This window comes from Rana temporaria, chromosome 2 (genome assembly GCF_905171775.1).
Source record: "Rana temporaria chromosome 2, aRanTem1.1, whole genome shotgun sequence".
Classification (NCBI taxonomy): Eukaryota; Metazoa; Chordata; class Amphibia; order Anura; family Ranidae; genus Rana; species Rana temporaria.
This window is the reverse complement of record NC_053490.1, coordinates 75532695-76109410: the sequence shown is the minus strand read 5'-3', so window position 1 is coordinate 76109410 and position 576716 is coordinate 75532695. Positions and strand designations below refer to the sequence as shown.

At 42.1% G+C, this 576716-nt stretch overlaps 2 protein-coding genes across 13 annotated transcripts in view; one reads left to right on the top strand and one right to left on the bottom strand.

The window, feature by feature from the left end:
• The window catches only part of NBEA (neurobeachin), a 793834-nt gene extending 770379 nt beyond the window's left edge, over positions 1 to 23455 (top strand). For all 8 annotated transcript variants that reach the window (XM_040340410.1, XM_040340408.1, XM_040340406.1 and 5 more), the window contains 4 exons: positions 9890 to 9991; positions 19428 to 19624; positions 20937 to 21088; positions 22749 to 23455. In XM_040340410.1, the coding sequence (XP_040196344.1) occupies positions 9890 to 9991; positions 19428 to 19624; positions 20937 to 21088; positions 22749 to 22839 (542 nt within the window). In that variant the 3' untranslated portion in view covers positions 22840 to 23455. The remainder of the gene's footprint in view (positions 1 to 9889; positions 9992 to 19427; positions 19625 to 20936; positions 21089 to 22748) is intronic.
• A 73226-nt stretch (positions 23456 to 96681) lies between these two features.
• On the bottom strand, positions 96682 to 574056 carry DCLK1 (doublecortin like kinase 1). Of its 5 annotated transcripts, XM_040340401.1 has the most exons (18): positions 573803 to 574056; positions 517964 to 518349; positions 499472 to 499818; positions 395715 to 395814; positions 362207 to 362323; positions 319282 to 319376; positions 249912 to 249996; positions 244323 to 244431; positions 222503 to 222560; positions 210458 to 210577; positions 203337 to 203483; positions 175244 to 175377; positions 171371 to 171448; positions 168796 to 168892; positions 166992 to 167072; positions 157576 to 157689; positions 128196 to 128269; positions 97256 to 97402 (listed from the first exon to the last, which is right to left on the bottom strand). In XM_040340401.1, exons 2-18 carry the CDS (start codon positions 518337 to 518339, stop codon positions 97345 to 97347), a joined length of 2190 nt encoding a protein of 729 aa, XP_040196335.1. In that variant the 5' UTR covers positions 518340 to 518349; positions 573803 to 574056; the 3' UTR covers positions 97256 to 97344. The 5 variants fall into 5 exon arrangements, with proteins under 5 accessions (XP_040196334.1, XP_040196336.1, XP_040196337.1 ...); XM_040340400.1 differs by lacking the exon at positions 128196 to 128269 and having other exon boundaries at positions 96682 to 97402; XM_040340402.1 differs by lacking the exons at positions 128196 to 128269; positions 499472 to 499818; positions 517964 to 518349; positions 573803 to 574056 and adding an exon at positions 399041 to 399153 and having other exon boundaries at positions 96682 to 97402.
• Positions 574057 to 576716: the final 2660 nt, after the last annotated feature.

Below are 576716 nucleotides of genomic sequence, written 5' to 3'. Positions count from 1 at the left end.
TAATTCTTTGCCGTTTGTATGCAATACAAGTTCACGGCCAACGCCCTTCGGACACAAGCTCTACGCTTTGTCTGATGAAAATCCAATTGTGTGTATGAGGCTTAATACTTTTTTTATTTTTTAAACCGTGCTGCATGGGCTAACTATTCATTTTTGTCTAGGGGATTGGAGAGCAGAGATATACTTACCTAATCCTCTGATCCTCACCGCACAAGACCATTCCCTATGGCCCCCCCCCAAAAAAAATCTGTGAACTCACCCAATCCTCCTTCCCACGAATATATTGGTGGACTATTCCTAATCTCTTCATATCTAGAGCAGGTCTATGGGTCTTATGCAGTGGACTTTTTTTTCTCATGCCCATAGACCGACTTTTTCTTTTTTATTTATTTGTATAACTGTTTACCTTAATTTTTTGTCCAGCCATCTGTTTACAGCTTTACACGTTCATTAATTGCCTTTCTCACTTCTTGTGTGAGTACTTTGAGGTATGTTTATTGTGAATCTCTGTATTCGTATTTATTGCAAAGATTCACATGTAACAGTTTGTTTTCTTACTGCCGCTGTAAATACATTAAAAAAAAAACTCATTGAAAGAAAGTCAATTCAAGTTTAATTGTGATGCTAACCCTTTAAAATAAAGAATTAATAATAAACAAGACACACCAAAATAGGTCACACAACTGAATAGCGCCTATCAAACAGCAATATAGAGAATACTTGATGAATTAAAACATTAACCCATTTATGAGTAGCCAATAAGTTTCCTCTAGGATGACTGGTATATGAGAGGATACACACTGTTTTGAGGAAATCATTAGTATAAAGAAACAATGTGTGGGGTAATCCTGATAGTTTGAACCTGGATTTAGTAGGTACATACCAAAGTTTATACAAGCAAGTATAATATTAAATTCATGTTTTTCCGATGTAATATTACATATATATTGCATATCACATGGGGGGGGGGGGGAAACATGCTATGGTAAAGAGGTAGTAAAAAAAAAAAAAAAACTTACTCCCTGCAAGGTAAAGACATAGCGGCAGATCCACAAAGATCTGCTCCGTCGCAGCGTATCTAAGATACGCTACGCCGCTGTAACTTACTTTGCAAATCTTTGAATCCTGAAAGAATTTGCGCCGTAAGTTACGGCGGCGTAGTGTATCTCTCGCGGCGTAAGGGCGCGGAATTCAAATGCGGCGAGTAGGGGGCGTGTTTCATTTAAATGAAGCGCGTCCCCACGCCGAACGAACTGCGCATGCCCTGTCCGTCAAAACTCCCAGGGTGCATTGCTCCAAATGACGTCGCAAGGACGTCATTGTTTTCGACGTGAACGTAAATGGCGTCCAGCCCCATTCACGGACGACTTCCGCAAACGACGTAAAATTTTCAAAATTATACGCGGGAACGACGGCCATACTTAACATTGAGTACGCCACCAGTTAGCAGCTTTAACTATACGCCAGGAAAAAGCCGAACGGAAACGGCGTAAAAGAATGCGACTGCCGCTCGTACGTTCGTGGATCATCGGAAATAGCTAATTTGCATACTCAACGCGGATTACGACGTGAACGCCACCCAGTGGCCACCAGAAAATTGCATCTTAGATCCGACGGCGTACGCCTGTCGGATCTAACACAGATGCCGTCGTATCTTGTTTGGTGGATACCAAAACAAAGATACGACGCACAAAATTTGAAATTCTTTGAGGATCTGCCCCCTAATGTGCTAGTATACATTGCATACTACCACTGTATGAAATAATTACCATAAATCAAAGCCCTCCTCTTGAATGGCCGAGCCACGATGACGTCACTCATGCTCATGGAAGACACGGCCTGGGCATAGACCTTCAGAGCGCATGCACTGGTGACGTCACCGGCTGCCAACCAGGCAAGTGTCTCCTAAACGGTGCACATTTAGGAGATATTCATTTAACCTACAAGTACGTTTAACTATAAGCTTACCTTTAGGAAAAATCTAAATTTCGGGTTTACTACCACTTTAAAATCAAATACTCTGCAGGATTTAAATACAAAAACAAACCGTATTAGCAGAATAATACTTGTATAACACATTTCTGCATACAGTGAATTTAATTTGAAGAAATAAGAGACATAAAAAGAGACCTAAAAAGCAGTTTGACTATATATATAAGTGATCCAAATGTAATAGAAGTGCTAATAAATGTTCCCTCACTATGAAATGAATTGATGACCAAGACTAAGGCAATTCACAGTTGGGAATCATTGAGAGAATGGGACAAGTGCTTAAAATGTATAGTGGCCAAACCTCTTTTTATATATGTACTGCTGTTGTCATTGGCAGGACATTGTTCTTATTAAAGTAATTGTAAAGTCTTGTTTTTTTTTTAGTTAAAAATAACAAACATGTTATTCTTATCTGCTATGTGCAGTGGTTTTGCACAGGGCAGCCCAGATCCTCCTCTTCTCTGGTCCCTCTTCGGTGCTCCTGGCCCCTCTTTCCTGTTGAGTTCCCCCCACAGCAGACAGCTTGCTATGGGGGCAACCGAGCCAAGCCACAGCTCCCTGTGTCCATTCAAACATGGAGCCATGTCCCAGTCCCGCCCCCTTTTTCACCTCATTGACAACAGCTGGAGCTAATGGTGCCACGCTGCTGTCTCAACCAATGAGGAAGGGTAGTCCCGGGCAGCCGAGACACTCCAGCAACATCGTTGGATAGAGATGGGGCTCGGGTAAGTATTAGGGGACTGAAGAAGGCTTTTTACCTTCAAAAAGGCACAACTGGTAATCCAAATAAGGTGCATGTCACCCAGCATTACTGGGGGTACAAAGCTTGATGGAAAAGTAAAGGCTTTAAATCTTAATGCGTATAATGCATTAAGATAAACTTCTGCCTTTACAACCACTTTAAAGGGTCACTAAAGGAATTTTTTTTTCTAGCTAAATGGCTTCCTTTAACTTACTGCAGTCCTGGTTTCATGTCCTCATTGTTTGTTTTTGCTCTAATCCTTCTCTGTTCTGAACACTTCCTGGTTGTCTGTTTCCTGATGAAAAAAGTCATGGGAGCTTTCTCTCTGTGGTCACTAATCAAGGAGGTGTGATTACTGTGTGTCTAAAACCCCTCAACACCAATCAGTTTCGTTTTCCAAACCATCACTGCCCTGTATTGGCTCTGTGCAGCAGAGAAGCAGGAAACATGAAAAAACTAAACTGAAACTGTAGGTACATTATATGATTGATTTTGATCTATTTTTAATCATTTTTAAATGGAATCAGTCAACTATTATGGCCCAGATTCACGTAGATTGGCGTAAAACTCGGTGGGCTTAACGTATCTGATTTACGTTACGCCGCCACAAGTTTTACAGGCAAGTGCTTCATTCACAAAGAACTTGCCTGTAAATCACTCGGCGCAAGCCCGCCTAATTCAAATTAGTCAGGTAGGGGGTGTGGAGCATTTAAATTAAGCGCGTTCCCGCGCCAAACGTACTGCGCATGCGCCGTCCGGAAAATATCCCAGGGTGCATTGCTCCAAATGACGTTGCAAGGACGTCATTGGTTTCGATGTGAACGTAAATGGCGTCCAGCCCCATTCACGGACGATTTACGCAAACAACGTAAATTTTTAAATTTCGACGCGGGAACGACGGCCATACTTAACATTGGTTGCCCCTCATATAGCAGGGGCAACTTTACACCACGCAAACCTAACATAAACGTAACTTCACTGCATCGACCGCGCGTACGTTTGGGAATTTGCGTATCTAGCTAATTTGCATACTCGACGGGGAAAACGACGGAGGCGACACCTAGCGGCAAAAAAAAAAATGCATTTAAGATCCGACAGCCTAAGAGCCTTACGCCTGTCGGATCTAATGGATATCTATGCGTAACTGATTCTAAGAATCAGTCGCATAGATACGACGGCCCAGATTAGGACTTACGACGGCGTACATGGCGTTGCGCCGTCATAAGCCCTTTGAGAATCTGGGCCAAAGTCTCTATACCCTGTAAACAGTCATTTCAGCAACAAAAAAAAAATTCCTTTACAACTCCTTTAAGTGTATTTTTGATTTTGTTGCAAGGTATGCTGCTTACTACAAGGAAGTTAAGAGTATTTTCATAGCTGTGTTGTAATGATTTTGTCATTCATCGCTATAGAAATATTCTTTCTTTCTCTACAGCAATCAGGTTTTGCTCAGATGGACACATGGTGATTGTGAGAAAACAATTTATCTTCATAAAGTGTTCAAACAGAATATTGAACTTTAGGTTGTCTCAATAAGTGACGCCGGGATCAATAAATATTGACATTTAAGTCCACGTACGTGATGCTCTTGGCCTCTCCAGGGGAATGTGTGGAAAGTGGAAGCGATGAGGTCTCCTGCATTTCGACAATGTTAGAGATAATAATTTACTACTGGAAATCCTCACTAATCACAGAGTCCTGCTTTTGGAATTTTCTGTACTGCCTCCAAGTGTTATTGTCAGTCAATTTTCCCTTTTAGCAGTTATTTGGAAGCATAATATCCTGATGTTACCTACCGATCTCAACACATATGTGGTGCAGTTCTCAAAGAGATTAGGCAATTTTAGATATATTTTCTCCTGTTATCAAATGTGCTCCGAGTACAGATGACATAGAAAGCTGAACATTAGGTGGAAGATACAGACATGCAATGACAGCATTCATGCCATGACTACACCTGCAAATAGTGTCCATAAGTTCACTTCTGTGGGCCTACTGTAAGATCAGATCAAGGTCTGTAAAAGGTTTGGCCATACAGACCAATTTAGTCTGTAAAAGGTTTGGCCATATGGACATAGGATTTAATGTTAAAGCGGGGGTTCTCCCTAAATTTTTTTTATTTTTTTCTAGCATCTCATTCAGCATAGTAGCGTGAGCTACAGTATGCCTTTATATATTTTTTTGGCGCCGTACTCACTGTGTAATCGCGTAGTAAAGTTTCAGGGGAATGGGCGTTCCTATGTAGAGGGCTCGTGATTGACGGCCGGCTATGGCGCTTCACGGAAATAGCCGAAATAGGTGTTTGCTCTTCACGGCGCCTGCGCAGTCAGCTCCGATGTCTGTGCGCAGGCGCCGTATAGTGCCGGGAAGAGCCGAGACCTACTCCGGCTATTTTCGTGAAGCGTGACGCGCCATAGCCGGTCGTCAAACACGAGCCCTCTGAATAGGAACGCCCATTCCCCGTGGGGAGTCTGACATTTTACTATGCGATTAAACAGTGAGTACGGCGCCCAAAAAAATATAAAGGCATACTGTAGCTCGCGCTACTATGCTGAATGAGATGCTATAAAGTTGTTTTTTAGGGTGAAACACCGCTTTAAGATCAGGCTTTCTGAACCCAAATTTAATCCAGCAGCACATTTTACTTTTATCATCATATTTAGAATGTAGTACATTGTGTTCTTTTTCACCTGTCAGATAAAGGAGCAAATAAACACCTTTGAACAGCAGCATTGTTAGTCTGGGGGGAAAGATAGTGTTAGAAGGACTAGCAAATTTAGATATAATAAACAAATTGAAGCCAAACTCCAGCTAACACTTTTTGAGCAGTTACAGAAACAGCTTTGTTCCTTTTGGGATAAAGGTTTTACATAAATAAAAGCTGACCGTTGTAAGCACCCCTGTCAGTGGTAAATGGTTTGTCTTAACCCTATAATGGCTATATCTGCAGGACAGCTTGTTCTGTTGAAACATAACAGACTTACTGGCAGGATCACCCATTGAAAATAAAATGAAGAAAGCATAAAAAAGAACCAATGCAGCCATGACATTTAAGAATTGGTAAGCTGAAATATAATGTTTTCTTTTGGGTTTAATTTTTTTTTGAACGATATCTGCATTTAAGTTTGGCCTGTGTTTTCAAGGAGCTTTCTCAGATTTTGGGCCGTTGAAGCCCACTTCCTGACGTAAAGGGGATTATCGAATTTGGTCATCCCCACCTTCTTTAAGGCTCAAAAGTTGACTTCTCAAGAATGCCTACCATGACACAGAGAAAGTTTATTTTGTATGGTGCAAGGCTAGGAAGTTCCATCCTAGGAAGTACATCCTGCCATTGTCTAGATCACCAAGGCAGACTAGTTGAGGCTTTTGTACAGGGCGTCGCCCACATCTCTCTTCCTGTACTCTCCATGGAAACTTACCCCGATTCGGCAGATAACGTTGGGGTGCCATTATTTTCCTATTGCTGCAGTAAATCAGGCAGTGCAAGACTAGTTTAATTTTTAATGATTTTTTTTATTGCCTATTGTTTTACGTGGTAAACATTACTATTGCTTGTCTATTGTCTTAGAAATAGCATCAGGGAATGATATTTTCAGTCCAGTTATGGAGGAGACAGACTTCTATTAAAGAGCATACGAGTCATACATAGAGCTAATAATTCACCCAACGTGTCACTGGCAGATGATGCCCTGGCACAGCAGAAGGAGCGAACAAAAAGCCTTCTCTGAAAAACAAGCTTTTCACAAATCCAGAAACTAATTTGAAAGTGATAAAAATTAATTTGCACACTTTAATTGGAAGCAGCCTCTGCCTTGAGAGCTGAGAGAAGGAGCAGGCATCGCTTGCTACAAGGCTGATTGAATTTTTTGTCAGGTAGGTATATAAGACTCGCCTGCTTATCCTCCAAAGCCTTTCTGTGCAATACATTATGTTCAGCCTCTGACTGGTGTTCTTTAAAAGGATCAATGCTATTCATGTTCCGTCCCCAGTGTCTGAAATTTCATTGATCCTGGGACTTCACCTGACATTTCTCATTACTTTCCTTCCAACAGGATACTCGCCAAAGGTGTGGGCTTCAGCTTCTAAGTGTGAATTACTGCCTTGTCTAAAGGGACTGTCTGCTTTAGGAGATGCTGTATCTTCCTGCATATTGCAAATATATATCCTAGCAAATGTTATGCTTCGTGGTCCTTATTTGTCAGATGGTGCTTCATAAAGAACTATCTGTATTATCCCACCTCAGTACAAACAAATGACCAGTGCCCCCATCTATAACTGGCCTTCACGTCAAGGAGCTAATGGAAGGGCACTGCATGTCAAACAAAACCAAAGAAAATTCCCAGCTCGACTTATCAACCAGACTACAACCAACCAAATAATTGTGTCTAACAGTTTGCGTTAAAAACAGGGGTTTAGTTTGGACACATTTGCAAATACATACATGCGTTAGCTGCAGATCTACTTGTCGGTACCCCCCCCCCCCCCCCCGTATTATCTGCAGTCCTAATTCTATACATTTTTGAGAGCCTTCATAGTAGAAGCATATGCATGATGGTGAACAGATAGAGGGGGCAGGTAAGTCTACAGCTTACGCATGTATTTGCATTAAAAACAGGTGCTTAGGCCCAGATTCACAAAAGAGATACGACGGCGTATCTCCTGATACGCCATCGTATCTCTGTTTTAGGGTCTTCCTAACTATGCGACTGATTCATAGAACCAGTTACGCATAGTTGGCCCTAAGATCCGACAGGTGTAATTGAATTACACTGTCGGATCTTAGGATGCAATACCTCGGCCGCCGCTGGGGGGAGTTCGCGCCGTAAACCAGCGTCGGGTATGCAAATTAGTAGTTACGGCGATCCACGGCGGTTTTTCGCGTTCGATACGTCGCTGCTAGTCTAGTTTCCCGTCGCAAAGTTAGTCGTCGTTTTTGCTGCCCTAACTTTACACAGCACACGTATGTGCTGTATAAAGTATGGTCGTCATTCCCGCGCCGAAATTTGAAAATTTGTTGTCCTTGCGTAAGACGTCCGGGAATACGAAAGTACGCTACGCACGTCGCCGTTCGAAAAAATGACATCACTTCGCGCAAAGCACGGTGGGAATTTCAAAACGGAGCATGCGCAGTAGGTCCGGCGCGGGAGCGCGCCTAATTTAAATGGCACACGCCCCTTTGAATTACGCGGGCTTACGCCGGAGCCGCCAGCGTAAGTTTTCATGCAAGTGCTTTGAGAATCAGGCACTTGCGATGAAAACTTGCGGCGGTGTAACGTATATACGATACGTTACGCCGCCGCGATTCTACGTGAATCTGGGCCACAGTTTGCACACACTTGCAAATGCATGCGTAACCTGCAGACTTGCTTCCGAACAACATTTCCTTATGAAAGACACTTTAATGACAAATACCTTTATACAGTTATACAGTCTACACATTCATCTCAGTCATTCTCTTAACATCATCACAGATTGTTTTCTACGTATGATGTATTTTTGTCATACTATTATAAACCTCATATAAGCATATTTTAAACTTTTGTATTTGTATTTTAGAATTGTCTTCACTATTGTGTAGTAAATGACAATATACTATTGTACAGTCCCCATCTGAACCTCTGGATATTTGAAAGCCACACTTTTGCTGAATTGGTTAAGCTAGAAGCAATGAGGTTTCAATTCCCTGTAGATTCTCTTCACCTGAAGCCCTTTTTGTTTCTTAGCCTTTAGCCCTGTGCTACATCTATCATTTAGGATGTGACAGTATGCGTTGCTGAATTTTGAATGATTGTTGCAGTGCTTGGCATCTGTCCCTTGGAAGGATGAAACGTTTTTTGTCCTTTATGCTTCAGCCATTGTTTTATCTCTGGGATTGTGTTTACAGCGGCCTTTTTGATCTTGGATATTAATTCTGTACTGTAAATGCAAGCAATGGAACATACGTGTAATTTCACACAGACATATGGGGGTATGGTGGTGGTGGGGTTATAGAACAAGCACAGACTGAAACAGGGTAAATAATGCATTTCGTATCTTTTTCCAAAATATGTGTGCTATTTATAAAGCACAAAGATGAGCAAATTTTGTAGGGTGTACACGTTTAGTGTCATAAGTCGGCACAACTTGAGTGCTAAAGATTGATGTTTCTAAAGCAATGTATGCATTTCAAATAGAATATCTGCTTTTTGGTTCTGTATACATAGTAGATTGTGTGTTTTTTTGCCATAGATTTATAATTTTACAGTTTGCGATTTTAAGTGGTTCTAAAGGTTTAAGGTTTTTATCTTAATGCATTCTATGCATTAAAGTGATTGTAAAGGTTCGTTTTTTTTTTTAATTAACAAACATGTTATACTTACCTGCTATGTGCAAGGGTTTTGCACAGCACAGCCCTGATCCTCCTTTTCTGGGGTGCTCTGGCAGCACTCATGGCCCCTCCTCTTTTCACTGGGTGCCCCCAAGAGGCTTGCTATTGGGTGCACTTGGCTAGGGGAAAGAGCCAGAACCACTGGCGGGGTACTCGAAGAAGATGAAAATGAAGAGGATCAGGGCTGGTCTGTGCAAAACCATTGCACAGAGCAGGTAAGCATAACATTGTTTTTCTTTTTTCTTTTCTTTTTTTTTTAATTATTTCCTTTAGGCTAGGTTCACACTGCTGCGAATTCAAAATCGCGGTAAAATCGCGATTTTACCGCGATTTCGCGGCTGCGGTTTTGCCGCGATTTCGGCCACGATTTAAGAGACATCTGTGCAGGGTTCAATGTAAATCGCGGCCCGAAATCGCAAAAAGTAGTACAGGAACTACTTTTTGAAATCGGTGCAGCACCGCAGATGCGGCGTCGCACTGATTAGGACGGTGCCATTGCCGACAATTGCCGGCAAATGCCGCCGATTTGACATGCGATTTGACATGTGAAATCGCATCTCAAATCGTACCAAATCGTACCCAGTGTGAACCTGGGCTTAGAATTACTTTAAGATTGCCTAACAAAACTGTGTATTTTTCATAACCAAAATTACAGATTCTGTTCTTCAGAGCAAAGTGTGATTATATAACTAATATTTTATGGTTCTATTACAAAAAAAAAAAATATCCTATCGTATGTATTCTGACTCTTTTATGGTCCTAAATGTTTTTTACCTCCAATATTTCAGGTGATTACCCAGCTCCCAGGGCTGTCCTGACTGGCCATGACCATGAAGTTGTCTGTGTATCAGTATGCGCTGAACTGGGTCTCGTCATCAGTGGAGCTAAAGGTTTGTTCATATTGTATCATTTTCATTCAGAATCATATTGACAAAAGTTGTTAATAAAAAAATTTAATCCATGTTAACTTTAAGAGGTTGTAGACAGACAACATGGCTTCCAGCAAAGTTTGAATGTCACTTATCTGAGTACAATGCATTAGGAACCTGTGCAAACCTATTGGGACATGATACACAATTAAGTGTTTTTACTAAGGTTGTGAACTTCCCTGCTTTACAATTTAAATTTATCAGTTTTTGAAAACACTGGTGCTGATATTGAGGATGAGTAAGTCTCTCAGCCTCCACCAGATTACCGTATATACTCGAGTATAAGCCGGGTTTTTCAGCACATTTTTTTGTATGCAAAGTTTGTTGTCCAGGAGACCTACGGCCGGGGAGCACCGATTTTTCAAATCCGGGCACCCCTTCCATAGGTTACCATGTTAAATGGTAATTTCTCCGGTGACTTTGGGGACCTGGTACTGGCCAGTCGTAGGCCCACTGGACCCGGAACTTGGCACACATGTAGTCCCATTTCTCCTCTACAAGTGTGCAAAGTTTGTTGTCCCATGTTAAACATCAGTCTAGGCATGGGCACAGTGAGGCACGCACATGGACACAGTGAGGCAAGGTGAGGCACAGTGAGGCATGCAGATGGTCACCCTAGGCTTATACTCGAGTTAATAATTTTCCCATTTTTTAATATTCGGATCGGCTTATACTCGAGTATATACAGTAATTTTTTTTCTGCTGTCATTCAACTTCCTCTTAGAGGGTGGCAATGTTCTTACTTCATGGCCCCACTGTAAAAGCCACCCCCTTTTAATCGCTTCCTAGATGGACTAGTGCCCAGATGGCAAGGATAACTTGTCACAAATTTGTTGCAGTGTTGAATTGTAAGTCTGTTAACTTGCTGCACATTTTCACAGGCAAGTTGTACACTTGCAAAGCACTTGAAGCACAAGTTCTAGTTGACACTTTTCCAATTTTGTAGCAAATTTGCATGGCAAGTCTCTAGCAAGAGCAAAGTTGCAGTGGTGAGTCTACAGCAAGAGCTCTGCATGTCACAGTGACCCCTTATGGTCGGATGACTATTGCACATCATAACTGAACCTGAACTTGCAGAATGTTTGCAAAGAAAGTTGATCTGGAGTCATGTAATTCGGACTTACTGCAATTGTGCAACAAACTTGTGAAGCTTGGAAAGTCAAACTTGCAGCACAATGGCTTGATATCTGGGTGACTATGGATTATAAGATGTGTAGTGAGCACAGAGCAATGCACACTACCACAACTATTGTGCACAGCTTCTTCCAAACAAACACAAGTGGGTGGAAAATTGAGAAATTCAGTAGCTCACGGAGGATTTTACAAGACGGTAAAAAAAAACACTGTAATAAAAATGATTACAGGGCCATTAAGTAGTGGATGTGTATGGATTATTTTTGAAGAATAAGGATATCATTTACTGTCACTTTAGGTTTGACATTTATGAATTACACTAAAAGCTGAATTAAACAAAGAACCATGTTTAATTTCCCCACCTTCCTTCTTTACAGTGATATGTTTACCATTAGATGACAGATGCTGTTTCAGAGAAATGTTACAATATTGCCAAAGGACCTTGCTGTGGGACCCAGTAATCTTTAATGTGTATGTGTTGCTTTACATACAGATTAGAAGGGTCTTCCCACTTGTCTGAATTAATTAGAATTCCAGGCTAATTCTACTCTTAAAATTGCTCCCTTCTCCCCCCCCCAACACTTATGCTGACTAAGCTATGTAAGAAATGTGTATACTTACCTATTTCCAGGCCTCTCTGGTCCAGTCATGGGATTAGACTCCCCTGCGTCAGCAGTGGCTGTAGGTGAGAGGAGGGAGCTCCAAAAACAGATGGGTCGTAGGAAGCCTATAGGTGACGTCACTGCTTCCAGGAATTCCAGCCATTGTTGAGCACACTCTCCACTCCCCTGCAGCTGCCGCTGGCTGGCACAGGGGATTGTGTGACTGGACCAGAGCAGGCTGAAACGTTTATACATATTTTTTTACATAGCTTAGTCAGCATAGGTGTTGGAAGGGGTAATGGAGTATTTTTAAGACTAATTAGGTGGTATCCTGGAATTCTACTTTACGTGGTGGAAGGATTGACCAAAAGTTTCACCCAAGTGGTTGGCTACTTTTGGGACATGTGACGGGGCTCGCATACTGTACTTCTGAACTTTTCTTTAAAGCAGATCTTCACTGCATCGGAGCACCACAAACCAAAAATGCAATTTAATTCATTTGTTAATATTCAAAGCAAACTCCCCCATGCATGCATGCATGCATGTCACGTTGCTTTATTTTGGTAAGAAATCGCCTTGAAAAACACCCTTTAGCATTTCTGGCTGTGGCCATCTTGAGTAAGGGCAAATGATTAATGTAGCATTTGCCAAGTATGCATGCAGAAGAGTATGCTTAGCTGAGAAAACCCTCCTTCTCTCCTCTCCTCCTGAAGACTCCTGGGATGCATGACATTATTTGCCTAGGCAGAAGAACAGGAAGTAACTGAAGAAATGTAAAAAAAAAAAAGTAAATATGATATAATTTTCTATCTATTTACTAATGCTAGCAGCATAAGTATTAAAAATAATCAATTCTGATTGGGAAAGTGAAGTTCCACTTTAAACTATAAATACAAAAATAAAGCATTGTAAAAACTGTAGCTGTCCTATAGAATTTGAGTGTGATAGTAGTCCCCAGTGACCAATAGGGAGGCTCAAGAGAGGGGAGATTAAAAACTACTGAGAGGTTGTTTTTTCCCTTATCTGTGTCTCATTAGGGGATTCCTTTCACTCATTGTCCTGTGGAATCAACAGGGTATGAGAAGATGTCTTTCTATTGTATGGGATATACATTCTTAGACAGATGTCATAGGAAAGAGTGTCTACAATGGAATATTTTTGCCCTCTATTCCTGTTCTTGTGGCAACTTAACATTTTGGATTTACCCTCGCATTCAGTCCCAGAGACATTGGTGAGCAGGACAATTAGAGTAAAAATGACAGTGGTTCCAACCACTCGCAACTCTGTCCTTTGCCTTTAGTTATACTTAAAGTAGAAGTGCATGCAAAAACTAAAATCCCTGCATCTATAGACACCACCGATCTAACATTAACCTATCTATCCATGTAAAAAAAAAAATTAGTATACATACTTTTTTGGAAGCCACTCTCACCCGATCTGCCCGGATCCCATGCTGAGCTGTCAGCTGCAGTTTTTCTGTGTAGGTGGGTGCTGAGGACATGGACGACAACGGAAGCCCTATAGTAAGTCTATGGGTGACACCACTTCCCATTCATTTCAGCTGTTGTCGGCCATGTCCTCTGCAGAGCTTCCGCCGCTGGAGATTGGGTCGGATCGGGCTCAAAAAAGGCATGTATACTAATGTTTCCTTTACAGGCATAGATGGATTAATGTTAGATTGGTGGTGTCTATAGATGCAGGGATTTTAGTTTTTGTATGGACTTCTACTTTTATTCCAGGAAAATTAAAGTGTGTGTATAGGATCCCCCCCAGTCCCCCTAAATATTTTTCTGAACTCGATCTGGAACCAGCACTGTGCCGGAGAGCAGGCTGCTTTTTGTCCCTCCTCATTGGACATGGAGGCAGCAGTTGCAACCATTGGTTCCTACTGCTGTCTATCACAGCCTGTGAGGAACACACAGAGCGCGCCTCTGGATCGAGCTTGCATGAGTGACCCCATAGCAAGTGGCTTGGTATGAAGGCACTCAGCAAGGGGTAGGGGCCAGGAATGCCAGCAGGGAACCCCAGAAAAGGAGGATCGGGGCTGCTTTGTGCAAAACCATTGCGCAGAGCATGCAAGTATGACATGTTTGTTATTTAAAAGATCCCAGGATCTGATGATTGTTTTGACATGGATTTTTCTGTGTATGCATTTTTCCTCATTACTTGCACACTTTAAATAGCCAAGGCTTTGTGATAGGTTTTCTAAAATAATATCTAATATTCACAAGAACTCTTACTATATCTGAAAGTTTAACGTTGGCTCGCCCTTCCACATATTCCCATCAACAGACTTCACATCAGCATTTGTGATTGGTGCGCCTTTTTAATCTTATAGCCCAAGTGGTGGAAACAGATTTTGATTAATGTTCCACCCTCCCTAGAACTTGTTCAATATTTTAAATAGTCAGTGGATTTACATGAATTTTCCCAGATGATTAGCTTACAAGCTATTTTGTCCCTGTCTGAACACTCTAAGATCCTTTGATTGGATTTTCTCCTGAGAAGGCTTTGGTATATTTGGTTTCATTTAGCGTGTTTTTTCTAAATAAGAGGACAGATGTCAGAAGAGCTTCTGAAAATCTCTCTTGCACTTTATACCTCAGCTGCCTGTGGCTTTGATCAGGATCCACCTCCCGTATAGAGGGGACACGCCTGTTAGTGTCTACCTTACCATTTAACCTCAGTAGATATGTTAAAAGCCACTCATTCTAATTGAGTGGGTTTCCTTTTTAATTTGATAGTCAGTCTATTATTTATTCAGTTTCTCTGGTTATCCGACATGAGTAAATCCCATTTTGGACACAAATCTATTTGAAACTTTAGCTTTATCAGCTGCCACTTTTTTTTGTTAACTCTTTGGCTGTCTTTCCCTATCTCGTTTTGTATAATCTTACTCCTTTCGTGTGGAATTTTAAAAATGTGTATTTTATATAATACATACATCCTGAAATAAGTCAGTTAAAAAAAGTACAAAAAGGGGTCCCCAGCACAATTTTAAGCATCTGTTCAAAATAGGTTAAAAACAGAGATTTTAGTCGCATACATTTGCAAATACATGGAAGCCACATTGCCAAGGTGCCCCTGATAAATGTGTTCCCTAACACTTTTTTCTTTTTTTTAAGTGCAAATGTCCAAATTAGGCCAAATTAGCCATTTTCCCTCCCCAGTGTCATGTGACTTGTTAATGTTACAAGGTCTCAGGTGTGAATGGGGAGCAGGTGTGTTACATTTGGTGTTATTGCTCTCACTCTCTCATACTGGTCACTGGAAGTTAGACATGGTACCTCATGGCAAAAAACTCTCCTGAGAATCTAAAAAAATGTATTGTTGCTTTACATAAATATGGCCTATGCTAAAAAAAGATTGGCAATACCCTGAAACTGAGCTGTGGCATGGTGGCCAAGACAATACAGCGGTTTAACAGGACAGGTTCTACTCAGAACAGGCCTCACCATGGTTGACCAAAGAAGTTCAGTGCACATGCTCAGCGTCACATCCAAAGGGTTGCCTTTGGGAAATAGATGTATGAGTGCTGCCAGCATTGCTGCAGAGACTGAAGGGGATGGGGGGGGTCAGCCTGTCAGTGCTCAGACCATATGCCACACACTGCATCAAATTTGTTTGCATGGCTGTTGTCCCAGAAACAGTTTGCTGAAGACAAGCAGACTAAGGACATGGGTTTTTTCATCAGATATCCGATGAAGCTGACTTTCATCAGTCTTGCCTACACACCATCAGTTAAAAAAATTATCGTGTCAGAACGCAGTGACGTAAAACACAACGACGTGCCTGTATAGTGAAGGAAAGAACATCTCGGGAAGCAATTATTCCCCACCTTGCGGGTGCAGCACAGTAACTGCAGTTTTTGTGTGGGTTACGTGTACTTTGCCATAGGCTTTCATTAGATCTGGCAGTTTTGGTGCATTTTTTAAAAGTGCACTAAACATCCTGCATGCGTATGACTTTTGGTGTACTTTCAAAAAACGCAGCAAAACCGCCGATTTAATGGAAGTCTATGGCAAAGCATGGGTAACACCCACAAGAAATATCCCTTGAAAGATTCCATATTTTGTCATGTTACAACCAAAAACGTAAATGTATTTTATAGGGATTTTGCGTGATAAACCAACACAAAGTGGCACATAATTGTGAAGTGGAAGGAAAATGATAAGTGATTTTCCAAATTTTTTATAAATAAATTTCTGAAAAGCGTGACGTGCATTTGTATTCAGCCCCCTTTACTCTGATACCCCTAACTAAAGAAGTCACCTATTTAGTAAATAGAGTCCACCTATGTGTAATTTAATCTCTGTATAAATGCAGCTGTTCTGTGAAGCCCTCAGAGGTTGGTTAGATAACCTCAGTGAAAAAGCAGCATTATGAAGGCCAAGGAACACACCATAGATAAGGGATAAAGTTGTGGAGAAGTTTAAAGCAGAGTTAGGTTATAAAAAATTATCCCAAGCTTTGAACATCTCACGGAGCACTGGTCAATCCATCATCTGAAAATGGAAAGAGTATGGCACAACTGCAAACCTACCAAGACATGGCCGTCCGACCAAACTGATGGGTTGTAAATGTAGAAAATGTCAAGGGGTATGAATACTTTTTCAAGACACTGTAGGTAGGGATAGAGGGATGATTGACATTCCTTTCCAATCCCTGCCATAAATTACTGTCACTCACACTTTAAGGAGCCAGATAAGTAATGGCAGCTGTATTCTGGCCTCTGGAATTAAAAAAAACTAGCTATACATGGCTGAAATTCTGCAGGAATCAGCCAAGATTTGAACTATTTGGTGGACCTATTGAAAAATGATCAGCTAAACAATGACTGTATCCTATCAGATGCTGTCACTGTTCAGGTATTCAGGCCACTGCGGGTGTCTGAATACAAAAGCAAGCACTGCAGATTCCTCATTCCATTCTGTTTAGCATGGATGGAGCAATCAATTGAATTTTTTCTTGTTTAGCCCAATTTTTCAAGTTAGAATGAACTTACACTTTAGGACATAGAATTTTCAGATATGTAAAAAGATGGATAAATAATTTAATGATCAATCCTCACTCTGTAATGACACTTGTAGGCCTTGTTATAAATTAAGAGCAATAAAAACACCTAGTAGTAGGTAACTAGCATTGCTTATTGATTGTTTACAGTAATGCCCTGTACACACGATAGGTTAGTCTGATGAAAACGGTCTGAGGGATTTTTCCATCAGTTATCCGATGAAGCTGACTGATGATCAGTCATGCCTACACACCATCAGTTAAAAAACCGATTGTGTCAAAACGTGTGACGTAAAACACAACGACGTGCTGAAAAAAATGTTTTTCAAGCATGCGTCGACTTGATTCTGAGCATGCGTGGATTTTTAACCGATGGACGTACCTACAGACGATCGTTTTTTTCTATAGGTTTTTTATCCATCAGATCATTTTAAAACAAGTTCCTATTTTTTTAACCTATGGATAAATAACCGATGGGACCCACACACGATCGGTTTGGTCTGATGAAAACAGTCCATCAGACCGTTTTCATCAGACTAACCTATCGTGTGTACGCAGCATTAAAACTAAGTAGCTTTATGTTAAAAGGCCATCGGAGAGAAAGGCCATATAAAATGAGTTCAATATTGTGCTTTTCAGGAAAACAATGATTATGTGAGATGTACTCTTCACAATATTACAGACCCCTCAGTGACTTTTTTTGAGCTGCCAAATTACTTTCATTTACGTGCAGCGAGGAGTGAATAATCCACAATTCAATGAAAGAACAAAAGGGGCGATCACCCAGAAACAGTGCATTTTCTTTACATCTGTGTTCTGACTTTCAGAGACAATGGAGGAGTGCCACAGAGAATCTTGTAGTAAATTTGTGTACGACTTCCTCCCTCACAGCCCAATGACCTTGTCTGAATGTCCTACAACTTGCTTTGAATAATTTAGCTCCTTTTTTTGTGTCGTTTGTCAGTGGCTACTGTGTTTGCATTGACGCTTGCATCTTAACATATGTGCTAGCTTCAGCCACGTATTAAGTCCATCGAAACTTAGAGCATGGAAAGATGTAGTATTCAGATCCAGCAGATGTCTGCACCTAATTGATAATTGATTTTAGAAATATAGAGAGACAAAAAAATCTCCTTTTTTGATAAGAGATTAAATTAAATTGCTTAATTTTTATATAAAATTTGCGTGTTTTCTTACACTTAATTTTCCCTTTCTTGCTGCTTTCTTTTCTTGTCATAATAATATGGCAAATAGGTGCAGGAAGGGCCTTGGGTATTTCTCAGAAAAACCTGTGTAGGCAGTTATTCTCGTCCAAGGAGCATTATTTGTTAACGAGATAAAAAAGAAATCAGCTTCCTCTATATTTTAGTGAATGAGGAGGATGAGGAAGTGGCTAAAATAAAATGAACGGAAAAACTTGGTATTCTCAAGAGACTCGTAAGGCTTTTGAATATTATTAATTTGAATAAACTCTGTTGGACTTGACATCCAATAAACGCTACACACTCTAGAAAAGAACCAAGGTTGCCTTCAACTTGCTTGAAGTTTTCATTATGCTCACTTTCCTTTTCCACATAATTTATACTAGAAAAATTTACAAGAAGCAGGACTTTTAGGGTTCCCAATTACTCAATATGTTCCGCCAAGTTCACAGCTTCTTCAGGAGTTTTGTAGCAAACTGAACTGTATACAAACAGAATAAACAAGAATCTATAAATTTTAATATTACACAAAGCTTAAATTATAATTTTACATTGCACATGTGCCACTTGCTGAATCAACCCCGGGACGTTTTCGATGGTAATATCTGTTGTAGCATGAAATATGTAAATTCAGCCTTATACTATGGAATGAAACCGGATTATGGTTATTGGTTTTAATCTGATTTTAATGGATTCATTAAATGGATTGTTGACTTTTGAAGTTTGTGAGTAAAGGGACACCCTAAAAAACCTGCTTTTTGTAAATTTTTCTATTTAATTCTTGGTGGTATGGTGCAAAATGCAAACCCTCTTCCACCCATTCCCGGCACTGAATAACATGCTTTATACTAGATTACAACATTTTGTAGTAGGTTTGTAGTAGGTTTCATTTGTATTATACCTATTTAATGCATTATTATTGTTTACTTTATGTCATTGATGCCATCCAGCCTAAGTAGAGTGTATTGACACAGGGCTAGATTAAACTGATTGTAAACCCTCAACCCATTCAGTATAAAATAGGAATGAGCAGGCACACCAGGGATTTAACATAAAGGAAGCAATACAAAAAGTACAGGATACTTTTTCATACAAGCACAGGTGGAATATGTTGGGTTTACGTGGTCTTTAAGAGTTATCTTAGATTGGATTGTGATGCCTGAAAGTGAACATGGAGAACCTGATTTACCAAACAGTTTGGGAATGTTCATACAATACATTTTGTGAAGATTCACTTCACTTATCCAGTTATGTAAAAAGAAAACCTCTGTTTACTTTGTCCTCAGATTGTCTTGTTTACCTGAATTTGATGGGGCAATCAGACATTTGTACACAACTGTCTAATCACTGAATATGCTTTTTCATCCAGCTTCGTGTGACAACTTGTTCTTCTCTAGCTCAAGTATGATGCAAAGCGATCCTTTTAATTAATTTATTTATTTTCAGAGGGTCCATGCTTGGTCCACACCATCACTGGAGATCTACTCAGAGCACTGGAGGGCCCGGAGAATTGCTTATACCCTCGTTTGATTTCTGTTTCCAGTGAAGGCCATTGTATTATATATTATGAAAGAGGGCGGTTTTGCAACTTCAGCATTAATGGCAAGCTTCTGGGCCAGATGGAGATCACCGATTCAACCAGGGTAGGTGTTGATACCTGTTTTTTTTTTGTGTTCAGCATCTTCAAGCTAAAATATCGAACCCCAAGATTCTCAAAAACTGGAAAAGTGCTACTAATAGTTTGTGAATGCGGGCAACACAACGTGGTATAGATGTTCATATTTTGCATTTATTGTGTTACTTTTACATCTGATATTTAGAAGCGTATTACCAAAATTCACAACATTTTTGCTTCACCCATTAAAAAATCAGGTATATTTATGCCTAGTGTGCTAATTGGCCCCTTTGGTGCATCAGCTAGTTCTTAAAATGAACTTTTAAAACAGTGATTCTGCAGACAGTCATCAAAACAGGAATATAGGAAAAATTTCCAATGGGGACACTAACTTTAAAAATATTTCCTGTTGTGCTTACAGGACAGGGAGTGAAGAAAAATCTTCCCAAAAAACACACAAACGACAAAATCATGACAAGGGTTTAACCTTTTTCTGCTCTAACCAAAATAAAAAAGTTTAGGTTTTGGATGTAGTTTAACTGAAATTATTTTGAGTGGAGCTTACCCTTAAACAGAGCCTGAAGTCTGTGCTGGTCCCCAAAAGACTGTAATCCTGTTATAATTCTTGGCAGACTTGCTTATGGGTATAATTGGCATATACTTTGCTGGAAATTGCAGTAAATATGGCTAGCAAAATGCACTTTCTTCCAGACCTAATGCATAAAACGTGTCCTGGAAAAGTCCTGTCTGTTACCAATAGCAATCAACTAGCATCTTCCTTCTGATTTCTAATGGATATCTCAGGCCACACTGTGTTAAGCTGAAGAAAGCCCCAAAGTTATGAGCGATGGTGGACTGCTGTTCATACAGGTGACTGAAAAGGGATTGTACTGTCCAGATACTCCATTTTTTTTGAGTGTGCAAACTTCATTTCAAAGTAATTTAGGAAACAGTAGGTTCTTACAGCACAATATGAATCTGTATTTTCATGGGAAAGTATGATAAAAGAGAAGACCGCTCAATCTGCAATTCGATATGCTGCTGTGAACGTTAAGGAGATAAATGTCTAGTTGATGCAAACAGAATATCAGTATTGTGAAATAAGAATGGTGTTAAACATCAAATTGCCATACATGTATAATAAATAATAATGGCTCATAAACTTAGAAGGCGCTATTGCCCCAAGGTTTTACTTTATTGCCAGGGCTCACTTCCTGGCTGGAGAACTTTGCCTAGCCAGTAAATCATCATTTTTGTCTAGTGCTGTCTAAATTTTCTGCCATAATAATTAATCTCATTGAAACGGCTGTGAATGAATGTTATGTTCTTTTTTTATCCAGGCAATCCTTCTGAGCAGTGATGGCCAGAACCTTGTGACTGGTGGAGATAATGGTGTTGTAGAAGTCTGGCAAGCTTGTGATTTCAAACAGCTCTATATTTACCCCGGATGTGATGCTGGAATCCGAGCAATGGATCTGTCACATGATCAAAGGTGAGTCTACAACTATGTTTAACTTTTAATATGCACATAGAGAAGTTAATTAAATTGTAAAAACTTGTTCCAAATCAGTTGGCCTACAATTCATATTGCTAAATACATAACAATGAGTAGCCTGTATATTAGTCAGCAAGTCATTCAACAGCATTGTGCCTGGTACTGATAAAAAAACTAAAAAGGTATCAATCGTACATTTTTTATGTTCTGACCACACAATACTGGGCCCAATTCACAAAATGTTACCTGCCACTTTAAGATCAGCTGTAAAATAACTTAGTGTTTTTCAAAAATGTGTTTGCAATTCAGTAAAAAAACACTATTAAAATACAGCATGTGCTATTTCTAGACATGATAGAGTATGTTAATAGTAAAAACTTGCAGTATTCTAACACTGGCACCCGCCGGCGTCCTTAAACCAGAACTTCACTTGAAAAAAGTTTTCCCCCCTTTTTGGGCGGGAGGGGAGAGCTGGTACTTAGTTTTGACAGTTAGAGAAAAGGGAAACTGCTGCTCTAGGTGAGTGCACTCAGCAATCCGTGTCCTCTCAGAAGCGTGGGTGCTGGCAATGCACAAAAAAACTAAGCTATGACTAAGCGCTGATACCCCAGTGCGAAACGCGTCGGCTATCCACCCCACTGTCTGCTGTGATTTGTAGTGTTGTTTCCATTTTTTACCATTAAAGGCAATTTTTAAGAATTTTGAGGAAGTGCGGCTGTCCAGTCTTTTCTCTGGTCTTAGTTTTGACAGTTACCTGCTCCCACTTCCAGTCAAATGCACCAAAAAGATCTGAACCAAGGATTCAGCCCTTCCCCTGCAGCCTTCTGGGACACATCACAGGTCCCAGAAGACTGCAGGCCATACACAAAAAGCACCGCAACTCATGCATGTGCATTAGGAAAATACCAGTGCTTGATGAAGAATCAGCTTGGGTGAGGACATCACTGGATCCTTATATTAAAAGTCAGCAGCTACAGATCAAATTGCAAAACATCTTTGCTAGGCTAAGCTATCCGGGGACACTGAGAGTCTGGTCTGGAAGTGATGTCATAGACGTCACGTTCCATGTCACAACAAGAAGGGGGAGGAGAGCAGACATGTGTCCCCTCCAGCACCTGCCATGTCACTCCTGGGCCCGCAGAGAGGCAAGGGGAACCCGAAAAGAGCAGGGGGTGCCGGCACTGGTAGTGTGTGTGTGTGTGTGAGCAATCGGGCGGCATCGCTGAATATTGGGCCGCATTGGCCGATTCAATAGAAACTGTCCGACATTCAGCCCGTGTGTACAGCAGCTGATCGAAGAGGCATGATTAGAAAAGGTCTGCCGATCGGTCAATGACTGAGAGTGCTGACCGGTGTCTTCTGGCCAGGGGCTGTCTCCCTGTCAGAACACAATAGCACAGCAAGGGAGATTGTGTACCAACATTGGCTTGCTAGTATAGCAACTCTTCCTGTGCCCTACCTGTGCACTTCCGGTATTTTTATTCAGGTTGAAATAAAAAAATACTAGTGTGCACCAGGCTTTAGAGGACTAGATAGACAGACATACAAATCTTTGACAGGTAAAAACAGCTCCATTGTATGTGTTTTGGCCTACTTTATGTAAGGCAATGAATGCAAAGAATAGTTCTTGATCCGTTTCATTTTTCTCTCCTTACAGGACATTGATCACTGGCATGGCTTCTGGTAGCATTGTAGCTTTTAACATAGATTTTAATCGGTGGCATTACGAACATCAGAACAGATACTGAGGTTGACTGAAGTGCTGAATGCCAAGTTTTCATGCTGAGAGCACAAGCGCTGCAGTTCCTCGGCGTTGCCACCTCCGGTGGAAAAGCAAGTCTGCGTAGAGCTCCTCCGTTGTACATTCCATTACACCCAGCAATAGCTGTACATTGTAGTCAGCAAAGCCACTTTTCATTGTGTTTCTTTTTCACAACTGAACACCAGCTGCTAAAGGCACGCTTGTACCATGCAAACTGACGATGAAATGGAGTCTCAGAATTATTAAAATTTTCATTCTTTCTAAGAAAAAAAAACAAAAACTGGTGGGACACACTGCGTAAACAAGACATTCTGGAGAAGACTATGTGTCCAAGCTATGATGGTGTTTAGTCCACATGTCTTACATCCCATTTCCAGCCTCTTTTCAAGCTGTGAAAAAAATAAAAAAATAAAAAAAAATATGTTTGATACTTTGTACATCAGATGCACATCTTTAACTTTAAAAAGGGATACTTTTGTAAAAGTAAAACCTTGTATAAAGAACAAACAAAAAAAAAGTTTCTTAGTTTTATCGTGAAGCTAAACTGTGCTTGTACTTTAAACCTGGTGGAACAGGTATATTCTGGAAAGGTAAAAAAAAAAGACGCGGCTTGCTTTAAAAGGTTGAATATGGTTCTATCCAATCCTTTTAACATTCACACCAATATATGCTTTGCACTTTTGTGTTTTATTTTTTATTTTATTTTATTTCACGTCAAATCCCATAAACCTTCGTAACATAGGGATATGAAGCCATGGTTTGCCATAGATCTCTCACACTTGCTGTACCTATTTTATTTATGATCATCATAAAAGAGAGATAAGGCAACAATTACATATGCCCTGGTGTCCCCCCCCCCCGAAAAGGGTATTTATATTTTATGGTGCCGAACTACTCCAGTTTTTGACCAGAAATTGAAACTTCTCCACAGCAAACAAGTAGCAGAGGTCAGGGAAGACAGAAGGTGATTTATGTGTTTTTTTTTTTATTGAATTGCTTAGGCAAAAAAAATAAAATGGTGCCGGTCTACCAAGATGCAGTGACGGCATCACCAAAAAGCCAAATTCTTAGCCTAAGACACTGATGATGCTGTGTGTTTTATCTACTAAATTGATGGCTGTCAGGATTTTCTGCACAGTGTACTGTTAAAATGACACATCCAGGGGTCAATCCACTTGTTCTTTCTTTGTATATTTAGTGACTGTATTGTCATAGATGTACATATTGTGTCAGTAGGGCTATGAGGCATGTAACAGGAATGTAATTTTCTCAAAAATTTACACACACTTGCAGTCATTTATTTTAAGAGAAAAAAAAGTCAAATAAAAAAATTATTTGTATTGGCACTTTGCACCAGAAACATATCATTATTTATTGATGTGATTAATTATTTGTTCATCACCTTGTATTAGTAAGTTTTACCACTGAGTTTCTTCTACATTGTTGTTTGTATTTAAAAGCGAAAAAAAAAGATAAAAATTGGATTCCGAGACATTTTCGGAGTCTGCGTAAATATTAAGTTATTCATCAGTCTGTAAGCAATATCTTGAGTTGTAGATTTAGAATTGGAGGATATTGAACACCTGGAAGACAAATTCATTTCATCTTGAAATCTTGGTGAAATATTTTGGATATATCAATTCCTTAAGCTATTGTAACCATGTTTTATTGCAAAAATGTAAAATATGCCAGATGTGTTCAGTTGGAAATAAAAAAAAAAAAAGAATTGAGGAAAAAAAAAAGAAAAATAAAATATGCAAACAACCAACTTTTTCTCATTCTTTATATTTTTTTGCAGTTTTATGTTATTTTTACAGCTAATAAATGTTGGTCTGCCCCATAGCTCTGTCTTGGGACCTAAATCCAACGATAATCTGTGGCGAGACTTGAAAATTGCTGTTCACAGACACTCTCCATCCAATCTGACAGAGCTTGAGCTATTTGGCAAAGAAGAATGGGCAACATTTTCACTTTTCTAGTTGTGCAAAGCTGGTAGAAACATCCCCAAAAATAATTGAATACAAATGCACGCCACACTTTTCACATATTTATTTGTAAAAAAAAAATGTAAAATCATTTATCATTTCCCCTTCCACTTTCACAATTATGTGCCACTTTTTGTTGGTCTATCACATAAAATCCCAATAATATGCATTTATGTTTTTGGTTGTAACATGACACAATTTGGAAAATTTCAATGGGTATAAATACTTTTTCAAGGCACTGTAATGGCAAGCATTGAACTTATTCTGCCTGGAAAAGAGATGCATGAGAGGAGATAAACAACCACAGAATAAAATTGGAGGAGAAGCTGTTCAATTCTAAGCTGTGTAGGGCGTTCTTTATTGTCAGAGCGGTAAGGATGTGTAACTCACTTCCACAATCAATGGTGTCAGGGGGAAGTGTAGATAGTTTTAAAAAACTCCTAGATGGGCATCATAGAATATACAGGGATATGGGAAATTATATTGACAGGTTCAATCTTACCAACTATGTAAGGTATTTTACGCATAAATCAGATGGAGTACAACGGCAATTCCCAAAAAGTTGGTAGGCGGTGCAAAATTTACATACAAACAGAATGCAATTATTTGTAAATCTCATAAACCCATACTTTTTTCCCAATAGAAAATATATCCAATGTTTAACTACTTGCCGCCCACCCACCATCAAATTACGGCGGAGTGGTGCGGCTCTCGTTTTGGGACAATGTCATATGAAGTCACCCAGTTTAGCCGTGATTGCACACGTGCAGTGTTCCTAGGACATGGGGTGACATTGATCTCGGCAAAGAACCGCAGCGGCTATTTGCCTATGTGATTGGCTGTGTCCAAACACAGCCGATCACATGTAAACGAGGAAGTGACGTTTATCTGCTCTCCACGCCTCACACTGACAGAGTGTGAGGTGAGGAGAACTGATCAGTGACATCTCCTCACAGGGAAGATATGAAAAGTTCCCTGATTACAATGCAGCCCCAGTAGTGCACATTAGTGATGCCACTCTGTGCCCATCAGTTATGCCTATCAGTGCAACCTAGTGCCCATCAGTGCTACATATTAGTGCCTCCTCTTCAGTGCAGCCTTCTTAGTGCACATCGGTAAAGGGAAAAAATTACTTATTTACCAAATTTTCAGACAGAAACTAGGAAACATAACTTTTTTTTTCAAACTTTGATATTTTTTTGTTTTCTTCTATAAATAATGTATTTGGGTACTGTGACCGAAACTGTCATTCAAAGTGCGACATCGCTGAAAAATGGCCTGGGCAGGAAGGGAGTGAAAGTGCCCTGTATTGAAGTAGTTAAACTGAGAAAATGTACCATTTTAAGAAAAAAAAGTTGGGACAGGGCACAGAACCTGGCAAAGTAAGTGGTGTTAACAAGGAAGAGCTGGAAGAACATTTTGCAGCTAATTAGAGTAATTGGTAAAGGTCAGTAATATGATTGGGTATAAAAAGGGCATCTTAGAGTAGTGTTTCTTAACTCCAGTCCTCAAGGCGCTCCAACAGGTCATGTTTTCAGGCATTTCCATTATTTTGCACAGGTGATTTGATCAGTTTCACTGCCTTAGTAATTACCACAGCTGTTTCATCCTGAAAACATGACCTGTTGGCCTGACTTTGAAAATGCTCCCTGTACTACTTTGGTCCGACTCTGATCCTACTTCAGCCCATTTAATATCACTGAAGTCGGATCGCCGTCTTAACTGATCCGACTTTGGCATGCAACTTGTGATCTGATGATTTTGAAGAGTAACCCCTTGCAAAAATGAAAAAAAAAAAAAAAAAGTAATGTGTTCCCCCTCCAATAGCATACCAGGCCCTTCAGTCTGGTATGAATTTTAAGGGGAACCCCCACGCCGAAAAAACAGCGTGGTGGTCCCCCCAAAATCCATATCAGACCCTTATCCTAGCCTGGCAGGTCAGGAAAGAAAATGGGGATGAGCCTCCCTCCTGAACCGTACCAGGCCGCATGCCCTCAACATGGGGGGGGGGTGGGTCACCGTATTTTTTTTACATTTGGTGTGGAATTCCCCCTAAAGATTCATACCAGACACAAAGTGCCTGCATTGTCGGGATCAAAGTTGGATCCCCATTAATTGAAGTCGCACTTCAAGTCGCAGGGCAAAGTCGGATCCACAGTCATACAACTGTTGTGTTGTACCAGTGTAAACCCGGCCTTAAAGAGTCAGTGTATCTCAGAAGTATAGATGGGCAGAGGTCCACCAATCTGTGAAAAGCTGCATCAAAAAACTGTTGAACGATTTCAGAATAATGTTCCTTAATGTAAAATTGCAAGGATGTTTTGGGCCAGTTTCTTATAAGGGGACGAGAGCTTTAGCGGTGATAGGCCCAGGAGGAAATATTTTGGGGTGAAGAGAATCTGTCTGTCTAGAAGTCGCTCCAGCAGCTGCCGGACCGAGTCCCAGAAAGAGGCTATCAGCGGGCAGCTCCAATAAATATGTAGGAGGGTACCCCTTGCCCCAAGGCAACGCCAACAGCGGTCTGAACTAGTGGGGTATATGGCGTGGAGGACGTCTGGGGTCATGTACCAGAAGCATAGGATTTTATAGGTATTTTCTTTATATAGTGTGCAAATCAAACTTTTTGCTGCCTGTGTCCAGATCTCACGCCATTGTTCCACAGGGATCTCCTCACCAAGAGCCTTTCCCATTTAGTCATGTACGCATGCTTGCCCTTTACTTCCATGGGCCAGGCGTTCAGTATAGTGTAAATCGCTGAAATCAATCCCCTCTGGGCTGAGCCCGCTAGAATCAAGAGTTCAAATGGGGTCGGGGGAGAAAACTGCAATTTCGGTGCTATCGTTAAGGCATAGTGGCGTATTTGGAGATACCAGTAGAATTCCCAACTCGGGAGATCATATTGGGTCTGTAGCTCGGCAAAGGGGCGTAATCTATGGGTCAGAGGGTCCACTAGGTCGCCAAAGTGGAAGAGATTCCGCGAGGTCCATGGAAAACACATTCAGTGGGTGAGGATGTCTGGCACCTTGGGGTTACAGGCAAAGGAGGTCAGGAGCGAGCTGTCAGAGGTCAGCTTATGTTGGAGTAGCAACTTGCGCCACAGCCGTTGGAGCACCAACATTGGGCCAAGCATATGTTCGGGGTCTACCTCCGCATTTTCACTCCACAGTAGGTTGTTAGGATAGACCGGTGCTAGCCACAATTTCTCAATTTCCATCCACTTATATGAAGGTAATGTAAACCAGGATGCTGGGCCGCCTGGTAATACCTAGAAAGGTCAGACCTCCATCCGATCGAGCCGCTGTAAGGGCTGAGCACGGTATCCTATGATGCTTGTAATTCCAGGTGAACTGCAACAGGTCTGTCTGGGGTTTTCTCAGGTGGGAATACGGGACTGGGATGGGCAGTGTTTGGAACAGATTCAGGACCTTCGGAAGGACAGTCATTTTCACCGTCGCCACCCTCCCCAGGAGGGATATATGATGTTTTTTCCACTGTAGGAGAAGGGCTCTAATGGAGCGGAAAAGGGGGGGAAATGTTCCTGATAAAGTGTGCCAAATCTGGGAGTAAGGTATATTCCCAAATACTTCAGGGCAGTAGTCTTCCAGGTGTTGGGGAAGTACGCTTGCAAGTGGGCCACCTCGCTCGCAGGTGTGTTAAGCAGGAGCGCTTCTGATTTGGATGCATTCATTTTATATCCCGAGAGAGCGCCATAGCGATCGAGCTCCGCATGTAGATTCGGGAGGGATTTTCTAGGCTGGGTCAGGGTTAGAATTACATCATCAGCAAATAGTGAGATTTTAAACTCCCGGTCTCTAACCATAATGCCCTTGATGTTTGTGTTCCCTTGGATAGTGGCGGCCAGGGGTTCTACACACAGTGCAAACAGCAGGGGGGACAATGGGCAGCCTTGCCTGGTGCCATTAGTCACCGGGAGCAAGGAAAAAAGAGCGATGGGAGTTTTAACTTGGAAGGAGGGGTTTGCGTATAGGTGCCGAATCGCTTGCATAAAAGGTCCCCGGACATAACATGGCGAACAGGAAGGGCCACCCCAGGCGATCAAAGGCCTTTTCTGCAACCAAGCTAAGTAGGAGGGACTGTAGGCCCTCCCTGTTCGCCACCTCCACCAGATCAACTATCTTCCTGGTGCTGTCCCCTGCCTGGCGGAGCAGGACGATGCCCACCTGATCTTTATGGATAAGGGAAGGGAGAACTGTGTTCAGACAGACAAAGTAATTTAGTGAAGATTTTGAGATCCAAATTCAGGAGGACAATAGGTCTATAGTTGGCACAGAGGGCAGGGTCCTTATCTGGCTTGGGTATCACCATGATAAATGAGCGCTGCATGTCTACAGGGATGTGGGTATCGTGGAGGAATGCGTTAAACAGTTTGCACATATAAGGGAGCAGTATAGGGTGGAATGCCTTATAATATTCACAAGGGAAGCCATCTGGCCCGGGGCTTGCTAGAGGGTAGGGATTTAATTGTGGACTCTAGTTCCTCTTTTGTAATCGGGGCATTAAGGGAGGTCAGGTCCTCGGGTCACAGCCGGGAGGTCCCACTATACTCAAGGTATTGGTTCATGCGTTGGGCGACTTCGGGGGGGGGGCTGCTCGGGATGTCAGGATTATTATAGAGATGTGTAAAACTCCGCGAACGTGTGGGCTATCTCTCTCGGATGTGTGACCAAGGTTCCCAAGTCGGTTTTTCATTTGGTGAGGTGTCGAGGCCTTGTTCCCCTTATCGTAGAATAAATGCCGTAGTCTGACTAAGGCCTTTTCCACCCGGCCCATTGCTAGGTCACTCAGGGTCGCACGCAGGGAGGTGATCTTTTTAAGGAGCGCCAAGGTGGGAGAGCTCTGCAATCGCCTCTCCAACACTCTAAGCTCCCCCTCTGTCCGCACACCCTCAGGGCTTGTGTGTCTTTCTTCATGGCGGCCGACAGGGCCAAACATTTGCCCCGTATCACCGCCTTATGAGCTTCCCACAGTGTGGGAGGTGTCATGTCTGGCGTGTCGTTTTCCGCAAAGTAATACTTCATGGTGGACTCTAATTCGGTCTGCGAGGGGGAATGTTGTAGAAGAAATGTATTCAGCCGCCAGGTACATGGCCTGCGGATGGAAGCTCCCAATTCTATAGTCAGTAGGCCCAGGGCATGGTCTGACCAGGATATCGAGAGGATCTGGGACGCACGGGTCAGTCTAAGGGCTGTATTGTTGACAAAGAAATAGTCTATCCGGGAGTGAGTGCGGTGGGGGGCTGAGTAGAAAGTGTATTGTCTGTCACCAGGATGGAGGACCCGCCAGGTGTCGAAGAGAGCATAGAGTCTAGAGAGCTGGAAAAACTGCCTTGAGTCCCTAAGTACTCGGGCCGAAATAGCCCTGTGGTTCAACACATGGCGATCCGACGTTGCAGACTGAGTCAGGTTAAAGTCCCCCCATCACTAACAACCCATGATCCGTACGATAAAGGCGGGCATAGACTTTAGACAGGAACCCAAGTTGACGGGTGTTTGGGGCGTATATCGTGCAGAAGGTGACCCTCTGGTCTTGCCAGAGGCCCTGCAGAATGAGGAAGTGTCCCTGCGGGTCGCTGTAATGGTGTGAGTTAACAAAGGGGGATCCCCACTTGATCAGTATGGCCACCCCTGCCCGTTTATGGGGCCCCGAGGAAAGGAAGATCTGCGTGTAGTACTTAGAAGCAAACACAAAGGAGCCCCCTTTGTCGAAATGTGTCTCTTGGACCATAATGACGTCTGCCCCCGATTGCCCGAACTCCCTCAGCGCCAGGTGTCTTTTTTTCTGTTGGAGTTTAGCCCGTGTACATTTAAAGATAGGATCCTAGCCATGGGAGTGGGGGTACTCACCAGTTGCAGGTGGAGGAGTTCTTGGAGTCGATGTCTGGAGCGGGCATCCTGTGGGAAGAGTTCCTGGACAGATTCTGGAATGCCGCTTCGGGGCCAGTCGATGACTATAGGGGAGGGAGAGAGGGAAGAAAACTAGAAGGAAAGGAGAAAAAAAGAAAGATTAGAGTCATAAACCAGTGGTAAACTTCTACAAACATTATCTGTAACTTTTCAGGACCTATGAGGGCCCATGGGCCTAGGTCAGGATGGCTTCCCATGTGCTCCCCCAACCCTTTGCCCAAGGGGTGAGTCAGGGGGACACAGGGGAACCCAAAACAGCCCCTCCAAATAAGGGGACCCAATGACATTCTTGTCCAAAATTTAAAAAAAAAACAACAAGAAATGGAAAACTGAAAAAGGGGGTGAGATGTGAGGGGGCTCTCTCTGTGAGTCTCTTCTGAGAGATCCCAAAATGCTATTTTGAACTAAAGCTAGGGCAATTAAAGGGGGACCAAAAGTTGGGTAGTGGCCAGGGAAAAGTCCCAGGGGGGTGAACCATAGTTCTCAAGAATTCCGGTGCTGTCGGTTGTGGCCTCTTGGGGATCTTTCCAGGCCCCAGGTTCTTTTGGTCGGGGGGGACCTTCTGCCAGACTGTAGGGGGCGGAGGTGGGGTAGCTATAAGATCCCAGTCCGGGAGTTGGGGAGCCCGGATTTCCAGGACATCACAGAAAGGCGCCACCCACCATCCTCGGACAAACCATTGCGCCAAGCAACAAAGTCAAAAGCCTCGGAGTCATCTTTGACGCAGACATGACGATGGATGCACAAATAGGATCAGTTGTCAGCAGTTCTCATCATCTGCTCCGCATGCTACGTAGACTCATCCCCTTCATCCCGGAAGAAGACAGAGCTGTAGTGGTTGGAACTATCATCAATTCACGACTCGACTACGCAAATTCCCTCTATTTAGGACTACCGAAATACCAGATGTCACGTCTACAAGTCGTCCAGAACACGGCAGCCAGACTGGTAACAGGTAAAAAGCCGTGGGAATCAGTCTCCCCGGCCTTGAGATCCCTCCACTGGCTGCCCGTACAGGACAGGGTGACATTCAAGACACTCTGCCTCACCCACAAATGTATACATGGGAACGCTCCCCAATACTTAAGCGAGAAAATAAAACCCTACGTCACCAAGCGCGTGCTCCGATCAACCAACCAAAACCTTCTCCAAATTCCTAAATCCCGCTACAAATCGAAGGGAGAACGCAGATTTTCGGTCCAAGGACCTCGGCTCTGGAATGCTCTACCCACTACCATCCGCCTGGAGGAAAACCATCGGGCCTTTAGGAAAAAACTAAAGACCCACCTCTTCTGAAGGACCGGTACGACTCTGGATGTCAAGCGCCTTGAGGCGATTAAGTTCGCATTTGCTGCGCTATATAAGTCACTCACTCACTCACTCACTCATATCTGAGCACTGCCGACTTGCCCTGGGTTTTGGCCGTCAGGCTCAACGGGAAACCCCAGCGGTAGGGGATGTTTTTTTCTTGTAGTATGCGTAACAACGGTTGCAGCAGTCTACGTTTTTGTAGTGTTATCCATGATAGGTCTGGGTAAAGTTGAATTTGGACATCATCAAGGGAAACTTTGCGGGCGAGCCTGCCTCATGATTTCCTCTTTCGGACGATAGGAGCTGAGCCTACAAATAATGTCTCGTGGCCTGGAGGCGGCCCCCTTTGGGCGCAGGGCCCGGTGGGCTCTGTCCATTTCAAAAGGGCTGGTAGGGGGTTCTCCCATCAAGTTGTTGAACATGGAGTGAACGTCTTCAGGGCCCTCAGGTTCCGGTATCCCCCGCACCCGGATATTATTCCTGCGCCCCCTGTTGTTCAGGTCTTCTACATGCCGCTGCATTTCCCTAAGGAGGGAACGATGATCTGCGCCCTGAAGTTGGGTCCTATGGACCTCCAGCTTGGTTTCCTGGAGTTCTTCCTCCACCATTCCACCCTGTTTGATGTTTAAGGCCTGACTGTAGGGCCTGAATCTCTGATCTGCAGGTGGACTTCACATCTGCAATGAGTTGTTTAAAATCAACTTTGGTGGACATAGCTTGAATGTATGAGTACCACTGATGGGGTAGAGGTGGAGAGGGGGTTATGTCCTGAGGCACGGGCGGGGGTATGAGGGAGGTTGCTGAGGGGCGCTCCAGGGTGAAGTAGCAGGCGACTGGCCCCAGGTTTCAGTCCAGGTCACGGGCTGCACATGGTGCTGGGTCCCCCTTCCGGCTCCGAGGTCAGCGAGGGGGGCAGGGGAGCCGGTCATCTGGGCGTAGGTGGCCGATGCGGCCCCCTGAGACCCCGAAGGGCCAGGATCTCTGGAGTGGGACAGGTGCTGCTGCTTAGGGAAAGGAGGAGCCGCCGCCGCGTACTCTGTGATAGGCCTAGGCCTCTCTAGGCCCGATGCAGCAAACGGGTGATTCAGGGGGTGGGCAGGGCCGGAAAAACCTCTTGTTCCCCCAAAGAAGGCTGGAGAGCTGGTCCCGATCCCACCGATGTACGGGTCTGATGTGGTCCGCAGGAGCTGCGGGAATGCCTCCGTGCATTGAGTGTAGCTGTCCGGGAGTCCAAAGATGGCGGCCCGCTCTCCCGAGAACGAGGCCGCGGGTGATGGAGGCAGCCAAGCCGGGGTACTCACCGGACCGGGGAGCTGTGTGGCGACATCTGGGTGATGCGGTGCGAGCTGCTGTTGGTCCCCGAACTCCCTGAATTGCACCGGGACCGAGGAGGGGAGGTGCAGGGGAGACCTCATGGCGTCCGTGGAGGCAGGCGGCGCCATCTTGCATATCCTGGCCAGTGGCCCCTCCGGCTGGATAAAATAGGATGATCCCTGGCTGCCGCGGGTCGGGTCATCCTTGATTTGCCCATGGATGTGAGGTGGAAAGGTCCGGTAATTGCCGGTATGCTGTGGGCTGAGAGAGAGCTAGGGTATCAAGCAGCCATCCAGGTCCACTTCCGGTCACGCCCCCCAAAAGTGCTAATTTTAAAGGCTTATATGTAAGGTATTGTCATAAAAAGTATTCAGGGACCTGGGTCCTGCCCCAGGTGACATGTATCAATACAAAAAAAAGTTTTAAAAATCATCAATTTTTTTGGGAGCAGTGATTTTAATATTGCTTAAAGTGAAACGATAAAAGTGAAATATTCCTTTAAATTTCGTGCATGGGGGATGTCTATAATATGCCTGTAAAGTGGCGTCAGAGGGGAGCGGGGTCCCTCGTTTACGTCACCGGGTGGCCCTGAACTCAGCTATATAACAGCTGTCACGGTGGGAGAAGCATCACTCGGTGGCTGCCTTCCATGGAGGAGAAACTGTTGCGGCAATTTTTGACACTTTTTTGGTGAAATGGTAGGGGTACAATGTAGCCATTACCAATTCACATGGGGGGGCCGGGATCTGGGGGTCCCCTTGTTAAAGGGGGCTTCCAGATTCCAATAAGCCCCTCCACCCGCAGACCCCCACAACCACCGGGCAAGGGTTGTGAGGGTGAGGCCCTAGCCACCATTGACATGGGGACAAGGTGCTTTGGGGTCAGACCCCAAAGCATCCTCCCCATGTTAAGGGCATGTGGTCTGGTACGGTTCAGGAGGGGGGGCGCTCTTACCCATCTCCCCTCTTTTCCTGCGGCCTGCCAGGTTGCATGCTCGGATAAGGGTCTGGTATGGATTTTTGGGGGGACCCCAAGGCATTTTTTTTAAATTTGGGGCTGGGTTCCCCTTAATATCATACCCTACACCATTTTTTTATTTTGGTGCAGGGTTCCCCTTAAAATCTGAAGGGTCTGGTATGGATTTTGAGAAGGACCCCAGTGCATTTTTTTTAAATTTGGGGCAGGGTTCCACTTAATATCCATACCTGACCTGAAGGGCCTGGTATTGAATTTGGGGGGACCCCCACACAATTTTTTTTTTTTTTTGGTTTGGGGTTGCCCTTAATATTCATACCAGACCAAATGGCCTGGTAATGGACTGGGGGGGGGCATGCATTTTCCTATGAGTTTTATCTGTTATTATTACAGCCGCAAAAAGTTTTAAATTACTTTTTTTTCCTTTAGAAATGTCACTTTGTTGCTACTGTTCTAAACACAGGAAAAACGCGCCACAGGCATACTATAGACACCCCCAGGCATGAAATTTAAAGGAATATTTCACTTTTATTGTTTCAATTTAACCACTTAAGGACCGGACCAAAATGCTGCCTAAAGACCCAAGGTGTTTTTACAGTTCGGGACTGCGTCGCTTTAACAGACAATTGCGCGGTCGTGCGACGTGGCTCCCAAACAAAATTGGTGTCCTTTTTTCCCCACAAATAGAGCTTTCTTTTGGTGGTATTTGATCACCTCGGCGGTTTTTATTTTTTGCGCTATAAACAAAAATAAAGCGACAATTTTGAAAAAAATTCAATATTTTTTACTTTTTGCTATAATAAATATCCCCCAAAAACATATATAAAATGTTTTTTTTTCCTCAGTTTAGGCCGATACGTATTCTTGTACCTATTTTTGGTAAAAAAATCGCAATAAGCGTTTATCGATTGGTTTGCGCAAAATTTATAGCGTTTACAAAATAGGGGATAGTTTTATTGCATTTTTCTTAATTTTTTTTTTTTACTACTAATGGCGGCGATCAGCGATTTTTTTTGTGACTGCGACATTATGGCGGACACTTTTGACACATTTTTGGGACCATTGTCATTTTCACAGCAAAAAATGCATTTAAATTGCATTCTTTATTGTGAAAATTACAGTTGCAGTTTGGGACTTAACCACAGGTGGCGCTGTAGGATTTAGTGTACACTTAGTGTGTGTTTACAACTGTAAGGGGGTGTGGCTGTAGGAATGACGTCATCGATCGAGTCTCCCCTATAAAGGGGATCACTCGATCGATGCAGCGCCATAGTGAAGCACGGGGAAGCCGTGTTTACATACGGCTCTCCCCGTTCTTCAGCTCCGGGGAGCGATCGCGACGGAGCGGCTATAAACAAATAGCCGCGCCGTCGTCCCGGATCGCTTCTCCGAGGGAACCCGACCGCCGCATGTAGCGGGGGGGTCCCGATCGGACCCACGTCTAGGCAGGGACGTACAGGTACGCCAATGTGCCTGTACGTGCCATTCTGCCGACGTATATGTACATGCGGCGGTCGGGAAGTGGTTAAGCATTATTAAAATCACTGCTCCCGAAAAACTGTTTTTAAAACTTGTTTTGCACTGATACATGTCCCCTGGGGTAGGACCCAGGTCCCCAAACACCTTTTATGACAATACCATGCATATAAGCCTTTAAAATTAGCATTGTTGTTTTTTCATGTTCGTGTCTCATAGACTTTAACGAGGTCCGCGCGTTCGAACACACTTTTTGCCTGTTCGCAAGTTCTGGTGCGAACCAAACTGGGGGGGGGGGTGTTCGGCTCATCCTTACTAAACCAAAAAAAGCAAGGGCTTCATGTCATGCCCTACCAATGACCTGCCCCTGGCCCACCTGTTTAAAAACAACATCTATTCACATTCAACAATAAAGGAAATACAGGAAGTGAAGCAGACAACTCTAATAGGATCTGGAGGGGGGTCTCCATCTAACAGAGGCCCTCTAGGTGGCCATTAGAGAGTCTCTGTTAGAGAGAGACCCCCTACAGGTCCCATTAGAGACTACAAAGGAGTCTAATGGGACCTGGAGGGGGGTCTCTCTCTCTCTAATAGAGGTGCCACTTTCAGTGTCCATTAGAGAGTCTCTGTTAGAAAGCGCCCCCTCCAGGCCCCATGAGAGACTAAAACAGAGTATAATGGGACCTGGAGGGGGCCTCTTTATAACATTGTGTACAGTGAACATCTTCATTCCATCTGGTACTCACAGGACACCCTTCTTGTGCCCTGCCCCAACCTCTCACAAAGTAGAAATAAAATCGGCACTGTGTAGTGCTCCTCTTACCTTAACCATGGGTACTGTAGCTGTGGCTGGCTCCCTGCTGTGGGTGTGGGTGGCTGACTGGCACGCATGCACTGGGTCTGCTGCAAACCGCTGGCTTCTTCTACCCGGGCCCCCTTCCTATGATGTCATCACTAGTGCACGCTGGGACCCGGACGGCCTAAAAAAGACATGGGCCTGGGGCTGCGTGTTTTTTGTCCCTGGACCCACAGGAGTTTGATCGCTCAACACGTTTTTGATTTTTTTTTACAATTTTTACACATTTTCTATTTAGTCTTTTTTTTATTTAACTTTATTACTTTCACAACTGAGCTAACAAGCCTACTATATGATAGCATAGGTAGGTGACAGTTAGAAATCATCAGGGGTCTATTGGACCCCTAAATGTCTCCCCTACTAATGTAATCAGACCGGGGGCAGTTTACTGCTGTCCCAGGTCCTCAAAGGGATGAGAGAACTTGGGAACCATTATAAACGGTGGTCCTTCTCCCTACCATACAAGTGATTGGGTGGCTCTACTGAACAGCTCACTGCTGACTGAAAAAATAGCTACCACACTCATGGCTACATAAATGAGCTTGTTATAACCACTTGATGTCCAGGTGCTTAAGGACCACATGGGGTTAAAGTTACAGCCAGAACTTTCAGTATAATTTGCATTTAACATCCAAAACTGTAGATAAAGATTAATTTAAGTCTTGCGAATAGGGTTATCTGTAAGTAGATACAAAAGAGTTTTCCAGCTATTTATATACAAGCCGCGTCTCAGCGGGAGATCCCTGCTCTGTGTCCTCCGGATGCCCGATCCATCTGACAGTTTCCTGGCTGATTGCTTCTGCCAAAAGCGGTGCAGGGTTTTTAAAGGACATCAGAGCGGCCCGGTGGCAGGGAGTCCCCCTTCCAGCCCGCTCTAATGGCCACATCGCTTCTATCAGTAACCGATCAGCCAGGAAGTGGTCAGCCTGGTCCGTCCCTGCTCCTCACTCGCCCTGCACTTAATTCCACTTGCAAAATGCGAGCAGGCAAGTGGAATTTTTGAAGGGGTGTTATAACATATAGCATAATAATATATGATTTAGCTTGATTAAAACAGTACCCTTTGAACAGCAGCAGATTCTCATTCTCCCTCTCAACTGTGTGAGAAAAACATGGGATTATGGGTAAATCTTATACCTATAACCAAATGTTTTTTCCTTGTAGTTAAGAGGCCTGGGCTGGAAAGGAGCATTTGTCTTTTAGACACATGCCCCCTTCTATGACACTGAAGTGAGAGGACAGCCTCAACTGCAGCATTTTTATTGGACAGCTTGGGTCAATGGTGCTTTTTCTATTGTTCCAAGGCTCCAAGATGATCATTAAGCTCAGTGCTTCTGACAAGAAGTGAGAGGCACTGAGAGCTCAACCTCAGTCTGCTGCAGAGTTTGCCAGCTTGCATTTAAACTGGCCGCTCTGTATGTAGCTTCTGACAGGCTGCGCAAGGAGCCCCCTATCTCCAGGAACCATATATGACAGGAGCCCCAAATTTTGACTAGAGGTGGGGTAGGATTTCAGCTATCAACCCCACCACGTGACCCTAGATCACCAAGTTACAACCCTTGCAACTTGATAAAAAAAAGATTAAAGGAAAGCTATTGCTGCAAACAAGAAGCTTCCAGTGCATTATTTCAATACTCAGCTAACATGGTAAAGTAAAATGATACGTTGTCATCTTGGAGTTTAATTATCTGTATAAAGCACAAGATCATGTGAACGTTCTCTGTTATCTATATACATTAAAATATCATTATTTTTTGTAAGTTCTCTGCATTCGAACAGATATAACATCTGATACACCTTCATATTTTCTATTTGTTCAATTGGGGGACACAGCAGACATAAGTGTTCAACTTCTCATAAGTAGACTTCCTAACAGTTGCTCCTCCCATTTTGGTCACTACACTATGTAGCTCTAACTTTTTACTTTTATTTATAACTTATTTAAATTGTTTTTGGAAACGGTGATAGAGTGACTTAAATTTTTACAGCTAACCAAACTCTTTTGACAATAAGTAAATATCACTTGACTTGACAAACCATCAGGAGTAACAAAACGCTAAGGTCAGGTGTTTAAAGCGGACCTTGCACCACCTTGCCAAAAAACTTGAAAATTAAAACGTATTATACGCGTTTTACCTTCAGCTTCTATGGTGCAAGGGTTATGTCATCATCCAGCTGACAAGGTCCCTGGGAATGCTAAGTACTGAAAATTTTATAAAAGGGTCGCGAGCGCGCCAGCGGCAGCGCATGCGCGACGACACGGCCCGCAAATTAAAGGGGGACGTATATATATGCCCATTTGCTCAGCCGCGCCATTCTGTCGACGTATATCCTCGTACGACGATCGGGAATCGGTTAAAAGCATTATTCTATAGAGGTCATATTACAGTGCAACATTTTGCTGGAAAATGTATTTTCTGCACACCCATTGCATACTCAGCATAAAAAATGTTAACAGCCATTTAGAGTGCAGCTTTTTTATTTGAAAGGTCAAAGTTGAATTACATAATCCTTTAATCAAGTAGGGGGACATTATATTGTGCTTCCTGAAGCACCATAAACTGACAGTGTGTTGAATGGCAGAGTTAATATCACTTGACAGTTTGCCAGAAGCCATTCATTTAAAACTTTTTGTTTTCTTTAGAGCTTGTTAATTTGTAGATGACCTTATCAGTGAACTGAATGGACAGATAAAAAAACAGCAAGAGGGAAAGTGACGGAGAGCCCTAAATTTTAGTTTTTCTTATTAAACTCAGAATATAGGTACACTCCTGTGCTGGACCAAATGAAAAGACCAAAAAATACCCTCCTCAGCCAGATACTGTATGTATTTAGATATTGTGTTGCACATCTAAATTATGATGTATATGATCTTGTTAACGCCTGTGTCCTTTTTTTTTACAACAGAATCTATTGTAAGAGGGAGCATGCTGCCGTTTTTTTTTTTATCACAGCTACTTTTACCCATACAGACCACCAAACAACGAACCTTCATGATTTGTGACCCTTGTAACTCCTCTTAACATCCTCTGTCTCCTCACAGTTCTCTTGCTAAAATGTAGCCTCAAATGTCTAGATATTAAAAGAAAATTTGAACAAATCGAGGAGAAAGTTTTCACATTTTATATATGTTGAAGCTTGGGGCTGCCCTTCTGTAAGTGTGTGCCAATGTAGTAAATATGGTCCTATCCTCAGATCCCTTTATAATATTACTCACGAAAAAATGAATAACTAAACTTATTATTCTAAAAATGCAGCAACTTAACATTTTGGTAACTTATTTTCAACAATTTGCTCTGGACCCTCTAAATTAGGGACCTCCGTAAGTCCGTAGGTAGGGTCAGTGGTGTATCCTCAATTTGAGGATTGAGGATTCAGATCAGCAGTGGTTGTCTATGGTCTCTCCCCAGCTTCCCTCCCTACAGTCTCCAATGCAGCCCCCCCCCCCCCACTGCGCTGTCATCATCCTTGTTGTTGATTGCTATTACCACCGGCAACCTATAACATGGCTTCTTCACCAGTATTTACAGGAAGACATAACTTCCACTGTCTAGACCTGCTCTACTTATTGGCTCCTGCCCTACTGCTGGAGCCATGCTGTAAGCTTTACAGTGAAAAGGGTTACTCAGAGGGACACTGATGTAAGGGGGGGGGCGGGCTCTAATGGGGATCCAGATGTAAGGCAGGACTCTAATGGGGACCTTGATATAAGGGGGCTTCTGATGAGGACTCTTATTAAAGTGGTTTTCCTTTTGTTCTAAATCATATGCTGATTACAAAAAAAAATCAAGTAAAAGTCATTTATATTTTGGCCCACAAATATTTCTAAAATATGCAGTATGGCCCTCATGCTGAAAAATTTGGATACCCCTGTTCAGTTATTGGGGCACCCTGTCAACTTGCCATTGTCCAAAGAATCCACCAAATGTAATTTTAATTTACAGCAATAAAACAAGAATAAACTGGGGTTCCAGTAATTTTGATACCTGTGTCTACCTTCGCTCTAAAACCTTTTTAATTTGTGAGGACTATAACACATCATATTATGTAGATACTTTATATTTCTCCTATACTATATGCTAGCTGTATCACATTGTTTTTAGCAGGTCTTGTAAAACAGTTAAACTGTTTTTCAGAATGTAATATGTTGTAACGTTACATCCATCAGTATCATCTATCAGCAGTTTTATCTGTTTTGCAGTGTTCAATAGAGCGTGACATGACATGACACATTAATTAGTGCACAGGAGTGCATGACTCGGGTGTGTTCAGGTGATAGGCTGGAATGTCAGACATTGATTGACAGGAAGCACCTGATTATTATTACCAGACACGGGAGAAAGCCTAAACTTCTGACCTTGTCTCTGTGTACAACTTTTGGGAAATATTCTCGGAGAGGCTCAGTGAACTCAAGGCATTTAACACCCAGTTCTCTACAAGTTGTATCCAATCGTGGGTCATATTAATCATAAAACATCTTGCATAAGACACATATTTACAGAATGATATCCTGGTAATGCAGAGATCATTGCATTGTTGTGTTTGCCCAGGACCCACCAATACAGATAAGTCGTATGGTAGAGAACTCCAATTGATATTTCATTTGCGTGAATGGTGCAAGATTACATCACCTACCACCGTCTAATATCTCTCTGGGGATGGGATCTGCATTTTGTATCAGGGATTACACATCTGTTGCGGCTATTTTGAGGCGTTAGATTTCAATATATTTTATATAACATAGAATTTGGTAAAAAGTGAGTGCTGCAGCTGAATGAGTGGGAGGATATGATGGGAAGGACAGAGCCTGAAGTTACAGTAACTAGTTATAAGAGGCCAGTTTGGGACTCTACCTACAATTTCCAAAATATATATCCGGGGGCTAACTAAATTCTTATGCCTTGTGCACTTGACCGATTTACCCGTTGGAAAAACTGCGATGAGAGCTTTTGGCCAGGAATTCCGATCGTGTGTATGCTCTATCACTGTTTTTCCGATGGGAAAACTGGCGTGAAAAAAAAGAGAGCAGGATCTCTTTTTTCCCATTAGGAAAAAATTCTAGTGGGAAAAACGTTCTTCTGTATGCCTTTCCGACGAGAAAAAAAACGTGTTCTTGGCAGTCAAAATTTCACCGGACTTTTGTGTGAACGTGTGTATGCAAGGCAGGCTTGAGAGGAATTCCGTCAGGAAAAAAAACATTGGCCCAGATTCACAAAGGAGTTACGACGCGTATCTCCAGATACGCCATCGTAACTCTGAGTGTGAGGCGTCGCATCTCTGCGCCTGATTCATAGAATCAGATACGCCTCACTGTTGCCTAGATACGAGCGGTGTAAGTCTCCTACGCCGTCGTATCTTGGGGTGCATATTTACACTGGCTGCTAGGGGCGCTTCCGTAGATTTACGCGTAGAATATGCAAATGAGCTAGATACGCCAATTCAGAAACGTACGTGCGCCCGGCGCATTGATTTACGTCGTTTACGTAAGGCTTTTTCCGGCGTAAAGCTACCCCTGCTATATGAGGAGTAGCCAATGTTAAGTATGGATGTCGGGACAGCGTAGAATTTTGCATCATTTATGTTGTTTGCGTAAGTCGTACGTGAATAGGGCTGTGCGTAAGTTACGTTCACGTCTAAAGTATTGACTATTTGCGGTGTAATTTGGAGCATGCGCACTGGGATACTTTCACGGACGGCGCATGCGCCGTTCGTTAGGAGCGTCAATTACGCGGGGTCACGATTAATTACCATACAACACGCCCCCTACCAGCCTATTTTGAATTAGGCGGGCTTGTGCCGGCCCATATACGCTACGCCGCCGTAACTTCGGGCGCAAGTTCTTTCTGAATACGGTACTCGCCTCTCAAAGCTACGCCCGCCTAAAGATAGGCATATCTTTTTTTTTTCGACTGGAAAACCGGTCGTGTGTATGAGGCATTCTTATGGTCACAGTAAAGTCAGTCTGCCCAAACCATAATGTTTCAGTTATAGGCTCACACAAGCCTCTCATACTTTGGCACCATAATAGGAAAATTGTGTAAAAACAGTGTAGCGCTGGAAATTAAAACATAATGAATAGATCAATCGAGCAGATTGAATACAATGTTGTGACCATCAAAACAATTAAGTGAAAAATTGTGACAGATACAAATGATATATAAATAAACAGTCCATGAAATATTAAATCCAGTGGATCCACAGATGAAAATTCAGAGAAAAAGTTTAAAGAAAAAGGTTGTAGACATCCAATGTGTAATGAATAATTCCAAAAAACGTGAAGACAGCCCAACACCTGAAGGTAAAATGAAGGCTTACCAGAAAGCCAGCGACCGCCCTTCTCAGGGGGGTCAAACAGGCTTATAAAATGAATGAATCCTGCACGGCAGCTGAGGGAATCCTCCGTCTCACACGTTCTCAATGGCTCCAAACCACAGCTCATGAGTCCTTACAGAGATATCACAGGTGTGTATTGAGAGGAATGGAGTCCACACTTCCTGGACAGCTTGAAATGGATTATTGGGTTCTATAATTTTGATAGTGTGTCCAATCTTTTCACTTTGCAAGATTTCATCAATGAGATTCAAATCCGACACAGTCAGCTGAAAAATGTCATTGTCCTTTGCTGCATTTTCTTCAAAGATTGCCCCTGATTAACAAAGCCAGCTAATACCCCGAATAATAGGAAGATTGTATGACACAAGACCTGGCTGTTACCACCTACCTTGGAACTCCCCAGCGAAAAAAATGGGTGTTCCCACTTGTTTTCACTTTCTCCATGAAAGTCTGTGTAAGGCTCTGATAATTCATACTGTAACAAAAGAACGTCCAGCATGCTTGCTACCCTGAGAATGCATCTTTGACAACTATGAAGAACCTAAACAACTTTAGGGGCATGTGTTGACCTGCTTTTATTTGCCTCAAATGGGATTTTCACTCTTATACATATCTATGGGAAATGCCAAACCCTTTTGGAGCAGGTTAAATTCACTTGTCAATGAATCCTGAAAGACCTCAGAAACGGTATGAGAGCCTTTGGACTCTTTCAGGCGGGTGGCCGGGGGTAGTAAAAACAAGTAGTTGAGTCGTGGTTTTACTGCCACCTGGCTGCCCACACAAACTGTAACAATACAGCTTGACGGGTATGTACACATGCTGTGGCCACAATGATTTGCAGCTGTGGCATTTCTAACTTGTGGTGCAGTTGCAGCAAAGTTTCGCAATGTAAAATTGCCATTCAATGCCTCCTAAATGCCTGTCAACTGCTACTATACCTGCTTCTGAAAAGTTATCTAGCACAGATAGCTGCAATCCCCTTAGTAGGTGGGTTTTTGCCCCTTGCCTTTACCTGTGGGAGGAGTAACCTGGTGTCACGGAAGCATGAATCAGACGTACAACAACAGATAAATGAAATAGGAAGGCTTTATTAAAAACCAAACAGCAAGGTTAAAGTCCAAACGGATGATCAAACAGTGCAGAGTCTTCCACCGGAGCCAGGGATCAGGAGCCAGAAGGGTAGACCGAATGAAGCCAGGGATCGGGAGCCAGAAGGATAGTCCGTGGAAGCCGGGTCGGTAACCAAAAGCAGCAGCACAATCTCAGGAGCATGTAAATACAAGAGGACCAAGCAGGGAAATGAAGCAACAGACCTCCTATATATGTGCAAGGCATCCAGCTCCTCCCAGTGGGAAGGAGGAGCCGCAGGGTGTGGTAAGTTATAAGAAGCCCAGGAACCAATATGGCCGCCAGCACATGTCAGATGAAAGAAGTCTGCAGAGAGGTAAGACCATGACAGTACCTCCCCCTCAAGGGCCCCTCCTCCGCAGCGCAAAAAACGGTTTCTGGGGGAAGCGCGCGTGGACGGCTCGGAGCAAGGCAGGAGCATGGATATCTGCGGAGGGAACCCAGGAACGTTCCTCTGGACCATAACCACGCCAGTGGACCAAAAACTGCACCCGACCGCGGACCAAGCGTGAGTCCAGGATATCGCTCACCTCATATTCTTCATGATCGCCCACCTGAACCGGACGAGGCCGAGGAACCGAGGAGGTGAAGCGATTGCACACCAGTGGTTTCAACAGGGAAACATGAAACACATTGGAGACCCGCATACCAGGTGGGAGCGCAAGGGCATAGGCAACCGGGTTTACCCTGCGAAGCACTCGGAAGGGACCAACAAAGCGAGGAGCCAGCTTGGGAGTGGGCACTCGAAGGTTGAGGTTGCGAGTGGACAACCATACGCGGTCTCTGACCTGGTAGGAAGGAGCAGGCGCCCGTCTGCGATCAGCCTGGAGTTTCTGGCGCTGCGCAGAGACCTCGAGGGACCTCTGGATCTGTACCCAAGAAGCACGTAGAGCGGAAAGGTGATCCTCCACAGCCGGAATATCCTGGGGAGAGAATGACTCCGGTAACACGGCAGGTTGGAACCCATAATTGGCCATGAAGGGAGACGTCCCAGAGGAAGAGTTTACCGCCGTGTTCCTGGCAAACTCAGCCCATGGCAGAAGGTCTACCCAATTGTCTTGATGATCGGAGACATAGCAACGAAGGAATTGCTCCAGGGCCTGATTGGACCGTTCTGCGGCCCCATTGGACTGAGGGTGGTAGGCTGAGGAGAAGGAGCGTTGAATCCCCAACTGGGAGCAAAAGGCGCGCCAGAACCTGGACACAAACTGACTTCCCCGATCCGACACTATCACCTTGGGCAAACCGTGCAACCGGAAGACCTCCCTGGTGAAAACCGTGGCCAACTCTTGTGCAGAGGGTAATTTCTTGAGAGGAACACAGTGGCACATTTTGGAAAACCGATCCACAATCATGAGAATGACCGTATGGCCTCGGGATGCAGGAAGGTCCACAATGATGTCCATCCCAAGGTGTGACCATGGGCACTCCCCAGTGGCGATGGGTTGCAGAAGGCCCAACGGAAGGTGCGGAGGGGACTTACTCTGGGCACAAACAGAGCATGCTGCTACATATGCGGCGATGTCAGAACGTAGAGAAGGCCACCAGAACAAACGTGAAACAGCCCAGGACAGCTGATTCTTTCCAGGATGCCCCGCGGTCTTGGAGTTATGGTAGGTTCGCAACTCCTCAGGCACAAAACATCTGCCGTTGGGTCTCCCAGAGGGAGCACCAGATTGGGCCGCCAAAATCTGCTCTCCAAGGGGAGAGGTCAGGCTGGTGCGAATGGCGGCCAGGATCTGATTAGGAGGTATGACCGAAGTCGGTACCGATTCCTCCCTGGACAGCTCGGAGTATTGACGTGATAAGACATCCGCCCTGACGTTCTTGGAACCGGGTAGGTAGGAGACCACATAATTAAAACGTGACAGGAACAGAGCCCATCTGGCCTGACGGGGTGTCAATCTCTTGGCCTCAGAAAGGTAAGTCAGATTTTTGTGGTCCGTCAGGATGAGAACCGGAACCACCGAACCCTCGAGCAAATGCCTCCACTCTTTGAGAGCCTGCACGATGGCCAACAACTCTCTGTCACCAATCTGGTAGTTGCACTCCGCGGGAGACAGTTTCCGGGAGTAAAACCCACAGGGAAGCAGAGGACCCTCTGGTGTCCGACGCTGAGACAGAAGAGCGCCTACTCCCGTCTCAGACGCGTCCACCTCGAGAACAAAGGGCAACCCAGGGTTGGGATGAGACAGTATTGGAGCCGACACAAAGGCAGATTTTAGGGCCTCAAAAGCCCGGATGGCCTCGGCCGGCCAGACCTGGGAATTACAGCCCTTCCTGGTCAGATCCGTGAGAGGCTTGGCCAGCATGGAGAAGTCCCTGATGAACCTCCGATAATAATTGGCGAAGCCCAAAAAGCGCTGCAGGGAACGAAGACCACTGGGCTGGGGCCACTGTAAGACAGCCGAAACCTTCTCAGGGTCCATGCAGAACCCCTCCGCGGAAATGATGTAACCTAAGAAGGTTACCTGGGACCGGTGAAATTCGCATTTCTCAAGCTTACCGAACAGCTTGTTCTCTCGTAACCGTTGCAACACTCGCTTGACATCCAGAATGTGGGCCTCCATGGATTCAGAATATACCAAGATGTCATCCAAATAGACCACCACACACTGCTGCAACAGGTCACGGAAAACATCATTGATGAATTCCTGAAAGACTGCGGGCGCATTGCACAACCCAAAGGGCATAACCAAGGATTCATAATGACCGGTCCTGGTGTTGAACGCAGTCTTCCACTCGTCACCAGCCTTGATCCTTACCAGGTTATATGCCGCCCTCAGGTCGAGTTTGGTAAAGACCGTGGCCCCTTTCAGGCGATCAAACAACTCGGAAATCAAGGGTATCGGGTATGCATTCTTGATCGTGATGCGATTAAGGCCCCTATAGTCGATGCAAGGCCTCAACTCTCCGCCCTTCTTTTTCACGAAGAAAAATCCAGCCCCTGCCGGGGACGAGGATTTGCGAATGTGACCACAGGAAAGCGCCTCCTTCACGTACTCCTCCATGGCCTCATTCTCCGCAACCGACAGTGGATAGACCCTGCCACGAGGAGGAACGGCACCAGGTTGTAAATCTATGGCACAATCGTAAGGGCGATGCGGGGGTAGGAACCCAGCGCGCACCTTATCGAATACATCCCGGTACCCCTCGTATTCAGGAGGCAACACAGAGTCCGAAGAGGTACACAACAACTTGACAGGCCCATGGATGCAACTAGCCCCACACTGTGGTGACCACGAGAGGATCTCGGCCGATCTCCAATCGAAAGTCGGATTATGCTTCTGGAGCCAGGGGTACCCCAAGACCACCGAGTAGTGTGGAGACGAAATGACCTGAAGGCAGGCCGACTCCCTGTGAACGGCCCCAATGGCTATCCCCACTGGAAGGGTCTCATGAGTCACGTGCGACGGCTGGAGGGGTCTGACGTCTATCGCCTCGAGAACCAGCGGGGAAACTCGAGCCTGCAGAGGAATGGAGTTGGCAGCAGCGAACTTACTATCAATGAAAAAACCACCAGCACCAGAGTCCACCAACGCCTGGGTCGTCACCGAGCCCCCGACCCAGGAGAGAACAACGGTGATCAGTGGTTTATCAGCACGGGAAACCGGGGACGAAGAGACTCCACCCAAGATCTGCCCCCGACAGGATCTTAGGTGCGAGCGTTTCCCGGACGGTTCGGACATGCCAACCGAAAATGCCCACCGAGACCACAGTACATGCATCGGCCCTCGCGTCTCCGGAATGCCCTCTCCCCCTCGGACAGGCGAGCAAACCCCAGCTGCATGGGTTCACCCCCAGGCAAGTCAACTCCAGGAGGCGTGGGAGGAGAGGGAGGCACGGGTGGGACAACAAACGTAGGCGCCAATCTGTTAGGAGACCTCCGCAGGCTCTCCTTAAAGGAAGGTCTCTCCCTGAGTCTGGTGTCAATCAAAATCAGGAAAGAAATAAGAGCCTCGAGCTCCACTGGTAGGTCCTTAGCCGCAACCTCATCCTTCAAGGCATCCGAGAGACCATGGGAGAAAGCAGCGACCGGAGCCTCATTATTCCATCCCACCTCTGCTGCCAGGGTACGAAACTCAATGGTGTATTCGGCTACCGATCGTGAACCCTGTCTGACGGACATAAGGAGCTTCGCAGCAGAGGCAGAGCGAGCCGGTACATCGAATACCTTCCGAAGAGAAGCAACAAAACCGGAAAACTCGGCAACCACCGGATTGTTGTTCTCCCATAAGGGGCTTGCCCAGGCCAAGGCCTTGTCCGAGAGCAGCGAGATCAAGAAGCCCACCTTTGATCTCTCAGTGGGAAAGGCATGTGGCAGCAACTCAAAATAAATGCCCACTTGGTTAAGGAAACCTCGGCACTGAGTTGGCTCTCCCCAAAGCGCTGCGGAAGGGGGGCAGAACCGGTCATACCCAACAACAGGTGTCGGGGTAGACTCTGGCACAACAACCGGAGCGGCAGTAGGAGCGGACCCAGGAGTGACAACCGGCCTATCGGCAATGGGAGCGAGATGAGCCGTGCGTGCAAGCAGGGTTTGTAACGCCTGAGCGAACTGACCCAGCAGGTGATCCTGCTGATCCAGTCTGGCAACCAGCATGGGTAGCGAAGGTGGCCCTGTACCGTCAGAATTCATGGCTTGGTCCTAATGTCACGGAAGCATGAATCAGACGTACAACAACAGATAAATGAAATAGGAAGGCTTTATTAAAAACCAAACAGCACGGTTAAAGTCCAAACGGATGATCAAACAGTGCAGAGTCTTCCACCGGAGCCAGGGATCAGGAGCCAGAAGGGTAGTCCGAATGAAGCCAGGGATCGGGAGCCAGAAGGATAGTCCGTGGAAGCCGGGTCGGTAACCAAAAGCAGCAGCACAATCTCAGGAGCATGTAAATACAAGAGGACCAAGCAGGGAAATGAAGCAACAGACCTCCTATATATGTGCAAGGCATCCAGCTCCTCCCAGTGGGAAGGAGGAGCCGCAGGGTGTGGTAAGTTATAAGAAGCCCAGGAACCAATATGGCCGCCAGCACATGTCAGATGAAAGAAGTCTGCAGAGAGGTAAGACCATGACACCTGGCTCACTCTCTTGGGATGCCAGCAGCAGTAGAGAAGAATCGTCCCTGTGGGCATGGGAGAGCTCCCCACAGAGCTGTCTCATAAACAGATCACCACCCAACACAACTGAATGCAGAACTGAATTTGGAAGTTTACGGGAATGGATTATGTGTCAATAGCCATGGTTTTAGGACAAACTCATCCAACCCAGGGACAGAAAAGATTAAAACTTTACACACACACAAACTGTCCTCTCTGCAAATAACCAGCCCATACACGCATACAACTAAAGATAACCTCTCTGTTCTCCATCTGCTGAGCTTCAGTTTTTATGAATACACATACAGAAGAGTTTATTGTGTGTCTGGATTTTTCATCCTACCTTTCTTACATTTGAACATGTTAAAAACTACTAGGAGGGAAACTTAAGTCATACTGTATATGCACTCCCAGCTGTCCCTGGGTTTGAGGGACTGTCCTTGATTTGGAACAAAGTCCCTCTGTCCCTCTTTCCTCCTCATTTGTCCAATTTGATCTGATCTATATAGTTGTACTGTATATACTCGAGTATAAGTCAAGATTTTTATCCCTTTTTTAGGGCTGAAAATAGCCCCCTCGGATTATACTCGAGTCAGTGTACTTGTCGGGTCGCGGGCATCCATTATTTAAAAGGCGCAGCTTCCCCCTGGTCTGTGATAGGCGTTTGACACTGTTATCTGCTACCGCCTATCACAGAGGTCCTCTCATCCTCAGAGTTTCCCAGCAGACACTGTGTTCGGTGTTCCGCCTATCGTGGACGTCCTCTTGTCCGAGGATGAAAGAAGGTCTGTGATTGGCGGAACACTGAACACGGTGTCTGCTGGGAAACTGAGTCCGAGGATGATAGGACCTCCGTGATAGGCGGTAGCTGAACACAGTGTCAAAAGCCAATTGCAGACCAGGAGGAAGCCGCGACTTTTGAAAAATGGACGCCTGCAAACTGACAGGTACCCGACTATCACAGAACGAATGGGACCAGGAGGAAGCCGTGACATTTGAAAAATTTATGCCCGCTGCCTGTCAAGAATACAGGTAAACTGAGACTGCAATGGGCACAGTGAGAATGGGCACAGTAAGGCTACAATGGGCACAGTAAGGCTACAATGGGCACAGTGAGAATAGGCACAGTAAAGCTGAAATGGGCACAGTGAGAATGGGCACAGTAAGGCAGCAATGGGCACAGTGAGAATGGGCACAGTAAGGCTGCAATGGGCACAGTAAGGCTACAATGGGCACAGTAAGGCTGCAACGGGCACAGTGTGAATGGGCATAGTAAGGTTGCAAATGGGCACATTGAGGCGTGCAAATGGGCACAGTGATGCTGCAAATGGGCATTGTTGACCATCTTTTCCGCTTACAGTAGCTGCTGCATTCTCTCCCTAGGCTTATACTCGAGTCAATAAGTTCTCCCAGTTTTTTGTGGTAAAATTAGGGACTCGGCTTATACTCGGGTCGGCTTATACTCAAGTATATACGGTATATCTTTCAAAGTGTTTCACATTGCTAAACCTTTCATCCAAATTCTAAATTGATGCATTTGTACATTTCAAAAGCCAATATGAAAGAATAGTAGTGGTAAAAAAAAGAAAAAAAGCACTTGTGGGTTTAACTAACAATTTTTTGTATAATTATCCTTTAAGGAGGCATGGCAGAGTGTGTGTCCTATGCCTACATTCTTTTGTTAATAGGCGTCCCTCATTCCCATCTCAAAAGGTTGGGAGGTATGCATATATGCTACACTCCTGGCTACACTCAGAGCCCTCTGCTAGAGTAGGGGCTAAGCCAAGAGTGGATGGCTCAGCCCTACTCTAGCAGAGGGCTCTGAGAGGAGCCAGGATCGGCACAGGCACAAGTATAGAGTGTTTATACAAGTGTATCTATGAAATGTGGGAATTATCTAATTTACTAAAGATTTCTTGGGTGTATCACCATATATAAACATCACACTACCCATCGCCCCCCCTCCCCCTCCACCTTATTGGACATTTACAATTTTACATATGTGGTATATGTTTATGACCTTATGACAGACCCCCCTCTTTTTGGCTGAAGTATATTGGTCAAGGTCTCGTCTAGGGGTTGTTCATGCGCTGCCTCTCTCTCCCTGCTTTCCCATGTCGTGGTCTGGGTATCTCATACACACCTGGTACCAAGAGGATCCCCTGAAGAAGCTATAAGAAAAATGCACAGTGATCTCTTGGTACACTGCTATCCCGTGGGGCCTTGAATAAAGGAAATCTGCAATACAAGTTTCAGGTCCACTTTGTGGACGTACCTACAGGTCCTTTCTTTATACATAGACTGATTTATTTGATGCATCACAATATCATGTGTATTATGTGTGCTTACATATTTTTTATACTATTCTCTGCTTTTATTCAATTTTTATCATGTTGTTAAAATGTTTTATTTATTTTTTATTCTATTGAGTGCTTCTATTTGTTCATTTTGGGTCTATTCGTGGCTACTAATTTAAAGGCAAGTAGTGCACACATCGCCTTCTTCTTTTCCATTTGATTTGGAGGTGGTGCCACAATCAGAGTTATGTCTCAGTTATTCTCTTGGAGAATTTGAAGGCTATATTTTTTACATTTCCATGAAAATGCCAGTTTATGGGCTGTCATACGGTATGGTATATTTTGCTTTCTCAGGAACTGACCTAAAATACATATTCAGATCAAGATTTCATACTGATTTCACAATCTGCATTTTTGTTCCAGGTCTGTGGCTCAGTATGTATTAAAGCCAGAAACACCATGCAACTAGTATTCTCACAAGTGTAGCGCCAATGAAGGACCCGCCTAAATGGTGGATCTACTGTGACAGACAGGAAAGGTCCCAGGCCTTGGGCAGAGGTGCCCTTCCTTGTTTACCACGGCGGGCGTCATGGCATCATACGCCCGTGCGTTCCGCCGTGCGCTCCATGCGCCGTTCTCCCATGTAACAAGACGTCAGACCCGCTCGGCGTGCGCGTCATGTGAGGTGCGCCGAGCGGGCCTGACGTCTATGAGAACGGCGCGTGGAAAGAACGGCGGTAAACAAGGCGGGGCTGACAGGCTTGACGTACAGCGTCTGTTACCTCTCCCTCATTGGAGGGTGGAAGAAAGGGGGAGACACGAGTACCGCCCTCTCTGAGGGACAGGACCGGGGTTAACCTATGGGGATTGGAGTAATTAACCCCGTCCACGCACTTCCGCTATGTGGAACGCAGATTCCCGGAAGTTACTTCGGATTGGCATGCACGCCGCTACCTTTCGGCGAGGGAAACAGGGTCTCATACAGGTGGGTACACAGGGTATTTAAGTGCAGGGGAGAGGGGGGATCAGTTGTACACCCCTGTTGAAGTCTTTATCAGATGAAACCGGTCGGGTACACTGGTCCTACCACTCTGTCCACTGCACATTATTGGATTTCTCCTGTCCATCCATCAAGGTGGAGAGTTGCTGTGTGCTGATATTCTCATGTGTGTTTTTAAAGATTTTTTCGGGATTTTTTGTGGACTTTTCTGTCACCATTGTGATGTTTGAAAGTGTTTCATAAATGTTTTTCATTTTTACACTATGAGGAGTTTTTTTCCTTTTCTCCTTTTTCCTCCATTCTGGTATTGATTGAACGGTACTGCTACGATGTATGCCTATACATTGGAATATTTGGAATACCTGGCTACAAGTGCACCTCGTGCACATGTGAACGTCTACCTCGCCTAAGGACAACTATCCAGACGGCATCATCTAGACGGTAACCAGCAAGGGCGATCGGCCCATACAAGCCTTTAAGACCCTTCCACCATATGGTGTGTTGTGGGTCCATGACATCTGGTAAGAGTACCTCATTTAAACTTATTTCCAAGTGTTTTTGGGATCACTCCTTGAAGTATACATTTGATCCAAGTCCACCAGAAAAGGGAAATCATACTCATATTATCGTCATGGTGTATGGACTTATGATATATTCTCCATCTTAAGTGGGACTTTTACAAACAGCAATCCACAGCGGGGTTGCTGATTTTATACTTTTATATTTCAAAGTGTGTACAAGGTTCACCATTAGCATATAGGATCGTTCATATCAATTTTGACATTTGGAATGTTTTTTATAACCATTCACTGAATAACCTACCAGATATATTTAGGTACATGTGTCATGATTGGAGTTAATATATTCTCAATATTGGAGTGAAAAAATACTCACTATTGGGGAAGTAGTTTCACGCACTTTGTCATTTAGTGTTAAACCAAGATTGCCTTAGCTGTCCTTTTTAGGACACTTGATCCATCTAATCACTTGTCTGGTTTATGGTGTTGATTCACCTTATTTGTTATATTGTTTTTAATGGCTATTATTATTTTATTTTCTATATTGTATTTCACTGGTTACTATTATCTATAGCTGCTGTGGTCTTATGCTCACTTATAGCACATATGAGTTATTGCATTCACTCACCCACAACTTGTGAGGTTGTTATTTAAATTGCTGTGGACATATTTTGGCCGTTGCGCTTTTTTTTAGTATATACGTGTTATCACCTTTCCTGTCACAGTAGATCCACCATTTAGGTGGGTCCTTCATTGGCGCTACACTTTATTTTCTATTCACTTTTACAATTATCCTTTGTTGTGTTGGCTGCCTAAAAATATTTTCTTTAGGGTTTAGCGCAATATATTTACTATTTTTAGTATTCTCACAAAGAGGTCAGCAGTGACAGCTTTGTATTTCTCTCGGGTCTAAATTATTTTTCTCTGTGAATATTTGCCATGCATGGCTTGCTCCATGGGTGGATTTTGGTAAGATATTTTTGGTTACTTCTTCCTCAAGGACAATTTAAGTAAAAATAAAGGCAAACCTTTTTTTTGTTGTTTAATTTGGATGGAGTAAAGAGGGTTTAAAACACCTCTCAGGCTCTTATCAATGTTTGTGTCCTCATAGGGGAGATTTGCTCTTTCTAAATGTCCTCTTCCTTGCAGCCATGGCTATAGTACTAAGTGGAGAGAACTTCTTAACCCCTGTAGGAGCCTCTGATTAGGATGCATTCTTTATTCTTTGTCTCAACATTTTCCAAAATCCTCAGCCCCCTAACACACCAGGTTGAGTGTACAAACATACAATACCACACCACAGGAAATCATTAAGAATAATAATTAGTACCCAGTAGTAACGTTTCATCAAAGAAAACTTAAAACAACCCAATATGGTTGGTACCAAGGCAAGCATAAAATTGATTGACAGTGCTAATAACACAATTTAGCATACAAAGTGATTACAAGTAAGGACTAGGCATAAGATGACATTTGGTTTCCAGATCAGCATAAACAGTAGCAAGGCCACCTCAAGTGCAGTATTGAGTAGTAGTAAAGTTTAATCTACAGAGTGCTGGAACTATACTGCCAGAAAGTATTTATGGTGGAGGTGCTAGTCCTAGACCGACTGGGTGTGTACTGTTCAAAAGAAAAGGAGGATGGTAAAGAAGTGGGAGAGAGAACCAAAGGGGACTTGCAGAACAATTATTATAGAAGGGAAAGTACCTTGAGATATTCTTCTGCCGGCTATTGTTGGGGCGCTTTAAGAGCATTGCTGCACTTAACAACAGTCCCAGTTAACCTGCATGCAGTATAGGTATACAGTGTAGGTAGGGTATAGTCTCGGCACAGTTGCAAGATAAATGTGGTTCAGATGCAGCATAGGTTCTCTCTAATTCCCTCACTGCCAAGAGAAAGAACTTTCCCAGGTGGTTTAATAAAAATCCTCTCCTACATTTCCTACTTTATCTGTAGTGTAATGGTAAACTGGCCCCATTATATTGCTTCCATCTCAAGCTACAACCCCCAAGAACCCCCCCCCCCCCCCTATACAGACCCATCATTCATTCACAGAGATCTTTGGAAGAATAAACTACAAGTCCCATTTGTCACTTGCAGTAAACAAACCTGCAGTTCTCAATGGACTGCGAGTGCACTGATCGAGTGCTCTAGTAGTTGATTGACACATCCTCCAGCTCAATAACTGAAAGCCATAGAGATGGAAGAAGAGACTGCAGGAGACTGATCACAGTTGCAATGCTTTTCGGGGATCTATGCAAAAAATAAATAAATACATGCACAATTTTTTTGCTGCAAAAATATGTGCATGTATTATTTGTTTGCAAAAGGTAGACTTCGGGGCAGATCCACGTAGCGCGGCGCATTCTTCCGTCCGGCATAGCGTATCTCTGATACGCTACGCCGCCGTAACTTACAGTTTTTTTTTGTATCCTGAAAGAATTTCCGCCGTAAGTTACGGCGGCGTAGTGTAACTTAGGCGGCGTAAGGGCGCACAATTCAAATGTATGTGATGGGGCGTGTTTTATGTTAATACGTCTTGACCCGACGTAAATGACGTTTTTTTTAACTGCGCATGCGCCGTCCGTGAGGGTATCTCAGTGCGCATGCTCGAAATTAACCCGCAACAAGCCAATGCTTACGACGTTGACGTCATTCTACGCAAAGCCCTATTCGTGAACGACTTACGCAAACGACGTAACATTTTCAAAATTCAACTCGGGAACAACGGCCATACTTAACATAGGATATGCCTCATATAGCAGGGGTAACTATACGCCGAAAAAAGCCTTACGGAAACAACGTAAAAAAATGCGCCGGCCGGACGTACGTTCGTGGATCGCCGTATCTAGCTAATTTGCATACTTGACGCGGAATTCGACGGAAACGCCACCTAGCGGCCAGCGTAAATATGCACCTACGATCCGACGGCGTACTAAGACGTACGCCTGTCGGATCGAGCCCAGATTCAGTCGTATCTTGTTTTGTGGATACAAAACAAAGATACGACGGGGCATTTTTAAAATTACGCGGCGTATCCATAGATACGCCAGCGTAATTTGTTTGTGGCTCTGGCCCTTAGCCTTTAAATGTCAATCAGGTTTTTATGGAAGTTTGTGTTCCCATTAGAAAGATTACACCTAATTTCCTGTCAAGGTAACAAGTGTCACCTCAAGTAAGACACAGACAGCAATAAAAACAGAGGTTCTAAGCTTTCCCTGCTCTATACAAAACTAAGAAAATATGTTGGCTTGAGTTGAGCTTTATGAAGGATTGTAGTTATTTTTTCACAACAATGAGATAGTGTATACTGCTATCCAAGGTTTGAGAGCACTTATGAAATTCTTCAGTACAGACATGGTGGTACATCCATTTACCATGCTATTTACCAAGATATTTTGCATACCTTTTATATTAAAAACAACACATAGTGCAAAGTGAGAAGACGGCCTTTAGGATTTCTCCATAAAACTGTGTTGATGGAGATAAGCTGGAGGGAAAGGATAGGGTGGAGAGAAAGGCAAATAGTCTGACTGCCAACTACCTTATGGGTCCTGGGTTGGAGGCTACCAACATGTCCCCCGTAGGACCAATTATCTACAACCCCCTCCCTTCTCTAAACGATCCAACATTTTCCCTACATTCTGAGGACCGTCATGCAGCATATACAGTACGTTATTATTCTGAATTATAACCCAAGAGATGCACACATCCCCTGGCCATTTCCCCCTCACCCAAACGTTGACTAGGGAAATAAGGACAAGAACTCAAAGTTGACAATGACAGCTCCTATAGTTCTCTAATAGCAGATTTCCAATGTCCTGCCTTCCAAACAGGCGGGGGCTCTTTAAGCTTACCTTAATTTACATACACATTGCCACATAGATATATTTAGCTACCATATCCTATTATATTTAATTCACCTCCATTCTGAGAAGAGAGTTTCTTAATATCCCTGTGTCAAAAATGCAGATCTGGTCTTTGATCAAGCATAGTCTTCTGAGAACGAAAGAAAGTTGACAGTTTCCTTTTCAAAGGGAGAACATAAAACAAACACACATCGAGTACCGGGGAATCATATCTCCCGGCATCAATGGTATTTAAATATCTCATTAGATGTTACTTTGGAACTCTGCTGCATGGAAACTGTCCCTAACAACCATCTCTGCTTTCCCTTTTACTTAAAGTAAAAGATATTGTCATTTAACCACTACATATCTAGAAATATAACATAGGCCAGGTGTAAAAATAAAACGACCATACTATTACATTTGTAGAAAAATCAATCAATTGTCACTCTTAAGTAGAAGCCTGTAATGCCTCCATCTTGGCCCAGCCTACCACAAAGCAATATTCATGCCTAAACACTGATGCAGATTCAGAATCCCTATTGGTGGAAAAAAAAGAAAAGCAAGCACTCAAATCTATCAGAAACGTTTAAGGGGGCTGTAACAGAATGACCCATGACACCCAGAGACTTTTGAAGGACGAGGGATACTCCTGTGCCAGCTTTACTAATAACTCTTGGGTCTAGGGTCATCCTGTGCCCCTTTTGGGCATAGGGTGACTGAGAAAAATTAATTATAAATTACATGAGATGTGACTGATAACTGATAATTCATATCGCAGGATATCTTGGAATATTACAGATTGGTTCATGCTGACCCACACCAGGTCAGTGGAGTGTTTTCATTCAATGTGAGGACACATGCTTTTGAGATGTTAATTGTGGCTCCTGAAAGACATTCTATTGTCCATTGTGAGATGCTAATGCCACTGTTTTGTGTGAAGATGCTATTGATGATAAATATGTGTTGTGAGTTAGCAGTCTAAAGGTCAGATGTCTGACTTAAGGAATGTGTAGTATGCAGGTGAATCACTTAGTAGCAGAGACGGGACGTCTGGGTGATGATTAGTAATTAGCCCAAAAGAATGTGATTGAAGCCCCATTGTGTGATGTGTGGGTGGAGAGTTCATTTGTCCCTGTGATTAACTGAAACATGTTGTACTGTATATAAGAGAGCTAAGATACCATTAAAAAGCGTTCATACATTTTGAAACCAGTAACAGAGCGTATGTCTCGTTATTCTGGGAAATGAGATGGATCGTGTCTGATGTCTGCTGTCTGTCGGATAAGCTGACGTGGGCGATGGAATGGGAATATCGTAAATGGTGGTGACCGTTACAGGGGCTATAACAAACATTGCATTCATCACTGCACAATAGGAAGCTGCTAAGTTCTGACAGTATGCAGAAAAGAGAGTATGTGGCGCACGATCCAGCAGAGCACAAATTAGAATGAGGTATATAAGATCTAATATTAAAATCCAGTAAAAACCAATAAAAAATGTCTGTGAAAGTCCTGGATGAATAAAATGTAGTATCAGTTGCTGTAGATAGCACTTAGCGGCAGCACCTTAAAGCAGAAGCATTGCTCTGAAATGATCAAAAACAGAAAAGACAAAGTGCGCCAATCTGAGTGCAGTAAGCTCAAATTTAATGACTGAAGTAAAATCAAATGAATATACATATGAGAAATGCCTACTCACATACTGGAAGTGGATAGTAGGCAAACATGAAGTGATGTAGGCGATCAGGAGGTGCCTGGAATCCTGCAGTAGTCTTGGTTGGCGGGCATCCAGAGTGTGGGCTGTGGCTGACTGTTGGGGATCGGTGTCAGGGGACAGGAGCACCGGAGAGCCACAGAGGATGCGGCGTGCGCTTCACTGTGGAGCGCAGCGTGCCGTCGCGTTTTTATATACCCTGTGTCTTTGTGATTTAGTTGCTTCCATTTGTCAGTTTTCATTATGGATATAGAATTGATAGAGAATCATAAATTTGTCATTTTAGATGAATTATACACCCTATTTCCGGATAACTTTTTTAGTACTACTGTGCATTCCCGCACATGGAATAATAATAAATATAAAGATACATGCACGAGAATGAAACGTATAGAAGATCTCACCATTTCAGCTAATCAGCAATGGTGGGATTGTTTCTTTCTCCAACAATATTTTGCATCTAAGATTTCCCCAAGAGGACTACGGGTCCTCAAGGCATGTACTTTTTTGGACACTGATACTTGTAAGGAATGGGCTGATATAGCTGAGTTTTGCAGCCTAAAATGGATAAAGATCCTTATCAAACATAGAAACGATCGATATCTTTTGCTACGACAGAAGATTATAGATAATATTGCCAGTTTTTACTCCATATATTCTAACCTCCCAGTTGAATGGTTTAAAACTTTTAAAATTAACACCAAAAAAAGTGAAGACTCTCTTATTCAAAATAAGTTGAGTAAATTCAGAAGAGATCTTGATGATTACGCACTTAATAGAGTTTTTAATTGGAAAAAGAAATTGTCTAGTTCCGCTCCGGTACCACTCATGTCCATTATTGTGACACCTAAACCCACTTGGCCTACTCAGTATGCACACTTACCTGGAAAAGTGAGACCTCTGATCTCTAGTCCTCCTAATTCTGCTCCTGATACGATTGATAATATTGATCAAAATCCGCCCCATAATGACTCCTCTGCCGCTGCTACTATCACTACAGATACATCATCCGGCAGTAGCATCAAACATCCCCATGACACTGTGACAACCACATCTGACGTTGTTCTTGATACTATTTCGGAATCTTTTTTAGTGCCACCGCCCCTACCGAAGCCTGTACCTTCCCACACAAAAAGAAAGCACACAGAAGAGGTACCAGAGGAGGTAGGGGAAAACACAGACTCACATCTTCCACGCCCAGACAAACTTCGGAAACTATAAAAATATATAATTTATCTTCTATTACCCTAAATACGCAAGAAACATCTCTACTCGCCAAAGGGTTAAATTTTGCCCCTACTTTTTATCCCAATTCTTTTACTATGTTTAAAGATCTTAATAAGTTTATTCGCAATCTTACCCTAAAAAGACATTTTAATATGAAAACCTATGATATTGATTCAAAATCTGCTATGCCCCCCAATATCGTATCTATTGTAGATACTTCTGCTGACCTTCAGGCCTTAAATGACCTGCGTGATCTTTGGAATGGTGATAGTGACGAGGATGATTTCCTAGTGTGGTCTCAATATACTCAATCTCCTCGCTCTATAGTACATACTCAGTTTCGACCTAAATCCATTTTCTACCCTACCCAATCCAAAGGCCCTTATCTTTCTACCTTTTACCAGGTAGTCTTTAAGGAACTAACAGAACTTTGTAAACCTGATACCCCTAAAAAAACTAATTTTTGTAAGAACCTTACCCCATTAGAATATAAAGCATTACAGACTCTTAGTACCAACCCCACCATTACTATTAGATCAGCTGATAAGGGAGGGGGTATAGTCATCCAAGACAAATCAGATTACATGTTGGAAGCTAAAAGGTTACTTTCTGATAAAGATACATACACCAAATTAAAATCTGACCCATTACCCACCTTTACCTTGGAATCCAGTGACCTTATCAAACAGGCTCTTGCTGATGGTATATTAACCAAATTGGAGGCAGCCTTTTTTCTTAAACCATTTTTTAATGTTCCTTATTTGTACCATCTACCTAAGATTCACAAGGATACAAACAATCCACCTGGTCGCCCCATTGTGGCTTCTATGGATAGCATTACTACCAGCTATTCTTTATATATAGATCATTTTCTCCAACCCTTGGCCCAGGCCCTCCCTTCATATCTTCGAGATGGTACTCATGTAATAGAATTACTATCCTCCTATTCTTGGGAGCCTACATACCATTGGGTATCCTTGGATGTATGCTCTCTATACACTTCCATTCCCCATTCGGTAGGACTTAAGGCGCTGTCTCACTTTCTTAAAGAGGACTCTAACTTAAGTTCACAACAGATTGAATTTATCCTTTTAGCTACCAAGTTTTGTTTAGAACACAATTATTTCCAATTCGATAATGATTTTTATTTGCAAAAGAGGGGCACAGCTATGGGCGCGAACTTTGCCCCGAGCTATGCCAACCTCACTATGGGTCTATGGGAAGCCCATCATATTGACAGGAACAATCCATTCACAGCGAATATGGTGTTCTATGGCCGCTACATAGACGACATCATTATAATATGGGATGGGCCTATTACTAGCATTAGTGATTTTGTAACTTATTGCAATGACAACTCCTTTGGCCTTAGCTTCACTTCAGTAAGTGACCCCGACTCATTATGTTTTTTAGACCTAGAGCTTTTTCATAATAATGAGATTATCAATGCTAAGAATTTCACTAAACCAACAGCAGTAAACTCGTATCTTCATTATTCCAGTTGTCACCACCCAAAATGGATTAATAATGTCCCCAAAAGCCAGTTCAATCGACTTAAAAGAAACTGTACCAGACCTGAAGACTACAATACATTGAGTTCTAACCTTAAAGATAAATTCATTTCCAAGGGTTATCCCCCTAATCTTGTAAAAAATGCCTGTGACTTTTATTCGAGTGACCCTCCACCTCCACCTCAAAAAACGAATACAGCACCAATCACTCGTTTTATTACCCAATATCATGCCAAACACAAAAAAATGGAAAAGATCTTTACTAAACATTGGTCTATTTTAACTCAGGACCCCCACCTATCCTCTTCCATTACCCCTTTACCTAAATTTGCTTACCGTAGAGCACCCAACATAAAAGGTAAGATTGCGCCTAGTAAAATTAAACCCACAGATAATTCAAAATTAGTAAGACTTAAACAATTAACCCTTATACCTTTAATTGGAATGTATCAATGTAAAAAATCCAAATGTCTGGCCTGTGTTAATGTTCCGCACGGCAAGAAGAATTTTATAGTCAACAATAAGACATATACATTGAAGTCGTTCTACAACTGCTCGACCACCTATGTCATCTACTGTATCTCTTGTCCCTGCGGCCTGTTATATATTGGCCGTACTATCAGGCCTCTTCGCACAAGATTTGGTGAACATAGGCGGGCCGTCCAGGGAGCCAATCCCAAATATAGTGTAGCACGTAATTTCGCTTCCCATCATCACTGTGACACATCCCTACTGCAAGTTTGGGTTATTGAAGCAATTCCTGAAACCCCTACAGCAGTAGAAAGATTCCAACGTTTATGTAAACAAGAGACTTATTGGATCTATTCTCTCAACACTATGTCGCCGTTTGGCTTGAATGAAGAAATTGACACTAATAATGTCATTTGATGTTCTTTGCGTCTTCTGGATACCCTCTGTGTTTTTTCGAGACCACCTATGCACACACATACATTTTTATTTAATATGTGCTTATTGACCTTTTTTAATAATAATTAATCAATTTTTTCTAATTTTTCTATTACGTTTTTAACCCCTTTTTTATTACCGCTATATTAGGAGCAGAATAGCAGAGATTACGTGCATATATTTATATGCTTATATGATCCACCTTGTATTTGTTTGCTTCAGCGTGAGCCATACCACCATTATTGCTTATATATATGTATGTGTATTTATATTACATATATATGTGTATGGCGATGTATGTATATGTGCATGCATGTGTATGCATGTGCGCACATCTACTTGTGCATTCATATATTCTCTACCCCTTTAATATACCTTCTATTTAAGTTTTAATATATTAATTATTAATAATTTTTTTAAAATATTTTGAAGTATTTTAGAATATTTTTATCATCATTGATTTTTGTAATATATAGGATCTCATATTATTAATAATAATACCTTCCTTTTTTCCCTCCTGCCCTGCCCTTTTCTCCCCCAAAACACCCCCCCCCCCCTCCCCCCATATATATATATATATATATATATATATGCATATGTATGGGACTATAATTATAAATATATGTAGACTCTTGTCTGCTCTCCTTCTCTTCTCATCTTACATATATTTCCCAGTCTGAACATACACTATATATTCATGTTATACATGCATCAAAATCATGTTGATTTACTTATATTTGTTTCTCTTTATTACCTGGATTTTAATAATTCGTTTCTATGTAAGTTATATAATACCACAAAATGTCCGTTTTTTTACATTAATTTTGTCATTCAGTTGTATTGTACATTGCGCTGTTTCAGTGCCTATATGTCTGCTATCTCTGTCATTTTTAAGTCCATGTTGTTAAATTGGTGCCTGCCGCCAACCTATCACAGCACTTCCTTTCCTTCTTAATACGTCTGTCCTCTATGGACAGCATGGATCTGACGAAACAGCTGACGCTGTGAAACGCGTTATCCTATTGGCCGACCCGGACCTGCACGTCACTTCCGGCGCGATGACGGCACGCTGCGCTCCACAGTGAAGCGCACGCCGCATCCTCTGTGGCTCTCCGGTGCTCCTGTCCCCTGACACCGATCCCCAACAGTCAGCCACAGCCCACACTCTGGATGCCCGCCAACCAAGACTACTGCAGGATTCCAGGCACCTCCTGATCGCCTACATCACTTCATGTTTGCCTACTATCCACTTCCAGTATGTGAGTAGGCATTTCTCATATGTATATTCATTTGATTTTACTTCAGTCATTAAATTTGAGCTTACTGCACTCAGATTGGCGCACTTTGTCTTTTCTGCTAAGTTCTGACAAACTCAGACGTGTGACCTGAACAGTTAGACTCTGTAAAATCTTTTGGGCCTAAAGGTTGACATTTTCTGAGCAGGAGTTAGAAACAAATATTAAAAGTTTCCCTTACCTAAAATAGGGGGTTGGGCAGCTACATGGCAGATAATGTTCAGTATTGAGAGCAGGAGCGTCTGGTCAATTAGGGGCGCAGGGGCGCCACCCCCTAGTTTGTATGTGGAGGTGCATGCAGGGTGCCGGACTCATACGTTTGAGTTTTTTTAGCCACATGATTAGAGCCTGAGGCTCTAATTGGCTTGAAAAAGGTTGGGCTAGGGGGGGCAGAGCACTGCGCCCCAAACCCACCCACTTGTGACACTAGTGATTCAATATTCGCCATTGTCTCCTGGCTTCTCCTCCCAGCCAATCAGGACAGGAGGCAGATCAGGTTGGCCAGGAGAAGAAGCTGAGTCTGATGCCGCGTACACACCATCACTTTATGTGATGAAAAAAAATGACGTTTTTAAAAACGTCACTTTAATTGACCGTGTGTGGGGGAAAACGTCGTTTTATGTCTTCTAAAAAACGACCAAAAAAAATTGAAGCATGCTTCAATTTTATGTGTCGTTTTTCAAAACGTCAACTTTTACTTCACAGAAATTGACCGTGTGTAGCAAAAAACTTAGTTTAAAACGACGTTTTTTCATCCGCGCATGCCCAGAAGCTACTTATGAAGCAGGCTTCAATGGTAAAACGTGGTGGAACGTAACCTCACTTTGCAAGAGCATTGTTAGAAAAACGATGGTGTGTAGGCAACTTCGTCTTTGAAAATTGAAGTTTCAAAAACGTCATTTTTTACTTCACAGAAAATGTCGTTTTTTTTCATCACATAAAGTGATGGTGTGTACGGGGCATGAGTGTCGGGGGGGGGGGGGGCTGTGTCGTGGAGGGCTGAGTGCGTGGTGGACCGTGGGGGGGTGAGTGCGGACCTGGGGGGGGTTTTGCCGGCCCCCTAAAAAGTTTAGCACCAGCCACCACTGATTGAGAGATGTAGAATTATGCACATTAGGTGCCAAAAATACACATGCAAATTACACATTACACATTACAAGTAGCTCGCTTGGGAGAATCTGTAATTGAGAAAGATCTGGGGGTGCTTATACATCCAAGACTTAGCAATACCAAACCACAGCTAATAAACTTAGGAAGATACTGTTAAGAATTAAAAAGAGCATACATTTCAGAGATGAATCAATACTTTTGCCCCTTTACAAAACACTGGTTCAGCCTCATCTTGACTGTTCGCCAATCCTCAGGAACGCCATTTATGAATTAGAGAGAACTCAGCAAAAGGCAACACAATTAACCCCTTGGCACTGGCAACTCCCGGCCCTTTAAAGTGTTTCAGATACGTAGAGGTGGGGGGGGTTATGGTCATGTGTCTGCGGTGATTGACTATCACAGCAGTCACATGATAAGAAAGCGCCCAATCATGAGTAGCATTCAGGAGCTTTCTGTTAGTCGTCTGTAACTGTGTCGGGAGCGTGAAGGGTACCTGCTCTCGGCACATTCTGGTACACAAATTTGAAGCCTCTTGGTGTCAAAGCCCACCTGCCGAGAGGCTGCATATTTGCGTACTGTCGGCATCGAGGCGTTAATAAGGGGGATGGAAGACCTCAGCTATGAGGATAAATTACATAGATTACGATTATTTGTTCTGGAGAAGAGGCACTTGAGAGGGGATTTGATTACATTGTAGAAAAATATATCGAAGGTGACTTCAGTAACTGTAATAAACTGTTTCTTGTAAGGTCCCTGAAGAAGAAACATGGTTTAATCCTTGACTGTGGAAAGTTTTTTTTACTGTTAGAGCAGTAAAATGTGGAACTCCCTACCACAGGAACTGGTACTAGCTGAGACTGTGGACAACTTCAAAACTCTTTTAGATGTCTTCCTTGGACGCAGAACATACATTGGTTTTGGATATGTTAGAGAATAATTACCACACACTGAACTGGGTAGACCTGTGTCTTGTTTAAAACTTATAAACTGAACTATGTAACTGTATAAGGTTTCTAAGCAAAAAAAAATACTTGCTTATCCAGCCACAAATTTTTCAGTCACTTCATATTCTAAGATAACTATGCTTTATCCTATTTGCTTCACTGTCCTCCTGCACTACCACCCTGTCACTTGGTTTTCTGATGATAAACAAGTGATCGTTTAAACACATATTAAACAGGCATGTTCCACTGTTATCACCATCAGGAACGCCAGACTGATAAATATCATGTAATCATTGCTGAACTTTTTAGTCAAGTGAATTAATAGGTGATTTCTAACTGGTAACACATTTGCCATGCTCACACTTTTGTTGTTGAAATCCAAAGATCAAACAAGACCTGAATTTTTCAACTGTATCTGGTTCGCAACATGTCTTTCATTAGTTTATACAGAATGACCTCACCCATTTTCACCCACTTTCACTCACACTTCTGTCTCTCTTTTTTCGCACAATGACTCAATGCTGAGAACTGGGCTGCTCTTTTAATTTTTAATGTGCTTTCTGGTATAGGAAACCTCTTGGTACATGGCCTCTGAGGCACAATTTTTTGCATTGTTTTCTAGGACACTAATGGTCAGTTTAGTATTATGACCCCCCCAAAAAAACACACTATAAAGAGTTAAATATTCAGGGGACCACAAACTTATGGTACCTTATCTGGCCTCCTTTCCCAAGGACTGAAACAAGCACTGGAACGTACTGATGTCATAGTCATTAGTGTTGTTAGGATTAGAAATTGCTTCTTTTGACCACTCCAATACTTCCATGTTCTCCTTTAAAAAGCCTCACTGTTCCTTTTCTGTCTGTCTTGTGGTTAAAAGCTGGATCCACTAAGCAAAGCAAGCTTTTCACACTAAAGCCAGGCTGTGCACAAAATGGCAGGGAGACTAAACAATCAGAGCCACCCCCCTCCCCACTCCCCCAACACCCCTGAATTTAAAGGGGTTGTAAAGACGAAAATATTTTTCTCTTAAATGAAAGTCAGACAGTAGCTGATAAAGTAAAAAGTAATATTTTGCATTATGACTAGTTTGATACCTGTTGAAATCGAGACGTTTTATTCACCTCCAGCACTCGTTATTCTCACTGACTTCCTGGTTTGCGGTGCGCATTCATTCTTGCTACATCACGGCCTAATGGGAAATACAGTTCCCATTAGGCTTAGCCTCCATGCCTGTGAGGGATAAGAGAGCATCTTCACGCAGGGCTGTAGTCATAGGGAGGGGGTGAGCACATTCTGCTTACCACCATGCAAAACGGCTCAGATGCTGGTGGAAAGCAAGAAGAGGAGTGACAGGAAATGGCATTTTCAAACCTGGATTACTGTATTTTGGAGGTCAAAAGGAAAAATGAGGTAAGTGATATTTAAATGCTCTAGCTTACAGCAATCAATTGATCTAATAAAAAACGAACCTTTAGTGTTCCTTTAAGTCCTGTAGGCTAGGATGAACATCACCCCTCCTTTGTGAACATTGTTCAGGCTGTCACTGAAGAAACTTAGAAATCTTTTGTGATCTGTAGAGTCAGTGAACAGATATTTGTAATGTATTATTAACCCTGCTGAGATTCAAGATTGTTAATGCTGTCATTTCTTTGTAGCACCTTTCTAAATACCTATGATTTATTAATGGCCAGCCTTCTACTGCATTGCAGGAGCATTTACCTGTAATAGGAGATATAGCACATCAACAGTGAAATATGTGTTAAAAACTTGCCTTGTTTTTGTGTTACCTATTTGTACTGTAATGTTAAGAGCACAGGGATATACACCTATCATTTTCATAAAGTACATCCAGGAATTATGAATATGCATTGAACTGACCACAGATAATTTTCCCAGGTAACATTCTCTGTTATGTAATTGGTATAGGCCAATGATCAGACACATTTAACACATCAAATGACCATTACGTGCTAATATGTGCCAATATCCCAAAAATGTAGTACAACAAAACAGAAAACATGGTCAGGGACTTTAGAGGCACATCAAGAGTTACACTTTATAACATTGGATACCGAAGATTTCCTCCAGGCCTCTCGGACCCGACCTTTATCTCGTAAGCTCCAAGGGGCTTTTACGTGCTTCTGATTTTCTATGGCCCACGGGCTGGACTTCTACTAAGACTTTATTAACAGGATGAACACCTGATGCACTGGAACTATGGAGAGCCATTCAGCTATCTCGAAAATATATAGTGAGATAGGAAAAAAGGGCGCTGCCTAAGTGTATTTCTACACCTATGTAATCCTGATGTGGGTCTGCCTAGACCAATGTGGATATGAGTACCCCACTGGGCACAATTCCCACTAGACTGACTGAGGTCTATACTGATAGGAGTCCCACACTGCCAAAGGGCTGACGGAGCATGAGCTCAAGGGCTGTAAGCTACACTTAAATGCTATAAATAGATGTTACTTAATGTTGGAAACCAACAAAAATGTACTGAAAGTGTGCTGCTAGACAGTAGGGTGCCTGAACTGATATATGTGACGGCTAACACAGTATACAGACACCAATATATAAACACTCGCAGATTGCAACAGGTGCTAGTAGGAAACAAATAGTATGAACCCGATGGTGGTTCCAATGTTGATCCAGCAAGAGTTGTATATAATACAATGACCAAATAAAATGAATAGTAGCCAAAAAACACAGTAGAATAGAATGGATATCATATACAATGATAATGTGTAGTGTATCAGCAACACAAGTCCACCCTGTGATCCACACAGGAAAATGTTTTTTGGAAAAATGCAAATAGCTGGCAGCCTGTAGGAAACAATTGTATGTAATATCTATACATTTCCAAAGGGAGATAATGTGAAGATATAGAGCTCTTGATGAGGCAATGGGAGTCCAGTGAAGGGGTCTGGCTTGTGAAAAAGAGGTGCTCCTATATCACACTCCGACGTGCTCCCGGTGCTCCCCTCAAGGTTCCCCACTCACCAGATAAAGGTCCCCTCTTGGGGTAGCATGCGCGTATTGCCGGGTCTTATAGACGTTCCTCTGCTCCAATCTTTCCTCCTTCCTTCAAATGGATTTTAGGCTTCCAATGTTTCCACGGCTTTGCTGCTTTAATTCCTCAAAGGGAACAAAACCAGGGGCTCCAATAGTGTGATAAAGTATGACCAGAAGATGTAGTCAAAAAATCTATGATATTTATTTAAAATATACAATATAACATAACCTGCAGTGAAGCTGGCTGCTGCAGCAGGTGTGCCTATGCCAGAATCCACATATAGCTCCAATAACAGAGTGTGCAGGAAAAAAACTATATAAAAATATACAGGTGAAACCTGATAGCATAAAATAAAATAAAATGAAAAAAAGGGGGTCCGTTGTCTGCAAAGGAGCAGCTCTGAGGGCTGCTAATAGCCGGCGTAGGTACCGTCACCTGGCTAGTATGCACGACAGCGTGTGCTGTCTAAGTGTTTGGCTTGCGTTCCAGCCGAACCACCCGACGTTCACCCGGAAGTGACGTAGCACGTGACACAGCCTGACGTACGTTTCGAATTTCTGATTCGTCCTCGGAGGCCTCGAGGACGAATCAGAAATTCGAAACGTACGTCAGGCTGCGTCACGTGCTACGTCACTTCCGGGTGAACTTCCGGGGACCCCCCTCTCTCATTTTGACTTGCATAAAATTTCCCTCAAGTCCAAATAATTTTTCTAGGAGATCAAAAGAATTTCAACCCCATTTTGGGGGGCGGGTGATTACATAACTTGCCCAAGTGGGCACCTAGACTTTTATATATTTGATACCTGACTGCCTGGGCTGCCTAAATATCTTTGGCTTCACCCTCTGGTAATTGGTTAGGGTGTTCCTATCTTGGACAGAATGTGCCCATACACTAATAGTGCATATGTTATTTTGTATTGATAATATGTTCTGTGAAGTTATCATTTCAATGTGTATGTCGCATACCACTAAATAATAATAAAAAAAAAGAGTTACACGTTATCAACAATTTAAAAAGTACCGTATTTATCGGCGTATAACACACACAGGCGTATAACATGCACCCTAACTTTAAGAGGGAAGTTTCTGGAGAAAAACTTTCCATAGCCCCCTGAGTATAACACGCAAGAACAGTTTACCCTCTATTTTCAGGGTAAAAAAGTGAGTGTTATACGCCAATAAATACAGGGGTAGATTCACGTAGATCGGCGTTTCTTTGTGCAGGCATAACGTATCCTATTTTCGTTACGCCTCCGCAACTTTTACAGGCAAGTGCCGTATTCTTAAAAGAAAGTTGCGGCGGCGTATCGTAAATAGGCCGGCGTAAGCCCGCCTAATTCAAATTGTGAAGAGGTGGGCGTGTGTTATGTAAATTAGGCTTGACCCGACGTGATTGTCGTTTTTCCCGAACGGCGCATGCGCCGTTCGTGGAATTTCCCCGCGTGCATTTCTCCAAAGTACGCCGCAAGGACGTCATTGGTTTCGACGTGAACGTAAATGACGTCCAGCCCCATTCATGGACGAATTACGCAAACAACGTAAAAAATTCAAAATTTGATGCAGGAACGACGGCCAAACTTAACATTGGTACGCCGCACTTACCCACCATATAGCAGGGCTAACTTTACGCGGGGAAAAGCCTAACGTAAACGGCGTAAATGTACTGCGTCGGCCGGGCGTACGTTCGTGAATTCGTGTATCTAGCTGATTTACATATTCTAGGCGTAAATCAGCGTACACGCCCCTAGCGGCCAGCGTAAATATGCAGTTAAGATCCAACGGCGTAAGAGACTTACGCCGGTCAGATCTAATAGAAATCTATGCGTAACTGATTCTATGAATCAGGCGCATAGATACGACCGGCCGGACTCTGAGATACGACGGCGTATCTGGAGATACGCCATTGTATCTTGTCTGTGAATCTACCCCACAGTATGTAAAATCACCAATAGTAGTTATATAATAAACAAGAAAAAACTATCATGGCTGGCTGTAGAATACATATAGTCCTTCACAGATGATAAATACAACACTATACCATTGCTTCACTCCATACAATAGTAAATGACAGTAATATCTTGCATTAGTTATAATATGTTTCATATAGGAGCAACGCACATGTCTTCTTCAGGGGTCCCTGTGGTATATTGTATAATATAGTGATTAAGAAACATAAAAGCCATATGAAATTAAAATCATATGATGCTTCCATTAGGTACACACAAAAAATCACTAGACCAAGTGGACTTTTTTTGTAGAGTTTAGCTTTAAAAGATAAAATTATGTTGGTTAAGTGAATGCAGTAGGATAGAGTAGACTCAAGAAATTACTTTCAGGTAGGTATCAGACCACGTTCTACAAACTATTTGCTCTTACACACAAAATGACAGCCCCACAAATTAATGGATGCCAGGTTGGCTTAAATTCTATACTACAAGTACTGGAAGAGGGAATAAAGCTCTTAGAAATTAACAGCCAACACAGGTGTCTGGAGTGGAAGGAAAATTCAGATAATAGATAAAGGCTGGAATAACATTATTAGTTTCATGTGATTGCTGTGCCGCACCCTCCAGCTTTCAGCTTAATATATGTATTCAGTAGCCTAAAATGCTTGTAATATTATATCCCAATCTGTCTACATATCGGTTTCAACCCCCTTATTACAGTATAGTGCACATTTAACAAAGACTGGTCATTACTTCAAGATCTTGTTTCTGTCTGTGTATGTGCTTGGTAAGGGGTGAGGATATAAGGATCTCTGTCAGGTGCAGCTGTATCTACATTGCCCTCAGGTGCCCTCACTTCTACGCACTATCAAGAGGTGTCGTGAATTTTGTTATAATATGAGGTTAAAGTATAACTAAAGGCAATCATTTGTTTTTTAGATTTGGATAGAGTGGTAAGGGGTTTGGTACATTGTGAGGTTTCTATTGCTGTCTGTGCCCCCATTAGAGAGATTTTTTTTTGTCCAGATGACCAATGTAATGGGGAATGAAAGTGAGGGTAAATCTCACTCAGAACAGGAATAAAGGGGCATCTTCCAATGGGGGCGCTTGCTCCAGTTATTACACCAAGAACCTTGGCATGGGGGACGGATTGATAGTTGAGCCGTTGATTTTGACAGAGAAATCAGGGGAAGTAGCACGAGGGGGAGGAAATATCATGAGCTCAGTTTTGGATAGGTTCAGTCTGAGGAAGTGATGTGACATCCAGGCTGATATATCTGTTAATAAGTTGGTGATGCATGAAGAGACAGATGGAGTGAGTTGGGGGTGGAGAGGTAGATTTGGGTGTTGTCAACGTAGAGATGATGTTGAAAGCCATGGGAGGCAATCAACTGACCCAGGGAGGAGGTGAACATTGAGAAAAGGTGAGGTCCAAGAACAGAACCTTAGGGGACTCAGACGGAGAATGGAAGAGGAAAGGAGGAAGTAGAGTTGTAGGTGACACTAAAGGAGCAGTGGGATAGGTAGGATGAGAACCAGTGAAGAGTACAGTCACAGAGACCAAAGGAGCAGAGTTTTTGGAGGAGGAGGGGATGGTCCAATGTATCAAAGGCAGCAGAGAGGTCCCGGAGAAGAAGTACAGAATAGTGTTCATTGGTTTTAGCTGTTTGTAGGTCTTTGGTGAGTTTAAGGAGAGACGTTTCTGTGGAGTGTTGAGGGCAAAAACCGGACTTAGGGGATCAAGAAGTTGAATAGAAGAAGTTGTTCATAGTCAGACGGTCGCTCAGTCGGTTGTAGGCCAGTCTTTCAAAGAGTTTGGAGGAGAAAGAAAGTAAGGAGGTATGTTATTAAGATTGGCGGGGTCCAGTCAGGACTTTTTAAGGATAGGGGTGACTAGCGCATGTTTTAGACAGTTGGGGAAGATGCCAGAAGAGAGGGAGAGATTGAGAATGTGAGTTAGAAAGAGGAGAAGAGAGTCAGAGGGAGATTTTGTAATAGAGGTGGTCAGTAGCAAAGTAGAGAAAGGTTGAGGTGGTGAAGGTTTCTACAGGTAACTGTTAGGCGGATGAAGGGAGAGGAAGTGGAAGACCTGGAGAGAGTGAAACCAATAAAGTGGTTATCAGAGCGAGGGAGAGGATTGTTGGAAAGGTTGCACGGAGTGCACAGATAGGAGAAGACAAGGTAAAGGGTGTTGCCATTGGAGTGAGTAGGAGCCTGTATCCATTGTTTCTAGTCAAGGGACGAGGTTAGAGGTTTTGCAATCAGTGCAGACACATCACTGATTTGATAGCCTGATCTAATCTTTTGGTTTAATTATTAGTTTAAAAAAATTCAAGTGCCGCGTGAAGCCTTAGCAGCCTACAGGAAAACTTTCTGCAAGGGATTTTGGTTTCCTTTGGATATTCCAGTTCCCTCCCACAGTAAAAAAAGGACAGAGGTAGGTTGACTTATTCCCATACAAGATTGTTGTCCACATAAGTCTGTATCTTTATTACTATGTAACGATAGTCCATTTAGGACAGGAGATGCTGTAGGTCATGCACTGTCCCACATGTTTCCCTTTAAATAATTTAATCTACCCAATGTAATACCTAATGGTAGGATTAAATAAATGTGCACACACAGTTCTAATTTTCAAAGATAGGTTAACAGTACAAAACATAGAATTGTACATACCACACTGCCTGCATAACTGTCAAGAGAAGGCTTTATTAACTGTGATAAATGTCACTGTCAGAGTTTAGGCTCTACATCTGCAAGGAGTTTGGGTTTCCTTTGGATATTACAGCTGCCTCCTACAGCCCAAACCAAATTAACAGAAGTAGGTTAACTACACAGTTTGTACATACAGTATGTATCTTTATGACTGTGTGGGAGATCCATCAAAGACAAGAACTGTTATGGTCTATAAACTGTCTCAAGTACTGCAAAGTATGATACTACTACAAGCCCAATTCCAAGAAAGTTGTGACCCTGTGTAAAGTCTACATAAAAACAGCATGAAATAATTAGCAAATCTCATAAAACCATATTTTATTCACAATAGAAAATAGAAAACATATCAAATGTTTAAGCATTTTAATAATTTACCATTTGAAAAAAATAAGGTAGTTTTGAGCACGAGATTCCCCTCGAAATTCTCCCAGGCTTGGGCCTGTTGGACCTTTTTTTTTCTCTTGCTCTTTCTTTCTTTTTCTACCTCTACCCCCCTCTCCATGTTTCCTCCCACTCTTTTGCTCTTATGCTCCCTTTCCGTGCGATACTAGCCAACATACACATTTCCATTTTTATACTGGTCCAGGTGATTGACCATTAACCCTACTCTCTACATCATACTAAACGACCATGACTACTACCCCCACACAACCTTACCCCACTTTAAGGACTTAGCTTTTCCCTACATACTCACGTACATATACAGTACAGACCAAAAGTTTGGACACACCTTCTCATTCAAAGAGTTTTCTTTATTTTCATGACTATAAAAATTGTAGATTCAAACTGAAGGCATCAAAACTATGAATTAACACATGTGGAATTATACATAACTAAAAAGTGTGAAACAACTGAAAATATATTTCATATTCTAGGTTCTTCAAAGTAGCCACCTTTTGCTTTGATTACTGCTTGGCACACTCTTGGCATTCTCTTGATGAGCTTCAAGAGGTAGTCACCTGGCGCAGCACCCCATCACTCTCCTTCTTGGTCAAATAGCCCTTACACAGCCTGGAGGTGTGTTTGGGGTCATTGTCCTGTTGAAAAATAAATGATGGTCCAACTAAACGCAAACCGGATGGAATAGCATGCCGCTACAAGATGCTGTGGTAGTCATGCTGGTTCAGTATGCCTACAATTTTGAATAAATCCCCAACAGTGTCACCAGCAAAGCACCCCCACACCATCACACCTCCTCCTCCATGCTTCACGGTGGGAACCAGGCATGTAGAGTCCATCCGTTCACCTTTTCTGCGTCGCACAAAGACACGGGGGTTGGAACCAAAGATCTCAAGTTTGGACTCATCAGACCAAAGCACAGATTTCCACTGGTCTAATGTCCATTCCTTGTGTTCTTTAGCCCAAAACAAGTCTCTTCTGCTTGTTGCCTTTCTTTAGCAGTGGTTTTCTAGCAGATATTCTACCATGAAGGCCTGATTCACACAGTCTCCTCTTAACAGTTCTAGAGAGGTGTCTGCTGCAAAAGGTGGCTACTTTGAAGAACCTAGAATATGAAATATATTTTCAGTTGTTTCACATTTTTTTATTATGTATAATTCCAAATGTGTTAATTCAGAGTTTTTATGCCTTGAGTGTGAATCTACAATTTTCATAGTCATGAAAATAAAGAAAACTCTTTGAATGAGAAGGTGTGTCTAAACTTTTGGTCTGTACTGTATATATTTTTTTTTTCAAAAGTAAAAAAAAAAAAGTGGTGAACAGATACCACCAAAAGAAAGTTCTATTTGTGAAAAAAAATGATATAAATTTTGTTTTGGTACAGCCTTGCATGACAGCACAATTACCAGTTAAAGTAGTGCAGTGCTAAATCGCAAACAATGGTCTGGTAATGAATGGAGTAAGACCTTCCAGAGCTGAGGTGGTTAAATTTGGGCCACAAGTTTTAATAAATATATTTTTTCTAACTTGGCCACAAGTTCCCCTTTAAATAATTAATCTGCCTAGTATAATATTTAATCTTACTTTTTAATGAATGTGCATACACATTTATACTATTCTAAGGTATGTTCACAGCAGTAAAACATAGAATTTTAGATACCATTCTGCCCACAAAGCAGTCAATAGTAGGCTTTATTACTTGCAATAAATGTCACTGTCAAAGTTTTAGGCTCTGCTTCTGCTAATGTCTCCCAGAGTGTCAAAAGCAGTAAATGAGCAAGTGACAACATCTCCTGTGGAAGCTGTGTGTGAGCCCCATTTACTAGCCAGGCGAGTGGCATAGAGGTAATGAAAGGTGTATTTAAATAGGGGCACATGACAGAGATCTTGTGTCAAGTCTGTTCTCACCATATAATAATGATCCTTTGAAGTCAAGCAATTATATAAAATCAATACTCTAGCAACACTTTAAATTACCCATTTATATTTTTGTCTTACCCAGTTGATGTCACTAAGAAACATTGGGATGATACATCAATCATGTAGGTATAGGTTCTCACACAAACAACATTATGTATGTTCTTTGCTTCCAACAAAGACATTGGCCCGGATTCACAAAGCACTTGCGCCAACGTATCTCAAGATACGCCGACGTAAGTACAAATGTGCGCCGTCATATCTATGCGCCGACCCACATACTAAGATACGCCTAAAAATAGGCTTCCTACGACCAACGTAACTTCCCTACACCGTCGTATCGTGGGCGCATATGCCGCTCCCATTGATTTTCTATGCACATATGCAAATGAGGGAGATACGCCGATTCACGAACGTACTTGCGCCCGGTGCATAATATACATGGTTTGCGTAAGTCGTACGTCCGGCATATATGAGGCGCATCCCATGCAAAGGTATGGACCAGGGAACACAAGCCGTCGTATCTTTTGTCGTTTACATTGTACTTGAATATGACTAGGTGTAGGTTACGTTCACCTCGTAGGCAGTGATCAGGCCTATCTTAGGGAGTAGTTCCGACGCGATTCTGAGCATGCGCACTGGATGCGTCCACGGGACAGCGCATGCGCCGTTTGTTATTTGTAGCTTTATGGCGCTTGGCCCATCATTTGCATGGGGTCACGCCTCATTAGTGTCAGGGCACTAACCTTTTACGGTCGCATTCCCCAGTTGGCTCTGGGTGGAATCGAACCCTGGATCTCTTCATTGCTGGTCCGGGTCCTTGCCTCTGAGCCACTGCTCAGTGTTATTCTGTTTGCTGTCTGTTGGAGCCTGGTGCTGAACCTATGTTACTTTGGACCAATCAGTGGCCTGAGTGGCCTATTTAAGCCAGCCCCTTCCTCCTTGCTAATTGCTGGTTCGTTGTCAGCTTTACCTGAAGTACCTTTGAAGATTACCTGTATTCTGACCTGTTTTGACCCGGATTTGGACTTGACTACTCTTTGCCTTCTCCTAAGCTTTGACCTCCTGTCTTGTTTACTGGACCCGCTTCCGTCTCCATTCCTTTGATCCCTGGCTTCCCATTTTGGACTCTCTACCTTCTGGAACCCCTGACCATTTGGCTTGTTTCCTGGACTTCCTGCTTGACCTGATCAGGCTCTCAAACCCATGGACTCTGACTTGCACCGGCATCTTCACCTCATCTGCTACAGCTCCCTTGGTGTCTCCGAATCATAGCTTCAGTGACTTCCAGCTAATCATCTTCCGCTGCCGGCAGCCGGTGCCTCTTTGTGCCCCTCCTCACTGTCTCCATCTCCAGAGGGTGAGGTGCACAGAGTCGCAAAGGTAGCCACCCTCGGCATCTCGGTCTCGGTGAGTACTTACCTTAACGGTCCTGACAGTACGAACCAGCCAAAATGTCCGAGACCAACAGGGTGCGCTCACCTTTTGAAACCCTGTGCCAACAGGTGTCTGTTTTGACTAGTGCCGTTCAAAACCTCCCAGAAGGTAAGCCCTTACATAATGGACTGACCGATAACATGGAGTCTGCAGACTTGTTCAAAATGCTCACTTCCTTGGCTCTGCAAGTCTCCAGCCTGAACCATACCATTCTGGAACTTAAACAAGAAGTTCAAATATTTAAAGGGACAGCATGCCCAGCCCCGGAACCAGCATGTTATGAACCATTTGTCGTCATGCCAGAAAAATTTGATGGTAGCCGTGCATGCTTCTCATGCTTCAAGACGGATTGTGAGCTGCTGTTTGCTCTTAAACCTAAGACCTATGCCACGGACTATGTTAAGGTTCGCGCTTCTATCAACCTGCTCACAGGGCAAATCAAATCATGGGCTCATCAGATGTTGCAGGAAAAGAGTCCAGTCTTGGACACCTGGGAAACTTTCATGTTTGCTCTGGACTCTAACATTCCTGTCTCCAAGAGAACCAGTGTTCCCAAGTCTGCTCTTAGTTCACGGGGCCTACGGGTACCCAGGGACAGGAAGCCCCAGTACAGTTATGACATCCAGCCAGCCCAGTGTGTGCCAAGTTATGAAGCTCTGTATGTGCCCAGCCTTGAAGCTCCCACACCACCAAGTCTTGACATTCCTGTGGATGCACACACGCCTACCTTGGAGGATGAGGAACCTATGCAAATCGGGGCCATCCGGTCCAGCCTATCTGAGGAAGAAAAAGAGCAGAGGAGAGGCTATGGACTTTGCTTTTATTGTGGTGCTAGCGGGCACCTTATATCGCTCTGCCCAACTCGCCCACCTCGGCCCAAGGTTCTTCAGGTGGGTACTATTGGGAGTTTTTTCTACGCCTCAGAACCTGTACCTACCTTCCCAGTTAAAGTTCCGGCTCCAGTGTCCCAAGTTCCAGCTCCAGTGTCCCCAGTTCCGGCTCCAGTGTCTCCAGTTCCTGTGTACCCAGTTCCTGTATCTCCATTCGAAGTTCCTGTGTTTCCAGTCCCGGTGTCTCCAGTCCCTCTGTCTTCAGTTCCTGTGTCCCCAGTTCCAGTGTCTTCAGTTCCTGTGTCCCCAGTTCCAGTGTCTTCAGTTCCTGTGTCCCCAGTTCCAGTTCTTATGTCCTCAGTTTCTGTGTCCCCAGTTCCAGTTCCTGTGTCTTCAGTTCCTATGTCCCCAGTTGAAGTTCCAGATCTTATCTCTCCAAGTGAAGTTCTCCCTCCAGACTGCACATATACCTCGGATGGTACTATGGTCCGTAAACAGGATCTGGTAATATTTGAACAGGCTTTACAAGCAAGAAGGGCACCCCCTACCAGAACTTCAGGATCAACAAGATCCAAAAAGAAAAAGTAAAATCTACATGCTCCCCGTTTTATCCGAGCTTCCCATCAGGAGCATCCAGAACTAATGGACAGTTTGGGCATCCGGAGTCCACCCCTAGGGGGGGGGCACTGTCAGGGCACTAACCTTTTACGGTCGCATTCCCCAGTTGGCTCTGGGTGGAATCGAACCCTGGATCTCTTCATTGCTGGTCCGGGTCCTTGCCTCTGAGCCACTGCTCAGTGTTATTCTGTTTGCTGTCCGTTGGAGCCTGGTGCTGAACCTATGTTACTTTGGACCAATCAGTGGCCTGAGCGGCCTATTTAAACCAGCCCCTTCCTCCTTGCTAATTGTTGGTTCGTTGTCAGCTTTACCTGAAGTACCTTTGAAGATTACCTGTATTCTGACCTGTTTTGACCCGGATTTGGACTTGACTACTCTTTGCCTTCTCCTACGCTTTGACCTCCTGGCTTGTTTACTGGACCCGCTTCCGTCTCCATTCCTTTGATCCCTGGCTTCCCATTTTGGACTCTCTACCTTCTGGAACCCCTGACCATTTGGCTTGTTTCCTGGACTTCCTGCTTGACCTGATCAGGCTCTCAAACCCGTGGACTCTGACTTGCACCGGCATCTTCACCTCATCTGCTACAGCTCCCTTGGTGTCTCCGAATCATAGCTTCAGTGACTTCCAGCTAATCATCTTCCGCTGCCGGCAGCCGGTGTCTCTTTGTGCCGCTCCTCGCTGTCTCCATCTCCAGAGGGTGAGGTGCACAGAGTCGCAAAGGTAGCCACCCTCAGCATCTCGGTCTCGGTGAGTACTTACCTTAACGGTCCTGACAATTAGCATGGCTCATGCCCACTTCCACTTACGACGACTTACGCCTAATAAACACAGCGCAGATTTGGTGGCAAGTGCTTTGTGAATTCGGTGCCTCTCTGCGCTGCGTCGGCATAGCGTAAAGAAGATACGCTACGGCGGCATTAATATGCGCCGATGTATGTGAATCCGGGCCATAGTATACATTGTTTCTCACAATGTTCAATGTGGAGTAACCCATAGCAGCAATTAAGTGTCGTTGTCTTATCTTGTCTTGAGCTGATACAAGTGCAATATGATTGGTTGTTTTTAGCTACTGCACATGATTGCTTCCTTTGCTATCCTACTAAACAAACTTGTAACTAGAGGTTCACACATCGTTTTGAAAGAAAAATGTATATATACTTACAGCATGGCTCAAAATTTGAAGTCCTGAGCCACTAGCCAGTTACTCGCCACCAGTTGCCCCACCCCTAAGTCCGCCCCTAAACACGCCCTTGTAAATTATCTCATGAAATTACACTGTTAAATGTTTTCAGCAGAATTAAGTTCCAAAAATAAACAACAACAACTTTAACAATATTAACATAAAGCATATCAGTACCCATCAAATGCAGCCTCATTGTGCCCATCAAATGCAGCTTTACGGTGCCAATGATTGCAGACTCACTGTGTCCATCAATGCGGCCTCACTGTGCCCATCAAATGCAGCTTTATGGTGCCAATGATTGCAGACTCACTATGCCCATCAATGCAGCCTCACTGCGTCCATCAATGCAGCCTCACTGCGCCCATCAATGCAGCCTCACTGTGCCCATCAATGCACTCTCACTGTGCCCATCAATGCACTCTCACTGTGCCCATCAATGCACTCTCACTTCAGAGGGCCCATGTGTCACCCCTGTACACCTGGATAGGGCAGCATACAGAGGAACCGATCCCTTCCATTTTCCCAATCCCATTCTCCCATCACTGCTACCACCGCTCACTGTCACTCATCCCAGCCCCATGCTTCAGGGGGCCCATGTCTCACCCCTGTACACCCGCATAGGAGAAGCAGCGGGCGGCATATAGAGGAACCAATACCCTCCATTTTTTTCCTGCAGTCACGGCTATTGGTTCCAGTCTATATGCCGCCCGCTGCCCCTCCTATCCGAGTGTACAGGGGTGAGACATGGGCCCCCTGAAGCATGGGGCTGGGATGAGTGACAGTGAGCAGTGGTAGCAGTGATGGGGGAATGGGATGGGATCAGTGGTGGTGGGTTGGATGGGGTGAGTGGCAGCAGTGGTGGGGGGGATGGGATCAGTGGTGGCTGTGAGGGGGGGTTAGATCACTGGCAGTGGTGATGGTGAGGGTAGATGGGATCAGTGGTGGTGGTGGAATCAGTGGCGGGCATGGTGGGATCGTGGTGGTTGTGGGATCAGTGGCAGAGGTGGTGGGATCAGTGGTGGTGGGGGGATGGGATCAGTGGTGACTGTGAAGGAGGTAAGATCACTGGCAGTGGTGACGTATGGGGGGTGGTTGTGGTTGTGGTGGGATCGGTAGTGGTGGGTGGAATCAGTGGCAGGAGTGGTGGTGGGTGGGATCAGTGGCAGGGGTGGCGACATCGGTGGTGGTGACATTGGTGGTGGTGGGTGGGATCAGTGGCAGGGGTGGTGACATCGGTGGTGGGTGGGATCAGTGGCAGGGGTGGTGACATCAGTGGTGGGTGGGATCAGTGGCAGGGGTGGTGACATCAGTTGTGGTGGTATCAGTGGCGGGTTCAGTGGTTGTGGGGTTGGCAGTAAGAGGCAGAGGTAATGGTGGTGGGGGAGGATGGCACCGGGGATAGGGATAAGATCTGTGGTGGTGAGGGGGGTCAGTAAGAGGCAGAGATCAGCTGCACTGACTATTATGTCACTTACTTTCTCAGTCGATATCGTTACTCCCATGCCTCCAAGGATGCTCCCGTGATGATAGGATCTCCTGCAGAGGGGAGAGCTCCTCCCCCTTCACTGCATTGGTGTCAGCTGGTCAGCTGACTTTCACTTCCAGCGTGTTACGTGTCTTTTCTTTTCCTGAGGCTTTGCCTTTCCTCAGCGAGCAGCGGTGGGCAAACAAACGACCCCGCGCGCAGTGTAAGAAGGTCCCACACCTCTAGCTGGCTAGTTTCATAGACGGAATACTGATACTTTCACAAACGCCGGTCTATGGGGGGGCGGGACCTTGTTACACTGCGCGCCGAACAGACACAGCCAGCTCCATCACACACAGTGTGACATCCCTGCTGTGTGTGCGCAATAAAACGAAACATGAGGAGGAGAGAGGGGGGGAGTGCTGCAGACACCTTACCCCAGCTCAAAGCGGTGCCAGGGAAGTCTGGTCCTGCCGCTGTGTGTCCTCTGGCTGACAGTTTCCTGGCTGATCGCTTCAGCCAGGAAACGATCATCCACCCCAGCTCCTCACTCGCCCTGAATGAAATTCCACTAGCAAATCGCGAACAGGTGAGTGGAATTTGAGGGCTGCTTACAGTACATCTGACTAGTAACACATTTTGCACCTGTATGGTAGCTTAGCTGGGCCTTCGAATCTCAAGTGGAGCCACAAACTGAAATGAATATACCTTGCCCCGAGGAAAATCTACTTACTTCCTTTAAATGTTGAGAGAAGTCCAGTATGGTGCTTTTGATACCCTTTCTCACTCATAGCAGGCTGGAGTAGTTTAGAACAAAATAAAGAACGAAAGTAAGGCCTTGTTTAAACTTGGGGTTGGGGGCAGCGTACGGGTATGTTTACAGCTAAGTTGACCCGCCGAATGCTACACATGCAAGTCAATAGGAAAGTGCTGCAAACACCCCACAACTGCATGCATTGCCACGATTGTTGGCAAAAATGGGGTTAAAACAGGCTGTGAGGTGTCGCATCACTTCCTCACTGCCTGTCAGTAGGCCCTGGAGCGCAATCCTTATGCTGATTGGGCTTCAGAGGCAAGGGAGATTTAGACATGCATCTAATTCTACCCTAAATCCACCAGAAAGAAAGAAGGGTTGTCCTTTTAAACAAGTTACACACGTAGAGGTCACCATAGGGCAATAGGTGGCAGCACTGGATGCTTTTTATTGGCTGCTTTTTGACAGCTGTCAGAGCGGGTCCCTGTGATGCCAGCCAGGGGATCTGGAAATGCAATTTCCTGTATAAAGCCTTGCTTTGTTTCCACCTTGGTGTTTCCTACCACATATGCTGATATTTTAGAATTTTAACTGTAAGTGTGCTATTTTAATCTTTCAATAAAAGATTACTGTCACGCTAATGAGGATCCCGTGCTCATGTTTTCTTGTTGCTAGAACAAAATAAAGGTTCCTGTGTATTCAGACCTCTTGGCAGTGTTGTTTAGGCTTTAGCAGCAGCAATATCTTCTTAGCATATTACTTTCCACCCATGAAGGCTAAGTACCCTACTCAGAACCCTACCAAAAACCCTTCTAGAAAGTTCCCCCCAGATATCACAGCTTGCAAAACCTCTGGGCTTAAAAATACTCCGCCACCTTGCCCTGAAAAGGGCAATAACCTTTATATAACACTGCTCTGGCTTAGTAACTGGTTTCTAGGCTTAGGTAGGAATGCAGGTCACATTCTCCCCCATACTCAGAAGGACTGGGTATTCTTGCAATCTCCAGAGGAGCAAGTAGCTGCAATAGCGTGTATGGGGGATGCCCATGCTGAAACACTGTCACTTTGTCATGCATCCCCATTCAGGGCAAAGCAACAGGTTGGCTTTAATCCCTCAAACCCCACCACAACAAAGCTTCTTCTGTCCCCACACTGAAGAAGTCCTCGCCCATAGGACGTAATGCGTACGGGGAGGAGGAGTCACGTCTGACGTCACACACGGCCATCTTTCAGGTTGTAAACAACCTTACATGCTTGTACATCAGCACTTGTGGAAGAGTGCGTCTTTTGTGAGTATTTTATTTTCATCTATAGATCAATAAACTAGCATTGTTCCCCTTTTCTTTTACAAGATATGCCTTGGAATTATATTGGTTCACCGATCTGACATCATTACCCCAGAAGTGGGTGTGCAGGCTTAGTGACCTGTTTTTAAGTCGAATCAAGGAGGTGAGAGAAATCCCAGCAATAGTAAAATAGTACCAATAGGGTACCAAAAGGAACATTATGAAACTGAATCTTTACAAAGATTTACATTTTCATTTTTGGTGAAATCTGGTGTCACAGCCACATCATGTAAATACATTGGTTCTCTATGAGCACCACTCTTTTGGGATAGTCTAATTTCAGTATGCTAACTATTACCAGCAGAAGAATGGGATTCCTTTTGCTGTTTTGAAAGTGGTTACAGGAAGGGGAAATTCTTCACATTACCATAAAGACCAGTCCAGACAAATATTTCAACATTACTAATACAACATTTTGAGTCAGTGATTAATGCCCTTTATTAATACTTAACCTCTTTCATGCCGGCTTAATGCAGAGAGGCCGCATATATGCGTAACAAAATGTAAAGAATGCTGTGCTGAGAGCACCTACCCTGCATGCTCCGTGAACAGTTTTCGGCAGGTAACAGAAAGGTCCCGATTGCTACTTGCAATTGGAAACTTTCTGATCTTGTGACAGCTTATTACATCGATTTTGTGACCGAAATGCCCATCTCAGCCTCTTAAAAGGCCCAGAGCCACTTGAGCTAAGGGGTTAATCTAATGACTGTGGCTTTAATTATGACTATGGCTTAAGTAAAAAAAAAAAAAAAGAGTAAAAATAGAAAAATATATCCTAATACCAAACACTATACACCAACTGTAAATCACTAAACATCAGAATCAAGTGAATGAAAAATAAATGGATGACACAAAAAACATTTCTAACCCTCACCAGGTGCCATTTTGCCAAATCTTGCCAGCGGGCCTTTAAGTTTACTTTTCGATTCACCCCACTGTGAAAACAGTACATTGAAAACTCCGGAGCTCCATTTTTCATAAGTTATTTAATTAGTGTCTATGATTTCAAACCAATCCAAATGTTCTTTTAATCAAGAGATAATTGCACAGTTTCATATTTTTAAAAGAGAATTTGTTCCATAGCGTAGGCCATTCAAAAACGTGTTTCAGTCCAATGAGATCTTTAGATGTCCCTTGAGCTTGCAAGAAAAAAGTGTCATTTAATTTCACACTCAAGTAATCCTTTAGCAGTTTTCTTTCAAACAGAATATAAAAGGCAAACATTATTAATTTCCTAATTAAATAAAATAAGTCATAAAAGATATGTCTGTAACTCTTGACAGTTTGCGGTATGAATTTTCTGTGCAGACAAAGCCATTTCTAGCAGAAAATGATAAATTACTCGCTGCGATCTTTTTTTTTTTTTTTTTTTTTTCTAATTCATCACACTATAAAGACTGATTCCTTTGGACTTCAAAGTTTTGAAAAATTATTTGCATTTATTAACTTTTTTTTTAACATGAAATGAATAACTGGCAGTACAAAGATTACCACTACTGTTGTCAAGGATATTTAATGTGCTTCTCAGAATTCTGGTTATTTAGCTTTCCAAAGGGGTTGTGTTTGCTATAGTAAAGAAAACTGTACTAAGAGAAATATGCAGGATGTCATTTCTGACCTCTTTCTAAAAATGCTGCTTGCCTGGTGTTTTTTTTCTTCAGTATTTATGCTTTTCGAGTCCCAAGCATGAAACACAAATGCAGCAAGTGAAGTCAAGACAGCCAGAATTTTGAGACATCAACAGTGGAAAACCAGATATTTATGATCATGTGACCGTCGTGATGGACTTTCTGCTAGCCGCCGGTAACTGTGTCGGGGGTTTGCAGGGAGCACGCTCTCGGTACAGCTGTTTTTGCACTATTGCATGCAAATATGTAGAGAAATATGCAGGATGTCATTTCTGACCGCTTTCTAAAAATTAAAGCGGTCTTTCAATTGGGCTTTGACGGAAAAAAAAATGGAAGCTGATTTCTATGCAGAGCTGCACCAAATCTTGCACTCTCCAGTTTTAGTAAATCAACCCCTTTGCGTCTTCCCTGGACCATTTTCCCTCTACTAACCTCCTTATGAGTTCTTAATATGTATCTCCAGCAATTTTTTCCTTTGACATAGTAGGATATGATTAAGAACCCTTTTAGGACTTTTTCTGATCTCTATCTCTTTCAAGGTATATTTTCCTAAATTTCTGTCCTGGAAACACAATCAAGAAACACAAAAGGAGCTAAGTAGGAATTGCCCCTGTTTTTTTTAATTGTTAGTTTTGTCATATTGACCTTTGTTTTTGAATAGAGTGAAGAGAAAATCTGAAGAAGCAGGATGGAAATTGTTTTCAGTGTAGGTGGTTTTAATTTGGTATTCGTTCTAAGATCAAATTACATTTTCAAGTACTTTCAAACCACATTTATCAACTCATCAAATGTACTGAGAATGATAGTACAAATGTTTGTGTGAACATTCTCTCTACTTGTGTATGGGCAGATTTAGGGGTTGATGGAGAACGGGGCTTACTTAACCCTTGCATTTGGATCACTGTTCTGTGGTTGAATTAGGTAGTCAAATATATTGTGTGAGATATGATAGGACTGAAGATTATAGTTTGCTGCAGTTTTCTGTAGCCTTTAGTGTATAATGCTCATTCCGTTCTAAGATAGGCTGACAGCTATGCTAGATGATGGATAACACATAATCAGAAAAAGTTTGAAATCTGAAATGGAATGTTTGAAGTGGCAACAACAGCAGACCACCTTTTTTATAATCTATATTATAACACTATAGAAATCATTTATGATGCCAGATCAACCTCAACTGAAATAGATGGTCATTAACCCACCCTAGTGGCATATTCATAGTCAAACATCTGCCCAATGGAGAAAAAGATAGACATTCAGCCACCTACGTAGCCATGAATTCAGGTGTGTTCTGACTAGGGTTGTCCAGATACCGATACCAGTATCGGTATCGGGACCGATACCGAGTATTTGCGGGAGTACTCGTACTCGCGCAAATACCCCCGATACCTAAATAGAATACTTTCCCCCCCCTTTCCCCCCCCGCCGCTGCCGCCACATCGCGCCGCCGCATCGAGGGACATGGCTAGAGGGACATTGCTGCATATGTGAGGGACATGGCTGCATATGTGAGGGACATGGCTAGAGGGACATGGCTGCATATGTGAGGGACATGGCTGCATATGTGAGGGACATGGCTGCATATGTGAGGGACATGGCTAGAGGGACATGGCTGCATATGTGAGGGACATGGCTGCATATGTGAGGGACATGGCTAGAGGGACATGGCTGCATATGTGAGGGACATGGCTAGAGGGACATGGCTGCATATGTGGGGGACATGGCTGCATTTGGGGACACATTTAAAAAAAGTATCGGTATTCGGTATCGGCGACTACTTGAAAAAAAATATCGGTACTTGTACTCGGTCCTAAAAAAGTGGTATCGGGACAACCCTAGTTCTGACCTAGGAAGATATAAGTCAACCTCTCTAGCTGAACATTCCACGTACCGTATTTTTCGCCGTATAAGACGCACCGGAATATAAGACGCACCCAATTTTAAAGGAGGAAAATCTAGAAAAAAAATATTCTGAACCAAATACTGTAGTAAACTATTTGCCCCCCAGTCGTCATCACCATCACACCACCCCCACATTAGTAATAGCCAGTAACATTGCCCCCACATTAGTAATACCCAGTAATATTGCCCCCACATAATAATAGCCAGTAACAGTGCCCCCACATCATAATAGCCAGTAACAGTGCCCCCACATAATAATAGCCAGTAATATTGCCCCCACATAATAATAGCCAGTAACATTGCCCCCACATAATAGCCAGTAACATTTCCCCCACATAATAGCCAGTAACATTGCCCCCACATAGTAGCCAGTAACATTGCCCCCACATAGTAGCCAGTAACATTGCCCCCACATAGTAGCCAGTAACATTGCCCCCACATAGTAGCCAGTAACATTGCCCCCACATAGTAGCCAGTAACATTGCCCCCACATAGTAGCCAGTAACATTGCCCCCACATAATAGCCAGTAACATTGCCCCCACATAGTAGCCAGTAACATTGCCCCCACATAGTAGCCAGTAACACTGCCCCCACATAGTAGCCAGTGACATTGCCCCCACATAGTAGCCAGTAACATTGCCCCCAACTCACTGTTGCAGATCGCTCTGGTAGGAGATCCCACGCGAGCCCTCTGCTCTGCTCTGCTCAGTGCGCACCGCCGCCGCCGCCGGGTGTACCAAGATGACCGACCGCTCCGGAGCTAGGCCAAAGCCGCGGCCTTTCCTAAGACCGCGGCGGCGGTGCGCTCCGCGGATCGGTCGGATCGGTGAGTCAAAAAAATGTATATTCGTCGTATAAGACGCACCAACTTTCCCCCCCCAGTTTTGGGGAAGAAAAAGTGCGTCTTATAAGGCGAAAAATACGGTAAGTCTTATATGCTTACAAAATCAAATCATAAAAGTCTGCGGCAATAAAACAAAGGCTCAGGGTCAATTTCTTCATTAAATATTTTATTCACAGGTTCAGCTTTGCTTTATGTAGTATGCACCACATTTACATTGAGATGAGAGCTACTGTAAGGATATGACATTTCCTATCACAAAGGTTTCATTCTTCCCTGCTAACAGTCTGAAGCAAGTAATGTATTGGTTGCTAGAAAGAAGTTGTCTATTTGCTACAGTTTCAAAGAACCGTGTTCACCAAGGTGAACAGTGATTACTTTGTTTTCTTTTAATGGCTTACATGATGCAAAAAATAAAGTTTCATTATCTAGAACACTACTGCAAAAAGCTAAAACTGTAACGTTTTAGTCTTGAGAAATGGTTTGATTCACTTGAGCAAAACAAAGACATTGTTAGTCACCTATACCACCGTTGTAAGCCCTAAAAAATATCTCTGTGTTTCTGAGAAATTTCACTCTGTAAGACAGGGAAAGTGACAAGATCAACTTCATAAACAATACATACTGTATTACATATTGCACAGGAAATGTTCTCATTTAGCCCGTTGCCTTGTGGTGACTATAGATGGCTTCCTACATAAATGTATTTATATCTAAAGTGGAAAACCAGGTTAGATTATGCCTACAGTATCCATTGGCGACAAGTAATATTTTAATGTGGAAATTAGAATAACCCGTACATAACAAAGCATGGCAAGTAAAGAAAGATTAATATTATTTACAAAGTTGAATTTTAGCTGCTTTACAGCATTAAATTTAACAAAAAGTTGGAGTTGGGCTAGAGTTTAAAGGAAAATATCCACTATGAGTTTACATTGCAACAATGTTACAAATAGATCATGTGATAAAAGTGAAATAAAACAACTGATTTGGTTATAGTAATTCCCTAGATTAGTAATATTCCAGTATTTTGTTTCTGAAAAATGTTAAAACACAATGGCGAAAAAACAAAGTGTATGAAACTACAATAATGACTGTTATGCTGGCTTATTAACCCTCTGAGTGTGTTCAAATTTTTAAGATCGGCACATTTACATGTGATCATTTAAAATATGTCAGCTTTACCTTGAAAAAAAGATAATTCAACTTTTTTGTAGAGGTTCACCTGATATCAAACTTCCTAAATAGCACCTATAGTCAAGGATACATGAATTTCCTTGTGGAAAGTTCTACCAATTCCGAATTTGGTTGGACAGTGTGAAAATGGCTCATGAATGACGATTATTTATCTCTGTTTATAGTGTCTGTATTAACATGAGACTGCAGCAGACATCATTGCAGTCTTGGGGGCACTATCATTTACTGGTTTCACGATTGAAAAGGCTAGGCTTTTCCTAAACTTGAAAGACTTTACACCCCTACACTTTGCAATGATGGACCCAAATTCTTTCACATCAAATTCTCAATTTGCAATCATAATTTGCTCTTATGTTCACTCCCAATTTGCACATAATGATGAATGGCCAGTATTTTAACTTTTATAAAATCAGCCCCCCTACCTCATGAAACAACATGATAATGTAAACATGTTTCTGATAAAGCTGGCTAAAAAATTAGACCCTGTGTCTTCCCATTTTAAATTTGAAGATATCCCTGAGGAACTTGACAAAAATAAAATAACAATAGATGATTCTTAAATGCAAGTGTGCAATTACCTTGATGCTTTAATGAACAAAATCTAAAGAAGAAAAAAACAGCAGTTCAGGGGTGGAGGAGCCATTTGTTTATACTGTGCAGCCACATAATGGCCCTCTGAAATATAGGGGAACATTTAGATGACATGAAGATCAGGCAGGTGCTGGGGTCTCATCCAACACTCATATAAACCTGGGAACTGCTCACTTTTAGGTCAGAAGAGAAGCATCTTTATGATGCCTTGACCAAACTCCGGTTGGTAATTTTTAGGTGGCATTAAGCAACAAGTACTTCCTCCACTCCCTACCTGACTGGTACTGAGACATGCACCTCTTATTTCCTCTTGACAAAATACTTGCTGGAAGTGAACCTCAGTTGCAAATGATTGATTATAAGATAGTACAGGGCTTTAAAAAGGCCACTGTATCCAAGCTTGGCATATTGTATGTCTAACTGCCTTATGTTTATCTGTGTGTGTATATATGTGTGTGTGTGTGTGTGTGTGTGTGTGTAATATTGTACTAAATTACATATCACCACTCAGAGGGTTTGACATGTGCCAGCAGATATGATGTATACCTGACATGAAAACCATAATTTACCACATTCTTTAAAAAAAAAAATTAAAAAGTGGAGGGCTTAACCCTTCGAGGGCCATTAGCAGCAATTTTTCTGGGATTTTATGTGACTGAAACTATTTATGCACTCATATACACACTTATTAGTGGTTATGTAAAGTAGGAGCAACGGTTTATTTTTCCATCAAGGACAAGTATACTTGTATATATTAAACTCAGTGCTGTGTTATTTAACACTCACAATGTGCCAGTCTGGTAACTGTATGACATGAGATAACTTCCATGTGCCCATTCTGGTTCTCTAAAATCTGTTGATTTTTTTTAACACAGCAAATACTATATACCGGTATATGTATTATACCATAGACATTTCATCTGGTACCAACACAAGTCAATTTAAATACTCTATCTTGAACTTGAATATGATTTATTTGTTTACAATATTAACTTTTTCTTTCTTTCTAGCTTTATGTTGTGCTTTTCAGCACATCCTGGCTATAAAAGCATTTATTATATATTATATATTATTGTCCTTGGATATGATCTGAAGGTGCTCTATAGTTTTTCAGTAGATATCCACAACTAAAACATACAATGTACCATACAATGGTGGAAATGAACAATCTTGCCCTGGTAAATAATTTGGTTATGTGGTTAAATGGTAGTAACTTGTGACAACCAATCAGCAGTAAGTCATACTTAAAACTGTACATAAAGCCAGTTTTTTTTTAGTTTTTGATAAAGTAGGGATTGGTTAAAATCCATGATTTTTTTAGGATCTGTGTTCCATTGGGGAGATTGCCCTTCACAGCAGAAAGTAAAATGATATTGCTTCAAAGTATGGGGATAGCCCTTGTTAAACAGTTGTCACCAGAACAGCTGTACTCATTGGAAGATTTCCCCTCACTGACTGTCCTGTGAAAACTTGTAACTTTTGCATTGCCCATCACTTTATTTTTCTATTAGCTTTGTTAACACAACACAGAACAAACCAAAGTACATACAGATACATAATCAGCAACAAACACTTTATAGTCAATGGTGTTGCACACACTGTATCTGCATGCAGGTGAACATGTCAGTGTCAGGTTAAAATGCAAGGTCAGTTAAATATTTTAGAAAAGAAGAATATCTTCCATGTACTGGACAGCTCTGCTGGTGGAAAAATACCGTCCTCTCCAAAAAGCCTTAACACCTTGCTGGCGCCACCCCTAAGCACTCAAAGAGGATCTAAATGCTGGGGCTGAGACAGGCTTCTTTTTAAAGCCTAATACAAGCACAATCTCTTATATTTCCTGTTATGGGGGTGTAACCTTTGGCTGTTATGAGGGTGTATAGGGGTTGAGGATGAAAATACAACCCACGTGACACTTTTATGGTAAGGAAAGAGTTCAGTGGAATAAATAAAGTGTACCGCTAAAGGTGTGCCATAGGGTGGCAGTGATTGGTGGATGGTGAAAGGTGGGTGTTTACCACAAGGACAGGAAGACACGAACAGCAAAAAAAGGACTGTCATTTTACCGGGCCTCACATTTTTGTCTGTGTCCCTGTTGAAAGGCATTTCCCAATACATTTTGTCCTGACAGTAATAGGAATAGGAACACAGATAGCAATAAAAATCCTGACAGAGATTCTAACCCTTCTCCTGCTGACAATTTCTTACTCTTTTATTAAGCCATCCACATTACAATCAATGAATGCTCAGCCTAATTGTATTGCTAATGAAAAGTGCATGGGACATCTTAGTCATATAAAACAAAGCAGACAGCTAGGAATTACAGTTGTGTACTTGCAGGGGTTACAGTTACTGGCAAACCATTGGGGTAACTCTTAACTAGACTGACAACACAGGCCACCTCCTTCCCTTTAGTATTGACATAGGAAGCGATACAAAAGCCTGAGAGACACTTTTAACCTGAGAATCTATGGTTCTTAAATTATAACTGGATGGATGGGAAGGACCTATTCTGCAATTTTAACTCTAGAAGGTAAGGGAAACCCTACAGTATCAATCAAAAGGACACAATTTCACTGCTGACTACTGATTGGTCATAAGATGCAACACTGCAGAATGTATTTTTTTTTACAAGAACAGTTTCATGAAAGCAAATGTCTGATTGGTTGCATAAGTGACCGACCATATCCACTAAACAAGCCATCTGATCTTTTTAAATTTCATGCTTATGGATACTAATCCTAATGCTATACCATCTAATTTTAAGGGTGGGGCTGACCATACAGAAAAAATGGGCCAGTACCATTAACAGGGCAATGAAGGTAGAAAAAATAAAACAAGACCATTCCTGGCTTATTAACAGGCAACCATCTTCACTTTCTTTACAGGCTTTTGACTGGTAGATGAAACAATTCAGCATGTTTTCCCCTTTTAACTTAGGGGGATGTCTATAGAAAGAGGAGCATGTATGAAAGGGTAGCATTATCTGCTTGTGTGTCCTTTAATCACTTAAGCCCCGCCGCACGACTATATATGATCTCTTTTTGAAGAGGGATATCTTGGTAACGGCAGCAGATGCTGCCACAACCGAGATATCCATCTCTTCAGTCTCTGCAGTGGATTTGGCCGCCGCTCTCCCGCACCCTCCGCCGCTTACCGGAGCCGTCTGTATCGGCGGAGGCGATCGGGTCCTTCTTCCACTGTGGTATGGATATGAGTGAGGGCAAGATGGCCCCCACCCATCTCCATACCATAGCAGGGCGGAAGCGACTTCAAAACGTAACTTCCGCTCATACGTCTTAAAGGCACATTTTTTTGGTTGTCATTTTCTCAAATGACAAAATTGTATTTATTTATTTTATTGCATTTTAGCGTAAATATGAGATCTGAGGTCTTTTTGACCCCAGATCTCATATTTAAGAGGACCTGTTGTGCTTTTTTCTATTACAAGGGATGTGTACATCCCTTGTAATAGGAATAAAAGTGACAATTTTTTTTTTAAAACAGTGTAAAAATAAATAAAATCAAGTACAATAAATAAGAAAACAAAAAACATTTTTTTAAAGCGCCCCGTCCCGACGAGCTAGCGCGCAGAAGCGAACGCATACGTGAGTAGCGCACGCATATGAAAACAGTGTTCAAACCACACATGTGAGGTATTGCCGCAATCGTTAGAGCGAGAGCAATAATTATAGCCTTCCTCTAGACCTCTTCTCTAACTCAAAAGATGCAACCTGTAGAATTTTTTAAACATCGCCTATGGAGATTTTTAAGGGCAAAAGTTTGACGCCATTCCACGAGCGGGCACAATATTGAAGCATGACATGTTGGGTATCAATTTACTCAGCGTAACATTATCTGTCACACAATAAAAAAATATTGGGCTAACTTTACTGTTTTTTTCCCCAAAAAGTGCGCTTGTAAGACCGCTGCGCAAATACGGTGTGACAAAAAGTATTGCAATGACCTCCATTTTATTCTCTCGGGTGTTAGAAAAAAAACAATATATAATGTGTAACTGGTATCTGATACAAAGCTACACAGATGTACTGTACATGTGGCTGCACATAAACTCTGCTGGCTTCTGATGGTGTCATTCACATTCTACCTTAATGGATATTTTAATGTTATCATTTACTACAATGCATTTCAATATTAGAAAACATGAGCATTGTTAAAAACCAACCATTGTATGTTGAGATAACACTTTATTTAAAAATGAGAAAAAAAATAAAAATAATACAAAAAGCAATGGAACTCATAATTTACACACACACATATTCTTTGCAATCGTTTGAGAAGTTTAAAGGTAGCATAAAGCGCAGTGCTTATGGCAGAATACGGTAGACCACAGCAACCAATCAGAATTCAACTTTCATTGGGCTAAAGTAGCTAGAACAATGATATAATGATTGCTAATTGGCTGTTCTGATTTACTACAATTTGCTCATTTATTTTTGCCTCATTAAAGATCGCTGATTTAAAAACGGAGGTACTGCTACAATACATAGATTAAAACTGGCGAATGTGTTGTGTTTTCTTTTGTATCAGGATAGTATTTATGTTACTACTTACATTACCTGTAAATTGCAAACACAACAGGATTTCTCCACTGGTCCCTATCAGGTACCTAGTCATATGTGGAAGCCAGAAATTGACAATCGGAGGTCACTATTGGTCTAATCAGAAGTCTGTTATTGTACAACAACAGAAGGGTCAGCCGTGGCCTGTAGGTATTTAAGGACCCAGTGATCCTATTGCATTTCAAACACTCCATCAGACTTTGGGAAAATAAAAATAGAAATTCTAACTTATAGTCTACAGCCAACTAAAACAAATAGCTTAATTTTAAGTGGCCATCTGTAAATTCAGTTGACCACCTGCTTGATTTTAGACTTTGAGCCTTGAGGGCCATGGCATGGAATGTGATCTGACAAATGGACTGGGATAATAGGGTTCTTATTAGTAAAAAGACGTCAAAGGAGCTCATTGTGCCCACCAGGATCCACCTAGACTGAGTTGGTGAAAGGTTTAAAACAAAAATTGGTTGGCTTGGTTACAAAACCATTAATAGAATTGCCCCGTGTACAGTATAGGTATATATATATATATATATATATATATATATATATATATATATATATATATACACACGGTATATATATTTAACATATACAGTGTATGTAACTGTGCAATATATCTTATATTTGTAATATAATTTAGTTATGCATCAATATATTTAATTCAGATTTTAGTTTTTTTAAGCTGTAGTATTTGTGTCCAAAGTGTCATTTCATTTTTAGGATCTAGGTACTCAAATAGCAGTAAATTAAATTTATGCCTTCTTTTCTACCCACTATGGTTGCCCACTTATAGTTGTGAGAAAAATGGGGATGTAATAAAAAAACAATTTTAAACACAAATATGAAAATTACAGAAACAAGCAATGCTATTACCATTGAAAAAAAAACTTTCACAAGGGAAATACATAGCCTACCATCTTGTAAGTTGCCTGAGTTGTTGACCTGGTCTGAGTTATTGACCAGGAACAAGTAACAATCAAGTAAAGCATCTTATTCCAGTATATTAGAAAAACTAGCATGTTAGAACAGGGTTCATCAAAGGTGGGCTATTTATTTCGCCTATGACCGATAATTTAAAGATTTTTGTTGTTTGCCTAAGCAATGTGAGCACATCCTATAAGCTCATTTATTTTGTCCAATTCCCATTCTTCATTATGTTTTCATTTATAAGGGACTGCAATTTGTAACTGGTGAATCAGTCTCAGAGTCGGTTCACACTGGGGCGACTTGGGATCCGACTTGAGGTCACCTGAAGTCGTCCCAAGTCACGCTGTAGAGAAAAACAATGTAAGTGAATGGGAGCGGTGTTAATACACACTACTCAAGTCGCTCCGACTTCAGAAGAGGTTCCTGTACTACTTCAATCCGACTTGTAGGCGATTTGTACCCATTGATTTCAATGGAAGTCGCCTCCAAGTCTGAGCACTGAAGCGACTTTCCAGGAAGATAACATACATTTCTCAGGCAAACCTCTCCCTCCCCCTCCCTCCCCCTCCCTTCCCCTCCCTCCCCTAGAGCTGATTGTTGTTTGATTGGCCACTGGAAAGTCTCCTGTCCTGGAGACGACTTCAAGTCGTGTTGTAAATCGCCCCAGATCGCCCTGTGGTTCATGCTCAAGTCGTGTCGGAGTCGCCTCTGAAAGTCGCGCTGGAAGTCGTGTCGCCCTAGTGTGAACCGACTCTTAATAGCTTGTTTATGCCAAATAATTAGGAAAACATAGGGAACAATAACAGAAAAATAACAAGAAACACAGGGATTGATTTACTAAAACTGGAGAATGCTACATCTGGTGCAGCTGTTTATGGTAGTCAATCAGCTTCTAACTTTAGCTTGTTGAATTCAAGTATTACTAAACCCACAACAGTAAAAACAGTCTGTATATACAGTAAATCATGCTTGTTATACTCACTGTGGAACTTAAGGGGTTAATCCTCTGCACTGTGTAAAAATGCTGTTTGATACGGTCTTCTCTAAACTTCTCCTTCTTTTACTGTCCCCAATCCATTTGCTGATAGTACAGAGCCTTGGGGGAACTCTGCACATGCTCAGTTTGGTGTATATTGCTAGAGAGGTTTTGTTTTCTTGGGTGGGTGCATGTGATCAGCACAGAGCCAATCAGCACTATCCAGAAAGAGGGTCAGGGGTCATGCAGCATTATAAGACAGTTAGAGGAGAATAAAAACTCATCCTACAAGCTTTAACCAGTGCTCAGCCGGAAACTGAGAGAAGTCACCAGACTGCTATATGCTGCTGATGAGAAAAGGTAAATCTGCACCAGATTTTGCACTCACCAGTTGTAGTAAATCAACCCCTATGTTCCATAAAACAATTACTGCCATATATCCATGCCTAGTTTTTAAAACAACCACAACGTTGTTTCTGTATGTATGTCATAGGCTGAGAATCCCTGTATTGTCTAGCTGTATATCCACATTAAAATACTGTCCCTCAACTAACTTTATTCATCTGGTTGGTACAGGTACTCCTTTGTTTCCTTACAGCTTATATTTGTGCTTTTAAGCAAGATTTACATATTATTAGTACAATTTGCTTACTGTTTGTTGTCCTGTATCATACAGTTTTTTACAACAAAAAATTGTGTGGTATCACAGGGCAACAAAAATAAACTATTTTTTGCAGAAGAAGACTAGAAAGCCTGCTGCAAGGCTTTTTTGCTCTGTAAAAAAAAAATTAAAGCACATGAAGGTGAAAAATCCATTCTAGCAACTGTATTTTTAAGGATATATCTGTGTTCAAGCATGCATACACTCAGAGTCTGAGCTTTTCCAATTCTGATTGTTTTTTAGAACCATTAAAACCATAACCCATCATGACCTACCTCAGCTGTGAATAAATGAACAAAACTTACCTCTGAACTATTGAATGTCATAAAAGGATCTCTGTGTTATAACCTGCTCTTTCACAAATTTTTTCACAGTCAAACGTGTTTCCATATCTGCTCAAAGGTCGCAATTTTACTGAGCGCCAACCCTATGCTCTCTCTGCATTTGGCCGCCAGGAATTTTGCAGCCTTGTCATCCATTCATCAGTAAATTTAACACATAAACATTTACCCTATAGTGCTGAAGACATCCAAAAGATATCATGCTTTCACCCGCCTTACTTGCTCTCTCTTTCACACCTAGAAACATCATAAATTGTAATGTCCACAACAGATTTCTAAACGGCTTCCATTCTGACGTCTCGAAGGGTTAAGCCAAGATTTAAAGTGTTTCCTTAAAAGGGTGAGTTAGGTGAGCGAACAGTCTCAGATGAGCTTGGTGAATAGTCCTCTGATTCTGAAGTGAGTTCTGGTGCAGCTGGCTGGGCCATGAAACGCCTTCTCACATCCTGGTTGCGTCTTCGTCTGAAAACCTGCCTCTCCTTATCAAGAGCGGTGGTCTAATAGGGTAAAGAAAGGACAAAGAGCTGTGTTAAATAATGAAAGTGAGTACATATTTAGTCAATGAACCAAAATCCTATACCCCAAACCAATCACGTAAAGGAAGTCTATTACTATTGACAAGGAAAGACAATATATGAATAACACTGAAATGCTCATGTTCATCTAAAATATGTTTTCGGTAATGCAGAAAGTTTGCAGTTTAGGTGATACTCTATACATTTATTGTCTAAAGCTTGATTAAAGTATCTGAGGCATCCCAAATTGTGCATCTTTAATACCTTAAAGTAGAACAATAGGCACAACTTTTTTTTCATTTTGGATAAAGCAGGTCCAAAAAGCAGTTTTTTTTCCATCTGTGTCCCATTGCAAGAGTTCCCTTCACTTCCTGTCCCATAGCCAAACAGGAAGTGAGAGGAAATCCCTGCAAATTAAGAGAATCTCTTGGGGATCCCCAGGTCACCAGAACTAGTCTCCCCACTGGAAGATGACCCCTCTATTACTTTTCTGAGGACAACCCAAAATTTGTAATTTTCTTTAACATTCACTTTCAATGATGCTGCTACACAGGACAAATAGAGATGGTGAATATCCTCAAAGTAGGCACAGATAGCAATAAAAGCTGACAAGCATTATAATCCCTCTCCACCTTATCCAAAGCTAAAACAAAAAAGAAAATGTGCTTTTAGTTGTACTTTAAGTTAGCCAATAAAGGATATCACTTAAACCTTCTGCATCAATTGATGGCTAACATGGTACAGTACTCTATCACTATTTAAGGTAATCTAATGGTGATTGGTTAGGGCAATGACATTTCATATTGGCAGGATAAGTATTATCCTTCATCAAAAAACATTGCAGACAAGACAATCGCAGGGTACATTTTGTTTCAATGACAATAGGTAAGCTGCAATATGCGTTGTTACAGAGACTTAGATTGTATGCCATGGATGAATACAAATACTGATGTAATGGTTAGGTATCACATATAGAAACATTAGGATTTACAGGTGAATCAAACACAACAAAAATTAAGGCAAATTTGGAATAACTTGACCTTAGAGCTGGACAGAAAATATAATTACCTGCCTGAAACTGCATTCCTTGGCTGACAGTGATTCGGCAAGACCACAGAAAGCTTCAGTAATAATTTTATTCAAACTTTCAGGTCATTACAGAGGACAAGGGGGCATTCTTAACGTCTGGAGGAAAAGAGATTTAACCTCCACATATGGAAGGTTTCTTCACAGTGAAAGCTGCAAAAATGCAGAATGGACTCCAACAGCAACTAGTTCTGTCCAACTCAGTAGATTGTTTTAAAAAGAGCTGGATGTTTTATTAAATGCACAAAATATAACCAGATACTAATATTTATTGGTAATAACACCCGGGGTAGTTAATCTAGAGTTTATCCGAATGCCTTCTGGGGGATCATGGACAAATTAGGTTTTCCTTGGCTGGAGCAAATTGGACCACGCTTTATAAGGTGTTTTTTTTTCTGGATCAACTATGGAGGTTTTCTATTTATTTATTTTTCTGTTGGTAGACATAGATGTTCAAATGTCTTTTTCCAATCTAAATTTGTAACTATGTCCCAAATCATATTTAACTTCATCATGTTCTGTGCACCCAGTTCCCTGCTTACTACCTCTTCATGTCCACTTCCTCTTTATTAGACGTTATATTTGGCCCAGATCCCACTAAACTGACCTCATCTCATCTCTCTACCCCATTATTCGCCTTCCAAATTCCACACAACTAGCATATACAATTAGAATGAGATGGGAAGCTGACCTTGGAGCCATAGAAGACAATTCCAAAACAGTTTCTCCTAGAATATCAGACCAGTTAACACAATTGTAGATCATGCACCAGGCTTAACTCACTCCCCAGCGGATCACCCAATACCAACCGAACTGCAATCCAATGTGTCCTCCATGTGTCTCAGTCCCCAGCACCTTCTATTACTTGCTGTGGGTTTGCCTGATTGTCCACACATGTTGGCTTCAGGTGACCTGCTTCCTACACAATGAAATTGCATCAACTGTCTACTTGGCTTACTTCTGGACCTAGGCATTAACCAATTCCTTGCTATATTCTTACATGAAAAGCTTTTAATGGCCAGGAAGATGGTGGCACGGAATTGGATGCAAGCAACGCCCCCCTCAATCCAGGCTTGGAAAAGGGATGTCAATGCCACACTCCCATATAAAAAAATAATCTACGAACATAGGGGATGCCCACACAAATATACAAAGATCTGGGATAGATGGCTATCCCATGCTGGGTCATGTGTTGTTGGTAGATTTTCTATTTAATTTGTCTTCATTGTTGGTTGCTGCATGTGTGCTCATCATGACTTCTTTACTTCACTAATTGTGTATGTTACCTGTGACCATACCCATGCTTAATGATAGAACATGGTCCTTAATGTCTTTAATTGTCATAATCTGTATCACTTATTTTTTTCTTTCTCGTTTGATACCAGTACCATGTACAGTATCTCACAAAAGTGAGTACGCCCCTCACATTTTTGAAAATATTTTATTATATCTTTTGATGTGACAACACTGAAGAAATTTCACTTTTCTACAATGTAAAGTAGTGAGTGTACAGCTTGTATAACAGTGAAAAATGTGCTGTCCCCTCAAAATAACTCAACACAGCCATTAATGTCTAAACCGCTAAGTACACCCCTAAGTGAAAATGTCCAAATTGTGCCCAAATACCCATTTTCCCTCCCAGTGTCATGTGACTCATTAGTGTTACAAGGTTTTAGGTGTGAATGGGGAGCAGGTGTGTTAAATTTGGTATTATCTCTCTCACTCTCTTATACTGGTCACTAGAAGTTCAACATGGCAACTAATGGAAAGAACTCTATGAGGATCTGAAAAAAATAATTGTTGCTCTACATAAAGGGCCTAGGCTAGAAGAAGTTTGCCAAGACCCTGAAATTGAGCGCGGTGGTCAAGACCATACAGCAGTTTAACAGGACAGGTTCCAATCAGAACAGGCCTCACCATGGTCGATCAAAGAAGTTGAGTGCACATGCTCAGCGTCATATCCAAAGGTTGTCTTTGGGAAATTGTATGAGTGCTGCCAGCATTTCTGCAGAGGTTGAAGGGGTGGGGGGTCAGCCTGTCAGTGCTCAGACCATGCGCCACACACTGCATCAAATTGGTCTGCATGCCTGTCGTATCAGAAGGAAGCCTCTTCTAAAGATGATACACAAGAAAGCCTGCAAACAGTTTGCGGGAAGACAAGCAGACTAAGGACATTTACTGGAACCATGTTCTGTGGTCTAATGAGACCAAGATAAACTTATTTGGTTCAGATGGTGTCAAGCGTGTTTCGTGGCAACCAGGTGGGGAGTACAAAGACAGGTGTGTCTTGCCTACAGTCAAGCATGGTGGTGGGAGTGTCATGGTGTGGGGTTGCATGAGTGCTGCCACCACTGGGGAGCTACAGTTCATTGAGGGAACTATGAATGCCAACGGGTACTGTCACATACTTAAGCAGATCATGATCCCCTCCCTTCGGAGACTAGGCCACAGGGCAGTATTCCAGCATGATAATGACCCCAAACACACATCCAAGACGACCACTGCCTTGCTAAAGAAGCTGAGGGTAAAGGTGATAGACTGGCCAAGCATGTCTCCAGACCTAAACCCTATTGAGCATCTGTGGGGCATCCTCATATGGAAGTTCAAGAAGCGCAAGGTCTCTAACATCTACCAGCTCTGTGATGTCATCATGGAGGAGTGGAAGAGGACTCCAGTGGCAACCTGTGAAGCTCTGGTGAACTCCATGTTCAAGAGGATTAGGCAGTGCTGGAAAATAATGGTGGCCACACAAAATATTGAAACTTTGGGCCCAATTTGGAAATTTTCACTTAAGGGTGTACTCACTTTTTTTTTACCATCGGTTTAGACATCAATGGCTGTGTGTTGAGTTCTTTTGAGGGGACAGCAAATTTACACTGTTATACAAGCTGTACACTCACTACTTTACATTGTAGCAAAGTCTATCTATTTGCAGGTAAGTTACTTGAGGTGACCGTAAACGAAAGTGTCACAAATATACCATTAATGCACCTTTGCAGATTTATCTCAGAGAACTGGTGGTAGTGTCTGGTTTGCATACTGCAATGCCCCCTTGTAGGATACTATTGTGGATGTACCGTATTTGAGGGACTCAGTAAAACATTTTTTTAGCAGCTCTTTCCTTGGAGAACATTGCTTTTCACTTGCTATTGTCGCCAGTTTAACTGATGGGTAGTAATTTAACAAATCTTAAATTTTTATATAAATATGTACATATAATACAGATGTATCGCTCTCATCTTATCACCAAAGGTCTATATGGTTTAGTTAAGCTGGGTATATACTGTTTTCTTCTTTTTTTTTTACAATCAACCAGTAGCCTTAATGAAAAAGAACACAAATTCCTGGATCAACAAAGGTGATGTGAATGCAGGGATCTTTCCCGCTGTGCTACTGTATTCTTAAAGAGAGTCCCACCATGTCAGAATACACTGAACTGCAGCGACTGATTGAATGCTGGTTTTCCAGCAGGATTGTTTGACAGAAGCCAGTCTAACAGTGACAGTGCCATCTGTCTTCAGGCATCAACTACTTTCTAGACTGAGATGCTTGACAGAGACGACACAATCATGATAAAACTGGCCATATACAGTTACTTTTTTTTCCGCTCAGCCAGTAGGCAAATAAGGTGGATGTAGGAATCCTCACCCACTGGGACATTGTAGTCTGACGTTGGTACCCACTGCTGTCAGAATACACTGATCAGTGGCTGCAGCTGATTTGCTGTAGCTGCTGAACAAGGAAAATTTTCAAAAATGTCCCTTCGACAGAAGCTGATCAAACAATTGACTTCTGTAGAGTGGGGCTGCCACACACTGATTGAAATTTCATTCAGTGTATAGCCAGCTTTCATCCTGTTGCCTGAGCAGTTCTTGGCTGTGTTCAATAATATATGACACTGATCAGCCTATTGCTGTAGCCTCTCACCTTGTGATTTTCTGCACAGCGGCAATGTTGCAGTCTGATCATTGGAGGCGAGGAAAGAGAAGAAATGCTTCCTTCTATATGCAGCATTTATGAAATCATCTCGGCCTAGGTCAGGGGTCTCCAAATTGTGGCCCAAGGGCCATATTTGGCTTTTTCTAGCCTTTTCAAGCCCTTGGGTCTCCATTTCTCCCACTGACACAATCAAAGGGGGCACTAATTCTTCTATTGATATCAATAATGGGATACTATCCCTCCTACTAATAGGGGCACTAGTCCTCCTCCTACTGACCACACACACTGAGGCCATATTTTTTCTCACCAATGCTGGGCCCGGGACATTTTCTTCCCCTACTGGCCCCAATCTAGCCCTCTTAAAATCTGAAGGACAATAAATTGATCCTTTGTTTAAAAAGATTGGAGACCCCTGGTCTAGGTAAATGAGTTGATTTACTAAAGGCAAATAAGCCGTTACTTTACATGGGAACTTTCACTTTGCAAGGGAATTTTCTGCCTAGCTTAGTGAATAAGGTAATGTTCTGCTGATGTTCATCATCCAATTACGTGCAAGCAAAAATGCGCTTTTTAAAAAACTCCTTTCACATGATAGGGTATTCTTTGCAAACTTTCACCACATTCACAATGTTAAAGAAAATATTCTTGCAAAGTGAAAGTACCCTTGCAACCTGAGTAACCTATTTGCCACAAAGTCACTGGAATGGAGTTCAAGTAGTTGTTTGGAAAATTATATTGTTGCTGTATTTTGTGGTATGTCAGGAATTGATTCATGCAGACTTACAGTAACTGGTAGGTCTATTTTTAAATGTAGCTCCTCCTCTTAAGCCCCGTACACACGGTCGGTTTGGTCCGATGAGAATGAACCGAAGGTCATTTTCATCGGACCAAACCGACCGTGTGTATAGCCCATCGGTCTGGTTTCCTTCGGTCCAAAATTTCTAAACATGCTTCAAAACCGAACCGATGGACCGCTGCCCCATCAGACCAAACCGATGGTTAGTACAGAAAAGCATCGGTTCAAAACCCGCGCATGCTCAGAATCAAGTCGACGCATGCTTGGAAGCATTGAACTTCGTTTTATTCAGCACGTCGTGTGTTTGACGTCACCGCGTTCTGACCCGATTGGATTTTGGACTGATGGTGTGTACACATATCAGGCCGTACGGCCACTTCAGCAGTGAACCGATGAAAACGGTCCGACGGGCCAGTCTCATCGGTTTGGTCCGACCGTGTGTACGGGGCCTCAGTGACCATATAAAAAAAGACATTACAGTTTACTATCAATAATATGTAATTGGTTTCCTTGTTTAAATATTTTTCCTAATATATCTGATATATATTCCTAGTTGCCCCCTCGTCTGCAGAAAATACTAAATCACTTTTTTTCTCATTCTTACAAATTGTTTTCTCCATGGTATGTCAACCATGTGGTTACAATTCTCCTTCTCTTTGCTAAAATACTGAAGTTAGATCCTAACTATCACTTGGATAAATGTCAGACCAGAATTTCCTAACAAGGCAGAGGTAGCCTAGCCTGTCACACAGTATATATGAATAAGTAACAGGAATTTTGCAAGCGTATATGTGTGTGTCGAGGGAGGGTATTATGGGTATTATGCAAAATCAAGACTTTACCGTTAAATTATGGGCTTGTAACCAACACGAGTGTGGTTTCTTTCCCCAGTGTATACAACACTTCTTATAAATAAAATATATCCATAAAATGGATCGGAATGTTGACTTATCAGTTTCCACTTTAGACAGCCATATAATCAGCGTCTGCTTACTACGCTTTGTGTATATCCGTATTGTTCCTTTTGGTTGTAATATACAATTTTATTAAAGAGAAATGAGCTATATTAGTCATGTAGCAGTTAATGTAAAACCGCTTTGTTACATTTCCACAGGAAGAGTTTGGGGTCTTAAAACAACATTATGGCTTTCTTTTACTACAAAGTAATAACTCCCTTAATTTTAATGTATTGAAATATGTAGGGCGGTTAAGTAGACAGCTGTAAAAGCACAGAATGCCGCTAATGCACCCTTCGCACGTAAAGCCATCAATTCCAGCCTGTTAACAAAGATGGCAAATTCCCACAGAAGTGCCGCTGTGAAAAATAACACCACATAGTGCTAATGAGAATGGTAGGGATTGCAGCTTCTTAAACAGCAGCGCATCCATTAATGTATTATTTATGAAAGCTTAAACTGCAAAATAAGTGGCGGCCAGTAAATTATGTTTTCCATGCAGTTCTGTGCGAGTCTCTGCCATCTTCTTCTGTTTGAAGAAAAATAGGCAAACATGGAATTAAGGAATCAGAGCTGACATAAAATTCAGTCCTGTCATACTAACGCAAAATGCAAACTGTTTGCAATGTAATGTGCTTTTGCTCATTTAAATGATCTAATGGAGAAGACAACCAGCTGTACTTGTGACTTTCCAATAAAAGGTATAACTGGCAGCATTGTAACCAAGGAGTCTGGCTATGGAGACATGGCTGGTCAACATAGGTGCACATACAGTGCCTTGCGAAAGTATTCGGCCCCCTTGAACCTTGCGACCTTTTGCCACATTTCAGGCTTCAAACATAAAGATATAAAACTGTAATTTTTTCAACAAGTTGAAGTGGAACGAAATTTATTGGATATTTCAAACTTTTTTAACAAATAAAAAACTGAAAAATTGGGCGTGCAAAATTATTCAGCCCCTTTACTTTCAGTGCAGCAAACTCTCCCCAGAAGTTCAGTGAGGATCTCTGAATGATCCAATGTTGACCTAAATGACTAATGATGATAAATAGAATCCACCTGTGTGTAATCAAGTCTCCGTATAAATGCACCTGCACTGTGATAGTCTCAGAGGTCCGTTTAAAGCGCAGAGAGCATCATGAAGAACAAGGAACACACCAGGCAGGTCCGAGATACTGTTGTGGAGAAGTTTAAAGCTGGATTTGGATACAAAAAGATTTCCCCTTCCCTTATGTTTCTAGCTTTCTTGCTTCTCCTTCTTATTCTAACTCCTTTGTTTCTCCTCTCTCTCTGTGTTAGTCTACTGTTTGTCTGTTTTTGTTTTTTCTTTTAATTTTAATTTTTTTACTATTTTATTTTGTTTTTGCCTTTTATTGTAGTTTATGGTTAATGTCAGGCAGGCATGTGGTGCTCAGGTGTCCAGCCTTGCCTCGGGCTTTCGGGATGTTCTTGGCTGTTCCAAGAAGTGTACTAATTTTACTCTGGGAGCGTAATTAGCATTTCTAAGGGGCAGGGGTTTGGGGCTATCCCGCTACACACTTGTTGGGGGGGATGCCTGCTCAATTGGACCGAATGTCCGGAGTGGGCGGGATGCCCCCCGTCCCCTTGCTTATCCAGAGCCTCATCCCAGATGCAATGCCCGAATGTGCCCGGATTATGTTAAGTGATGTTGTTCCACTGTCAATGTACCTTGTATTTGTTTTGAATTTTAAAAATAAAATACAAATTATACAAAAAAAAAAAAAAAGATTTCCCAAGCTTTAAACATCCCAAGGAGCACTGTGCAAGCGATAATATTGAAATGGAAGGAGTATCAGACCACTGCAAATCTACGAAGACCTGGCCGTCCCTCTAAACTAAGACAATGATCCAAAACATAAAGCAAAATCTACAATGGAATGGTTCACAAATAAACATATCCAGGTGTTAGAATGGCCAAGTCAAAGTCCAGGCCTGAATCCATTTGAGAATCTGTGGAAAGAACTGAAAACTGCTGTTCACAAACGCTCTCCATCCAACCTCACTGAGCTCGAGCGGTTTTGCAAGGAGGAATGGGCAAAAATTTTAGTCTCTGGATGTGCAAAACTGATAGAGACATACCCCAAGTGACTTACAGCTGTAATCGCAGCAAAAGCTGGCGCTACAAAGTATTAACTTAAGGGGGCTGAATAATTTTGCACGCCCAATTTTTCAGTTTTTTATTTGTTAAAAAAGTTTGAAATATTCAATAAATTTCGTTCCACTTCATGATTGTGTCCCACTTGTTGTTGATTCTTTAAAACAAATTACAGTTTTATATCTTTATGTTTGAAGCCTGAAATGTGGCAAAAGGTCGCAAAGTTCAAGGGGGCCGAATACTTTCGCAAGGCACTGTAATTATTAGATTTGACTATGAACACCTAAATCTGAAGTCCAGACAGATATACAAATACACCAAAAAATGCAGATTTTTTAATGCAGCCAGTATAAGCACCTAAATATGTCTTGCTATCAGCCTCTTGTGATACCCTGTGCAGCAGGTATGAGAGCCAATTAGGTGTTGAACAGGAAACATGCTGTCAGGAGGAAAAAATAGAGGGATGTTTCATTGTAATTCCAATGCTCCTTTAGGCCAGTTTCACACAGGATTCAGTTTGTACAAGAGTAGTGTGAACAATAAGCTTTTACAAAGCTATAGCAGAGCTTTTAGCAAGCTTTGTTAAAGCTTTTAACGTGGCCTGAACACAGATCCTGATGGGAGTGCTGATTGCCACAAGCTGCTAGCAGGCTTCAGCACTACCTGAAGCTTGTCAAAAACCTGCTGAAGCCTGATAGCAGCTTGTTTAAAGTGGCAATCAGCACTCCCATCAGGATCTGTGTTCAGGCCACAACTAACCATACCCTTTTCTTCCTGTACAATGTTCCCCGTCAATGAAACTTGTATACATTTCTGTACAATCATTGTTACCTTTTTTTGTACCTTGACCCTTTCTACAATAAAATCGTTTGTAAAAAAAAAAAAAAGAAGTGGCAATCAGCCATTAGGATTTGTGTATAAGATTTCCAAACAGGATCTGAAAGGCGCTTTGAAGGTTTGGAAATACTGTAGCTATTCAAATCTTGCTGAAAGCTTGGCAAAAGCTGCATTGCCTTGCTGTAGTAGGGAAAATCCGGTCACCAACCTGGTTCTGGTGTCTGGCACAGCTGTATATGCATGAAGACTGGCTGGACAAAAAGACAAATCCTGAAAATAACTCTTATGTAAGTATTTCAACCGTGTCAGGAAGATTGAGTGCATGACCATGCCCAAAGATCTTGCGCACAGAACAGTTTGTGGACCAGTACACAGAATTATGGCTGTGTGTGCATTTGCACAGGTTTGCTAATGGTGAGTTAATATTAGTTAGCACGCACATCTGCTTTTGGCACCCAGTTGCCTATTTAAGGAACTAAGGGACATTGCTGAGTGATCATCAGCTTGTGACCTGGGACCAGACTTGTAGCCTGATTATCCTGTGCTTTCACCTGGCTTGCCGCCTGACTTTGCTTGATCCTGATCTCCTGTTGTCAACCTTATCTTGTCCTCTGACTCTATCCTCTGCCTGATGTGTTGTACATCTTCTGCCTTTCTGATATTGACCTATATCTGGCTTCTAACCCTGCTTTTGCGTTTCAACTTGGTACATCCCCTGCCCAGTTGTTGCTGACCCTTGCTTGCTTTGACTATGGCTTTGACTCCTGCACCGGCGAGTTTCTGTGCTCCATCTCTGTGACAGCATTCTTCCCAAGTTCCAGTCCTACATCCACAGCATTTCAGCAGTATCCAAACTGTCATCTAGTATCAGGACCTACCACTGGCACCTGTGCCACTCCCCATCCTTCTACATCCAGTCACAAACTCTGGGGGTTAAAAGGGTGTAGGGGAAGCCTTCTCAATAGCTCTACCAAATACATGGCATAATTTAAATGGGTTAATGACTTTTGTCACATACGTACAAAATTACAGACTTATAATAAAAAATTGCAAAGTGGCATTTAAGCCTTTAGAATATGTACTGCTGCCAGGAGGTTTCATTGCAGAAGAGGTCAAGAGACACAGTGAGTCAGGACACAATACTGCTGACAGCAATAACACATGGGTCCCTGGTATGTAAGTTGTCTTACATTTTAGTAAAGATAAATTTACTAAAAGCAAATAGGTCTGTTCACTTTGCAAGGAAAGTTGCACTTTCCAAAGGAATTTTCACCACAGCTATGGTGAAATGTTATTCTACAAACAATACTCAAGAAGGGAAAAAAAAAAAAAAAAACATTTTTGCGTGATTCAATGATAGAAGTCAGCAGAGCTTCACCGGCAAAGTCCTACTTGCTTTGTAGAAACTGATAGTTTAATATTCTTGATACTTTTCATTTCAAAAGGTTTCATTGAGTATCAGACAAAGGTCTGATGGACCGTTTTCATCGGTCAAAACCGATCGTGTGTGGGCCCCATAGGTTATTTAACCATTGGTTAAAAAAAGCAAACTTGCTTTAAATTTAACCAATGGATTCCTAACCGATAGGTCAAAACCGATGCTTGGAAGCATTGAACTTCGTTTTTTTCAGCACGTCGTGGTGTTTTACGTCACCGCGTTCTGACACCATCGGTTTTTTAACCGATGGTGTGTAGGCACGACAGGCCATCAGTCAGCTTCATCAGTTAACCGATGAAAACGGTCCATCAGACCGTTCTCATCGGATGGACTGATCGTGTGTACGCGGCTTAACAGTATATAAAACTCAAACATTCGCTATAGTACCCATACAGGGGGGTAAACAATACAGGCATACCCCACTTTTAAGTACACCATGGGGTCTATTTACTAAAGCTGGAAAGCGCAAAATCAGGCTCACTTCTGCACAGAAACCAATGAGCTTCCAGTTTTTATTACCAGGCTTAATTGAACAAGCTGGGGTTAGAAGCTCATCGGTTTCATGCAGAAGTAAGCCTGATTTTGCGCTTTCCAGCGATAGTAAATAATCCCCATTGTGTACTTAAAAGTGGGCTATGCCTGTAATTGTAAAAAAGTATAAGGACAATAATGAAGTATGTTTTAACAAAATGAACAGTTGAGTTTGGTCCATCCAGACCAATATCTCCATAAAGGTCCAGACAGGGTTGCCAAACTTTAAGATGGTTATTCTGAAGTAAGTCGAATTGCTTGACTTCTCTTAGGCCTAGTACACACGAGAGGATCGATCCGCGGAAACGGTCCAGAGGTCCGTTTCCGCGGATAAATCCTCTGGCGGATTTTCATCTCATGGTTGTACTAACCATGAGATCAAAATCCCCGCGGAATTCCCTCCGTGGTGACGTGTCGCGCCGTCGCCGCGATGATGACGCGGCGACGTGCGCGACGCTGTAATATAAGGACTTCCACGCATGCGTCGAATCATTACGACGCATGCGAGGGATGGATTCGGACAGATTGATCCGGTGAGTCTGTACAGACCATCGGATCAATCCGCTGGACTGGATTCCAGCGGATCGATTTCTTAGCATGTTAAGAAATTTTGATCCGCTGGAAATCCATCGCCGGGAAAAATATCCGCGGAAAAATATCCGCTGGATCGTACACACCAGGGGATCTATCCGCTGAAACCGGTCCGCGGATAAATTCCAGCGGATAGATCCTCTCGTGTGTACGGTGCCTTAGAGATCATCATTGTGTTGACTCCTTGTAACAGTTTCATATGATAAGATGGTTGTTCTCCATTTGGAAGTTATATCGGTCTGTGTAATCATTGCTATGTCCTGGGCCAACCTTTGAGCTTGAAATTGTATCCCTAAGTTTTATTTTTTTTGCCTAATATATTTTTGTTTCTTATAAACAGCATGGTAGAAGCTAAAATCTCCTCTATAATATGCAGTTGGATTTGTAGGACTATTGAGACCTACTACATAACAACACTTTTTTGAGCATTTATATTGTCATCCTTTTTGCGTTGTGGTTTTATATGTAAAAGTTTTACTATTTACTGCATACAATAAAATGATTTGATTTTATATTTGATTTTACACACATCAATGAATGCCTATAAAGTACCATTCAAATCTTGTTATTTATGTATCTCTTAAATGTTCATCCATTTTTCAAACGCTGTTAATTTTATTGCACATCAAATATGTTTTTAATTAACAAAACTGAATATTGCATCAGCGTTGAATCATTATTATTCTGCATAAAATGAATATTTAACTATCACCACATGGGCCTTAATAGGCACCCCATAAAAATGACAGTTATCACCATCCTGAAGCTACAAGAATTTTAAGGAGAAAAAAAAAAACATTTTATATTTTTGGGGAAATGCCAGCACTTGAATAAAAAAGCTGATAAGATTATTTGGTTGATTTACTTAAGGCAAAAAGACTGTGCACTTTGCAACGTGCAGTTGCATTCTGCATGTGCAGCTGCTTCAGAGCTTAGTAGATGAGCAGAAGCTTGGCTGACGTCCATCATCCAATCATATGCAAGCAAAACATTTTTTTTTATTTTCCTTGCATGTGATTGGGTACTTTTTGCAAAGTAAAGCTTCACCTCATTTACTAAGTTCTGAAGCAGTGGTTCTCAACCTGCCATGACCCCTTGATAAAATTTCCCAAGTTGTGGGGACCCCTAACAGTACAATTATTTTTGTAGCTTGGATTGTCAGCACCCAAGGCAAGATAAGTAATTTACGCCCCTAACCGACAAACATTTAATGCTCCCTGAGTCCCTTCTACTTGCACATTATTAAAACCCCTTATGGTACATTTTAGGACTACTCTTTCTATTTGTTCTCCTTTATTTCCCTTTTATCTCTCCCTATCCTAATGTCTTGTTTTCCCCCCCATCCCTCTCTCTAGTCATCTTTCTTGTTCTCTTAGGCCCCGTACACACGACCAGTTTCCTCGGCAGAATTCAGCTTCCGACCGAGTTTCTGGCTGAATTCTGCCGAGAAACCCGGCCGTGTGTACACTTTCGGCCGAGGAAGCCGACGAGGAGCTCGACGAGGAAATAGAGAACATGTTCTCTATTTCCTCGTTGTTCTATGGGAGCTCTCGGCCCGCCGAGCTCCTCGGCGGCTTCAGGGCTGAACTGGCCGAGGAACTCGATGTGTTTGGCACGTCGAGTTCCTCGGCCGTGTGTACGGGGCCATATTCTTTCTCTCCCTTTTTCTTTGTTTCTCCCTCTCTTTTCCTCTCCCTTCCACGTATTCTCTATTTTATTCGTTCTCTTACTCCTTGGTGGGGGAAATGGGGTGAGTGGCAATGCGGGGGAAGGGGGGGGGGTGGTATCAGTGGCATTGCTGGGGGGAGTTCTGATCAGCCAACTTAGGTGCACTTGATCAATCTGCTGATCTGAGAACTGTAGTGGGGACTTTTAATGGCAACTATAATCACAGGTAGTGTTACTCACTGTGTCTCCAGCTTCACTGTGTCTCTGACTTTGTAGTGTCTCACAGCAGTGACAACTATGCCGAAATCAGGAGATAGGGTCTCCTCCAGCCCCTCCCACTTTACCTTTATCAACAGTCAGCTGACCTTTAGTCTCTGCCCCCCACCCATGCCGTGAACTAAATGGGCGGCTGCTAAGAGGCTAAGTGGGTGGCGCGGGCTCCAGGAACAACCCAGCAGGGTGGCCAAAGGCTCTAGGGACAGCCCTGCTGGGCAGCCACCAAAAGGCTGGGAGAGCAGTGACAGCTTCAGGAACAGCCCAGGATTTGGTGACCCCTGGCAAATCATCATTCGACCCCCAGGGGGTTCCGACCGCCAGGTTAAGAACCACTGCTCTGGAGCAACTGCACTTGCAGAGTGCAACTGCACTTTGCAAAGTATACAGTCTATTTTCCTTTAGTAAATCAACCCCTATGTATTTTCAGTAAGTAATCAAGTGCATGCACTATATTTGTCTGATGCATGTGGTATTATGTGTATATTTGAGAATTAAAATTAGAAAAATATGTGTGGAAATGCAAAAAGCTCATACATTATGCTTTTGTGAACTGACTATTTTAGTCTGTGGAGGTTTATTTATCACAAGCTAAATTCTTTAGGGTGAACAGAAAATGCAATCAAAGTAGAGATGACTTATCCCCAACCATATAGCCACTGTCTCCAGATGCAAACAAAGTGCTGTGAAACTGTAATGCAAATATAGTTCCCTATCAATTGTGCTATACTGGATAGAGTGGATATACTGTACATGTGTCTAGGTCACCTAATGCAATGTAAATGAGTAAGCAGCTGGGTGGTCTCCTCCTAGTGATTGATGCCCAAAATGTCAAAGCACAGATTATATAGTCAGGTGCTGCACACTTTGTCAGTCTGGGAAACATTAGTATTCAGTGCAGTCATCCAGGACTCCGCAGAGCCAGAGGTTCAACTGAAAAAAAATCATGTTTGAGCTGTCCAGCATATACAAAATGTTTCTAAGTCAGAAGCAGTAAGAGATGGAGGTCTAGAGAGCACAGAGATAAGACACATTGCAAGTCCTGTCACTGTTATACCATGTTCACCTAAGGGGAACAGCCGTTAGCCATGAGCCCTCTCTACTCCTGTAGTTTAAATATATTTGTCATCACACCAATGTACATTGTACTTTCTAACCTGGGCACTCATACCAATGACAGTATCAGAATGCTGACTTACTCCACAGGAAATCTTACAATACATGCAAGTTAGCAATAGTTAAAGCGGTTATAAATCCAACACCAAAATGTAATATATTGCAGCTTACCAATCATTAGATGTGATGGCTGCATTCATTTTGTTTTCTTAGTATTTTCCCCTCTGGCCAATAAAACGCCTCCTAAATTAGAGTGTGACCAAATTGGATGAATGAGCATGGGGGCACCTTTGGACAGCAGCATTGTCAGTTTGGGTGGATGTTAGGCCCCGTACACACGACCAGTTTCCTCGGCAGAATTCAGCTTCCAACCGAGTTTCTGGCTGAATTCTGCCGAGAAACCCGGCCGTGTGTACACTTTCGGCCGAGGAAGCCGACGAGGACCTTGGCGAGGAAATAGAGAACATGTTCTCTATTTCCTCGTTGTTCTATGGGAGCTCTCGTCCCGCCGAGCTCCTCGGCGGCTTCAGGGCTGAACTGGCCGAGGAACTCGATGTGTTTGGCACGTCGAGTTCCTCGGCCGTGTGTACGAGGCATTAGTGTTAGATGTACACGCAGATTTAGATACACTAACAAATTGAAGCCAAACTTCAACTCTTGCTGCAGTTACACAAACAGTTAGAGCCGGTTCACACTTCCACGGCACGACTTCGTGGGCGACTCTGCAAGTCGTCCTGAAGTTGACTTCAGAGGAGACCTGCAAAACGACTTCTGTATAGAAGTCAATGCAGGTCGCCCCGAGCCGCCCCAAAGCCATGCAAGAACCTTTTTTTAAGTCGGAGCGACTTGAGTCGCTCCTATTAGAACGGTTCCATTGCATTGAATTGGACGCGACTCGTCAGGCGGCTGAGCCTGACGAGTCGCCCCAGTGTGAACTGGCTCTTACAGCAACCTTTTTTTATTTACATAAATAAATGAAAGCTGATCATTGTAACTGGTGGTAAATGATTTGGCCCAACACTCTAAAGTGCTACATTTTAAAGAGAGCTTTTTCTGTTGAAAAACATTAGACATAGTGGTCAGATCACCAGATGAAAATAAAGGAAAGAAAGATTAAAAAAAGAGAACTAATGCAACCATCACATCTAAGGCCTCGTACACATGACCGAGAAACTCGACAGAATCCATCAAGAAACTTGGTGGCAGAGCTTTTTTGCAGAGGAAAACGGTCGTGTGTATGTTTTTCATAGAGGAAACTGTCAAGGAACTCGACGAGAAAAAAAGAGAACAAGTTCCTTTCCTTGTCGTGTTGCTCGTCGGGCTGGTTTTTGACGAGAAACTCGAGCGTGTGTATGCTAAGAAACCTTTGCATGCTCAGAATAAAGTATGAGACGGGAGTAAAAGTAGCATTTGTAATGGAGATTGCACATTTGTCACGCTGTAACAGACTGAAAAGTGCAAATCGTCTCTTACCAAACCTTTACTTAACACGCAGTAACATGAGATTAGCAAAACAGCCTCCAGGGTTGTGCCAGTGGAATCGAACTTCCCCTGCCATTGTATGTGTTGTACGTCACCGCGTTTGAGAACGATGAGATTTGGTCTTGACAGTGTGTACGCAAATCAAGCTTGTCGAGTTCCTCGACAAGCCTAACAAGGAACTCGTCAAGGAAAATGATGTTTCATTTCCGACGAGTTCCTCGGTCGTGTGTACGAGGCCTAAGATTTGGTAAGCTGCAATATAAATGTTTGCTTTTAAAGTTGACTTTTAGGATTTCAACCTTTTTGTAAAAAGTGAAAGCGCACTAAGGGGGTTATTTACAAAAGGCAAATCCACTTTGCACTACAAGTGCAAACTACAAGAGCAAAATGCACTTGAAAGTACACTGAAAGTGCACTTGGAAGTTCAGTCGCTGTAGATCCGAGGGAGACATGCAAGGACAAAAAAAAAAAAAAAAAAAACAGCATTTTAGCTTGCACATGATTGGCTGATAAAATCAACAGGGCTTCCCCTCATTTCAGATCTAACCCTCAGATTTACAGCCACTGCACTTCCAAGTGCACTTTCAGTCCAATTTGAAGTGCACTTTGCACTTGTAGTTTGCACTTGTAGGGCAAAGTGGATTTGTCTTTCGTAAATAACCCCCTATGAATCCAAGGAGCTGCATGACATTTCCTGGGACTATATCTATTATTTACAATTGACAAGTTTATTGCTCTGCTGGAGAGACACTCAGACCAGCTATGCCTGCCCCTCCCCTCTGCTGTCCATTCTGAGAAGCCTTGGTATTTTGTGAATGTGTTCACATAATACCAAGGCTTCTATAAATGGGCAGGAGGAGGGAAGGGGTGGGCATAGGAACTGCAGGGACTCTCCTGTTAAAGATGCATAGCTGAGGAGGATCAACTTTGGGTTCTTGGAAATATAGTGATAGCTGTCTTCCTGTGAGTACTATATAGCTGTCAGATATAAACAGCCAGGGGGTGTCATGCACCTCACTGCACTTAACTTATAGGGTTTGATTTACTAGGGGAAAATAGACTATGCACGTTTGCGAATGCAGTTGCACTCTTCGAATGCAGTTGCTCCAGAGCTTAGTAAATGACATAAGGCTTCATTTTATAAAGAATACCCAATCACATGCAAGGGAAATAAAAAAAACAGCATTTTTGATTGCATGTCAATGGATTATGGAAGTCAGCAGAACTCTCCCTCATTTACTAAGCTCTGGAGCAACTGCACTTGCAGAGTGCACAGTCTATATGCCTTTAGTAAATCAACCCCATAGTCTGCATTCATTTTTTATAAATTACCTGTATCCCCAGAAATTAGCTTTAATACTGCTTTAATAATACAATTAAGTATTTACAGTAAATCATTGGTTTGAGAGCATTTTGCAAGAGAAGCAAAATGTTTTAATAAATTTTGCCTTGATATACAAGCGATGTCTTGATATAGGAGTAGCGTCATGTAACAACCGAGTATAAAAAAGAAGAGAGGAGACTCTAAGTGTAGCAATATGGTTAAATTTAATGAAGGTATAACATTTAGCAATGTATTGCTACATATAGAGGTGCCTCTCTTCTCTTTTATACCCTGTAAAAAAAATGCTTTGATATACAAGTGCTTTGGATTACAAGCATGTTTCTGGAACGAATTATGCTTGCAAACCAAGGTTTTACTGTATTTGTTTTTATTGAAGATAGGACAGCATTAAGTTTATTTATTGAGCCAACACAAAGAGGTTCAAGAAGCAGTCGAATAAAGCTACAGCAACATTGATAAAAAATGCTATGGGTTACTGCACATTTTACAGTACATATTAATAATATGAATTATGCCCATGCTTCATACAGCCAATAACTCTAGTTTGAAGAGCAACATACTTTTGCAAAGCATTAAAAAGTTTTCCACAACTTCTAGGAAGTTTTTTGGGGCAACCTTTAGCTCTAGTCTGGGCTTTGAAATAGATATTTTAATGGGAATGTTGGATGTATTTTTAAAGACATGCTTTAGCGGTTGCTCTGCAAGCCTCAAAGTCTAAATGCTTGCATTTAACACTCTGACTTTGGGTATCTTAAATTGCCTTTAAAAATTTGCCTTTACATTTTTAAATGCTGTTTAGAAACAATTGTTGAACTCTTAACCAAAGTTCATACTTGGGTAATGCACTTCATATTACTTGATTTTTGACATGCATTATTTGATGCATATATAGAGATCAGATTGTGTATTTTTGAATTCGGAGCATTGTTCAAATATTTATGGTTTCATAACCATTTTTATTATATTATGAGTAGAGAGAGATGTTCAAACTTTTTAAAACTAATTTACAGTTTAGGCAGCCAGGGGCACTCATTAAATAATATTTTTCCTTACAATGCTTTGGGTTTTACTGGTCTGCTATTGGATCTTTAGCTATTTTATTACCATATGTTTTGGAGGTCGGGTAGGAATTGTGATTCTTTTAACACTTTGGGGCAGATCCTCGTACAATTGCATGGGCATGTGAGATACGCTATGCCGCTGTAACTTACTTTTTTAATCTTTGAATCCACAAAGAATTTGCACCGTAAGTTACGGCGGTGTAGTGTATCTCTCGCGGCGTAACGGCGCGTAATTCAAATCGACGAGTAGGGGGCGTGTTTAATTTAAATGAAGTGCGTCCCCGCGCCGAACGAACTGCGAATGCGCCGTCCCTATATTTCCCACTGTGCATTGCACTAAATGACGTCGCAAGGATGTCATTGTTTTGACGTGGACATAAATTACGTCCAGCTCCATTTACGGACGACTTACGCAAACAAAATAAAATATTTTCAAATTCGACGCGGGAACGACGGCCATACTTAACATTGTGTACGCCACCAAATAGCAGCTTTAACTATACGCCGAAAAAAGCCGAACGGAAACGACGTAAAAGAATGCGACGGCCGCTCGTACGTTCGTGGATCGTCGGAAATAGCTAATTTGCATACTCGACGCGGAATACGACGGGAACGCCACCCAGCGGACGCAGAAGAATTGCATCTAAGATCCGAAGGCGAACGAAGACGTACGCCTGTTGGATCTAACCCAGATGCCGTCGTATCTTGTTTTGAGAATTCAAAACAAAGATACGACGTGGGAAATTTGAAAGTACGCCGGCGTATCACTAGATACGCCGGTGTACTCTCTTTGTGGATCTGCCCCTTTATCTATTGATGTACATATACCTATTTGCATAGATACAGTATAGTGGGGTTGATTTACTAATGGAAAATAAGACTGTGCACTCTACAAGTGCCCACTATTCTTCCCCCAGGCAGACCCATCGTAGCCAGCACTGATAGCTGCACTGCTGGATTATCCCACTACATCAATTTTTTTCTACAGCTCATAGGCTCCATGCTACCATCATAAATCAAAGATTCGGGCCATGTTATTGAGACATTTCAGAACTATAGATGGGAGACAGATTACATGTGGGCTTCACTGGCTGTGGTCTCTCTCTATACCTCTATTCCACACCAAGTAGGCCTAGAGGCACTTCACCATTTTCTCTCAAAAGATCCCAAAATGAACTACAGACTGGCCCAATTATTGGTTGACGCCACAGGGTTTTGCCTGGAGCACAATTACTTTGTGTTCCAGGACAAATTTCACATTCAGAAACATGATACAGTTATGTGCGCAAATTTCACTCCCTCGTACGCCAACATTGTGATGGGTTATTGGAAAGAGGGATTCATCTGGACACACAACCCTTATGATAATGAGAGGTTCTCTTTATTGTGTAAGGGAGAATCCTTCTGGATTTATAAATTATCTTTCTCGTCTCCAAATGGGTTAAATGAAGGTCAAGCGGTGCATAGCATCATCTAGGGTTTCTGTCGCTGTGCCATGTCACCCTGTCTCAGCCCAATTGACCACTCACTTCTCTAGTGATCTGGTCCTATTAAGTTTTCCTTCTGTTGGTTTCTGTTTTGATCAGGCTTTCCACAGGTGGTCATGTGGACTCTTATAGCCATGCATCTATGTTTCCACATGCAAGTAACACATAGGGTTTAGGGCACTGTGTGTCTTGGGGGTCACCTTTTTGGTGGTTGTTGTCTTGATGACATACAGTGTTCTGAACCTCTTCTGTTTTTTTAATTGCGTACATATAGATTGCGGCTGATAGTCAACTATCAGTGATCTTTTATTTAATTTAGACTCTTAAAGCAATGCATATATGTTTCTACATGCACAGTAATACATAGGGTTTCGGGCACTGTGTGTCTTGGAGTCACCTTCAGGTGGTTGTTGTCCTGGTGACATACAGTGGTCTAAACCTCTTCTGGTTTTATAACGATTACGGTTGACCATCAATGATTTTTTATTGTTTATTGTTTCCATCTGCCATTCTTTGCTAGCGGCCCATGCAGCTGTCCACTTGCTTCTCTCCTTTCCATGGCTGCCCCGCTGCTCATCACCAGTGCCTTGGCCTGACGGTTTGACCATCTATCCAACTCTGCACACATCCTCTCCCCTATTGCAGCGGAGTAGTTTTGGCAAATGAGGAGCACAGTTTACCACTACAGCATCACTCCATACAGCTGGTCCACACCTCATCGCTCATCAAGGTACTGTCACAGCAGTTTTTATGTTGTAAAGCTGTTCCATCCTTGTGAGGAGATTTTATCTATTTGGTATTCATCAGCTTACATTAAATAAAATAACATATGTTTTTACCACATTGACTCCATCAAATAGTGACGTTTTGACGTCACTTCCGCCCAGCAGAGCTATGGGGACGGGTGGGGGCGATTTTTCCCTCAGTCGCATCCCCACACAGGTGCCGAAAAAGCATGACAGGTCCTCTTAAATATGAGATCTGGGGTCAAAAAGACCTCAGATCTCATATTTAGGCTTAAATGCAAAAAAAGAAAAAAAAATTAAACTGTCATTTTTTCAAATGACAGAAAAAAAATGTTGCTTTAAGACGCTGGGCGGGGCTGACGTTTTGACGTCACTTCCGCCCAGCAGAGCTATGGGGACGGGTGGGGGCGATTTTTCCCTCAGTCGCATCCCCACACAGGTGCCGAACGGACCCGATCGCCTCCGCCGCTACCGACGGCTCCGGTAAGCGGTGGAGGGAGCGGGAGAGCGGTGGGAGGGGGGGGCCCTCTCCCACCACTGATAATGGCGATCTTGCGGCGAATCCGCCGTTATCGTTTACAGGACCGTTGGCACTAAAGATGGATACCTCGGTTGTGGCAGCAGCTGCTGCCGTTACCGAGATATCCATTTTTAAAAACAGGACGTCTTTTGGACATGGGGCGGTGGGCAAGTGGTTAAACACATTTAGATGCAACTGTTCCGATAAGAATTTGTGGTTGTATTTGTTGCTGCAATGTTTGCATGTGAGTATGAACACTCTTCCACAGTTACTAAAATGAATCATTAAACAGCCGATTTAAATAAAATACAAGTAAAACATTTCAAACTTTAATCACAAATTGAATATATGTAGTCAGAGTAAAAAGAATGACTTCTGTTAGCACATTTCTCTATAAAACAGTCATATTAATAAATGCAATGAAGTCACCCTAGAGAGCCATTTTCCTTGAGATGGATTTGGCGTGCAATCAGTAATGCTGAAAACTGTGAGAATATGAAATGACACTTTTTTATGACAATGTATGTGCCGACTTTGTCCATTCTCTGATTGGTAAGGGATTGCTTACTAGAGTGTGCAGTTTATCAAAGAAAAGCCTAGGATTGAGTTTTCTACAGTAACCCTCAGCAGCTGGCTGAAACTTATGGGGGTGTCAACTGTGTCTGGAAGATTAGACAAGATTTGAATTAGAATGATTTGTTGTAAGAGGCTTAGGGTACAAAGCCAATAGTCACCAGCATATGTTTCCTGTGGTAAATAACTGCCTGCTTTCCCCAAAACACAGCATCCATAAACTGTACTCGTACACTATCATAACTCTATTCTACAGATCCCCAGTACATAGTGGGTATTCATATGCTAGAGGTACCGATTGTTTTTTTGGTTTTTAAATAGACCTAAATCTTGAGATCCAAAACTTATAACAACCAATTAGAATATCCTCGGCTGAAGTAAGGCAGGTCTTGCATTTTGATTGGTTGACTTGGAATACTTCACTTAAGAATAAGAACTCTTCACTAAGTCCAATCATGTTTTGTAACACATTGCTTGTTTGCTGAACCAGAGCAAAGAGGAAAAAGGACGTGCAAAATGCACACCTAATACAGTAACAATCAGTGGGAATTGTTTACTGATTTGGCTTCAATTATCTGAAATCTGACTGTCTGTTAGGGTTTACCGCTTTGTGTGCTTCCTTACTAAATGAGTGTGCCTAAAAAAAAAAAAAATTGCCTGACCATCACATTCTTTAATTTATTATATTATGTCTATTGGAGCCCATTACAAACATATTGGTATAGCATCGTTTGCTGCCTTTATGGCGTCTAGCAGTTATAAATATGAATTGCCCACCTCCAGACCACGATGCATATATTTCACTCTATAAAGGCTGCGGTAGTTATTACAACATTACCACAATTATGAATGGAATCCATCTGTCACTGCTAAAACATTGTAAACCTTGAGGTTAATACACTGGAATAATATTGCTGAGTCAACCTTCTGCTTTGTGGAATGCTGATCTTCTTATTCAACTGCATGTCTACCAGACATGGTCTCACTGAAAACAGTAACTTCTCTTTGTCTCTAATAATGTGAAGCAGCATTAATGTTCACAAAAGGCTTTAGGCCATGGAAGGGAATCTTGCTAGCAGCATTGTTTGGTTCCCGGCAAGCAAGAGGCACTTTTTTATTTAAAAAATTATATTTGGTAATTCTGTGCTGTGCCTTATTTTTTAATGCACAGAATTGTATAATTTCATGCTTTCACACATTAAAAAATAAGGCATAACACCAAGTTAATTTGATCAGAATATTATTTTAATCAGAGAGAAGAGTGGAGCATTTTCAGTGAGCGTATATTTCACATATTATTGCATTATTTACCTTTAAAAAACGTTGATTTTAATTTCATATTTTTATATACACTGATCAGAAATAACATTATGACCACCCACCCTACCCAAGGCATGGACTCTACCAGATCCCTGAAGGTGGGGCTTCCATGGATCGGACTTGTCAACACCTTGAACTTGTGTTCCTCAAACTATTCTTGAATTAATCAGACCAGGTTACCTTCTTCCATTGCCCCGTGGTCCAGTTCTGATGCTCACATGCCCATTGTAGGTGCTTTAGGCAGTGGACACAGGTCAGCATGGGCATCCTGACCATTTTGAGGCTACGCAGTCCCATATGCAACAAATTGCAATGCTCTATTTTGACACTTTTCTATTGGAAGCAGCATTACGTTTTTTTAGCAATTTGAGCTCAAGTAGCTCTTTTATTTGATCAGACTACACTGGCAAGCTTTCACCCCCCACGTGCATCAATGAGCCTTTGCTGTCCATGACCCTGTTGCTGATTCACTTGAATTCTTTTGGTAGGTTTTGACCACTGCAGACTGGGAACATACCACAAGAGCTGCAATTTTGAAATTGCTCTGACCCAGTAATCTAGCCATTAGAATTTGGCCCTTGTCAAACTTGCTTAAATCCTTTTAATTGCCTATTTTTCTTTCCTTCAACTGATCATTCCCAGGGACAACATGTTCACTTGCTGTCTAAAATATCCCACCCACTTTCAGATGCCATTGAAATGTGATAATTAATGTTATTCACCTGTCAGTGGTCCCAATGGTATAGCTGATTGGTGTACACTATGGGCCAGATTCAGGTAGGAGATACGACGGTGTATCTCCAGATACGCCGTCGTATCTCCGAGTGTGCGACGTCGTATCTATGCGCCTGATTCTTAGAATCAGTTACGAATAGATTTGACTAAGATCCGACCGGCGTAAGTCTCTTACGCCGTTGTATCTTAGTTGAAATTTTACGCTGGCCACTAGGTGGCGCTTCCGTATATTTACGCGGCGAACATGCAAATTAGGTAGATACGCCGATTCAGAAACGTACGTTTCCCCGGCGCATTTTTTTACGTCGTTTACGTTAGGCTTTTTCCGGCGTATAGTTACCCTTGCTATAGGAGGCGCAGCCAATGTTAAGTATGGACGTCGGGACCGCGTTTGTGTAAGTCGTCCGTGAATGGGGCTGGGCGTAAGTTATGTTCACGTCAAAACCAATGAGTCTTTGCGGCGTCATTTGGAGCATGCGCACTGGGATACTTTCAAGGACTGTGAATGCGCCGTTCGGAAAAAGCGTAATTTACGTGGGGTCACAATAAATTTACATAAAACATGCCCACTTCTTCCACATTTGAATTAGGCGGGCTTACGCCGGCCTATTTACGCTACGCCGCCGCAACTTACGGAGCAAGTGCTTTGTGAATACTGCACTTGCCTGTCAAAGTTTCGGAGGCGTAGCGTAAATAGGATACGCTACGCCCGCTCACAAATACGCGTTTCCTACCTGAATCTGGCCCTATATGTTCCCATATTTTGGTTAATACATAACATGTCAATTTATTTTAGGCAGACCTCTCTCCTCCAATGTAAATAACCAATGATCTATTTAGCTGAACACCCACTGACCACAAATGTAAAGGGACACATCTTCACTAATCATTAATGTAAAGGGGAAGTTTACCACTGACCTCAATTCAAAGAAAGTGTTTCTCCATAGACCTCCATTGTAAGGGGGCACTTCACCACTGACCACCAATGTAAGGGGTGCCTTCTCCCAATAGTCATCAATACAGGGGGATACTTTCAGACATACAGTGGGGAAAATAATTATTTGATCCCCTGCAGATTTTGTAAGTTTGCCCACTTACAAATAAATTAAGGGTTTATAATTTTTATCATAGATGTAGTATAAATGATAGAGACAGTATATCAACCAAATATCCAGAACCCCCCCCACAAAAAACAAATGCTATAAATTAAGTTGCAGTGCAGTGAGTAAAATAAGTATATGATCCCCAAGCAAAACAAGACTTAGCACTTGGTGGAGAAACCTTTGTTGGCAATCACATAGGTAAGACGTTTCTTGTAGTTGGTGACCAGGTTTGCACACATCTCAGGAGGGATTTTGGTCCACTCAAATTTAGGGAACTGAAACTTCAAGTTACCAAGCGACAGCCAAGAAACCTTAAGGATTTAGAGAAGATCTGTAAAGAAAAGTGAACCAAAATCCCTCCTAGTCCTGAGATGTGTGCAAACCTGGTTACTAACTACAAGAAAAATCTTACTTCTATGCTTGCCAACAAGGGTTTCTTCACCAAGTCATGTTTTGCTTGGGGATCAAATACTTATTTTACTCACTAAACTGCAACTCAATTAATAACATTTGTATCATGTTTTTTTTCTGGATTTTTGGTTGATATTCTGTCTCCGTCCTTTAAAACACACCTATGATAAAAATTATCGACCCTTCATTTCTTTGTAAGTGGGCAAACTTACAAAATCTGTAGGGGATCAAATACTTATTTCCCCCTATGTATTAGTAAAATAAGGGGAAATTTATGACTGAACTCCACGGTACTTCAATGACCACCAATGTAAAAATGCACTACACTGATCACCATTGAAGGGGGGACCTTTTCTACTGACCTCCAATATAGACAAGCACTTCTCCACTAACAACCAATATAAGGAGACATTACACTGACCACAAATGTAAGGGGACACTTCTTCAATAACCACCAGTGCCAAGAGGCATAACACTGACCATTCTGCACAGTGCATACCCCAGACATGGTCCTGACTGCTGCATTCTGAAAGCTGTGCTATAAAATACATACTCCAGACTGCTGCCCTCCACACTGTTCTTTATATTATCCAGACCAACACAATCATTGAGCACAATGCACCACTCCAGGTTTGGTCAACCTGCAATCTAGCCCCCATTTCCATGAACAAGGTGTCGGTCCGACTCACAACTATAGAAGCTTCAAAGAAAAAGTAAATGACCACACACTAGTGCATAGAAAGTCCAAAAGCTTTATTCAAATAACCCAAAACATCATAGCATCTCAAAACAGGGGAGACAGTTGACGCGTTTCACGCTAAGAGTGCTTACTCATAACAAAGCACTTCCGAGATGCTATGATGTTTTGGATCTTTGGATTACTTCAACAAAGCTTTTGGACTTTCTATGCACTAGTGTGTGGTCATCCACTTTTTCTTTTAAGCTTTCACGCCATCACTGAGTTAACAGCTGCTGGTTGCTAAGTAGTACTCAACTATTTTTAAGCAGTTCTGCTCTAAGGTAGGCACAGAAAAATATTAGCTCTGTGTCTATATTTTGTACTCAGAAAATTAAACATAATGATCCTTTGTCTTAAGGTTTGTGTGTGTCTTTAAAGCGGGGGTTCACCCAAAATGTTTTTTTTTTTTAAATTAGATCTAGCATACTAATGATACTAAGGACATTTATTTTCGTGAGGTCATTTTTTTTTCTCTGTACATACCTTTATATCCTGATTTTCTCAAGGGCTTCCGGGTTCCGATGACTGCGGGACTGGGCATTCCTATCCTTCGGTTCGATGATTGGCGGCTTGTGAAACAGGTCCCCTGTCGCACAACGCACGTCAACAGATTTCCGGAAATAGCCGAGCTGCGCGTCGGCACTATACGGCGCCTGCGCAGTCAGCTCTACATGGCAGGCGCAGGCGCCGTATAGTGCCGACTCGCAGCTCGGCTATCTCCGGGAATCTGGTGACGCGCGTTGTGCGACAGGGGACCTGTTTCACAAGCCATCAATCATCGAACCGAAGGATAGGAATGCCCAGTCCCGCAGTCATCGGAACCCTGAGGCTGGGATAGGAACGCCCAGTCCCGGAGTCATCAGAACGCGGAAGCCCTGGACAAAATCAGGATATAAAGGTATGTACATAGAAAAAAAAATGACCTGCCAAAAAGAAATGTACTTAGTATGCTGGCTCTAATGTTAAAAATTAGTTTTTAGGGTGAACCTCCACTTTAAGACTGTTTCTTATGCTACAGTAATTATGGCATATTTTGTAGGTAGAAAGAGAGCAACATATATGTGCAGTGTATACAGTGAATGGGCTTGGGTGTCACCTGGTTCAGTGTGAAGTGGCCATGTGTACCATGGTCTCATCAAGGTGCCCAAAGATACTGCAGGTTCTCACAATCCTAGCAACACTCCTTGACTAAAACATTTATTGGCATTTTGTTTTAGCACGAGAGGCAGAAACCAGACAGTTTCTGTCTTTTTTATGCTGTTAATATCTGACCTCATAAAAAATTATGTTTTTTTATATTGTAATATGGAATTCAAGAGAAAATTAAAAAAGATTATGAACTATGCTTTCTTAACCCGTAATATGTTTTGTGATCTATTGACTGAGGCTTCCCCCATCTTCCTCTACCTCCTAACTACTGGACCGACCACCATCTATTCAAGGGCTTCTTACCATTCACCCCTGGACCAAAAGCTGCTAGCTCAACACCAAGCTGCACTAACAAAATGTACATATTTAATATTATCTTGTTTTATTGGCCAAAAATTGTGGCTGTTCTTATTGTCTATTGCATTTGCTCATGAAAAATAATTATTAAAAAAAAATGATGAACTATCACCAATTTTGGTAATATTGCATACTGGGAAGTGTGATAACCCTCAAAGGATAAGTGGAGGTCCTCCACAGTAATGGTTGTCTCTGTGACTCTACTGTAATTTATGTTATGGGGTACACCTATTTATCCCATTATTTCCATCTTTCTGGTTGCTCAGAAGGTTGCAAGACAATATGTGTCAGTCCAGCACCTTCTATTAGCCATTGTTGCAATGATGTAACCCAAAACTGTGGGTTATGTACCAGAACCGAGTAAGCTAGTTGCATATTCAATATTAACCAGTCAGCTAAATAGCTTTCTATTTGACAGGGAAAAGGGAACAATCTCACCTGTGATTTATTGGGGTTATTTCTGCTACTGTAAGGCCCCCGTACACACGGTCGTTCCAAACCGATGAGAATGGTCCGACAGACCGTTTTCATCGGTTCACCGCTGAAGTGGCCTGATGGTCTGATGTGCGTACACACCATCATTCCAAAAACCGATCGGGTCAGAACGCGGTGACGTCAAACACACGACGTGCTGAATAAAACGAAGTTCAATGCTTCCAAGCATGCGTCGACTTGATTCTGAGCATGAGAAAGAAAGTTTACCGCTCAGAGATCCCAGAGAACTGCAAGGTGGAATCCAAACCCTTGGGTGCAGGCACTGCAATAGTATGCAAAAATATATATGGAAGAACCGGGACGGCCGCACTCCAAAAATAAAAATGTGTTCCTTTTAATAAAAACTGGTCACAACATGGAAATATCACAGCAAAAAATCACGCGTTTCACACTCTCATACAGTGCTTATTCATAGCATCTTAGCTATGAATAAGCACTGTATGAGAGTGTGAAACGCGTTGACTCTTTTCCTGATTTTTGCTGTGATATTTCCATGTTGTGACCAGTTTTTATTAAAAGGAACAAATTTTTATTTTTGGAGTGCGGCCGTCCCGGTTCTTCCATATATATTTTTGATTCTGAGCATGCGCAGGTTTTGAACCGATGCTTTTCTGTACTAACCATCGGTTTGGACCGATCGGGCAGCGGTCCATCGGTTCGGTTTTGAAGCATGTTTTAAAATTTTGGACCGAAGGAAAACAGACCGATGGGCTATACACACGGTCGGTTTGGACCGATGAAACTGAACCTCGGTCCATTCTCATCGGTTTTGTCCAACCGTGTGTACGGGGCCTTAAAGGGGACATGTCACAACGGAAATATGAGATCTGTCATTGCTGACTTGTATATCTAGGTTTAAGCTTCAAACCATCATCTTTACCTACCAGACATGCATGCAGCAGAACTCCCAGCCCCCTGGATACTTGTTATAGTTCATTAATTTATTAGGTGGTACTACTAGGATGAGAATGGAAACCCTGGAACTTGCACCTAAAAAAGTAACTCATTGATGGCAGCTTCCGTATTTTTATTCAGCCAGGTTTCCTTTTTGATCTTCCTGTCTGCCCCAATTATAATTTCAAATTTTAGGGGGTATAAGACATCGAGCAAATATAGAAACACATAATGGAAACATATCAGTCTGAAATGATAAGCATATGAATATTATATCAGATCCAGGAATCCTGGTACAATAATATGTATATTTTCTATGTACTCTCTGCTAATTACCATTGCATATGAAAATTGCAAAACACGTTATTAGAGAAAAAAAATGTTATTATATTAGTAAACTGCATTAAAATCTAAGAAAGTTTCCAAACAAATACATGATTTGCAGTGTAGGAACTAAAAACATAATAAACACTATATCGAAACAATACAAACAATCAGACAATACACTAACACATAGTCATAGGAGTGGCTGATGCTCAATGCATTGTCATGTTATGCATTGTTAGTAATAAGGTATTAGGAAAGGGTTGTGTATTTCATGGTTTAAAACTACAGTATATTGTTTTTTTTACAAAGACGCAGACTAGATTTTGCATATTTTTCAGATGAATTGTAAACAGCCCTTTAAATGTAGGGCTACCTAATGTTTCTCTATTTTAAGTTACAACACAGGATTTCTATATATACTGTCTTTTAAACCACAGGAAATATTCAGCATGTTTAATGAAGAAAAGCTGGCAATGTCAGCGTGGATAATGGACGAGAAGGGATGGAGCAGGCGGTTTGCGAAATCTCAACAAAGACTGAGATTAAACTCATAAAGCAGCATATGGACTGGGTAAGAAAAAATAAATAAAAAAGCATGTTTATCCACTGAAGGGACTGGTTAATGGAGACTGCCAGCACGTTTGCCATGGAAACACTGACTTTTGGCGCTCAACCATCTCATACCTTATCCAATACATTCCTGGCTGTTGGTAGTAGTCCAAAGACCCTGATCTCTTGATGGTAAAACCGTGGTCCAGCTGAGCAGAGAGAAATGGGGCAACTCAGTGGATCGTCATTTAGCTAGTAATACTCTATTCCAAATGACCCTGTAATTATACCATGTACTACAGACGTCAGCCTGATCTCTTCAGTGAGGAAGGAGGCCACTAGAGCAAAGGAACCACCAACCTGCACTGAAGACAAAACCACACAAGGCCTCATGAAGGAAAACCGGAGGAAGGAAAATGTAGATGTACTGCCCATAGCAACCATCCAGTGCGATTTTTACATTTTCCAACTTACAGATAGTTGCTATATGACACCAACACCTTTTTCCTGCAGTTGTTAGCATGAGTCCCAGTGTAAATGACACATCACAGACATGATAAACATCCTTGGCTGAAGTACAGTTTGTCCCCTGGTATATGTTTATAAGAGTGTGCTCATTTTAGATTGTTGTAAGGAAGCAATAGTTAAAAATTCATGACAGGTATTGTCTATTTACCATTAAATCCATGGCCTACACTGACATCTCAGCTGGATTTTTTTGTAATATTTGAATTACAGTGCTGTAGACCATCACATCAGACAATACAATTATTTGGCCATTAACTATTCTCTTAAAGTGGACAGTCCAAAACGTAACAATTATATACAGATCTGTACTTTTCCTAATAAACCCAAGATCTAAAAGCGTTAGCTACAGTGTTATTCAATTACATTAATTACATTGTCATTACAAGACAAAAAAGAAACCAGTCAGAATAAAAATAGAGCACCTGCCATTGCTGACTTATTTTTTAGGGAACATTTTTTAAAGTCGTCATCCTTTGTGAATAGTGAGGAGCTTGGGATTGGACCCAACCTGGAGACGAACCAACACTCATCACTATTGGTGAGTCACTTGCCTTAGACAAGCCTGTGCATATCTATCAGGTGTCCTGACACACAACAGATGAATGCACGTTACAGTTCAGTAATAAAGAGTACATTTATAATAAATAAATAAATAAATAGATAATAAATAAATAGATAATAATGAATAAATAATAATAAATTATCTAAATAATTATATATATCATTATTTATATAATATAAATTTTATTATATAATTACTGAATAATTTTTTAAGAATAACAATAATTGTTATTATTGACAAATATTTGTATATAGTAAATAAGTATTAAATAATAAGTAAGTAATCAATAATTAATAAATGACAAGTAACAAAGAGTAGCAAACAAAGATATGAATGACAGCCCTGGGCTTTGCACCCCTAAAAACAAGGCAGCAATGGATGGACTCTACTTTGACATGTTACCTTTATATTTTCACAACATCCATATCTTCAATAACTAAGACACTTATTTTGAAATTATTACGTTGTCATATGGGACCAGTTTATGTACAATTTAAAATCATTTAAAATCAGGCATTACAGGTATTCCGGTGTTAAACGACCCAGTAATCTTTACATCAGAAATATACCCTTTGGAATAATGTCATCTTTTTTTTTTTTTAAATGATAATTTATGTACATTAGATTTATCTACCGGAGTTAGTTCTTATCATGAGCAAAATAAATTTGCATTTTTAAAATGCTTCCTGACTGATGTTAACCCCTTACAAGCAAATTCTAAGCTAATGTCACAAGGTTAATTATGTAACCCTCATCCTCAAGAAATATTAGAAGGACCTAATGCAGCAAGTGCATTCACGGCTCAATCCTGCCACCTGCTGGTTACATTTCTTTCCTGCTACTATAACCATTGCTCTGAAATACTGTGGCCAACAGAGCTTGCCCAAACCTAATGACTTGGATAGCAGCAATGCAAACACAAGCCATTTTGTAAAATTTTGCTAGCTTTTCCAATGCAAAGGATGCCATTATTTAGCATAATACAGTATACAACTAATGCTTAATTTTAAACTAAGATAGTAAATCTTTATAATTTGCTAATGTTTTAGTAAGGCACTGAGATGGTGGACTTTTAAAGGTATTCTGTTACAGTGAAACACCTATGTGAAAAGCCTGTGGTGGAAGCAGCTAGTCAGACTAGTTGCAAGAGCTGCCACTCCAGAATTAGTATTCCATCCATTAATCAGAGTGTGGGTGCTTCCAGCGAAGCCTTCTCATACAGGTGTTGCTTTGTAACAGATTCCCTTTAAGCTGTAGGGGACACCCATAAAGTCAATATAAATTGTAAGCTTAGAAGACAAAAAAGCACGTAGAGGACAGAAGCCATGTGGGTACACAGATAACTCACAGTTTGTTGTATGGTGTGTGTGTACTGCTAGTGTTCACTATGAATACGCACAGATCAGGACAGTTAAGCTATGGGTATGGTTGGATATACTGTCATTGACAGACTGCTCTTAGGCTCCATTCACACCTTGGCGTATTTACGCCCGACGCTCGTGCCGCTGGAGGGGTGATTTTACATTGTTGTCTATGGAGATGGTTCACATCTCCACGCCGAACGCCGAAACGTACGCCTGAAGCTCAAAACAAGTTCCGGACCCTTTTTTTCGGGCGGCTTTCTGCGTTCGGCATAGCCGACAATGTGTGGTAAAAAAAAAACGACCCGTTTTGTCGCGGGAAATCACGGTACAATACGCCGCAATTTGTCGTGGCAAGATACGCCGCGTTATAGTGTGAATGCAGCCTTAAGATGTCCTTTAAACATCCAGGCTTTCTCAACAAGGCTGTGCAAAGAGCAATGGTGTGGTGTAGTAACCTCTGGTCACTAAGCTGATTTCAATTTGCCAACTGTTCCTTGTCTCATGAAATAGTCATACTGCATGTAAATAGGACAACCTCTGATAACAGGTCGCAGGACAATCAGACTGGACAGGGAATAACCACATATATCTTTTTTTTGTGTAACTGTCCTAGTCAAACTCTGCAATATCCAGTTGTATGCTATACATGACAAATAGACATATACTATGTTACCAAAAGTATTGGGACACCTGCCTTTACACGCACATGAACTTTAATGGCATCCCAGTCTTAGTCCATAGGGTTCAATATTGAGTTGGCCCACCTTTTGTAGTGAGAAGGCCTGGCTTGCAGTCTCAGCTCTAAATCATTCCAAAGGTGTTCTATCGAGTTGAGATCATGACTCTGTGCAGGACAGTCAAGTTCCTCTACCCCAAACTCACTCATCCGTGTCTTTATGGACCTTGCTTTGTGCACTGGTGCACAGTCATGTTGGAACAGGAATAGACTATCCCCAAACTGTTCCCACAAAGTTGGGAGCATGAAATTGTTCAACATGTCTTGGTATGAAGACGCCTTAAGAATTCCCTTCAATGGAACTGAGGGGCCAAGCCCAACCCCTGAAAAACAAGCCCACACCCTAATCCCCCTCCACCAAATGATTTGGACCACATTTGGTCTACAAACAAGGTTCATAAAGACATGGATGAGCGAGTTTGGCGTGGAGGAACTTGGCTGGCCTGCTCAACCCTTCCTGACCTCAACCCAATAGAACACCTTTGGGATGAGTTAGAGCGGAGTCTGCGAGCCAGGCCTTCTTGTCCAACATCAGTGCCTGACCTCACAAATGCGCTTCATTAAGAATGGTCAAACATTCCCATAGACACATTCCTAGACTTTGTGGACCCCAGAAAAGTTGAAGCTGTTATAGCTGCAAAGGGTGGGCCAACTCAATATTGAACCCTATAGACTAAGGCCGAAACCGATGAAAACGGACTGAAGGACCTTTTCATTGGTCCAAACCGATCGTGTGTGGGCCCCATTGGTCAGTTAACCTTCGGTCAAAAAATGTAGAACTTACTTCAAAATTGAACCGATGGACACCTAACCGATAGGTCAAAACCGATGGTTAGTATGCAAAAGCATTGGTTAAAAATCCACGCATGCTCAGAATCAAGTCAACGCATGCTTGGAAGCATTGAACTTTGTTTTTTTCAGCACGTCATTGTGTTTTACGTCACCGCGTTCTGACATGATCGTTTTTTTAACCTATGGTGTGTAGGCACATCAGACCATCAGTCAGCTTCATCGGTTGACCGATGACAACGAACCTTCGGACCGTTCTCATCTGATGGACTGATCGTGTGTACGCGGCCTGGGATGCCATTAAAATTCATGTGTGTGTAAAGGCAGGCGTCCCAATACTTTTGGTAATATATTGTATCTTCCACGTGTATGAGCAATCATGTTTTGACAACCAGGCAATGCTATACTGCATATTGATTGCCTGGAGTATGGTCAACCTAAAGAGGTCCATTTATCAAAAAATGCTGAGACATTCACACATTTGTCGCAAATTATCCCCGTAATGTGTTTAATAGATGTATTTCCTATGACGTCAGCTCCATAATGTGGTATTTCTGAAAAATACTGCATGATGGTCACTAGAAGGAGCTTTCAGTCTTAGAAAATATACACATTGTAACGGCCGTTACACACATTATTGGTATTATTTGCTATGTCTGGTTGAATGCTGAGACATCTTCAAGATATTTTTAAACAGACCCCAAGGTGTATATCCAGAAACAAACTTTTTTCTTACTTTTGGATAGAATGAAACCCTGTCAGTTTTTTTCTACCATCTGGGGTTCTGTTAGATAGATTTCCCCTAATTTTCTGTGCAGGTCACAATTTTTTACCGCACAGGAAGGGACGGGAACTCTCCAACAGCTAACCTCTGCCAGGTTTTTATTTCTGTCTATGCCCCATTGCAGTGGAAGGGAAAGTGAGGGGAAACCTCCCTAGTGGAGCCATAGATAGCAGTACAATTTAGATAGGGCTTCTAGTCCATTCTCACTCTTATTTAAAACTAAAACATATTTTTGTTACTGATATAAGAATGTGTATGCAGATCTGACCAGATGTGTGGGCTAATATGTGCAATGGTGGGAATACATAGACACATAGTGGACATGCAAAGAGATTCCATATCGATAAAAACAGAGAAAATTCATGACATGGAGCAATGTTTAAAATAAATAAATATTTTCCCATACTGGGTGTCAACTGGCTAGACCCATGACACTGTCAAACATCAGCCCGATTTTAATACTGTAAACGCTATGGATAAAAGACCTTTGTATGCTTTATCTTTTAACACTGGTGACTTACCTTACCAAAACCTGTTAATATTTTGAACTCCGTTGCTGGGAATGGTACTTAGACCAGACAACAGATAGACTACTTGATCCAAGGCCTGGGCTTTTGAGGGGCGTTTCCATTGTACATAATTCAACTTTAAACCTTGTAAGGGCAAAAAACACCCATCAGCCACTTTTCTAAGAGCTCACAAGTTTAAGGAGTAAAGTGAAAAGTACACTTCAAAGAATGAAACCCTCATACTGTGTCCCTCATAACCTACCCCTGACTTCTCTGCCAAGAGCAATGGTACAACCATCAACTCATCCCCACATACCAGGGTGCTAGGTGTATTCCTGGGCTTTAAACTCTCCTTTTGGCCCCACATCCAATCACTTTTCAAAGCTTGCCACCTCAACCTTTGCAACATCTCCAAAATACATCCCTTCCAAACCAATTACACCACAAACCTCTTAATTCATTCCCTGGATGTCTCTCTCACCTCGACTACTGCAACTCCCTCCTCATTGGCTTACCTTTAAATAGGTTATACCCTACTAAGTCCATCATGAATGCCGCTGCCCGACTCATCCACCTTACAAACCGCTCAGCGCCTGCAACTCCCCTCTGCCAACACCTCTATTGCAACTATGTTTCAAGAAAAGAGTTGAAAGGGGTGGGACTTTGAACGTGCCTTTGGAGGAGTAAATAAATGTATAAATACTCAAATTATAGAAAAATAAACAACTTAAAGGGCAGTAATACTAAGGCCTCGTACACACGATAGGTTAACCAGAGGAAAACGATCTGATGGACTGTTTTCATCGGTCAAAACCGATCGTGTGTGGGCCCCATAGGTTATTTAACCATAGGTTAAAAAAAAGCCAACTTGCTTTAAATTTAACCGATGGATTCCTAACCGATAGGTCAAAACCGATAGTAGGCACAACCATCGGTTAAAAATCCACGCATGCTCAGAATCAAGTCGACGCATGCTTGGAAGCATTGAACTTAGTTTTTTGCAGCACGTCGTTGTGTTTTACGTCACCGCGTTCTGACACGATCGGTTATTTAACCGATGGTGTGTAGGCGTGACGGACCATCAGTCAGCTTCATCGGTTAACCTATGACAACGGTCCTTCAGACCGTTCTCATCGGATGGACTGATCGTGTGTACGAGGCTTAACGGATTAAACAAGAGATAAAAACAAGTTACGGTTTTTGAGGTTTAAGATTTAGGGTGTGTAATTTCCACGCATTGAAAAACGTTTTGCCTACGTGTTTCGCAGATTTCTGCTTCGTCAGGGCCTTTGAAAGTAGCACAGTAAGATATTGTGTAAACTCTAAAGATAGAATGTTAATAGAAACATATATAAATACCATATTTAGTATAATTCAAAAATACAGATGAGAAGAAAAAAAGAGAAAAAAATAAAACAATTAAAGATACAAAGAAAAATAATAATATTAATACATTAATTCAATATGCATTTCTAACATTCAACATGAATTGTTACAAACTAGATATTAAATTATGTTATATTAAAAAATATTGTATTGAAAACATCAATATATATCAACATGATTTCAATACAATAGTTTTTATCTTTTAATATATATATTGTTGCCTGTATCTTCCTGACATACAAAACATACAAAATCAGTAGAAACATAAATGCAACTGTACGCATAGCTTGAAGTGTTTTTTAATATAACATCATTTAATATCTAGTTTGTAACAATTCATGTTGAATGTTATACATGCATATTGAATTAATGTATTCATTTTATTATTTTTCTTTGTATCTTTAATTTGTAAAATGTTTTATTTTTTTTCTCTTTTTTTCTTCTCATCTGCATTTTAGAATTATACTAAATATGGTATTCTATAAAATATATTTCTATAATTTGAGTATTTATACATTTATTTACTCCTCCAAGGCACATTCAACGTCCCACCCCTCTCAACCCTTTTCTTGAAACATAGTTGCATATTCTTAGGGGATGGTGCCTCTGTAGGAGTTTTTTGTATTCCACATACATCCCAACCCCTACAAAATCCCTCCATTGGCTACCACACACCCAACAAATTTAATTTAAAATACTAACAATAACTTACAATACCATCCACAACTTGGCCCCCAGCTACATCACTAACCTAGTCTCAAAATACCAACCAAATCGTTCTCTTCGTTCCTCACAAGACCTCCTGCTCTCTAACGCCCTCATCACCCCCTCCCATACTCGCCAGGACTTTTCCCGAGCCTCTCCCATCCTTTAGAATTCCCTACCCTAATCTGTCCGACTATCTAAAAATCTATCCACTTTTAGGCGATCCCTGAAAACGTATCTCTTCAGAGAAAGTTATCCTGCCTCCACCTAACAATTGTACTTTTATTTTTTCATCAGCTCATCTCCCACAATTATTACCTTTTGTATCACGTAACCCTCCTTTTTAGATTGTAAGCTCTAACGAGCAAGGCCCTCTGATTTCTCCTGTATTGATTTGTATTGCAACTGTACTGTTTGCCCTAACATTTTAAAGTGCTGTGCAAATTGTTGGCGCTATATAAATCCTGTAATCCTGTATAATAATAATGTAACATCCTATTCCTGCCTATGGTCAAGTTTTCTGAGCTTCTTTCTTTATATTGTATATCTTCATTCGTCATACTAAGAGCTCTTAATCACTTTTGATGTAATACAAGGAATACAAGCCTGCCACCATAATAAAGCATCCCTCTCTCATACAAGAATACAAGATGCTTCATTTGTTTTCCAAGCAGAGATGTTTTCTCAAGCTGAGGACCTCATATAACCCTTACAGACTCTTTCCATTAGGGAACTCAGAGGGGAAGCCTATCCGCGGGACTGTAAATCAGGATATTTGATACTGTAAGTGTCCTACACAGATTCTTCAGCTGAAATCCATCAGTTTAGCTGTTGGTATCGAATGATTTACTAAAAGAAGACCTGAAATGTATATGTCTATGTATCATCAATTAACAGAATTCAATTTATCCACGTATACACAGATTGTTTCACTGCCTCTCTAATGCCTCCATTGTTGTTACACACGTCTGTGCTATGCATACAGCGCTGCCTGTGTACGTGGATTCATAACGAGACTTAGAACGTAAGGAAAGGTGCCCTGTGCCTAAAATAAAGGTTGTGCAATGTGAAAACTTCACAAATATAAAGTACAGTGGAACCTCGGATAATGGGTAAAGCGGTTAACAAGCGTTTCGCAATACAAGCTTTTTTTTCTTCAAAATCCTGACTCGGTTTGTGAGTGTTGTCTCGCAACACAAGCAGGGTTCAAGCCTCTGCGGTGTGCAGTACCGCATTTGGCCAGAGGTACGGGGGTGCCAGTAACACTTGGAGCTGTTCGTAAATACTCAGAATCACTCGGAAATACTCAGGCCAAAATTCTCGTATCTGAGCGTAAAACTGCGGCGGGGTAACGTATGTCATTTACGTTACGCCGCCGCAAGTTTTACAGGCAAGTGCTTTATTCACAGAGAACTTGCCTGTAAAGTTGCGGCGGCGTAGCGTAAATCCCCCGGCGCAAGCCCGCCTAATTCAAATGAGCCGGGTAGGGGGCGTGGATCATTTAAATTAGGCGCGTTCCCGCGCCGAACGTACTGCACATGCGCCGTCCCTAAAATTTCCCGACGTGCTAAATTACTTTGCCAGGACGTCATTGGTTTCGACGTGAACGTAAATGGCGTCCAGCCCCATTCACGGACGACTTACGCAAACGACGTAAATTTTTTAATTTCGACGCGGGAACGACGGCAATACTTAACATTGGTTGCCCCTCATATAGCAGGGGCAACTTTACGCGTCGCAAATCTAACGTAAACGTCGTAACTTCACTGCGTCGACCGCGCGTACGTTCGGGAATTCGCGTATTTTGCTAATTTGCATACTCGACCAGGAAAACGGCGGAGGCGACACCTAGTGGCGAAAAAAATAATTGCATTTAAGATCCGACAGTGTAAGAGCCTTACGCCTGTCGGATCTAATGGTCATCTATGCGTAACTAATTCTAAGAATCAGTCGCATAGATACGACGGCCCAGATTAGGACTTACGAGGGCGTACATTGCGTTGCGCCGTCGTAAGCCCTTCGAGAATCTGGGCCTCAGTTCCCGAGTCTTTCCAAGGGTTTCCAACTGCATCCAAAGGTCTCAGAGTATTTCAGAGTCTCTCTGGCGCCCCCCTCCCCACCTCTGGACTGCATGCAATAGAAGTCAATGCTTAACGAATTATCTTCGTTTCCATTGACTTCAATGGGGAAACTCGGTTTGATATGCGAGTGCTTTCTATTACAAGCATTCTCCTGGAACGGATTATGCTCATAATCCAAGGTTCCACTGTACTTATAGAAATGTATAACCGCGTGGGCAGCACAGTGGTCTAGTGGTTAGCACTTTCACCTAGTAGCAAAAGGGTCACTGGTTCGAATCCCAACCACGGCACTACCTGCCTGGAGTTTGCATGTTCTCGCTGTGTCTGTATGTGTTTCCTCCCACACGCCAAAGACATGCTAGTGGGTTAACTGGATCCTGTCTAAATTGGTCCAAATATGTGTATGTATGAATGTGGGGTAGGGACGTTTGACCCAATACACACTATACAAACTTTTGATGTCAGATTTACCAAAACCATGTATTCAAATGTTGAAGCTGTGGGCGTGTTTTATGTATATTAACTGTGACCCCACGTAAATTACGTTTCGATCGAACGGCACATGCGACGTCCGTGGACGTATCCCAGTGAGCATGCTCCAAATGACGTCGGCAAATCGTCATGCTTTTGACGTGAACGTAAATTACGGCCAGCCCCATTCACGGACGAGTTACGCAAACGACGTAAAATTTGAAAAATTTGACGCGGTTCCGACATCCATACCTAACATTGGCTGCGCCATGTTTTTGGTGGTTTATCTTTACGCCTGAAAACCCCTTAAGTAAACGGCGTATCTTTACTGCGACGGCCGGGCGTACGTTCGTGAATAGGCGTATCTAGCTGATTTAAATATTCTAGGCGTAAATCAGTGTACACGCCCCTAGCGGCCTGAGTAAATATGCAGTTAAAATACGACGGCATACTAGACTTACGCCGGTCGTATCTTAGCAATATTTAAGCGTATCTCAGTTTGAGAATACGCTTAAATATACGACGGCGGGGATTCGGATTTACGACGGCGTATCTACTGATACGCCCGTCGTAAGTCTTTATGAATCTACCCCTATATGTGTAAGGTGCTACTAAAGTGACAACGCTATTTGAGTACCTGAAATAAATAAATGAAATAAACTGTGAATATGCTGCCCCGTTATTTATAGAATTCCTTGTTCACCTAGAGATATTAGACACATCATGGAAGTGTAGCAAATAAAGTGTATTTAAACCCAACTCCCCCCCCCCCCCAAAATGATATATGACAGTATACTAGTATGGCGGCTGCATTTGATTTCTTTTTTTAAAGCTTCATTGCTTTTTTTTTACCTAGTAATCCTGCAAATATCACAATTGTGGTCTCTGGAGAGTTACGTCACTCCTCCACTGTATCTATAGGGGGAGCCATGGCTGTCACATTAGGCTGCTCTCCTTCAACTGGCCATACATTATACAACTTTCTTGTTCAATTTCCTTTAGATTTGCCTTCAACTATGTAGTGCAAGGGCCTGTCTGACTGCATACAAATTGAAAGTGTTTGGGTTTGACCTCATATATGGTTTTGGTAAATCTAAAGAAAAATTGTACACGAAAAACAGTATAATGTATGGCCAGCCTTTTACGGACTACAAACGTTTCCATATCTCTTCATCTCCATTACACGTGTGGAAGGTAGATTATTGAAGTTTGACAAAGACACTACATTTCTGGCAAGATTAACCACTTAAGCTCTGGACCATTTTGTTGTTAAATGACCGGGCCACTTTTTGTGATTCGGCACTGCGTCGCTTTATCTGACGATTGCGCGGTCGTGCGACGTGGCTCCCAAACAAAATTGATGTCCTTTTTTTCCCACGAATAGAGCTTTCTTTTGGTGGTATTTGATCACCTCTGTGGTTTTTATTTTTTGCTCTATAAACAAAAATAGAGCGACAATTTTGAAAAAAAAACAATATTTTTTTACTTTTTGCTATAATAAATATCCCCCAAAAAATATAAAAAAACAATTTATTTTCCTCAGTTTAGGCCGATACGTATTCTTCTACATATTTTTGGTAAAAACAAATCGCACAAATACACGTTTATTGATCGGTTTGCGCAAAAGTTATAGCGTCTACAAAATAGGGGATAGTTTTATAGCATTTTTATTAATATTTTTTTTTTACTAGTAATAGCGGCGATCGGCGATTTTGACATTATGGCGGACACATCGGACACTTTTGACACATTTTTGGGACCATTGTATTTTTTACAGCGAACAGTGCTATACAAATGCACTGGTCACTGTGAAAATGACATGGGCAGTGAAGGGGTTAACCATTAGGTGGCGCTGTTGGGGTTAAGTGTTCCCTAAGGAGTGATTCTTACTGTAAAGGGGCGTGGCTTGCTATGACACGTCACTGATTGTGTTTTCCGATGACAGGGAACACGATCAGTGACAGTGTCACTAGGCAGAACAGGGAGATGTTGGCCCAGATCCACAAAGAAATTACGCCGGCGTATCTATTGATACGCCGCGTAATTTCTACGATGCCCCGTCGTATCTTTGTTTTGTATCCACAAAACAAGATACGACTGAATGTGGGCTTGATCCGACTGGCGTACGTCTTAGTACGCCGTCGGATCTTAGGTGCATATTTACGCTGGCTGCTAGGTGGCGCTTCCGTTGATTTCCGCGATACGGCGATCCACAAACGTACGTCCGGCCGGCACATTTTTTTACGCCGTTTCCGTAAGGCTTTTTTCGGCGTAACGTTACCGCTGGGTTTATGAGGCGTACGCAATGTAAAGTATGGACGTCGGGCCAGCGTTGAATTTTCCGTCTTTTGCGTAAAACTTTCGCGAATAGGGCTTTGCAACCGCTTCTTAAAGGGAACGTACAGGTATGTCCTTTTGCCTGCTCGTGCCATGCTGCAGACGTATATCTGCGTGCGGCGGGGCGGCAAGCGGTTAATGGGTACTATATGTATTTGCTGAAAATGTTTTGGAAAAAAAAGGAAAACTAGTGCAATCACCAGATCTTAGGACTGCAATCTGCCACAAAGTGGATTTTTAATCTCATGCAGAATACTGAGAGGCTGAGCCAGCTGCCGCTCCAGGCATCTGAGTGGATCCTGGCTGTAAAGTTGAGATCTTTCCTGATCCTGGACCAACTGAGTGACATCAGCCAACAGCAGGTTTTAGTCCGCTGTCAGCTGAAAATGGGTCAGAGGAGTGCAGAAAGAACTGATCCATAGGAGAAGTATAGCCAAAATAACTTTAGCTATACTTCCCCTTTAAGCAAAAAGACCCTGAAGCTGCAATTACTCTGAAGGATCGTTAAGTAGTGTTTAGGGCACTGTAAAATGATATATGTCACTTGTGGCTGAGGTCACCTTAGCATGGCTTAAGTGCACTTTAAGGACCTTACTGCTCCGGCAGCTTGATGAATTGGGACATTTGTCTTTTAGCCTCATAATAGATGTGCTGCAGTATTAGAACCAGGAACTCTGGAGGGGAGGTCTCACAGCTGAGTTTCCAACAAATATAAAGGTCACGCCAGACAACCCTCAAGATTCTACATAAGTCTGATGCGCCACTTTTACTTGGATTTACCTAGACAGACTAAGCCATGTATTCATGTAATATCCTAAAGCCGTATTAAACACAAAACCACCTGGTGATCTGTCCAGTACATCTCCTATATTAGGGAGCCTACAGTCAGCTTGAAGGAGAAACCGAAATGGTTTGTCACAACCCTATAACTCACATGTCAAACACAAGGGCTGCAGGCCAGATCTGGCGCGCCAGACTTTGACATGTGGCCTGTGTACTCTACTACACTTCTAAACCCTGCACTCAGCACACCCCTGAGCTCTGTTCCTTGTATGTAACACACTCCTAAACCTTGATTTCTGTACACAGCGCACCCCTAAACCCTGCACTCTGTACACAGCACACCCCTTTACTCTGTACTTTGTATGTAACACACTCCTAAATCCTGCATTCTGTACACATCACACCCCTGAACTCTGTACGTAACACACTCCTAAACCCTGCACTCTGTACACAGTGCACCCCTAAACCCTTCACTCTGTACACAGCACACCCCTGAACTCTGCACTCTATACACAGCACACTCCTGAACACTGTATGTAACACACTCCTAAGCCCTGCGCTCTGTATGTTCCGCTCCCCAGATACAACTGGCCATTTGAGGGCAACCATACTGCTGATGCGGCCTGCAATTAAATTAAGTTTGACACCCCTGCTCTAACTGCTACATTTGCATGACAGCTTGTTCTGTTAAAAACAGCAAACTTCCTGGCCAGATCACAGGTGAAAACAAAAGAATGAAAGCCTAAAAAAGAAAACGAATGCAGTCATCTATCATAAGTAAAAAGTGTTTGCTTTTTGGGTTTAAAGGAGAAGTCAGCCTGAGTTTGTTTGGCGTCACTTCTCTTATGGATCACAGTAGTGCAATCGTTTTGCACTCCTGTGGCCCGTTTTTAGCAGTCTGACATCACCAATATCAGTCCAGGCACCACGTCAGAGTCTGGATCCGCCAGGTGCCTGGACTGATAACCATCTCAGCCTCTCATCGAGCTGCTGAGACGGCCAATCCCAGCCCCTCCACAGCTCAGCGCTCCAGTGAGCGTGGAGGAGCAGAGCAAGAGAGCTGCTGATTGACAGGCAGTAGCTCTCTAATACTGAGCCGTTCGATCGCTCGGTTCTCAGTGCAGAGATGCCAGGGGACAGATGCAGCATTGGACCAATGCTGCATCCACCTAGATAAGTATAAAACTGCAATAACCCCCAAACCCATTTTAATACCACTTTAATGTGGGCACTTGGGTCTGAACATTGTCCTTTATTGAGCATAAACAATGCCATATGCGGTCATTGTACAGACATATTTTCCATTTCACTAATTTAGGGCCAGATTCAGAGAAGAAGTACGCCGGCGTACTTTCAAATTTGCCGCATCGTATCTTGAGTTTGAATCCTCAAACCAAGATACGACGGCTTCTGGCTTCGATCCGACAGGCATACGGCTTCGGATCGTAGGTGTAATACTTCGGCGCCCGCTGGGTGGACTTTGCGTCATTTTCCGCGTCGGGTATGCTAATTAGCTGTTAACGGCGATCCACGAAGGTACGCGCGGTCGTCGCATTCTCTTACGTCGTCGCTAGTCGGCTTTAAAGTTATGGCTGCTATTTCATGGCTTATATTTAGACTGCCCATGTTAAAGTATGGCCGTCGTTCCCGCGTCGAATTTAAAATATTTTTTTTTTTTTTGCGTAAGTCGTCTGTGAATAGGAAAGGACGTAACGCACGTCGCCGTTCAAAAGATTACGTCGGTGCGACGTCATTTCGCGCAAAGCACGGTGGGAAATTTCAAAACGGAGCATGCGCAGTACGTTCGGCGCGGGAACGCGCCTAATTTAAATGATACACGCCCCATTTGAATTAGGCGGGCTTGCGCCGGACGGATTTACGCTACGCCGCCGCAAGTTTACAGGCAAGTGCTTTGTGAATCAAGCACTTGCCCGTAAAACTTGCGGCGGTGTAAAGTAAATGCGATACGTTACGCCGCCGCAATTCTATGTGAATCTGGCCCTTAGTGTCTACTTTTATACTGCCTACAGAAGTGGGTAAGGACCCATAGTTGGAATAATTCGATTCAACCAGTGTGATTTTCTAGATAATTGGTCCTTGTACTGACAGCTCTGTACGGTTAGTGACTGGACTACAGCGCTCTTTGCACTTTCTGATGAAATAAGCCATTAAATGCTACTTGTAATATGAAGAGTGTTGTTTGTTCTTCTAGCTTGGCTTCTGCTAGTAAAATCCGAATTATAGAAGCTCTGAGCACAAATTGTTCTCCCTGTGAATTTTACGGCTCTTTCGCAATGCCAAATTTTATTTCAATCTTTTATTTTGTGTTAACCACAAAATGAGGCTTTGTCATGTTCATAATATTGTATAACGGCTGCAAAGACCGGAGCAGAAGCACGTGTTTAAGGGCCCACAGCCTCTTTGCTGATGGAAAGTCATAGCAGAGAAAAGGTGATGTATGCCGCGTACACACGATCGGATATTCCGACATCAAAACCGTGGATTTTATTCCGACGGAATGTTCGCTCAAACTTGTCTTGCATACACACGGTCGCACAAATGTTGTCGGGAATTCCGAACGTCAAGAACGCGGTCACGTACTACACAGCGACGAGCCGAGAAAATTAAGTTCAATGATTCCGAGCATGCGTTGAATTGATTGTGAGCATGCGTAGGATTTTTGTGCATCGGAATTGCATACAGACAATCGGAATTTCCGATAAGAACTTTTATTGTCGGAAAATTGAGAACCAGCTCTCAAACATTCCGACAGCAAATGTCCGATGGAGCATACACACATTCAGAATATCCAACCAAAAGCTCACATCGAACATTTGTTGTCGGAAATTCCGACCGTGTGTATGCGGCATTAGGCATATGAATGTATGTATAGATAATGCAGTTGATTTACTAAAGAAATAGAGCATGTTCCCACGTAAGGTGCTTGTTAACGGAGCTCAGTCAAGTAGGTGAAGCTACATTAACCACTTAAGCCCCGGACCAATATGCAGCTAAATGCCCAGAGGTGTTTTTACAATTTGGCACTGCGCTGCTTTAACTGGTAATTGCGCGGTAATGCAATGTTGTACCGAAACGAAATTTGCGTCCTTTTCTTCCCACAAATAGAGCTTTCTTTTGGTGGTATTTGATCACCTCTGCGGTTTTTATTTTTTGTGCTATAAACAGAAATAGAGCGACAATTTTGAAAAAAATGCAATATTTTTTACCTTTTTCTATAATAAATATCCCCCCAAAAATATATATAAAAAAAATTTCCTCAGTTTAGGCCGATACGTATTCTTCTACATATTTTTGGTAAAAAAAATCGCAATAAGCGTTTATCGGTTGGTTTGCGCAAAATGTATAGCGTTTACAAAATAGGGGATAGTTTTATTGCATTTTTATTAAAAAAAATTTTTTTACTACTAATGGCGGCGATCAGCGTTTTTTTTCGTGACTGCGACATTATGGCGGACACTTCGGACAATTTTGACACATTTTTGGGACCATTGACATTTTCACAGCAAAAAATGCATTTAAATTGCATTGTTTATTGTGAAAATGACAGTTGCAGTTTGGGAGTTAACCACAGGGGGAGCTGAAGGAGTTATGTTTCACCTAGTGTGTGTTTACAACAGTAGGGGGGTGTGGCTGTAGGTCTGATGTAATCGATCGTGTCTCCCTATAAAAGGGATGACACGATTGATGCAGCCGCCACAGTGAAGCACGGGGAAGCCGTGTTTACATACGGCTCTCCCCGTTCTTCAGCTCTGGGGAGCGATCGCGAGGGGGTGGCTAGAAACGAATAGCCGCCCCCTCATCCCACACGATTAACGACCGCCGTATGTACCGGGGGGGGGGGGCGATCGGACCCCCGACCCACGTCTACGCAGCGACGTGCACGCACGTCGTTCTGCCTGTCCGTGCCATTTTGCTGACGTATATGTACATGCGGCGGTCGTTAAGCGGTTAAAGGGTTTGTAAAGGAAATTTTTTTCTTATCTTAATAGCTTCCTTTACCTTAATGCAGTGCTGTTTTCATCCAAAAAGAAGGTACAGCGCTGATGTGAATGAAACGAATTGTGAGTGAACAATACAATTATGAAAAATAATCAGTGACTGAATAAATAAATTAGATATTGATAAAAATAGTTCATAAAAATATCCAAGAGTGAATGTACTGATCCTTCACCAATCAAGAATTAAGTATAAGTGACAAAAATAGCAAATGTAAATCAGTGAAAAAAAAGAGTCCAATGATAAAAAAGGCAAAATTCTTATTTCTTTATCTTCCACCAAGTATAACACCCGTGTGATGGTATTCCAATCTGCTTACCAGATTAACTGACCGTGATTGCGGTCAGATAAAGCCCAGAGATCTTTTAGAGTCCTCTCAAGTGGACTAAATGGCAACAGGTTATACAGATCATCTACTGCTCCAAAGCTCCAGAGGGAATAGGGATACGCTCATATATTCAAACAGAAGAAGAAACGAGAAAAAGCTCCATGGTGAAGTACTGTATGTAAGGTTGGTTTATTAAGGGAATGATAACACTTACAATTCAGATGATATAGACAGGCTTGTCACAAATCCCAGCGTGTGCAACGCGAACTGACAATCGAATCCTAGGTAGCTGTGTTCAGTGTGTATAGCTCTCTCCGTACAAGCGATGACAAGGTACGCTTTAGGCCACTCCCTTTTGGAGTGGCCTAAAGCGTACCTTGTCTTCGCTTGTACGGAGAGAGCTATACACACTGAACACAGCTACCTAGGATTCGATTGTCAGTTCGCGTTGCACACGCTGGGATTTGTGACAAGCCTGTCTATATCATCTGAATTGTAAGTGTTATCATTCCCTTAATAAACCAACCTTACATACAGTACTTCACCATGGAGCTTTTTCTCGTTTCTTCTTCTGTTTGAATATATGAGCGTATCCCTATTCCCTCTGGAGCTTTGGAGCAGTAGATGATCTGTATAACCTGTTGCCATTTAGTCCACTTGAGAGGACTCTAAAAGATCTCTGGGCTTTATCTGACCGCAATCACGGTCAGTTAATCTGGTAAGCAGATTGGAATACCATCACACGGGTGTTATACTTGGTGGAAGATAAAGAAATAAGAATTTTGCCTTTTTTATCATTGGACTCTTTTTTTTCACTGATTTACATTTGCTATTTTTGTCACTTATACTTAATTCTTGATTGGTGAAGGATCAGTACATTCACTCTTGGATATTTTTATGAACTATTTTTATCAATATCTAATTTATTTATTCAGTCACTGATTATTTTTCATAATTGTATTGTTCACTCACAATTCGTTTCATTCACATCAGCGCTGTACCTTCTTTTTGGTTGTAATTTTTTTGCTTTGGGTATTTAGAGCAATAGGTACCAGCTGCTTTTGTCACTTATTATTTTCACAATTTTTTCATCACGTATTAGCGCAGTGTTTTCCTTTGGTTTTTTTCCTTAGGATTTTTTTACATTAGTGCTGTTTTCATGTCCTCATGATAACCACAGTACTGGGAGCTTTCTCTCTGTGGTCACTAATCAAGGAGGTGTGATTACTGTGGGCTAGATTCAGATAGGTTAGCGGATCTTTAGATCCGCGTAACCTATCTGATTTACGATCCGCCGGCACAAGTTTTTGAGCCAAGTTCTTTATTCAGAAAGCACTTGCCTCTAAAGTTGCGCCGGCGGATCGTAAATCCCCTGGCGGAATTCAAATTCCGCGGCTAGGGGGCGTGTAGAATTTAAATCAGGCGCGTCCCCGCGCCGAACAAACTGCGCATGCGCCGTCCGCTAAATTTCCCAGCGTGCATTGCTCCAAATGACGTCGCTAGGACGTCATTGGTTTCGACGTGAACGTAAATTACGTCCATCCGTATTTGCGAACGACTTACGCAAACAACGTAAAAAATTCTAAATTCAACCCGGGAACGACGGCCATACTTAACATAGGATACGCCGCATATAGCAGGGGTAACTATACGCCGGAAAAAGCCGAACGCAAACGACGTAAAAAAAATGCGCCAGGCGGTCATTCGTTTCTGAATTCGGCGGAAATCCTCATTTGCATATTCGTCGCGTAAAAAAAATGAAACGCCACCTAGCGACCGGCCTGGAATTGCAGCCTAAGATCCGACGGTGTAAGTCACTTACACCTGTCGGATCTTAGGGAGATCTATGCAGAACCTGATTCTATGAATCAGGCGCATAGATACGACGAACGGAACTCAGAGATTCGACGGCGTATCAGGAGGTACGCCGTCGTATCTCTATCTGAATCTGGCCCTGTGTGTCTAAAACCCCACAGCACCAATCAGTTTAGTTTTCCAAACCATCACTGCCCTGTATTGGCTCTGTACATCACAGAAGCAGGAAACTCTTTACCACGTGATCAGCCGTGTCCAATCACGGCTGATCACGATGTAAACAGGAAGAGAAGAGCCGTTGATGGCTCTTCCTCACTCGCGTCTGACAGACGCGAGTATAGGAGAGTCGATCAGCGGCTCTCCTCAGAGGGGGGGTTTGCGCTGATTGTTTATCAGCCCAGCCCCCCCTCAAATCGCCACACTGGACCACCACGGAAGCCCACCCTGGACCACCAGGGTGGGCCCAAAAAAAAAGCATTGAAAAAAAAAAAAAAAGCTTTTAAAAAAAAAAAAGATGCCAATCAGTGCCCACAAATGGGCACTGACTGGCAACATGGGTAGATCAGTGCCGCCCCACAATGTCCATCAGTGCCACCCCAAGTGTCCATCAGTGCCACCCCACAGTGTCCATCAGTGCAACCCCACAGTGCCCATCCATGCCCAGTGCCCACCTATCAGTGCCCATCTGTGCCACCCATAAGTATCCATCAGTGCCACCCATAAGTGCCGCCCATGAGTGCCCATCTGTGCCGCCTATGAGTGCCCAGTGCTGCCCATGAGTGCCCATCAGTGCCGCCAATGTGTGCCCACCAGTGCCGCCTATGTGTGCCCATCAGTGCCGCCTATGTGTGCCCATCAGTGCCGCATATGTGTACCCATCAGTGCCGCATACCAGCGCCACCAATCAGTGCCACCTCATCTGTGCCCGTCAGTACTACCTCATCAATGTCCATCAGTGCCATCTCATCGGTGCCCATCAGTGCCGCCATATCAGTGCCCGTAATTGAAAGAGAAAACGTACTTATTTACAAAAAAATTAACAGAAAAAAATAAAAACGTAATTTTTTTTCAAAAGTCAAAAGTCTTTTTTTAGTTGTTGCGCAAAAAAAAAAAAAAATCGCAGAGGTGATCAAATACCACCAAAAGAAAGCTCTATTTGTGGGGAAAAAAGGACGCCAATTTTGTTTGGGAGCCACGTCGCACGACCGCGCAATTGCCATTCAAAGTGTGACAGTGCTGAAAGCTGAAAATTGGCTTGGGCGGGAAGGTGCGTAAGTGCCTGGTATGGAAGTGGTTAAGGTCATCCCATTTTGGTAAAACAAAAATCCTTATTTTTATTCCCTTGCACATGTTTGAGTATCCAAAGTGAACATGGATAAACTTTATCTTTTTTTTACTAAACTAAGTGAGCAGCCCCTACTCCTTTAGTAAATCAACCCTGATGCATAACATTGTATACACTCACTGGCCACTTTGTTAGGTACACCTTTTCAAATCCTTGGTAACACAAACTGCTATTCAGCCAATCACGTGGCAGCAACTCAATGTATTTAGGCATCTAGTTGTGGTGCAGATGACTTGCTAAAGTTCAAACCAAGCATCAGAATGGGGAAGAAATGGGATTTAGATGACTTTGCACGTGGCATGATTGTTGATGTCAGATGCACTGCTCTGAGTATTTCAAAAACTGCTGATCTACTGGGATTTTCAGGCACAACCATCTCTAGGGTTTACAGGGAATGGTCCGAAAAAGAGAAAATATCCAGTGGGCGGCAGTTATGTGGAGAAACATGCCTTGTTGATGTCAGAGGTCAGAGGAGAATGGGCAGACTGGTTTGAGATTAAGAAAGGCAACAGCAACTCAAATAACCACTTGTTACACCCAAGGTATGCAGAATACCATCTCTGAACCACACATCAAATCTTGGAGCAGATGGGCTACAGCAGCAGAAGACCACACCGGGTGCCACTTCTGTCAGCTATGAACAGGAACCTGAGGCTACAATTCACACAGGCTCACCAACATTGGACAATAGAAGATTGGAAAAACATTGCCTGGTCTGCTGAGTTTCTATTTTAGCTGCCACATTCAGATGGTAGGTTCAGAATTTGGCGTAAACAACATGAAAGCATGGATCCATCCTGCCTTGTATCAATGGTTCAGGCTGGTGGTGGTGTAATGGGTTGGGGGATATTTTCTTGGCACACTTTGGACCCCTTAGTACCAATTGAGCATCGTTTATACACCACAGCCTCCCTGAGTATTATTGCTGACCTTGTCCATCCCTTTATGACTACAGTGTTCCCATCTTCTGATGACTCCTTCCAGCAGGATAATGCACCATGTCACAAAGCTCAAACCCTCTCACCACTGGTTTCTTGTACATGACAATGAGGTCACTGCACTCCAATGGCCTCCACAGTCACCAGATCTCACCCAATAGAACACCTTTGGGATGTGGTGGGAGATTCGCATCATGGATGCACAGCCCACAAATCTGCAGCAACTGTGTGACGCTATCATGTCAATGTGAACCAAAATCTCTGAGAAATGTTTCCAACACCTTGTTGAATCTATGCTACAAAGAATTAAGGCAGTTCTGAAGGCAATGGGGAGTCCAACCCGATACTAGCAAGGTGTACAGTTGCAATAAAAAGTATGTGAACCCTTTTGGAATTATATGGATTTCTGCACAAATTGGTCATAAAATGTGATCTGATCTTCATCTAAGTCACAACAATAGACAATCACAGTCTGCTTAAACTAATAACACACAAAGAATTAAATGTTACCATGTTTTTTATTGAACACACCATGTAAACATTCACAGTGCAGGTGGAAAAGGTATGTGGACACTTGGATAACTGGTTGAACCTTCTTTGGCAGCAATAACTTCAACCAAACGTTTCCTGTAGTTGCAAACCAGACTTGCACAATGGTCAGGAGTAATTCCTGACCATTCCTCTTTACAGAACTGTTTCAGTTCAGCAATATTCTTGAGATGTCTGGTGTGAATGGCTTTCTTGAGTTCATGCCACAGCATCTCAATCGGGGTGAGGTCAGGACTCTGACTGGGCCACTCCAGAAGGCGTATTTTCTTCTGTTTAAGCCATTCTGTTGTTGATTTACTTCTATGCTTTGGGTCTTTGTCCTGTTGCAACACCCACTTTCTGTTGAGCTTCAGCTGGTGGACAGATGGCCTAAAGTTCTCCTGCAAAATGTCTTGATAAACTTGGGAATTCATTTTTCCTTCGATAATAGCAATCTGTCCAGGCCCTGACGCAGAAAAGCAGCCCCAAACCATGATGCCCCCACCACCAAACTTCACAGTTGGGATGAGGTTTTGATGTTGGTGTGCCGTGTCTCTTTTTCTCCACACATAGTGTTTTGTGTTTCTTCCAAACAACTCAACTTTGGTTTTATCTGTCCACAGAATATTTTGCCTGTACTGCTGTGGAACATTCAGGTGCTCTTGTGCAAACTGTAAACGTTCAGCAATGTTTTTTTTTGGACAGCATTGGCTTCCTCTGTGGTATCCTCCCATGAAATCCATTCTTGTTTAGTGTTTTACGTATCGTCGATTCACTAACAGGGATGTGGGCATATGCCAGAGACTTTTGTAAGTCTTTAGCTGACACTCTAGGATTCTTCTTCACCTCATTGAGCAGTCTGCGCTGTGCTTTTGCAGTCATCTTTACAGGACGGCCACTTCTAGGGAGAGTAACAGCAGTGCTGAACTTTCTCCATCCATAGACAATTTGTCTTACCGTGGATTGATGAACAGCAAGGCTTTTGGAGATACTTTTCTAACCCTTTCCAGCTTTATGCAAGTCAACAATTCTTAATCGTAGGTCTTCTGAGAGCTCTTTTGTGCAAGACATCATTCACATCAGGCAATTCTTCTTGTGAAAAGCAAACCCAGAACTGGTGTGTGTTTTTTATAGGGCGGGGCAGCTGTAACCAACACCTCCAATCTCATCTCATTGATTGGACTCCAGTTGGCTGACACCTCACTCCAATTAGCTCTTGGAGATGTCATTAGTCTAGAAGTCCACATACTTTTTCCACCTGCACTGTTAATGTTTACATGGTGTGTTCAATAAAAACATGGTAACATTTAATTATTTGTGTGTTGTAGTTTAAGCAGACTGTGATTGTCTATTGTTGTGAATTAGATGAAGATCAGATCACATTTTATGACCAATTTGTGCAGAAATACATATCATTCCAAAAGGGTTCACATACTTTTTATTGCAAATGTACCTAAAAGAGTGGCCAGTGAGTGTACTTTAAAGGTAGGATTTGTAACAAATACCTTTTACTCAAAATACCTATGAAAATGATATATGTAGCACGCAAAAGTGCTCTTTTGCATTCAAGACATCGGAGAAAAATGATACAGCGCTTACATAAAAAATAACTTCCCCCTTCCCATTTTAGCACTGCATATGATCTGTACAGTAGTAACCATATATATTGTCAAGGGACTTAGATCTGTAAGATGTCTTTATTGAGATGTGTAAATTTATAGCATTCACGAATCCTGCAGAGAACTATAATTAATCTGGAATGCATGGTATTGAGTTACACTGTAGCTGGTAAATCATACATAAAAGTAATTGGTACCAGCCGTGATTTTCTTTGCATTGATACCAACTGCTTCTGACATCGTCTGGATTTGACACATCCACATCTGCTACAAATAGTGGATTCCCAAGACACAGGCTGGAGGTCACTGTCCATGCCTTCTCTTATGCAAACTTGTGAGCTAATAGAGTTTTACCCCAGAGTTGCTTTGTAGGCATTTTAACTCAACGATGCTTGGCAGACTTTCTTTATCCGTTTATGTAAGAAACAAAGGTTTGAAGTAACCCATAATAACTAATCAGATATCGTCTTTCATTAATTTAACAGTAATGTGCTAAATACAGATATCTGGTTGAAATCGGAAACGGCACATCGATGATTTTTACACTAGACAGAGAGACTTGGAATGTTATGGGTTTAAATAATACAATTAGTGCCATTTGTTCTGCCCAACTTTCATGGAATTTAAATGTTGTGTATTGAACTGCATGAGGTTTTCTGTAATGCGCTGAGAGCTAGTGGTGGTTTTTGGCCACTACAATGTATTTACTAATGTGATTTTGGTATCTTCCTCTGTCCTCCTGTTTATTGCTAGTAAGGCCTCGTACACACGACCGAGTTTCTCTGCAAAAACCAGCAAGAAACTTTCTGGGATTTTTTTTTTGCCGAGGAAACCGGTCGTGTGTACATTTTTCGACGAGGAAACTGTCGAGGATCCCGTCGAGCCAAAAAGAGAGCATGTCTTATTTTTCCTCGACAGGAATGGAGAAACTTGCCTTGTCGAGTTCCTCGACAGCCTAACAAAGAACTCGACGGGGAAAATGATGTATCATGTGTACGAGGCTTTTGTCCTAGCTAGACCTAGACCCTCCCCATGTTCCCTCAGTCATTGTTAATTATTTGCAGACAAAGAGCTTAGGTAAAGGCATTGTCTTCTTACACTTCAAAAGACTGGAAACACATCCTCTTTACTGCAATTACCAAAAATAATCAACAAAACAAAATAGATATGGGCTCCAACCCCACCCCTGTACTCAAATAATGTGTAGTCACAGACTACTATGACTACACATTATTTGAGAACAGGGCCGTGGGGTTGGAGCCCATACCTATTTTTTTTTTTGTATATATTTTTTGGTATGTTGGTTAGTGGAGGGCTCCCCCAACAGGGGATTTAGGTAAAGTGTGCTAACCTTTTAGGGGCCTGACGAAGGGGCCCTGCGTGGCTGCAAAACGTAGCACTCTCTTTGTGTTGTGATCATGCAATAAATCATCCGCTTGGACGCTATTTTCGTTGTTCCATGGTGTGGTGGAAAATATCTTAACTCTAACCTTATAGGACTCCATAATGTGATTTTCTATGTGCTTTACTGCAATTAGCTGAAATAAAATTGTGTTGGATTCAACTTCAACTTGTCTAAGCTGTTTGTGGATGGTGCCAAGTCAGCAGATGATCATATTGTCTGGCCATAGGGGGTCTAAGTAGCGTACAGCGCCATTTAAACAGAACACCCCTAAGATACCCTTTGTGTCCACACAAAAACCTGACTATCTTTATAGACATCTTTGTTCTACAGTTTACACATAGTAGGGTTATTTTCATGTTTCTTATCTCTTTTGGTGACTGCCATTGCAAGGTCTTCCTGGGTTCACAGGTCTGTATTTCTGCCACAATCATTACATAGAAGCCTTACTTTCCCTGTTGGAATTTTAAAATGTGTCGCGGAGAAGGTGGCAAGAGGAGTGTGTGCAGAAACACTCAAACTCCAAGAAGCATGGCAACAGAGCCAGGAACATGTCTTGCTGTTGATAGCCTCCGTCTATTACTGAAATGCCACTTTGGATAGGCCAGCGCTTTGAGCTTAACATTTTATCTCTACAAAGCTGGGATTTAAAGTCCTGACTCCTATGGAGAACCACAACCTTTAACTGAACAATTGTCTACAAGTTCCCCACCACAAAGAATGACAAATATTATGAAAGGTACTCTACAACTGAATTATTCTGATTATCGGGGATTATCAGGATATTGGACCACACAGCAGGGCAAGCCTTTTAAACTGCCATTAATATAAAGGGAGGGGCTATATATTTAGAAACAATGTAAAACTGCAGGGATATCTTCTAGAGCAGCCCTTTCAACCTTGGTGTGCCTTCAGGTTTTTTCAAGGGTGTCTTGGCAAAATACCTAAAGATTGCCCTAAAACTATATACAAGCCAGTGGGTGGACCAAGCCTGCCTTTTAGCCACACAAAACCACAGGTTTTCATCGTGCACCACTACATAGTGTTCTTGTATGCCCCTCACCTGCCTTTGTCCATAAGCACTGGGCAAGGGAGAAGATAAACATTGGAATACTAGTCATTACCAGTGTGCAAAGGTGTATTTGTGTTGGACAAATAAATCACTTCTAATGTTGGGTGTCCTATGTGTGTGGATGCTGTTATAATATGTAAAACTACTTGTTTAGTTTTCTGCATTATTGTGCATCATTTTATAGTGTGGCTTGACTGAAAAAAAAGTTTGAGAAACACAGTTCTAGAGAATTCTATATGCACTTTCCACTAGTTTAATAGGTTCATTAGGCAACTTGATATATCTCATCCCTAGTGAGTGACAAGCAATATACCTTAAGAGATGAAAGGACACTCATTTGGTATTCCACCCTTTAAAAAATAATCCTATATCCAGTGGACAATGCCATATCAATAGAGATTAAGCTAATGTTTTAACTGCTTTATGGATTTGGAATCTCTTTTTGGATAGGCTCTCTATGTGCCTACCCTGCATGTCACCTACAGACATATATTGTCCGTATACCCTGTGGCATATAATCGTCTGCAGGCAGCAACATACATCTATCTGCGAAAGCTACTTATTTTTTGTTTGCCACTGTAAATGCTTGAAATTAAAGGAGAAATATTAGCTGGTGATAGTTTTGGTTGAAGATGGCTAAACATTTTAGGCAGAAAACTCTACCATGCTCAAGGAGATAAAGAGCAATGTGCAAAGAATAGTAACCCATAAGATTACTCCTGATTGCACAGCTTTAAACTAAAAACTGACTGGTGGCTGACTGCTATGAGTGACCACTTTGAATATCCTGACCGCTCTTTAGAATGTGATCACCTTCCACCAGATCATGCGCCATTGTATTTGGCCAGTAGGATCTAGTAACTCTGTATCCTAGTCAGTTTAATGAAATATTATAACTGCTTCAGCCAAGGGGAAGTCAAGTTCTTGAAACATTATTGGATTACTTACATGGTGTAGATGTGGATCGTCTTAATATTTAGCATTAAATATTACAACAGTAAAATAACAATAGGTGAACCACAAGTATAAATAAACGTATCCAGATTAAAATCATGATAAAAAGCTGTCCACCTAAATTAGGTAAGCATTTACGAAACACATAATCAGTAAAACATCCAATATTAGTATCCGGAAAGAACTTTTGTCTTTGTTACAGCACTCCAGTGGCTAAAGAAGAGCAAATAATAATAACACAAAAAAGAAATGCGTAATTGGTTTGTTAGGAAGTGCCCAAACCCTCTCATGGACAAGCGTGCTGGCGGTCCTTTGATACGCTATAGAGTGCTGTTGCTTTCAGTCACTATCCATGTAAGCAATGAGAACATAATACATATGAGCAATGAGCAGAGAGTATGCAATGTGCATGTGTGCAAAGAATAATCACCAAGAAGCATGCAAGTAAGAAGATGTGCATAGTATTAGGATAAATAGAAAGCCAACCACTTAAGCAATAACGAAAAATAAAAGAATGAGAACAGGTATATTTCATGCGTCTAAAGCCACTTCATAATAAAAATAAAATGCATCGCTAATACAGAATGGTTTCTATAATTCGGTAACAGCACGGTTTATATGTGTGAACCCCAGGATTGGCATATGCTAGGGGGAAAATCTTTTTAATTATTTGGTCTTATTTAACAGGACCATTCATAATAGCTACTAATTTCTAATTGGTTGCTATGGGTTTCTGCATTTTCCTCTCTTTAATTACATAAGCCTCTACTGGAAACTAGGAAAATGACATGTGAAAGGATTACTGGTATTGATGATTATTTTAAAGCATCGGCTTACTTACATTAATAAAAAAAGACTCAAATCTTTTTAAAGGATTTTAGATCTTTTGTACTTGACCATGGAACAAAATATGCTAATCTGATCCTCTCTCTTGGAGGAAAGATAGATATATATTTTCCTATTACTTACAAAGAGGCTTCCCACAGCTTGGTAACTTTCACTGGGGGAATGTGGATTGTGTGGGGTAGTTTTTAAGGGATGTGTCATAGGCACTCAAATTAGTGACTATGGCAGCCCCTCTCCTAACAACCATTCTGACAGTGCAAGGGATTTTGGATAGGGGCTCAGGCACCACACATCTCAACCTTTTCCAAAAGGAAGGTAATTAGCAAAATGTGGATAGAAATTAAAGTGTATGTATAGACAAAAAAATTCAGGTTTTAAAATAAAATGGGGAAGGGTTAAAATCCCCATCCATTAATATCTTTGATATCTCATTCCCTTTGGAGAGAATTTCCTTTAGTTCCTGAAGTGCAACAGGAAGTGAGAGAACATCTCAACAAACTGAGAGGATTTCCCCTTTATGACAGCTGTCATCAGAACAAGTGTCCCTGTTGGAAGTTTTCCCTTCTATTCCTGTTCTGCTAACAATTCAAAATTGTGGATTTCCCATCACTTTCTGTAATAACGGTCACCAGGACAAATAAAGAGAATAAAACTCCATAAAGGAGTCATAGGAAGCAATACAAATCTCTTCTATCCCCCCCCCCCCTTTTCAAAACTAAAAAAATAAATGTTTTACCTATACATTTACTTTAACTAACCTGGAGAACCTTTTTCAGCTACGTAGAGTGTATGTTTTTGATGACTGTAACAAACATGATATCTAGGCTAAAATAGAGATATCAATAATGTTTTTTTTTTTTTTTTTTTAAATCTGCAGACCAGCCAAATTGGTAACATATTTAAAGCTTGTGGTTAAATTTATAATTTTAAATATTATTTTAACATAAGCACTTTTAAATAATTATTTAACAATGTAGTACTTTATAAATGAAAGTATCATTGTCATTATATATTATCATTGCTGAAATATTATTATATAATCAATGGCAAAAAATATTATCAAATAACTTTTAAAGACTGGCTATCAATGCATGATATTAAAAGGCAACTTCACCTATGACACCATTTTCATTTTTGGTAGAATGTGGCCGGTTTTGATTCCATGCCTGGAATCAAGATAATGCCCACATCTGTGGAAATGAATTTCTCTATATATTCCTATGGAGAATCCACCTCTATGTGTAGCACACCGGAATGTCTAAGCTCTAGTGGCTTCTCCACAGGACTTTATAAAAGCTGCTGCTGATGAAAATCTGCCAGAAAGATTGGGCTTGACCGGTCTAGACAAAGAGACAGGCCCACTCCACCAAAAATGGACAAATCTCATTGGTGGCTGAAGGCAACGTGGGCACTTTCCATAATTAGTATAGTGTAAGCTGCCTGCATGTCCATAACCCAGTGATATTGTTTAAGAAATGTTACTTTTAAATGAAAATAAACAACTGTTACTTTGATAAAAAAAACTATAATTTACAAAACATTAAGTAAAGCTGTAAAAGCTGTTAAAAAAATAAAAACAAAGTTATAGAAAGGCCATGTTTGGTGGGTATGCTTACTGCAATGACGGAGACTCCGGCTGTAGTGCTGTTTGGCTTTGGACCTGTATTGAAATGCTTCTTTATCTTTCCAGCCACTGACAGTGGGTACTCATTTTCCGGGAGACCATCATCCTGCAGGTATAGAAAGAGTTATTATAATTTAGTTGATTCTGTTTTCTGTGCAGGAAAATCAAAGAATTGTGGAACAATTATGAAACAATGCACAAATGTTTTTTTTTATTCTTTTAATCATTTTTGATGGTATTGGTGAGTAAATAGCAGTTTGGCTCCTTCTATTTAAAGATGCACTTAAACCTTGCCCATTGAGGGCAAAGTGACTTGCATGGACCATTAGGACACATGTTTTTGCAAAGGGCCTCCAGCCCAAGCTCCTGATACTCACCTAGTCAGCACTCTTTCACAACTCCTAACTTAGTCTTAACCAGCACTAAAATCCCTAGTATCACTTAGGTCTTGTACACACGATCAGTCCAAACTGATGAAAACGAACTGAAGTTCAGTTTCATCAGTCCAAACCTACCGTGTGTATGCCCCATCGGACTTTTGTCCTTCAGACCAAAGTTTTAGAACTTGCTTTAAAATCGGACTGATGGACGCCTGACCGATCGGTCAAAACTGATGGTTAGTACGCAAAAGCATCGGTTCAAAACCCACACATGCTCAGAATCAAGTCGACGCATGCTTGGAAGCATTGAACTTCGTTTTTTTCAGCACGTCGTTGTGTTTTACGTCACTGCGTTGGACTCGATCGGTTTTTGAAACGATGGTGTGTAGGCACATCAGACCATCAGACCATCAGTCCATCAGACCATCAGTCCGTTTTCAGTTTGGACTGATCGTGTGTACAAGCCCTAAGTGTTGGAAGCTATGGGAAAAGGTGGCACTCCTTGCTAGGTCATTTGACAGTGCTCAGGCCTAGAGATTGGGCACTAGATCTAAAACAGGGGACAAGGTTACATGCTCTCCCATACCCTAAAGCAATAGGTTTTGTTGCCAAACAGAACAGAGAAAGGAGCAATGCGGAAGAACTGACATGATGAATATAACAGGAGGCCCATAATAAAGACACTACCATGTTGCCCTGAATGGACAAGGTGACAAAGGGTTTGATTTACTAAAGACAAATAGACTGTGTACTTTGCCAGTGCAGTTGCAGTTTCTCCAGAGCTTAGTTTATGTAGTGAAGCTTCACTTAGTAAGGAATACCCAATCAACGTCTCAATAAATATCTTATACCACAACAGTTAGAAATGTGGAGCTAAGGGCTCATGACAAACGTTTCCATACCTGGTCACTACAGATAATCATTTACTCACTTCACGCAAAATCACATACCTGTACATAATTTTGCTGAAGTGATTGTACTTTGGTGATGCCTGCAGCTACAGGCATCACCCAGTCCTTTTTTATAGAACCGACGGTCGGCATTCTTGTAATAACAACCGCTCGGCTGTTATTACAAGGAGCCGGAGGAGATTTCCCACCTCCCGCTGCCTTCAGTCGCTCTGTCTGGGTCTCCTGTCCCTATCCACCATCTGGCATGCCCGCCGGCTAGCCGGAGTCCCGAACAAAGCCAGATTCAGCTTTGATCGGGTCGCCGATGTAGAAAAACAGAAGTGACGCCATAACGGTAGCCAGCGGCACTATTTAAAAAAAATGGATATCTGCTGCACTATCTTTTAAAGCCTGATTTTAACTTCAATCTGTGAGTATAATGATTGATTTTATTATTTGAATAAATTCATTTTATCAGTATCACACTAGGTCGGTGCGCCCTCCGCTCTTTTCTCTTTAAAATAGAGATCTTGCCATTTTGAGAACTTTGAAATGCAGAGGAGGGGTTTGGGGCCTTTTAAATAATAATATATATATTTTTGTGTGCTCACGTGCCAAAGGAAACACATACGTAAGTTACGCCGGCAAATGTAAACAGTGTTCAAATCACACACGTGTGGTATGGCCACCATCGTTAGAGCAAGTGCAAGAATTCTAGCAGAAGACATCCTCTGTAACTCTAAACAGGTAACCATTAAAATGTTTTAAACTGTTGCCTATGGAGGTTTTTATGTACCATAGTTTGTCGCCATTCCACGCAAATACAGTGTGACATAAAATATTGCCATAACCACCATTTTATTCTCTAGGGTCTCTGCTATAAAATAAATATATAATGTTTGGGGTTCTAAGTAGTTTTCTAGCAAAACATACATATTTTAACTTGTAAACAACAAATGTCAGAAATAGGCCTGGTCTTGAAGTAGTAAAAATAGACACAATGGGCCAGATTCTCAGAGGAGATACGCTGTCGTATCTCTGAGTTGTGCCGTCGTATCTATGCGCCTGATTCATAGATTCATGTTTACGCTGGCCGCTAGGGGCGTGTACGCTGATTTACGCTTTGAAATATGTAAATCAGCTAGATACGCAAATTCACGAACGTACACCCGGCCGACGCAGTACAGATACGCCGTTTACACTAGGCTTTTCCCGGCGTAAAGTTACCCCTGCTATATGAGGCGTATATGCGGCGTACCAATGTTAAGTATAGTCGTCGTTCCCGCGACGAAATTTGAAAATTTTACGTTCGTTTGCGTAAGTCGTCCGTGAAAGGGGCTGGACGTAATTTACGTTCACGTCGAAACCAATACGTCCTTGCGGCGTATTTGGAGCAATGCACACTGGGATATGTCCACGGACGGTGCATGCGCCGTTTGTGAAAAACGCCAGTCACGTCGGGTCATGGCTATTTTACATAACACACGACACGACCCCCTGTACCAAATTTGAATTAGGCGGGCTTACGCCGGCCGATTTACGCTACGCCGCCGCAACTTACGGAGCAAGTGCTTTGAGAATACAGCACTTGCCCGTCTAAGTTGCGGAGGCGTAACGTAAATCACATACGTTAAGCCTGCGCAAAGATACGCCGCTGTACGAGAATCTGGCCCAATAAATATAGCATTATATTATTTCTCAAGACCTCCTGCTCTCTAGCTCTCTTATCACCTGCTCCCACGCTCGTCTCCAGGACTTTTCCAGAGCCTCTTTAAGCCTATGAAACTCCTTACCCCAATCGGCCTGTCTATCTCCTACTCTATTAGCTTTTAGAGGATCCCTGAAAACCCTCCTCTTCAGAGAAGCCTATCCTACCCACACCTAACAACTGTATTTTCATTTTGTTTCTGATCATCCCCAACAGCTACTACCCTTTCTCCCATTTGACCCTCACTTCTAGATTGTAAGCTCTAACGAGCAGGGCCCTCTGATCCCTCCTGTATTGAATTGTATTGTAACTGTACTGTCTTCCCTAATGTTGTAAAGCGCTGCAAAAACTGTTGGCGCTATATAAATAATGTTTAATAATAATAATAATAATCATAAAAAAATCAACACTGTCAGATTCAGCAGTAACATATAAAGACCGATCTAGAGGAGTAGAAATGTTATTTAAAATCAAATACAATTTAAATGTGAAAATTAAAGTGTATCTAAAGGCAAATCCTGTTCTTTTTTTTTTACGTTTTGGATAGAGTAGGGATGGGTTAGAAGGCTCAGGTTTTTTTGCTGCTGTGTCCCCAATGTGGAGATTAGGCCCCATGCACACGAGAAGCAAATGCAAACACATGTAAACTCAAGTTTTCAAAGGCAAAAACCGGCATTTAAAACGCCAGTTTTTGCCACAAATTTTACAGCGTTTTGCCGCATTTAGCGGCGTTTTACCGCGTTTGCGGCTATCAGCGTTTATAACAAAGACATTGTAGACCCTCCCAAAGCTTTGAAACGCAAAAACTTTTGCGTCTGAACCCAAAATTTTGCTTCTGAAAAAACGAGCCTAAACCCAACTGCTTTAAAACGCAAAAAAACATGAATGTGTGCATGGACACATAGGATAACATTAAATGAGTTCAGGGGCAGTTGAAAAAAATGCCCAAATGCCTCTGAACTCGAGTTTACCAGCGTCTCGTGTGCATGGGGCCTTACCCACTCAATGTGGTTTCTTTACTAAATGCAAATAGATTTTGCACTTTTCAAGTGCAGTTGCACTCTGCAAAGGGCATTTGTTTTTAGAGCTTAGTATATGAGGGAAGGTTCTGCTGACTTCTATCATCCAATCATGTGCAAGCAAAAATGCTGTTTTTTTTTCCTTGCATGTGATTGTGTATTTTTTGCAAAGTGAAGCTTTATCTCATTTACTAAGCTCTGGAGCAACTGCACTTGCAAAGTGCAAAGTCTATTTGTCTTTAGCAAATCCACCCCTAAATACCTTGGCGTCCATCATTTCTGGAACTGATAGTAACAGGAAATCAAACTTTTTTTTTTCCACTTGAATGGGAACACTATTTTTTTTTATCTCTATTTCTCGATCTCTTTTTGCCCAGGTTCACACTGGCAGCGGGAATGAAATCGTGCGGGTTCAGCTGAACTCGAACGCTTTCATTCCCGCATGTCAGTCCTGATTTGGGGACGATTTCAGAAACAACTGTGTAGGTTTCTGCACAGATGTCTATAGACATCGCACCCCGAAGTCGCCAAAAGAAGTACAGAAATAAAAGTCGGCATTGCACCGATGCGGATGGTGCCGTTGCCGGCAATAGCCACCGATTTGGCATGCGATTTGACATGTCAAATCGCATCCCAAATAGCTGCAATGTGAACCAGCGCTTTAAATTAGAAACATGATGGATCTACTTCTCTCCAAACGCTTTCCCTATTGAGGTAAATACATTCTCTACTGCTTCAACAAATCAACCCCATTGATTTATCTAACTAGGGCTTCTTAAAATGCTTTTTTATGTGTGTGTTGCTAGCTGAATAATAGATCTGCTAGAAAGGTCTTTCATCTCGATAGAAGAAACAAAACAAAAAAAAAACATCTGTCTAAACAAAGCTTATGAAATAACATTGGTTACAAGGGCTTTTCATTAATTAGAGTGTAAAAATCCCATAGACTTGCAGATTCCTGATGGATGTACTCTTACGAATATTCAGGAAGATAAATGTCCTATGATTTTGTTTGGATTATAACATGTGCTTAATTGTCAGATAAAACAAAAAGGAGTGCAGATTTCTTTTAAAAGTTGCAAATTAAGGCTAGGCATAGATACGGTACATTGATTTTCATCTTTTTCTACTGAGTGCAAATGATTTCAGCAAGCCAATTATGGCTTTGGCTTTGTTGAAATGAAAAACTTTGAAATATAGCTTGAAATGGCTTTTGCAATTTAGCACTGCGTCGTTTTAACTGACAATTGCGCGGTCGTGCGACGTGGCACCCAAACAAAGTTGACGTCCTTTTTTCCCACAAATAGAGCTTTCTTTTTGTAGTATTTGATCACCTCTGTGGTTTTTATTTTTTGCGCTATTAATAAAAATAGCGTAAATTTGAAAAAAAAAAGCTATATTTTTTGCTATAGTAAATATCCCCCAAAAAAATATATATATATAAAAAAAAAATGTTTCCCTCAGTTTAGGCCGATACGTATTCTTCTCCATATTTTTGGTAAAAAAATCACAATAAGTGTATATTGATTGGTTTGCACAAAAGTTATAGCGCCTACAAAATAGGCAATAGATTTATAGCATTTTTATAAATATATTTTTTTTACTAGTAATGGCGGCGATCTGCGTTTTTTATCATGACTGCGACATTATGGCGGACACATCGGACACTTTTGACGCTATTTTAGGACCATTGTCATTTATACAGCGATCAGTGCTATAAAAATGAATTACTGCGTAAATGACACTTGCAGGGAAGGGGTTAACCACTAGGGGGCGGGGAAGGGGTTAAGTGTGTCCTAGGGAGTGATTCTAACTGTGGGGGGGTGGGCTACGAGTGACACAACAGTGATTACTGCACCCGATGACAGGGAGCAGTAGATCCCTGTCCTGTCACTAGGCAGAACATGGAAAACCCACTATGCGATTTAAAGGGGACGTACAGCTACGTCCCTTTGCACAGCCGTGCCATTATATAGTCGTGCAGCGGTCGGCAATCGGTTAAATCAAATTTAGAAAATTTATATCAGCGTACATAGTTATTGACAGCAATTAATGTCAACACAACAGATGAAATAATGATATACCATACATTTATTATTTTAGCACACAAGTGTTATTACTATTAATGTGCAGTTTAGTGTAGTGGCTGTTTATACTGGTATCTGCAATCACAAAATTGGCCAATTGTAATTATCAGTCATCTTAAATTGAAAAAAAAAAAGCATTAACAAAATTGTATAATCTGAATTTGAGAACTAAAAGCTAAAAACGATATCCTCTGAGTGCTCTATGTATATTGCATGTTTTTTCCAATTTGTGGTTTTGGATACTGATTCTGAATGGGAGTAACTAATTAACCTTAATCAGCTGGTGCACTTTTTGTGTTGCAGTGTCTGCATCCCTTTGGAAGTGATTACCGTATATACTTGAGTATAAGCCGACCCGAGTATAAGCCGAGGCACCTAATTTTACCACAAAAAACTGGGAAAACATATTCCCTCGAGTATAAGCCTAGGGTGAGAATGCAGCAGCTACTGTAAGTGGAAAAGAGGGTCAACAATGTTCATTTGCAGCTTCACTGTGCCCATTTGCAGGCTGACATCACTGTGCCCATTTGCAGGCTGACCTCACTGTGCCCATTTGCAGCCTGACCTCACTGTGCGCATTTGCAGCCTGACCTCACTGTGCCCATTACAGCTCCTCAACTCGACCATCCTCTCACCTACATTCTCTCTACTGTTTGCAATGGCAGGATCCAGTTGGTTCCCCCGACACGTCCCGTTACCTTTGCAGCCTGACCTCACCGTGCCCATTGCAGAATCTGATCTGTGTACCTGAGTCTGTGACATATTCAGACGGCGGGCGTGCAGTTTTAAAAACTTGCGCTCCTCCTTGTGCTGTTCCATGATAGGCGGAACACTCGGTTTCCCAGCAAACACTGTGTTCAGTGTTCTGCCAATCACGATCGTCCTCTTGTCTATCACGAACGAGGGGGCGATTGTGATAGGCGGAACACTGAACACAGTGTTTGCTGGAAAACTGAGTGTTCCGCTTGTGTTCAGTGTTCCGCCTATTACGATCGCCCTCTCATTCATGATAGACGAGAGGACAAGAGGGGGATTGTGATAGGAGGAACACTGAACACAGTGTTTGCTGGGAAACCGAGTGTTCCGCCTATCACGGAACAGCACAAGGAGGAGCGCAAGTTTTTAAAACTGCACGGCCGTCGTCTGAATATGTCACGGACTCAGGTACACGGATCGGATTCTGCAATGGGCGCGGTGAGGTCAGGCGGCAATGGACTCAGGTACGCTGACTCGAGTATAGGCCGAGGGGGTCATTTTCAGACAAAAAAAAGGCTGAAAATCTGACTTGTACAGAGTTCTTCACACAAGCAAGAAATTAGATTTCAAGGGGCATTCTGTACACCAAGGGCTAGATTCAGGTACAGTTACACCGGCGTATCAGTAGATACGCCGTCGTAACTCTGAATCTACGCCTTCATAAATTTAAGCGTATTCTGGAAACCAGATACGCTTAAATTAGGCTAAGATACGAGCGGCGTAAGTCTCCTACGTTGTCCTATCTTAGGATGCATATTTACGCTGGCCGCTAGGTGGGGCTTCCATTGAGTTTGGCGTAGAATATGCAAATGAGCTAAATATGCCGATTCAGAAACGTACGTGCGCATTTTTTTACGTTGTTTACGTAAGGCTTTTTCCGGCGTAAAGTTAGTCGAACAAATAGCTGGCCTAGCCAATGTTAAGTATGGCCGCCGTTCCCACGTCGAAATTTGAAAATTTTACGTTGTTTGCGTAAGTCGTCCATGAATGGGGCTGGACGTAATTTACGTTCACGTCGAAACCAATATGTCCTTGCGGCGTACTTTGGAGCAATGCACACTGGGATATGTCCACGGACGGCGCATTTGCCGTTCGTGAAAAACGTCAATCACGTCGGGTCACGAGTCATTTACATAAAACATGCCCCCCTGTTCCACATTTGAATTAGGCGCGCATAGGCCGGCCCATTTACGCTACACCGCCGTAACTTAGGAGGCAAGTGCTTTGTGAATACAGCACTTGCCTCTCTGACTTACGGCGGCGTAGCGTATATGCGATACGCTACGCCGCCTCAAAATTTCGCCGACATACCTGAATCTAGCCCCAAGTGTGTGTACAGAATGCCGCCAGGTTGCCATATTGCATTGAGTATTAAAGAAAATTACAGCAGCTGCAGCTTGAAAATAAAAATAAATGTACCTTTAATACCATTCAATTGCACTATGGCTTGTGTAGCAATTGTATTATATCTTTTTTTTTTTTTTTGCTATAGTTTTTCCATGGAAGTGGAGTTACCCTTATAGGTTGAAAATGTGTTGAAAGCGAGTTATGCTTTTTCCCAGTGATTAACTTTAGGAAGAAAAATTCTAAGAAGCAATTCTCAAGCTATTATAAAGTGTTAGGCCTCGTACACACGACCGAGGAACTCGACGGGCAAAACACATTGTTTTGCCCGTCGAGTTCCTTGTGAAGCCGCCGAGGATCTCGGCGAGCCGAAATTTGCCATTGAACAACGAGGAAATAGATGTTCTCTATTTCCTCGCCGAGGTCCTCGTCGGCTTCCTCGGCCGAAAGTGTACACACGGCCGGGTTTCTCGGCAGAATTCAGCTCCGACCGAGTTTCTGGCTGAATTCTGCCGAGAAACTCGGTCATGTGTATGGGGCCTTACATTTATCCACTGAAGTGACTAGCCTCTGGAGAAACACAGAGATAAAAAAAAATATCCTCCTACATAAGTTGTACCTGTTTAACTGCTTCACTCTTGTCTCTACAGCCTCCTAAAGGACACGTTTTACACAGCATTTCTGGGATTCAGAAGGCAGAGGGTGGGGATACGATGTCACACACTGTGCAGTACAAAGAGGAGAGCTGAGTGGAGGGAATGGACACATACCCCCTCTACACAGTCTCATAGGGAAACATGCACAGTTGAGGTTGTCAATCACCTGCTGAGTGCTTGAGGGGGGGTGGGGGTGGGGCCATCTCCTGGGATTGCCTGGTGTCAGAATAGGCTCTTAGATGTGACTCATGCAGATAACAGGGAAATGAAAAAGGAAACAGAAATCACACTAGGTGCTTTGGATCAAGGCAAATACAAACTATAGAAAGATATGTTTTGTTTATTTTAAATTTCAGTGGTTTACAACCACTTTAATACAAAAAGAATCTACACAACTAGCACAACGTTTTATTACATAATGTGAAACTTTGAAAAATGTATTTACAATTTTCTTATTTTATCAACAAGTTATGGCAAAGGTAAGAGCAAAGAAAACATATATATTTATTCTGTCCTGCCTTATGTGTTTCAAAAAACTGTAGCCATGGTATAATATTTGAGCACTTACATTGACCCATGGGTGTTCAAGAACCTGCAGAGCAGAATACCTTTGGTCTACTTCAACCTGCAGCATCATGGTGATTAGTCCCTAAAAAAGAGAGATGGAGGTGGGTATTAAAGCAACATCAAAATACTTTCCCTATCGTCATATTATACCCCGTCTGCTATCATGACCTGTCCTGTGTACACAACAATAATAAAATCCTGTTTTACTATATATCCTCTATAAAACAAATAAAAAAAATCTGTCATGTACCCTTTTTGGTATCAAAAAAGTCCCAGTCATTATGATTAATTTTAGTCTATGCTATCATAATAATACCATATAATACCATATATTAATCATCCATAAGGCACGGGATACTATATCTACAAATAGAACTTAACCATCTGTGATTGGTTCTGTTAGTGCTCATCAGAGCCCCCAGCAGCTGCTTATAGGGTTTATTGATTAGATAATATGTACTGTACTCAGCTTAACAGTGTTGGCACAGTCCAAAGCATGCAGGGCCTGAAAGCAAATTAAAAGCATATCTACATTATAGCTAGTTACTATGGGCCAGATTCACAAAAGAGATACGACGGCGTATCTCCTGATACGCCGTCGTATCCCTGTTTCTATCTAAGCGACTGATTCATAGAATCAGTTACGCATAGATATCCATAAGATTCGACAGGTATAATTGTTTTACACTGTCGGATCTTAGGATGCAGTACCGCGGCCGCCGCTGGGGGGAGTTTGCATCATAAACCAGCGTCGGGTATGCAAATTAGTAGTTACGGTGATCCACAATGGATTTTCGCGTTCGCTACGTCGCCGCCGGCGTAGGTTTTCATCGCAAGTGCTTGGTGAATCAGGCACTTGCGATGAAAACTTGCGGCGGTGTAACGTATCTACGATACACCGTTTTATAGAGGATATATAGTAAAACAGGATTTTATTATTGTTGTGTATCGTGTATCTACGATACGTTACGCCACCGCTCACCTACGTGAATCTGGCCCCCTGATCTGAAGCCAGCAAGGTATAACCTATGGGCTCACTGGTGGTTATAGATGATAAGGCACTGCTGGTTTTAAATTCAAAGATCCAAGATCAGATATGAAATTCATTCTTCTTAATCATAATCTGCTACTGCATAAAGCAATGACATATTTACACACCTTTTACAGCAGTGGTCTCAAAAGTGAGGCCTAGGGGCCAGATGTGGCCCTTTGCTTGCTTTTATTCGGCTCTGGGGGCACTATTTTATCTACTGATACCAACAATGGGGCATAATTCTCCTTACTGACATCAATGAAGGGGCACAATTCCTCCCAATGACACCAATGATGGTGCAAAATTTCTTCCAATGACACCAATGATGGTGCACAATTTCTTCCAATGATAGAAATAATTCCTCCCAATAACACCAACGAGGGGGGCCCAAAGACACCAATGGTTAAATACAATTCCTCCCAATGACACCAATGATGGGACACAATTCCTCCCAATCATATCACTAATGGGGTACAATTTCTCCGACTGACACCAACGATGGGGCATTGTATTTTCCCACCTTTGTCTACTCCCAATGGCCATGATCCGCTCCCCCTAAAGTTTGAAGGGCAGTAAATTGTCCCTTTGTTTAGAAAGTTTGGATAACCCTGTTCTACAGGAACAGGATGTCTAATTATTACATATGATAATAGGCAAAAACATGAGAGAATCAAAATCGAATTCCCCTGTTAGTACTGCACTCTTCTGACAGTTTCATTGAACCATGCCATGAACCATATTCTGATTTTAGTATTACTAGTTTTCCTGTTACCTTTGCAGAGTCAGACACATTATCCCAGTAAGGTGATGGAAAATCCACTTGTCCCATTAAGATTTGATCAAAAAGTACTTCCTGGTCATCTCCGCTTCTAAGTAACACGGAAAAGGTATAAAAAAATGCATTTTGTGCTAGATAGTAATAAAAAAATAATAATAACATGCACAGACTATTTTAACCCTCATATCAGTATATCACAAAGAATTTACCATTTTAAAATCATTCCAAGACAGATGTATACCGCAACCCCACAGAAAAAAAATGATGTGTGAAATTTGAATGCAAACATTTATAGAATTTTTGTTATGTTAAGAAACTAAGAAAACTGCATATATGTGATGAATATGTATGCAATTGATCAGACCTGCACAATGCCTATTCCTTCTAGCTATTCAAAATTACTAACTTCATGCTTAAAGTCATTCTTGCCAACTGTGTCTAATTTCCTGCATGAAATAACAATTTTTTTTTTTCTTGTGGACAACTATGTGATAAAATGCTAAAATGTTATTGTCACTCAGCAATAAAAATAGAACCCACTTGGAACCTCAAATTAATATTTTTGAAAATGCAAAGAAACCGGAGATCTTTCCAGAAGGCTTTGGTGTTCATTCATGAGTATGGCCTTGTACACACGACCGTTTTCCTCAACAGAATCCATCAAGAAACTTGGTGGCAGAGCTTTTTTGCCGAGGAAAACGGGCGTGTGTATGTTTTTCATCGAGAAAACTGTTGTGGAACTCAACGAGAAAAAAAGAGAACAAGTTCTCTTTTTCCTCGTCGGGAGTCTCAATTTCCTCGTCATGTTTCTCGTCTGGCTGGTTTATGACGAGAAACACGATCGTGTGTATGCTAAGAAACCCGCGCATGCTCAGAATAAAGTATGAGACGGGAGCGCACCTTCGGTAAAAGTAGCGTCTGTAATGGAGATAGCACATTTGTCACGCTGTAACAGACTGAAAAGCGTGAATCGTCTCAGACCAAACTTTGACTTAACATTCAGTAAAATGAGATTAGCAAAATCAGCCCCAAGGGTTGTGCCAGTGGAATCGAACTTCCCCTGCCGTCATATGTGTCGTACGTCACCATGTTTGAGAACGACGAGATTTTGTCTTGACAGTGTGTACGCAAAGAAAGCTTGTCAAGTTTCTCGACAAGCCTAACAAGGAACTCGTTGAGGAAAGCGATGTTTCATTTACGACAAGTTCCTCGGTCGTGTGTACGAGGCCTAACAGTGTATATGCAGCATTGAACAACCTTATTAGAAAAAAATATACATTAAAAGTGGTTGTAAAGGCAGGAAGTTTTTTTTTTTGCCTTGATGCATTCTCTGCATTGAGATAAAAAACCTTCTGTGATTAGCTCCCCCCAACTCCCAAAATACTTACCCGAGCCTCATTTTGAACCAGCACTGTGCCTGAGAACAGTGACGCTGCTCTCTCGCATTGGCGGTTGCTGCTGTCAATCAAATTCAGTAAGCAGAGAGCGATGAGTGGGACCGCGTGTGGCAATAGATGCGCACAAAAAGAGAAGAAAAAGAGCGGAAGGCGCACCGACCTCGTGTGATACTGATAAAAAATATATTTATTCCAATAGTAAAATCAATGGTTATACTCACAAATTTGGAGTTAAAAACAGGCTTTAAAAATGAATACAGCAGATATCCAGCATCGTCAGTGGAACACGAATAATCGTTTGAACCAATCAGTAGAAATAAAAGCTGACGCGTTTCGGGGGCGTACCCCTTTCCTCAGAGCTGACGTGGTCTGCAGTGCTCCCTCGCCGTAGTGATTGTGGCGAGGGAGCACTGCAGACCACGTGGATATCTGGATATCTGCTGTATTCATTTTTAAAGCCTGTTTTTAACTCCAAATTTGTGAGTATAACCATTGATTTTACTATTGGAATAAATATATTTTTTATCAGTATCACACGAGGTCGGTGCGCCTTCCGCTCTTTTTCTTCTCTTTTATAGTTTCATGAATACCCACGATTCTGAGGAGGGCTGCAAGACTCTAGATGATAACTGCACCACTGCATAGTATTCCCTTCAAAATATCAGAGCGCAGGAGACTTGTTCTTGTATATTTAATAGATGCGCACAAGCACACACAAGTGCCCCCAAGGTAAGCAGCCTGCTATGGGGGCATTTAGAAGGGAGGAGGAGCATTGGCAGGGATCCCAGAATAGAAGGATCAGATTGCTTGGTGCAAAACCATTGCACAGACAAGGTAAGTATGTCGTGTTTATTATTTAAAACAAATCTCTTTACAATCAAGTATGAATTCTTAGGTGCAATAACCAATAAAACTAATCAGAATAGAAGCCTCTCAAAATATACCAGCACATTCCAGGTTCTGATTGGCTGCTATGAATTACTACAATTAAGAAATCAAGAACTGAATAAACCACACCATACCAGCTCTTTTTCGAAGGGTACAGTTGTATTACCTTTTAAATATAGTTCATTTTTTCACTGCATTTCCAAATTATAGTATGTATTCAAATATAAGTGCTTGGCTTAGGTCCTTATAGGATTATATAAAAATGAATCCAGGCAGATACCTACCCACGGAATGGAGGAAAGCCACACAGTAGGATGTAAGTTATTACGCCAGCAGCCCATATATCCACCTTTAATCCATACCTAAGGAAACACACATGTTAGTAATCAGCCAGGAGTCCTGACAATAAGGCTCCATTCACACCTGAGCGACAAAACGCCTGAAGCGCGACGCTTAGATACGCTGGAGGGGAGAAAAAACACTAATCTCTATGGAGATGGTTCACATCTCCATAGAGATCCACATTGGATTGTTACCGTTGTGATTGTGACCAGATAACAAAATAAAAATAGTGGCGTGTACTAGGCATAAGAGCAACCTACAGTACAGCTCACCATACAGGTCACAATCTGATTTTGCAATCTACTTTAGATCTTGCAACATCTATGTAGTGCAGGAACCTCTCTGAATGGGTACAATTTGATTAGCTAGATTAGTTAGTTCCTCATATCACAAAGATTTGTTAAATATAGTGTTGATTAAACAAAGATTGTACAGTCAGATTGTAATGTGTGGTAATCCTAGGGGCATGGACCACATTTGGTATCGGTATCAATCTTTGGTTATTAACCACTTGACCACTGGGCACTTAAACCCCCTTCCTAACCAGACCAATTTTCAGCTTTCAGTGCTCTCACATTTTGAATGACAATTACTCAGTCATGCAACACTGCACCCATATACATTTTTTGGGCTTTTTTTCCCCACAAATAGAGCTTCCTTTTGGTGGTATTTCATCACCTCTGGGTTTTTTAGTTTTTGTGCTATAAATGAAAAAAGACTGAAAATTTAATAAAAACTAAAAAAAAATCTTAATTTCTATTATAAAATTTTGCAAATAAGTAATGTGGCACTGACGGACACTGGCAGCACCCATGTGCACTGAAGTGGCAAAGGTGGCACCGATGGGACACTGGTGGACACTGGCGGCACCGATGGTCACTGAAGTGGCATGGGGGCACTGATGGGCACTGGTGGCACCGATGTGGCACTGATGAGACTTGTTGTGGCACTGATGAGACTTGTAGTGGCACTGATGAGCCTTGTGGTGGCACTGATGGACACTAGTGGCACTGATGGGTACCATAGTGGCACTGATGGCACTGCTGGGTACTGTAGTGGCACTGGTGGCACTGCTGGGTACTGTAGTGGCACTGATGGGTATTGTTGTGGCACAGATTGGTACTGTAGGGGAACTGATGTGTAGTGTAGTGGCACAGATTGACACTGTGTGGCACTGTAGGGCACTTCTGGGCACTGTAGTTCTCCAAAAAAAAAAAGTACTCTCTTCTCTCCTCACACGCTGTATCGTTGTGAGGAGAGAAGAGAGCTGGACCTCTCTGTGACCCCTGTTTGTTTACATTGTGATCGCTCCCTCATTGGAGGGAGCGATCACGTGGTAAAGGGCCGCTTTCATTTGTCCTTTACCGTGATCCGTGTTGCGCCAGGTTCCGTGAACCTGGCGAGCACGGACACTGTCGCGAGCGTGCACGGGAGGACATCCATAGACGTCCTCCCAGAATAACTCGACCGCCCTCTTTTGTCTATGGCGCGGTCGTCAAGAGGTTAAAGGTTGTTATTATGATCAGGGATGATTACCATAAAATATGTCTTGAAATGTATTCCTGTGCATGTTTCAGGTTGGGATTATAAATTAAGCCAAACCTTCCCTTTTTTGTCTGCTCTGTTAATGAGTATTGCCTTTGGGTCACTGGGTTTTTCTGGCACTGACCTGTACTCAAGACAAGAGAGGTCATCAGCTAACTTATTATAATAAGGTATCCCATGTGCGCTAATGCACAGGTGTAAAACACAAGGCCCGTGGGCCGAATCCGGCACCTCCAGGCCATTTCATGTGGCACTCGCACCTCTCCTGCAGCTGCAGGAGAGCACCAGCCCTCCTCTGGTCCTCCTCCATACCTTTACTTTCTGCTTTCAAGCAATGCACCCAGATTCTTCCCAGCAGCAGCATAAGCAAAGGGGGGTGCACTGTGAAGGGAGAGTGGTGGACTCAACGTCTGATGGTGGGGTGGCTCTTGACATCTAATATATGGGGAGGGAATGTGCTGGACATCTAATCTTACAGATACAACCGGCCCTTTTGAGGGCAATCATAATGCTGATGTGGTCCACAATGAAATTGAGTTTGACACCCCTGCTCTAATGGATTAAATATTCTATTTGTCAGGAGCATGTAGCACTCCTGCTCCATCACAGCTGCTGGTCTTATTCCAGTCTGAACCCGGACTGTCACTGACTACTGTACCTGTCTGCCAATCGCATGTACCTGTTCAATGTGTTCAGTTCAAGTACTTGTTCACTGTGCTCAGTTCGTGCCTGTCCTGGTGAGGTTTCCAGGCACTATAGCATGATGACATGGGGCAACCAAGTAGGCCTTATGGGAAAGGGGGCTGCTATAGGTGAAGAACACAGATGCTAGCTGAAGTGACACTATTATATGTCCATTGTGCGTATGAACGTTTAAACTCTTTTTCTCCTCCCCTCTTTCTTTTTTTTTCCTTTTTTTTGGATTAGATTTGGGTGGAAGACCATGTCCTGCTTACATTTTGTGGTCATCTTTATTTCTCTAAATGCGAGTATTCGTTTTTTAGGGACTTGATTGCAGTTAATGTTTTGGACATTTCATCATTATATGTTATGTCCTTTTATTTGTTGATCCAGTCAGTTGCAGCAATAGTGGTGTCTTTTGTGTCCCAGTCCAACATCACGGAGCTGAAATCAGCTGAACACGTTCATTCCAGCTGCTACTTGACTTTTTGATCACTGTAAGGCCCCGTACACACGGCCGAGGAACTCGACGTGCCAAACACATCGAGTTCCTCGGCCAGTTCAGTCCTGGAGCCGCCGAGGACCTCGGCGGGCCGAGTTCTCCCATAGAACAACGAGGAAATAGAGAACATGTTCTCTATTTCCTCGCCGAGGTCCTCGTCGGCTTCCTCGGCCGAAAGTGTACACACGGCCGGGTTTCTCGGCAGAATTCAGCCAGAAACTCGGTCGGAAGCTGAATTCTGCCGAGGAAACTGGTCGTGTGTACGGGGCCTAAGTTGTTGTATACAACCCTTTCTGTACAACTTGTTTATATTATAATTTTTGGTCTAATGTTATATTTTTTGCATTTTTTTCAGAATTCATAAATTCACCAATTCCCTAAAGAAGAGGCACAATATTTGAATGTTGAAAAGCACTGGGCTAATTTTTCGCTATTACAGACTTCCTCATACAATACCTGTCGCCGAGAATATGTTTCCAGCACGACGGCATCACGCTGATTCTCGGCGACATGGTGCCGACATCTCGCACTCACTGGAATAGAAAAAGCACATTCCAGCGAGCGCGTCATAGAAGATATTAGTTTCCTGGAGTAAGATCAGAGAGAGAGAGATTAATTCTGATTGGTTGCTAAGGCTAACTGCACTTTACACATTGCTCTTTACCCTACTGAATAAGCTTACATTAGTTGAGTGACCTTCACCTCGACCAACACTGAAATAATTTGTGGAAGATAGTACATGGTTTGTGTCTTTCCCAGCTAACAATATATGAGATACAGCACAGCCCTTGTGCTGCCTTTGTTTCATCTAAGAGGCGTGAAGGATTATATATAAATTACAGATGGTTGATGCAACAAATTCTACACATCCAATCCCACTGTGAATGCATTACAATGAATACTGTACAGTCAATTCTTGTGAAGATTGCGTATAGCCATCACCTTTCACAGTTTCATTGTAACGGTCATAAAGCTGCATGGTGCAGAATATATTAATGTCACTCAGTGACAGAGATGAAACAATATTAATGCAGAGAAGGCATTTTGTTAAGTTGTTTGGTTTTTGAAAATGTTACTAATACTTTACCCAGTCTCTGCAATTATTTCTGGAGCTACATATGTTGGGGTCCCACACACAGTGTATAGAGGTCCATCCACCACAGTGGCCAGTCCAAAGTCTCCAAGCTTTAGTGATTTGCTTCCATCTTGGTGTTCATACACCTAGACAGGAGATAACAATGCTTAACAACCAAATGCAAATATGATATGATATAATATATTATATATACAGTATATATGAAATTCTTAGTAAATGCCATGCAGCCTGGACATGGCTTGAACAATATTCTTTTTAACTTCATCATTTGCATCTGTTTCTTTTTGTAACCATTTCAGCTTCATGTACTTTCCTTTTTAGATAAGATATATAATGAATTTTATCTTTTCTGCAAGTATAGTACGTGCGCAACAGTAGGTGGGGCAGCAAACCTCAAAATAGTGCAATAGTGTAAATAGTGTAATTTAAAAAAAGTTTGGGCCAAATCCTCAAAAATCCTGCCTAACTTATCTTTTCCCATTTAAGTTACTCTGACTTAAAATTTCTACCTAAGTGCCCGATCCACAAAGCACTTACCTAGAAATTTCAGGCCGTGTAACTTAAATGTCTCCGGCGCAAGGCGGTCCTCTTCTGCAGGGGGCGATGACAATTTAAATGAGGCGCGCTCCCGCGCCGGCCGTACTGCGCATGCTCGTGACGTCATTTTTCCGACGGGCAGCGCGCAAAATTACGTTACGTCGGGCTTTGTGGATTGCGACGGGACAATAAAGTTGCGTCGGGTAAAAAAAAAGTTACGCGCCGAAAAAAAAAAATCAAAATTAAAAAAAAAAACGCGGCGATCGAAAAAAAGATCTGTTTTTACAAGGTGTTACTAGTTTACACTTTTTTAAAAGCAGAACTAATTTTACGTATGCAAACGTAAACTTACGCAGAAAACACAAAGCTGAAAAACTTTGTGGATCTCCGTAAGTCCTCATTTGCATACGCAAAGCGGCATTTCGACTCGAAATGCCCCCAGCGGCAGATGCGGTACTGCATCCTAAGATCCGACAGTGTAAGTCTCTTACAGATGTCGGATCTTCTGCCTATCTTTGGAAAACTGCTTCTGAGGATCAGTTCCAAAGATAGGCACAGGGATACGCAGGCTGAACAGCAGTTCCGCCTGCGTATCCCTTTTGAGGATTTGGCCCTGTATCTTTAATCATTGCTTACATATTTTTGTCCAGCACTGACATGATTATTTTTATCAGAGTTCATAGAGCCCTGTCACCCAAAGCTCACAATTTAAAGTTCCAACCACACACAGGCCATTACGGAAAAAGCAAACGTATCTATCAGCATGTGTGGAAGTTGGAGCATCTGGAGGACACCTATACAGACATGGAAATAGCATGCAGGTGGTGTCTCATACTGGATTGAAATTAAGGTCCCAGAGCTTCAAGGTAAAAATTCTAACCACTCAGATATGAACATAAGTTGCCCCCACACATCATTCTAAGCACAGGTTCTTATTGTAAAGCTATTTAAAGTAAAGCCCTCATAAAATAAACTAGGGAGCTGCCATTGCTGATCTCCTTCTCAGATTTATAGACACCTGCTTAAAATAAGTAAATTATAGTGGTTCTAAAGGCTGAAGGTTTTTTACCTTCATGCATTGAATGCGTGCAGTGCCATCCCAATCCCAACCTCTCTCAGATCCAGCGATGTTCACAATAGCCTCGGCTGTCCCAGGACACTCCCTCCTCATTGGTTGAGACAGCACTGAACATAAGTTTCCCCCACACATCATTCCAACACTAGGTGAGACTTCACTCATAACAAGGATTTACCAAAATCCTCTGAAAGCACAGCAATATTATCAAAAGAACTCTTTAGAGAATGCAATAGAGAGAAGGTTAAAACTGATATATAAATAAAACTCTGGTGGGCTAAATCACTCATTGGCTATCTCATAGCATCTTTATTCTTGAGTAATGAGGAATAGGGATGAGCCGAACACCCCCCGTTCGGTTCGCACCAGAACCTTGGAACGGACCGAACGTTCGCGCGAACATTTAGAACACCATTGACGTCTATGGGACTTTAATTTAAAGCGGGGGTTCACCCAAAAATACATTTTTAACATTACATTCAGCCAATTTGTCCTAATGACAATCGGCTGTTTTTTTTTTTGTTTTTTTTCTGTACATACCTTATTTCACCGCCGCTTCCGGGTATGTCTTTTCCAGGACTGGGCGTTCCTATCTGATTTACAGGCTTCCGACCGTCGCATACATCATGAGTTGCCGAAAGAAGCCGAACGTTGCTGCGGCTCTGTACGGCGCCTGCGCACCGACGTTCGGCTTCTTTCGGCAACTCGTGACGCGTAGTATACGACGCTCGGAAGCCTGTCAATCAGATAGGAACGCCCAGTCCCGCAGAAGACATACCCGGAAGCGGCGGTGAAATAAGGTATGTACGACAAAAATTAAAAAAAAACAGCCGATTGTCATTAGGACAACTCGGCTGAATGTAATGTTAAAAATTTATTTTTTGGGTGAACCACCGCTTTGAGCATCATTAAAATCTCTGCGCCTGAATCTTTAGGTGCAAACTACAGAGCACACGGTCAGTAAAAAAACAAGTAGCTTTAGGTGCAAACTACAGAGGACACAGGCAATAAACCACATACGAATACTGCAGCTAGCACAATCACCTGCCTGCCAGTAAATTAGGAAGAACTGATCACAGCGTCTCCCCGCAGGGATATAGTCCCAATATAGGGGGCGAGCACGCTGACTAACCCCCAGCCAGAATGGCTCGGATGATGGTGGAAAGCTTTCTGAGGAGGAACAGGAGGTCAGAAATTCAGACAAAGAAAAAAAACATTTAGAAGGGAAATTAAAGGAAAAGGTAAGTGAATCAACAATGCACTAGCTTAAAGGAACCTATTTAGAAAAAAAACATATCTTTACAACCCCTTTAAGTGCATAGATCTATGGCACATGTATTTATTCAAACAATGTGCAGAGACAGAATTGTTCCACTCTCTCATTTTTTATAAGAAAACATTCTAGAACCACCAGAGATAATCTACTGATAATTATCGAACCATAAATCAAAGCATTTTTGCTTTAAAGGCAGCAAAGACATTCCAGCTCATCCAGATAAAAAGCTAGAGAAATCGCCAAACCAGAGAATTCACGCTTGGTTTGACTTCCTGCTGGACAGACCTGCAACACTTCTCAGTAGTCATTCCCAATTAATTGGGATACTTTTTGCATTATATCACGAGAACATAATAATTTAATCAGGAGAACAATTCTGTAGCCTTATTCCAGCTCTGGTGCTGTAAGAGTTTCAAGTATAATAGCTGCCTCATTATCTCTGCTATTTATGACAATTTAGCCCAGAGAAACATATGTTAAACACATTGCAAGCTAGCGAAAAGAAAAACAACACAGTTCTGCCTAGTCCTGCCAGCTACCTGACAATCAGCAAAATATGTCATCATTTGCTTTGGAAGGAACAACAGAGAATGCCAGGTTACCATTTTTGCCTCCTCCTGGCAGGGAAACTCAGACGATGGAAACAATTATAAAGCGCTAACCTCCATTTGCCCCCAGGAAAATCTCTTTACTCTAAATTTGTGAAATGGTGAAGAAGATGAACTAAAAAAAAGAAAATCTGACATTTTTATTTCATCCTCATGATATTAAATGGAATGAATTGTGCAATTTCAGTAAGCAAATTTAATTATTTCTGCGGTACATTTTATAGGAAGGTTATTTTCACAATCCAGGATAGCAATACAATACATTACATTACATCAAATGGCATTTTTATATGGTAGGTCGTTAAAAAAGACAATCAGCTCAACAAATACAATATGAGTAGCAAGCTATTCAAGGCAATCCATAGTCTGAATGACAGATGAGCAGTGTCAACCAGCGTGGCTGCATGTACAGTAGTGTGTCATTTGTATATTTAGAAGACATGTCTGAAACAGTGTGCATACAAACACCATCCGTGCTTTCGTTTTTTTTTTGTTTTGTTTTTAAACATCAAAAAAGGCAGGTATAGTAGCAAGAACAGAAACAGAGAAGTATAGGAGAGAGTCTGGACTGGGGAAAAAGGGAAGGGGGATGGAAATAAGTGGAAATGAAAGGAGAAGATAGGAGGAAGTAAGTTCACTTGGTCGGAGGGGAGGGCGTGAGAAAAGTGGAGGCCCTTATGAGTGGTCAAGAGTGAAGGAAAAACAACCCTTGGTAAGAATGAAGCCTCGTACACACGACCGAGGAACTCGACGGGCGAAACACATAGTTTTCCTCGTCGAGTTCCTTGTTAGGCTGTCGAGGAACTCGACAAGCTTGCTTTGCGTACACACTGTCAAGACAAAATCTCCTCGTTCTCAAACGCGGTGACATACAACACATACAACGGCAGGGGAAGTTCGATTCCACTGGCACAACTCTTGGGGCTGGTTTTGCTAATCTCATGAGTTTGCGTGTTAAGTAAAAGTTTGTCAAGAGACGATTTGCACTTTTCAGTCTGTTACAGCTTGAAAAATGTGTTATCTCCATTACAAATGCTACTTTTACTCCCGTCTCATACTTTATTCTGAGCAAGCGCGGGTTTCTTAGCATACACACGCTCGAGTTTCTCATCGGAAACCAGCCCGACCAGGAACTCGACGAGACAATTTGAGACTCCCGTCGAGGAAATAGAGAACTTGCTCTCTTTTTGGCTCGTCGAGTTTCTCGACAGTTTCCTCGACGAAAATGAACACACGACCAGTTTCCTCGGCAAAAAAATATCTCCCAGCAAGATTCTTGCTGGTTTTTGCCGAGAAACTTGGTCGTGTGTACGAGGCCTGACTCTATTCTTGCATGTAAATTGTATATTGTAAAACTATGCTTGTCTAAATGTTTCCTCCTGGTGTTTGAGTTAGACAGTCAGGTCTTCCATAGGTCTGATGTCATTCATTTTAGAGAACCATGAGCTGAAGGATGCCTCCAAAGGGTGAGTATGCAAACTCTTGCTGCATTTTAAAAGTGTATAATGCTGCGTACACATGATCGGACATTCCGACAACAAAACCGTGGATTTTTTTCCGATGGAACGTTGGCTCAAACTTGTGTTGCATACACACGGTCACACAAATGTTGTCAGAAATTCAGAATGTCAAGAACGCGGTGACGTACAACACTACGACGGGCCGAGAAAAATTCAGAAGTTCAATGATTCCGAGCATGCGTCGAATTGATTCTGAGCATGCATAGGATTTTTGTGCGTCGGAATTGGCTGCAGACAATTGGAATTTCTGACAAGGACTTTTGTTGTCGGGAAAATTGAGAGCCAGCTCTTAAACATTTGTTGTCGGAAATTCCGACAGCAAGTGTCCGATGGAGCATACACACGGTTGGATTTTCCGACAACCAGCTCACATCGAACATTTGTTGTCGGAAATTCCGACCGTGTGTACGTGGCATTAAAAGGGACTTGTACCTGTGTCTGGAAAGAGTATAGAGATGGAGAAGGTAGGCTGCCAGCTCATTTCCAGGCTCCACATCCGTCAGTTTTAGGGTTAAGTAACGTTTTTTTTTATGTGACTTAAAATATTTATATGTTTGCTCTTCCATGTTTTTGTTGTATTAAAGTCCAGTTTCCGTTTTTTTAAACAATTGCCTTTCACTTCAGAAAATAAAAACATCAGCTCTAGATTAAATACTCACCTTTCTCTCTCAGACTCACTGCGCTGAGATCTGGTGTTGGTCCTCTTCTGGGATGAATCTTGCCCAGTATCATTCAACCCACTTCCCGTGAGCCCAAGGCATCAATGACACTACCCCCTGAGGGAACATCATGAAGCCGTCCTGGGCTCACAGGGAAAAAACGAATGGAGTTTTAAAGTTTGTAAACCCTGAGGCCTCGTACACACGACCGAGAAACTCGACGGGCCAAACACATCGTTTTGCTCGTCGAGTTCCTTGTGAAGCCGTCGAGAAACTCGACAAGCCAATTTTCTCCATTCCCATCAAGGAAATAGAGAACATGCTCTCTTTTTGGCTCGTCGAGTTTCTCGACAGTTTCCTCGACGAAAATGTACACATGACCGGTTTCCTCGGCAAAAAAATATCTCCCAGCAAGTTTTTTGCTGGTTTTTGCCGAGAAACTCGGTCGTGTGTACGAGGCCTCACAGACCACTTTGACCTGCAGGTAAGCCTAGAGTAAGGCTTACCTGTAGGTCCAAGAAATATCTCCTTAACCTACACAGAGATATTTCCAAGAAAGACAGCACCGATGTCTACAGTGCATGCACAGTAGACAACGGCGCGCAGGCACACTGAGCGTGCTGCTACTAACGGCATCATGACATAATCGCTGCTCCAGTCAGTCACAGCGCCGGAGCAGCGATACCCGGAAGTCACTCCGGATATCATGGCGGCGACGGAGGAGGTGTCAGAGGACCGCTGCGGGGGTTTTGTTCTCAGGTAAGTAATTCATAATGCTCATTATGCCTTTGTCTTGCAGGTTTTTTTTTAAGAGAGGGTTTACTTCCTCTTTAAAGTATAACTAAAATCAAATTTTCTTTCACGTTTTGGATAGAGTGGAGAGGGATTAGAACCAATGCCAGTTTTTATAGCTGCCTGTGCCCCCGTTAAGGAGATTCCCCCGCTCTATTTGTTCTTTTTAACCTTTCTCATTGAAAGTGAAAGTAAAGAAAATCACAAATGTTGGGTTGTCCTCAGAAAAGTAATAGAGGGGAGATCTTCCAATGGGGACACTAGTTATGGTGACCTGGGGGTCTCCAAGGAATTCCATTAATTTGCAGGTATTTCCGCACACTTCCTGTTTGGCTATGGGACAGGAAGTAAAGGGAAATCTCTGCAATGAGACACAAATGGTGAAAAAATATCTGCCAGGGACTATAACCCTCCCTTGCTCTATCCAAAATGAAAAAAAAAAGTTTTGTCTATAGTTCTAATTTAATAAAACCCCTCCCTCTTCTATTCAAGCCTCATAATATAATGATTTTACTATAGGGTTATGTCACATTTATGATCCACTTACTGGTCAGGGCATGCTATCAAAAGGATCACTAAAAACTGCAGAGGAAATACGTCCACGTGTTGCTAAATCGCTGTCTGGATGAGAGAGACTTTGCTTCCTCACCGATGAAAACACAGCAGCATGCCAGCAAAAGAGTGACTTTTCACTTATCTGGCCAGCAAGAAATGAACACATGGAAATAGGTGAGGATTTCTATACCCTGTTTAGCCCTTTCATGCTGCTTCCATCTGCTTCTGTCTCCTCTTAGGCCTTGTACACACGATCAGTTCAAACTGATGAAAACGGACTGAAGTCCAGTTTCATCAGTCCAAACCTACCGTGTGTATGGCCCATCAGACTTTTGTCCTTCAGGCCAAAGTTTTAAAACTTGCTTTAAAATCGGACTGATGGACTGATGACCGATCGGTCAAAACCGATGGTTAGTACGCAAAAGCATTGGTTCAAATCCCACGCATGCTCAGAATCAAGTCGACACATGCTTGGAAGCATTGAACTTCGTTTTTTTAGCACGTCGTTGTGTTTTACGTCACTGCGTTGGACTCGATCGGATTTTGAACTGATGGTGTGTAGGCACATCAGACCATCAGACCATCAGTCCATCAGACTTCAGCCTTCAGTCCGTTTTCATCAGTTTGGACTGATCGTGTGTGCAAGGCCTTAGTCCCTGTTTTTCTTTTCCAGGGACTCCGCCAAGCGCGTCAGGGATCCAACGGAGTAAATGACCACGCTATATCAAGATGCCATTCAACTCTACTATAGCAATCCTGTAGTTCCTGTCCTGCCGGTGACAAGATCTTTAGTCTGGCATGGACGTTGCAATAAATATCTACGTTCTGTGAATTAAGTGTAAAAATTTGGTGCAAAAAAAAACCACGTACATCCCTCTCAATGTATGTAAATGTATACACTGCATATGTGTAATTTGGAGGTAACTTGGGGTAAGGGATCAGACTTGGCTAGCAATCATTAGCAATTTTCTCTGAAGCATGATGTCATGGTATTTTTCCTGAAAAAGTCAATGAATTTCATAATGACACATGTACAACAGATGAAAATATGATTAGGTATTTTATATATACTTATAATAATATGTTGAACTTTCCCCTTACATTAAAGCAGACCTTCAATCATGAAATGAACCTTCCTCCCCCTACCTCTTTCCCTCTTGCACATACTTTTTTCATCTTAGGAAATGTAACATTTTTTTATATCTTTTTTTTTTTTTTTTTTTTTAAATCAGAAAAGTATTTATTCTTTTAAGAGAAAAGGCAGTACAAAATACAAGACATGTACAGTACACATAATTGACCCAAAACAAACAAGGGCCACACAGGATATGTATTCAGTTGAACAATAAGCCAAGGAGCAACAGTTGAGTTCAATAACAGTACTGAAGTAATCATCCTGTACATCTGTTACATCACCTCTCGATACATCAAACAGGAGAGGTATAGAAATAATAAAAAGAAATCATACAACAGGGAGAGAAAAAAAAAATAAATAATAAAAAACAAACAAAAAAAAAAAAAAAAGGGGGGGGGGAAGAACCAGCCCAGCCTGATGCCATAGGTACAATTTTTGTCAAGGCACCCATCCCAATAACCTCTCGACCGGTAGTTTTTGGGATATGACCCCATCCTACCATTCTACTCAATCAGGGCCTCATCCGAGTAACAGCCTATCAAGTACCAGTTGTGGGGGGGCCACGTCCGGGGATCCCAGCCAACCCTGCCATATGTTATCAAATTTGCGTGGTGCCTTCCTATGTGAGTATGTATTCCTTTCCCTTATAAGAATCCTATTAACCTCCTGGATCCACTGTCGGCTCAGTGGAACCCGGGTAGACATCCAATATCTCGCAATAAGCTTTCTTGCCAGATACAGTAGTCTAATCAAGGCAGTGTAAACAGGAGGCAAGTACAGGTCCTCATCTATACCCCCCAGCAAGCACACCAGCGGACTTACAGGCAACTGGACCTGATAGGTAGAATTAATGATCTTAACCACAGCGTTCCAGTACCTCACTAACTTGGGGCACCTCCACAGCATGTGGATGAGGTCTCCTGGGTGGGCCTGACATTTGGGACAAATGGGTGTATCACGTCTACCCCAGCGATGTAGTTGTACCGGGGTCCTGTAGACTCTATGAAGAATAAACAAATGCGACAATCTTTGGGCTGCCGAGACTGAAACCAAAGGACCTGCCCGCAGTACCTGCTCCCACTGCTCCCCATCTATGGGCCCTATGTCACTCTCCCATTTCCCTCTGCAGGGCAGAATATCAGGTGCTTGTATGGGTGCCAATAATTGTAAGTAGGACCTGGAAATAAAACCCTTTTTCTCCGAGCCCAGAAAACGAGAGTCCTCCAGGCGCAGAGTGGAGCAATGACCCTGGGATCTAATCGCATGTGCCAGCCTGACATATTGATACTGTGACCTATCCAATATTGGGAATTCCACCTTCAGCCGTTCAAAAGATTTCAGGGCCCATCTAGGATTTGGCTCAAATATTGAATGCCCGCTGCCTCCCATCTAGAACAGTCCCGTATTTTAACTAGTTCGGTATAGAACCTGTTCCGCCATATGGGCGTACTAGGCAGGAAGCCTGCAATCCCCATTCTCCTTCTAATAGCACTCCATAATTTTTTAAGAAGGCAAACCGTAGGGCATGTTTCAGGGGCACCAGGGAAGCCCATCTCCATATGTGATAGCGCAGAGTACGCAGTGGTTGGGTCAATGAGCAAGTCCCTAGAGGGGTCTGTCACTGTCGGCTGATTCCACCCTGCAAAGTGTTGTAATTGGGCTGCATAGAAATATGTCTGAGCATGAGGAACCGCCATTCCCCCCTGATCCTTCGGGTATTGTAAAGTGAGAAGTTTTATCCTGGCTACTCGATTATTCCAAATAAGGGACCGGAATTGGGAGTCTATACGCTGAAACCAACACTTCGGGATCCACACCGGGGCATTATGCAAGATGTATAGCAACTGAGGGGCCCAGATCATCTTGATCAGGTTTACTCTCCCCGTTACTGTCAGAGGTAACTTACCCCAGGCAGAGCATTTAGTTTTAAATTTGTGCAGTAAGGGTTTTAGATTTAGGGACACATAGTCTGTTGGGTCTTTAGTCACTACAATTCCTAGGTATTTGAAGGTTTCCACTAGTTGTATTCGGGACGCTATCTCCGGCAACCTCGATGGCGACTCATCGAGCGGGAGGAGCACCGATTTATGCCAGTTAATGGCAAAACCAGACAACTCCCCAAAGTGCTCGATAAGTTGCATCACGGCGAGCAGAGACCCCTCCATATCCCCCAAATACAGTAGTGCATCGTCCGCATACAAGGACAGTCTGGTCTCTCCATGCCTGCGTCGAAATCCCACAATGTCAGGTGATGTGCGTATCTTAGAGGCCAAGGGTTCCATCGCTAGGGCAAAGAGCAGGGGCGACAATGGGCACCCCTGCCTAGTGCCTCGGAACAAAGGAAAGGCCTCCGACATCTCATCGTTTATCCTAATCCTCGCTGTTGGGGCTGCATATAAAAGTTTTATCCATTTAACAAAATTCTCCCCCAGTCCATATCCATCCAACACTGCCCAGAGATATCTCCACTCAACGCTGTCAAAAGCTTTGGCAGCGTCAAGTGAGAGAATCGCCCTACGACCCGGATTCTCCACCGGCAACTGCATATTTAGGAAGAGTCTCCTAATATTTAATGCTGTGGATCGAGCAGGGATAAAGCCAGACTGATCCACATGGACCAGCCTAGCTATCACCGCGGAAAGTCTTGTCGCTAGAACTCGAGCCAGAATTTTAACGTCCGAATTCAGTAACGATATAGGCCTGTAGGAGTCAGGTTGCAAGGGGTCCTTGCCTGGCTTAGGAAGCACCACCCCCACAGCCTCCCCCATAGATGTCGGCAGACGATTCGACCTAAAGGACTCATTAAGTACCTCCAACAGTCCTGGTAAAAGCGTCCCTCCATATCTCTTATAAGTTTCTATGGGTAACCCATCAGTGCCAGGTGCTTTGCTATTAGCCATTTGCGACACAGCCAGTGAGAGTTCCTCCAATTTAAGTGGGGCATTCAGCATCGACACATCCTGGGCCGTGGCCTTAGGCAGGGCACACTGGTCCAGAAAGCGTGAGACTGCCTCCTCGGTAGGATCTACCTTGGATGTGTATACGTCTTTGAAGAAGTCTGTAAACACAGAGGCAACATGGGCCTGATCATGGACTGTGTCCCCGAGCGGCGTTTGGATGGCATCTATGTGTGCCTTACCCTGTTGTGCTCTCGCGATCACCGCCAGTAGGTGCCCCGTATTTTCCCCTTCATTAAAATATGTTTGTTGAATGAAAAAACGTTTATTTTCTGCTGCGTTCAAAGTGACTTGCTGATATAGAGTTTGGGCCTCTAACCATTTCCTTTCTGTGATATCTGAGGGGTCCTGAATGTATTGTGTTTCTGCCTCTCCAGCCATATTCATAACCGTATTTTCCCATTCTTTGGTTTTCGTCTTAATGTTGGATATCTGTCTTATGATTAGCCCCCTCATATGAGCCTTCAGTGTGTCCCATACCACCGTGAGGTCAGCCGTGCCTTTATTGACAGAAAGGAAATCCGAGATTTCCCTAGAGATAGGGTCAGGGGCGGGAAATAGTTCATACCAAAATGGGTTTACCTTCCACAGTTTAGTTTGTGGTTGGTGACCGAACTTAACGCCTATTACCAGGGGGGAGTGGTCCGAAATATTCCTAGGGGCATAGAGAACCGAATCCATCCTATCTTGTGCTCCTACATTTCCCAGACAGAGATCAATACGTGACAGGCAATGGTAGGTGGCTGAGTAGCATGAATACACCCGTAATTCAGGGTTCCTCTCCCTCCAGACGTCCCGTAAACCCAGCTCATTGATCAGTTTAGCTAATGGGGTCATACCCCCTATACCCGCCCTACTTCCCGTCTGGGGCGAGAATCGGTCTAGACACCTGTTGAGCACATTATTAAAATCGCCCAGCACCCATATCGGAACATTAGAATGCAAGGCCATGAATTGAGCTAGCTTAGTTAAGCACTCGGGCGTATATGGCGGGGGTATATATATATTGGCAATGATACAACATACCCCCAGAATTTTACACAGTAAAAACACATAGCGACCCTGATCATCAATAACCGACTGTAGCAGCACAAAGGGTGTAGTATTGGCTATTAAAATGCTAACACCCCTGGAATATGCAGTATGGGTAGAGTGGAACTGGGTTTGATAGGAACCTCTTTTAAGAGCAGTCAGAGTATCCGGCTGCAAATGAGTTTCCTGCAGGCAAACTACTGCCGCAGCATGTTTCTTCAAGGCAGAGAATAACGCCACTCGCTTCACCCCATCACTCAGCCCCCGCACATTCCAGGAGACAAAATTCAATACGGAAGCCATGTTTTAAAAGAAGAACAATATTGAATATGGGGCATGTCAAACACATACATCTCGGCAGTACATTACAGGGCTTAGCAATCAGCATCAGCCTCTGCACGTATCTCAACCTCCTATGTCCAGTCCAGTAACTAGCATACGCATCAGCGTGGGCAAATAAGTACATATCACCTGCGGTTAGCACGTGCAGATGTCCATAGAAATGACCGGTATCAGGCCTACCGTGTCTCGATGTCGCAGAGTGTTCCCGGCAGCAGGCTGGAAAAAAACAAAAATCAAAAAAGGGGGACAAAAAAACAAAAAAAGGGGAGACAAGAAATAGCAGCAAAAACAAAGCACACTTTTGCTGCAAGAACAGGTCCTCGCAGGACAAATGGGGAACTGGGGGGGCCCCAACGTTTCGACTCAAAACAGTGATCGAAGGAACTTGCATCCGTACTCCTCACATCAGGACGCTATTAAACAGCCTTGTCAGAGTTCCATCTATCCGCCTTTACAGGAACATAAAATAAGATGACATTCAAATTTAAAACCCCCTGAAGCTTTTAACCACAGACAGGAAAAACTCTTGACTGGCGCAGAAAATCAGATTAAGCTCAATGAACAGGAGGGGGTGCCCCTCTCAAGGAATGCTCCATTCTGTCCAGCCAGGCGGATGCCGTAGCAGGGTTTTCAAAAAAGTGGGTTTCATTATTAGCAACAACACGCAGCTTAGCAGGATAGAGCATAGCGTAGACCACCTCATATTTTCTGAGGCGCTTTTTCACATCAGTAAACTGAGCCCGCTGGCGCTGCACCTCCGCAGAAAAGTCCGGGTAAAAGGATATCCTGACATTATCAATATTCATGAGGTCTCCCTTGGTTCTAGCACATTGTAAAATAGCATCTCTGTCCTTGAAATTCAGGAGTTTAAAAAGGAATGGGCGCGGGGGTGCACCAGGCCTAGGAGGCCTAGCTGGGACTCTATGAGCCCTTTCTACTGCAAACATTTTCGAGAAGGATTGCTCCCCAAACGTGTCGATCAGCCAATTTTCTATAAAAGCCACTGGGTTCTTCCCTTCTGCCTTTTCTGGGATCCCCACTGCCCTTATATTATTCCTTCTTAGTCTATTTTCCATGTCCTCCAAACGGGCAGTGTGGCCAGAGGAGTGAGACTGTAAATGGTGCACTTCCCTGAGCAATGGCGCCACATCATCCTCCACATTGCTCATCCTCCCTTCCAAGTCAGCGGTGCGGTCACTGAGTTTTTGCATGTCATGCCTAAGCAGATTGACCTCTATTTTAACCCCTTTAATTTCAGTAGTCAGGGCAGTAATGGCCACTTTGCATGAGGTGACTGCTGACAGTACATCCCTCAGAGTGGGTTCCGCCATAGGCGCCGAGGGGCCAGGCTCCTCAGTAGTTGCAGGGAGGGGGGCCTGTGTACTCACTGCGTCCCACACGACAGCGTCCGGGGCTTCATCCGACCAGATCAGCCCTGAGGCTTCCACCTCCTCGTGTTCTGCTCGGTCCGGGAGCAGGAGATCTGACCGAGGTGGTATGTCTTTAGTCCCCGGCTTGGTGAAGAGCCGTATAGCTGCCTCTTTCGCCGAGCGCGTGGAGCGGGCGCCATCTTGTCCAGCATGGTCCGCTGCTGACGAGAAGTCTTTCCCCCTTCGGGACATGTTTGCGCGCTGTCCCCGATCCTCTGCAGGTTAGCGGGTCTGTCTGGGTCCCGGGTAGCCGAGGAGTAGAGTTAGCGGAGGTGTAAAGTAGACGGGTCAGGATATATAGCAGGATACCCGGCGGAGCTAGAGCTCAGAGCGTCCTACTCCATCGACTGCAAGCCACGCCCCCATTTTTTTATATCTTTAGTAGTACCACTTTCTGATTCCTTGCCTAGGTGAGGATAATGTAGGTTGGCCATCCGCTGCCTCCTGGGATGTCATGTCCCACATCCCAGGAGGCAGTAATTCAGTGTGGGATATCATGCATATGTGCAGACATGCTGCAGGTCTCTGTCTAGTATATAAGGAATGACAGTGGCTTGTGTGTCTACACATGCGTGAGATCATTGCACAGGCATGCTGTAGGTCTCTGCAAGGTATTTGGGACCTGGCAAAGACCCAGGGTGTATTTGTCCATGCGAGAGATCTCTCTTAACAGGAGTTTCAAGGTGGCGGCACTGAAGCAGGGCAGTGCAATGAAAATTTTAGATGTAAGGAAGGCAATCCTGGCCTCAATGGATAAATAAGCTATGATTTCTTTTACTATCATTCAAGTACAAGTATTAGAGAGTTGACATTTAGGAAAACCTAGCTAATGTGAAGTTGCTCTTTATGTATAAACTGGGGGTAATACTATTTTTCCATACTGTGGGCTCCGTTTTATAGCTCCCATAACCATAAATCTATGTGGCCGTATCATTTAGGACTCCTATTTAATAAATGTGTAATTACATATAATAAAATATTGGTTCCTTATTATTTATTAAATATGAATAGAGTGACTCAATACAGTCCCAGATAATACGAACATGCCATTGCAAAGACTTAAGACCCAAACAGATGAGAGGTCATTCTAAAAAAATGCTATCCATGTCATTGCCAGGAGTCAACATTGACTTGATGGCGCATAATGATTAAAAATAATTGTTCCTACTGTAGGTGTAGAAAAGCATTAACAGTAATCAGGGATGGACTGGCCATTGGGACTACAGGGAGTTTCCCGGTGGGCCGATGGCTCAGTGGGCCGGCTTCAGTGACAACGGACCGCCGCCCCCTCCGCACCTCTATCTCTCCCTTCCCGTAGCGCTCACCTCCTCTCCCTCCCTGCAGCGATCACCTGGGGGGAACAGAGGAGCAGGGGGGATAACAGGAGCATGGGGGAGGTGACAGACAGCTGACTCAACAGCTATGGCCTGGGAGTTTCTCACGTCTGCCTAATCTTGTCCCATAAGGGCAGCACTGAACTGATTCTTGGGTGGCGGGGGGGTGCGGGAGTTGTCCGGCCGCCATGGGAGAGACCTGTCAAAGTGGGCCTGTCTGGATGAAGTCCAGGGCCAAATTTTTGTCCCAGTCCAGCCCTGACAGTAATAAAATCTAATTATATAAAATAAGGCTGCCACCCCCTAAAATATTGCAGCCCTAGATGTAGGCATGTGATGCCTCAAACCATGGTCTGCCCATAGCAAGCAATCACATTAAAGCAGTTTACTGTCCCAATCGTTACATAAAATTGAACACCCGATTGGTAAACTGAAACTACAATTCTACTTTCTGGGGCTTTGTAAAATGTTACCGGTAAAGTTTCAACTAAAATAGGGAACTGTATAACTGTTTCTGAACAGGGTGAGAAATGTTTGGAATTATTTGTGTTTACAGCTCCTATTCTTGTTCTGATGGTTTGGAGAGCAAATTGGTTCACTAGTCACTGATGCAATCCTTGGCATGCACGCGATTCTTTAATGAACACATACAACTGGATCTCATCATCTGCACTAGACTTGCTTGTAGTTAGAGCCACACTTGTCTTTGTCACTGCCAGCGAAGGATGTCTGAGCGGATGACACTTAAGAAATGGATTTTACAATTTTTTTTTGAAAACCACATCTAGTTAAACACATCTGTCTGAAAAATACATGTAGCACTGGCTATAAAATTCTCTTTGAAAATCTTTAATGAAAACAGTGATATGTTAGTGAGGATGTTGTGTGCTGTCACAGCAGGATGACATGCTGCACATTGTTATAGATTTACAATAAAATCCTAAATCCACAATCAACACAAAGCTTTCTAGACTGCTCCTATATCAAAAAAATTTGGTTTAAGAATTAGAAACAATATTATTTTTTTATAAAGCGGGTAAAAGCAACGTAAACGAAAAGCAGACCCTTGCATCGGATCCTTCCACATAATAGCAAAGAGGGGGTCCCTATATTCTGCACCCACATTGTGGACATAATGGAGCTTGCAGAGTAATAATGTATCTCAATGGACAAGTTACTATACCAGTTTTCATATGTGCTATGAGAAATAGTGAGCAATAGCAGGGATCTCTCCAAATAGCCTCATTAATAAGCCTGCAGTAGGTTCCATTAAAAAGGGGAACTCACAAGTTTGTTTGAATATTGTTGAATATTAAATATCAGTAATATTTTTTGGTGATACATACATTGCGAATGCTCTAGACCAGTGGTTCTCAACCTTCCTAGCGCTGTGACCCCTTGATAAAATTTCCCAAGGGGTGGGGACCCCTAACAGTAAAATTATTTTTGTAGCGTAGGTTGTCCGCACCCAAGGCAAGACAAGCAATTTGCGCTCCCTGAGTCCCTTCCACTCATACAGTATTGAACCCCCTTGTGGTACATTTTAGGAAGTACCACTCTCTCTTTGTTCTCCTTTCTTTCCCCGTTATCTCTCTCTAACCTAGTTTTTTTTTTTCCCCTCATCCGTCTCTTTTATTATTTCTCCCCCTGTTTCTTTGTTTTTCCCCCTTTTTCCTCTCCCTTCCATGTATTCTCTATTTGTATTCCTTATCTTACTCCTTGGTGGGGGGAGTGGGATGAGTGGCACTGTTGGTGGGGGGAATGGGATCAGTGGAAATGCTGGGGGGGAGTTCTGATTAGCCAACTTAGGTCATCTGCTGATCTGAGAACTGTAGTGGGGACTTTTAATGGCAGCTATAATCACAGGTAGTGTTACTCACCGTGTCTCCGACTTTATGGTGTCTCATAGCAATGACACCTATGTGGAAATTAGGAGATAGGGTCTCCTCCAGCCCCTCCCACTTCACATTCCTCACCAGTCAGCTGACCTCTAGCCTTCACCCCCCAGCTATGCCGTGAACTTAATGGGGGGCTGCGAAGAGGCCGAGTGGGCGGCCGCAGGCTCCAGGGACAGCCCTGCTGGGTGGGCGCAAAAATACTGGGAGAGCCAGGAACAGCCCAGGATTTGGTGACCCCTGGCAAATCATCATTTGACCCCCGAGGGGGTCCCGACCCCCAGGTTGAGAACCACTGCTCTAGACATTTCACCAATTTATCTGTTTAACTTAAATTCTTGTCTTTTTTTTCTTCATAAATTATTTGTTAAGGATGTGGCTTGGATAAACACAATTCCAAAGTGGTGAATACTAAGGTTCTGGAAAAGCTAAATTACACAGCTGTTTTTGTTGACCCTCCATTTTGGTCTCATCCTAGATGGTTAATTTAGGGTATCCTACCCCCTCCACATCCCAGCGCTCCAGTGAGAGCTGGAGTGGTAGAGCACAGAGTGGTATCTAACAGTCCCCACTCTGTGCTCAGAGTGGACCCAAGGACTGAGCAATCAGCAGTCTTTGATCACTCAGTTATTGGTGTAAAGCTGATGGGGGACAGCTGCAGCTCGAATCAGTGCTGCATATACACAGGTAAGTATGAATGTTTATTTTTTTTAGAATCCCACACTTCACTTTTAATATTGTTCAAAGCTGTGTGCTTAATATTATTTTTTTAAACAGTTTTGTACTGTATGCACTTATAAATTTTTTTGCATGGGTGAAAACTTTAAGCATTGATAGTTTCCCTACAGAATACAACATTCACATAATTATGGTGTCATTATTAGGTACCCTTACAGCAGGGGTAGGCAACCTCAGCCCTCCAGCTGTGGTGAAACTACAAGTCCCAAGAGACATTGCAAGACCCTGACAATCACAGGCATGACTCCTAGAGGAAAAGGCCTGATGGGATTTGTAGTTCCACCACAACTGTGATGCTGAAGTTGCCTACCCCTGCCTTAGAGGATCACTTCATCCAAAACTGGTATTAAAATTTTTGGTAGAAACAAATCATTTCTTGTATCTATTAGGGACTCTAGTGGTGAAACACTAGTGTTTGTAGGTATGCATACCTGCTATGCCCATTATGAAGGTGTCCCACTCTCCCTAATGGATATTTTTTTATTTATTTTGGCAATATTATTGTGCTTATGGTATTCTGGCAAGATTTTAATCTATGGCATTCTGGCAAATACAAGATGGTCATAAAAAATCCAAGTAGACAAGAACATGGTCAGGACTTCTTTCTTTTACTGTATAAAGGTTGATATACATGGAATTGGCTGAATTGAGTTCTGTGCATACCACTGTCTGTTCAACAGGAGCCAGCCGTTAGAACAGCTTCTGTTGAACATCCCTGCTGGAAAACCAGAAGCCAATCAGCGCTTATAAGAAAAAATATCATAGCTGCGCCAACCCTCTAATAATACTAATTAAACTACTCCTTAAACTACTCCTTAAACAGTGAATGTTCAATATTGCCCATCCATAATTAATATTGTGACATCCCGTGCATGATTAGGTGAACAGAAATAAAAATTAAAGATGAGAATCTTAAAACATTCTCAAATAAATTTTTTATTTCTGTTCACCTAATCATGCACGGGATGGCACAATATTAATTATGGATGGGCAATATTGAACATTCAGGGCCAGATTCACAGACATTTGCGGTGGCGTAACGTATCGCATTTACTTTACACCGCCGCAAGTTTTACGGGCAAGTGCTTGATTCACAAAGCACTTGCCTGTAAAGTTGCGGCGGCGTAGCGTAAATCCCTCCGGCGCAAGCCGCCTAATTCAAATGGGCCGTGGATCATTTTTTTTAGGCGTCGCACCGACTTAATTTTTTGAACGTCGACGTGAGTTACGTCCTTTCCTATTCACGGACGACTTACGCAAAAAAAAAAATTAAAAATTTGATGCGGGAACGACGGCCATACTTTAACATGGCAAGTCTAAAGATAGGCCAAGAAATAGCAGCTTTAACTATATGCCGGGAAAAGCCGACTAGTGACGACGTAAGAGAATGCGACGGCCGCGCGTACCTTCGTGGATCGCCGGAAAAAGCTAATTAGCATACCCGACGCGGAAAACGACGCGAACTCCACCCAGCGGGCGCCGAAGTATTGCACCTACGATCCGAAGGCGTACGAAGCTGTACGCCTGTCGGATCGAAGCCAGAAGCCGGTGTATCTTGGTTTGAGGATTCAAACTAAAGATACGACGCGGCAAATTTGAAAATACGCCGGAGTATCAGTAGATACTCCGGCGTATTTCTTCTGTGAATCTGGCCCTCACTGTTTAAGGAGTAGTGGTAATACACAATTAGTATTATTATAGGGTTGGTGCAGCTATCATCTTTTTTCTTGTGACATTAATTACCCCGCATTCCTGGTGGGGAACATATAACTGCAGCAGACTCATTATTTAAAATATATTAATATTTTTTTTTTGCACCGGTGACACACACATCCCACAGATCAGCGCTTATAGCCAATGGCTGCGCTGATCTGTATATTCTGGTGGGGGAAGGGGGCATCAATAGTGTGGTGGGGGGATCCCTGCATCCATATCGCTTGTGTGGATGCAGGAATCTGTCATTTTTATTTTCTCTGTATATACCCTGCTTTAGTCATATAAGAATCCAGAAGCTGACCTTTCCATTCAGGCTCCACCTATAAATAAAATATCACTGTTGGGTGGACTGAATCATCCCGTGAAGATGGCATGGTCTGGTTTTGTAAAAATCAAAGGACTGAAATGAATAAATAATATCGTTTGCTGCTGAACAATTAAACCAAACAATAACGAAAAGTTATTTCTAGCAATGTATTCACAATAAACACCGTCAGTCTCGTTTTACTTTATACACTAATAAACAATGGAAATGAGAGCTGGATTAGTTTCGGTTGCTCATTATAGTGGCTTCTCTGGTAATTGCACAACAGTAATGAAACAGAACTTGTAAGTGTTGTGCACCATATGTAAGCTATTACTACAGAGATGGAGAATGGCTTGCAATGCCTTTGTAGACTGGGTTGCATATGGCGTGACACAAGGAACCTGTTGTTGGAGGCTTATTACACAGCTATAAAGAGAGCATGCTTTTAAACCAAAGATATATTCTGTAGCATGTGTAGCTTCAAAACCAGCCAATTAAAATGTGCTGCGTATTCTCTGCAAAACTGGACCAAGATCAACAATTAATGTTATATACACACAGATTTCCTGCTGAAACCACACAAGAAGACTGTCAAGCCTCATTACATTTTGGATAAAATTTGAATTATTTCTTCAGTTCCACCAATTGGTATTGTACATTTGATGCAGAAGAGTATAAAGTGTCTCTAAAGGCAGAAGAAGGTTTCTTTACCTTAATGCATTCTCTGCATTATAGAAAAAAAAAACTTCTGCATGCAGCTTCCCCACCCCCTAGCCCCTACCTTATATTTATCCGAGCCCGATCTCGATCCAAAGATGTGCATGAGTGCAGAGGTTCTCTCGGCTCTCCTCCACAGCAGCAGGATCCATTGGCTTCAGCTGCTGTCAATCACAGCCAGTGAGGAGGGAGAGTAGGATGGGCCTGAAACCCATTCTGTGTGTCAATAGACACACAGATCAGGGCTCAGAAGTGAGAATGCACGAGTGCTCCTATAGCAAGCAGTTTTCTATGGGGGTACTCAGCGGGGGAGAGTAAGGAGGATCAGGGCTGCTCTGTGCAACACTATTGCACAAAACAGTAAGGTATGACCTATTTCTTTGATATAAAACTGGATGACTAAGAGTTATCTTAAACTCAACCGTTCCAAAACAGAACTTCCCATGTTTCACGCCAGTCGTAAGAGTCAACTGGCTACAACCTGGACACCCCTGCCCATTCTGGGCCAAATCATCACCCCTAGCTCCAAAGTCAAAAGTCTCGGGGTCATCTTTGACACCTACATTAAAATGGATGCACAAATAGGGTCAGTAGTCAGCGGATCGCACCATTTGTTGCGCCTACTACGCAGACTTATTCCATTTATCCCCAAAGAAGACGTAGCAGTCGTGGTGGGAACAATTGTGAACTCCAGACTGGATTATGCAAATGCCCTTTACCTCGGACTCTCAAAGTACCAAATCTCTCATCTGCAAGTCGTTCAGAATACGGCCGCCAGACTCGTGACTGGGAAAAAAACATGGGAATCAATCTCACCTTCGTTGAGAACCCTTCACTGGCTGCCAGTAAAGGACAGAATTGCTTTTAAAACACTCTGTCTGACGCATAAGTGCATCCATGGGAAGGCTCCGCAATATCTTTGCGACAAGATAGAACCCCACAATTCCAATCGCGTTCTGCGTTCCACTGACTAAAATCTGGTCAAGGTACCCATAGCCAGATACAAGTCCAAAGGAGAAAGAAGGTTTGCTTTCCAAGGTCCCAGACTATGGAACGCTTTACCAACCAGCATTCGGTTGAGGAAAACCACCTGGCCTTCAGAAGACAGATTAAAACTCTGCTCTTTTGATGTCAAGAGACAGGAACAACGAGCGCCCAGAGGCGATTTAGTTTGCATGTGCCACGCTATATAAGTTTTTCATTCATTCATTCATTAATTTATGATTTTAATTTAAAAGAATTCCAACCTTTGATATCAATTAAATAAAAAGGGAAGGAAGGGGGGGGGGGGGGTGGAGTGTCTGTTCAACCCTTCCCTATAACTTTTTATTTAGTAAATATTTTATTAATGATAAAAATATACACTTTTATGAATTTTACTGTGCTCACTGTGGTATGGTGGCATTCATTTTGATTGGCACTCTAATGCGCTACTACAGTAGTGAACAACACGCCTGCATTGCAGCGTAACACAATGCACATGACATCACATTAAAGAAGTGTGGACTTTGAAAAAACAAACACACACACTCTGTGTGATGCTGCAGCTGTCCCGCCTTCGCTCTAAGATGATTTCTGAGCAATCACATAACTGCTGATCGCTCAATTCTCATTCTTCTCAGAGCAGAAAGTGATGACTGTCAGTCACTGCTCTCTGCTCTGCCCCCCTAGTGCTCACTAGAGTGCCAGGTTGGAGAGGTGCAGCCAAACAATATGGTCAGGATCCTTCCAGAAACTAGAGCAGCCCTGTGACGTCAGCTGACAGTGGGCTTTAGAACTCTATCAGTTGATTCTGGGCCACAGGAGTGCAAGCCCAGGCTATAAGAAGATTGCCAAGACCCCAAAACTGAGCTGCAGCACTGTGGCCATAACCATACAGTGATTTAACAGGACAGGTTCCACTCAAAACAGGCCTCTCCAGGGTCGACTGAAGAAGTTGAGTGCACGTGCTCAGAGTCATATCCAGAGGTTGTCTTCAGGAAATAGATGAATGAGTGCTGCCAGCATTGCTGTAGAGGTTGAAAGGATGGGGGGTCAGCCTGTCAATGCTCAGACCATACGCCACACACTGCATCAAATTGGTCTGCATGGGTGTCATCCCAGAAGGAAGCCTAGTCTAAAGATTCTGGAACCATGTCTTGTGGTCTGATGAGACCAAGATAAACTTATTTGGTTCAGATGGTGTCAAGCGTGTGTGGTGGCAACCAGGTGAGGAGTACAAAGGCAAGCCTGTCTTGTCTACATCCAAGCATGGTGGTGGGAGCGTCATGGTCTCGGGCTGCATCACTGCTGCCGGCACTGGGAAGCTACAGTTCATTGAGGCAACCATGAATGCCAACATGTACTGTGACATACTGAAGCAGAGCATGATCCCCTCCCTTCGGAGACTGGGCCACAGGGCAGTATTCCAACATGATAATGACCCCAAACACACCTCCACACCCCTATTGAGCATCTACGGGGCATCCCCAAACGGAAGGTGGAGGAGCGTAAGGTCTCTAACATCCACCAGCTATGTGATGTCGTCATGGAGGAGTGGAAGAGGACTCCAGTGGCAACATGTGAAGCTCTGGTGAACTCCATGCCCAAGAGGCTTAAGGCAGTGCTGGAAAATAATCGTGGCCACACAAAATATTGACACTTTGGGCCCAATTTGGACCTTTTTACTTAGGAGTGTACTCACTTTTGTTGCCAGCGGTTTAGACATTAGAGGCTGTGTGTGAGTTATTTTGAGGGGACAGCACATTTACACTGTTATACAAGCTGTACACTCACTACTTTACATTGTAGCAAAGTGTAATTTCTTCAGTATTGTCACATGAAAATATATAATAAAATATTTACAAAAATGTGAGGGGTGTACTCACTTTTGTGTATCTGGTCCTTTAAATGGACAGTTTGTTCAGTTTTATGCATTCATTGGGTATTCCATTTTAAGACAAGCTGAATCAATTGCTGATGGATGATTTTTGTCCTGGGCATTCTTCTATGTAAAAAGATGCTGCAGGCTGAATCTGGAAAGGTTTCTTCACAACTAATGGATCAGCCAGGCTCCTTAGTGAGTGCCGTTCCTATTGTGTCTCAGACTATTAATGACTGCTGACATGACTGCTACAGCCTTGCCATAAAAACCTCCAATCTATAATAAAATATATATTTCAATGAGAAGAATGTTATAAATTGTAGCTGCTAATGGGAACACTATTATTATAATAAATATTAAGCTGGCATTAGTAAGAACTGGCATAGTTATAAGTGTCCTTGTCCAAGTCCACCCAATGTCCAACTCTCTGTCTTCCTAGACAACAGCTGTACTGTGTGCCAGCTTGACAGTTCACAGGAAAATCATTTCTGCGTGAGCCAGCATTCCTGCGCTGCTCTATGGGTAAGTTACTAACGTTTATTTTTTTTTACTTTTTTAGGTCCCTTTACCTCAAAGATGAAAATTTGAAAAACTGAAAAAGTGTGACATGCAATGCTAAAAATGTAATGAGGTGCATTTCGCCTCAGCAGTGTATTAGAGCACTGTAAACGATAAAATACTATTTATGACCGGTTTCTATGAGCTGTTGCATAGTAATGAATGTCTTAATGGCCTACATATCAAAGGTAAATATCAAAAATGCAAAAAAAAAAAAACATAGTTATACACTGTAAATGGCTGTAACAACATAAAGACTGCTGATTTCTATCTCTCCATGATACATTACCGTAAGGCTAAAGTTTTTTTTTTGCATGTTCTGCCTGTGCCTGCATGGGGTTTCTCTAGATACTCTGGTTTCCTTCCACACTCCAAAGACATGCTGGTAGGTTAATTGACTTCTGTCTAAATTGGCCATAGTATGTGTAGGCATGGCTGCGAGTTGGGGACCTTGGATTGTAAACTATTTGAGGGCTGGAACTGATGTGAACAGGTATACAGTACAGTATATGTAAAGTGCTGTGTAAATTGTCGGCAATATAAGGACCTGTAGTAAATAAACATCAAGTGTGCATGAGCCCTCAAAGGTGTAGGGACTGGGACTGTCATTATGATCATGGCCTCTCTACCTTCTGAGTCACTGACCAAGAACATGCAAATACCCAATGAAGACTTAAGTCACCCAAATTGCTTGCTTGTTACCATTTAATGATTTACTTGGTAGCAAATTTAAGATCAGAATTGAAAGCCCTGGAAGCTGCAACTTCAAATTACAAGTCAGCAATGGCAGCTCCCAAATTCCTAGAGAAGTTGGATTGCACACCTTACAGGATTTCCACACTTAGTGTAGAGTGCTGTAGTGAATTGGAGGATGGCACCACCTACAATCATGGTAAAATAGGGATCTTCATCTGCACACCTTAGTATTGTGAAAATATTGTTCTTTACATAAGGTAACAGGCATCACAAGCTGTCATTTCGGGAACTCTAAGGATCCCGTTTTCAAGTTCTCACATGCTTCCGTTAATATGTGTAGCGCCCCCTTACTTTCAGTATGGGCACTACGCTAAAGTTAGTGGGGAATGGGAGAGTTACCTTGCTCCCATTCACTATTTTGTTCAAATTGTGGGACTTCTGTCATTCCAGAAATGTCCACTGGGTCAGTCTGTGGTCCAGGGATGCAATTTCATCCCTGGCCGGCAGTTGGCGCCAGAGGGGTTCTGGCAGAGTAAGCTTCTCCAGCAGCCAATCAGAGGAGTTTTTCCCTCGGGGGGCGTGCTGGAGAGGAGTATATCTGTGACAGGTGTCATGTGTTCTAAAATCTTTGCGGGGTCCCCGTTCCAGGTGCGGCATCCACCTTCAGGGTGCGCGCATCAATGGACCCCGTCGGCGTGGCCCACCTGGCCATAGTTGCAGACCACTTGGAACCTCATCCGGAGGTACAATGGGACCCCAGTGACTGGCTGGGTTCCCGGTTCTATTGAAAGGATCCCAGGCTGGGTGCCGTTCGATTGGGGAGTCGGTTTGAGGAGAACCCGGAGGCAGGTCGTCCAACAGAGCCTGAACGAACCAATTGGGGATCCGGTGACCAGAGTATGGGCAGGTATGTTTGCTGTCATCTGGTGACCGATGCAGAAATCTACTGGGAGGATTCGCTCCATCTATCTATCTAGCTCAGTTATTGTAATTGGCCTGTGGCAGAGGCCCGAGCCAGGTCTGTGAGAGAGGCCTGTTCCTCCCAGAAATCCTAAGTGACATCTCGGCTGCCAGGCCTGTAAAAAAAGATCTGTCCGGGGCACTTTACCCACTAAGTTGGAGTGGCGACGAGTTACAAATTGGTACTATGCAGAGCAGTACTGACTGCTCTATTTAATATCCAGGCCTGATACTGCAAGGTTCTTCCTCTCTCTCTATTCATCAACTTTGCCCTTCCCAATTGATGTTGATGTTGGCCGTGTTGGCCTGGAAAATAAAGCATTGGAAAAAAACTTTATTCACTGTCTGCACCTTCGCTCACTGTTTGTCTCTACAATTGCACCCCTAGACAACGCCAGGGTAACTTAATAGGCCGGTCCAAAATCAAACAGCGGCTCCGTCGGGGGTAGCGCTACATATGTATTTAAACCCAGGAACAAAAATTGAAAATGGTTCTAAAGGCAGAAGCTTAGGCGTGTGCACATGATGTGCCAGGTGTGCCTTGGCACACCTCAAAAACCCTGTGTGGTGCAAATTCCCCCTGTTTAGACCCATGATATTTCACCAAAGCCCCCTAATGGGGCTTTTAAGAAAATTGTAAAAAAAAAAATGATAAAGATAAAAACTATTGACACTGTCCACTGGCCTACTGACATCAATCTCTAGCCTACTGACACCCATTGCTCTGCTGACACTGTCAGTATATATACACATGCACACACACATGTAAATATGTTTGAGCTTTGGGGTGCACACCCTAATGCAATAGGCTGTGCACACCTATGGGCAGAAGGTTTTTTACCTTAATGCTTTCTATGAATTAAAGTAAAAAACCTTCTGGGTGCAGCTCCCAGCACTCCCTTATACCTACCTGAGCCCCATCTCGATCCAGTGATGTGCATGAGAGCAGTGGCTCTCCCGGGTCTCTCTCTCTATATTGGCTCACATAGCAGCGGGAGCCATTGGCACCTTCTGCTGTCAATCACAGCCAGTGAGCCAATGAGAAGAGAGTGGGGGGTGGTGGGAAGCCACACTCTGTGTGTGAATGGACTAATGTCCATTCACAGGGGCACAGCTCAGGAGTGAGCCTGCTTAAGCGTCCCCATAGCAAGAGGCTTGCTATTGGGGGCACACGGCAGGGAGGAGGGGCAAGGACCAACGGCAGGGGACCCAAAAAGAAGAGGATCAAAGCCCTTGCACTGAGCAGGTAAGTATACCATGTTTGTTATTTTTTGATTATTATTACAACTTTTAGAATTATTTTAATATATTGCATCTTCTCTGTCCTTAGATGTGGTCACTGCTTTACAAAGTACACAAGAACTTCACTTGATTTTTTACAGGATCAAAGGGTATTTTATTGTACTTATTAAACAGACATAACAAACGCTATATGGTATATTTATCAGACCAAAATGGAGCAAATAAGAGATGCTCATTTTTAGGGTTTAAAGAGGAGGTTCGGGGGAAAAAATTAACATACTGCAGCTGCTGGCTTTTAATAAATGGACACTTACCTGTCCTGCTGTCCCTCGATGTTGGCAGTAGGGTTCCCGGCGTGAAGCCGAAAGGCTACACTGCCACCACCATTGCGGGTAAGGGAACCCAGCAGTGTAGCCTTTCGGCTTCACACTGGGAACCCTACTGCGCATGCGCGAGGCCCCGCTCCTCTCTCCTATTAGCCTGGCAGCCAGGGGAGGAGGAGGAGGGAGCCCTGCGGTGACGTCACAGCCACGTCACGGCCGCGGCTGGACTCCCGGGAAGTAGGAAAGGATATCCTGTCCCCCCGAAAGGTGCCAATTGTGGCACCGGAGGTGGGGGGAATTCGATGAGCAGAAGTTTCACTTTAGGGTGAAGCTCCGCTTTAAATACACTTTCTATTGCTTCAATCTTACCTGAAAGCCCACCTGTATAAAATGACATACCCATATCATGCATTACCCCAATCACTCATTGTTGTGTTACTAACATCCATTGCCTTTTGTCATTGCCATCTTCCATACCAATTGTATCTAGTGTTCCCTCATCTCTTAAACTGTAATATCTTTCAGGTCGGGCCCTATTCTCCTCCTTTTACTACATCATTTATTTACAGTTTGTAATTTTTAGCCCTTTCTTTATTTCTATGGCATGCTGCAGAATATTCTGATGCTTATGAGCTATAATTAAATCATTATTATAATTGGAGGTCAGTAGGTGAGCTGAGAACATTGTCTGATGTTGCCGGAGTGGGTAAAACTATTATATACATACATATGCGTTATCTTCTAATCATGAAATATTTACAAACAATATAGACGGTTTTTACTTTTTGGAAAATGGACATAAACCATCAGCTCTTACCAGCAGGTTTTCAGGTTTTATATCTCTATGAACAATGTTCAAGCTGTGCAGGTATTTGATGGCACTCATTAGGTTATATAGCATCCCATTAGCGTCTCGTTCTGTGTATTTGTTAGTAGAAGTGATAGCATCAAACAGATCCCCTCCCTGGCAATGAAAGGAAAAAAAAAAGTGATCAAAAATACAATACAAGCAATATATCAATATTGCCATCTACATGTTGGGAAGTACATGAGGACCCATAAATAAGAGCCTGTATCTAAAAGTTTTTTTTTCCATGCTCACAATGGTACACATTTAGCAGGCAGAGTGGTTGGCATGACATACAATGTAGCCCCTTTGAGCGTTAGTCAAACAACAGCCCTGCACATATCTTTGCTTGCTATGGAGTAACAAGACCATCAGCTCCCAATATTACTTGATAAGAGTGCATTTGCAAAGAAGTATCAGAGTGCCCTGGATGATTTTATACAAGAATAAAGGAATTCCTTGCTGCGGGCAATGAGCATCAACGCTGAAGAAGACTGGCCCAATTTCATGCAATTAGGAGGTTGTGATTTCATAGGATACACATAATTGACAACACCTTATAAAGATCATCTTTTAAAACAATAATTTATTATCTTTTGTCAACATATCTTGTGTTATAAACTATTTATACCATATCACAGCAACCAGTCTATAGACATTTTAATATTTAACAGAAAATAAATGTTAAAACTACCTCACTGACCTCTGTAGCTGCATACACTGCGGAGTAATTCTTCCTCCAAGTTTGCAGCTGAAGTTTCTCAGGTTTACTTTCTCCTTTTCTCCATTGCTTACCTTTCCTCTCCCAGCAGTGAGAAGACTGTCAACCTTCTAACTTCTAATGTTAATACAGAGAAGGAGGACAGGAAGATAGGAAAGTGCTGAAATCAGGTTTAAATTACTTCCCTGCTTCTGTTGTAAACTTTAAAGAATAATCATGTCACTGTGGCTGTAACTGCAGTGAGAGATTATTGTAAAACCTATAACGACAGTGAGGGTTTATTGTAAAGCCGATCTCTGGGGAAAACCAAAACTCTCCATTGTAGTGGGGCTGCCCATGCACTTCAAGGGTAAATTCTAGTTTACATCTAGGGTACCAGAAAAAGAGTCTAACATGGCAGCATCTTTGGCTGTAAAGGATAGGAGGGTTTAGTTCCACTTTAAAAGCCAAAGCGTTTCATGGGCCCCACTCCATCCTCTCCATCAGGGCTTAACAGAATGGTTGTTGTAGTACACTGGTGGCAGATAAAATCTGGATTGTATATTAAAGCGATCTTGATCCCCTTCGGCAGCAGGTAAGTGCAGCATCTTTAATATACAATCATCCAGATTTTATCTACAGCTCAAGTCCCTCAACATCAGTTCTGTTAGGCCCTGATAAAGGAGGTGAAGTGTGGTCCCCAAAACATGTTGGCTATTAAGTTCGCTATATATTTTGTTGGATTTCAACATTCTTGTGTGGCGCTCGAATCTTTTGATTATCCCATGTTCACACTGGGCTGTAGTAATGAAGCCATGCGAGTTCAGCTTTCACTCCCACTTGTCAGCCCCGATTTCAGCCTCGATTTCAGAGACATCTGTGCAAAAGGTAGTACAGAAACTACTTTTTGAAATCAGTGCAGCGCCACAGATGCGGCGTCGCACCAATAAGGACGGTGCCATTGTCGGCAATTGCCGGCAAATGCCGCCGATTTGACATGCGATTTGACATGTCAAATTGCATGTCAAAACGCACCAGTGTGAACCAGGGCTTAAACTAATATACTTATTGCGTAGGGTTGACTGTGACTAGTTGCTTTAAGTTAACACAGACAGTTGGTGTGAAAGATGAATATAAACTAAGCCTTATGATAAGACAAAAGTAAACCAATGACTGCATTTGTCCATCTGTAGAGAACTCTGTTCTCAACCTCAAGTCGGAGTCTGGTCTTTAAGAACTTGGGCAGCAAGCTGAGAACAGTAGTAGAACTTAAAGGCCTCAAATTGACTGTTCCAATGTAGAGATATTCTATGTATGCAATCTGTGGCCCCGTACACACGTCCGAGGAACTCGCCGGGCAAAACTCATTGTTTTGCTCGTCGAGTTCCTTGTGAAGCCGCCGAGGATCTCGGCGAGCCAAGTTTCCTCATTGACTAACGAGGAACAGGGCCGCCATCAGGAATTCTGGGGCCCCTTACACAGCTTCAGGCATGGGCCCCCTGGCTGTGCCACGAATTGAGAAGCGGGGGGGGGGGGGGCCTTTACAAAAAAATAAGAAATAAAGAAAAATATATATAAAAAAGGAGGGTAGCCGGGGCCCTGTTGACCTCTGAGCACTTTAATTTTATATATATATATATATAAATAAATAAAATAATATAAAAAATAAATAAAACATTTTTATAAAAAAAGGGGGGTTGTCATCCAGGGCCCTGGGGATCTCCGGGCCCCTGGGGACCTCCGGACCCCTAAAAAAAAAAAAAAATTGGCCCTTTAATAAAAAATAAAATATATTAAAAAAATATATATTTTTTTATAAAAAAAAAAAAAAAAGGGGGGTTGCCATCTGGGGCCCTGTGGGCCTCCGGGCACCTTACAGGTGTACTGCCTGTACCCCGCTGATGGCGGCCCTGACGAGAAAATAATGAACATGTTCTCTATTTGGCTCGACAAGTGCCTCGTCGGCTTCCTCGGCCAAAAGTGTACACACCACCGGGTTTCTCGGCAGAATACGGCTCCGATCGAGTTTCTGGCTGAATTCTGCCTACATGAAAACTGCTTAGCACTGCTGGTCTGTAAGGCAGATATTCTGAGTTCATAGATCTCCACATATGGAATACAACATTTCCCCTCTTGCATCTCAGCTTGCCACATAACAGTAACCATTAGTTTTTCCAAAAGGAATTCAAATGATCCCCTAATTCCAGGACCAGTAACTTTCACTTCAAAAGAGAAAGCTTTGCATGCATTGATATACGAGTGCTGTTTTATGTGTAAGTCCAGGGTGTGATAGATGTTAACAGAGAGGGAGGGACAGAAAGGATATGTTTGAGATCATTGGCAATAGGCAGGATGAAAGTGTAAGGCCCGTAACATGATATCACATGGATCTGTGCCTGATTAGGTCCTGAGGCATAAGTAGGATCTCTGTCAACCTGCAAAGCTCTGCTAATATCTGATATGGCTGGGAACTCTTGCAAAGATGAAAAATGAAATAGGTTAATGAATATTATTTAGTGAATACTGTGATATGGATAGTGCAAGGAAGATGGAAGCATCATTGGAAATTGGTCCCAGATTGCCTAGCAATGATTAGTACCACCTGCTTGCTCGGAGAGAACATGTAATGCGATAAGAATCCACTAGATGGCAGTGTTTGTCACTCAGTTACACATACTGCAAGCAAAATCTGTCATTTTTGAGACAATCTGCTGTAAAATATAAAACGAATGCATTGTCACTAAAGCAAAGTGAAAAAAAGGGGAAAACACAGGTAATAATTTTCTGGACAATGATGCTGACTGAGGAAATGTGATTCATATGCAAAGTTTGCACTTTAACACCAATGAATCTTGTAAATTGCTAGGGTCAGTTTAATTTTGGCTGGTAATCTTTTACTTCCATTAATAGATGTTTCATTATTAACATTATAAGAAGCAACTTATAGTGATGCTATAATCAGACTACCTGATGCTTTATATCTGTTTGTGATATTATAGTATTTTAATGTTTAATGATATGCTTATTAAATATTTATGTCTAGTCTGCTGTGATAGAATCAGGGCTGGACTGGGCCAAAAATTTGGCCCTGGACTTCATCCAGACTGGCCTACTTTGACAGGTCTCTCCATTGGGGTCGGACAAACCCACCCCCCCGGCTGGCCAACCCCGATGGCCACCCAAGCCCCCCCTCCCCTCTCGCTTCACTAGCCATTAGCTGTTCTACTTTATTAGAGTAGAACGGCTGGTACTGGTACTCTTATAGGTAGTACCAGTGGGGAAGCTAGACATTACTTCACCCGGGGGAAAGAATCAGTTTCGGTGCCCCCCCTAATCGGACAAGATTAGGCAGAAGTGAGAAACCCCCAGACCATAGCTGTTGAGTCCGCTGTCACTGAAGCCGGCCCACTGAGCCATCGGCCCACCGGGAAACTCCCGGTAGTCCCGATGGCCAGTCCATCCCTGGATAGAATCCGATTGGCTACTCTGAATGACAAAATACCTTTCTTCAATTTGGTGGTTAAAGTGTCACCTTGCCAACTTTTTGGATATAGTGAAGAGTTGGAGCCTCATTTATGATTTTATTGCTGACTATAGAACCATTTGGGAGATTTCCCCTCATTTCCAGTAGTGGAAAGAAGGGCAAGAGAAAAGTTTTTTTCCCCATAATAAGGAGAAACCCCAACTTTGAAGGTTTTAACCTGAGCAGATGTCCTGTTTCTCTGGACTCTGTTCTGATGGCCACTGTAAATGGAAGAGGGGACATTTTCACAACAAGGACACAGACAGCCATGAAAACCCAAGTGTTGTACTGTGACCTCAAAGGTAATCCCAGTAGTAAATCTAGTAATATTTAAAGTAAATTGTTACAAACTGTAACACAAGACAAACTGTCTAAACTTAGGGTGCATTCACACCACGATTTTATCATCCTACTTGTTCTCACGATTCTTAGGTTTGAAATCGTACAAATCTGTATGGCAAAACGTATCCATTCACTTCCATTCATTAATGTAGGTCCCCAAGTGCATCCGATTTGATCCGCATCAGATTTGATCCGATTTAAAATCGCATCAAAAATCGTGTTTGACCACGATTTTTGGTCCTGATTTGAAATCGTATTAAAATCGTGTCCGATTTTTTTTATATTGTGGTCAATCTAAATCGTAATAATTTGGATGACTGTGCGTTTTTATCCGATAAATCGTACCCGATTTTTTATTACGCATGCGCACTAGACACTGGAACGAGCTAGAAACTTCAAGAATCTTCTTTTATTGTACAAAACAAAAAAAAAACATTCAAATGGCCAAAACTTTATGGCCATTGCCAGACATTATTTAAAATCAGGATCCGATTTTTTAGTGAAAATCGGATGGAAAATTTAGCTGTGCGATTTATGAATCCGATTTAAAAAATACATTTTGACATACGATTACATACAATTTTGTCATATACGATTCCATCCGATTTAACGGTCCGATTATCGGATGTAAAAATCGTGATGTGAACCTAGCCTTAGTACCCAACAAGAGGCCTGCCAGGATTTAATTTATTAAGGCCTGGTTCACATTAGTATAATACGTTTTGAAGGCGATTTTCAGTCTGCCTATGCAGTACGAGTGCTTTGCAATTTTCAGTGCAAGTGCTTTGTGATTTTAATGCGATTTGAAGGCTGTGCATTTTTTTACACGATACTACTACTAGTGCTACTACTACTACTACTGTAGATAAGAGTCGAATATTTCAGCAAAAAATGCACAAAAATTGCATCAAAAGCACTTGTACGTGCGTTTTTGATACATTTCCATTCAGATCTATGGGCCACAAAATCTCACTGCATCATACCAAAGTAGCACAGGAGCCTTCCCCAAACTTGCATCACAGTTGTGCTGCATTAATGTGAACAGCCACCATTGAAAACAATGATAAATCCACTGTCATGCCATTCTGTGTGACTCAGAAAAGTTGCATCAGAAATTGCCCTAGTTTGTCTTAATCCCACATTTAATGAATTACATCTCCAGACCTTTAATAAGGTCTGGAGTAAATGAGGATGCATGCTAAGCAACAGTGGCTCCAGCTGGCTTTGGCACTGGAACCCCCAGCTCTCACTCAGCTTAAAGTGGAGTTCCACCCATAATAACATTACATCAGTAGTTTTAAAAAAAAATCATTAGTCCTTTAAGAATTATTTTTTTTTTTTTTTAGATGCCTTCAAAGTGTTGTTGCTAGGCAGAATAGTTAATCTTCCCACTTCCTGCACCTAGGTGCTTAAGCTTCCTAACCTACACCGCACAGACTCCTGGGAATGTAGTGGGTGTAACTTTCCAGGAGTCTGTGCATTCCCCAGTCTCGAGGAATCATGTGACTTGGACAGTACAGGTGCTGAAACCTGATCTGAAACCGATTACACTGCTTGTGCAGCACTGAGCATGTGCGAGATCTGCAAGGCTGAAATCCAGGAAGTCATACAGTCTGGCTTCATGATGCCCACACTTAAGATGGCCCCAGTCAATTTCTATTTTATAAAGTGTCTAAATGCTGTAACAACCTAACAAAACGGACCTTAGTCTACAGATTAACTTTACTAGAATACATTAAGCTTGTGTATTACAGGGGTATTTATATATAAAAAGTGAAATTGTGGCCGGAACTCCGCTTTAAGCACTAAGCCTAGCTGCTGAATCGATTTGTTTCTGGACTTTTGCTTCTGCTACCCAGTGCTCCAAAGGAATGCTGGCAGCAAGCAATGTAAAACAAGATGGAACAATGCTTACACACTGGGGTTGATTTACTAAGGGCAAATGTACTGTGCACTTTGCATGTGCAGTTAATCCAGAGCTTAGTAAATGAGGTAATGCTTCATTTTGCAAAGAATATCCATTTCCATGCATGGAAAATTAAAGAAAAGAGCATTTTTGTTGTTTTATGATTGGATGATGGAAGTCGGCAAAGCTTCTGCTCATTTGCTAAGCTCTGGAGCAACTGTAATTTGCAAAGTGCGCAGTCTATTTTCCTTTAGTAAATCAATCACTGTGAAATGATGTCACGGCACTTCCTGTTAGAATGAAGGCTCCAGTATAGCAGAAGCAGCTCTATCCAGCCTCTTCTTGCAGCAGTAGATCACTGCTTTAGTTTTTTTTTTTTAATGCAGCACACCACAACGCATTATGTGCATTGTGCTCTGCTGAAGTGCGGATGCGTTGCCATCAACTGGGGGTGTGATACCTGAGAAACGTATACAGACAGGCACTATACTTAGCAAACAACTGTGCTCTATCATTCATTACTAAAGTTATAACACCAGCTCCAGGTTACCTACAGCATATATAAAGTAGTCATAGTCATTTATACAAGCAGCACACAATATTTTTTTTTATCTACTGACCTTTACTAGTTCCATCACCAGATACAGTTCATTTGGCATATCCATCTCCTCAATAAGCAGCACTATATTGGGATGCTTCACTCTTCTCAGAATGGACACCTCATTTTGGATCATATGCTCCTAAAAAAGATAAAATAAAATAATTTAATATAATAAAAGTTTATATAATAATAGATAGAAAGACACATTTCAATTCAATACCCCCCGTGCACATCGTGACAGCGTGAGGAGAAAAAAAAGCCAATCACTGGCTTCTGCGAAAGGGACATCGGTCTTGAAGAGGAAGAGCCACAGCCACCTCCTCCAATGCCACCTGCCAGTGCCCATCAGTGCATATCAGTGCCACCAATCAGTGCCACCTATAAATGGCCACCAGTGCCACCTATAAATGCCCATCAGTGGTGCCAATCAATGCCTATCAGTGCCTCATCATCAGTGCCATCTAGCAGTGCTGCCTATCAGTGTCATCTACCAGTGTCCATCACTGCCACTCATCAGTGCCCTTCAGTGCCACCTATCAGTGCCCTTCAGTGCCATCTATCAGTGCCATCCATCAGTGCCACCTCTTAGGGTCACCTCTCAGAGCCCACCAGTGCCGCCTCATCAGTGCCCACCAGTGCCACCTGTCAGGGTCCATAAGTGCCACCTTATCAGTGCCCATCAGTGCAGCCTCATCAGCGTACATCAATGAAGGAGAAAAATTACCTGTTTGCAACATTTTATAACAAAATATAAAACTGTTTTGTTTTTTCAAAATTTTTGTTCTTTTTAAAAAAAAATTAACACAAAAAAAAAACAGAAGTGATTAAATACCACCAAAAGAAAGCTCTATTTGTGAGGAAAAATTATAAAAATGTCATTTGGGTACAGTGTTGCATGACCGTGCAACTGTCATTCAAATTGTGAGAGCGCTGAAAGCTGAAAATTGGTCAGGGCAAGAAGGGGGTGAAAGTGCCCTGTATTGTTGAAGTGGTTAAGGTTAAAAACCTTCCGTCTTCAGAACCACATCATATTTTCAGAAGGACGTCAGCAATGCCAGCCTCCATAACATTATAACAATGGACTTTTATTTTGACTGTAATGCCCCGTACACACGATCAGATTTTTCGGTGGAAAAACCTTGGATGGTAAGGCCCCGTACACATGACCAGTTTCCTCGGCAGAATTCAGCTTCCGACCGAGTTTCTGGCTGAATTCTGCCAAGAAACCCGGCCGTGTGTACACTTTCGGCCGAGGAAGCCGACGAGGAGCTCGGCGAGGAAATAGAGAACATGTTCTCTATTTCCTCGTTGTTCTATGGGAGCTCTCGTCCCGCCGAGCTCCTCGGCGGCTTCAGTGCTGAACTGGCCGAGGAACTCGATGTGTTTGGCACGTCGAGTTCCTCGGCCGTGTGTACGAGGCCTAATTCCGCTCAAAACACTATGACGAGCTGAGAAAATTAGGTTCTATGCCTCCGAGCATGCATCCAATTGTTTCAGAGCATGCATCGGAATTTTGCGCGTCGGAATTGCTACAGACGTTCGGAATTTCCGATTGGAATTTTTTCAGTCAAAAGATTGTTGGCAGAAATTCTGACAGGAAAAGTTCGATGGAGCCTACACATGGTTGTAATTTCCATTCAAAAGCTCATACCGGACTTTTCTTGTCGGAAATTCAGACCGTGTGTACAGGGCATTAATTATACCAATGAAAGTGATTTGTTATATCTGTTCAATAAATGCAAAGAAATTACCTGTTGATTCTGCCAGAAATCCTGTGAGCTCCTAACATCCTGTGCTTTCTGACTCTGACACTAATTTCCAGTTCTGTCACTGCACTACAGAACACATCCCCCTATGTTACAGAAGATAGGGGAGGTGGTGTTCTATAGCCCTGCCCTAGGGTGACAACACTGCTCCTCGATAGGCTTTGGGGAGTGAGCAAAGCTTGAAAAAAGCATTTTTGCTCTTGGTTTTAGAATTCTTTAAAGTGATTCTGTCAAGTGGTTAATAAAAATTCTAATTGCACTCCACTTTGATGAAACAGCTTTATATTAGCCACGCTTATCGGAATCTGGAAGCCCCCTTTAACAAAGGGGACCCTCAGATGCCCCCCCCCTATGTCAATTGGTAACGGGCCTACCATTTCACAAATAAAAGTGTCAAACATGTTAAAAAACACAGTAGACAGCTTGGGACAAGTCCTTTATTAAAAAAAGAAAAAAAATGCCAGCAATGTAATCTATTCTCGAGCGGAGGATACAGAGAAAACAAAACGCAGACACGATCCACCTCCATGGGAGGTTCCTCGCCGAATGACGCTCTTAAATAACGGAGGGTGGGGCCACCAATCACATGTGCGGGTGACCCTGCCCCCTCTGACGCAACGGGGAAATGCTGCGGGGTTACCCAGTGACATGCACAGGTGGCCCCGCCCCCCTCTGACCCAAATGGGAGTTGTCTACCCCAATTTCCACAAATTTGCCTCTTGACACGCATGTGATGCTGCAACGTACTTTGCTTCAGTTGAAGAAAGAGCGACAGTTACTTGGTTTCGACTAGACCGACTTATGGTTCCTTTCCCATACTGGAAGATGAATCCACTTGTGGATTTGCGGTCTGTGCAGTCCCCAATCAGCATCCACAAATCCGAGCAGTGTTGGATTGGATGTTGCTGGTACCTGTAACTTCATCTACTTGTTCCTTTGAGGTATTGCATCACTCTTTTTACTGTGTTCCAATCACACTGACAGGGAGCTGAGACTTTCCATAATATGCCCACTGCTGCGGCTATGTCTGGTCACGCTGGCAACATATAGCAGCTTACCAATTGCTCTGTGATATGCATCATTGCTGGGTAGCAGGTTTTCTGCTTCATTGCTCTTTAGATAGCCTGGTTTTATAGGAGTTTTCACTTCTTTTGCAATGTGCATATGGATTTGTTCCAAAGTTTGGGAGATTTTCTGATGTTGGTTGAGGGGATAACTTCCATCTTCCTCTCTCTCTATTTGGAATCCCAGATAGTAGCTAATGTTCCCTAGCTCTTTGATTTCAAAATGTCATTTCAGCTTGTGAACTGATTGTAATCCCCTTCTTGTTAAAATCAGGTTATAATGTCATCAACATAGATAAAAATGTATATCCATCTGTCTTCTTCATTCTTGGAGTAGAGACAGGGGTCTGCTTTACTTCTCGAGAATCCCTCTCTGGTAAGTACTTTTTTTCACTTTCTCATTCCACATCCTTGCAGATTGCTTAAGACCGTAGATGCTCTAATGAAGTTTACACAAAATATTGTCTCCTTGCTCAAACCCTGGTGGTTGCTCCATGTAGAGATCTTCCTTAATGTCTCCATATAGGAAAGCAGTTTTAATGTCTAGGACGGTGTTTCACTTGCATGCCCCTGTACACACCATCATACAGAAATCCGCGCGTACACGATACGCGGTGACGAGGCCGCGCCGTCGCCGCGACGATGACGCGGCGACGTGCGCAGCCCTGGAAGTTCAATGCTTCCACGCATGCGTCAAAGTCATTCAACGCATGCGAGGGATGGCGGCCGCTCGGACATGTACGGTAAGTCTGTACAGACGACCGAACATGTCCGACGGACAGGATTCCAGCGGGCATGTTTCTAAACATGTTTAGAAACATTTGTCCGCTCGAAAACGGTCTGGCGGACAAATGTACGCTGGAAACCTGTCCGCTCGGCCGTACACACGACCGAACATGTCTGCTGAAACTTGTCCGCGGACCAGTTTCAGCAGACATGTTCGGTCGTGTGTACGGGGCCTAAGAAGCACTCTGATGGTGGAGTGTTTTACGACTGGAGTGAATGTTTCATCTTAATCTTTACCGAATTTCTGGCAGTAACCCTTGGCAACTAGTCTGGCTTTGTATATGTGGATATTCCCTTCTGTGTCTGACTTTACTTTGAAAGTCAATTTACTTTCTATAGTTTTGGGATTAGGAGGGAGCTCTGTGAGTGTCCAGGTTTTATTTTCTTGAAGTGGCTTTAATTCTTCTTCTGCTTTTCTCCATTTATTGGCTTCACATTTTGGCAGATTTTCTATGTCTTCCCAGGATGTTGTGTTGGTTCAAGTATGCTGTGTGTTTTGACAGTGTATGACAGCTTGCGGGGTGGTATCCCTTTTGTAGTCCGAGTGAATCTTCTGACTTCAAGCAGTCCAGCATGATCTGGTGGGGAACTTGATTTAGGCATTGCGAGTTCCACCTCCCGTCCTGACTCCTGCACAGGTTCACTTTGGTCAACCTTTTCTTCTGGTTTGCTCAGTATATCCACTTCCCAGCTTTCAGGGATTGGTGTTTCTGATTATGGGCTCTCATCAAAATAAACACTACGGCTTATTGTCACTTTGTTAGTCTTTGGGTGTAGGATTCTGTAACCCTTAGTTTGCTTGCTGTAACTTACTAGAATGCCCTCTATGGCTCTGTTCTCCAGCTTGGATCGCATTTCACTTGGAATAAAGGCATATGCTTTAATCCAAACACTTGATGTGCCCTATGCTAGGCTTTGAACTATGCCACATTTCAAATGGAGTACTTTAATGGCTCTTGAGGGTAGTTTGTTTTGTAGGTAGGCTGCAGTCATGACTGCTTCTCCCCAGTAATTGTGAGGTAGGATGGAATCCGACAGCATGCATCTGGCCATATCTATAAGGGTCCTTTCACACCAGCGGACCGTTCGTCCGTTCATTACAAGTCCGTTAACGGACTTGTAATGAATCCCTATGGGAACGCGTCCGTTAGCAGATAGAGCATCCGCTAGCGTCCGCGTCAGTCGGGATCCGCTTTTCCGAACGGAAGAAACCCTATTTTTCTTCCGTTCGGCGGAACGGACCGGATGCAGACGGACAGACGGTCCGTCTGCATCCGGTTCCCCATAGGGGACAGCGGAGCAGAGACAGGGCGGTCCCTGCACTGTGTGCGGGGACCGCCCTATCCGCCGACAGCTCAGCGGGGATCCCCGCTGAGCCTAGGCGGACACACGGAGTGGACCCAGAAACGGTCCGCTCCGTGTGAAAGAGCCCTTAGAGTGCAATTTTTCCATTCTGCTTCATCGTTTTGTTCAGGTGTGTATGGTGTGGTTGTCCTTCTGGTTCTGTAACATACAGCACTTTCTTTGCAAGGATACTCTGCTTGCACTGTGGTGTAATGCAGTTCAGGAAGCCCTGGCCTTTAGGGCTCTTTCACACAGGCGGACCGTATGTTCCACTTTTTCATCCATCCATGTACAGATGAAAAAGGGACATACATTGATCCCTATGAGATTGCGGGTGTCAGCGGATGAATATCCGCTGAAACCCGATCTCAAAACATAAAAAAACATATATATTTGCTGGATAATCTCATTACAGGTATTAAAGTGGAGGTTCACCCGGAAATGTAAATTTTTAACATTAGATTCATGCTCATTTTGTCTAGGGGAATCGGCTATTTTTTTTAAAAACTAAGCAGTACTTACCGTTTTAGAGAGCGATCTTCTCCGCCGCTTTCGGGTATGGGCTGCGGGACTGGGCGTTCCTATTTGATTGACAGTCTTCCGACAGGCTTCCGACGGTCGCATCTATCACGTCACGATTTTCCGAAAGTAGCCGAACGTCGGTGCGCAGGCGCCGTATAGAGCCGCACCGACATTCGGCTTCTTTTGGCTACTCGTGACGCGATAGATGCGACCGTCGAAGCCTTTCGGAAGATTGTCAATCAAAAAAGAATGCCCAGTCCCGAAGACCATACCCGGAAGCGGCGGAGAAGATCGCTCTCTAAAACGGTAAGTACTGCTTAGTTTTTAAAAAAAATTGCCGATTCCCCTAGACAAAATGAGCATCAATCTAATGTTAAAAAAAAAATTTCGGGTGAACTCCCGCTTTAACAACAAGCAGAATACAATAGTTTTCCCTATAGTGGCTCTTTGTTTTATATGGAGTCACACCTATTCCCATAGTATTGGTGCATAGCCTTACATTTTTTTTTTAATATTGGGAGGAATAGTAATAGATTACTAGAATTGAAATATATTTAATAATATTGGAGCTCCAAGAGATACCCTTTTGTGAGTTTTATAATTAGAAAAATGTAGGTCTAGTTTAAAACTCATAATTCCTCTCATAATTCCTCTCAAGTCTATAATTACATTTCCAGTCCCCTGACTTCAGTACTGCTCATTATAAGAGCGGAGAAAACATACAAATGTATGTGGAATAGTGTGTATCACACTAACTGCAAGCTGATGCTTCTGCTAAAAATCTTCCCTGTTGCGCCTCTGCAGAGCCGCGGGATACTGTCCTGAGTGGCTGTAAAGGGTTACAGTTGCGGCTGCCACTTACCGACCCCCTCTGCCCTCTCAACCATTCATGGAACTCCCACAATTATTGTCCCACAAAGCATCTCATTCTGTGAATGGGTGGTGGAGGTCTCCTGTCATTTAACTGCTCGGACTCCATTCACATCGTGCAAAAATACGAGCAGGCATTCTGTAAATGGGGCAGAGAATAGAAATGACTGGGCGATTGGTGCAACTTTTCTCAGTAACAGAGACTGCAATTAACTCTCAAAGCGCAGGAAAACATCAACTCAGCACAGTATTCGTGGCTTTGAGGGGGGACACCGGGAAGAATTTTTAACAGAAGCAGCTCCTGGTAGGCAATGGGATACACACCTTTAAACATAACTAATGTACATGGTTCTGTATATACGTAAATAAATAAATAGGTTTTAAATGAGCCCTGCATACAAACAGGTTTAGATATGATTTAGAAAAATCTGATAATAAAAATGTTGAGTGTTGTCCTAGATCATGGGTCTTCAAACTACGGCCCTCCAGTTGTTTAGGAACTACAATTACCATCATGCCTAGTCTGTGAATGTCAGTGTGTTACAATGCCTCATGGGATGTGTAGTTCTACAACAGCTGGAGGGCCGTAGTTTGAGGATCCCTGCCCTAGATGGACAGCCATGCTGTAGTGTTGTATGACAGTGTGCATACTGTATCACATGTTTACCTGCATTGCGTTAAGGCATCACTTTTGTTTTTTTATTGTAATACACCGCAATGTATGGCATGTGTGTTTTGGTAAGCTGTAGCGCAGCGTCACCTGCATGAGAGTGAAATGTAGAATATTACGATGAATAACACCGGAACACACCACTCCACAGTATGAGGTTGCTGTGTGTTGTAATTTGTAGTAACATGCAGTAAAATGTGCAAATTTTACTGTGCATTTCTATGTCACATACTGTATATCTAAATAGAGTTAAAACACATTAAAGTCTTACACTTCAGTTAACACTTTTAATCAGATAAACCAAGAGTTTTTTACTTCTGGAAACGTTGGTTTAATGTGGTTGTAAAGGCTATTTTTTTTTCCCTAGAATAAAAAAAAAGATGTTATACTTACCTGCTCTGTGCAATACTATTGCACAGAGCGGCCCCTTTCCTTCTCCTCTGTGCCCCCCCCCCAGTGCTGTCCACTCCTACCCTCCTGAGTGGTGCCTCCATAGCAGCCGACTTACCATGGGGGCTCAGGTGTGGGCTTGCTTCTGAGCAGAGCTGTGTGCATCCATAGACACACACAATGCAGCTCGGCCTGCCCCCCGCATCCACCTTATTCAATTCAGTTGACAGCAGCAGGGTCGGGGAGGGCGGGACAGGTAGTGAGACAAGTCTTACCTTAATGCAGAGGATGCATTAAGGACAAACGTGATTTGCCTTTTTAAAAACTTTAAAGTATATAAATAAAAGATAACTCTGGCAGTGCTATGTCGTCTGTTCCAACCCTGTAACTGCTGCTTTTGCTGAACAGCTTGGTGTGCATACAAATGTGGAGAAGAATATAAATAAAGGCATGTGAAATTAAAAATGTAATATTTGCTGGATAATATCATTACAGGTATTAACAACAAACAGAATATAATATTTTCACCTATAGTGGCCTTTATTTTATAGTCTGGGTGCATAGCCTTACATTTATTTATTTTTTATATTGGGAGGTATAGTAACAGATTACTAGAATTAAAAATACATTTAATAATATGTTTTTTATATTGGGGGGTATAGTAACAAATTACTAGAATTAAAAATACATTTAATAATATATATATTTTTTTATATTGGGGGGGGGGGGGGTAAAGTAACAAATTGTTAGAATTAAAAATACATTTAATAATACTGGAACTCAAAGAGTTACCCTTTTGTGAGTTCTATAATGAGAAAAATGTAGGTCTAGTTTAAAACTCAAAATTCCTCTCAAGTCTTTAATTACATTTCCATTCCCCTGACTTCAGTACTGCTCATTATAAAAGCAGATTTCTCCTTCTTGGGCTGCATGGGGATAATGTAGTGCAGGGCTCTGCCTGTACCGGGAACTTGATGAATGATTGATTTCCATTTTCATTTGGCTATTGAGTACAGTCTTTTTAGACATTGCAACACCTGATTTCCTTTACAGTAACTTAATCATATGTATTTTATAATGTATGTGGCTTAATACAGTAAAGACTGTAGTTATAAAACAGGTTAAAAAGCACATTCAATATATGCTTTTCATTCTTTATTTAGGTTTTCCCAAAACAATGAAGGAAAATTTTAACCAAAAACAAGAAAATAAGACAAAAACCACAGTCAGGAATTCTCCATTTCAATATCATATAAAAGTTTTTTTTTTATTATATAAATAACCAACAGCTACTTAATACCAAATATTATGTAGTAACAAATTATACATTTATTAATTACAGTTGGATATAAAAAAATCTATATAAACTGGTCATAAAAAAAAAGGAAAGGAAACATGGGCATGTGGAGCTTAGGAAGGCAGAAGTTAAAGCTGGAGTTTAGTATAACCTTTTTTTGGGGGTTTACGAGCCATGCATCCATAGACACACACAATGCAGTTTGGTCCTGTTCCCCGCTCACCCATGAGGTCAGCGTACAGATAGTGCGACATGTTTACCCTTAAAGCTGAGCTCCACCCAAAAGCTCCGCTTGTTTGCCTCCTCTACCCCACCATTGCCACATTTGGCACCTTTCGAGAGGGAGGGGGAGCAGGTATCTTGTTTTGACAGGAACCTGCTCCAACTTCCTGGTGACTTCACTAAAGCAAAAATACCCGGAAGTTTGGTTCCCAAGGTTTTACTGCCAGTTTCCCTTACAAGAAATGGTGGCGGCAGCACCCGAGAGCCGACTGAAAAATCGGCTGGGGTGAAGACACCACTCGATTCAGGGACAAGTGTCTTAGTATTTAAAGTCAGCAGCTACAGTATTTGGATTTTTTCTATTTTTTTTTTCCTGAAGGAGCCTGGAGCTTCTCTTTAATGCAGAGAATGTGTTAAAGTGTTACTAAACCCACAACAGTAACATCAGTTTGTATATGCAGAATAGCATGCTTCTTATACTTACTGTGGAACTTAAGGAGATAATCCTCAGCATTGTGTAAAAAGGCTGTTTTATCCTGAATGCACAGATCCTCCCCCATCTGCAATATCTAGCTTGGGAAGGCCAGCTAACACACAGGCAGAGTAGCCGACCTGCACATGCTCAGTTGTGTCTTTTTTGCTGGAGAGAATAATTACTTAGAGATAGCTAGGTCACATGATATTTGCACCACACATGTGGGTGTTTTTACAAGCTGCAGGGGAAATCTCCTCCTTCCTGTACTCTCAGCACTGGAGAAACTCTGCTGTTTATCATGTAATTGTGTTATACAGATCAGCAAAAAAGGTATACAGTGGCAGTATTTTAATGTAAAAAGAAGATTTATAAGCTGTAGGCATTGTGGGGGGAGGGGGGGCAGATGAACTATTTTCATATTACTAGATTTAGTAATACTTTAAGGTCAAAAATTATTTTCCTTTATAACAACTTTAAACCATACAGATAAAGGATAACCATGCACCCTGACAGTGTTATATGGTTTGTCCCAACCCTGTAACTGCTTCTTTTGCTGAACAGCTTGGTTTGCATGTAAATGTGGAGAAGAATATGAATAAAGTCATGTAAAATTTAAAAAAAAATATGCTGGATAATAACATTACAGGTATTAACAACAAGCAGTTATCGGAATACAATAGTTTTCCCTATAGTGGCCCTTTATTTTATAGGGAGGCACAACTATTATGTCGGGGATATGCAATTAGCAGACCTCCAGCTGTTGCAGAACTACAAATCCCATGAGGCGTAGCAAGACACTGACAGCCATGAGCATGACACCCAGAGGCAGAGGCATGATGGGACTTGTAGTTTTGCAACAGCTGGAGGTCCGCTAATTGCATATCCCTGTATTATTTGGAAGCACAACTATTTCCATAGTCTGGGTGCATAGTCTTACATTTTTTGGATTTTTTTTTTTAATATTGGGAGGTATAGTAATAGATTACTAGAATTCAGATATATTTAATAATACTGGAGCTCAAAGAGATATCCTTTTGTGAGTTTTATAATGAGAAAAATGTAGGTCTAGTTTAAAACTCATAATTCCTCTCAAGTCTCTAATTACATTTCCAGTCCCCTGACTTCAGTACTGCTCATTATAAGAGCAAAGAAACCATACAAACGTATGTGTAATAGTGTGTATCACACTAACTGTGGGCTGATGTTTCTGCTAAAAATCTTCCCTGTTGCGCCTCTGCAGAGCCACTGGAAACTGTCCTGAGTGGCTGTAAAGGTTAAAGTGGTACTAAAGGTTCAGTTTTTTTTAAAATAACAAACATGCCATAGTTATCTCCACTGTGCAGCTCGTTTTGCACAGAGTGGCCTCGATCATCCTCTTCTGGGGTACCACGGTGGCTCTCACGGCTCCTCCCCTCAATAGCTAACCCCCCTGTGAAGCTCTATCCCGAGGAGGTTCCTTTGCGGACCTGCTCCCGTGTTATACACTCGGTGGCCATTGACGCCGAGTGTATGACTCAATCTATCAATCTATCCAATGAAGAGCCGACAAGCTATGGGGAAAGCGACGCGGGATCGCGCCCACGGAAATGCATAGGATGCATTAAGGTGAAAAAACACGAGGGTTTACAACCTCTTTAAAAGTTGCCGCTGTCACTTACTGACCCCCTTCTGCCCTTCCCACCATTCACGAAATTCCTACTATTATTGTCCCACAAAACATCTCATTCTGTGAATGGGTGGTGGAGGTCTCCTGTCATTTAACTGCTCCCACTCACATTTTGAACAAATACTAACAGGAATTCTGTGATCAGGGAAGAGAATAGAAAGGACTGGGTGATTGGTGCAACTTTTCTCAGTAACAGAGGCTACAGTTAACTCTCAAAGCACCGGAAGATATCCACTCAAGACAGTATTCGGTGGCTTTGAGGAGGCACATCAGGAAGAATTTTTAAAAGAAGCAGCTCCTGGTAGGCAATGAGAGATACACCTTTAAATATAACCAATGTATATGGTTCTGTATATACGTAAATAAATAAATATAATTTGGCGTTAAATGAGCCCTGCATACAAACAGGTTTAGATATGAGTTAGAAAAATATGATAATAAAAATGTTGAGTGTTGCCTGTAATAAAGGATTGTCACTATTATTATTATATATTATTAGCACCCAAATTAAGCTTACAGTACATTTTAGGAACCAATCATACATAAAATCCAAACACACATTTTTCTTGCAACTGTAGTTAAAATACAGCAGTAATATAAAAGAAAAAAATGTTTCAACCAAAATAAGCACTGGGATCATTTCATTGTGAAAATGCTTTTTTAATTGATTTTATAATACTCTACCATTCTCCTAATTGGATAATATGGGAGTACCCTAAATCAATAAAGCCCTAAATCAACCCACTTATACCCATCTTTCCCATCATAATAAAGAGCGTGGGTCTAGCAGCCATCCACCAAGCACTAACACTGTCATGTGAGCAGGAAGACATGTCATTAGTGCTGTGTAAGCTTCAACACCATCCATAGCAGAGCTTACATAGTGTTAAGACTGCAGAAATCACAAGATGATGCTTTAAGTGACATCTGGACAGAAATACATTGCCTTTGTTATGTTTAGCAAAGCTTTGATTTTGCTATTAAAAACGTACCTTTCCTCGACATTTGCTTTTGTTGATGATTTTCAGTGCATATTCTCTGCCAGTTGACCTAGTTTAAAGACAAGTAAAATATAATTAAAAGTAAATATCAGAATTTACATAAAATAAACTAGGTAAATCATGTTAAATGCTAGAAATGTGTGCCTGGATGTTAAAATTAGATTGTATATATCTTGATGTCTTGAATAAATGTATGGTGTCATTGTGCTGATCAGTACGAGGAAAGTCATGTGTGGTTGGGGTTGTGGATTTGTCTGGGTTTTAGTGGATGCTCATCAGTTTGGGGAAGTCTAGGAAGAGCAGATGATCTTCAGTCTGAGTGGAAAGTCATCCGTCCAGGAGGGAAAGATTGGGCATTGTGGGGGTTCCAGAGCTAAGGAGAGAGGTGACAAAAGAGTTAAGAGTTCCCTTCACTGGAACAAAGGGGCCAAGCCCAACCCCTGAAACACAACCCCACACTATAATCCCCCCTCCACCAAATGATTTGGACCAGTGCACAAAGCAAGGTCCATAAAGACATAGATGAGCGAGTCCTGACCTCAACTCCATAGAACACCTTTGGCATAAATTAGCGCACAGACTGTGAGCCAGGTCTTCTTGTCTACATTTGACCTCTCAAATGCACTTCTGGAAGAATGGTCAAACATTCCTATAGACATACACCTAAACCTCAACTCAATACTGAACCCTACGGACTAAGACTGGGATGCTTAAAGTTCATGTGCGTGTAAAGGCAGGCGTCCCAATACTTTAGACAATATAGTGTATATCTATCTATCTATCTATCTATCTATCTATCTATCTATATATCTATATCTATCTATCTATCTATCTATCTATCTATCTATATATATATATATATATATATATATATATATATATAGAGAGAGAGAGAGAGAGAGAGAGAGAGAGAGAGAGATTTACTAAAGCGGGTGCACACAGAATATGGTGCAGTTGTGCATAGTAACCAATCAGCTTCTAAGTTTTCTTGTCAAAGCTTAATTGAACAAGCTGACATTAGAAGTTGATTACTATGCACAGCTGCACCAGATTCTGTGTGCACCAGTTTTAGTAAATCTCCCCCATAGTGTCATTCAAAAAGGATGGTGCAAACGTAAAGCTGTGTTGTTCATAACCCAATAAACCTAACACAACTGTATTAACATGAAAAGACACAATAATTTTCAAATTTTTCCCTCTGCACTACACATGTTAGATGTGAGCTCCATTGGTGACATGACAAATGTCGAGATGGTACTCCAGTTCTGTCTAGACTTGTGCCAGCATGTCCTCAGATATTGACTTCATTGCTTCTGTTATGCGTTGTCTCAGGAGTCCTGTGACATGGGGGGTGACATACACCATGTACTTGGTGTACCCCCACAAATCACGGAGGCCCGAGCAACATTCGTTATTTGTTCTTTCCTGCATTGCCGATTCAATGTTCTGGTAGGGCATCATTCAGGAATCGGCGAACATCCACATGGAAATGAGGTGGAGTGCAATCCTGCTGAAAGACTAGGTTGGGCAGATCTTACTCCAATTGTGGCATAAGTCGTTCTGTAATCATGTCCAAAAACTTGTAGTGTGACAACAATTGTAAACGGCATTCATCTGTCAAGTCACCAACGTCACCAACAGGGCTGACATAGAACATTTATAGTACAAAGGTAAAACTTGTACAGTTAATGCGTCTTGTCACGTTAATATACAGTGGGTAACATAAGTATTGGACATGCCACCATTTTTATAGGTACATATACAGTACAGACCAAAAGTTTGGACACACCTTCTCATTCAAAGAGTTTTCTTTATTTTCATGACTATGAAAATTGTAGATTCACACTGAAGGCATCAAAACTATGAATTAACACATGTGGAATTATACATAACAAAAAAGTGTGAAACAACTGAAAATATATTTCATATTCTAAGTTCTTCAAAGTAGCCACCTTTTGCAGCAGACACATCTCTAGAACTGTTAAGAGGAGACTGTGAGAATCAGGCCTTCATGGTAGAATATCTGCTAGGAAACCACTACTAAAGAAAGGAAACAAACAGAAAAGACTTGTTTGGGCTAAAGAACACAAGGAATGGACATTAGACCAGTGGAAATCTGTACTTTGGTCTGATGAGTCCAAACTTGAGATCTTTGGTTCCAGAAAAGGTGAACGGACTCTACATGCCTGGTTCCCACCGTGAAGCATGGAGGAGGAGGTGTGACGCTGTTGGGGATTTAATCAAAATTGAAGGCATACTGAACCAGCATGGCTACCATAGCATCTTGCAATGGCATGCTATTCTATCCGGTTTGTGTTTAGTTGGACCATCATTTATTTTTCAACAGGACAATGACCCCAAACACACCTCCAGGCTGTGTAAGGGCTATTTGACCAAGAAGGAGGGTGATGGGGTGCTGTGCCAGGTGACTACCTCTTGAAGCTCATCAAGAGAATGCCAAGAGTGTGCCAAGCAGTAATCAAAGCAAAAAGTGGCTACTTTAAAGAATCTAGAATATGAAATATATTTTCAGTTGTTTCACACTTTTTTGTTATGTATAATTCCACATGTGTTAAATCATAGTTTTGATGCCTTTAGTATGAATCTACAATTTTCATAGTCATGAAAATAAAGAAAACTCTTTGAATGAGACTTTTCGTCTGTACTGTATTTTTAAAGGTGCTGTTGACATGAAATGTTCACCACATGTCGGTAATAACCCATGCAATCCATACATAGAAAGGTCACGTTTGGCAACATGTTACATGTTACACCCTTATTGAGGGTGTAACATGTAACCAAGAATCCTCATTCTGACAGTGGGCAGGGGTTCTTATCCTGGAACCCGCTGTCAGAATTAAAAAACAGCACAGCCATGCGGAACTCTGCCACACGGCCGCACCATTCATTCAGTTTCCTGTAAATGAATGAACTACAACTACTGTTTTCCATTGTGGCAGACGGCCTGTAGTTCTTAATGAAGTGTGAGGACACTAGTGAGCGCTCTCACAGTTCATTGATTCTTCCTGAACTTCAGCAACTGTCTGCCCATATGGAAGGTATGGGCAGACAGTGTACTGAGAGTCTGCAGGATCCTGGCATTGCACCCGCGATCTGCTAATTGTGGGTTTCAATGCTTTACAGGCTGCAAAGTAAAACAATAATGAATGCACATTTTTTACCTGCAAAAAGATGTGCGTTTATTTATTTTTTAAAAGCCTCTAAAGCCTCGTACACACGATCAGACTTCCATCGCACAAATCCGTGGATTTTTGTCCAAAGGGGCCGTGAACTTGTTTTGCATACAGACAGCAGAACATTTTCAGCTAACGTACACCAAACCACTTGGTTTTCAGCTCTTCACCGCCACCCTTTGGGCAACTTCTGCTATTGTTGTCTGATGTTTAGCATTGGTTTGGACCATGCGTGTTTGTACTTTGGATTTTAGTCCGACGGATTTGTGTACACACGATCAGATGATCCGACGGAACACATTTGTTGTCGGACAATTTGAGAGCATGTACAGCCAACATTTGTTTTTGGAAATTCTGACAACAATTGTCCGATGGAGCATACAGGCGGTCGGATTATCCGAAATAACACGTCCGTCGGACAATTGTCGGAATATCCGATCGTGTGTACGAGGCTTAAGCCTCTATCTGAAAGGGGACAGTGGTAGGAAAACAGCAGGAACTTCTTACCAAAAACTACACCAAGAGGTCCAAATACTATTCTCATTTCGGTATCCTATTAGGACTTAGATAAGCAGCACCTTAACACTGATCAGCACATAAAGGATGTCAATGGTACACAAACGTTGGTAGACATTGTTCATTGTTAATTGTGTTACAATTAGGGATGAGCTTCGTATTTACGAGTTACGTTTCACAGCCCATAATTCACTGCGGCATCGCAGTGCATTGCTGGCTGATGATTGGCCAAGCATGCACTATGACCCGCATGCTTGGCCAATCATAGCTTGAAAAAAATGGAGAGCCACAATTGGCCTAAGCCAGGGTGGCTTTGGCCAATTATGGCTCAGGGGGTTTAGTACACGCTCCACACTATAAAAGGCCGCCTACAGGTCGGCCTTGTGTAGTGTGTTGTGGTGGTTAAGAGAGAACAGAGAGAGACAGAGAGAGTGTCATATTTTGCAGGTAGATAGAGCAGGCAGGCAGGCTAGTCAGTTAAAGTTACAGTGTGTAGAGGATATATATACATCCCAGGTGTTGTACATATATTTATACACTGTATAGTTTAGCTAGATCAGTTCTTCCTAATTTACTGGCAGGCAGGTGATTGTGCTAGCTGCAGTATTCTTACGTGGTTTATTGCCTGTGTCCTCTGTAGTTTGCACCTAAAGCTACTTGGTGTGTATTGCACGTGTGCTCTGTAGTTTGCACCTAAAGCTACTAGGTGTGTACTGCACGTGTGCTCTGTAGTTTGCACATAAAGCTACTTGGTGTGTACTGGCCGTGTGCTCTGTAGTTTGCACCTAAAGCTACTAGGTGTGTACTGCACGTGTGCTCTGTAGTTTGCACCTAAAGCTACTTGGTGTGTACTGGCCGTGTGCTCTGTAGTTTGCACCTAAAGCTACTTGGTGTGTACTGGTCGTATGCTCTGTAGTTTGCACCTAAAGCTACTTGGTGTGTACTGCACATGCGAACTGAACGGGGGGGTGTTCGGCTCATCCCTAGTTACAATAAATTATTACAAATGATTGAACATTTTTGAACCCTTAAGTATAGCTTTAATTTTGTATAATATTCCTGGACTCTTACAGATCTCTTCCAGCTGCACCCAGAATTGATGTACCTCTAATTCCGATCCATATTTCAGAGATGAGCTGTACCGCCCAGCTGCTCCTAATTGTTTTTATTAATCATCCAATAATACAGCCCCCACAATAAAGGGATATGTTCGGGCTTGAACATCTATCACTCCTGTCTGCACATTATTATTGTTATGACTCATTAATGCACTACAGCCTAGGCACTATTAATAATTACTAACAAAAATTTTACTCAGTCTATCCCCAAACAGATCCAAAAGTATAACAAAGAGCATCTTATTCTTCTTTTTTCAAAAATATAATTTATAACATTCTTGGATGTCCAAGCTATTTATTATGGCCTACTCTTTTCCACTTCTAATCATGTGTTTTTTTTTTAATACTTCATATATAATAAAAATAATGATTATTATTCGGATAAGTAAATCATTTCAAGATATGAAAGTTTAAGTTCATTTTTAAAGCTCACAATTAAAGAAATTAAATAAATAACTGATGCATTACATATGCTATTACATTCCATGTAGATATAAGCTTAATTTCCAAAATAATCCTTCCATGTATTTAAATGGCATAAGCTTAACCACTTCAATACAGGGGCTTCCTGCCCAGTCCATTTTTCAGCTTTCAGCGCTGTGGCACTTAGAATGACAATTGCGCGGTCAGGCAACACTATACCCTAATGAATTTTTAATAATTTATTAACACAAATAGAGCTTTCGTTTGGTAGTATTTAATCACTACTGGGTTTTTTATTTTTTTACTAAAAAAGAGAAAAAAAAATGTTTTCTTAGTTTCTGTCAGTAAATGTTGTAAATATTTTTTTTCTCCTTCACTGATGTGCACTGATTAGGCTGCACTGATGGGCACTGATAGGCTGCACTGATGGGCACTAATTAGGTGGCACTTATGAGTACTAACAAAAATTTTACTCAGTCTACCCCCAAACGGATCCAAAAGTATAACAAAGAGCATCTTATTCTTTTTTTTTCAAAAATATAATTTATAACATTCTTGGATGTCCAAGCTATTTATTATGGCCTACTCTTTTCCGCTTTTAATCATGTGTTTTTTTTTAATACTTCATATATAATAAAAATAATGATGGGAGGCACTGATGTGCACTGATGGGTAGCACTGATGAGCAGGCACTGATGGGCACTGAAAGGTAGCACTGACTGGCATCATTAATGGGCACTGATTGGTGTCACTGATGGGCACTGATTGGTGTTACTGATGGGTACTGATTGGTGGCACTGGGGAGCTTTAATGTAAGCAGGGCACTGATCATCTGTGACCTGATTACCTGTCTGGGTGTCCAATGCAAGGAGATGCCACTAATCAGCTCTCCTCGCCACACACTCTGTTAGTGTAAGGCAATGAGAGCCGATTACATATGACCAACTGTGGCTGGGCACAGCCGATCACATGGTTAAAGAGACACATCATCAGCTCTTTACAGAGGTTGGGGTCACACAGTGTCCTAGGAACATCAGCCTCTCTGCGCTTTCCCCGTGGGCACGCAAGAGCGGCCAATCTGGGATGACGTTATATGACGTCCACCCAGAACAAGAGCCGCACCGGTCCCCTGTCATTTGACAGTAGGTGGGCAGCAAGCAGGTAAAGTACATGTAAACCCTCAAAACTTCTCTCCCTTTTGGTCTGGTAAATATATCATTGCAAACATGTTAAAGTACTGTATTTGCTGGTGTATAAGACTACCTTTTACACTTAAAAAAAAATGGCCAAAAAGCAAGGGTCGTCTTATATGCCGGGTCAGCTGCTCGGATGTCTGCTGGATGTGCCGTAATTATGTAGCTTCTGCAGCCACTGTGCCCATCAAACGCAGCCACTGTGCCCATCAAACGCAGCCACTGTGCCCATCACACGCAGCCACTGTGCCCATCACACGCAGCCACTGTGCCGTGTGATGTCTCATGTAATACATACAATTATTTAAAAAAACATTGAAATAGGAGGGAAAAAAGAAAAGTAATTTTCGGTTTCGGACTGATATTTTTTTTAATTTCGGTTTCGTTTCGGTTCTGAAATTTCCATTTTGGTGCACCTCCAATATATATATATATATATATATATATATATATATATATATATATATATATATATATATTACAGCGGGGATCGAAAGTTTGGGCACCCCAGGTAAAAATTTGTATTAATGTGCATAACGGAGCCAAGGAAAGATGGAAAAATCTCCAAAAGGCATCAAATTACAGATTAGACATTCTTATAATTATTTCCATCATTTACACTTTCAAAATTACAGAAAACAAAAAAATGGCATCTGCAAAAGTTTGGGCCCCCTGCAGAATTTATAGCATGAACTGCCCCCTTTGCAAAGCTGAGAACTGCCAGTGTCATGGATTGTTCTCAATCATCGTCTGGGAAGACCAAGTGATGTCAATCTCAAAGGTTTTAACCCCCCCTGGCGGTATTCCCGAGCGTGAATCGGGGTGGATTTTTTGTGCTAAAATCGGTATCCCCGAGTCACGCTTTGGGTAGCTATGCAGAGCCTGCAGCGCGTGCTGGCTTACCTTGTTCCTGGATCCAGCGATGCCACCGCACTGTGTGAGCGAGCGGGTGCTCGCTCGATTCACACAGTGTCCCTGTGTGCCGTCGATCTCCGTTCCCTGCGACATTACGACGCACGGGGGCGGAGATCGGCGCCAAATTCAAAAAAGTAAACAAACACTATACATACAGTATACTGTAATCTTATAGATTACAGTACTGTATGTAAAAAATACACACACCCCTTGTCCCTAGTGGTCTGTCCAGTGCCCTACATGTTCTTTTATATAATAAAAACGGTTCTTTCTCCCTGCAAACTGTATATTGTCCATAGCAACCAAAAGTGTCCCTTTATGTCAAAAATGGTTTTAGATCAGCTAGAAAACAGCGATAATAAATTATAATCACTTGCAGAATTGAGTGATAGCGATGTGTGGGGAAATTCGTCATAAAAAAAAAAATAATGACAGCAACAATTCTGCAACTGAGCAAATTTCAGTGATTTTGAGTTGATTACATTATTGAATAATTTTTATTAGAATTATATTATTATTTGTTATAATTATTTATAATTATTTATTATATTATAATTTATAATTTTGTTTTTAAAAAAATGTCATACCCGGGATGCCTATTAGACTCTTGTTTGGTCAGATTTAAGTGAGTTATTCCTAAGGCCGAGTACTCACGATCAAACATGTCCGATGAAACCGGTCCGCGGACAGTTTTCATCGGACATGTCTGCCCGGGGACTGCCCGAGGACTTCTGTTCGATGGCTGTACACACCATCGAACAGAGGTCCGCGCGTAAACAATATGCGGGGCGTGTCCACGGTGTCGCCGCGTCGATGACGCGGTGTCGCCGCGACAATGACGCAGCGACGTGGGCGGCCTGCCTTTAAAAGGCTTCCACGCATGCGTCAAAGTCATTCGACGCATGCGAGGGATGGCGGGCGGCAGGACATGTACGGTAGGTCTGTACAGACGACCGTACATGTCCGGGCGGACAGGTTTCCAGCGGACTGTTTTAAAGCAAGTCCAGGAAACAGTTGTCCGCTGGAAACCTGTCCGATCCGCCCGAAAATGGTCCGATCGGGCCTACACACGGCCAAACATGTTTGCGGACCAGTTTCAGCAGACATGTTTGGTCGTGAGTACGGGGCCTCAGAATTACAGGCTATGGGTTCTTCTAAGCAGTTGTCTAGAAAACTGAAACTGAAAATAGTTGACGCTCACAAAGCTGGAGAAGGCTATAAGAAGATAGCAAAGCGTTTTCAGATGTCAATATCCTCTGTTCGGAATGTAATTAAGAAATGGTAGTCATCAGGAACAGTGGAAGTTAAAGCAAGAACTGGAAGACCAAGAAAAATATCAGACAGAACAGCTCGCAGGATTGTGAGAAAAGCAATTCAAAACCCATGTTTGACTGCGCGATCCCTCCAGAAAGATCTAGCAGACACCGGAGTTGTGGTACACTATTCCACTATAAAGAGATACTTGTACAAATATGGTCTTCATGGAAGAGTCATCAGAAGAAAACCTCTTCTATGTCCTCAACACAAAAATCAGCGTTTGAACTTTGCAAATGAACATATAGACAAGCCTGATGCATTTTGGAAACAAGTTCTGTGAACCGATGAGGTTAAAATAGAACTTTTTGTCCGGAATGAGCAAAGGTACATTTGGAGAAGAAAGGGCACAGAATTTAATGAAAAGAACCTCTGTCCAACTGTTAAGCATGGGGGTGGATCAATCATGATTTGGGGTTGTATTGCAGCCAGTGGCACAGGGAACATTTCACGAGTAGAAGGAAAAATGGATTCAATAAAATGTCAGCAAATTTTGGATGGTAACTTGATGCCATCTGTGAAAAAGCTGAAGTTAAAGAGAGGATGGCTTCTACAAATGGATAATGATCCTAAACACACCTCAAAATCCACGGGGGATTACATCAAGAGGCGTAAACTGAAGGTTTTGCCATGGCCTTCACAATCTCCTGACCTCAACATAATTGAAAATCTATGGATAGACCTTAAAAGAGCATTGTGTGACAGACAGCCCAGAGATCTCAAAGAACTAGAAGATTTTTGTAAGGAAGAATGGGCAAAGATACCTCAAACAAGAATTGAAAGACTCTTGGCTGGCTACAAAAAGTGTTTACAAGCTGTGATACCTGCCAAAGGGGGCAGTACAAGATATTAACTCTGCAGGATGCCCAAACCTTGGCAGACGCCATTTTTTTGTTTTCTGTAATTTTGAAAGTGTAAATGATGGAAATAAAATCTAACTTTTTTTGACATATTATAAGAATGTCTAATCTGTAATTTGATGCCTTTTGGAGATTTTTCCATCTTTCCTTGGCTTCGTTATGCACATTAATACAAATTTTTACCTGGGGTCCCCACTGTATATATATATATATACACACACACACACATGCAAGTGTGTTTGAGCTTTGGGGTGCAAACCCTAATGCAATAGGCTGTGCACACCTATGTAGAGTAATCAGAAACATTTGAAAAATTAGGTTTGCTGTATATTTGATGCACAGCAAATTAGGTATTTCACCTAAAATTCTGTTGTTCTTCATTCATCCTCTGCAGATTCCCATGCTAATTCACATTATACTAGAGTATTAAATGTAAAAGTGATCTTGCGCTAAAGAAAAAATATCACTAAAAACAACGCCCACATAAAAGTGTACAAAAATGCAATAAATAAATGAATGGATACCTGACCATTAAAACAATAAATAAAAATTCACTAAAAGTAAAAATTAAATAGTGAATAAGTAAATAGTCCTAGAAAGTTCACTCGCCGGATATGGGTGATCCTATACAGTGAAAGGATAGTCCTATATGATGGATTGCTATCTGTATAAATAAGCCAGTCCCCTTGGGGGTCTTCCACAATGGGTATAATGAATCAGAAGTGTTGCCCACCGACTAGTCTCCTAGAACTCTCACCTCTACTGAAGTAGTGATTCACAAGGTGGCTGGATGTGGCCCCGATGGACTTAGTGGCGGATAGGCTGTTGGGCATTAATGTTGGGTGAAATGTAGTTATGATCTACTATGTGGGAGACTATGGGGATGTATGGAGGGAGGGTCGGCCCTAATCCAGGATTAGATTTGATTTGTTTGTGTATACCGTAGTCTTTGCTTTTTGTCTTTCCCCGCAATGTTAAGGGGAATATATATGCCTTGTACCTCTGAAAACTGAATAAAATTTTGTTGGATAAAAAAAAAAAAAGAAGTAGTGATTCACATTGAAGAAGTCACGAGGTGCGTGACGTAACGGCGTGGAAAGTAGGCTGACGCAGACCGGAAGTGACCGGAATAGATGTAAGAAGGTTCTCAGAATGCTGCGATTTTTCACATGTTTATTTTTATCTTCTCCCATGTAAGAGTCCAATTTTACAGAGTTTAATAAAGTCACCTTACTTTAACCTTACTACACTATTGGAGGCCGCCTCTTTTCTCTCTTTTCCTCCATCTCTATGCTCCTATTTTGGAGCGTCTGGGGATAGGCTAGCAAGATCAATCTGGAGACCCGAGGGGAACGATGGGAGCTAACTACCATAGGAGACACTGATACAGAAGAGAGAGGAGAAGAATGGGAGAAAATATTACTCGAGGCTACAATATATGAATTTTCAATCAATGTGAATCACTACTTCAGTAGAGGTGAGAGTTCTGGGAGACTAGTCGGTGGGCAACACATCCGATTCATTATCCCCATTGTGGAAGACCTAAAAGAGAAGACCCCCAATGGGGACTGGCTTATTTATACAGATAGCAATCCATCATTCCATCATACTATCCCTTCACTGTATAGGATCACCCATATCCGGCAAGTGAACTTTCTCTGACTATTTACTTATTCACTATTTAATTTTTACTTTTAGTGAATTTTTATCTATTGTTTTAATGGTCACTTATCCATTCATTTATTTATTTCATTTTTGTATACACTTTTATTAGGGCGTTGTTTTTAGTGATATTTTTTCTTTAGCGTAAGATCACTTTTACATTTATTATCTCTCTTGTGTATGGTGAACACTGCTAGATTTTACAGCTTTGAATCGTATCTCTTTTTGCTTATTCACATCCACGGTTTACTCAAGTAGCGCAAAAGATTCATTCACTTATTATACTAGCGTAGGCATCTGATGGGGACACATGATGTAAGGGGATGCTCTGATGGTAACACCTGATTTAAGGGGGCATTTAGATGGGGACACCTGGTGTAAAAGGGCACTATGATGCGGACACCTGATGTAAGGGGTCATTGTCATGGGAATACCTGATGTAAGGGGTGAGTGTCATGGGAACACCTGATGTTAGGTGGTCATTGTCATTGGAACACCTGATGTAAGGGGCACACTCATGGGGACAACTTATGTAAGGGGACACTCTGATGAGGACACCTGAAACAAGGGGGCACTCTGATTGGTACACCCAATGTAAGGGGCACACTAAAAATTGACAATAAATATCATTGAAATGCTATGGAATTTAAACATTGCTTATTTTTCGATAGACATAAAGGGCCAGATTCACAAATGAGATACGACGGCGTATCTCCTGATACGCCGTCGTATCTCTGTTTCTATCTATGCGACTGATTCATAGAATCAGTTACGCATAGATAGCCATAAGATCCGACAGGTGTAATTGTTTTACACTGTCGGATCTTAAGATGCAATACCGCGGCCGTCGCTGGGGGGAGTTTGCGTCGTAAACCAGCGTCGGGTATGCAAATTAGGAGTTCCCGACGGTTTTTCGCGTTCGCTACGTCGCCGCTAGTCTAGTTTCCCGTCGCAAAGTTAGTTTTTTTTTTTTGGTGCCTTAACTTTACACAGCAATCGTATTGCTGTGTAAAGTATAGCCGTCGTTCCCGCGTCAAAATTTAAAAAATAACGTCGCTTGCGTAAGCCGTCCGGGAATACGGAATTACGCTACGCGCGTCGCCGTTCAAAAAAATTACGTCACTTCGCTCAAAGCACGGCGGGAGTTCGGAAACGGAGCATGCGCGGCAGGTCCGGCGCGGGAGCGCGCCTAATTTAAATGGCACACGCCCATTTGAATTGGCCTGCCTTGCGCCAGAGGCCGCCGGCGTAGGTTTTCATCGCAAGTGCTTGGTGAATCAGGCACTTGCGATGAAAAATTGCGGCGGTGTAACGTATCTAGGATACGTTACGCCGCCGCGATTCTACGTGAATCTACATACCTGTATATACTGGGATCTGAATCATAGCACAAAGATGAAATCTGGAATAACATTTTGCTGACCAGACCTCCTTGAATTTTAGTTAAATACCCCCTGCTTCTGAAGATAAATACCAGCCAGAAGTCTGTGCATGTAGTCAAATCCAGGAATTTAAATGCACAGAATTACATTTTACATTTTTTTTAGAAACAGGTGCTTATTTTACATCCCTCAAACCATGTACAACAACTGCCAGGGTTATAATGAAGCCACTTTTCCATCTGGCGTGTTTATTTATGGCATGAAATATTGAGCCTTTGCATCAGCGTTGTCCCCCCTGCTGTGTAATTTAAAGGTAATTTCAGTTCATATTTGATACTCCTTTTCCTGGGGGAACGAGGCTGCTCAGTGTTTTGTTTCTGTGGCAATTTGTGTCTTTGATAAAATGGTATATATTCCTGAACAGACTGCGATGAACCTATTTAAATCTATACAGCTCCTGGCACAGTTTTTTTGGATTCCTTGGCACCCACACAGTCTCCTCCGGGGTTTACAGACGGGAATAGCGGGCATTTTCTTGCCTTGTTAAGTGTATTTCAGTAAAGTTACCGTAGCAGATATCAGAAGTACCTATAAACATATTAATAGTACACAGCTGATATTTAGATAAAGTTATTCACACGACAGGAGAAACTAAATACTATTCTGGAACCTTGAGGGATTCACTCCCTTTCTTGTGTGGCACATCTGAGGCCTCGTACACACGACCGAGAATCTCGTCGTAAAAGAAAATAGTTTTCCTCGACGAGTTCCTTGTTAGGCTTGTCGAGAATCTTGTCAAGCTTTCATTGCGTACACACTGTCAAGACAAAAATCTCGTCGTTCTCAAGCGCGGTGACGTACAACGCGGCACTATAAAGGGGAAGTTCCATTCCATTGGCGCCACCCTTGGGGCTGCTTTTGCTAATCTCATGTTACTGCATAATAAGTAAAAGTTTGGTGAGAGACGATTCGTGATTTTCAGTCTGTTACAGCGTGACGAATGTGCTATCTCCATTACGAACGCTACTTTTACCGAAGGTGCGCTCCCGTCTCATACTTTATTGTGAGCATGTGCGCGTTTCTAAGCATACACACAAACGTGTTTCTCGTCGTAAACCAGCCCGACGAGAAACACGGGGAGGAAATTGAGACTTCCGACGAGAAAAAAGAGAACATGTTCTCTTTTTTTCTCGTCGAGATCCAGAACAGTTTTCTCGACGAAAAACATACACACGGCCGTTTTCCTCGGCAAAAATGCTCTGGCAGCATTTTTCTTGATGGATTTTGTCGAGGAAAGCGGTCGTGTGTACGAGGCCTGAGGTGTGAAGGAGTGGGGCTTTATTTAAATATCAATGAGTGGAGGCCCTTTGGCCCACACTCCTCTTCTGGGCCACATCTTTACAAGCCACAGCGGATTATCACAATGTACATCTAATACTTCGCACCATTTTCACCTGCAGTGAGTAATCATCTTGATAATATGACATCTACATGGAAGTAAAAATAGCGCCTGCAAACCGACCTGAAACAGCGGCAGCTGTTTCTCTAGTGTGAAAGCCCCGAGAGCTTTCACACTGGAGCGTTGCGCTAGCAGGACCGCTCCAAAAGTCCTGCTAGCCGCATCTTTGGAGCAATGAAGGAGTGGTGTGTTTACCGCTCCTCCACCTCTCCTTCCCATTGAAACAATGGGAAACCGCGGCTATACCGCTGGCAATGCGTCTCTGCAGAGGTGCATTGCCGGTGGTATGAACCCTTTTTCCGCCGCTAGCAGGGGGGTAAAACCTCCCCGCTAGCGACCGAATACCGCTGCAATTACGACGGTAAAGTGCTGCTAAAAATAGCGGCGCTTTACCGCCACCACACCTCCCGCCCCAGTGTGAAAGGGGCCTAAGTGTGCCCCATACTCAACGATGGTTAGCCTGAATATACAGTATGTACACATGGTCTGCATTATTTTGCATTTTTGAGGGTAACTCTATTAAAAAAAAAGTGTGGAAACTTTAAGACCTCTCGTATAATGAATACAGTGGAACCTCGGATTGCGAGTAATGCGATCAACGAGTGTTTTGCAATACAAGCTTTTTTTCTCTCAAAATCCTGACTGGGTTTGTGAGAGTTGTCTCGCGAAACGAGCAGGATTCAAGCCTCTGCGGTGTGCAGTACCGCATTTGGCCAGAGGGGAGCCGTTGGTACTCGGAGCCGTTTGGAGCCATTCCGAAATACTTGGAAACACTCAGAGATGCTCAGTTCCCAAGTGTTTCAGAGACTTTCCAATGGTTTCCGACTGCATCCGAACGGTCTCCGAGTATTTCTGAGTCTCTCCAGCGCCCCCCCCCCCACCTCTGGCCACATGCAGTATTGCATGCAATATAAGTCAATGTGGAACAAATTATCTTTGCTTCCATTGACTTCTATGGGGGAAAATTGCATTGATATGCTAGTGCTTTGGATTGCAAGCATTATGCTCGTAATCCAAGTTTCCACTGTACTTATACTTTGAGGCACATGAAAGTAACGTTTTTAATAGTTGTTTGTTATATGTTTTTTTTATGAGTATGAATAAAGATTTTGTAAGAGCATCTGTCAGGAATTATTCTATACTTTTTGGAAAGTGTCAGGTAATAAAATGTATTTATCATATAAAAAGATAAGAAGCGGAGGAGGTTAAAGCTGAACCTAATAATTTTTTTCATCTTTCCATCTATTAAATCTTCTGCCCTTGTTGTTTTAACTTTGGATAGTAAAACATTTATTTTTCTGCCAGTAAATACCTCATACAGCCCACTTTCTGTTTCTTGTCTGGTAAAAAGCCTTGGCTGATGACATCATGCTCAGCTCTCTATCCAACTCCTGTGAGAGTTTGCCAGGAAGGGAGGAGGATGAGTCATAAGAGGGCAGATGAGAGCTGACGAGCTGGAGGTGTGCCTCTGTGTGTCTGTGTAAATGCAGGCAGTGAATAGGCAGCAGATTCAGCTGCCCACAGTTAAAGGAGAAGTCCAGCCTGAGCTTTTTAGGCTGGGCTTCTCCTCTGGGTCACAGGAGTGCAATTTTTCAGCGGAGAGCGATCTGAAGTCCGCTCTCTGCTGATGTCACTGCCATCAGTCGGGGCAGCGTGTCATCCTGACCTCCAAGTCTGGATCTGCCAGCTGCCTTGATTGATGGCTGTCTCAGCGAGCCACCCCTCCACAGCTCAGCGTTCCAATGACTGCTGAGAAGTAGAGCAGAAGCTATGGTGACTGACAGTCAGTATCACTCCGCTCAGGGAGGAGTGAAAACCGAGCCATCGGCGGTGTTCAGTGGCTCGGTTATCAATGCACAGATGCCGGGGAACAGATGCAGCATCAGGCCCCGTGCACACGTCCGAGAAACTCGACGGGCAAAACACACCGTTTTGCTCGTCGAGTTCCTTGTGAAGCCGCCGAGGATCTCGGCGAGCCAAGTTTCCTCATTGACTAACAAGTTCTCTATTTGGCCCGACGAGATCCTCGTCGGTTTCCTCGGCCAAAAGTGTACACACGACCGGGTTTCTCGGCAGAATACGGCTCCGAACGAGTTTCTGGCTGAATTCTGCCAAGAAACTCGGTCGTGTGTACGGGGCCTCAGTCTGCTCCATCCACCGAGGTAAGTATAAGTTTAAAGAAATAAAAACATATACCTCTATTTTAAAATAGATGCAGCTAGACTCGGTGGAGGGAGATTTCTGCAGCATATTTGGCAAGGACAGAATCACAGTATATTTAAACTAATGTGCAAAGTGGTTACAGGGAAGCTTCAGAATGGCAAAGATGTTTTTTGTGAGCAGACTGCAGTTCCTCTTTATGCCTAGGTCCAACTTTATTGTGGTTTTTGGTTTCTGGCTTTTTGTGGATGGCTCCCACTCCCTAGTAATGTATGGGGTATTTTGACTTGGCAGGATACTTCTCTTTTTAAGACATCCAGAGGTAACATGTAAAGCTTATTTTATCTAAATAGCATTTAGGGCACTTGGGATAATCCTAAATACCATCAACCCTCCAGCTGGAAGCACTGCACACCTTTCTACTGGTCAGAACAGACACATCTATTGGCACAGATGTCTGGGCTCCCAGGAGGCTGTTGAGACACTCAAGCACGGGAAAGAAAAAAACATTAAAGAGGTGCCAGAACTTTAATCTTGGCGCATATAGGTAGTGAGAAGAAAAAGGACATTCAGAGACCTTACTGGATCAGGTTAGGCTACTCTCAACAGGCAAGACTACCCTCCAGTGGGTCCCAAGTAGGTTACCAGAAAAAAATAACAAACAAAAATCTTCTTATACGGTAGAAGGAGCACCAGACCATTTGATATAAGAGTCCAAATTGATTTATTAGTTTGAACTAAAAGACAGCCAACATTTTTTGGGTCCAGAAAACACTGCCCCTTCATCGGGGCATTCCGATTTCTAAATGTGTTTCTTTCTACCATCATGTGACCCATCTGCAATGACAGTCTGACTCCATCCAAACGATATGGACACTCAAGAAAGGAGGAACAGTCCCCAATGTATATCTCTAGAAATAGGGGTGCCATTTATCTTTTCAAAGTGTGGCATACCTGAAGCCAAAACTTTTTTCTTAATATTTTTTTTTAATCACAGAATGGTTAGAACTCCCGTCAGGTCCATACTGCTCACTGGAGAGGTTTCCTTTCACTTCCTGCCACAGGGACACAACAAGGGGAAATCTCTACAAAGAGAGTGGAAGGCCAATTTTAGGCAGTTATCACCAGAACAGGTGTCCCCATTAGAAAATTCCTTCTCATGCCCTGGTCTGGCAACAACTGTAATATTTTGGATTTCCCGTCGTGTTCTGTCCTTGCAACAATGGTCACGAAGAAGAATAGAGAGGGCAGTTTACCCAGCAAATACACAGGCAACAGTAAAAATTGGACAGAGGTTATAACCATTCCCTTCTCTATCTAAAACTAAAAGTAATGTGCCTAGAGATACACTTTAAGCCAGGGGTGGGCAATTATTTTTTCGATGGGGCCACATGAGAAACTAAAAATATTTTGGAGGGCCGGGCCAAAAGGCTAAACTCAATACTGCATGAAATCAATTGTATTTCTTTATAAAAAGCAGTAAATATCATTGTTGGAAAACTGGGGGACAGAGGCTGGGGACATGGCACAGGAGGGGGACAGAGGCTGGGGACATGGCACAGGAGGGGGACAGAGGCTGGGGACATGGCACAGGAGGGGGACAGAGGCTGTGGACATGGCACAGGAGGGGGACAGAGGCTGGGGACATGGCACAGGAGGGGGACAGAGGCTGGGGACATGGCACAGGAGGGGGACAGAGGCTGGGGACATGGCACAGGAGGGGGACAGAGGCTGGGGACATGGCACAGGAGGGGGACAGAGGCTGGGACATGGCACAGGAGGGGGACAGAGGCTGGGGACATGACACAGGAGGGGGACAGAGGCTGGGGACATGACACAAGAGGGGGACAGACGCTGGGGACATGACACAGGAGGGGGACAGACGCTGGGGACATGACACAGGAGGGGGACAGACGCTGGGGACATGACACAGGAGGGGGACAGACGCTGGGGACATGACACAGGAGGGGGACAGACGCTGGGGACATGACACAGGAGGGGGACAGACGCTGGGGACAGGCAGCCACTGTTTAATCAATAACAATTGATTAAACAGTGGCTGCATGTGATGGCACAGTGGCTGCGTGTGATGGCACAGTGGTTGCGTTTGATGGGCACAGTGGCGACAATTGATGGCACAGTGGCTGCGTGTGATGGGCACAGTGACAACAATTGATGGCACAGTGACTGCGTGTGTTGGCACAGTGGCTGCATGTGATGGCACAGTGGCTGCGTTTGATGGGCACAGTGGCTGCGTGTGATTGGCACAGTGGCTGTGTTTGATGGGCAGAGTGGCTGCGTGTTATTGGCACAGTGGCTGCGTGTGATTGGCACAGTGGCTGCGTTTGATGGGCACAGTGGCTGCATGTGATTGGCACAGTGGCTGCATGTGATTGGCACAGTGGCTGCGTGTGATTGGCACAGTGGCTGCGTGTGATTGGCACAGTGGCTGCATGTGATTGGCACAGTGGCTGTGTTTGGGAACAGTGGCTGCGTGTGATTGGCACAGTGGCTGCGTTTGATGGGAACAGTGGCTGTGTGTGATTGGCACAGTGGCTGCGTGTGATTGGCACAGTGGCTGCGTGTGATGGGCACAGTGGCTGCGTTTGATGGGCACAGTGGCTGCGTGTGATGGGCACAGTGGCTGCGTTTGATGGGCAGAGTGGCTGCGTGTTATTGGCACAGTGGCTGCGTTTGATGGGCACAGTGGCGACAATTGATGGCACAGTGGCTGCGTGTGATGGGCACAGTGGCAACAATTGATGGCACAGTGGCTGCATGTGATGGCACAGTGGCTGCGTTTGATGGGCACAGTGGCTGCGTGTGATTGGCACAGTGGCTGCGTGTGATTGGCACAGTGGCTGCGTGTGATTGGCACAGTGGCTGCGTTTCATGGGCACAGTGGCTGCATGTGATTGGCACAGTGGCTGCGTGTGATTGGCACAGTGGCTGCGTTTGATGGGCAGAGTGGCTGCGTGTTATTGGCACAGTGGCTGCGTGTGATTGGCACAGTGGCTGCGTTTGATGGGCACAGTGGCTGCGTTTGATGGGCACAGTGGCTGCGTGTGATTGGCACAGTGGCTGCATGTGATTGGCACAGTGGCTGTGTTTGGGAACAGTGGCAACAATTGATTGCACAGTGGCTGCGTGTGATTGGCACAGTGGCTGCGTTTGATGGAAACAGTGGCTGCGTGTGATTGGCACAGTGGCTGTGTGTGATTGGCACAGTGGCTACGTGTGATTGGCACAGTGGCTGCGTGTGATTGGCACAGTGGCTACGTGTGATTGGCACAGTGGCTGCGTGTGATTGGCACAGTGGCGACAATTTATGGTGGCGAAGTGGCTGCGTGTGTTGGCACAAGTGGCTGCGTGGGTTGGCACAAGTGGCTGCATGTGTTGGCACAAGTGGCTGCATGTGTTGGCACAAGTGGCTGCGTGTGATGGGCACAGTGACCCCTCCCGGCCCTGCCTACTGTTATCACCGCGGCGGGGAACATAACAGACAGCGTTTGTTTGAACAGCTGTTTTCCCCGCTGCGCATAGACACTCCCCCTTGGACGGATCTGTCCAATCGCGAGCAAGGGGGAGTGTCTATGTGACTCCCCCTTGCTCGCGATTGGACAGATCCGTCCAAGGGGGAGTGTCTATGCGCGGCGGGGAAAACAGCTGTTCAAACGAACGCTGTCTGTAATGTTCCCCGCCGCGGTGATTAACGTGGCAGCGGCGGCGGGGGTGGGCCAGATTAAAAAGTTCCGCCGGGCCGTAGTTTGCCCAGGTCTGCTTTAAGCCATGGGTCTTCAAACTATAACCCTCCAGTTGTTTAGGAACTGCAATTCCCATCATGCCTAGTCATGTCTGTGAATGTCAGGCCTTGTACACACGACTGAGTTTCTCGGCAAAAACCAGCAAGACGATGTGTTTCGCCCGTCGAGTTTCTCGGTCGTGTGTACGAGGCTTGAGAGTTTTACAATGCCTCATGGGACAGCTGGAGGGCTGTAGTTTGAGGATCCCTGCTTTAAGCACATGTAGTGCTTACATAATTTTGTAGTGTAGTGTGCCCCTACTCAACAATGGTTGGTGTGATTATTTCTGGCGTGTAGCATATTTTAACCACTTAATCACCGCCCCATAGCCGAATTACGGCTACAAGGCGTTTCCTTAACTCTGGGAGGATGTCCATGGGCGTCCTCCCAGAATTGCGCTCCCGCACGCCCCCTGTGGCGCGCACACGGGAGTGTCTAGAGGACCCGGCGCATCACGGATCGCGGTAAATTGCCACTGATAGCAGCCGTTTACCACATGATAGCTCCGTCCAATGAAGGAGAGATCACATGTAAACAAACCGGCGTCATTTGATGACGCCGGTTCCTCCATCCTCTCTCTGTACCGATTGTGAGAGGAGAGAGCGGATCTGTGACTATTAAAGTCACAAATCCAACCATCCCTGCAATACCCTGTGCACTACTCTGCAATACCCCCTGCGCAGTACTCTGCAATACCCCCACGCAATACTCTGCAATACCCCCAAGCAATACTCTGCAATACCCCCAAGCAATACTCTGCAATACCCCCTGCGCAATACTCTGCAATACCCCCTGCGCAATACTCTGCAATACCCCCTGCGCAGTACTCTGCAATACCCCCTGCGCAGTACTCTGCAATACCCCCTGCGCAATACTCTGCAATACCCCTGCGCAATACTCTGCAATACCCCTGCACAATACTCTGCAATACCCCCGAACAATTTTCAGATATTGGCACCATAGCTTGTGGATGCTATAACTTTCACAAAGACCAAATAATATTCACCAATGTGTACTTATTTTTACCACAGATATGTAGCAGTATAAATTTTGGCCATGATTTATGAAGAAAAATTACAAATTTGCTAAATTTTATAACAGAAACAAAGATAAATTATTTTTTTTACAGAATTTTCAGTCTTTTTTCTTTTATAGCGCAAAAAATTAAAAACCAAACAGTGATTAAATACCACCAAAGGAAAGCTCCATTTGTGGGGAAAAAAAAGATAGAAATTTCATTTGGGTACAGTGTTGTATGTCTGAGTAATTGTCATTCAAAATGTGAGAGCACCGAAAGCTGAAAATTGGTCTGGTTATTAAGGGGGTTTAAGTGCCCAGTGGTCAAGTGGTTAACTGTAGTACATGCTCTAAAGAAAACTAGGACAAATCTTCTACATTCTACCCTGTTGCCGCCACCCCCTTTCCCTTCCAGTCATGATTACCAGCAATTATTGGCAATGGCAGCTGGGAATTGCAATGTCCAGCCACTCCTTAGACACTTATCGAGAATAAGAAATTGTCATCGAGTAATGTCATATATTGTCCTAAAACAACTAGAGCAACTATCAAATTCCTTAGGGAACCTAATCGCAGAAATAGCTTTAAGGGGAAAAAAAAAGGTTTAGTATTGAGTGAGGATTTCCACCAAGTCTGGGGGAAGGAGGTGTCACAATTTCAAGTGCGGCCTCAAGAGGAACATCCTGGACCCATCAGTAGCTGTATAGCTCGTACTTTCTAGTAGTTGATCCCATTGTCCATGGTTCAATTTTTTTTACCTAAAATTTGCATGAACAATCTATTACTTCAACTTACCTTTCTACACATTCTTTAACAATGGCAAAGTTTCCATCTCCTATGGTCCTTCCAACTTTGTATCTTTCTGCTATAGACACTGGTACTTGGAACCCTTCATCCAAAAAGTCTGTAATATAAATGTGAGAAGGGTGTCTACTACTTGTTTACAGCTATTAGCATTGTCAATGACATATGTGAAGATACTTATTAGAATAAACTCAATAGTACCTTAAAGTGGTTGTAAAGCTAAATAAAAATTACAGCCATCTCCTCTGTTCAATTAATCTCTCCTACACTATGTAATGTTTTTTTTAAGTGATGCCTGTAAATACCTTATCTTTGATCTTTTATGGCTGGTCATGTGACCTCCGGCTGCTCTATTCCTCTGATCTACAGGCTACAGAGGGAGGGGCCGATGTCCCCCTCTGACAACAACCGGGGAGGTCACCTGACCGATGTGACCAATCAGAAGAGAATAAAGATAAGGTATTTGCAGGTTTCATTTTAATCTGTGCTATAAGCAAACAGGATCTCTTTTTTTTTTAGGGTTACAACCACTTTAAGATTGGTTGGCCTTCTAAAGAAGACAATTAGTTACAACTGTAGTAATGTAATTTGCCAGTACAGTGGAACCTTGGATTACGAGCATAAACCGTTCCAGGAGAATGCTCGCAATCCAAAGTGAGTTTCCCCATTGAAGTCAATGGTACCGAAAATAATCGTTGCGCATTGACTTCAATGGCATGCAACACCTCATGCTGCCAAAGGTGGGGGGGGGCGCCGGAGAGCCTCGGAAACGGCCAGAGGACACCTTTGCAAAGAACAGTTGCACTCTGCAAGTGCAGCTGCTCCAGAGCTTAGTAAATGAGCAGAATTCCTGCTGAATTCCATCATCCAATCATGTGCAAGAAAAAATTAAGTTTTACATTTTCCTAGCACGTGATTGAGTCTTTGCAAGGTGAAGCTGTACCTCTTTTACTAAGCTCTGGAGCAACTGCACTTTGCAAAGTGCATAGCCTATTTGCCTTTAGTAAATCAACCCCATTGTAATTAAAGTATGTACATAAAATAGAGAGAGAGAGAGACAAGGAGTGATGTAGGCCATTTCTCTGGGCAAGCTGTGTGTATTATCAGAGCTTTACCTATTCGGCTTTGTAAGCAGGCTTTTTTTTGTTTTGTTTTTTCAGCAAAACAGTCAAGGTTAGCATGGTAAATAAAGCCTACAGCTCCTAGAGCTCTACCTGCTGGCTGATAATAGGTAAATATATATATTTGTGTCCAAACTTTTGGTCTGTACTATATATATATATATATATATATATATATATACAGTACAGTACAAAAGTTTGAACACACCTTCTTATTCAAAGAGTTTTCTTATTTTCATGACTATGAAAATTGTAGATTCACACTGAAGACATCAAAACTATGAATTAACACATGTGGAATTATACATAACAAAAAAGTGTGAAACAACTGAAAATATATTTCATATTCTAGGTTCTTCAAAGTAACCACCTTTTGCAGCAGACACATCTCTAGAACTGATAAGAGGAGACTGTGTGAATCAGGCCTTCATGGTAGAATATCTGCTAGGAAACCACTGCTAAAGAAAGGCAAAAAGCAGAAGAGACTTTTTTGGGCTAAAGAACACAAGGAATGGACATTAGACCAGTGGAAATCTGTGCTTTGGTCTGATGAGTCCAAACTTGAGATCTTTGGTTCCAACCCCCATGTCTTTGTGTGACACAGAAAAGGTGAACAGATGGACTCTACATGCCTGGTTCCCACCGTGAAGCATGGAGGAGGAGGTGTGATGGTGTGGGGGTGCTTTGCTGGTGACACTGTTGGTGACACACCTCCAGGCTGTGTAAGGGCTATTTGACCAAGAAGGAAAGTGATGGGGTGCTGCGCCAGGTGACTACCTCTTGAAGCTCATCAAGAGAATGCCAAGAGTGTGCCAAGCAGTAATCAAAGCAAAAGGTGGCTACTTTGAAGAACCTAGAATATGAAATATATTTTATTTATTTTTATATTTAGTTTTGATGCCTTCAGTGTGACTCTATATATATTTTAAGAAATCAGATCATCATCCATCTGATGAATTAAGGAAAATCTTCCCAACACCTAATTTGCAACAGCCCTAAGACTGAACTACATGTGGTGTTTTTACTCTTCTAGACACATATATGCAAGGTTGCCACATGTTCAGTCTACATTGTATTATACTGAATTAGTTTCAAAGCAAGACTACTAGTAGTGCCTTGCCCACTCATTAAAACACTATCAGGGTGCAGTACAAATGACTCTGGCTCATCATACATTAGAGCTTTTCTTATACAGAACAACAAAGACTGAGCCAGACATATATCCTATTTAGCCACTAGGGGGAGAAAAGCCTCCAGTTAAAAAAAAAAAAGGTAAGCACATTGCCCAAACAAGGATATCACAGAGCTATACTTACTATATATCCAAAAATAGAATATCATAATATGCTTTAACTATATTTTATAACACTTGTAATGCCTTTAACCTCTACTATCATAAATATAAATCTTTACAATAAAGAAAAAAAAATTTTTTTTGTTGTTTTTAAGTGTATACATTTATATTTAATAATAATAACATTAATATATATATATATATATATATATATATATATATATATATATATATATATATATATATATATATATATATATATATATACATATACAGTATCTCACAAAAGTGAGTACACCCCTCACGTTTTTGTAAATATTTTATTATATCTTTTAATGTGACAACACTGAAGAAATGACACTTTGCTATAATGTAAAGTAGTGAGTATACAGCTTGTATAACAGTGTAAATTTGCTGTCCCCTCAAAATGACTCAACACACAGCCATTAATGTCTAAACCGCTGGCAACAAAAGTGAGTACACCCCTAAGTGAAAAGAGTTTGTGTAACCATATAATAGTCCATATATAAATGGGTGCTAACGTCCTTCTTAGATAGAAGTATGGTAGAAACGGCCACTCACCAGACACAAGAAAACAACTTGCATGTAAATCACACTAGAGGTGCTTAAGTGGATCTGAGGGAGCCCACTGCTGCTAATGAATGGCTAGGTCTCATTTCCCCCATAAAGTGAAATACAACAGAAAAAAAACCTCATGTTGTAGTATTAAAAAAAGAAATATTTGAGGTGAGTAGGGAAGGGACACCTGTGATGGTGACAAAGCAACAAAGTCTGTGCAGCACTTCAGCTTCCCCACATGCAGTGCAAACTCACCAGACAAAATACAACGACACACCAAAAGACCATCCAATGTGCCCAGGAAGAAGTATACGTAAAAATCACAGCGCTGTCACCAATCTCCACCAAAGCTCAGGATCCCATCAATAGATATTGGGGGACATTCAGTTGCTTCAACCATTGCCCGCCATTGGAAATGAAAGTAGGTCACTGCTTGACACCCAATGTGTAAATCTGCTTTTGTTGCTCTGTTTGGTAATGTCAGTGTGCAAAGTAAGTCAGAATGGGAGTGACTTTCGTTATCCAAACGGGATGTCCTGCCTCTGACTCCTGGTTGCAGTGGCTTACTTTGGCACAACAGCTTTATGAAAAGGCCTTTCCAGCCTGATAAATGCAGACCTTGTCAACCAATCTCCTCGCAGGCGCATCTTCCTAACACAGAGGTGGAGATTCCTTGATTGGTTGATTAGAAAACAGATTCCAACACACATACTTATTTAGCCATCAGGAAATAGGACTCAGAGGACCACAAACACACCGCAGAAAATGTACAGTGCATCTAAAAAGTATTCACAGGGCTTCACTTTTTTCACATTTTGTTATGTTACAGCCTTATTCCAAAATTGATTAAATTCAATATATTCCTCAAAATTCTACAAACAATACCCCATAATGACAACATGAGAGAAGTTTGTTTAAAATCTTTGCAAATTTTAAAAAAATAAAAACAAAAAAATCCCATGTACATAAGTATTCATAGCCTTTGCCATGACAATCAAAATTGAGCTCAGGTACGTCCTGTTTCCACTGATCATCCTTGAGATGTTTCTGCAACTTGATTGGAGTCCACATGTGGTAAATTCAGTTGATTGGATATGATTTAGAAAGGCACACATCTGTCTATATAAGGTCCCACAGTTACAAGGAATTGCCTGTAGACCTCAGAGACAGGATTGTATCGAGGCACAGATCTGGGGAAGGGTACAGAAAAATGTCTGCAGCATTGAAGGTCCCAATGAGCACATTGGCATCCATCATCCATAAATGGAAGAAGTTTAAAACCACCAGGACTCTGCTTAGAGCCGGCTGCCGGGCCAAACTGAGCGAATGGAGGAGAAGGGCCTTAGTCAGGGAGGTGATCAAGAACCCAATGGTCGCTCTGACAAAGCTCCAGCGTTTCTCTGTGGAGAGAGGAGAACCTTCCAGAAGAACAACCATCTCTGCAGCACTCCACCAATCAGGCCTGTATGGTAGGGTGGTCAGACGGAAACCACTCCTCAGTAAAAGGCACATGACAGCCGGCCTGGAGTTTTCCAAAAGGTACCCGAAGGACTCTCAGACCATGAGAAACAAAATTCTCTGATCTGATGAAACAAAGATTGAACTATTTGGCCTGAATGGCAAGCTTCATGTCTGGAGGACACCAGGCACTGCTCATCACCTGGCCAATTCCATCCCTACAGTGAAGCATGGTGGTGATTTGAGTATTATGCTGTGGGGATATTTTCCAGCAGCCGGAACTGGGAGACTAGTCAGGATCGAGGGAAAGATGACTGCAGGAATACACAGAGACATCCCTGATGAAAACATGCTCCAGACTGCTCTGGACCTCAGACTGGGGTGAAGGTTCACCTTCCAACAGGACAATGACCCTAAGCACACAGCCAAGATAACAAAAGAGGTGGCTATGGGACAACTCTGTGAATGTCCTTGAATGGTCCAACCAGAGCTCAGACTTGTACCCGATTAAACATCTCTGGAGAGATCTGAAAATGGCTGTGCACCGACAACTCCCCATCCAACCTGATGGAGCTTGAGGGGTCCTGCAAAGAAGAATGGGAGAAACTGCCCAAAAATAGGTGTGCCAAAATTGTAGCATCATACACAAAAAGATTTATGGCTATAATTGGTTCCAAAGGTGCTTCAACAAAGTATTGAGCAAAGGCTGTGAATACTTACTGTATGTACATGGGATTTTTTTTTTTCGGTTTTTATTTTTAAGAATTTTGCAAAGATTTCAAACAAACTTCTTTCACATCATTATGGGTAATTATTTGTAGAATTTTGAGGAAAATTATGAATTGAATACATTTTGGTATAAGGCTGTAACAACCAAATGTGGAAAAATTGAAGCGTTTTGGATACTTTCCTGGTGCATTGTACATACTGTAAGTATATTATAGAGATTCCTTGATATGCTTGTTGTGATAAATATGTTTTTACCAAAAAGGTAAAGTTACACTTAAGAAATATACATTACTTTCAAGAAAATGCAATCTACTGCATTAAAAGAATCATGGAATCATGTAAATCTCTGTACCAGAAAGCCGCTGCACACTTGTATGCATGAATATTTCACATTTTTACCTTCTGCTAAGATGTCACTTTCATCCATGGAACTGCACACTTTGGTGGATGCTAATGAGGTAGAGGAGCCACTGTGCTGGGAGCCCTGGAAATGATAAAAATAAAAGCGTATTTATTTATATTCAGAGTTGGTATGCATGAAACGCGTTAGGGATTCTATCTACTTGCAATACCCTGATTTTTATGGAATAAAAACATTTGCATTGAGAGCTTGGAGTGCCGCCCACTTTTCTTTGGTCCGTATTTAATTATGAAGCTATCTATCCTCGACCAGAAATAGATAATGTTTTAAGTGCTGTTCAGTTTTGGTCCAAAAAAAAGGTAATTTCTTGCATGATGGGATTTTGTTCCTCCGTAAACACTGTAATCACTGTTGAATGGGTTTAATTACAGAGGATTCAAAGTGTACTCTCTGGTGGGGAATTTTACATACTGTAGGATTAGATGAATGAAATCATGATTGGTCAGTGGAATGTGTTGATTTATGAAAAATAAAAATGATGGAATAAATGAAAATTTAGGGTGTTGTTCATATCACCCAATCAGATTCCAGCTGTCTATGTTTACTAATGCAGGGTAGAAAATTAACGTTTAATAATTAATATTGAAAATGTCTCTGCTTGTTATCTCTGGCAACGCTTTTATCACTAGATGACCAAGTACAACGTATACCTCAACACGTCTACTTTTTATATCGTTATGTTTAATGATAACTTTAAGTGAAACTGCGAGAAGTATTATTTGATGACAAAAATGATAAACATACGCAGTTAAAGTAAGTAAATTAATATAATGACGTAGTGTTAAAGCTCCAGGGTGCCAATTAACACCATTCCTTTTATGTGAGCTTTTATGTTAGCTGATTCATTTTCATTTTAGTGAGTAAGATGATACAACTCTGAGCAACCAATAATGTTTTTTACGCTAAAGTAAATCTGCAAAAATAATTATACAATTTTATCCTTAATAACTGTCTAACGAGTAACAGCTGAATGTGTGAACCAGACTAGGGTCTATAGGTCAACACTGATGGGTTAGTTATTATTTGATGCCAGGCTGCAACTCTTCTATCCCCTCTCCCTACACTCAAAGGGAAATTGGCTCCCACTGCTGTCAGTCAAATGCTGTGAGGAGCAGGGGGCAGGGCCAAGCCACACTGTGTGCGTCTATGGATGCACACAGCCCAATTTGGGATCAAGCCCATAAGTCTGCTCCTATAACAAGTGGTTTGCTATGGGGGCAGATACAGAAGAGACTCCTAGTGGGGGACCCCAGAAAAGGATGTTCAGGGCTGCTCTGTGCAATAATTGCACAGAGAAGGTACATATAAGATGTATATTATTTAAATTTAGAAAAAAAATGCCTTTAGAAAGGTCTTAAAGTGTATCTAAAGTCAAAGGGCTTTTTTTAGATTTAGATAGAATCGTAAGGAGTTAGAATGGCTGTCAGGTTATTACTACACTCCCTGTCTCTTTGCTCTATTAACGATCTTGGCTGGCACAAAAGTAAAGAAGAATCCAAAATTTTGAGTAGTCACCAGAAAAGAAACACTGAAGAAACTTGTTCAGTAATGGCGACAGCTGTCTGACTGTCCCTCACTTTGGAGACCTTTCCTGTTGTGTCTACAGGACAGGAAGTGAAGACAAATCTCTGGAATCGGACACAGGAGGCAAAAGAACCTCACAGGGGTTTTAAATAAATATTGGGTTGACCATATATACACTTTGGGTTTGATTTACTAAAGGAAAATAGGCTGTTCACTTTGCAAGAGAAGCTGCACACTGCAGGGGAACTTGCCCCACAGTTTAGAGAATAGGGTAGAGCTCGGCTGACTTCCATCATCCAATCATGTGCAAGAAAAAATGCTGTTTTTTTATGTTACTTACACACAATTGTGTATTCCTTACAAAGTGGAAACTTCACCACATTCACTAAGTTCTGGGACAAATAGCCTTGTAAAATACAGCCACCCTTGCAAAGTGAACAGCCTATATACCTTTAGTAAATGAACCCCGTTATCTGCAATGGAGAGAAGTGAGGTCCCAAAGCTAGCTGTGCTGATTGGCAGTAGAGTCTGAATCAGGTCTGGCTGGCCAAAACGTACACATCTATTAGCAGGCAAGGCAGTATATGCAGTGCTGTGGAAAAAAGTAGTTGCCCCCTTCCTGATTTTTTTTTTTTTTCTTTTTTTGCATATTTCTCACACTTAAATGATTTAGATTAAGACATTTTAATATTACACAAAGATAACTTGAGTAAATCCAAGATGCAGTTTTTAAATTATTATTTCATTTATTAAGGGAAAAAAGCTGTTCAAACCTACCTGGCCCTATGTGAAAAAGTAATTGCCCCCTCCCATGCTGAATTATGAATGAACTGTGATTAACACATTTTTTTTGGAAAGCTGAGTTAAATTTCACTTGCCACACCCAGGCCTGAATACTGCCAGACATGTTGAATCAAGAAATCACATAAATAGAAGCTGTCTGACAAAGTGAAGCACGCTAACAGATCACAAAAAGCCACACATCATGCCACAATCTAAAAAAAAAGAACAGATTAGAAACAAAGTAATGTACATGTATCAGTCTGATTTACATATGTTTTTGTTGTTTTTTAATAAGCTTTATACTTGATATAATTTACCAATGATTATTTAGACCAGAGGTCTCCAACCTGTGGTCCGTGGGCCCAACGCCGGACCGTATCGCCTCTGCTGCCGGGCCGCGGAGAAGACAGGTAATGTCAGCAGTGCGGCGACAGGGGAGAGAGATGACGTCATCTCTCATTGCCCGCGCCGCTGTTCCGCCCTTACTTTCAGTGCCGCGAAGGCTGCTCTACACGGGGGTGCAGCCACGACTCAGAGAGAATGACGTCGTATCTCACCGCCCGCCCTCTCTCCGTCGCATTTGTTTCACCTGCAGAGGCTGACAGCGTTGTGCCTGGCTGCAAGTACTCTGCAGCCTATGTTACATGTTAATCAAGTGACATCCTCATCTAGTGGCAAGTGACATCCTCATCTAGTGGCAGATGTAGTGGCAAGTGACATCCTCATCTGGTGGCAGATATAGTGGCAGGTGATTTGGCAAGTGACAAGCGATGGTTGCAAGTGACGCTCTCAAGGCTCCCAGTGATTCAACATTATAGTGAGTTGAACTATTTCATTTTATATTACAATGTAATGATATAAATAATGCGTTTCAATCATCCTGACACCATAATAACCATGGTGCCGGGATGATTGAAGCACTAACACCAGCCATTGCCCTGACAAATTGCCCGCGAAAAAAAATCGCTTACCACCGCGCCGACCCCTCGGGCCTTGGCACAATTTACTTGCACGGAGCCGGTCCCCGGTGCCAAAAAGGTTGGGGACCGCTGATTTAGACCATTATATGAGCTTACTATATCTATTCTAAAGTAATATATGTTTTTGTTTATTTCACTTTATTCTATATTACAGTACACAAATATTGTGTGTGAATTTTGTGACATTCTATATGTCCGTGTGTGTTTATACACATACCGATATACACTTTTTTCCTTTTTTCACATTCACATTTAATTATTCAATTTATTATTGTCGTATTGTTAAATACTTTATTCATTCACGGTATACATACACCACTTTTTTCACCATATTGGTTATTATATATATTTGTCTTACACATGGTTATAGATAATAATTTTTCTTTTTTTCTTTTTTATTACGGTATGAGATTTTTATTTAATCCCATACAAGATAGTATTCCATGTGTGGCACATCAGGGTTCATCAAAGTGTTCCATTGATTAATGATCACCTGTGGGTTAATTGGTGAAACACCCCATTCACCTTTTTCCCCTTTCTCTTTTTAAACATGGTTTTGTCATTGTTCACTAGCTATGAGTAAGCATCACATGATGTGAAACATGTCAGCTACCTTTTTCCTATTGTTCACTTCATTTTGATTGCATAGTTTTGGTTGTTTTTTGGATTTTATTTAGACAAAAAAGTCATTTTAAGGAGTGCGGCAGTCCAGGACTTCTTTCTATCACATGTATCGGTCTAGGAAGGGTTTCAAAGCAATTTCTAAGGCTTTGGAACTAAAATGAACTATTGGGAAAGCCATTATCCACAAATAGAGATAACTTGCAACAAGGGGGGAACCTTCCCAGGAGTGGCCGGCCTACACAAATTACTCCAAGAGCATGACAACAACTCATCCAGGAGGTCATAAAAGAACCCAGAACAACATCTAAAAAACTGCAGGCCTCACTTGCCTCAGATAAGATTAGTGTTCATGATTCAAAAATAAGAAAGAGATTGGGCAAAAATGGCATCCATGGGAGAGTTCCAAGACCAAACCCACTGCTGACCAAAAAGAACACAAAGGCTCATCTCATATTTACCAAAAAACATATTGATTATCCCCAAGACTTTTAGGCAAATATTCTGTAGACTGATGAGAAAATGTTTACTTTTTGGAAGGTGTGCATCACATTACATCTGGCATAAAACGAATACAGCATTTCATAACTAGAACATCATACCAACAGTCAGACATAGTGGTGGTAGTGTGATGGTCTGGGGCTGCTTTGCAGCTTCAGGACCTGGATGACTTACCATAATTGATGGAACCAGAAAATCCTAAATGAGAATGTCTAGCCATCAGTTTGCAACTTCAAACTCAAGTGCACTTGGGTTATGCAGCAGGACAATGATCAGAAACACAACAGCAAGTCCACCTCCAAATGGTTCAAACAAAGCAAAATTTAGGTTTTGGAGTGGCCTAGTCAAAGCCGGGACTTAAATCCAATTGAGATGCTGTATCATGACCTTGCACAGGCCATTCATGCTGGAAAGCAATCCAATGTGGCCGAATTAAAACAATTCTGCAAAGAAAAGTGGGCCAAAATTGCTCCATAGCAATGTAAAAGACTCATTACCAGTTATCGCAAATGCTTGATTGCAGTTGTGGCTGCCAAGGGTGGCACAACTAGTTATTGGGGTTTCACATGAAGCCAGGCAGGTTTGGACAGATTTTTTGCCTTAATAAATGAAACCATTATTTAAAAACTGCCTTTTGTATTTACTCAGGTTATCTTTCTGTAATGATACAATTTTTTTTTATGATCTGAGTCATTTAAGTGTAAAAAATATGCCAAAAAGTAAAAAAAGTTAAAAATATATATATATATATATATATATTCTCATCCAAGTATATATAGTTAATACTCCCTAAGTAAAATTGTAACTTTAAATGTTACCCAACAGCAACTAGCAGTAAAATGGTAAATCACGTAACTAGTTAAGTTTGTATCCGATTAAGAAAAATAGAACTGATTTTCCCTAAATGACATTTAAAGAGCGTTTGATTGTTAACGTTATTGCATCCATGACGTGTGGGTCAAAGCAGCAAGTGGTGAAGAATGTCAACATAATTGTTTTTCCATTAATACATTACCCTTTTGCAGAAGAATTTGTAGTCTCTATAGGATATGGCATACATTGTGATGTCACTTGAAGTTTTATCCACTTCACTGGCTTCTTCGATATATCCTCTCATTTGGTCACAGAGCTGTTCTTGTAAGGTTTTAATGTTAACAGATGGCTACACTGTCTAATGGCACAAAACATTATGGGAAGTCCCAGCCTTTGTACCTTTATACCTCTCGCTGTTGTGTGTCCAAGTTAGGTGTTGCTGCTCCCTTGAAACAATACTCAGATCTAATAGAAACATGGGATATGGGTATACACCTTTGACCTACTTTCCTACCAATACGATGATGACTAGTTTGCAGTCCAGTGCCTGATACTCTAAAAAATGTTCTGCCCATTCCCTTGACTTCTCTGCACAGGACCAGGCAAAAGAGAGGAAGCCACTACCGCTTAACAAGAGCAGAACTGGGGTTTCCAGAGTCATACCTGATTCATTTCTCCAGCATCCATTCAGGGCCTAACATTTTTTTACATTTTTCAACATGTGCACGGCTTTGAAGATTTCACACACATACAAGAGAATTCTCACTTTATTGATTTATTGATTTTCTTTTTTAGATATTTTGCTGTCTAAGTATTATCTTTTAGATAACATACTGGCAGGATGGGAATGTGAATGGTCATTTCAATTTACACCCACACAATATGGGCACTTGGCCCCCTCCTAATTGACCCAAATCCACCAAATGTGGTCATCACAATAGATATCTGAAGTTCTTTACAGTCGAGACGTCCACTGACGAGATAGTAATTTAAGATGCAAATACATGGCCTCTTTTTGACATAGGCTTGTTCACAAGTTTGGTTATTCTTCTCAGTGAAGCTAAGTTGAAGCTTCACTAACCTGTAACTAGCATAGGTCTGGGATCAGATAAATGCCATTTGCCTTTGGTTTGTCTCATTACCTATATAAGGTATGTTTGTTCTGTCTGCTGTTATACCACTTTGTACCAGTTTTCACCAATGGCCTATATGGTTTGAGTACTTTTTGGCACTGGTGTACACATTCAGTCAGTTTATTTTGTATTTTAATTGTATATATATATATATATATATATATATATATATATATATATATATATATATATATATATATATATATATATATATATATACACACAGTGTTCCTACTTTTTGCACTCTTATTTTTACATAGTTATATAGATGGTGAGGTTAAAAGAAGACACAAGTCCATCAAGTCCAACCTATGTGTGTGATTATATATCAGTATTACATTGCATATCCCTGCATGTTGTGGTGGTTCAGGTGCTTATCTAATATTTTTTTGAGACTATCGATGCCCCCTGCTGATACCACTGCCTGTGGAAGAGAATTCCACATCTTTGCTGCTCTTACAGTAAAGAACCCTATACATAGTTTAAGGTTAAACCTCTTTTCTTCAAATTTTAGTGAGTGGCCAAGTGTATTGTTAAACTCCCTTCTGCAAAAAAGTTTTTGTGGGGTCACGAGTATGCTATTTGTAAATTGAAATCATATCCCCTCTCAAGCGTTTCTTCTCCAGAGAGAATAAGTTCAGTGCTTGCAAACTTTCCTCATAACTAATGTCCCTTTATTAGCTTTGTTGGCCTTCTTTGTACTCGCTCCATTTCCAGTACATCCTTCCTGAGGACTGGCAGCCAAGACTGGACAGCATACTCCAGGTGCGGCCGGACCAGAGTGGGAGAATTATCGCTTTCTTCCTAGAGTGAATCCCTTTTTAAATGCATGCCAATATTCTGTTTGCTTTGTTCGCAGCAGCTTGGCATTGCATACCATTGCTGAGCCTGATGATCTACTAGGATTCCCAGGTCCCTTGCCATCCTAGATTCCCCCAGAGATTCTCCCCCCAGTGTAAAGATTGCATTAATATTTTTGCCATCCAAATGCATTATTTGACATTTTTCTACATTAAACCTCATTCGCCATGTAGTTGCCCATCCTATTCATTTGTTCAGATCTTCTTGCAAGGTTTCCATTCTGTGGAGAAGTTATTGCCCTGCTTAGCTTAGTATTTTCCGCAAATACAGAGATTGAACTGTTTACCCTATTCTCCATGTCATTTATGAACAAATTAAATAGGATTGGTCACAGCAGAGAACCCTGGGGGACCCCACTTTCCACCCCTGACCATTCCGAATACTCTCCATGTATCACTACCCTCTGAACGCGCCCTTGTAGCCAGTTTTCAATCCATGTACTCACCCTATGGTCGCATGGACCATAGGGTGAGTACATGGATTGAAAACTGGCTACGGACCTTCTTTTTTTTGTTTGATTACTTTAGTGTAACTGTATGAACCTCTTCACAATTTATTTTACCTTTACTTGCACAATTAGGTATATGTATTTTTACATTTCTAAATATTATATAAAGTTTGCTTGTGTGTTCTGATTATTGTGTTAGAGTCTCTGTTAGTGTCTCTTTAAAGGTTAATGTCTTAAAATTATCATATTGCACATGTGGTATACAATAAAACAGAAAAAAACATTACATGCAAAAAGCCTTATAATCAAAATACGGTATATTCATCAATGCAAAAGAAAAAAACTAGTTCAAACAAATAGAAAAATGACGAATAAAGGAAAATTAGTATGTGAAAAAGACAATGCCAAACTGGGGACATTATTATTAAACTTTTTGTAGGCGCATAAAAAAATTATCCTTCTATATAAAAGCCCATGATGATGAATACAGTATCTCTTTTTCTCAGGAAAAATAGCACACTCAAAATGTTATTTTGGCCCTTTTTTAGTTGGGCTCACTAAATTACCACCCAATTAAAGAGCCCCTGTCACAAGACCTTACTTTAAAATTTAAAAGCATGTTGTAAAAGCATTTTGTAAAAATAATAGAAAATGAATAAATAAACTAACATTAATTAACAAAAACGTGCATTTATGTGCAGAGTATTGCAATTTGCAATTTGTGTATCACAGGTGTAATGCTCAGGCTCCTGCAGAGATACAGTCCTTCAGTTACTGGGTCCAAGGAAACATCAATGGACTACAAAGTGCGGTGTCCTCACCCCACTTGTTCTCCATTGAAAATTACAGATCACTCTGGCAAACGGCAGATGGGACTTGTTTTTTTTCCCCCTCAAATCTCTGTCAATGGATGACAGTCAGATATATGTGTAAAGAGCCCCGCACAGCCACACTGAATGAGAAAAATTAGAGGAAGTGAGAAACAAATTGCACAGATTCGGTAAGGGGAAAGGTGTAGGAAAGGTGTGGTTTTGGGTTGGGGGGGCTGTAAACTCTGACCCTGTTTAATTTTACACCCCGCATATAGGTATTGGTATCTGAGACTTTCAGAAATGTGAGACCCCGGCCCATGTTGACCTCAGCTGCTGCCTCCTCCCCTCAGCTGCTATGTTGGGTTGCCCCACATGACTTTCAGAGGTCATATGACTACTCTCTTATGTGAGCCAATGTTTGAGCTATAAGCATGCACGCAAATCAAGTGATACCACACATGTGCAAAACCAACAAGTGTCATGCTCCAAACCTGATGCCTTCACACAAAGCATCCAGCAGTGCCATTATACCTTTTGGATGTATTGGACAAAGGAAGCCTTTGCACAGTAATTTATCATAACACCCTATGGAAAAATAACTTTTAATTAAGTTATCTGGGAACTGCATCCTTTTGTAGATGTGCAGTACACCTTCAGGTGCCTTCAGCTTGCATTTGAGTTCCTTCTGATCTGGACATTCTTCTGACCTGCATTGCTTTGAGTAGATATTCCAGTCATATTGATTTAGGAAACAGATGCAAACAAATGCATAAAACTTAAAATACTGTGGTTGTGGGGTTGGAGTGAGGAACTTGATGGACCACTTGCTCTTTTTCTTCTGTCGATCTTCTATATTACGTACTAAGTGCTAAAAGCATCACTTAAAGCGGTAGTTCACCCACAATCCCATGATGTTACCATCGAGACAGGCATTGTAGCGCGAGCTACAGTATGCCTGTCCCGATTTTTTTAACCCCGTACTCACCTCGTAGTCGTCCATCGTAGATTCCGGCTCCCGCGGGGAATGGGCGTGCCTATGGAGAGGGAGGATGATTGACGGCCGGCCCTGGCACGTCACTCTCCCCGAAGACAGCCGGAGTAGGTCTCGGCTCTTCACGGCGCGTGCGCACAGGCTATGCGCACGCGTCGTGAAGACCAAGCCTATTTCGGCTATTTCCGGAGAAGCGTGACGCGCCAGAGCCGGCCGTCAATCATCCTCCGTCTCCAGAGGCACGCCCATTCCCCGGTATCTTCGATGGACGACTACAAGGTGAGTATGGGGGGAAAAAATTCGGGACAGGCATACTGTAGCTCGCGCTACAGTGCCTGATTTAAAGGTAAAAGAAAATTTTTTTTTTTTTTTTACTGTCGATAGGGTGAACCCCCGCTTTAATATTGCCAGGCTGCATAGAGTAACAGTACAGTCCTGGAAGCAACAATAATTATTTGTAGAAGAAGGAACAACGTTTTCAATGTCTGTGTTCTGCATCCGCTTTCTATCCAAATGTGACCAAAGGTTACAAGATGTTCTGAAGATGTGATAGTTGTTATACCACATTATAGGAGTGTCATCACCCATTGTTCTTGGCAATATACCTGCTAATCTAAAGCCTTGTGCACACAATCAGATTTCCATCGGACAAATCCATGGAATTTTGTGCGAAGGGTGTTGGCCGTGAACTTGTCGGACTTTCGGACAAAATTCCATGGTTTTGTCCAATGGAAATCCGATGGTGTGTACAAGGCTTAACTATAGTCCCATGTTACTCTTTTGGGTGGACTTTACTTGAATATTGTATGAGAATTTGTTTTGAACCCAGGATCAACAATATTTTATAAGGATTGATGTATATTGTATGGTGAATATATCATACTGAAACCACATATTTTAGGATATCCCATGTTAATTACTTTTAACCATGAAAAAATTAAATTATATTCTTTTAAATATTTTTAATGCTTGGTTGCTTCCTTAAGGGGTATTGGTAGTGTGCTTTGATATAGTTGAGAGTTGTTTTAACACATGATATGAGTGTCATGACCCACTGTTCTTGGCAATACACCTGCCAATCTACGATTAGTCTAACTCTAGTCCCATTTTGACCTTTTGGAGGGACTTTAGCTTTTTTAGAACCAAACCCATCTGTCTCTCTTTCCTCCTCAGTTGATACCTTTTAGTGTGATGTTTAGATCTCTACAGAAATTTAACTTTTAGCAACCATAGGTGTTTTACCACACTAACCTCTAAATGACTGCTTTTACTATTTACATAAGCCATGGTGAATAAAACAAGGCCATGAAATAAAGCAATTGCAGGTTAACCAATAATTTTTAGGGCATTAATTCTTCATGGTTTGTGAAACTCAGGTTGTTTACTTTGCCTTAAATATTTTGTGCTAGGTGGTGTCCCTCTTTCTCTTTTCAGAAAAGTTGGGGGCAAGTAGCCTTGTGTTTCGTCATGCTTTATGCATGAGTTATCTTCAATAATATAAGAAGATTAGTTAATTGCTACATATAGAATAATCCTTTAACTATTACATTGTACATCCCCAAAGAATTTAAAAAAATTTAGCACGTTAAAAAAAAGACTGATCTTTGGAAAATACCACAGGACATATTTTCACATAAAACATTAGCAACTTAAAAGGTTATTTCCAAATTCATTAAAACAGAACAAATCCTAGGCATAATCCTTGGTTGGTTTTCTTTGATGATTACAATTGCAGTGAGCCTTGAAATGACTGGCACCAGAGAAATTGTACACAGCATTTACAGGAGCAGTAATTCAGGTCATGCAGAACTCAGCAGAGATAGACCGGCTTACAGGCTCATGCAGTGTAACAGACACTTGTAATGGCAGGAAAACGTATTATCATTTTAAACTAAAATTTTGCTACAGGGAAAATTTAAGCGCCCGTTTGAAATTGGAAAGTGACATTCACCTGCTGTAAAAGTCATGCAGAGAATGTATTAATACAGCCTTAACAATCTGTTAAACTGCTATATTTCAAATAGTGTTCAAAAGGTGTGCTTCTCATGAACTATGTATCTGACTTTGCAATCATGAATTTTTTTCCAGTGGACTAAAGCCGCAACGGTAACCAGACCACAAGGGACCATGGGGCCTGTACTGTGAGATGGAACCAAGAACTATTAATGTTATTCAGCCAACACTGTGGCTGCGATAGAGTCAGAAAGTTCAATCAGTTTACAGTGTTTGAGTTCTGTGTAATCAACTGAACCAGGAAACCAGAGAACATCTTGCAGAGCCATTAAAGTAAACTTCCTCAAACATATGATATGCAACTTTCTGTCCTCGCTGCTCAGTGATCATTTTCAAATTTTCATAGCAAACTTAATACTGAGATTTTTACATTTGACTTTTTTCGTATGCGAGACAAAAAGGAGCCTGCGGTGTGGGTGTGTTTGGGAATTTCTCTCCTGTACCACAGGCAGGGGTTCTTAAATAACCAAATTACTTGCAACATGGTGAAGGTTGGACTGATACACTAAAGGCCCCATTCATACTTTTATGCAACTTTTGATGCATGCAACTTGGATGTGACTTGCTGTCCCTCTGCAAAGTTGGACCCACCGTTGCATGTAAAAGATTCAGGTATGACTTTCATGCAACTTTTGAGGGTTAACATTGAAGTCTATGGCCCTGAATGTCAGACCAAAGTAGTGCATGAACTACTTTGAAGTCGCTACGACTTTAATTGAAACATACAGTTGTGCTCATAAGTTTACATACCCTGGCAGACTTCATGATTTCTTTGCCATTTTTCAGAGAATATGAATGATAACACAAAACCTTTTCTTTCACTCATGGTTAGCGTTTGGCTGAAACCATGTATTATCAATCAACTGTGTTTATTCTTTTTAAATCATAATGGCAACAGAAACTACCCACATGGTCCTGATCAAAAGTTTTCATACCCCAGGTCTTAATATCGTGTATTGCCCCCCAATTACAGCCTAAAGTCTTTTGTGGTATTTGTGGATGAGGCTTTTTATCTTCTCAGATGGTAAAGCTGCCCATTCCTCTTGACAAAAAAACCTCCAGTTCCTGTAAATTATTGGGCTGTCTTGCCTGAACTGCACGTTTGAGATCTCCTCAGAGTGGCTCAATGATATTGAGGTCAGGAGACTGAGATGGCCACTCCAGAACCTTCACTTTATTCTGCTGTAGCCAATGACGGGTCAACTTGGCCTTGTGTTTTGGATCATTGTCATGTTGGAACTTCCAAGTACGTCCCATGCGCAGCTTCCTGGCCGATGAATGCAAATGCAAAGTTTGAGGCTTATCTCTGTGCTGTTTGGCATATTGTAAGCAGAATACTTTGTGGCATTTGCATAGTAATGGCTTTCTTCTGGCGACTCAACCATGCACCCCATCTTTCTTTGAGTGCCTCCTTATTGAGCATCTTGAAACAGCTACACCACATGTTTTCAGAGAGTCTTGTATTTCACCTGAGTTTATTTGTGGGTTTTTCTTTGCATCCCCAAAATTTTCCTGGCAGTTGTGGCTGAAATTCTAGTTGGTCTACCTGACCGTGGTTTGGTTTTTACAGAACCCCTAATTTTCCACTTCTTGATTAGAGTTTGAATACTGCTGATTGGCATTCTCAATTCCTTTGATATATTTTTTTGATATATTTTTAAATCCCTTTCCTGTTTTATACAGTTCAACTACCATTTCCCGCAGACCCTTTGACAATTCTTTTGCTTTCCCCATGACTCAGAATCCAGAAACGTCAGTGCAGCACTGGATGAAAAATGCAAGGGTCTATTAGGAGTTTACTGGATTACGCTATGTTGGCCTTTTTTCTTTCCTCACCTGGCTGTGACCATATATGACTGCTTGTGAGTGGTTGGGGATCGATTTATCACAGAAGAAACGACATCCAGTTGCATAGACCCCCTGGCTGGGATATAGGCCACACACCAACAGAAGATCTCTAGTTGGGATCTTCATCTTCGGTAAGAGGCAGTCATTTAGAAGGTGGAGGATTTCTTTCCTATTACATCACTTTTCCTTGGTTTGCTCTGGTTTGATGTCACCAACTTACCTATAGGAGGGCTGTACATCTTAAGCTTTTTTTGGCAATCATCTGATGTTTTTTGGAAAAATAGAACATTTACTTGCTCATTTTTTATTGAGACTCAATGGAATTTATTGCAGATAGGGCAACCTATCTGTGTTGTGACACCAGTAATACTGATAACATATTTATTCACTCACTTATTTTTAATGTTTATTGGTCTTCTTGGATATCATTACATCCATTGCGCAGCTTGTTTTTTATACATGTCTATTAGGAGTCCAGAAACTCATTGACCTTTTATACACACACACACACCTAATTACAAGCCAAGGTTCACAGGTGAGGATGGTTACCTTTAATAGCCATTCAAACCCCTTTGTGTCAACTTGTGTGCATGTTATTAGGCCAAAATCACCAGGGTATTTAAACTTTTGATCAGGGTCATTTGGGTAGTTTCTGTTGCCATTATGATCTAAAAAGAGTAAACACAGTTGATTGATAATAAATGGCTTCAGCCAAACACTAACCACGAGTGAAAGAAATGTTTTTGTGTTATCATTCATATTCTCTGAAAAACAGCCAAGAAATCATAAATTCTGCCAGGGTATATAAATGGTTATCATTGGAAAACAGGGTATGACTTGGATAAAACGGTAAAATGCTGAGCAGGTAGGCTGACCTTCCTTTATAATGTACATCTCAAAGTTTAATTGTCAGGTTTGACTGAAGCATAGCTTGCTGTGTGAACATGTCAATTATTTGCCCAGGTGCAATGAACCTTTATAAATTGTTTAATATGTTTATTTCCTTAAAATCGTCAGCACCATCTAGTGGCAATAATGCATAATTTTTCCTGAGGTATTTAGGAAAAAAATACATTTTTGACAGTAGATGGCGCTGATGACCTTAGGAAAAAAAAAATTGTTACACCTGTGCAACTGATTGACACACTTGCACAGCAACATTTGTATACACAGACCCCCTAGTTTTATGGGGAGGCAAACTTTTTAAAATAACACAGATAGCTTTTTTCAAACTTTGATTTAGAAACCAGGCTAATTGTGACTAAAAGTCCCCTCGCCCATCCACACTTCTCAGCACTGCTTCAACTGTATTGGTTGTCACTGCACATTCTTGACCTGAAACTCATGTTACTTCCCTTTACCCTTGTCTTCAATCCAATCACAAGAAAATCCTTGTATGTAGCAGTGGTCAATGCCACTTGTGAAATGCTACAACAGATTTTTGGCAAAGAAGTGTCAAAATGCCAGTGGATCATGGGTGGAAAATACAGTAAAATTATGCCATTTTTTTTTTCTAGCCAAGCTTTACAATATCAATACCAAATTAAAGAATACTTTTTCTTTAAATTATTTTCACCAGTCTATTGTTGGGCAGACAGATATGTTTAATGTTTAATGCCCACAAATAGAAATTATGAATTTAAATAATAAAAAAAACTGCCCCAAGACTGTCAAACAACAGCACAGTGGATTTTTTTTAACCAATTTCACATGTACTTATTTGTATACAACAGAATCAGAAGGACCATTCAGATCTCAGTCCTATCAGCCTCACTCAGTTTATGGAGCACACAAAAAAATCACAATGACTTGAGGACACATCTCATTTCCCATATAATTTTATTGTTTGATATTATCAAATCATTAAACTTTTACAAAACAGCAATGTTTAAGTCATAGCAGAAAATTGTCAGTACAGTATATTAAAATAACAATACTTAAGCAAAACTGAAATGTCTATGTATAAAGGTGCTAGAAGGCCACAGCGTTTTATGTTTCGGCACTTCTTTCTTTAAAAATATATTTGGGGGTGTTGTGTCTGCCAATATTATATGTATGTATGTATTAAACTAAGATGATTTTATTGAGGCAAGTAGACTATGCACTTTGCCAGTGCAGTTGCACTAATTTTCACCAGTGCTTAGTAAATATTGTGAAGCTCTACTGTTTTCCATCATCCAATCATGTGCAAGCAAAAATTCAGCTTTTTTTAGCCTCCCTAGTTGTAATCCTGAGTGTGGCTTGGTGTGAATCTTCAATACCAAAAGCAGTAACCCCCAGGCCACACTCAGGATTGCATCGCAGGATCCAGGCAAATTTACTGGGTACTTACTGGGGTTGTCCCGATACCACTTTTTTAAGACCGAGTATAAGTACTGATACTTTTTTTCAAGTACTCGCCGATACCGATTACCAATACTTTTTTTTTTTTATCTCATGTGACAGTGGCACATGTGTCAGTAGTTTTTTTTTTTTTTTTTACAATTTGTTTTGAATTTTTTACAATTTTATTTATTTATAATGCTTTCTTTTTTTTAAGGGGGGGGGGTGCTCCGTGTCAGTGTGTTTTTTCTTTAATTTTTTTATTATTTTCTACAATAATTTTTTTTATTCTTTTTTTTTTATTATTATTCTTTTTTTTTTAGCCCTGTTGGGGGGATTTGGTGAGATATCAGGGGTCTTAACAGACCTCTGACATCTCCCCTTTGAGACAGAGAAAGGGACTAGGGACACATGTTCCCCAGTCCCTTTCTCAGCAGCCTCAGCTGTGCTGAAAATTAATGGAGAGAAGACAGCGGCTTCTGTTCATTCATAAACTGAAACATTGTAATCACAGTTTACGATGTTTCAGTTATGTGAATGAACAGAGTCAGTGATCACTGACTCTGTACATTCGGAGCAGTAAGGAGCCGGATTTACCGGCTCCTACCGCCGCTCTCCTTCCTGACAGTTCCAGGGGGTGGAGGAGGAGCACGGAGGGAGAGAGAGAAACACGGAGGGGGACATGGAGGGAGACGGAAACACGGAGGGGGACACGGAGGGAGACGGAAACATGGAGGGGGACACGGAGGGAGAGAGAAACACGGCGGTGGACACAGAGGGAGAGAGATACATGGCGGGGGACACAGAGGGAGAGAGAAACACGGTGGGGGACACGGAGGGAGAGAGAAACATGGCGGGGGACACGGAGGGAGAGAGAAACATGGCAGGGGACACTGAGGGAGAGAGCAGCACGGAGGGGGACATGGGGGAGGGAGACTGCAGAAAAACGGAGGGGGGCTGGAGGAGGACACGGGACAGTCAGCGGTGATCGTGTGTGTGGGAGTTACAAGCACCAATCACCGCTGATTTTAAAGCAGCTGAAAGCCGCGCAGGGGGGGGAGACAGAAGCGTAGAAATTACTTTCTATACAGTGGTGATCTATACAGTGGTGATCGGTGCTTGTAACTTATCGGTATTGGGACAACCCTAGTACTTACCTTTTCCCCAGGATCCTGTGATGTCCCCCTGATGTGTCCGCGGGCTGTGTCCTCCGCTCAATCTATCACTGTGCTGGGCTCCGTTCCCTGCTAGCGTCGCAACACATGTGGATGGAGCCTGGCGCCAAATTCAGGTTACTACAGGTTACATTACTGTATGAAATAATTTCACCTCCCTTTTGTCTCAAATGCTTTGTCCAGTGCCCTGCATGCAGTTTTATATTATATATACTGTTCTTTCTGCCTGGAAACTTGAGAACGTCCATGGCAACCAAAAAGTGTCCCTTTACGTCAAAAGCGGTTTTAGACCAACAAGAAAACAGCGATAGTAAATTAGAACACTTGCAGAATTGAGCGATAGTGATTAGTGAGGAAATTCATCATCAAACACTGAAAGTAACAACAGCGACAACTCAACTGCAAATTTAAGTGTTTTTATTTTTTTTTGCCATATATAATACATTTTATTATTATTATATTATTATTTGTTATAATTATTTATAGTTATTTATGATTTTGTATTTCAAACTTTATCATACCCGGGATGTCTACTAGACTTTTGTTTGGACAGATTTAAGTGAGTTATTCCTGAGAATTACAGGCCTACAATATAAAACGCCAAATTTCCATGCAAAATAATGTACTGCTTTCAGCATCAAAAATCATAGTCATACCACCAGGGAGGTAATTTTCCTTGCACCTGATTGGGTATTCTTTACTAAGTGAAGCTTCACCAACTTCACTAAGCTGTTGGGTAAATGAGTGCAACTGCATTTGCAATTTTCCTTTAGTAAATCAACCCTAGTGACATTCATGATGCATTTGTTTCCATAATGCACTTATTTCACAGTCCATTATTATGGGTTGTATAGAGATGGTCAACATGGCACTCCCTAGTAGAGGAATGATAACTGGAGGTATATACATAGCATCCAATCAGACTCAAGTTAAAGTCTTTTTAGCATGTTCAGCCTTATCTCTCAGGCCCCGTACACACGACCGAGTTTCTCGGCAGAATTCAGCCAGAAACTCGATGGGAGCCGTATTCTGCCGAGGAAACCGGTCGTGTGTACACTTTTGGCCGAGGAAAGCGACGAGGAACTCATCGAGCCAAATAGAGAACATGTTCTCCATTTCCTCGTTAGTCAATGGGGAAACTTGGCTCGCCGAGATCCTCGGCGGCTTCACAAGGAACTCGTCGAGTTTCTCGGACGTGTGTACGGGGCCTCACAGTTTTCTTGGGCAAATAATAAATCTGTTGCTTGCCTGAAGATCCTGACAGTAACAGCACTTCTTTATAAAGCTAAGCCACTGTCTTGCAATTAAAAAGAGTGTCATCAGCCTGACATGCGCACTGCTTCAGTTGGACTGCCTCTCAATGCTTCTTGCATATCAGAAAGTAATGGCATGGTGTTATGTAGGTGACCTTAGTTTGAACTAGATATCCCATAACTTTATACATAGATATTGTTGTAAATATGAAAATATTGACTACACTTGTTAACCTTTTTCTATTGAATTAGAAATCACTCTATTAAAACTGCATCATTTCACATGAAATGTGAAATTAAACTACAGTAACAACGTTACTTTCTACCAAATAAATCAACTTTCCTTGGAGGAGTTAACTGTTACAAGAGAATATCTTCAGAAATCATATTTGGTTGATATTAAAGAGAAACAGTCTAGATTAAAGGTGTGCAAGAGCCTGAATATTAAACTTTGACGCTAGTCTAGAAGAAAGAAATGTATATTTGTCCCCTGATTTTGCTTTGCTTATTTGGTCAACCAGCCAGACAGTTCAGTTTGGAGTCAGAAGTCAGAGGTCAACTGAAGTCTGACAGCTGCTGCCATGTCAACTGTCCGAAGTCTCACATAATCTATATTGGTAGAGAGGTAAATTATATACATACTGTATATTTATAAGGATGTACTCTACATGTCTCTTAGTAATACTCTCCTTCTCTGAGCCAGCTCTCCCCTTGGACACTGTGATCTTTTAGGTGTAAAAAGCAAAGCCATGACAAAGGTGCTAGAGTTTCTTACAGACTAACAGAACAAATAAAAGCAAATGAACCTTAATCAAAACTAAATTATCAGATTTTTTGGGATACATTCACACAATAGACAGACAGCGTGGCAATGCAAATTCCACTGCCACTTAAGGGATTCAAGGAAACATCATTGGTCTTTACCAGTGAAAGTACCTTGTTCATCTAGCTAATGACTGCGCTGAATTAAAAGAAAGAACATAATAGTATCACAACAGTATTTGAAGTCTTTCAAATGTCTCAAATACATTATTATATGTATAGTCAGATCTACTACAAATTCTACATTCAGCTTGTACTAAGAGTCTTTTGTAAGGGAAACAGTTCATGTGTTCATAACAGACCCTCAGTGTGTGTCCTGCAAAAATAAAGCTGCATTCAGTTACATATTCAAGACTAACATTTATTGCAATTTTTTTTATCATAGGTAAGTAGCAATGTAGAAATATAATGTTGTATGCCAAGGTCATTTAGGACAGGCAGCCACTGTGCAATGGGACCCTGCACTGTCTGTATATTATAATTCATGAATTCAGCAATACCAAAACACTGTGATAAAACTAATGTATATAAAGTTTAGAAAGCTCTGTTATATTTCTATGACAAAAGCATATTTTTCTTATATTATTAAGCAGCAAAGGATATAATGACCAGTCTATTATCATATTATTTGAAATTCTAACAATTGTCTTTTGCCTTTTTATTGTCCGGTCATGGGGGTGCTCAAGCTTTTTCTTTCTCTCCCTTTTCGTGCCTCCCTAGGCCTTTTTCTTTTTCTACTCTCTCTCTATTTCTCTTCCTTACTTCATCCTGTTCCCTGGTATTTTTAGCCCTACATGTTTTCTGTTTTTGCACTGTGATATAAAGTCTGTGAAATGGTTGTCTATTCTTTTCACAATGCTAAAGGTGATTTTTCTTATCATTATTTCTTATGTGGACCCCAATAGCTTTGTTTTCACAAAAATTGTACTGTTTGGATATAACACTTTTTTTAAATTGCTCCTTTTGATGGAAACAAACAATAAAAAATATATTTAACTCATAGCTGTATCCTGTGCTGTTTATTAAACTAAGAAAAAAAAGTGTTAGGCCTCGTACACACGGCCGAGGAACTCGACGTGCCAAACACATCGAGTTCCTCGGCCAGTTCAGTCCTGGAGCCGCCGAGGACCTCGGCGGGCCGAGTTCTCCCATAGAACAACGAGGAAATAGAGAACATGTTCTCTATTTCCTCGCCGAGGTCCTCGTCGGCTTCCTCGGCCGAAAGTGTACACACGGCCGGGTTTCTCGGCAGAATTCAGCCAGAAACTCGGTCGGAAGCTGAATTCTGCCGAGGAAACTGGTCGTGTGTACGGGGCCTAACACAGTCCTGCTGTGCACTGAATCCTTTACAATTTTGGTACTTAACTGCTGGCAAGACAAACCAGACCAGTGCCCAGCCACAGTTGATAGGCACGAGAGATGAGATCCTCCTGGAGTGGTTTGTTTGATATTTAGGACAAAACCATTAAAGTGGTGGTAAAGGCATTTTTTCTATTTATACCTACAGGTAAGCCTATAATAAGGTTTAATGTAGGTACAGTCAAATCCTGCCTAATTAGAGCTCTCATCTGTGGTATCCTGCATTGATGGGTGGAGAGGACGGGATCTTGGTCGGGGATTCACATTCGGTCACTACTCAGCCTGATTAATCTCCTTGTCGTGAGGTAAGGAGGGTGGACTAACGCCTGAGAGAGCCCTAACTTTGGTTATCCTGCATTGCCGGGCGGAGAGGACAGGAATCCTGGCTGGAGATCTACTGTATATTTTGGTCATGGTGACCATACAAGCCTGATTTGACTCCTCTTGTCCTACGAAAAAGAGGGTCAATGACGTCCGGTAAGTAGGGTGCAACAAACACCTTTGGATATTGTTGGTTGTATGCAGTAAAGGCTACAGGTAGGATCTGATAGATCAGCCACATAGGAATACGGATTGCACCAATTTGATACATGGACTAGAAAACATTTTGTCTCCATTCCATAATTATTTTGGGAAACACGTACTGTTGGGAGATTGTTTCACATTGTTACATTTATTTGACACACAGCATAAAATTATTTTGGGTTTTGGATCACAATTTTATTTTCATTTTATTTCTCTGCACATTGTCACTTTATTTAGCAAGCGCTGTTAATCACTGAGCTTTTCTTCTGTGTTGTTTATCACAGTAAATACCTGTAGGTACTGTGCACGTTTAGGAGATATTTACTTTAACAGCGTCGGTGATGTCACTGGCACATGCTCACCCCACTTTAAATGGATGACATGCCGTCCATAGAGAGCCTTTCCGCAGCCGTGACTCCCGTATCATTGTGGCTTGGCCAATCAAATGGCTGCTGCTGGCGAACCCGAAAGGAAGACTGGGTAAAGAGGAAAGCCCTGTCAGCCCTGGAAGCTCTGTGAGCGGTAGGTGTTTCATAATGTGCTAGTATGCAATACATACTAGCACATTATGACATTAATTTGCAGGGAGAAGAACAGAGCCCAGGAGGAAGAGTGGCGGCTCCCCTCTCCTCCATGGAGGAGGCCATGTGGTCGACCCAGGGGTCTAGAGAGATAGAGAAAAGCTGAACCCAGAGGTCCTGCAGAGCTGACGGTGGAAGGGAGACACCAGGAAGGATCTGAGAGTGATCCTGAAGTCTGCTTCTAGTGAGAGCAAGAAGACTTAACCCATCCATACATGTGGCTGTATGGTTAAAGCTGTGTGACTGCTTCCTCAAGTATTCCGGTGACAGTTGTCCTTATCTATTGTGAATAGTTCCAGTTGGAGTATCCCACTCATCCCTTCTCCCATCCAAGTTCCAAAAAAAAAAAAAAAATACCCTGCACTGGTCTTTGATTAACAACCAAGCGGGAGTAAGGGTGGGACAAGAGAGAACTCCTAGCAACCAAATGGGAACTCCTAGCAACCAAGCAGGAACCCTCAGCAAACAAGTGGTAACCCTCAGCAACTAAGTGGGGACTACTGGCAACCAGCTGCGGGTAACCAGAGAGAGGCCTATGAAGTCAACACTCAGCAAGCCCTACAGGGACAGTGCTACATATTATTTCTCATAATCCTTATCCCATAGTATTATGTAGCTAGTGTGTAAAAAAGACAAAATGGAGTTGATTTATAAAACTGGAGAGTAAAAAATCTGGTGCAGCTGAGCATGGTAACCAATCAGCTTCTAACTTTCACTTGTTCAATTAAACTTTGACAAAAAAAACTGGAGCTGATTGGTTTTTATGCAGAGCTGCACCAGATTTTTCACTCTGCAGTTTTAGTAAAGAAACCCCCATGGGTTTCATTAAAGGCAAATAGGTTGTTTACATTGCAAGGATATTTTTCTTTTGTTTAGTGAAAGGTGAAAATTCCCTTTTCATAGAATGTGTTATGATAATCTAATTAAAAATAAAAAAATATAAAAAAATATTGAAGGAAATGTATTTTTGCTTGCACATAATAAGATGATGAAAGTCAGCAGAGTGTCACCTCATTCACTAAGCAAATGAAATACTTCCTTGGAAAGTGAAAATCCCCTTGATAGGTGAACAGCCTGTTTGCATTTAGTAAATTAACCCCAAAACAGTGTAACAAAATATTTTGCAAACATCACACATGGTTTTTGGAGTCATACAACACAGCTCAGAGAACTTTCTTTGTTTACTCTGTTAAATCTTTATATGATATATCTATCATCAATCTATCATCAATACTTCTTCTACTTGGCTGACTGGTCAGGTTTACACTTAACTTATTGCACTATATTGTGCCCGTCATAAATGACTCTCAACTTTGTTGGATTAGCACTTTTATTACAATAAAGAAAACAATACAGAAAAAGGACGAAAAAATTTAGTGCAAAGACATGGAGGACTCGTCCACACAAGCAGTTCCGCAATCTCAGCTAAACACTGTTTTCGGTTTCTAAGGTGGTCCATCTAGATGGCAGCTGCTTGTCAAAGCTGACCACTCAAAAATTCTGTTTTATTTATTTTATTCTGTTGCCTCCTTCCCAGAGAAACGAGGCCCTATAGCACATGGTTCAAACTGCTGCCTTGTATCCTCTGTAGCCAGAGATGTAACCTTAAATCTACCCAAGACCGCTTATGCTTCAAAAATTATGTGAGGATTTTTTAAATATAATCCATTGTAGTTTCTCTGTTTTATTTAAATTAAACCTCAAATTCCTTATATAGGTACAAACATAAGATAAAAGGCAAATGGTTGCTGAAAATATGGCTTTATAATGCTTGGAATGTAATGTAAACCACTGATAGGTTAAAGGAAGTAGTAGCCATACATGACTGTATATCGAGGACCAGGATCAGAGGACCCCTTTGCTTTGAATATGGTTACACCCTAACCAGGAGTTCATTCAGACTTGAGACACCTCTTATGTGAACTTGTCCTCGTACAAGGCCTTATTATACAATACATGCAAAGACATTATTTTTTTTCGCTTTTTAGGCTACAGACATTTTCTGTTTTTGTTCTTTTAACATCACTCAAATTACAAATTGAGGTAGAAGGGTAGGTGTATTGGTTCAGGATGTTTAAAGGCAATTTCCCAGGCTCAGGAAGCTTTAGAACGCCCATGGCAGCCCTTTTCATCCTACAGTGTTTCTAGTTCCTCAAAAATGAACAATTTGTACACTATAATTAGATAGAATAACCAAGATTTGTAGCATGTTTTTTTTCCCGGTGACACAATAGGAAGAAATGGGTAAGCTCTTCAACATGAACATGGAGAACATTTAAATGTGATAGTGGTCCTTTAGTCTTCCTCACTCTATCGTATTGAATATGAAAAAAAGTTTAGCTGTGGTTACAATTTCACAAAAATTAAACTGAAACATATTAATAACTCCACACAGCTAATCAGCAACCAGTTGTAATGTTCTAGTGTCAAGACCAGCATGGAGTCAATCAGAACACTTAAACAGTAACTAGTGTGAAGACCAGTATTCAGGCAATCAAAACACCTCAGCAGTAACTAGTGTTGAGACCACCATTTGGTCAATCAGAACACCTAAATGGTAACCATCATTTGATAGACTGGAGCTAGCACTAACTTGACAACGTTTTTGGTTATAAGGCAAGAAAGGTTGGGCATAACTTCATATATGAATGCCACATTTTATGGAGAATGTTGGCCTTTCCATTGTTGCACTATTTCTGACCTACATACAGCAATGGCACAATGACATTAAATCACTGGCCAGATGACAACCCTACAAAATTTTTTTTACTATTACAAAGGCGCTGTTCATATTTTTAAAGACCTGCTAAATTTGAGGCCAAATGATCTTTACAATAACACTGCATTAATTAACTTACAGCGGTAAGCACAGCAGATACTTTGCAGTTTTATTTATCTCATACCAAAAGGGTTGCTTAGCTTTTCATCAGATCTAGTATATATTAATTAACTTCAAGTAACCAATTATAACCTAAGCATTCTGTACTTTGAAATTCCATTTGAAAACTTGCCTTTACAACGTTATATACACATGTAAGTAGACAACATACATAATGTGGTTTTATTAAATGTCTAAACATCAATAATTTTGTTAGATTTTTCTTAAATCAAAGAATAATGTCTGTAGCCATTAGCAATGGTAATATTCTATTCATATTTCATAACATAAAACAAGGTTACAAGTTACACCACAGAATAGTTAAACTCAATTCAAGCTAAAGAAACGTAACATAACATAAATATAAGCAAGAGACACTTCAGCTAAGCTTAGCCTTAGTTTACATAGCTTTGTTTTAAAAGTACTGCATTTTAGTAAAATTATTTTCAGAAAGTCAACTGAATATTATAAATCTAGAAAATAAGACTTAAGTATTACAAATTATTGATTAATTAAAATTAGTAGAGGCAGCCATTTTTAGGGCAGAATTGTAACAAGGAATGTCCTGAAATATTCAGTTGTTGAGATTTCATGGTCATTACTAAAGAGACATCACATCTCTATTAATAAAATCTGACATGCATGCCGACAGTGGTGATATATTTTTTTGTTGGGGGATATTTTCCCACACACAGCATTCTCTTTCCTTAGTGACTTTACAGAAAACACTGTCAACTGTCAATTGCTACTTTGGCAAAAACTGCAACATCTATGTATCAAAAAAGTCAACTCCAACATCATTTTTCATAACTGTTTATTAAAGTTTTTAGCACTCGTAGACACCAAGTTAGGTATAATGGTTTCAATTATATTTTCCACTATTTAAAAAAATGAGTGCACAATTGTCATTTTTTTATGTTATAAACTATTTTGTTACAAAAGGCTACTTAGAGGTTATATGTATTCTACTTTTATCGGCTAAATCATCAGAAAGCATACTGTGTCTAGCAAAAGTCTTCCCTACCCAAATCTGTTTTAAAATGCATTGAGTTTTATATGCCTCTGCTTTAGGTCATGCATGAAAGTTCATGTAGTTCATCATAGAATATAAGTCAATTCCAGTATTACAATATCATGTAACATTGTTGCCCACAATCACAAAATAGCTGCCTATATAATATGTTCTATGAATTTCAATTTATGTTGAGTTTCTGAATCCTTTGGTCTAAATACATAGATTAAGGCTGTTTAAGAAAAGAAGTAATTTTAATAATTTCTGAGTTTTCTTCAAATATCTAGATTTATGGTAACTAAACTGAATTGGGAGTTTGAATTGAGTACAGGCCCAGGAACAATATACCTTTTGTACATTTGGAACATTACTTTAATACCATTTACTATACAGTTAAATTGGTCATTCTAACAAGTGTGTTTGGGGTACATTTTGAGCAAAACGCTGATACTTTCTTGTTATATATTATATAATTGTGTTGATTATAGGAGATTCAGACCCAAATACTGTCTGCCTGTCTCATATTTTCAGCATAAAAATATTGAATCAATACATCTAAGAGTATAATATTTAAATGTATAAATTAGCATTTAATTAAAATATCCTAAATAGCTGGACCAATTTCTTTTTGTTTTTCTTCAAATTACGGAATATTCAATCACATTATTAGTCAGTGATTACTAACCAACATTACTCAATCTGCCACCCCAAAAACACATACAGTTTAGTTTCTAAAAAAACATTCTGCAAGTAATAAAAAGTGCAAAGGTCAAACAAAAGGCGCAAAATGTGATTCAGCAAATACATTTTTAATCATAAAATTATTCTTAATTATTTAATTAAGCAATCACATAGCATCTTGTTAACATTCATGATCAAGAATAGCAGTTAAAATAAAAGCACAAAAAGAGTATTTTTAGTTCACAATTTCCTGGCAATCCAGATGGCATAGGAAAGACGTTAGCAATATACATGAAGACAAAAGCTGACTGCCTGGTTCATAAAATACATAGTAAATCAGAGGCGACTGGGCAAAGGCAATGTGTGCAAATATTGTAATTTGCAACATGTTTTTTTATTTTTTTTTTAGGAAGCAAACTGCTGCAGTCTTTTTGGTTTTGTGCTAATCAATATATTATGAAGAGAAAAACATACACATACTATGTCTGAGCGGTTTGAGCTTTTTCAGATTTTTTACAGAAAAAAAAACATAGCTTAGTCTATTTTTATGTTGTTTTTTTCTTTTACAGAGAATATGGTAAATAGTTAAAAGTGCAATTGAGATCTCACACCTTTTTATTACTTTATCACTCTGTGCCCTGGCATGTTATGATTTGTGACTGATTTTTTATTGTAACTGTTTTAAAATAACTCTTCTCTCCGGTGCTCTGTGCTGGCATAGCTAAGTAACAGTTCTCACACAGGTTTCTTTTGCAGAGAAGGGCTGGGTTGTGTCAAACATGTTCTAATTACAAAGTCAACTCTGGTGCCTATTCTGCAGAAACATTTTTAGGCATGCTGCACAAATGCTGCAACAGGAAAGTGGAATTAACACTATATTTATATGCCTGTATATCCATTTCCGTGACTTCAATTGTGCTTTAATTTACTAAACCCTGGTTATACATTTTAAACCTGTCAAATTCAATGCTAATAATCGTCTTTTCAATGATCATTTAACAATTATCACTAAAATTCTAATGGATTATGTCAAATATGATTAATATGGAAGCCAGGCATTTAGTTCATATACAGTACTTCTTTCATTGGAAAATAGTACTAAAAATAGTACTAAAAATTCAGCAGGAAAATTTGTTCAGGTCTTAAATTGTATAATCATCTCTATTTACAAAGAATTGTATAACTATCTTTTAAAATTGTTTCTCTCTCCCTAATGTATAGGGAAACCTTCTGAACTTACTGGGGGAATACCATCCAGAAAAGCAGAAAGTATTTAGTCCAGAGTCCTAATACATTTTGGTTTCACGGAAAAGACTACGGTCATTGTGGCCTTATTAGTGCAATTGAAACAACACATTTGTTATGTGCAGCAATGGTTACATTTTAAGGTCTGAGCAGTACTGATACACAAAGAACCAGCAAGCATGTCAAAAACAACAATCTTTGAACAGAAGTTAAAAATAACACAACATATGTTCAAGAAGAGTTATTGACAGGGAAGGGGGGAGAATCACAGAGGCAAGTATGGTCATAAAAATCTTTGGTAGTGATTTAAAAAAAAAGGAGGCCCATATTCAGTTTTTTTTTTTTTTGCTTCAAAATTCCCTTGAAGAACCAAAACATTCATGTCTTTCAAACACTGGTCTGGTTGTGGGAAATGACATGCAACAGGTATGCAGTTACCCTCTTCCTTCTGTTCTCTTAGGCTAGGTTCACACCAAATTTGGTAGGACTGTGTTGGGTGGCTATACCAGTGCAGTTCCATGCAGGACCAGGAAAAATGCCTTGTCTCCCTATCGCTATGTTGATTTTGGATGGACCACACTGCACACCAACCACCGCTCTACATTGCAGCGGTTGGTGTGAAAGAGCTCTTATGCTGTGTCTATAAACATTAATATTTTTTTTGCAATTTCGGGCCAGTCTTACCAATATAACATCCCTGGTTTTACCTGTTGCATTGAATGAGATAGATCACATTAATGGAGGCTCAGCTGTATGATCCTATAATACTGCTGGTTCCTTTTGAGTGGGTGAAACTTTTTTATGGAATAATGTGACTGCACAGTTTGCAGCAATTATTGTTGCAAGGTTTTATTACTTTGTGTCCCTGTAATCAAAATGAAAGTTTTCTTCTAGTGGCTGGTTGTCTTATGATCACCAGACATTGGAAAAAGGAGAGGGCATCCAATCTGTCAGAAGTGATTTCGGTAACCAATTAAAATTATTCATTTGGAAAACTGATAGCCCTTCGATCTACCTCCCTGGAGGTCTTCGATTCCAAATGGAAATATTGGGTACTCTGGTATTCCAGCAGCAATCCTGATGTAAACCTCCACTCTTGACCCAGGTAATGTGAAGAAATAATTCCGGACGGCTGCACTTCCAAAAATCTTTCGAGAGGTAATGAATAAGCACTGATATTTGCGCGAAAAAGAAATCTACCTCTTTGCTCCATCTGTCAACCACTTGTCATATGAAGCTTCAATAAAAGGATTTTTGGAAGTGCAGCCGTCTGGAATTATTTCTTCACATTACACAGCATGCGAGCTGGGCTGGCACCTGACTAGTGTGTGTGGGGATTAACCAGAGACTCACTCATCTGGAGCAGATTTTCTTGTTTTTTGACCCAGGTAGTTTGCATTACTTTGTCTACTTACATGTTTTTATGCAACTGTACTCCACCCCTACTGTATATATGTATTGATTTTATCGCAACCCTTCAAGGCTAACCCTTTTGTACTCATTTTATATGCTACCTGCAGTTGCAGGCTGTTTATTTTCAAAATTCTCTAAAAAGAATAAAAATGTTTCCAGCTGATGTGTGCACCTCTATGGAAGACATGCATTTTTGGGTTTTTAAAGGAGATTTTAAAACTACTCAAGAAAGGAAAACCTTTGAACTGCCATGATACTTTTTGCTGCAAACAAAAGTAACAGGCTGAACAGTTTTATGGCCAATATTACATTTATGACTCCCCGTTCCTCTCCCATTACATAACTTTCATCCTTATCTGACTAACTTTCCCATTTTAATTACCATGTGTTATGTTTTTTTCCTTCTTTTCAGAGATTGTTAACATTTTGCTAATGCTTAGTGTATCAGTACTGCTTGGACCTTAGAAAAAGGGATTATACCCTGAAAGCTTGTACTAAAAATGTTACTGTGAATGCAAATAAAAAAATGATGACAGGCAGTACTCAACTGTGTTATGGTAAAGACTGTGAATTCCATAACAGGAATGACCTCTACTGAGTCTCATGTGGCAGTGTTCTGTGTAATATTTTATGACCAAGAATCCCACTTACTGCAGGAGACTGCATATATTAGTAAAAGGACAAACCTCAGAATCTCAGCATGCTGGAACTGTGCCTGAGCATTACCTAGCAAGACTGCAGAGATTTGGATGTAGTCATTATGAGATCATTTTTGGAAGTCAAAATGTTATTTAATTGTGGGTGATTTTTAAGTTCTTCAGTATCAAATACAACATACCAAATGCTTCCAAAGTACTTTATGAACCAGAGTCAGCCTTTGTTTAACTTAATGTTACGTTAATCAGCTTTAACTATCACCGAGTCACAAACCAGACACACTGCTCCATTTTCTCTTTTAAACTGAGTCTCCTACTGAATCCAAATCATCCGATGACAGGTGACGATACAGGTCCTGTAAGATGAAGTGTATTATAGATTTGTTCACCTGTTATTCCTCTTATCAAAAATATATATAGATTTTTCATAATTTTCATAAATTAATGACACTGCACAGAATATAACATGAAATATACAATATCAATCAATATACTGTATGTAAAAATAAATATATATAATGAGTTTATTGGTTCAGCATCATTTAAACAAGAACAAGAACAACTTCAATAAAAAAAGAGACTGTAACAAAACAATGCCAAATTTAAGGCAAGGTTTTTAATGTTACGTTTCATATTCCTATTCTTTGTTGGTATTTGATGGTTTTAAAGGAAACAACCAATAATCTATTAACTTCTGGCCTAGATCTGAGAGCATTATTACTAGATATTTGAAGAAACACTCAATTTTTGCTAAGAAAAATAAATAAAAAAAATAATAAAAATAGCATACAAACTAATTCAACTGCTTATATCTATTTTTCACAAAAGCAGGTAAGGACCTTCAACAAATTTTTTGCAAGGTCTATAGTTGAACTAAAGGGGCTTGATTCTATCTGAACAAAATGGCAATTTCATTTTTAGAGATAAACTGAGCTTTAAGTTTAAGACATGTTCTAAAGTGGTGTTCTTATGACGTGAAAAATGTAGAGAAAAAATAGAGCATGTTCTAAATTTTTAATGGCCATTTTTCACGTCGTGAAAAATGCTCTGGAGCCCACACCCGATAGTTTTTAATGGCTAATTAAAAAAATTGCATTTTTCTCATCATGAAAAATGGTTGTGTGTATGCGGCATCAGACTGTAGTCCCTGGATTTCTGCAGGTCCATGAAAGGGAACAAGGTAGTGTCTTGTCATCCTGGCATCCTCCTGAAGCTAGTAATATTGTTGGTGGTGATTGGCAGCAGTAAGAATACGCGCAGTGTTGGCTGCAGGGGCTACCTAGCCCAGCTGCAACTAAATATGGATGACAGTAGGAGAAAGCCTAGTGTACGCTCTATGGGCTTGATTCACTAAAGGCAAATAGACTGTGTATTTTTGCCAGTGCAGTTGCTCCAGATCTTAGTAAATGAGGTGAAGCTTCACTTTACAAGGAATACCCAATCACTTGCAAGCAAACAAAAAACAGCATTTTTACTTGCACATGATTGGATGATGTCAGCAGATTTCCCCCTCATTTACTAAGTTTCGGAGCAACTGCATTTGAAGAATGAAAAAGTATACAGTCTATATTCCTTTAGTAAATAAGCCCCTAAGTGTCTATAGCAATGGATCTGGGTGCCATTGTCCCAGTGCCGTTGTCAAGATTAGCCAGATGGTAGGAAGGACAGAGGTGTTTGACAGAGGGCCTAGTTCATTACAGATTTTAAAGGTAAACATATGAGCTGGAAGGAAATGGAGAATTCTAAATTGGAGGTCACAATGATAAATAATATAGTAAAACAGAATGGAAAATAAAGCAGCTGGGCAGCACAATTTTTTTTTAGCTCAGAGGCAAGTGATAACGAATTGTATAAAGTAAAGGCAGCTGTGCAAGAAAGAGCGAAGTACCCATGTGCATAAACTATGATTAGCAAAGAAGCAAGACATGACAAGCAATGCAGTAAAAATGAGAAGCAGCACAGATCATAATATAGTTTGCTAATAAAGAGTGAATGCAGAGTGAGGCATCACAGGCAAATTGTAACGAGGTGTCAAAGACAGTCACATCCTCCTTTGTTAAGGTTGACATGTGGTTGTACGCCACATACATTACTAACTTAGTTTTAGATTTATGTACACAAACAGATGCAGCCCAAACCCCATCTGCATCAGGCTATGCTCAGAAAGAACATTTTCCATTGAGATACTTTGTAATACACTCAGCAAGAAAGCAAAACTCATGTAAATGATGCAGGACCATTGGTCATATGGTGTAATGATGAGTACAATAAACAGAAGGTAGACTAGGGTTTGGACAAGTGTCTACCTATATTTATGTTTCATGAACCTTCCAACTTTGAGAGCCACTGCTCTAAATGAATGTGCGCCCAAAGTTAGAGCGGCGTAACGTATCTAAGATACGTTACGCCGGCCGGACAGATACGCCATTGTATCTGAATCCGGCCCACTGTCTTTAGATAAAAAAATGATTTGTCATCTTCACCTGAACTTTTGAAAAGGAACTCCAGGCACATTACATTCAGCAGTAAACAGGTGAATTAAAGCAGAACATTACTCTCCCCCCAAAAACATTTTTACCTGCCTGTTTGCAAACAGCCAAGTGTACATTCTTGGCATCCTTGGTGCCAAGATTAATAAGTGCAAGATTAATCTTGTGCCAAGGAAGTTTTCCCAGCCTGGACAATCAAGCTGACCAACAATGCCAAATTTCTTTGCAAGGCATTCTGTGATTTGAGAAGGAGAGATTGTGACATTCATCTGTACCTCCTCCATTTACAGAACGACTTTTTCTGAATAGAGGATTTGAAGAGTGAGCAACCCATTATCTCCAGCTCTAGCTCTACTGTACTCCAGCGGGAAGCATGAGTCTCAATGCCAGAAGTTTGGCACTTACTGTACTGTACAAGCTGAATGAAGTTTGTATTTTTCCCATTGCAGGAGCAGTGACACATAACACACATTTCATTAGCTGTAATTGATTTTTGCAGTGCAAATGTCCAGCCTTGCTTTTGGATGGAGTTCTCACCTTGCTATGGATTCAAAGACAATAATGCAGTGCTGCATAATTTTATGGTGGTCTCAAAAAAGTCAAGGGTCTAAAGCTGCCATCAAACACTGCACCCTGCTTGCACAATATCTTTACAATTATAAATTATTTTTAGCAGAAACTATGAAGTGCATCTTCCTAAATAGTGTAATCAATTTAAACTCAGTCAGGTACACGGCTGATACAAATTTTTGGTGGAAATCTGAAGGGCATTGTACAATTCAATTGTAATGTGTATGGGTTGTAAATGTTTATTACAAGCAAGCTTCTGCAAGGGTGTCTTTCAGGCTCTGGGGACTAGGGTAACATCCTCGACATTCTTGTCCTCAAAGTACAGTATATATATATATATATATATATATATATATATATATATATATATATATATATATATATATAAAACCAAATCTTTGTTTTTCTTTTTTTTCTTGGACAACGTAGGGAAATTAAAGAATCTGATTACCTGCTGGCAAGAATCACCAGGACAAAAATTACAGGGGTTCTAAAGTCTAAGCATTGTTTACCTTAATGTACTCCCTGCATTAGGGTAAACAATGTAGCAGCCTTCTCCTCTCACTTCTTGTCTCACAGGTTTTGATAGAGGCAGATGGATCTATTGGCCCCTGCTTCTGTCAGTCAAACCCAGTGACAAGGGAGCAGACCTATGGACACAGGCAGCATAGCGTAGGATGAAACCTGCAGGTTTGCCATGATAGGAAGCGGCTTCCTATTGTGGCACACCGAGAAGAGGCAGAGCCAGGAGCGCAGGCAGGGGACCTGAAGAAAAAACAGGTTTATACTTACCTGCTCTGGGCTATTTTTATTAAAGATTTGTCATCAAAAATTTCCAGCTGTACATTACAGTGCAAACACATTGAAAAGTAATTTGTCAATAAAATCAAAACACACTGACCATGCTAATACAGTAACCTCTGCAGGTAACACTTAATCCTATTGAGCTTAAGTAGCCTATCCATGATCAGATCCATGGGGCAAGCTCCGGTACATCCAACCACCGTGCAAATATATTTAAGCATACTTTCCAATGAACCATAATCAGTTTCTGTGCCTGGAATAAAACTCTATGGATGGCCTCCCTGGTATGTGATTCCCATTCATATTCTTCCAGTTTACCCAACAGACAAGCACTTGGGTCTAGGGGGAGAGATATATTAAATATTGAGTTAACTTTATTCACTACACCCATCTGTCTACAAACACTTTAATGAATACTTTTACAATGGTCACCAGAACACGAGGTGAAAGTAAATCTGCCAATGGTGAGATATGTTCTGGTGACAGCTCTCCAAGGGGGGAATCCCCCCTTCAATTCAGAGATTTTCTCTAATTTCCTGTTTCCACCTCTGTAACAGGAAGTCAAGGGGAATCTCTCAAAAAGGACACAGGGAGCTATAGTACTCTATCCAAAACTATAATAAAAATGAGGAGGACTGGGCTTGTATTAATGAATATACCCATAAGGGGTCTCGTAATGTTGCTATACAGGAAAACTGCTACAAAATCGAAACACGCTGGTAGAGGACCCCGGCTCTCCTACACAAAATTTCCCCAGCTATCCCAGAAACATGCTAGAGGTGCGGGAGGGGGAAGGGGACCATGCTCCACATATGGTGGGATTGTGATTCCCTTCAGCCATTCTGGAAAGAGGTGCATGAGATTATTGCGCATGTTACTACTTATACCCTAGATTACTCTCCGTCACAATACCTCTTGCATCATACGCATTTAACCAGACCTGAATATTTTAAATCCCTGACCATGCATATGGTGAATGCGGCGAGACTTTGCATCCCGGTACATTGGCGCTCCACACACACTACGACGATTAGGGAATGGTTCGGTAAGATCTCTAAAATCGAAGAAATGGAAGAGCTAGTTCACATCTCCCAAGAGCGCATTACAAAATTTACGAACACATGGGCATGCTGAACTCACTTTAAAACAACTCAACGCTTTCAGGCTCATAATTCCTAGACTGTAGTCAATGCTGGCCTAGACGTATTGAGTGAGCGTTGTGAGGTCCAACCTATATGACTGCTTCGGTGGAGGACCGCTGGCACTGATGACCCCTTTCCCCTGATCCTTCCCCCGCCTCCCCCCCTTTTTTTTCTCTCTCTCTTTTTCTCTCTCTCTCTCTTTTTTCTCTCTTCTCTCCTTCTCTACTCTCTTACTCTTTCTTTTCTCAAAAGGTAATCTGTGTTGTGTTATCATCAACGGCCATGTTGCTATACTCTACCAATCCTAGATGGTGGAATTGTAATATTGGCGGACCTACTAGCCTTGGAATATTTCTGCTATATTAATTGGCCCTGTAAGTTCACATAAACATATGTTCATGTACTTTCATTGTCTGTATGACCTGATGTTATGCTTTTTCTCAATAAAATTCTTTATGGAAAAAAAAACATTTGGTTAGTCATATACTTTTAGGAGGACTAAACATGATATGCAGCCCTGCTCTGCTCCACTAGTACCCAGAGTGACTGGATAAACCTAAGATGGTAAAAGGAAGGGAAGGATGGGAGCGGTTACCATCAAGGCTAGACACGAGTAACAGGAAAGTGGGGGCATTTTAGTGTTTTGCTTCTGCAGGAACACACATGGGTAGGCACGGGCAAGATCCCAGATAGCAAGGATATCTTGCCACAAATTTGTGGCAGTGTTGAATTGGAAGTCTGTTAACTTGCTGCACAGTTTCACTGGCAAGTTGTACACTTGTCGAACACTTGAACCAGTTGTGAACCAGACTTTTACAATTTGTACCAAATTTGCATGGCAAGTCTCTAGCAAGAGCAAAGTTGCAGTGATGAGTCTACACGCTACAGCATGAACATTCAGCCACAGTGACCCCTTGTGGTGGGATGACTATTGTACAACATAACTGAACCAGAACTGTTGCAACAGACTTGCAGAATGTTTGCAAAGAAAGTTGATCTGGAGTCATGCAATGTGGACCTGACGCAATTGTGCATCAAACTTGTGAAGCCTCGCAAGTCTAGCAATGGTTTAGCAAGTCATTTTCTAACTTGCAGTAACATTTCTTTCTATCTGGGATCATTCACATTGTAATAACTCAGACATCCAGTTGTTCTATGCACATGCAGTTGTAGTTTTTCTTGCTTGGATATGCCAAGCATTGTGGTCACATGTCCTGCTGGATTTTCAATGGGAATAAACAAATTCCAAAAGGGGAAATGTTACCATATTGCCTGGCATAAAGCCCAGTTAGTTAAGTTACGGCTGCAGCATATGCAGGCGAGTCTCTTAGGGCATCCTTGAGAGATGAAACCCAGTGGGACTTGCCCTTTAAATGATGTATGAAGACAACGCTGATTAAAAATGTAACATTTTGCTTTACTTATATGTCTCCAATGCATATACCTGTCACCAGGAAACATTTCAGAGCTACGTTATAGTCTATACGCATTATTACCACACAAAACAACAATCACCACAGAGTAAATAAAACTATGACCGCAAAAGATTTAATTTTAAAACTTTTCAAGTGTGTGTAATTGCAACAGCCCATTAGCAAAATCGCATTGATGCTAGAGGGCACAATAAAGGCTGCATGTTCCCATCTGGCTAACCAGTGCTGACACACACATCTGCCATTACAACAACCTTAACATCAAAGTCTGGCACCAAGAATTCTCTAAAATCTGTTTCAACATGTCAAAACAAATGGGCTGGCTGAGCAGACCTTCCACATCTGAAGCAGGGAAAATAAACCCTTAATGGAAAGGAAATAAATCCTCAAAATTGGGGCATGCATTCCTTAATAAAAGGAACATACAGGCACCGGTTGCTAAGCAACCACACAGAGCATGATATCGGTTACACATACTTCTCACTGGGTTTATTTTTATAGAATACTTAGCTAATGATGGCAGGAGCTGAAGATAGTGCAGTTTCCATGTTCAATCAACACTTACACAGATTCAAATCACGTTAACATTCTCTAAGTTTATATAAATCTTCACTTACAAATACAGCCCTGATCTACACACAGCGGAAAACACCATCTTGTGGGCTGAGGTAATATTCAGAAGAAGAAAGCATACGTATTTACTAGAAAGCAGGCACATTAGACGCTTAAAGGTTAACTCCACTTTCGTGGGGGGAAAAAATTGCAAATAAAGAAAAAATAATACAGCGCATATAATTGCGACACTAATCATTTTGTAATTGAATGTTATTAAAAATTACCTTTCGTTTTCAATCTGCAGCCAATGTCATTTTCTGAGAATACGTTTCAAAATGGCTACCTGGAGTTTTCTGTACACAGAATGTATACTAACCACTCCCCAGAAACATAGTTTCCTGCTTGTATGATTGGTGCACCAATTTTCCCAGAAATCTGCCTAAGATACAAGTCAGATTCAGGCATCCCTTGCAACAAAAATTTAATTTTTAGAGAGATATTTTCAATAGGAACCCATCTAAAGGGATGCAGGCCCAACAGATTTCCTCATTAGTGCCCTGCAGCATTAGACCTACTTTGAACAGAGGCAATGTACATTGGTCACCCAGAGGGGAATGTTTTTTTTCTCAACAAGAGTTATGCTTTAAAGAACCAATTAAAATGTCTTTATATTTGGCATATGTTGTACTTTTCAGATGCAGATCTTCTACTAGTTTGCTAAACAAGATGGCACTGGTTTAGCTAATGCTTTCCTGGCAATGGAATTCCACCCTGAAAATCAAGATAGGCTGTTATAGCTAAATAGTCCGTCCCCTGTACCGGATATGAGACGGAGGGTTGTCAGAGTCATTTATGAACCCCAAAACACATTAATATGGCCACTAGGGAATAATTATAGCCATGGCAGTCCATACAATTGCTATAGAGCTCAAAGATATAGGGGTTCCAGAACTGTCTGGCTACATTGTGGGATTTATGAAGGTAGCAATAGCAAATACATTTATATTAAGTGTAAACATAGTTTGTAAACTCAATAATTAATTTGAAAGCAAGTACTATTCTGGATCATTGCAGGCATTGTCTTAGAGGGGCAGGGAGAACCTGTATTGGTTTTGCTATGGGGCCCGATCACACATAGTTATGGCCCTGTATAACAATTTGATAGTAGTACCCACATTCCTTTGATTTAAACTTTTTAGCACACACTGTTGCTGCCTCAATACATTATAGTCTATGCTTCCCAATACTGATGGGCCCCACATCAGCTCCATGGTCTACAGCTACAATAAAATCCCTGTGTTCTGCCCCATTACACGACTCAATTACACAACTACAAAATGCAATTTTCAAAAACCTATACTGCTTTGCAAATAAGATTAAATAACCAATTTGGCCGCCGCCCCTTCTAATTTGTGTAAGCTGGGCTTGAAAAACAGAAGGTAAGGAACAAACAGGTCGAGGTCTCCTAAACTATTACATTTATCAGCATGAATTCAAAACTCTGACTCTCTGCAGTAATTTATTCTTTGAAAAAAAAGTTGTGACTTGCGCTCTTTAACTCCTGATAGCCATTTTTCAATTTAATCCTTTTAGTCAGCCTGCTTGAAAGCTCAGACACAAAGTAGCAGGCATACTGTGACAGGCGGTTAAAGTATTGCTTTGTACTCCTTTCATCCTCAGGAATAAAACGGTGTTCACAAGGAGCTGTATGGAAAAAGAGTTCATCAGTAACTCTGCAAATATAGGATATCCTCTATTAAGCTGATATATAATTAATATGGTTATCCAACCATGCAGGTACATTTAAATAATAAGAGAATGATAAGATCTATCTATCTATCTATCTATCTATCTATCTATCTATCTATCTATCTAGACACGGAACCTGATGCATCAAGTTGCAATATGATATTACAGAATGATAAAAGGGGCATATCAAGTAATATTTCATGTGTGACAATGATTACGTTTTTGCAAACGGGAGGAAGTTTCAGAAAGTATTAACAATTAGAACATTTCTCTTTAATCAAACCTAATTAAGAAAGCATGACCTCTTGGAGAACATCATTTATTACCTTAGCCAGTGCTGCAAGGTAGAAGTTCTACTAAGTCACTCGTGGTATGCCCTGGACATGGGGAACCAAGAGCCGATCTGATGGCCGCACAGCCGATGCTTGGCTGATACTCCTATACCGCTGCCTTACCTTCACTATACAGCTTGAGTGCTGATTGCCTTTTGCTCTTTTATAAAGACTGCCCCCTATTGCTATTACAGTACTCCTGACACTGCTATACATGGGGAACCAAGAGCCGATCTGATGGCCGCATAGCCGATGCTTGGCTGCTACTCCTATGCCGCTGCCTTACCTTCACTATACGGCTTGAGTGCTGATTGCCCTTTGCTCTTTTATAAAGACTGCTCCCCTATTACCCTGCTATTACAGTACTCCGGAGACTGCTATACAAACAGCCTATTTGTCGGCCCCATCGAGCAGAAGTGACTTTCATTGGATTACACAATACATCCGCTTTAGCCTCTTGAATGGTACCATTTGGTTAGTGCTTAGCCTTAATTAATCTATCTATGGATATCCCCACAGGGCTGCCTAGTTTACTTTGCCATTGCGAAAAGTGTTTCATGACGTACCTCACCTTATATGGAATCACACTTGGCCTCAAGTCCTCAAGGGCTCTACACACACAGGTTGTTACTTTATATTGGTCCTGTACCAGGTTAGTAACCCTGTAAGTCAGGGATATGCAATTAGCGGACCTCCAGCTGTTGCAGAACTACAAGTCCCATGAGGCATTGCAAGACTCTGACAGTCACAAGCATGACACCCAAAAGCATAGGCATGATGGGACTTGTAGTTTTGCAACAGCTGGAGGTTATTGCTTATCCCTCCTGTAAGTGATATGTATTGCATCACAACCTTGTGTATAGGGTTTTTTGACATCCACACCATCAGTAGTTATGTGTTTTCTTGTTTCAGGTTTGTCTGTCTTTAATGCACTTTATTTATTATGTGCTGTTTTTGACCAAGGTGATTCAATATAGCTGGGGGTCAGATGTTTTTTTTGTGCACTATAGTATGACTGATACTAAAGCAATAAAGTTTATATTTTTGTAATACTAACCCTATTATGACTCATTGTCACTTCAGCAACCCTTTTGTTTCACAGGTATGGTGGGGAAAAAAATTATTTGATCCCTGTAGATTTTGTAATTTTGCCCACTGTATTTTAAATGATATCAACCAAAAAGCCAGCAAAAAAGACATAAAATAAATGCTATAAATTAAGTTGCAGTTCAGTGAGTAAAATAAGTATTTGATCCCCAAGCAAAACATGACTTAGTACTTGGTGGAAAACCCCTTGTTGGCAAGCACAGAGGTAAGATGTTTCTTGTAGGTAGTGACCAAATTTGCACACATCTCAGGAGGGATTTTGGTCCACTCTTTTTGACAGATCTTCTCTAAATCCTTACGGTTTCTTGGCTGTCTCTTGGCAACTCAAAGTTTCAGCTTCCTTCATACATTTCCCATAGGATTAAGGTCTGGAGACCTTAATCCTCAGCCAGAACACTGAAGATGGGTCATGGATGGGTCTTTCAGCATGACAATGACCCAAAACATACCGCCAAGGCAACAAAGGAGTGGCTCAAGAAGAAACACATTAAGGCCATGAAGTAGCCTAGCCAGTCTTCAGACTGCTTTGTCACATGCTGCCCATGAGGCCACCTGAGGCATCCACCATAGGGAGCACTCACAGATGCATGTTAGGGGGTGACACTGATGCCACCTTGTCAATTCCAGACACTTCATCCTCAGTGCAAGTTCAGTCCTGTGTATGCTCAGACTGCAAGCCACAGAAGGTCATTGGTCCTCATGGTGCAGATGGATACCTAGCAGATGACATCTGCCCCATCATGGCAATGCATTATACTGTGCTAATGAATACTTTGTTAAATATTCAATCTACATGTCAAGTTGAAGTCTACTTTTAAGCACATGAAGATGTCTTTAGATAGGAAAACCAACGAACCCTTGCCAACATCATTCACTACATTGTATAGGAAATGTAAAAGCCTTCATAGGAGGATTATAGTTGGACAGAGTTTGTGCTACCTATTTTTGGAAGCAATCAAGAAGAGTATGTGATGATTGGGGTATCAAAAAACTGCGCCCGAATGATAACCCACTACTGCGCCAGATGGAAAGAAGTTGAAGCGCCTAGCTGCTGCTTAAATAAATAGTATGTGAAATAAAGGAATATATTTGTACATAATCATTACATCGAGGTCTTCAAGCATTTGGTGTTGAAGGATATTGATGAACTACCGCAAAAGAAGAAAGTGAACCCTGAATTTATAAAAGAAGGAATAAAAAGCCTTGAAAACAACAAGGAGATCATCATCCGCCCTGCAGATAAGGGAGGCGGAGTGGTCGTTATGGATAAAGAGTTTTATCTGAATCAATTGACTACACTGTTAAGCGACCCTGTGACCTACAGAAGATTGGGTTCAGACCCTACTGAGGACTACAAATCGCAATTGGATGCTCTAGTTTGTTGGGGATACCGCACGCAGGCTCTTAATGCCAAAGAAAAGGCTTATTTAGCCCCCTCTGTATGCAGGACTCCAGTGATATACACGTTACCTAAGATTCATAAACACCCAACAGTCCCACCAGCCCGACCCATTGTAAATGGGATTGGCTCTGTGACTGCTAGGTTGGGAGAGTACTTAGATAAGTTTCTCCAGCCGAGTGTTCGTAATACTAGGGCGTTCCTGAAAGATACAACGGATTTATTAACATCTTTAGAATTATTAAATATCAATCCTGGGTCCAACATCATATTGGTAACAGCGGACGTAGCGTCCCTTTATACTATAATCCAGCATGAGGACGCTGCGCTGGCATTAAACTGGGCATTGAGTAGGAGGGATGACATCCCTCATGTCCAAAAGAAATTTTTGGGCCAAGCTCTGGAGTTCTGCATGGCGCACAACTATTTTTGGTTCAATGGCTTTTTCTTCTCGCAACAGGTTGGCGTGGCTATGGGGGCTAAGTTTGCCCCCAGCCTCGCCAACCTGTTTATGGCGGAGTGGGAGGATAGACATATCTTCTGCAATCAGAGACAACAGCTCATCTTTTATCGCAGATTCATCGACGATCTCTTACTAATTTGGGAGGGATCGGAGGTGGATCTCAGATTGTTCCTGACAGATCTCAACAACAATAAGAACAACATCAAGCTTGAATACAATATTAGTATGAATTCAGTAGATTTTCTTGATGTCAATATTGAACATCTAAATGGGAAATTGAAGACGAAAGTACATTTCAAAACAACCGATCGTAACAGCTACTTGTCGATCCGGAGTGGACATCATCCGGCGTGGATAAGCAATATCCCGAAAGGACAGTTCCTAAGAGTAAGGAGAAACTGTACTGAGGAATCAGACTATTTAGAACAAGCAACTTTGTTGAAACAGAGATTTGTACAGAAGGGATACAATGAAGCTAAATTGAATAACATCATAAGAGAGGTAGCAGAAGTACCGAGGGAACAATGTTTAAAGAAGAGGGCATCTGTTGAGTCTAACAGCCAGCATCAATGGGGTTTTTTAACAGGCTTTCATTCCCAATACAAGGATGTTGAAACGATTTTTCGTAAACACTGGCACATCCTAGCCAGAGACACACATTTGGGTACTATAATACCGGATCATCCTCGGTTTATCTACCGAAAGGCACCAAATTTCGGAGATAAAGTTGTCCGGAAAATTCTGGACCCCCCAACTCCCTCCATTAAAATTGACTTGAAAGGTTTTTTTCCCTGTGGAAGGTGTATATGTTGTCGAACAGTCAAGATACACAACAGGGGAATATGTCAAGTAAGAGGAAGCGATGGTAGTCCGTTTGAGATCAAAGAATTTAGCACATGTAACTCCTCTTACGTGGTGTATCTATTATGGTGTCCATGTGGTCTACTTTATGTGGGGAGGACAAAGAGATTGCTTAGGGTGCGAATCGCTGAACATTTGGCGAACATTAAAAAGGGCTTTGAATATCATAGCGTCTCAATGCATTTTAAGAAAAGACACAAGCAGGATCCATCTTTGATTCAATTCTGTGGTATTGATGTGGTATATTTCGGGTGGAGGGGTTCAAATAGAATTAGGGACCTCTCACAACGCGAAACCCAGTGGATATACCTGCTTAGATGTCTTCAGCCTAGGGGTTTAAACATAGAGGTTGACCTCAATTGTTTTATTAACAACTCTTGACAGATTCAATTTCTCCAATTTTTTCTTTTCCTTTTTCGATCTTATTGTATAATTGTGTTATTGATATATGTTATAGGTGAACACTGACCTCAATATACAATGTGTCGTATAGTTCGTATCTGGACTGTACCATATTACTGATATGCAGGACTATTAGCTAAATAGCATGGATGATACCAGTTAAACCCTTGTCTCTGCAATTGTCAGTATGTGGTCAGGTATCTAGTTTATATTTTCATACATCTTGTATGTTTATTCAAATGTTTTTTTATTTAAATGGTTTCACTATTGTGATGTCAGAAATGTTCCACCCATGAATTATTGGATCATTTGTGATCAATAGTCACCATTAACCATTCATTCCTTGATTAAATTAAGTAGTATTTTTAATCTATATGCAGTTAGTTTGTGTACTTATACACATGCATGATACCCAATACTCTTATAATAGTGAGTATATGTATACATTGTGTTTGATGAATTGATTTAGTCTAGATTAGTTTATTAAAGATAATGCTAGTAGTGGTATTTGTATATCAGATCGAAGTTATAGTGCTAATTTTTATATTTGATTTTAAATATTGATTGTATTTTATATATAATTTTTTTAGTGTGTAATAACTGGGGATTGGTGGTCATGGGGACTCTCGAGAGACCGTCCCCTGATTTATGATTAAATCCCCCTAGTTTTTGAAAAATTACTGTTACACTCACACAAAAAAAGTAATAATTATAATACTGATCTGCTAGTAAGGTCCTTCTTTAACAATTAGTAAACCGCTGTGTGATATGCCAATGTGCCATATGTACATTGCACTTCCGTCTGGGCTTTTGCTGCGATCAATTGTTTATTGGCTGCGACGTGCATGTGACCAGCTGGTCGCGTCCCCCGTTGCTAGGACAACGCGGCACCTTGACGATAGACAACACTCACTCATCATTTCCGGCAAGGTAACGTGTCACAAGAGATACGCAGCATGATTGGCTGCGCTCAGTGCTGCTGGACTGACAAGTGAGACGTCATACACAGCTCCCGCCCATAGATACGGCGATGCTTTCACCCTATTGGACGCGCCATTGCACGTGACCCGGTGACGTATTCGCTGCCAGATAGAGCGATACACACAAGCAGAGGATGGCGTCTCGTCACTCCCTGCTCTGATTCGCTGCTATATAACCCCAGGTATATATAAAAGAGGGAAGTGGGGATTTGGCCATACCCATGAATAAGACAGGAAGTCGAAACATGTCGGGGCGTGGCCTAATCCATGTTTGAAAAGGAAAGAGAGAAAAGAAGTTCCAAGTTACAACTAGGAGTGTTTGCAGCCATCTTTCAGCTGTTTTTGTGTTATCGAGTGAAGGAGTTATCATTTGAGGTGGTGTGCTGTGCCAAGGATTGCGGTGAGATCATTCGGTTAATCGAGGGTCCGCCGTGACCACTATTATCTACAGTTAAGGAGTTTGAAGTGTGCAGTGATCTGCTATCACACAAAGCTGTTTTTGTGATTCTGATTTGTGAGTGCAACTTTTGAAGGTTCATTTGAGTGTTTTAATAAACTGGTCTTACGTTTTTACACTATTGTGCATTTTTTCTCTTGTTTTGCATTATCACTTTGGAAACTTCTCGGAATTAACATTTGGATATATATTGGTGATACCCTGGAGATACTCTTATTACAAGCTCGTTAGCCAAACACGAGAGTGGGAGGCATATGATTGTGGTGAGTGTCCACTGTGAGGGGGATTGGAGCACTGAACACTGAGGTGTGGTGGAAGTCCTGGAAAGTGGATCAACTACTCTTGAAGTCACATGAATTTTCTTGTTTGAATACGTTACGTATTCTGTAGCGTCACGAACTTTTTCTCACACTTTTTTTCACTTACTTTGCATGTTTACAAGTTTATAAGTTATTTACTTAATATTGTGATATCTCATTGTACACTTGTGGTTGCATATTTAGATTTGAATATTAATTTATTCTCATAGCGCTGTGGTTTTATATTGACACTTTATGTACAAATATATTCCTTTATTTCACATACTATTTATTTAAGCAGCAGCTAGGCGCTTCAACTTCTTTCCATCTGGCGCAGTAGTGGGTTATCATTCGGGCGCAGTTTTTTGATACCCCAATCATCACATTTTCTATACTTTTTAACTACTAGCAGCCATGGAATCTATCAATTTTTTGATGAATAGGCAATTGAGTGCTGACACGATCTTCTCCACCAGTCAGGAAATGACAGACTGTGAGGAGGATTATCCAGGGATTTTAAAAACCCTGGAAATTTTATTAGAAAAACAAATTAAAGCCTGGTGGGATGTGTTTACATTCGAGCACTATAATAAGGAGGGACTGATTTTTAGGAGTTTAAGGTGGGAGGTGACTCCCCAGGATGGTCTCTATGAGACTAAATATATGGATGAATGGAAGAAATTCTTTAACAAAGTGGGGATGGAATTACAGGTGCTGGTCCTGAAAAGGAAACAGATAAAATTAAGTTTGATCAATGAAAAAATTAAAATCATACAAGATAAATTAGCACCAATTAATGACTCTGCTATGATTAAAGAATTCAATACGAACATGAAGAAAAAATTGGAGAAGACTGATAGGGAGACACAGAAGAGAAAGGTTAAGAAATATAACCGAGACTCCGAGGATTTTAAAAATGACAAGATTTATGCTTGGCAAATTGCTGCCAGAGCTGAAAACGGTAATGAGGAAGTGAAGCCTACACAAAAATTAAATACCGTTAGCCAGAAAAAGGATTCGATTAAACATACTACCAGTAAAGCCATACTGAGGAAAAATGAACATCTACTGCCTAATCAGAGACGGAATTCTGACTCACAGGCTTCTGGGAGTGGACAGTATGGCCCACAATTCGAATCACCTGCAGCACCTAGACGAGAGAGAGATGATTATCAATATGGTCATGGTCATCAATCACCTCGCCCTTATTACACACAGGGTGAACAGAACCATTGTCGGTATTATCCTCAACAAGAATATCAACAATGGTATGCACACCCAGCACCCAATTATTATCATCATCCACCGCAGCCTTTTTTAGGGCAGAGGGGGAGGGGGAGAGGAGTAACCCCGAAGAGACCCCCTCACAATGGTCACAACAAGGGGGGGGACAGGAATGGTTATCCATATCCTCACCCCAAGAATGGAGACTACCCCCAAAGAGAAGAAGGGGCTGTAGGGCCGGACGGAGAAAGCAATCCAAAGAAAAGACCGAGGAAAACCTAAGTACAGGGATCTTTAATTTAAGCAAAGTAGAGTTGAATTTGAAAGAATTGAACATACTTAATACTGGTCTAAAATGTGCACCAAGGAGAGTCATGAACAAGTTTAATTTGTACATTGACACTCATAAATTTATAAGGACTCTTAACATGAAAAAATACTTCTTGAGTCATCCGGCAGAATCATCTTATAAGAGTACTGCCGCCTCAGCACATATAGATAGCGGCCTAAAAAACAGATCCCTATTTAATCCCCAAAACCCGAATAATCATTACATCGAGGTCTTCAAGCATTTGGTGTTGAAGGATATTGATGAACTACCGCAAAAGAAGAAAGTGAACCCTGAATTTATAAAAGAAGGAATAAAAAGCCTTGAAAACAACAAGGAGATCATCATCCGCCCTGCAGATAAGGGAGGCGGAGTGGTCGTTATGGATAAAGAGTTTTATCTGAATCAATTGACTACACTGTTAAGCGACCCTGTGACCTACAGAAGATTGGGTTCAGACCCTACTGAGGACTACAAATCGCAATTGGATGCTCTAGTTTGTTGGGGATACCGCACGCAGGCTCTTAATGCCAAAGAAAAGGCTTATTTAGCCCCCTCTGTATGCAGGACTCCAGTGATATACACGTTACCTAAGATTCATAAACACCCAACAGTCCCACCAGCCCGACCCATTGTAAATGGGATTGGCTCTGTGACTGCTAGGTTGGGAGAGTACTTAGATAAGTTTCTCCAGCCGAGTGTTCGTAATACTAGGGCGTTCCTGAAAGATACAACGGATTTATTAACATCTTTAGAATTATTAAATATCAATCCTGGGTCCAACATCATATTGGTAACAGCGGACGTAGCGTCCCTTTATACTATAATCCAGCATGAGGACGCTGCGCTGGCATTAAACTGGGCATTGAGTAGGAGGGATGACATCCCTCATGTCCAAAAGAAATTTTTGGGCCAAGCTCTGGAGTTCTGCATGGCGCACAACTATTTTTGGTTCAATGGCTTTTTCTTCTCGCAACAGGTTGGCGTGGCTATGGGGGCTAAGTTTGCCCCCAGCCTCGCCAACCTGTTTATGGCGGAGTGGGAGGATAGACATATCTTCTGCAATCAGAGACAACAGCTCATCTTTTATCGCAGATTCATCGACGATCTCTTACTAATTTGGGAGGGATCGGAGGTGGATCTCAGATTGTTCCTGACAGATCTCAACAACAATAAGAACAACATCAAGCTTGAATACAATATTAGTATGAATTCAGTAGATTTTCTTGATGTCAATATTGAACATCTAAATGGGAAATTGAAGACGAAAGTACATTTCAAAACAACCGATCGTAACAGCTACTTGTCGATCCGGAGTGGACATCATCCGGCGTGGATAAGCAATATCCCGAAAGGACAGTTCCTAAGAGTAAGGAGAAACTGTACTGAGGAATCAGACTATTTAGAACAAGCAACTTTGTTGAAACAGAGATTTGTACAGAAGGGATACAATGAAGCTAAATTGAATAACATCATAAGAGAGGTAGCAGAAGTACCGAGGGAACAATGTTTAAAGAAGAGGGCATCTGTTGAGTCTAACAGCCAGCATCAATGGGGTTTTTTAACAGGCTTTCATTCCCAATACAAGGATGTTGAAACGATTTTTCGTAAACACTGGCACATCCTAGCCAGAGACACACATTTGGGTACTATAATACCGGATCATCCTCGGTTTATCTACCGAAAGGCACCAAATTTCGGAGATAAAGTTGTCCGGAAAATTCTGGACCCCCCAACTCCCTCCATTAAAATTGACTTGAAAGGTTTTTTTCCCTGTGGAAGGTGTATATGTTGTCGAACAGTCAAGATACACAACAGGGGAATATGTCAAGTAAGAGGAAGCGATGGTAGTCCGTTTGAGATCAAAGAATTTAGCACATGTAACTCCTCTTACGTGGTGTATCTATTATGGTGTCCATGTGGTCTACTTTATGTGGGGAGGACAAAGAGATTGCTTAGGGTGCGAATCGCTGAACATTTGGCGAACATTAAAAAGGGCTTTGAATATCATAGCGTCTCAATGCATTTTAAGAAAAGACACAAGCAGGATCCATCTTTGATTCAATTCTGTGGTATTGATGTGGTATATTTCGGGTGGAGGGGTTCAAATAGAATTAGGGACCTCTCACAACGCGAAACCCAGTGGATATACCTGCTTAGATGTCTTCAGCCTAGGGGTTTAAACATAGAGGTTGACCTCAATTGTTTTATTAACAACTCTTGACAGATTCAATTTCTCCAATTTTTTCTTTTCCTTTTTCGATCTTATTGTATAATTGTGTTATTGATATATGTTATAGGTGAACACTGACCTCAATATACAATGTGTCGTATAGTTCGTATCTGGACTGTACCATATTACTGATATGCAGGACTATTAGCTAAATAGCATGGATGATACCAGTTAAACCCTTGTCTCTGCAATTGTCAGTATGTGGTCAGGTATCTAGTTTATATTTTCATACATCTTGTATGTTTATTCAAATGTTTTTTTATTTAAATGGTTTCACTATTGTGATGTCAGAAATGTTCCACCCATGAATTATTGGATCATTTGTGATCAATAGTCACCATTAACCATTCATTCCTTGATTAAATTAAGTAGTATTTTTAATCTATATGCAGTTAGTTTGTGTACTTATACACATGCATGATACCCAATACTCTTATAATAGTGAGTATATGTATACATTGTGTTTGATGAATTGATTTAGTCTAGATTAGTTTATTAAAGATAATGCTAGTAGTGGTATTTGTATATCAGATCGAAGTTATAGTGCTAATTTTTATATTTGATTTTAAATATTGATTGTATTTTATATATAATTTTTTTAGTGTGTAATAACTGGGGATTGGTGGTCATGGGGACTCTCGAGAGACCGTCCCCTGATTTATGATTAAATCCCCCTAGTTTTTGAAAAATTACTGTTACACTCACACAAAAAAAGTAATAATTATAATACTGATCTGCTAGTAAGGTCCTTCTTTAACAATTAGTAAACCGCTGTGTGATATGCCAATGTGCCATATGTACATTGCACTTCCGTCTGGGCTTTTGCTGCGATCAATTGTTTATTGGCTGCGACGTGCATGTGACCAGCTGGTCGCGTCCCCCGTTGCTAGGACAACGCGGCACCTTGACGATAGACAACACTCACTCATCATTTCCGGCAAGGTAACGTGTCACAAGAGATACGCAGCATGATTGGCTGCGCTCAGTGCTGCTGGACTGACAAGTGAGACGTCATACACAGCTCCCGCCCATAGATACGGCGATGCTTTCACCCTATTGGACGCGCCATTGCACGTGACCCGGTGACGTATTCGCTGCCAGATAGAGCGATACACACAAGCAGAGGATGGCGTCTCGTCACTCCCTGCTCTGATTCGCTGCTATATAACCCCAGGTATATATAAAAGAGGGAAGTGGGGATTTGGCCATACCCATGAATAAGACAGGAAGTCGAAACATGTCGGGGCGTGGCCTAATCCATGTTTGAAAAGGAAAGAGAGAAAAGAAGTTCCAAGTTACAACTAGGAGTGTTTGCAGCCATCTTTCAGCTGTTTTTGTGTTATCGAGTGAAGGAGTTATCATTTGAGGTGGTGTGCTGTGCCAAGGATTGCGGTGAGATCATTCGGTTAATCGAGGGTCCGCCGTGACCACTATTATCTACAGTTAAGGAGTTTGAAGTGTGCAGTGATCTGCTATCACACAAAGCTGTTTTTGTGATTCTGATTTGTGAGTGCAACTTTTGAAGGTTCATTTGAGTGTTTTAATAAACTGGTCTTACGTTTTTACACTATTGTGCATTTTTTCTCTTGTTTTGCATTATCACTTTGGAAACTTCTCGGAATTAACATTTGGATATATATTGGTGATACCCTGGAGATACTCTTATTACAAGCTCGTTAGCCAAACACGAGAGTGGGAGGCATATGATTGTGGTGAGTGTCCACTGTGAGGGGGATTGGAGCACTGAACACTGAGGTGTGGTGGAAGTCCTGGAAAGTGGATCAACTACTCTTGAAGTCACATGAATTTTCTTGTTTGAATACGTTACGTATTCTGTAGCGTCACGAACTTTTTCTCACACTTTTTTTCACTTACTTTGCATGTTTACAAGTTTATAAGTTATTTACTTAATATTGTGATATCTCATTGTACACTTGTGGTTGCATATTTAGATTTGAATATTAATTTATTCTCATAGCGCTGTGGTTTTATATTGACACTTTATGTACAAATATATTCCTTTATTTCACATACTATTTATTTAAGCAGCAGCTAGGCGCTTCAACTTCTTTCCATCTGGCGCAGTAGTGGGTTATCATTCGGGCGCAGTTTTTTGATACCCCAATCATCACATTTTCTATACTTTTTAACTACTAGCAGCCATGGAATCTATCAATTTTTTGATGAATAGGCAATTGAGTGCTGACACGATCTTCTCCACCAGTCAGGAAATGACAGACTGTGAGGAGGATTATCCAGGGATTTTAAAAACCCTGGAAATTTTATTAGAAAAACAAATTAAAGCCTGGTGGGATGTGTTTACATTCGAGCACTATAATAAGGAGGGACTGATTTTTAGGAGTTTAAGGTGGGAGGTGACTCCCCAGGATGGTCTCTATGAGACTAAATATATGGATGAATGGAAGAAATTCTTTAACAAAGTGGGGATGGAATTACAGGTGCTGGTCCTGAAAAGGAAACAGATAAAATTAAGTTTGATCAATGAAAAAATTAAAATCATACAAGATAAATTAGCACCAATTAATGACTCTGCTATGATTAAAGAATTCAATACGAACATGAAGAAAAAATTGGAGAAGACTGATAGGGAGACACAGAAGAGAAAGGTTAAGAAATATAACCGAGACTCCGAGGATTTTAAAAATGACAAGATTTATGCTTGGCAAATTGCTGCCAGAGCTGAAAACGGTAATGAGGAAGTGAAGCCTACACAAAAATTAAATACCGTTAGCCAGAAAAAGGATTCGATTAAACATACTACCAGTAAAGCCATACTGAGGAAAAATGAACATCTACTGCCTAATCAGAGACGGAATTCTGACTCACAGGCTTCTGGGAGTGGACAGTATGGCCCACAATTCGAATCACCTGCAGCACCTAGACGAGAGAGAGATGATTATCAATATGGTCATGGTCATCAATCACCTCGCCCTTATTACACACAGGGTGAACAGAACCATTGTCGGTATTATCCTCAACAAGAATATCAACAATGGTATGCACACCCAGCACCCAATTATTATCATCATCCACCGCAGCCTTTTTTAGGGCAGAGGGGGAGGGGGAGAGGAGTAACCCCGAAGAGACCCCCTCACAATGGTCACAACAAGGGGGGGGACAGGAATGGTTATCCATATCCTCACCCCAAGAATGGAGACTACCCCCAAAGAGAAGAAGGGGCTGTAGGGCCGGACGGAGAAAGCAATCCAAAGAAAAGACCGAGGAAAACCTAAGTACAGGGATCTTTAATTTAAGCAAAGTAGAGTTGAATTTGAAAGAATTGAACATACTTAATACTGGTCTAAAATGTGCACCAAGGAGAGTCATGAACAAGTTTAATTTGTACATTGACACTCATAAATTTATAAGGACTCTTAACATGAAAAAATACTTCTTGAGTCATCCGGCAGAATCATCTTATAAGAGTACTGCCGCCTCAGCACATATAGATAGCGGCCTAAAAAACAGATCCCTATTTAATCCCCAAAACCCGAATAATCATTACATCGAGGTCTTCAAGCATTTGGTGTTGAAGGATATTGATGAACTACCGCAAAAGAAGAAAGTGAACCCTGAATTTATAAAAGAAGGAATAAAAAGCCTTGAAAACAACAAGGAGATCATCATCCGCCCTGCAGATAAGGGAGGCGGAGTGGTCGTTATGGATAAAGAGTTTTATCTGAATCAATTGACTACACTGTTAAGCGACCCTGTGACCTACAGAAGATTGGGTTCAGACCCTACTGAGGACTACAAATCGCAATTGGATGCTCTAGTTTGTTGGGGATACCGCACGCAGGCTCTTAATGCCAAAGAAAAGGCTTATTTAGCCCCCTCTGTATGCAGGACTCCAGTGATATACACGTTACCTAAGATTCATAAACACCCAACAGTCCCACCAGCCCGACCCATTGTAAATGGGATTGGCTCTGTGACTGCTAGGTTGGGAGAGTACTTAGATAAGTTTCTCCAGCCGAGTGTTCGTAATACTAGGGCGTTCCTGAAAGATACAACGGATTTATTAACATCTTTAGAATTATTAAATATCAATCCTGGGTCCAACATCATATTGGTAACAGCGGACGTAGCGTCCCTTTATACTATAATCCAGCATGAGGACGCTGCGCTGGCATTAAACTGGGCATTGAGTAGGAGGGATGACATCCCTCATGTCCAAAAGAAATTTTTGGGCCAAGCTCTGGAGTTCTGCATGGCGCACAACTATTTTTGGTTCAATGGCTTTTTCTTCTCGCAACAGGTTGGCGTGGCTATGGGGGCTAAGTTTGCCCCCAGCCTCGCCAACCTGTTTATGGCGGAGTGGGAGGATAGACATATCTTCTGCAATCAGAGACAACAGCTCATCTTTTATCGCAGATTCATCGACGATCTCTTACTAATTTGGGAGGGATCGGAGGTGGATCTCAGATTGTTCCTGACAGATCTCAACAACAATAAGAATAACATCAAGCTTGAATACAATATTAGTATGAATTCAGTAGATTTTCTTGATGTCAATATTGAACATCTAAATGGGAAATTGAAGACGAAAGTACATTTCAAAACAACCGATCGTAACAGCTACTTGTCGATCCGGAGTGGACATCATCCGGCGTGGATAAGCAATATCCCGAAAGGACAGTTCCTAAGAGTAAGGAGAAACTGTACTGAGGAATCAGACTATTTAGAACAAGCAACTTTGTTGAAACAGAGATTTGTACAGAAGGGATACAATGAAGCTAAATTGAATAACATCATAAGAGAGGTAGCAGAAGTACCGAGGGAACAATGTTTAAAGAAGAGGGCATCTGTTGAGTCTAACAGCCAGCATCAATGGGGTTTTTTAACAGGCTTTCATTCCCAATACAAGGATGTTGAAACGATTTTTCGTAAACACTGGCACATCCTAGCCAGAGACACACATTTGGGTACTATAATACCGGATCATCCTCGGTTTATCTACCGAAAGGCACCAAATTTCGGAGATAAAGTTGTCCGGAAAATTCTGGACCCCCCAACTCCCTCCATTAAAATTGACTTGAAAGGTTTTTTTCCCTGTGGAAGGTGTATATGTTGTCGAACAGTCAAGATACACAACAGGGGAATATGTCAAGTAAGAGGAAGCGATGGTAGTCCGTTTGAGATCAAAGAATTTAGCACATGTAACTCCTCTTACGTGGTGTATCTATTATGGTGTCCATGTGGTCTACTTTATGTGGGGAGGACAAAGAGATTGCTTAGGGTGCGAATCGCTGAACATTTGGCGAACATTAAAAAGGGCTTTGAATATCATAGCGTCTCAATGCATTTTAAGAAAAGACACAAGCAGGATCCATCTTTGATTCAATTCTGTGGTATTGATGTGGTATATTTCGGGTGGAGGGGTTCAAATAGAATTAGGGACCTCTCACAACGCGAAACCCAGTGGATATACCTGCTTAGATGTCTTCAGCCTAGGGGTTTAAACATAGAGGTTGACCTCAATTGTTTTATTAACAACTCTTGACAGATTCAATTTCTCCAATTTTTTCTTTTCCTTTTTCGATCTTATTGTATAATTGTGTTATTGATATATGTTATAGGTGAACACTGACCTCAATATACAATGTGTCGTATAGTTCGTATCTGGACTGTACCATATTACTGATATGCAGGACTATTAGCTAAATAGCATGGATGATACCAGTTAAACCCTTGTCTCTGCAATTGTCAGTATGTGGTCAGGTATCTAGTTTATATTTTCATACATCTTGTATGTTTATTCAAATGTTTTTTTATTTAAATGGTTTCACTATTGTGATGTCAGAAATGTTCCACCCATGAATTATTGGATCATTTGTGATCAATAGTCACCATTAACCATTCATTCCTTGATTAAATTAAGTAGTATTTTTAATCTATATGCAGTTAGTTTGTGTACTTATACACATGCATGATACCCAATACTCTTATAATAGTGAGTATATGTATACATTGTGTTTGATGAATTGATTTAGTCTAGATTAGTTTATTAAAGATAATGCTAGTAGTGGTATTTGTATATCAGATCGAAGTTATAGTGCTAATTTTTATATTTGATTTTAAATATTGATTGTATTTTATATATAATTTTTTTAGTGTGTAATAACTGGGGATTGGTGGTCATGGGGACTCTCGAGAGACCGTCCCCTGATTTATGATTAAATCCCCCTAGTTTTTGAAAAATTACTGTTACACTCACACAAAAAAAGTAATAATTATAATACTGATCTGCTAGTAAGGTCCTTCTTTAACAATTAGTAAACCGCTGTGTGATATGCCAATGTGCCATATGTACATTGCACTTCCGTCTGGGCTTTTGCTGCGATCAATTGTTTATTGGCTGCGACGTGCATGTGACCAGCTGGTCGCGTCCCCCGTTGCTAGGACAACGCGGCACCTTGACGATAGACAACACTCACTCATCATTTCCGGCAAGGTAACGTGTCACAAGAGATACGCAGCATGATTGGCTGCGCTCAGTGCTGCTGGACTGACAAGTGAGACGTCATACACAGCTCCCGCCCATAGATACGGCGATGCTTTCACCCTATTGGACGCGCCATTGCACGTGACCCGGTGACGTATTCGCTGCCAGATAGAGCGATACACACAAGCAGAGGATGGCGTCTCGTCACTCCCTGCTCTGATTCGCTGCTATATAACCCCAGGTATATATAAAAGAGGGAAGTGGGGATTTGGCCATACCCATGAATAAGACAGGAAGTCGAAACATGTCGGGGCGTGGCCTAATCCATGTTTGAAAAGGAAAGAGAGAAAAGAAGTTCCAAGTTACAACTAGGAGTGTTTGCAGCCATCTTTCAGCTGTTTTTGTGTTATCGAGTGAAGGAGTTATCATTTGAGGTGGTGTGCTGTGCCAAGGATTGCGGTGAGATCATTCGGTTAATCGAGGGTCCGCCGTGACCACTATTATCTACAGTTAAGGAGTTTGAAGTGTGCAGTGATCTGCTATCACACAAAGCTGTTTTTGTGATTCTGATTTGTGAGTGCAACTTTTGAAGGTTCATTTGAGTGTTTTAATAAACTGGTCTTACGTTTTTACACTATTGTGCATTTTTTCTCTTGTTTTGCATTATCACTTTGGAAACTTCTCGGAATTAACATTTGGATATATATTGGTGATACCCTGGAGATACTCTTATTACAAGCTCGTTAGCCAAACACGAGAGTGGGAGGCATATGATTGTGGTGAGTGTCCACTGTGAGGGGGATTGGAGCACTGAACACTGAGGTGTGGTGGAAGTCCTGGAAAGTGGATCAACTACTCTTGAAGTCACATGAATTTTCTTGTTTGAATACGTTACGTATTCTGTAGCGTCACGAACTTTTTCTCACACTTTTTTTCACTTACTTTGCATGTTTACAAGTTTATAAGTTATTTACTTAATATTGTGATATCTCATTGTACACTTGTGGTTGCATATTTAGATTTGAATATTAATTTATTCTCATAGCGCTGTGGTTTTATATTGACACTTTATGTACAAATATATTCCTTTATTTCACAATCAAGAAGAGTAGCCTGATATGAGACATCAGATAAAAAAAGATCCTGGACTGCTACCCCAATCTGTGCAGACCGGAATCTACATAAGGGGTTGTAAGTTACCAGTCCTTCCACCATGGTGATACCAGTCTGAATGCCTGGTATGCCAGTCTGGTATTCTTGGGGGCCACAACTTCAATCTGTGCAGACCGAAATCTACATAAGGAGTTTTAAGTTACCAGTTCTTCCACCATTGGGATACCAGCATGAATGCATGGTATGTCAGTCTGGTATCCTTGGGGGGTAAAACCATAAGCTTCTATAAAAAATTTTTTTTTTTTAAATCAACCTTCCCCAATGGAGGATCAGCACTATGGGCTGTGCATATCATTAATCATATCACAATTATATTTAAGCTAGTAGTCACACAAAATGTATGTAATGCGATGATATTTCACACAGAAGTCTACTTAAATCATAAGGGCATCAGGCCCATTGTCACAAAAGCACATAAAGCCACGATATGTTAAATAGAGTGAGTATATCTGCTCATTATTGTTCATCAATTAGCTCCCACAGAAGACAAAATAGTTTTGCTAAGGTTTTTAATAATTACTGATATCATAGCTAATCAATTCTGTCCAGAAATTAATCCAATGGCCACTATAGGACTAGTAAATGTATTTAGTATTCACAAATTTAAGTCAGGCAGCAGGCTTTAAAAAGGATTGTGTGTGAGCAGCAGTCTCTCTGCAGAGGTGCAACACGCCACATTGCTCACCCTCACTAAGTCAGGTCTAGAAGACTGCATTAGCGTTGCTGATTTGAGAGCTCTAGCTGTGACTTGGGCTGGACTGTTCTATAGAGACCACTGCTCACACACAGGTAGAAATAGTCCACTTGGCAACCTGCTCCCTGCATCTCAAGGTTTTACCCTGATGTAGGAGGTGAAAACGTTAACCAATGACAGTAAGACTTTTAGCAATGTATGGTTTCCTGCACACTCTAATTACCTGAATTGGCATTTAACACTGATACATCTGTCAACACCACCATCACCACAATGATCTTGTTCTGTGACACTTAAAGGCTAAATTCACCTGTGTCCACTGTTTTTCTTCTAAATTCCAGCTCCCCTATGTACCAATATAGCATTAATGTACTTATTTTGCAAAAATAAAAGTTTTCCATTTATTCTACACTTGTTTACCTCACTCTCTTCATAGTTGTTTAAAAACACTGCTCCATTAATTCTGCCTTACTTCCTGGACATACTTTAGGTCATGACACAGGAAGGAGTTGACTAGCTATGGGTGGATGATGCAGGGTGTGTTCTAATAAGGTCAGCTGTCAACTCTTTGCTGTGTCATGACCTAAAGTCTGTCCAGGAAGTAAGGCAGAAGTAATCGAGCAGTGTGTTTAAACAGCTATGAAAAGAGTGTGGTAAGCGTGTGTAGAATAAATGGAAAGCTGTTTTATTTTTGCAAAATAAGTGCATTAATGCTATATTGGTACATAGGGGAGCTGGAATTTAGAACAAAAAAGGTGAAGTTAGCCTTTAATGTGTTGGAAAGCTATACTGACAGTATTTTAGTTTCTGTTTTGCATTTTATTTTATTCTGATGAATAAATATAATATTCAGCATTCCAAAAACAAGCTATAAAGGAAGCCCTTTAAACTGCAGGAGATATTTTGCATTTTAATGTCTAATGGTTGTTTAATTGCTGCGTTGAATTATATACATATCAATTATCCCAATAATTACACAGAAATAAAACGAGCAAGCTTTCTGTAAAGAAAAACAAAAGAATGAGATGTGTTCTTTGTTACGCTGTAATGGTTAGGCTCCTAATTCATACGACAAACACAATGATAAGTGTATACATTAAACAGGAGAGTAGAAAATGAAATGGTGGGAATTATGTTGCCAAGGAAAGCACTAATGTCCAGTTATCTCTGAGCAACCTGTGATCAAACAAAAATGGACTTAAAAGCTTTTTATATGTCACCCAGTTGTAAATGGCAATGGAATGTATGGAAAGGTACAGTAGCTTTTTATTTAATTAAAAGTTTTTTTTTTTGTGCAGGGGCACACTAATTTCTGTGTTATTTAAAGATAAAAAAAATAAAAATAATCAAATGTTAATTGCTTACTAAGATTTCCTAATTAAATGGGTATGTTTCATAATAGATATACACCCCAGATGAAGTGTTTTCACACGAAACGCGTTGGGTCATCTCCACTGCCGCCTCACCATTGTATACATGCGTGACTTTACAGCTTACATGTGAGTGTACCTGCTGCTTTAAATAAATTTACTTTTTTATGAAACTGGATTACGCTATGTGGCCACTTTTCTCCCCTACTTTTTTCTACTATTGACATCCTTTGGAGCGATATTGCTGAGGAGCTACCCTTTTCATCGCATGTGCTTCCATCTGTCGGAGTATTATCCATTAGCCAATTAGAGGTGTATATCAACATACCCTGTGTTTGCATGATTGAGAACCGCATTTACAAGCCTGTTTTGACCTGTGGTGATATATGTCACCACAAGTCCACCCTTTCTGGGAAGCCTCCATTTTTCAACCGGTGGTGGTCATTTCTCACTTAAAGAAGAGAGGTTTTCCATGTTTACATCATTTTACCTTCACCTGGTGGAATCCATCCCTTTGGACTGTATTATGTTATACTTGGATATATACATGTATTAAGCATTTCTATCATTCATTTGGTTGATTGCAACTACATGGACTATAATTTTATACACTATTCATTTATTGTTTAATTTTGTCACATTCAGTGTGTTTTATTTATCATTATATTTGTGATCACCATTCACATATATACTTACCATGTTGATTGTTATGACACACATGTTTTAAGCACTACACTTTACTCCACTTTCATAATAGATATACAGCATGCCTTCATATTAAAGACCAAATATAAATATAAAAAATGCCATTTCATCCAGTTACAGCCATTAGAAAATAACATAATTTATTTTTAGATACAAATAACATAACTACCTGAATCTATTTTAGATCAGCTGTCTGCTATCCCTTTTACAGCAGCACTTCATTTGAGTCTGGGGAGGGTCAGCAATTTGAGCCAGTCATCGCTTTATTACTTGTAGGGAACCGAGTCTCAAGACTAGAAAGCTAGCAGATGACCTTATTAGTATCCTGCTCCTTCACTGTCAAGTTAAAGGCTGGGGTGTGTCTTTGACCAGGTCTTATTGCTTAAAAGGGTTGTAAAGGTACAATTTGTTTCCCTAAATAGCTTCCTTTACCTTAGTGCAGTCCTCCTTCACTTACCTCATCCTTCGATTTTGCTTTTAAATGTCCTTATTTCTTCTGAGAAATCCTCACTTCCTGTTCTTCTGTCTGTAACTCCACACAGTAATGCAAGGCTTTCTCCCTGGTGTGGAGTGTCGTGCTCGCCCCCTCCCTTGAACTACGGGAGAGTCAGGACACTCTCTATGTTGCAGATAGAGAAAGGAGCTGTGTGTTAGTGGGGTCCTGACTCTCATGTAGTCCAAGGGAGGGGGCGAGCACGACACTCCACACCAGAGAGAAAGCCTCTCATTACTGTGTGGAGTTACAGACAGAACAGGAAGTGGGGATTTCTCAGAAGGAATAAGGACATTTAAAAGCAAAATGGAAGGATGAGATAAGTGAAGGAGGACTGAACCAAGGTAAAGGAAGCTATTTAGGATTTTGTTTTTTACCTTTACAACCCCTTTAAGTGCAGTGAAGTTTGAAGAGAAGTTTAGAGCCTGGCAGTGTTATCTGACAGGAGTACCTACATCTTGTGTTCCTGATACTATGTATCCTGTCTTGGGCTTTATATTCTTTCACTTACTTAAACATAGTATGGAACACACATAACTGGTGTTTTTTCTCCCCCATCTTGTTCCATTCCAATACCCTAAATAACAATCAATCCAGTTCCTCCAGATAAACATATTTGTCCTCTGCTATACACCTGAAATGCAGTAATTAGCCATCTCCGCTCATCTCCATCTTAAAAATACATCTGCTTCTTCTCCTTCCCCACACCATATACATCTAAACTGCCAGCGCATACTCCCATGCCCCTTATACTTGACTTCGTAATGCTCTCCTCTGTAGTCTTCCAACAAACAGACCAGTACCATGTTAATCCATCCTTTAATTTGCTGCTGTTGCATTTCTATTCTGAAATGCTCCTTTGAGCTAGCCCCTCTACTAGCTTGCCAAGAATATTTACTCTCTAACGTCTATCTCAATTCTCTTTGCAATTTGAACCCTACATACAGTATAATTCCTCACTAATTTACTGAGCTTATGACCTTCTTCTCTCCTCTACCTTAAACATTCTCTTGCACTACCATATCAAGAACCTCCCACAAGCCTCTCTTTTTCTCTGGAATTTCTCCCATATACTGTTTAGAGAACACACGACCGTTTTCCTTGACAGAACCCATCAAGAAACTTGGTGGCAGAGCTTTTTTGCCGAGGAAAACGGTCGTGTGTATGCTTTTCATCGAGAAAACTGTTAAGGAACTCGACAAGGAAAAAAGAGAACAAGTTCTCTTTTTCCTCGACGGGAGTCTCAATTTCCTTGTCGTGTTCCTCGTCGGGATGGTTTTAGATGAGAAACACGTTCATGTGTATGCTTAGAAACCCACGCATGCTCAGAATAAAGTATCATACGGGAGTGCACCTTCGGTAAAAGTAGCGTTTGTAATGGAGATAGCACATTTGTCACGCTGTAACAGTCTGAAAAGTGCAAATCATCTCCTACCAAACTTTTACTTAACACGCAGTAACATGAGATTAGCAAAAGCAGCGCCAAGTGTTGTGCCAGTGGAATCTAACTTCCCCTGCCGTCGTATGTGTTGTACATCACCGCGTTTGAGAACGAGGAGATTTGGTCTCGACTGTGTGTACGCAAAGAAAGCGTCGAGGAAAACGATGTGTCTTTTGCAACGAGTTCCTCGGTCGTGTGTACGAGGCCTTACTCCTTGAAATCTTCAAGCACACCCTCAAAAGCCACCACTTTACACAACCATACAATGTACAGTTATTCTGCCCCTTATTGCTTTCTCATCTGCCAAGGCATACACTAACACTGTATATAAAGGTTACTCACATTATTATCATTTGTTTCTATGTCAAAGCGCTGTAGATTGTAAGCTTTTGTGAAAAGGTCCTTCTCTACTGTTTCTTGTTATTGCTGTGTTTTCAGAAACAACTGTATGTACTAGTCTTAAGGTCACTGTATTAATGTAATTACCTGTACTACTGCACAGCACCCCTGGAGCTTATGGTACTATATAAAAAGTATAAAGTGTATCATTAACCACTTAAGGACCGGAAGGATTTTCCCCCTTAATGACAGGCCATTTTTTGCGATACGGCACTGCGTAATTTTAACTGACAAATGCATGGTCGTGCGACGTTGTACCAAAATAAAATTTATTTCTTTTTTTCCCCCACAAATAGAGCTTCTTTTGGTGGCGTTTGATCACCTCTGCGGTTTTTATTTTTGCACTATAAACAAAAAAAGTGAAATTTTGAAAAAACCCAAATTTTTATACATTTTGCCAAAAGAAATATCCCCAAATAAAATAAATAAATAAAAAAACTTCATCAGTTTAGGCCAATATGTATTCTTGTACATATCTTTGGTAATAAAAATCGCAATAAGTGTATATTGATTGGTTTGCGCAAAAGTTTTAGTGTCTACAAAATAGGGAATATATTTAAGGGATTTTTATTATTACTTTTTTTCTTTTTACTAGTAATGGCAGCGATCTGCGATTTTTAGCAGGACTGCAACATTGCGGCCAACAGATCTGACACTTTTGACACATTTTTGGAACCATTAACATTTATACAGCGATCAGTACTATAAAAATGCACTGATTACTGTGTAAATGTCACTGGCAGGGAAGGGGTTAACATTAGGGGCGATCAAGGGGTTAAATGTGTTCCCTGGGAGGTGTTTTTAACTGTAGAGGATGGGACTAACTGGAGGAAGAGAGAGATTGCTGTTCCTAATCACTAGGAAGAGCAGATATGTCTCTCCTCCCCTGTCAACATGGGGATCTGTCTGTTTACATTGACAGATCCCCATTCTGGCTCTCTGTGGGGCGATCGTGGGTGGCCGGCAGACATCGTGGCCACTGACCACATGCATTGGCTCCGGAGTCAGGCTGCAGGCCCATGCCCCCTAGAGCTTTTAAAGGGGCCAACGTACAATGACTGCAATTCGCCCAGTAGAGCCAACCTACCGCAGTACAACTGCAGCGGCTGGTCCACAAGTGGTTAAAGCGGAGCTCCATCCAAAAGGGAAGTTCTACTTTAAGGCCTCCTCTCCCCACTCCTCTTGAAGAAATGTCTACCAGAATCCATCTTCTTATCTACTGCTGGCTGCCCAGACTGAGAGCACTGCAGCATCTGTTGACGTGACTTGGCATTCCTTTGAATGATTTGTCTTGGTACTATGTCCTGTTCAAGTCACTTCATTGTAAGTGACATTTTTTATTTTATACTAATTAAAGTGATTTCACCTGAACTATCCAGTGTGCTCTATTTCTGCTTCGATTGATCCAAGCCCATGTCAAGTATGATTACCTGTCCAAGAGTAATAAGGCTATTATTAATGTTGGCCAAAACAGCCTCTTTTGTGTGCCTGATTGTGGTTTCACCTTCCTTGACTTTCCTGTCTTTTGGCATTAGAACTTCTGTCTGCTATGTCCCTTTCCAATGAGAATGCCTTAGTAGCCAGCAAGGATGATTTTACTGGAGATGAGGATGGTGGGTTGATGGGGCTTACACCTTAAGAAAAATGTATCCCCAAGCAAAAAAAGAAAAAAAGAAAGGTAAAACTAGTTTCAAAGAGGTGCACAGATAAAATATTTCCTAGCTAATAAAGATAACAGTAGACATTCGCGGTTTTAATTTTACAGGGGACTTTTAATTTTAAATTAGTTGATAGGTTTACTTTAAACCAAAGGCAGCATTATATCTTAAAATGAGTTCTAACCAGGCTGTATGCCTTGCTTGTGGCAAGAAAACATAACGTGAACATCTTTTTAAAAGTAGGCTAACTTGATCATTTTTATGTACAGATTTTCAAGAGACTTCAAACAAAAGTGTGTACTGTTCAGTGGGTCACTGTGTGCCCAGGGTGAATCTGAGAAAACATAAAAGCTGGAAACTGAATTTGCTTTTACATAGCGTTTGATGTTTCCAGTGTGTCATCCAAAAGCACAATAGAGATCTGTGCATTAAAAACAACAACTAGTAATAGCATGTCAACACAGATTACAGGGGTGTGTGCATTCAGTAAAAGTGAATGCTCTAAGTGCTAAACTGGGCTGGCCAGAACTATACAAGACTCAATTAGTAAGTTAATGCAAAAATAATCATAGCTATGGCATGAAACTGTCAGTAACAGTAATCAGCTCAAAAATTCTTGATCTAGCATAGCTGGAGATGGACTTCTTACTTCCTTAGGACACTCAGGCCCAGATTCTCAAAGGAGATACGACGGCGTATTTTTATAAGATACGCCATCCTATCTCTGAGTCTGAGCCGTCGTATCTATGCACCTGATTCATAGAATCAGTCACGCATAGATTTCTATTAGATCCGACTGGCGTAAGTCTCTTACCCTGTCGGATCTTAACTGCATATTTACGCTGCCCGCTAGGGGCGTGTACGCTGATTTACGCCTAGAAATATGTAAATCAGCTAGATACGCGAATTCACGAACGTACGCCCGGCAGACGCAGTACAGATACGCTGTTTACGTTAGGCTTTTCCCGGCGTAAAGTTACCCCTGCTATATGGTGACGTACATGCGGCGTACCAATGTTAAGTATGGACGTCGTTCCCGCATAGAATTTTGAATATTTTACGTCGTTTGCGTAAGTCGTCCATGAATGGGGCTGGATGCAGTATTTACTGTATTTATTTTGTTGAAAAAGAAACATAACATTAAGGCCCCTTTCACACGTGCGGACCGTTCAGATCCGCCTGTCAGTTTTTTCAGGCGGATCTGAACGGGTGCTCCATGTACCTCTATGGAGCGTCGGATGTCAGTGGTGACATGTCTGCTCACACCCAATCAGCCCCGATCCTCTCTGCTAGAGTAGGATGGATGCAAACCCTATTTTGCATCTGTCTGGCGGATTGGATCAGATAAAAACTAACATCCCCCATAGAGGAGAGCGGAGATCTGACTGGTCCATCTCTGCACAGTGTGCAGAGACAGACTAGTCATCCACCGGCTCAGCTGGGATCAACAGGGCGATCCCTGTTGAGCAAGCGAATGTCCAAAAACGTATCCTTCCGGGATCCACATGTGTGAAAGGGGCCTAAATAAGTTAATTCTCATGTAATAACTATTCTATTGATTTGAATAATTCATAAAGCACAGCTCCAACTTTTTTAGTTTTGGATAACGTGGGAGTTAATTCTAACCCCTGTCAGGTTGTTAATGCTATGTCCATATAAAGTAGACTTCTCATGTCACTCTCTTATACCCTGCAACATAAGGGGAGTTCATTACTAAAAATGGAGGGCCAGATCCACAAAAGAGATACGCAGGTGTATCTGCTGATACGCCGTCGTATCCCTGTTTCTATCTATGCGGCTGATTCATAGAATCAGTTACGCATAAATATCCCTAAGATCCGACATGTGTAATTGTTTTACACTGTCGGATCTTAGGATGCAGTACCGCGGCCGCCGCTGGGGGGAGTTCACGTCGTAAACCAGCGTCGGGTATGCAAATTAGGAGTTCTGGCGATCCACGACGGTTTTTCGTGTTCGCTACGTCGCCGCTAGTATAGTTTCCCGTCGCAAATTTACACTTTTTTTTTGCTGCCCTAACTTTAGTCAGCAAGTGTATTGCTGTCTAAAGTATGGCCGTCGTTCCCGCGTCGAAATTTAAAAATCAACTTCGTTTGCGTAAGCCGTCCGGGAATACGGAATTACGCTACGCGCGTTGCTGTTCGAAAAAATTACGTCACAGCGCGCAAAGCACGGCGGGATTTCTGAAACGGAGCATGCGCAGTACGTCCGGCGCGGGAGCGCGCCTAATTTAAAATGAGACTCGCCCCATTTGAATTGGCCCGCCCTGCGCCGGCCGGATTTAGGATACACCGCCGCAAATTTCCAGGTAAGTGCTTTGTGGATCGGGCACTAACTTGGAAAAATTGCGGCGGTGTAACTTAAATCCGAAAAGTTAAGTTGCGCCCGGGCTTCGTGGATCTGGCCCGGAGTGTGCAAAATCTGGTGCAGCTCTGCAAAGAAACCAATCAGCTTCCAGTTTTTATTGCCAAAGCTGAACAAGCTGGAGTTAGAAGCTGATTGGCTACCATGCACAACTGCACCCGATTCTGAGTGCTCCAGCTTTAGTAAATCCTCCAAGGTATCACCAGAACAGGAAGTGGAAACGTAGACTGCAATAAACAGCTGACAGGGGTTCTTACCCTTCTTCACGTTCATTAAAAATGTGCTCTATGGCTCATTTATGTCTTTGTTTAAGAGAAATTTACTTTCCCTTCCTGTTAGAGTAACGGGGGACAGGAAGCAAAGGAAAATCTCCCCAATAGGGATTCAAATATCACTAAAATGTGTTCCCCACTCTATTCAAAACGTAGAATCCAAAAAAATCCTTTGGTTGACACAGTAGTTTACGTGAATGGTTTACTGCAGGAAAAATATTTACATTCTCCAAATACATTTCAGATATAGAAATATTTAGCACCTATGATCTGGCACCCTCTAATAACACGAGTCAAGTTTTCTTTATTATTTTGGGATATAGTGCGTGTATTTTTCAAACAAAATGATATGAGCTTTTATGCCTGGGCACAAACAATTTTAGTTAAATATATTCCTCAATAGTCACAAACAATATAAATCCACTTTGTGTGAACCAAATGCCTTTGCAAACCCAGATATCACCTTGCTACAGTAGTAGTGACACCATCGCTGGGCTGCACAATAGTCTGCGCAGAGAGCATAGCGGTGGGAGGGACCCAGCAGGTCCATCTACTACAGGCTGCCTGCAAAAAACGACGGGAAGGGGCGGATACAAGACCAATCACCCTGCACAATGAGAGAGAGCAGAAAAGACTGGTCTTCGTTAAAGGAATCTAGAGAACAGTGGTAACGTTTCACAATGGATTATTGCACAGATCTAGAAGAAATACATAAAGCACACAAAGATCCAGGAATACATGTCTCTTGTGTTTAGACAATATTTATTTATCCCGGAGTTCAGGTTTTAATGATTTAACTACTTTTGCTCTGTGAGTTTAGTGGATCTTAATATGGTACCTGCAGATCTTATTAGGGCTTAAAAATCTCTGACTGGGCCATCTGATCTGAGGTCTGGCCAGTAAAATTTTCTTTCTTCAGAGGTCTGAATCTCATTTTTGTTCTATGACTCAGATCCTTCACATCACAGCCCCCCCACCCCCTTTACATCAGTGACCTCTGTTGCCCCCTTCTCATCACATAACCCTCCCTTTCACATCCCAATGCCCTTCACAACACAGTCTCCCTTGTAATCACAGCCCTCCCTCCTCACATCACAGTCCCATTAGCAATCAAAGACCCCCCTTACATCGCAGTACACTCTCATGCCACTGTCCACCCCAACATCACAGATCCCCTCTCTTCATATCATTGTTCCCCCTTTAAATCAGAGATGCCTCCCTCCCATCACAACTCCCCCTTCCTCATATCACAACCCCCTTGTGATCACAGCTTCTCCCCTCCTCACATAACAGCCCCCCTTCCAATAAAAGACCCCCCTACACCACAGCCCCCCTGAAATTACAACCCCACCCACATCACAGCTACCCCGCATCACAGCTCCTTCCTCTTACATCATAGCCCCCCTTACATCAGAGCTCCCTTTTGCAATCACAGACCCCCCCCACATCAAAGCCCACCAAAAACAGCCCCCCCTTGCAATCAAAGCCCCTTCATTAAACCACAGTCCCCATTGCAGTTACAGCTCTCCCCCTTTCACAGTCCTACAGTAACACAACACGGCGGAGGGCAGGGCAGGGTGGACTCCTCTTCTGTGTGTACTCACCTGCCTGCCACCACCACTCCTGCTGTTACACTCACAGCATAGCAGAGGAAAGGAGGCACTGCAGGTCTGCACTGAGGGCGGGGGCTACCCAACTCTTCTTGGATTTCTAGGACTGCCTCATGTCCTAGTAACCCATAACCTGCTTGTTAATGTGAAAATTTGGGAAGCTCCCCCCCCTCCATGCAGACCTGCCATGCGTCTCGCTCTTTGTCCTGCTGTAAGTATAACAGCAGAAGCAGTGGTGGCAGGCAGGCGAGTACACACAGGAGAGGAGTCCACACAGGCTACTAAATTGTGTGGCCGTGGTACAGATAGGATTTTCACTTGGTCTGCCATTTGGTGATGCCTGCTTCAGAGCATTTGTCTCAAAACTGCAGCCAGGGAGCCAGATGAAACATTTTGATTGCCTTTATCTAGCCCTTGGAACACTAGTCTTCCCATTGACACCAATGATGGGGCACCACTACTTGCAGTTATACCAACAGTGAGTCACTAGTCCTCCCATTAAAACCAACGATGCTGAATTATTTACTACCGCAGACATCAGGGCATTTTCTACTTCCATTGACCACAGTCTGCACTCCCTAAAGCCTGAAGGACAGTAAAGTGGCCTGTGTCTAGAAAGTTTGGAGACCCCTGTTTTAGAAATTTTAGCATGTTTACTGAATTCCCATGCTCAAGTTCTAAAGGACTGCATGTATTTTACTTATTATAATTTTGTTGTCCCCTGTAAAAATATACAACCATTTCAAACAAGCAATAACACAAAGTGGTACCCAGTTCACCAAATGCTCATGGTAACTAAACAGCAGATTCATGCCTTCATTCATTTGAATGATTAGATCCATGCAGATTTGACAGTGCTTGGAGAGTTAACTTATCTAAACAACCAGATTCCTTGTGCAACATCCCTTGAGGTCTAAGTAAAATTTGTGGATTTAGGTCTAACTGAAATGTTTAACTGTTTTGTATAGCTACACATATAATTTTAACCATACTGTATGTTCTGCAACCATGCTTTATCCTCATCAGTTGTCTATTTCCTAACAGCATATCTCTAATCGCACTTTTCTTGTTAATTATGCAACTTCCATTCCAACGGACACATAACGCAAATCAAAGTAAACTCAACACAGAGGTTGTAAAGAACAGTCATTACTGAGAAGAGGAACCCAGCCTCCCAGCTGGATCCAATAAATGGGCTTTCACATCCTGCAAACTAGTACTGACATAACATGTAGGTTGCCATTGCTGAACTCTGCTTTTGAAAGTTATTGACCTTGAACAAGTATGCAGATCGGGAATTCTGACTGACCTCACTTGGCTGTGTGTGTGTGCTGAATTCATGATTCCGAAAGTATGGAGATTAAAGACCATCAAGCAACTAGCATTTTCAGAAGGCCAGCAAGCCATCCTCCGTATTTCTCTCAGTATAGGCTTCTTTAATTAGCAATGAAAAGAACAAGTACATTTGACTAAAACTGTGTTAGGTTATATAAAATGCAAGAGGAATGTTTAATAATTCGCCTGTGAAATGGAAGCATTTAGGCAGATGTTCTGTACTGTCTGTAATAAAGCAGAAATGCTTTACTAAAACACATTTCTCAAGTTTATGGTCCACTGCACCTGTGCCAAACCATTACCGTCCAGGTGCGTTGGGTCGTTTTGCTTGCCTGCCAGGATTTTGGAATAAACACGTCTATGTTAGAAGCAGGACTTAGCTTAAAGGCTGAGTTTCACCCAACTTGAGGAAAGAGAAAGTTGGAGTGTGGCTTATAGTCAATTAGTAGAATTTTGGAATAAACACGTCTATGTTAGAAGCAGGACTTAGCTTAAAGGCCGAGTTTCACCCAACTTGAGGAAAGAGAAAGTTGGAGCGTGGCTTATAGTTATTTAGTGCAGCTACTTTTTTGTTATTGATCTCCTATATTTTTATACTGCTAAATACAGGCAATATATAGACCTCATAGAACCAAAATCCCTACCCCAGAGGGGTATGCAATCTAATCAGTTTCGCACACAGTCATACAAGCACTTACATGGTCACTCTAGGGTCATGTTAGTCAGAAGCTAATTTAATAGTATCTTTTTGGGATTTTGGAAGAAAACTGAAATAACCAGAAGAAATGAAGTACATACAGCAACATGACCATCCATCTGATACACCTATACTGCACTAAAAACAAAATGGTAATGTTGTTTCTATGAGCAACAAAATAATTTAGAAATGTAAGATAATTTGTCCTTTAGCATCAATAAATTGCAGATCGTTACCTAAAAATCCACATATGAATAACATGTGATGATAAATTAGTTTCGGGCACTTGCGTTAATGCAATTTTTATTATGTTTCTGGGAATAAGAAGCGAAAAAAATCATAACAGTATAATGGTTTGCCCGTCTATTGCACTTGTACTCTTGTAATATATAATCTCCTCTGAAGATATGATGTCTGAGTGACACATTAAGGCCAACTGAATAATTGATCCTTCTCCTTCTGGCAGAATACATTCCTGACTGACACATGACAGTGCCAACTGGAAGCAATGTACTGAAAGTCATCTAATTAAAAGACACTGAGAGGCAGAAAAGTGGAAAAAAAGGAGAACTGTACCCTCTGTTTGCGCAGGCTTCCCGGGCTGGTTGGTGATGGGCTTGGCGACTTCCCAGAGCGAGGAGTAGAAAGCTGGCTCCCTGGGGTCCCATTGACTGAGCAAAAAAATTTAAAGAAAGAGTTAATGTAAAAAATGTGCAATCCTTATCAGAACGTCCTTCAACTTATTGAATGCGCAAGAATGTGTTATTGTGACTTCATTGTATTCATTTTACAGCAAACATCCATTTGTATATCATTCCATTGAAAAGAACCACTGCAGTCTGCACAGCTATAAAGGGAAGAGGAGAATACTAAGCCTTTATCCCAGCAAAATCAATGCTGCATAACACTCCGCTCTGGACAAATGAAATCGTCTGGATGCCAGCACTGCCGCCTGCAAAGCTGTTCAGCTTCAGTGATTTATAGAACTGTCAAAGCCAAGTGCATCAGTAACTTGCCTGTAACTTTACCCAGACTAGAGGGTAAAGGGGCCACTATTATACAATTACAATATACTTAATAACATTAAAGGAGGTCCTATCATCTAAGTATACAGGATACCCATGTCCACCTAAATCATATGCATCCTAAAACACAATGTACTCATTGAACTGTACAATTACATCTTAAAAATAATTATTGAAACATAAAGCAAGTATGTTAAAGACATAAAATATTAATTAGCTACTAGAACTGATTAGCTGACGTTGCTCTATGCTGCTGCTCAGTTCATTTGCTGAGTGCAATAATTATAAGACTGCTACGTTTCCAATAGCCATTGACTTGCTCTCATTGCACTCATTCATGGAATTGGATACTGAATACTCAAACAAGAACAATAAATATAAGCTAAAACAATATCAGCAGTAACAGAATTAATGATGAAAATGATAAATGAGAACGTTGCAGAAGATGATATTCACAACCAAGCTGGACTGTATTGATAATAATGATTTTTTATTTGTATAGAATAAGGCTTTGAACTTACCTTCTATAAGCTCTAACATGGATAAGGCTTTTGTGATTAGACAAGTAGTATAAAAATAAATAAAACAACAATAAACAGAAAAAAAAAAGAAAGGCTGCTTTGTAGTAAAGGAAGATGTGGCACAGTGGAAGAGAGGCAGTGATTAGTTATTGGAGACTATGCTGTTCATACAGGGAACAGTGTGAGATGCAGGATTCAGAAGCAGATGCTTTTAATGCGTAAGCCTGACGTCTTGCAGGCAGCAGTGGGAGGTGCAGGTGCTGTCTTAGGGCTACATCAAAGGTATCAGTTAGGGAGAATGCTGCTGTTATTGGAAAGGAGAGAATCTCCCCACTCTCCTACTCTCTCTACAAACCCCCCAAAGCCAAAGAAATTTAATAAGCTGTTGTGAATCATTAAAGGGCTCTATAAAGAGGGCAAAATACCAAATGACTCATCTGGAAATTGAAAAGACAATAACTCTTAAAAGAAAAAAAAAAAAACACTGATGACTACTGGAACATCAAGAGCAAAAAATAAATCCATTACAGTGACTCTTCACTGCTTTCAGACTTCAATCACAATGCTAAATGATAAAATTACAGTAACTGCCTTGTTGATTAGATTACAGAAAAGATGAGATACAAATTGCATGAACATACACTGCATTGGAAGAATAATTTCCAAGATTATTTAAAAAAGGCAAAGAGCAAAGTGCACAGCAATCCTATTTTTGCACTGTTCTTAATCTCTGTAAGGTCAGATTGAATTGGTTCAGAAAAAAAGATCATTACTGATCTTTTAATTGTAAATAAATAAGGTCATGTGTCCCATTTCTATTCACATTGTCTGAAACTTTATTTGAAAGATAAATAACGGTAATGCAGACAAATAAATAAGACTGTCCAAAATAAAAAATGACTGGGTAAACACAGAAATGGCATTTCTTTCTCCTTAGGACGAATAGCATTCAATCAACTGCAAACTGTTGTGACAATCAATACAATGGAGACTATTTACTAAAATAGTCATTTTCACTAAAGCCTGCACCCACCTTAATACATGGTCAGGTTAAGGGGGAATTAATAAGAAATAAACACGTTAAAAGTGGTTGTAAACTTCAGACATTCAATATTATTCAAGCATTTCCCTCTATAGTGTGTACTTGTCTCAATTAAGAGCACTTAGAAGAATTTCTGTGTGCTGCTCCATTCCCCTGTTATCAGTTATAAGCTGACAGGAGAGGGATCTCCAGCTGATTGACAGCCTCAGCTCTGCTCTTGTGTGCTGTGTGAATGGGGGGGGGGGGGGTCCCCTTCCTTCCAATCAGCTCTCAGAGCTCTCCCGAAGCTCTGCAGAGTGGAATTTCAGCTTTCTGTCCCATTTTTTTCTGAAAGCTCAGACAAGCTTTATAAATTCAAAATTTTTAATGGATGTATAGAAGAGAAGACAGCAGATAAACAGGTACAACTTAAGTGGGATGATTTGTTTCGTCTCTGTGTATCACCTGATGCCGACTTAAAATAAACAGCCCCTATATACGGAAAATTTGGATGGAGCTAACGTGATAACATACTGTATATCAGCAAGTATGTCAGACTGAAATGCAAGCTTTTAAAACACTGTTGTCAGGTATGTTGTGATATCTGAAGCCTAATAAGGTGAACATTTGCATTCCCACAGAGTAAAAATGTCTAATGAAGAATCTTATAGTGTTATGAATTCTTAAAATTATCAATTTTTTTTAGTTAGCCAATGAAATACATTACATTACTTTAATTCCATGCTTTTTATCCTTTTACTTTGGGGCTAACAAAAAACAGCACTCTACAGCTACAAAATATATTGAAACCCACACAAATGAATCAAACTAGAACGTTAGGAAAACTCCAGTTCCAACCTTTATGGTCTCTCAACTCCACATATCATTTTGTAGTTTTAAATACCACACCACACATTTTGTCAAAAATATCAGACTGGCCCGGCTGAAACTAGGTCCTATATAAACCCAGTCCCCTATTGCCCCAGCGGACTTAGTATGATACAACACGATCAGATGTCATACGTCCCTATTGCCACAGCTGACTGCACAGGCTTAGTATGATACAACACGATCAAATGTCCTACCCAAACAAGACATGCTGAGGCTGGAACCAGTGACTGGCAAATATGGCAAAGATGGCAAGCGGTTCAGATGTGAAGTTTGCAATTGCAAAACTGAACAATGCCAATTACCAATATAACACAAAGGGGCAGATCCACAAAGATCTGCACCGGCGCAGCGTATATAAGATACGCTACGCCACCGTAACTTACTTGGCTTTGTTTTAAATCCACAACGAATTCACGCCGTAAGTTACGGCGGCGTAGTGTATCTCTCGCGGCGTAAGGGCGCAGAATTCAAATGCGGCGGGTAGGGGGCGTGTTTCATTTAAATGAAGCGCGTCCCCGCGCCGAATGAACTGCGCATGCGCCGTCCCTAAAATTTCCCGACGTGCATTGCAGTGCATTCAAAATTAGACGCGGGAACGACGGCCATACTTAACATTGAGTATGCCACCAGATAGCAGCTTTAACTATACGCCGGAAAAAGCCGAACGGAAACAACGTAAAAGAATGCGACGGCCGGTCGTACGTTTGTGGATCGTCGGAAATAGCTAATTTGCATACTCTACGCGGATTACGACATGAACGCCACCCAGCGGCCACCGGAAAATTGCATCTTAGATCCGACGGCGTACTAAGGCGTACGCCTGTCGGATCTAACACAGATGCCGTCGTATCTTGTTTGGTGGATACCAAAACAAAGATACGACGCTCAAAATTTGAAATTACGCGGCGTATTAACAGATACGCCGGCGTCATTTCTTTGAGGATCTGCCCCACAGTGTTTATAAACGGCCTAATAGCACTGCTCAGCGCCAAGGAAACTCCTCTAAGGAAATTGGTGTTACCTAAATAGACCTAGCCTCTAAAAATAACTTTTGTATTTATATTAGCAGCTACTATAAAATAACATAAATCATACATGAAAATAATAGCATTTAAAAAGTCCAACACATCCTGTGTCCTTAAAATGGCATAGCAACGCTCATGACAGTCCGTCCACATATGACATGTTTTTTATATGATTCCGCATATAAGGAAAAAAATCAATGAAGTGATTTCTTTAAATGGGTGAAATTTTCATTACTGTGATTTAAATTGTTGTCACTCGTGCACCACATCCCAAGGCTGCCACCACGTGAGAAGACACTCCCCATTTGGGAAAAACTCACCAGATATCAAAAATTCATGCCCCTTAAGATAATAATTTGTTGTCACTTCTGAGAAACATCCACTGGCTCTGCTAGGATTCTTATTGGGTATGGATGGCTCCAGTAAAGCTCCTCTACTGTCGGTTGCAGGAATATCTCCAATGTCAATTACTAGCTGTGGAAGTTTAAACAACTGGAAGTGTTTCTCACAAAGGATGATTTGTGGCATGTGCTGAATACACACAGACCCACAGACAGAGAGACGGAGGACTGGGATAGGAAGGACAGACAGGCAAAAGCAATTATAAGCTTATTAGTGGAAGATGACCAGCTTATCCACATAAGAACAGAGAAAAGAGCCAAAGGTATGTGGACCTCATTACAAAAGCTGCATGTTTTTGCTACGAAAGTTATACAAAATGAGACTAGAAGAAGGCCAGCAAATGTTTAACCATGTGAATGCTGTGCTAGAGATCATAGTGCTGCTGCGTGCCATGGGAGAGGACATCAAAGATAATCATATTGTTGCCCTTCTTTTTTGCAGCCTTCCAGAGACATATACTGCTCTTATTAACCATCACTTTCAAAGGTAAAGGTCAGGGCTTCCTGACCCTTGTAAAGAAAGTGCTGTATGTTCCAGAACTAGAAGGTAGCCCTTTTTCAGTGAAAAGTCTTGCAAACAACGGTCTCACATTTAAATTCCAGGGTGAGGAATGCACAATTCACAATAAGCGTTTCCTCGCAAAAAGAAAACTGGATGATTACCTGTATACCATCACCACAGACCAGCAAGCCAGTATAGTCTCTACAAAGCAAATATATTCATTTTTGGCACAGGTGGCTGGGACACAGAAGTCCAGAAGCTATACCCGACATTATAAAGAGAAGTTTATCAGAAGATTTAACAATAGCATCTTGCAAAGTGCTCATGAACTGCAAGTGCTGTATTGTAGCAAAAGCTACACGTGCTCCCCTTCCACAGGCATCACAAAGAAAAACCACCCAGCTCAATGAAAATATGTGGTCCAATGAAAACTCCCACGTCAGGTGGGAGCAGATATCTACTGATTTTCATTGATGATTATTCCAGGGACACAATGACTTTTCTGATGAAACACAAGAATGAAACATCAGAGAAACTTTAAGAGTTCGTTGCCATGTCTACCAATAAATTTCATTGGAAACCAGGAATAATACGCACCGACATTCGGGGAAAATACATAAACAAAGAAGTGGCCTTATAACTGAAGAGACACGGAATAGTATACCAGACAACCACACCATACACTCCTGAACAAAATGGTGTAACAGAAAAGAAAAATCGGACTCTTATAGAAATGGCCAGATGCATGCTGTCGGATGCCAACCTACCTCACAAGTACTGGGGAGAAGCAGCTATGGCATCAACCTACCTACAGAACAAACTACCCTCAAGAGCCATTAAAAGTACTCCATTCAAAATGTGGCATTGATCAAAGCCTAGCATAGGACACATCAGAGTGTTTGGATGTTAAGCATATGCCTATATTTCAAGTGAAAAGCAATACAAGCTGGAGAACAGAGCCATAGAGGGCATTCTAGTAGGTTACAGTGAGCAAACTAAAGATTACAGAATCCTACGCCTGAAGTCTGATAACGTGTCAATAAGCAGTAGTGTTTATTTTGATGAGAACCCATCACTAGAAACACTGATTCCCAAAAGCTGTGCCATGCAAATCAGAAGAAAAGGTCAACAAAATCGAACCTATGCAGGAGTCAGAACAAGAGGTTGAACTTGCAATGCCTAAACCAAGTTCCCCACCAGATCCTGCTGAACTGCCTGAAAGCAGAAGATCCACTCGGGCTACAAAGGGGATGCTACCCCGCAGGCCAAAATACACAGCATACTTGAACCAACATAGAAAAACTGCCAAAATGTGAAGCCAATAAATGAAGAAAGGCAGCAGAAGAAAAATTAAAGTCACTTCAAGAAAATAAAACCTGGACACTCACAAAGCTCCCTCCTAACTGCAGAAGAAAGTAAGTGGATTTCAAAGTCAGATGCTGATGGGAATATCTACAAATACAAAGCCAGACTAGTTGCCAAGGGTTAATCCCAAGAATTCGGTGAAGATTACAATGAAACATTTACTCTCGTCGTAAAACACTCCACCATCAGAGTGTGTCTTAGTGTTGCTGTTGGGAAGGGTATGCAAGTCAAACACCTAAACGTTAAAAAACTGTTTTCCTATGTGGAGACATTAAGGAAGATCTCTACATGGAGCAACCACCAGGGTTTGAGCAAGGAGACAACCTTGTGTGTAAACTTCAGAATAGCATCTACAGTCTTAAGCATTCTGCAAGGATGTGGAATGAGAAAGTGACCCCTGTCTCTACTCCAAGAATCAAGAAGACAGATGGATATACATCCTTATCTATGTCGATGACATTGTAGCCTGTTTTGAACAAGAAGGGGAATACAATCAGATAGTTCAAGCTGAAAGAAAATTTTAAAATCAAAGAACTTGGGAACATTAGCTACTATCTGGGAATCCAAATAGAGAGAGAAGAAGATAGAAATTATCTTCTCAACCAGTCTCAGAAAATGTCTGAAATCTTTGAACAATTTCATATGCAGGTTGCAAAGGAGATGAAAACTCCTATGGAACCAGGCTATCAAAAGAACAATGAAGCAGAAAACTTGCTACCCAACAATGACATGTATCGCAGAGCAATTGATAAGCTGCTATATGTTGCCACTGTGACAAGACCAGACATAGCCGCAGCAGTGGGCATATGCAGGAAAGTTTCAGGTCCCTGTCAGCGTGACTGCAATGCAGTAAAAAAAAGCGATGCAGTACCTCAAAGGAAAAATTCAGATGTTACGGTTACCAGCAACATCACATCCAAAACTGGTTGGATATGTGGATGCTGATTGGGCTGGGGACTGCACAGATCGCAAATCCACAAGTGGATTCATCTTCCAGTATGGGAAAGGAACTATAAGTTGGTCTAGTCGAAAGCAAGCAACTGTCACTCTATCTTCAACTGAAGCAGAGGTACAATGCAGTAGCACACTCTTGTCAAGAAGTGATATGGATTTGTCAACTTTTGTGGACATTGAGTTAGACATTTCAAAACCAATTCCCATGTTTTAAGACAACCAGGGATGTATAAAACGTACGCAATCAGAAAGGGTCAATCCTAGAACCAAACACATCGACGTCAAGTATCATCTACTGAGGGACAATCAAGAGCAAGGTGTTATTGACATTCAATACTGTCTGTCAGAGTAGATGACTGCTGATGCACTCACCAGGCCTTGAAGGAATGTCAGTTATTTTCAGAAGAAGCTTAATATAAATTGAAGAAGCACATGCTGTTGAGAAGGGGTGTTGTAAGAACAACAGCAATCTGCTTACATACTGTGACTGTGTATATGCATTATACCTATCTATCCAACCGGTTTAGCTCCAGTATTGTGGTGTGTTATCTATGGTAAGGTACCATCCTTATTGTGTTATATGCATTTGTTTGTTCTCTTCCTGTCCCTAATAAAAACATCCTCCATGAAAGTAAAGCTACCATCTGCATACACCAAGCTTCCTGTGCTTAATTGCAATACTCTGCACAATGAGTTTATGCATAGGAGCATAGAAAAAGTTGAACAGTGTCCATAAAACTTTTTTTTATTCGCACTAACATACAATTTTTCAGGACAAGCTTTCAGGGTGTGTCCCCTTCTTCAAGGTACAAGCAGTACTATTAATCTAATAGGTCATCAGAGCAGGTGCACAAGAAGAGTAGTGCAGTTAATCCTCTTCCACATAAAACCAGAAGCAGAGGGTGCATAAATGGAATTGCTTTGAGTGAAAGTACACTCGGGAGCTTTTTGTAATAATCAGCCTTAACGTGATTGTAAAGGCTCATTTCTTTCCATAAAAATGACAAACATGTTACACTTACTTGCTCTGTAGCAGTGGTTTTGTACTGAGCAGCCCTGATTCTTCTTGGGTCCCTCTTTGGTACTCCTGGCTCCTCCCTCTTGGTTTGGGGGTACCCGAGCTGAGTCACAGCTCCCTGTGTCCATTCAGACAAAGAGCCCCGGTCCCGCTCCCTCTATCCCCTGATTGGCTAGCTGACTTTGATTGACAGCAGTGGGAGCCAATAGCGTTGCTGTGTCTGCGCCAATCAGGAAGGAGAATCTCGGACGGCCGAGGGACTCATGGACATCGCTGGACAGAGAGGGACCTCGGGTAAGTGTTAGGGGGGCTCAGGGGAGCTGTGACACACAGAAGGCTTGTTTGCTTAATGCATAGAATGCATTAAGATAAAAAAAAACTTCTGTCTTTTCAACTCCTTTAAAACTCTGCCATTTTCTGGTCATTACTAACCCCTTGTTAAGTGTTTATAGAATGAACTCACTTACTGCCTCATAAACAGGTTTTGTCAATTTATATTTGCCACACTACACTGCCTGGCCACTCTTGTTTTCAGGATCTTTGACCTTGAACACTGCCACCTACCTCAGCCATCTGTACCACACCTGATTGTTCATGATGTCTGCACTTGACCTGTGTATCAGTCAGGCGATTCTAAACACATTGACCCTGACCTGGGTCTCCTTGACTGTCAACTCTGAAAGTATACTTGCCGTCACAATCTGCTCACCTCCTGGTATGACCAATAACCAAAAATAAGCTTCATCTACACTGCCAGAACCCCCTCACACTTTAACTCCACAAATCCACAATGACTACCAGTAAGTTCAGCAACACATGAAAGAAAATGAGAGAAAGTGCCTCCTATAGTGCAGTATCCGAAGGGGGTTAAAAATGTAAACCACTCCACTCAGGCTAGCATTGAACTCACATTCATTTTTTTTTTCATGTGTTGCTGAATTTACCGGTAGTCATTGTGGAATTAAAGTTTGAAGCAGCACAGTTGAAGGAGTACCTACTTGCTTTTGATTACTTTCATCTCAGACAATCCCTGGGAGGGAATGTTTGCACAGGGTGCAAGGCGTGTTTGACCCCTTGCAGGGTCCTTTAAAGGAGGTGACCGAGCATTGCATGAGGTGGTGGGAGCACTCCGTTCATGCAGGTGGTTTGAAGACATCACAAAAGCTTGTTTTTGTTTTGTGTTTGTTTGCACAACGTGGATTCATTCATTTTATGTTTTTGGACTTTTTTCATATCATTGCAATATTAGTGTTTATCATCATAATTGTTTATTTCACTTTTACAGCGCTGTCACACCTTTATTGTTTTTTTATTGATTTCTGTGGGAGCACATTAGTGACAGCTGCAGTAAAAAGTTATCACCACTATATGTTTTTTTAAGTTTTACATTGCAAACCATATTAGCACGCAACGACCTCTATTTTCATTTGCAATGTTTGCCTGGACCCACATGATGCACAAATGGAGAAACGTAACCAATTGTTTGAAGTAAAAATTCTGAAAGTGAAATCCATCATGATCTCAGAAAGAATTATAGTAAAATATATATATGATTCTAGGGCTACCTTCCTGCGGACTTGGCAATCTTGGCTTAAAAATCATGGAAATGTGTATATAGAGCTTGAAATCAACCCTTTGTCTTGTCAGTACAGTATTTAGAGAAACTTCTGTTGAACTAAAATAACTCAAAAAAATAATAAGCAGAGCATAATCAATGAGCAAAAATACTGTTTCCTAAGATCCAGTTACCTGTAAACTTGGTGCCGCGATCTTGTGCCTTATCCTGAAAGTAGTATGCAAGTGACAGTCACTTCTCTCTGCATATATCAATGGGAGGGGGGATTGAGATAGAAAGGATAGCTTTGCTTCTAACTTTTGATTAAAAAAAAATATATGCAAATCAATAGCAACACTGGTCTGCTTAGACTGAATCTTAAAAAAAAAGAAAAAAAAAAGAAAAAAGAAGAAGAGTACACTTTAAACAGCCGATGGCGCAGATTATGAAGGTACTACTGTATATTCATGTGCTTCTGGAAGACAAAGGATCATTTTAATGTTGTATGCAGGAAGAGCAACCACAGCGATTCCATAGCTTTTTCGGCTTGAGTTACCCTGGTTACTCTGTCTCCGTCTTGACTATATTAGTCATGTTGTATGCTGGAAGAAGACACTTATTCATGCTTTGCTTGTTTGATAAAATTGTATAAGTTCCAAATATATATATATATATATATATATATATATTTTTTTTTATTTTTTTTTTGCATCAAATTGTTTACCCCTGGATGGGGCTGTGCCCCTGTTACTTACATCCTTCAACACAACTTTAAAACTAAAATGTATTTGGTCATTTTTGATAAATCGGCCAATTATTATCAAAATTAGGCCGATATTTTACACTGACTGCCGTTCCTCCTCCCTTCTCCACACCTTGTGAAACTGACAAGTAACAGAGAGGAGAGAGAGAGAGGAGCTGTCAGCTTGATGTCGGGGGTGGGTGGGACCCGGCCGGAGTGGGCGAGATCCACTATCTCTATAGTTTACACCAGCCAATGGGATGGTATCTGGGCGGGCCGCTACGTGTATGTGGCCCGTCCCTTTCTAAAGCAGCCCAATTATTGGCTGGTGTAATTTAGCTGCTGGGTCCCACCCACCCCCGACATCGAGCTGACAGCTCTTCTCTCTCTCCTCTGTTAGTTTCACACAATTACACTTGGCTTAGTGTGAAACCTGCCAGTGCCACCGCAAATCAGTGCCACCAGCCAGCGCCAGCCAGTGTCACCCGCCACTGCCTACCAGTGCCACCTGTCAGTGCCAATCAGTGCCATATGTCTGTGCCATCGCTAATCAGTGCCACCAGCCAGCGCCAATCAGTGCCATCTCAAATCAATGCCACCAGCCAGTGCCAATCAGTGCCACCCACCAGTGCCAACCACTGCCAGCCAGTGTCACCCACCAGTGACTACCAGTGCCACCGCCAATCAGAGCCACCTGCCAGTGCCAACCAGTTACAATTGCCAGTGCCACTGCCAATCAGTGCCACCTGCCAGTGCCATCTGTCCCAAACTAGTGTCATCTGTCAGTTCCAAACCATTGCCACCTGCTAGTGCCAATCAGTGCCACCTGCTAGTGCCAATCAGTGCCATCTCTCAGTGCCACCTGCCAGTGCCAATAGTTCCATCCCTTAGTTCCAAACCAGTGCCACTTGCTAATGCCAACCAGTGCCAGCCAGTGCCACCTGCCAGCACCAATCAGTGCCATCTGTCAGTTCCAAACCAGTGCCATTTGTCAGTTCCAAATCAGTGCCACCTGCTAGTGCCAATCAGTGCCACCTGCCAGTGCCAATAGTGCCATCTGTCAGTTCCAAACCAGTGCCACCAACCAGTGCCACCTGCCAGTGCCATCTGTACTGAGGACATCAAGTGTGTGCTAGAGTGACAGGAGTAAGCAGGAAGGAGTGGAGTGGGTGAGGTTGTTTTTTTTTAATCGGCCTAAAATATCGGCCACAAAAATCGGCATCATATATATCCATGTCTTTTTTATTTTCTGGGCTGCAAAGGAAGAATTTCATTTTCAAATAAACCTGTCATTTTATACTACAGTACCTAAACTTGTGATTTTAATCAAATACAGGCATTTAAGGGCTCCTGTACATTCATGCAGCTTTTTTCCCAAGCAACCGAAATATGGATAACTTAGTTGTGCAAGCTCCAATGAGCTGTCAAGTCAAGGCTTGAGCCCACCTCTCTTTTGGTCGGTGAAGATGCCTCCCACATTCACGGGCCAAACAAGAAGTACAAAGTAAATGTCTCAACTAAACAAACCTGTATTTATTTCTAAATGAACCTCCAGGGTTTTTGGACTCTTAAGGCCTGTACACACCATTGGATAATCCGACGGGAATTGTGTGATGACAGGCTGTTGTTGGATAATCCGGCCGTTCGTATGCTCCATCGGACAATTGTTGTCGGATTTTCTGCCAACAAATGTGTGAAAACATGCTTTAAAATTGTTCGCCAACAAATGTGTGTTGTCAGATTATCCAATCGTGTGCACACAAGTCCGTCACACAAAACTCCAAAGTACAAACATGCATGCTCAGAAGCAATAACACAACATAACCATAACACAACATAAGCAGAAGTTGCCCAAATGGTGGCACTAAAGAGCTGAAAAAACACATAGTTTTGCGTTTGTTGGCTGACAATTCTTTGCCATTTGTATGCAATACAAGTTTACGGCTGACGCCCTTCGGACAAAAGTCTGAGGCTTTGTCCGTAGAAAGTCCGATCGTGTGTACGAGGCTTTAGGAAGAAGGCTGCACAAATGTGGTGATACCCTGAGATATCTGCATTTTAATAAAAAAACATATAAGACTGGAAAATATAATGATGGGTTAAATAAAGCAAAATACAGTTATATATGATAGATAACAATTATTGTAAAACATGATACAAAAAGAAGCACTTTTGAAAATAAATAGGAAAATGTTTAGCAACAGGGTGCAATAATAACCATAGCAACTGATCAAACATTCCCTTTAATTTGTCTAAATCATGCTGTCCTAATTAAAGAATATATATGTTGTGTAGCTTTAGAGAATAACATAGTTATGTTAATCTTTATCATTTTTTCTGTACAACTGTTATATTTCTTGAATAAACATTTTACAATAGCTATATTAAGTTATAGTTATGTTGTATGTATGTCATACATAGACCAACAATTACTCTATTTTTAAGCACATTCATTTTACATTTACCAAACATTTCCCAGGTAGTGACAGCCCTTCTAACAACCTCACACGCACAGTACCAGCCTGGCTTGCCAGCAATGCAGGTGGATTTCCCCATGACAATGCAATGTTGACATCAACCCACATGCACATTAGTACCTGGAAGTGGTTTGAGAGAGATTCCCCAAAAAAGGGGGTTTTGCTAAGAAGGAACCAGCGCACCAGGAATTTAAGCACCTCCAGGACCTAGGTGAAGATAATGGAAAGGTATGGGGGGGTCTTATGCTATCTATGCTATGCTAATCTATCTAGGGGCCAGATCCACAAAGAAATTACGCTGGCGTATCTATTGTTACGCCGCGTAATTTCAAAAGTTCCCGCATCGTATCTTTGTTTTGTATCCACAAAACAAGATACGACGGAATGAGGGATCGATCCGACAGGCATACGTCTTAGTACGCCGTCGGATCGTAGGTGTATATTTATGCTGGCCGCTAGGTGGCGTTTCCGTCGAATTCCGCGTCGAGTATGCAAATTAGCTAGATACGGCGATCCACGAACGTACGTCCGGCCGGCACATTTTTTTACGTCGTTTGCGTTCGGCTTTTTCTGGCGTATAGTTACCCCTGCTATATGGTGGCGTACTCAATGTTAAGTATGGCCATCGTTCCCGAATCGAAATTTGAATTTTTTACGTTGTTTGCGTAAGTCGTTCGCGAATAGGGATTTGCGCAGAATGACGTCACCGTCGTAAGCATTGGCTTGTTCCGGTTTAATTTCGAGCATGCGCACTGGGATACCCCCACGGACGACGCATGCGCCGTTCAAAAAAAACGTAGTTTACGTCAGGTCACGACGTATTTACATAAAACATCGATTTGAATTGCGCGCCCTTACGCCGCCAAAGATATACTACGCCACCGTAACTTACGGCGTGCATTCTTTGAGGATTCGAAAAAAGAAGTAAGTTACGGTGGCATAGTGTATCTTGGATACGCTACGCCCGGCGGAAATATGCACCGATGTACGTGGATCTGCCCCTAGGTGTTTTCCTCTCCTTGTTGGACCTCTAAGCAGTTCACTGTTCTTCTGAGTATGAAATGGTAAAAAATTCAAAAAATAACAATAATAACACTGCTATTCTATTTCAACACCAGCCACGTTTTCCAGCAATGCAGGTTGATTTCCCCAAGACAATGCATGGTTGACACCAACCCACATGCACATTATTACTTGGGGGGGTCCTTCAAGAGAGATTCCCTAAAAAAGGGGGTTTTGCTAAGAAGCAACCAGCGCACCAGGAATTAAAGGTGTTGGAAAAGTCAGGGGGTCGTATGATTCATCTAGCCAAGTGGTTATTCCCTCCCTGTTGAACCCCTAAGCAGTTCACTGTGAATCCAAGTATGAATAAATAAATAAATAAATAAAACAAATAAATATCACTGAATATTCCTAATTTGGCTAAAGGTTTCTCCCAAGCCTACCTACTTCCCTGTGACATCACTGACGACAATAGTCCAAATATGGGCAGCAACATCATTGCTCATATTTGGACAAGTTCCAAATACTGAATAGTTAGGCCTCGTACACACGATAGGTTAACCAGAGGACAACGGTCTGATGGACCATTTTCATCGGTCAAAACCGATCGTGTGTGGGCCCCATAGGTTATTTAACCATCAGTTAAAAAAAAGCCAATTTGCTTTAAATTTAACCAATGGATTCCTAACCGATAGGTCAAAAACGATCGTTAGTAGGCACAACCATCGGTTAAAAATCCATGCATGCTCAGAATCAAGTCGACGCATGCTTGGAAGCATTGAACTTCATTTTTTTCAGCACGTCGTTGTGTTTTACGTCACCGCGTTCTGACACGATCGGTTTAACCGAGGGTGTGTAGGCACGACAGACCATCAGTCAGCTTCATCAGTTAACCGATGACAACGGTCCTTCAGACCTTTCTCATCGGATGGACTGATCGTGTGTACGAGGCTTAAGTGTGCGCTTCCCTATCTGGAAGTTGAGGAAAGAGGTGCACAAGAAGCTGGAGGATGTGGCTGTTGGGAGAAATTGTTTACTGTTCCGTGCTTGAATAATCTACAGTATACTCATGCGTTGTTTTTTAAATAAAAAATAAACAAACTTCAGTACTAAAAAAGGAGATATATTCACATCTTCTTTAAAAACATTAAAAATATTATTATATTTTATCTGTGATTTAGGAGTATATGTACCGTACTTGAATAATGACATGGAAAATAAATTGAACACGGTTTAAATTGAGCAGGGAATAATCAAAAAAAACTTTTGACTTCCTTCCGATCTACTTTTACAGCAAGATACATCTATTAAGTATTACAGCTGCTTATTTAAAAAAAAAAAAAAAATGTGCATTTATATTCAGATCATTTTTAGGTAAAGAAATGTTAACTGATTATAGCTAAATGAACATCATCTAATACAAGTAATGTGCTAACTGCAGCACATAAACCAACGTAGGAAAACTAAGGTAAAACAACACCTTATTACAACCAAAAAATAAAGTAAGAATTTAAACAAATGCAATTTTGTGCTATTTTTTATTCCACTTCAGATTTCACAAAATCACTGTAAGTGTGTTTCCATATGCTAAGAAAAACTGTAAGGGCCCATTTACACTATTGCGTTTTAATGCAGGAAATTGCAGTGTGCTAAAACATGTGTCTTACATCGCCAGAATAAAAGCAATGCAGCGTGTGACATTTTGAAAAATACGACAGTGCATTGAGTAGCCGATAGCAATCAAAAGCAGCACTTCAAAATGCATATAATATATATAATTGCTCTGAATGGCCAAAAATATTGGGACATTTACATGCACATGAACTTTAATGGCATTCCAGTCTTAGTCCATAGGATTCAATATTGAACTGGCCCAGGTAAGAGAGCTGCCGCTCCAGGTGAGCTCACTAGGGTAATTGATGTCCACTCAGAAGCAGATGGGTGCTGGCAATGCACAGGATGTGCAAAAGCAATAAGGATATGGACAGCCGCACTCCAGTAACTTGAAAAAAGACGTGCCCTTTATTGGGTACAGGAAAAAATGCACTACAGATATCAGCACACAGTGGGATAAACAGCTGACGCGTTTCGCATTGAGTGTCAATGCTTAATCATAGCTATAGATGAAATAAAAAATAACAGGTATACATATACACACAGAAATCTATGCTTAATTGGACCCACCCAGCATGTGATTGACTACAGCAATTAGCCAGTATCCAACACACATGCGGGGGGGGGGGGTGGGGAGAAAAGGCATTGAACTGGCCCACCCTTTGCAACTATAACAGCTTCAACTCTTTTGGGAAGGCTGTCCACAAGGTTTAGGAGTGTGTCTTTGGGAATGTTTGATTATTCTTCCAGAAGCGCATTTGTGAGGTCAAGCACTGATGTTGGACTAGAAGGACTGGATCACAGTCTCTGCTCTAATTCAGCCCAAAGGTTCATGTGCGTGTAAATACTTTTGGTAATATAGTGTATGTTTTGATGAATTGTCAACAGGTATTGGTCTTGGTCAATGGGTAATAACTCTATCCACTCTAAATTTAAATTGTATTGAAAAGGCGAGTCAACACATCTCAATGTACAAAGGAAACGCATGTTAACACACGACAATGCAAAAAGGGTAAAGAATTGGCGCAAAGGTAAATGCCAGCATGTCACAGGGGTGATGTAAATAGTTAGTATGGGTAATGTAAAAACAAAGGGGAAATCAGTTTAAAACCAGGGGACATTCCAAAAAGTCCACAAAAATACTTTGGGATTTGTTGGCTGTACACTATATGGCAGCTCAGTGGTCAAGTAAGAAGCAACTTGGAGAGGGCTAGGAGAAACCACAAGCATCAATCTAAGTGTAGCAATAAGATTTTTTTAATAATATCATACAGTCAGGTTCTTACAAGGTAATGTAAAAATCAGCATGCGGCACTACAAGTATCCAAATCCATGGAGAGGTGTTGGCAAGTCCTCCTATGTGACTGTGTGCTCAAACGGATGGCCCCGGTGGATTCCAGCGCTTTCTGGAGCCGTGGATGGCAAGGGTGACTTATTTCTGACGTCACTTCCTGGTCTGAAGAAGGAGCGCAAGCTCCGCAAACACGTTGCCTTGGTAACTCCCCACATCCAGAAAGTGACGTCATAAATAGTCGTCCTAATGCTACACTTAGATTGGCGCTTGTGCTTTCTCCTAACACATGACAATTCACCTGCCTAACACTACAAAAAAATAAAAATAAAACAACACCTCTACACACATGCATAGATATAAATGGACCCTTAGTATGTGAACAAAACCTTGTACCACTGTGGATATATATTTTATATATATTAATTTTAAAACTAAGAAATAGTAATGTTTCAATGTGGAACATAACTCAAAAAGTGAAGATTATCCATTTTATAGGAAACATCTAGAAATGTCTGAAATTTCCCCTGAAAATTGGCATTGGCTGGTATGAGAGAGTGCCTAAGCATTGCTGGGTATAGGGCTTCATCATTTTCTATCTGCAGTGTGAGACTAAGTCACTGCTAGTCTCCTGAGATTTGGAGAGAAATCTAGTGATGTCAGTTCTATCCTGTTGGTTATTCTTCTTGCTGGATGCTCTGATATGAGGGAGATAAAAACCCTTCCTCTACCAAGATGGCGGCATCCACACAAATTCATAGAAATCACCAGCACAACACATGCTCAGTCATAAGCAATGTATTAGTCACATATCAAAAAGTGTAATGTTTTCTGATCAGCTCCTTCCTCAGGTCAACATTGATAGGCAAGGCAGGGAAGCTGTTTGAAATGTACATATTCTCTTGCCCTCAGTTAGCATGGGTGCCGCCAACCAACCTGTTGCTAGCCTGCAGGACATTCATCTCTTTTTCTGACTTATCTTGTTCTTATTTTCCTTTCCAATTGCTCTTTCCTCCCCACCCTCCCCCTTTTTTCTTCTCTTTCCCCAACCCCATCCTGGATTTGAGCAGAGGCTCTCTGATGAGGCCCATCCCCACCCCTCTCCCCTTCCCTTTATTTTATGTTTTTCTTTGTTCTTGAGTTGGGTGCTCCAGGCCTGTCATTTGAGACCACCTCTAGCCCTGTTGGTCTGGACAGGTGGTTAAAATTTTAGTATACAAAATGTAACTCTCGATACCGATACTGATACTGGTATTGTTACCGCTATTACTTTCCCCTGACTGGGAAACAAATACTCTTTTGCTTATTGTGTCATGATTCTTTCCCTTTGACTCAAAAATGATTGTACCAGAAGTGTACCATATTATCTTTAATATCACCTCCACACAGAGAAACAGTGCAGAACAAGGCATGGTAAGTCTGTAATGGGAAAAGATCAACTGCAGGGACACCACAAACACTGGTGGTGACTAGTTCTTTTGTCTTCAGTTTGCCTTTTTGGGCAGTTTAGTTTACTTTAAAAAATAAGAAAATTAAGCAACAGTTACAGCAGGGGTACCCAACCAGTGGCCCAGGGGCCGCATTTGGCCCGCAGAGCCTTCTGATGTGGCCCTCAATCTCCTTCTCTGGGATGGTGGGTTAGCAAGCCCAGATCGCGGTTTGCCAACCCACTATCCCAGAGCATCAGTGTTGTGAATGATGGCGGCGGTAGAGGAAGCAAGCGGCTGAGCAGCAGAGCCACATAAGCTGATGCTTCCTGTATAGCGTTGGCTACTGTCACAAGCGGAGTGATACCAAATGCACTCTGTTTTAACCTGCAGGTTTGGTGCCTGCAGGATATAATAGAAGTCTATAGAAAAGTGCAGCTAACCCGCTGGAAAGCCACAGGTGCACTGCGCTGCACCCCTGGTGTGGGTAAACCACAGCACATCAGTGTAAAAGCAGCCTTAGGCCCCTTTGAAACGATCAATTCGACCCAATTGGACCCTCAATTCACCTCTATGGAACAGCAGATATAAACAGACTTGTGTCAGTTTACAACCGCCTACCTCCAATCCGATCCGTTAAAAAAAAACAACATTAGGGTATCTGTCCCCTTCCGTATGGGCGGATCAGAGAGCTCATATTGTGGCCCACGACCGATTACCAAGTCGCTAAAGTAGCCCTCACTCTTCAAAAGGTTGGGCACCCCTGAGTTACAGGATGAAAACCACCACACTTGCATTTGCAATGGTCATAGTATTGGTAAGTTTATTCAGTATCTGGAATCCTCAAGACATGGAAGATGAAGGTAAATTATCCAAACCATTGCTATACACCCAGAATTGATCTACAATAAAACCTTGGATTGCGAGTATTATTCGTTCCAGAAACATGCTTGTAATCCAAAGCACTTGTATATCAAAGCAAATTTCCCCATAAGAAATAATGTAAACTCAAATAATTCATTCCACAACCACTTATTCATAAGTCCTTCAGTTTATAGTCCATATGAAAAGATTATAGCAATGTGATAACCATAAAATATCCATCCACAAATGGAAGCCTCCACAAGGGGATTAGAAGCAAAATTCAGCAGGAGCTACAGAATATTAAAGAGAAGAGAGGCGCCTCTACTGTAAGTGTAGCAAAATGTTGCAAAATGTTGTACCTTCATTAAATGTAACCATATTGCTACACTAAGAGGCACCTTGCTTCTCTTTTATACTCAGTTGTGACATGACGCTACTCAAGACATCGCTTGTATATCAAGTCAAAATGTATTTAAAAATGTTGCTTGTCTTGCAAAACACTCTCAAACCAAGTTACTCTCAAACCAAGGTTTTATTGTATTTGTTTAGAGCCCTTTCACACTGGCGTTTTTGCCGCGTTTTCGCGGTAAAAATAACGCTATTAAAACGCTCCAAAAACGAAATTGAAGTGAATTGAAAACGCTGTAAAAAAGTGGTAAAAACGCTATTTTAACGCTCCGCTATAGGCGTTTCCAGTGTGAAAGGGGTCTAAGAGTGGAGTTTTATCTAAAATAAGCAGTTTAATCCCAGCTCTGACATTGGCATTTACTAAAGAAAGTATATCTTACCCTGCTCCAACTTTTTAATACAACTTCAATGGGGAATGTGCCCTTTTATTTTGAGTCTTTTATAAAAGTCAAAAGAACACAGAGCACATAGTGATTCACAGCAAGAAAGAAAAATCCAAAACTTAGATGGCTACAGATTTCTATAGTCCACAGTTATTTTTTTTATTTTTTTTTCCATAGCAATAAAGCTGCAGTACAGATTTATTAAATTGCCCAAGGTATGTATCAAAACGTTATTAGGAAGGAACTGCAATAGGGGAGTTAATTACTCAGCAATTCAGAAAGTAGTGTAACTATTTCAGCATTAAATTGAAAGGTCAACTTATTCAGTTCAGAGCAGACGGTTATATCTTGGCCTAAACACCAAAATGTCACACAATATGAATTACATGTCAACAAAAAAATGAGACGGCAAACAGATTGCCTGAAACTTTTATGTAATGCTATCTGTATAGAATGTTAAGCAAACCAATTAATTTGCTAAGTACAGTCTATCTAATACTTTGACATATGAGTGTAAAGAGAATTTCAAACAAAAAAAACTCTTTACATACACAGCCATTTTGACTTCGAGTAGCAATAAGGAGCTTGAAGTTGTATTTAAATCCTTAATTGCTCTTGTAAAGAGCTAGATGGTACATTCGATTTTGACACCAGGAAATAACACAGATGCATTAAAACACCTATCCGTTTTTTTTATTACTGTCTGTGCCCCCATTAGGGAGATATTCACTCTCTTTTTTTCCTGTTCATGGTTACCAATGAAAGTAAAAGTGAACATCTTCCAAGGGGGGGTATTAGTTCTGGTGACCATTAGGATCCCCTCACTTTGATGGGATTTCCTCTCATTTCCTGTTTTGACTATGGGACAGAAGTAAAGGGTAACCACCCCCCTTCCCCAAAAAAAGAAGGACATAGCCCTCCCTTACTTTATCCAAAATGAAAAAAAAAGTTGTGCCCTGAGTTTTACTTTAAATGTACTGTAATTTCTAACTACGTCAAAACTTTTTATTTGTAGTTTGGGTTTGAGTGTGGAAGGGCAGTCCCAGTCTTTGATGGTAAAGCTTCCAGGGAAGTCAACGAGATAACAGCCAACTTGTGCTGTAGATGTTCAGGGGACACAATAGTGCTGGAGCCTGGGGATGATGTCAGAGGAAGCGAGACAAAAACCAGCATGGAACACAAACAGGATGTGGACAAAAACCAGCATTGAAGACAAACAGGAAGTGTACAGGAAGTGTGTCATAGAGGCGGGATGCGTTTTGGAACAGCTCATTGGTTCCTTCCTCAGCCAGTGTCACTGGCTGAAGAAGGAACCAATGAGCTGTTCCGAAACGCGTCCCGCCTCTATGACACACTTCCTGTACACTTCCTGTTTGTCTTCCATGCTGGTTTTTGTCTCGCTTCCTCTGACATCATCCCCAGGCTCCAACACTATTGTGTCCCCTGAACATCCACAGCACAAGTTGGCTGTTATCTCGTAGACTTCCCTTGAAGCTTTACCATTAAAGACTGGGACTGCCCTGCCACTGGAACATCTTTTGGACACACTTACCTGCTACATGCCTGTTTCATCCACCATCTTGTTAGTGTTTTTAACCCCTTTAGGGGATAGTAAAAGTTGTATACTTCTGCACTTAGAGGCGCCTTGTTTGTTTTTCTGTTCCCATTAGAGATAGCTTGTCTCCCTGAGTGCTGCCTAAAGTGTGTGAAGATTTGCTACCCTCTACAACACAGACTTTATCTGTCAGGATTCAAATGCTTGGAGCACCCTGGATATACACATTTTTAGTGTGGAAGGGTTAGAACCTCTGATAGGTATTTAATACTGTATGCTCTCTCACTCTCTGTGTTTGATAGGTATCAGATGGGGGAGAATCTCCCCTCGTTCTGTCGAGGGGATAAGTGTGACACCTTTTATTAAGTGTTTCTGTGCTACAGTCTGATAAATTTCTTGTTAACTGAACATGAGCTTATAAAAAATAAAAGGGGTTTGTACCCATTCTATGAATCACCCACAAGCCCAAAACCAGGATATGTCTTTTTTTTCCCCTGACTGTGCTAGACAAATAAGTCATCACTTCAGCCTTCAAATCCTGCTGCCTGGGAAATAGCGTAACACATACTTTTATATTCAAAAACAAAACAACTTGGTTTGACCCAGCAGGAAGGGCTCTGGTGTACTGGCTGTACTCCAATATAAAGAAAACACAAGGAATTGCAAATTATGTATTTTATACCATGTTCATGAAAGACCAGATATAGACTACTGGACACAGGTGCAGAAATATCATAGGCTGTACTGTAAATGCTGAATTCCAGTAATATCCATTACTGTGCCATTTTTATTAGCAAGGAGCAGACGTGTGTGTGTGCCTGTATGACAAGAAAATGTATATGTTTAACAGTATATTTTACCTACGCCATTGGCTTTGTCTAATGCATCATATACACAAACTGCATAACTGCATTTGACAGGTGCACCTAATATACAGAATTTTAGCCACAGGTGTTATACTGCTTAGTTTTATAACAAATGTAGCCAGCTGGGGCTTAACCATAGAGCTCAATGATGAAGCCCTAGTAGGGGGTAAAACATGTTAGGCCTCGTACACACGACTGGACATGTCCGCTGAAACTGGTCCGCCGACCAGTGTCAGCAGGCAGATCCGATCGTGTGTACAGGCTAGCGGACAGATTTCCAGCGGACAAATGTTTCTTAGCATGCTAAGAAACATGTCTGCTGGGAAGCTGTCCGGCGGACATGTCCGCTGGTTAGTACGTCTAACCAGCGGACAGAAATCCCGCGCATGCGTCAAATTGATTCGACGCATGAGTGGAAGCATTGAACTCGCGCTATAGAGAACCTCGGTGTCGTCTACGTCACCGCGTTCTCTGTCCGCGCGGATTTCGGTTTGATGGTGTGTACAGCCATCAGGCCGAAATCTCCCAGCGGACATGTCCGATTAAAACGGTCCGGCAGACCGTTTTCATCGGACTGGCCGCTCGTCTGTACGGGGCCTAAGAGTGAGGATCCTAGGTGGAGTGCTTGACCAATAAAGTAAATTTTACCATTTGGGAGTGGTGTGTGGCTTGCAGAGTTGTGTGTGGAGAAACATACCCCGGAGGAGTGAGCACCTGCAAGTTGGAGCTGAGGATTGCAGGGGTCTTAGCCTAGCCATAGATTATGCACACCACAGGTTGAAGAAAAGAAAATCACTCAATTCCAAAATCAACACAGTCACTGTTGATAGGAAAATCGCTATTGTATTCTGACAGTGGGAGGTTTCCCTGCCGCCAGAACAGCCATGAATTCAAAATATACCCATCCCCCTGTCGCTTTTGACGCTCTACATCACCGTCCACCTATCACTATTCTCTTATCTGTGTACCTGCACTGTATTACCCTTTATGTTTCTTGCATGGCCACTACTCTCCTACTCCTGGATGGCGCCACTGCTACTATGGTTCCCCTGTCTCTGCCTGCATTTGAATCCTCTCTATGTCTCATGCCCACTGCTTTCTCATGCCTCAGGGCTCGTTCAAACCAGAATGTGGTGTGGGAAATGCCAGTTTTGATGTTTCCTGAACCATGTTGCCCTTGCTAGACACAGCCAGCAGTAGTGTTACTTTTGTTCCTCCCAGGCTCTCCCCCAGACTCTCTGTGCACTCTGATCCAGCCTGTTTTCCCAGTACTGCAGATCTGCGCCACCACCTACCATAGTGCTTCCTGCACCATTTGCCCTTACTAAACCCGTGCAGGTGCAGTGTAACTTCTGTTCCCCCCAGGCTGTCCCCGGGACTCTTTGTGCACTCTGATCCACCTCCCTTCCCAGAACTACAGCTCTGCACCACCACCTGCTCGTCACTTTCCTCTCCAGTCTCTACCTTTGTGTGTCTGCTGTCCCCCCCCCACCTTAGTGTGCCTTACATTCCCCCAGGCTCTCACCCAGGCTTTCTGTGTGCGTCGATCCCCCCCTCTGATCTCAGCTGCTCTTCCCACATGTAAAAACCTCTCCCCTCTGTCATGGAGGGAGGAGAAGGGGTACTTTTACATTTTACCAAATTGTTGTAGTTTACCTTTAATAGTAGAGACAGAATATATAATATATAGATTTTTCTCTTTTCTTTCCATTTTGCAAATAATTGCGTCAAAAGTCTAGCCAACTGAGGACATACAGATAGCAGAAAAATCTGACAAAGGTTCTAACTCTCCACACTCTATTAAAAATATTTTATTGCTGCTGTATTCCCACTGGGAAATTCCATCTCACGTCCTGTATTGTCTGAAATAGACCAAAATTGATAATATCTTTCCCAAAGATAAATTTTTCCCACTGGGATAGTGATACAATCTCAACAGTGGCTGTGATTCTACTCAATTTAAAAAGAAACATTTCGCCTAAGGTTAGGCTTTAATGCAACCTACCAGTTTTTATTTGCGCCAACACTTAGGCCCCATACACACCATAGAATCTATCCGCAGATAAATCCCATCAAATGGGTTTCTGCGGATAGATCCTATGGTGTGTACACGCCAACGGATATTTATCCGCAGAGAAATCTCCCCTGGGATCGATTTCCAGCAGATGGATATTTGCTGACATGCACAACAAATCCATCTGCTGGAATCCATTCCAACGGATGGATCCGCTCGTCTGTACAGACTTACCGGATCCATCCGTCTAAAGGGATTCCCCGCACGCGTCGTAATGATTTGACGCATGCGTGGAATTCCTTATATGACAGCGTCGCGCCCGTCGCCGCGTCATAATAGCGGCGACGGCGCGACACGTCATCGGCAGAGGATTTCAGCGCGGATTTCAATGCGATGGTGTGTACACGCCATCGCATAGAAATCCTCTGAAATCCTCGAGAGGATTTATCCGCGGATACGGTCCGCTGGACCGTATCTGCGGATAAATCCTCTCGTGTGTATGGGGCCTAAAAGTTTCCCTGTCATTTGCCAAAAGCAGAAAAGGACCACACCTTCAGCAGAACTACAGCCTAATCTGTCTCCTTAACTTTGATGAGAAAAGCCTTGCTAAGATTTTGTCTGACAGACTCAAATTCCTACTTCTGGACCAGGTAAGAGGCAAGAGACAATCCTACGTGGGCTATACAGTTCTTTTATTGGGTGCAGCATCACTCAGATCGCTTGCGGTGCCTTTTTCTTTCAAATGACACAGAGAAGGATTTTGACAGGGTGGAATGGGTCTTCCTGGATTCCTGGAGGAGGTCTTGAAGTTTTTAGAATTCACCCCTCACATGCTCCCCAGGATTCTGGCTCTCAGGCCTTCGTCAAGGTGAACAACACTCTTTTCACTTCTTTTTCTATTGACAAAGGTACAAGAAGGAGCTACCCCCCTTTCACTCATCCACTTTATCCTGACTTTGAACCCTTCTTAAGAAACATGAGAGCCAACCCCAACATCCATTGAACATGTGTGGGCTCTAGTCCACAAATATTCCCATTTTCTTGGCTTTTTTTAAAGGTGCCTTTTATTATGTAAAAAACACATACAATACAAAGAAAAACACTTATTAGAGACAATGTATCCTGTAGAGTTAGAGCAGTTCATATTTCACACATTGGAATTTTACATAATGGGGGATACATGGTCACATGGTATATTAAAAGAAATATAGCCTAAGGAGTTGTGATCTGCAACGAACCCCAGCACAGTTAGGTGATAAGGGGAGGCTGAGTCCATAGGATTTAAATCAAAGCTTTTATAGGATCCCTTGGTGATATACCTACGTTGGTACAAAGGAAGAACAGAATTATTTATTGTTACCACTTCTGTAGACTTAAAGAAATCTCTTCCAGATAGATAGAATTATTTTTTGGCATAAAAAATAAAGTAACATCAATATATTTTAGTGTGTAAGTTAACCGGAAGATCCACCACCACCCCTAGTAAACATGCTTTGGGGCATCTTATATTTGGAAGACTTAGGGCACATTTAAGCAACTCACAAATTTGCACCCAGAATGCCTGACTCTTGTGACACAACCATAGGGCATGATAAAAGATTGCCTTCTGACCACAAACATGCAAACACTGTGGGTACTGTCTAAATCCTTAAGGATGTTACCCTGCACTAAATGTCAAACTCTTATACCACTCTGAGGCTGCTGCAACTTCAATAACCAACTACAAGGTATCTAAACAAAACTATACCATAAAAAGCTGTTCTATCCCTTTTAAAAGTAAAAAGTGCTCTTATGCAACTAAACATATAAAAAAATGAATGTCAGTTATGCATCAAATTTATATCACAGATTATGCTTCACTATATACTGCACCCATAAAGTGCTCTGGTACAAAATATTCATATTCATGTTTAGAAAACAAATAATAATAAATAATAATTCATATATTTTAATAATTATTAATTAAAAAAGGTTCTCATGTGCTCCTGACAAACTAATAAAAAGTCCACCAAAATTCATAAAAGTTCATAAATGCCAAAATTAGTCTGTTGCTTTGAAACTTCAATGTAATTCTACCTTAGTGCAACCAGACGTGGGTCGCCAGGAAACATGTTGGGTGGAGTCAATGCATGATGTCATTGTGCACACCGCGGGCTGAGCAGCGAGAATGTTTTATCAGACATCGATCATTATGAGTAGCTTTACAATTAATAAACAGGATATATTGGGTCAGGGATTTAATGTTTGCTGTCTCTGAGCCTAAGCCTGACCCGAGTGAGGACATGCTGGATTCCTGAGGTCTGGGGGGAGAGCTTGAGAGTGCAAGCCAGACTGCTGCTGTGAATCTGTGTGGAATGACACCTGCTGTTTTAACCTCTTATAATCTGGAGGTTGCTGCATTTCGTAAGAGGCTAGCTGTGGCAGTGGTGGTTGCACAGTGGTGGAATTGGATAGCTTAGGGTGTCCTGGACCTCTTTTCTGAAAAGCCTACTTGTTTATTTTATTTATGTATAATTATTTTTTTGGGGGAATTAAAGGAAACCCGACATGTCTTCATACTCACAAGGCCAAAGATACTGGCCAAAAATACAAGTTGTTGCTTCTTGCTGAATCAGGAAGGTTTACGCTTTCTTAAAGAATTAGAGCAGGGCTTGGATCATAACCGATCAGCACCACCATTGTCTCAAATTTTTAGTTGCCTCACATCTCTTTGACAGATTTCAGGACACAAGAAACCTGCTATAAACGCCTCACTTACTTGGGTAGGGTTATGGTTTGACAGAATGTAACTTTTCCATCTAAAGTACATCACCATTTTGCTGGAAATGGTTGTGACTGGGTTGGAGCCTTACTAAATATTTAGTGGGATTGCCTCCAGATCTGGCAGGAAATTGTCTCACAAACAAAAAAACATTCTAGACATAGACCTGCCATGTGCTACAGGCCAATTCCTACCACATTTACTTTCCATGTCCACTAAGCAGCACAAAATATTTTGCAGCATCCCACCTCTTCAACATTGTCATTCATCTCATTCTTATTTTTCCGGAAACATCTGAATTCCATAGGATCAGAAAAGTGCATGAGGTGATAAAAGCAGAATGATGGGTGGCAACTTGGAGAGATCAATATGCGAGCTTAATTGTGTTTAGGCCACATGGATTCATCATAATCCTTCTGGACTTGATACAGGATTCTGGCCTTCTTTCTCCCTATCCTAACCCCTTCTTTGGGACTGGCAGATGATAATGGCCCTTATAGGTGTTTATTCTGAATTATCATTGTTGTGTTCAGGATGCCCTCCTCTTTGTACCCGTTTCATCACAGCCATAGTAGAGCTGGCCCATACCAGCTGAAGTAATTTCCTGTTAATGTTTGGTCCAATTCTTTTTTTTTTCCTCCCTTCCCTCACTTTATCCTTCTCCCCTCCATTACCTATTTGGCTAATCTAGTCACTGCTATTTTTCTTATTCTTGTGTCATGCAGCTCATTATATTTCTCCGACCATGCCCTATTGTACAACACAGAAGACACTGGAACTGTTTGTCTATAACCTTTAAAGTGTGACCTTTTGAAAAACCAAAAAACTTTCAGAAGAATGAACATATTCAGAATTGTGAATGCTTGCTTGATATTTTACTTGCTCCCTCTCATAAATAAAGATAATATAAAAAAAAGCTTCAGCAAATATTCACAAAGAATTTAAAAACTTCAAGCAGTTTTCTTGAAACTCTTATATCTGATCTCTAAGTTTTACAAATGTAACCGGCCAGTGGGTTCCCTTCTGCACTGCAAGGGTTAAGTTAGAGGTTAGAGTAATGCTGAATAAGGTAAATACCTTACCTAATACCATGCTCCCGTTGCACCTAGCACTCTCCTCTGCCACCCAACACTCCCTGGATGTGGGAGGGCCCTCAGTGTCCTCACATATAATGCAGGACCACTGTTTCTACATGGTATATGATGACATCAGAGAGCTGTGACAGGTTGGGCAGTGAAGAAGAGAGGCTTCACTGGCGAATGAAAAAGAGAAGCCTGCAGGAGCAAGCAATAAGGAAAAATATGTCACCTCATTCCCATCCTCTTAGACAAAAAAGACAAAAGAACCCATTGCAAAAGTTTGTTTTTGTCTTGCTCTTCAGCTGTAATCCCTTTAGCTGCAGATTAGGGAGTGTCAAATGCAGATTTGTACAGCACTGCTTGCTGGTGCTATAACATTTACCAAGTTTCAGCAGGATTTAACAAGCTGCATATAGCGCAGAAGTTTGCTTATATCTGACAGGCATGTAAAGAAACACTATCAGGTCTCAAAATAAATCAAAAAGCCAGTTCCCTGCAAGAACAAATATAGTACACTCACCTCCCCAGCAACCCATGTTTTCAATATTCCCTAAGTTTCAGTGCTGCAGTTGCTGTCAGTCTCTCTGGCATTAAAGGGTTCCAGAAGGGTTGGGTGCCTATGATCCCTAGTGAGCCCTGATTCCTTCCTCCAATCCCTAAGGCCCCATACACACACGAGAGAATTTATCCGCGGATACGGTCCAGCGGACCGTTTCCACTGATAAATCCTCTCAAAGATTTCCGCAGATTTCTATGCGATGGAGTGTACTCACCATCGCATTGAAATCCGCGCGGAAATCCTCTGGCGATGACGTGTCGCGCCGTCGCCGCGATTATGACGCGGCGACGGGAGCGACGCTGTCATATAAGGAATTCCACGCATGCGTCAAATCATTACGACGCGTGCGGGGAATCCCTTTGGACGGATGGATCCGGTGAGTCTGTACAGACGAGCGGATCCATCCGTTGAGATGGACTTCAGCAGATGGATTTGTTGAGCATGTCAGCAAATATTCATCTGCTGGAAATCCATCCCAGGGGAGATTTATCCGCGGATAAAGATCCGCTGGCGTGTACACACCATAGGATCTATCCGCTGAAACCCATTTGCTGGGATTTATCTGCGGATGGATTCTATGGTGTGTATGGGGCCTTAGATATTATTGAGTCCTGTATTGATGTAGGGGTTAGACTAAGGAATCACAGAGCAAGGCAAGGGACACAGATGTCTGATACTACTAGAAGAGTAAAATTTCGAAGGCAGCAGAGGACGCTGCGGCACAGAAATTTAGGTAGGAGACCTGGGCCACTGGCAAAGTAAGTCTACCACTATGTTTATATTTGTTCAGAGACCTGACGGGGTCTCTTAAATGCTAAAAATAGCAATCTCATTAATAAAAGTATCCAGGACTTCTAGACTGAAGCCGAGGGGTACTTTAAAAACTTCACGAAAACTATGTGAAGCGTATTAAACTTATTAAATGCTCTGCAAATACTTGATAGCATTTACAAGCAAATATACAATGCCCATGTATTTAGAACCCTAGGGATTAGTATACCAATTATAAATTAATTTCTAGCTTTCGAAAATGACGGAATCATCAACCCATTGCTTTACCGAAAAGATCTAATGATAACTAGAGATGTGTATGATGAAAAAATGTGTTTAATTTTGGATTCATTCATTAACGTAATCATTTCATTTAGTCATATTTATAAACATAAAAAAAAACTAGCCCCAAAATAAACTTTAAGAGATGGTGCTTGGAAAAGACATCAATTGCAAACAGTCTCATAAAGAATAAAGAGCAGAGCACTGTTACAATTACTGTAGCTAGTTACCGGGGTTGTAGGAAGGAAGAAGGAGAAGACGAAAACTAATACTAATACAACCAAGTAACACTGACTGTAAGACAAAAAGCAGTATGTGTACTTGTATTGACTGATCAGAATTCATTCATTGTACTTGAGTGGCTTAAAAATAAAAGTGATGGTCCCCTTCTTCTAATATCTACTGTATAGACTTGATGATGCATATTGTTACTGACTCAAATTTATACATTTTTCATAAATTAAGGATGTTGACACAGACTAGAGGGAAAAGATAAAAAATGCTCTCATAAAAATGTTAAATTTTCATATGTAATTAAAGTGTTTATTCCACTGATCTGAAGAAGCAGCATGTGATTTTTTATTCCAGTCATTCGATATACGTAGTCACAAACATAAAACACAAATGAAAAATCACTTAATAAAAAAGAAACAAACAACAAAGCTACCATTACTACTAATCAAGATCAGTAGAAGATAGCTTTAAACTTAAAGTAAAAAAAAGTCTGATTTTCATGTGTTAGGAAACGATGTTCAGCAAATCATTAAAACACATTTCCCAGTTTAGCACCTACCAATGGATTCTGACTTGAAATCCTCAGAGTGAACACAAGCCCTAAACTAGAATGTTTTGATGATAAATGAGTTTCTCCAAGCTGTGGCCAGCTGACAACAACAAGGTTTATACATAGTATTACAATGGGAACTGCAATACACAAGCAATATTAAGGCATCTGACCCCTAAGAAATGAAAGGTCCACTAAACATACAGTTTAAAAAATAAAATAAAAGCAAAAAGAACAAGACAAGCGATGGAAAGCTCTAATGCCATTTTGATTTTTGTGTTATTCTTTGTAATTTATACATACATCCCAACTTTTTAAAACATCTTTTAGTACAAACTATGTAGACAAAGCACTGAAAACAGCCGCACGCTGTTGATGATATTCAATAAAAGTCCTTTATTCTCCAAGCATGGGACATATAGCCCCAGGATATAGCATACAGTTGACACATTTCACACAAAAGAGTGCTTAATCAAGACTCATAATCGTAAGTTATGATTAAGCAATCTTTTATGTAAAACGCGTCAACTGTATGCTAAATTCTGGTCTTTTATTGGATATCATCAACAGTGTGCCGCTGTTTTCATTTCTACATACTTACATATCAGGCCGTGTTTTTTTTTTGGAGTTCCTGGGGCCCTTTTCTGGAAGGAGCACATTGGCTTTATAAATGGGAGTTTTAAATATTTTTTACAACTAGTGCTTTTTTGGTTAGCTTTTTTTCATTGCCTCAAAGTTCTAGTAGCTCCATTCCTGAGCATGGGAAGAAATGGAAATAGTATTTTCCATTCTCTCTATTAAATGTATATAATATAGTCCGAGGAGACAGCTACTACTGCTTACAGAACCTAAAGCCTCATACACACGAGCTTCTGAGCATGCATGTTTGTTCTTTGGATTTTATTCCGACTGACTTCTGTACACACGATCGGATAATCCGACATCACACATTTGTTGTTGGACAGTTTTAAAGCATGCTATAAAACATTTGTTGTCGGAAAATCCGACAATTGTCCGATGGAGCATACAAGCGGTCGGATTTTCAGAAAAAACCCTGCCATCACACAATTGTCGGAAAATCCAACAACAATTGTCCAATGGAGCATGCAAACGGTCAGATTTTCAGGAAAAACCCTGCCATCACACATTCGTGTGTACGAGGCATTATGCGTAAAGTAACATAACAGCCTAGTAGGAGTAGTAATGCTATAATAACATCCCAGCTCCGGGGATTATGAAAACTGACGTCAACTGTGTAGGCAGCAGGATGTATTCCTGACGACAGTAGCTTGAAGTGGACCTGACTTCTCCCAAACTTTGTACAAGGTCATTGTTGAAATGCTGTTGATTTTTATAAAAGTTATATAAATAATGTCACAGTCAAGCATTCAGAGAGCAGTAGATGGTTCAATGAGTCAGGCTATTCTGTGTGATTGTGGGTAAGTATCAGATCGTTTGTTGTATCATTGACTTTACAGCTTCATATTCATTTACACCCCCGTCTATCATCTCCATTCAAATACTGTAAAGAATGGAGTGTTCAGCAGTGTGGGAAGCTGTAGATCGGAAGGCACATGTGGGTGTCATTTCTGCTGATGCTGGTGAATGGCCACTGACTATTCACGACCCATCTCTGAATATCTCAGAATTTCATGGTCTATTCTACAGTAAAGGAAACACTGCATTTTAAATCAGGAGATTGCAGACCATTCATGCAAGCTAGATTCATCTATCATACAAGATTTATGAAGTTCATTGAAGGAGGTTATAACAAAATTATTTTGGACAACCTTGTTTAGTGGTGTTACCTTCACAACTGATTTAAAGCTGCAGGCAAACAGCTAAATTACATAAAAGGGCCGTTTTACCTGTCAAATATGGGACCCCTGTATATGTGCAGCTACAAGGTGGGGAAGGCCACGGCCGCTTATAATTGGCAGTCTGCAGTAAGAGCTTTGTGGTGGCATAATGCTATGCTTCTCAGCCATGGCAGAAATTGTACCCACATCGAACAGGTCCCATTCAACTGAATAGCATTTCTCTGCAACGAGGTTCCGCTAGTGCAGGGTTAAAGTTGAGTTGAGTGGCATCTTGATATAGCGCAGTCATTTTCCCCGTAGGATCCCGACACGGTGGTGAATCCGTAGGATCCCGCAGGATCGCGTACCTGGTATGTGATCCTGCACTTCCGGGCCAGGGGAGTGCATGTGCCTCAGGCGGCCCACTTTCACGGTGATTAGACACAGTGGGAGGTGATCAGCGGGTACGACAGATTCAATGTCTGCCAGCACCCGCCAATGTTTCGGGACACAGGCAGAACTGTGGTCTGCCTAAGTAAGCAAGTCAGATTGGAATTCTGTTAGTACAGAAGGCATTGATCCTGTGTCTCTGCTAAGCAGGGGCACTGATCCATGCCTTCCCCTAGTACAAGTTCCTCCTTCACAGTAGTAAAGCACTGGTCAGGCACACATTTAACCCTTTGATCCCCCCTGATGTTAACCATTTCCCAGCCAGTGTCATTAGTACAGCATATTTTTTAGCACTGATCACTTTATTAGTGTCACTGGTCCCCAAAATGTGTCAAAAGTGTCAGTTAGGTCACTTTTACATTAAGGCGCTTTACAGGCATTTTAGCACTAAAAATTCCGTCCTGCAAAGTGCCTCTCCTGTCACTCCAGTGTGAAAGCCCAATTGCTTTCACGCTGGGGCGATGTGCTTGCAGGACGTTCGAAAACGTCCTGCAAGCAGCATCTTTGGGGTGGTTTATTCACAGCTCCAAAAATGCTCCTTCGATTGAAATCAATGACGAGCGCTGCCAAAGCTTTTTTGGTCGCTTTCAACCCTTTTCCGGCCGATACCGGCTGAAAAAGAGGTGCTAAAATGACGGTAATGAGCCGCTAAAGCTAGCGGCGCTTTACCACTAACCCGGCAGCCGCTTCAGTGGCCTAAGTTGTCCGCTGCAATATCGCAGTCCCACTATAATTTGCTGATCGCCGCTGTTACTAGTAAAAAAAAATAAAAAAAAATACCATAGTTTGTAGACACTATGGGCCAGATTCTCAAAGAGATACGACGGTGTATCTCCTGATACACCGTTGTATCTCTGAGTTAGGCCGGTCGTATCTATGCGACTGATTCATAGAATCAGTTACGCATAGATATGCCTAAGATCCGACAGGTGTAACTGTTTTACACCGTTGGATCTTAACTGCAATTTAAAAATGGCCGCTGGGGGCGTTCTCGCCGATTTACGGCGAGAATATATAAATCAGCGAGATACACCAATTCACGAACGTACGCAGGCCCGACGCAGTGTTTTTACGACGTTTACGTAAGGGTTTTCCCGGCGCATAGTTACCCCTGCTTCTATGAGGTGCAGCCAATGTTAAGTATGGCTGTCGTTCCCGCGTCAAAAAAATTGTTTACGTCGTTTGCGTACATCGATTCACAAAACCGATGGACGCAAGTTACGCTCACGCCGAAACCAATGACATCCTAGTGACGTCATTGGGAGCAATGCACGCCGGGAAAATTCGCAGACGGCGCATGCGCAGTTAAATCGGCGCGGGGACGCGACTGATTTAAATGCTACACTCCCCCTAGCCGTGGAATTTGAATTCGGCCCGGGGATTTAAGATACGCCGCCGCAAGTTTGGAGGTAAGTGTTTTGTGAATTACCCACTTGACTCTAAAACTTGCGGCGGCGGATCTTAAATCAGATAGATTACGCGGATTTAAAGATCCGCTGATCTATCTGAATCTGGCCCCATAACTTTTGTGCAAACTAAAAATGTGTATCAGAATATATATGGTCTTAAATTAATAAAGAAATTAGATTTAAAAAAAATATATATATATTGGATGTGTTTTATAGCAGAGAGTAAAAAATATCGTTTTTTTCTTTAACTGCTTGCCGACCGCCCACTGTCGTTTTACGGCGGCAAGTTGGCTCCCCTGTGCGAGAGCACGTCGGCTCTCGCGCAGGCCACTAGGGGCGCGTGCACGCAGCCGGAGGCGAGAGCGCCCACCGCTCGCCCCTGACTCCTGTGCACGTGCCCGGCGGGCGCGGTCGCCGCCGGGCACACGCGATCGCTCGTTACAGAGCGGGGATCGGGAGCTGTGTGTGTAAACAGAGCTCCCGGTCCTGTCAGGGGGAGAAATGCTGATCTTCTGTTCATACAATGTATGAACAGAAGATCAGTCATTTCCCCTAGTGAGGCCACCCCCCCTACAGTTAGAACACATCCAGGGAACATACTTAACCCCTTTCCCGCCCCCTAGTGTTAACCCCTTCACTGCCAGTGGCATTTTTATAGTAATCCAATGCATTTTTATAGCACTGATCGCTATAAAAATGCCAATGGTCCCAAAAATGTGTCAAAAGTGTCCGCCATAATGTTGCAGTACCGAAAAAACGCTGATCGCCGCCATTACTAGTAAAATAAAAATATTAATAAAAATGCCATAAAAATACCCCCTATTTTGTAAACGCTATAACTTTTGTGCAAACCAATCAATAAACGCTTATTGCAAATTTTTTTACGAAAAATATGTAGAAGAAAACGTATCGGTCTAAACTGAGGAAAAAAAAAGTTTTTTTATATATTTTTGGGGGATATTTATTGTAGCAAAAAAATATTTATTTTTTTCAAAATTGTCGCTCTATTTTTGTTCATAGCGCAAAAACTAAAAACCGCAGAGGTGATCAAATACCACCAAAAGAAAGCTCTATTTGTGGGAAAAAAAGGATGCAAATTTTGTTTGGGAGCCACGTCGCACAATTGTCAGTTAAAGCGACGCAGTGCCGAATCGCAAAAAGTGCTCTGGTCTTTGGGCAGCAATATGGTCCGGGGGTTAAGTGGTTAAAATGTTGTTGTTTTTTTGTTTAAAGCACAAAAGATAAAAAACACAGAGGTGATCAAATACCACCAAAAAAAAGCTCTATTTGTAGAAAAAAACAACAACACAAACTTTATTTGGGTACAGCGTCGCGCAACTGCTTAAGTAATCTATTAGACCAATCTACAAACATGCAATTTTTAGGCCCTCTTTACATCTCTCTCCTGAGTAACATGCACATACATCAGAGTATGTAGCTTAAGGCTCGGTTTCCACTTGTGTGACTTGTCATTCGACTTGGGACTGAAAAGTCGCATGACAAGTCATACCGCATGATTTCCAATAAGTACTGTTCATATCTGTGCAACTTCAAGTCACAGCGACTTCAAAGTAGTCCCTGCACTACTTTGATCCCACTTTGATGCGACTTGAGGTCCACAGAATAATACACAGGCATTGCTTCAAGTAACGGCAAAAAATAATTTATTTTGAATAGGATAGTAACGCACCACTCTATAGAGCACCGCAGCTCAGCAAAACGAGCATATGACGGCATTGATATATAGTGGTGCAATGAAACACACGTGGGTTTACACAATGCATTACGGAGTTATTGGCAGGATCAGCAAGCGAAAATAAAGAAAAAAAAGTCAGAAAATCAATGCAGCCACTTAACCCGAGGACTAGTAAGCTGCAGCATATTACTTTTTTCTTCTTGGGTTTAGATAGACTTTAAGGCTGAGCTTTATATATGGATCCTCACATTCTCCCAGGCAGCGCACTGACTCAAGATGCATTTGTTGATTCAACCTAGCACATCACACCATTTTCAGAGATTTAAAACAGATGATAGCTGTTATTACATTCCAGGTCACGGCCATCACTCAGCTGAATCATTTATCCATTCATTCTGTGGCAGCATTGACAGGACGATCATCCCATAAAAAGTAACAAAGCCAGCAGCACACAATGTACGGAAGACAGGTATGAACAAAATGCATGTAATGTACTGTCTCTACAATAGATCCTTTGTATCCAATGGTGCTTATCAGTACAGGAACCATACCTATGTGTTATACAAAACAAACCAACAGATAGTCATTTATGCGCTTTCTCCTTATTTGGATCCTGCAGAACATTAATACTTTGACCAAAAAGCATAACATTTGAAACAAAAATAAAATAACTTGGTCTATACAACAATGGGTTTTATTTAAAGTTCAACTCTAGTCTATTACTAAAAGAACACAAAGGCCACACATGGATGACGTCACTGGTAATAAGCTCAAAAGCAAACATTTATTGTATGGCGGGTTATCATTTATTAAGCCTCGTACACACGATCAGATTATCCGATGGGAATTGTGTGATGACAGGCTGTTGTCAGAAAATCCGACCGTTTGTATGTTCCATTGGACAATTGTCGGATTTTCCGCCAAGAAATGTTGGATAGCATGCTTTAAAATTGTCCGCCAACAAATGTGTGTTGTCAGATTTTCCGATCGTGTATACACAAGTCCAAAGTACAAACACGCATGCTCAGAAGCAATGCTCACCATAACACGACATTAGCAGAAGTTGCCCAAAGGGTGGCGCTAATGAGCTGAAAAAACACGTAGTTTCATGTTTATTGGCCGACAATTCTTTGCCGTTTGTATGCAATACACGTTCCTGGCCAATGCCCTTCGGACAAAAGTCCTAAGCTTTGTCCGATGAAAATACGATTGTGTGTAAGAGGCTTAAAGGGGTGGTTCCACCTAAAACTCATTTCTAACAATATATTCGTAAGACCCGTTACACTGCGGGTAGGCTGGCTTCTTTTTTTTTTTCCCTGTACATACCGAGATCTCGGGGTCTCGTCCCTAGGCGGTGGGCGTTCCTATTTGATTGACGTTCCTCGGACGGGCGCATACGTGACGTCACGACTTTCCGAAAGAAGCCGAACGTCGCCGCGCAGGTGCCGTATAGAGCCGACTCTATACGGCGCCTGCGCGGCGACGTTCGGCTTCTTTCGGAAAGTCGTGACGTCACGTATGCGCCCGTCCGAGGAACGTCAATCAAATAGGAACGCCCACCGCCTAGGGACGAGACCCCGAGATCTCGGTATGTACGGGGAAAAAAAAAAAGAAGCCAGCCTACCCGCAGTGTAACGGGTCTTACGAATATATTGTTAGAAATGAGTTTTAGGTGGAACCACCCCTTTAAGATGTGATGGCTGCATTTAATCTCTTTTATATTCGTTCTTTCTCTTATTTTATCTGATGATCCAGCCAGAATGTCTTTTTTTTAAAGAACAAGCTCTCCAGCAGAATGTATCAGTTAGGCCCCTTTCACACTGGGACGGGAGGTGCGTAGGCGGTATTTTAGTGGTATAATATCGTCCTGCCACACACACCTAGTCAACTATCTGCCCTTAACTTCAGAATGGACATACTTTGGCCTGATAGACATCACAGAAGTCAACATTTCTAGAGGCTGCAAACAACCTTCCAGAATGATATCTCTTTTAGCAACATAGGGCCAGATTCACAAAAGAGATACGACGATGTATCTCCTGATACGCCGTCGTAACTATGCGGCTGATTCATAGAATCAGTTACGCATAGATAGCCCTAAGATCCGACAGGTGTAATTGACTTACACCGTCGGATCTTAGGATGCAATTCTAGGCCGGCCGCTAGGTGGCGATTCAATTGCGGTCAGCGTAGAATATGCAAATGACTAGTTACAGTGATTCACGAACGTACGCTTTACCCGTCGCTCTAAATTTACGTAGTTTCCGTCGAGATACTCCGCGTAAAACTAAGACTGCCCCCTAGGTGGCCTAGCCAATGTTAAGTATGGCCGTCGTTCTCGCGTCAAAATTTTAAAATTCACATCGTTTGCGTAAGTCGTCCGTGAATGTCGCTGGACGCCATTTACATTAACGTCGAAACCAATGACGTCCTTGCAACATCATTTAGCGCAATCCACGTCGGGTAATTTGACGGACGTAGCATGCGCAGTACGTTCGGCGCGGGAACGCGCCTAATTTAAATGGTGCCCGCCCCATTTGAATTAGGCGGACTTGCGCCGAGCGGATTTACGTTACACCGCCGCAAGTTTACAGGTAAGAGCTTTGTGAATCAGGCACTTACGCTGTAAACCTGCGGCAGTGTAACGTAAATGGGATATGTTACGCCGCCGCGTAACGTATTTGTACCTGAATCTGGTCCATATGGATTTATGGACCCCCCCCATTGTTTGTAGACAAACTGTCCTATGTTTTCTGAATAGAATGGGTGGAGACCTCTCTACATAAGGAAACACAGGTCCACAATTTTTTTTGTTGCCTGGAAATTTTATATTCAAACCTTGCTTATTGAAACTCAACAACAGTCTATATTACAATGTTTCAATGGTATCAAACCAGACTGTGAAGTAATGACCCTCCTACTGATCTTTCACCTCCCACCTAAACCATGATTTATGTCCCATTACCAAAGTCTCTCCCCTTCCTCCACTTGCACAATACCAGACCATCCACCCAACACTGCCTAATGTCTACCACTAGACCCAGTACACCAGTTCAAACTCAAGTTTTATTATGAAAATAGATTACTGTTATTTTTTCTTCACTATATTGGCCAAATATTGCTGCCGCTTAATTTGTCAACTATATTCTAAAAAAAAGGTGTCTTCAAAACGTTTCTGCACTTTTTTATATTTAATTAATAAAGTTTAAAAAAAAGCATTGGAACTTTTTGAAGAACCCTTGAAAAATGTATAAAAATAAATAAATAAAATGCACAAGGATAATAAGACTTTTAACTTGATTCTTAGTAAAAACCTGACACAAACCTGAGCAATTCAAAATGAGAACATTGCGAAAAATTGCATCAGCAAATTATCTGCAGTGAAATGGCACGTCAGACCGATCATTCAATACAGTAACGCAGGCAGAAGAAAACACTGTATATGGAAAGCACAACTTTTCAAGCTTGATCTCTCCTTTTTGCCCTACTTATTGGTTAATTAGAGAATCAAATGGAAGGGGAGGCTACCTGTATTTCTGAATGTACGGACCCTTCAGACATACAGTGTTTGCTGGTCGTTACCTCCTGCTTATGCATTTTTCATTACATGCTTAATTGAATTGTCCAGGTTTGTGACAGGTTTGCAAATTTTAGGGCAATAGTTGATGTAACGGAATGACCCGGGACAAACAGAGACTTTGGGAGGATGAGGGGTACTCCTGTACCGGCGTCACCAAGGAGTCTTATGTCTAGGGTCACCTTATGTCCGATAGGGCCATAGGGTGACTGAGAAATGATATCCTAAATTACAGGACAGGGGACATTACTGATAGCTCATATTGCAAAGTGTTGGTTTATTCTATGACTCATCTCTCTGTGTAGACTGTTGACATTTTAAATGTGGCTGGCTCTTGAAAGGCCTTTCATTGTGTGATAACACTGCTTAAAGCCTATTGATGCTCAGAGGTGTGAATACCTTTCTGTCAAGCTGTATGTGGAGACAGAACGTCTGTCTAAAGATGTGAATTGAGAAGAAATCATTGTGTGATGGTGTTTTGTTTGAATTCTGTTAATGAAGGAAAAAGCTGAAATATCAGTTGTCAGTCGATTTAGTCTTTATGAAGGAATGGGGCAAAGAGCAAAGACGTGTTAAGAACAGAAAAAGTAATGTTGCCATATCAAAGCTCAATGGCATGCTACAATAATGCTCTTATAAAATTCAAAAACGCTTTTATAGTTCAATAAATTTCATGGGGTATATTTCTGATTATCCCCTTCCCGACTTTAGGGGGTTATACCGGGATGATGACTGCAGCTGCAGGCATCATCACGGTATTGTTTTTTGAGCGGGCGATCGGCTTTCCAGGGATAACAACCGTTGCAGGTAAAAGGTGCTCGGTTGTTATCCCAGAGGAGCGGGAGGGAACATCTGACCGTCCCACCCGAAGACCCGATCCATGGTTCGGCACTTCCGGTGCCTAGGGACAAACTGGAACAAAGCGTAAACGTCTTCGTTCCAGTCTCCTGTCATGACGTCTCGTCCGGTTTACTCGGCTGCCAATGGTGCCGGATTTAAAAAATATATACAGTATTCAGAATTTGCCCATTTTTGGCGATCTGAATACTTTGAAATGCAAAGGAGGGATTTGGGGTATTTTAGACCCCTGATCCCTCCATAAAGCGTACCTGTCACCACCTATTACTGTCACAAGGGATGTTTACATTCCTTGTGACAGCAATAAAAGTAGTACATTTTTTATTTTATTTTAAAAAAAAATTTTTTTTTTTTTAACACAATTTAATAATATAAAAATAAATAAAATAAATATCCCCGCGAGCTCGAGCAGCAAACAAAGCGCATACGGAAGTCATGCCTGAATATGTAATCTGTGTTCAAATCACACATGTGAGGTATCGCCGCGATCATCAGAGCGAGCACAATAATTCTAGCACTAGACCCCCTCGGTAACTCTAAACTGGTAACTGTAAAAAAATGTAAGTGTCGCCTATGGAGATTTTTAGGTACCATAGTTTGTCGCCATTCCACGAGTGCGTGCAATTATAAAGCGTAAAATCATCTTTCACATATTTTTTTTAATTCATGAAAGTGTGCTTTTTCCCAAAAAAGTGTGTTTAAAACACTGCTGCACAAATACCGTGTGACATAAAATATTGCAACAATTGCCATTTTATTCTCTAGATTCTCTGCTAAAAAAAATATATATAATGTTTGGGGGTTCTAAGTAATTTTCTAGCCAAAAATACGGATTTTAACTTGTAAACACCAAATGTCAGATATAGGCTAAGTCATGAAAGGGATAAATATAAGTGCTTGATGACAACACTGAAAGCAAGCCAACCACATGGATCCTGAAAGCTTGTCTTTGGATAAAAATAAGGGCTATCAGGATTAGACTACAGCTGGTCATACACTGGTAAATGCTGACATGATCATTTAATACGAAAAATCTCGTCAGTATATTCAATAATGCCATCAATGACTTGATGAATGTTGTTGAAAAGTACATCAACTGTTATAATTTAGTTTGTCAAGAAAATTTTTCCATCCTCTAACGTTCAATTTTTTTTCATCACTTCAAACAAAATTGATCTTTGACTTTACCCTACTTACTAGCAGTTAGAAAAGTTAGTGATTGTCCAAAATCTATTTTTTTTATGAACGAGATTTGAACTGTGTATGGCCAGCTTTAGTCTAAAGCCTCCATTTCCTCCATCTTCTACTGGTGGTAGTGAACGCAACTGGTCAATAACAGAGCTGACATTTGAAAAGTTGTTTCCTAAAAGCAGCATTAAACCCAAAAGCAAAGATTTGTTATATTGCAGCTAATCCAATTCTTAGATGTGGTGGCTGTATTAAAGTGTTACTAAACCCACAACAATAAAATCAGTCTGTATGTGCAGTAAAGCATGCTTGTTAAACTTACTGTGGAACCTAAAGGGTTAATCATTGAGTAACAACAAGGTGCTTGATCCTGTTTGCACAGATCCTCCTCTTCTTTTACTGACTCCAGAACAGGTCCGGATAAGACAAAGTTACATGCTCAGTTTGGCGTGTATTTCTATATTTTTTAGTTTTTCTTGGAAGAGTGCATGTGATCAGCATAGGGCCAATCAGCACTGTCCAGACAGAGGGTGGAGGGTCCTGGATCCTGATAGTACAGTTCAGTGCAGTATGAAAATTCCTCCTACAAGCTTTAACCAGGAACTGATAGAAGCCACGAGGCTTCTATATACAGTACGGCTGATAAGAAAAGGAATTTAGCAGTTTATATTTACTAAAATAATTGTATTTCCATGTTTTGTGTACTGTGGGAGACCACATATAGTGAATGCGGGGTCCTGACATTAGTAACACATTAAGTTTATTTTTTTAGGATTTCTTTTCTTTATTTTTACCTGGTGATCCAGGCAGTAAGTCTGTTGTGTTTTAAAAGAACAAGCTCTCGAAGATGTAACAGTTACAGGGAAGAGACAAATCATTTACCACTAAGGTGGGTGCTTGCAATGATCAGCTTATACAGTATGTATTTGTGTAAAACCTTTATCCCAAAAGTTAAAGAAAAACGGTTTGCTGTAACTGCTTATAAAGCTGGAGTTCAATTTGTTAGTGTATTAAAATCTGCTATGACACCATCTGAATGCTGCTGTCTAAAGGTGCCTTGGTGCTCCCTCATCAAGAGTGGGGGAACTCTAATACAGGAGGTGTGTTACTGGCCGTATCACCATGTAAAAACAGAGGGGGGGGGGGGTAAAAAAAATAAGCTGCGATATATTACATCTTTGGCTTTGAATTTAATATCACTTTAAGTTAGAAAGCAGTGGGTATAAGGTGGACAGGCATGTTTTTCTCTTACAAATTTTGAGACATAGAATTATTCACAAGCAAAACATTAAAATATCAATCTAAGCTCTTGTGCAAATACCAACTCCTGCATATACATGATTCCACAGCTCGATTTTTGCACCCACCTGAACTAGTTGATGCAGGAGACTTGCTGCGCCTGGATGGTCCCGGGCTCTTGGTTGCGCTCCGACGTGGTATATTTGGAAGCTTGGTGTATGAAGTAGATTTAACAACCCGACATTCTGAAAGAGAAAGCTATAGCTTAGAATTTGCTGCTGTATCACCAATACAGTGGGCTTATTGTAAAACTACTGCTTCTTCCCTGCATGAACTCTGCTCTTTTATAAAATATGAATGTACTGATATGAAATGACTGTGAAAAATAATAATTAATCATCAAATGGTCAGCGGAGTTTATTAACAATTTTTAGGAGCTCGTATATCTAAAGGCACGCCATCTATTATTTATTTATTGATATTTATATAGTGTAGTCAACTTATGCAGCACTTTGGCGTTTATACCTTTTTGTTATTCTGAAGACAAAAAGCTGTTTGTCCGTGTCCATGTGCGAAGTGAAGGTGAATGGGAGTGACTTTATAATTATCAATCAGCTGATGCACGTGCAGGGTTCTAATGAGGAAAGTAGCAAGGTCTGAATCTCTTTAGATGCGATTTCCCTTTGGAAGTTTCTCATCAAAAAGTTTTGTTGCAGAGGATGGCCAATTAGACTTGAATCTTAGTGCACACTCATATAGAAGCGGGAAATTAAATTTATGGGGGGCATTCTGTACACCATCTTGCATTGCATTTTATAGAAAACGACAGTGACGCAGATTAACCGGTTCCCGACCGGTGCACGACTATGTATGTTGACAGAATGGCACGGCTGCGCAAATGGGCATACAGGTAGGTCCTCTTTAATTTGCGAGCCGTGTGGTCGGGCGTGTGCTGCCAACGGCGATTTTGCGATCCTGCCGTGAGCTCCGTGACCGCGCCTGTGGGACCCGTGAAACCGATTGCTGCCGATAATCGGGAACAGCGATCAGTGACGTGTCACGGCAAGCCACGCCCCTAACAGTTACAAGCACTCCCTAGGACATACTTAACCTGATTTTTACAGTAATCAGTGCATTTGTATAGCACTGATTGGTGTAAAAATGACAATGGTCTCAAAATGGTGTCAAAAGTGTCCGAAGTGTCCGCCATAATGTTGCAGTCACAATAAAAATCGCTGATCGCCGCCATTACTAGTAAAAAAAAATATTAATAAAAATGCCATAAAACTATCCCCTATTTTGTAGACGCTATAACTTTTGCGCAAACCAATCAATAAACACTTATTGCGATCTTTTTTTACCAAAAATATGTAGAAGAATACGAATCGGCCTAAACTGAGGAAATTATTTTTTTTCATATATTTTTGGGGGGTATTTATTATAGCAAAAAGTAAAAAATATCGAATTTTTTCAAAATTGTCTCTCTATTTTTGTTTATAGCGCAAAAAATAAAAACCGCAGAGGTGATCAAATACCACCAAAAGAAAGCTCTATTTGTGGGAAAAAAAGGACGTCAATTTTGTTTGGGAGCCACATCGCACGACCGCGCAATTGTCAGTTAAAGCAACGCAGTGCCGAATCACAAAAAGTAGCCCGGTCTTTAACCAGCCAAATGGTCTGGGGCTTAAGTGGTTAAAAAAGAAAGGTAATTTTTAATAACATTTAATCACAATATGACTTGTGTAAAATTATATACGATATATTGTTGTTTTTTTTATTTGTTTGTTGCCCCATAAAAGTAGAGTTACCGCTTAAGGTTTTATATCCACTTACCTCATAAAGTAATTCAGATTAAGCTAAATCAACTAAAAAAAAACCACAAATAGGGATGAGCTTCGTATTCGAGTCGAACTCATGTTCGACTCGAACATCGTATGTTCGATCGTTCGTCGAAATACAAACAAAATGGGTCGTTCGCGCCAAATTCGAGTTACGTTTCACAGACCATAATTCACTGCGGCATCGCTGACTGATGATTGGCCAAGCATGCACTATGACCTCCATGCTTGGCCAATCACAGCTTGCAAAAAACGGAGAGCCATAATTGGCCAAAAGCCAGGGTGGCTTTGGCCAATTATGGCTCAGGGGGTTTAGTACACGCCCCACACTATAAAAGGCCGCCTGCAGGTCGGCCTTGTGTAGTGTGTTGCGGTGGTTAAGAGAGGACAGAGAGAGTGTCATATTTTGCAGGTAGATAGAGCAGGCAGGCAGGTTAGTCAGTTAATGTTACAGTGTGTAGAGGATATATATACATCCCAGGTGTTGTACATATATTTATACACTGTATAGTTTAGCTAGATCAGTTCTTCCTAATTTACTGGCAGGCAGGTGATTGTGCTAGTTGCAGTATTCTTACGTGGTTTATTGCCTGTGTCCTCTGTAGTTTGCACCTAAAGATACTTGGTGTGTACTGCACGTGTGCTCTGTAGTTTGCACCTAAAGATTCAGGAGCAGTGATTTTAATGATGCTTAAATAAAAAAAAAATGAAAAATTCCTTTAAATATTGTACCTGCTGGGTGTATAGTATGCCTGTGAAAACGTCTTTGAGAACCCATGTCTTGCCCGAGGGAACATGTATCAATGGAAAAAAAGTTTTAAAAACGGTCGTTTTTTCAGGGGTCCTGAAAAAAAACGACCGTTTTTAAAACTTTTTTTCCATTGATACATGTTCCCTGGGGCAAGACCCGGGTTCTCAAAGACGTTTTACAACAATAACTTGCATATTAGGCTTTAAAATTAGCACTTTTGAATTCGAACGTTCGAGTCCCATAGACGTCAATGGGGTTCTAAATGTTCGTGCAAACGTTCGGTCCGTTCGAAGGTTCTGGTGCGAACCAAACGGGGGGGGGGGGGGTGTTCGGCTCATCCCTACCTACAAATGACATGATATACTTTAGAAAATCAAAACTCATGAAGTGAAATGCTATATGAAGTACTAATTTACCTCAATTGTACTTTTTATGTAGTGACAGTTTAAAATCATTACTTAGTATCTGTTATCATATGAATCATTGTCATTAAAACTTTATTCTGCTCTATAGAATGCATTAAAATCAATCAGAACCTCGTACTCTAAGATATTTTTAAGCTAACTATTGTATATTATATTTTATCTTTTTAATCCACATTGCCTAATTGCATATAAACTGTTGTGTCCCTGTGTTTCGTGCCAAGGAAATGAGAACAATCCTTTGAGACAAGTTTTCTGTATTACTTCAATGTACCCCATCTTTTGTCCTCAAGGGAGCTTTCACCCCAAGGTATCTGAAAATAGCATTATCATTATATCAAGATCTCTCGTACTTTTATGTCCTCCTGGTGGCCTATGGAATACTGATTAATGAAAATATATGACTCTGGGTTGTTTCACAGCTGATGTTCTCCTTTGCTGTTTTACCCCTATGGTTCTAGCGGACGATATCCTTTTGTTTGTGCAATTATTTCCCCAGCTGGTATAATATTAGCATCTGGACAAGATACCTTACTATTGTCATACTGCACACCTGGGTACATCTCGTACATTTTGTAGGTAGAAAACATAATGTAAAGATTTACTTAAAAGCACAGTTGCAGATGTGATCTGTTTATTGCTCAGTACATTTTTGAAAGAGTCTTATTTAATTGAGTTTAATGGAAAAAGAAATAGGCTAATGGATTAAACCTGCATCTTGCAATGTTTGATGACCTGAATAGTAAATAATGGACTTTTAAAATGTAGTGCAGTTTCCATGCATATATAACACGGGAACTGCCTTACTTATGTAATGGTGTAAAGGACCCCTCGGGCCCCAGAGGCTTTAAATGTACTGTGGGTATAAAAGCATGAACTTCATCTTGTTGTTTTCTGAGGAGGGCATTCACCTTTATTTGTTAATGGTTTGTGTGAGTATAAAGATGTGTTTAAAAAAATACGTAAATGATCCTGCGTGCAAATATAATGGGTCCTAAAGTGTATGTTACCCCAACATTTCATATTCCTGACATGTGTCTGTAGTAGCATGTACTTGTATGAAAAAGGGTCCTGTTCTCTTTGTATTGCTTCCTTTGTGTGAAATATCTGGTGATCCTGCCAGTCTTCCTGCCTTCCTATTTCAAACGGACCACACCAGGCATGGAAACACATCCATCTCAGTGTGGTCAGTTTTCCTCCTAGCAGTTTACCTGTGAGCACAGCCTACCTGTACTCCAATGGTGAGATTTGGGCTGACATGCTAACGCCTGCCAACGCTGTATCCTGGCCTAGGCCAACAAAGCCCAGGCCTAGGGCAGCAAGGAAAGGGTCCCCGCCCGCTTGTGCTACACTGTTAGTGCAACGCAAGCTGCTTCTAATTTTGACTGTCCTATCATTCTGGACCACAAACCTTCCTCACTGTACTATATGTTTTCTGCTGCACTATTGGCATGGTTATATCTTCTTAAGCCTCGTACACAAGACCGGTTTCCTCGGCAAAAACCAGCAAGAAACTTGCTGGGAGATATTTTTTTGCAGAGGAAACCGGTCGTGTGTACATTTTCGTCAAGGAAACCGTCGAGAAACTTGACGAGCCAAAAAAGAGAGCAAGTTCTCTATTTCCTCGACGGGAATGGAGAAACTTGCCTTGTCAAGTTTCGACAGCCTAACAAGGAACTCGATGAGGAAAACTATGTGTTTCGCCCCCGTCGAGTTCCTCGGTCGTGTGTACGAGGCTACAGTCCTCTCCATAAAATTATCAGAAATTTGTGCTTAAAGTAGAACTATAGGGAAAACTTATTTTTTTGGGATAGAGTAAGGGAGGGTTATAGCCCCTGTCAGTTAATTTTTTTACCATCTCTGTCCCATTGCAGAGATTTCCCTTCACTTTCTATCCTATAGTCAAACAGGAAGTGAGAGGAAATCTATGCAAATTAAGGGAATACAATGCCCCCCCCCCCCAGCCCTAAGAACTAGTGTCTCCAATTTCAGGGTGGGTTTTAAAGAGAAAGGTGTGTGTCCTTGACAGGAAGGGGTGGGTCATATTTAAATTAGGGGGTGTACAATGTTAGTTAGGCCTAGGGCAGCACAAAACACTACTGCTCCCTGCACAGCATTTTTCTGGGGAGATCAATGTACTGCTGTTTCTCTTCTGCATGTTACATAGTTACATAGTAGGTGAGGTTGAAAAAAGACAAAAGTCCATCAAGTCCAACCCATGTGTGTGATTATATATCAGTATTACATTGTATATTCCTGTATGTTGTGGTCGTCCGGGTGCTTATCTAATAGTCTTTTTTTAACTATCAATGCTCCCCGCTGATACAACCGCCTGTGAAAGGGAATTCCACATCCTTGCCGCTCTTGAAGTAAAGAAACCTCTACGTAGTTTAAGGTTAAACCTCTTTTCCTCTAATTTTAATGAGTGACCACGTGTCTTGTTAAACTCCCTTCCGCAAAAAAGTTTTATCCCTATTGTGGGGTCACCAGTATGGTATTTGTAAATTGAAATCATATCCCCTCTCAAGTGTCTCTTCTCCAGGGAGAATACGTTCAGTGTTCTCAACCTTTCCTCATAACTAACATCCTCCAGACCATTTATTAGCTTTGTTGCCCTTCTTTGTACTTGCTCCATTTCCAGCACATCCTTCCTAAGGACTGGTGCCCAGAACTGGACAGAATACTCCAGGTACTCTTGTAGAGTGGGCGATATATCGGTTTATCTCTGGAGTTTATTCCCTTTTTAATGCAAGCCAATATTCTGTTTGCTTTGTTAGCAGCAGCTTGGCATTGCATGCCATTGCTGAGCCTATCATCTTCTAGGACCCCCAGGTCCTTTTCCATCCAAGATTCCCCCAGAGGTTCTCCCCCCAGTATATAGATTGCATTCACATTTTTGCCACCCAAATTTATTTTTTTACATTTTTCTAAATTAAACCTCATTTGCCATGTAGTTTCCCACCCCATTAATTTGTTCAGATCTTTTTGCAAGGTTTCCGGAAGTTATTGCCCTACTTAGCTTAGTATCATCCGCAAATACAGAGATTGAACTGTTTACCCCATCCTCCAGGTCGTTTATTAACAAATTAAATAGGATCGATCCCAGCACAGAACCCTGGGGGACCCCACTAACCACCCTGACCATTCCGATTACTCCCCATTTATCACCATCCTCTGAACTCGGCCTTATAGCCAGGTTTCAATCCATGTTCTCACCCTATGGTCCATGCCAACGAACCTTATTTTGTACAGTAAATGCTTATGGGGAACGGTGTCAAATGCTTTTGCAAAATCCAGATACACCACATCTACGTGCCTTCCTTTATCTAGATGGCAACTCACCTCCTCATAGAAGGTTAATAGATTGGTTTGATAAGAACAATTCTTCATGAATCCATGCTGATTACTGCTAATAATACCATTCTCATTACTAAAATCATGTATATAGTCCCTTATCATCCCCTCCAAGAGCTTGCATACTGTTGATGTTAAGCTAACTGGCCTGTAATTCCCAGGGATTGTTTTTTTAAATATTGGTGCTACATTGGCTTTTCTCCAAGCTGGTACCATTTCAGTCAGTAGACTGTCGATATAAAATTTTGCACAATGGTCTGGCAATTACTTGACTGAGCGCCCCAAATACCCACGGGTGCAAGTCATCTGGCCCCGGCAATTTATTAATGTTAAGTTTCCCAAGTCTAATTTTAATTCTGTCCTCTGTTAACCATGGAGGTGCTTCCGGTGATGTGTTATGAGGATAAACACTGCAGTTTTGGTTACTGAAGCCCCCCCGATTCCCTCGTGAAGACTGAGGAGAAGAATACATTTAATATCTTCGCCATCTCCCCAGCCTTTGTAACCAGATGACCTTCCTCATTCTTTATGGGGCGAATGGTATGTCCTCCCTTTTTTACTCTTTACATACTTAAAGAATTTCTTGTGATTTTTTTTTTTTTTCTTTCCTCCGCTATGTGTCTTTCGTGTTCTATCTTAGCCGCCCTAATTGTACAAAAGTCTGAATGCTGATGATGATTCCTCAACCCTATATTTTTTGAAGGCCTTCTCCTGTGCTTTTATATGCATTTTCACATTAGAGTTAAGCCATCCAGGACTTTTGTTCGCCCTTTTAAATGTATTACCCAATGGAATGCATTGGCTAATGCCCTTATTTAATATGCTCTTAAAGCAAACCCATCTCTCCTTCATGTTCTTTGTTCCTAAGGCCTCGTACACACGACCGAGTTTCTCGGCAAAAACCAGCAAAAAAATAGCTGGGAGATATTTTTTTGCAGAGGAAACCGGTCGTGTGTACATTTTTGTCGAGAAAACTATTGAGAAACTCGACGAGCCAAGAAGAGAGCATGGTCTCTATTTCCTTGACGGGAATGGAGAAAATTGGTTTGTCGAGTTTCGACAGCCTAACAAGGAACTCGACGAGGAAAACTATGTGTTTCGCCCGTCAAGTTCCTCGGTCGTGTGTACGAGGCTTCAGTTTATGTCTTCTAGCAAGGTTCGTAGTTTAGGAAAGTTGGCTCATTTGAAATTCAGTGTCTTTGTATTCCCCTTGTGTTTCCTATTTGTTTGATTTATACTGAAGCCAATTGACCTGTGATCGCTGTTTCCTAAATTTCCCCATATTTCCAAATCCGTGATCTGGTCTGTATTGTTGGTAATCTGTAGCTCCAGTAACGCTTTATTTCTACTTGGTGCATCTACCATCTGACTCATAAAATTGTCCTGCAAGACATTTAGGAACTAGCGAACCTAAGACAAATCCGTGGTTCCCTCGAACAAAGTCTATGTCTGCATAATTAAAATCCCCCTTATGATAACATTTCCCATCCTTGATGCTTAACTTTAAATAATCTAAAAGCAGTATTTGAACTTCTTAAAAAAAAAATTACCAGTAAACACAAAATAAAATTGCATGATCTTGACTTCATGATACAACGATTCATAAGAAAGAAAAAAAATCACTATGAATCACTTCTTTTTATTCTTCTGATCAAAGGAAAACATTCACTTTCAAGGGCAGATCCCAACCCTTCATCAATATTTATCTGATTCACAGCTACCTGGACTACAAGGACAGCTATATACACAAGAAGCTGTGAGATTCTATTGGTGATTGTGTTTTTCAAAATTCAGATCAAGCGATATGTGTACATTTCTCTTTCTACCTCGCTTGTGTGTGAACATTACCTGAATAGTAATATTTTGAGCTCAGAAGATACCAGAAAGGTTTGCTGACTTGAAGGAGCCGTATTACAAAACAGCTGCCAAGTTTCTTTATCTTAAAAAATCTGTATTGGAAATTATAAGACTCATTATTTCCTTAGCAACCCACAGAATAAAAATGGGGCCTAAAAGAAATGATAACTGCTATTGTTTTACATATTATTGTACATACTATACATTTTTACTGTATACCAAAAAATAATGCTCCATTGCAAAATATAAAGATTCTTGAGCATAATTCTGGCCTTAAAGAATGCATGAAGATGAGAGAAATTATAATTGGGATGAGCTTTTTTGATATACAAGGCCTCATGTGTGGCCTCTGGCATTACCAAAGGATCACATACAGTATAATATCAAGAGAGTGTAACACTACTGTACAGAAAACTGTCAGACAATAAACATGCAACAGGAGATAGGTGGTCAATGGGAACGCCACCCCAGGGCCATATAGTTTATGGCAGGCATGTCCAAAGTCTGGCCCACGGGCCAATTGCGGCTTGCGTTTCAGTTAACTACGGCCCCTCTGGGAATTTTTGTAAAATCTATCTCTTGTGGCCCCGACCCCTTGGATCTCTCAACTGCATGTCCTCAGACGGCGTTCTCGCGATCTCTCAGGCGCCTTGGGAACTGAACGTCCCCAGTCGGCGTTCTCGTGAACTCTCGGACATCGCAGGATTTGGTGCGTTGCTTCTCCCTGCGCTGTGTCTTCACCACACACAGGCACAAAGGCAAGATAATTCTTGTTGGGCAGTGTATTAGTGTATCAGTCAAACACGCTTAGACCAAAACCTCTGGCACTGCGCTCATATGATCCCTTCCCCTTCTGGTCAAATTCTAAATTGGCTACTGTAGATAAGAGAAGGAAAGTTGACAGTGAGGGCCGCTGCTTCCAGGACAGGAAAGTAGAATATTTCTTCACTGAAATACGGAATCACTGTGTTTGTCTGATATGCCAAGAGACTGTGGCTGTTTATAAGGAGTTTAATGTCAAGAGACACTACCAGTCGAGACATGGCACATACGACAAGCTAAGAGGACGCGACCGCAGTGAAGAATTTCAGGCAAAATGGACAGCCCTCACGCATGTTCACTTCATCAAATCTGGCCCTCTTTGAAAAAAGTTTGGACACCTCTAGTTTATGGGATGCCAATGTTGCCCCAATTTTCTGCTTTGCCTTTTTTGTTTTACCACAAGTGTATATACGAGTACTATATGTACTAGTACCACCTTCTTTTGTCACTAGTGAGCCCTGTAGCTTGGAAGGGATGCACTAATGAGGTGGAATCAGCAAGTGGAATCACATTGGAATCACATTGAGCAAAGCGGACGCAAGCATCCAACACACCCAGAAGTCTCAGATCCTGAAATTTCTACCTGCACTTGTAACTAGGGTTGTCCCGATACCACTTTTTTGAGACCGAGTACAAGTACCGATACTTTTTTTCAAGTACTCGCCGATACCGATACTTTTTTAATGTCATGTGGCGGTATTCTTTTTTTTTTTACACAATTTTTTTCTTTAGGGGGTGGGGGGGGGGGAGTAGTGGCAGTATGAGTAAGAATAATATTCATATTTTAACCACTTCAGCCCCGGACCATTTTGCTGGTAAATGACCGGGCCACTCTTTGCGATTCGGCACTGTGTCGCTTTAACTGACAATTGCGCGGTCGTGCGACGTGGCTCCCAAACAAAATTGACGTCCTTTTTTTCCACACAAATAGAGCTTTCTTTTGGTGGCATTTGATCACCTCTGCGGTTTTTATTTTTTGCTTTAAACAAACATAGAGCGAGAATTTTGAAAAAAATGAATAGTTTTTACTTTTTGCTATAATAAATATCCCCCAAAAATATATAAAAAAATATATTGTTTTCCTCAGTTTAGTCCGATTCTTCTACATATTTTTCGTAAAAAAAAAAACGCAATAAGCGTTTTTTGATTGGTTTGCACAAAAGTTATAGCGTTTACAAAATAGGGGATAGTTTTATGGCATTTTTATTAATATTTTTTTTTACTAGTAATGGCAGCGATCTGCGATTTTTATCGGTACTGTGACCTTATGGCGGACACATCGGACACTTTTGACACATTTTTGGGACCATTGGCATTTTTATAGCGATCAGTGCTATAAAAATACATTGATTACTGTAAAAATTTCACTGGCAGGGAAGGGGTTAACACTAGTGGGCGATCAAGGGGTTAATTTTGTTCCCTAATTGTGTTCTAACTGAAGGGGGGTTGGGACTGACTAGGGGAAATGACAGATCGCTGTTCTCGCTCTGTAACGAGTGATCGCGGGTGCCAGGGAGTGAACGCGCCCGCCAGGCACTCGAATCGACACCAGGGGCGAGCAGGGGGCGCACGTGTGCCCCTAGTGGCTGCAATGCAAAATCACATTATATTACGTGATTTTGCGCAGCCAAGCCGACCTGCCGTCGTAAAACTACGGTGGGTGATCGGCAAGTGGATAAAGAGACACGTTCTTTAGGATACATGTATTGTGAATGTCATTTTCTCAAAGGTTCTGATTGATGGTGCCAGAACACATAATGCATCACAATTTGTTGTTTATAGGGAGGCATACCTGCAGACCAGTCAGGGTGCCCATGCTGGCCGTTTTTCACAAAAAGCACCTACAATGGTGCATGTGAGCATCAGAACTGGACCACAGAGCAATGGAAGAGAGCAGCCTGGTCTGATGAATCACTTTTTTTTTTACATCATGTGGATGGCCAGATGCAGTATGGGAAGTCTGATGCTCGGAGGCCCCACCTCGCAACTTACAGGACTTAGAACTTAAAGGATTTGTTAAGGACAGCTTGGTGCCAGATACCACAGCATACCTTTAGAGGTCTAGTGGAGTCCATGTCTTAAAGGGGTTGTAAAGACAAAAATATTTTCCTCTTAAATTAAAGTCTGACAGTAGCTGATAAAGTAAAAAGTAATGTTTTGCATTATAACTAGTTTGATACCTGTTGAAATCAAGCTGGTTTATCCACCTCCGTCACTCCTGAATCATTATTCTCACTGACTTCCTGGTTTGCGGTGCGCATTCATTCTTGCTACATCACGGCCCAATGGGAACTACAGTTCCCATTAGGCTTAGCCTCCATGCCTGTGAGGGATAAGAGAGCATCTTCACGCAGGGCTGTAGTCATAGGGAGGGGGTGAGCACATTCTGCTTTCCACCATGCAAAACGGCTCAGATGCTGGTGAAAAGCAAGAAGAGGAGTGACAGGAAATGGCATTTTCAAACCTGGATTACTGTATTTTGGAGGTCAAAAGGAAAAACGAGGTAAGTGATATTTAAATGCTCTAGCTTACACCAATCAATTGATCTAATAAAAAACGAACCTTTAGTGTTCCTTTAATGGGTCACGGCTGTTATGATGCAAAAGAGGGTCCTACTCAATATTAGTTGGGTGGTCAGGTTACGGTGGGTGGTCATAATGTTTTGGCTGATCAGTGGGCAATGCACTCAGACAAAAGCAAAAACTGCCTGAGTATACAAGCATACCCCACTTTTAAGTACACAATGGGGTTTATTTACTATCGCTGGAGAGTGCAAAATCAGGCTCACTTCTGCATAGAAACCAATGAGCTTCTAACCCCAGCTTGTTTAATTAAGCTTTGGTAATAAAACCTGGAAGCTCATTGGTTTCTATGCAAAAGTGTGCCCCGATTTTGCACTTTCCAGCGATAGTAAATAAACCCCATTGTGTACTTAAAAGTGGGGTATGCCTGTAATCCAGGCGAGTAAAAAATAGGGACATTTATCAAAACTGGAGCAGACTGTGCATGGCAATCAGTCAGCTTATATCTTTCATATTCAAAGCTTAAAGTGTTTGTAAACCCTTACATAGACCCAGTGCAGTGACTGGCCTCAGGTGATACGCAGAGATGAAACAAATCCTCCCACATAAGTTTCACCTGCTTATCTGCAGTCTTCTTTTGTGTACATCCATTCAAAGCTATTTAAGTTTGCCGGAGAGTTCAGAAAAAGGGGGCCGAGAACTGAAATTACACTCTACAGAGCTCAGTGACAAGAGCTCTGAGAGCTGATTGGTGGGAAGTGACAGCCCCCCCCCCCTATTTCACACGCATACCTCCCAACTTTTCAACTTCAGAATGAGGGACAAATGAGCATACCTCCCAAAGAAAGTTGTTGAGCGGGGGGGGGGGGTATTTCGTGGAACGGAGTTGTTGACCGGGGGGGGGTTCTGCGGATTTGAGCGGGGGGGTCGCAGATCGCAGTTGTTGAGCGAGGGGTTCCACGGGGGGGGTTTATCGCCAATCCCGGGACCACGCTGGATTTAACGTGAATCGCGGGACCGCATGATTTACCGTGCATCGATTGAATTGCGGGGGGTGCAGAATCGCGGGACTCTAGCGCTGGTCGCGGAAACTTGGGATATACCGCGAATCGCGGGACAATCCTGCAAAATACGGGACGATTGGGAGATATGCACACAGCACACAGGAACAGAGCTAAATGTTGTCAATCTGCAGGAGGTTCCTACCCTGTTACCATTGTTCTCTTGGTGTCAGGGAAACATGTCAGAAGTTATTCATGCATGCATGTGTGCACAGGATGACGTGGTGCACGTAAAGCACGCACGTCTGAGGGAGGGGCTCCCCATGCGACGGGCCTGAGCTGAGCGTGGGAGACGGATGGAGGAAGGAGGAAGATCCGACAGCGTCCCAGCGGCAGCAGCTACGATGCAGAGCGGGAGTCTGCGGAGCTGTTAGAAGTCGAGCACGCTGGACGCCTGACACACCGCTCCACGCTGCTCTCCAGGAAACCAGCCTCCCCCCAAACACCTGCCCCCCCGAGGAGAAGGTAGGCACGGTACAGTGCAGAGGAAGGCACGGACGCCGCCATCGGCTGGTACATATAGCAGCCGCCATCCACCCCCTCTGCCTGCCGTTATATCTGTTATTCTTACCCCCAAGCTGAGGAGCAAAAAAAAAAAAAAATCGCCTACCAGGTAATATCAACTCTTTCCTTGTTCCTCTCTCATTAAGATGTTATGGGACTAGGGTGGTGAATCTGTGTGTTGAACCCGGGATCGTGTCCTGACAGCAGAAGGATGTGGTAAGACAGTCAAGCATACCACTGCACTGTAAGGCTCATTCTATAAGTAATAGATGCAACTTAACTAGTGAAATTAGCCTTGGTCTCAGTCTGAACTATCATGTGCAATATTGTCTTAAACAACTTGGGACATCTAGCCGCCTAGTTTCCATTAAGTTTGAACTAACCTGTGCAATATAAAGTTTGAATTAACCTGTGCAATATTGTTTTAAACACCTTGGGACATCTAGCCGCCTAGTTGCCATTAAGACACAACCCGCAACCATTATACAGTTTTCCCGAACGCATTAAATGAATTAAATATCCACGGACGGTGAATCCGTATCCCAAAAATACCCCATAAATACTGAGGATACTGGTAAGGGGGCGTGGTTGAAAGGGCTCCGGCTGCCCAGAGACATTGTATCCCCCTTGGCGCTAAACATCGTCAAACCACAGTGGGCGGGACCTGAAGCACTGGCGGAAATATTGGAGTCATTCATTTACTTATTTATTTATTTTTCCTGCTTTTTGTCTCTCCTTCCCATCCCCACCATCTGACCGTTTGTCCACTGTATGAGCATTGTTTGGTTTGTTACATTGGTCCAGTGGGGGGTAAAACATCCCCAAAATAGTGCGTGGGGGATCTCCCTAGCCCATAGCTTGAGCAACGGGAGACGACCCCTTGACCCCCTAGAACATCAGTGTAAAATCTTCAGAAGGTGAGCTAAGGCTGCTTGGTATTATCCTCCCTTCTTAAATAAATAAAAACCACCGCTTTAAAAAAAAAAAAAAAAAAAAAAAAAGGGGGGGCGGGGAGGCGACCATCTGCTGCTCAAACTGGGGAAACGTATCAGAGGGACAAAGAAATATAACATGAATAAATCTACAAGGGGGGCCGCCCCTAAAATCCCCAAAGACAACCCCCCCACCAGTACGATCAGACACTATATGACCTCCGAGGGGAGCTCCAAGAGCCCAGGCCTGTCAAAAAAAGCAGAAAAAACTGGTACAACCAAAAAGGGTGTAGGGGGGGCAGTTACCCCAACTACGGATACCTCAATTGAAAGTGAACAGGAGGTTAGTCAAATGGACGACTCCAGACTGGACACTCATATCCCCACAAAGGGGGAACTGGATGGGATGTTAAGGAGAGTGGAAATTGCGATAAGAGAAGAAATTAGCGCATTAAGAAAGGATTTATCTCATATGTTGGAACGGGTTGAGGAAGCGGAGAAAAAAATGGAAAAACAGGACCTAGAACTAAACGAACTAAAAATTCAACATCAGACGATGAAACAAAACCAGAGGTGGTTACAATACCGATTAGAGGACCAAGAGAACCGTAACAGAAGACAAAATTTAAGGGTGCGATCTATCAAGGAGGAGAAAGGGGAAGACCTGAGAAAAATTCTTAACGACCTATTTCTCCCCCTCTTAGATAATGGCACGGAGGGCCCCCTCAAAATCGAACGTGTACATCGTGTAGGAAAGATGAGAGAGGGAGGAGGCAGATTGCCCAGGGACATTATTGTGAGGTTCAGATATTTTGAAGACAAAGATGAGATCTGGACAAAACTGAGGAGAAAGGCCCCCCTATGTTATGACGGGACTGATATTCAGATTTTCACAGACTTGGCCTGGGAGACTCTGGCCAGGAGAAGGTCCCTCAAACCTCTCCTGGAGCAGATGCGCCAGCTTAATATCAAGTATCAATGGGGCTTCCCGGCATGTCTGATCGGCCACAAAGAGGGGATCTCGGCAAAGTTGATATTCCCTGAGGACTTGGTAGGGTTCTGTCGCAAATTGGACATGCCCGTGTTGGAGATCCCAGGTTGGGTTGAATAGTCACTTGACACAGACCGCCTCCTCAAGTGGTTAGACGAGGGTTGAGCTAGGATGACTAGGGGGGAAGGGGGGGTAAGGGGGAGGGAGGGGGGGGACTGGGAAGGGGAGCAAGGAGGCCAGGTCCGTACCCTACCCATGTAAGATCAACCCCCAGAAGAATATCTCGAGGGGGAAAATGGGAGGGCGGGACGTTTGTGAGGCCCCACCTCATCCACGAGAACCGACGGGTAGGGGAGATCGAGGATCCCTACGGTTCAGAGGCGATGTTTAGGCCTAGACGGGGGGGGGGATGCGGGCGGTTTGGGAGGGGGGGAGGAGGTGGGAAGGGGGGGAGGGAAGGAGAGGGGGTGGGAAGGGGATCATGGCTCCCAGGGATCCGCCTGTAAAGTCCTGTGTGTCCAAGGAGGTGATTTAGTTATTGGAAATGACAGAAGTAAAATTTTTATCTTATAATGTAAAGGGCTTAAATTCAGTAGGTAAAAGATTAAAGGTCTTAGCAGAGATCGAACAACTTAGAGCGGATGTAGTTTTTATCCAGGAATCCCACTTGACCTTGGATGCTAACGTCAAGCTCTACTCCCCGGTATACCCTATTTGGTTCTACGGTGACTCCATCTCGAAACGCGCAAGGGGAGTAGCAATTGGGTTCATAAGAGGGTTTGGGTTTACCTTGGAGGCAAGGATGACTGACCCTGAAGGGAGATTCCTGTTTCTTAAAATAAGGATTGACAATATTATGTACACATTAGCTAACATATATGCCCCAAACGTACGCCCAACTCAATATTTAAACAAAATCCTGGGAAAATTAAACAACTTCGCCGAGGGTTTTATAATCCTGATGGGTGATTTAAATTTTGTTTTGAACCCAACAGATGATAGTACGTTTCGTGGGAGGGAGACTAAGAATGTGCATTTACAGAGAATTAAACATAAGCTTCAGGAACGCCAACTAGTGGATGTTTGGCGGATTAACCATCCAAATGAACATAATTACACATTTTTCTCCCCCCCCCACGGGACGTACTCCAGGATCGACTACATCCTGGCGGACCACAGGCTGATAGACTCTATCGTGGAGACAGAGATCGGAATTATGACTGTATCAGACCATGCCCCTGTCTCTATGAAAATCACATTAGCCATACAAAGGAGACAGCGGCCGATGTGGCGCCTGGATGATAGCCTGATCCACGATGAAGGCGGGGGAAGCAGGGTGGAGGCAGAATTAAAACAATTTTTCCTCAGGAATGACACAGAGGGTATTACCAGTGCAACCCTGTGGGAGACGCACAAAGCGTACATTAGAGGGATTTTAATCGCTGAGGACGCAAAAAAAAAAAACGAGAGAAAAAGCAAAATCATTACCCTGAGGAAAGAGATAGAGACTCTAGAACGCGAACATAAAGCGCAGAGACTTAAAGAGACTTACCATAAACTAATCTTAAAAAGAGACGCACTCAAAGAGATCATGGAACAAGAAGCAAGGTATAAACTAAACTGTATATCCAAAGAGAGATATATATGGGGAAATAAACCAAGTAAACTCTTAGCTAAAATGGCCCAAAAAAAGAAAGCTAGGAATTATATCGAGAAAATTAAAGGTAAAAATGGGAAATTGGTTTATGCAACCAGTGACATCGCGGATACATTTAAAAAATACTATGAGGACCTATACACTATAAAACATCCAGGACGACAGGAAGGGGAAAGGGAGGTTGAGACCCGAGGGTTCCTTGATAATGCAGGACTTCCTAGACTAGAGGAGATGGAAAGCCTTACCATCGACCGCCCCATAACCGAGGAAGAAATAAAAAGGGCCATAAATTCCACTACTGGTGGTAAGAGTCCGGGGCCAGATGGGTTTTCCACCTTTTATTACAAGAGATTCAGTAACATTCTGATACCGAGGCTGTGTAAATATTTTAACGGATTAGGGTCGGAATTTGAAACTAGCAGGGGAGCTACAGCGGCAGTGGTTGCAATAATGTTGAAGGAAGGCAAGGATAGCTCTCTCTGTTCGGGATACAGACCCATTTCTCTGTTAAATACAGATATTAAACTCTTTGCAAAAATTCTGGCGGGCCGCCTGAAGGGGGTTATGCCCTTTTTGGTGCACTCCGACCAGGTAGGCTTTGTCCCCAACAGAGAGGGCAAAGATAATAGCCTAAGGGCAATCCTTTTACTTCAGACCATAAGGCAGAATGAGGCCCCAGGCCTATTCCTGTCAGTTGATGCTGAAAAAGCATTCGACAGGGTAGACTGGGGGCTCATGATGGAAACCCTCACTGTGATGGGAATAGGAAGTAGGATGTCTAGCTGGATTAAAACATTATATCATCACCCTACCGCACAAATAAAAATCAATGGCTCTCTATCGGAACCTTTTGAGATGAAAAACGGGACGAGGCAGGGGTGTCCATTATCCCCCCTCCTCTTTATCCTATCCCTAGAGCCGTTGCTGGCTACCATTCGTAACGATCCGGACATCAAGTGAGAGTGGAAGGGGAGGAACATAAACTATCGGCCTTCGCCGACGATATATTATTTTATGTAACCAACCCAGTTAAATCTATCCCCAAGCTCTCTAGAGTGTTGCAACAATACGGCGCTATCTCCAACTTCAAAATTAACGTAACCAAATCAGAGATCTTGAATATTAATTTAAATAAAAGAGAGGTAAATTTGGTTAAGGAGGTATGCGCGTTCCCCTGGACCAAAGAACTCAAGTACCTAGGAATAAAACTTGCCAATACAATACAGAAGATGTACAAAATAAATTATATTCCCTTATTAAACGAGATCAAGAATGAATTTAAAAAAACGATAAATAAACCCAGATCATGGTTTGGACGCATAAACATGTTGAAGATGGTGGTAGTCCCCAAGATTCTATACAAATTCTTACTACTTCCAATTGCTCTTCCCCAGCAATTTTTGAGGATCCTTAACACCCTGCTACTAAATTATGTTTGGAAAAATAAAAAGCATAGACTATCCCTCTCCATAATAAAACAGGGCAAGCCACTTGGCGGCCTGGCAGTCCCGGACATTAAAAGTTATTACAAGGCGGCGGTCCTATCGCGGGCGGTAGAGTGGGCTAGGGATAGGATAGATAAAAGGTGGGTACAAATAGAGAAGGCGCTAACAAACAATTACCTGAATAATATTATTTGGATCCCTGCACAACATAGAGCACTAGATCACAAAACACACGATATTACACGAGACACTTTAAGAATGTGGGACAGGACGCAGGCACAATTAGAAGGGAAATTCAATTCCCCATTAATGAATCTAAAAGAAAACTCTTATTTCCCACCGGGGGAAAAAAAAATAGGAGGGAACTGGATTAGGAGAGACACAGTGCACCTGGGTGATATTATAAAAAATGGAGAGATAATGACCTATGGAGATTTGAAAGCCAAAACGGATTATTGGAATCTGGATAAGTGGCATTATCTCCAGTTGACTCACTTTGTGCGGCACCTCCCCCGCCCACTACGGACGGAGGCGGAGCTGACTTCACTTGAGAAAATTTGTAAATCTACAAATTCTAGGGGCACAATCACTAAATTGTACGGGTTACTGGTTAAATTGGGAACCCGGGGCGAAGCACCTTTTATAGATAAATGGGAAAGAGAGTTAGGGGTTACGAGGGGGACTAACACTGTTTCAAGGATTACTCAATTAACTCACACTTCTGCGATAGATACACGAACAGCTGAAGTAAATTATAAGTGCCTCTCAGGATGGTACATTACCCCTGACAAAGTAAACAAATTTAAAGAAGGTTATACCGCAGACTGCTGGAGGGGCTGCCTAGAAAGAGGTACGATGGCCCATATATGGTGGCATTGCCCTAAAATTCAAACGTATTGGGACATAATATTGAGCCAAATAAAGATTATCACGGGAGAGGAGATCAAGAAAGACCCATGGGCCGTCCTCTTTCATTGCAGCCAAGAAGGCGTAAAAAAATACAAGCAGTCCCTACTCCCCCACCTTTTAAACGCTGCCAAGAGACTTATCCCTAAGAAGTGGCAGGAGACGGAAAGCCCACATATTTGGAGTTGGATAGACGCGGTGGAGGAAACATATAGACTAGAGGAGCTGAGGGATGGCTATCTGGAGAAGAATAGCGAACACAGGGAGAAATGGGGAAAATGGAAGGAATATAAAAAAACATGGAGCTATGCGGAGAGAGTAAGGGTCTGACTAAGCGGGGAGTTCGCCAATTCTCCCCTTTCTCTCTCATTTTAATGCGAGACAATATATTTCTTTCCTTCCCCGCATCTCTCCTATCTACATCTGACCTATTTTCCCCCATTTTCCTACCCTTACCCGAACAGAAGAGGATAAGTCTTCTTCCTAACCCCATTACTTAATACTTTACTTATTGTTGTTTTCCTTTTTATTTTTTATTTTTTGTGTGGTTTTTTTTCTTTTTGATCTTATTCATAGGACGGGCAGGGGACCCCTGGGAGCCATGAGGGGAGGGAGGGGGGGTGCAAATATTAAATATATATATACATATATGTAAAAAAAAAAAAAAAAAAAAAAAAAAAGATAGTGAACAGAATATATACCACACATGATGCAAACCGCAAATAGAGACGCAAGAAGCACCGGATCATGAGCGGGTTTCTAGTATATTGGTAATAAGCTGAGGTGGTCAAAGAAAAAAAAAAAAAAAAAGAAGTTATTCATGCTGATAGCAGAGGAAATAAGCAGCAGACAGTAATTACACTTTGGGGGAAGACTTACTAAAACTAGAGTGTGTAAAATCTGCATAGAAACCTTCAGCTTCCATGTTTAAGGCCTCATGCACACTGGCCTTTTCTTGCCGTTTTTACAGCAGCGGTTTTTGGCTGTAGACGTTTTTTTCTACAGTCATTAAACCCTCCATCATGTTATCCTATCTGTCCATGCACACATAGGCTGGTATTAGCAGTTTTGGGCAGTGGCGTTCTTGAGCACTTAAAAAAAAACTAGTGGGTTCTGAGAGACGTTTTTCAGGTGTAAAACCGCTCCAACGCTGATAAACGCCAATAAACGCTCAAAAACTTCACTTACTAGCGTTTAACGTTTTTTTGATCCATTGAAAAAAGAAAAAGAAAAAAAACTCTAAAAACCGCTATTGCAAAACGCAGATTTTTTTTTGAAAAACTCACTGCAAAGCTACTGCGGTTTTATAACGTTATTTTAACATCCAGTGTGCATGAGACCTTATTGTCAAAGCTTAACCTCCCTGGCGGTATGATTATTTCAGAAAAAAGGTGCTGAAAGCGGTACAATTATTTGCAAAGAAATTTGGCGTTTTATACTGTAGGCCTGTAATTCTTAGGAATAACTCACTTAAATCAGACCAAACAAGAGTCTAGTAGGCATCCCGGGTATGAAATTTTTTTAAAAACAAAATTATAAATTATAATATAATAAATAATTATAAATAATTATAACACATAATAATATAATTATAATAAAACATTTTCAATAATGTAATCAACTCAAAATCACTGAAATTTGCTCAGTTGCAGAATTGTCGCTGTCATTACTTTTATTTTTTTTATGACGAATTTCCCCACAAATCGCTATCGCACAATTCTGCAAGTGATTATAATTTATTATCGCTGTTTTCTAGCTGATCTAAAACCATTTTTGACATAAAGGGACACTTTTGGTTGCTATGGACAATCTACAGTTTGCAGGGAGAAAGAAAGGTTTTTATTATATAAAAGTACATGTAGGACACTGGGCAGACCACTAGGGACAAGGGGGGGGGTGTGTATTTTTTACATACAGTACTGTAATATATAAGATTACAGTATACTGTATGTAAGGTGTTTGTTTACCTTTTTGAATTTGGCGCCGTTCTCCGTCCCCGTGCGTCGTAACGTCGCAGGGAACGGAGATCGGCGGCACAGGAGGACACTGTCTGAATCGAGCGAGGTCCCGCTCGCTCACACAGCGCGGTGGCATCGCTGGATCCAGGGACAAGGTAAGTAAACCATGCCTGTGGATCTAGCGAGGCGAGCCCGAGTCTGACTCGGGGTTACCGATCGTAGCCAAAAAATCTCACCCAGACTCGGGAATACCGCCAGGGGGGTTAATTAAACAAGCTGAAGTTAGAAGCTGATTGGCTACCCTGCACAGCTGCACCAAATTCTGAGCGCACCAGTTTTAGTAAATCTCTCCCAGTGCTCTTAACTGATACAAGTACACACTATAGATGCATATTCTTTGTTCATATTTCATGTCTGAGGTTTACAACCACTTTAACTGAACAACCTGATAGAAGCTGATTGGTCGCCATGCGCAACTGCTCCAGTTTTGATCAATTCCCTCAGTGTCCCATGTAAGAGGCACTTATGGGTCTTGTAGTTAGGGTTGCCACCTTTTCTTCAATCCAAACCAGAACACTTTAGCAGCGCACAGCATTTTTTAAGGGGGAACACTGTGGACTCACCACAGCCACCACTTACATCAGAATTCCCCCTTAAATCATGGTTCCCAAAACCCTCCTTACATCAGAGTCCACAGAGTGCCCCTTACATCTGAGTCCCCACTCGCTTGGAGACGGGACAGAGAAGGGAGGGAGGGGACCTATGCACTTGACGGTTGTGATACTTGGTTAGTTGGGGCGCATAGGTGTGTGAAACCTGGGCAGCAGGGGGAATCTGCTCTACACTGGGAAATTAGGGTGTGCCCAGGCACGCCTAGGTTTGGGGGCCACAGTCCGGTCTGAATAATATGTCTGGGTTTCAGGCGATCTGAAACCTGGACATGTGATTCAAAACCCAGACTGTCCAGGTGAATACTGGATGGGTGGCAACCCTACTTGTAGTGGAGCAACAAACAGATTTATAGAGCAATGTTTTGATAAGGCACTCACCTTGAGAAACTAATAAATATGTTTGTGTCGTTTTATCACGAGACCCGCGAGTGCCTATATATATATATATATATATATATATATATATATATATACATACATACACATACATATACACACACACTGTATATATATATATATATATATATATATATATATATATATTTATTTATTTACCGTATTTATCCGCGTATAACACGCACCCTAACTTTAAGAGGGAAGTTTCAGGGAAAAAAATTCCACATCCCCCTGCGTATAACATGCAGGCACAGTTTACCCTCTATTTTCAGGGTAAAAAAGTGAGTGTTATACGCCAATAAATACAATATATATATTATATATATATATATATATATATATATATATATATAAATATATGCACACCCTTATTATGATTGGTTAAAGGGGTGTTCCAGCCTTTTTTTACGTTTATTAAAAGTCAGCAGCTACAAAAAGTGTAGCTGCTGGCTTTTAATAAACAGACACTTACCTGCTCCACGGTTCCAGCGATGCGCCGGCTGGGGCTCCGCTCCTCGCCCCCCCTCGCCAGCCGGCGTCTTCATTCCTAGTGTGGGCACCCGGCAGTGACAGCTTTCGGCTTCACGGTCCGGCACCCATTGCGCATGCGCAAGCGGCACTGCGCATGCGCGAGTGGCGCCGTCCGATTGGACAGGCGCTCGCCTACAGGGCTGCAATAAGGCGATTAAGCTATTCGCCTTACCAGCCCCTCGGTGGAAGGAGGAAGTGGGACAGGAAGTCCCCCCCCCCCCAAAAAAAATGACATGCCAAATGTGGCATGTAAGGGGGGAAGGAGTGGATTAAGCGGAAGTTCTATTTTTAGGTGGAACTCCGCTTTAAGTGGTGCACTTTGTTAGTTACTTTTGATTTTATGTAACAAAAAAAATAAATAAATCTGGCCTATATTTTTATCCACTAATTGTTCCCAAACATTGAAAGCTAGTCATTAAAATAATCAAAATCATCAACACAGGCTTTATTCCTGGGCACACAGCCTAGCAGGCAAAAAAAAGATTGTACCTGCGTCAGCTGGCAGAGAATTGGTAATCAGAGTTGTTCAGTGTAATGGCCAAAAGCGCCTGAAAATTAAATAACGGAATCAACAACTGCAGAACTTAATGAGATGCAATTATTGTTAACAAATAATTCTACCCCTTAATCCTGGCTGCTAATGTTACTAAAAGGTATTTTAGATGTACTACATGCACAGCTAAGTTAGATAGAAAATAATGTTACTCCTCACTGTGTAACATAACTGCAAATTAATTAGGATAATAAGCAGTTTTAAACCTAAAAACAAAAAGGTAATATTTTGGCAGTTTACCCATCTGTAAATGTTGTGGCTGCATTCATTTTCATTTTTTAGGTTGTTATCTACTTTACTTTCACCTGATGATCTGGCCAGTAAGACACTCCCTGTCTTACGTTGTGTGCTCTCTGTATGGAGACACCCTTGGACAGCTACATTGTAAATCCGAGAGGGGAGTGTAAAGCCTCATACACACAATCAGATTGTTTTGACGGGAATTGTGTGATGACAGGCTGTTGTCAGAAAATCCAGACAAATGTTGGATAGTATGCTTTAAAATTTTCCGCCAACAAGTGTGTGTTGTGGGATTTTCCATCAGACAAAAGTCCAAAGTACAAATACGCATGCTCGGAATCAATGCTCACCAAACACGACATTAGCAGAAGGTGCCTAAAGGGTGGCGCTAAAGAGCTGAAAAAACACATAGTTTTGTGTTTTTTTGGTGACAGTTGTGTGCCGTTTGTATGCAAGACAAATTCCTGACCAACTCTCTTCGGACAAAAGTCCTACGCTTTGTCTGCGGAAAATCCGATCGTGTGTGAGAGGCTTAAGATGCACTAGAAGACTAATGCCGCGTACAGACGATCGGACATTCCGACAACAAAAATCGTGGATTTTTTTCCGATGGATGTTTGCTCAAACTTGTGTTGCATACACACGGTCACACAAATGTTGCCGGAAATAAGGAAAATCGAGAACGCGGTGACGTACAACGCGTACAACGAGCCGAGAAAAATTCAAGTTCAATAGCCAGTTCAATAGCCAGTGCAGCTCTTCTGCTTGATTCCAAGCATGCGTGGAATTTTGTGCGTCGGCGTTGTGTACACACGCTTGGAATTTCCAACAACAAGTTTTGTTGTCGGAAAAGTTTGAGAACCAGCTCTCCAATTTTTGTTGTTGGAAATTCCGACAGAAAATGTCCAATGGAGCCTACACACGGTCGGAATTTCCGACAACAAGCTCCCATCGAACTTTTGTTGTCGGAAATTCCGACCGTGTGTAAACGGCATTAGGTTGCATTAACACCAGGATGGTTTGAATCATAGGCAAATCTGCGCAAATCAGTGAGCAATTTCAAAACGCTCTGCTAAAATGACAAATCGCACAATGTGAAATTCTCTGCTTAGGGAGCCCTGATTGCTCGGTTCTCTGTGTTAGAGTCAGCGAGGGACTGATGCTGCATCCACCTAGGCAAGTAGAATTCTGCAAAAAAAATGTTTTAACCACTTCAGCCCCAGAAGAATTTACCCCCTTCCTGACCAGAGCACTTTTTGCGATTCGGCACTGCGTCACTTTAACTGACAATTGCGCGGTCGTGTGACGTTGCACCCAAACAAAATTTACGTCCTTTTTTCCCACAAACAGAGATTTCTTTTGATGGTATTTGAACACCTCTGCGGTTTTTATTTTTTGCGCTATAAACAAAAAAAGTGGGGGTTATTTACGAAAGGCAAATCCACTGTCGGGAGCAGTAATGACTGTTGTGTCACTTGTATCCCAGCCCCCCCCCCCCCACAGTTAGAATCCCTGTGTGTCAAAATTGTCCGATGTGTCCGCCATAATAGCGCAGTCCCAATAAAAAAAAAATCTATGTGAGCAAGGCAGATCGCCATTCTGTGAGATAGAAAGGCTGTCATCCTGTGTTCCTACAAAGCAGGAACATGGATCTCTGCCTTTCCACAGTACAAGCACCCCCACACACAGTTAGCAAACTCTCCCTAGGCACATGTGTAACCCTTTGATCACCCCTGATGTTAACCCCTTTCCTGCCAATGTCATTAGTACAGTGACAGTGCATATTTTTAGCACTGATCACTGTATTAGTGTCACTGGTCCCCAAAAAGTGTCCTTTAGGTTTCCGATTTGTCTGCTGCAATCCCGCTATAAATCACTGATTGCCACCATTACTAGTAGCATAAAAAAATACATAAATCTATCCCATATTTTGTAAATGCTATAACTGTTGTGCAAACCAACCAATAAACGCTTATTTGGATTTTGTTTGCCAAAAATATGTAGCAGAATACATATTGGCCCAAATTGATAAAGAAATTAGATTTTTTACATTTTATTATTGGATATGTTCTATAGCAAAAAGTAAGAAATATATACAATGCCTTGCGAAAGTATTCGGCCCCCTTGAACTTTGCGACCTATTGCCACATTTTAGGCTTCAAACATAAAGATATAAAACTGTAATTTTTTTTTGAAGAATCAACAACAAGTGGGACACAATCATGAAGTGGAACGAATTTTTTTGAATATTGCAAACTTTTTTAACAAATAAAAAACTGAAAAATTGGGGGTGCAAAATTATTTAGCCCCCTTAAGTTAATACTTTGTAGCGCCAACTTTTGCTGCAATTACAGCTGTAAGTCACTTGGGGTATGTCTCTATCAGTTTTGCACATCGAGAGACTGAAATTTTTGCCCATTCCTCCTTGCAAAACAGCTCGAGCTCAGTGAGGTTAGATGGAGAGCGTTTGTGAACCGCAGTTTTCAGTTCTTTCCACAGATTCTCGATTGGATTCAGGTCTGGACTTTGACTTGGCCATTCTAACACCTGGATATGTTTATTTGTGAACCTTTTCATTGTAGATTTTGCTTTATGTTTTGGATCATTGTCTTGTTGGATGACAAATTTCGGTCCCAGTCTCAGGTCTTTTGCAGACTCCATCAGGTTTTCTTCCAGAATGGTCCTGTATTTGGCTCCATCCATCTTCCCATCAATTTTGACCATCTTCCCTGTCCCTGCTGAAGCAAAGCAGGCCCAAACCATGATGCTGCCACCACCATGTTTGACAGTGGGGACGGTGAGTTCAGGGTGATGAGCTGTGTTGCTTTTACGCCAAACATAACGTTTTGCATTGTTGCCAAAAAGTTTGATTTTGGTTTCATCTGACCAGAGCACCTTCTTCCACATGTTTGGTGTGTCTCCCAGGTGGCTTGTGGCAAACTTTAAACACTTTTTATGGATATCTTTAAGAAATGGCTTTCTTCTTGCCACTCTTCCATAAAGGCCAGATTTGTGCAGTATACGACTGATTGTTGTCTTATGGACAGAGTCTCCCACCTCCCACCAGATCTCTGCAGTTCATCCAGAGTGATCATGGGCCTCTTGGCTGCATCTCTGATCAGTCTTCTCCTTGTATGAGCTGAAAATTTAGAGGGACGGCCAGGTCTTCGTAGATTTGCAGTGGTCTGATACTCCTTCCATTTCAATATTATTGCTTGCACAGTGCTCCTTGGGATGTTTAAAGCTTGGGAAATCTTTTTGTATCCAAATCCGGCTTTAAACTTCTCCACAACAGTATCTCGGACCTGCCTGGTGTGTTCCTTGTTCTTTATGATGCTCTCTGCGCTTTAAATGGACCTCTGAGACTATCACAGTGCAGGTGCATTTATACGGAGACTTGATTACACACAGGTGGATTCTATTTATCATCATTAGTCATTTAGGTCAACATTGGATCATTCCGAGATCCTCACCGAACTTCTGGAGAGAGTTTGCTGCACTGAAAGTAAAGGGGCTGAATAAATTTGCACGCCCAATTTTTCAGTTTTTTATTTGTTAAAAAAGTTTGAATTATCCAATAAATTTCGTTCCACTTCATGATTGTGTCCAACTTGTTGTTTCTTCAAAAAAATACAGTTTTATATCTTTATGTTTGAAGCCTGAAATGTGGCAAAAGGTTCGCAAAGTTCAAGGGGGCCCGAATACTTTCGCAAGGCACTGTATATATATTTTTTAATTGTCTGCCTGTAATTGTTTATAGCGCAAAAAATAAAAACCGCAGAGGGGATCAAATACCACCAATAGAAAGCTCTATTTGTGGGGAAAAAAAATACATCAATGTTATTTGGGTACAGCGTGCAATTGTCAGTTAAAATAACGCAGTGTTGTATCGCAAAAACTGGCCTGGTCCTGAAGGGGGGGTAACATACTTAGAAGTCCCAAATATGAAAAAAATTAAAATTAAATAAGGTTAAAAAGATAATTATTGGTGCTACCCATAGCAACCAACCACTTGAAATTTCTTACTGCCACCAGAAAGAGAAGATGATTGGCTGATATAGACAACATCTCCTTCTCTTATTTCCGCACTTTTATAGAAAATTTGGTAAAATGAAATACAATTGACTGATTTGCAAACAGAAGATACAGTGTTTAAAAAATATCATACCACAAGGAATTGCAAACTCGGAACCTGCTGTGTTTATTGAGTGCCGACCAGCCATATCAGCCCATGTGATTTATGCTCCATAGCAACAGCAGATTTCCTGAATAACTTAAACCAGTCTTAGAATAGGTTATCTCCAGGGATCTGCTCCTCAGGCACTGTAAAAAAAAAACTGTTTTCTTGCTGTGCCCCCGAGTGACGAGCAATATGAAGAAGAAGCGAGACGCCAAGAAAAAAGGTTCTATACACGACATGTGTGATTACATAGAAAAGGCATGCTAATTAGGGTCTCAGAATTAAAGGAGAACTCTGAGCAGAACACAAAACACATTCATAAATCAGAAAAGCGAACGGCCATATACCCTGAAATGACATGGGTTGAAAAGGCTGATTGTAGGTTTAGGGCAGTTCCTTGTAGTTACAATCATTTTTATGTATAGCCTGGAGAAAAACAAATGTTAAAGGTTGGGTTTACAACAGAGGTGCAGTAACATCTGCACTGTGTAGATACCGGTGAAGGTCCAAATCCAAAGATCTAAATGTAACCTTGAATGGGTTGGATTTGGTGCCAGCGTCTCAGCGCTGCTTTTCTTGGCACAGGGACCTGAAGCTTTTGGCGTTTATCCCAATAAAACAATTTATTTTAATAACCTAGATTAGTATCACATGCAGGATGAAATAGCTACTTGTAACACAATACCTGAAGTTCATATCAGGGAATAATGTGGAAGTAAAATCTAGCAGCCAGTTCTAAAGCCTCGTACACACGACCAATTTTTTTTTTTGCCGAGGAAACCGGTCGTGTGTACATTTTTCGACGAGGAAACTGTCGAGGATCCCGTCAAGCCAAAAAGAGAGCAAGTCTTCTTTTTCCTCGACGGGAATGGAGAAACTTGCCTTGTCGAGTTCCTCGACAGCCTAACAAGGAACTCGACGAGGAAAACGATGCGTTTCACCCGTCGAGTTCCTCGGTCGTGTGTACGAGGCTTAAGGCAACTGTTGACTGTTAATGGCAAGGCAAGCATTTAGGGCAGGGGTTGACAAATTTGCTTGGAATCTAGGAGCCAGCTAAAAAAGTTAGGAGCCAGAAAACGCGCCCCGTCCCGACGAGCTTGCGCGCAGAAGCGAACACATACGTGAGCAGCGACCGCATATGTAAACGGTGTTCAAACCACACATGTGAGGTATCGCCGCGATTGGTAGAGCGAGAGCAATAATTCTAGCCCTAGACCTCCTCTGTAACTCAAAACATGCAACCTGTAGAGTTTTTAAACGTCGCCTATGGAGATTTTAAAGGGTAAAAGTTTGACGCCATTCCACGAGCGTACGTAATTTTGAAGCGTGACATGTTGGGTATCAATTTACTCAGCGTAACATTATCTTTCATAATATTTAAAAAAAATGGGAATAACTTTACTGTTGTCTTATTTTTTATTTTAAAAAAAGTGTAATTTTCCCCCCCAAAAAGTGCGCTTGCAAGACCGCTGCGCAAATACGGGGTGATAGAAAGTATTGCAATGATCGCCATTTTATTCTCTAGGGTGTTAGGATAAAAAATATATATAATGTTTGGGGGTTCTAATTAGAGGGAAGAAGATGGCAGTGAAAATAGTGAAAAATTACATTAGAATTGCTGTATAACTTGTAATGCTTAACTTGTAATACAACTGCCACCACCAGATGGCACCAACTTACACATCTGGTGGTAATAACTTGTAATACCAAGTTTGCCCCCCCTTCCAAGCCAAGTCGCCAGGACCCTATTTCTAGTCGCCATGGCGACCTGGCGCCCAGGATTTGTCGAGCCCTGATTCAGGGGTTGATTTACTAAAGACAAATACACTGTGCACTTTACTCCAGAGCTTAGTAAATGAGCAGAAGCTCTGCTGACTTCCATCATCCAATCATGTGCAAGCAAAAATGCATTTATTTATTTTCCTAGCAGGTGATTGGGTAGATCTAGAAAAGTAAAGCTTTACCTTATTTACTAAGCTCAGGAGTAACTGTGCTTTGCAAAGTCTATTGGCCTTTAGTAAACCAACCCTTAGGGGTTTATTTACCAAAGGCAAATCCACTTTGCACTACAAGTGCAAAGTGCACTTGAAATTGCACTGGAAGTGCAGTCGCTGTAAATCTGAGGGGTAGATCTGAAATGAGGGGAAGCTCTTCTGATTTTATCATTCAATCATGTGCAAGCTAAAATGCTGTTTTTTATTTTCCTTGCATGTCCCCCTCGAATCTACTGTACAGCGACTGCACTTCCAAGTGCACTTTGCACTTGTAGTGCAAAGTGGATTTGCCTTTAGTAAATAACCCCCTAAGTGTTTAGGGCTAAAGTGAACCAGTACCCAGGCCCTATTCATATCTGATTAAGAAGATAAAATCATGTCAATAGTGCAGCAGAAAACATATAACACAGTGAGGAAGGTTTGTGGTCCAGGATGATAGGACAGTAAAAATTAAAAGCAGCCCCCCCCCCCCCCCCACTGTTTCAGAATGCTGACGGCCTGCATACCGGAAGCATTGCGGCCGCTTTATGGGGGCGCTAGACTAATTTGCCTCTTTGCTCAGTCTGCCCCGTTAAGCCTTGTACACACGACCGAGGAACTCGACGGGCGAAACACATCGTTTTCCTCGTCGAGTTCCTTGTTAGGCTGTCGAGGAACTCGACAAGGCAAGTTTCTCCATTGCCGTCGAGGAAAAAGAAAACATGCTCTCTTTTTGGCTCGACGGGATCCTCGACAGTTTCCTTGTCGAAAAATGTACACACGACCGGTTTCCTCGGCAAAAAAAAAATCCCAGCAAGTTTCTTGCTGGTTTTTGCAGAGAAACTCGGTCGTGTGTACGAGGCCTAAGACTGGCGCTACACTAACAGTGTAGCACAAGCCGGAAGGGACTCTTTCCGTGCTGCCCCCGTGCAAAGCGCTACCCTAGGCCTTGTTGGCCTAGGCCAGGATACAGCGTGGCATGTATCACCTATAAACTGGCCCTTTCTTTCTTTGAAGACCCATGCCCTACACTTTACACAGAAAACATTAAAAAAAACACATGAACCACAGAGTATCACAAACTACAGGATATTTTTTAACAGATAGTTTTGTTTTTTATATTACCATAAGGGCAAGGTCTTATTTAATATGTTTGTGAGCATGGTTGCATGCACCACCTTGAGAAAGTCATCATGGTATCTAGATATGGTAAGATCAGAGTCATAATTAACGAGTCACAATTGTGTCATCCAGCAAAACATGAACCCGTCAATTAGAGAATCGTCAACTACACTTGATGCCAACATTAACATTCCAGGAAATCTGCTTGTATGTTCTTGGCTGGCATTGGCATACTATATACTGGCACTTCACTCAGGATTATACATGGCCACGTAATAGTGATTATTACCCTATGATGTTCATCCAGCCCACACATTATTGTTTCCTTAGCAGTAATGAAACCATTTTAATGAATGTTCTTATTTTAGGAACATAAATGTTAGCAACCAATGCAAAATAATTAAAGAGGCTTTCCACACAAACCTTAGCAGTAAAGTGGAGGTTTAGACATAACTAAAATAAAATAAGGGTAAATCTCCCATAGGGTGCACAGACACAGCAATAAAAATATGTCAGCTTTTAACTCTTTACCAATCTACTAAAAATAAATAAACTGTCTGGTATTAAATCTGCTATAGCTCTACTTTACAGTATACCTGTAGTGCACTTGAAATGATCTACAAGGGAGAAATATTGGAGCTGCCATTTCTGATTTGTTTTAAAGGTATTGGCTCTGAGGCCTCGTACACACGACCGTTTTCCTCGATAGAATCCATCAACTTGGTGGGAGAGCTTTTTTGCCTAGGAAACCGGTCGTGTGTACGTTTTTCATCGAGGAAACTGACGAGGAAAAAAGAGAACATGCTCTCTTTTTATTCGACGGGGGTCTCAATTACCTCGTCGTGTTCCTTGTTGGGCTCGTTTTTGATGAGAAACGTGTGTATGCTAAGAAACCTGCGCATGCTCAGAATAAAGTATGAGACGGGAGCGCACCTTCGGTAAAAGTAGCGTTTGTAATGGAGATAGCACATTTGTCACGCTGTAACAGACTGAAAAGTGCAAATCGTCTCTTACCAAACTTTTACTTAACACGCAGTAACATGAGATTAGCAAAAGCAGCCCCAAGGGTTGTGCCAGTGGAATCGAACTTCCCCTGCCATTGTATGTGTTGTACGTCACCGCGTTTGAGAACAAGGAGATTTTGTCTTGACAGTGTGTACGCAAAGCAAGCTTGTCGAGTTCCTCGACAAGCCTAACAAGGAACTCGTTGAGGAAAACGATATGTCTTTTCCGAAAAGTTCCTTGGTCGTGTGTACGAGGCCTCAGCTATAATCATCCTGATCCTTTCTTTACCACCTTGGAACAAGTATGCTGACAGTGAAATCTGAAATGTTTGACAGGTACAGTATGTGTCAGGCCCCGTACACACGACCGAGGAACTCGACGTGCCAAACACATCGAGTTCCTCGTCGAGTTCAGTGTGGAAGCCGCCGAGGAACTCGGCGGGCCGACTTTTGCCATTGAACAACGAGGAAATAGAGAACATGTTCTCTATTTCCTCGCCGTGGTCCTCGTCGGCTTCCTCGGCCGAAAGTGTACACACGGCCGGGTTTCTCGGCAGAATTCAGCTCTGAACCGAGTTTCTGGCTGAATTCTGCCGAGAAACTCGGTCGTGTGTACGGGGCCATAGAATCAGCAGTAGCAACATCCGAAATGTCAAGTTTTTCCGTTTTCTTTATAGACGGTAATGTAACAATTCACATATATTACTAGTAGAGCATCTTGAAACCTGAACAATCTGGACACTCAGAATGGTAGTCTTTGGAGCTCCGAGAGATCTGGCTCACCTCTTCATTTTGCAAAGGGATACAATTGGTCATTGCAGTCATCACATTTAAAAAGTGTAGATCCAGTCAAAACCTAACTGAGCTATAATCTACTCCCACCTCCAATCTAAGCCTATTTTATCTACTTAGTAAAAGGAAAGATGTCTATACTTACCTATTCTGAAGTTGCTCCACTCCCGTCAGATATCTCATAATCTCGCCAGCGCCAGCTTCAGTGCATAGGAGAGATTGCTGACAATGCCTGCAGAGGCTGGGTGGTGACATCAACCCATAGGCACATTATGGGGCATCCGTTGTCCCCTGTCCCTCCTCTACACTGAAGCTGGCGCTGGGACCCGATCATGTAACTGGACCAGAGTGGCCTCAGCATAGGTAAGTAGAGACTTCTCTGTCCAGGGTAGATAAAATAGAAATAGAATAGGGTAAGATTAGATTTTAGCTTAGTTAGGATTTGACCGGAATTGCACTTGAAGGACTGGTAAACTGCAATCTACTACCTTTTTTTTGGGGGGGGGGGTTAATACAACCTTAAATATGGCAAATATAACTCCACAGCCCACTACATAACAATACAAAGTGGAAAGCGAAGTAAAAAGGTAAAAAAGGTAAGCAGCAATTAATAAATTTTTTAACGCTATGTGAATGGGAACCAGGGCCGCCAGGGGCCCGATGGGTATTATTTTTTTTTGTCTGACTCCTCCCCACCTTTATCAACTTTTGGCCATTTCGTTAACACAACCCCCCCCCCGCTTATCAGCTCGCGGCAGGAGAGAGAGAGGGCCCCCCCCCCCTGGTTTTCTGCTCCAGGGGGGCCCTGCCTAAAGCTTTGTAAGGGGCCCTGCCTAAAGCTTTGTAATGGCTGCCCTGATGGGAACATGTCACAAAGTAGTGTTATCCCAATTTGGCTGTGAGAGTTATATATATATTTGTACTTTAGCTCAAAGGTAAGTGTAGTCATTCACTCTGTACAGAACAATGTTTTAAATCCTAAATCTGTTAACATATCCTCATCTGTTTCTTATACGGAACAGAAATGTTTTCTTAGCAGGGTTTTTGTTGTTCTTGGATGTAATGTGAGCTATTTGGAGCTGACATAAACTTGGACAGTACAGTGAGTGTTGGAACACGTGTTGAACTTGTTACTGTTTGAAAGTCTCTCTTACCATTGTCATCCAGCAAGAAATCATCCTGGTAACGGAACTTTTCTGGTCCGCAAGCAATAAAAATGTCATCATCACCAAAGAAATCCTGAAGGCACATCACCTGAAAAGAGAGGTTATATAATTACAGATTACCATTACATCTTAAATTCACTTCCTCGCCGACAGCCTACATAATGAAATCAGTAGGGAGTCTGCAATAGAGACGTGCAAGAAACAGACACCTGTTTTCAGTCAGATGTGCACATTAATACATTTTAATCCACAATAATGGTCAACGCCTACAATGTCCTCCTCAGCTAGGTAGGGCTTTACTCCTAAGACCTCATGTATAGTGGATGTATAGCTCAGATGCATAAGACTATATTGTTTAGGTGTGGGTGGAGGGCAGAGGAGCACCATCCAGCCCCACTGCTGGTGGCCTGTAAAACTCCATGAGAGGCTGAAAGCTGCTGTGACTCAACGGGGATGGATAGTGTACAGATTGGTACTAAAGTTTAGGGTAGTATGTGCCCATCGACGAATGCTCAGAATGCAGAACACTTGTGTTGTGGGCATTCATTTCTGGAGCATACTGCACTAAACATTAGTACCACTCAGTGCACCATCCAACCACAGCAGCTGTTTTACACGGTAATGGTGCACACACACTATACTTTAAAGCAGAACTAAAAGTGAAACTTTTTATTTTCGTTTTGGATAGAGGAAAGGAAGGTTAAGACCCCTTTCAAGTTTTATTGACATCTGTTACCTATTGAAGAATTCTCCTTTTATTTCCTGTCCTATAACCAAAACAGGAAGTGAGAGGAAATCCCTCTAAAATGTGGGAATGCCTGGCTGTCACCAGAACTAGTTTTCCCATTGAAAGATTTACCCTCTAATTCTGTGCTGGTGACAACCTAAAATTTGGGATCTTTCACTCCTAGGGATTACAGTCACCAGGGCAAATATAGACAGCGAATTACCCTAAAAGGTAAAGATAAAAACCTGATATAGAACAGTTGGAGTTGGCTTTAGAGAAGGCAAGACGCGTTGACCAAGCTGCCTTGAGGAAGAGGTTTCTTAGCTAAACTTCCACAACTACCATTCCTTTGTCCAAGGAGACCATCTCTGTGGCCATTGAGGATACAAGAATCACTAAAGCTCATTTAAAGATGGCTCAACCTAGAAAGAATCGGACGCCTGTTAAGCGTCAAACTCATGGCCGACGGATGACAAGCAGAGCTCCTATACAAACACCTTCTAAGCAACGCAGACCTGTCTCCTACATCTTCCGCATTAGGAAGGTCCGCACAGGTCTTCGCCCCAAGTTTAGAATGTCCACCAAAGCTCGGAGTGCCATGTCCTCATTTGTTAAAAACCTGTGTGACAAGATGGCCATAAGTGTTCTGATGCCCAGAACCCTAACCAAGCATGCCTTATCGAAGGACAACAAAGTGCTGAGCAATTACAACCTGAGAAAGTCACATTAAAAGGCATCACACAGCACCAGAAAATGATATGTAACTCAATAAATATATTACAATCGAAAAAAAAAAAACTGATATAATCCCTCTCCACTCTATCCAAAACTAACAACTAAAAAATAAAAAAACAATTGTTTTTAGTTATACTTTAACCTTCACAGAAGAGGAAAGAACGCCATCTTTGAATGGTTACCTGATCTAGGGGAGGGACTAGATACTTATAGGTACTTATTCCGGATGTTTCCCAACAACCAGTCTATCACAGCTGTGTACAGTGTACTGTACACAGAAAATAAAATAAAAATTGCTAGGGGAAGTGAAGAGACTGCTTGTCTTTTCTGCCTCCAGCAATTTTTATTTTTAGAGTTTTGTCTTGCTTTAAAGTAAGTGTGATGATGATTTTTTTCCTAATTTATTCTGCTGAAGGCACTAATCAGTTTAACCCCAAGTGAAGATCTATAGTTCATTAAGTTAATAACATGCAGGCAAAATCCAGCCTCCAAAGACCAACCTTAATAATCCCTTCCACCCTGGTTTACAATATTTAAAGCTGGATTTAAAGAAAATAATTAAAATGAAGTGTTATGCATAATGCATAATTTACCGACGTCCTAACTGGTGCCACAAAGCCACACTTAATAGGTAACTTCACTTTAGCATAAAAAAATAGCAAATAATAATAATAATAATAATAAATATATATAAAACATATACAGGTGCACAAAGATATACAATACCCCAAGACATAAAGATGTTAATTAATGCCTACCATACAGGTGAATTCTTTCTTTTCCAATATTTTTTTTTAAATGGGTGTACGACATACAAAACATGTCATGTGCTTTTACCCAGTAGATTTTCAAACCAAAGGCTCCCAAAATATCTGCATAGCACATATTCTGAAGCAACATGATTAGACTGAACCATTACTTATGTATTTAAAATGAAATAAGGTGATGAAAACAGAGACCTGTAAATCAAAAGAGTTTGCAACTACCATGACAATGCTAATGTGAGCTGCTGCACACCAGTAGTGTATTTACCGTAGGTTTTGTGCTGCCCTAGGCCTGACTAAACTCATGCACCCCCTAATTTAAATATGACCCACCCCTTCCTGTCAAGGCCACAAACCTTTCTGTTTAAGACCCGCCCTGAAATTTTCGAGTGGGGACACTAGTTCTGAGGGCCTTGGGGGGGGGGCAATGGATTCCCTTAATTTGCATAGATTTCCTCTCACTTCCTGTTTGGCTATGGGGCAGGAAGTGACAGGAAATATCTGCAATGGGACAGGGATGGTAAAAAATTAACTGACAGGGGCTATAACCCTCCCTTACTCTATCCCCAAAAAAAAGTTGCTGCTTTATGGAGGTGCTAGACTAAATTGCCTCTCAGCCCAGTCCATCCCATGAGACTGGTGCTACACTAACAGTGTAGCACAAGCCGGCGGGGACTCTTTCCATTCTGCCCCCCTGCAAAGTGTTGCCCTAGGCTTGGGCCAGGATACAACAATTCTGCACACATGAACAGATACCATAAACACGAATAAAGGGAAAGAAACTAGGAAGCTCTGGAGCAACTGTTCTTGCAGAGTGAAACTGCACTTTGGAAAATGCACAGTCTATTTGGCTTTAGTAAATCAACCATATGTCTCCTGAAAGGTAACATATCCACGAGTCCAATATTTCTTCGAATAAAGGTCATTTATCATGCACTGTAGCCAACAATATTTCTCTTATGATTATCCATGATAGCTTTGATTTTATCAGTGAGAACTGAATAGACGAGAACCTCCATGACCTTGCAATTGCTATCCTGGCTGCTAAGAATATAAATAAAGTGAATTCTTTCATTAGATATATGCACCGTGTTGCTCGCTGCGTTTGCGTCCATGAACGGAGTATGACTTCAATAACAGAGATTTGTATGCTTGGTCATTCTTATATGGATTCCATATAAGTACTTCCTCCCTGCCCAGTTTCCGGTGGTCTTACGAGGGCTGTATACAAAAGGCACCTGCTTTTTATCAGCGAAGTCAGAACTCAACAGAATTCATTCCTTTCCGTAGGAATAGGGTCTCCATGGAAACAGTTACATCATGATGATGCTCAAACCATGTCACTGGAGTAGACAACATCATAATAAATTAGCTTCCTTTAAAAAAGTGACCTCAATAAATTTCCCTCAAAAAAAAATAAAAATAATAATTAGATGCGAAAAGAAGAAAACATCCTGTACTTACAGAACAAACACATTAGCTGTTTCTAGGTGTAACATCATCCGCTGCTATTGTAATGACTGATTAAAGGAGATTTTTTATAACAAGGCAAGAATAATTATACTAGGCTAATCTTCTGCTACAGTTTGTTACTAAGCAGCTTGTGACAATGACGTGAAGGCTAAGCAGCTGCCCCCGTTTTCAGCACTTCAGGTGAGGAAAGTGTTACCTAATCCTCAGGATGAAGGCAGAAAGAACATGGAGTGCAAGAAACCAAAAATTGTGATGTTCTTATAGCAAATAATTAGTAAATCCTCCTACCAGATGTGAGTAAATAGAACCTAGATAGTTTCTTTGGGCAAAACATAAAATTGTGTCTGCTCCAGTTTTCATAAAAAAAATATAATTTCTTATACAATGGCAATGGTTAAAAAGTAACTCCACTTTTTCTAAGAAAAAAAACCTCCCCTCTGGGTGCTAAATTTACAGGGATATTAACAAACTTTATTGCAGATTCCTACCGGTTTCTGCTCTGAAGAAATAGCTGGTTGTACATCAAATACTGATTTTGAATGCAAGTGACTAATTTATTTTAATCAGCTGATGCACAATCTGATGAGAAAAGCTGCAGTGTCTGCATCCTTTCAGAAGCGGTTAACCCTTACGGAGTATCTCACCTATAATGACACTTCTGCTGCAGAGGATTCCTAAAACTTGACTAGTAAGTGCAAAGTTCTGTCAAGTCCAGGTACCTACTCTCCCCAAGAAAAGGTATCCAAAAATGTTGGGTGGTGGGGTGGAGGTGGAGAAGGAAAGCAGAACTTCCCCTTTTTGGTTAAGTTTCACTTTAATCTGTTGTGACCTAATACTTTTCAGATTTTAGAATGCTTTTATCTATGTATTAAAGATAAAATTTTGTTGTTGTTATTATTCCTTTTTATTTTTATTTTTTTATGTTGTCTGCCATCTTAACTAAGACCTTGAAACTCAAGTAATGAAAATGGAAACTGAAGTGCCACACCAATGCTACAAGGTCCAGATATAGCTTATTCCAATAAAAGTCAGGAGGACAATCCAAAAAGCATACAATTTGTTTTGGAGGGACAAGAATTCCCAAGTGTGTTTTCTCAATGGATGTAGGAGAAGCACACGTTTTGTTTCCAGCTTTACATCCAAGGAACATAAGAAAGAGCCATTTATCATGTGTTCCACCGAGGGGGGGGGGGGGGGGTTAGCCTACTTACTGCAGTGCCCTTGTGGACTGCAGTATGTGGGCAGGATGAAACACCCCCTCCAAGTTTGCCTTAATGAGCACATTAATAATATTAGGAAGGGGTTCACCAAACATTTGGTATCTAAACATTACCTAAATGTCCATAATAAGGAACCTCCAGAAGTATTTTCTTAGGGATAGACGAATTTAGTCCCCACTGGATGGGAAGTTGCCTTGTAAGAAGTATCTCTAGACTTGAGATGGCATGGATACATAGGTTAAAGACTTATGTCCCCTTTGGTTTAAATTTAGATGTGGATTCAGTTTCGCAGTTTAGGAAGCTGAAAGAAGCAGCTCTGGAGAGAGGAAAAGGTATGCACTTGCTGCTGGTATGGAGGTGTTAAGTATGGGCAAAGGAAATGTTCACTTTAAAGTGGTTGTTAAAACTTACAACACACGTATTGCTACAGGTAAGGCTATATTAGGGCTTACCTGTAGCTACCCTGGATATCTCCTAAACCTGTACAGTTTATGAGATATCCCCTGTGTCTGCATGTGCCAAAGTCATCGGCACATGCGCACTGAAGCAATGGCATGTCGTGCCGTTGCTCCAGTTAGACTGTGCCGTTACCGGCAGCTCCCACGTGCATGTGTGGAAGTGACGTCATCGCGGCTCCGGCCAATCACAGTGCTAAAGTAACTCCGGGAGTGATGTCGGCAGCCGGTGCTGTGTACGGGCACCACAGCGAGGTCTTTGATCTCAGGTGAGAATTACATAATGAGCTATGCATACTAGCTCATTATGCCTTTGTCTTGCAGGTGTTTTTTTTGCTTTGTTTTTTTGTCACTAAGGGTTTACAACCACTTTAAGAGGAGCAGCAAAATAAGAAAGAAGTTCAGGCAGTCAGGTGCTAGGCAACAGGTTGAATTCTTAATCTGTAGAAACAGTCACGGCCCATCCTTAATGCTTACCACTTGTCCCCTCTCCTTTCTAATAATATTTGTTGGAGCTCTTTTTTAAGGACTGGTTCCAACCAGATGCAGTACAGTGTGTTTTAAATCTGCATCAAAAATGCATGCAAAGTGTATTCCAATGGACCTCGTCCACACCAGTGCAGATTGTTCCAGTGAGGTCCTAAAAAAAATATCACGTTGCATTGTTTCTATAGAATGCATCTGTAACATGGAAAAACACATAAAAAAACACACTGGAATGCACAGGTCCTGAATTGAGATGAAGCAAAAAAGGAAAAACACACCAGAACACATCAAAAACACACAAGTAGAAATGCACCTGGAATGCAGAAATGTTGGTGTGAACCAACCCTAAAGATGTGCCACCAGCAAAACACTTAATTTTCCTTGTTCAATAAATATCCTACAGTCAGAACATTCTACATGCATCCCGATGTTCACATAAAAAGTCAGACAACATCACATCATCCAGTTTGGTCTGGGAATGAAAATTTAAGTGGTTGAGCTTTCATGCAGACACTATCCTCGTATCTCGCAGACACCGGGGACTTTGTAAACAAATTGCCGGGATTATCTCCAGGAAACACTCGTGGCTAGTCTAGATGATGAGACGTTGTATGGTAAACTAGATCACAAATTAGGTTTCTAGCCTAGTCCTGATTTATTAAATCCAGAGGAAGTCATTTTACGGCACATCCTATCCTTTGTAAATCTGTTTTAGGATAGAACTGTTTCCTCTTTAGTGGCTGCATCGATAATCAATTAGCAGGAGCGGAAATAGGGACTGGCTGTGCCCCCAAATATTCGAACATCTTTTTTGGGGACTGGAAGGACCATACTGTCTTCCCAAAATACGATAAAATGGATTCATTAACAATGTATTTTTGTATTGGGAAGTTCATCAGGCTCTGTTCATGTAGTTCATTGCTGAAAAAAGTTTAAAATATGATTGAAATTTATTTTTCTAGACATTTATACCAGTTGGGATTTATCTGTCCTAACTACTTGCAGTCTGCCCACCGCACATTTACTGCGGCAGGGCGGCCGCTCTGCGGCAGATCACGTACCTAGTTCGTGATCTGACACTTCTGGCTTTGGGGGCATGCGTGCACGCCGCTGGCGACCCACTCCCGCTGCGAGTGCCACAGACGCCCAGCAGCCAGTGCCACGGACTCGATATCCGCCAGCACCCGGCAATGCTTCGGTACACAGGCAGAACTGCGGTGTCAGGAAGGGCATGCCAACATCCAAGATGGCGGCCGTAGAAGACGGCCTGTAACTACAGCTCCTGCCAGAACACTGCTGGTACGCATGCACGCGCCGCGCACCCTGTGACAGTCTTGGCGCCAGACAGGCTATTTAAACTGGGTCAGTACCCAGACTCAGGTGCTATCTGTTCTACAGCGTTTGCGTGTTCTGTTCCCCAGTATCTGATTCCTGTTCCTGTTATCTGACCTGGCTTGTCCTTGACGCTCCTGCTTTCTGCCTGCACCTGATCTGGCCTGTTTGACTTGCATCTGCCTGCTCCTTCTGCTACCTCGCTGCCAGCTCATTACCGACCCTGCCTGTACCTTGGCTCCGCTCCAGCCTACGCTTCTGTTCCTGATTTGTTCGCCAGTGTATGACCCGGCCTGCCTGCACCTGCTATCTCTGCAGCCCTTCTGAGTCCTGTTGAGCATCCACCCCCTTTGTCCCTAGTGGTCTGCCCAGTGTCCTGCATGTAGTTTTATATAATAAAAACTGTTCTTTCTGCCTGGAAACTGTAGATTGTCCATAGCAACCAAAAAGTGTCCCTTTACATCAAAAGTGCTTTTAGACCAGTTTGAAAACAGCGATAATAAATTAGAATCACTTTCAGAATTGAGTGATAGCAATTTGTGGGGAAATTTCGTCATCAAACAATAAAAATAATGACAGCGACAATTCTGCAACTGAGCAAATTTCAGTGTTTTTGATTTGATTACATTATTAAATAATTGTTATTATAATTACATTATTATTTGTTATAATTATTTATAGTTATTTATTATATTGTAATTTATGATTTTGTGTTTCAAACTTTATCATACCCAAGATGTCTACTAGACTCTTGTTTGGACAGATTTAAGTGAGTTATTCCTAAGAATTACAGGCCTACAATATAAAACGCAGAATTTCCATGCAAAATAATTGTACCGCTTTCAGCACCTAAAACCAGAAGGAATCATACCGCCAGGGAGGTTAAGTGGGAGAACTTGCACAATTGGTGACTGACTAAATACTTTTTTGCCCCACTGTAGCATAATAATATATTATTTAGCTTGATTAAAACATTACATTACCTTTTCAGCAGCAGAAGATTCTCATTCTCCTCTTAACTGTGTGAGAAAAACACAGGATTATGGATAAACCTTATACACATAAACTTATGTTTTTTTCTTTGTAGTTAAGAGGGCTGGGCTGGAAGGGAGCATTTGTCTTTAACCACTTCCCACCGGCCCGATGACTTTTTACGGCCGCAATGTGGATCTTAATTGCCGGGAGACCGTCTATACACGGCCTCCAGCCACTGGGTGTCGCGCGCGCACGCCCGCCACGTCACTTAGGTGCCGATGCGCATGCCTGGCGGCCGCAATGTCCGCTAGGCACCCGCGATCAGCAGTCACAGAGACAGGGACATGGATCTATGTGTGTAAACACAGAGATCCACATCCTGTCAGGGAGAGGAGACCGATGATGTGTCCCTTGTATATAGGGATAACCATCGGTCACCTCCCCCAGTCACTCCCCTCCCCCCACAGTTAGAAACACATGCAGGGCACACATTAACCCCTTCCTCGCCCCCTAGTGTTAACCCCTTCCCTGCCAGTCACATTTATACAGTAACCAGTGCATATTTATAGCACTGTTCGCTGTATAAATGTGAATGGTCCCAAAAATGTGTCAAAAGTGTCCGATGTGTCCGCTGTAATATCACAGTCGTGACAAAAATCGCAGATCGCCGCCATTAATAGTAAAAAAAAAAAAAGTCATAATTCTATCCCCTATTTTGTAGGCGCTATAACTTTTGCGCAAACCAATCACTATACGCTTATTGCATTTTTTTTTTCCCAAAAATATGTAGAAGAATACGTATCGGCCTAAACTGAGAAAAACATTTTTATTTTTTGTGGGAAAAAAAAAGGACGTCAATTTTGTTTGGGAGCCACGTCGCACGACCGCGCAATTGTCATTCAAAGCGTGACAGTGCTGAAAGCTGAAATTTCGCCAAGGCAGGAAGGGGGTATATGTGCCCAGTAAGCAAGTGGTTAAGACACATGCTCCCTTTTATGACACTGCAGTGAGAGGACAGTGTCACTTTACCATTGGTCCAAGGCTCCAAGCTGTCCATTGAGCTCAGTGCCTCTGACAAGAAGTGAGAAGAGGCACTGTGAGCTCATCCTCTCAGTTTGCTGCAAACAGAGTATGCCAGCTTGTAATTAAACTTTGACCCGTGGTGGGGTAGGACTTTGGCTACTTACCCACCAAATTTTGGGGTCTGTGACCCCGGTTTGCTAAACTACGACCCTCTAAGCAATTTTTTTAGTTTTTTAGGTTTATGGCTCTGCCTCACCTGCCTCCCCTGACTGCACGTCCCTGATATACACTCATTTGCCACTTTATTAGGTCCACCTTGCTAGTATCGGGTTGGACCCCCTTTTGCCTTCAGACCTGCCTTAATTCGTTGTGGCATAGATTCAACAAGGTGTTGGAAACATTCCTCTCTCGTTCCACCACATCCCACCACATGCCAAAGGTGCGCTATTGGATGGAGATTTGGTGACTGTGGAGGCCATTGGAGTACAGTGAATCAGTTTGAGATGTCTTGAGCTTTGGAATATGGTGCATTATCCTGCTGGAAGGAGCCATTAGAAGATGGGTACACTGTAGTCATAAAGGGATGAACATGGTCAGCAACAATATTCAGGTAGGCCGTGGTATTTAAACGGTGCTCAATTGGCACATTACATCTCCACCCCCAGCTTGAACTGTTTAAACAAGGCAGGATGGATCTATGCTTTCATGTTGTTTATGCCAAATTCTGACCCTACCAATCTAAATGTCGCAGCCGAAATCGAGACTTATCAGACCAGGCAACGTTTTTCCAATCTTCTATTGTCCAATTATGATGAGCCTGTGTGAATCATAGCCTCAGTTTCTTGTTCTTAGCTGACAGGAGTGGCACCCAGTTTGATCTTCTGCTGCTGTATCCCATCTGCTTCAAGGTTTGATGTGTTGTGCGTTTAGAGATGGTATTCTGCATACCTTGGTTGTAGAGCTGCACGATTAATCGTTAAAGAATCGAGATCACGATCCTACCCCCCTCACGATCTTAAAAAAGCATTTCCTCAATTCAGCGCAGAGAGTTCTCTACTCCAGCCGGCAAAAAAACAAAACAGACAGCCTGCCAAGTTTCTCACAACATTGCTAAAGAGAAACATTGTAACATATAGTTCTTTTAGATCAAAGGGAAGAACTCCTGTCTGTAAATGAGGTCAGTTTAACCGCTAAACTAACTAAACCTCTTGACACTTGTTGCTTACAAGGTAAAATCAGTATTTTTTGCTTAAAAATTACGTGGAACCCCAAAACATTCTATATTTTTAGCAGAGATCCTAGAGAATAAAATGGTGATTGTTGCAATATTTTATGTCACACTATTTGTGCAGCAGTCTTTCAAATGCAATTTTATTTGGAAAAAAATACACTTTAATAAATAAAATAAAAACTAAATAGTAAAGTTAACCCAATTTTTTTGCATAATGTGAAAGATGATGTTACGCTACGAGAATCGAGTTTTTTTATTCTAAACAAAAATATTGTGATTCTCGTTTTAGCCAGAATCGTGCAGCTCTACTTGGTTGTAACGAGTGATTATTTGAGTTACTGTTGACTTTTTATCATCTCGAACCAGTCTGCCCATCCTCAGACCTCTGACATCAACAAGACATTTTTCTCCACACAACTGCCACTCACTGGATATTTTCTATTTTTCGGCCCATTCTCTGCAAACCCTAGAGATGGTTGTGTGTGAAAATCCCAGTAGATTAGCAGTTTTTTAAATACTCAGACCAGCCCGTCTGACACCAACAACCGTGCCACATTCAAAGTCAGTTAAATGCCACCCCCCCCCCCCCATTCTGATTCAGCAAGTCATCTTCGTCACATCTAAAGCATGAAACAATGGCGCAGAATGGTACCAGTCCCCAAAAGGATGTTGACGCAAAGGAGACAAATGCAAGCCCGCAAAATTCCAGTGGTGTGCGCACAAGGGCAAAGTCCTCTGTGCCAGCCCAGAACGAAGGCTTTATTAAGTCTCTCCTCCTAAGGATCTCTCGCATCTGGCCTTTGAAATGCCTAAATGTTTTGAGTTGCTGCCATGTGATAGGGTGATTAGCAATTTCTGTTACTAAGATATTGAACAGGTGTACCTAATAAAGTGGCCAGTGAATGTAGTTACATAGGTGGTAAATATGAAAAAAGAGTCTATCCAGTTTAACCTGTGTGGGTATTACGTCTCTACCTCGTCCCATACCCCTGTATATTGTGTTTGCCAAGATGCCCATCTAAAAGATTTTTGAACTTATTGACACTTCACACTGACACCACTGATTGTAGAAGGGAGTTCCACATCCTAACCGCTCTAACCATAAAGACACTCCTACACAGCTTGAGGTTAACCGCTTCTCGTCCAACTTCATTGAGTGGCCATTTGTCTTATTAAGCGCCCTGAGACTGAATTGTTGTCTCCCTATGCTAGAATCGCCATTTAGATATTTGTAAATTGTTATTGTTTCTCCTCTCAAGCATCTCTCCTCTAGGAAGAATACGTTTAGTGTGTGTAGTCATTCCTCAAAATCCTCCAGTCAGCTTTGATGCCCTTCTCTGGACTCTCTCCAGTTCCAGTACATCCTTCCTGAGGACTGGTGACCAGAACTTGATGGCTTACTCGTTATGTGGCTGAACCAGGGTTTTGTAAAGTGGTAGAATTATAGTTTTATTTCTTGATTTTCATTCCCTTTTTAACACATGCTAATATTCTACTGGCCTTGCTTGCTGCAGCTTGGCATTGCAGGCTATTGCTGAGTCTATCATCTACTAGGACCCCCAGATTCTTTTTCATCCTCTAGCCTACAAGTACAACCCGGTGCATTGCTTTGACAACTTGCAATATCCCATGCACAAGCATGAAGGTTGTAGCTGGGCCCCTAAACCTCCAATGGGCCCTAGGTTACCTTAGGGATGATCTGACGCTGGATCCTGGGTATATCAAGGGAGCATTGCTCCTTTTGTGAATCAGCCTGTACATTACCCTTCACACATCTTATATATCTGTTGTAGTCATTATTTCCCCAGATAAAACGGCACAACAGTATTTCGAACACTTATACTATATCCACCAGATAAGAGTATACAGTACACATAACTCAATATTCACTCATTCCACGATACAACAGCATCATCTACTGGCCAACACACGTTTAACAAATAATAATTTACTTTCAACTTGCTTTGCTAATATCCATAGGAAAAAAAGAAAATCACATTTTAAAGAAGTTGTAAAGGAAAAAAAAATTTTGGCTGAAATTACTGTTTACAGGGTATAGAGACATAATAGTTAACTGATTCCTTTTAAAAATGATTAAAAATAGATAAAAATCAATCATATAATGTACCTACAGTTTCAGTTATGTTTTTGCATGCTGTTTCCTGCTTCTGTGATGTACAGAGAAACAGAGCCAATACAGGGCAGTGATGGTTTGTAAAACAAAACTGATTGGTGCTGAGGGGTTTTAGACACACAGTAATCACACCTCCTTGATTAGTGACCACAGAGAGAAAGCTCCCATGACTTTTTTTATCAGGAAACAGACAACCAGTAAGTGTTCAGAACAGAGAAGGATTACAGCAACATCAGAGCAAAAATGAACAATGAGGACATGAAACCAGGACTGCAGTAAGGTAAATGAAGATATTTAGCTAAAAAAAAAATCCTTTAGTGACATTGTATGAACAGAAGATCAGCATTTCCCCCCCCTGACAGGACCGGAAGCTGTGTGTTTACACACACAGCTCCCATTCCCCGCTCTGTAACGAGCAATCGCGGGTGCCCGGCGGCGATCGAGCCCGCCGGGCACACGCACGGGAGTCGGGGGCGAGCGGTGGGCGCACGCGTGCCTCCGGCGGCGTGCGCGCACCCCTAGTGGCCGCTCAAAGAGCCGCCGTACAGCTACGGGCTCTCGCCCAGGAGAGCCGACCTGCCGCCGTATAATGACGGTGGCTGGTCGGCTAGTAGTTAACACTCGTCTTCAGCTTAAAGTGAAATTAAAGTTTTTTGCCAAAATAAAAAAATGATGATATACTAAACTGCTCTGTGCACGATATTGCACAGAGTGGTCCCTTACATTCTCTTCTGGAGTCCCTTGCTGGTGCTCTCCCCGCTCCTTCTTCCTGCAGGTGCCCCCATAGTAAACACTGTCATATAGTGGCACCCGTGCAGACGTTCTCCCAAGCCAGGCTGTGTGCGTCTATAGACACACACAGCGCTGCTCAGCCATGCCCCCTGCTCCCCTCTCACGGGATTTAACTAACAAGTCTACGGATCCTACTGCTCTCAAAGAGAGAGCATTTGCGCTGCAGTCGGCTATATATAAGTGTTTAGGATTTTATTATTTTTTTTACACATTATGTTTGCTTATAACAAAGAATTTCATTTCTATATTCAAACATTTTACTGAATGAAATCAATTAATTCAGTTTGTTCTGTTGTGATTAGCTGTGACTGGCCACATGTTATCACATGGCAGGCACAGATGGGCTGTGATTGGGCCAGTGAGTACCATGTGTTTATTGTGACCAATAACAGTTTCTCATGCGTGTCCGTGGGACAATTAATTGCCATACATTCTCTGCATTTAAATAAAAAAAAACTTCCATTACTTGCAACTTGATAAATTCTCAGCACTTAGTTTTATATGATGTGTCTCTTTGGGAGGAAAGGAGGTTTTGCCTTTACTGCGGAAGGTGTAGCTTCAGTTCTAGCCTTAGTGACTTTAAATGTGTATTAATATATATTTGCATATGTTCTTCCATTTTTATATTTTGCAGGTCAATGATCTACTATCAAAACTGTCAGAGAATGGGACAGAATAGAAAGTCAGGAATGTTTTGATGTCATAGTGTGTCACTGTAAAGATTGTACAGAGAATGTTTTATATTGTTATATCTTTCCATCTTTCTTTTTCTCCTCTGTTCTGTAAAAGCAGATTCAGGTCAGGCGTTCAGGATTGAACACCTTCTTGTTGAGACACTGAGGACAGTGTCTATTTAGGTGGGGGGAGTGTGTAGCGCCTGGTTACTTAAAAGGTACCGGAGCTAGTCAAATTTAGAGAAGGATCAGAGTGTTAACTGACTCTGATCCAATTATTATGTTCTAAACTGGTCTCTGTCTCAGCTTGTCTGTGCTGTGGGCTGTCTATTGTTACTGGGGTGTAGTTTCTACCCCAGGACAGTGGGTGGCAGCAATGGAGTCAAGGTTTGGGTGCTCTTCCTCAGCAGCCAATCAGGAGGGTTGAGCCTCGCTGTGTATGGGGAGGGTATTTATGGGGCAGGTTTTATTAGTCTGACTTCTTCTTCGAAGTGCGGCACCCACCTTTAGGGTGACTGCGCATAACCCTGCGCCCCAGTGTAATGGCCTTCCAGGCAGGGGTGCGCATGCCACCCGGTATTCCTGGTTCCCGGGACCATGTTGGTCCGGAACATTTGAGTGGTCGACTGGGTTCCCAATTCTGAAGATCCCAATCGAGATAGCTGTTTGGTGGGGAGTCCATCTGAGGAGAGCCAATGAGAGGCTGGCGATCCAATAGGATCTCAATAAACCACCGGGGATCAAAGTAGCCGGACACTGAGAGACTGGTCACCTCTCAGTCGGTACCTGAAAAACTATCTGAAGGAGTTCCAGATGCAATTTTAACAAGGAGGACCATCTCCGTAATCACAATCATAGAGAGGGCATGTGGCAGAGGTTTTTCCCTGAGTCCATTTCAGGAGGGTCTGTGGCAGAGACTTTTCCTACAAGTTCGAGCGGTACTCTGGCTGCCAGGTCAGTGAGAGTAGGCCTGTCCAGGTACGCTATACCCACTCTGGCTAGAGTGGCGAAGAATACAAAGTATTGTTGGAAGCAGGACTGTTTCCCTATTGTTGCGCCTGAGTCCGCTATTTCTTCTTCTACTTCACCTCTACTCTTCATCACAAGTTTTAATGTTTTAACCTGGCTGGGTAATAAAGAGTACAGCAAAAGACACCTGTCGTGGACATTCCATTACTGCTATATGCACCATACACCCCTAGGCAGGCGGAAGAGCCATGAGGTAACATGCCACCCAAAACAAGCCAGCAACTCCTTCGGGGGTAGTGCTACATTATTATTATTATTTATTTATTGCAGGCACTTATGTAGCCCATCAATTTACACGGCGCTTTACATATTTATTATACATTCACATCAGTCCCTATCATCAAGAAACTTGCAATCTGAGGTCCCTTATGCCCTGTACACATAATCGGAATTTCCGATGGGATAAAATCTGATGGATTTTTCCGTCGGAATTCCGTTTCAAGTTGTCTTGCATACACACTGTCAGACCAAATTCCGACCATCCAAAACGCGGTGACGTAAAACACTACGACGAGCTGAGGAAAATGAAGTTCAATGCCTCCGAACATGCGTTGACTTGATTCTGAGTATGCATGCTTTTTTCTCCGTCAGAGTTCCACACAGACGATCGGGAAAAAAATAAAACATGTTCTATTTCTAAACTCTGGCGGGAAAAAGTCCGATGGGGCCTACACACGGTCGGAATATCCGATAAAAAAAATTCCGTCAGACTTTTTTCATCGGAAATTCCGATCGTGTGTACAAGGTATAACTCACATTCATACATACACATACTAGGGGCAATTTAGACAGTAGCCAGTTAACATACCACCATGTCTTTGGAGCGTTTATAAGTGATTAACTCTTTAGGAGCATCTCACCAAAAATGAAATGTTTGTTACAGAGGATGCTTAAAATCTTGTATCTTAGTTCAGACTTCTGGGAAAATAAGTGAGCCAACCACATAGACAGGAAATTAAATTTCTGGGGGTGTTCTGTACATCAATCAAATACATAACACCTCCAGGTAGTCACATTGCATTGAAAATTACAGAGCTGCAGATTGAAAAGGAAAGGTGATTTTAATAACATGAAATGACAATATGGCTTGTGTCTCAATTGTAATGTATAATGTATTGCTTTTTCACATAAAGGGGAGTTTCCCTTTAAGCATTTGCAGAGGCATAACGAACGATTAATGTATTGACTGCAATATGATCATCTCTTCAGCTCCATCTAGTGGCCATAATGCAATATGTTTTTGAAAAAAAAAATACCAAATTATGGCCACTAGATGCAGCTAACAATTATAGTAGATACTGATATTACAAACAATTTGACAATTAACTTGAATGCTTATAACATCCACATAGTGAAGTGTTTTTACATAGATTCCTTGGTGTATTTTTTGGGAGTTTGGAATGGTTGCTTTTTTTTATCAATGAACAGAAAATACCGTAGTTCATTTTGACACTCCTATAAATCCTGTTCACCACTTTAAAAAAACAATTATTTGAGGGAGATTGGTTGGTCAAAGTTTTCCACGAAAGCGTCAAAATTAAAAATGCTACAAAATTTCAGTTTGCCTCTTCTTTTTAAACAGCACACACTGTGAAAAGTCCTTGGACTTCTATTAATAAAATTGAGACAATATAACTGTTCTGCTTATCTTTTGAATCCTTTAAAAATATGACAAAAAAAAAAAGAATGGGAAGAAGATTCACAATTCTCTGCCCTCTATGTAGCATTATACAATATATTGTATCTTGCCTTTCCTTCCTATCCAGCAGCTTATCCACAAAATTGCAACCTCCAAGATTTCCACATGGTGGAGCTGTGAGACAACATTTTATATTGCACATCCAGCCAGAAGACCAAGTAGGTAAATGAATATCATAATAGAGTTAAAAAATATTTAAAAAAATATTAATAAATAAGTATACATTCATATCAATATTTACACTCACATAAAAATGCAGAAAGACTGTGGAACTCTGTTAACATATAAAAAAATGGCCACATTTAACGCCTTTGAAATAAGATAAAGTTGTCAAAGACTTTTCAACAGGCTATCATCCTGCCTTGTGTTTACTTCTAGTACTCAGTCAAGCTTAGAAAAACTAAAGGGAGATAATAAAATCCCCAAAGACTTCAAACCCTTCGAAGTGAGTACAGGTCATCGTAAAACCAACAGACATATCAAATGGCATGTCAAACTACTAAACAGAGAGCTGTTTTCCTATTTGAAACTGACCATGCTTGGCATTGGAGTCCATTTATCACAGTGTGGTCAGTTTTCTGGCTGTGCTGCGAGAACAGCATGCATACCTGGCTGCTTTAGTCAGTACCTTGCAGTCTGGCTGCAAACCTACCACCCCCTGCCCTTTTCAGTTGGAATGTGAGTGCTAATTGAATGTTTGTTTTCCAGCATGATAGTTAGACAGCTGTACATGCGGACCGAAAGTTGCAGATTTCTGCTGAACCGGGCGATTTTCAGCCCATGTGTACAATGCTTGAGTTTTCTATCTTCTGTGTTGCAGAGTGGAAGAGTCCATATTCCTGCCTGAGTGATGTGGACACTTTGCATTGGCTGCCATGTGATCCTCTGAGGCTCCAGAAGACTGTAGCGGGCGGCGTTATGACGTCATAAAGAGAGCCATCAACAGGACTGGCTGCTGATAGGCTTGGACTGCAGAGTTAAAGATGAAGTAAACCCTGATGGGTTTTACTTCCTCTTTGTTTCCCTGCAAAGCTAAAGCATAATAGGGTACTATACATCACATAGTAGCCCATTATGTGTCACTTACCTGAAACTGAAGCCTGTGATGTCCATGACTTCCTCGCCTCCACGAAGCGTCCATCTTTCACCCTCTTCCTTCCGGGTATCGTGGCTCCGGCACTGTGATTGGCTGAATCCGTAACGCATGCGCGCGGGAGCCACCAGTCACAGCACGATCTCCTGTTTCTAAAGTGCACCTGCGCCGTTGTCTACGGCACATGCGCCGTAGACATTGGCGCCTTTTTCTTTTGCTAATATCTCCTAAACTGTGGAGGTTAAGGAGATATTTCAAGCACCTACAGGTAAGCCTTAATCCAGGCTTACCTGTAGGTAAAAGTGGCTGTAAAGGGTTTACAACCACTTTAAATCACTGGTCTCTACTCACAAACAGAAATTGGCAAGGGTTCGGAGAGCAAAATGAGGGCAATAAAATACAGATTTGGGTTCTTTATTTCTTTCTTTTAGTCTTTCTTTCTTGATTGGAGCAACGTTGGTAAACGGGGAGAGGGGGAAATTTGCAGGTGATGGGTTTTAATGTGTATAGAATACCGCTGCCTTTATTAGCCAGAGTAATGAAATAAGGAGCAGAATAAATCAATGTCTAATTTTTAGCATGTCATTGCTGAGCAAAACTTAGAAAAAAATCTCTTTTCCTAAGAAAAATAGTAGTTACTCATATATACATTTTTTAACCAGCTGTGTCCATCAGCATGGAGTCTAAGAAAAAAAATTCAAGATATCCAAAATGGGAGTGCATACTAGATGCTCTTCCAAAGGAGTATAAAACGTTAACAGGTTACCTTTACCAATGTCAGCAGCTCCTTATTCTAATTTCTGCCTTTCCATCAGTTCAAAGGAACTATAGCTTAGTTTTCTCCTGGCTAAGATCGCAGAATAATTAGTGTCCTTACCGCTAGCTGTTAGTGAAAACTGTTTTCTTACTTTCTTGTTAAAAGCTGACAATTCCTTTAAACATCTATTTGTTCCTGCTTTCATTAAGTTTTTTTCTGTGCAAATACAGACTTAATGATCTATGATTTTTACTAGCTCATTAAAGATTTTACTCAGCACCAGGGATGGTACTTATACGCAATGAGAAGTGTGCTTTGTGCTGCTAATACAATCAGCGGAATGCTATACCTGCCTGTTCTGCCCCCTACTCCATTCACAGAAGCTGTACTCAGTTTCCATGAATGAGTGATCTATAAATAGAGGAAGCAGACCTTTCCTTCATCCACTGTCACGTCTACCCCAATGCAGGTGGTCGGACACTATAGCTAGCTACCGTGTGCTTCACCTATAGAAGACCCCTTTCCCTTAAGGCAAGCAGGCCTACCAGTATTTTGTTGCCCCCATGACATATACACAATGCTATAGTGCCTGGCCACCATGCCAAGGCAGATGCAAACTGAGCAAAGCAAACAGATACTTGCAGTTTAGCAGACAGATAGCATGGTTCTATGACAGTCCAGGTAAAAGGCAGGCTGAGTTAAAGTGGAGTTCCACCCATAAATATAACATTACATCAGTAGTTTTAAAAAAAATGTCATTAGTCCTTTACGAAAAAATTTTTTTTTTTTAGATGCCTTCAAAGTGTTGTTGCTAGGCAGAATAGTTAATCTTCCCACTTCCTGCACCTAGGTGCCTAATGCTTCCTAACCTACACCGCACAGACTCCTGGGAATGTAGTGGGTGTAACTTTCCAGGAGTCTGTGCACTCCCCAGTCTCAAAGAATCATGTGACTTGGACAGCACAGGTGCTGAAACCTGATCTGACACTGCTTGTGCAGCACTGAGCATGTTCGAGATCTGCAAGGCTGAAATCCAGGAAGTCATACAGTCTGGCTTCATGATGCCCACACTTAAGATGGCCCCAGTCAATTTCTATTTTATAAAGTGTCTAAATGCTGTAACAACCTAACAAAACGGACCTTAGTTTACAGACTAACTTTACTAGAATACATTAAGCTTGTGTATTACAGGGGTATTTATATTTAAAAAGTGAAATTGTGGCCGGAACTCCGCTTTAAGGGAAAAGTCCACTAACAGATCCAGGTCCTACACAGGGAAATCTAAACTAGCAAAACAGGGCAGACAAGCGGGGGGCTCAATACGGAACAACGCAACTCAATCCAAGGAACAGAGCGTTTGACTTTCTTATAACAGGTGACTGACCATATCAATTACCTTGCAGGTGGACACAGACAGGGAAAATGCCATAGTCAAAACCTGGATGCTGGAATGAGGAGCAGGAGCACTTATGTGATCCTGTCAACCTCCTGTCCTCTATTCATAGAGATCTTTTCATTACATAGTACAGTTTCTATGAGAAGAGGAGGGGGGCAGAAAAGGTAAGCTTAGTCAGCGCCCTTAACAAGCGCCTATAACAGGTCCAACGCCTTACATTACCCAACGTAGCACTGAATGGTTTACCACTGCAAGGGTATGTATGTGTATGTGTTGTGTATTGCCAACAATTGGCAGGTGGTGTAGGACATTGAGTGCCTGGCACCTGCAGATCAGCTTCTGCTGTGAATTATCACAGCAGAAGGGGCCACCGGTGGCGTGCATGCCCCCTGCAGGCAGAAGTGCAGAATCACGCATATATACCTGATGCTGTGCACAGTTGCTGCCCTGTAGCAGTAAACGTGCAGCAAGTGGTTAAAGGCTCATTTACATGGGCATCTAAAGCATTGCGATTACAGCATAATGTTTTGTATGTATCTATACACAGCACTATAGGAATCAATGGGGCCATATACACAGCTGTGTCTGAAAAAAAAAATGTGCACCGCAATTAGTGGCTTACAAAAAAAAGGACACAGTTGCAACTGTGGATGCAGATTTTTCGTGTGTAAATGTGTGTAAATGTGCATGTAAAAAAACATAAAGACTTTAGAAGAATTGTACTCACTATACCCGTCAAAATGGGAGTACTTTAGACACATAGGGGCAGATCCTCAAAGAAATTATGCCAGCTGTTGATACGCCGCGTAATTCCAAATTATCCACCAAACAAGATACGACGGCATCTGTGTTAGATCCGACAGGCGTACGCCTTAGTACGCCGTCGGATCTTAGATGCAATTTTCCGGCGGCCGCTGGGTGGTGTTTCCGTTGTATTCCGCGTCAAGTATGCAAATTAGCTATTTCTGACGATCAACGAACGTACGAGCGGCCGTCGCATTCTTTTACGTCGTTTCCGTTCGGCTTTTTCCGGCGTATAGTTAAAGCTGCTATCTGGTGGCGTACTCAATGTTAAGTATGGCCGTCGTTCCCGCGTATAATTTTGAAAATTTTACGTCGTTTGCATAAGTCGTCCGTGAATGGGGCTGGACGCCATTTACGTTCACGTCGAAAACAATGACGTCCTTGCGACGTCATTTGGAGCAATGCACCCTGGGAGTTTTGACGGACGGGGCATGCGCAGTTCGTTTGGCGCGCCCACGCAGATGTATGTGGATCTGCCCATATTTTATACAGGATCTTCTGCTAGCAAGAACCTGCATTCCATGAAGAAAATACACATGCATCCATGCGAATGAAGCCTAAATAAGAACTGTTTGTGTTGTACACATCCACCAATCATTTTCATGTTTTAACCACTTGCCGACCGCCTAACGAACATATACATCGGTAGAATGGCTCAGCTAGGCAAAGCAACATACCTGTATGTTGCTTTGAAAATCCCGCCGTGATCGCGCCGCAAGCTCCGTGACCGTGCCCGCGGACTCGATGTCTGCCGGTGTCCCACGATCGTGTCACGGAGCGGCAGAACAGGGAGATGTCTGTGTAAACAAGGCATTTCCCTGTTTTGCCTAGTGACAGGACAGTGATCACAGCTCCCTGTCATCGGGAGCAGTGATCACTGTTATGTCACTTGTAGTCCATCCCCCCTACAGTTAGAATCACTCCTTAGGACACACGTAACCCCTAGTGGTTAACCCCTTCCCTGCCAGTGTCATTTACACAGTAATCAGTGCATTTTTATAGCACTGATCACTGTGTAAATGACAATGATCCCAAAATAGTGTCAAAAGTGTCCGATGTGTCCGCCATAAAGTCGCAGTCACGATAAAAATCGCTGATTGCCACCATTACTAATTATAAAACATTAATAATAAAAAATGACATAAATCTATACCCTATTTTGTAGACGCTATAAATTTTGCGTAAACCAATTAATATGTACGCTTATTGCGATTTTTTTTACCAAAAATATGTAGAAGAATACAAATCAGACAAAACTGAGAAAGAAATTTGTTTTTTATATATTTTTGGGGGATATTTATTATAGCAAAAAATATTGCTTTTTTTAAAAAAATTGTCGCTCTTTTTTTGTTTATAGCGGAAAAAATAAAAACCACAGAGGTGATCAAATACCTCTGAAAAAAGAAAGCTCTATTTGTGGGAAAACAAGGACGTAAATTTTGTTTGGGTACCACGTCGCACGACCGCGCAATTGACAGTTAAAACGACGCAGTGCCGAATTGCAAAAAGTGGGGTAAAGGGGGTAAATTCTTTCGGGGCTGAAGTGGTTAATTATAATAAATTACGGTGAGTTGATTACATGAGGACTGTCAGTATTGCACATATCCACCAATCATATTCTCAGCTCTGATTGGAATGTGGAAGTGTAAATCTGATGGGGTCTCTCAGGCAGCACAGCATGCACACATTAAATAGTGGGCTGAATATAATTAGTGTGTGTCTTTTTCTTCTACAAGAGTTGTCTTTTGCTCTTTAGAACTGCTTCTGCAATAAACGCAGCATGCATATTTAATGTCCATCGCAGTGAACATCCTCGCAATAAAGAACCAACAGATGGCTGAACGGACGAGGGATTTAAAACACTGGCACGGCGATCCAGAGAATTCCATGGTGGGAGAAGATGGCACTGACTTACAAGATTCAGCCACCTACATGCCACATGGACAGACGTGTGTACACTCCAGAAAAACACAGAACAATGCTCAGCCGCATTATTACACTCAGATGGGAGGTAATGTCATTGTTCCATTCCCAAATGCAGTTTTCTTTTTGGAGGATGACAAATCGCTACTTTTATATTAAATAAACCATACAAAAAATAAAAAAAACATAAAATAATAAATAATGACTAAAAAATAACAACATGAATTTCAGTTTCTAGGAACATTTTAATAGGAATAAAGAAGAATTCCAGGTATGGATTTTTTATACACAGTGGGCCAGATTCACAAAAGAGATACGACGGCGTATCTCCTGATACGCCGTCGTATCTCTGAGATACGATTGTCGTATCTATGCGGCTGATTCATAGAATCAGTTACGCATAGATAGCCCTAAGATCCGATCCGGATCTTAGGCTGCAATTCTAGGCCGGCCGCTAGGTGGCGATTCCATTGCGGTCGGCGTAGAATATGCAAATGACTAGTTACGCTGATTCACGAACGTCTGCTTTGCCCGTCGATCTAAATTTACGTAGTTTCCGTAGAGATGCGTCACGTAAAACTAAGGGTGCCCTCTAGGTGGTGTAACCCATGTTAAGTATGGTCGTCGTTCCCGCGTTGAAATTTTAAATTTCACGTCGTTTGCGTAAGTCGGTTGTGAATGGCGCTGGACGCCATTTACGATAACGTCGAAACCAATGACGTCCTTGCGACGTCATTTAGCGCAATGCACGTCGGGTGATTTTTACGGACGGAGCATGTGCAGTACGTTCGGCGCGGGAACGCGCCTAACTTAAATGGTGCCTGCCCCATTTGAATTAGGCGGGCTCGCGCCGAGCGGATTTACGCTATGCCGCCGCAAGTTTACAGGTAAGTGCTTTGTGAATCAGGCACTTACGCTGTAAACTTGCGGCGGTGTAACGTAAATGGGATACGTTACGCCGCCGCAGCGTAACGTAGTTCTATGTGAATCTGGCCCAGTATATCAATGTAACTATGTATATACCATACCTGGCCTATACCCCTGGAAGCTGGGGATTACTGAACTAGACACCGCTACTCCAGTGATCTCCAGTAGCTTTGGGATCCCATACTGAATGGTTGGTCTGATGCATTGTTAATAAACACAGGAGGGTGGCTGCTCAGCACATGCATCATTCAGAGAATGCTTTGAATTTTTTAAATGAATACAAATCAGTCTCTGATTGGACGAGAAGGAAAATGTGATGTCACTGCCCTGTCTCTTCACCTAATCCAATCAGAAAATGCTTTTAATCGCTTGCCGACTGCCGCATGAACATTTACGTCAGCAGAATGGCATGGCTGCACAATAGGGACGTACCTGTACGTCCCTTTGAATTTGCCGCTGTGCGCGCCCCTGCCGCAAGCTCTGTGACCGTGCCCGCGGGACCTGCGGACTGGTTGTCCACTGGTGTCCCGCGGTCGTGTCACAGAGCTGCAGAATGGGGAGATGCCAGTGTAACAGGACACTGATCATCTGCTGCCTGTGATCGAGAGCAGCGATCACTGTTGTGTTACTGGTAGTCCAGCCCCCCCACCGTTAGAATCACTCCCTAGGACACACTTAACCCCTTCCTCGCCCCCTAGTGGTTAACCGCTTCCCTGCCAGTGTCATTTACACAGTAATCAGTGAATTTTTATAGCACAATGGTCCCAAAATAGCGCTTTAAAATGTCTGATATGTCCGCCATAATGTCGTAGTCACAATAAAAATCGCAGATCGCCGCCATTTCTAATAAAAAACAAATATTAATAAAAATGCCATAAAACTACCCCCTATTTTTGTAGACGCTATAAATTTTGCGCAAACCAATCAATATAGGATTATTGCGATTTTTTACCAAAAATATGTAGAAGAATACATATCGGCCTAAACTGAGGAAAACATTTTTTTTATATATATTTTTGGGCGATATTTAATTATAGCAAAAAGTAAAAAATATTGCTTTTTTTTTTCAAAATTGCTGCTCTTTTTTTGTTTATAGCGCAAATTTTCTGCCCTTGTTTAACAGGGGCGTGTAATTACAATTTTTGATGCAATACTTTGCAGCAGGGCTCATTCCTGCGCTGCTACTAGAATATCTGTGAGGGGTTGCTGTGTTGTGGCACCAGTGCCTAAGGCCCAATTGTTCTGCCCCTGTTCAACAGGGGCATGTAATTACAATTCTTGATCTAATTCTGTCTGGTGGCACTAGGGTCATCAGTTTGAATCCCAACCATGGCACTACAAGTCTGGAGTTGCATGTTCTATCTGTGCCTGCATATGTTTCCTACCACGTGTCAAAGACATGCTTCTAGGTTAATTGGATCCTGTCTAAATTGGCCCTTTTGTATGTATGAATGTGAGTTAGGGACCTTATATTGTAAGCTCCTTGAGGGTAGGGACTGTTGTGAACATACAATATATGTATAAAGCACTGCATAAATTGACAGCACTAATAAGGAACTTTAATAAATAACTAAATAAATACTGCCCTAAGATCTGGATAAAGACAAGCAAAGGGCCACATCCGGCCTCTAGGTTGCAGTTTGGAGACCCCTGCTGTACAACAATAGAGATAAAAATCATAAAAAGGAAACAGGTTTGGGTAAAATGTATTTTACTGTTTTTTTTTTTATAGTTTACTATGTTCTTAAAACTAATATGTTTTTTTTTTACTCTATTACCTATGCATATACCATTGCGTTTTATAAAAATGTAATACAGGGTTTACCCATGGCAAAACAATCTCAAAGTACTATGGGTCTTCTAAATAGAGATCACAACAGTGGTTTACTTTTTAGACTCTTTGAATAATACTTGGTATCGCGCTGCCTAATTTCAGGTTAAGTTACTGAGTTCTGTGAACAACAGGACTATTTCATCAAAGCAGATGAGGGTGAAAAGGTAAATGTGAAAATGAGTCGAGAGCTCCACCTGCTGATCATTTATGAAAATAGAAATATGCAAAACCACTATGTATTACCTTGCTAAATAAAATGTCACATACATACATATTTCACATGCTGCTCCAGGTGAGATCAGATCCACACTCCACAATCACATCTCAGATACAGGCTTGGCTCCTCTCCACCAAAGCAATCAACTGTAGCAGCAACAGGAACACCGCACACCGAGATGCAAGACAACATTCCTCTTTTATTAAACTTTTTGAGAAGGAGCTGTGGCTGTCATGAAACATGTCAGAGTGGAACTTGTTCCTGCTGCCTATTTTATTGAAGGAGTAATGTTGTTTTCCATCTCGGTGTGCAGCGTTGCTTTTGGTGGCTCAATTAACTTACAATAGTTCTGTAGTGTGGAAAGAGTTCCACATTAAATTATTCATTACTAATTAAACTTAGAAGCCATCCTTGGCCGCTACCATCCAGATTGCTCCCAAGTAACTTCCTTCCGTACGGCAGTATTAAATGTACTAAATTCTAGAAAATATTAATTCCAGTCATTACATTGGAGAAACTACGTGTCCCTGCTCTACAGCAAAACTTTGTGTCAATTGGAAATAGACAGAAGTAGGTCACTGAATAGCCATAAAAACAACAGCAACAGGGGGCTCATTTAGAGTGAGTGATAACATGAAAGTCTTAAGACAGCAGTAACAGACACCCTTATCTTAAAAATGAAGGTTGAATTGGAGGAATTTTTTCATCAACGAGTTTAACCACTTGCTTACTGAGCACAGGCAAAATTTCAGCTTCCGACACTGCTTCGCTTTAACTGACAATTGCGCGGCTGCGCGACGTGGCTCCCAAACAAAATTGACGTCCTTTTTTTCCCACAAATAGAGATTTCTTTTGGTGGTATTTGATCACCTCTGCGGTTTTTAGTTTTTGCGCTATAAACAAAAATAGAGCGACAATTTTGAAAAAAAAACACAATATTTTTTACTTTTTGCTATAATAAATATCCCCAATTTTTTTTTTTTTAACTATTTTTTTTCTCAGTTTAGGCCGATACGTATTCTTCTACATATTTTTGGTAAAAAAAAAAAAAAAACGCAATAAGCGTATATTCACTGGTTTGCGCAAAAGTTATAGCGCCTACAAAATAGGGGACATAATTATGATTTTTTTGTATTTTATTTAATGGCAATAGTAATGGCGGCGATCTGTGATTTTTATTGGGACTGCGACATTATGGCGGACACATCGGACACTTTTGACACATTATTGGGACCATTCACATTTATACAGCGATCAGTGCTATAAATATGCACTGTTTACTGTATAAATGTGACTGGCAGGGAAGGGGTTAACACTAGGGGGCGAGGAAGGGGTTAAATGTGTACCCTGGGAGTGATTCTTACTGTGGGGGGAGGGGACTGACTGGGGGAGGTGACCGATCTGTGTTCCTATGTACAAGGGACACAGCATTGGTCTCCTCTCCCTAACAGGATGTGGATCTCTGTGTTTACACACTGAGATCCAGGGTCCTGCTCAGTTACTGGGCAATCGCGTGTGCCCAGCGATCGGGTTCCCAGCAACGTGACAGGGGCGCGCGCGCCCCCTAGTGACTCTAAAAGACGAGAACGTCATATGACGTCCTGTCAGAACAATGGAGTTATCGTGCCGCCGTCAATTGACGTGGCCGGTAGTAAAGTGGTTAAAATCTCTTTACGTTTTAACTGGTATTATGTTGGTTTTATAGTAATGATATAGGGCTTGTTAAAGCGGACCTTCAGTAATTTTTTCAACTTTCCATCTTTTAAATCCCCTGCCCTTGTTGTTTTAACTTTTTATAGTAACATTTTTTTTTTCCACCAGTAAATACAGTGGAACACCGGTTTAAGAGTAACTTAGTTTGAGAGCGTTTTGATTTGCGAGCAACTTTTTTTTTTAATTCTGACTCGGTTTGCGAGTGTTGACTCACAAGATGAGCAGAATTCAAGCTAAATAGGCCTGCAGTACCTCATTTAGCCTGAGGTACAGGGGCGCAGGAGCTGAGAAAAGTGGAAGTGTCCTCTGGCCTTTTCGGCGCTCTCTGCCCCCCCCCCACCTCTGGCCACATTCGGTATTGCATCCCATTGAAGTCAATGCGGAACAAATTATTTTCGTTTCCATTGACTTCAATGGGAAAATTCGCTTTGATACTTTGATATGCGAGTACTTTGGATTACGAGCATACTCCTGGAATGAATTATGCGAGTAATCCGAGGTTCAACTGTACCTTATACAGCTCATTTCCTGTTTCTTTTCTGGTCATTAGCCTAGGCTTATGACATCATGCACAGCTCACTCTTGTGAGAGTTTGCCAGGAAGGGAGGGGAGATGAATCATAAGAGGGCCAATGAAAGCTGCAGGACTACAAAGCTGGAGGTGTGCTCTGATGAAGGGCCACAAATCCCAAAACATGTTAGTGGAGGTACTTTACACCTCCAGGATACAATTTCAGTCCTTTGTTTCTACACCCTGGTTCTCCATGGTTTCTGCTGTGTCCCTTTCAGAGGTTACAATCCCTGATATCACTTCCCCTTTTGCAGGCTACCTAGCCACTCTGATGAAGGGCCTTGGGCCCCAAAACATGTTAGTGGAGGTACTTCACACCTCCAGGATACAAGTTCAGTCCTCTGCTTCCACACCCTGGGGTCATTTCTGTATATTACTTCTCCATGGTTTCTATAGTTTCCACTCCAGTGGTTACCATTACAGATACCATGTCCCCTTTCACAGGCAACCTAGTGAGAATGTATAGCAGCTATTTTTGGCGCCGCTATACTGTCGTATTTACCGCAGAGGTGCATTGCGGGCGGTATTACCGCAGATTCCCATTGACTTCAATGGGAAGGTGCGGTATAGGAGCGGTAAACACCCTGCTCCTATACCACTCCAAACATGCGGCTAGCAGGACTTTCGGAGCGGTCCCGCTAGCGCACCGCTTCAGTGTGAAAGCCTTGCAATTTTTTCAGGCGGTATAGCAGCGCTATTCTTAACGCTAAACCGCCTAAAAAACGTGTCAGTGTGAAAGGGGCCTTAGAGGGGTATTCTAATGATATGCCCTGATTGCAAGTGCAATTAAAAAATGTTTTTATTAATTAAAAAGCGTATTTATATGCATGATATGTTTTGTGTTTCTAGTTTTGCATGCTTATATGGCCTTATGATATATGCAGAGCTTGCATAGACAGACCAATTTCCCTTGGTATTAGTAAAGCATAGTACATTTGAAGATTTCTATTAACAGAGTGTAGGAGAGGAGTGTAGAGTGTAAAGTGGGGAAGGATCTAGAGAAGGCCCTACCACCAGGAGTAGAAGGAGAAACTAGGTAGGAGGACCCAGAAGTGGTTACATGGAAAGAACAGTGAAGGCAGCAGCAAGCAGGTGGGAAGACCTAGGAGTAAGGCCTCGTACACACGACCAAGTTTCTCGACAAAAACCAGCAAGAAACTTGCTGGGGGATATTTTTTTGCCGAGGAAACTGGTCGTGTGTACATTTTCGTCGAGGAAACTGGCGAGAAACTCGACGAGCCAAAAAGAGAGCAAGTTCTCTATTTCCTCGACGGGAGTCTCAAATTGGCTCGTCGAGTTCCTAGATGGGCTGGTTTTCGACGAGAAACTCGAGCGTGTGTATGCTAAGAAACCCGCGCTTGCTCAGAATAAAGTATGAGACGGGAGTAAAAGTAGCATTTGTAATGGAGATAACACATTTTTCAAGCTGTAACAGACTGAAATCGTCTCTTACCAAACTTTTACTTAACACGCAAACACGTGAGATTAGCAAAACCAGCCCCAAGAGTTTAGCCAGTGGAATCAAACTTCCCCTGCCGTTGTATGTCACCGCGTTTGAGAACAAGGAGATTTTGTCTTGACAGTGTGTACGCAAAGCAAGCTTGTCCTAGTTCCTCGACAAGCCTAAGGCCCCATGCACACGAGACGCTGGTAAACTCGAGTTCAGAGGCATTTGGGCATTTTTTTCAACTGCCCCTGAACACATTAAATGTTATCCTATGTGTCCATGCACACATTCACGTTTTTTTGCGTTTTAAAGCAGTTGGGTTTAGGCTCGTTTTTTCAGAAACAAAATTTTGGGTTCAGACGCAAAAGTTTTTGCGTTTCAAAGCTTTGGGAGGGTCTACAATGTCTTTGTTGTAAAAGCTGATAGCCGCAAACGCGGTAAAACGCTGCTAAACGCGGCAAAACGCCGCAAAATTCACGGCAAAAACGGGCGTTTTAAACGCCGGTTTTTGCCTTTGAAAACTTGAGTTTACATGTGTTTGCATTTGCTTCTCGTGTGCATGGGGCCTAACAAGGAACTCGACGAGGAAAACGATGTGTTTCGCCCGTCGAGTTCCTCGGTCGTGTGTACGAGGCTTAACAGTAGAAGCGGTAACAGAGAGAATAGCAAGACTCTCCCCTATACGACCTTCCAATGCTAAGCTGTTGCCCACATAAATGCTAAGATGCAAGTAGGTTCCAAACTGGGGTGAAATGCAAATATTTAAGTAATCTATGCTATCCAAGCTACAATATTGTGGTCTAATGATGAGCCTTTTACTGAACAATCAAGACGAGTGTGCCTTGTGGCTCCTTGTTAAAATGTCTCATACAAAGAAATCTGTTCACAGAGATCAGCAAGGTTAGCAATGAAATAAAAACTTTACAAGTGCCATTGGTTTAATAATCATTACTTATCATGTTTTACGTGCCATTTATTCAGTATGTAGGATACTATTTTTTGCAATGTTACAGAAATCAACATGCAAGCAAAATAAATGAATCCCTCTTTAATTGACCTGTCATGCCCACTAAGCCTGTTACTAGGATGGTTCTATGTGATTGATAACATTATAATGATCAAAGCTTCACTAAACTGACAGCAATTCAACCACCCCCTGACAAACCTCACGTCTTCTATCCCACAATTGCCTTTGCAGCTGTGTGAGTGAAAAAGACATACTTTATAATGATATTGCAAGCACCTCAATTTATTACAGACTGCATTGACAACGCTAGCATTTTGTGAACATACACAAAGTCTCGCAAAATGTGCATTTATGAAACGTACAAAAAACATGTAGCACTCGCATTGCCATTCATTGGCACCCCAAACACGGCAAAAAATATGCATTTTTTTTTACAGAAGTCACAGAAAAACTTTTTTTTTTTCACAGAACAGCTATATTTATACTGAGATTAAATTACACAGAGGTGGACTCTATTTACGAATTAGATGACTTCTGAATTGAGTTGGTTCCACTATATTTTAGTTAGGGGTATCAGAGTAAAGGGTGCTGAAAATGCACGCCACACTTTTCCCACATTTACTAAAAAAAATTTAAACAATTTATCATTTTCATTTCACTTCACAATTATGTGCCACTTTGTGTTGATCTAACACATAAAATCCCAATAAAATACATTTACGTTTTTGGTTGTAACATGACAAAATGTGGAAAACTTCAAGGGGTATGAATACTTTTTCAAAGCACTGTAGCAGAACGAGGAAGGGTTAGAACCTTGTTTTTTGAGAGGGGGCGTCTCCACACTATACAAACTGTTGGTCTACTCCACTTCTAGATTACCTTACCAGGTGGCATGGGAGAGGGATCTGTCCATAGCCCCTGATGTGGAGGACTGACATAAAGGGATCCTTAATGTTGCCTTGATTGAGGCAGGTTATAAAGTCCACGCCAGATGGTATTTAGTGCCGGAGCGGCGGTCAAAAATGTACCCAGGCACCTCAGCTACCTGTTTCAGGGGCTGTGGCCAGATTAGCTCACCGTTGCATGTGTGGTGGTTGTGTCCTAAGGTTTGTTGTTTTTGAATGAGGGTTCATTCATTTCTATTTTCAGTCACAATGGTCAACATTAATAAAGATGCAAGTATTGCCCTAATAAATAAGCCTGTTGAAAATGATTCACGACATACTCAGACCTTGATCTACTTTATGTTTCTAGCAGCCAAAATTGCGATAGCAACAGCATTAAATTACGATAGCAAAACGAAAACTCACAAGGATCGCGTTGAATGAAAAAATTGTGTGTTTTACGAGATAAAATATGGTCCCCTTGGCTTGCTTACTTGCAGGTCCTGGATGAATGAACCTTATTGTACGAATAAGTTGATGCTGGATCCCTGGATGGATCCATTTGATTTCTTCTTCTCTTTTTCTTTTCTTATTTCTTTAGTTGTTGCCTAAATTTTGGCCAGCTTTGGCACCATGTTCTCCTAGCTTTTCTTTCCTTTCTTATTTAAGTTATTGATATTCATATTTGGGGGTCTGGAGTCCCCTTTTGTGGGACCATTATATTGCTTGGCAACGAGTAATACTTTGCAAACCGTGGTCGTTGGACGCGGTCTTTCTTACCTGTTGGGCCTACTTTCAGGGATTATGGTTGACCACCTCCCAGTGTTCACAATGGTTTTGTTGTTTTATTTCCATGTTCTAACACAAAATTTTATTTCTGTCCACTTCTGTTGGTGGTCAAATGCTCACCTGTGAGCTTAGAGAAGATACAAGATACTTCACACCGGACTTCAAGCATCTTGCAGTGTGTGTGCCTCTCCATTCTTCCTCCATACTCCGGCTGCTTGGTTTCCAAATGAGATGCAAAATTTGACAAGAGGAATATGACATTTGAAGCTCATGTCCAGGATCCGTCTGAGTTTTGTGACTCTTGATGCACCGACTCCAGCCTTAGTCCACTCCTTGTGAAAGTCCCCAACACTTTTGAATGGCCTTTTCCTGACAATCCTCTCCAGGCTGCGGTCATCTCTGCTGCTTGTGCACCTTTTTCTTCTACACTTTTCCCTTCCACATGACTTTCTATTATTGTGCTTTAATACAGCACTTTGGGAACATCCAACTTCTTTTGCAATTACCTTTTGAGGCTTTCCCTCCTTATGGAGGGTGTAAATGATGGTTTTCTGCACAACTATCAGGTCAGCAGTCTTTCTTATGATTGTGATTCCTACTGAACCAGACTGACAGACCATTTGAAGGCTCAGGAATTCTTTGCAGATGTTATGGCTTAATTAGCTAATTAGAGTGGGACACTTGGGGCCAGATTCACGAATTACGGCGGCGTAACGTATCCCCTTTACGTTACGCCGCCGCAAGTTTTCGGCGTAAGTAAGTAGGCACCGTGTTCTTTTCTTTGTAGGCCTCATTCCGTTTTCGGTAAACAGTAGAATGATGTGCTTTACCAAAAAGCTCTATCTTGGTCTCATCTGTCCACAAGACATTTTTCCAGAAGGGTTTTGGCTTACTCAAGTACATTTTGGCAAACTGTAGTCTTGCTTTTTTTATGTCTCTGTGTCAGCAGTGGGGTCCTCCTGGGTCTCCTGCCATAGCGTTTCATTTCATTTAAATGTCGACGGATAGTTGGCGCTGACACTGATGCTCCCTGAGCCTACAGGGCAGCTTGAATTTCTTTGGAACTTGTTTGGGACGGCTTATCCACCATCCGGACTATCCTGCATTGCAACCTTTCATCAAATTTTCTCTTCCGTCCACGCCCAGAGAGATTAGCTACAGTGCCATGGGTTGCAAACTTCTTCATAATGTTGCGCACTGTGGACAAAGGCAAATCTAGATCTCTAGAGATGGACTTGTAACCTTGAGATTGTTGATATTTTTCCACAATTTTGGTTCTCAAGTTCTCAGACAGTCCTCTTCTCCTCTTTCTGTTGTCCATGCTTAGTGTGGCACACACAGACACACAATGCAAAGACTGAAGCCTCGTACACACGACCGAGGAACTCGACGGGCGAAACACATCGTTTTCTTCGTCGAGTTCCATGTTAGGCTGTCGAGGAACTCGACAAGGCAAGTTTCTCCATTCCCGTTGAGGAAAAAGAAGACATGCTCTCTTTTTGGCTCGACGGGATCCTCAACAGTTTCCTCGTCGAAAAATGTACACACCACTGGTTTCCTCGGCAAAAAAAAAATCCCAGCAAGTTTCTTGCTGGTTTTTGCCGAGAAACTCGGTCATGTGTACGAGGCCTGAGTGAACTTCTCTCCTTTTTATCTGCTTTCAGGTGTGATTTTTATATTGCCCACACCTGTTATTTGCCCCATGTGAGTTTAAAGGAGCATCACATGCTTGAAACAATCTTATGTATCCACAATTTTGAAAGGGTGCCAAGAATTTTGACCAGCCCATTTTTGGAGTTTTGTGTGACATTATGTCCAATTTGCTTTTTTTCCTCCCTTTTTTTGTTTTGTTCCAATACACACAAAGGGAATAAACATGTGTATAGTAAAACATGTGTTACTGCAATACTTTTCTGTGAGAAATACTTGATTTTCTGGAAGAAATACTGGGGTGCCAACAATTTTGGCCATGACTGTATATTAGTTTCACCCTTTATGTTGCATTAGTGAAATAAATGAACTTTTGTACGATATTCAAATTTTTCGAGTTTCACCTCTATGTAGCATTGTCTATACAGAGCTTGCAAGGGTTGTTCGCTGCGCTGCACAGTGCTCTTGTTGCTTTTACTCTTTTTAAAATCTTAAAAAAGCGATTGAGAAACAGAACCATGTTTTTACTATTGGAGTTTTTATTGTGTCTGTGCAGTCCTTTCCCAGTGACATCTTCACCCCCCATTTATTGTTCCCCATTGAAGCCAGTCAAAAATAAAAACCGCTCTATTTCTACAAAAGATTTGGGCTAAACTTAGGTTTTAAATTCACATTAATAAGAAGCACAAGTTCTGCTTTAGAGTAACACTCCAGCCAAAACTTTGCGGTTTGTGTCCACACTAGGAAAAGTTATTTTCCATTTATACTCTGGTGACACTGAATAAAAACAAGGTAATAAAAAACCTGCACCCTTTGGTGTTTCCTTTGATTGAACTATTAGGCCGGGTTCACAGTATTGCGAATTGGATGTGGAATCCCTGTATCCAATTCACTATAGCAGGAGATTGTGAATGGCTATCTATGGAGACGGTTCACATATCTCCGATGTGGCTCCGGTGTGAATTTGTACAGGAGCCCTGTGTGTCTTTTGTTCCATTTCAGGTCGGAATTCAGGCCAAAATTCAGGCTGAAATCGGACCTGAAATGATGAACCAGGACGCACAGGACCCCTGCTGATATAAGCACATTGGCAACTGTGACAGTTATCACCAGAGACGTCCCTTGAATGCACAGAAAAAAATAACAGCATGTTTGATTAATAGTTTAACAATATTTTTAAAAATTTCTAACTTGCTTAATCTTTAAACAGCTAAATCAGTTTAGTTTAGTTCCACTCTAATCACTTCCGGAACACCCCACGTTCATTTAATGCAGCAGGGCGGCCCGGCTGCGCAAAAATCACGTACCTGTACTTGATTTCGTGAACGCGGTTTAGGGGGCACATTGGGAGCCAATCAGCGGGTCCGACCTGCCGATCGGTCACAGGAGAGACGGATCAGCTGCCTGCCTGTGTAAACAAGGCAAACGGCGGATCTGTCAGGAAGGGAAAGAGAGATCATGTGATTCAGCTAAGCTGAATCATGGATCTCTCTTTTCCTTCAGTGTGACACTGCCTCACACAGTTAGAAAGCACCTCTCTTGGGAACATTTAACCCTTTGATCGCCCCTGGTATTACCCCTTTCCCTGCCAGTGCCATTTATACAGTAATTAGTGCATTTTATAGCACTGATCATTGTATTGGTGTCACTGAAAGTGTCACTCAGTTTCAGATTTGTCTGCCCCAATGTCGCAGTTCTGCTAAAAATCACAGATCGCCGCAATTACCAGTAAAAAAAAGTCCCTAAATCTATCCTGTAGTTTGTAAGCGCTATAACATTTGCACAAACCAATCAATATACGATTATTGGGCTTATTTACTAAAAATATGTAGCAGAATATATATTGGCCTAAATCAGGGTTGCCAACTTTCAGTAATTTTACAAACAGTTTGTAAAATCTCTACTTTTTGCATCTGTCCTTGAATGTCCATTATGGACATGTAGGCTGCATGTCCGTAATTGACATTCATGGACAGATGCAACAATTATGGATTTTACAAACTGTTTGTAAATTTACTGAAAGTTGGCAACCCTGGCCTAAATTGATAAAGAAATTTGTTTTTCTAAATTTTTTTGGATAGGTATTATAGCAGAAAGTAAAAAATATTTTTTTTTCAAAATTGTCTGTATTTTTTTTTTAGCGCAAAAAAATAAAGAGCGCAGAGGTGATCAAATACCCCCAAAAGAAAACTCTATTTGTGAAAAAAAAGGAGATCAATTTTATTTGGGTACGGTGTTGTCCGACCACGCAATTGTCAGTTAAAGCGTTGCAGTGCCGTATCGCAAAGAATGGCCTGGTCAGGAAGTGGGTAAAAACCTTCTGGAGCTGAAGTGGTTAGAAGTCCTATTATTGGAGTCTTGATTTATAATCACCACTTTAGGACCTTTTTTGTCACGGTTTGTTCCTGTAACCAAGGAAGCATGGAAAATATCCGTCTACAAGGTGTAATTAAAACATTACTGTGAAAAGGACTATCCTTTTGTAACAGATGAGTCAGTACCATCCAAAAAGGTCATGTTGGATCTTCTTTAGTTTCCCACTGGTATAGTTAATCATGTAAATCTGATTCTGTGTTGCTACAAAGTGTTCCAAAAAGAGAAACTACAGAAATGTTTGAATAGCTTCACGGAATAAGAGCATGTTAAAGAAGTGTACCTGTCTAATGCAAAAGCAGGGTATTACTGTAAATTGTGGAAATGATGAAACCGCATGCAGCTATTTATAATAATAAGAAAAAGAAAATGGGAATAATACAGATCTATTGCCCATGGTGACCAATTAAATGCCATTTTTTATGTCTCTAGGTAATAAAGGATGAAGACTGATCGGTAGCTATGGGCAACAACTCATCTCAGCTATACATACTGCAGCTACTGGCTTTTAATAATAGGACATTTACCTGTCCTGGAGTCCATTGATGTCGGCACCCGCAGCTGATGTTTCCATCAGCTGTCGGGTGCTGCCGCTGCCATTGGGGGTAAGGGAATCCGGCAGTGTAGCCTTTCGGCTTCACGCAGGGAACCCTACTGCGCATATGCGAGGCCCCACTCCTCTCTTCTATTGGTCCGGCGGCTGGGGGAGGAGGATGGAGCCCCGCAGTGACGTCACGGGCTGTGGCCCGGACTGCCGGGAGTGGGAAAGGATACCAGTCAAAGACAGTTATCCTGTCCCCTCTCTCCCCCCCCCCCCCCCCGAAAGGTGCCAATTTTTGCACCGGAAGGGGAAAGGAAGCAAATGAGCGGAAGTTCCAATTTTGGGTGGAACTCCGCTTTAACCTCTTCCTACCACTGCCTCCCAGCCCTTTAAGATGTTCTAAATGCTGGGAGGTGGAGGCAGGCATTCCAATCATGTGACCGCTGTGGTTGGCAGTTACAATGGTCACATGATTGGAAAACTCCTGATTGCATGTATGCATCGGGAGCTTTCTGGTACCTGTCAGCACAGAAATATGTTAACATAGGGACACATATATGTGGGCTCTCTGCGTTTAGGCCACCCCCTGAGAGACCCCACTTATATGCGTACCTACAGCGGGAACCTGTTAAAGTAAAAATCCAGTTTCACCAAATGATACTGTACACAAGACAATTATTTATTTTAAATAACCTGTATAAGCCTACTGGGCTTGGAAATCGAGAAGTCCTGAGTCTGCTGGTAGGCTCCACCATTTTGGATGTGATGTCCACAACCTAAGCAGATGTAGAGCTGGCACTAAATGTGCATGAGTTTGCCACATCCGTCGCTGTAGTACAGCCCATAGAACCTAATGAGTTTCTCTATGCATGAAGTGCGTACATGCAACACACTATATATTGTGAAGGGGGGCCTAATGTTGTCAGTCATCCCACTTACTGAACACCTCTACTTATACAACAACACAGCAGCACTATGACAGGTTGAGAACGCCACTGGTATGAGACTGAAGCAAACTTTCTTTTGCTGCATTTTTTATAAAGTATGGCATAAAATGATATGTTTATTTTAGATTTTACTTTTTGTCTACTTTTCTGATGCATATGTACAGAACAATCTTCATCTGTTTTAGGCCTCGTACACACGTCCGAGGAACTCAACGGGCAAAACACATCGTTTTGCTCGTCGAGTTCCTTGTGAAGCTGCCGAGGATCTCGGCGAGCCGAAATTTCCCATTGAACAACGAGGAAAAAAAGAACATGTTCTCTATTTCCTCGCCGAGATCCTTGTCGGCTTCCTCGGCCAAAAGTGTACACCCGCCCGGGTTTCTCGGCAGAATTCAGCTCCGACCGAGTTTCTGGCTGAATTCTGCCGAGAAGCTCGGTCGTGTGTACGGGGCCTAAGGGGTAGTAGAGTGGATTTCCAGTGTTGTGGACAAAACAAGTTACCACATCTGACATTTTCTAGTGTGACAGTGTGGTGCCCTGTCACGTGTTAGAAGGGGTTTAGGGCACCCAGGATTCTCAATTAAGCAGGTTGAGGGGCTACAGAATGCATATTGCATTCAGAGGAAGCTGGGTCTGCAGTTTCCTCAGTGGTTGGTAAAACTCAGTTTGGGATCTGGAGCCTGGAGATTTCATAGATTTGGAGATTTGGTAGGGAGGAAATCATCCACTGATAACACAGACATTCAAACCTGTTATATCCATGTGGTGGCAAGGGAGCAACCAGAAGTGTGCATGTATGCATGGTGCAGTCTGTGCTAGAAAAGACAGAGGGTCTAACAGGCCCGGATTTACTCCCTTTGCCGCCCCAAGGCCAGGTCCTTCAATGCCGCCCCCCCCCACATACACACACCACCATTCTCGTCCTTTATTGATCACTGCTACAATAGATCAATTAAAAACATATTTCCACACATGAGAACACTGGAAATAACTGTGCCCACTGATTGCAGCCTCTGTGCCCATGAATGCAGCCTCTGTGCCCACAAATTGCAACCTCTGTGCCCACTAATTACAGCCTCTGTGCCCACTGATTTCAGCCTCTGTGCCCACTGATTGCAGGCTTTGTGCCCACTGATTGCAACCTCTGTGCCCACTGATTGCAGCCACTGTGCCCATGAATGCAGGCTCTGTGCCCACTAATTGCAGCCTCTGTGCCCACTGATTGCAGCCTCTGTGCCCACTGATTGCAGGTAGCCTCAACATTTCCTGGATGGCTAACACACCGCGCTCCCCTCCCTCTGTCCTCCGGCGCTCAGATGTCACGGAGCTGGGTATGTGTCTGTGTGCAAGGTCCCTCCCCTCTAGAACAGCTCATGTGATAGGCAGAACACTGATTCAATCTACTCTCACACAAGCTGGTCTAGGGGGGTGGGACCTTGCACATAGACACAGCTCTGTGACATCTGAGCGCCTGAAGGACAGAGGGAGGGAGAGCGCCGCCCCCTGCACCCACTGCCGCCCCGAGGCCTGGCCTTGGTGGCCTTGTGAGGAATCCGGCCCTGGGGACTAAGCCTGAGGGCTGGAGCAGGAGGGAGCTGCCAGAAGGAGAGCTGACAGAGGTGCAGTGTTTGTATATGAACATAAGGGTGATGTTTTAGATGGTCAGGAGGGCCAGAGCACACGGCTTGAGCAGCAGTGTTGCTAAAGAGACCCAGAAGGCTAAAAATTGCTTTATTTTGTGTTGAAGGTGGGAACCCCTGCACGAAAATCCATTTGTTCTGTTGAACTTTTTCTTTTCTATTTAATAAAAGTGGGCTGACAAGCTCTTAGACCACATTACTGGCATGGACTGTACTCACTGGTGGGCGCTACACTTGAGCTAATGGACCCCCAAACATCACACTAGTCATGAACAGAAGTACACAGGTATTGGATTCCGGTGTGTGCATGTATAGGATTAGTTGATTTGTCATATACATGTATGTATACGTGTATGGTGCATGCTCCGTAGACATTGGGCGCAGGCACACTGAGCGTGCTGCTTCTAACGGTTATCATGCCATTAGGGGCGGCACCTGCGTGCATGCGCGGGAGTGACATCATCGCTGCTCCGGCCAGTCACAGCGACGGAACAGCGATACCCGGAAGTCACTCTGGGTATCATGGTGGCGACGGAGGAGGTCACCCAGGACTGCTACTGGGGCTTCGATCTCAGGTAAGTAATTCATAATGAGCTCATTATGCCTTTCTTTTTAGGAAATGTTTAAGAGGGTTTACTTCCTCTTTAAAGAAGTGTTCCAGCCGAAATATATATATATTTTTTTAAAGTCAGCAGCTACAAACACTATAGCTGATGACTTTTAATAATGACACTTACCTGTCCAGGGAGCCCGCGATGTCGGCTCCATGAGGCTGATCCGTCCATCGGATTGGGTGCCGGCGCCGCCATTACAACTAAGGGAAACCAGTAGTGGAGCAATGCGCCTTCACTGCCGGTTTCCTACTAGGCATGCATGAGTCGCGCGGCGCTTTGTGAATGGCCAACTGTCTTCTGGGACACACACAGGTCCCAGAAGACACCAAGGGAGTTCACCGCAGAAGAGGAAGTGACGTTGTGGGCCGCAGCCCGGCTGGATTGGAAGTACACATGGTACATCCAAAAAGGTAAAAAACTAAAATAATTTGATATCCAAAAACTAGGTGTTGAGAGGAGGTCTTTCGTTTAAGACCACCTCTCAAAAATGGGTAGAACTCTGCTTTAAATAACAAAAAGGACTCTGTGGCCAATTGTCATCTTCAGCTTGTCACTACTAAGAAGGTCTGAACCCGGAAAAAAAAAACTACTCTCACAATGAAAAATCAGCTTCCCCTATTTTGCACTAGTGAGTGTTTCTGTAATGAAAAGGAAAGGGTTGAATGGAGACATTTGTTCCAACAATTCAAAAAAGGCAGTAAAATAGTAAACTGACTATAATTATTGATTTCAACAAGTACTCATTTTTTATTTATTTTTTGGAATGATTTACTGAACCTTTAAACAGTACAAAGAAATTTACATTTACGTGTCATGCGTTTACAATGTTATTTTTTGGCACCAAAGAAAATGTATAATACACTTAGATTGTGGCGTCCAGCCGTTTATAAATCCTTTTGCCACGGGATCTAATTGAAACGCTATCTACAAACATGCAGCTTTTGATAGAAGAAATACATTTCCCGCTGCTAGTATAGCATTGAAGATATGGGTTGCAAGCAAAGAAAAACAGAGATGGAAACCTGATCTAAGAGCAAAATGAAAAATAAGAAAGAAAACTGAAATGATAAGGCTTGAATGCTTATGGGTTCTATACAGTACATCCAAAATCCCTAGACACAGATGTGTATGTAATGGACTGGGTACAATTAAAGGCTGTGTCTAGAGGGCTTCTAAATATTCCCAGTAAACCACTAGGACTTATCTGTCTTAGTATTATGAACATAGGAATGTCCTAAGGAATTTACACGATTCAAAAATATATACAATTCTATAACCGGATCACAAACCAACCTCGGGATCTGTGGGGATCTAAGAATATTGTCTCATTCACCAGATCTTGTTTTTTTTTATAAGTTTATTTTATTACAGATATATCTGCTGCACTAAACATGACAGGAATGCCATTGACCATGCATCCCACCATCTATTTTACCTTTAGAATTAGGCCAAAGGTTTTTATAGAAGATCCAGAAAAAAAGTAATTTTTTTTTTTTATCAACCGGTGGCCAGGCCATGTACAGTATTTACAGTCTTAACCACTTAAGGACCGGAAAGATTTTCCCCCTTAATGACCGGGCACTGCCTCGCTTTAACTGACAATTGTGCGGTTGCGCAAGGCTGTACCCAAACAAAATGTATTTATTTATTCCCCCCCACACACACAAATAGAGCTTTCATTTGGTAGTATTTGATCACCTCTGACGTTTTTTTTTTTTTGCGCTATTAACAAAAATAAATTGACAAATTTGAAAAAAAACACAATATTCGTTACTTTTTGCTATAATAAATATCCCCCAAAAATGTAAAAAAAAAATATGTATTCTTCTACATATTTTTGGTATAAAAAAATCTCAATAAGCATGAATTGAATGGTTTGCACAAAAGTTATAGGGCCAGATCCAGAGAGAGAGTACGCTGGCGTATCTACTGATACGCAGGCGTACTTTCAAATTACCCGTGTCGTATCTTTAGTTTGAATCCTCAAATCAAGATACGACGGCACTTTTTTGAAGTGCCAGTAAAAAATTGGTGGTGTTCGTAATTTTTAGACATCTTGCCAGTAAATTTCACTTGGGGGGGTTGGCAACACTGGTTGGTACGTCCATCGGTTAAAAATCCACGCATGCTCAGAATCAAGTCGACGCATGCTTGGAAAACATTGAACTTCATTTTTTTCAGCACGTCGTTGTGTTTTACGTGACCGCGTTCTGACACGATCGGTTTTTTAACTGATGGTGTGTAGGCACGACTGATCATCAGTCATCAGTCAGCTTCATCAGTCAGCTTCATCGGATAACTGATGGAAAAATCTATCAGACCGTTTTTTATCAGACTAACCTATCGTGTGTACAGGGCATTAGAATGGCCCAGTCAAAGCCCAGACCTAAATCCAATTGAGACATCAAGATATCCTGCTTTTACTTTAGGCACTTTACAAAAAATGTAAAACAGATTATCTTTATATCAATACCGAAGCTGCTCCAGTTCATCTAAAATCTGAACTTCTGCTAAAAGAGTGCAAAGAGCCTTTTAGTACAAACCATCAAATCCATAAGTAATCCTGGATAGTCCACATAGCTAAACACGCCTCCTTTTTTTTCTATTTTACTTTGCTGCATGCCCAGGCAACTTCATGTCCCATCACACGCAACAGTCATAATAGTTTCAGCTTGCCGACAGCCACAGTTTGTACACGATTAAGCGGCCAGATGGGAACCAAGATTTAAATGCAAAATCCTCAGGATTTAAGAACCCAAGATATATTCTCTGACATTGTTTCAGCCAGTAATAACAAACTAGAACACATGGTTAATAACAAGTTTATCTTCCATCTTATAGAAAGGACAAAACAGATCAGACAACAACCTTTAAAAGCCCCCGTTTTTCACAGTTATTTTGAAATAATGAAAGGGTGACTACACTGCATCTGAGTACCACAAACCAAAAATGCGATTTAATATAATTTTATAATTCAAAGCAAACACCCATCCATCCATGTCTCCATGCTTTATTTGCTAAGAAAACTGAAAATTGTATTAAATAATTACCGTAATTTTCCTGACGCCAACCTCTGGCAGCATACATGTGATATGACTCCGCCCCTATATTCACCCACAGGACCTGTTTAAATCTATAAAAGGAAGAGCTAGAGCAACCTCCCCCATTCTCCATGAAAATAACAAGATCAAAAAAGGGAGTGTTCCATTGGCATCAGGAAAGGAAAATTACGGTAAGTACTTAATACAATTTTCCGAGCAAAGTGAGGGACATGTGCCCCCATAGCAAGCCGCTTGCTATGCGGGCACACAGTGGGTGCTTGCTTCCAAGCAGTGTGTTTCTATGGAGGCGCAGTCCATAGACACACACAACGTGGCATGGTCCCGCCCCCGCGACCTCCTCACAGCATTTGATTGACAGCAGCATTAGTATTTAGATAGGTGGGGGAGGAAGGAAATCTGTAAAATCTTTTTTTTTTAATCTAATTTGCAAGAAATGCATTAAGGTAAAAAAAAACATTTTGGCTTTAGAACCACGTTATAGTGGCTCCACTGAGAGGGTAAAGTTAGTGAGCCAAAGGGCAGAGTGCAAAGACATGGATGGAGCAAAGAGAGAGAAGAGTGAAAAGACAGGGAATTGAATAGAGAGAGAGAGAAGAGTGAAAAGACAGGGAATTGAATAAAGAGAGAGAAGAGTGAAAAGACAGGGAATTGAATAAAGAGAGAGAAGAGTGTAAAGACAGAGAATTGAATAAAGAGAGAGGACGAGTGAAAAGACAGGGAATTGAATGAAGAGAGAGAAGAGTCAAAAGACAGGGAATTGAATAAAGAGAGGCAAGCATGAAAAGACAGGGAATAAAATAAGGAGAGCGAGGAGTGCAAAGACAGAGAATTGAATAAAGAGAGAGGAAGAGTGTAAAGAGAGAGAAGAGTGAAAAGACAGGGAATTGAATAATAAGAGAGAGAGAGAGAAGAGTGAAAAGACAGGGAATTGAATAATAAGAGAGAGAGAGAAGGGTGAAAAGACAGGGAATTGAATAATAAGAGAGAGAAGAGTGTAAAGACAGGGAATTTAATAAGAAGAGAGAGAGGAGTGTAAATATAGGGAATTGAATAAAGAGAGAGAAGAGTGAAAAGACAGGAAATTAAATAAAGAGAGAGAAGAGTGTAAAGACAGGGAATGTAATAAAGAGAGAGAAGAGTGAAAAGACAGGGAATTGAATACTAAGAGAGAGAGAGAGAGAGAAGAGTGTAAAGACAGGATATTGAATAAAGAGAGAGAGAGAGAGAGAGAGAGAGAGAGAGAGAGAGAGAGAGAGAGAGAGAGAGAGAGAGAGAATAGTGAAAAGACAGGGAATTTGATAATAAGAGAGAGGAAAGTGAAAAGACAGGGAATTGAATAAAGAGAGGCAAGCGTGAAAAGACAGGGAATAAAATAAAGAAGAGCGAGGAGTGTAGAGACAGGGAATTGAATAAAGAGAGAGAAGAGTGTAAAGACCGGGAATTGAATAATAAGAGAGAGAAGAGTGTAAAGACATGGAATTGAATAAAGAGAGAGAGAAGAGTGAAAAGACAGGGAATTGAATAAAGAGAGAGAAGAGTGTAAAGACAGAGAATTGAATAAAGAGAGAGAGAAGAGTGAAAAGACAGAGATTTGAAAAATAAGAGAGAGAAGAGTGTAAAGACAGAGAATTGAATAAAGAGAGAGGACGAGTGAAAAGACAGTGAATTGAATGAAGAGAGAGACTGTGCCAGCAATGTAACCAGGGGGTCCCAGAGGATGAGGAACACTTCCTGCTACATTGCACCAAGTACTCATCAGTGAGGGACACTCACTTCCAGAGACTCTCCGCTCTCATCCCGGACTTCAACTCTACAGAAGAGAAGAGGAAACTCCAAATTCTACTGGGAGAAGAGGAGCCAATGGCGAAGATAGCTGCCCAATATGTGACCGCGTGTCACAGACTGAGAGGGACATGAGACATTCCCCTTTATATTACCCCCCCCCCTTCCCCTTTATATTACCCCCTTCCCCTTTTCCCTGCTTTGGCAATGCTAACATGTATTTGGTCCTGCCAATAAAGCTTATTTGAATTGAATTGAATTGAATTGAATTGAGAGAAGAGTCAAAAGACAGGGAATTGAATAAAGAGAGGCAAGCATGAAAAGACAGGGAATAAAATAAGGAGAGTGAGGAGTGCAAAGACAGAGAATTGAATAAAGAGAGAGGAAGAGTGTGAAGAGAGAGAAGAGTCAAAAGACAGGGAATTGAATAATAAGAGAGAGAAGAGTGTAAAGACAGGGAATTTAATAAGAAGAGAGAGAGGAGTGTAAATATAGGGAATTGAATAAAGAGAGAGAAGAGTGAAAAGACAGGAAATTAAATAAAGAGAGAGAAGAGTGTAAAGACAGGGAATGTAATAAAGAGAGAGAAGAGTGAAAATACAGGGAATTGAATACTAAGCGAGAGAGAGAGAGAAGAGTGTAAAGACAGGATATTGAATAAAGAGAGAGAGAGAGAGAGAATAGTGAAAAGACAGGGAATTTGATAATAAGAGAGAGGAGAGTGAAAAGACAGGGAATTGAATAAAGAGAGGCAAGCGTGAAAAGACAGGGAATAAAATAAGGAGAGCGAGGAGTGTAGAGACAGGGAATTGAATAAAGAGAGAGAAGAGTGTAAAGACCGGGAATTGAATAATAAGAGAGAGAAGAGTGTAAAGACATGGAATTGAATAAAGAGAGAGAGAAGAGTGAAAAGACAGGGAATTGAATAAAGAGAGAGAAGAGTGAAAAGACAGGGAATTGAATAAAGAGAGAGAAGAGTGTAAAGACATGGAATTGAATAAAGAGAGAGAGAGAAGAGTGAAAAGACAGGGAATTGAATAAAGAGAAAGAAGAGCGTAAAGACAGGGAATTAAAAAAAGAGAGAGAAGAGTGAAAAGACAGAGATTTGAAAAATAAGAGAAAGAAGAGTGTAAAGACAGGGAATTTAATAAGAAGAGAGAGAGGAGTGTAAATACAGGGAATTGAATAAGGAGAGAGAAGAGTGAAAAGACAGGGAATCGAATAAAGAGAGGGAAGAGTGTAAAGACAGGGAATTTAATAAAGAGAGAGAAGAGTGAAAAGACAGGGAATTGAATAATAAGGGATAGAAGAGTGTAAAGACAGGGAATTGAATAAAGAGAGAGAGAGAGGAGAGTAAAAAGACAGGGAATTGAATAATAAGAGAGAGAAGAGTGTAAAGACAGGGAATTGAATAAAGAGAGAGAGAAGTGTGTAAAGACAGGGAATTGAATAAAGAGAGAGAAGAGCGTAAAATACAGGGAATTGAATAAAGAGAGAGAGAAGAGTGAAAAGACAGGGAATTGAATAAAGAGAGAGAGAAGTGTGTAAAGACAGGGAATTGAATAAAGAGAGAGAGAAGAGCGAAAAGACAGGGAATTGAATAATAAGAGAGAGAAGTGTGTAAAGACAGGGAATTGAATAAAGAGAGAGAGAAGAGCGAAAAGACAGGGAATTGAATAATAAGAGAGAGAAGTGTGTAAAGACAGGGAATTGAATAAAGAGAGAGAAGAGCGTAAAATACAGGGAATTGAATAAAGAGAGAGAGAAGAGTGAAAAGGCAGGGAATTGAATAAAGAGAGAGGAGTGTAAAGACATAACATTGAATAAACAGAGAAGAGTGTAATGACAGGGGCTAGTGCAAAAAAAGAGAAGAGTGTAAAGTCAGGAAAGAGCGTCAGTAGAGGAAAGAGGAAAGAGTGCAAAAGCCAGGATGGAGTAAAGAGAAAGATAAATGCAAAAATATGGAACAGAGTGAAGGGACTGAAGGATGCAAGACAGTGAATGGGAAGAGTAAGAAGACAGGGAACGGGGAAATGAGAGGGAAAAGTGCAAAGTTAGGGAACAGAGGAAAACGAGGGACAAGTTCCTTGACAGGGAATGGAGTAAAGAGGTGGAAGGATGCAAAGAAAGAGAATGGAAAGAGAGGAAAGATTGAAAAGAGAGGAGAGGGGAGGGGAGGGTATGGGAGTAGAGCCAAGGAAAGGATTGCAAAGATAGGGAACAGAGCAAAGTAAGGGACATATTCAAAATCGAGAGAAGGAAGAGAGCAAAGACAGGAATCAGATAAAAGAGTAGTAAGTGTGCAAAGACAGACAAGAGGTCAAAGGGGGGGAAAAGTGTAAAGACCTGGAACAGGGTAAAGAGAGGAAAGAGTGCAAAGGCAGGAAACGGAGTAAAAAAAGGGAAAGTTGCAAAAGGGGAAAAAGAGAAAGGGTTAAAAAAAAGGGGAAAGTGATAGAGGAAAGAAGAGAGATGAGAAGGATGAAAGAACAGGCATGATAAAAAAAAAAATGTAAGATAGCACATGCAACGTTTACACTGGGTATGGTGCCTAGGGTACTTTATAAACATAGCAACGCACCTGTATAAAATGAATCACTGAAAGGAAACTTCACAAACTAAGCCCTGCAATTTTTGCTCTAAAGAAGGAATGACTTCTCAATTATCAATCAGATGCTGCACTTGCAGGGCTTCAATGAGGAAAGTTCCCAGGTCTGAATCCCTTTAGACGGAATCTCACCAAAATTCAATTTTTGTTGCAGGGGATGCCTAAAATCAGACTTGTAGCTTAGTGCAGACTGATGTCCCGTGCACTATGTGCAGAATGTCTCCAAGTTTATATATTGCATTGCATTTTACTGAAAATTACAGCTCTGCAGATCGAAATAGAAAGGCAATATTTAATAACATTACATTTTAATATAACTTGTGTATTCATTGTATATACTATATTATTATTTTTTTAATTGCATTGTTCCCCCTACAAAAGAGGAGTTAGCCTTTAAGAAGTTAAGAGCCTTATTTATTAGTATGATTAACCAATCGCTCATTCGGATATTTGATCCAGTCTGGGAGAGCAACAGCCAGTAATGCAGTGCCGCATACTTGTATACTTACTGTAGGAACATACAGATTTTACAGGTCTTTAGAGCATGTTCTGACGTTCCATCTAAACATTTATAAGAATGGATTAAAGCTGGAGGTTTATTTTGAGCACCACTGAGGGGCGGGAGCACAGCTGTAGCTGTATTTTCTAGTGGCATTTCACATTAGCGGTCATCACTGACCCAGATCTAGTCTCCAAACACTTTAACTCTAAACACTGTAACAATAAATAGCAGATCTGTGCACGGCTGTGTTGTTAAGAGGAGTTAAATTTCAAGCATTAGTTGTGTGCCAGATGGACTGTCACCGCATTGATTCTATTCCAGAGATTAAATGATGTCTGTATTCTGGCACCAGATATTGTCTTAGAAAATGAAGATGGGCACAATTGTGTAAGGATGGAGAAGTCAGAAGGAAATGATATGGTTTAGGATTGGTTCCCCAAAGGGTCACATAGAGAACAGGAAAACTCTGGGCTAAGAGATGGGAAGAGCTGGGCAGATGGAGCTAATTAACATTTATGGGCGTATTTTATAGGTCAAAAAGCAATAGGACTCTGCAGTAACCAATGAGGAATCATTGTACATCATATTAAATGTATTTTCTAGCCAAACACCATTCCATTATGTATAACTAGCCCAACTCCAACCACAAGTTATTTTTCTAGCTTGTATAATAGTGTGTAAGAGTCAAAACGTGGCCGGGTGGGACACAGGGAGCTGTGACTCGGCTCGGGTGCCCCCATAGCTAACTGCTTGCTGTGGGGGCACTCAACAGGAGGGAGGGGCCAGGAGCACAGAACAGAAACCTGAGAAGAGGAGGATCCGGGCTGCTCTGTGCAAATCCACTACACAGAGGAGGTAAGTATAACATGTTAGTTATTTTTATAGAAAAAAAACTAGACTTTACAATTAATTTAAGGCTCCATGCACGCTAGGGCTTTCTTAAAGTGGAGGTTCCATCAAAAAAATTTTTTTGCTTTAAACTGTAGATTACACCTTGAAATGCCTGTTGCTATGCGGTCCCACGAAATCTGCCTTCCTATCCACCTATTACCTTGACGTCAGCTACCTCGGCTCTTAACAGTGCTAATGCTCCTGGGAAATGATGAGTCATTCAGCCGTGCACCTCCCCTGTACAAGAATCCCGTTATTGCTAGGCAGGAAGTGATATCGGCGCCATTTCCAAACCTGGCCGTGCCCCTTGTTTATTTTCTCTGATCACACCGTAACTGCTAGCAGCATTCACCCGGAGAAGGAGCGAAGAGACTGCATTTTCATTCACTCCATCATGGCTTGCATCTACAGCATTTGGGACTCCTTAGCAAAACTGTCTATCCTGTACGGTCCGGCTTGTTTATCTGTTGCCATCACAACGGCGTACACTTCCGCAGCCGACGCTCGTTGCGATGGCAACCAAAGTCATTGACGGCAAGATTGGGGCGGGACGGCTCTTTCGTTCGGACGCGTCATCACGTCATCCCAACTAATCCAGGAAGCAACTGCTTGTGGGTTTCACATTGCCCACAAGCAAAATAGGAAATCGCAGGAACGCTGAGGAGAACTAAATATAAGGTATTTATTCAATATAACTAGGCGGAACGGTGGGACTTTTAGACGTAGTAAGCTTGAATGTATAGATTGAAAGAAAGCAAAATAAAAGGTCATATTTATAAAAATTGAAAAACGGAATGGAAACCCCGCTTTAAGCTCCCAGAAGCTGTTATTAGCATTTTTTCTGCTCCTAGAAGAGAATAGTGTTATCCTATGTGTCTATGCACACTACTTTAGGCAACTGGCATTTTTTGAGCTTCAGCGTCCAGGAGCATAAAAAAAAAATTTGTAGGGCTTTTTGGAGCGTTTTTCCAGCAGAAAAAAAACGCTAAATGCTCCTAAATGCTTCTAAATGCTCCTAGCGTCTCTTTTTGAGCTTTTTTTTTTCTTCATGTACTGCAAAAACGCTAATAAAATGCAAATGATCTTAACTGCTGCTAAATGTTTCAAAAAGCTTCTAAATGCTTCTAAAAGCTACTAAAATGCTACCAGAAGCTAGCATAAAAATGCTATTATCAGCATTTTTCATCCAGCATTTTTTTTGGAGGTTATGAAAAAAGCTAGTGTGCATGGAGACTTATGCCCCGTACACACGATCGGAAATTCCAACAGCAAAAGTCCGATGTGAGCTTTTAAGCGTAAATTCCAACCGTGTGTATGCTCCATCGGACTTTTGCTCTCAAAAGATTGAGAGCTGGTTCTCAAATTTTCAGACTGAAAAAATTGCTATCGGAAAACCCAATCGTCTGTAGCAATTCCGACGTGCAAAATTCCGACGCATGCTCAGAAACAATTTGACGCATGCTCTGAAGCATTGAATTTCATTTTCTTGGCTCGTTGTAGTGTTGTATGTCACCGCGTTCTTGAAGGACGAAAGTTCAGAGAACTTTAGTGTGACCGTGTGTATGCAAGCCAAGCTTGAGCGGAATTCCGTCGGAAAAACCATCCAAGGTTTTTCCGATAGAAAATCTGATTGTGTGTATGCGGCATTACTCTTACTTACTCCCCATGACCCCAGGACAAGAAATCATAGGGTGCGGGTGTCACAGGGACCAAAAGACAGAGGTTAACAGCCACCGCTGTTGAGAAAAGTTATACCACTCGCCCAGCCTCTTCTGCCATTTATATTGCTCATATTCTACAACTTCACAATGCATCATGTTCTGTGAATAGGCGGAGGAGATTTTCTTTCAACTGGTCCTCCATTCACAAAAAATTATTTATTGTATTAGTGCAGTAAAGGGAGTGGGCGAGCGGCACAACTTCCTCAATAGCAGCTGTTGACCCTCCATAAAAGACTCTCTGAAAAAAAACCTCTAAAGTGGATTTCAGTCCATTTCTAACAGCTTAGAAAACCTGCTGTGTGGGCAATTTTGTGGGCAAGTGATAGGAAACTATTTCAGTGCCTCTGTTGGGAATGTTTAACCGCTTGCCGACCATCGCACAACGATATACGTCGTCAGAATGGCACGAGCAGGCAGATGGATGTGTATATATGTCCCCTTTAAGAAGCGGCATTGTGGACATGCGCCCGCGTGGGACTCGATGTCCGCGGGGATACCCGCGATCGTCTCACGGAGAGGAAGAACGGGGAAATGCTGATGTAACCACTTAAGACCCGGACCATTATGCAGGTTAAGGACCTGGCCCCTTTTTGCGATTCGGCACTGCGACGCTTTAACTGACAATTTTGCGGTCTTGCGACGTGTTTTCCAAACAAAATAGGCGTCCTTTTTTTCCCACAAATAGAGCTTTCTTTTGGTGGTATTTGATCACCTCTGCTGTTTTTATTTTTTGCGCCATAAACAAAAATAGAGCAGCAATTTAAAAAAAAATGCAAAATGTTTTACTTTTTGCTATAATAAATATCCCCCAAAAATATATTAAAAAAAAGTTTTTTTTTTCCTCAGTTTAGGCTGATACGTATTCTTCTACATATTTTTGGTAACAAATCGCAATAAGCGTTTATTGATTGGTTTGCGCAAAATTCATAGCGTTTACAAAATAAGGGATAGTTTTATGGCATTTTTATGAATAATTTTTTTTTTACTACTAATTGCAGTGATCAGCGATTTTTTTCGTGACTGCGACATTATGGCAGACACATCAGACACTTTTGACACATTTTTGGGACCATTGTCATTTTCACAGCGAAAAGTGCTATAAAAACGCACTGATTACTGTGAAAATGACACTTGCAGTGAATGGGGTTAACCAGGAGGGGGCTTTGTAGGGGTTAAGTGTGTACTAAGGGAGTGGTCTTACTGTGGGGGGCGTGGCTGTGCGTGTGACATCACTGATCGTCGTTCCCTAACACGCGCTCGCGACCCATGGCTGGGCATTTTAACCACTTGCCTACTGTGCACATACACTCCCTTCCTGCCCAGACGAGATTTTAGCTTCCGGCACTGCATATGCATTGATTACTGTATAAATGTGACTGGCAGGGAAGGGGTTAACCACTAGGAGGCGGGGATAAATGTGTATCCTGGGTGTGTTCTAACTGTGTGTGGAGGGGGGTGACTGGGGGAGGAGACCGATCTGTGTCCCCATGTACAAGGGACACAGATCGGTCTCCTCTCTCCCTGACAGGACGTACACACAGAGCTCCACGTCCCTGCTCAGTTACTGGCAATCGCGGGTGCCCGGCGGCCATCGCGGCCGCTGGGCACGCGCACTGTGTTCCCAGTGACGCGACGGGTGTGCGGCGCCGCGCGCCCTACAGGCTTTAAATGACAGGACGTCATATGACGTCCTGTCAGAACAATAGAGCATTCCGCCTGCCGTCATTTGACGGCGGGCGGGTGTCAAGTGGTTAAAGGAGATGTACCTGTACGTCCATGTGCCCAGCCGTGCCATTCTGCCGGCGTAAATAGTCGTGCGGCAGTCCTTAACCAGTTAAAGCTGTATGGGGGATTTGAAAGGTACATAATTTCAGTAATCCCTTTCCCTTATGTAACTAGCTATGTAAGTTTTATTACCATTGCCATGTACATTTGTTTGTGGTTGTTTATCTTTCTTTTCTTTTCTTTTTTTGTTTTGCCTCAGATTGTTTTATTTCTTATTTTTTTGTATTGATAATTTTTTAACATTCTGCTAAAACTTTTGTGAATCAGTACTGCTTGGACCTTGATGAAGGGAACATACCCTGAAAGCTTGTCCTGGAAATAAAATAATGCACTCAAACTTGCAAGTGCAAACAAAAAAAAGCACTCAATTGTCAGTGATCCCTTTCAAATAATACAGTGCACAAACCTTTACTTAAAAACAATCTATGTATACAGTTCTAGTCTGCAGGACAGGACTAGGAACTGATATTTTTAATTTGAATTGCATCTAATCCTGGCACTCCGATGAAAGAATATACTAAAACACAAATGAAACAATGACCTACAGTCATTAACATTTTACTATATGACTGGTTCCTCCATTACTGGATGCCACTAAGTGTGCTTTCAGAGGATATATCATATCCCAGGCCATAAACATACAGATTGCTTCCATTTGGTGGATTCTTTGGGGAATTATAACAGAAAGAAATACTTTAGACCGTAATTCATAATTGTTTCTATTTGAATCTCTGATGTTCTCAGAATCATTTGGTATTTTGTAAATGTTAAAGGGGTTGTAAAGGTTCGTTTTTTATTTTCGAAATAAGTTACTAGTGCATTGTTGGTTCACTGACCATTTCCTTCAATATCCCTTCTAAATGTTTTTTTTCTTTGTTTTCTTTGTCTGAATTTCTCACTTCCTGTTCCTCCTCAGTAAAGCCTCGTACACACGACCGAGGAACTCGACGGGCGAAACACATCGTTTTCCTCGTCAAGTTCCTTGTTAGGCTGTCGAGGAACTCGACGAGGCAAGTTTCTCCATTCCCGTTGAGGAAAAAGAAGACATGCTCTCTTTTTGGCTCGACGGGATCCTCGAAAGTTTCCTCGTCGAAAAATGTACACACGACCGGTTTCCTCGGCAAAAAAAAAATCACAGCAAGTTTCTTGCTGGTTTTTGCCGAGAAACTCGGCAAAGGTGTTCAGTAAGCTGTTCTAAATTACTTTCCACCACTCGGATGATGGTGCAAAGCTTACTGAGGAGAAACAGGAAGTGAGAAATTCAAACAAAGAAAAAAAACATTTAGAAGGGAAATCGAAGGAAAAGGTAAGTGAACCAACAATGCACTAGCCTAAAGGAACCAATTTAGAAAATAAAAGATGAACTTTTACAACCCCTTTGAGGTAAAAGTAATTGTTCTCATGATCAAGATCCTGACTGGACAGAAATATTAAGTTGAAATCTTGGCTGCATTTAACAGTTGAGTTCACAGACTTTTTTATTTTTTTGTTTCTTATATTTGTCGGTTATATTGAGCACACGGACTGATTTATGAAAATGAGGAGAAAGGAAATTGGAGCTACATATTATCTTTAGCAGACAATCAGATACCACATGGATTTTCCAAGTACAGGTCAGAGAATAAAAGTGAATATTATCTAGGCCGACATCATTACAAAATACGATGCAGCAAGATTTATCAACATTGCCTCAAAGCAAGACTGGAGCAGTGATACATTTTATGAGACAGATTTTCTATAAGATCAAAGTTTGATTTATATGTTCTGCCTCTACTGCTTAACAGTAGCAATATCAATATAAAACCTGATGGTGACCGCTTGTATAGGAGTGCTTAGCCCGACACTATCGATAGCAGATGTTGACTGGTGGTGTGCGCTGCCAGCAAGGAGTTTGCTATCTACTGCCTGAAGCAAGACTTCACCCTAAAAGGAAGTTCTATTTTAACACCTCCTCCTCCCCCTTCCCACTTTTAGGGATACTTTTTTTTTTGTGAAGCCTAGTAGTAGTACCTAGTACATTGGGGGTACCTTTTTTTTAGCAGGTACCAGCTCCCACGTCTGCTCCAATCGCCCAGGTGATCGAAGAGAAAGTTCTCCCCTTCTTCTCCCCACACACAACCAGAGAGCTGCGGGTCCATTTACAAAGCATAGTGCAACTTGTTTTTCGGCAGTGGGAAGCCGGCTGTGAAGTCGCAAGTAGTCAGAGTTGGCTTCCCTTAGTAAACATGCATGTGTGAAGTTCGTATAAAAATTCTGAGAAATCTTTCGTCATATTATCTGATCTTACCACCTAGTCTGAAAGCCCTTAAAGTGTCATTAAAAACCCACATCATTGTCACTACGGGATCTGTTTTCTGCATAAAATCTGGTTGGTCCTGCAGTTCTCCGTCTTCCCCTTAGGTCCCTGTCCCCACTGCAGTTGAGAAATTTGCAGAGCAGTGTTGACAGCTAGTGCACATGCTCAGTTTTCAGTGTATTTTCTACCCTTAGCATTTCCTCCCTATCACATCTGAGCAGCCCAAGTGACTAAAGAGTCATACATGTGGGTATACATACAGTGATAAATGACAGCCCACTCCCTACCTCCTCCTCCATATCCACTAACCAGCTAAACACAATAGGGGTGAGATATTACATATTGATTGATGGAGGCTTCACCTCCTTGGTATTCTAAGACACAGGCTGGAGGGGTGAAACACAGTCTGTGCCTGGCAGAAATCCACCCACACCGTGTTTTGACAAAAAATTAAGATTACATTTCAAATATATTTTTGTATGACAATTTAAAACAGTTTATTGATATTATTTATTTTTACTCTGTATTCCAAGGGCTGATTTTTTTTTTATTTTTTTTAACATGTGACCAGTAGCAAAATACTTCTTCTGCCACTGTTTCCCTACAGACAGTCTGGGAAAGAGCTGGGTCAGCTGTATATCGATTAAGAAAAAAGGTACTTTTATTAAAATAATTACAGTGCCATCATCCATATACAAAAAGAGAAGGGAAAATTGAAATTAAAGTGTGTGTTTAGTATCACTTTAAAATGTCCTCCAGACCTGCTTCTTGAATGGAATCCCAGGTGTATTAAATAGGATTCTTTTCTATATGCACAGTAAAATATCAATAAAAACCACATTCAATACACATTCACTTCAAAACTGACCATTGATTTAACCCCACTAACTGTTAGAAAATCGAAGGAATGTTACAAAATTTGGTGTATTTGGTGTATGGTCAACTTCATTGCTGTGCCAAGCGCTTGTATACTGTTGGTTTTATTGCTTATTTTTTAACAAAATTTTAATAATAGAAGTTAAAATATTTGGACCTCTCTTTCGCCTTTTGTTTGTATGATGGGGATCTTCTGGCTGGAGTAAAGAGGAGAAATTGGACTAATCAGTTTGACCTGTTTATAGCCCATAAGGGAAAAATAAAAATCGATGTGTCTCTCTCTCTTTCCATGTAAGGAATTTCTGGAGTGATGGCTACTTAAGAAACGCTGTCTTGTGGAGTGCACTGGTGTGTGAATATTGTATTGTGGAACAAAATTGTTCTCACATAAGGACTTTGGGAATTATTGAACGTTAATATATGTTATGAACACTGACGTGTTTGCCATTTTTTCTGTCACTTGTACATTGTTTAGTATCTGAGCACACCAATGTAATTTATGGAGCGTTTAAAGACACATTGGGATTAATGATTTACAGTTGGAATTTTTTTTTTAAATTTCATTTTACTTCAACATTTTTCAGATTAGGTACAGATTACAAATTTTAACAGCGGTTGGCTAGCTAAAGGGTAATTCATATGGGTGTAAAATCTGATGTCTATATTTTTTATGTCTCTACATTGTACATGGTATTTTATGCACACATATTTTAGATTATTATTTACATTGATAAAAAAAATTGAGTATTTTATTATATAACCTAGTCATCCATCACTGGTTATATTTATCTAATGTATATATTTGGGATGTGGTGTCTTTATTTGTGAACCATCTATTCCATTTCCAACCACGGTTCTGTGGTGCTTACATAGTTCCAAGGCCAATGCCACTTGGAAGAACTATAAAGGTGGCATTCTGACCATCACTATAAGGCCTCGTACACACGACAAGAAACTTGCTGGGATTTTTTTTTTGCCGAGGAAACCGGTCGTGTGTACATTTTTTGACGAGGAAACTGTCGAGAATCTCGTCGAGCCAAAAAGAGAGCATGTCTTATTTTTCCTCGACGGGAATGGAGAAACTTGCCTTGTCGAGTTCCTCGACAGCCTAACAAGGAACTCGACGAGGAAAACGATGTGTTTCGCCCACCGAGTTCCTCGGTCGTGTGTACGAGGCTTAAGAGGGGACAATCTTCCCACTAACCACGAATGTAAGGTGAATTCTTCCCATTGCCCTCAATGAATCGATTTAGCAGGGGTTCCCAGTCATCCAACAATGGATATATTTATCTTAATATATAGTGTCTTTATTTGTGAACCGTCTATTTCATTTCCAACCAAGGTTCTGTGGTACACTAGGGTTTCTTCAAAGGTTGCTAAAGGTTCCTTGAATTATGGATATCTGACCTGAAAATAATGTCAAGGGTTCCTCTGGGGAAAAAAGGTTAAGAAAGCTGTTCTTTTTAAAAATAGTGCTTTTTCACTGTTTATAATAAGGTAGAATACATGAAGATATGATTGCAAGGCCAGTTTAACAACGTAACAAATGAGCATCTACTTCAGGTTGCACCAACCCCTCAATAGAGCTGCAAATCACAGAACCTTCATGCTGGCTTGTCGTATCTTATGGCAAGACATTCTCCCAAGAACTCTCCCCAGAATTACCAGTTGTGGCCTGCTGCCAAGAACTTTACAAATCTTTCGTCCCTGATGTATTTCCCATCACAGATGAAGAAGATAAATGAGAATACAGGCTTTATGAAAGTTAGACCTTTAATATGGCTTTGTATGAGAGAGAACAGATACGGAAACTACTAATTAGAATTCTTAACACTAAATTATCTGACAGTCAAGCAGTGAAATATCACTTCTGGGTGGAGTCGGCCTTTCAGCTACTTGCAGGCCTGTGAAATACCATGTGTTATTTTACAACACAGTAATTGATTTTTGAACAACAGCAAATCAGGGCATTGTTGGGATTCCTGGTTTTCTGCCAGAGACTTCATTATTCGAGGTGTTACATCTGCAGACCATCCATAGAAACATTAAACCCCCACTGAATGATGAAATTGTTGATAATGTTAATGTAGTCCTTGCTTGATCTCGGCACACAGCCCATTGCCTTGCTGTGGAATCTGAGAAATGATATCCGCAGACACAGACATGCACCCCCCTTCCAACTAATTAGCTGTGGCCAAGCAGTGAAGTGCTACCAGTTCTCACATAAACTGCCTTCTGTAGATTGTGTCTGTCTGCAAACTCTGTTGCATGCTGAGTCCCCCTCACATTAGTAATTCATGTCCACCAGGAAGCTTGCTACTTAGCCAAAACACGATTGCTCTCAAAGTGAGATGGTTTTTGGCTTATGCAGGACAAAGCAATAGGTTCACTTTAATGTAGCCCTCAACAGCAGCTAATACTTACCTTCCTTTCACTCCTCTACCACTCTGTTTTGCTGATAGAAGCAGGGTAAACTGCTCCATGCAAGCTACAAGTTAGTGGCATTGTATCTTGCACAGTGCAATTGATTCTGAGTGTGAAGCTGCTGACTGACCCAGCACATGGAGTAAGTCACATTCTCTTCTATACCCAGAAAAACCAGGTACAGTTAGGAAAAAAAGTATCTGATTCCCGGCTGATTTTGTACGTTTGCCCACTGACAAAGAAATGATCAACCTATAATTTTAATGGTAGGTTTATTTTAACAGTGAGAGACAGAATAACAACAAAAAAATCGAGAAAAAAACGTTTGAAAAAAGTTATAAGTTGATTTGCATTTTAACCACTTAAGGACCGGACCAATATGCTGTTAAATGACCCAGGGGGGGTTTTACAATTCGGCACTGCGTCGCTTTAACAGACAATCGCGCAGTCGTGCGACGTGGCTCCCAAACAAAATTGGCATCCTTTTTTCCCCACAAATAGAGCTTTCTTTTGGTGGTATTTGATCACCTCTGCGGTTTTTATTTTTTGCGCTATAAACAAAAATAGAGCGACAATTTTGAAAAAAATGCAATATTTTTAACTTTTTGCTATAATAAATATCCCCCAAAAACATATATAAAAAATTTCCTCAGTTTAGGCCGATACGTATTCTTCTACCTATTTTTGGTAAAAAAAAAAAAAAACGTTTATCGATTGGTTTGCGCAAAATTTATAGCGTTTACAAAATAGGGGATAGTTTTTTTTTTTTGTTTTTTTTTTACTACTAATGGCGTTGATCAGCGATTTTTGACTGCGACATCATGGCGGACACTTCGGACAATTTTGACACATTTTTGGGACCATTGTCATTTTCACAGCAAAAAATGCATTTAAATTGCATTGTTTATTGTGAAAATGACAGTTGCAGTTTGGGAGTTAACCACAGGGGGCGCTGTATGAGTTAGGGTTCACCTAGTGTGTGTTTACAACTGTAGGGGGGTGTGGCTGTAGGACTGAGGTCATCGATCGAGTCTCCCTATAAAAGGGATCACTCGATCGATGCAGCCGCCACGGTGAAGCACGGGGAAGCCGTGTTTACATACGGCTCTCCTTATTCTTCAGCTCCGGGGAGCGATCGCGAGGGGGCGGCTAGAAACGAATAGCCGCGCCCTCGTCCCGGATCGCTCCCCGCGGGAATCCGACCGCCGCATGTAGCGGGGGGGTCCCGATCGGACCCACGTCTAGGCAGGGACGTACAGGTACGCCAATGTGCCTGTACGTGCCATTCTGCCGACGTATATGTACATGCGGCGGTCGGGAAGTGGTTAATGAGTGAGATAAGTATTTGATCCCCTAGCTATCAGTAAGATTTCTGGCTCCCAGGTGTCTTCTATACAGGTAACACGCTGAGATTAGGAGCACTCTTAAGGGAAGTGCTCCTAATCTCAGTTTGTGACCTATATAAAATACACCTGTCCACAGAAACAATCAATCATATTCCAATCACTCCACCACGGCCAAGACCAAAGAGCTGTCCAAGGATGTCAGGGACAAGATTGTAGACCTAGACAAGGCTGGAATGGGCTACAAGACCATCGCCAAGCGGCTTGGTGAGAGGGTGACAACAGTTGGTCAGATAATTCGCATATGGAAGAAACAAATAACTGATAATCTCTCTCGGCCTGGGGCTCCATGCAGGATCTCACCTCATGAAGTTTCAATGAACATGAGAACGGTGAGGAATCAGCCCAGAACTACACGGGAGAATCTTGTCAATGATCTCAAGGCAGCTGGGACAATAGCCACCAAGAAAACAATTGGTAACACACTATGCCGTGAAGGACTGAAATCCTGCAGTACCCGCAAGGTCCCCCTGCTCAAGAAAGCACATGTACAGGTCTGTCTGACGTCAACTAATGAACATCTGAATGATTCAGAGGAGAATTGAGTGAAAGTGCTGTGGTCCGATGAGACCAAAATTGAGCTTTTTGGCATCAACTCAATTTGCAGTGTTTGGAGGAGGAATGCTGCCTATGACCCCAAGAACACCATTCCCACCGTCAAACATGGAGGTGGAAACATTATGCTTTGGGGGTGTTATTCTGCTAAGGGGACATGACAACCTCCCTGCATTAAAGGGACTATGGACGGGGCAACATACCATCAAATCTTGGGTGAGAACCTCCTTCCCTCAGCCAGGGCATTGAAAATGGGCCGTGGATGGGTATTCCAGCATGACAATGACCCAAAACACACAGCCAAGGCAACAAATTAGTGTTTCAAGAAGAAGCACATTAAGGTCCTGCAGTGGCCTAGCCAGTCTCCAGACCTTAATCCCATTGAAAATACGGGGAGAGAGCTGAAGGTTCGAGTTACCAAACGTCAGCCTCGAAACCTTAATGACTTGGAGAAGATCTGCAAAGAAGAGTGGGACAAAATCCCTCCTGAGATGTGTGCAAACCTGGTGGCCAACTATAAGAAACATCTGACCTCTGTGATTGCCAACAAGGGTTTTGGCATTAAATACCAAGTCATGTTTTGCGAAGGGGTCAAATAATTATTTCGCTCATTAAAATGCAAATAAATGTATAACTTTTTTTAAATACGTTTTTTCTGGATATTTTTGTTGTTATTCTGTCTCTCGCTGTTAAAAGAAACCTACAATTAAAATTATAGACTGAACATTTTTGTCAGTGGGCAAACATACAAATTCAGCAGGGAATCAAATACCCACCTTTACTGGTGTCCATGCCTCAGATTACTGCTTCAATAAATAAAACTGGTCCTTCCCCCAGCTCTCACTGGTTCCTCCCTCCGACCCCACATCAGGCAAGCGGAAGTGCCTGTTATCCAACTGCTGTGATCAGGGCAAAGTCATAGGGAAGTATGAGTGTTTTCTACCTTCTTTTCAAAATGTGTTGCCTTGTACGAAATGGGCGAAGCACAACTTTACTTTAGGGAGTCCAAAAAAGTTTGAAAATCTCCTGCGCATGAGTGTTGTGGACTAGGGGCAATCTACACGTGTATTAATTTTAAGATAGCACCTAGTAGAGGGCCTTGCTGCCCTCTAGCAACCAGGGTAATCCAAATAACAACTGTAAAAAAGCAAAACAACAGAAGGTGCACCAGCCTAGTGCATTATCGCAAAGGTAATTTAACTACTTTAGATCCAGCCAATTGTCAAAAGACGACCACAAGGTCGCTCTTAATTGCCGGTAGGACGTCTTTAGACGTCCTCCGCTCCTCCGGCCACTGGGGAGCGCGCGAGCGCCACCGGCGGCGCGCTCCCGCGGCATCACTGAAGTGCCGATGCGCGTGCATGGCGGCCGCGATGTCCGCCAGGCACCCGCGATCGGCGGATACACAGAAAAGGACGTGGATCTGTGTGTGTAAACACACAGATCCACATCCTGTCAGGGAGAGGAGACCAATGCTGTGTCCCTTGTACATAGGGACACAGCATCGGTCACCTCCCCCAGTCAGTCACATCTCTAGAACTGTTAAGAGGAGACTGTGTGAATCAGGCCTTCATGATAGAATATCTGCTAGGAAACCACTGCTAAAGAAAGGCAACAAGCAGAAGAGACTTGTTTGGGCTAAAGAACACAAGGAATGGACATTAGACCAGTGGAAATCTGTGCTTTGGTCTGATGAGTCCAAACTTGAGATCTTTGGTTCCAACCCCCGTGTCTTTGTGCGACGCAGAAAAGGTGAACGGATGGACTCTACATGCCTGGTTCCCACTGTGAAGCATGGAGGAGGAGGTGTGATGGTGTGGGGGTGCTTTGCTGGTGACACTGTTGGGGATTTAATCAAAATTGAAGGCATACTGAACCAGCATGGCTACCACAGCATCTTGCAGCGGCATGCTATTCCATCCGGTTTGCGTTTAGTTGGACCATCATTTATTTTTTAACAGGACAATGAAACCCCAAACACACCTCCAGGCTGTGTAAGGGCTATTTTACCAAGAAGGAGAGTGATGGGGTGCTGCGCCAGGTGAGTACCTCGTGAAGCTCATCAAGAGAATTCCAAGAGTGTGCCAAGCAGTAATCAAAGCAAAAGGTGGCTACTTTGAAGAACCTAGAATATGAAATATATTTTCAGTTGTTTCACACTTTTTTGTTATGTATAATTCCACATGTGTTCATTCATAGTTTTGAAGCCTTCAGTGTGAATCTACAATTTTCATAGTCATGAAAATAAAGAAAACTCTTTGAATGAGAAGGTGTGTCCAAACTTTTGGTCTGTACTATATATATATATATATATATATATATATATATATATATATATATATACACACACACATACATATATATACAGTTGTGTTCAAAATTATTCAACCCCCCCAGTGCTGTAAAGGGTTTTAGGGAATTTAGTGTACATTTGTAATTGTATTCAGAATGAAATCCTACAAGGACTTCTTAAAGAACCATATGCAACTAAAATGACATCAATTGGTTTTGTAATACAGTAGTAAATGTTTATTTTGTGAATTCTTCATTTACACAATTATTCAACCCCTTAAAGACTACCACTCTGAAGAACAGAGGTTCATTGAAGTGTTTTCAATCAGGTATTGAAAACACCTGTGGATGTCAGGGAGCAGCAATAAAGCCTAATAAGCACCAATTAGGCAGCTTTAAAATGACTGTGATACTCAGCTCCTTCTAGACATTTACTGGTGTGGTTACAAACATGGTGAAGTCAAGAAAATGGTCCAGGAAGACAAGAGAAGAGGTGATTACTCTTCACAGGAAGGGCAATGGCTATAAGAAGATTGCAAAGATGTTAAACATACCAAGAGACACCCTAGGAAGCATCATTCTCAAATTCAAGGCAAAGAGCACTGTTGAAACGCTACCTGGTCGTGGCAGAAAGAAGATGCTGACTTCGACTGCTGAGCGCTACCTGAAGCGTAGTGTGGAGAAAAGTCCCCTTGTGACTGCTGAGGAACTGACAAACGATTTGTCAGATGTGGGTACTGAAGTTTCTGCTCAGACAATACGGCGCACACTGCGTAATGAAGGCCTTCGTGCCAGAACTCCCAGGCGCACCCCCTTGCTGTCTCCAAAGAATAAGAAGAGTCGACTGCAGTATGCAAAAATCATGTGGGCAAACCACAGAAGTTTTGGGATTGTGTTCTGTGGACTGATGAAACAAAATTAGAAGTGTTTGGGCCCATGGATTAACACTATGTTTGGAGGAGGAAGAACAAGGCCTATGATGAAAAGAACACCTTGCCTACTGTGAAGCATGGCGGGGGGTCAATCATGCTTTGGGGCTGTTTTGCTTCTGCAGGTACAGGGAAGCTTCAGCGTGTGCAAGGTACCATGAATTCTCTTCAGTACCAGGAGATAGTGGATAACAATGTGATGCAGTCCATCACAAACCTGAGGCTTGGGAGACGTTGGACCTTTCAACAGGACAATGATCCCAAGCATACCTCCAAGTCCACTAGAGCATGGTTGCAGATTAAAGGCTGGAACATTTTGGAGTGGTCATCACAGTCACCAGACTTAAATCCGATTGAGAACCTCTGGTGGGAATTAAAGAAAGCAGTTGCAGTGCGCAAGCCTAAGAATGTGACTGAACTGGAGGCTTTTGCCCATGACGAATGGGCGAAGATACCCGTAGATCGCTGCAAGACACTTGTGTCAAGCTATGCTTCAAGTTTAAAAGCTGTTATAACTGTAAAAGGATGTTGTACTAAGTACTAAGATTGAATGTCAATTGGGGGTTGAATAAAACTGATAATGATGTGAGCACAGAAAAGACATTTGTGGTTATTTCATTATAAATGTTATGTTATATTTGTCTGACCTACACGTGCCTCTTTGATTTAATTGTAAGCAGGATGACAGGATGATCAAAATCAATGTCAAACTGGCCAAAACAATCAATTTCAGTGGGGGTTGAATAATTTTGAATACAACTGTGTGCCTTTTGCACCTTGCAGTGCACAATTTCTTATATGGATCAGTTAGCAGAACAAACCCAGAGCTTCAAAAGAGGCAACGCAGCACTTCAACTCGCTTAGGGGTTACTGGTGCTTCAGCATCTGAGGTCTGACTCCTCTGATGACCCCGTCCAACCCTTTCTGGGCATGGTAGCACTAAAGTATGTCTATAGGGGGGGGCATCATCCTCTAATGCCTCCATGCTAGTTTTTAATCTGGCAACCAATCATTCAGTTTGACAATACAGACTTAGTATGTAATAGTATTCACTATTCAGCAATAGCATTTTTTTTCCTGTTCCTCGGCTCAAGCAAGTCAGTGAGTATTCTCTTATTTTTAGTTTACAATCTATCAGCTGAAGATAAATGACCTCCCATCGGGGGTGTGATTAATGTCTAACCTTTGAATCATGTTTTTAAGACATGGGGCATATGTCAACATTATGAAAAATTACAGAAAAACACAGCATAAAACAGTGGGATGCTGATCATGTTACTGGCTATAAACAAAACATGCAAATTTATAAATAGTAATAACTATTTTTAAGGTCCAATCAGACATAAAACAATTTGCACTAAGGAAAAAATGAAGAGTCAAAAGGCTCTAGATCGGACTTTGCAGGCAAAATGGACGAGAGTAGAATAAAAAAAAAATATTTTATTAAGAGCAAATCATTTCCAAACAGATCAAGTATGGGAAGAATTAAAAAAACATACACTTAAGAAGAAATACACTTAAATAAACCTATGGTGTAAACAAGAGGTTGACACCAAATGGACAGCAGTGAGCCCCTGTGCGTCAACGTATTTCGCTTTTTTGCTTTGTCAGAACACTCTTGTCAGCACAATATTATCCACATATGGGAAACTCCAGGCTGGGCTTCACGACTCATCATATGGAGAAGAAATAATAGTCTGCCAATGCTAGCGGCCATATATTATGTAGCAAGGGAGTACAAGGTGGGCACCGGGATTATTAAGGAAGGGAACAAAAGGGAAAAGGGGGAGGTATATCCAAACCCTTTTTAAGTCTGGCTTCTGTAGAACAAACAGCGGTACACACAGCAAAATGTATCCAGTTTCTGCTGAACTGTCAGTGTATACCAGCCTTAACTATATATATTCTTAGAGATTTTTCCTCCCCTCTCCTCCTACCTTTACTGCCTAACCTATACACCAAATATCTGTGTACTTACCTATTTTTAATCAGCCCGGGTCCAGTCACATGATCCTACAGCTCTGTGCAAGGGTGAGCACTAAACAATGGTTCTAAATTCTGGGAGCCATGACATCACTCATAGGCTCCCCATAACCCTTGTCCATGCTTCCTCCTTTCCCCTGCAGCAGCCACTCACTGACACAGGGGAGCTGTAGCTATGGGATCACATGATTAGACTGGATTAAAAATAGGCACGTATACAAATCTTTTTTACAGGCTAGGCAACATTTTTAAGATTAGATACAGTTATGCTTTTCTGCCACTTTAAGGTTGGAGTTTATTTAATGTCAGGGTCCAGATCTGAACCTGCGACCTCTGTGGTGTCTGGTCTGGCTGTGCCACCTGAGATGCTGGAGAGCTCCTTGTCTGTTCTCTTAGGACACTCTTTTCTTGTCTCTTGTTTCTGGTGAACATTAAACTCTTTGCTGCTCTTATGAACTTCCTTTTTTAAGCCATGTCCCTGCACTTCCTATTGGCCAGATTATTTTGCAGCCAGTTATCTTACTCCTTCACGTACCTGCAGCTGTCCTTATCTCCACTACCTTTCGTTTTCGACCTTTGAACTTGACTACAATTCCACCTGATCCCAACCTGCAACCAATTGTAACCGTCCTTTGGCTTGTTTACTGACTACACTTCTGCTTAATCCCTACCTGCTATATCTGCTACTGGACCCTGGCTTGCTCACCCCCTGGCGTTGCAATCCTGAGGACTGCCACCTGGTACTAACATACAGCAAAACCCCATCTCCACCATCAGGAACTCTGGTGAACACTGGTCAGTTCTTAGAGCAGAGTAGTGTATAATTTCCCAAGATAATATGAACAAAACCATCTCTGATCATGATGGCATCTCTCACACACTAGTTATAAATCAGCCTGGTGATTGGCATTCTCCTTTAAGTCATCTAACAGAATGTGACATACTAGAACCTCATTAGTATAGAAATGGTCAGCTCTCACTTAATCCTAATAATCTTAGTGGTTTCAGTCTAATGTAATGCTCACTTAATGCCACATTACTTTACTAATCCCAGTGATTAGATTTATTGTAATGTAGTTTTTTTTTTTTTGCTGTTGCTGTTGCTGACATGAAACACAGACACTTTCCAGGCCAAAATCTGTAGTCTTATTAGGCTCCATGCACACTGAAGCTGATAAACTGAAGTTTATTGGCATTTTGGCTTTTTTTTTTTAAAGCCCATAAACTGAACTCTATGTTAACCTATGTGCCCATGCACACCTGGGCGTCTTTTAGTGTAAATGAGCTTTGGAGTTTATTGGCTTTTTTCTGTACGCCCGAAATTTGCGTTCAAAGTGCCGTTTTTCGGCAAAAAAAAACGAAAAAAAACCGTGAAATGCCAAAAAACACTCATAAACGCTCAAAAACGCTGGTGCCAGCGGTTTTTAACGTTTTTTTATCCATTGGAAAAAGCTACACTGAAAAACGCTGATTAAAGCTATTGCAAAAACACAAAACAACTTTGAAAGGCTCCCTGCAAAGCTACTGGCGTTTATTATAGCTTTTTTTAGCTTCAGTGTGCATGGAGCCTTAAAGTATTTGTTTAGATAAAAGCTCTGTTCTTTTTCAATACCTGCTATAGAAGAAGAGGAGTGAAGCCTCGTACACACGACCGAGGAACTCGACGGGTGAAACACATCATTTTCCTCGTCGAGTTCCTTGTCAGGCTGTTGAGGAACTCGACAAGCCAATTTTCTCCATTCCCGTCAAGGAAATAGAGAACATGCTCTCTTTTTGGCTCGTCGAGTTTCTCAACAGTTTCCTCGACGAAAATGTACACACGACCGGTTTCCTCGGCAAAAAAATATCTCCCAGCAAGTTTCTTGCTGGTTTTTGCCGAGAAACTCGGTTGTGTGTACGAGGCCTAAAAGTGGGATGGGGTGTTTGTAAAAATTGGCATATTCTCCTTAATTACAAATGCATCCAACAAAAGCACCAGATCGAATGGTGAATCAGTCCAATCTGCTTTATATGTTCATCAAAAGATCACATAGAATATCCAACACATTTCAGGGATCAAACACTCATCAGGGCTAAGAATCATGGAGTGGAGTGTTTGGCCCATGAAACGCGATGACTCTTTTATGATATCGTATGATAATAATTATATGCAATTTTAACACTTAGCACTTCTGTTTGTTTTATGCTTTCAACTCCCTGGGATCCCAACAGAAGGGAAACCTTGTTTTACGTGAGTATCCTTTTCAAAGCAGGTCAGCATGTTACATAGTTACATAGTTGGTGAGGCTAAAAAAAGACACAAGTCCATTAACCTCCCTGGCGGTATGATTCTGTCTGGAATTACGTACCAAAAGCGGTACAATTATTTTGCAAGGAAATTTGGCGTTTTATACTGTAGGTCTGTAATTTTTAGAAATAACTCACTTAAATCTGACCAAACAAGAGTCTTGTAGGCATCCCGGGTATGATTTTTTTTTTAAAAACAAAATTATAAATTATAATATAATAAATAATTATAAATAATTATAACAAATAATAATATAATTATAATACAAATTATTCAATAATGTAATCAACTCAAATTCACTGAAATTTGCTCAGTTGCAGAATTGTCGCTGTCATTACTTTTATTTTTTTATGACGTATTTCCCCACAAATCGCTATCGCACAATTCTGCAAGTGATTATAATTTATTATCGCTGTTTTCTAGCTGCTCTAAAACCATTTTTGACATAAAGGGACACTTTTGGACAATCTACAGTTTTCAGGCAGAAAGAATAGTTTTTATTATATAAAAGTACATGTAGGACACTGGGCAGACCACTATTGACAAGGGGGGTGTGTATTTTTTACATACAGTACTGTAATCTATAAGATTACAGTATACTGTGTGTATTGTGTTTATTTACTTTTTTGAATTTGGCGCCGTTCTCCGCCCCCGTGCGTCGTAACGTCGCAGGGAACGGACATCGGCGGCACACGGGGACACTGTGAATCGAGCGAGGACCCGCTCGCTCACACAGCGGGGATGCATCGCAGGATCCAGGGACAAGGTGAGTAACTTGTCTGTGGATGCTGCGAAAGGTAAGCCGCGCCGCTGCACACTCTGCACAGCTACCCTGAGCGTGACTCGGGGATACCGATCGCAGCATGAAAAAACCACCCCGAGTCACGCTCGGGGATACCGCCAGGCAAGTCCAACCTGTGTGTGTGTGTGATTTTATCTCAGTATTACATTGTATATCCCTGTATGTTATGGTCGTTCAGGTGCCTATCTAATAGTTTTTTGAAAATATCTATGCTACCTGCTGAAACCACTGCTTGTGGAAGAGAATTCCACATCCTTACTGCTCTTACAGAAAATAACCCACTACACCAGGGGTATCAAACTCAATTTCATTGTGGGCCGCATCAGCATTATGATTGTTCTCAAAAAGGGCCGGTTGTATCTGTAAGATTAGAAGTCCAGCGCATCCCCTCCCCTTACATTAGATGTCAAGAGCCACCCCACCATAAGAAGTTGAGTCCCCCACCTTCCCTTACATCACAGTTCACCCCCCTTTTCTTATGCTGCTGCTGGGATGAAGCTGGATGCATTGCTTGAAAGCAGAAAGTAGGGGTCTGGAGGTGGACCAGAGGAGGGCTGGAGCTCTCCTATAGCTGCAGGAGAGGTGCAAGGGCCACATGAAATAGCCTGGAGGGCCGGATTCGGCCCATGGGCCTTGTGTTTAACACCACTGCTCTATGCAGTTTAAGGTTCAACCGATTCTCTTCTAATTTTAGTGAATGGCCACGTGTCTTATTAATTTCCCTTTCGCAGAAGAATTTTATCCCTATTCTGAAGTCATCAGTACGATATTTGTACATTGAAATCATATCCCGTCTTAAGTGTCTCATCTCTAGAGAGAATAAGTTCAGTGCTTGCAGTCTTTCCCTGTAGCCGAGATGCTCCAGTCCCTTAATTACCTGTGTTGCCCTTTTCTGGACTCTCTCCAGTTCCAGCACATCATTCCTGAGGACTGGTGCCCAGAACTGGATGGCATACTCAAGAATAGATTTTATTTCTTCATCCTTCCAAATAAAAAAGGTTCAGACCCCAGCCCCTCTTGATGATTTCTTTTTAATATTCACGTTAAAAGGCATGGCAGCAAATGTCATGAAATGTCTGAGAAAACTTTCTTCTGTGGAATATTGGCAACAAGGCTGGATTAAAGTAAAGTTCCCATGAAAAAACAAGGGCTGCCATTGCTAACCTCTTTTATATATAAAAAAAACGGTGCGCGCCACGCACACAGCATTACAGAGGGAGGAAGCGACGTGTCAAAATTGAAGAAGAAGAGAAGAGAAGAAGAGGGCAAAAGGCGACAGAAGCCAGGGCACCCCCCGCCGAAGACGTCGAAGAAGAAGTCCGGGAGGGGGGCCGATGTTAAAGAGCTAAAGAAGAAAGTGCCCCCCCGGTGGAAGAGAACCAGACGGCGGTGAAGACCGACACAACCCCCCCCAGAAGACATCGAAGAAGCAGTCCCCCCTCGTAAAAGAGCTAAAGAAGAGAGGGGGGCACTGGAGCTGACTAATAAATGATTTTATTAACCCTGTGAAGTGTTTTTTTTTACATATTTTTTTCTGCCAGGTGAATGGCTAGGGGTACGATGTACCCCCTACTCATTCACCTAGGGCGGGGAGTCGTCATCTGGGTGCCCCCTTATTAAAGGAGGCTCCCGGATTCCGATAAGCTCCCCTCCCGCAGACCCCGACAACCAACGGCAAGGGTTGTCGGGAAGAGGCCCTGTCCTCATCAACATTGGGCCAGGTGCTTTGGGGTGGGGGGGCCACAGAGCGCCCCCCTGCCCCAAAGCACCTACCCCGCCATGTTGAGGGCAGGCGGCCTGGCACGGTTAAGGAGGGGGGGAGCTTGCTCGTCCCCGCCCCCTTCCTGACCGGCCGGGCTGCTGCTCGGATACGGGTCTGGTATGGATTTAGGGGGGAACCCCATGCCGTTTTTTCGGCGTACGGGGTGTTTTCTTAAAATCCAAGGGCCTGGTATGCTCCTGTAGGGGGAACCCATGCCGGTTTTTTGATTGAAATTTGGCGTGGAGTTCCCCCTCAAGATTCATACCAAACGCAGCTGACATAGTGCACTGCGATTGCCTGCGGTTATGTGCCGATAGCTATGGGATTTCGCAGCTGGACGCATGGAGATCTATTTTTTCTATCCACATAAAACCGCGGGGAACAAAACCGCAGGTAACCGTAGTGTGTGAATGATGTCGTAGGAAAGTATTGTGTGCTTCTAGCTGCGGTAAAATCCGCAGCTAAAAGCACCATTCTATCCGTCCGTGTGAAAGGGGCCTTAAAGGCAGTTTTTTTTTAGTCTAAATGGAATCACGATGTCTGGTTATCATCTCATATCTTTTATGAGAAATGTCAGCATGAAGCTTTCTTTTTTCCACTGTGAAATGCCATGTAATTTGCTCTGACAGTAAAGAGCATGTGACCACTGAGAGCCAATCAGCAGTCTGCTCTATTTTAAAATATGTATTCTGGGTTAGTCATAGTTCTTAGAAGCACGGTTAACTTGATATTTGCCAGATGATTGTCTGTTAAGACACTCATGAATATTCATATCTGTCTAGACAGTGGAAACCTCATGCAGATGTATTCAACTGTAATGCTGATTTATTTACTGCGTTGTTGCGTGTAGGTGAATTTAAGTCTCTTGACCTGCTTTCATAGCTTTAAGAAAATCTCCCAATGAAGTCAGAAAATGTGAAGAAGGCAGCATCAACACAGGATGAACTCCTCCACAAAGGGGCTACAGTGCAGATATCCCTAGTATATAGGGGCAGATTCACAAAGATCTGCACCCGCACAGCGTATCTGAGATACGCTACGCCGCTGTAACTTACTTGGCAAATCTTTGAATCCAGAAAGAATTTGCGCCATAGGTTACGGCGGCGTAGTGTATCTCTCGCGGCGTAAGGGCGCGGAATTCAAATGCGGCGAGTAGGGGGCGTGTTTCATTTAAATGAAGCGCGTCCCCTCGCCGAACGAACTGCGCATGCCCCGTCCGTCAAAACTCCCAGGGTGCATTGCTCCAAATGACGTCGCAAGGACGTCATTGGTTTTGACGTGAACGTAAATGGCGTCCAGCCCCATTCACGGACGACTTACGCAAACAAAATAAAAAAATTCAAATTCGACGTGGGAACGACGGCCATACTTAACATTGCATACGCCACCAGATAGCAGCTTTAACTATACGCTGAAAAAAGCCGAATGGAAACGACGTAAAAGAATGCGATGGCCGCTCGTAGGTTCATGGATCGTTGGAAATAGCTAATTTGCATACTCGACGCGGATTACGACGGGAACGCCACCCAGCGGATGCCGAAGAATTGCATCTAAAATCCGAAGGCGTACGAAGACGTACGCCTGTCGGATCTAACCCAGATGCCGTCGTATCTTGTTTTGAGGATTCAAAACAAAGATACGACGCGGGAAATTTAAAAGTACGCCGGCGTATCAATAGATACGCTGGCGTATTTTCTTTGTGGATCTGCCCCATAGTGTTCATGCTGCTCTAGGTATATTGAATGCTGACTTTGCTTTTTAGAGCTTCACATAATTATATCGTATGGGAGTTAGGGCTCAGGCATTACATTGTTGAGCTCCCACTGGACTTGACTGTCCATCCAACAGGAGCTTACAGTAAAGAGATGATGAATATGTGCTGCCGGAGCCTCAGAGACTTTTCAATCCCCCAGTGCTGGATTTATCAAAAGGACTAAGAGAAGAGCCAGTATAGTTCACACAATAAAAAGGACAGTAAGACACAAAGAAAAGTTTGAAATTAGAAGTGACATGAAGGTATTGCAAAATGGCAATGGCAAAGATGTGTGCCCACCAAAGCAGTACTTTGAACATGAGATCCTTACCCAGAAACAGAATTAGGCAAAATGTGGCCCTTGTGCAGAAGCAAGAACCCCTCTCAACACCCTTTAATTGGACCAATGTAACTATGCATGTGCCGTAGCTGGTCAATCCCAAAGAATGCTATAAATCATTGAAGTGGGCACCGTTACTACAGTGGTGGTCACTGGCTTCCTGGTCCCGGTCCAAGAAACTGCCATGCTGCTTAGAGAAAGGGAGAGATCACTCACTCGTCATAGGCGCCATTCCGAGAACACTGCATTTTTCTCAATGAACGCAAAGCATTCTCTGATTGGACAGGGTGGAGAGGCAAAAAGGCGACATTACAATCTCCACTTCATTCAATCTGAAAATGCTTTGCACTCATTGAGAAAATGCAAAGTGTTCTCTGAATTGCACCCCTGCCAAGTGAGTGATCTCACACAGGACCCAGAAGTTAGTGGCAATCACTATAGTAGCAGTAATTTAGTCCCAGATTCACATAGAATTACGTTGCTCCTGGGCAGCGTAACGTATGTGATTTACGTTACACCGCTGCAGGTTTACAGCGTAAGTGCCTGATTCTCAGAACACTTACCTGTAAACTTGCGGCGGTGTATCGTAAATGCGCTCGGCGCAAGCCCGCCCAATTCAAATGGGGCGGGCACCATTTAAATTAGGCGCATCCCGCACCAAGCGTACTGCGCATGCTCCGTCGGGTAAATTACCCGACGTGCATTGCGCTAAATGATGTCGCACCGGCGTCATTTGCTTAGACGTTAACGTAAATGGCGTCCAGCGCCATTCACGGACGTCTTACGCAAACGACGTTGATTTTTAAATTTCGTTGCAGGAACGACGGCCATACTTAACATGGCTTAGGACAACTAGGGTTCAGCCCTAAATTTTACGCGACACAACTCGACGGAAACGACGTAGTTAGATCGGCGGGCCGTTCGGACGTTCGGGGATCGCCGTAAGTATTCATTTGCATATTCTACGCCGGCCGCAATGGCCTCGCCACCTAGCGGCCGGCCTAGAATTGCATCCTTAAGATCCGACAGTGTAACTCAATTACACCTGTTGGATCTTAGGGCTAGCTATGCGTAACTGATTCTATGAATCAGTCGCATAGTTAGGACAGCCCTAACACAGAGATACGACGGCGTATCAGGAGATACGCTGTCATATCTCTTTGGTGAATCTGGCCCTTAGAGCTTCCACAGCAATTGGCCAAGTAGGGTGCGTGCACAGTTTCACTGATCCAAGCTTGACCAATGCATCTATGACCAATATGTCTAAACAGGCATACCTGAAATACAGCTTTAACCACTTAAGCCCCGGACCATTTTGCTGGTCAAAGACAAGGCCACTTTTTGCGATTCGGCACTGCATCGCTTTAACTGACAATTGCCGCGGTCGCGCGACGTGGCTCCCAAACAAAATTGACATCTGTTTTTTCCCACAAATAGAGCTTTCTTTTGATCACCTCTGCGGTTTTTATTTTTTGCGCTATAAACAAAAATAGAGCGAATATTTTTTTACTTTTTGCTATAATAAATATCCCCATAATATATATCTAAAAAAAAAAAATTTCCTCAGTTTATTCTTCTACATATTTTTGGTAAAAAAAAATGGCAATAAGCGTTTATTGATCGGTTTGTGCAAAAGTTATAGCGTCTACAAAATAGGGGATAGTTTTCTGGCATTTTTATTAATATTTTTTTTTACTAGTAATGGCGGCGATCAGCGATTTTTATCGTGACTGCGACATTATAACGGACACATCGGACACTTTTGACACATTTTTGGGACCATTGTCATTTTTACAGCGATCAGTGCTATACAAATGCACTGTTTACTGTAAAAATGACACTGGCAGTAAAGGGGTTAACCACTAGGTGGCGCTGTGGGGGTTAAGTGTTTCCTTGGGAGTGCTTCTAACTGTAGTGGGGATGGGCTGTGTGTGACAGGACAGTGATCACCGATTACAGCATTTCCCCCTTCTTCCTCACGTGACACGATCGCGGGTATGCACGCGGACATCCAGTCTGCGGGACCTGCAGTCGGAGTCACGGATCTCGCTGCGGGTGCGCGCTGCACGTCCACAATGCTGCTTCTTAAAGCGGACGTATATATACGTCCTTTTGCCTGCCCATGCCATTCTGCCGACTTATATATGCATGCAGGGGTCAGCATGTGGTTAATAAGGATTGCAGTAGTCAGAGATGCCAACCAATTTGCATTGCCTATACTGTCATGGCCCACCCCATTAGACACCTGCCCACAAGTGCATCCTCCCGTATCACAGGTAGGTGTACAGCTTTGACCTACTGTGCAATCCCTCTGGTATAGAGGAAGTTGAAGTTGTAGAAACCGGGCCACAAGTACCAAATCATGAATACAAGTACTCGGTCTGCTCTGTTTTCTTGTTCTTTGGCAAAGCAAACAGCACCAGGAAGTTCCCCTCTGGATCTCCTCCAATCACGACGCTGTCTGGGTGAGGGGACCTGAAGAAGTTCACATTGCTGGTACATTTCATTGGAGCTACAAAGATATACACTCAGGCCCGGATTCACGTAGAAGAGCGCATCTTTGTGCGGGCGTAACGTATCCTATTTACGTTACGCCTCCGCAACTTTGACAGGCAAGTGCAGTATTCACAAACCAAAGTTGCGGCGGCGTAGCCTAAATAGGCCGGTGTAAGCCCGCCTAATTCAAATTTGGAAGATGTGGGCGTGTGTTATGTAAATTTATTGTGACCCCACGTAAATGACGCTTTTTACGAACGGCGCATGCGCCGTCCGTGAAAGTATCCCAGTGCGCATGCTCCAAATGAACCCGCAAGAAGCCAATGCTTTCGACGTGAACGTAAATGACGCCCAGCCCTATTCGCGAACGACTTACGCTGTTCCGACGTCCATACCTAACATTGGTACGCCTCATATAGCAGGGGTAACTTTACGTGGGAAAAAGCCTTACGTAAACGTTGTATCTCTACTGTGATGGCCGGGCGTACGTTCGTGAATAGGCGTATCTAACTGATTTACATATTTATAGGCGTAAATCAGCGTACACGCCCCTAGCGGCCAGCGTAAAAATGCAGTTAAGATACGACGGCGTAGGAGACTTACGCTGGTCGTATCTTATACAAATTCTGGTGTATCTGATTCTTTGAATCAGGCGCCAAGATACGACGCCTCAGACTCAGAGATACGACGGCGTATCTGGAGATACGCCGTCGTATCTCCTACGTGAATCCGGGCCTCATTTTTCCACCAACTTCCGGGCCTCATTTTCCCACCAACTTCCATCCATGACACAATTGACAGTTCTATATAAACTAGAATAGAATTTAAACTTCTTTAAACTTTTACTTAGACCTCCATGAAAAATGCACACTCCACAGTACCTATTCTTTTCCTTTTTTTGTAAATTACCGAATGCATTTCTTGTGGAACACTGAACATTTTCAAGTAAAGGAAAGGATTAATACACTATTAGCATGCAATTATGATTTAATACATTTTTAAATCCCCTGACACAGTCAATCTTTTATAGAAATGCAAATGCCCTTCTCTGTACTTCCTCTATGCACCCTAAAGCAGCGACCACAAAAATGTGTCAGGTATTTCAATGGATTTCTCTAAAACTAAATAGATGTAAATTGGTTTCCAAAATGTTAATTGCATTGAAATATGAAGAAATCTTTCTGAGTCAGCTCAGATGTACGAATCCCTATAGAAAATACTCACTAATTTGAGGATCTGTTTATGCTTGAAATGCCAAACTCATCCATAGCCAGAAAAGGCGTGCGTAATTCTTCAGGCCTGGTGTGAATTCCATGAAGATTAGGCAAAAGAGGAAAACTAAAGCATATAGAATATTTAATAAAAACAAAAGCATATACAAAGGTCATGGTCAGTACACCAGTTTTCAGTGCAGAGAACTTAGGTTTGAGAACAATGGGTCAGATCCTCAAAAGGGATACGACGGCGTATCTACTGATACGCCGTCGTATCCCTGTTTCTATCCACAGAATCAGTTTCACATAGATAGGGAGAAGATCCGACATGTGTAAGGGACTTACACCGTCGGATCTTAGGATGCAGTACCGCATCCGCCGCTGGGGGCATTTCTCGTCGGAATGTCGCTTCGGGTATGCAAATTAGCACTTACGGAGATCCATGAAGCTTTTACGCTTCGTTTTTTCTCTGTAAGTATTAGTTTGCCGTCGCAATATTAGGGCTACTTTTACAAGGCCTAAACTGTTTAGGCCTTGTAAAACTAGACCCTTCTATCCCGCGTCGCCGTCTTTTTTTTTTCAAATTTTTTTTTTTCCCGCCGCAACTCGTATTTTTTTTTACGCCCGTCGCGATTCTCAAAACCCAGCGCAACGTAAAACCGCACAAAGCACGTCGGGAAAATGACGTCGTGAGCATGCGCAGTACGGCCGGCGCGGGAGCGCGCCTAATTTAAATGGGACTCGCCCCATTAAATTAGGAACGCCTTGCGCCGGCCGGATTTAAGTTACACAGCCGAAAATTTCTAGGTAAGTGCTTTGTGGATCGGGCAATTAGGTAGAAATTTTCCGGCGGTGTAACTTAAATTGAAAAAGTTACGTTGCGCCGGGTTTTTGTGGATCTGGCCCAATGTTTTGTGCATTCGGGTGCAGGTGTTTCGTCAGATTAGACGACCCGTCAGAAAGTGTAACGGAAGTGACGTTTTGCCGCCGCCATCTTGTTACACCCCGCACTCGTCCATAGTAAGGATACACTGAGAAGAAGGTAAGCGGACATCTTGTTACACCCACAAGAGTTTTATTAAAAGTAAAATGAGTTTATATAGTGAAATAAAGTACTTACAACTTGACAAACCTGTAAGATCAGCAGGCTTGTCGCAGCTTTTAAAATTCCACATATAAACAGTCAGATGGAGTTCTAAGTACTGTGGGTCAGATTCTCAAAAGATATACGACGGCGTATCTCCAGATACGCCGTCGTATCGCTGAGTCTGGCCGGTCGTATCTATGCGCCTGATTCTTAGAATCAGTTACGCATAGATTTCTATAAGAGACTTACGCCGGTCGGATCGTAACTGCATATTTACGCTAGGCGCTAGGGGCGTGTACGCTGATTTCCGCGTCAAAATATATAAATCAGCTAGATACGCGAATTCACGAACGTACGCCCGGCCAACGCAGTACAGATACGCCGTTTACGTTAGGCTTTTCCTGGCGTAAAAGTTACCCCTGCTATATGGAGGCGTAAGTGCGGCGTACCAATGTTAAGTATGGCCGTCGTTCCCGCGACGAAATTTGAAAATTTTACGTCGTTTGCATAACTCGTCCGTGAATGGGGCAGGACGTAATTTACATTCACGTCAAAACCAATGCGTCCTTGCAGCGTATTAGGAGCAATGCACACTAGGAGATTTCCACGGACGGCGCATGCGCCGTTCGTGAAAAACGTCAATCACGTCGGGTGACAGAACATTTACACAAAACACGCCCCCCTGTTCCAAATTTTAATTAGGCGGGCTTGCGCCGGCTTATTTACGATACTCCGCCGCAACTTACGGAGCAAGTGCTTTGAGAATACAGCACTTGCCTGTCTAAGTTGCGGAGGCGTAACGTAAATAGGTTACGTTACGCCTGCACAAAGTTACGCCAAACTACGAGAATCTGGCCCTGTATTTCTAAACTCAGTTTACTGTTTCTGACGGGTCGCCATATCTGATGAAACACCGGCAGCCCTATTCATGTCAATTGGGATGCAGCAGCTGCATGGGCACCGCCACAAGTCCCAATTTGACAGCAATGTAGATGCAGTGCGTGTGTCCCCAAACTCACACTGGGACAGGCCCCTGCATGGATGTTAAATTGGGACCAGTAGCTGTGACCTATGCATCCTGAGCGGGAAAAAACATCTCCTCACTCAGAGTACATCCGTGCAAATGAGGCCTTAATCAACTTCTTGGAGCTTTTTATGTCCAGTTTAAACAGCTGCTAATCTAATTTTATCAAATCTGTCAAACACACATAGCTGTGCAATACAAATGAACAGAAGATGATAAACTAGGACATATCAGCTGAAGTCAATATTCGACCCCTTTTGTCTTCCCTTCATGGAATTTATTAGACATTAGCTGACAGAGCTGATGACATGATGGATGGACAGTGAAAAGCAGGAGATGGGATGTTAATGTAATGCTGAAGAGGGAGCAAGAAAACTGAAATACATAAAACAGCCACATGGATATTGTATTAGTATGCCATTCAACCATTTTTGTCATGGTGGCTTACTATTGGCAAAAGTGCACAAATTGATTGTTTACATTTTATTTCCAAATTCATCCATCATTTAATTGTACAATACGTATCCTAATTGAGATTCCAGAATATATAATGGAAACAAAATCAGGAAATGTAACAGTCTGCATCATAGGAAATGACTTAATGTATTGAGATAAAATGGGTTGCATGTGTTCTGCTGCCCTGTGATATTACAAATCAAACACAGCAGAAGTATGTGCTCATGTCCCTTCAAATTCCTTGTCATTCATTGATGACAAATGAGCCAGCATGAACATTTCATGTTTTGAGGTAAAATCTTTGACTTTACTGCACTAAAGACATCTTGGGGAGAGTAGAATAAATCAAGAACAAATTAATACCACTACAAATGAAATAATCGTATTGGCAGTACAGTAATATTGCATCACATATCTCTTTTGTCTGCAGACTTGGAAATTTACAAATTTCTGAGGTCTCCTTTTGGGTCCCTCCTTTCTTGTTTCTTTTTTAACAAATGTACTAGTACTAGTGTACTGGTTAATAAATGCTAGATGCCAAAATACTAAGTGGTGCAAGACTAAGGCTGGAACCACAATGTATACTGTATAATGTAAATCTGTCCGATTTTCTCCAACTTTATCCACTATCAGACGATCCCTGAAAACTCATCTCTTCAGAGAAGCCTATTTGGCCCCCATCTAACTGTCCATTTATCTTCTCCATCAGCACATCCCCCACAGTTATTACCTCTTGTATCTCTTGACCTTCCGTCTGAGGCCGCGTACACACGATCAGTCCATCCGATGAGAACGGTCCGAAGGACCGTTGTCATCGGTTATCCGATGAAGCTGACTGATGGTCTGATGTGCCTACACACCATCGGTTAATGAACCGATCGTGTCAACGCGGTGACGTAAAACACAACGAAGTGCTGAAAAAAACGAAGTTCAATGCTTCCAAGCATGCGTCGACTTGATTCTGAGCATGCGCAGGTTTTTAACCAATGCTTTTGCATAGTAACGATCGGTTTTGACCTATCGGTTAGGCGTTCATCGGTTCAATTTTAAAGCAAGTTCTCATTTTTTTGACCGAAGGATAACTGACCGATGGGGCCCACACACGATCGGTTTGGACCGATGAAAACGGACCTTCAGTCCATTTTCATCGGTTTGGACCGATCATGTGTACGCGGCCTTAGATTGTAAGCTCTAAAGCCCTGTACACACAGCCAGGATTCCCGTCAGGAAAAAAACGTTGGTTCAGAGTTCACAAAAGTTGTTTGCAATATTTTGTTCTGTCAAAACCCCTGTCTGGGCAATCTGCCAGCTTTGGTCAGGAGATATGAAGGTTATGGATCAACATTAAAGAGATCCTATCCTCTGGCTTGATAATATTGTGAAACATAAAGCCAGCCAAGAACTTAGCTTACTATTTCTGTATAACTTCAGTTTTTTTTCCCATCTGTGTCCCATTAGGAAACTTTCCCTATACAGCTCAATAGACACAACCGAAGTGAGGGAAATCCCTCTTAGCCAATTGACTTGCAAAAAATATCCCTGTTGGAAGACTTCACATCTATCTCTGTTGTGGAAATTTTGGATTTCCTATGAATTTGAATTCTGGTGACAACGGTTGCTTGGACAACTATAAATAGGGAATTTACTGAACAGGTACACAGACAGAAAAAGAAAAAGAAAAAATCTAATTCTTTTTTTCTACCTTTTTTCCAACCTCTAGGTACAACCCCTCTCCCTGCATGCAGCAGCTCAGTTCGTCAAAAAGCAGTACAAACAAAGAAAAGGAGGGGTGGGTGCTGTGTCCGTCCATGAACTCAGAGAAAAGGATTTTACGGTGAGTACAAAAATCCTATTTTCTCCTCCGTTCATGGACGGACACATTAGCAATCTTGACAGTAGGGACGTCCCCAAGCAGTGTCAAAAACGAGGTGTGGGAACAGCATTAAAAAGAACTTCACCCCAAACAACCAAAGCACCTCAACGGAGGAGTTGCAACATTTAAACAGAGATCTGCAAAACCTTGCGGCCGAAGCAAGCATACGTAGATGCACTCACATCAATCTTGTAAAATTTACCAGGTCGCCACCTGAGAAACAGGCGTTTGATGTCGGAAAGCCCAAGAGGTACCTATTGCCCTGGATAAATGCGCCATGACAGGAAAGGGAGGCGCCTGCCCTTTCAGGGCATAGGCCTGAATCACAACTTGTCTGATGCACTTGGATATGGTGGCCGACGAGACCGCCAGACCCTTCTTAGGACCAATCACCGAAACACACAATGGGCCAGATTCATCTCCTGATCCGCCGTCGTATCTCTGAGATCCGCCGTCATATCTGTGAGAGCCGACGGACGGATCTATGCGAGTTCCGCATAGATCTCCCTTAGATCCGACTGGTGTAAGTGACTTACATCAGTCAGATCTTAGGCTGCAATCTACCGCCGGCCGCTAGGTGTCGTCGCTGTTTTTAACTCGTCGGCTATGCAAATGAGGAGAACCGCCGATTCAAGACCGAACGCCCGCCCGTCGCTTTTTTTTAACGTCGTTTGCGTTAGGCTTTTTCCGGCAGATAGTTACCCCTGCTATATGAGGGGTAGCTAATGTTAAGTATGGCCATCGTTCCCGCGCCGAGATTACAATTTTTACGTTGTTTGCATAAGTCGATCGGGAATTCTGATGGCCGCAATTGACGTAGCCGACGCAAACAATGACGTCCTAGCGACGTCATTTGGAGCATGCGCACTGGGAAATTTCGCCGGCGGTGGCGCATGCGCAGTTAAATCGGCGCGGGAACGCGCCTGATTTAAATTGTACACTCCCCCTAGCCGCTGAATTTGCATTCCGCCGGGGGAGTTACGATCCGACGTTGCAATTTTCGAGGTAAGTGCTTGATGAATACTGCACTAGCCTCGCTAAATTGCACCGGCGGATCGTAAAACACGTAGATCGAGCGGATCTAAAGATCCGCTGATCTACATGAATCTGGCCCAGTGAGTCTGACCTCCGAAACGGAGCAGTAGCAGACAGGTACACTCGCAGAGCACGGACAACGTCCAGAGAAAGCAACGCAGCCTCTTTGGGATGCGATGGACGAGGACACAAAGACGGGAGTACAATGTCCTCATTGAGGTGAAAAGCCAAAACGATCTTAGGAAGAAACGAAGGCTGAGGACGCAGCACCACTTTATCCTTGTAGAGGATCAAATAGGGAGCCTTGCATGACATGGCCACCAGCTCAGAAACCCATCTGACTGATGTAATAGCCACCAAAAAAGCCACCTTCTGAGAGAGAGTCAATAAGGGAATCTCTCTAATGTTCTCAAACAGCGGTTTTTGAAGTACAGAGAGGACCGGATTCAAGTCCCTCAGAGGTAGTGGAGGACGCACCAGAGGGGCCACATGTCGAACCCCCTGCACAAACGTACTCAACAGAGAGTGAGCCTCCAAGGGTCATTGAAAGAAAACAGCCAAGGCTGAAATCTGCCCCTTAATTGTACTTAAGGCAAGTTTTTGGTCCACCCCATGCTGCAGAAACAGCAGGATCCTGCAAACCGAATATGCACGCGGACGCCACCTTATCTCCTCACACATAGAGATGTAGGCCTTCCACGTGCGATGGTAAATCTTCCGAGAGGACGACTTCCGTGCCCTCAGCATGATAGATATCACCGAATCCAACAGGACATGGTCCCTTAGTACCTGGCTTTCAACAGCCATGCCATTAAAGCCAGAGACTCTAAAGCAGGATGGAGTATGGGACCTTGGGACAGAAGGTTTTGCATCGGAAGACGCCAAGGAACATCTGCTACCAGATGCACTAAGTCAGCGTACCAGGGCCGCCGAGGCCAATCTGGAGCAATGAGGATCATCGCAATCCCTTCAGCCTCCACTCTACGAAGCAGATGGGGAAGAAGCTTTAGAGGGGGGAAGGCATAAATTAGCCGATACAGACCCCACGGGGCTACCAATGCGTCTGTCATGTCTGCCCATGGGTCTTTTGACCTGGCCACAAATCTCACTACCTTCCGATTAATTCGCGAGGCCATGAGGTCCACGTCTGGTGCTGAGCTGCTGCATGCAGGGAGAGGGGTTGTACCTAGAGGGACCGCCCCCTGGGCAGTACTGTACAGTTTTGATGTGTGTTTAACACTTTAACATATTTTTCTGCCTAGTCATCTCCTAACAGAAGGCTAATACCCTACTGTCAAGATTGCTGCTGTGTCCGTCCATGAACGGAAGAGAAGTCTGACTTTATTGTAAAAATCATTTCAAGTTTATTATTAGGAAAAACATTATTTTTTTGCTTTGGAAGACAAGGGGAAGGATTAACCCCCTTGCCAAGTTTGTATTCCTGTCTGTATCCCCACTGGGAAGGTTTACTCCTTTATTTAAATCTTGTCACGGAAACAAAAAGTGAAGGGAAATCCAAAATGTTAGAGTTTTCCAAGAACAAAAGTTAAGGGGAAATCTTCCAATGGGGACACCTTTTTTGGGGACAACTGTCTAAGGGCCAGTTCACACCACATGCAGTCCAGTGCATGTGCATTTCCAAATGCATAGAAAGTAGGTTACATGGCTTTCAATGGCATAGTTCACACCAGTGCTTGCAGTTCCAGTTTTCAGGAAAAAAAAGTAGAACATTCTGCATTTTTCCTGCTCTTGACTGTACTGGAATGCTGTAAAACGCATCAAAAATGCACTGGAATGCACATGAACGCACCGGAAAGCACTCCTTATTGCACATCTATTCTTTTTTTCTTTGAGAAATACATGTTTAACTATTCATAGGTGTTTCTGGGAAACAAAAGAAATTCAATTTTTTTTTTATGAGTAGGTAATAAATGAAATCCTGAAGGAACATTCTACAAGCTGTCTTTGTTGAAGGAAGTGATCTCATACTTCTTTAATGTATGACATCAGCCCCTGGACATTTACTCTGGCACAGACACACAGGGTTATTATTGCTTACAATACATTAATATAAATGATCTATAACACACACAGGGATTTTCCTGTTTGAAAAATAACGCGGCAAAGACAGGTAAAAATTTAATATTGAGAAAATATTACATTTAATATCTCACGGCTTTCACAAAACGTACCATTAATATATGACATTCAAACTCATGGACAAAACCCTTTCCAGACATAAAAAGAACTGCAGTATTTGTACAGCTGCACTTTCTCATCAACCAATCCGCTGTGAGCGTTGATGTCTAGCTCACTTCCAGGTACTTGGCAGTGGTCTGGCATGCAGCAATAATGGGTTGAAAAGATTATTTTCTTAATTTACTTTTGGTTACACCTAGTTCAATTAATAGAAACATAAATAAATAAATAGAAAACCTCCATATGCAAAACCCTTTACCCACAGCTGATCAAGAGGAATGAAAAAAACCCTATAAAGCAGGGCCTAATTTGCTCTTCCCTGATCCCCCAAATACAATCAGATAGTCACCGGATCAACAATCTATGCTGTTATTACGTATAAATGTTAATATCTAGTTATATTTTGAGCATTTAGGAATATATCCAGCTCTTTTTAAGAAAATCGACTGAGTTGGACAGAACGGAACTAGTTCTTGAGGGAGCTCTTAGGGCTCTTTCACACGGAGCGGATCCGTATTGATCCGCTCCATTAGCCCGTTTGGCTCAGCGGGGATTCCTCCGTAAATCCCCGCTGAGTTGTCGGCAGACAGGGCAGTCCCCGCACACAGTGCAGAGACGGCCCTGTCTCTCCTCCGCTCTCCCCTATGGGGAATCGGATGAATACGGACCGTGTGTCCGTATTCATCCGATCCGTTCCGCCGGACGGAAGAAAAATAGGGTTTTCTTCCGTCCGCAAAAGCGGATCTTTGCGGACAAGGATGGTTGCGGACGTTAGCGGATGCATCATCCGCTAACATCTGCAATCCCATAGGGATACATTACAAGTCCGTAAACGGACTTGTGATAAACGGACCGTTTGTCCGTAGGTGTGAAAGGGCCCTAACTGTGAAGAAGCCTTTCTGTATGTGGAGTGAATAACTCCACACCAAGGTCACTATATGGACCACTTATGTATTCATACATGTAGCTCATATACCCCCTTAATCGCTTAGAGAATCACCTAGAGAATACATTCAGTTCCTCTAATATTTCATCACAGCTGAGCTCCTCCATGCCTCTTATCAGTTTGGTTGCCCTTCTCTGCACTTTCTCCAGTTCCCCGATATCCTTTTTGAGAACTGGTGCCCAAAACTGAACTGCATATTCCAGATCAGGTCATTGGTTTCAGGTAAGGACAGAAATAATATATATAGCTTATTCCCATTACAGCACTTGCATCACAGTCTGTATACCACTAGAAACAATGAACAATAAACAGTCCTCGAAGGATCTTCAATGAATAATCCAAATATCGCATGCAAGTTAAGAAAACTCTTGACTGAAACACCACCAACAAATGTGCACCTCCACCACATGAATTGTGCGCTTACCAAAAGGCAAGCTTGACAAGCCTGTAATGTTGATCAATTGCGGGACCTATATCCAGTAGCAGCTCCCAGGGTTTGGGTGGAAGATGAAACAGGTAAGCTCAGTCATCAGACATTCAGGATTAACATCGGTCGTAAACCAGTTTCCTTTCAGGAAAAGAGACATCTGTGTTCCTTATTAGCAGGAACATAAGAACTCTCTCTTTCTTTCTGACAAAGCGGCGGTCTGCCTTGTTTACATTTCTGCCTTTCCTACAAATGATTGGCTGGTCCCGGCGGCCACGACACGCCCTCCCAGAGCCAATCACGTAAAGAAGAAGATGCTGACATCATCCAGTGGGATTCCAATTGCAGACCAGGTCAGCTCACTGACTGTGGGATCCAGTGGGCCGGTTCTTTTGCAGGATTTGGTCTTATTGGAGGAAACGGCTCATTTTGGCAGGGAACGAATCTCGGAGAAGGCGGTGCATGCCCGTGGAGCTGGTTTACGACCGACGTTAATCCTGAACGTCTGATGACTGAGCTTATCTGTTTAATCTTCCACCCAAACCCTGGGAGCTGCTGCTGGAAACAGGTCCACACTGACACTACTTTAAAAAAAAAAATCCTGGCCAAAATATACTAACCTTGACCTTTGACCCTGACACTAATCCTGGCACTGACCTTGATCTAGGTATTTTTCTTTATTTTGTATTATTTATAAAATTAATTAAAAAAATTCACAAACCCTTTTTTTTTTTTGTTCTGCAAGGAAAGAGAAAGATAGAGAGGGGTTTATTTATGAAAGGCAAATCCACTTTGCGCTGTTAATGCCACCCCCCTGTTAAGTGCCCCCATAGCAAGTCGCTCCAGAGCTGGCTCTGTGTGTCTATATGACACAAAGAGTGTGGCTCGGCCCCACCTACCCGCTCCGTCCTCACTGGCTGTGATTCACAGCAGCAGCTCCTGCTGCTGTGTCTAAGCCAATGAGGAGCGAGAGAGCCTCTGCTCTTGTGCACGCTGAAGGTTTTTTACCTTAATGCAGAGAAATCACTAAGGTGAAAAAAATTCAGGCTTTAAAAAACCTTCTGTATCCAGGATTTCCCCCAATTATACTTACCAGTACAAGTGCCCTCATAGGAAGTGGCTTCCTATGGTGGACACTCGCCGAAGACAAGGAGCCAGGAGCGTCAGTGGGAGACCCCAGAAGAGGAGGATCGGAGCTGCTCAGTGCAAAACCATTACACAGTGTAGGTAAGCATAACATGTTTATTATAAAAAAAAAAAAAAAGTTAAGGTTTAGAATCACCTTAAACAGTTGCTTTGTAGCACTTATACTTCAACACTCCTTAAAGTGGAACGTCAGTCACTTTTTCATCTTTTTATCTATTAAATCCTCTGCACTTGTTTTAACTTTGGATAGTGAAACATTATTTTTTTCTGCCAGTAAATACCTTATACAGCCCACTTCATGTTTCTTGTCTGTTAAAAAGCCTAGGTTTATGACATAATGCACAGCTCTCTCTCTCTCACTTTTGGAAACGTTTGCCAGGAAGGGAGGGGGGATGAGTCATAAGAGGGCCAATGAGAGCTGCAGGGCTGGAGGTGTGCCTCTGTGTGTCTGTGTAAATCCAGGAAGTGAACAAGCAGCAACTTCAGCTGCCCATAGTTAAAATGGATGCAGCCAGACTCAGTGGAAGGAGATTTCTGCAGCACATTTGGCAAGTACAGAATCACGGTATATATATATATATATATATATATATATATATATATATATATATATATATATATATATATATATAAAATAATATGCAAAGTGGTTGGAGGGAAGCTTCAGAATGGCAAAGATGTTTTATTTTAAATTATGTGAGCAGACTGCAGTTCCTCTTTAAGGAGATGCTTACCCACTGAGGCGCTGCGCTGGCAGGACGTAAAAAAAAGTCCTGCAAGCAGCTTCTTTGCAGCGCTTTAGGAGCAGTTATTATACTGCTCCTAAAGTGCCCCTGCCTATTGAAATAAATGGGCAGTGCAGCCGAGGCACCTGCAAAGTATGCGTGCGCTTTTAACCCTTTATTTGCCCAATAGCAGGGGTTAAAAGCTCCACATTAGCGCCTAAAAAGCACTGCAAAAACTAGTGCCTCTTTACTGCCAATGCCCAGGTGCTGGCGGTGTGAAAGGGCTCTAAAGAGGAGCTCAAGGCTAAAGGCAGGAAAAATTAAGTCTGCAGCTTTCAATCGGCTTTCGGGTGATGCCACTGCCATCTCGGCTAAGGGAAATCGGCAATGAAGCCTTGTGTCTTCACAGACGGTTCCTTGCGGCGCCTGCGCAAATTGTGCTGTACTTTGTGAATGGCCCGACAATGGAGAAAGGAGGAGAAGGCCAGACTTCCTGTTGAGTTTGCTGTGAAGAGATAAGCCAGAAGTGGGAGCGGGCACCTGTCAAAACCAGGTAGCCACTCCCCCCTCCCTCACGAAAGGTGCCAAGTGTGGCAGCAGAGCGGGGGAGGAGGCAAACAAGCGGAGCTTCTCCTTTTGTGTGGAGCTTCGCTTTAACTGAACAAGTTAAACATAGAAGTTGATTGGTTGCTATGCACAGCTGCTCCCGATTGTGTCCATTACAGTTTTGATAAATTCCCCACCCAAATGTTCATGTGTGATAGAGAAAGGGACAAAAAGATAGATTTACGATGGTGCGTACAAAGCTTATGGACAAGATGCCCAAGTGAAAGACTTAAAAGGGAGACACATCAGGTTAAATTGAAGTATTTCAACCAATTTAAAGCTATAAAGCTACGCCATGGAAACGTGAAGGAAAGGGGTACCCAGGCCCCCAAGATACATTGCTACCAGTCACAGATGAGAGTGACAGGTATACACGTACAATAAGTGGTAATCTTATGTAGTCGGGAACTACGGTACAAGCTGCTGAGAGAAGCAATTAGCTACAAAAATATCCAATCTCTATCAGCATATGCCTGCCAAGAATGAAATCACTTAGTCCGGTCTTGTGTTCCATCCTGAAGGAGCTGTTTCTTGGCAACTAGCAGACAACTGGGTTACCACGGAGACACGATAAAACCGACTGTTTTAGAGAAAGTATTGAGAGACGCCGCGCGTCCTCCGACAACCTTCTGAACATTTTTTATTACAGAGAGAAAATGATATAATTTTCATATTTTTAAACAAATACCATATATTTTTAAAAAGAAACATTGCATGATCATGAAAACAATCTGTTTCACTGTCAAACTGTGTTAATGCTGAATCATGACCAATACATGTTCAAATTAATAACAGAGTAGGGAAAACAGTGGGCATTTGGGATTAGTCTACCATCAACCAATCAGAAATAGTATTTGACTGCCCTTCTATGAGGTCAGCATGTTATCCTTGGTAGATAGGGGTTAGGGCCTATAGGGGTGGAGTTACTACAATTAAATAGACCATTTATCTCTTTCCTATGCCCGTTCTTTAATTTTTGTGCAAAATGATTGTTTAAATGTTGCAAGAGCCTTCTCATTCATTACATTTATAAAATGCTATGGGGTGGAGTTACTAAAGACAAATAGACTGTGCACCTTGCAAGTGCAGTTGCCCCAGAGCTTAGCAATTGATGGAAGACTTCCACCATCCAATCACATGCGAGCAAAAATGCTGTTCTTCTCCTTACATGTGATTGGATATTCTTTGCAAAGTGAAGCTTCATCTTCATCTCAACTGCACTTGCAAGGTGCACGGTCTATTTGCCTTTAGTAAATCCACCCCATAGCATTTTATAAATGTAATGAATGAGAAGACTCTTGCAAACTTTAGGCTACTTTCACACTAGGGCAGGGTCATTAGCGGTAAAGCGTCACTTTTCAGCCGATAGCGGGGCGCTTTAAACCCCCGCTAGCGGCCGAAAAAAGGGTTAAAAGAGCCCGCAAAGCACCGCTGCCCATTGATTTCCATGTTCTGCGGTCTGATACCTTAGTGCACAGGTGTCAAACACAAGGCCCGTGGGCCGAATCTGGCTCTCCAGGCCATTTCATGTGGCCCTTGCACCTCTCCTGCAGCTGCAGGAGAGCTCCAGCCCTCCTCTGGTCCACCTCCAGACCCTTACTTTCTGCTTTCAAGCAATGCATTCAGCTTCTTTCCAGCAGCAGCATAAGGTAAGGGGGTGCACTGTGATGTAAGGGAGAGTGGGGAACTCAACTTCTGATGGTGGGGTGGCTCTTGACATCTACTGTAAGGGGAGGGGATGCGCTGGACATCTAATCTTACAGATACAACCGGCCCTTTTGAGGACAGTTATAATGCTGATGCGGCCCACGATGAAATTGAGTTTGACACCCCTGCCTTAGTGGTAACTGGGAAATTGTTAAATTGATGAGTCTAGCTCCGCTATGCAGAATGAGAGAGTCATTTCCAATGTAATTTAACCTCTCACTACGACGAGCTGGGAAAATTAAGTTCAATGCTTCTGAGCCTGCGTCGAATTGTTTCCGAGCATGTGTCGTAATTGCTACAGACGATCGGATTTTCCGATAGTAATTTTTTCCGTCTAAAAATTTGAGAACCTGCTCTCAATCTTTTATTGGCAGAAATTCCGACAGCAAAAGTCTGATGGAGCATACACACGGTCGGAATTTCCAATCGTGTGTACGGGGCATAACAGCCCTAAGTAGAGTTCTACAGACAATATGCTGAACTCATCTCTCTTCACTAAAAGTTAAAGGAAGCAAGAGAGCCAAGAATTAAAATTGCATTATATTGGGTATTGGGCTGAACAGTCTGAAGAGGAATGAGAATTAATTAAAAGAAATATACGGTTTTGATCACGGCTTTGCCGCTGTGTGAACTAATGCTAAATCCACTGAATCAGCAAAGTAATTTGTTTTCAGCTGGTGAGCCCAGTGGAGTCTGCTACAAACCTGACATGATTACTAATAGCCACTGAAATCGCTGTTTCATTGCCTCTCTGCAGACAGAACGGGTCCTCTTTCTCCTTCGTGGGCAATAACGATGACAAGAGTGTACCCAGCACAGGGATCTGACATGTGGAAAACACATTCGGGGCATAAGGGGAAATTCATGTCACTATTCAATTTCACTCGCCGCCAGTCACATTCATCTTTCTGGGCAGTTATCAACTTTTCCAGAGGGAGGCACAGAGACCAATGTCTGCATCCATGCAAAGGAAGATTTTTACTAAGAGAATACATAGAACTGCGCCACAAAAAATAACGTGGAAAAATAAATGTAAAGACTCAAAAAAAAAACTCTCTGGGAGAGGACAGCTGCTATCCAATTTTGATAACATCAAACCAATAAAATATATACACAAGTGGACAGCACTATCACAGTTAGTACCACAATATATATAAATCTAGTATCCACAATATATGAAAAGTGCACAGTGGTATATGTGCAAAAAGGCAAAAAATACAAACAGAAAATATGTAAAGTTCAACAAGCAAAATACAAAATACTGTATATACTTGAGTATTTTTTGGTGCTGAAAATGCCCCCCTCGGCTTATACTCGGTCAGCTTTTCGCGCCTGATCTCCTGGACCTTGGGGACCTGGTACTGGCCAGCCATAAGTCCCCTGGACCCCAAACTTTGCACACATATAGCCCCACTCTTCCTCCATAAGGGTTGTTGTCTGGGGGACATACGGCCAGGGAGCATCGATTTTTCAAATTCGGGCACCCCTTCCATAGACTCCCATGTAAAAAAGATCAATCTAGTCATGGACACCGTGAGGCATGGGCACAGTGAGGCACAGTGAGGCATGCAGATGGACACCCTAGGCTTATACTCGAGTCAATACATTTTCACAGTTTTTTGTGGTAAAATTAGGTGCCTTGGCTCATATTTGGGTCGGCTTATACTCGAGTATATACAGTATGTGCAAAAAACATCAATAGTATATAAATTAGCGTACAAATTTTATGCTGGAAAAATGTGTTACTTATAAACAAAATCCATGCGGTGAAGTTCATAAATGTCCCAAGTGATATCAAACACAAAGACAAAAAAAATCTTAAGTGAGTTCTTCAACAAATTCTTCTTGTGTTCCCCACACAACTGTGCTCTCCACCACCGAAAGTACTAAATGAATTAGAGGATGCACTTGGCCGATACCGAAAATGTCAGTTTTTAAAAAATATAAATACATTTATATATACAGGGAGTGCAGAATTATTAGGTATATGAGTATTTTGACCACATCATCCTCTTTATGCATGTTGTCTTACTCCAAGCTGTATAGGCTCGAAAGCCTACTACCAATTAAGCATATTAGGTGATGTGCATCTCTGTAATGAGAAGGGGTGTGGTCTAATGACATCAACACCCTATATCAGGTGTGCATAATTATTAGTCAACTTCCTTTCCTTTGGCAAAATGGGTCAAAAGAAGGACTTGACAGGCTCAGAAAAGTCAAAAATAGTGAGATATCTTGCAGAGGGATGCAGCACTCTTAAAATTGCAAAGCTTCTGAAGCGTGATCATCGAACAATCAAGCGTTTCATTCAAAATAGTCAACAGGGTCGCAAGAAGCGTGTGGAAAAACCAAGGCGCAAAATAACTGCCCATGAACTGAGAAAAGTCAAGTGTGCAGCTGCCAAGATGCCACTTGCCACCAGTTTGGCCATATTTCAGAGCTGCAACATCACTGGAGTGCCCAAAAGCACAAGGTGTGCAATACTCAGAGACATGGCCAAGGTAAGAAAGGCTGAAAGACGACCACCACTGAACAAGACACACAAGCTGAAACGTCAAGACTGGGCCAAGAAATATCTCAAGACTGATTTTTCTAAGGTTTTATGGACTGATGAAATGAGAGTGAGTCTTGATGGGCCAGATGGATGGGCCCGTGGCTGGATTGGTAAAGGGCAGAGAGCTCCAGTCCGACTCAGACGCCAGCAAGGTGGAGGTGAAGTACTGGTTTGGGCTGGTATCATCAAAGATGAGCTTGTGGGGCCTTTTCGGGTTGAGGATGGAGTCAAGCTCAACTCCCAGTCCTACTGCCAGTTTCTGGAAGACACCTTCTTCAAGCAGTGGTACAGGAAGAAGTCTGCATCCTTCAAGAAAAACATGATTTTCATGCAGGACAATGCTCCATCACACGCGTCCAAGTACTCCACAGCGTGGCTGGCAAGAAAGGGTATAAAAGAAGAAAAACTAATGACATGGCCTCCTTGTTCACCTGATCTGAACCCCATTGAGAACCTGTGGTCCATCATCAAATGTGAGATTTACAAGGAGGGAAAACAGTACACCTCTCTGAACAGTGTCTGGGAGGCTGTGGTTGCTGCTGCACGAAATGTTGATGGTGAACAGATCAAAACACTGACAGAATCCATGGATGGCAGGCTTTTGAGTGTCCTTGCAAAGAAAGGTGGCTATATTGGTCACTGATTTGTTTTTGTTTTGTTTTTGAATGTCAGAAATGTATATTTGTGAATGTTGAGATGTTATATTGGTTTCACTGGTAAAAATAAATAATTGAAATGGGTATATATTTGTTTTTTGTTAAGTTGCCTAATAATTATGCACAGTAATAGTCCCCTGCACACACAGATATCCCCCTAAAATAGCTAAAACTAAAAACAAACTAAAAACTACTTCCAAAAATATTCAGCTTTGATATTAATGAGTTTTTTGGGTTCATTGAGAACATGGTTCTTGTTCAATAATAAAATTAATCCTCAAAAATACAACTTGCCTAATAATTCTGCACTCCCTGTAAATGTATTATATTCGACTTTTTAATTAATATCATGAATTTAAATTAATATGAATTTATTGTTCGCCGTTATCGGCACCTTTAGCATAAGAAAAGGTCAAGAAAAATGCATCCCTTTGAATTCTATGTATGTCTTCACACTGGTCCGCTGCGCTTCTGTTGTGGTGTTAAAAATCTTGCTTGCTGCATTGTTCATCAGTTTAAAAAAACGCACCAAGAACACACCTTCTCATTGAAATGCACTGAAGACGAAGCAAGAACGCATTAATAATGCACCCGTGTTACATTTTTGATGCGTTTTTTTGATCTTCTAAATTAATATAGGTTTAAAGATATATTTAAGTTATATTTTCAGTTCCGCTGGTATAATTACACAGACAGTCTGCATCCAGGGCCAATTATCGGCAGGTAACCACTGCATGACCGATTACAGACTCCTATTGGTTTGAATGGGGCTTCTTGACCACAGCTAATTGCAGGGGACCTTGCTTAGTCTCCTGAGAGTAATCACAAAGAGCCCCATTGGCAAGTGTGAATAAAACGTAAAACCTAAGTTTAGTAAAAAAATAAATAAAAATCAGCACAGGGGATAGTATTATCTATTAATGTGTTCCTTGTGCTGATGGCTGCTGCTTTCGTTGAAATCCCAAGTCCTTTGGATCCACCCTACCCCTGCAGCAGTGATCAGCTGGTATCATGGGGCGAGTCGACGGACCTATAACAGGCAAATGACGACTATATAAGTCCTACTCCTTCATTAATAAAAGCTGTACTATAGCTTCCCTGAATGGAGAAGGTGGACCTTTCATTCATCTGCCTGTCCTCCATTTATAGAGCATCTTTCATTCGTGGAAGCTATAGTACAGCTTCTATGAATGGGGGAGGGTGACAGAAAGGGGGGCATATTTGGGAATCTCAGTGAGTGCCAGTGACAGGTTCCTCGGATCTATTAACCCCCGCTGCATTAGAAGATTGGGGCTGCAGAGGTAGACAAAGTTCCAAGGATTTCGGATTTCAACTAAAGCAGCAGCCATCAGCATATAGATCATTCCGCATTAACTGTAATGCCGCGTACACACGGTAGTTTTTTGTGATGAAAAAAAACGACGTTTTTTATTGTGAAACAAAACAACGTTTTTCAAACTTCATTTTAAAAAACAACGTTGCCTACACACCATCTTTTTGTCAAAATGCTCTAGCAAAGCGCGGTTACGTTCAGCACGTACGACGGCACTCTGTTCCATTCAAGCTCGCTTCATAACTTGCTTCTGAGCATGCGCAGGTTTAAAAACGTCGTTTTACCCACACACTATCATTTTAAATGACACAAAAAAACGACATAAAAAATTGAAGCATGTTCAAAAAAAATTTTTTTGTCGTTTTTCAGAAGACATAAAACAACGTTTTCCCCACACACGGTCATTTTAAGTGACGTTTTTAAAAATGTCGTTTTTTTTCATCACAAAAAACAACCGTGTGTATGGGGCATAAGTATTGTCTCTTGTGCTGATTTAATTTTTTTTTTTTTTTTACTAAATTTCAATTGTAAAAGGGATCGCATAGAAAGCCCACCACATTTGTATTGTCTTTACTGGGATGACCCCGTCAAGCACCAACTGCATACATGTACATCCTCTCTTGTGAAGTGACAGGCGGTGACGAAATTGAGGAACTGTGTTGGCCCTTCCCTGTTTACTGTAAAACCATGGAAACTGTAGATGGGTCAACTTCTAGACTCCTACCTTAGTTGCTTTATGGGTGAACTATTCCTGGTGGTGTTCACTAGTAGCAAAAAAAGCAGAAAAAGGATAAACAAACACATACACTATATTACCAAAAGTATCGGGACACCTGCCTTTACACACACATGAACTTTAATTAAAGGCATCCCAGTCTTAGTTTGTAGTGTTCAATATTGAGTTGGCCCACCCTTTGCAGCTATAAAAGCTTCAACTCTTCTGGGAAGGCTGTCCACAAAGTTTAGGGTTATGTCTATGGGAATGTTTGACCATTCTTCCAGAAGAGCATTTGTGAGGTCAGGCACTTATGTGGAGGAGAAGGCCTGGCTTGCAGTTTCTGCTCTAATTCATCCCAAAGGTGTTCTATCGGGTTGAGGTCAGGACTCTGCACATGACAGTCAAGTTCCTTCACCCCAAACTCACTCATCCATGTCTTTATGGACCTTGCTTTGTGCACTGGTGTGCAGTCATGTTGGAACAGGAAGGGGCCATTCCCAAACTGTTCCCACAAAGTTGAGAGCATGAAAGTGTACAAAGTTCAATGGATTACAAGAGTGTTGGACTTTTTCAGGATATAATCCATGTGAGAAGATAGATTCTGGTTGGTGCACCTGAAAAGGTCATGGGAATCATTTCTCTAATAAGTGTTTAAATGTACAGTTGTCACAGACTATCTGTTGCCCGCAGCTTGTCTCTTCCATTTTCCCACTACTGAAAGGGAGAATAATCTGAAAAATCTGACTGGTCCTCGTTGGCACCATTCTCTCAGGCCCTTTGGGAAATGAGGCCAGTAACTTTGCTGAAACTAAAGCATAAATGGCTATAATAAGAAACAGAGACATTCAATTCATAACTCTGTAGCTAAAAATAATATATGAGCAAGTTAAACGCTGGAAGACGTCTGGCTAAGTGACAAACCCCATTCTATGGGTAGGATGAAGCCACATATTTATGTGGGTAGCTCATCCTTAAATTATACTTTGAATCACTAAGCTTTTAATTGAAGATGTTCACCACAATGACAAGATTTAAACTATTGTTAGAGATGAATAAGAAATGATAAATATTGTACATCCTTTCTGTAAATGGTCCATTCACCAAAAAAACAATATTCCTGCTTTGGACAAATAACAGTGAGCAAAAAAGATTTCCCCATTGCAAATATAGGCTTGTTTAGGTCTATCACATCTAATAAAAGGTATACCCTTCTTCTGGAAACACCAAATTCCAGAAATGTTCCTTATTGGGAATCACCATATGTTCTGGCTTAAATAATAGGATTTTTGTACTCACCGTAAAATCCATTTCTCTGAGTTCATGGACGGACACAGCAGCCTTTGACCTTAGGGTTATATCCGCTTCCTTCAGGAGAGTTTAGGATATAACCCTAAGGTCAAAGGATGCTGTGTCCGTCCATGAACGGAAGAGAAAATAGGATTTTTGTACTCACCGTAAAATCCATTTCTCTGAGTTCATGGACGGACACAGCAGCCTTTGACCTTAGGGTTATATCCTAAACTCTCCTGAAGGAAGCGGATATAACCCTAAGGTCAAAGGCTGCTGTGTCCATCCATGAACGGAAGAGAAACCATATATATTTTTTATAACCTTAAGTAGACCCATAGGACTCTGCTCAACACCCTCTTGTTTTATGGAAGGAAGGCCATTCTGTTGCATGGCGCAAACCAGGGGCACCTGATCTGCTCCTCTAAAAGGGCCTATTCAACTCTATGATGTCATAATATACAGTGACGTGCTTATCTAGAGGCTGCGGGAAGGAATTCGATAGGGTGTGGCAGGCATGGTATAACTCTGATCTGACTGTAGGTTAACACCTTGCTAATGGGGGAAGAATAATTTGTATATCTGTATATTGTTCAATCCGGTAGATATGCTAGGAGATTTGGGGCTCCACCCTTAAATCCTTGGTTGAGGTGTGCATTGGGGCAAATTTGATCTATCCGGAAGACTCATGGGGGGATGAGGGGAGAGAGAACTGGGCAAGGGGGTTGCTGGGGGGGGTGTTCTTGTTCCTACGTATTAGTTAGGTAGCACTACTGTTAATTAGACAGGACATGTTTTAATAACTGTACCTAATTATGTGGGCCATGTTGGCCTGTCACCGACTTAATGTTGTGCTGCGTCGGCTGCTGTTGTTTGCTGTATGTGTTGTTAAAATCAATAAAAATTATTTTACAAAAAAATAAAGTAGACCCAAACTATAGTTAGGTTCACATTTCCAGGTTACTTAGGATGTAGAGAGGAATGCTAGGGTAGATAAAGTTTATTAAAACCTTAAGGCCCCGTACACACGGTCGGACAAAACCGATGAGAATGGGCAGACGGACCGTTTTCATCGGTACACCTCTGTACGGCCTGATGTGGGTACACACCATCAGTTCAAAATCCGATCGGGTCAGAACGCGGTGAAGTAAAACACACGACGTGCTGAATAAAACAAAGTTCAATGCTTCCAAGCATGCGTCGACTTGATTCTGAGCATGCGCGGGTTTTGAACCGATGCTTTTCTGTACTAACCATCGGTTTGGTCCGATGGGGCAGCGGTCCATCGGTTCGGTTTTGAAGCATGTTTTAAAATTTTGGACCGAAGGAAAACAGACCGATAGCCTATACACACGGTCGGTTTGGTCCGATGAAAATTAACTTCGGTTCATTCTCATCGGACCAAACCGACCGTGTGTACGGGGCCTAAGGAGTAACTCCACTTTTGTTGAAAAAAACATTCCCTCCTGGGTGATTTATGTACCGTATTTATCGGCGTATACCGCGCACTTTTTTGCCCTGAATATCAGGGCAAAATTGTGGGTGCGTGGTATGCGCCGATACCCACTTTCCCGCGCCGAGTTTTGAATACTGCGCCGACATATACCGAGCGCAGTACACTCGGGTATAGTCGGGCAGTCTCGGCTCCTTCCGCGGTCACGTCCTGGACGTACAGGACGTCAGCGCGGGTAGCCAAGCATTGCCGACAATACACGAGTGTACTGCGCTCTGTATATGTCGGCGCAGTATTCAAACTCGGCACGGGAAACGAGCGGGGAGGACGGGAGGACGCCGCAGAAGGACGCCGGACCCGACGAAGAGGACACCCGAAGCCGCAGACGAACGCCGGACCCGACGAGGCTGCCGATGGACGTCGCGTTAGACACCAAAACTGTAGCGCGTTATACCGCGATAAATACGGTACATTGCAAGGATTTTAACATACGTTGTTACAGATTCCTACCTTTTGTTATTCTGAAGAAAAAGCTGTTTGTTTGACTGTGTCCATGTGAAAAGTGAATCTAATGGGAGTGGTTTCATAATTATCAATCAGCTGCTGCACTTGCAGGCTCTAATGGGGAAAATTGCAGGGTCTGGATCCCTTTAGATGTGATTTCCTATTGGGAGTATCTTACCAAAAATGAAATTTTTGTTGCAGGGAATGCCTGATATCTGACTTGTATCTTAGTGTAGACTTCTGGGAAAATCAATGAGCCAATCACACAAGCAGTAAATTATGTTTCTGGGGGGAATTCTGTACACATTCTGTGCACAGAACACCTCCAGGTAGCCACATTGCATTGCATTTTACAGAAAATTACAGAGCTGCAGATTGAAAGGGAAAGGTAAACTTTGACTTGTGGAGCAATTGTATATGTTAGAAGTATTTATTTTTATTTGCTATTTTTTTTCCACAAAAGTGGAGTTGCCCTTTAAAGCTAAAGTTTAGTGAGTTTTTTTTTTTTTTTCAAAAACAACCTCAACTTCCCATAAATGAAGTCCTGTGTGCTGGTGGCTGCTATGTTGGGTTGAAATCTGAAGCCCTCTATCACTGCAGCTGTGATTTACTGGTGCTGTAGGCTACTAATATAAATGGCTGCACCATTGAACTCATCACGTGCCAACTATGCCCATTCTTTTAACCCCTAGAAGCCATAGTATCAGTTACCACAATGAAAAGCATATCTTGACTGGAGGAGGTGGACCTTTCATTCATCCAACCGTCCTCCATTCATAGAGAGCTTTTCAAAATAGCTTTACTGAAATTCTGCTTTAAAGTAGTTGTAAACCTCAGACATTAAATATGAACAAAACATATCCCTCTATAGTGTGTACTTATCTCAATTAAGAGCACTAAGTGTCACCTTTGCCTGCTGCTTCGTTCCTCTGCTATCAGCATGAGTCACTTCTGACAAGTTTTTCTGACACCAAGAGAAAAAAGGTGACAGGGGAGGGAGCTCCAGGTGATTGACAGCCTCAGCTCTGTTCCTGTGTGTGTGTGTGTGTGTGTGTGGGAGGGGGGGGGGGTGATCCTTCCCTCCAATCAGCTTTCAGAGCTCTCCTCACAGAGCTCTGCAGTGTAACTTCAGCTTTCCACCCCCTTTTCTACTGAACTCTCAGACAAGCTTTAAAATTAAACACTTTGTGTGTTTTCTGAGGACAATCACTTCATTGGGTATATGAAAGGGTTTGCAACCACTTTATGGAGAATTTTAACTGAATCATCAAAAATAAAACAAAGGCACAATCAATACTGTTGCACTTGTGCAGTTCAGTGCATATTTCCACAGAAAACAGGCAGGTATGTTTATTTTATTGCAGGATGGACATTGCATGCCTTAAAAACCCTGTTATTCTATCCTAATGCCGCGTACACACAATCGTTTTTCATGACGAGAAAAATGCAATTTTTTTAAACTGGTCATTAAAAACGACCATGTGTGGGCCGCAGAGCATTTTTCTCGTCGAGAAAAATGGGCATTAAAAATTTAGAACATGCTCTATTTTTTCTCGTCGTTTTTCACGTTGTCGTTTTTCTCGTCGTGAAAAATGGTAGTGTGTATGCTTTAAGGACGGGGAAAAAAACGTTCATAATCAGAAGCAAGTTATGAGATGGGAAATTAGCATAATCAGCCCAAAGGGTTGCGCCATTTGAATGGAACTTCCCCTTTTTAGTGCCGTCGTACATGTTTTACGTCACCACGCTTTGCTCGAGGATTTTTTTCACGATCGTGTGTATGCAAGGCAGGCTTAAGAGGAATCATGTCGAGAAAAACATTGTTTTTTTCCATGACATGAGAAACGGTCGCGTGTACGCGGCATTAGCGTTTTGCTACAATTGATTTACTTGCATATTTATGATATTTTATGGGAAGAAGGATATCATATCTGAAACACACATCTCTAGAACGCATTGGGAGAGATTTCCTAAAACTGATGAGTGCAAAATCTGGGCAGCACTGCATAGAAACCAATCAGCTTCCAGGTTTTATTGTAAAAGCTTAAATAAACAAGCTGAAGTTTGAAGCTGATTGGCTACTATGCACAGCGGCACCAGGTTCTAAATCTCTCCTTCTGTCTTCATGTGACAGTGTACAGCAGATTCCTCTATGAATTGTCTTACACTCTTTTTGATAAAACCTCTGTGATTATCAAGAAAATGTAATCCAATTATGAGGACATTAGGTTGTTTATGCTTTGATCCTCTTTATTATTCGTATTAATCTGCTAATCTCACTCTAATAGAGAACAGAGACAAGCGGCCAACTCTATGAGGGAACAATCATCTTTGTTTCTTTCAAGGTCCCCAGTGTTCCCGTGCCTGGCCTGCTGACGTTGCGTGGAATGACATTTTTTGGCTGTTTCAGATGGAGAGCAAAACATTCTACTGCTGCCTTACAGTGGACCCTGCATCAGATATATTTTCATGTTAAATGTATGCATGTTAGGTAAAACCTCAACCCAGCTAACCCATCTTCCACCAAGAAGGGTTAGCCAGGGAATGTCTAGGAGATGATGATTGTGTATAGTCATTCCACTGATCCAATTGTAACTTGATGAATCAGGCAATCACCATTTTTTCTGTGCACCTTTATAATGGATTTACATGGGCCATGGAAGAGCCTCCAGTGCCGTGATGTTAGTCAGCATTCTGTCTTCATTCCAACCACCTATTCAGCTCAGTGCACTACATTGGCTCCATTGTTTATGAGGCATTAAGCAGGGCTCCGAAATGCCAGCTAAGCTCCTATTTTGACCATCCATCTGACTCCAACCTTAATAAGGTAGCAGGACTTTACAGGGTTTTTTACCCTTAGACCCTAGTGCCCAACCCAATCAGGGGCACATGTAGACTTTGGTACTTTTTTTGCAGCCCTCAGGGCCCTTGCAAACACTAATCTGTGTTTCCCTATTGCGCTGTTATAGTAGGGATTACCAGGAGCCTCATATAATATATAATAAGGTGTGCAATCAGCGCAAAAAAATATATATGTACAATACCCCCCAAAAAATGCCAGCTGAACACTAAAGACTTTCACAAAAATCACAAAAAATATATATACTCTGTCTCTGGCCTATGATTGTCTCCTGAAAGCACATGCCCAGTCTTCAACAACCTTATGTTTGTTCACATCTGAAGATCTCTCGTATCATGCCCATAGTCTTTGACTATATCCTGTTGTGTGTCTGCAGTCTCTGATAATTAATATTTACTGAATTTTATGTGTGGACTTAAGTAAAGTAGGGGGCTGCACTTGAGGCAACCCCTTATCAAGAAAGTTTGATCATCACCGCTGTAGCACCTGATCATTGCAAAATGTATATTTTTGTGATTTGTTTTAAATCTATTGTATTTGTATGTTTTGTTTTGTTTTTAGCTGAAAGAAAATACAGAAATGTTGTCAATCATGTGCAAGAGTGGCCCCTATGGCCAGTTGCATTTAATCAAGCCACTGGGTTGTCCAATAAATATTGCCTATCACACGGGCAGCCAATTAGTTTACTGCCTGCTTCATGTTGTACTGTCACTGGTTTCCTTTACAAACGTGTTGCCCAGGTTAAAGAAGCCTTACCATAAGTATCTTTTTTTTTTATTCTTTTTTTTTTTTTTTTACACGTTATCATTCGTTTATCTTTTTTCTGTACTTTATGCAGAATTAAACCTATAGTAAAGTAAAAACCCCAAAATGTTAGCTCTGCACCACTCCCAACTCCTGGGCCATCACTGGCTAGATGATTCTTGGCTTCTTTAGCGGCCTACAGTCAACAAGTGAGTAAATCGGACATGTGCCGCTGCATGTCTGCACGGCTAGTGTCTGTACACTGCCAGCATAGTCTTCATGCTGCGTGATGTCACTTTTATGGACACAAATCAGCAGAGCATGTAACTGCACTGAAGAGCACTACTACACTCTCCACCACGGAACATGCCCTTTGCCACTGCACCAATGCACACATCTGTATTCATCCTGTTTCTCAAAATGTCACACCTTTTCCCCAGTAATATTAATATATGAAGACACAATATGTAAAGATGTAGCAGGTATCAATTCCTTGCTGGGTCAGATTGTTTTTTCGTTTTATGGAATAGCTCATACAGACTTGACAAAAACCTTTAGCCTACAATGGTTCTTCCATGGAATCACTTGCAATGGAATACTTACAGGGTCTCCTGGGAAATAAACAATCACTTGCCCTGTGCATCTGCTCCTCTCCGCAGGGTTCCCTGCCACAGATCTCTTGTACCTAACTTTGGAAATGTTACACCATTGTTTACATTTCTTAGCACCCATACTGGTGTTCATAGAACTATTATCTTATGCCGCGTACACACCATCACTTTATGTGCTGAAAAAAAACGACGTTTTTAAAAACGTCAATTTGAATGACAGTGTGTGGGGGAAAACTTTGTTTTATGTCTTGTGAAAAACAACAAAAATAAATTTAAGCATGCTTCAATTTTATGTGTTGTTTTTCAAAACGTCGTTTTTTGTGTCACAGAAATTGACCGTGTGTAGCAAAAAACAACGTTTAAAACGACGTTTTTAAACCCGCGCATGCCCAGAAGCTAGTTATGAAGCGAGCTTCAATGGAAAAAAGTGGTGAACGTAACCGCACTTTGCTAGAGCATTGTGAAAAAACGATCGTGTGTAGGCAACGTCGTCTTTGAAAATTGAAGTTTCAAAAACTTTGTTTTTTACTTCACAGAAAATGTCGTTTTTTTTTCCATCGCATAAAGTGATGGTGTGTACGCGGCATTATAGGTAACAATACAATAAAGGCTTAAAGTGCATGTAAACCCGAAATTTGTATTTTTATTTTTTGATGTGACAATGTACAGTATACGATTTCCTATCATCTGTGCCCAGTCTTGCCACACAGAGTTAATCCAGCTCTAAGTAATACTCTTTTATTGTTCAGTGAAATAAAACGGACTAACAGAGAAAAACCTTAGTCCGTTCCGCCCCCTTGCTGTGAATGACAGTTTATTTACATATCTCATGCACTAGCCTGGAGACAGGAATTGTTTTTTATATCCCACCCCAACTTCTTTTCTGAAGTCATGTGGTTACTTTTCTGGATTTTGACTGGATGTTAGTGATCATAGCAGAATTTAGTGTAAGGAATACATAGGAAAAAATGCATGTTGACAAGGGGAGTGTAGAGGAGGGTGGGGAGTCTACTGACATCACGACTCCACCCACAGAGCTCCAGACAACAGATCCACCCACAGAATCTGCAGTTTTTCAGTTATTATAACAGACAGAGGGGAGACATTTGACAGGTAAGGATACATGCAGGAGACATCTATATCCTTATAGATCAACACTATGGCAGTAGTTTAGAAAGGATGAGAGTGGCCCATTACACCACTATTCAGAGCCTAAAAATGCAAGGCTGGTTCCTAATCACAATCTGCAACTAGAACAGCTCCTGATTGCTCAAAAATATACAAAATCTTTATTATTTAAAAAAAAAAACATATTCATGAATACCACCTTATGTCCACTGGAGTTGACAATGGCAGTGGCCACAATTCATTACTATCTAGATCAGTGGTTCTCAACCTGGGGGTCGGGACCCCCTCGGGGGTCGAATGAGGATTTGCCAGAGGTCCCCGAATCCTGGGCTGTTCCTGAAGCTCACATTGCTCTCCCAGGCTTTTTTGTGGCCACCCAGCAGGGCTATCCCTGGAGCCTGTGGCCGGGCAGCTGGGCTGTTCCTGGAGCCCACAGCCGCCCACTCAGCCTCTTCGCAGGCGCCCATTCAGTTCAGGGCATGGCTGGGGGGCAGAGACTAGAGGTCAGCTGACTGGTAAGAAATGTGAAGTGGGAGGGGCTGCAGGAGACCCTATCTCATATTTTTGGCACCACAAAGTCGGAGACACAGTGAGTTACATTACCTGTGATTATAGTTGCCATTAAAAGGACTCAGGTAGCACTAAATGTCTGTGGGTTAGGGGCGCAAAATACTTGTCTTGCCTTGAGTGCTGACAACCCACGCTATGAAAATAATTTTAGGGGTCCCCACAACTTGGGAAATTTTATCAAGGGGTCACAGCACTAGAAGGTTGAGAACCACTGGTCTAGATTCATGCTATTCTGTATGAATGCATGAAGAACATTCGACTTCAAGAGAAATTAGCCCAGTAGCATGCAATTTTGCTGGTATTTGTGCAGAACTAATGTGCATTCCGTTTCACAAGAGGAATACCTGCATTTTTTAAAACTGAATATTCCCCTTAGTGACGGTAGTTTGGACCATTCCAGGTAATTGCATGAAGTGGGTCAGCAGCGTTGAGCAAAACTGCATTTTCCTGGAAATTGTATATTCCAGTTCATCTGTATACACAAGTCCTGTGGCTTACCTGTTTCCCATCCAGTGTATAGAGGCGTTTTACCACTCCAGAATCCAGTTTTATGGCATCGGTTATATCAGTCAGAACTTGGTCAAAAGAATGGGCTGTTTTCTTGTTGAGGAGAATGCGGACGGCCTTACGTGGCTTCACCCCACTTCTAATGATTGTAAGAAGCTTGGGCCTGATAAAATCTTTGCCCTCTCTCCCATCGGAGGTGCTGGGCTTGGCGGAAGCCAGAGGCTGCCCTGAGCGAGGGCTGACGGTGGTCTTCACATTCACTGACCAGTTGGGATTTACATTCTTTGTGTAATCCAATTTTTTGAAAGGCTCAATGGATCCGCACACATAACTTTCACCTAAAAGAAAAGAAATGTTGATGTAATTACTATACATGCTTGTGAAAATAGAATTTTCAAACAAGTAATGTAAACTCATATTTACAATGAATGGCTGCCCACTCAACTGCAGGACTCTTGCATACACATATATCCTCATTTAGGCTGCACACAAGCGCCTGAGCCTGTGCAATGTAAATTTTGGTATAATTACCCCCTCTCCCCCCAATCAAAATGCATAGATGCCACATACAGCACCCATAGATATGAATGGCTCTACATGAGTATACAGCAGTGCTTGTGTAAACACAAGTGTAGTGTTTTACATTTTTTGCACATGCCCGACATTGTATTTGTGTTTACACAAGCGCCTGCATATACTTGAATACAGCATTCTAATCTTTTATGTAAACAAGGTAGAAGCGTAGATCAGAGTGCTGAGACTGGATTTAAATTGCTTCACACACTCTCTTGTATATTTTGAGGATAACTTACTCCACAGTGACTGTATCTATACGAGTTGGTGAGGGTTTGTTTTACAGCTTAATAACAGCTTTGCTGATAGCCAGCCTGGCAGAAGGCTCACTTTAAAGACAAATTGCAGCTTGGACCAATGTAAGTTTGCAAATGTCATACCTGATGGACCAACATGCAAAGATGGCAATCTCTGTAGTAGTGGGCGCTACTACAGTGATCGCCAATATTTTCCAGGTTGTGCGCTGAGTGGCTGCGCCACTGCACATTGACCATACCACAAGCTCAGCACAACCATCATTCACCGTGACACCCATTCTAGGATGGAAACAGTGTATTAACCAGGAGGGTAGGCAATTAAATTAATGGCCTATTGACAGTGGCGGCTGGTGGTAATTTTGTTTTTGGGGGGGACAGCAAACAGTGCACCCACAGCCAATCCCCCCCAGGTCTGGTCAGTTGGGTTCAGAGGATTTACCCCATCTATGGCGGGCATCGGTTCACCCAGGCGACAGGCAGCAGCTTCCCCTGCTCTCCGCGGGCATCACAGTGGCTCACCTTTCCTCCCTCCTCCTCAGCGGCCAATCAGGACGGGTCTCAGACCTGCATCTGGATTGGCCAGGAGGTGGATCATTGTTTCAATAGCAAATATTCATTCGCTATTGTAACACACATGGGTGGGCTCGTACCATAATGACCACCCTATTTTGAAGCCTATTAGAGCCTCTGGCTCTAATCAGGTGCTTCCAAAAAACATCCCCCCCCTCGTTAGACACATGGATAGGAGGGGTAGCACTTTGTTGCCCCTAACGGATGGGCTGCCCCTGCCTTGTATTGCATTATGTTTCTGGGTGAGGGTGGTTGTCTTGGCAGAGACCAGGCTTTTCTTCCTCAACTCAAGTTAGAGCCTGTGGGGAGGAGAACAGTGAGCAGCACAAATGTGACAATACCAAGGCTCACTTCAAATCTCCAGAGACTAGCAGTAAGAGATCTCACACTGCAGATATACTGTAAATCTATGAGGCTGTAGGTACAGGAGTGTCTAGGCACTCTAACATACCATAATTTGAGTAAATAAATAAAGGAGGGATTTGAAAGAGACGTATGGACTTTTGGAATTATCCTTACCTAGCTGGATGCCATTCTATGTATTAGGGTGCCATTCTATGCATTAAGATAAAATACCTTCTGTGTTTAGCAGCCTCCCCAGAACCCCCTAATACTTACCTAAGCCCCATCTCTGTCCAGCGATGTCCATGAGTGCCTTAGCATCCGTGACTCTCCCTCCTGATTGGCTCCTGCGGCTATCAATCAAAGTCAGTTAGCCAATCAGAAGAGAAAGGGGGTGGGGCTAGGTTGGGTCTCCGTGTCTGAATGGACACAGAGAGCTGTGACTTAGCTCAGGTGTCCCTATAGCAAGCTGCTTGCTGTGGGGGCACTCGACAGGAGGGAGGGGCCAGGAGCAGCGAAGAAGGACCCAAGAAAAAGAGAATCAGGCCTGCTCTGTAAAAAACCAACTGCACAGAGGAGGTCAGTATAACATGTTTGTTATTTTATAAAAAAAAAAAAAGGTCAGGAAATGAGACTAAAACAAGCGGTAACATTTTATACACGTCATATAACAGAATGACATGAAAATCTTGATTGGCTGGATTAATACTTTGGATTTTAACCTGTTGTACCCACTTCCATTCTTAGGCCATTTATAAACAGCCTAAGGTTGGTTATGCCAGGATCATGGTATCATTGTTTTTCAGCAGACGATTCCCTCCAATGTAAAAGTGATCAGAGCAGCTATAGAACTTGGGCTGGGGTAGGGGGTCGCCTGATCGGGGATTCCGATAAGGATACGAGCAGCGTCATCCTCTTCCGTGGACACAGTGAAGGCAACTGATGCGACATCAGAAACCGGAAGCGATGAGGATTCCAGTCTTATGTAAACAAGCAGTTACTGAAAGCATCTGATCAAATGTCCCGCGGACAGCGAACGCGGTGACGTGGCCGCGCCGTCGCAGCGACGATGACGCAGCGACGTGCGCGACCCTGGAAGGTCAATGCTTCCACGCATGCGTCGAATCACTTCGACGCATGCGAGGGCTTTCGGCCCTTTCCACCTACCAGTTCCCACCAGTGCCACCTATCAATTCCCACCAGTGCCACCTATCAGTGTTCATCAGTGCTGACAATTAGTGCTCATCAGTGCCTCATCATCAGTGCTGCCTATCAGTGTCACCTATTAGTGCCACCTATCAGTGACGCCTATCAATGCCACCTATCAGTGCCCTTCAGTGCCACCCATCAGTGCCACCCATCAGTGCAACCTCTCAGTGCCCATCAGTGCCACCTATTAGTGCCCACCAGTGCCACCTCATTAGTGCCCATCAGTGCAGCCTATCAGTGCCAATCAGTGCAGCCACATCAATGAAGGAGAAAAATTACCTGTTTGCAAAATGTTATATCAAACTATGAAACTGTTTTATTTATTTATTTATTTATTTTATTAAATACCACCAAGAGAAAGCTCTATTTGAGTGAAAACAAATGATAACAATTCCATTTGGGTACAGTGAAGCATGACCGCACAATTGTCATTCAAAGTGTGACAGCACTGAAGGCTGAAAATTGGCCCGGTCAGGAAGGGAGTTTAAGTGCCCTGTAAGCAAGTGATTAAAGCACCCTGTCCCCCCATACTCATTGGTAGATGGACTTCTGTTGAACCACAGTGCTCATACATGGATCAAAATTCATCCAGTCCCTGCTGAACTGGACCATTTTGATCCATGTAAGGTTGACTTAACTCTGCTCTTTCATTCTATCAGTGTGTTCCTTGTTAGTAGGGGTGCAACGGATCACAGTTGATCCGTGATCCGAACGTGTCACCCCCTTCGGATTGGAACACACTGTGATCTGCGGATTGCCACGGCTCCGGAGCTAGGCCGAACCCGCGGCCTTTCCTAATGTTACGGCGGCTGCTCCGGAGCTAGGCCGAAGCCGCAGCCTTTCCTAATGTTATGGCCGCGGCTTCGGCCTACCTCCGGAGCCGCGACCATAATGCTAGGAAAGGCCGCGGCTTCGGCCTAGCTCCGGAGCCGCGGCCATCTTGGTACACCCGGCGGCGGCCCTCCTCTGTTTACACCCACAGATGAGGAGCCCGCACCCGTGGGACACACTGCTCGTCTGTCGGTACTAGCTGGGGGGGGGTCACTGTACTGAGTGGAGGGGGGTCACTGTACTGAGAGGAGGGGGGTCACTGTACTGAGAGAAGGGGGGTCACTGTACTGAGAGAAGGGGGGTCACTGTACTGAGAGGAGGGGGGGTCACTGTACTGAGAAGGGGGGTCACTGTACTGAGAGGAGGGGGGTCACTGTACTGAGAAGGGGGGTCACTGTACTGAGAAGGGGGGTCACTGTACTGAGAGGAGGAGGGGGGTCACTGTACTGAGAGGAGGGGGGGTCACTGTACTGAGAAGGGGGGTCACTGTACTGAGAAGAGGGGGTCTCTGTACTAAGAGGAGGGGGGTGTCTGCACCGAGGGGGTACTATAGTTGGTGGGGAGGGAGATGTGGATATTACAGTGGGGGAGATTTTTTTTTTTGCCGATCCGAAAAATGATCCGATCCGTGACTCCTGATCCGAGGAACGATCCGAACCGTGAGTTTTTTGATCCGTTGCACCCCTACTTGTTAGCATATGAGCACCGCAGCAAATCAGTTCTTTGTGGTGCTTCTCCCTCTCTCCATCTAAGCTCTACTGCACAGGGGCTGCAAAGGGCTGATACCAAGTCAAATTTGGGTATTTACACTGCATCTGCTTGGGATTAAAGTATTCCGGTGGGCTGGCAAGATCTGGCTTTAATAAAAATGTTGTCGCAAACTTGAAACCAGCATCATGGTGTCATCTCTTTTCCTTGCTGGGTCAGTGGCACAGAAGGCAGTAAGTCCGAAGCTTTAATATGATAACCAAGGAACGAAGAGTCCAGCAATGGCAGACTGCATAATTCTCTTATGACAGGTGTTCTTTAACTCTACAGCAAGTGGATCCGCTATTCACTAGCCTTATAATCACCTTGTATTACACGGAACAAAGCCGCTTGCTTGTAAAATGAAATTTATGGTATGTTTCAGACAGATTTATTGCTGCAAATGTTAACAACCATGTCTACTGCTGCCCCTAAAGTCCCTTCACCAGCTGTGCTTAGCTTATTAAGTCATCTGGGCCTGTCTGCAGCTAAATGCTAATCTGTAAAGAAGTTCTCTGGCTCAAATATACATTTCTTAGATGCCCCGGTAGTGAAGTTAAATGGCCTCTCCCGCATCTCACCCCAAAATATATGAATTTAGAGGCGCAATACCACCTATGTGCAAAACTTGGTATTGCGACTCATAAATACCGGGGTTTATTAATAGTCTATCACAAATATGTTCAAGGTTTTTCAAATCTCTTCATAAAGAATTGTATTTAAAGAATCACATCTTTTTTTCTAAAAGCTCACTTTTACAAAAAAAAACTGCGGTGTGGGCCACCTAACCATCCATAGTTACCCCCAATTATGTATACTTTATTATAGTGTATAATTGTGTGTGTATATAGAAAATTAAACCTTACTTACACAACATTAAATCATATATGTTTATTTAGCGGCGCACTGAGCACGAGTTCAGAAGATCCACACATCACCCCACTGTCTGACCATCCATTTCTTGAAACACAATAATAAGTCACTTGCTTTACCTTGCGTAATTTTTATTGATATAATGACATGGAATGCCCATAGAACTTAGCATATTTAGTAGTTTAAAGTGGAGTTCCATCCATTTTTTTTCCCCTAAAAATCTTAAAATAAATAAGAAAAAAAGAAAATTGAAAAAAATAATTTTTTTTATACTCACCTGAAAGGGCGGTTGCTATGCGGAAGTAGCTCTTTTGGCTCTTCTTCCACTGCGGTGAATCTTCTGGCTCATCCTACGTCGCCATGTCTTCTTGTGAATGAGCCGCGCTGCCTTCTGGGAACTGTGTGTATCCCAGGAGGCAGCCACCCATTTACAAGCTATGTGCGAGTCGCGCATGCGCAGTAGGAAACGGGCAGTGAAGCCATAAGGCTTCACTACCTGTTTCCCTTAGTAAGGATGGAGGCCCCAGGACCGAGCAATCGCCATCGCCGTCGGGGGACCAACATCGCGGGCGACTAGGACAGGTAAGTGTCCTTATTAAAAGTCAGCAGCTACACTGTTAGTAGCTGCTGACTGTTAAAAAAAAAAAAAAACGCGGGTGGAATCCCGCTTTAAGTTCTGAAGATAGGGCACATAAACATCGACAGTCAATGGTGCTGCGTCACTGCAGACTATTGCTCCTTGACTGCTGCGATGTCCCCTGCAGAATATTACTTTAGTATTCCCGAGTAAAGCCTTGGCTATAAATTGTCCCTGAATTTCATGCTTCCCTGTGAAGAGCCACTCTGAATAACTCTTTAGCACATGGACAGTTTCTAAAATGCTGGTACTGCGTCAGAGGTGTCGCCACACTCCTCCCCCCGACGACTCAGTACCTTAACAGCATATAGCAACTGGTGGGCTACCATCCGAAATTAGCTTAAAGTCTCTCCTTGTAACATCCTACTGTGTGGGACTGACCGTGCAACATCCCGTCAAAGACACTCCCTTGTTGCATTCCGTTACTAGGGGCAACAGCAGATATTCACACGCTTCCTGACTTTCCTCTGGTTCCATCACTTACTGAAGTGTACCCACTGACCTTCTCCATGGTCCCCTGTCCATAGAAGAAACATGGTTAAACCGCATGGTCCAGCAGTAACTGTCCCAATACTCCTTTCTCGTAATCTTGAATTCCTCCTCTCAGCACCTGGTAGGCCCCGAGCCTGGGGCCTTCACACAGAAAACACTACTGCTACATCTTCTTTCCTCTCAAGACTCCTCCCCCAGTGGCATGTTACCTCAGCTTATATAGGAGGTCCGCCCACTGCCAATCCTAGTTTGGGATTGGTCAGAGCTCCTACACAAGCTGCCTGTCACACAGAACCTCAAGTCCAAACCCTTTTCCAGAACTTACTAACTGGAAACCAGGGGAGGTGTCTCTGAGTCTGAGCACAGGTGGCCACACCCACTGCTGCACTAGAACACTTCCAATCCCAGATCAAAACAAACAGGCCTAGTTTAATGCACAAGCCTGCCTAAATTTGCCTATACTAGAACCTGAGACATAAAAAAAAATAAAAAAAAATTATACTTCATTCAAAAATGTGAATAAAAGACGTTTGTATGATCAGTGAATTTAGATGATCTCTATTCCCCGCTATGACTCAATAGTTAGCGCTGGATAATTAAACAAACTTCAAGAGCGCCTTCTTGAGAGACACTGGTGTGATGAGGGAGAATCCTAAATCAAAGCCACCCACTGTTTAGGAGGAGCCCTGCCTAGCCTAGGCCATCTGAGAAGGAAGGCATTTCAGCTTACTTACAATGGTGAAATATGGGGATATGGAGGCTGGATATACCACAATATCAGTCTTGGAGAAGGCTCTTGGGATGAAGTAATTGGATTCAGTATAATAAATGTTACCACCAATAATGGAGATTGACTGATTTTATCCAGCCCTAACTATTCACTGTTGGCAAAAACTTTAGTTAATTAAAAATATTTTTTAATTAACTACAATAAAATATTTTACAATTTTAGGCATATATGTAATGTATGTTAATGTTGTGTAAGTAAGGTACAAATTTTCATTACGGTTCTTTCCTTTGGTTTTATTTGATTCAGAAAGGATGTTGGTACCTCCTAATATGGATAAGTGACTCTCCCATGCATAGTTTTTCTCATTCAAAAATGTTATTGAAGGAGAAATTTCAAAAGTCTATAGATTTAAAAATAGGGGGTTACAATGCTTGCTATTCTGATTCCAGTGACATCTTCTAAAGGTTCAGCAAAAAGTTACAGAAATGCACATTTGGTATTATAGTGCTTTGAGGTCCATGTAGTGTTGTCTAATACAAAACAACAATTCTCAAGGAAAGAAAGAAAAGAGGGGAGGGGTGTCAAAGTAAAGGAGGGTGTCAGGTCAAGTGCAATACATAGTTTTCGAACATGTATCTTCAGATTTCAACACTTCTTGCAGTGTGGGTGTCCTGGTCCACTGTTGTTCAGAGATTCCTCCCACCAACGTTTACATCACTACAAGATACATTAATGATAAAGGAGCCAGCAAGGTGAACCACATAGTGTAGTGGGGGACCAGGACACTCCTAGAGTTGAATTCTGAATGGTCTTGGGCAGCAATTTCTCTTCTTTGCAGTGGCATCTGACATTGCATGCATCAGGAGAGGTGAGCATTTACAGGGGTCCACATTTATTAGTCCACAGCAAAATGACGCATTCCTGCACTCTATTAATGTGCACCACAGTCATGAATATATCAAATGGCTTCAGTCTGATCTACACCCATGGAAGAGGACCCATTTAATGTGTTTCACCCCGTTGAGGGCACCTGACTGTGACGTAACGCGTAGGGAGGAGCTGGTGACGTGATCCTGCTGTTTCAGGAAGCGAGGCATGCACCAGGAGAACGGGGCTGCTGATGTTCAGGTGCTTTAAAGGGCAAACACAAAGCTTTTTTTATTGCTGTGCACCAGTATAGTGCACATTTAAATGTGAGTTTTACTTTGTTTTTAAAAAAAAGCGGTGATTTATTTACAGAAAGCACTATGATGTTTTTGCATTTATTTTAATAGCATTAAATGGTGGCTCAGAAGAAGTTGGATTTCAGAGCAGCCAATTCTAAAGGGGAAAAGGCCGATCTTGAGAGTACATCAGAGATGCTTTGGAGACAACTGTCGATCCGGGGAGTGGAGAGGAGGTTACCGAGGTTTAATAGTGAAAATTCCCTCCCCCTTCCTCTTCCTTCCACCTTTCTCTCTTTTCTTTCTTTTTTCTCTTTCCCTCCGCTCTCCTCCCCTTATTCTCCCCCCCCTCCTTGACCCCATTTCTCCCCCTCTTTCCCTTCCCCCTTCGCCCTTTCGTTTCCTCCCCCCTCCCTTCCGCTTTACTTTCCATACCTCTTCATTTCTTTGGTTCTGTGCTTTCCTATTACAATTTCCCTTTTGTCCTTCTTCTTACTTAGCTTCACTCTTCTTTACTCTGATTTACACTTTTCCCCTTGATGCACTTCTCCTTTTTCCCACTTACTCACTCCTTCTTTTCCTTTCCCTTTCACTCCTCTCTTTTCTTCTCTTGTCCTTTCTTGCTCTGCCCCATTTTCACTTTCCCATTCCCCCTCCCCCTTTTTCTTTCCCTCCTTTGCTTTTTCATTAATTTCTACACCCATATACCCACTAATTGAGACTCGGTATCTGTTATCTCAACACTTTTATTACGTCTAATTCCTCCCGTGTCCTCCCCTGGGGGAACACCCTGTGGGGTGTCTCAAATTTGCCACACATAGCCCTTTGGGCTGACATTGGTAAGTCACGTCTTCTTGTTACTTAAAGTCACTCCTTAATAAACGACATTACCTATAGCTTTGCTATAACGGAGTCAAAATCTTGACATTGTATTCATTAAATGATATACTCTCTCAGATGTTATAAATAGACGCCTCTTGAAGAAGCGACAGGGCCGCGAAACATGTCGAGGATACGTCACTATTCACATCACTATTTCGCCTCTACCTATGCGTGGAGTTTGTAAATGTTTTTACTGTTGTGTGTCTTGTCACTTATGTGACTTTAAATTTTTGTATTTTTGTAATCATATTTCTTTGTAATAAATTGTTAATCCTTTTATAAATAAGTCCACTGGTGATTAGGGCCCCTTTAGGAGTAGTCCCTGATATATCTCCATCTTCCTCTTTTTAAATTAATATAGGATTATGGTACCCACCCCTACTATTTCTGAACCAATGAGGCAATCCCCTTAAAGGAACACTAAAGTCAAATTTTTATTTTATTTTTTAAATAACAAACATGGTATACTTACCTCCACTGTGCAGCTCGTTTTGCACAGAGTGCCCCCGATCCGTGTCTTCTGGGGTCCCTCGGCGGCTGTCTCAGCTCCTCCTCGCAAAAGCTTTCCACCTTCATGCGAGCGAGCTCACATGGTGGAAATTTTTTGCGAGCGCGTTCCCGAGATACAGCGGCGGACATAGCTGCAGACTGTATCACTCGGCCCCGCCCCCCCAGCGCGCCGCGTCATCCGCTGTGATTGACAGCAGCGCCAGCCAATGGCTGCGCTGCTATCAATCCGCCCAGCCTAGCTAATCAATGGCCAGGCTGGGAACCAAAGAACATCACATGGACGCGCCTGGGAATTTCGAACGGTCAGGTAAGTAAAACGGGGGCTCGGGGGGGGCGGAACCATCTGATGTTTTTTCACCTTAATGCATAGGATGCATTAAGGTGAAAAAACATTTACCTTTACAGCCCCTTTAATCAGATAACAGAGCAGGAAATTTGTCAGGAAGATCCTGCCATTGGAGACCCTAAAAGTACAGTATAAGAAGCCATTGAGTGATAAAGCCCACCTGACTCCATGTTTATTGTTTAGCAGCCTTCAATAATATCTCCGTTCTTAGCCAACGTCTCTTTCTGTAATCAGATGCACAGTAAAGTAGGTCAATACACAGAGTCCAAAATCTGAAGGAAAGTAATCCAGTGTAACTGTAAACCTTGTCTAATGAATTATCGATACACTCTGGTGTGTGGTGACTATGTACTGGAATCCGATTACAAGAAGTAAACCAATGAAGTGGACATGATTACTAAGGTGCTATGAGAAATTTACATCCTGAATGACAGATCAGCGAGGAGTAAATTAATTCAGGTCAGCGGTGTATCTTTCCATCCACTAGAACTAGAAAGCTTTATTGACTGAAGAACATGCAATTAAAGAGAAACTGTTGTCAATAATTTTTTTTACAAATAATGGCATCAGCTAGAACGAAAAAATGTACCTCCCTGATGGGTGGTGAGTCCTAACTTCAGTTCAAGAGCTACAGCAGTTGAAGAATCTTCAGCATCCAACACCCTTTTGGGAGTACAAAGTAGTGATGTGGGCCCAGTGGATGGAACCACAGCAAGGAATGATACTCCCGGAATTGTGTGGTATAAGGAGTATTCTTAGTTGCCGTAGCTCCTCGAGAAAGTACAGTTATGCCGATTACACAAGACTGTTTTTCATGACGAGAAAAATGCATTTTTTTTAATTGGTTGTGAAAAACGATCGTGTGTATGCTCCAGAGAGAAAAATGGCCATTTTTTTTTTAGAACCTGCTCTATTTTTTCTCGTCGTTTTTCACTTTGTTCTTTTTCACATTGAAAAACGGTCGTGTGTACGCTTTAGAGAGGGGGAAGAAAACGTGCACGCCCAGAAGCAAGTTATGAGACGGGGAAATTAGCAAAAGCAACACAAAGGGTGGCGCCATTCAAATGGAACTTCCCTTTATATTGCTGTGTTGTATGTCACCGCGCTTTGCACAAGCATTTTTTTTCACGAACGTATGTATGCAAGGCAGGCTTGAGGGGAATCACGACAAATCACGTCGAGAAAAACAATGTTTCTTTTTCATGACATGAATAACGGTCCTGTGTACGTGGCATTAGAATTCGCCACACTCCAGAAAGGTAACTATTACCATATTTTGCTTAGGGCAACAGTGTCACTTCAACCCTTTGTTAACAATTTCCTTACAGGGAGTGCAGAATTATTAGGCAAATGAGTATTTTGACCACATCATCCTCTTTATGCATGTTGTCTTACTCCAAGCTGTATAGGCTCGAAAGCCTACTACCAATTAAGCATATTAGGTGATGTGCATCTCTGTAATGAGAAGGTGTGTGGTCTAATGACATCAACACCCTATATCAGGTGTGCATAATTATTAGTCAACTTCCTTTCCTTTGGCAAAATGGGTCAAAAGAAGGACTTGACAGGCTCAGAAAAGTCAAAAATAGTGAGATATCTTGCAGAGGGATGCAGCACTCTTAAAATTGCAAAGCTTCTGAAGCGTGATCATCGAACAATCAAGAGTTTCATTCAAAATAGTCAACAGGGTCGCAAGAAGCGTGTGGAAAAACCAAGGCGCAAAATAACTGCCCATGAACTGAGAAAAGTTAAGCGTGCAGCTGCCAAGATGCCACTTGCCACCAGATTGGCCATATTTCAGAGCTGCAACATCACTGGGGTGCCCAAAAGCACAAGGTGTGCAATACCCAGAGACATGGCCAAGGTAAGAAAGGCTGAAAGACGACCACCACTGAACAAGACACACAAGCTGAAACGTCAAGACTGGGCCTAGAAATATCTCAAGAATTATTTTTCAAAGGTTTTATGGACTGATGAAATGAGAGTGAGTCTTGATGGGCCAGATGGATGGGCCCGTGGCTGGATTGGTAAAGGGCAGAGAGCTCCAGTCCGACTCAGACGCCAGCAAGGTGGAGGTGGAGTACTGGTTTGGGCTGGTATCATCAAAGATGAGCTTGTGGGGCCTTTTCGGGTTGAGGATGGAGTCAAGCTCAACTCCCAGTCCTACTGCCAGTTTCTGGAAGACACCTTCTTCAAGCAGTGGTACAGGAAGAAGTCTGCATCCTTCAAGAAAAACATGATTTTCATGCAGGACAATGCTCCATCACACGCGTCCAAGTACTCCACAGCGTGGCTGGCAAGAAAGGGTATAAAAGAAGAAAAACTAATGACATGGCCTCCTTGTTCACCTGATCTGAACCCCATTGAGAACCTGTGGTCCATCATCAAATGTGAGATTTACAAGGAGGGAAAACAGTACACCTCTCTGAACAGTGTCTGGGAGGCTGCGGTTGCTGCTGCACGCAATGTTGATGGTGAACAGATCAAAACACTGACAGAATCCATGGATGGCAGGCTTTTGAGTGTCCATGCAAAGAAAGGTGGCTATATTGGTCACTGATTTGTTTTTGTTTTGTTTTTGAATGTCAGAAATGTATATTTGTGAATGTTGAGATGTTATATTGGTTTCACTGGTAAAAATAAATAATTGAAATGGGTATATATTTTTTTTTTGTTAAGTTGCCTAATAATTATGCACAGTAATAGTCACCTGCACACACAGATATCCCCCTAAAATAGCTAAAACTAAAAACAAACTAAAAACTACTTCCAAAAATATTCAGCTTTGATATTAATGAGTTTTTTGGGTTCATTGAGAACATGGTTGTTGTTCAATAATAAAATTAATCCTCAAAAATACAACTTGCCTAATAATTCTGCACTCCCTGTATTTTCAGGTCCTGAAAACGAAGCAAATGTCAGTGGGGCAGATTCTCGTAGAAACGGCGTTGGCGTAGTGTAAGTCATTTACACCACGCCACCGCAACTTACTGGAGCAAGTGCTGTATTCTCCAACCACTTGCTCCGTAATTTGCGGCGGCATAGTGTAAATGGCCCGGCGTATGGCCGCGTAATTCAAAGGGGGCGGCTTGTATTCAAATTAAGCACGCCCCCGTGCCGATTGAACTGCGCATGCGCCGGGCTGAAAAATAGCCCAGTGCGCATGCTCCAGCTCACGACGGAAAATGTCAATGACGCCGACGTGAGCGTCATTGATGTAAAGTCGTATTCAAGAACGACTTAGGAAAACAACGTAACCGACGGAAAAAGCCGACGCAGACCCGACGCCATACTTAATATGGCATACGGCGGACTGGCGTAAGGTTACCCCTCATATAGCAGGGGTAACCTTACGCTTACGGAAACGACGTAAACGACGACGACGCGCAAATTCGTTCGGGAATCGGCATATCAGGCTCATTTGCATAGTCAAATGAGACCTGAACGTAAACGCCACCTAGCGGTCAGCTTTGTATTGCATTTAGGATCCGACGGTGTAAGTGACTTACACCAGTCGGATCCTAGCCTAATTCCGGCGTATCTTGTTTTGTGAATACAAAACAATGATACGCCGGCGGAAAATTTCGAATTACGCCGGTGTATCTGTAGATACACCGGCGTAACTCTTTTGGGAATCTGGCCCAGTGAGTTTATGTCACTGCACAGAAAAAAAGGGAAACATTTTAAACTTTTAACCACGCCGGCAGAATGGCACAGCTGGGCATATTAACGTACCTGTACATTGCCCTTTAAGATGCAGCATTGTGGGCGCTCGCCGCAAGCTCCGTGAGTGTGACCGTGGGTCCTGCGGACTTGATGTCCGCTGGGAGTCCCACACTAAACTGAGGGAAAAAAATATATATATATTTTTTGGGGATATTTATTATAGCAAAAAGTAAAAAATATTGAATTTTTTTTCAAAATTGGCGCTCTTTTTTTATATTGCAAAAAAAAAACAAAAACGCAGAGGTGATAAAATACCACCAAAATAAAGCTTTATTTGTGGGGAAAAAAGGACGTCAATTTGTTTGGGAGCCACGTCGCATGACTGCGCAATTGTCAATTAAAGCGACACAGTGCCGAATCGCAAAAAGTGCTCTGGTCTTTGGCCAGCCAAATGGTCCGGGGCTGAAGTGGTTAAGGTTGCACTGTCCCAATAGGAAAAAAAATGGTCTCACATTATAATAAAATATCAAATTTTATTGAGTCACATTTAAAACATATGATAAAAAAAGAATACATAGACATGTCGTATTGGTACACTGTCCCATATGTATACTGTATATAGGGATGCTGAACATGGAAAACTGCATAGATGGCCCATAGAATAGTCCAAGACGATCCCTTCTGGCTGGAAGCCAAACTACTGGAATCACAGTATCAGTGCCAATAGATCGCTACGCGTTTTGCAGATAGCTTCTTCAGGGGATCCTATTGGATTGTGTAGGTTGACAACACTCACTCACTGTATCTACGAAGGAGCAGTGTTGTCACCCTAGGGCAGTGTTGGTGAACCTTGGCACCCCAGATGTTTTGGAACTACATTTTTCCCATGATGCTCATGCACTCTGCAGTGTAGTTGAGCATCATGGGAAATGTAGTTCCAAAACATCTGGTGTGCCAAGGTTCGCCATCATTGCCCTAGGACAGGGATCTCCAAAACAGGGCCCGCCACTTGTTCATAAACTACAATTCCCATCATGCCTATTTATGTGTGTGAATGTCGGAGTTTTACAATGCCTCATGGGACGTGTAGTTCTGCAACAGCTGGAGGGCCATAGTTTGGAGATCCCAGCCCTAGGACAATACTACAATACCCTTTTTTCTCTTATTTTTTCCAAATAAACAGGGGGGGGGGGCAGCGTTTTGTAGTTTACAGAAAAAATGGGAAAGCTCATAGTATGGTTTCAGATTTCGGTTTACAAGGAAAAATGAATTCTAGCAGGAATAACAGGAATATAGAGAAATAACTAGACCTGGGAAAAAACAAAAACAAATGCAGCCACCACATCTAAAGACTGGTAAGCTCCAATATATTTAAGTTGTGTTCTTCTGTTTCAATATACTTTTCAGAATATATTTTATTCATTATTAACATTTTATACAAATTTTATAGCCATGGGGAGAAGCTCAAATATTTTCCAGTTATTTAAACAAAACTAAGTGCTGCAAGCCAAATGTTACTGGTCTAATTTAGCAAATGAATGCAAATGAAACGAGGATCATTTCTGCTTTGCTGCACATTGTGAGCATCAAGAAATTCTGTTGGTGAAACCTGGCACAAACACTTTTTACAGTTTACAGACTGCAAGGGCATGGACCAAGATGAGGATCTGGTTTTTACTTGATACTTAGACCCCTTTCACACTGGGGGCGTTTTTCGAGCGTTATTACAGCGTTATTACAGCGTTATTACAGCGTTATTACAGCGTTATTTGAGCGAAGCCTCATCTGCAATCCCAATGTGCTGGTAAAGCACCGCTAAGACCCTAACGTTTTAGGGCATTTTTGCAGTGCCTCAGTGTGAAAGGGTAAGGCGTTTTTACAGCGCTTTTCAATTCATTTCAATGGAGAGGGACGTTTTTGGAGCGTTTTTTTCAGCGCCCAAAAGCTGCTCCAAAGATGCTGCTTGCAGGACTCAGTGTGAAAGGGTTCATTGAGATGTATGGAGAGCCTTATTAGGAGCGTTTTAAGAGCACTATTTTTAACGCTAAAACGCTGTAAAAACACTTCAGTGTGAAAGGGGTCTTAAAGGGCAACTACCATTGTTAACCCTTCAGTTAAATGACTGTCTCTAAAGTTGGGCCTATGACAGTCTGGCATTTTTTATAAAAAGTAGTTTTCCTCTATTTGCAATACAGGTTTTTGTTAAAGTCAGGGTGGATTCCATTTAAATCACTAGTAAAAAGGCTTGATTTAAATCAACTCGAATTAAATCATACATTTTAACCACTTAAGGACCGCCTCCTGCACATATACGTCGGCAGAATGGCACGGCTGGGCACAAGCCCGAAGGCTTTCACATTGAAGCGGTGCGCTAGCAGGAGCGCTCCAAAAGTCCTGCTAGCCGCATCTTTACCGCGGTATAGGAGCGGTGTGTTCACCGCTCCTATACCGCGCCTTCCCATTTAAATCAATGGGAAAGCGCGGTAATACCGCCCGCAACCTTTTTTCGGATGCTAGCGGGGGTTAAAACCTCACCGCTAGCGCCCGAATATCGCGGTAAATACGATGGTATAGCCGCGCTACAATTAGCGCGGCTATACCGTCACTGCGGCTCCACGCTGCAATGTGAAAGAGGTCTTACTGAATCTAGCTATAAGACTAAATCAGAGAAGGGCACAGAACAGGGTTTTCTAACTACTAAAACAAATGATAGGCATAATGCTGTGTCTGCTCTTAGGCTAAACATTTATTTTTTGAAGTTTAAGTAATACAGGTTCACCACTTTATTGTGACACGGCCACAAATTAAAATTCAGAAAAAAATTCATTTGCAAAAAATTGATTATTTACTTGTCCCATTGTCCAGGGTGCCAATCTTCTTCCAGAGGTATGATGCCCATAGACTCCTCTTCATCCAACATATTTCTGAGTGTGTAGGATTTCAGGGCCCCTGATAAGCACTATGGTTCCTTCTGCTAGCATTTACTGTATGCACATCATTACTGTGTCCTATAGTGATGTAGGAGCCAGCGGAAGGAACCATAGTATGGGATGGACCAGAATTTCGACATGCCCAGGAATGTGTCGGGTAAAGAGGATTCTGCAGCACCATAGCTCTTGCAGTGAAGATTTAAAGCACAGGCAGTGAGACAGGTGTGTAGAATATCTATTCTTTCCAGGCAATCATTTATTTATAATTTCAGACATTAAAAGAGAAGTCTATATATTTTTTTTATTTAATAATCATACTTATCTAAGTGGATGCAGCAACGGTCCAATGCTGCATCTGTCCCCCGGTGCCTCTAAGGCCCCGTACAGACGACCGAACATGTCTGCTGAAACTGGTCCGCGGACCAGTTTCAGCAGACATGTTCGGTCATCTGTACAGCCGAGCGGACAGGATTCCAGCGTACATATGCCCGCCGGGCCTTTTTCGAGCGGGCAAATATTTCTAAACATGTTTAGAAACATGCCCGCTGGAATCCTGTCCATCGGACATGTTCGGTCGTCTGTACAGACTTACCGTACATGTCCGAGCGGCCGCCATCCCTTGCATGCATCGAATGACTTCGACGCATGCGTGGAAGCATTGAACTGCCAGGGCCACGCACGTCGCCGCGTCATCGTTGCGGCGACGGCGCGGCCTCGTCGCCGCGTATCGAGTACGCGCGGATTTCTGTATGATGGTGTGTACAGCCATCATACAGAAATCTCCGGGCAGACATGTACGCTGAAAACGGTCCGGCGGACCGTTTTCATGGTACATGTTTGCCCGTCTGTACGAGGCCTTAGATTAACAACCAAGAGATCAAACACTGCCGATCTCTAAGTTCTCACAGCTCCCCAATCAAATAGCTCGATGAGAGGATGACCCTGGTGCCGGTCCAGGCATGTGGGTGGATCCCGACTTCATTGTCACAATCTTGCCCGAGCCTGGACTGGCCTTGTGACATCAGCAGACAGCGGACTTTAGCCCGTTGTCTGGTGAAAACAGGTCACACAGGAGAAGTGCAGCCAAACAAGCTTTGGCTGTACTTCTCATTTAGGAGACATGACTGTAGCTCTATAATCAAATTGTTGTTGACAGCATCAAATCAAAAAGCAGCATCAGGATCCAATCACCTGTATAACCAGCTTACAGACGTTTACATATCCACCCATGCCAGACAATTCCCCAGTCTTAGCTTTAATGCTGAAAGTGTATCTAAACCAAATAACACAAATGTATTTTACAGTATTGCAGCTTATTAGTCTTTGGATGCGATGACCGCTTTAGTATTCTTTTTTTTTTTTGCGATTACACAATTCCTGATATAAGGTAAAGATGCTCACCTACCATACTGTATCTATGGAGAAGCAGCATTGTCACCATAGGATAGGACCACAGAACACCCCCCACCCCCACCATAACATAGGTAACAAAGAGAGGTAGAAGTGATGTAACTGATAACAGTGCAGGCAGAGAGAACAGGAAGTTATCAGCTCACAAATTCCCTGTCGAGATGAACAGGCATTTTGTCATACTTGTCGAGCATAACAAAATGCTCTATGGTACATTTAACAGAGCAAAATGGAGAAAATAAGATACGTTCAATTTTAGGGTTTACATTAACTGAAGGGTCAATACCCCTGTGGATATCAAAAGGCTAAACTGACCTTCAACAAGCTGATCCATGGAGATAACCTTCCTATTTCCATCCACAGTATAGATTGTTCTCACTCCTTGCGGTAAATTCACATTGTCAGAAAGAGTTCTGGTCAGATCAGCCAGGAGAGCCTCAAAGGACCGGTAGCGATCCGGGGAAATGGCGTAGACAATCCCTTTGAAATATCGGTCACCATTGCGGAAGAATCTGACTTTCTTAGCCTTCTTCTCTGAGCTCAGGGCCTGCAGAGTACGGGTTCGGTAAAAACTGCAATGGGCACTATGAGTTGGGCTTGGCAAACCATTCGCTCTGGACCCTTTGCTGTACCTTTGCGCTTTGTCACGCTCATCAAAATGTTCGAGTTCCATGTCTCTCCCAAAGGACATTGCAGGGATTCTGTAGATTGAAAGAATACATATTTTTCATTAGAAAACTAGAAACTCCTCTCAGCGTATAAATAGCAGCGATTTTCAGATAATAGTTTTAAAACAGCTATCGTGGGCTGCAAGGAACAACCTTCCCTCTCATTACCAGTGTTACTATTTTCAGTAACACTGCCTTTGTTACATTCACATGTATTTCTTACTGAATCATTAATGAATCCGTTTCTCATTTAGATGCTAATACAATTAAACTGCTGTACCAATCTCCTAAAATAAATCCTAATTCTTTACTATGGATAATAGAATATTAAATAGTTCAGAGAAAAATACGAGGCTGTTAAGTATTGCATTGTGTGAGAACACATGAAGTCATTCAGAATGGAAGCACATACTATATACTTAGGTTATGTGCAGGAAGAATTAACCACTTCCAGACCTTAGGTGTTTTTCAGATTTGGTGTTTGCAAGACTAAAACAGTTTTTTCTGCTAGAAAATTACTTAAAACCCCCAAACATTATATATATTTGTTTCTAACACCCTAGAGAATAAAATAGTGGTCATTCCAATACTTTTTGTCACACCGTATTTGCGCAGCGGTCTTACAAGCGCACTTTTTTTGGAAAAAATTCACTTTTTTGAATTAAAAAATAAGACAACAATAAATTTGGCCCAATTTTTTTATATATTGTGAAAGATAATGTTACGCCGAGTAAAATGATACCCAACATGTCACGCTTAAAAATTGCGCCCGCTCGTGGCATGGCGTCAAACTTTTACCCTTAAAAATCTCGATTGGCGATGTTTAAAAAATTCTAGAGATTGCATTTTTTGAGTTACAGAGTAGGCCTAGGGCTAGAATTATTGCTCTCGCTCTAACGATCGCGGCGATACCTCACTTGTGTGATTTGAACACCGTTTTCATATGCGGGCGCTACTCGCGTATGCGTTCGCTTCTGCGCGCAAGCTCGTCGGGACGGGGCGCTTTTAAAAAAAAAATTTTTTGTTTTCCTATTTATTTTTATTTATTTTATTACTTTTTACACTGAAAAAAATAAATAAAAAATTGATCACTTTTATTCCTATTATAAGGAATGTAAACATCCCTTGTAATAGAAAAAAGCATGACAGGTCCTCTTTAATATGAGATCTGGGGTCAAAAAGACCTCAGATCTTATATTTAGACTAAAATGCAAAAAAAAAAAAAAAAAATTTTAAACTGTCATTTTTTCAAATGACAAAAAACAAAATTGTCTCTTTAAGAGGCTGGGCGGGACTGACGTTTTGACGTCACCTCCGCCCAGCAGAGCTATGGGGACGGGCGAAGGAGATTTTTCCTTCAGTCTCGTCCCCGCTCAGCTGCCGAACAGTCGCGATCTCCTCCACCGCTACCGACGGCTCCGGAGGGCGCGGGAGAGCGGCGGGAGGGGGTGGCCCCTCTCCCGCCACCGATAACGGAGACCGCCACCGCCGTGGAGACCGCCGTTATCGTGTACCAGACCGCGCACACTAAAGATCGATACCTCGGTTGTGGCAGCAGCTGCTGCCGTTACCGAGATATCAATCTTTAAAAAGAGGACGTACATCGTCGTGCGCAGGTCTGGAAGTGGTTAAAGTAAACGTAAACCCAAACACTAAAATCTCACATAAGCTTTGCTACTGCCAATGTAATTTCAATCTTTTTACCCATATTTATTGGCATATAACACGCACTGGTGTATAACACACACCTTGGGCCAGATTCTCAGAGGAGATACGATGGCGTATCTCCAGATACGCCGTCGTATCTGAGTCCGGCCGGTCGTATCTATGCGCCTGATTCATAGAATCAGTTCCGCATAGATTTCCTTTAGATCCGACTGGCGTAAGTCTCTTACGCCGTCGAATCGTAACTGCATATTTACGCTGGCCGCTAGGAGCATGTACGCTGATTTACGCTTAGAAATATGTAAATCATCTAGATACGCGAATTCACGAACGTACGCCTGGCCGACGCAGTACAGATACGCCGTTTACGTTAGGCTTTTACCGGCGTAAAGTTACCCCTGCTATATGGTGGCGTAAGTGCGGCGTACCAATGTTAAGTATGGTCTTCGTTCCCGCGTCGAATTTTGAATTTTTTACGTCGTTTGCGTAACTCGTCCGTGAATGGGGCTGGACGTAATTTACGTTCACGTTAAAACCAATACGTCCTTGCGGCGTATTAGGAGCAATGCACACTGGGAGATTTCCACGGACGGCGCATGCGCCGTTCGTGAAAAACGTCAATCACGTCGGGTCACAGAACATTAACATAAAACACGCCCCCCTGTCCCACATTTAAATTAGGCGGGCTTACGCCGGTCGATTTACGCTACACCGCCGCAACTTACGGAGCAAGTGCTTTGAGAATACAGCACTTGCCCGTCTAAGTTGCGGAGGCGTAACGTAAATCGGATACGTTACGCCCGGGCAAAGATACTTGGAGCTACGTGAATCTGGCCCCTTAATTTTAAGAGGGAAGTTTCAGGGAAAAAAAATTAACTTTAAATAAAGAACTTTGAAGCAAAATAAGGGTCAGTGCCCATCAATGAAGCCTGATCAATGCCCACCTGCAGCCTCAAAATTGCCCATCAATGCAGCTTAATCAATGCCCATCTGCAACCTCACCATTGCCCATCAATGCAGCCTGATCAATGCCCATCTCAGGGAGAGGGGCGGGATGATAGACAGAACTTCTGGTGATAGACAGAACACTGGTCCAATGACGGCCCAGGAGATGGGACTTCCTATTACAGAGGCGGTGGAGTAAACAGGAGATTCTCACTGTATGTAATCTGATTGCGCTCATCCCGCCCCCCTCCCTGTTCTCTCCGAGGCAGCCCAAATTGCAGTATCGGGGTATAACACGCACACACTATTTGCAACCGATTTGCTGGGTGAAAGAGTTAGTGTTATATGCCAATAAATACAGTATTTCATTAAAGAATACGTTGGGGGCTATGGCTTGGATGGCCTCCGTGTATCATGCAAGCTAACAACGTTCCAATTGTAGCCTGCAAAAACCTGGCATAGCAATCATACCACTGGGTAAAAGCAATTAAAACAACAGCATGCCCTTGCCCACAGCTGCAACCTGCCTCACAGACCTCAATCTGGAGCCCAGAGACTGGCAGTGAGACCAACATGGCACCGCTTCTCGCCAAAAATTCCCTGGTCAACTAATCTTTAGAGGACATAGGACTTTGAGACCTCTTTCCTATCTCTCTGGGCATAGTTACATATAGTTACATAGTAGGTGAGGTTGAAAAATGTCCCAGAAGGATGTGATGGCTATGCAATGATGCATCAGACCCATGGCACTCTTTCTGCAGCCCTCGCTCCCGAGCCAGCACCTGACACTGAGGATTTCTCTTCTACACCCCAGGTATTCTCAGCAGCATGCACCAGAAAGAACAAAGGGAGTTACCCTATATTACCTATTTCATATCCTCCATTAATCACAAATTTAAATTGAGGCTGTGCCCTGATCTTTCCGGGTGTACCTTACAACAACGTCGCCTACCTACAGTATGTGGATTTCCATCCAGTCTAACTGCATGAAAAAATAGAAAATTGTCCACGCTTTGCATAATTAAAGGGGTTGTAAAGGTTACATTTTTATTTTCTAAAGAGGTTCCTTGAAGCTAGTGCATTGTTGGTTCACTTACCTTTTCCTTCGATTTCCCTCGAAATTGTTTATTTTCTTTGTTTTCTTTGTCTGAATTTCTCACTTCCTGTTCCTCCTCAGTAAGCTGTTCAGTAAGCTGTTCTGGCTGACTATCCACCGCTCGGATGATGGTGGAAAGCTTACTGAGGAGAAACAGGAAGTGATAAATTCAGACAAAGTAAAAAAACATTTAGAAGGGAAATCGAAGGAAAAGGTAAGTGAACCAACAATGCATTAGCTTAAAGGAACCTATTTAGAAAATAAAAAATGAACCTTTACAACCCCTTTAACAAACAGAAGAGGCTTTGGCGTTAAGCCTTGATGCTGAAAAGATGTTTGGGCACCTCAGTTGGCCCTTCACGATCTAAACCCTACAACTTAAAGGGATAAAGGGGCAATTTCTCATCTGTCAGCTCCAGATAAACTTTGCCTTTCAGGATCCAGCTTAATCTCACTCTTAAATGGTACCTACCAAGTGTTGCCCTCGTACCCTCTGCCTTTTGTGATTTGTACTAAACTTCCAGCAGCCCACATTCCCAACAACCCGACCAGTAAAGATGTCTTATTGCATTATAAATCTTTTAGGATTTAAATTTTTTACCAGTGACTTATAGATCACAGAATAGTTGAAGGGTTAAGGGAATCCCCACAGACCCTGAGACACCAACAGAAAAAGGTGGGCGGGGAGGACTATACCGGTACTAGATAAAGTGACTATATTCAAGCCAGAGTGATAAACATAAGTAAGTTTAGAAAAATGTATTCACATAATATACCTTTATGTATATTATGTGAATACATTTTTCTAAACTTACTTATGTTTATCACTCTGGCTTGAATATAGTCACTTTATCTAGTACCGGTATAGTCCTCCCCGCCCACCTTTTTCTGTTGGTGTCTCAGGGTCTGTGGGGATTCCCTGAACCCTTCAACTATTCTATGAATATTAGGATGATGGTACACCACCAATTTATATGTATTTTCTCAAATATTAGAGGTTAAATCTTTTTTCGACTTATAGATCACACTTACCCAACTGATCGCCATATTACCCAACCTGCTTAAAGAATTATGCATGTACAGCTTGCTCTTGGTGTATAAGGTAAACACTTAGATAACTGAAGCCCTCCCTATCCTATCCCTATCCCTCCCTATTCTCCCTATCCCTATCCTATAAGATACCTTGGCCCAGATTCACATATAATTACGTTGCTCCTGGGCAGCGTAACGTATGTGATTTACGTTACACCGTCGCAGGTTTACAGCGTTAGTGCCTGATTCTCAGAACACTTACCTGTAAACTTGCGGCGGTGTATCGTAAAAGCGCTCGGCTGACTATTCAAATGGGGCGGGCACCATTTAAATTTGGCGCGTTCCTGCGCCGAGCGTACTGCGCATGCTCCGTCGAGTAAATTACCCGACGTGCATTGCGCTAAATGACGTCGCACTGACGTCATTTGCTTAGACGTTAACGTAAATGGCGTCCAGCACCATTCACCGACGTCTTACGCAAACAACGTAGATTTTATAAATTTCGACGCGGGAACGACGGCCATACTTAACATTGGCTGCGCCTCATAGACCCAGGGGCAACTTTACGCGTCGCAAAGGCTACGGAAACGTCGTAAATTCTCTGCGTCGAGCGAGCTTACGTTCGGGAATCGTCGTAATTTGCTAATTTACATAAGCAACGGGGAGAACGACGTCGGCGACACCTAGCGGCGGCAAAAAAAATTGCATTTAAGATCTGACAGCGTAAGAGCCTTACGCCTGTCAGATCTAATGGGTATCTATGCGTAACTGATTCTAAGAATTAGTCGCATAGATACCCGGGGCCAGATTAGGACTTACGACGGCGCAAATGGTGTTGCGCCGTCGTAACGCCTTTGAGAATCTGGGCCCTAGTGTGCATGTGCCCTGTTATAGGGGACAATTCTCTGTCCTTGTCTCCCAAATATGCTCCTGTGTGAATATAGACATGTTGCTGCCACAATTAGTAACACTTACATGCATCAAATAATGAAAAAAAAGGTAAAAAACAGTATTTTATTTGTAAAACATGCCAATTGTTTAGGATACGCAAGCTAAATTTCCGTCAGTTAGGGTTTACATATTTAAAGTCTTTTTGAAAGCTCTACAAATTATTTTCATTTAATGCCGGGGATGAACTGAGCATGTAGCGTTCCTCTCAATTTCAAGCACTAGATCCTTGTGCTCATATTAAATTCTGTTTTTTAAAAAGCACTCAGTTGTCAACAACCCCCCGCCCCCCAAGGACAACTACCACCACCATTGCTCTTTTGGGATGGATGTATAATTTAGAGGGTAAGAGCTGACTATGCAATTATTAATGAGAAAGTAGTATTACTGGTAGAAGCAAAAAGGATGCAGTTGGACCTACAATTGTCAGATCTTTGTGGTAGAACCACAGAAGTCAGGAGAACATGGGTATATCCATCCATGTACCAAATTTCCAAAAAAGCTTGGAATTGGTAGGTCAGCATTCCTCTTTATGTATGGTAGGAAGATAGTAGAAATACATGGTTATACAGTAAAACCTTGGATTGCGAGCATAATTCGTTCCAGAAACATGCTTGTAATCCAAAGCACTTGTATATCAAAGCATTTTTCTTACAGGGTATAAAAGAGAAGAGAGTCACCTCTAAGTGTAGCAATAAGTTGCTAAATGTTGTACCTTCATTAAATGTAACCATATTGCTACACTTAGAGGCTCCTCTCACCTTTTTTATACTCAGTTGGGACATGACGCTACTCTTATATCAAGACATTGCTTGTATATCAAAGCAAAATGTATTAAAACATTTTGCTTGTCTTGCAAAACCTAGAGGGTTTTCCTTTTTCTCTTTTCTAATGAATTTTACGGATGTGGCACTTGAGTGATTCACTTTAAAGTATTGATAATACATTACAGTTATAGGCACGGACATGCAGCACTTTACTTAAAGCCCCAGGTAAAATCAGATACAAATAGCCCCGGGTAAAATCAGATACAAATACCCCCGGGTAAAATCAGATACAAATAGCCCCGTGGTAAAATCAGATACAAATAGCCCCGGGTAAAACCAGTAAAACCACCAAATAATTAAGTTATGTAAGCAGCTGTCAGTCTAGCACATGTTTAGCGGAGAGGTGGACACAGGGCTGATGGATGCTTATTGGCTATCCTGAACGTTGGTAAGTGACTGGCTGAACACAATTACATTTAATTTGGCATGAAAGAAATGTCCCATATATGTATTTTAACTGAATATTATGCCACTTGCCTGGAATACAACTTTAAGAACGCTGTGAAGCTATCCATGATTATAATCTGATTGTGCAATTTCAGAAAAATCCCCTTTACATTTACTTACAGTATGTAATCATAGAGTCTACCTGTTTGAACATAAGTTGAATAAATTGTTTATGATGTCATAAACAATACTTATTGCTGTACGATTCTGGATAAAATGAGAATCACTATTTTTTTTCTTAGATTAAAGATTACTATTCTCTCACGATTTCTGCAGCATAACATCTTTTACATTATACAGAAAAATTGTGCTAACTTTAGTGTATTTTTCCCCAAAAAATTGCGTCTGAAAGTTCACTGCGCAAATACAGCGTGACATAAAATATTGCAACAATCACCATTTTATTCTGTAGGGTCTCTTGTAAGCAACACGTGTCAGAAAAAGGTTTAGTCTTTAAAGCGGAGTTCCAGGCTTTTTTTTGTTTATTAAAAATCAGCAGCTACAAAAAGTGTAGCTCTTGACTTTAAATAAACAGACACTCACCTGTCCTACGGTCCAGCGATGCGTCCGGACGCAGCCTCGCTAATCTCCACAGTCCCTCCATTGAAACAGTGGGCACCTGGCCATGACAGCTTGCAGTTTCACGGCCGGGCACGCACTGCGCATGCGCGAGTCATGCTACGCTCTTCAAGTGGACATGCAATCTTCTGGGACCTATAACTTGTCCCAGAAGATTGCTGAGAGGGAGGGGCAACCTAGGAAGAGAGGAGGAGTCGCCTAGGTGGCACATAGTCGGAGGTAGGAAGTGGGACAGGAAGTCCCACTCAAAACTAGTCACCCCCCCCCAAAAAAATAACATACCAAATGTGGTATGTAAGGGGACGAGGTGTGCTTAAAGCAGAAGTTTCACTTTTGTGTGGAACTCCGCGTTAAGTGATTAATCTGACCTCATTTACAGACCGAAGTTTATCCCTTTGATCTAAAAGAACTAAATGTTACAATGTTTCCTTTTATCTCTCAGCTCTGAGCAATGTTGATAAACATTTGCCGGATAGTTGTTTTTTTGACAGCTGTGAGTGAACAGAGAACGGTTTTGCACTTGTTACATGAATGAATCGTGGAAATGGCGGATTAAGATCGTGAGGGGGGGTTGAATCGAGATCGCAATTTTCTACTTATCACTTATGTCATGAACAATACGCATAATAATTTTCTTTTGTATGAACAACAATATACTGTACAGCATAGCATCTTACTACATTGCAGGTCACTGATAATGTTTTTGGTAGGGTTTTGTTGGATTAACAGGCCAGATCCAATGAAAGGTCAAGCAGACTACACCCCGTGAAAGCAAGGTTTATCAGAGGTAGAAGGTTGCTCTTTGATTACATCAACATATACCATTCCTCTGTAACAATAAAATCATAAGTTACACTACTATGCTATCATGTATATGAAAACAAACAAACAAAAAAAAACCTTAAAAGACGTGCTAACCATTGGTATGGAGTGTGGCTTTAAAAAAGAGGTCTCAACAGTTACTGCAGTTCTATCGAATTATGTTTACATACTTAACTTTGTAAAAAGAAGCAGTGGACAGCTCTTCGGCAATTCACATCTTTTTGGCTGCTACAATGTATCAGTGCCTGTCAGTTCTTCCCCTGCATGAAGCCCAATTTGTGGGTGCTCCCTTTGTGTAGCTTATGAAGAGATCTGTTGTTACTACACTCTCTGTTGTGAGCGTGCCTGACAGAAAGTTCTGTGTATTTAGAGTGACTGTAGAACATTGTACAATGGAAAAAGTTTTTTTACAAGCTTTTAGAAGACAACCAGCATACCAGATTTATAGAGCACCTCCATTCAGCTGGGAATCTACCCTTCTATAGGGGTTGTCCAAAGGTCTGTGTTGTGTGGTTTGATGTATTGTCATAAAGATACTGAGTGCTCCCATTCTATTTTATCTCCTCTACTCTGTCTGCTCAATCTTCTCTACTCTCCAGCTTCCATTCATTCTATCTGTATAATCTCAATCTTCCTTACTCTGTCCTCTCCACCATCCGTCCATTATGTCTGCTCAATCTCCCCCACTCTGTTTTCCCCATCTTCCATTCACTCTGTCTGCTCCATCGCCCCCACTCTGTTCTCTCCAACTTCTGCCCACTCTGTCTTCTCCATCTATCCCACTGTCTTCTTCAGCTTCCGCCCACTCTGTCCTCTCCAGCCTCCATCTATTCTATCTGCTCCATCTCCCCTCCATCTTCCACCCACTCTTTCCGCTACAACATCCATCCATTCAATCTTCTCCCCCCAATAATTACAATGACACTGTTCCAGGCAGCTAAGCAGCAACTGGCCACCGGTGTTCTGCCTTCCGCCCCAAAGAACAAGTGCAAACTGGCTGCACACCACTGTTTCTTCCACCTTGATGACACTCCCCCACCCCCTGGTTGACACTCCCTGGTCTGCTTGCTTTGTGGTTGATAGCACTGGTCTTGGCCACCAGGAATTTGCCTGAGACCAGCACTGTCAATCGCCACTCATTATGAATCCATCTCCTACACTGAAGTGTGGTCAGACAGCAGTGGGAGCGCTGTTGACCATGCTAGCTCGAGATCTACTACACCAATCCAAATGTATCATTTTGCATGTAGCACTTTGTCCCCTGGGTGGGAAGGATAAAGTAAAATGTGAGCTGAGACTTCCTCTATTAAGGGGAATAGATAGTGTGTAAGGTCTCGTACACACGACCGAGTTTCTCGGCAAAAACCAACAAGAAACTTGCTGGGATTTTTTTTTTGCCAAGGAAACCGGTCGCGTGTACATTTTTCGACAAGGAAACTGTCGAGGATCCCGTCGAGCCAAAAAGAGAGCATGTCTTCTTTTTCCTCGACAGGAATGGAGAAACTTGCCTTGTCGAGTTCCTCGACAGCCTAACAAGGAACTCGACGAGGAAAACTATGTATTTCGCCCATCGAGTTCCTCGGTCGTGTGTACGAGGCTTCAGACGAGAACGATTTCCGTGTAACCAGAGAGAAAAGAATGTTAAAACAATGTGTTAGTAATAATCAGCCCTGAACCTCCACCATCTGCTGGTTGTTACTTAGCATTGTAGCTCAAGTCTCAACCGAATCCTAGACTCTGCGCCTTGCACCTTACGCTGTTGATCCTGCGTCTGCCTGCTGTTTGCGCCAACCATCTGTAACCCATAAACAAAGTTGTATGTGGCTGTGCTGTATGAGTGTGGAAGGAACATTAGATTGTAAGCTCCACTTCAGCAGTAACTTGACCTACAGAATACATAATTCTATATAATTTAAATTAATAAACATGTCAAAGAATCTTTATCTTTTCATCCTAGCAAGGTAACCCTTCTGGGGCCTACTCAATAAAAGATTAAATGGTTTATAACCCATAACAATCATATATGTCACGGCTGTCAGGCAGATTTGAGAAAATTAAATCTTCCATTGGTTGCCATGAGGTATAAGGGCATTTAATTTAGCGGCTCTAATTTATTAAATAAGTTCCACTAAAACCAAATATATAAGTTGTGCTCATCCGTGTTCACTATCTCTAGGCTTTATACGGAACATCTTACAGAAGAACATTCTCTAACACGAGGTTATAGCTACAGTTCTCATCTGATTTCTTGACATTTCAAATCTATTTATAATCCTCAGAGACATGTCATATCTTCTGATTCCAGTCTCTGTCTATCGCTAGCGGCTGGGGATTTCACTTCCACAAAATCAAATCTCACCTCACTGCCCTTCGAATTTTGGAACTGGGGTTTAAACTCGCAAAGGAACAACGTTCTTAAAAATAAATATTTTTGCTTAGGAAATCTCAGAATGGTATAAAACGATCAATAATCTCTCTAAAATTCCAATAATTATGCCTTTAGTGGAATCTAATTGCAAAACTCCATTATTTGATACACGGTTCCTTTGAGAATGGCTAAAATAAATAGACAAGTCTCTTCTAAATGTTTTAGAAGATGTGTTCAAGAAGGCTCTATGATATACATCTAGTGGCGATGTTCTAAAATACGTAAATTTTAGATAAAAATATTTGACTTTATATATAAAATTACCAAAACAAATATTATTTAATCCCCTGAGATTGCTCTTTTTCAAAAAGTGGATACGAATTTACCTAAACACCCCCAATATAATCCTAGCCGCTAGAATAACAATTGCACGATGTTGGAATCAATCTGGAATAACATTTGAGTATGTTATGCAAAAGTCAAACTGGGTCCTGATCAACGATAAATTGACTTTTCAATAAACGCCTTAAAGCGGAGTTCCACCCAAAAATGGAACTTCCGCTTATCCCACTCCTCACCCCCTTACATGCCACATTTGGCATGTAATTTTTTTTGGGGGGGGAGTGGGGGCTTCAGGAGAAGGGGACTTCCTGTCCCACTTCCTCCTTCCGCCGAGGGGCTGCAAAGGCGATTAAGCTTAATCGCCTTTTGGCAGCCCCTCCCTGTAGGCGATCGCTTAGGACACGTGACAGGTCCTAGGCGATCGCCTGTCCAATCAAACAGCGCAGCGCCGGGCCGCTCCGCACGCACATGCGCAGTGCCGCTCGTGCATGCGCAGTGGGTGCCTGGCCGTGAAGCCGAAAGCTGTCACGGCCGGGTGCCCACAGTGACAATGAAGACGCCGGCCGGGGAGGGGGGGAGAGGAGCGGAGCCCCGGGCCGGCGCGTCGCTGGAACGCTGGAGCAGGTGAGTGTCTGTTTATTAAAAGCCAGCAGCTACAATTTTTGTAGCTGCTGACTTTTAATAAACATAAATATTGGCTGGAACTCCCCTTTAATGTTTTTGAAAATACATGGGACCTTGGTTAAGTTATTCATCTTTGAATACTAGTGATTCATGAAATATAACACTTTACTTGTCCTTTTATTGCGCACATTCTTCTTATATTCCCCCCCCCCCTTTTTTTTATTAACTAAATATTTATTTTAATACTTATTATACTACGATTATACTACTTTATATACAAATTATTTTATCTTATTTACACAATGATTTTAGTTTAATTGCTTGCTTTTGTTGACTGATCTGGTATTTTTCTATTTTCTTTTTTATTAGGGATACATTTAACTATTAATTGTATTTATATACTCCTCTTTTATTTAATTATTACCATAGGTATGTATACCTTGTATTATTAACAATGTATTTGTTGGACTATGTGAAGAAAAACCAATATATATATATATATATATATATATATATATATATATATATATATATATATATATATATATATATATATATTCTCTTCTGAGCATCTAATGTGATACATCACAAAACGGCAGGACTGAGTGGGGCAGAGATAGCTGGATAGGAAGAACTGGGGTCAACAACAGTAGAGGAGCATATGACATGCATATGTCACAAGGGGAAAATGAGAGGCAAGACTGAAAGAGACAGAGTTGGAACCAACAACGGCACATGGAAGCATCCGTGAGCAGCCATATTCAGCTGTGCAATCCATCTGAGGGAGGAGGGCACTTAAATGGCTTCATTAGATCAGCCATTTATGAAACAAAATAGTTGATAAGACAAATATCAATGTCAGTAATCACAGAAATCTTGGTATTCCCCTTTAAGCATAGACAGTTTTTTTTTTAACGTTAAGCAATAAACAGTTTCCTTCATCCACACAAGTGAATGGAGGAATCCCCCTGAGGCCTCCACTGCTGTCAGAATGCACTGATCCTTCCATTGGCTGCTGCCGCTGACCAAAACGTTTTCTAGTGTGTCTGTTCAATTTATTGGCTCCATGTGCTGCTTCTCCATCTCCCAGCCTGATGTTTGCTATAAAGGGGACTGCAAAAGGCTGATACTGTATTAAAAAATTAAAATTGATTTAAATATGTATTACTGAACCCAGTGCTACACTAACCAATGTCTGCCTGGAAATCAACAAGTAGGAAAAAAACTAAACACATGTACTGATTTAAGCACTTCTGGAAAAGTCAGTCAATGAAGAAAGAAAGAGGATTTAGGATCCCATCCAACTGAGCTGAACATTTTAATGGAGGACACAGCAAATCAATTTTAAAAGTGTGATGAGACTAGATTATGCTAATGCAACCTGACCGTACACTTGCCAAAAAATGCAATTTGAATCCAGGCGGTCCCCGGGTTACAAAACAGATAGGGACTGTAGGCTTGTTCTTAAATTGAATCTGTTTGTAAGTTGGAACAGGTACATTTTTTAAGTGTAGCTCCAGCCAAAAAATCTATTTTTAAAGCTTTTGGGATAGCGTAGGGAAGGGTTATCACCCCTGGAACATTTGTTTTGCTGTCTGTGCCTCTGTTCAGAAGATTTCACCTCACTTTCTGTCCCAATGACAATTGGATTTTGAAAATTTAGGGAAACAAGGATTGGTGATAAAGCATCTGTGGAGACACTTTTTTCCCATATTAACTCTTACAGGAGAGAATTTCCCTTCCTAGGGGTAGATTTCCTCACACTTCCTGTTGTCTCACTCCGTTTGTAAGTAGGAGTCGTTTGTAAGTCGGATGTTTGTAAGTAGGGGACCGCCTGTACATAGGAAAGGTTTGAGCACAGGACAGACTACTGTATTGCACTCAAGTTCAGATATCTGATGACTGAAAAATCATGATCCTCCAAATATTTTTACTATAACATAAAATTCCTTCCTTTTGAACATATCATATAGCAGGAGGTATGGATGGTAAGCCCTGAATTTGAGGGTTGGTTCCCCGAAACTTGTCGTTGGTTGTTTTGGCTCATACTGAATTGCTGCCTTGCTCTTCCCCTAGCCAGGGAGCCAAATGCTTAGAAAAGCAGCTTGGAGACCAAGCCTTTGTACCTACCATTAGCCAAATAAACTATCTGAGAAAATCAGGTGGTGGTACAGTATCTGCTAAGGAACCCTTTCTGACCTGACAGAAATCTGCCAACATAGTGAGAGATACTGGGAGATCAATATCTGCATACGAATCCTATAATTTCTGTCATCTACAAGGGCAGAGAAGGCTTTTTTTTTTGCCAAAGTGATTCCTTTTCGTGGCTAACTAAAAATATTAAAAACTACCAAAACCCACGACTTCGGGGGGCGACTCGGCAAGGTGTCCTGAAGACGACTTCAGAGGCCACTTGCAAAATGACTTCTGTACAGAAGTCAATGCAAGTCGCCCCGAGACGCCCCCAAAGTCGTACAAGAACCTTTTTCTAAGTCTCCGACAGTTGTCCGAGCCGAGCCGAGTGTACTGCGCACTCGGCTAGGCTCGGCTCCGCCCGCAGCCACGCGAGAGGAGCCGAGAGAAGCCGAGTGTGCAGGAAATCCGGCTCTGCACAGCGCGCCAAATTCAAGCACACAACGGAACGGAACCCCGGGCAAGGTGCGGATAGACACCTCCAAAGCCGCAGAGAGACACCCACAAGGCTCGACGTACCCCGCGCAACGCCGCAGATGGACGCCGGACAAGGCCGCCGATGGACGCCGGGCAAGACATCCAAAATGTAAGTTTTTTCCCTAAACTTCCCTTCTCAGCTTGGGGTGCACGCTATACGCCGGCGCACGGTATATGCCGATAAATATGGTATATATATATATATATAAAATATATAGATCTATATGGATCTATATAGATACAGGCATACCCCACTTTTAAGTGTCCAATGGTGTTTATTTACTAAAGCTGGAAAGCGCAAAATCAGGCTCACTTCTGCATAGAAACCAATGAGCTTCCAGGTTTTATTACTAAAGCTTAATTGAACAAGCTGGGGTAAGAAGCTCATTGGTTTCTATGCAGAAGTGAGCCTGATTTTGCGCTTTCCAGCTTTAGTAAATAAACCCCATTGTGTACTTCAAAGTGGGGTATACTGTATATATATATATATATATATATATATATATATATATATATATATATATATATATATATATATATATATATATAAATATAAATATATACCTGAGGTATATATATAGTATATATACACACACACATCAGTTTAAAAAAGATATCAAGTATATATATATATATAAAAATAAAGTTGATCATTAATATGAGCTAGACCTTGATAAAAAGCTTTCCTTCAGTGGTCAAGAGCTGCATGTCAATGTAACAAGCGTGCCATCTGCTCCCACACAATAGCCCATTCCTCTTGACTACTTGCTATGAATGGACATTGTCTTTACTCGCTATGCACATCTGTTAAAGCTGCATATGTCCCATTGACTAGTTTTATGGCCTGGCTATTTATCATCTTCTTTACCTGAATGGACATCAAACACAATATTTTTTTAAATGATATCTGATCTGCCAATATGCTTGGGAGACTACAAAAGAGTTTAGCTTAATTATGCAGAAGAGAAAGTGTCTGCCAGCAAACAGTAACCTTTTTGACCAGTTTTATGGGCTGGCTCTTGATCGTCTTCTTTATCTGAATAGACATAATGATAAAACACAATTGTTTTATAATAATATCTGATCTACGGATATGCTTGGGAGATCACAAAATAATTTTAACTTAATTATGCTGAAGAAAGTTTGTCTGCCAGCAAAAAACAACCTTTTTTTATACGTATGGCAGCCTTCATTTTAAGTAAAATAATACATCCAAATACATCATTGCAATAAATGCAGTATCTAATAAATATACTTACAGGTTTATGTAATTGTCAGTTTTGATTGCATCCAATTTGGTGCCCATGCTCTATGCAATTTTATGTGATATGCAGAAACGAGGAGTTTGCAATGCTGAGGTGAAATAGGCAGTCAATTCACCGGCATCAGGAGAATGTCTTGCAGCAGCTGTGCTACCACAACAACCTAGACACAATAGCAGTTCCACCAGCACAGTGCAAAAGTGTGGATATTTAAAGCGGGAGTTCACCCATTTCTAAAAATTTTTTTTTTCTTCCCCTAGATTCCTGCTCGTTCGGTCTAGGGGAATCGGCTATTTGTATTAAAATAGGTGCAGTACTTACCCGTTTTCGAGCTGCATCTTCTTCCGTCGCTTCCGGGTATGGTCTTCGGGAGCAGGCGTTCCTTCTTGATTGACATTCTTCCGAGAGGCTTCCGACGGTCGCATCCATCGCGTCACTCGTAGCCGAAAGAAGCCGAACGTCGGTGCGGCTCTATACTGCGCCTGCGCACCGACGTTCGGCTTCTTTCGGAAAATCGTGACGCGATGGATGCGACCGTCGGAAGCCTCTCGGAAACCTGTCAATCAAGAAGGAACGCCCATTCCCGAAGCCCATACCCGGAAGCGACGGAGAGGATGCGTCTCGTAAACGGGTAAGTACTGCACATATTTTTAAATAAATAGCCGATTCCCCTAGTAATAACGAGCAGGAATCTAAGGGGGAAAAGTGCCCTCTAAGGGTGAACCCCCGCTTTAAGCACATTTGCTAGGGTGGTATCTGATCCAGCAGGAGGACACCGGCATGGATTCCAAAATGGCCTCAACATCTGAGAACAATAAAGCTAAATATCACTGCAGCTACACACGACCGAGGAACTCGACGGGCAAAACACATCGTTTTGCTCGTCGAGTTCCTTGTTAGGCTGTCGAGGAACTCGACGTGCCAATTTTCTCCATTCCCGTCGAGGAAAAAGAGAACATGCTCTCTTTTTGGCTCGACGAGTTCCTCGACAGTTTCCGCGTCTAAAAATGTACACACGACCGGTTTCCTCGGCAAAAAAAAAAAACAGCAAGTTTCTTGCTGGTTTTTGCCGAGAAACTCGGTCGTGTGTACGAGGCCTGACAGTATCATAGTAGGTAAGGTTGAATAAAGACAATAGTCCATCCAGTTCAACCTGTGTAGGAGCACGTGTGTCGGTGTCTATATCTCCCATATCCCTGTATGTTGTGTTCCTTAAAAAAGAGCTCCACCCTATAGTGGAACTTCTGCTCATCGGAACCCTCCCCCCCTCCGGTGTCACATTTGACACCTTTCAGGGGGGAGGGGGGTGCAGATACCTGTCAAAGACAGGTATTTGCACCCACTTCCGGGAGTCCTCTCTGCGGGGACTCTGCGGGGAGTACGTCACTTCCCGGCTGCTGATATCAGGGAAACAATCGGCTCCCAGAACACAACGGGGACCAGTGAGGACGGCGCTGCGCGACTCGCGCAATGCGCCGTAGTGAATCGGGCAGTGAAGCCGGAGCGCTTCACTTCCTGATTCCCTCACCGAGGATGGCGGTGGGGGCAGCAGAGTGACGAGCGATCCTCTGCTGCCGACATCGCCGAACTCCAGGACAGGTAAGTGCCCTAATATTAAAAGATCCACTTTAAGATGCACATCTAGGAGTCTCTTAAAACTATCAATACTCCTCGCGGCCACCACCAATTGTGGAAGAGAGTTCCACATCCTTATTGCCCTGACAGTAAAAAAAAAAACTTTGCAGTTTAAGGTTAAACCGCTTCTCTTCCAATCTCAATGTGTGGCCCGTGTTATCTTACATTCCTTGTGACTGAATAATTTTTTTCCTATGCTGGGATAGTCATGTATTTGCAAATCGCTATAATATCTCCTCTCGATCGTCTCCAGCGAGAATAAATTAAGTGTTTAAGTGTTTGCAGTCTTTCCTCGTAATTGAGGTCCCCCAGTCCCCTTATTAGTTTTGTTGCCCAAAAACAGAGGAGGAAAATAGGCTTCTAGGTGTACATTCCCAGTGAGGACTTGAAGCCTGAATTCTTGCTAAAGTGATTTTTAGAGAATAATGGGCTCTTTGTTACAAAAAAAAGCTGCAAGCAAGTACAAAGTTAAGGCACCTAGAGGTGCCTGCACATGAATGCATGCAGCCATTTTCACTGCCCCCACCCAATGCTCAAATTCTGGGCCGTTCTGAAAGAAAACACGCTCTCAAACTGCTCCCACACATTTCTATTAAACCATTACGGCCATTGGTTTGCTCACTGCCCAATAGGAATGCACAGGAAACAGGAGGGAAGGAAGTCACAGTGTTTGCTGTATAGCATTGGCACCTAACTATTCGGCAGCACTTGTAATATAAATAATTATATATATATATATATATATATATATACATACATACATATATACATATATATATACAGTATTAGCGCTGCACGATTCTGGCTAAAATGAGAATACATTTTTTTGCTTAGAATAAAGATCACGATTTTCGCGGTATAACATCTTCTTTCACATTATACAAAAAATTGGGCTAACTTTGCTGTTTAGTTTTTTTTTAATTCAAGTGTATTTTTTCCAAAAAAACTGCGTTTGAAAAACTGCTGCGCAAGTACAGGGTGACATAAAATATTGTAACAACCACCATTTTATTCTCTAGGGTCTCTGCTAAAAATATATATATATCATGTTTGGGTGTTCCAAGTAATTTTCTAGCAGAAAATAATGTGTTTTTTTTTACTTGTAAGAAACAAATGTCAGAAAAGGTTTGGTGATTGAACTCCCTTCATCTACACGCCGGAGTTCTTTCTTTTGAAAAAAGAATGAAAAGATACTTTGTTTCCACTTATTTGCATGTTGTATTAAAACTTGGCAGGCTGCCTGGATTTTGTTTATCCAACTGTGAGAACTTTTTGCACTTAGAAAGATCGTGACATGCAGTTTTGAAGATCGGGAAGGGAAAAAGATTGCGATTTTGATTTGTCACGATTAATCTTGCAGCTCTAATATATATATAATATATATATATATATATAATCTTATACAACTTATAAAGTGTAATACTGTATATACTCGAGTATAAGCCAACCCAAATATAAGCCGAGGCACCTAATTTTACCACAAAAAAATGGGAAAACGTATTAACTCGAGTATAAGCCTAGGGTGTCCATCTGCATGCCTCACTGTGTCCATGTGCATGCCTCACTGTGTCCATGCCTCACTGTGCCCATGACTAGACTTACGTGTCACATGGGAGTACATAGAAGGGGTGCTCGGGTTTGAAAAATCGGTGCTCCCCGGCAGTAGGTCCCCGGACAGAAAACTTTGCACACTTGTAGAGGAGAACTGGGGCTACATGTGTGCCGGTACCCCAAAGTTACCGGAGAAATTACCGTTTAACATAGGAGTCTATGGAAGGGGTGCATGACTTTGAAAAATCAGTGCTCCCCGGCCGTAGGTCCCCCGGACATCAAACTTTGCACACTTGTAGAGAAAGAGTGGGGCTATATGTGTGCCAGGGGTTTGGGGTCCAGGGGACCTACGGACGGCCGGTACTGAGTTCCCAATGTCTGGGAGATCAGGCGCAAAAAGGTGACTCGAGTATAAGCCGAGGGGGGCATTTTCAGCACAGAAAAATGTGCCAAAAAACTGCTTATACTCGAGTATATACGGTATTATGTTTAAATAATACATTAAAATGTAATTATTACCATAGATCCCATCACAGAAATTTCAAGAGATACACCAAACGTACCAGATGGATATAATGTAAATGTGACATGTTTGGGAAAGCATACAGCTTTATTAATCCCTGTTTGTAGAGTTTATTCTCCTGTTAGCCAATCATTGACTAGTGTGTTTGTATCTATATTCAATTTCATCTCATTTATGCTGTAAATGGTGTTGAAACAGCCTCTGGTGTGGAAGACACGGTATGCTGAACACATATTCAAAGCCAAGACTTTACACAGTGCTGCCTGAGGGGCATCAGTAAGTATCAGATTTAGTTACAAAAAAATACCATATGGACAATTTGCAGGTTTAGTGGGAAATTATGAGTTTTAAGAAGGAGAGAGATACGTGGGAGATTAGCTGAAATATAGCTTGTGCGGGCAAATATGAAATATATTTACATACACAGTGAGAAGTTTCACGACATTTTTATAATGCTATAACACTTGAGCCTCCCGAGTTAATGTTTGTCCCAGATGGTAAACCTGGAAAATTAGGTTCATACTACAAGATCTAATAGTTGTACTAAGGAACAGGATACCATCTAAGGTGAGCAGATTGGATTTTTTTTTTTTAAATATGTGAAGTTTTTTTCTGTAGGAGCGCATGTGGACATGTGGCCACACTATTCACAGTCAAGTATTTACATATTCTTAATTTTAAAACAAAGTTCTTGCTGACCTGTATAGTTGTAGGTAATGTGGAGCAATTAATCCTTAAAGTGTTACAAAACCCAGGAACCTGGTCTCCCACAGTACACAGAACATGGAAATGCAATAGTTTTAGTAAATATAAACTGCTAAATAACTTTTCTCATCAGCAGTATATAGCAGTCTTGTGACTTCTATCAGTGTCTGGTTAACCCTCCTAGCGGTATTCCCGAGTCTGACTCGGGGTGAGATTTTCATACCAAAAGCGGTAACCCCGAGTCAGACTCGGGATCGCCTCGCTGCAGCAGCAGACAAAGTTACTTACCTTGTCCCTGGATCCAGCGATGCCACCGCGCTGTGTGAGCGAGCGGGACCTCGCTCGATTCACAGTGTCCCCCTGTGCTGCCGATCTCCATTCCCTGCGACATTACGACGCACGGGAGCGGAGAACGGCGCCAAATTCAAAAACGTAAACAAACACCTTACATACAGTATACTGTAATCTTATAGATCACAGTACTGTATGTAAAAAATACACACCCCCCTTGTCCCTAGTGGTCTGCCCAGTGCCCTACATGTTCTTTTATATAATAAAAACTGTTCTTTCTGCCTGGAAACTGTAGATTGTCCATAGCAACCAAAAGTGTCCCTTTATGTCAAAAATGGTTTTAGAGCAGCTAGAAAACAGCGATAATAAATTATAATCACTTGCAGAATTGTGCGATAGCGATTTGTGGGGAAATTCGTCATAAAAAAATTAAAGTAATGACAGCGACAATTCTGCAACTGAGAACATTTCAGTGATTTTGAGTTGATTACATTATTGAATAATTTTTATTATAATTATATTATTACTTGTTATAATTATTTATAATTATTTATTATATTATAATTTATAATTTTGTTTTTAAAAAAAATGTCATACCCGGGATGCCTACTAGACTCTTGTTTGGTCGGATTTAAGTGAGTTATTCCTAAAAATTACAGGCCTACAGTATAAAACGCCAAATTTCCTTGCAAATAATGGTAGCGCTTTCAGCATGTTTTTTCTGAAAGAATCATACCGCCAGGGAGGTTAAAGCTTGTAGAAGAGTTTTCATTTTACTCTGACTGTCCTATGAGGCTGCAGGACCGCTGACCTGTTGTTTGCACAGTGCTAATTGGCCATGTGCTGATCACATGCACTCTCCCAAGAAAAAAAAAACTCTTTAAAATTACACACCAAACTGAGCATGTCCAGCTTGTCCCCAAGACTATGTTCTATCAGGATTAACCCCTTAGGTTTCACAGTAAGTATAACAAGCATGCTTTACAGCATATACAGACTGATTTTACTGTTGTGGGTTTAGTAACACTTTACAGTTCACTGAGGTTGTCTAATGCCAAGTACACACGATCGGTTAGTCTGATGAAAACCGTTTTCATCAGACGAACCAATCGTGTGTGGGCCCCATCGTTTTTTTTCCCATCGGTGAAAAAACGTAGAACCTGTTTTAAAATTATCTGATGGTTAAAAAAACGATAGAAAAAAATGCTCGTCTGTGGGGAAATCCATTGGTTAAAAATCAACGCATGCTCAGAATCAAGTTGACGCATGCTCGGAAGCATTGAACTTCATTTTTCTCAGCACGTCGTTGTGTTTTACGTCACAGCGTTCTGACACGATCGTTTATTTAACTGATGGTGTGTAGGCAAGACTGATGAAAGTCAGCTTCATCGGATATCTGATGAAAAAATCCATCAGACCGTTTTCATCGGATGAACCGATCGTGTGTACAGGGCATTAGTCAGCTGCCCCAGCATTCTGCCTTTTCCCTTCTCTTTCCAGCACTATGAGGTCTGTTTTTTTGTCATCAAAAACTAGAAACATAAGTGTATAAATTAAAAAAATACACATATTATGTTCTTTATAGCTACACAGGATAAGTAGGGTGACACGTGTATGCAGCATGCATGCAAGCATTTTAACCACAATTCAGTTGTGCACCCTGAGCTTTCATGCTTATGTAGGTCCTGTTTCCACTTGGGATTACAGACCAACCACTCTCACTGCAACCTTGAATTTATATTTTAGCTCTAATGTGATTAAAAAAAATCTGATGTAAAAAATGTAAAGGGAATCCTTTTTAAAAGATTTTTTAAGTGTAATAAATATTGTTTTTCAATATTTGGCTCATTTCTAAATGGTAATACTAGGCTTCAGCACATGTATCAGAAGCTGACTGGACTTCTGCAAAGACCCAAGCACTGAACCATGCTCTATTTTCCTAACGCCCCCATAGATAGGATGACAGGACAGAAAGACATAGAACAGGCCAGGATATGAGCATGAAAGTAAACATGTCTAACACCACTCTTATCTTAGTGAATAAGTCACTGTAAAAAAAAAAAAAAATGCAAGCCACTCAAACTCTATTAGCTAGATTCACAAAGACTTATCGGTAGATACGCCGTCGTAAGTCCGAATCTGCACCGTCGTATCTTTAAGCGTATTCTCAAATTGAGATACGCTTCTCTGTTGCTAAGATACGACCGGCGTAAGTCTCCTACGCCGTCGTATCTTAGCTGCATATTTACGCTGGCCGCTACGGCATGTACGGCGATTTACGCCGAGAATATGCAAATGAGCAAGATACGCCTATTCATGAACGTACGCACGCCCGTCGCAGTAAGATACGCCGTTTACGTAAGGCGTTTTCAGGCCTAAAGATAAACCACCAAAAAGATGGCGCAGCCAATGTTAAAGTGGAGGTTCGCCCTTTAAAAAAAATTCTGACATCACACGGAGTCGCGCCATCCTACCGACAGAATGCCAGTGTTTTTTTTTTTTCTCAGCACATACCTCTTAATCCCGATTTCACCTCACGGCAATCCCGCGGGAGTGGGCGTTCCCAAGCACTGCCTGTGATTGACAGGCTTCCAAACGGCGCATACTGCGCGTCACAGGTTGCCGACAGAACCCGAACGTCGGTGCGCAGGCGCCGTATAGAGCCGCACCGACGTTCAGGTTTTTCCGGCAACCTGTGATGCGCAGTATGCGCCGTTCGGAAGCCTGTCAATCACAGGCAGTGCTTGGGAACGCCCACTCCCGTGGGATTGCCGTGAGGTGAAAATCGGGATTAAGAGGTATGTGCTGAAAAAGAAAAAAAACACCGCCATTCTGTCGGTAGGATGGCGCGACTCCGTGTGATGTCAGAATTTTTTTGGAGGGTGAACCTCCACTTTAAGTATGGACGTCGGGACAGCCGTCGAATTTCACGTTGTTTACGTTGTTTGCGTAAGCCGATTCAGAAAGGGGCTGGGCGTAGGTTACGTTCACGTCGAAAGCAAGGACTATTTGCGACGTGATACTGAGCATGCGCGCGCATGCGCCGTACGATCGGCGCTTCATTTACATGTATGGTAATGAATTCGTGAATTCATTACCATACAACACGCCCCCTACCTGCCTATTTTGAATTAGGCGGGGTTACGCCGGGCCATTTGCGCTACACCGACGTAACTTAGGAGGCAAGTGCTTTGTGAATACAGTACTTGCCTCACTATCTTACGTCGGCGTAGTGCAAATGGGATGCGCTACACCGACCTAAAGATAGGCGGCTCTACCTGAATCTGGCTATTTGCTTCTGGGATCTGCAAGTTTGCACCATATCTATTACAATCTCCTGGACACAATTCAATTGAATGTCTTTTAAATCTTGGAAAGGCTCTGTGGTTAATTTTATCATGTGTTCGGATTGTAGTAAATGTGTCTTAGCCTTTAAGCCCTATTCACACCTCCGCGACAAAACGCCTGACGCCGGACACTCGTGCTGCTGGAGGGGAGAATTCCCATTGCTGTCTATGAGATGGTTCACATCTCATAGACGCCGTACGCCTGCCGCCTGAAAAAAAGTCCCGGACCCTTTTTTTCAGGCGACATTGGCGTTCGGCCATACAAAGCAATGGGAAGGCTTTGTTAAAAAAAAAAAAAGTTACACACTCGCAGCAAAATACGCCGCGTATGCGGTGTATCTTGTCGCGGAGGTGTGAATGCAGCCTAAGTGGCTTCTACATGAGTAAGATGCATCCTATTCACACTACTTTTGCAGAAAAATACTGCATCAAAAATGCACTAATCTGCCAGTGAATACCATAAATATTGCAATGATCAACACCTTCTTTTTCTAAAAAAAAAAAATAATTTAAGAAAGAAAAATAGATTTTACTCCCTTCCAAAAATTACCAGCACAGGGCTATGGGTCGTATGGGTTGGTATCACGACATCATGAGGGCCTAAACAAGTTAGCATCAGGACATAATTTCAGGGAAGGAACCAAAAATAATCCTCCCTCCAATATACTGGCCAAATACTTCAGAATGCCCTGCTATTCTGCACCTCCCGTACCCCCCACATAGGGATATGGGTAAATGAGGGGTCCATTTAAATTTGAATTTGTTAGCAGGATAATTTTTCCCTTGTTTTTCAGCTTATGTTTGCCCATCAACAAAATGGTGACAGTCTGTACACAGACACCGACTCCCTGCTGCATAAATGTGAATGAGATGGGTAAAACATGGCTTTCGCTCCTGTTCCCCACCTGCCCTTTTTGGGTCCTAATCATAGATGCCAACCCGAAAAGATTGAAATGCGTCTAAGGAGTACTCTACAAGTGGAGAACAGAAACTGAAGCCACCTTTATACCCATCTCCTTCACTTTAATGCAACAGGTCTTGTGTCAGACAGACACCATTTTGTTGAAGTCTTCTGGAGCCTGATGGCGCGTACACACGATCATTTTTCGGCATGTAAAAAAAAAAGTTTTTCAGCCTCTAGAAAAAACGATGTTTTTTCCAACTTCATCATTAAAACGACATTGCCTACACACGATCGTTAAAAAAAAATGCTCTAGCAAAGCGTGGTGACGTACAACACGTACGACGGCACTATAAAGGGGAAGTTCCATTCGGATGACGCCACCCTTTAGGCTGCTTTAGCTAATTTCATGTTAGTAAAAGACGATTCGCGCTTTTCTGTCTGTTACAGCGTGATGAATGTGCTTAGTCCATTACGAACGGTAGTTTTACCAGAACGAGCGCTCCCGTCTCATAACTTGCTTCTGAGCATGCGCTGGTTTTTAACGTCGTTTTAGCCCACACACGATCATTTTTTACAACCCGAAAAACGACATTGTTTAAAACGTCGTTAAAAAATGCAGCATGTTCGATTTTTTTTTTTTTGTCGTTTTTCAGAACCCGAAAAATGATATGAAGCCCACACACGATCATTTTAAATGACATTTTTTTAAAACGTTGTTTTTTACATGCCGAAGAATGATCGTGTGTACGCGGCATTACAAGCCAATGCTGTCTGTCTTGCACCATTCTTTTCACATGCTGATTGGAATGAGACAGGTTTGGGAGAGTACTCAACCATGCTTATATCACCTCTCCAAGGAAGATGGGAAGCTTTTCAGAGGAATGGCCAAACACCATTATACAGTCATGGCCGAAATTGTTGGCACCCCCGGAAATTTGGGACGGAAGAGAACATTTTATGAAAGGATAGTCCGGATGGTGGATAAGCCGCCCCAAACAAGTTCCAAAGAAATTCAAGCTGCCCTGCAGGCTCAGGGAGCATCAGTGTCAGCGCCAACTATCCATCGACATTTAAATTAAATTAAATGCTATGGCAGGAGACCCAGGAGGACCCCACTGCTGACACAGAGACACAAAAAAGAAAGACTACAGTTTGCCAAAATGTACTTGAGTAAGCCAAAATCCTTCTGGGAAAACGTCTTGTGGTCAGATGAGACCAAGATAGAGCTTTTTGGTAAAGCACATCATTCTACTGTTTACCAAAAACGGAATGAGGCCTACAAAGAAAAGAATACAGTACCTACAGTGAAATATGGTGGAGGTTCAATGGTGTTTTGGGGTTGTTTTGCTGCCTCTGGCACTGGGTGCCTTGAATGTGTGCAAGGCATCATGAAATCTGAGGATTACCAAAGGATTTTGGGTCGCACTGTAGAGCCCAGTGTCAGAAAGCTGGGTTTGCGTCTTAAATCTTGGGTCTTCTAGCAGGACAAAAAACACCCAGAAATGGATGGCAACAAAGCGCTGGAGAGTTCTAAAGTGGACAGCAATGAGTCCAGATCTAAATACCATTGAACACCTGTGGAGAGATCTTAAAATTGCTGTTGGAAAAAGGCGCCCTTCCAATAAGAGAGACCTGGAGCAGTTTGCAAAGGAAGAGTGGTCCAAAATTCCAGGTGAGAGGTGTAAGAAGCTTATTGGTGATTATATGAAGCGTCTGATTTCAGTTATTTTTTTCCAAAGGATGTCCAACCAAATATTAAGTTAAGGGTGCCAAAAATTTTGGCCAGCCCATTTTTGGACTTTTGTGTGACATTTTGCTTTTTTTCCTCCCTTTTTTTGTTTTGTTCCAATACACACAAAGGGAATAAACATGCGTATAGCAAAACATGTGTTACTGCAATACTTTTCTGTGAGGCCTCGTACACACGACCGAGTTTCTCGGCAAAAAACAGCAAGAAACTTGCTGGGAGATATTTTTTTGCCGAGGAAACCGGTCGTGTGTACATTTTCGTCGAGGAAACTGTTGAGAAACCCGACGAGCCAAAAAGAGAGCAAGTTCTCTATTTCCTCAACAGGAATGGAGAAACTTGCCTTGTCGAGTTCCTCGATAGCCTAACAAGGAACTCGACGAGGAAAACGATGTGTTTCGCCCGTCGAGTTCCTTGGTCGTGTGTACGAGGCCTGAGAAATACTTGATTTTCTGGAAAAAAATCTGGGGTGCCAACAATTTCGGCCATGACTGTATGCGCAATGTTTTGGTCAGGACAGAGAAGTGTGGTTCGTGGAAAACAGGTAAGCTCTCCAGCTCAGTACACCCTAAAGGAGACCCTTGTGTAACATTTCTAATTGTCTTTTATGCGGTTTATCTTTTCTGACACCTACATCATTATTAGCAAAGCATTTCCTTTTACCCTGTACTTCTTTATTTTATTTTTCATCTACAAACTATATCACAGACACAGACAGCATCTTGTACTGTATAAAGTTTACATGGAAATGTATTACTTGATGAAATGATAGCACAGAAGCTGATCTCTCCAGAGGATCTATCTGTAAACAAAAGAGGGTACAATCTCCTTTCAGTCAGCTCTCTGTCTACATACCAATGTTCTATTCACACAGCAAAATCGTTCACAAGGGAGTCAAAGGACCAAGTACAATCTTAGCCCTTCTCACTACTGTGTTGACACAAGAGTAAAATGATGGGCGCATTACCAAATGGGATTGCATGTCATAGGAAAAACGTTCATGGAAGAAAAAAAGAAGTTGACGGCAAAGGTCAACCAAACTTGATATTACAGTAATTGGTAGATGCTGGTCAGTTGACTAATCCACTGTTTTTTTTGTTTTTTTTTTTAAGTTGAGAATTCAGGGGGTAGCAAGAAAATTATTATTGTAGGTGGTGAGTGATCTGAGGACTTTGACAGGGTTTTTTTTATGATTTTTTTCTTTAACCACTTGCTTACTGGGCACATATACCCCCCTCCTGCCCAGGTGAAATTTCAGCTTCCGGCACTGTGTGGCTTTAACTGACAATTGCGCGCTCGTGCAACGTGGCTCCCAGAAAAAATGTACGTCCTTTTTTCCCCACAAGTAGAGCTTTCTTTTGGTGGTATTTGATCACCTCTACGGTTTTTATTTTTTGCGCTATAAACAAAAAAGTACGACAATTTTGAAAAAAAATACAATATTTTTTACTTGTTGCTATAATAAATAGCCCAATTAAAAAAAAAAAAATTTCAGTCTAGGCCGATACGTATTCTTCTACATATTTGTGGGAGAAAAAAAATCGCAATAAGCGACTGGTTTGCGCAAAAGTTATAGCGCCTACAAAATAAGGGACAGAATTTTTTTTTTTTTTTTACTAGTAATGGCGGCGATCTGCGATTTTTATTGCGACTGCGACATTATGGCGGACACATCGGACACTTTTGACACATTTTTGGCACCATTCACATTTATACTGCAATCAGTGCTATAAATATGCACTAATTACTGTATGAATGTGACTGGCAGGGAAAGGGTTAACACTAGGGGGTGAGGAAGGGGTTAAATGTGTACCCTATATAGTGTTCTAACTGTGGGGGAAGGGGGGTGACTGGGGGAGGTGACCGATCTGTGTCCCTATGTACAAGGGACACAGATCGGTCTCCTCTCTCCCTGACAGGATGCTGTCATTGTGAGAGCCGGCAATGAGAAATTATCTCATATGTTTACATATAAGATCATCTCTCATTGGCCGCACAGATCGCCTACCAAACGGCCACTCCGATTGGCCGTTCACAGCGATCTGTGATTGGCTGTGTCCAAGGGACACGGCCAGCACAGAAGTTCCCCGCTGCGCGCTCGGGAGCGCGCGCGGGGAACGAGGAAATGGGCGGCCGTAAAAAGACGGCGTCCCAGAGAAGTTCTGAGCATGTGCGGGTTTCTAAGCATACACACGAACGTGTTTCTCGTCGAAAACCAGCCTGACGAGGAACACGACAAGGAAATTGAGACTCTAGACGAGGAAAAAGAGAACTTGTTCTCTTTTTTTCTCATAGAGTTCCTCGGCAGTTTTCTCGATGAAAAACATACACACAACCATTTTCCTCGGCAAAAAGGGAGATGGCCTCGCCAATAGTGGATGCATTTCACAACGGAGGTACACAAACGGAGAGTGCAGTCTGCAGGAGCGGCCACCTTGACTCCATTGGGACCGATATGCTCTGTTTACTTCTACCAAATTGTATGCCTATTAAAGTGTCTTTCTATACATCTACTCTTAGGCCGCGTACACACGGTCGTTCCAAACCGATGAGAATGGTCCGACGGGCCATTTCCATCGGTTCACCGCTGAAGTGGCCTGATGGTCTGATGTGCGTACACACCATCGTTCCAAAAACCGATCGGGTCAGAACGTGGTGACGTCAAACAAATGACGTGCTGAATAAAACGAAGTTCAATGCTTCCAAGCATGCGTCGACATGATTCTGAGCATGCGCGGGTTTTGAACCGATGCTTTCTGTACTAACCATCGGTTTGGACCGATCGGGCAGCGGGCCATCGGTTCGGTTTTGAAGCATGTTTTAAAATTTTGGACCGAAGGACAACAGACCGATGGGCTATACACACGGTCGGTTTGGACCGATGAAACTGAACTTCGGTTCATTCTCATCGGTTTTGTCCGACCGTGTGTACGGGGCCTTAGAGGCGCCTCTTTCCTTGTTGTTTTTCTGCAGTTTTGGGAACCTGGTTTCTGTTCTTCTGTGACGGCAGCCCTAAGAGCCCTTGGACTTTGTTCCTGTATATATAATTTTTCCTACACATTAACCCCTTTTACATGGACCTTGTGAGACTATGTATTCATGACACTAAGTGCTGTTAATGGGGAGACAAATGAGTCCTAGCTTTTGCGCATACATATGTATTTGTAGGTTAACAGGTACAACTTATGTAGGATGGTTTGTTTCATCTCTGTGTATCAACCCGAGGGCAGTCTCTTCAGTGGGTATATGTAGGGGTTACAACCACTTTAAAGCTGAAAAAAGCAGAGTGACAAAGAGTGACAGAGAGATGAGCTGATCACTGTACTGTATCTACTATCACTGTTCAAACCTAGGCTGGGGTGGGTTGAGGACGAAATCTATTCAGAAAAAGTGGATTGAATAATGATGGTCATCAGTCCAAAGAAATCTAGTGGCAACATAAAAGTACTGCAAGGGAAATCTCTGGATTTAGAGTGAATGTCGCAGCACAATCCAATTTTGTTGCTTTATCTTTAAATGGGTTGATCGTTTTTATCTTGTTATTTTTGATTTCTGCTTTAAAGTTCTGACAGTCCAATTCCCAGCTTTTGTCTGCCATAGTGGAGCTACATTCCTAAACACATATGAAATGCATATGAAATGCTGAGAGGTATTGCTTGGAAACTCGGTTGTGTGTACGAGGCCTAACAGAATAACAAAAAGTAGTCAGAAGTTTTTTCATCTTAATACATTTAGGTGAAAAAACACAAGGGTTTACAACCCCTTTAATGTGTCTAAACTGAGAAGTGGACTGCAACCTATTTTCAACAATTCTCTAAGCACAATCAAAGCCTACATATTTTGGATTTTAAGCTCTCTGTAGAGCTGACCACTCAATGTAGTTGGACAAGAAGTGGTTCAACCTTTAAGTGTGTAAGGGATTTTTAACCATTAGAGCAGTAAGGATGTGGAACTCCCTTATGCATTCGGTGGTTTAATTGGGTAATGTAGCAAATTTCAAAATAATTCTTAGATGGGCATCTTATTGAACACAGTATACAGGGATATGGGAAGTGGTAGAGACATGATACACATACACCGTCACCCACACACCCATAGGTTGAACTGGTTGGACTGGTGTCTTTATTCAATCTTCCCAACTATGTAACTATGTAGACTACAACAAGATAAATGGCTTCTTTTTTGAGCAATCAGGGAGATACAACATTTTCTAAGGTGACTAGGATGTATCTGTAAAGCATACTTATGTGTAACTGTAGTCTTCTTCACATGCCAAGAATGTAAAACCTGAGAAACACAGCTAATTGAATACGTCTAAGCTGGAAAATACGGCACGACCTACACCTGTAGAATTATTTATGTGTAGGAAAGGATGACTGGATCTGTCCTGAAAAGATTCAATTGCGGTTCAGCTGTCTGTATTTGTGCCAGATGTATATACAGGAAGGCAAGCCAAGAATGTGAATAAGCATTCCAGTCTGAACGGTATGCAAATCCTTCATTATAAAAGTTCCGTGTGACAAAGGTGAGAGTCTGTATATTTCAACTAGCAATAATGGGAGGAAGATAAGAGCATAAGTGGAGCATACAAATATTTAAAGCCCATACACATAGGCATCAAATGGGTTGCCTGCATTGTCACTGCCTGCTGAGCACTCCCTATCACCGAGGACAAAAGGAAATAATTGAACCACAACACAAAAACCAAAATGAAGGTCACAGCATATGTCAGCAAGGATGTTGCAGCCTTTATTTTCATGAATGCCTTCCATGAGCTTGCTCCCCCCCTCACTAAGGAGTCCTGGAAATTCAGGAGATTCAAACAGATGTACTGTGCAATCCTTTGTGCAGAAATGACTGGTATAAAATATATACCAGTCATTTCTGTTAATTAAATATGCTTTTAGGTACAGCTGGCAAATATACCTAAACCTTCTGCAAAACCCAGCACAACAGCATTTAAGCCTAGAGCACACCGGCCAAATGTCAGACCGCATTGGCCGGATCAATAGAAATCAGCCGACATCCAGCCCGTGTGCATGGCAGCCGGTCGGACAGAAGCTGGGTCATGACCAAAAAAGGATTACAGGGTGCCTTGGCGCGGCTCTGTGGCTCACGCATTCGCGTGCGGACAAAACCCCTGTTTTTAACGCATACTGTTAGACAGGTTCATTTGGTTGTTCTGCAGGCTGGTCGGTAAGGAGGCCTGTTTTTTTCCTGGGCATTCCCCATGTTTTGTTGTTATCTGTTTTAGCCTTCCAATGCCACTTACTGCGATTGCCAGCAATAGATGGGGGCGGTGGACACGTTTTTGTTTCACCTGTGGTGTTTATATTGGTCCAGCAGTGCACCAACACCTATGCAGCCATTGTGCTATATGCTGGGTGTTTGGTGTGCTCCTGTACCTTTAAGGAGGGGTGGCTCCCCTTCAGTCCACCTGCCCTTATCTATCCATTAGAATGTATGTGCCTTCACTGTGGGGACACTCATTGTTTAGTGTTAGGACCACAGATTACAGGGTGCCTTGGCATGGCTCTGTGGCTCACACATGCGTTTGCAAATGCATGCGGACAAAACCCCTGTTTTTAACGCATACTGTTAGACGGGTTAATTTGGTTGTTCTGCAGGCTGGTCGGTAAGGAGGCCTGTTTTTTCCTGGGCATTCCCCAGGTTTTGTTGTTACCAAAAAAGGTCTGCCAACCTGCTCCCGATCAGTGCTCTCAGCCAATGGCCGAGAGCCCTGACTGGAGTGTTCTGGTGGGGGGGGATCGTTGTACTTACATTGTATTGCTAGTACAGTGGCGCCAACCTGAGCTGTCAGGGGGTTGAACGAAAAATAAAACTAGTACTAGTGTGTACGAGGCTTTACAAGGGTGAGGTGGGTAAACTCTAGGAGATAACCAGGTTCTGCTCCAGTGGAGAAGAGGAGTGGGATTCTCTTCAATGAGCTGCTTCTCCCTTAATTGACCAGTGGTAGGCTGGAGTGGATCCTACACTAGGTTGTATTAGTCAGTAGGGTAGTCTCAATGAGTACATGGTGGCTATGCTGTCTAGGCAGGGGTTCCTGGATCCTAGGACTGGTTGAAAAGAAATACAAATATTTTGGCAGGTAAGACATTGTCTATAAATATTTTTCAACTGCATAATCAGTTCCCTGCCTGAAATTTAGCAATATTTTGTAACTTTTCTAACAGTTAGAATATTTAAAGAGGGGTCAAGGTGTTTTACACTTTTTAAGTAGCACTAATATTAGACGTATATTTTTACTTTCAATGTTGAGAACCACTCAAATCTTGTTGATGGTTGACCAGGCTATAGCTATGTACCTGTTGGCTACAGAGGTTTCCCATAAACTCTATTTTCTGCACAAGCTGCTAAAATTGGTAAAGAACTTTTTAGTTTAGCTACTCGCAACCATTTGCCTCTGGGGGATTAGCCTTGCCTAACTTCTATCAAAAATGTTTGGCTAGGCAATTGGTTCATGCTAATGATTGGCATTTATTGCAGAAAGATAAGGCTTCAGTCATGACGGAGGCCATGGAACTAGGCTCGTATGAAGCACTGCAGTCCTTGTTATATTGAGCCTGTACTGCCCCATATCGCCTTACTCGTACTATGAAGGCCACCATTAGGGCTTTGGACAAGACCCAAGTGCTTCCTCTAGCCTCCACTAACCCTTGGTTTCCTCATACCCCATTTTTGAATAATCTGAATTTCGGCCACCTCCTCCAGCTCCCAGAACCTGGTCTCTGGGTTTCTAAAACTATTAAGAGCCTTAATGATTTATTTTTTAGCTAATTTCCCCCTTTTGACAAATTAAAAGCCTGTTACACCTTACCAAACTAGTATTTTTTTTTAGCTACCTGCAGCTTAACCAGTTTGCCTTCGTCTCCTTTCGCTTAGTGTCCACGGGTCTAGAGACCATACTGCAAGAGAAGGGGCTGTCTAGGGCCCACTCAGTAATATATAAGGCTTTGCAATCTCCATCCTCCTGTGGATTCCTTATTTGAAGGGAAACGTGGACACTGGACTTGCCTATTTTGGACAATGATGACTGGGATGACATATGGGAATACCCACTTAATCATTCAATCTCTGCCAGGGATCAATTGGTACAATTTAAAATTGTGCATAGAAATAAGCTTATTCCTGTCAGGCTTAGCAAATATTCCACCGATCAGGCTGATTTGTGTTGGTGAGGCTCCTGCCCGGATGCAGATATTTCGGACATGTCCTGAATAGGGCCCTATTGGTTCCAGGTCCTTCAATTTATTTCCGCTTTGACAACAATTCCAGTGCCCCATGACATGCTGTACTGCCTCTTGAGCCTTGTGGAGCCCTTAGCCCCAATAACATAATCTAGAACAGTTCTTAACCTCAGTCCTCAAGTACCCCTAGCGGGCCATATTTTGGGAACTTCCCTTACATAAAATAGCTCTTATCAAAACCATGTCATTGATAATGATTTTTTTTTTTTTTTTTTCCCCTTACTTCAGGTTCCACCTCCTAGAGTTTCTTTAGAGCGCTCAGCTTTCGTTTTTGCCAGCCCACATAGTGTCTCTATTTGGTTTTACATCATTAGTAAAGGGGGACTTTTAATTTGTTTTGTGCTCATTTTAGTTTCTTGATATTATTTCTTGTTTTTTAATTTTTATTGATAATGATTTAAAGCAGCTGTACAAAGTAAAGGAAAACCTGAAAACATGGACCGTTGGGGGTACTTGAGGACTGAGGTTAAGAACCCCTGATCTAGAACATTACTTGGAGTGTTGTTATTGTATGCTTGGAAAATTATTGTACAGAAATGGAAATCTCTGTGCTTTCTACTCTAAGTGATAAAAAAATCTTTGTCAAATTCAGTTCTCCCATTGTATAAGACTACCTACAACAGCAGAGGGTGTCCAGTTAAATTTGATCAAGCCTGGTGAGTGTGGGTAGAGAGCCCTGGTACTGCCATGTGATGTAATGCCAGTTTGCTGTTGTGAGGCTTCTAATGCTTTATGATTATATTTTAATTTGATGTACTATAGCTCTGGGACTCTGATCGTGTCTTGACATGTACTTCTGTCGCTCTCCTGTTTCAGTAAGCGATTCTGATTGGATGGTTTGTTTGTTTGTTTGTTATGCCTATTGAAGCACACTCTTTGTTTTGTTTTTTGTTTTTCCTTTTTTTTCTGTGTTGATTTTTATGTTTATGTCTTTAAAAGAGAAGTATGTTTTTTTGTTTGTTTTTTTGCTATTCATACTTACCTCGGTGGATGGAGCATCAGGCTGAGAACCGAGCCACCAAACACCGCCGATGGCTCAGTTCTCACTCCTCCCCGAGCAGAGCCATACTGACTGTCAGTCAGAATGGCCCTTTGGAGCGCTGTGCATTGGAGGGGCGGGGAGAGGCTGTCTCAGCGTCTCGCTGAGACTGCCATCAATCAGGGCAGATGGCGGATCCCGACTTGGAAGTCATGATGGCGTGCTGCCCCAACTGAAGGCAGTGACATCAGCGGAGAGCGGACTTCAGACCGCTCTTCTCTGAAAATGGGTCACAGGAGTGCAAAACCAATTGCACTCCTGTGACCCAGAGGAGAAGCCCAGCCTAAAAAGCTCAGGCTGGACTTCTCCTTTAAGTGCTGTAGCACTGCATAGTTGTTTACCATTACAAAACGCATAAAAAAATGTTATCCAAAAAAAAAAAAAAAGACTTGTGGAAAGGTGATTTGATTTTAATCACATCTGCAATTACTTGATGTATGGATGTCTAGACATGTCACCAAGAGAAAGCCGAGTTATTAATATTAATATACAGGATTTATATAGCGCCAAGAGTTTATGCAGCGTTTTACAATGTAAAAGGGTGACAATACAGTCAAAATATAATAAAATACAAGAGGGTTGAGAGGACCCTGCTCAGAAGAACTTACAATCTAACAGGGTGGGGCAAGTGATACATAAGGTTGTAACTATGGGGAATGAGCTGATGGAAGTGATAGGACATAAGTTGGAGGCGTGATAGGCTTCCCTGAAGAGATGCGTTTTTAGGGATCACCCGAAGGCAGCCAGAGTAGGAGATAGCCGGACAGATTGAAGTAGAGTTCCAGAGGATGGGAGAGACTCTAGAGAAGTCCTGGAGATGAGCATGGGAGGAGGAGACAAGGGAGCTTGAGAGCAGAAGGTCTTGAGAGGAGCGGTTAGGACAGTTTGGGTGATATTTGGACATAAGATTGGTGATGTAGCTTGGAAAAGATTGGTGATGTAGCTTGGAGTTTTGACACATCAGGAAGTTGAATTAAAGTGGAATTCCAGGCACCACATAACTAATCTTAAAAATGTTCCCTCCCGCCTAACATCTAATATGACTAACCTGTGCAGAAAAGATCTCTATACTTACTTATTTACAGACTGTAGCGTTCCGATCCCCTGTGTCAATCAGCGTGACTACAAGGGAGAGGAGAGAGCACCAACAACAAATGGGCCAGCACCAGCCAGGTTTTTACCCTATGCAGACACCTAAATCTGGCCATACATGGATAAAAATTTGTCCGGTTTGGCAGGGACTGACAGACTTTTGATGGTGGTGGTTATATCAATCTATTGACTTATTTATGTACAACCAGCTTGTTGGGTTTTTCACCCAAAAAAATTAGTACCACCAGCAAAACTAATCATTGTATTCTGCCGGAGGGAAAGGCTCACTGCTAGCAGGACACCTATTGGTTGAAGGAAAAAGAAATGTTTAATGTTTGGCCTGCCTTGTTCATTCCTAGGGGAACAGATGCAACTTTCAGGGAAATTTATTCTTTCGGTTGCCCCGACATGGTCATTTCCTGATCTTACCATCAGAAGACAATCAATTTTTTGCAACACCTTACACATTCAGAAATACTGCTTTACAACACTCTACAAAAAGCGCGACAACCTTGTCACTCCAACAAAGTGCTGACTGAGCAGTTTATAAGGAGAATTTATGTTTAGTTCTTGCCTGACTACATAAAAACAATTGCGATTTCAGATTTCTCCTAATGTAATTAAACTGTTACAACCTTTGTAATGCATAACCACAGGAATGTGCCTGAATCCGCTGATCTAGCACACTCAAGTCCAAATGTGATACTATGAAAATAAACAAACTTTTTACTTACAAGACCGAAACATTATTTGTCCTTCATTGTGAACAAACCATGCAAACCCAATAAAAACAAAGCAGCTATAACATCTGGAATAAAACAAACAATGTTTTTTTGAAACAATAATATTGTGGTGTTCAACATTTAGGGCCAGATTCACAAAAGAGATACGACGGCGTATCTCCTGATACGCCGTCGTATCTCCTGATACGCCGTCGTATCTCTGTGTTACGGCCGTCCTAACTATGCGACTGATTCATAGAATCAGTTACGCATAGCTAGCCCTAAGATCCGACAGGTGTAATTGAATTACACTGTTGGATCTTAACCACTTGACCACTGGGCACGAAAACCCCCTTAATCACCAGACCAATTTTCAGCTTTCGGTGCTCTCACAATTTGAATGACAATTACTCAGTCATACAACATTGTACCCATCTGAAATTTTTGTCCTTTTTTTCCCACAAATAGAGCTTTCTTTTGGTGGTATTTGATCACCTCTGCGGTTTTTATTTTTTGCGCTATAAAAGAAAAAAGACTGAAAATTCTGTAAAAAAAAAAAAAAAAAATCTAGTTTCTGTCATATTAGCAGGTTATTTCTCACACACAGCATATGCATACTACAAATTACACCCCAAAACACATTCTGCTATTCCTCCCGAGTATAGCGATACCACATGTTTGCGACTTTTACACAGCGTGGCCACATAGAGAGGCCCAACATGCAGGGAGCACCATCAGGCGTTCTGGAGCACCCAGGCCAATTCTGACATTTCTCTCCTACATGTAAAAATCATCATTTATTTGCTAAAAAAATTACATAGAAACCCAAAACATTATATATGCTTTTTTTTCAAAGACCCTAGAGAATACAATGGCGGTTGTTGCAACTTTTTATCTTGCACGGTATTTTCGCAGCAATTTTTTGAACGCGTGTTTTTAAAAAAAAAAACAGTTTTGTGCTTAAAAAAAAAAAAAAAAACAGTAAAGTTAGCCCAATGTTTTTGCATAATATGAAAGATGAAGTTACGCCGAGTAAATAGATACCCAACATGTCACCCTTCAAAATTGCACACGCTCGTGAAATTGCGCCAAACGTTGCTACTTAAAAATCCCCATAGGCGACGTATTGCAAGGTATTGGAGTATTGAGGGTATTGCGGAGTATTGGGGGGGTATTGCAGAGTATGGGGGGGTATTGCAGATTATGGGGGGGGGTATTGCAGAGTATGGGGGGGGGTATTGCAGAGTATGGGGGGGTATTGCAGAGTATGGGGGGGGTATTGCAGAGTATGGGGGGGGTATTGCAGAGTATGGGGGGGGTATTGCAGAGTATGGGGGGGGGTATTGCAGAGTATGGGGGGGGGTATTGCAGAGTATGGGGGGGGGTATTGCAGAGTATGGGGGGGGGGGTATTGCAGAGTATGGGGGGGTGGGTATTGCAGAGTATGGGTGGGTGGGTATTGCAGAGTATGGGTGGGTGGGTATTGCAGAGTAAAATAAAAAAAATGATGAGTGCAATACTCTGCAATACCCCACCCCATACTCTGCAATACCCCACCCCATACTCTGCAATACCCCACCCCATACTCTGCAATACCCACCCCCCCAGGGTGGGTATTGCAGAGTATGGGGTGGGGTATTGCAGAGTATGGGGTGGGGTATTGCACTCATCATTATTTTTTTTTTACTGCAGAGTATTGCGCAGGGATGGCTGGATCTGTGACTGCAATTGTCACAGATCCAGCCCACAGTGCGGCGGCTGCTGCTGCCGCCCGATCCCCCCCCCTCCCTCTCCTCTCACACTGTACCGAACGGTACAGAGAGGAGAGGGAGGAACCGGCGTCATTACATGACGCCGGTTTGTTTACAAGTGATCGCGCCGTCATTGGACGGCGCGATCACGTGGTAAGGAGCCGCTTCCATTGGCTCCTTACCGCGAGTGCTGTTGCTGCGGGTCCCGTAGACCCGGCGAGCACCGGCGATCGCGTGTGCGCGCCCGCTCGGGCGCGCACAACGCAGTCTCTGGGAGGACGTACATTGACGCCCTCCTAGAGTACAGGAACCGCTCTGTAGCCGTATTTTGGCTATAGGGCGGTTACCAACTGGTTAAGGATGCAATTCTAGGCCGGCCGCTAGGTGGCGAGGCCATTGCGGTCGGCGTAGAATATGCAAATGACTAGTTACGGCGATTCCCGAACATCTGCGCTGCCCGTCGATCTAACTTTACGTCGTTTCCGTCAAGTTACGCCGCGTAAAATTAGGGCTGAGCCCTAGTTGTTCTAAGCCATGTTAAGTATGGCCGTCGTTCCCGCGTCAAAATTTAAAAAACCACGTCGTTTGCGTAAGTCGTCCGTGAATGGCGCTGGACTCCATTTACGTTAAAGTCTAAACAAATGACGTCCGTGCGACGTCATTTAGCGCAATGCACGTCGGAAAATTTACCCGACGGAGCATGCGCAGTACGTTCGGGGCGGGAACGCGCCTAATTTAAATGGTGCCCGCCCCATTTGAATTGGGCGGGCTTGCACCGAGCGCATTTACGTTACACCGCCGCAAGTTTACAGGTAAGAGTTTTAAAGCCCAACACCAGTCAAAAGTATGTTTGGGTTTTAGATAGAGCAGTGGGGGTTAGAACCTCTGTCAGGTTTTGATTGTTGTCCCTGTTGGGGAGATTCACTTTTTCTATTTGTATGGTGACTATTTTTGGTTTAGTTTAGGTTACTGGTAGCTATTAAAGGATAAGTTCACCTTTTGTAACATGTTACATGTGAGGCCTCGTACACACAACCGTTTTCCTCGACAAAATCCATCAAGAAACTTGGTGGCAGAGCTTTTTTTGCCGAGGAAAACGGCCGTGTGTATGTTTTTCTTCGAGAAAACTGTCATGGATCTCGACGAGAAAAAAAGAGAACACATTCTCTTTTTCCTCGTCGGGAGTCTCAATTTATTGTGTATGCTTAGAAACTTGCGCATGCTCAGAATAAAGTATAAGAAGGGAGCGCACCTTCGGTAAAAGTAGCGTTCGTAATGGAGATTGCACATTCGTCACGCTGTAACAGACTGAAAAGCGCGAATCGTCTCTCACCAAACTTTTACTTAACACACAGTAACATGAGATTAGCAAAAGCAGCCCCAAGGGTGGCACCAATGGAATGGAACTTCCCCTTTATAGTGCCGTCGTACGTGTTGTACGTCACCGCGTTTGAGAACGACGAGATTTTGTCTTGACAGTGTGTAGGCAAAGAAAGCTTGACAAGATTCTCGTCAAGCCTGACAAGGAACTCGTCGAGGAAAACGATGTTTCTTTTACGACGAGTTTCTCGGTTGTGTGTACGAGGCCTGAGACAAAAAACGTAATTCAAAGACCCTTCCTACTACTTAAATGGCTTCCCAGAAGTATGGGATTAAAAAAAAACACACATATATAGGGCCGAAACTACGAATTGATTAATCGACAACTAATCGATTATAAAATTAATCGATTACCATTTTACCATAATAGATTAATCGGCTAGTAACATAGTTACATACTGTAAATATTACTTTCACTGTCTCACAGTAAAAAACGAACCCCTTACAGTAGCGATTATTTGCTCTTTGTACTCATTTTTGTTTTTTAACCCCATTATGTTACTAAACATCTCAGGCCTGGGTGTTTTTTGGTGCTTTTTGTAGAAACACACTACAGTTCATTTACATGGTTTCCTATGGGACACGTTCACATCCATGATTTTTTGCTGAGTATTTGGAAAGGGCAAGGACTTTTTTTTAACGCAAAAATCAGAGCCACTAGAGGCCGATCTGCTAATATCCTAAAGATTTACTGCTGGGCTTCAGCAAAATGGCAGCCTCTGGCAAGGAAAAACAGGAGCAATGCTAGAGGCTATTTACAGCATACTGTACACTCATTTTGGTAGCATAATTATTAATGTGGGATGCATGTTCCTTGCTAATGAACATTATTTTTTTATCAAGTTTTTAAATTCTTTAAAATGAATAGAGAGGGAGTGTTTGAATAACCTATCAATCAATATAAGAAAATTAGACACATATTTTATCTGTCCACCTGTCAGGTCCACCTGTCAGTTTTTTAGGCGGACCTGAACGGGTTCTCCGTGCAAGTCTATGGAGTCAAGGATGTCAGCGGTGACATGCCCACTGATACTCGACCCGCTCCGATCCACCAAAGTGTGACAGAGAAAAACCCTATTTTTCATCCATCTGGTGTATCAGATCGGATGACAACGGACTCTACGGTCCGTCGTCATCCAATCCCTCATAGGGGAGAGCGGCGCTCTGACAGGTCGTTTTTTTTTCTGACGTAGGCCACCAGGTTTTCCTCAACCCTCCCCAATTGTTAAGGCTTTGGACCGGCATGCAGAATATGATAACAGCATTTACAGCCCATTTGTACATACTAAGGCCAATTTAGACAGGAGCCTATTTACCGACAAGCATGTCTTTGGAGTTGGGTAGGAAACTGAAGTACCTGAAGGAAACCCAATCAAGCCGTTTAACAAGGAAGATGAATAAGGATGATATGGAGTGACATCAACACCACACCTCATGCAATCAGAGAATGCTTTGCATTCAGTGGCCCAAATTCACGTAGATCGGCGCATCTTTGAGCGGGCGTAATGTATCCTATTTACGTTACGCCTCCGCAACTTAGACAGGCAAGTGCAGTATTCTCAAAGCACTTGCTCCGTAAGTTGCGGCGGCGTAGCGTAAATAGGCCGGCGTAAGCCCGCCTAATTCAAATGTGGAACAGGGGGGCGTGTTTTATGTAAATGTTATGTGACCTGACGTGATTGACGTTTTTAACGAACGGCGCATGCGCCGTCCGTGGACATATGCCAGTGTGCATTGTTCCAAATACGCCGCAAGGACGTATTGGTTTTGACGTGAACGTAAATTACGTCCAGCCCCATTCACGGACGACTTACGCAAACGACGTAAAATTTAAAAAATTTGACGCGGGAACGACGGCCATACTTAACACTGGTACGCCGCATGTACGCCTCATATAGCAGGGATACCTTTATGCCGGGAAAAGCCTAACGTAAACGGCGTATCTGTACTGCATCGGCCGGGCGTACGTTCGTGAATTCGCGTATCTAGCTGATTTACATATTTCTAGGCATAAATCAGCATACACGCCCCTAGCGGCCAGCGTAAATATGCAGTTAGGATCCAACGGCGTAAGAGACTTACGCCGGTCGGATCTAATACAAATCTATGCGTAACTGATTCTAAGAATCAGACGCATAGATACGACGGCTCAGACTCAGAGATACGACGGCGTATCTAGAGATACGCCGTCGTATCTCCTTTGAGAATCTGGGCCATTGTGTTTATGCAAAGCAATCTCTGAATGGAGTCTGTGCCAGGCAGGATGCCCCCATGTTCACAACACCGCAGGGCAGCTTCTCAGGACCTGGAAGCTAGTGGAGATCGCTGTAGTAGTAGTGTCTGCCACAGTGATGTCCAGGACCTGGGTGCATCGGTCAAGTATGGTATATACATGGTTATATTGGTCAAAGCTGGACCAACGTAACTATGTAAAAAAATCCATACCTGGAATTCTTCTTTAAATCTTTCTGTATGATAAAGCCTGAAATCTGTCCTGTACTGCCAAGCAATTTTCCAAGACCAGATGTGAAACCATTTTTCTAATTTGTTTGGTCACAGAAGATAAATTCTGTAGTGAAAAACAAAGGCATGGATCCCAATGACTGCAGAGAAAATTCTAGGAACGATCACAGCTCAAAAAAAGAATAAAAAAGAACCTACAAATTCACAACTTCCCCCACACTGTACACCATATGTTATACTGAAAGACATGATTCCCGGCTTACTGCAACAACTGAGACATGTATATCAACTCTACGATTGATTTCCAATAAAGAACACACATTTACCGATAGCCCTGTATTTTGATTAACTTTAAATTTTCCTTCCAACCAAAAAAAAGTCATCTAGAGTCAAGCGTAACAAATGGCTCTGCGGGTGAGCCAGCCAAACTGAGCAATCTACTTTTCCAACAATATACAATAATAGGCAAACATTACTTAGTACTTTTATATTACATGAGTAGACCTAGATTCTGATGTCGTTTTTTGTTGAGTTCATGCATGTTAAGTACCGTATAAGCCGAGTTTTTCAGCAAATTTTTTGGTGCTGAAAATGCCCCCCTGGACGCCAAACTTGGCACACACATAGCCCAATTTCTTCTCTACAAGTGTGCAACGTTTGTTGTCTGGGGAACCTACGGCTGGGGCGCACAGATTTTTCAAAGTTGGGCACCCCTTCCATAGACTCCCATGTTAAACATCAGTCTAGTCATGGACACAGTGAGACATGGGCACAGTGAGGCATGGGCACAGTGAGGCATGGGCACAATGAGGCATGGGCACAATGAGGCATGGGCACAGTGAGGCATGGACACAGTGAGGCATGGACACAGTGAGGCATGGACACAGTGAGGCATGGACACAGTGAGGCATGAACACAGTGAGGCGTGGACACAGTAAGACATGGACACAGTGAGGCATGCACATGGACACAGTGAGGCATGGACACAGTGAGGCATGCACATGGACACAGTGAGGCATGGACACAGTGAGACATGCACATGGACACAGTGAGGCAAAGTGAGGCACAGTGAGGCATGCAGATGGACACCCTAGGCTTATACTCGAGTCAATAAGTTTTCCCATTTTTTTTGTGGTAAAATTAGGTGCCTCGGTTTAATATTTGGCTCGGTTTATACTTGAGTATATACGGTAATGTGTGACATTTTCAAGTGTTCATTACCTTCCACATAGCTCACAATACTCCATCAGAGAATGCCTTCATCCAGGGACAGCATCGACTTTCTGGACTGAGATGCTGGCCGAACTGCGTTCATAAATGTCCAACACTGATCAGTCCCTGTTGCAGCCTTCTGGCAAAAATTTGATGACTGGGGGAGAAGAGATTGAGGAAATGTTTCCTCCTGTCTGCAGCAGACTGGTGACATCATCTCACTAAGGCACTGGACTGGAGCTCAAAGTTTGCTTTTTAAAGCGGAGCTCCACCCTAAAGTGGAACTCACGCTGATCGGAACCCTCCCCCCCTCCGGTGTCACATTTGACACCTTTCAGGGGGAAGGGGGGTGCAGATACCTGATACTTGCACCCACTTCCGGCCACACAGTTTCGGGTTTACTGCGGGCAGAACGTCACCTCCCGTCCTCCCCCCGTTGTGCTCTGGGAACACTCGGCTCCCAGAGCACAGGGGGAGGCAATCAGCGGCGCAGCGCAAATCGCGCATTCGCCGTAGGGAACTGGGTAGTGAAGCCGGAGCGCTTCACTTCCTGGTTCCCTCACTGAGGATGGCGGGGGGAGCAGCAGAGTGACGAGCGATCGCTCGTCCTCTGCTGCGGACGGCGCTGGACTCCAGGACAGGTAAGTGTCCTAATATTAAAAGTCAGCAGCTGCAGTATTGATAGCTGCTGGCTTTTAATTATTTTTTTTCGTGGCACATCCGCTTTAATGATAAAATGTGGAGCTGTTTTTGAAACATTATACTGTTGTCGCATATAATGACATATTGGCAATGCATTAAAGTGGTTGTAAACCTAGTTACACCACTTTTTCTATAATAAGGCTTACCTGTAGGTACTAGAAATATCTCCTAAACCTACACGGTTTAGGAGATATTTACCATATACGCTTGCGCCAACGTCATTGGCAGATTTTTGCGCACTGAAGAGGGCCCGTGCCATGACCGGCAGCTCCCGCGCATGATGTCATGCGACTCCAGCCGGTCACAGAGCCAGGGTCCACGGCAGGTACCTGTGATGCATACTAGCCTATAATGCTTTTAATTTGCAGCGTAAAAAAAAAGGAAGTAAAACCCATCAGGGTTTACTTCCATTTTAATGTAGACTTGTAAAATGACTAAAAGGCCCATGTTAAAGCAGGAATAAACTCCTAAATGTTCAATAAATGCTGACAGGTGGGGCTTTTATAACATAGGAGTCCCTAGTGGTCTTTTTATCACATACAGTGCCTTGAAAAAGTATTCATATCCCTTGAAATTTTCCACATTTTGGAATGTTACAACTAAAAACGTAAATGTATTTTATTGGGATTTTATGTGATAGACCGACACAAAGTGGCACATAATTGTGAAGTGGAAGGAAAATGATAAATGGTTTTTAAAATCTTTTACAAATAAATATGTGAAAAGAGTAGCATGCATTTATATTCAGCCCCCCGGAGTCAATACTTTGTAGAACCCCCTTTCACTGCAATTACAGCTGCAAGTCTTTTTGGAGATGTCTCTACCAGCTTTGTACATCTACAGAGTGACATTTTTGCACATTCTTTGCAAAATAGCTCAAGCTCTGTCAGATTGGATGGAGAGCGTCTGTGAACAGCAATTTTCAAGTCTTGCCACAGATTCTCAATTGAATTTAGGTCTGGACTTTGGGGTCATTCTAACACATTAATATGCTTTGATCTAAACCATTCCATTGTAGCTCTGGCTGTATGTTTAGGGTTGTTGTCCTGCTGGAAGGTGAACCTCCACCCCAGTCTTAAGTCTTTTGCAGACTCTAACAGGTTTTCTTCTAAAATTGCCCTGTATATGGTTCCATCCATCTTCTCATCAACTTTGACCAGCTTCCCTGTCCCTGCTGAAGAAAAGCAACCCAACAACATGATGCTCCAACCACCATGTTTCACGGTGGGGATGGTGTGTTCATGGTGATGTGCAGTGTTAGTTTTCCGCCACACATAGCGTTTTGCTTTTAGGCCAAAAATAAAATTTTGGTCTCATCTGACCAGAGCACCTTCTTGTTTGCTGTGTCCCCCACATGGCTTCTCACAATCTGCAAATGGGACTTCCTATGGTTTTCTTTCAACAATAACTTTCTTCTTGCCACTCTTCCATAAAGGCCAGATTTGTGGAGTGCATGACTAATAGTTGTCCTGTGGACAGATTCTCCCACCTGAGCTGTGGATCTCTGCAGCTCCTCTAGAGTTACCATGAGCCTCTCGGCTGCTTCCCTGATTAATACTCTCCTTGCCCGGCCTGTTAGTTTCGGTGGACGGCCATGTCTTGGTAGGTTTGCAGTTGTGCCATACTCTTTCCATTTTTGGATGATGGATTGAACAGTGCCCCGTGAGATGTTCAAAGCTTGAGATATAACCTAATCCTACTTTAAACTTCTCAACTTTATCCCTCACCTGTCTGTTGTGCCTTGGCCTTTATGATGGTATTTGTTCACTAAGATTCTCTGAGGGCCTCACAGAACAGCTGCATTAATACTGAGATTATTACTCTATTTACTAATTAGGTGACTTCTGAAGGCAATAGGTTCCACTAGATTTTAGCTATGGGTATCAGAGTAAAGGGGGCTTTGTAAAAAAAAAATTGAAAACGATTTCTCATATTCCTTTCACTTCACAATTATGTGTTGGTCTATCACATAAAATCCCAATAAAATCCATTTACGTTTTTTGTTGTAACATGGCAAAATGTGGAAAATTTCAAGGGGTAAGAATACTTTCTCAAGGCACTATATGTTTCGCCTGCCTGTAAGAGGTAATATACACTGGGCCGTGCATGCGTAGCTCAGAGTACATTTACCACTCTGTGCCATGGTGAAGTGACAATTGTGCGTATGCACAGGAGTGGCATCACCATAGGCCAGCAATTCAGGCAGCCGAACAGAACAAACCCAGCAGGAAGATCAGGCAAAGATGAAAGCAGCTGGGAACAGAGCAAACCCAGAAGAAAGACCAAGTGAAAATGGAAGCACCTGGGACCAGCTGGAGACCTGACACCATAATGCTGAAGGGCTTCGTTAGACTGGTAAGTCGGCCATAATGTGCTAATATGTGCAATGTGCCAATGAAAAAAAAATAGCAGAGTTTATTTCTGCTTTAAAAGAGAAGTATGGCTTTCCAAAAACAACATTTATAGTCAATTAGGTGGATGCAACATCAATCAGATGTTCAATCTGTCCCCCGCCGGCTCTGTAGTGAGAACTGAGCAATCAAAGACCACTGATCGTTCTGTTCTCCCCCTCTGCTCTGAGCAGAGAGCAAAGACTGTCAGTCTCCAGCTCTGTGCTCTCCTCTCCAGCATTCACTGAAGCACTGGACTGTGGAGGGGTGTAGGAGGGGCTGGCTCAGGCTCTTGGCGGCTCGCTGAGAGGCTGAGCCAGAAGCCAATCCAGGCTTCTTTGTGGATACCGACCATATGGTTTTCATTGCCTGGACAGGCTCTGTGATGTCAGCCGACAGCGGGCTTCAGCCTGCTGTCAGCTGAAAACAGGCCACAGGAGTGCAAAACTAACTGCATTCCTGTTATCTATAGGAGAAGTATAGCCAAAAGAGATTTGGCTATACTTCTCCTTTAAGCAGAAACAACTCTGCAGCAAAGTTTCCAATTCTAGCCGGATATCTTGATCATATTGGGCTCATTCCCACCAAATGTAGTTAAATATGTACGCAATTCTACATGCAATGGAACATGAGTTACCATGTGCTTTGAGATACACTGATAGGAACATACAGTACAGTATGATGACAGCACACCATGGATCCACAATCAATATTCTAAACATTTATTTAAAGCGATCATATTACAAGTGTAGGCAGGCCCGGATTTCCCACAAGGCCACTGAGGCCAGGCCTTGGGGCGGCAGGGCGCAAAAGGGGTGGCAGTGGCATGGAGTCCCCCGACGCCCGGAACATACAGTTTAAGGCGGTAAGTTATGGGGGAATCCGCTCGCTCGTTAACAACTGATTTCGGCGATGTCGCCAAAATCACTTGTAAAATGTGTGCTCCCGTCTGTCCTCCCCTCTCCCCCCACCCCACATACCTCTCTTTGCTGGCTCTGTCTTCAGAACTCCACCCTCTCCTGTCCCTGCTGCCGATGTACACAGTGAGAGGGGAGAGCTGTGCTCTTCCCATCTCAGCTGTGACAGGAGTTCTAGCACAGTGCTAGGACTCCTATTTTGGAGGTGACAGGGTCAATAAAGAGAACATGTCACCTCCAATTGCTATCACACATGGAATTGTTTAAGTTAATTGAACAAAATTGATAAAAAAATAAATAAGAAATAATAATTAAATAATAAATAAAATAAAAAAGTAAAGAATAAGAACAATTATAAGGAAAATAATAAGAAAATTATACAAAAATTTAAAAAAGTAAGCGACAAGCTACAAATAATAATAAAAAAAAGTGATAAAAAGTAAAAAAACAAAACATATTTTAACTAACAGTGCCGCCCATTCTCCGTTGATTTGGGGGGGGGGGGTCGGTTGGCAGGGAGGGGGTGCATTGCGGAACCTGGCCTTGGGGTGGCAGGGAGAGCAAATCTGGCCCTGAGTGTAGGTGCAACATTTTGAGGCCACAGAGGACCTCTTGTCAGGCATGTGGTTAATCCACCGACAGTTGCTGAAGCACCAACTCATTACAGACCCTGCCCAGGAAAGTGGCCAAATGGAATATATAATTGACATGCACAGAGATATATTTTTGAGGATCCACGTTCAACTGACTTGAATAGGAAAGTGCAGGTTTGTGCACCTAAACTGCAGTTTGCATGATATCTTCATAACTCACTTTCCATGCTGGTGAGAAGAGGCCCCACTGACAGATACAATCATTTTTTGAAACATCTAAGTTCATTGAAGGAGAAATATTTAAAATGTAACAATCGGTGGCACAGTGCGATCCCTGAGCCATCAGACGAGTACAATGAAAAAAGCTACACAGAGCATTTTATTAGATACTTTGATAAATTCAGGGTTATTTATTTTAGTTATTTATTTTAGCTCTGTGGTCCAGTCAGTAGTGGTACTGAAAGAAGTCTTCCGAGATCACACTATGGATGGGTCACTTTTCATATATTTAGCATTATGGGGAGCACAGACAGATCACTTAGGCCGGGGACACACTGGCATGTTTACCTTATAAAGCGGGGGTTCACCCTAAAAAAAAATTCTAACATTGCATGGAGCCGACCTATGAGACCGACAGTATGCTGTTGTTTTTTTTTTTTTTTGCGTACATACCATTTTAGGGCTATTTTCACCCCCGGCTTCCCCGCGGGAGTGGGCGTTCCTAATCACAGGCTGTGATTGACGTGCTTCCGACCGGCGCATACTGCGCGTCACGAGTTGCCGAACGTCGGTGCGCAGGCGCCGTATAGAGCCGCACCGACGTTCGGCTTCTTTCGGCAACTTGTGATGCGCAGTATGCGCCGGTCGGAAGCACGTCAATCACAGCCTGTGATTAGGAACGCCCACTCCCGTGGGGAAGTCGGGGGTGAAAATAGCCCTAAAATGGTATGTACGCAAAAAGGCTCCATGCAATGTTAGAATTTTTTTTTAGGGTGAACCCCTGCTTTAAACACTAAGCAGAAGAAGTTGACAAAACTCTTAAAGGGGAGTTCCAGCCAATATTTATGTTTATTAAAAGTCAGCAGCTACAAAAAGTGTAGCTGCTGGCTTTTAATAAACAGACAGTTACCTGCTCCAGCGTTCCAGCGATGCGCCGGCCGGGGCTCCGCTCCTCTCCCCCCCTCCCCGGCCGGCGTCTTCATTGTCACTGTGGGCACCCGGCCGTGACAGCTTTCGGCTTCATGGCCGGGCACCCACTGCGCATGCACGTGCGGCACTGCGCATGCGCGCGCGGCACAGCGCTGCGCTGTTTCATTGGACAGGCGATCGCCTAAGACCTGTCACGTGTCCTAGGCGATCGCCTACAGGGAGGGGCTGCCAAAAGGCGATTAAGCTTAATCGCCTTTGCAGCCCCTCGGCGGAAGGAGGAAGTGGGACAGGAAGTCCCCTTCTCCTGAAGCCCCCACTCCCCCCCCCCAAAAAAATGACATGCCAAATGTGGCATGTAAGGGGGTGAGGAGTGGGATAAGCAGATGTTCCATTTTTGGGTGGAACTCCGATTTAAGCCCTGTACACACGATCGGTTTGTCCGATGAAAACAGACCGATGGACCGTTTTCATCGGACAAACCGATCATGTGTGGGCCCCATCAGTTTGTTTTCCATCAGTGAAAAAAAATAGAACATGTTTTAAAATGTTCCTATGGATAAAAAAACAATAGAAAAAAATTATCGTCTGTGTGGAAGTCCATCGGTCAAAAATCCACGCATGCTCAGAATCAAGTCGACGCATGCTCCGAAGCATTGAACTTCATTTTTCTCAGCACGTCGTAGTGTTTTACGTCACCGCGTTGGACACGGTCGGATTTTTGACCGATGGGGTGTAGGCAAGACTGATAAAAGTCAGCTTCATCAGATATCCAACGAAAAAATCCATTGGGTTAGATTCCATCAGATATCCGATCGTGTGTACAGGGCAACAGAGCCGGTTCACACTGGGGAAGCACGACTTGCCGAGCGACTCGGCAAGGCGATCTGCCCATGACTTCAAAGGCGACTTGCAAAATTACTTCTGTATTGAAGTCAATGCAAGTAGCCCTGAAGTCGTCCCAAAGTAGTACAGGAACCTTTTTCTAAGTCCTATTAGAACGGTTCCATAGTACAGAGCGGAGCACGACTTGTCAGGCGACTAAGTCGCCTGACGAGTCGCCCCTTTGTGAACCGGCTCTTAAGGTTTGACCTCATATTATATGGTTTTGGTATATCTGAAGACAAAAATCTGCAGAAAATCTAATAGTGTGTATGGGGCTTAAGGGAGGGTTATAACCTCTGTCAGATTTTTGTTCGCCATCTGTGCCCCATATGGGAGATCTCCCTTCACTTCCTGTCCCATAGCCAAACAGGAAGTAAGAGGAAATCAATGCAAATTAACGGAATCCCTTTCACTTTCAGTGATAATGGTAAATATGACAAATTAAGAGGGTGAATCTCCTTAACGGGGGCACAGACAGCAATAAAAACTGACTGATGTTCTAATCCCTCTCCATTCTATCCAAACGTTTTGCCTTTGGTTATACTTTAAATTGACCCTATTTCTAGGAAACTTACAGTCAGATAGATTCACCTTGCAGAAGATGATTATGTAAACGCACCTGTCTGGTAGGTGGCCACTTCAGCCCTCACTCTACTTATGAGCTACGGCCACCACTGCAATCAGACACTTCAGAGCTCTTCAAATTCCTTGTACCCCACTGCATGCTGTGGTACCTACCACTGGTCCCTACGTTACCACAGGGCAAAGTAGTAGTAAAGTGCCCAGTGGACGGTACCTCAGCTCATATCAGGGAACATGATATTCTAAAAACCTGAAAGTGTTGGATAGCAGGTCGGGTCATATCTTTTAATGCTGTGTGAGGAATCATGTGTCCAGGTTTCAAACTGCCTGAAACACGGACACATTATTCAGACCGGACTATGGATTCCAGATACATCTGGATGAGAGGTGCTGACTGCCAAGGAGTAAGTGAGCTCATCATCCATCCCTGTTTGTGACTGAAGTCTCCCCCCTTCTCTCTCCTGCCTCTGAGTGGGTGCACTAAGGTAATTCAGGGTTCTCAGAGCACCCCTTACATCAGAGTTCCCCTTTACACCAGAGGCCACAGTGTTTCCCCTTACATCAGAGTCCTCTCCGTACATCAGCGTTCTCAGTGTTCCCCCTTAAATCAGGGTTCTCAGAGCATCCCTTATGATAGAGTCCCCAGAGTTCTCCCTTACATCAGAGTCTGCAGATCCCCCCTTACAGTGCAATGGAACTCTGCGAGTTCAGATGTAAAAGGAAATCTCTGTGGACTTTGATGTAAAAGGGGAACTCTGTGGACTCTAACGTAAAGGGGGACTCTTGTTATTAACTTTGTGATTAGAAATGTTATTTACTAGCAAAATATATGTATAGTTTATACTATATATAAAAAACAAAAAATTGCTGTGTGCTGCTAAAGTGTTCGGGTTTGACTTGAAGAAAAGGTGGCAACCCTAGCCCAGAGGCCAGATGTCGCCATTTGCTTGCCTTTATACAACCCTTGGGCTATAATTCCTGATGTGGACAATAAAGGAGAAGTACAGCCAAAGTTTGTTTGGCTGTACTTCTCAGCCTGTCCAATCAGATAGCGCAGCGCCGCTCGCACATTCGCAGTGAGTGCCCGGCCGTGAAGCCGAAAGCTGTCACGGCCGGCCGCTCCTTTCCCCCCCTCTCCGGCCGGCGCGTCGCTGGAACGTGGAGCAGGTGAGTGCATGTTTATTAAAAGCCAGCAGCTACACTTTTTGTAGCTTCTGACTTTTAATAAACATTTAGGCTGCATTCACACCTGAACGCGACAAATGCGGCGTTTTGTCCCGCGATTTGCCGCGACAAAACGCAGCGTTTTTTACCGTGGTTACCGTGGTTTTTCGCTGGAGGGGTGATTACACATTGTCGGCTATGGCCGAACGCCGAAGACGCCTGAAAAAAAGGGTCAGGGACTTGTTTTGAGCTTCAGGCGTATGTGGTTTCGGCGTTCGACGTGGAGATGTGAACCATCTCCATAGCCGACAATGTTAAATCACCCCTCCAGCGTATTTCAGGCTGCAATAGCTACAGGCGACAAAACGCCTAGGTGTGAATGGAGCCTAAAAATGCCTGGAACACCCCTTTAAAACTGTATTTTTTTTTTACTTTTGGAAATGCCAGTAAAAACTTGGCTGTGCTAGTAAATTTTGGGTGGGTTGTCAGTAAATTTCAATCTGATAGGTTGGCAACACTGCAGCAAGCCTCAGAAGTGCTAAAGCGCGCTAAATGTCTGCTGAAGCCTGTTTACTGCTTGCTTAAAGCTACAGCATCTACACTTACATCAAGTTCCCAAGACATTTACAGGGCTCCGCTGCTTTATGAACACTTGGGGGGGCAGAACCCAAATTTTGCTCTGTCAGTGCCCATGCGATATGACACCAGTAGGCAATAAGTAATATCCAATCCAAAATAAAATGCCAGCTTTGAGTGGGGTGATCCTTAAAATCTAAAAGGGATCCTATAAAGCTGCTTCACATAAAAGCGAATGTATTTCATTCCTTGTATACATATCAGTTTAGAATGCAAGAAGCTGGCGAGTGTCTTTGTAAATGAGGGTGGCTAACAATACATTAGAATGCATGCAATAGGGGAGGCTGCAGCACCTGCCCCATTCCCATTCTTCCCAATACAATGTGCTGATCATGCAGTTGCAGGGTATACTACAGACACAGGGATGGTGGAGTGATATAGGGGAGGCTGCAGCACCTGCCCCATTCCCATTCTTCCCCAATACAATGTGCTGATCATGCAGTTGCAGGGTATACTACAGACACAGGGATGGTGGAGTGATATAGGGGAGGCTGCAGCACCTGCCCCATTCCCATTCTTTCCCAATACAATGTGCTGATCATGCAGTTGCAGGGTATACTACAGACACAGGGATGGTGGAGTGATATAGGGGAGGCTGCAGCACCTGCCCCATTCCCATTCTTTCCCAATACAATGTGCTGATCATGCAGTTGCAGGGTATACTACAGACACAGGGATGGTGGAGTGATATAGGGGAGGCTGCAGCACCTGCCCCATTCCCATTCTTCCCCAATACAATGTGCTGATCATGCAGTTGCAGGGTATACTACAGACACAGGGATGGTGGAGTGATATAGGGGAGGCTGCAGCACCTGCCCCATTCCCATTCTTTCCCAATACAATGTGCTGATCATGCAGTTGCAGGGTATACTACAGACACAGGGATGGTGGAGTGATATAGGGGAGGCTGCAGCACCTGCCCCATTCCCATTCTTTCCCAATACAATGTGCTGATCATGCAGTTGCAGGGTATACTACAGACACAGGGATGGTGGAGTGATATAGGGGAGGCTGCAGCACCTGCCCCATTCCCATTCTTCCCCAATACAATGTGCTGATCATGCAGTTGCAGGGTATACTACAGACACAGGGATGGTGGAGTGATATAGGGGGGGGGGGGGCTGTAAAGGCAGACACACAGAGAAGCTGGAGTATTATAATGGGAGGATGTACAAGCAATGAATGATGTATAATTGACACATAATTCACAGATCCTGTCCTGTCTCCCCCACTGACGTCCACCAGGCGAGGTGCTGAAAAAAGAAGAACCTAAAGGAAGGACAACTCCCTTCTGCCCATCACAGGTACTGTGTCTTCTGCACCAGCACTGATCTGCTGCAATCCGGCCAACAGAGATTTTCCGCTCTGGGCCATTTTAGATGCAGCAATGTTTTACAAATCAATACGGCTCATGCCCAAGTCTCACATTAACACATCAGATGCAGAGCAATAAAATGGTGATCTCATTCCCCCTTCAAGAGCGCCCAGCAGCAGCTTATGATTGAATGCCACTTGAAGAGGGTTTTTTTTTTTTGGGATGAGTGTCAGAACTGTATTTCTTTGTCTAATCAGTATTCTGCAATGCCAAGGCACATTCTTAACCCCTGGGCTCCTGGAAGCAGCTCCTGGAATGTAAAGCTTTCTTTCCTAAAATGCAAATGTGTGCAGAGGATCCATCACAGTGCTATGGGGGGGTTCATGGGCCCACAAGTTTTGCACTATAGAAACCATTCCCCCTCTTTCGTCCCCAAAAATAAAGGGTGTAGATAAAGCTGCCGGTCATGAGAACTATTGTCTGTCCTATATTTTCCATACACACAACATCAGTAAACCATCAGGGCCAATTAGCTCCTAGTGGCATCATCAAAGGGGGCCTGTCCAGCAGGAACAGAGGATCCTGTATGCATTGCATTGTCACTGTGCTCAGGGATGCTTGCAGGATATGGTGCCTGCATCAGCTGGACCATCAGAATCTAGGACTGGGGAGGACAGCCTTAGCCTGACAAGTCGCTGTCTGCATGTGATCCACTATACATTTTATATATATATATATATATATATATATATATATATATATATATATATATATATATATATACACTGTGCATATATAATATATATATATATATATATACATACAATCATCATTCACTATATGATATATATATATATATATATATATATATATATATATATATATATATATATATACTATGATATGTGATGATATATATATATATATATACACTATGATATGTGATGATATATATATATGTATACTATCATATATCAAATATGTGTGATCATGATACACTGTACATATATACACATGTGATCACAATTCACTATATATATGATCATGATTCACTATATATATATGATCATGATCCCCTATATACAGACATATATTTGTATATATATATATATATATATATATATATATATATATATATATATATATATATATATATATATATATGTATATGTATATACACACATGATCACGATCCATTATTCCGTTATACATATATACATACGATCTTGATAGACTATATACATACATGTGATCATGATCCATTATACATATGATAGACTATATACATAAATACGATCATGATCCACTATATATATATACACACAAGTGATCATAATCCACTATACATATGATCGTGATCCACTATATATATATATATATATATATATGTACACACACACATGATCATGATCCATTATACATACATACATACAATCTTGATAGACTATATGCATACATACGATCATGATCCACTATATATATATATATATATATATATATATATATATATATACACATGTGATCATCATTCTTATATACATATACAATCATGATCCACTATACATATATACATATACGATCATGATCCACTATATATATATATACACACATATACACATGTGATCATCATTCATATATACAATGTACACATCATAAATTAAAATGTAGCAGGTCACAGACATCTAGCTGCAATAATAATTGTTAGCCTTGCAGATGTTGGCTCTGTGAATTGTAGCACAGCTCAATGACTATATCAATGCAATGAAACATGATGAGATGAATCAGACCAGCTCTGCCCACCTCCTGTACCCTCCCTGCAGGGCACACACAGGGCATGATCACCAGCCCTGGCATTCCTCCTGTGCCATTGATCCCAGCAATGCACTTAGAGAAACTTACCTTGTGTGGTGATGTGTCCTCCTATGTCAGTGTGCAGGGGGGTGAAGGGGACAGGCTGTGTTCTTTGTGACTATGCCGGCAGAGTGCTGTCTTTGTTGTAGATCTCCCCGGACTGGATGAGCTGCTGCTGATCTGCTGAGTCTGGGCTGCAGCTGCTTTCCTTCTGCTGCTATTGCAGTGATTTGCATTAGCCCGGCCCTCATTGAGATGCTGCTCTCCTCCTCACACCAGCACCATCCACCCTGTACAGCCAGCCCACCCTTCTCTATCTGCTCCCTCCTGCATCATCACATATGTGTGTCTGGGGGCTGCCCAGGGGAAGGAGAGCTCTCCATTGCAGCTACACAGTGTGCAGGAGACATCTGGAGACATGAGGGGTCTCCTCCTGCATCATCACATATGTGTGTCTGGGGGCTGCCAAGGGGAAGGAGAGCTCTCCACTGCAGCTACACAGTGTGCAGGAGACATCTGGAGACATGAGGGGGTCTCCTCCTGCATCATCACATATGTGTGTCTGGGGGCTGCCAAGGGGAAGGAGAGCTCTCCATTGCAGCTACACAGTGTGCAGGAGACATCTGGAGACATGGGGGGGTCTCCTCCTGCATCATCACATATGTGTGTCTGGGGGCTGCCAAGGGGAAGGAGAGCTCTCCATTGCAGCTACACAGTGTGCAGGAGACATCTGGAGACATGGGGGGGTCTCCTCCTGCATCATCACATATGTGTGTCTGGGGGCTGCCCAGGGGAAGGAGAGCTCTCCATTGCAGCTACACAGTGTGCAGGAGACATCTGGAGACATGGGGGGGTCTCCTCCTGCATCATCACATATGTGTGTCTGGGGGCTGCCCAGGGGAAGGAGAGCTCTCCATTGCAGCTACACAGTGTGCAGGAGACATCTGGAGACATGGGGGGTCTCCTCCTGAGAATCACATATGTGTGTCTGGGGGCTGCCAAGGGGAAGGAGAGCTCTCCATTGCAGCTACACAGTGTGCAGGAGACATCTGGAGACATGGGGGGTCTCCTCCTGAGAATCACATATGTGTGTCTGGGGGCTGCCCAGGGGAAGGAGAGCTCTCCATTGCAGCTACACAGTGTGCAGGAGACATCTGGAGGCATGGGGGGGTCTCCTCCTGAGAATCACAAACTTATCATTCATGTACTGCTGGCATTATAGGAAATGTCACTTGCCTATAAAATTATATTTAGAAATGGAAATGTCATTTAAAGAGACCCTGTCATCTTCTAAAGACAATTCGGAAAAATACTCCTTGTAAAAGCAGAATTGTAACAATGACTTGTTCCATTGCTATGTCAACAATCTTAAAGGGCAACTCCACTTTTATGAAAAAAAAAAAGCAAAATATAAAAATAATTATAATATATAGTATACAGCTCCCAAAAAGCGCGTCACGAGTTGCCGAAAGAAGCCGAACTGCAAGTCGGCGCTATACGGCGCCTGCGCACCGACGTTCGGCTTCTTTCGGCAACTCGTGACGCGACTTATGCGCCAGGGGGGAAGCTTTTGTCATCACGTCAATCACTTAGCCTGTGCATAGGAACGCCGGGGGGGAAATAGCGATATAACGGTATGTACAGCAAAAAAAAAACATCAGCGTACTGTCAATGTCGAGAGTGAGCACAATGTAATGTTAGAAAATAGTTTTTATGGTGAACCTCCACTTTAACCACTTAAGCCCCGGACCAAAATGCAGGTAAAGGACCAGGCCCCTTTTTGCGATTCGGCACTGCGTCGCTTTAACTGACAATTGCGCGGTCGTGCGACGTGGCTCCCAAACAAAATTAGCGTCCTTTTTTTCCCACAAATAGAGCTTTCTTTTGGTGGTATTTGATCACCTCTGCGGTTTTTATTTTTTGTGCTATAAACAAAAATAGAGCGACAATTTTGAAAAAAATGCAATATTATTTACTTTTTGCTATAACAAATATCCCCCAAAAATATATAAAAAACATTTTTTTTCCTCACTTTAGGCCGATACGTATTCTTCTACATATTTTTGGTAAAAAAATCGCAATAAGCGTTTATCGGTTGGTTTGCGCAAAATTTATAGCGTTTACAAAATAGGGGATAGTTTTATTGCATTTTTATAATTTTTTTTTTTTTTTTACTACTAATGACGGCGATCAGCAATTTTTTTTCGTGACTGCGACATTATGGCGGACACTTCGGACAGTTTTGACACATTTTTGGGACCATTGTCATTTTCACAGTGTATTGTGGAAATGACAGTTGCAGTTTGGGAGTTAACCACAAGAGGGCGCTGAAGGGGTTATGTTTCACCTAGTGTGTGTTTACAACTGTAGGGGGGTGTGGCTGTAGGAGTGAGGTCATCGATTATGTCTCCCTATAAAGGGGATGACACGATCGATGCAGCCGCCATGGGGAAGCCGTATTTACACATGGCTCTCCCTGTTCTTCAGTTCCGGGGACCGATCGCGGGACCCCAGCGGCGAACGGGTCCCGCGGTCCCATTCCCGGAGCTTTGGACCGGGTCGCTGGGGCGCGCGCCCACGACCCACAGCTGGGTAGATGTACAGGACGTGCCAGTACGTCCATCTGCCCAGCCGTGCCATTCTGCCGACAGATATTTACAGGCGGCGGTCCTTAAGTGGTTAAAGATGGTGACAGTTTGTGGACTGCAGTCTTCAAGTCATTCCACAGATTCTCAATGGTGTTTAAGTCTGGGCTTTGACTAGGCCATGCAAGGACATCCACATTTTTCTCCTTCAACCACTGTGTGCTCATTTCTGCTGTGTGATTGGGTCATTGTCATGTTGGAAGGTAAACCATCTTCCAATTGACAACTTTCTGGCAGATGGCAGCAATAAGCTCTGCAAATGCTTTGTCAAAGCTTGCTGTTCACACTGCTTTTATACAAGCTGAAGGCCATGTGAA

What these genes read in the sequence shown, in the direction of transcription:
- DCLK1 (XM_040340400.1), bottom strand. Translation starts at nt 518,339, where the DNA reads ATGTCCTTTGGGAGAGACATGGAACTCGAACATTTTGATGAGCGTGAC. An exon ending in TTTCTTGCTGGATGACAATG is followed by an intron (nt 362,324 to 395,714) that starts GTAAGAGAGACT and finishes TTTCTCTTTCAG; the next exon opens with AATGTCGGGTTGTTAAATCT. An exon ending in GTTAAAGAATGTGTAGAAAG is followed by an intron (nt 222,561 to 244,322) that starts GTAAGTTGAAGT and finishes TCTTTAAACTAG; the next exon opens with GTCAACTGGCAGAGAATATG.